General features: G+C 38.4%; 3 protein-coding genes and 1 pseudogene across 10 annotated transcripts; 3 read left to right on the forward strand and 1 right to left on the reverse strand.

The window, feature by feature from the left end:
• The first annotated feature begins 8167 nt into the window (after positions 1 to 8167).
• Positions 8168 to 49820, forward strand: SWAP70 (switching B cell complex subunit SWAP70). The gene is made up of 12 exons (XM_075048062.1): positions 8168 to 8348; positions 16696 to 16836; positions 23142 to 23315; positions 33136 to 33363; positions 36859 to 37005; positions 37275 to 37383; positions 38723 to 38904; positions 42488 to 42595; positions 44176 to 44342; positions 45125 to 45323; positions 46909 to 47005; positions 47729 to 49820. Exons 1-12 carry the CDS (start codon positions 8250 to 8252, stop codon positions 47836 to 47838), a joined length of 1761 nt encoding a protein of 586 aa, XP_074904163.1. The 5' UTR covers positions 8168 to 8249; the 3' UTR covers positions 47839 to 49820.
• A 59242-nt stretch (positions 49821 to 109062) lies between these two features.
• Positions 109063 to 392636, reverse strand: SBF2 (SET binding factor 2). 7 transcript variants are annotated; one of them, XM_075048064.1, is made up of 43 exons: positions 392449 to 392636; positions 340880 to 340968; positions 279130 to 279267; positions 263641 to 263754; positions 261881 to 261991; positions 259382 to 259487; positions 234534 to 234666; positions 232823 to 232931; positions 231971 to 232084; positions 231059 to 231136; positions 228568 to 228681; positions 227916 to 228044; positions 227069 to 227167; positions 222343 to 222547; positions 219877 to 219986; positions 218207 to 218356; positions 188807 to 188875; positions 171673 to 171861; positions 169272 to 169534; positions 167795 to 167967; positions 167460 to 167533; positions 166873 to 167068; positions 165727 to 165854; positions 163257 to 163432; positions 162167 to 162315; positions 158033 to 158231; positions 155776 to 155972; positions 150371 to 150508; positions 149105 to 149200; positions 146372 to 146443; positions 143451 to 143635; positions 139367 to 139543; positions 136289 to 136390; positions 134860 to 135045; positions 128074 to 128200; positions 126617 to 126744; positions 124397 to 124630; positions 117786 to 117890; positions 114948 to 115141; positions 114439 to 114526; positions 111947 to 112078; positions 111496 to 111642; positions 109063 to 110853 (listed from the first exon to the last, which is right to left on the reverse strand). In XM_075048064.1, the coding sequence occupies exons 1-42, from the start codon at positions 392501 to 392503 to the stop codon at positions 111544 to 111546; spliced, it is 5730 nt and encodes a 1909-aa protein (XP_074904165.1). In that variant the 5' UTR covers positions 392504 to 392636; the 3' UTR covers positions 109063 to 110853; positions 111496 to 111543. The 7 variants fall into 7 exon arrangements, with proteins under 7 accessions (XP_074904165.1, XP_074904167.1, XP_074904168.1 ...); XM_075048066.1 differs by having other exon boundaries at positions 109063 to 111642; positions 340880 to 340965; XM_075048067.1 differs by having other exon boundaries at positions 109063 to 111642; positions 171691 to 171861.
• LOC142040326 (peptidyl-prolyl cis-trans isomerase NIMA-interacting 1 pseudogene) lies at positions 197615 to 198262 on the forward strand (annotated as a pseudogene).
• Positions 392637 to 398756: 6120 nt separating the features above from the next.
• ADM (adrenomedullin) lies at positions 398757 to 402108 on the forward strand. Of its 2 annotated transcripts, none has more exons than XM_075048079.1 (4): positions 398757 to 399121; positions 399709 to 399819; positions 400104 to 400244; positions 400728 to 402108. In XM_075048079.1, the coding sequence occupies exons 2-4, from the start codon at positions 399722 to 399724 to the stop codon at positions 401032 to 401034; spliced, it is 546 nt and encodes a 181-aa protein (XP_074904180.1). In that variant the 5' UTR covers positions 398757 to 399121; positions 399709 to 399721; the 3' UTR covers positions 401035 to 402108. The 2 variants fall into 2 exon arrangements, with proteins under 2 accessions (XP_074904180.1, XP_074904179.1); XM_075048078.1 differs by having other exon boundaries at positions 398994 to 399121; positions 400725 to 402108.
• The last annotated feature ends 12842 nt before the right edge of the window (positions 402109 to 414950 follow it).

A 414950-nucleotide genomic window follows, 5' to 3' on the forward strand; every position in this document is an offset into this window, starting at 1 on the left:
ATAAGCTTTCCTGAGGGCAGTGATGAGTCTGAGAATTCTGGCCCCAACAGTGGCCAGTAGGAAGAGGCAGAGAATTTGGAAAGTGCATTAATGCTTCCCATGAATACTCCCAGCATCCAGTGATTCATGAATCAGATGCTTGCTGAGTGAGAATTGGTATCTATTTCTACTGACATTAAAGGGGTTTTCTTTTTTAAGAGAAAAAATCTTACAGTAATTCTGGCAGCTTATGAATTTATTGCAAAAACAACATTTGGGCAAAACTTGTATGTAGTTAAGCAAGCCACCTTTTCAGGTGGAAGAAGCTGCTAGCCTCCCACAAAATGTAGAAAGTCAATGTCGGTTAAAGAAATTATACCAACCATGGTGTAACAAGATGAGCTTCAGCTCTTCAAGAAGAAAGCTTTATCTCAATTGAAGAAGCAAGCATTAGAGTTGGGTGGCAAATGTGTTATTCAAAATAGCTACATCTAATGTTTAACTTTAACCATTTTTCCCGTGAATTCATCTAATTTAATTTTCCAATACAGAGGTAGCATAATACCTCAACTTTTTTCATCGGAGTACGTGACTTCTTGAAGAACTACGCAGAAAGAGAACCTAAAAATAACTGAAAGCAGGTATTTCAAATCCCCACCTCCTCTAGATACTTGTCTGCTTCTTTGTCTTCTGTCTTTGAATACGAATCCAGTGTCCGTAACCCATCTTCTAATGATATGTTACTGGACAATACTACCTGTCTAGTCTTGCTGCATCTTGTGCCCAAAGATGTGGTGGACTAAAGCTCTTACAGAATTAGTTTCCTGTAATGACATGACACCACTTAACACTGACAAATGCTGCTTTCCAAAAGAATATTCTGAAATTGTTCCATCTAAATGATTTATTTGTGGATGAATTGTCTTCCATTTGACTGTACAAAACTAGTTCTTGTTGGAAACAGCAAAGTATTAACCGCCCCCCCCAACTTCTTAATGTGAATTTCAAGTGTCAAGGCTTGATTGGCTTTTTGGATAATCATCTTGTGAATCAAACCTTTCCATGGACTACCTGTAGAAATATTGATGATCCTTAGTTTTTCATTGTTTTTCAGGCTAAACCATTATAATCAAATCATAAATGCTGTATTTTAAAAAATATTTTGAGTTGCATATGGTTTTCCAATACTACATGAAATTCTACTTATGCCATTACTGTTGAAACGCAATTGGATTTACTTGGAGAATGTTTTTTCCAGAAAACAATACTGTGATAGTCATGCATGCAACCGGTCCATTATAGCCATGAAAGCCAACAGATGGAGGAGGAGTATGTCTGTAAAGGGAAGTTAGCACCTTCCAGTTGGGAACTGTAGCATAACTAGAAATTGTTGTTCTACTTTCATAGATTGTGTATCAAACTCCCAGCAATTTTGCCATGAATTCACACATGGTTAACCAGCTAGAATTACTAAGGTCATCTTAGTCTCTTGTTTTGTTTTTAAGGTATTGATACACAGCATTTGTCTAGTTCGGGGTTTTTTTGCAGTTTCCAAGTGTCCTATCAGCTTGCTGATTTCCTGCTTTCCCCCAGTGCCCCCCCTCTGGATACAAGCTGTTGATTACCACAGACCTAATAACATATTTTATTTTAGTTGAGATGGATCTGAATTTGTAAGATGTAGAACCTGAAAAACTTACTGACTACTTGGCTTTTTTATGAAGTTACAGACAAGCTTTACCTCCCATCTAGAAATGGAAGTAGGCACTGCTTGTATATTTGAAAATAGAATTTCAGTTTCATAGATTGCATTACTTTACACTATAACATTGAAAACTTTAATGAATAAAAGTATACTCAGTCATCCTATCCTTGTTGAACTGGGGGGAGGAAGTGCTATGCACTGTTGGACCCCCTACCAAAAGCTGACCAGCTTGACCTTGTCTTTAATGTGTTTTGTAGTCTCCAGCAACACCTGCTGGACAAAACAGTCAACTGTACACTGAATTTTTGTCTTTAAAGTATTTTGTGTGCAAATATGATGCTCGACCTTCACTGTTAGAAGCCACCATCTTGTTCTTCAGTAGTGATTGTGCATTCTTGCCAGCAGTAGTTCAGGTAAGTGTTGACTTTTAGTTTTTCATCTGCACCACCCCCTCCCTACCACTTCCACCCCCCCACCCTTGGTTCTGTAGGCTTGGAAGCAGCATCCTCGTGATTTCACCATATATGTGATTTGGTATATAACATGTATGCACACTTAATAAATCTGTGCATGTGTGCTACCTATGAATATCACTGCTATAGATGTGCTTGAGGACTGGTGTCTAAAGCAATGGCCAGCAAGAGTCAAAAGCAGGGCTGTTCCCTGCCTGAACCTCACCTTCTTTCAGTGAACCATGGAGACCGTCTGAGAGAGCACAGCTGCTGAGCTGACACATACCTTCTGCTGTCAAGAAACACTGCAGAAAGAAAGCAGGAAGAAGCACGACTGGGCAGGACAGCACACAGGAAATTAAGGTCCCGCTTCTGTTTAAACAGTTGAAATTGGATGAAGATGCTGTCTTCCCAAAGTATAATGGGGTTTGTGGCAGGGGAAAGGGAGGTTCCCTGAGGAGAGAATATTGCTATGCCTAATTAAAAAGGAAGCAATTTATTACTGTTTAACATGTTGCTCAGAGGTCTGAGGTTGTACACACTTAAAAATTATCTGAGATTCTGGATAGTCTTGCAAAATCTGAAGAATTGGTTTCAAAGATCTTCCTTTTGCCAGTCATTTGACTCCATTCTAATACACAGCATCAATATTTAGCATGACATCTGAATAATCATGATGGTCTGAACTGATTTCTCTGTTTGACTCAGCATGAAAGCAGAATAACTGGCCTAATTCTCATTAATGATCTATGTATCCCTAGGGTTACTGCCAGATCGGTGGGCTAATGGACATAACTGCTGCTGTTAACGAATTACCAGTTATGCACAGGAAAAGACTCTGTGTGTTCAGCATGCATCCTGATAAAGATCATCTTCATCTATTGATTTACAGACGACAGATACACCACTAATGAAAGTATTTTAGGCAGGGTGTTCTGCAGGATAGGGATGGGGAGGACGGGAGAAATACCTCCTGTTCCCAACCTTTAGTAGTCTCAACAACCACTGCTCTTGGGTGATCTTCCTATTTCTGCAGCTGTTTCCTCTTGCCTCTTTTCACTCTCAGCTACTTAGGTGTTAAGATGTTTAGGGTAAAATCTCTCCATATATTTGTTCCATGCCTTAGCAAATGGGATTTTAATTTCCTTTTGGTCTTGTAGACACCGAGTCAATATTGATTGACAGTCTTCTATACGAACCCTGCTTAAATAGCTTTTTCCATTGACCATTTCTCTCTCTAGTTTCCATTCCAAAACATGGTATTGAGTGGTTACTGCAGTACACACCTTGGATTTAATTTCCTCTTCCTTTCTGCAAGTAAGGTATCTGTGGTATTCTGTTCTACAGTGAGTTCTGTAACTTAGTGAGAAATACCTTATCAGCTACAAGTGTAGAGTAAGATGGGTGTTAGCAGGGAGGAACTGAAAGGTAACTTAATGCTCTGTGTTCTACCTCTTCATTATGTTTCTGTTGTCAAGTTTGAATAGAAATGCATGTGTTCTGCATATGAGTATGAATAGAAGAAAACTGTAGTGAAGTAGGTTTGCTTTGCTGGAATAAATTCAAAGATTGCTCTAGAAGTCTTAGAAGTGAATGGAAAATTAACTTTTTGTTTTTGTAGGAGAGACTGAGCTGCCATTCTGATTCAGCATCTAATGCTGCTTCTTATTTCACCTAAAATAATTTTCATGCTTAATTTCTACACAGTTGCAGTGAGAATGTTTGAGGCATGTGTATAAGGACAGAGATAGAACTTACTTTTAAAAGAAGTATTATAAAATAGAAAAAACAAATTCCTCAAATGGCTTGAGGACTGGGTTGTGGTGTAATGTCAGATATACTTAGTGTTTTTTACACTGTCCCCCAGTGCTTCCTGGAGATGTTTTATGGTGGTACTAGTCTGTTCAGAAACTGTAGCAGGTTGATCATGAACACTAGCATTTCCTTTAGTTTTACTTTCTACTGAAACATCACTGTGAAATGGCAGATACTGGAAATAGTTTGCCACAAAGTTGGCGTAATGTTCTTCAATTTCTGTTTGCTTCAATTTAGTTTCTCTGTGGAGAATGAAAATGACTGGTCTAGCCACAGTTCAGGAAGATTTTCTCTGGGCTAACAATGAGCAGAAAACTGTGAGTTGTTGATGTGTCTGAATTCTTTCCTTGATGGTATTTTAACTGACTCGGTGGCATAAAACAAAATTAGTAACAGTTCAAATGTGTAATGTTTCCTCTGGTTAGAACCTCCCTGACAAATACTTATTATTTGGCTAACAAGGAATAATTAAGCTTCTGCAGGGAGAAGGAAGAGAAAAGTGACTGACCTCTTAAGGCTGAGCCTCAGCTGGGTCTAACTAAAGATTCTTCCTGAAAGTGTGAGTCACCCGATGAAACTGTGAGCCAGTTTTCCCTCCCTGAACTTCTCTCCACCCTTCAGCTTTTAACTGTGGTGAGCCAACAAGATTAGTAAGCACAGATTTAAAATAAAGTTGCTGAGATCTCAAACAACTTTCAAGAAAAGCAGAAGTATGTTAAGTTGCATCAGAACTTAACTTTTGTACCACACAAGTAATTTAGAGTTTATGTAGTGCTGTCGAGGACTTCATGGTTAAGTGTGATCACTATTAATTAATGTTTTGTGGATTATATGTTAATCTTATCTTCAAAGGTTTAGAATGTAAAGTCTTTGGTAAGCAAAGATCCAGACTAGCACATCAAAACTGAAGAGTTGCTTAAAATAACTCCCACTTTGGGTGTGGGTGCAGTTAGTCCTGTAACTTTGTTAAAGCTGTTTTGGGTAAGTATAAAAAACAAAGGTTTTGTTCAACAGCAGGTTTATGTCTGCATATGAACTTCAGTTTAACTGGTTTTGCTCGATTAGTTCAATCCTATAAAAACTATTTTAAATGTGAGTATGTCTATAAAAAATCATGTACTAGTTTTATGCATAACTTGTAAGTATCCTTTTCATTAACCTACCAAAAGCTGGAGCAGCTGAGGCTTATGTAAACTACTAATTTTAATGAAACATGGACTATTAACCTATTGACCTGAATGCAACTATTTATATTGTTAGTGAAAAACAAGTCTCGTTCTGGAAAAGAATTTTAGCATGTCATTTAAATTGGGAATAACATAAACCAGTGACAAGAACGCAGAGAAGCGCACACAGTTTTTTTCCCCTACAATTACTTTGTAGGGCATTTTGGTTTAATTTCATTTTTCCACTCGTTTTTGTAAAAACGAGCTGCTAAAAATCACTGAACTTGGTTCAAACCAGAAATTAAGTGCCTGCCATGAGGAGACTCATGTGTGAACTATATTAATTGCTTTTCCTCAGTGACATTTCACAGAACCTAACTGTATTTTAATGCACTTTAATAGGTATGTTCTGTATTTACTGGTGACCTTGTGGTTGCTCAGCTAACAAATAAAATGAAATAGTTTGTTAGGTTATCTGCAGATACAAAAGTTGTCTCCTTCCTTAAGTGGAATGGGTGTGGTCAAATTGGAGAAATGCTGATGTATTTCAAGATGATAGATGTTTCTGGTAATATTAACAGCTATAATGTTAGCAAATCAGGTTAATTAGGAAATTTAATCCAATTAATCTTTGATGTTAATTGTATAGTTCACACCATTCATCTTGAGGAAAGAGCATAAATAATTGCTTGTGGGTTCCAAAGTCCTGAATAAACTATGGAGAAAAATGTTAAGAAAAATGAGGGGCAAAAGGCTGCTAGGATACTCTAGGATACCCTGCTGAATAAGGTAGGTTGTGTTTGACTGTTCACTGTGCTACTGAGAGACTACGACATCTCTGCATTGCTAGAGTATTTTTGTTGCTTGCTATAAGCTAGAGAAGACACCAAAGAATAAAAATTACCAGAAATCTGTGGATGATTCCAGTCTCCAATTTCCCACATACAGAAAACTCATTTTATGAATTATTATGTATGAGAATTAAAAGTAGTTCCTACAGTGGATTTCACTATCTGCTCATCTGTAGTGATCCTGACCAGAAGACCGTTGTACCTCGAGGATCAGTGATCCACGTAAGTTAGGCCTGTGCCTACTCAGCTTGTGCTGTACTGTGCTGCCTGTCCAGCCTGGCCTCCAGGACCATGTGGGGCTGCGTGTCCCCTGTGGCCGGGGGATACGTTTACCTGGCTGTGATAGTACCAGAGGAGCCTGCGGGCAGCTCCCGCTTGGTATCTGCAATTATACCCCCTGTGTGGCCTGCCCTTTATCTGAAAATGCAGCAAGAGGTTCTGGTGTTAACATCCTTTCTGTTTGGCAGTAGAAATGATGTATAGGGTTGTTTCCTTGTGTGCTGGTTTTGGCTGGGATAGAGTTAATTTTCTTCACAGTAGCTGGTGTGGGGCTATGTTTTGGATTTGTGCTGAAAACGGTGTTGATAACACAGAGATGTTTTCCTTACTGCTGAGCAGTGCTTACACAGAGCCGAGGCCTTTTCTGGTTCTCACCCCACCCCACCAGTGAGGAGGCTGGGGGGGCACAAGGAGTTGGGAGGGGACACAGCCGGGACATCTGACCCAAACTGACCCAAGGGATATCCCACACCATATGACATCATGCTCAGCATGTAAAGCTAGGGGAAGAAGAAGGAAGGGGGGATGTTTGGAGTGATGGCGTTTTTGGCTTCCCAAGTTAACTGTTACGTGTGATGGAGCCCTGCTTGCCTGGAGATGGCTGAACACCGGCCTGCCAATGGGAAGTGGTGAATGAATTCCTTGTTTTGCTTTGCTTGCATGCATGGCTTTTTTACTTTACCTATTAAACTGCCTTTATCTCAACCCATGAGTTTTCTCACTTTTACCCTTCTGGTTCTCTTCCCCCATCCTGCTGCAGGGGAGTGATTTGAGAGGCTGTGTGGGGCTTAGCTGCTGGCTAGGGTTAAACCATAATACATTGTAAGAAAATACTGTAATAGCTTGAATGACCAAAATGGTGTAACTTTTCCACGAGCAGGATCTGCATGATGTGCTGCACCTCGATCAGGGACCTGGTTGATGCTGCACAGCTTGGGGTTCCCAGCACCTGAAGGAATGTAAGATTTATACTGTCCTCTCCTTTATAGTGGTAGCTCCAATAAATGGCATTTAAATGGTACTTAAGAGTCCGAGTGCCTTTCCTAGTGGGATCACAATGAACCGGCACCACCTGGTGCAAAACAGTCATCTTGCTATACCTGCCAGAACTATTGCACTTGCAGAGTGCTATTTTTGTTCTGATGATGCAGCTGATAAAGACTAAAACTGGACAAAAGTTAAAAACTCTTTTTTTCCTTGGTTGCTAGATCTCTTGAATTTGACAACGGTTCTGCTTAAAGTCCATGAAAATGACACCCTAACTTGATCATGAGCTGCGTCCTGTGAATTATCTCGGATGCAGGATTCAAAGCAACGTAGGTTGCGGCATTACCTTCTTGCCGCTTCTGGCCTCGGTGCAGCTACCGTGTTGTTAGCAGAGACTCACCGCGGCCGAGCCGCTGGAGAGCACAAGGGCTGCGGAGGCAGCCGACGACCTGACGCAGCAGCTGCTCTCACAGTCTGAACCCACAGCGCTTAAGGGGCTTAACGCGCAAAAAAACCCGAGCCCCAACCCGAAAAAACACCCCCTAACAACAGAAGGGCTTCCTTGTGATAACGTTTTGCAACGCTCCTCCGAGCGGTGAAGTTCTTTCTAGCCCTTCCCCCCCGTTACTTCGGCTTGAGCTTCCGTCGCTCCAGCCGTATGCTGCGAGCTGCTGTCTGAAATTCTTGGGGCTGGAAGGGTCTACGGGGAAAGTTCCTTTCCGCCGTGTGAGCGTGTCCTCCTGTGGAAACCAGACGGCGTCTCCCGCCCCGATGGCGGGGGGCCGGCGCTGCCGAGGCAGGGACCCCGCGGCGAGCCCCGCCGCACCCGGCGCGGCCCCCGCTGCCCTCGGCCCTCGCCGCGGAGGCGGCTCCCGGGGCGGCGCCTGCGGAGCCGGGCGAGGCCGGGCTCCCGCCCCCGGGGCGGGCGCGGCGGCGGTGGCGGCGGCGGCGGGGCCGGGCGAGGCGAAGGCAGAGCGGCCGCGGGAGCGCGGCAGCGGCAGCCGGCGGGCCGGCCATGGTGGGCCTCAAGGAGGAGCTGCTGAAGTCCATCTGGCACGCCTTCACCGCCCTCGACCTCGACCGCAGCGGGAAGGTCTCCAAGTCCCAGCTGAAGGCAAGTGGGGCGGCCCGGCCCGGCCCGGCCCGGCCGCGGGGGCGGCGAGCCCAGGGGACGCGCCGTGGGGCCGGGGCCCGGCGTGGGCGTGGGGGGCCGCGGCGCGGGCCTGGGCCGGCCCCGCCGACCGCCTCCGCAGCGGGCCTGGGGGTGCCGGGCCCCGGGGCTCTGCCCGAGGCGGTCACCCTCGGGGCTGGACGAGGGGACGCGGCCGCCCGGTTTCGAAGCTCGCGTGGGGGCCGCGAATTACGTTTTCCCCGCCGAGGCTGGCGTCTGTCACAGGGCAGTTCAGTCGCCGTGGCTCCTGGATGCCTCCGTCCCGCCGGAGGCCGCCTGGGCCCTTCCTCATCCTCGAGGAGGTTCACTTTCATTCCGCCCGGGCAAGCGCTTTGTCCTCCCCGAGGTGTCAGCGCACAAACCCTTGTTGTGCTTCTGGTCCGCTTTCAGCTGCCTGTCCCCGGTACCCTTTCTGGCCAGAATCTTTTGTGGGGTAGCCACGAGGTTCCGTCTATAGGGGTTGGCTGCTTCCAAGTGAAATTCATAGCTTGCCAAGGGGAGAGCGGGGTTCCACAGTGCTCTCTTATTTGGGTATAAACAGGAGAATTAGTCAAGGGGCTCCGACTGTGCCATTCTTTCCTTAGCTTATATGCTGAAGTAACGTTTGTGCTCTTAAAAGAGCTCTCAGGCAGCTTGCTGAATCCGATCCCATCTTGGCCCCGCTTTATGGGACCGTCTTGGCCTGGGAATAATAGTGGGAATCTGGCTAGATAAATATTTTGAATAAGAACGCAACACCTGTTGACATTTGAGACTGTGGGTCCTTGTACTGAGTGCTGGAGTTGTGTCAGCTGCAACAATTAGCTGAAGTTTGTGCCCTTTGTGGGATTAACTTCGCAAGTGAGAGTGGCCATGCTGTGGGCAGTATTTCCAGGTGTGGTCAGTAGCTAATGGACTTTGTTTTCAGCATTATGTAATAAGTGTCCACAACATGCAATGTACTGCAAGCAGCCTGTTCTTCTTCTCCTTTTCTTTCCTCGGAGTGATCAGGCTGTGAGATACAGCCTAACTTCAGCCAGAAGTGACTGCGGGGCAGGAGTTGGGCAAGAGGCTAGACCTGACTGTGACCTCAAGCTGAAAATGTGTGCAGGTCCCAGGTCTTCTACAGGTGGTGTCATGAAAGTGAGTATTTGTGTGGCAGGACTAACTGAAGTAGGTTGCAGAAAGGCTTTTTTCTGTTGTCCTGCTTTTTAAAGGAATCTGTTTTCCTGACACGCTACCACACCTTGTGTGCACTGCCACAATTTGTGTGCTCAGTGCAGTCACCCGGGAGGTGTGTCTGCAGCATGTGTCGGTGTGCCGGTCAGCGAAGAAACTGTCGTGGTCACACAGGTGCTGGGTTGAATAAATGGCTAAAGAAGCAGACGGGGTGCTTGTAGACTTGTACAGCTTGCTCTGATGGAGCAAGGTAAAAAAATAAAAAGGAGAGGGGAAATTAAACTTGTCCCCTTGTTACCTATCAAACATCTTCCTAAACAATTTTGATGTTTCATGCTGTCTATCTGTGAGAGAGAAGGGATGAAAAAAGAAGTGGGTCTTTGTGGATCTGTGCAGTTTTGTCTGTGATACAAAGTCTCCTGAGGGAAGTGTCAACTGTGGGATTTGTGAATGCAGAACCAAGTCTGAAATGAGGTTGCTGCCTTCTCCTGTGGCCACTGAGAATTAGTTTTCAGGAAACAAAAGAAAGGGTAGAGAGTGTTCTTCTGTAGGCTTTTTGTGGCAAATGATGACTGTGCTGTCAAACTGATAGTCCTACTAGGGAGGAAAGGTGTATGTTATGGCAGTAGCCCCACATTGGTGCAACAGAAAGGGTAGGCAGGACAGCAAACAAGTTCCTGTCTGATTGATTTAGGGCTACGTTGTACTAAGAAGTTATTTCACAATAAAGTATTTCTCATCCACATTACCATGAGGAAGATACAGCACCTCTATTAAACGGACAGATGAAGCTTGCTGATAAATGGGTTAGTAGAGAGCTGTGGCATTAGAAAAATATGTTTAATAATTTAGTGAAAGTCCTGTTATAAAAAAAATAATTAGTAAAGATCTATTTGTTTTCTGAGAACAGCATGCAGTGCTGTAACTTGCTGAACTCTTCCCTTCTCAATAAGAAAACTCAACGACAATGGATCTTTGAATTGTATAATCCAGTATAAGGTATTGCCATCATGCTGGCAGAGAAGGTCTTAAGTGTAACATGTTGTTTGTTAGAGAGCGATTTCTAGTTTCTCTACCTAGAAATGATCTTTGAGCCTTCCATAAAAATAAATAATTTTCATTAAATACTATGAGAAAAATTAATGTGTGTTAGGGTGCTAAAGCCCTACTGTGGAGGGTTTGCATCGCACATTGTTTTTAATACATCTAGAGCAAAGGGATGGAGGTGAGTGAGTTGCATCTGTTTTGTAGTCTGGAGAAACCGCAAACACTTGGAGGAAAAACTAGGACTTACTTGAAAAAGTAAGGATTTCATGAGATGTCTTTTATTGATTTGTATCTTTTGTATGTGGTCTGAGCTGCTGAGACAAGTGACAGTCAAATCAGCCCTCTCTGTAATTTTGAATGTTACCTTCTTCCAGTATGCACTGATTTTTATTTTTTTTGTCTAGTCAGTAATCTTCAGAAGTTCTACTGTTATGCTGCCTGCAGATCTTACCCTTTTTTCTACAACAGCAGAATCATTTGTGTATTCTGTTCTTAAATTAGGCCTTTAAGTATAGACACTACTGTTATTTTGTTAGTGTGTTTCAGCACTTTCAAACACTGATACAGCAAGGCTACAGTGTAAGTTTTGTGTATGCAGTTATAGCTGCTGTTGTGGTTGGAGCACAAGCTATGTGCAAATACTTGTTTTTCTATATTTAAATCCAATTTAATTTTTCTTGTAATCTGCAATTTTAAAATTGACTTATTTTTAAAGTTTCTGTAATGTGGCAACATTCAATCTGCTTTTCATCCAGATCTTGAAACACTCTGGTTTTAAACAGAGTTACACTTAGCAGCCAACAATACTCCTTGTAGTGTGTGTATATGATTGGATCTTGGAAAGAATATATACCAAGTAGTTTTTACACTCTCTGGAAGTGCTTCCTTACATTGCTTTGTGATTTGTCTCTGCTTAGGCAATGGGGTTATTTGGCTGTTCTTGTTTTGTTTTGGGTGCTACCTCTGGGGTGGATTTTCAAAGTCTTGGGTTCCTGGTGTGATATCTGCAGGACATGGATGTTGAGTACCTTTTGAAAATACAGTCTCGTTCAGGCCCATAATACGTGGGTGACCAAAGTTACTAGTCAGGCTTCAAAAATTTAAACTGGTCTTAAATTGTATTTAGGATGTTACAGGATTATTATACCTTTTATCTTTATTTTGCCTTTTTATTAAATGGGAAGTCAGTAGCTGGTGGGAAGGGAAAGAATGGTGTAATCAGGGGCAAGAGGGATGGTCAGAATGGAGAGGAAGACCTCAAACAATGTAGCAAGGCACTGGAAAGGTTGAGAGCCTGTGACCAGTGGGCAGGACCCCAGACGGACAATTGACTTTGTACAACATTGAAGGATGGTAGGAAATTAGTCATTATGACTCACTATGAGAGAGTTGTACTCTGATGTTATTAATGGAGCTCAGAAGCATTTGTATTAGGGTAGCCGTGAAGAATCGTGTCTGTAAGGTGCGAGGGGAGGGATGCCCCTCTTCCAGAAGAGCTGGCAAACCGAGGCAGCTTGTAGACTGAAAGGGGGGGCATTAGGAAACGACGGGGCCATGATGCTGTGCTTGAGAGGAGCAGCTGCCAGTGGATCAGCAGCCTGTTTAACCTTCGTCTTTGAGGTTTTGTCACCTGGTTTCGAGGAAGATGTAGAAGAAAGGTGCAGTAGATGGAGGATACTTACTGGGAGCTCTTCCTAAGGGCTGGGAGCCGCAGGGCAGAAAGGCAATTCCCTTGGCAACTGGACAGATGCAGGCTGGCACCAATATGTGACTGGAGGCCGGAGGGATGTGCTGATAATGAAGGCAGGTGGAAGGGTGAGGTTGTTGAAAATGGTGACAAGGGGTCTGTGAGTGCCCAAGGGAGAAGGGAGCAAATGAGGGAATGGAGAGGTGTTGTGGGTGAAGGGCGCTTGCGTCGGGAACCTCAGCCGGGCTTGAATACGCTCGTCTGACTGGGAAAGAGGTTTCTGCACTAATCCCGATGTTAAATAATGAGACTCCGAATGGAGCGTTCGCTACTGGAGTGGATAAGGAAGCTGTACTTTAGAGATGCTGTGATGCAAGAAACTGTATGCTTAGACGTACCCTTGTTGAAAAGACTTTGTGCCTGTGACAAGGGGCATATACGGTGCTGGTTTCCACACTGGTCAAAAAAGGAAAAGGGAATGTACTTGTGAGTAGCCTTATTTTGGCTGGCTAGCTGCTGACATGGATGTCAGGGAGAGATGAGCCAAGAATGTCTTGGAATGAATTCACATGAAGCCACTGAATGGAGCTGTCAGGATCTGCGATGCCAACATTTTAAAATCTTAAGAAGAGAGGGGGGGAGGGAGAAGACCCTCCTGAAAGATGGAAAAGAAAAAGAAAAAAGTACTGAAGAAATTGACAATAGCCGCTGTAGGATTAGTGCCCTGTTAATGCTCCTACTATCATCTGGGCCAAATTTTTGTTGCTGAGCAATAAGTAGTCTAGCAGATCTTCCTTTCCCCTTTAGAAACGCAGATCACTTTTATGGACTAGGTTAAATGGAGCTACTCAGATGGTAACAATTCAACATGTGCTTAAAGTTTTGGAAGATCAGTGTTTTGGAAAATGGGAGCTCGGAGGGGAGCAGCTGTGGTGGAGTAGAGCTCGGCTGGAGATCTGCACTCCAGGTAAAGCAGCATGAGACTGGCCATAAATAAAGTAAATCCAAAGTCTGTAATGACCTTTGGTGTTCAGCTTGCTTCTTTCATATGGTTATTTATATTTAGAGCAGACCTTCAGTATTCCCTGGGCAACACTAGGCGTCTTTCTTAAAAAACTTTTCATTGAAAATGGAAGAATTGTGCCAAGAGTGCACTGGTTTTGTGGACCCCTTGCAGACCGCTTGTACTGTCTCACGGACTACAGTTTGGGGACCACTGCTGTACCCCTTTGCTGCAGCGCAGAGATCACTCTCTGGGCTGAGGTAGGAGTTGGCTCTGGCATGACGGTAGATTGTTAAACATGGCATCCAGAGCATATTAAGTGGTGAAAGAAAAAGCTGCTTAGCAACCCTGTGGGCACAGGGGGACTAATCCTTACTGGTGCAAAACTTCCTCGTGGTTGACAGAGCTTCTGCAAGGCAAAGCGATTTTTCATACCCCAATTAACCTAGTACTCTGCTAGATTTTTTTTTTTAATTGATCATTAAAATAGAGTATATCATGGTCCAGATAATGTGTTTTGAGAGAACAAAACAAAACGAGACCTCGGTGCAGAATTTTTCAGGCTTACCCTGCAACTGAAGAATTCAGCTGGCACTTGGCCGTGTTAGAGAATGGCAGGCTTTGGCAGGTGCTGAGAAATTTCCTGAGTTATGAAAAGAGAGCACTGGGCACAGGAGAGATCGCAGATAAGGCAGATCTTACAAAATGATTGAAAGTGGAATTCTTTCCTGGTAAATTAGTTGCTTGATGTGGAAAACCACCTAGGTTTCTGACAACCCAAGCACAGCAAGAAGGCCAAAAAAGGGAGAAGAGAAACATGTAGAAAGGGCACGATGAGAAAGTCTTTTGTTGAGATTTTTAAGTTCTTTTGGTAATAAGCTTAAATCAGTTATGCTTTTAGAATATTTTTATTAGCTGAGTATTTTTTTTAGTTATAGTATTAGCAACTACAGTCTGGTTGGAGGAAAACTGAGCTCATCTTCAAGAATCCCGCAGTCTTCTATAAATAACAACATAAGCCTTAAATAGAAGGGGAAACACGCATGATAGTATGTTTCCCCTCCCCGTATGTAAATCACATGGACTCAAATACTTGATTCGATGTGATGGTTAAAAATAAGGATAGATTGAAGGGAGATACACTGTTGATGGAGGGTAGTGTGAAATGTGGTAACTTCTAAATACTATTTTGCTACTTTGGGAAATACAGCTTTTGTTGTGATATGGTTAATGCTACTGTTTTTAAGCTTCTGCACCTGGTTAGTTCCAGTGGCTTAATCATAGATTCATTTAGGTTGGAAAAGACCTTCAAGATCATCAAGTCCAACCATCAACCATGCCCACTAAACCATGTTCTGGAGTACCCCATCTACTCACTTTTTGAATCCCTCCAGGGATGGTGACTCAACCACTTCCCTGGGCAGCCTATTCCAGTGTGTGACAACCCTCTCAGTAAAGAAATTTTTCCTTGCCACAAGTTGAGGCCATTTCCTCTCGTCCTATCTCCGGCCACCTGACAGAAGAGACCAGCACCCACCTCGCTACAACCCCCCTTCAGGCAGTTACAGAGAGCGATAAGGTCTCCCCTCAGCCTCCTCTTTTCTAGACTAAACAGCCCCAGCTCCCTCAGCCGCTCCTCGTAAGACTTGTGCTCCAGGCCCCTCACCAACTTGGTTGCCCTTCTCTGAACACACTCCAGCACCTCAGTGTCTTTCTTGTAGCGAGGGGCCCAAATGTTAGCATATGGCAATGAAAATATGTATTTCTCATGGAAATGTGTGCTTTTCTAAAAGAAAGTGTAACTTTGGAGGTACATAGAGAGGAATTCTCCTCTGAACTGAACTTGCATCTTGGGCTTTGTAGGATTTTATGTGAACTATCTCTTAGACTCTGTATGTCTCCTTGTCGTACATAAGAACAGCAAATGTACATTGTTTTTTTGAGTGGGGGAAGCCCAGACATTTTAAGTGTGTGGCATGGGTTTGATTTCCTAGGCTTTGACGACTTCAGACTTTCACTTCTTGTTTTCCAGCTACCCCATCTTGACCGCTTCATGTCTACTCACCTAAATAGACCCGCTTATAAATTTTCTGCACATTTTTTTACTGCTTTCTCTTTGCATCATATGGGTCTGATTTTTTTTTTTAATTTTATGCTGCACAGTGAAAAAGTAAAACATACACCAAAATTCAGCTGCAGTCTGTGCCATCTAGTTGTTGATTTAAAAAAAAAATACCACAAGCAGCATGCCTTTTCAAAAGATGCAATCTGTTTTACTTCTGCCTAATTTTGTTTTACCTGTATTTTTTGCCTTTGGTTCTTAGTTACATTTTTTCAATGCAGACCATTCCTGACATGTGAAGTTAAGTCCTTAGCCCAGTTCCTGTAGCCAGTATATGGTCTTCAGAGGCTTAACTCTGCATCATGCCAAGGGGAGAGGGCTCCCAAGTGACAGCGTGTTTAAGACCCAGTGGGCAGCGTGTTACGGGACTGACCTGACTCGAGACAGTGTGAACAACGAAAGGGAGGGTGCTTCACCTTTCTTAGGAAAGTACTGGTGGCACAGGAGCCGCTGCTAGGCTCTGAGGCGTTGGTTTGTGCTTGCAAAGCTCAGCCTAAGTTGAAGAAGTTGAGATGCATTGGCTACCAGTTAGTTTTTGATAATTCAGTACTTCCTTAAAACTGATGAAGCATGTAGCCTCTTCTTGAAGGTCATTTCTCAAGAACAGACATGAGTGCTGGTGGGTGTTAAGCTCTTGACATAATGCATGCAAATACCTTTTTAAAATAAAAATTTGAGAAGCACACCTAAACCCTTCCCCTTTCTGTAACATTGCTTTTCCTTTGCCAAATGAAATATGGGGTGAATGTTGAGAAGCAACCCAAAAGCAAGCAGATGGGAGAAATCCATAGTTAATGCTTTGAGTGGTCATTTCTTTGTAAACTAAGGGTACATATTGAGTTGTTTTCTTTGTTACTCGTTTTCACTAGATAGTAAATATTTCTAATTTCGAAGGCTGGGTGTTTGTGGTTGTTTTCCATAGCTATCTAATTTCAATCTGTGTTTCTGCATGCCCCTCCTGGTTTTCAAATGCATAAGTATATGTGTACAAAGGGTAGCTTCTGTAGCTGTGTTTGCCCTTCTGTAGGAACGGACCTATCCATGATCACATTGCTTCTGTAAACGTGCAGCTGTCTGAAGTCATTGAATCCTCGGAGTCAATTTTTTTAGTTACTTTTTGGTTTTTGACAAAAATCCGCGGGGCAGAACTTGTGCTGACATGAAAGTGTCACTTTGCACGTAGTTTTGCAAATCACAAATTTGGTCTGCTGCGGAGGGAATACAGCGTGGTTAAGGCCGACAGCAATGTCACTGATTTCTCTTATGTCCTTAGGTCCTTTCTCACAACTTGTGCACAGTGTTAAATGTTCCCCACGATCCAGTGGCCTTGGAAGAGCACTTTAGGGACGATGATGAAGGACCAGTTTCCAATCAGGGTTACATGCCTTATCTAAACAAATTCATCTTGGAAAAGGTAAGTTTTGAATTCTTGTGTTCTGTTTTTCCCTTTATTGGGTTTTGTATTAGAGTGTCTTTACAGTAGACTTCTGCTTGCAGGAAGCATGCTGGTGTGAAGACGCTCTGGTTGTGAGTGTGCCTGTGTGGGGTCGCGATGGGGCGGGTGCTCTGGAGAGCCCGCATCTTAAAATGGAAGGGTGTACTGTTCTCTACTTCTTTTTTCTCTCCTTGGTTTCTATTTCCTGTTACATCTGGTCATTGTCTAAGCTGTGTTAATGTAGAACTATGTTCGTATTAATAAAGCACCTCAGCTTGAATTTATTTGAAAGTGTCTTGGAGCTACAGGTTGTCCCACTTTATACTATGGCTATAACAGAATATTGTCATAGACTCCTTTGCAAACAAGAAGGGCAAAAATATCTTTACTGTCTATTCACAAGGTATTTTAATAAATAGATCCCTTCAAATAGTTACTGTGAGTGACATTAGGGAATGTTGTTAAGTTTCATCTTGCAAGTTCTTTCCTTTTGTGTCTGAGCACTCTTCAGTCTTCTGTTGTGCCTTGTTTTGGGGGGAAGCTCTGGAAAGCCAGCAGGGTTTCCCCTACTCTCCTCTCCATCTTGTTCTAAGATAGGTAGTCACTGGGCTTCAAAGTAAAAAAAAAACTATCTTCCTGCTTTTTTTCTGACAACTTCGGTTGAGATACTGCTCTAGACAGTAATAACTAGCCCATGTGATTGTGCAAACATATGAGCTTCAATACCACTGATTTCTCATATGCTTGGGGGCTGGCCCCAGAAACTCTCAAACTTTGATGTTGTGGCTGCAGAGATACATAGATGCTTGCTTCCTTTTATAAAGTTAAGAAGTCCTGAACTGACATGCTGCTAAAAAGTCCGATGCAGCAATTGCAGATTATGCAAACTCCTTAGCCTGATTTGGTGATTTTTTGCTGCTGCTTTAATCTACATTTAATACTGGTGGAAAATGTTTTTTTTTTATATATATATACACATATATATATAATGCAGCCTGGCAGCTTGGAAGCAGTAGAAGCTGCTTATATCTAGCTAAGACTTAGCAGCTCCTCTGCTTCTCTAGTCTGTGTTGCTCTCATACTCAGTAATAGTGTCCTATTTTATGTGTGGGATTTGTTGGCTGTTAATATGCATAAAGGTACCTGCTTAATGTCTTGGTTGTTTGATGCTGAAGAATCTTGCTTTGTCCCTAAGAAGTTTGTGATCTCATTTCTGCTTCATGTTGGCTGTCTGAGCTCCTTTAAGATTCAGCTGAGACCAAGCAGTTTGTATACAAATTCTGGGGAAAAAGAAAAGGCCTTAGTTTATTTTGACCAGAGGATTACTGTAGTAGAGTCTGAACCACAGCAGGTTTTGTTAATACTATTTGTAGGCAGTAGCAGGCCATAAAGGGGGGGGGGGGGGGAGAGTTCGAAGGCTTTTTCAAATATAAACGTGCTTTATTGTTAAAGGGTGTTTATAGGAAGAATAGTTACAGAAATGAGGAGCAATTGCATTTAAATTACACTTTGAAAATGAAAGACCTGGCTATGTAAGCAAGTTGGTGTGAATTTACAGTGTTTAGGTACCTTGGGGCACCTTGTTGTCCCATGGTAAAAACAAAGAAGCTGCCTTGCTTTCTCCTGAAAGGAAAGAGCATGACTGCCTGTAGTTTCTTGTTTTGTTTTATGCATACACTGATCTGGCTTCCAATAGTTGCCTGATACACCCATACCATTAGTTCATCTTAAAAGATTAAATTGTTAAGGAACAGGATTAAATTATTGGTAACTTCATGTTATTTAATCCTGACTAAATGCTTGTAAATGGTTTGGATATGTACTATTAAAAATTAGTGAAATTTTTTAGACAGAAGGTTATCTTTGTGGACTGGAAAAATCTTGGTTGTGACATCTCATCTTTTAGAGTTGACTTTACATCAGTGCCAAAAGACAACATGCAGTGGGATGAAGTCACTGGTTCATAGCACGTCTCCTTTGTTTAAAACAAACAAGCAAAAAAAGCAAACAAGAAGCCCCTTCTTTTTTTCATTCTTCCAAGGCGTAATCTGTTCTTTTAGATGGGGTGATTGTAGAACAAATGCTATTAATTTATGCTAGTAAGTAAAGTTCCTAAAGAAGGACTGGTGCTTTATACCCCGAAATACAGAGGAAGATCTCTCAGTTTCCAGTCATACATCTTCTGGTGAATTAATTGATTTGAGCAAGAGCAACCTGCTCAAGATAGGTTTTTTTGATCTCAAGATACTTTGCTTTAAAACATCAGTAAAATATTTAAAGAATGAATCCTTAGATTTCTTTTAAAACAGTTATGTTACTGTGACTTATAATTTTGTTGAGAGGACTTTGTAACCTTTTGAAATAACTTCTGTTGTACTCTTAAATGCAGTTGCAGCTGTTTATACTTTTTAGTGCTGGCTTTCCCTGTGGTACCCTGCAATAAAGCCTCTTTATATAGAACCAAGGAATCATCAAGAAAGGCACAAGCTGGTAGTTTAATGAGGCAAATTGGTTGCAACTAATTTCCTTTATCCAAATAGGGAATTTGGATAATCAGTTTGAATAATTAGTATTGCCTAGTTGATGATTTCTGGTATTGTGCTGCATGTTACTTAGCAGATAGATGTATCTAGGATTTTCTTGCATCTGAAACAAAATTTATTCTTGTTCTGCAAGTGTCCCTTTTGGGAGTGAGCTGTCACTTGCCAATATAATGTCTTCATGATTTGTTTTACTTGGTTTCATAACCATATTTTAGCATGTTCCATTATTTACAATGTATGTCTTTTAATACCAATTGAAAATATTTGCTTTTCAATGATGGTGATGGCGGTATTTTACAACATGCCTTATTTATAGCAGGAAAGAGTCATAATGGGGGGAGACAAAGAAGGACATTGTTCTAAACCATAGGTTATCTCATCTTCCAGACAACTTAGTGAATGTTGGTTACACTACCAATGCTTGTTATATTTTTGAAACTGATCTGTTCACTGGTACTTCAACCAAATAATTTCTGTATTTCCTTTTTTTTTAGAGTTATTGGTAAGATAGTGGTGATGTTAAATTATATTTTGCATATTAGTGGAAATAAAAGATCTAGAAAATTCTATGGGTTTTGCTGCATTTTTCTTTTGATTATTTTGTGAAACTTCTTAGAAAGGGAAGGTAGGTGTCTTTCATAGAACATGTTTTTACCTCTGTGAGTTTTAAGTGGTTTTAAGGTTGGAGGGGTCAGTTCATTTGCATGTTTCATCATTTGGACAGATTCACAAATAAAAGTAATAGTTGCTGTAGAGTTAATAGTGTGGAGTAGTGTAGAAGTTTCCAAATGAAATGGTGACTTCAAATAATTTGTATAAATTATGAAATACAGTTAAAAGCATGTAGTAGTGCACAGGAAAAATCTCTTGTACAAGGATTTATTAATTAATTAAGCAATGGAATTGTGTGATATTCACACAGGTTGCAAGCAGGATGAGTATTCTGGCCAAGTAGAATTGAAATACTGGTTTCTCAGCAGAGTGTCATAATTTTCTTGGTTTAGTTTCACTTCAAGATGATTTCAGTGTAGGATTCATAGTAGAGTCTCACTGTAATTAAAGAAGTTTTGGGGAATTCTCTTTAGATTTAAATACCAGGGTAGCCTGACCCAATCTATTTTATAAATATGTGTTTTGTTCATGTCATGAAAAAGCAATGTGTATATGGGTTTATGACTGGTTTTTTTACCATCAGTTCCTCCTGTTTGAAAAGTTTCTACTTTTATGGTTAAACTAAGTTAGAAGTACTTTTGCAAGTAAGTTCAACTATAACTTTAGAAACTATTAAAATATTTTTAATTTTTGAAACTATGCTTAGAAATGATCTGTCATAAATCCAGAGAGATTATTCATTCAGAGTAATTATTAGGTAGCAACCTACAGTGGAGTGTTGCCAGGCAAGGAAGCCGAAGTAGCACAACCAAGACTTTTGTAGCATGGAGTTAGCTCTAAAGCAATTTGGATTTAGCAGGATTTTCACCTTCCTTCCCCTCCCACACCATGCAAATGTACTTGTAGAACATAGGTACCAGGAATAGTTGGCATTGCTACATGAAATTGCTGAGGGAAATTTTTATTCTTCATTAAAGAGAACTATTTAGTTCCATCCCCAACTCCCAATATCCCCAGAAAAGCAATTTTGTGATTATATCCTTTATTTAACAGCCAGACTGATAATTTAGAAAAAAAACCCCAAAGATGTGAATCAGAGTTATTTTGGAAAGCTGGAGCCTATGTGCTCATCTGATTATTGTTCCTGAATAATTCCTAAACAGTGTCTCTGCTCTGGATGACATGTGGGCCCCATGAAGTCCATTTCAGAATCAAGTCTGGATTCTGCAAAAAGGACTTTTATGTCTAAAGTGGGACTGCTGGCACAGCACAACCTAGTCCCCTGCGGCAAAATGGCCCTGAAACCTCCTGCTTGGCTGCTGCCTAACCCTGGTGGCAGTAACATGCTGTAGGTGACTTGGGTTTTGACACAAGTTTCTGAGGCGCACGCAGTCCAACTTTGCTACGTGAGCAGAAGCCATGAAAATTTTCCTTTACCCCGGGCAGGGCCCGTGCCTTCTTCCACCCCTCTCCCTGTGGTCGTTGATTGCTGCTGTGCTTTAAAACACGAGCTGCTTGTAGAGCAACCCACCTTGTTTGTCGTGCTTAGAGCACTTGCCAGGCAGTGGCTATAGGAAAGGAGATTTCCTACCCTGGCGGCATCTTCCTGGGGAGTAGCATAACCGTTAGGACATTTCCAAGGTGGAATTGCTCATCATCTGGGTGGGTGAAGCTGGCTTAGACAAGAAGTCAAGCTTCACTGGGCAGGGAGCACAGACAGGAAAAAACACAGGCAAAAGTAGCCAAGGGATGAGGCGCTGGCGAATTGAAGGAAGAAGGAAACCTGGCTTCTAGCCCTTCTTCCAAAGGGTGTTTGTTCGCTTAGCTGGTGTTTCATTTAAGACCCATGTTTCTTGTGCGAACGACCAGGATGCTGAGCTTGTGGCTATAGCAGCGATAGCTCCTACAGCTTCCATCTGCTTCAAAGGACAGCTGTAGCCTTGCATCGTCACTTACATTGGTGGCCTGCTCTGCAAGCATGCAAACTCTATGGCTTTCTTTCATAGTCTCACTTTTAGTCCTGGAAACTGTACTGTAAAGTGCTGCTTTTTTTTTTTTAATTTTTTTCCTCCACCCACACCAGTTCACTTCCTTAGTCTATCTTTGACTTAGCCACTGTGGCTCACCCTCCACTGTATTTGACCACTTACCAGACTGGATAGGAAATCATACAGTTTGCAGTGGTGTCCTTGAAGATGCATGGTTTGGGCTATCATTAAGAAAACGTCGCTGAACATTACTGGTGGTGTTACCACCAGAGGTACAAGAACCTGTTTCTTAGACTTGCCTTCTGAAATCTCTACGGACTTCCATTGCGGTGCAGAACATGCCTTTATCAGTTACATGTTGGCAAAGAAATAGCATTGCTAAGCTGTAGGGAGATAGATAGATTTAATCTCTAACATAAGTGAGGGTTTAAAAAGAAAATAGAGGAAATGAAAGCTTTTGCATATGTAAATAATTCACAGATGGGTATGTACAGTTGCTAGGTATGATAAAGGATAATGAAAACAAGAGGAATTTTTTTATCAGTAAAGTGAAGATTTGCAAATCTGAGAAAAAGAAAGGTTTTAAGCGGATTAGCATTCGAGAAAAAAATGATTACGTGTTTATGAATATCCTACAAGAGTTACATTTGAGTAACATGAAGGAGAAAAAACATATTAAAGGTCTTTCCCAGCTGTTGTTCCAATATCGCTTTTATCATATCCACATGTAGTTTTGGCTATATTGGCTTCCAAATTTGCTATATAAAATCTCAGTAACGCAGTGCAATAGAAGGGCAGGCAGTTGGAACTAAGACAGTTATGAAGATGGTTTGGAAGCTGAAGCTGATGTGCTAGAGGAAACACAGAATGCAGTGTAGCCTCCTCACATGAAGTCAGGGTGTTATTTACTTCACCAGAAATTGGAGGTTGGATGTAGATTTTGCTGGAAGAAATTCCTTAGTTGACCCCATGCAGGAAATCAGTCTAGGTTGCTATGGTGTTCTTTTGGGGCCTTGGCATTTCTTGCAAACTAGAATTTTCTCTGTGCTTTTTGTGTGACTTAGCCTGTTAAACTTTGTCTGTCTGTTATTCTGTGTCATTTGTGCATATTAATTTTTTTTGTTCAATTTCTTCACTTTAGGTTCAAGGAAACTTTGACAAAGTTGAATTCAACAGGATGTGCTGGACTCTCTGTGCTAAAAAGAACCTCTCTAGAAGTCCTTTGCTGATCAGTGATGAAGATGCATTTAAAGTGTGGGTTATTTTTAACTTCTTATCAGAGGACAAATACCCTTTAATCATTGTACCTGAGGAGGTAAGAAACAAAAACTTAAGCTGTTTAACACCAGTTTGCTTAATGTCCCAGTTGAACTATGTTAATGTTTGCTACTCTCTAGAGATTTAAGATAAAATAATTATTTAATATTAAAATTTTATTCCCCTCCTTTAATAATGTAAGGCCTTGGGCGCTTTTCTTTGTCTTCCAGGGTACATATGCGGAGATTCCCACAGGATACTTTAGATATTGATGGCTGTGTGTGTCTGTCATTTAAACAGCCTGGATTAAATGGGACCTGCTGCTTGCACCCCAGTAAACAGCCTATTTTGCTTTTTGTGAGGACTGACTGGTGCTGGGGAGACTAGCTCCAGTACCAGCATTTGGAGCTGTTGAGGTTCTCACTTCACTCATGAGTAGTGCATGTATGTGATCTTTAATCACTGCACTTGCTTATGGAATTAAAATTTTGCACAGTAGTACATCAGTGTGATTCTGAAAAAAAATTCTTCCCTCTGCTCTGTGTTACCGTGACTTGCAAGATGAGTCTTCAGTCTCATGTCACCCTCCTGATGAAAAGGAGAAGTATGAACTTTTCTGATGATGTCTGTGTCTGATCAAAAGCAGCCACCACCTGAACACTCTTGCTTGAGATGGTTGAAGGAATAATACCAGAGAGATCTCTATACTTGAAGTTCATGAACAAGTATGGGCAACGCTCAAATAGGTATTTTAACCCTAAAGCAAGATTTTGGTATCTCTGCTATTCTCCCCTTGGGGAGGGGCGAGGGAAGAAGCAGAAAGATCAGAACTGTAGGCATAAATAATCTCTTGCAAAACTATATACAGAAATCCCAGTGGTTTGCAGTTCAGTGCTGGAACACTGATTAATAAATACTTGCAAATTGTTAACAGTGAGGGATCAAAACAGTCTGATTTACATGCCACTGTGACATAATTGTTGGACTTCAAGCTGTTGTGCCAAACCATAAAGTACAGATAACTCCCCTATCAAAATAAACTGCTTGGTTTTGCCTTATCTCTCACCGTTGAGCAGGAGACTTTCAATCTGTACAGTGTTTCTGATTTTGCCAGACTGGTGATGACAGGGCCCTACCTGGCATGCTCTATTCCCATGAGAAATGGGACAGTATTCTTGCTTGCTTTCCTGTTTTTTCTGTCAGTTCTGGGAGACAGGGATCCTGGTTATAAGGAGGAGGACCTAAGATAGCTCCTTTCTTAACGGTGCCAGATTTGGCTTTGGTAGAATGTCAGAGCCACTAATAAATGTCAAAACTGGGACACAAATCCACATCCCTGGTTTGTCATTGTGTTCCCCACTGCGCAGCCTGGCTTACCTGAAGGTAGATATTTCACATCTCCTTATTTGTTGGCATGGTTAAAAGCTTCAGACCTGCCAGCTCTGGGACATCAGCATTGCTCACTTGCTCCCCCTCCACCAACCAAGCCCCCAGATTCATGCTGCCTTCTGTAGCTGATGCTGGGTAACGGCAACGTGTCCATTTGTTGGCAGATGAGCTGCAGAGTTGGCTCTGAGCCCAAAAGAAGTTTTCCATATTTCATAGCTGCTGCTGTTTGCTTTCCTTCCCATCCTTAATGTCCAGGGTTAACCTGTGTTGCTCTTCTACTTGGATTATTTTTAAAATTCTTAGGGTGGGTCTGTGTCTGCATCCCCTTGATTATGGCAACATTTAAATTGTGCAATACTGTTTAAAGAAAGCTTATAGAGCCTGACAAAGAAAGGCTGCTCTGTTCTTATCATATACAATGCCTGTATTCACTCTTGACCTTTTGCCTTAGACCACACAGGTAATGTAATCAGCCGGTGGAGGAATGCTGTCTGTGGAACGCCCTCCTTTCTGGTTTGCATTCATCCTCCTCAGGTTCTCTGTGCTTCTGGAGAATTCCACATTTGTTCATTTACCCTTTTACACAAAATTCCAAAAGTAAAGGCGCAAAGTTACAATTTCAGTCAGTTTTACTTCTTCTCTGTGTGACCTTCCATACCTGCCTTTTAAGTTTTTATGTCTGGGTTTTTTAAAGTTAAATCTAAACTCCAGATTTGCAAAGCATTTTTTTGTACAAACTTATAGTTGCTGTCTTAGTGCTGAGAATTTCTACCTGAAAATAACGCTTTTCAGTATTTCGAAAAATGATACTGGTACCTAGCAAAGATATTTTTCTTTCCATTTACTTTTCAGGCCTCTTGAGTTCATAATAAAGCATGATTATATATTTAGTCTTCACCACTTTATATTGCATCCTTTCATTGAATTACAAAATGGCTTGCACATCATGTGTAAAGTGAGGGGATTTTTGCAAAGTGAAGAACAGAGGAGAGGGTGATGGAAGCATCACTGTTCTGTGGTGTTTATGTTTTGGTGAGAGCAATGTCAACCTCTCACGTGACTATAGCTTCCCAGCCAGGGAGCAAGCTTTCCTTCCCTTTCTGTCTGTTGCTCTTATCGCTGGCTGAGAATATTGCGACACAGAATTTACTGCAGTTTCTGGCTTGGAGTCCTTTGTGTGGGATCCAGCTGTTTCCCCTCCTCCCTCCCTTCCACCTCATAGGCTTTTGGGTTTCAGAGGTTTTGTTTCCCCTTTATAAGTAACTAGGAAACTTGCCTCATACTTTCAGGTTGGAAGGGTGATCCCTTGAAGATTTTTGCATCCCATCTTGTGGATGGGAAGATTAAATAGAGAGAATGTCTTAGGTTTCCAGTGTATGTGTTGATACAACTTCATGTGGCCATGAGCATGCCTTTTCCTCCTCCTTGGAGAAGCTGCTCTTTGAGACCTGCTTGGGGGTCTGATTTTCCTTTTTTTTTTTTTTTTAAATGAGGTAAGTAGTTTCTGCACTCATTTGAACAATTTCATATCTGGAAAACTCTCCTGCTTGCGTGCAGTTTCACCTTTGTGCTGCACTGACTAAAGATTGAGGCTGCTGTCCTTCCTTTTTGCCCATATTGTGTACTTTTGGACTAGTGCTGCTGTGCTAGGTCTTTCATATTAGACAGCTAATAGTGGTGGGGCTGTTACCCCCATCTGCAAAATGTTAAGTCTTGATTCCCTGCCCAGGTGTTGAACAGGCAGCAAATTGGCAACAGCTGCAGCTCAACCAGAGAAGGGAAAACAGGCTGCTCTGGAAAGGTTTCAGAGATGCAGGCTGAGGAAAGCTTTAGAAGGAGCAAAGTGAGGAAAGCAGTTACAAAGAGGGAATTTAAAAGCAGTAGAGAGGTGACAAAAGGGCCAGAAGTTGCTTGTTTAGCAGAGGCTGGACAGAAAGCCAGAGGCAGAGTCTGGCCCATGTTCCTCACCTGCTGTGGAAAGAGAGATGGCAGCCCTGCACTTGAGGGAAATAAGGTTAGTAAAATCCAGCATGGGGAAGGGCTTTGGTTGGGGTGTGCACTTTGGGGATGCGACCTCAAGCTTGAGAGGATCCTTCTGTTATGGGGAGAAGTCACAGAGAGACGGGAGCTGGTGGCTGTGCAGGGCACTGGGACTCAGCTGGTAATGGCCTTGGGCTCCAGTGTTGCTTCTGCTGGCTACTGGTGGGCAGCTGACAGCAGGTAGGAGAGTTGGAAAGGAGCAGAGATCCGTGAATGTCTGTTTTGCAAAGGTGCTCATATCCCAGGAAAATGCAAAATGGTATCAAATCTGAAGGCTCCCTCCCCTTTCAAGTGAGAAGCCTTGGTATGCACAAAGTAGAACACTTCTGTGAACTGGGTAAATGTGGTTTTTCAAAAAGATACACATGGACTGGAGGAAAATGCTGTATTTTGTCTGCTCTAGTTAAAATTAATCCTGATGGCCAGCTTTCAGAATTAATACAATTCTTGGCTAACAGCGGAATTGCCCCTGGTGTAGGGGCAGAGCTTTACCAAGGAGCTATACTGCTAATGTGCCCGGAAAGCGGGGGGCCGGGTGGGAGCTCCTTCCCTTCCCCGCAGCTGGCCTGTTCCACTAGATCATATGAGATGCAGACATCCAACTGTGTCTTTCCTTCAGCTCTTACAGGCATTACCCCTTCCATGAGAAGGATAAAATAAAGGGAAGAAAGATGGAGAGAACTGTAGCCGTAAGAGGAGAACTATTTCTAGTCTGTCATGAGCTTTCCTTACAACTGACTTCTTAGTTGTTACAGACTCACTTGTGTGCCTTGGTATTGTTTAACCAGATGTTTTCTGTTTTATAAAAAAGTTTCCAAACACTTCCCCTTTCTTATTTCTGGACATGTGACTGCAGCCTTGGGAATGCTTTATTGCCTGAAAGCTGTGGTATGTGGTTAGCTATGTTTCTGGGCCATCCTTAATGGTGAAACTCACAGGTACGTACACTGCAAGCTGTGTACTCTGTGTGTTGTAATCTAGTGTTCACGTTGACTTGTTTTAAATAAGCCAAATATATTTGCTGTCTTTGCTTTTTAAGCCTGGCTTCTTGAAGAAAGATGATTTGTACAGTTATTTTTTGCTTGTCCTCTAGACTTCAACTGTATCAACATGTGGCATTTCTAATCCTCCTAGTTAGGACAAAGAGGGTTCAAACCTTGTGTGGCTTTCTGTGCATTTGAAAATGAGGTGATTTTTTTTTAGACTGAGGAGGTGAGAGTCTGAAGCTGTCCAGTGGTGATTCTTGTGGTGGCATTTCTTGCAGAAAAAGATTTTTTTGTGACTATGTTTGCTTACTTGTTCTGCATTCTAGTATCAGAAACTACTACAGCGAATGAAATACTGGGAATTGAACCTTGGCCATTCAGAAATAAAATCAAAACTGATACAACTAGGATGAAAGCTCCTTGTGCGGGGTTTTAATTGATCCATGATCTCTACAAGTTGATGATGATGGTTAGAAAGATTTTTAGTCATGACTTGCATCAGTTCTTCCCATTTCGCTACTCCTCTCCTTGATTGCTGCAAAAAATAAGACAGTTTTCAGCTTATGCAGCAGGTTGTCCTTGGGATTTACATGTTTATACATTACACTGTGTTTTGAGTTGACCTTTATTATACTACTAAATGCTAATGCAATTTAAAAATGAACACAGTTCTATTGTGGAAGGGAGGAAACAAATATTTGACTTCAAAGTAAGTGGTGTTCTGCTGGGATGCAAAAAAGGAATTGATGATGACCGTGGAAGGGGATATGATTGCTTTCATGTCTCTTGCCTAGTAACCTGTGCTTCCACAGAATTTTGTACAAAGTGAATAGACTTTTTTACATCTGCTCTGTTAATATCACAGACCTTATTTGAATAGTATGAACCAGAATAGCCTTGTCTGCTGTGCTCTGCTGGGCATGAAGGCCTCCTTGACATTATTTTTCATTTTTCATCTTCTGAGAGACCCACTTCTATATCAGAAAAATGTGAAACATCTATGATACTTCATTCCCCATGGAGGATAGTGCCAGGAATACCTGGAAAAGAAAAGCAAATAGGTATTGAAACATGGGAAAAGAAAGTGCCCTCTGAAAGGAGATACCAAACAGGCTGCATAGCTCATGTTAAAGGGCCTCTGTTCTTTGTATTATTTTTGCTTTCTCTTGGTAAAATTCTGACTGAAAAGTTTCTGTTGATTTGAGATGGAAGCTGTTTTTCATACTGTGGAGCCAGTTGATCCGTACTGGTGTATGTGTAGCGTTAGCAACCCCACCGTGTTTTTACATCCGTATCTGAAAGTAAGGTCCAGTCAGAATAGCAGCAAACATTGCTCACATTTGCTTTTCAACACTCTACTTTTTAGCCACAAGAGGAGGTTATGTTTAAGCCAGTAGACCTAATTTGTCAGTTATTTGCTGAGTTGACATGTCTCTTTGTGGAGGAGGGGAAATGTCGTTTGGTCTCAGAGGTTCCTCATTTGAGCACATAATGAATGGTCTCTTATTTGCTTCCACACTGATCCAACTTATTTCTTTGTATTTACCTCTCACTGTTCCATATTTATACCCCACCACAACTTTCAGTGTTGTAATTGAGCAGAAATGTTAGATAAAATTTTTCTGGGGAGTTTGGTTAGCAATGTACTTCTCTGAATGCAAGATAAAGCTTGACATTTTTTTATTTTAGAAATTAAATTGTAATATGCACAGATCCTTCTTCGGTTAAGAAGAGTTAATGTATTTTAAAATAATGAGATATTTTATGTACTTTAATGGGATTATAGGATATTTTTGGTCATGTTAGTGACTTGTAGATGGGGGTTAGCAGACTTAAATGTTTAAATCTGTTCTAATAAAATAAGATAAAATGTGTACAAATGACACTAAAGGAAAGGATATGTTGACTTATTTTTAGTGCATTAACGTGTACTAGCCAAGAGTTTTGCATTGCTTCTTTTCCAGACCATTAGCTTGATATATGTTATGTTCATATGGCTTGAGCAAAGAAAGTGAAAAAATCTATTCAGGTATGATTTTTTTTGTGTGTGTGTCCCTTTGTCTGCAAGTGAGTCCTAGTACTCTCAGATAATTAACCAAAGGAATTTGAGAGCTGCATGCCTCAAGCAGTGTAATAGGTTGTGAAATCTTGGAACAATACCTTTTAAAGTTAGAGTTCGTTAAGTTTTAATGATTTTTTTTTTTTTAATTACTGTCTATCATTTTGACAGATATATTATCTACCTAATTAAGCCTCAGTTATTTTAGCTTTCCTTTCAGCCAAAGTACAGGATTGTAGTTCAGAACTGATGCTGCTCGGAGGGACGGAGCTGAGTGGCAGAATGTGTTTTGAACACGGGGGAAAAAAGTTACTCCTGCATTGATGCCAGAGTTCATTTCAGCTCATCAAATCCAGGTTTTAGGGGGTTTGTTCTGAAACAAGCTTACAGTGCTACTGTTCTTGCATGCTGTGAAGGGCTTTCTTGGGTTGTTTTTTTCTGTAAAACTTGTCTGGAGTAGGAAGTAAGCTGCTTCCTGCCTTTAACTGAATGCTGAGGATTTATGGTAGTTGATGCTCAAAAGCCTTGGATTAGTTTTTTAACTTAAGGATTTTGGAGAGTGAAAATCAGCAAAGCATATTTTAAAGATTTTTAAAGGAATTGGTTACTGAATTTTACAGAAATATAGTAAAAGTTCTATGTTGGCTGCTTGGGAGGGCATGCTAAAATTTCCTTGCTATCATGTGAGTGTATTAACTTCAGTGATTCAGCGCTGTGTGTGGAACCACCGCGAAGCACAGTTTTATGACTTGTTCTGGTGAATAGTCTGAATATGAGCAGCGGTGAACATGGCACAGCGGAGCCCGGGCGCCGCAGCGGCAGGAGGCCCCTGCTGCCCTCCGCGTCCTGCGGCGCAGCGCCTGCGTGGAGGGGGCGAGGCGGGTGTGCAGGTGTGCCCTCCCCGGGGCTGCGTTCCTCAAATGGGGGACGGGCACAGCACAGAGCTGAAAGTCGTCTTTGCTGACTGCCACAAACCTGGTACCCTGTGTTACTTGCACCTGTCTACAGGTCGAATGCCACTTTTGCAGAGGCCTCCGTTCAGACCATATCTTTGCTAGTAAGAATGGCATGAGGAGCTAAAAGTACTTAAATGCCTTGCTTGGTGAAGCTGAAAGGAAAAGCAATGCTCTTTACAACTTCTGTACCCACCCTGGAGGTGTATGCTGTGCCTGGCTAGCCTGTCTTCTCATAAGACGATCTTGACAAGGAGGATACAAGAGCCACATCTTATGTGCTTCCTGCTCATTCGACAGAGCGGGAACTTTCCTCTAGACAGTGCAGCAGCTTTAAGTAGTTTTTCCATTTTGCTGTAGCATTAGTCCATGTGCTACTGGAGTAGGGGCTGTAGGACTAAGAACAGTTACTGAGCTAAAATAAGAAGAAAAGCCCACCCATCCGTAGGATGAATTTGGTAATTTACTGCATTGCCAGATGAGTGTGTTCAGTTACACACTTGTGTGTTTCTTGATCATAGATGTGAGGGAAAGGAAGGGATTTGCCTGTACCTGTTGCAAGAGAGAGAAGCAGCAGCCACAAAATCGATATGTGCTGCATCAAAACCTTGGGGCCTGGGAGTCCTTGTGGTGAAATGTTTTGGGGAAAAAAACACCTCTTTACTTCTTTGTACTTGCAAATCTCTTGGGTAGACACTGCTGGGAGCTCAAAAGCCTATTAGGCCAGCTGAAAGGTGACTCTGAGGTGTAGCTGGAAGGTTAATTTATTCTGCGGTGAAACATCCTCTGGCACTCTCAGCCAGGGTTTTTCTTACCTGTAGGAGAAATTACATTGCGTTTTCAAGCAGTGCAGAGACAACAAACCTCTGTTTTGCCAGAGAGGCAAACCAGCATAGATGTTTAGAAAAACGAAGTCCTAGAAATCATTTGATTTCCACCACTTTTCAATGAGGCGCGTTCACACTGTACACCTTGGTCAGTTTTGATAATGGGATTCAGACTCCTGAGTAGCTTAGCGTTTCCAAAACCGCACCTAAAATAGGTAAACTGAAAGTGGAGCAGACTGTCCTGAAGGACTAGGCTTCAGAGAAGCAGCACTTAAGGAAATCCATGTCACTTCTACGTGCACAGGGAGAACCCGAAAGGATGGTGTTGCCTTCCCCCTCCACCTCCACGGGGCAGCGTGCAGCTCCCACCCTGTTGCATCCCGCATGCCTGTCGAGAAGCAGGGCAGCCAGGATGAGTCCTCGCCTGCAGCTTTGTGGACCGACCTACTGGGAGAGCTGGTGCTGCCCCGTCCCTGCGGTGGGCTGGTGCAGGAGGGTGCTCTGGTGCGGGGGTACTGAGCACCCTCTCCCCAGGCTTCCCCCTTAGGGAGGGTGCTGGCGGCTTTACTGTCTGCCTTGGCTGGTTGTCGAAGGCAGTTGCATTCCCTGCAAAGCTGGCGAGGACATGCAGTGAGCCTTACTCAAAATAGGAGAAGGCCACGTTCGCTTGGTCTGTCTTCAAAACTGGGTTAAATGCTGTAATTGGTATCCTGTGACTTCAGTCACAGAAACTTAGGAGCATGGCTTTTACTTTATTGTGTAGAGGTCTTTGTAGGACAGCTCTCTCCAATTATTTTAAGAGCCATTAAAAGCGTTTTACATGTGCTCAAAGCTGTAGATGGGCTTAGTTTAGAATACTGCACTGTTTAAAGAGCTAACAGTGATGAGGTTAAAAACAACATAAAAAAACAGACAAAAGAAGAAACTCAGGCTTCTTTCCCTCTTTCATTCTTGTGTTTATTTTTACTAGTGTTATTAGTGTTATTGCCCTGTGTCTGGTAATGCTTACATAATGATGAAAGATTAAAGGAAAAGGAGCATTTATTTTGGAAACAATAAATGTGGATGTGAAAAATTTGTTCTTTTACTTCTCTTGATACATCTGCCAAGATTGTGTCCAGTGGTGGAGTGCTTGAGAGCTGGAGAAGAGGGGTCAGGTGAAGACTAAGATACCTGATCATACCTTGGTACTTTTTCATTTCACTTCTTGTCCAAACTGTCATCTTTTCTTATTTTTTCTAATTTGTTTGCTTTTTATCTTACAAGAAGACTTTTCGAAACTTCATGGTTTCTCACACTTCAGTCATCATGGTTTGGAAGCTGTTGCAGGGAAGGTCCCATGTGTTCCGTAGGAATCTGAAATACTGAAAGAGGCTGTCCGGTTCAATTCTTTGTTTCTTTACTATGAAGAGAGTAGCTGCGGGATGGGCTCGGCAGTCAAGAGGTCAATGGAGACGGGAGCCTAAAATCTTTCTAATTAAACCGCCTACGTTTAGGGGCCTACATGTGAACGTAGGAATCTAGCTGTAATGACAGTCTCTAGAGAAGCGTAGTTAACAGCTCGGAAACACTTGATTTCCATGCCTGCTGAAAATGATTAATTTCTGTTTCTATTTCTGTACAGATTGAATATTTACTTAAAAAACTCACCGAAGCAATGGGAGCAGGCTGGCAGCAAGAGCAGTTTGACCATTACAAGATCGCTCTGAACACCAGTCGAGAAGGTCTTTCTGCATGGGAGCTCATTGATCTCATTGGAAGTGGGCAATTTAGTAAAGGGATGGACCGACAGACAGTGTCCATGGCAATCAATGAAGTCTTTAATGAGCTCATATTAGATGTACTCAAACAGGTAAGAACAGCAGAGAACTAATGTTTTAAAGTAGAACATTCATTGGATAATTAGAAAATGTTCAACTTTTACTGAAGTTTCTTTACCTGATGGATAATGAGCAGGGCAAGATTAGGTAAATTACTTACAAGGGTTCTTTAATATGAGCTTATTTTTAGAAAAGAGAAATTGTGCTGCTGTTCAGATTGTTGTAATTGTTGCAGTATTATGAATGAGTTGCTTGTTGGGAGAGTGTGTTTTTTAGAAAGTAGAAGTGTGCTCTGACTTGGAATACAGCCTTTGTTATAGTAGTATCAACTCATTGTTAGCTGACAGACTAGCTGCAACACACTGTCAGTTCTTAAAGTGGTGACAACTCTTTAATCTTTGAAAATGCTTTTTTCTAGTTTCAGTTACATTGTAGCAAATGTAAGTTGTGCTGATGATAACCTCTGTATTCAGACAAGGGGGTCTGGACAAAGGTACTGCTCCAGCTGAAAGGTCTGCTTCTAAGTTGCCCCACTTCAACAGGGCAAAAAGGTGTAGAAGAGCTCCAGAGCGCTCTCCCTTCTTCTGCTGCTTAGCAGGCTACGTGACCGACAACTTATTTATCTGTGCTCAAACGCAAGAAGGCCTTTATACTCTTAGCAGACTTCTGTCAATCTTAAGTTTCTTCAGATTGCTGGATTATTGGTTTAGAAATGGCTTTAAAACTGCATTTCTTTCATGGGAAGTATAAATATCACGGGGATCTGAGGGGTCACAGCAGAGCTTACCTAGAGAGCTATTTAAAAATTACTTTTACCTGACAGAGAATTTTTTTCATCTTTGATTTCTTGGTGAGGAGAGAAACAAAGACTTTCTTGGCAGGCTTTCCTAAGCTGTTCTGAAGAAATCATCAGAAGGTCTTGGCACAGGAAATTCTTTCAGAATATCCACAGAACAATGCAAAAGTCTATTTTTGTTAACTGCTGGTTGCCTGTTGGAGGTGAGGGCTGGGGACACACACAGTCAGTTGAGGGCAAAATGAAGTCATTCTGCTATTTAATGCCATGAAAATAAAATAACCAGTGTCAGGTCAGTCCTTCCACTTGAAACTTGTGAGGAAATCAGATTTCTTTTCAGTTTTGATACTGCATTGTGTCTCTCTCCTCCCCGCCCCCCCCCCCTTTTTTTTTTTTTTTTACTGTCTCCTTTCTTTCCTCTCTTGGTGGCTGGGCCTCTTTCTCAAGGATGTCTAAGTGCTTCTGAATGGTTCCTTGACACTTAAAAATAGCTTGTGTCAAGATTTGGCCCAGCGCCTCCTGGACAGTCACCGTCCTCATGGAGAACGGAGTTCCCCTTGTGACTTACAGAGGTCTGGTTTGGTCACAGCTTGTACCGTGATACCTTGTTGATTCACAGAATTGTCCTGTTTATTGCAGTATGTGATTACTTCCCGGTATTAATTAATGACATACTGTATCGTAGCCAAGTCTCATACTACCCTTTTTACTGTACAGTTATCCTGGATCTCCAAGACTTATGGCTGGTAGCAGTGATGATTAAATTTGTGATATTTAGTTTTCTGAAAGATGTGTCCTTCATGTGATAGTGTGTGAAAAGATCCACAGGAGCTGTCAGTGGGCTGTTCAAAGATGAGAAGCAGCTGATGCACAGAAATAATAGATAAAGATTTTGCAGAAATTTGAGGGGAAATATCAGTCTGACTTGGCTTTGGAAACAAATTTAGTATGTCAGGAAGGGGAAAAACACCTGGTTATGACTTAAACCTTGCAAGGCATGAAAGAGTGAAGCTGTGGGAGTCCTTCACACACCTTTGCGACCACCCAGACCTCAGACATGAGTATGGAGGTGGCAAACAAAGCTGTTTCTCTGCACATTCCTGTTTTGGAGCAAGGGGGTGGGATAGCACAAGGGAATAGGCATGGCCTTGGCTCTGGCCACGTTTAACTGGCTAGAAAAGCTGAGCACAGATAATGTGTGTGGGTTGTTTCTTTGTTGTTTGTTTTTTATAAACAAAAGAGCTTCTCCAACTGTCCTGAAATTTTCCCTGTCAGACCTGTACAGAAAGATGCCGTTGACTTAAATATGCTGCAGCACATTTGTTTGTTTGCTTGTATCCAAAATTGCTATAGCTAAAAGGCATTAGAGAAAAATGTTCCTTGGTCTCCTTTCCAACTTTTCAATCCTCTTGATCTGGCGAGTACAGTGCTTTCTGTATGGCTTGTTCATAGCCATATTGATGTAGGTGTTTTAGTTTCATCTGTGATTTGACTTTTTTCCAAAGTTAGGAGTCAGATAAAATTACGTAAGTAATTGGGGAATATGGTTTCAGAAATGGCAGGTATAGCTGAAATAGTAGCAAATTTTGAAACTCTAGATTAAAAACTGACTAGGTCACAGCAGCACCCCGATAAGACCACTAAAAATCAAACGCCTGAAAGAATGGCCAATTATTATATCATTCCCTGTGCACCCTCTTTTCCATGAGATGGTTTTTAAATTGCTGTAGCCACCCTGGATAATGTATAACAGGGTTACAAATATAACTGCGCTTAGTATTGCTGCTTATATTTTAGATATGTTAATATTCCATAGAGACAAACTTGGATGATTTGGTCATGATACCAGCCCTATTTATTGTCATTACAGAAGATTATAATTTTTATTCTTTTATTTGTATAAAGCTCAGTGACAAAGTAGGGGCTTTTCCTCCTTCTTTTGAAATAGTTTTGTTAAGGCTTGTAAGTGTTTTTTCTCATATAGAAAGTTGAGTGGATCATCTTTCAAGAAAAATAAAATACTATGAGTGAAATCTTGGCATTATTTAAATCAAAGTACAACTCTGTTCCTTTAAGGGAAAATCTGGGTTCCCGTATCTAGTCCAGTAAAGGTGCCAGGAGTATGGTTCTGTTATCAGTTTCTCTAACACACTCCCTGGAGTTTCCTATATGGGATTGCTTCTTCGATGGGGTGCAGCTAAAGGAGTGTATTGCCAGGGTGCAGCCATTCCCAGGACAGAGGTGCTTCTGCTTTGTCCCTGGAACTATCCTGTAACAGGCTGGATTTACAGTGCATAGGTGCAGGCCCACATCTGTCACTGGGGTGTGCATCCACACAGGACTGATTTTTAATAACAGCTGTCATTAAAGTATTACAGGTGAGTCTTAGCGATGGCAAATGTCCCTGCTTGACTGAAGAAAATTAAATAGTGAAGGTCATTAAAGAGGATCGATGAGTCATAATAATGACTTGATAATGACATAATAATTATTGTTCAGTTCTTCATATAACCCAGTTACTTAAAAACTGGACGGAAGAACAGCAAATAGTTTCTCATGGGCTAAACAATTAGCAGTGTGCTGGTAGTAGGAATGGAAGTGTGTAGGTGAAGTATTTAGGGCGTTGAGCTAACTTTTCTGTGTGCTCTATTGGGCCTTTGGGCCACATAACCAAAAGACCAGGCAGTTCAACAGAGGCCAGGCATTTCAGCTGATCTGTTGCTTTTTACAGGGCTATATGTTGAAAAAAGGTCATAAAAGGAAAAATTGGACGGAACGATGGTTTGTGCTAAAACCCAATATTATTTCCTACTATGTAAGTGAAGATTTAAAGGACAAGAAGGGAGACATCATACTAGATGGCAACTGTTGTGTAGAGGTAAAAAAAAAAAAAAAAACCAGCATCAAAAACTGTGAATATCTCTAAAGATAAGAATTAATCCTTTTTCATGTGCGGGATGGACTCCTGATATCTTTCGTTAACAGAATTTTTTTACTTTTTATATAAACAGTTCATAAACACTCTTTTTATAGAGGTTCTTAGTACTGTTATTTGTAGCTCTGTAACAGATGACTGCATATGTGGGGCTTGACATCGTAACTTAGATTTCAGTGTTTGCAAGGCTAATCCTTTGTTACCCATTCTAGGCCTTGCCTGACAAAGATGGAAAGAAATGCCTTTTTCTCATAAAATGTCTTGATAAAAGCTTTGAGATCAGTGCCTCTGATAAAAAGAAGAAGCAGGAGTGGATTCAAGGTAAGGTTTCAAAAATCTTAGCTACATGAAAGTTAAGGTAAGCTGAAGTCTTACAGCCATGCTTTACTCAAATTTGAAATTCTTGGTCTTGTGATTTTTGGTGTCTGTTTTGGGCACATGAAAAGGATCTTTAAGGAGCCCGAGACTCAGGAAGAACTAAGGATCCATGTAAGGGGAATTGGTTTCTGTCATTTATGTGCCTCAATTTAGGCAGCCATAACCAAAATGAAATGGATATTATCGTTGTTTGCGTTTTCTATGTTGGCTGTACTTCTAGGGATGGGGAAGGGAAGGGGAAATCATTGTAAATTGTTGCTTTTGAGGAGAAAGTGAAAGCTTGTTCATTTCAGCATCATAAAATACTGGCTTTGCTTTTACAGTTTTGCTTGAGGTAGTATGGTTTGCTGAGCTGAGGATAAGGCTGGGAATTGAGGCTTCCTTTTCTTTTCCCATGGTGAAGGTACTCCTTCTGTGAGACCTTCCCAGATATGTGCTGAGTGATAGTTACATGCATCTTTTGCAGAGTTAGGTAGAAGCCCTTGCAAACCCACTGTTGCCAATGCCATTGAAGTAGGTACGGCATTTAAATATTTGGAGCCGTCTGCTTTCATTTGCACTTCCCTCTTTACCTAAAGCATGTGTTTAATTGCACCAAAGTCTGATGTATGACGAATGATTACTTACTTCCAAAAGGAGATCTTTTTTCAGTTCTAGTAGGTGAATAAAATATCAAAATCATCCGCCACTCCTCAGTTTTGCCCTCTGAATATTTCCTCACTGAATATAAGTGAATGAGAGCTACTTTCTTACTGGGAGAAAGTTTTCCCTTGGAGTATCAGTAAGAATAAAGGGTTTAAGGTTGGTTCTAGGGAAGTAAGTGATGTATATTTTAGATAACATCTTACTGCTTGCTTAGAGTCACCGAATCTACGTAGTAAGAAATCTTGAAGCATTGGGGTTTGGTTTTTGGGTTGGTGTTTTTTGGTTGTTTTTTTTTTGCGCCTAGGCATACAAGTGACTTTTATGTCCACTACCTGTTAGAAATCAATATTGGAGTTGACATAACGCATTGGAATTGCCGTACCGTATCTTTGTGGCACACAACCAATATTGAAAGCCAAGTGTCTTTCACTTTTGGTTTGTGTTGACACATAGCCTGGTGAGAATTAGAACTGACAACAGTTATTTCTGATTTAAAAATATATTAACCTCCTGCCCCCCCCCCCCCAAAACAACACAACACCACTAGTATTCATTCACTAAGGCTATCCAGAAATTTTAGCATTGCCCTTCACTGGTGGTCTCTTCCTCTCCCTTTGTCTTGCATGCTGCTTTCCAGCCATACAGACCACTGTAAGCCTGTTGAGAGCAGGGAGCCCTCCACCCCACAAAGAAGCACGCCAAAAACGAAAAGAATTGCGCCAGAAGCTGTTGGCTGAGCAAGAAGAGCTGGAGCGGCAGATGAAAGAACTGCAAACAGCTAATGAGAACAAGCAGAAGGAACTGGAGACTGTGCGAAAGGTGGGAGTGGGAGCTGCTGACCTTCGAGCTTTAAGCTCCATCTCTGTGGTTGTGCTGTGCTTCTTGAAGTATAATTAGGCATCTATTTCCTGTTCAGGTGTTCAGATACATTGAGTGAACTCCTCCAGAGGAGGTGAGCTTGTGACGGTGTCTGCCCCCTAAGCAAGTAGATCTGCTGGCTGAGCCTGCCATAAAGCCTTCGCAGTGACAGCAGCAGGTTTCTAAGGACTGTTCAGCACGCTCGGCGTAACTCACGTGGCCCAGCCCTGTCCCCTGTACTTATGAGGGTATTATAAAGCTAGTGTAAAAGAAAACCCCAGCTGTGTGGATGCTGTCTGGGGACTGGAAAGTCTAGTATTTTCAGTGACTTGTGGGTTTTTTGTTTTTCTTTTCTGTCAGACATGTCTGTCAAACTTGGGGCTTTCCATTAAGATTTTCTTATGTAGTTTTCCAAAGTTCTGTTATGTGAATTGTATGTGTGGGGGAACTCTTCTCTTCACGCAGACTATTTCAGAGATAGAAATTTAATTTACAAAGATGCCAAAGATGCAAAGTGATTTCGTGAGTAGGTATAGGCATAATTTTATTATAGTAGTTTGGGAGAGATTTATAGAGCTGAGACACATAGCAACCATTTATAAACTGTTTAAATGTATGTTCCTTGTAAATGCTGGATTGACTTCTAAAAGCCTGAGAATTGGACTTAGAAATTTCTGAGTATTAGCAGAAGACTTGTTGAATACATTATTTTCCTTGTAGACAGCTTTTTAGTCTAAATCTAATGACTGGCAGGAGACACCAAGGTGCCTTTGCTGTGGCTGCACACTCTTAACAGTAGATTGAACATGCTGATGGATCTTTGTGCTTTGGAACAACTAGTACCTCTGCAATAGTTCTCCACAGAGACTTGATTAGTATCCAGATATACTTCCTGTCTGCATCATTGCTTGAGGTTTTCATAAATGAAAAACACACTAATTTTAGCCCTCAGAAAATCTTTCATGATCTTTGCGGCAGGGGATGGCGGCAAAGTTATAAATATTGTGAGAACATGTTAAAGGTGCTGAGTCTAGAAAGCAAATAAAATAATCCAGAATGTATCTTTTTAAAAGTCTTGTCATTAAGTCACAATTTGTGGTGAGGAGAAATTTGTCTTTTTTTAATAACCTTGCACTGACAGTACTGATGTGGGTATTATTCTGTTTGTCTTAAATGGAGTCTGACAGTGGAAAACCATTTTTTAAATTTAATTTTAGCATCTATATTCTACCATGTGCTTAAGATTCAGAATGCAAAATATGCTTTAAAGGATAGCCTGTGTTACCTGCAAGTTACTGGTAAGTAGTATACCCGTTAACAGAAATCATAGGGCTGGATGTTGGTGTTGAGCTTACTTTATTGAGAAAAAGTTTGGGGGAAGATAACATGAAAGCACCCCCAAAGGAGCAGTACGATGTTGACAGGCTCCAGGGAGTTTTGTAGAAATGACAATGGGTAAACTAAAGAGAGTTGCGACAAGAAGCATCTTTTGAAGTGGACTGGATTAAAATGACTTCTGAAGGAGAGTATTTAGTCTCTGACATGAACTACTGCACTTTGACTAAGTGGAATTAGTGGGGAGGTACTGTGTTGGAGGAACTTAAAGTGTTTGATTAGTTAGAAGAATGTTCTTCAAGGAAAAGGCTTTGTAAATGGTTCAGGAAACGGAATTGTTCTGGAAAGCTTAGTTAGATTTGCTCCTAATGGCAGTGAGCCACCACTTATGCAGCATCTGCCAAAGTGCACTCTGAGACTGGTTTGTATTTTGATAGCTACTGCAGTAGAAAACTTCAGAAGGATAAAAGCCTTTGTCTAAAATAGATTTTTTCATATTTTTTAATGGAATTTTGAGATACACACATTGAACACACTGAAAGGTAAGTTTTTCTTGCCAAGAGAGCATGCACAAGACTTGTGCACCCTTTCTGTTTCAATTTGGGATCCTGCATGGGCTTCAGAGACTGTGCTAACTAACCCCTGCTGGAATGGTGTGTTCCTGTTGATGCTCTCCCTGCATCCAACATTTGGGACTTTCCCCTAAACTGCAGAATTGTTGCCAGTAACCTTACCTGCCAGATATTGATGTCCCCTGACATGAATTAAGCAGGAAGTTGCTGATAAAGAATGGACAAACTGTATTTTCTTGTTAAGCTCTCTGGCAAAAGCCTAGCACCCACCCTTGCCTGTGACTCTGCATGTTCACCTCTCAGCTCAGTATTGGCAATGTTTGTTTAATTTCAAAGTGGGGAAGAAAATCAAAAGAAAATTTCACTTGAAATAGGCATCTTGGATTTGACTACAATTACATGCTTTTAAATGTTCTGGCAGAGGAGGAATACTGCTTCCAAAAGACTGGCATCATTTAAGCCTTTCAAAGGAGAGCAATTCTGTATTATCTTCTACAGGTTAAAAACAAACTAGGAGCCTTCTTCCCTTCCTCCCATCTATTTCAGACTAGAGTGATATCACAAGCACTTAAAGGAATGAAAAATTTAGCCTGGCGGTTTTAATCATTTAGGCATCCCATTAGTTCATCTAGGTTGTGTGAGGGAAGGTGGTTTACATGTGGTACATTCCAAAAATACTAAAGATGATGGGTGCCCCGCTCTTTCTGAAGGTCTGTGGAAACAATTTCACCAGCCTAGCATATTACAAAAGAAGGGTGCTTGGTTTCTGTTTCCTCTGAAGCATCAAATAAGTTTCTTAGGAAAAATCTGTGGAAGAATTATTTTTGTTTTCAGTATTGATAAAGTTTTGGCTGGTACTTGTACATTTCTAACCTTCCATGCATTCTAAAAATGCATGCTGTTGAAATCCTGATGAAAGGAAAAACTGTGACAACTATCTTTTATTTGTGAAATCAAGATGCAAAAAAATTAAATAAGTTGCAAGAAGGCATGAAGGTACCAGCAGCTGTTTCCTAGGCCTTAGCTCTGACTAGGCTAATTTTTCCCCTAATTTCGAGTGATGATTATCAACTGGAATTATATTTACCTTACATGGCAATTTAGGGGATGTTAAAGGGATGTGATTCACAATAGCACAATCACTTATTATAGTCAAAGTTTGCAGCACTTCTGCTTTCTCATGGCAATTTAGTGCTTCTCACTTCTGTTTCTGTATGAACTCTATGCATGCTGGCATGTTTTCACTGTTGGGACTCTTTTGCAGTCCTGCCTGCAATGTGGTTTTCCATAATAGTTTTCTATCCCATGTGAGATGGAGAAGGAAATATAGTGATTTCTATCGGCTGTGCAGAGCGAGACTCAAAGGAAACTTGGAGGAAGTCTGATAATTGACTTTTCATTGGTAAATTTAGAATTGTCTTGCAAATAACAAGATTAAAAATTAGATTTAGAGATTGGGAATAGCCTCAGACATTTAAAAAAAAAAAGTTGGTACCTTAATGCTTTTGAAGGTTTCTTCTATTTTTGTTAAAACCAAAAATTGTTAAATAAAATTCCATTCCCTCCAAATGTTTTAGTTTTGACAAATTGTTTTTTTCCTTGTTTTCTTCCTCCCACTCCCTGCCCTTCTTTTCCAGCAACTGGAAGCAGCAGCTGCTCGTGCTGCTGAGGAAGAGAAGAAAAGACTTCAGACTCAAGTCGAATTACAAGATCGCTTCAGTTTGGAGCTGGAGAGAGAAAAAATGGTGAGTAGCGCACGTGTTTTTTTGCTATGATTACACATAGTGAGCAATGCGTTCAGCAATTACTTCTCTCACAGGCAGTCACTGAAAGGATTCCACAGACTTTGCAGGAAGCTGGAGAATGCAACCTGCATTGCATTTATTAGAGACGTAGGAATAAAATATTTTTACTAGTGAATTCAAATAACTGGAACAGCTTGCCTACAATTTGTATAGCATTCAAAGCTTAAATATTATTGGGAAATTGGGGAAAAATTGACTCTTTGAAGGAAAAATGCAGACTGAAGTTATCCTTGCAATTTTCAAAGATGGAGAACTGGAGGACCAGTACATACTCTATGAATATGCAGAATGAACACAGGCATAATCAAAATGCATTTTAGGAATTTTCAGACTTTAATATATTCCTAAAACTATTGCTTTTTTATACTGTGTGTTCTTTTACATTTATACACACACACACAAACATAAAAAATTAAAGAAATACTGTAGCTTTACCACGCCGTTAGTATAATCCACACGGAGAATTTCCAAAGAACTAATTTTCAGTCTTCAAGGGCTTTGTCAGGCATAACAGGCTTTTCTGTTAGCTGGAAAAAGAAGTAGAAATAGTCAAGTTGATGTGATGGAACATCTTGGAACGTAAATGGACACAGTGCTTCCTTATGGGCTGAGTGTGAATTCCTGAATACGATCACTTTTGTGGGTCAGTGGGATTTTGGTTAGTTGCGGAAAAGCAGACTGCAGACCAGTGGAGCATACATGCTGTCCTACCACACTTGACAGCAAGCCTTTCTTGCTGACTTCAGGAGCTGTGCTTACGTTCTGTGAAGCGCATGTTATGTATTGCTGAATGCCAAGGTTTTGGTGCTTTATCCTGACACCGTTCGAAGCCAGCTGACTGCTGTTGTCCCTAGCACACCGAGGGGCTGAGTGGGAGGACGTCTCTGGTGGCACAGCACCCCTGATTTCCTGCTCTCGTCAGTGACAGTGGATCAGAGACTGGGTGACTGTGGATATGCAGCATCCCCTCACCTTCTTCTGTCCCTTACTGTTGTTTTTTGTTGTAGTTGCTCATCTCTTAGCAAAGCCAACCTCCTTAGCTGATTTCCACCCCTTTATCCATCCCGTGCTGTTGCAGTGCCATCATCCAGATTTGTGTGGAATACAATGCTGCCAAGGAGGACTTGCCCGACGAAAGGAGTAGAAACAGTGTGATTTAAACCAGCCTGACCTTGGTGTCTGGGCACTCTACAAGCTTTCTCTTCCTTCAGTTTAGTGTGTATCTATCTGTAAACTAAGTGACAAAATGAAACTGATTGAAGTTAGGTTTAAACCCCTGTAAAAATCCTGTGCTGCATGAAGTAAGGCAATGTAAGTAACCTGTATTATTATTTATTTTTTAAAATGCTCTTAGTTACACATCTACAAATTTAGAATTGTTTTTATCAGTTTTGCTCTGCAGGCAGCAGGAAAAGCTTTGTCTTTGAAAACATAATCTGAGGGAAACCTGGCAATTCCTTAAAAAATTGAAAACCTCAGTTGAATGGTAGCTCATATGTGTCCTCAATTTATGATGCTAGGTAAGACAAAAAATGGAAGAGCAGGTTGCTCAGAAATCATCTGAACTGGAACAGTATTTACAGAGAGTACGTGAACTGGAAGAAATGTATAAGCAGCTACAGGAAGCTTTGGAGGATGAGAAACAGGCACGTCAAGATGAAGAGACTGTAAGAAAACTTCAAGCCAGGTACGGCTTTGACCTAGTAGAGATTTATTTCAATTCCTCGCTCCCTGCCCCTGCAATAATAAATAACTGTGCCATAGTATTAAAGATAGTTTGCATCTTGGACACGCTGCTGGAAGGGGGGAAATAGCTTGAAGTTCAAACACAGGATAGATTTATTTTTTTTCCCTTAAGCTATGAAAGCTAAAGCTGGTATTTATGATTTTTTTAATATGTTTGATTAGCCTTTAGCAGTGGGAGTGCTCAGCAATTTCAGAAAAGCGGGCACACTCGTTTTTCATCAGCTGTTGTGCATGTCAGCACTTGAAAAACTGAGATCACTCTGTACAGAATTTTCAATTGTGTATTTTATAAAGCAGCAACTGTACATATGACTTTCTGCTGTATTTTATCACAGGTTTAAATTGTAATTGATAAAGGGTTAAGTCTCATCTTACTCATATGGGCTTTGTTTAATGTGGTTTGTTTATTCAGCTATTCAGTCTTCCTAAGACAATTAAGATAACTTATGTATGCTTGTTTCTTCTGTGGTTTTCAGTGTTGTATATTTGCATTATTGACTAAATTTTCTGAATAGCCCTTTGTAGCAGACTGCTTGCACTGCTGGCATGATTTTCAGCTTTACACTGAAGACAAGCCAACAAGCAATAACTTTTTCCCAGCTTCCCAAATATTTAAAAAAAAAAAAAGGAAAGAAAATAATTAGCTTGGCTTCCCTACACATGTGCTACATAATAGATACATCTTACTTTAAAGTGCAGTTAACATTGCAATCCCCATTGCAGATTACTGGAAGAGGAGTCCGCAAAGAGAGCTGAACTGGAAAAATGGCACCTGCAGCAGCAACAGACCATTCAGATGACAGAAGCAGAGAAGCAAGAGCTAGAAAACCAGAGAATGATAAAGGAACAGGCTCTTCAAGTTGCTATGCAGCAACTGGAACAACTTGAACTGGAAAGGAAGGAGGCCCTTGAGCAATATGAGGTGAGCTGTTCTGTTCATCAGCCTCTCATACTTAGCCAGGTATTCAGTAATTTAACTGAATTTGAAGTTCATCAATATCATGTTTCTTTTCTTTAAGGATTAGTATGGCACAAAAATTATAGTAACAGGTAGGATGGTTATGCGTTGGGTTTTTTTGGCCTAGACCAGTAGATATAATTGAAGAAAAGGACATGTTTCAGACACAATCACCTCCTTTATTCTTTTGTCCCAATTTGCATGCAAGTCAGCTCAGTCATATCCTGAAACACTCTGTGTATGTTTGTCTTCTACTGTAGACTAACTTCTTATGTAGTCCCATTGCTGTCATAACTAAATGCCTTATGCTTTTGAATTAGTTATTCTTGCAATGTTTTGATGATGTCATGGGCAATATTGTCTTCTACAGCTGAAAAAACAATGTGCTACTGTAGGCCCTTGCTCCTCAAAAAGGTATTTAAGCACTAAACTGATGTCAAGGATAGCTAGGAATTAGCTCAGATTCTCAGTGTGTAGCAATGCCTCACGTCCCAAATGCCAGGCCTGTTCTCTGTTCCACTGAGTGGTTTTGGTGAAGGTCAGTAGCTGTATTCATGGAAGAAATAAGAGTCAGAATCCAGTGAATAGAGAGTCCGAAGTGCTGCTATTTTCTAGGGCCAGGGAGGTGTTGATCCTGTGTGTATTTATGTCAGGAAACAAAACATGACTGGATTTCTGTTTAACTAACTAGGGAGTGTATTTATGCTGTCTCTGTGCCCTTGAAGTTAGCTCCGTGAAGGACAAGCTAGTGAGCTGTCTCGACTGGCACAGAATACAAATGCTGCAGTGACTGCAAGCAAGGGCCCAGGTGGTGTAGTTCTGGCCACTTTACAACTTACCATGTTGGTGTTACATCTAACACCATTGTTAGATTGCTTTCAGCTAATACCTAATACTTGACTTTTTTTTAGATGACATCTCAGGGTTTTTGTATATGAAACATTTATTACTCCACAGGAATTGCTGAATACAATAGACATAAAAAAACCCAAACAAACAAAAAAATCCACAAAACAAATGATGGAGTAGGTCACTGCAATAGTTGATTCATTATTTTAGAAATAATTAAACATTCATTCCATTTGGCATTCCATTTGGAATTGACCAAAAGACTGGTTTAGACTGAAGAATACCTCTTTCTTGCGTGGGCGTAACAGCAGTGGTCCTTTTCCTAGCTTACATTTTATGATTTCTGATAGTGAGGGAATACCCACTAGCTGGTCTTAGTTTGGATCAGAAAATGCATCTTTCTGTTTTGAAACTATGGTTTATGCTTTCAATCTTCATGAAGACTAGCCCTACTTATGCAGCTACAGAATCTTGTAAAACCTGGTTATTTTTGGATTCTGCTTTGACAGCTTACTTTTGTACAGCTAGCAACTGACTAAATTACTTAGGATGGTTAGAAATTAAGTTCTTCTGTCTACATTAAATTGAGCGCTTGCTGAATTAGTGTGGTTCTGTCTTTAGATTTAAAAGGATGGTATTTCTTTTTATATAAACAGAGTAAAGTTGTTCTTGTTTTCAAGTGGGCTATATCTTATTTCAGGAGGTTAAGAAGAAGTTGGAAACAGCAGCTAATAACACCAAGAGCTGGAAAGATAAAGTCGCTCATCATGAGGGATTAATTCGACTAATAGAGCCAGGTAAGTTATCTACAGAAACGTTTCAAAAAATACATATTCATTTTGTCTCATACACTTAGATCATCTAGTGATTTACTGAAGTCTGCCTTTTCCTGTAGCTTACTGGTTTCATGGCAGCCTGTAAATATCCCATTTGTGAGAACTGCTGATGGTAACTTCCAAGTCTTTATCTCTACTGGCCCTACTACCACAATTAATTCTTTTTATTATTATTGTTTGATTGTTTGTTTATTTAAAACAAAGCAGGATCAACCTGCACGTTGCATGGTTTGGGTGTTTAATGCAGTTAGCATAAATGCTAATGGCCAAAACCATGGAGGTAGCTCAAATACTTGATTTTGGGGAAAAGTTTAATATCTTAGCTTAATTAATAGCGTGCCAGCCCAGAGGAAACTGGCTTTGTAATGCAGTGGTGGAGAGATTGCTTTCCTTCAAGGACATCTCTAAAGGCAAGAAGAAGAGGCATTTACTATTTGGGGTGAGGGGGAAGTTGGGAGATAAGGATGCAAAACATTGCAGCAGTTGACAACTTGTCACACTAAGCACCTTCACTGACAGTGTCCCAGACATTCTTCCCTCCTTGGTTAGGCAGGGTTTCCAGTCACAGAAGAGACAGCACTTACCAAATCATCCCGTGGCGACACTCAGCCAGTCCCACCGACAGCGGGTGAGCGATGTCCCTGTCAGAAACGCCTGTTTCAAGTATTGCACTCTATTTTCCAGGCTCCAAGAATCCTCACTTAATCACCAACTGGGGCCCGGCTGCGTTCACTGAAGCTGAACTCGAGCAAAGACAAAAGAGCTGGAAAGGGAAAAAAACCACTTCTGAGTAACGATGGTAGCTGACGTATCGTTCATGAACAGAAGCCCACCTTTGTTCGTTCTGCTTTGCATAGAGCAGCTTCTTGCTTATAAAGATCTTAGTTTGCTCAGCAGGTTGGGCCTTTCTACAAAGGAAATACTGTTTACCACATAGGAGTGTCTCCTCAGAGCTCAGTAATGATAATATGTGGTGTCTGACAGTACTTGCTGTTTTCCCTCACATTTCTAGAAACTGTTCTTTTATACAAAACTTCTCAACTGAAGATTTCTATTTAAATGTAGCTTGTGACAGAGTTGTATCTATACTAGCCTGTAACAATCTGACAGCATCTAACCAATCAAGCAGTGTGACCTTCATTCCAAAAAGTTAGGGAAGCAATTGTTTCATTGGTTCAGTTAGTTTAATTTAAACCCAGGCTAAATCAGTCCTGGAGGTTCTGTCGAACTCTGAGACTGAGCATTACCTTTCCTTCCATTGTGTCTCCTTTTATTTTTCTCTGTCCATCTGTTGCTCTTTGCATGGTGCTTAGTGCTTTACCCTTAGTGAGGGTAGACTGGCATCACTGGGTACCTGCTGGCTGGTTCGATTTTGTGTCCTGTTTTCCTCTATTTGCAGGAATCCAAACAAAAGAACTGGAAATAGATATGTACAAAATGCTGCTGTAAAACTTTTGGAAAAAATAGTCATGCAAGATTGTTCTTGTACTGTCTCGTACTTGAGAAGCGCTAAAAAAAACTCTTGAGAGTTCTCTTCATAGTTTAAAAGATGCACAGTTTTGACTTACAGATTTCTGGAGCAGATGAATGGAAGATGGATGATAGCGCATACAGGCCAAATGCCATCTGCATCAAGGCTATGTTTGTGCAGGAAATCTGATTATAACATACCACCATTTTAGATGCAGCACTTTTGTCTTATTCTTAATTGGAGGCCAGATTTAAAAAAATGCGAGAGGAAAACCAAATGTTATGCTTTTATTTTAGATAAAAATGATAAATGTGTAGCAATAGTGCTGTAGAAGAAAATAATTCTCATCGGTAAAATAATTTCAGCATTTCTAAGTAACAAGTCTTCCCAAAGAGCCTACTGCTCTGCCTCATAATTCTCTCCTGGGACAAAGCCAGTTATTTCTGTTTCTGTAGGGAAAAGGAACAAGTCTGTGATTTTGCTTTGTAGATCTTCCACGCCAGACAAGAAGCCAGTCTATTGCCAAGTGAAATAGTATTCTTGCTGGAGTGTACAGATGTTTTGAGAACTGTCTCCCCTCCTGAAGAGCAGGTGCCCATTGTTGTGGCTTGTTAGTCAGCTTTGACCTTTGTATGTACACTGAACTTGTACAACCATCTCTTAGCACCTGCTTTTTAGGTCAGCTAAATGTTAAATTATTTTTAGTAAGAAGTGAATTTTCCAGATGGATAACCAGTGCATTTGTGTACAGCATTGTGACACTTGGATCTCAGAAGACCAGAAGCTTTACAGATGTGATCTTCAGCTTTGGAAGTCAATAGCATTTTATTTGCCTGTTAACTAAGACTCACTCAGATACTGAATCTTCTCAGACATTTATTCTCTGGTTATATTTTTATACTAATCGAAATCTTTAATGTTTCAGTAAATGGAGTGCTGATTAGAATGGCAGGAAAATCCAGGATCTTCCTATTTGTATTTACTGTACAGGAAAGCAATAGTTCCTTAAGCTTGCTAACAAGGCATTTTTAAAATTGATTATGTTTACAGAAGAAATGTGAAAAACTGCAATAGAAATACTAATGTATACATTGTTAAACTTTGCTAAAGGAGATGGAACAGTATTTATAACTACCAAGCATCTTTTATGTGGAGAGCAGAAGGTGTATTGGGGCTAAACTTGTTTAATTTTTCTAACAGTCTTTATTTTGGACAAATGTTTTTTTAAGAACACCAAATGATGCATGTTTTCATATTTTTTACTGTTCTTTAGAATTGGCTATTTAATAAAGTAATACAAAGTCATTTACATTTCTGAATAATTGATTTCTTTTTGCATGGGTTTCTTTTGGGTTACTGGAGTTCAGAATCCAGTAACTATTGGGTGGAAGTATTACTCTGAGGGAAGAAATATACTCTTAATGGTCTGATCAATGGGATTTAGATTAAAGCTATAATAAAGGCAATGGTCACACAGTTAATACAATATAATTTGTCTTAACAGAACAACTTCTCTTACAGTTTGTATTTGGTACACCTTGATACAGTATAATAATGCTCAGGTATTACAGACAGCATTGCTCAATAACTGTATTTTGAGGGTGCAGTTTAGCTGTTTTCTGAAACACAAAGCATGCCACGTGGGAAATTAATTGATAGAACAGTTGCATCTACAGTAACATATCGATGCTTAAAGTGCTAGCCTGGGACAAGGGTGGACCGGCTCTTGCCAGCGAGCTAAGGGGGGAAAACATCTGTGGAGTCAGGGTACCTTGGCACATACAGACAATGTGCCTCTGCAGGCAAAACAGCCCTTCGTTAAAATGTCATCTGCATATGTCTGCCTCAGGTTATCTCTTAGTCACTATTAGAGGAGGAAATGACACAAATCTCCCTTTAGGTTTGTTGTCCCTGCTTGCTCTGACAAATTAAGAAAGCTTTGTGTGAAGTGTTGCATAGTAGAAGTGGGGGAAGAGGTTGGTTTAAAAACTAACTAATTGCATTTTGAGCAAAAATACCACTTCAGACTAAGTCCATTAAAGCTACAGTAAACACAGCATGCAAAGAGAGAGTAGAGCTGTGAGTCAGTCACCACATCTCATGAAACTGCAGCGTGGAAAACTGCATCCCTGGTGCGGTATCATTTCCAGTGAGCCCAAAGGTTGCAGCACTCCTGTTCCAAGAAACCCAACGAGACTGCTAATGGTGAGGATATCTTCAATGAAATGTGATGATGCTATGGTAGTCTCTGTTCTGCCCTGAGAAGCCTTGCAACATTGTAGTGCCTTAAATAGACGCCAGGCTTACCTATGCAGAAGCTGGTAGAAAGCTGCATCTGCTGTTCTTGAACCCTCAGTAAGATGCACTGGAGGGCTTAGTCCGCTTGTTTTGTCTGCCAGATTCAGGTTTGCCTGCTGCTGATGGTGGAACAATCCTGCAAACCCATAGTGCTGTACAATGCTGGTTTGTTTTTTTTTTCTCCTAAGACGACAGAGGATTTTTTTGCCCTGTGACTGTTTTATGGAGCTGATTTATGAGACTGAACAAGGATGTAACATGTATTCCCAAACTGTAACAGGCTGGTTTCCAACAACTCATATTACTTGTCTTTAACTTTTCTGCATGCACAGCCACAAAAGCAAAGCCTATATGGGAAAGCAACAGCATGTTAGGACAGTATCTGTATCTTGGGGCTGGGGGGGGAAACCCAACCCCAAAAGAAACTGTTCAGTCACGCAGGCCTTCTGGAACAGTAGCCGCACCATCCATTTCAGTAAAAGTGAAGTGAAAATAACTGCTCTGATTTTTATCTCAGATATGTGAAGCAGTTAAGTAAACAATTTTTGAGCAAACCAGTGCACGGCTAGGAGAGGGGATATCCGTAAGGTCTTTCAGCTGCTTCGGGGAGAGAGGTAATTATTTGTTCATAAAGTAAAGCGCACAGAAGAGAGGAATTATAACATGCCATAAAGTTGTTATCTCTAATCGAATGTCAATCTCCCGCCACGCTAGCAAGATTTTAATTCCCCCACTCACCAGTTAGTTGGGACTTTCCAACTCCGCTACACTGGTTATTTGACAACTGTGGCTCTCCCTTGTTTGCTTTGTTTTATCTTTTCGCGTCAGGGTGTGAGCCCCGGCGGCTCCCCCCGCGCCCGGCTGTACCCGCTGGGACCGTGGAGCGGGGGGCGGCGGGGCCAGAGGCAGAACAAGGGCCGGGCAGGGCCGGGGCCGGATCTCTGGACTCCAGCCGCCACCTGGTGGTGGCTGAGCCCTTCAGCGCCCCGGCTTCCCCGGCCTGCGTTAGTGGCAGGGGCTTCATCACCCTGGGAAGGTGTCCGGAGACGCCGAAAACCACCCTTCAGCTTCATTCCCCTTCAACAGCTGCAGCAGCCGTTTGCAAGAGAGCAGCACAACGACGTACGAAGGCTGGAAAAATGTTAAGAAGTCAGCGAACCAGGTCTCCTGCTGTATTACACCTACCTCGCTGCCATCGTGGTAGCATGTTGTTGTCCTTGAGTTCGTGAGCCAGTTCGGTTCTTCTGTTACCTCAGCTCAGTGTATCTGATCCCAGAGACATCCCGTGAGCCTAGGAAGAAGGATTTTACAACACGAATGTTACCACTGGCCTGAGATGATAGATTTATGCTCAGACCCTTGAAGCTAATTAACAACTCAGGTGTATTTTCAAAAAAAAAAACCCCAACCCCACCCCACCACACCATGGAAGGACAAATGCATACAGTGGGATGCATCACCCAGCAAGCTCTCAGCTGCAGCGCAAAGCTTGGGCTGCCACACAGCCTTCCTAATGGGAGTAAAGGAGGGCAAGGCAAAAATGTATAAGGAAGGCTTCCTACCTGCAGATAGATAGTGTTTTCCCAGGTGCCTCGTGTACATGCCTCATTTATCCTTCACCCCCATCCTCTTCTCTATCCTAGGTGCTCATTGACCTGCAGGATAAAAAAGCCCCAAGGCTGTAAGAGTGGTGCTGAGAGCAGGATGGGCAATGTGCTAAAAGTCAGTCACAAATGGGGGGGGGGACGGGGACGACAACACGGGACAAAAAAGAGACTAGCTTGTGGTTTGAAACACTTTTTGGAGGTGCCCACCTGGCAGGGCATCATGTCTTGAGGACTCCTGTTACTGCTAATGTGGCCGTGAATTCCAAAATACAATGCAAACAGAAAGTCTGTAACACTACATGAATTTAGAGACTATCGTGACTTTCATACATTGAGTCTCACTGTGAGCTTCAACTACTTGGAAATGCCAAGGAAGTGAAAGTGCAGAAAACCACTGTTTTATGAACTGGCTTTCTGGGTATGTCAAAAGTACAAAAATTGAAAGGCCACTGTTTGTTTTTTTTTTAACACTTAAGATGAAAAAAAGATTTGGAAAAAAGTAGCTGCTGCTCATCTCCAAAAGAAATTAAAATTGGAACAGTATGGTGCAAAACAAAAGATAAAAACATCCTGAAAAGCCTTAAGGGGGAGATTTAATGAGGCAGTTTTTTAACACCTACAAGCACAATCCCAGAAAGACCGCTTGACAAGAGCCCCTCTCCCCGCTTTTTTCTGATATTTTAGCCTAATTGACAGAGGTAATGTAAAAGGATATGAGTAGCTGGCCAGAGGAAAACCCATGACAGACTGGGCAGAATGTTGATTTAAAAAAAAAAATAAAAAAATCACAACTCCAGAACAATTTCACTCACTTGTCCCCATTGGTCATTATTTTAAATTCCTTAATAAATAAGCACATAAAAAAAATAACCCTTTCTACCTTAGTCAGTGTGCTCATATTGCTCACATCATTCTCCTGCCTATCAAAGGTGCTTGCTCTAGCACTAGCTTTATACACTGTTATTAATATTAATTGCTAATTAATAGAGCTACTTGCCACGGCTACAGCACACAAGCAGCTTTTACAGGACCTGGGCCTAATGTCTTTGTGCAAACACTCACCTGCCATTATTCCTGTTGTCACCTATTTTCTGAGCACACAACAGCGATTGGCGCAGGCAATGCAGGCTTCACCACAAGGAACCTACCAGAGTGTTTGTGACGACGTTTGAGCATGATTCACATGGGTCTGTGTCGGCTGTTCTCACCCACAGTCTTGCCACAAGCCGCCTGCGTCCTTTCACCTAACTTGGCCAGCAAGTCTGATTTGAACATGTTAGTATCTCGGATGGGATTAAGAACTCAAGCATTGACATGAGAGAGTTTCAAAAGCAGCCTTGGCTTTCTCGGTGTTGACATTTATTAGCTGTTTCAATGCGTACCAGAGCATGGGGATTTCTCTTTCTACTCCAAAAAGGCTTCTCCAAGCTTCAGCCCCAACACATCATGCAAGTGCTGGGGAAGTCCAGGTCCTCTGGGGCATTGGTTCCTTGGTCTTGACTAAAAAAGGAAAAAAAAAAACACTTAAAAACCTATTTAAGTTCAGACTCTGCTTAGACACCTTTAGAAAGTCCCTCTCACAGCGTAGCTGGGACTGAAATTTTGCATTTGGAGCAGCCTAAGGTTGTGTTTTCCTAACAGTTTCCTTTGTCAGTGATGCATTGGGCCATTTTGCTCTTTCCAAGCCGTGAAGTCAACTGCCGTGTCTGCCTGCAGGGGAGGAGCATGCCTCATTTTGCAGCTGGGCTTTTCCCCCTGCCAGAAAGATTGTGTTGGCCCTGGGCTGCTTTTTCCCAGAGAGAAGGTGGTAAATGATGGGGGGGGTACAGCCTGCTCACACACAGCTCCCCCACAAAAAGCTGAGCCACCACTCAGGCACTCAATGGCGAGCTGCTCCCTGTAAGGATGGAGGGGGCATCTTCTGTGTTTGCTGTTTCGCTTTAGCGTGGCCATTGCCTGCCTGTGAGGGTTGCATGACGCCCAAGGAGGTCGCTGCTGGCCCATGGAGCATCCCGGGGAGAGGGTTGGCCAGAAACAACCACCACCCCAAGCCCGGTCTCGCAGCATAGCTGTACGTGGCCCCGCTTGCAAAAGGAACTTGCCTGCCCGTGCTCCCACATACTCCCTCCACTTGTCACCATTAGAGCTGGCAAGAGCCAAACCCACAGCTGCTCTCAGGCCACCTCCAGCCAGCAAATCCTCCTCACCGGCAGGAGAAAATCCAGAGCATCTATTCCTTGAAATCCCATTTCCAAGGGCTGGGTGGCCAAGGGCCGGGCGCAGGCACGGGGTGCGGTATAAGAACCAGTTTGGCAGAAGAGCTCACCAAAAGAAAAGGGGAGAAAGAAAACCACCCTGGGGGCCAAACGCCCTCGCCGGGCTGGGCCGCTCCCCGGCCTTCCTGCTGCCTCTGCAGGGCACGGACGGGGTCCTGCGGGGCTTCGAGGGCAGCTCTGCCTCTGCCTCCCCTCCTCACCCTCCGGCCGGTGCCCCTGCCACCCCGCCGACAGCACACCAGTCGGCGGGCTCGTACCACCCCGCAGGCGGGACGCGCTCCGGCGCGGCCATTTCAGCAGAGCGCGGCCGGGCGAGCGCTGGGCCCCGGGCAGCGTGGGCCCAGCCTGCGCCACCTCCGGGCCAGCGGGGCTCCGCCGCCGCTCGCCGCTCCGCCGGTTTTCCGTTCTTTTCCTCTCGCCCCTCCTGACTCCCTACGTGCCGAAGCGGGGCGAGAAGACTGACGCGGTTTTTTCCAAAGCCCCCGGCTAGTTCTGGGACCCGCCGCACGGGACTCCGCCAGCTCCTGCCCCGGCAGGCCGGCCAGGCAGCCGCTCCCCCGGAGACGGGGAGAACAATAAGAAATACCAGATCTGCCGCAGGAATGCGGGAGATACCGTGGCGGGGGGGCCCTGGTGAGTCCGGGCAGGGTTCGCTCACGGCTTGGACGTCGACCAGAGGGTGCCACTCGGACGGCCCTGTCGTCGGGCCGGGGTGCTCGGGGGGTGCCGAACGGAGGGGGCCCTGCCCCCGCCGGGCGGCGGACGCCAGATGGCAGCCGGACACCGCCGCACGGCCCTGCGAACCGCTCACGGGAGCAGAGCGTCTCGGCGGCGGGCCTGTAATTAATCGCATCTGCGGATCCTGTTGGGAAAGGCAGACTCGCACAGATGCGGTACTACCCGGGTTTTTTACGGCTGAGTCGGTGGCGTGCTCGGAGCTGCGTCACTGGTGTACGTGCGGCAGCACACTGCTGCCGCGGGAGGAAAAACCCGCTCTTCCTTTGCAAGGAGAGCGCACGTAACACCAAACCAAAACTTTTTCGGCGGGTTCGGATGACTGGTCTCACCAAAGAAAAGCCAAAAGAGCGAGGAGCAGGCAAGGCTGTCCACGTACCCGGTCGTCCCAGCTCGGTGGGCTTCTACCTAACTGCGAAGGCTGAGCAGCAGCGATGCATCTCACCCTCTCCCCAGCTCGGGGCACGTTGGTTACCCTGATTTATTCAGGTGACTGAAACCAGGGTCTGCACCCACAGCTGCGGAGGCCTGATGCTAATTTGAGAGTCATACGGTTACACTGTTGGGTAACATTTTCCCTCAACGACTTACGAACTTTAATCCGGTTTTGAAATGTAGGGGAGGCTAAGTTGGATTACATCAGCTCAACTGCTCGTGTCATAAACTCTAGAGAAGTGGGACTGGAGGTTTTCTCTTCCAGAAACCTTTTGTTGGCCCACAAAACCCTTGGTTTTTACTTAGCTCAAACACCAAAAGGGGGAGTTTTCAACTTCCCAAAATAAACCAGAGACACCATGATGCCTGCAGGGTATTTGTTTCTCCATAGGAACATGAACCTGGTGGTTTAGTTTAAGAGAGACTAAGCTAACTCTCACATTTTCTACATTCCTCTTTTTCCTGATATATAAAGATCGACAGGTTTGAACTGTTGTTTTAATGAAAACCTACTACTCCTAGGAGGGTTTCCTGTTTTAGAAAGATGATATTTCAGAGCTACAAAATTCCAAACAATTTGACTTGCTATCACCTTTGTCAGGTCCCTTAACCTTCCTATGCCTCAGCTGTTCACTGAGGAAACGTGAGTGATATTTACCCATTGAAAAAGCACACAGACATCTGCAAAATACTCAGCTGTCCCTAAAAAGAGAGGTCTTTAAGCAATACCATGATAAACTGAAATTGCGTCCACAAGGTGCAAATCAGAGATTGCTGTGTGAGACCTTGGAAAGGGCCATGTGTGCCAGGGCAACTGCTGCATGACCAGAGCCCACTGGCGCCATCCCCTGCCAGCCCCTCACAGGGTCACCTCCAGCTCCTCTGCCTTTATGCCTGATCCCTGGTGGGCAGAAAACCTCCTCTGAGCTCTTGGGTAACAACCGCAAATTGAAGCAGCCTTTAGCTCTCTAATTAACTGGAGCTAAGTCACCACGTAGCTACCCCCAAAGTGTCAGGAAAATTAAGCTAGTAGTCATAAAGTCATGCTGCACTCCAGCCAAGTCCTCTTTTGTCATCTCTAATCCACACTACTGAATCAATCCCAGGTAGGTTCCCCCCCTCCCTTGCACATGTGGAGCCCAGAGACATCCTGGGGTAAATCTAAACATGACTGATCTGGATATGGTGTCTCTGGACAGTTTTCAGAGCTTAAGCTCTGCAACTCAAAGCAACAAGCTTTGCAGGTAGGTGCAAATCACTTGTTGAAGGCTCAAGTATTTGTGTTAAACTTGCAAGTACAACAGGACTCTCTAAATATGTTTTTGGTCTTGGAAACTGATCTTCACATCCCAGTTTCGTTAATTTTGCAATCCAAAACGTTTTCTTTTCTTTTTTTTTCTTGTCTACTAAAGGCAATTAGGATTGTCCAACTGTTCCAACAATTTAGAAGCTCTAATATGTAAAAACACTTTCTTGTGTTACAAAAGTTTCTCTGAATTGTAAAATGCATTACAAAGGGGAGGGAGTCTGTCCCTTGTACACTTCTGGGGCTGCTCTCCTGGCAGAAAATGACCACTGGCAGCTCGCAAGGCATGGAAAAAGACTTATCGCCCAGACCCTGGAAACACAGTCAAAGCTGCCTTAGCTGGCACTAATCGGCACTGATTTCTCAGCACTAGTCCCTGGAGGTACAGGTCTGCTGACGTCAAGGCTGTCGTTGTTATTGCAGGGCTCACAGCCTTTAAAACATTTTATCTGCAAGCCCTAGTCCAGTGCACTGCACAGAAAAGCTCTTCAAACGTTTCTGATAGGGACGGCTGGGACACAAGAATGTCGAGTGCTCTTGACGCCTCCCCACTCACCTGCTCCAACTGTGTAGCCAAATGTTTTAGGGATCTCTGAAATACGCACTTTGAGCAGCCAGTTGCTGTCCTGTTTGACTCGGAAATCATCCTGGAACGTTGCTGCCTCCTGTCTGAAGTCCTCTTTTAAAGTCAGGTTTTCTTCCTGCTATGCCGAAGAAGCCTATAAAAAAGGAAAAGACAGCAAAGTTCAGGAAAGCACTTATCTGATATGCAGAAGCTCACAGCTGCAACACAAAGGAATGCACAATGTTCAGGATTACATGCCCATTAGGAAAATAGGAAAGCCACTAATGATTTTCAAAGCTAGGGTCTCACTTGTTATTTCTATCTGGCTATTATTTTGAGGAGACTTGAAGATATTCCTTTTATCAGGGAATGTTTCCTGATAATTTCTTAAGAAAGCATTGCTTTTATCCCTTTACATTTCAGGTAGATGAAGCACTTCATAAGCCGCTTGCTGACTACTGCTCAAGGGCAGGAGTAATTGGGTTTTTTTGGGGTGGGGGGAGGCTGAGACGTATCAACTTGCTTGAAGAGCTGGAGCAGTGCCAGCAGCCATGATGAACCAGCCCTGCAGTGATGCGTGCTGGTGGTGGAATGGCACATCGCTGCCCCAGAGAGCCGCCGGTAAGCTGCTTCTCCTTCTGGTGCAGCAGCACAAAGCTGCATGTGGGCTCATTTTCTGTTTCCGTGTGTTCTGCAATGCAGACATCCCCCGGGGTCCCAAAGTCGCAGGATGAAAAACTCATCCTTCCTTTTGGCCCACATCCTGAACAGACATGTGCACATGCTTAGCGCTGAGCATGTGAGTAGCAACACTAATCTCCACAGAGCAATCCACATGCTCGAGCCTCTGCACATTTGGGAGCAGGGGAGAGAAGGACACTTGGTTCTTTGGTCGCCTGTTTTACATACCACTGGTGGAAATCCCATCCAAGAGAGAGCTGTGCAGCAGGATGGCGCTGAACTATGTAGCTATTTTTATTTCCATCACTTGTGGCCTTGCTGAGACCTGCTACGAATTATCTGGGATATTACACCCCAGACGAGTCGAAACAACAGGTCTTGCTGCAGACTGTCTGTGTTTAGTGGGATGATTTAGTTACCGCTTTCCCCCCCACCCCGTTCTCTTCCTTATTCCCATTAGTGACACGTTGGCTGCAGAGAAAAGTTATTCATGCTCTAGAAATGTAATATTTACTCAAAACAATTTTTATTTGGCTTGGCTTCTTCCCAGTGCCATAAAGTGATAGCCAACCCCAAGTGCTTACATAGACAACATGTGCATCTGAGTCATATTTATGATCCCAGTTATAAAAAGCACACAATCTTGTTGTTTGGTGCAATAGGATGGGACTGAAGGCATCAGCACGTCTTGAGCATAGCCTGTCTCTGGAATCTGCAGAAATTTGCCATGCTCCAAATTTAGAACTTGTGGGTGGAAGCTCAGGCAGGAGCCAACTTTTTATACCATTACATCACAGGAATTGAAGGCTTCATGCCAAAGGATCCAAGGAAATTAATAAAGAGCAGAGGCTGTCCAGCTGTTTGAATTTAAAGTCATGGCAGAGAGGTAATTATTAATAAAAGTGGCTTTATTCAGAACATGGTAATCTCATCGCTTAAATTGAACATATCCCCTTTCTTCACTGCAGCTTACTATTCTGTTGGAACTTGTAAAGATAATAGTAAGGAATTAGCATCTGTAAGAGATAGGCCCAGTGAAGCTGAGGTTGTTCTCAACAGAGAACATGCTTCAGCGATAACTTTCCAGCTAAGTAACGCTCAGCGAGCGTACGCGTTTGCCAGTGGCATCACTGCTCCCCTGGCTGGAGGAGGTGGCTGGAACATGGCGTGCATTTTTCCAGCTAAAACACACAAGGTCTCAAATGGACGGCGATCAAAGCCATATCCAGCTAATTTGAAGAGCAATTCAATTTGTTTGACCTCCCTGCGCTGGGGCAGCCAGCGTAAGCTGAAATGTCACAGCCTCCCAGGAGCCAATGGTGAAGCATCGGGGCCTGTTACCAACAGGCGCAGGGTGACCCGACTGACCTTCCAGACTGTTGGGAAGGCACCGTGCATGCCCACAGCCCCAGCAGTGAATGGCCCTGCGTGCAGAGCGTGGCTGTGGCTTGGGTAAGAGGCAGTGCCGACATTGGGAGGGGACCATTGCCTGTGCATCTTAGGGCTATGCCCCGACAGAGCGTGGAGTCCACGTCTGCTAGATGCTGCTTTCTGCACCTCAAAAGCACAGCGCGCACGATAGGCACCTTCCTAGCTCCAATGGTGAACCTGCAGCCCCCAGCAGGACAGGCTCCACAGAGGAAAAAAAAAAGGGTCTGCACACAGAAAGGGGCTCTGGGATCTAGGTGCTGAGACTTTTCATGCCAAGGGCTGAACACAGGCTTGCCACAAAACATATAGCCAGGAGAATATAGCAGTGTCTTTGGAAAAGGGCAGCCCTGATACTTAAACCATCTTGGTGTGCAGCTTCAGAGATTTACAGTTTATACTGTCCTCAAGAGTATACAAAAACTATGAACAATTAAAAATTTAGCTCTAGGTTCTCTAGGAAGTTCCCTATTCCCATTTTACAGATAAACAAACCAAGGTGGGAAGCAACTAAAAGCTTCTTCACTAGAGCGATATTATCAGCAAACCAAACATTAGACTTCCCAAAGACATGCTCCTGCACCCACAAGTATCACGTCATGTTTGCACATGTATTTCTTGCAGCAGCACATACCAAACAGCTTTATGCATCCATGCCTCACCGGGAGCCAGCACAGCAAAGACTGGGACCTGCAGCTCCCAGCATCCCCCACTTTGGTCTAAGCACCCCCCTACCTGCCCCCAGCATCCCTTTCTCCAGGGAGAGCAGATTTAAAACAAAACAAAACAAAACAAAACAAGAAACAAACCACTTCAACCACATGTCCACAGGGTGACAATTTCCACAACGGGAAGACGACAGTTACTGGTAGGGAAAAGTAAGGGATAAAATAGCAGAAATCAAGTAATTTTCCATTTCTTAAATGTTGTGTTTCCACCTGCAATACAGGCAGGTATGTGTAGGGGGTGTTACAAGACTTCAGGCTGCTCTACATTCAACAGGCTCCATTACTAGATAAACTCCTTGTATTTTACCTAGAAAAATAAGATGCAAACAATTCATTCCTGCCAGAGAACCCACTGAGAAATCCTGGCCGTGCTCAAGTACAACGCTTCAATGCTATGTACTTTTTTCCCAGCTTGTAGCTGATGGTGCTGGACTGTGTGTTTTATTTTTTGTGAATAGCTACAATCATCTAGAGATTAAAAAACTCAGGTTTATTAAACATTCCATTTATAGTTAAGAGACACCATCCTGTGACACATGACTCACAGAGGTAAGCTGAGGCGCTGCAGTGGGTGAGGAGAGCCTTTGGCTGCTGCTTCGCTGTGTGATGGGAGACATCTTTCTGGGAACCTGGAACTGGAGCTCCTGCGGCCGGCTTGTCCATGCAGCCACATGCTGAAAGCATCTGACATGGCTCTGAAGCATTTCTCCACTTCAGCAAAGAATGGCATGAGGAGACCTTGAGGAGGGACAATACAGTGTTTTCCTTGACTGCCCAAAATACCTGCAATATGGGACTTAAAAGGAGGAATGGACTTGAGTAATTGGATACCTTGAAGAGAAATTTATTTTTAAAAATGGTTATGAGAGACAGAAAGCACCCCCAAAACTATCACCAGATATTTGTCATAGTAAAAAGACAAGATTCCTTATTTCCCACTTGAGTGCCCCAAGGTAGACTCAGTTTGAGGAGTGAAGTAGCCATTTTACTTGCAGTCTCATGCTGTTACTCCACAGCTTTTCAGTGCATGCTCCATCTTGCACTAGAGTCTGCAACCACATGCCACTGCCCCTTTGACATGTAGATAGAAGGTGGAAGAAAAAAGTCAGCAAAATGAGCAGTCTTAAGGATACTGTCATGCACCCCAGAAGCTGGGAATGCCTACCTGTCAGAGCCAGACAGTGGATATTCATTGTCCTCAGCCCTTCCTTTCAGATCTTGCAGGATAGTAACCTCACTTCCTGAAGCACTGTGCTAGACAAATAATTGTAATAAGCAAGTGATTCTATGGAAATAGATGAAACACTTCAAGCTATAAGCCAACAAGTTTCTAACCATGGCTAATCTCTAACTCTCTTCCCACTGAAGTCAGCGGTGATCCCTCCCACCCATCTACAGTCATTAGAAATGCAGCAAGCATTTAAAAATTTGGAAACCTTGCCCATTCTTACCACTGGGCAAGAGTCAGATTTCCAAAATGCTATTTATGCTGCATAGAAACTTCCTTCCCAGAAGTCCCTCTGTCTCCAGCAGACAATCCCTTATTTCACTGTTAGTTCTAGATGCAGCCAACCGTCATCCTATTTAAAAGTCATTCCCTTGGCCATCATTTTCCAACAATGGTAGCAATAAATACATTTAATCAGCTAATTTACCTTCTGCAATCACAAAGCTAGACTAACAACCTGTTTTATCTTCTGGCATATAGCTTGTAAAACCAATTCAAACTAGTAGCACAGAAATTAATACTAATACATAAAATATGGAGAAGGGTTTTATGAGAAGGTGGGTTTGTGGCTTCTTGTTTTGCCTTTTTTCATGAGATTCTTAAAAGTCTCAAACCCTGAAATTAAGGAACCTTGGTGGTGCCTTATTTCCCAGCAGTTTCTTTAAAAGATGAGCTGTTCGGAAAGCATGGAAAGTATTAAGAGTCATTGCTTTGATGTCTTTAATAGAAATTTGGGATGGATTTGAAAGAAATGAGGAAAGTGCTGTTATTTCCTTTTGGAATGGCAGTCTGACATGACTGATGCTGTTATACAACAGAGTGACCAAATGGCAGTGCACACGCTAACCCAGCAGCGGGCCGAGGAACTCGTCCTCCTAATCAAGTTTATAGCTGGATGCTAATGGCCTCAGCAAACAAACACTTATGTTTATTATAACAGAATGAACAGAATGTACCACAGAGAATATGACTCACTTTTCCATAGGACGCCTGTCTATTCTCTGGGTTTGAATAATGAAATATTGCACCTCTCACTTGCAGTTTGTTTTACAAAGTTTTAATGAGTTCATCCCAATGAGCTGTAGCCCTGCCACATAAAAACTGATTCATTTGCCTTGTGAAAACAAGCGTGCCTTTTGACAGGACACTCTGCACTAGGCCCTACTAAATCAGCCAGAGAGACTAGACTCACTCACAGGTGGTTTTAGTCTTGAGTGCTTTTTGAAAATGAAAATATGCAGTCAGCTTCAGCGTGTTGACTGCTTTCCCTTGGGTGACAGGCTGTCCTGTTGCATCCAAAGTACCCCTCCTCTCCTCTTCCTTTGTACAGAGTTTGCCTTTTGGACTGGGGCTTTAAAACCATTACTTTCTGTAAGAAAAGGGTTTGGTTTAAAGCAGAGTTTGGGAAAGGGGCATTTAAGAAATGATTACATTTTTATTTCAAAACATGCAAAAACCCCAAAAAGCTGCCTATTAACTCACAGGAAATTCTGATTAAAGTAGGTGTCCTTATAAGACCCTCCTGCAAGAAATTCAAATGAAGGGAAGGGGAGGGAAAGAGATTTTTAAGTAAACAAGTGAGAAGAGCCAGGGAAAACAAGAGCAATGAGCAGAGTCTCAGGTGGCCGACTTGGCGGAGCAGGGCATGAAGGAAGGAAGAGGCTGTGGGACAACGAACTGCTGGCGTTTACAGTAGTCGAGGAGTCTCCAGAGTTTGTGACTTTAACCACAAGTTGCTTAACAATACTGTATGCTCCTTTTCTTTCACATCCAGCCCCAGTCATGTGCATAAATCCCCCTTCAAGCCAAGAGGGTGGACGCAGGTGCATGGGTGGTGGTGTGGATGGTGCTGTCTGAGAGAGGAGGAGTACAGGCAGAGGGGGTGTCTCACTGCCCCTTGAAATTACCAGAATCATGATGAGAAAAGACAGCTCCTGACTCAGGTCTTGGTCCCTGGATGGGAGACGTCTCGTGAGTAACAAGTTAGGGACTGAGGGACTGCCCTGTGGTGTAGACAGGGCCAGTTGCAGCTAGAAAGATTTTTTTTTTTTTTAATTTTCCCCTGAAGTCTGTGGAGGCCTTCAAGTGAAGAGAATGACAAGATGGGAGAAATGGTGTGTTTGTCACTTCCCAGCGACAGATGCAGGAGAGCAGAGGATCCACTAGCAAAAAGGTGGATGTAAACTGGCACTTCAGAGATCAACTTGTTGCTGTGGCTTTCTACCAAGCCTTGACAATTACTGCAAAAGACACACTTGATTTATGTTTCTTGTGGAGTTTAACCTTGGCTAAGACTCTGCAAGTTAGAAAACCATTTCAAGTTAAGAAATGAAATATTCTCCAGGTTAAAGTTTGCTCAGGTTATATCTCATCCCTATGGGAATTTTTAGCATGGATCTGCAAATGCATTATTTAAGTACCCTTTTGCAGCCTGAAACACTAGCTGCAATAATGGAGAAACTAACTGAATGACAGAAGAGCAAACCCTAAAATAGTTACCATTAACACCAGGAAAGCCGGGGGTGTGTTACCGTGTGGTTTTCTGTGCTCGGTAGCGATGTGTCATCATAAAGAGCGTACATTTAACGGCTGAACAATGCTGTGCATGGTGTCACCTTCCCGAGGGCTAACAGTGCAACAGCTTCTCCAAACTGCTGAATTTCCACTGCTGAAGCAGTTCATTAAAAAAAAAAATATCCTTATACAGCTGGGAATTATAAAACTCTGCAAGAGCCTGTGGTGCCAAGGACCTTCATTTGGAGGCACACCTACGTTTCTAGTGCTTTGGAAGCTGGTCTTTTCCAAAAATCTTTCTATAGACGCTAAAGCAAGGATGAATCTGGCCACAGTCCATTCACCATGAGTGATTATATCTTAAAGGGACATTCCCTCTCTTTAAAAATTCTAATTCTTCACATGTTTCTGGTTAAAAAAAACCACAAAAGAACCAACCCTTGTGCCTATGTCAGTGTCTTAGCTGTATAAATTTAAACATTCCATTGTAAGCTAAGATTATCTTGCCTCTTGCCCACTGAGACATGTGGGTTTGGCTTTATAAGACTCCATAACTGGCCTGCTTGAACCCTGTCCAGCAAGTTTTCATCTAAATTGATTAGGACTTGGAACGTATTTTCTTGGACAAATTGTGTTCTAATGAATAGAACACTCCCTCACAGCTGTCCTGCCAGAAAGCCAAGATTTTTTCTGTCTAGAAATCATCCCAAAGTGACCCTTAGATAAAGTTCAGAATCCATTTTCATTTTTTAATTAAGAAAAGGTTTGCTTAATTCCATTCCATACATTTCAGTGCTAGGCAGCTGACACATGATTCCCCCTAAACAATTTATTTTAAAGAATTTGGTTGTGATGTCAGATCTGCCACAGACAATACATTTCTAAACACACTGTTTACATTAAATGCAAAGCATAAAGACAGCTTCAGCAGGAGAAGTCTCTCCCATCCTGATACCTGTAGATGGCATATAGAGCAAACTCAAGGTCAGCTCTATTCTCCACACAAGAAATTTAAACATTAATGGAGACAAATGGGACCACTCTACAGCCTCACCCAGGCACCAGGGATTTCCACAATGCCCTTCCCCAGGGACATGGCTCCCCAACAGAACCCTCCTCCCACCCAGTAGGTAGCTTCATGAGCTCACCTTCAAGTCCAAAAGTGGCTGGCAAATGCTGCCGTTAATTAATGCTGGCCAAATGAAGAGGGCATTTCCCCTGAGTAAGGGGCCCTGGCCGCTCTGAGGTAAGAGCCTCCCCTAGTCAGGATGAACACACCTTTTCTTTTTAGCATTTTGCTCCATAGTTGTTCTCCCAGGCATCCCAGCTTGAAACCTCAGTAAGTGTTTGTGTTACGATCAGCCCATCTGGAATTTTTATTCTATGACCATTCCCATGGTATACAAGGAGGATTTCATTCAATCCAGAATACCCAGTGGACATTCATGATTACATCATTTTGCTTATCTTTTAGCAAGAGTGTTTCTAGGAACCATGAGTACAATTTGAGACAAGATCAGATCCTTTCTAGTCTTGCAAAAGATGGTTCTGACCCATGCACCTATGTGTCAATAACACGCCTTTAGCATGGTTTCAGGATTTTGCTGACACATGGCACTCAGAAATTAAAGATGTTTACAGGAATTCAGAAAGGAACAGGTCTTTCAAGGAATGTGATTTCCAAACTCTTTAAACATCAGCTATTTAACAAGACAGGAAACTGAGGCAAAGTCACTTATGCTCAATCTTGAATGGAATTTGACTCCTTCAACTACTGACTATGCTTATAGGAGAAAAGTAAATCACGACAAATTGCTCTGCTACAAAAGTAATTAGCATTGTGGTATTGCTTGTGGAAAACAGGTCATAAGAAGACAGTAAGAATGGGAAGCTTCCTCTGCTCTCAACAGAGTCTGCTTGCTCATACTTGCAAGACACAGTGAGGTGCAGAAATTTACCTGAAATCCCACAGAGAAAGGTGATAGCTGCTGCAGTTATTCTCCAATGCCTTTATTGAAAGCTGGTCCAGTCAAATCAACATGATTAGTCATTCTGCATGATTAGATAAAAAAGGTCTTACTTAAGCTTTTGCTGCTTTGGCAGACAGATTCAGATGGAAAAATATCACGTACCTCGGCTAGAGGCCATGTCATCTTTGCTTGCGGACTAAGAAAACTGGTTACGTTTGCAGCCATTGCTTTGAGCCCATGTTTGTTGGTTTTTTTTTTCCTGTGTGCTCTTAAACCAGCTCGTTGGAACCTAAATATAGTGACAGGGAATGAACAGGATCAAGATTTGCTAACACTTCATTGCACTGTATTCTGCAGCCTGCTATTGTCTGGAAATGTGGTTATAATGGGCAGATTGTACAACATTAAGCCTTTCTGAAAGCATACACAGAAACTGTGATACAATCATGCTCGGAGCAGTTTATCTTTAAACACAAGCACGAGTTCAGCGCCCAGTGGAGAGTGGCAAGCGAAGCTATGGGCCCAAGGCAAAACAATGACCAACTGCCAAGAAACATCCTCGTTAGTCTTTGTTAGAGTTTGTATTTTTTAAAGTCATTGTGTAGTTTAATTAAGTTGGTAACATGCAGATGAGAAAGTGGAAAAAAATGTGAAGACATAGGGGGATGAAATGCTAAAGCACTGAAAGATGTCACCTCCTCTGTGAAATGCTTACATTGTGAAATAAAAAGAGAAGAAAGAACGAGTCATTTCAGGATATGTCTGGAATGAGAGATAAGACCAGAAGATTACAATCTTCTAGTAGTCTTCCACAAAACCTCTTTATTTGCATTCTGCATCATGCGGGCTGATTCTGAACACAAACCAACAGGGCACTAAATGGAGAACAGACAAGAAGATGAACTGCAGTCTAAGAAATGAGATTTCAGGACATGGTGGCACTTTCAAGATCCTGAGAACTTGATCCACATATTCCCTGAAGATGCCAACAACATTTACTCACAAGAGCTGAAGGTTTGATCAAGCCTAAGTCATCACAGAATGATCAACACGGATATCAAGGATGTAAATGGGATAAGAAAGCAGAAGAGAGAGCGAGCAGTACTCAAGTCAACCCTTGTGACCACGCTGGTGGTCCCTGTGTGCTACCAAGTTGATCACAGGCTTTAAATATTTTTTGGTTGTATTCCAGCTTGTTATACACACTCAGCTCCTCTCCCTGTTTATCTGTTTTGCAGTGCTGGATGTGTGAGTAGTTTTGTGAAATTATATAAAGCTTTTAAGCAGAGAGAGCCAAAAATGTTTAGATACAGACAGGCAAACTATTTCTTGAGTTGAAGAGGACACTTCAGGCCAGATCCCAACTACCACGTCCAGGTTAAGTTCCTCTTGCACCATTTCCCAAAAAAAAGAGAGGACTTCAAGCTGTCCTTGGGAGCAGCTGGGAATTTCCTTTTCCTGGGGGAATCCACAGGTGGCATCAGGCCAGATGAAGCCAGATTCGTCCTGTCCGCTCCCCGCTGAGAAAGCAGGTGCTCCCCAGCTATCTGGTGACAGGAGGGGGACAACAAGCATTCAGCGGGAGGAGCCCAGCAGGCTGAAGTTGCCAAAATCACATGAGCACTTCCTGCCTTCACCTCAGGTAACAGCTGCACTGGTGGGTCTCGAACTGCAGGTATCGAAACCAGAGAAAGAAGTGAGCTACTACCTGGGGCCTGCAAGGATTTTTGCCCCTCATCTGTGCAGAAAGCAGAGGACTTTGCCCTAGCTTGTGCTCTTTCGCACATGTGGCTACCCTTGTCCTGCTACATGACTCAAAGGCTGGCATGCAAGCGGTCCCCCTTGTGCATGGGCAGACAGGTAGGAGACTCTGACAGCAAGACCAGACATTACATTACCTTTAACTCTTACATATCCAGTAATTAATCAGCACCCATTTCACAGAAGTCACACGGATTGCCAACATCCCGGAGCAGCCCTGGCTCAGCAATCTACTTGCATGCTGAATTTCCACTGTGCTTAAAGTACAGTTTTGCCTAGGGACTAGGTCTCAAAAAAAAATTTAAAAAAATGCTGAACACCAAATACAAGCTCTTGGTAGTTAGTGTTTTGCAAGATACACCCTTGTTGAAGGACTGCAGCTTTGTACCCTCTGCCATTAAATGGAGGGACAGAAGGGTTACAGGAAAGGCACACTTGAACTCTCTGTAGCCAGTATATAGCATTGTAGGGAATGAGCCAAAATGTCAATGCTAAGGAAGCAAAACAGAACCAGAGAGATGGGAGTGGAGTAGAAATCTCAGAATTATGGACAAATTAATGAACCAGCAGTACTGGAAACGGGAACAAGCTGTCAGAACTTCATCTCTTACAAAGGACAAAGAAAAAAAATCATAATTTCTGATGCTTTTGATGGAAAAAGAGTTATGCAAGACTGATATTGTTCACACTGATTTAATTAAGACTCTGTCAGCACTGTCAGGCTTAATTGGTCTGGTATTTAACATTTATAGAAGTCAGTTATAAAAACGTGCTCTGCACTAAAAATCAGCATTCTATAAATGGTCCCAGTCCTAGAAGGGTCACCTTTTTGGCACAGCAGGCTCTTGAGAACATCCCACTTATGTGCTAAGATATCTCTAGCTGAAAAGATTACAAGCTCATGCCGCATTCCTTGCCCACACAGTCCTCTCCTTGCAGTTTGTGGGAACCTGGGGTGTCCAAGGAATGCAGAGTCAAGCTTCCTGGCAGCATCCCATCACAGAAATAATTTCATAGAGAATTAATCCCTGATTCTGACACTTCTTGTCATGTTAGATTCAAATCTCTGCATTTGCTGAGCTGTAATGAGCGTGGAAAAGCAAGGACTAGACAATGGACTTGCACCACTTGTGAACATTTTGGTTTCTGGGCTGGTTAGTGACAGAAGCAGTTCTCTATGTAGAGAAACGAGCTCGTCTGGATGTCAGCAACAGCCCATGGGTAGAGTACGCCACAAACCTCGGCTACTGTCATGTACAGCCCTATTCACTGGGGCCATAGCACCTCTAGTGCTAACTCTTGGAGCTGTGGGACGTGCCTTTCTTCTTGCCTTAGTGGTCAGCAAGTACACACCAGCCTGGAGTCACTAGTGAAATCAGCTAGGTCTCCAGTGGGCTGCCTCAGGGAGTATTATAGATAAGATTCAAACAGAGGCAGCAAAATTAATATCAATGAGAACAACCAACCAACACTCCCAGAAAATCCCATGTTCTGTAATTGTTATTGCTTCATCAGTGACAGGAAAGAGCCGTGTTTTAAAATAGAAGTTCACTTAATTGCATTTCCCTTTAGGCACAGAAAATAAGCTTCCATGAAGAGGTATCAATTGTTCAACAATAACATGCTCTCCTGACTGAAAACTGGATTAGGAATTTGTATTGTATTTTCACAAAACATAATTCCTAGCCCAGTTTCCTCCTCCTCCTTGAGATAACCAGGCAGATTCCACCTCAATGATCACTGAGTTAGACTATGGGGGTCGGTCAATGTGTAACCAATGTCCAGCTTCTCCACATACCTACTTAATGGAGGCTCGTGGATCCACTACAGGGTTTTAGACGCACAAAGGCATTAAAGGAGTTGGTTGCTTAAATACCTTTGTAGATATGTATCCTTACCCTCTGTGCTGGGGCTCAAGGTTCAAAAGTCAGTGTCAGCCCAGGCGAGGTCCCCTGCACACAGAACTCACATCCTTGTCCTTCCTTGGTTGCAGGCCACACACAAATATCTCAGGGTGCTAAAAAAAGGGAAAGAAAGGAACACTCAAAAACTACAGGACAACGAGGACCCATACCTCTTTTTGATAATACAGAAAGTGTTAAGAACCAACAGTCATGTATTTACATGTGAAATATTATCTTTCCAAAAGCTTGTCATAAATGTGGCTCACACCACAGGGATGGCCACGCTTTCCAAGTTTGTGCAGCAGGAAGAATATTTCCTAGGGAATAAGGTCAAAATATTAGTATTCAACTGAATCAGTATGGGCCAAATTAATGAAGTTACTACTCCATCATAGACTTCCATACGTGAAATCTGAGAAAGTGATTGTATCAACAGCACATCAATCCATGGCACTGGTCAGAGGAACAAAAAAACTAACCTTTGGTTTCAAAGTTTCATTCAGCTTTGGCACAGAAAGGTTAACTTTTGTTTAAACAATGCTTCTGAACAGATAACATTAATTAAATGTTTGCATTCAAATCTTATTACACAGTGCAATAAGTTTGCTTTCTATACAAACACTGTGCGTCCGGTATGGAACAGAAAGCTGGGGGGGCTGGGGCGGCAGACACTAATGAGTAATAGTTCAACCCCATGGACCTTTTTAAAACTACAGGCGAGGAAGGGAGAATGTTTGCCATCTCCAGACTCTGTGTGCGTCCGCCTCTAAGTTTCTCCTCATTCTCCAGGGATTTGCAAAATTACATGTTTAAATATTCATTTTCCTTCTACTCTAATGCTGCTCAAACCTTTTTCAAGCCCAAGAATGACACAGACAGTGGATGCAAATTATATTCAGTAAAAACAGAATCTTGTAGCAGTACTGGGTAAGTCAAATGCCAAGTTAGCCCTGATGTGAAGCAAAGCAGCTAAATCATCCATCCAGATGGGAAATGTTGTCAGTCCCTTAACTGTAGCAGTTCTACTTGCAATATAGAGAGGTGCGCAATTTGGCTTTGTTAAGCAGACATCATGGAACTATTTATTCTGTCCGCAAGTCGAACAGGAAGTTTATTAAACTTGCACATTGCTGGACATATCACCTGGCTGCTGTGTTTCATATCGGAATGCAAAATTGGATGGTCCATTTCTGTACTGACGTAACATACTGCCATGCAGAGGATTTCTCTTTGAGCCTAAGACCTATTTCTCTGACCCGAGGAGTGCCTTGGATGTTGTGCCTCCAATTCCTGACAGGAATGCTTCATTTTGCTCTTGAGCAACCACTTCTGAGCAAGCCAGGAGCAGAATCCAGCTCTTCTTGGCCGGAAAAATTGGGATGTCCCAAAATGGGGCTTTTTAACAGATGAGTGAAAAAGCAGAGAGCCCAAAGGACCATCGCTCTCCAAAGAAAATCATACAAATCAACAAGGAAAAATTCCTCTTCGTAAGTTAGACTTTCTACGATGGTAAAACAGCTGTGTGCTGTTGGGCTTAGCTCTGCTCCAGCATATCCCTGAATATCTGTTTGACTGTCTCAACAAGGCCCCAGGGGACAGAGCGAGGCTCCTGGGTCTGCCTTTGGCAGATGCTGAACGAAGTTGACTTTAAACGTGCACTAGATTTCTTGTGGGAGACTGTCTTGGTCAAACAACTCCTCCTTGCAGCGGACCTTCCTGCCACCCCAGCACACCATCACTCTCCCTCCCCGTGGGCTGGATGCTTCCCTTCCGTCAGGCTTGGCTGGGCTGTGGCCTCCTCCCCTGCCAAAGTGGTGGGTTGCAGCCAACACGGCTGCTGGGGACACACTTGCTGCTGCCACCAATGCGCTCTCTCTGGCAGGCTGGGAAGCTGCAAGTATGGTGCTGCTTCCCGTGCAGGAGAGCTCTTACCTACCCCCCAGGATGGGGAGCCTTGGCCCAGGAGGTTAGTGGGGTGCAGGACAATGGTTGGGAGAACAGCATTATATCCACCTGAAGGGTCCATAGGGAAGAAAATGGCGGTGATAACCAAGCTTTTCAGACTTCACTTGCTGAACCACCAAGTCCTCCTGCAACTGCATCAGAGAGAACAAGGAAGTCCTGAGTAATTTTTGTAGTTTCTCTTCTCTGTGCAGTGAGCTGCTGAGCACGACCATCCCCTACTTACTAATATAAGCTATGGGGCAGAATTGGTTTTTCCCCACTTTATTTGCCCTCCAGAAATAATTAACAGTTCAATATCAATCCCAAATAATTTCTCTTCACCCTGATGAAAGTTCTCTCTTAACAGCAAATAGTGTTGTTTTCAGACTTCTCTTAACACCCCTCAATGCGCATGTAAAATTTTGTTGAATTTAGCCAGTGAACATCCTTTCAAAGTGGATAGTTCAAAAGATCACTTGTTTTCAGCTAAAAGAGTACAAAATACACTAGGTGTTTTGTCCAAAGAATCCCTCCCAGATTTACAGCAGGCCAACTGGATTCATAAGCTGTTCACAGATAGAGTAATTGGACAGATTTAAAATAGGAAACATTTTCTCCTCTGTTCGTGCTAATTTTTTCAAAATCAGATGACAAATACATCGTCAGCGCGATATATCATTTTACAAATGTTTAAAGGCCCTTCCCTGACTCTTCCCTCTTCATAGCAGCCTGCAGAAAGTAATTTAAGATGCAGACATTTTTTGAAATATGAATAGAGACACATTCATCCAAAGCACACCAATCTTTTTGGCCTGTTCTGAACAGAGAAACTTTAACTGCTATAAACATTTCAAGCAGGCTGGCTATCTCTTGAGATGGAGAATTACATCTTTTCACTTCTAGCTTAATACAGTAGGAGTAGGCAAACCCCAGCATATGTACAGGCATGTGAACCCAACAGCCATCCCTCAACACCCTTTTGTGGCCTAATGCTATTGTATTTATTCATTCTGTTTCCGCACCTTACCTGCTTGCTTGGCTTTGCATGTTACTAAACCTCAGTGTCACCTCCATGAACTACCACAAAGCACCACAAAACATGGGTCAGTAGGGACCCCTGGATGTTGCTCAGCCCAACCTCCTGCTCGAAGCAGGTCTATCACCAATGCCAGAGCAGACCTGCAGGTTCACCTGCTGTCGCACTTATCAGGAAGTTTCGGCACAAAAACCATAGCAATATTCAGATGACAATCCTGCCTGAACTGGTGACCACTCCAGGGATCACCTGAGTCTTTACAGTGGTCAGGAATTGCCTCCTGTGAAGCATACAGTGGGGAATTCGGCTACACCAAAGTTAGTATTGCTTCACCAATCCTGACAACATTATGAATTTTTACAAACTGTAAAAACGACCAGATTCCAAGCTTTGAGGCGGGGAGAAAAGCTAACTATATGCTATAATTACATTTTCTTTGGACTTAACCTATCTGTACGTGAGAATTGGGGTTGAAAATAGTACAAAGCAGAGAGGAACTTAAAGCACGCTCAGTTATTTAAACCAGCTTCCAGCATTCTTGTTCAAAGTAAATGCACAACAGATATAAAGTTTTAGTGTAACAGGAATTTTCTTTTTTTCTACAATTCTTTTAAAATTACTATCCTGTCTGTTCCCTTTCCAGAGAATTAACATTCATCTGTATGTAACCTATGCTTAAAGGACAGGGACTAATAGGGTAAGACTGCACAGGACGCTGCTCCTGATGTGTTCACCCAGACATTGAGATTCCCCATTGAAGAGCAAGCAGAACTGGTATCTATTATATTAACACTTCTCAACATGTTCCTCATGCAGCTGCAAGAGGCCAACCAAAGAGGATGCCCCCTGAGCAGCCTTCTGGGCAGGCCAGGTGCTAAGGAACAGACTCTGACTTTATGTCACCCTCATTTTGCTCGGAAGTTTTTGCCATTAGTTGTAAAGCCCTATGCACTCTGTTCACTTGCATAGTGAAAAGGTTTTTACAGTAAAAATTCAAATATTTTCTGCAAGTTCATCGAAGTTCAGTAAGCTGTTTTTTCTCATTGCTAGGAACATGTCTGCTTGATTTGGAAAACTTCCTGGCAAAGTGCAAGTCTTTAACAGAGGAGTCAGTACTTGTCAGACCATGCAGAAAGCTCGAGAGCTCCCTTCTCAGCAAGACCTACACCTTCCTCACAACTCCTGTGGCTTTGCACATGCCTGCAACTACATGCCCCAGAACCATACGCTAGTTTAAAAAGGCAAAAGAATTTTTTTATCCATGTTTGAACTTTGGCTTTGTTTTGAAACCTTCCCCTTTTTTCCTGACTAATGCAGCTCATGAAGGAACACCTCCCTCAGGCCAAAAGCATGGATGATGCTTGTGATGATCTGCCAAGATTTTAACAAGGGCGTCCTCAGCACCTCGAAGCTGCACATCAGTGGAATGTGGCCCATATTAATAATACTTTAACTTCTCTCAACATGCTCAGAGACAGCCTTGATGCCAACCCACAGGGTCCTGAGGGCAGAATGACAGCATCCACACAGGCTATTAACCTGAAAGACAAACGTTCGCATTTTTTGCTAATCCCCTCAAGTACTTATTATTTCGGAATCTCTTTCCTCATAGTCGCACTCACAAGACCATGGAATTACTTATTCTGGTCTGAAAGAGGCTAGTCATGTGCCAGCATTAATTGTGAGAACTGTCACTTGTTTATTACCATAGCATTATTGGTATATAGCAAATGTATCAGATTTACAAATGAAGGGCTTTGTTCAGGAAATTACTCAGACACATGCAAAACCTCTCTAAGAACAAACATTTTGGGGATGTAGGTGTGAATCATTCACAATATGCCCAGTTAGCATTTCTCTGCACATCCAGGAGTTAGCCCGCTAGGTATGGACCCTGTCCCTCCATGCTATCCCTGTCCTGGGTCAAGCCAAGGAGCAGAGTACAGCTGCAGCACTTCACCCAGTGTTACAAAGGTATCAGCTGCTTTCAAAATACTGTACTAACATTCAAGCTGCCGGAGTGCAGACTGACCATTGCAGAAAGTGAGCCAAGTCTTACAGTCTTTTCTACAGTAGAAGCCACCATGACAACAAGAGAGATCAAGAACGTCTTCATTTGGATGTGTACCTTTGAATTACTTAATCAGAAAGAATATTATGGGCAACAGGGACTTAAAGCAATCATGTAACCAAGCCAATTTTATACTGGTCTTATCGGAAGATGTTGCAACAAGACAATTTGTGCGTTGTTTACATTTCCAAAATGACAAAACCGGAGGACAAAATAAATGAAACTAAAACCACAGACTGCTTCATGTAGTTTCTACTTCTTGGCAAATCAAAGTCAAAGCAAAATCCTAAAACTTACCCACATCATCTTCTTGCCTCTCATGAGGTGGGGGGGAAAGAAGGATTCTTAAGTGCTGTTAGAAGACTAACTCTTAGCATTACTTCCTCAACTCGAGTTTGTTAAGAGAACACAGTGGTGACCCTCCTTGAGCTTGGAGAAGAAAGCTGACATAGTAAGGTGAAGAAAATATCAGCAATACTGAGAGAAAGAACAGCAAGAAAGCAAGTTTAGTATTACAGACTTGTTGCCAAGTGGCAGCAGATCTTTCCTTGTTGACATGACACAGACTTTACTCTTGGGCTAGGTGTGCTCTACAGGAAAGAGCTGGGATCCCCCCCAGCTGCTCCACTGGTCTTGGTCTGGTTAATCTCTACCAGAAACACACTTGCCAACCCTCTCCCTTTTCCGACCATCGTAAATATCAAGGTTAAATATCAAAATCTGAAAACAAACATGCTGAAAGACTTGTCTTCTCTGAAACTAAGAAGAAAGCATGTCTAACTATTCAGACTGCATGCTTTTCTATATGGGCATGCTGGATTATCAGAGTTTACATGATAGCTTTCATCAGGGGATCACACAACACGGTGCAAACAAGCCACATGTTAACCCTGTAAGGCAGGGATAAATCAAGGTTTTCTGTATTTCACTGAGCAGAAGACTGAAGAACTGAGAAGTTTGGGGATTTGTGCAGGGTCACATAGAAGCAGCAGAGGTGTGAAGGGAGCCTCTGACCAAAATAACATGGATGCATAGGAAAAAGCCCAAACTCCACAGTTTGTCTAATTCTCATGGGATCACAGGCCCTAAGATTTCACCAGGTCAAGTAAGCCACAGCCTGCTCGAGGATATACATTCCTTTTTTATCATGTAACCACTATGTGACCCTGACAAAAAGTTCAGGGGTTTCTTTTCTCTAATATAGGCTCTTAGTGCCTTTTTAAGGGGAAGAAAAAAAGGAAACGAGACCCAGGTGAGCATACAACAACAAAACAATCACTCCAGCCTTGCTTCATTTCACTTGCAAACAATATCAGTACTTTTCCGTTCAGGTATATACTTTTTATATAGACTGTATAGGCATATACTTTATACATACCTTTCTGTTCTGGAATAACAATTACCTATGTCCTGAGCACAGCACAAACAAGAATCTCACATTAGAAGATAATTATCTTGCTACCGTCACGCATTAAGAAGTAGCTACTCTAGTGTACACTGGGAGTATCCCATCTAGGAAAAGGAAAGGAGAGCTTGGAGTTGAAGATGCCATGGGGCAGATACCCAGTCACAGAAGGAGCTTTTGTCACCATCACCATGCACCCATGTTACTACAGGGCTGTGTACCCCCATGAAGAGCAGCAGCATTACACTTTCCTTTCTAGGCCATAGAGGAGGAGTGGGTGAGATGCAAGAGCAGGTCTTGTTGGTTCTAGGAAAATAACAAGATAAAAACCATGGCTGTGTAGCAGCACAGAACAAAAATAAGCTCGGCATCCCACAAAGTCATCCAACATGTCTGTTAACACTCCTAGTGAGTGACAACTTCTACCTTTTGCAGCTACTGGCATCAGTAAATGTTACGAATTTAGTGATTCAACATTTCAGTGAAGTGTAAACAAATTATAGTCTCTGCAAGGAACCAACGGTCATGAAATCTGAACTCAACAGAGATACTTTCCATAACTCAGAACTTGACAGGGCGTGCTTACAGATCTAGCAGGGAACTTCTATCAAGCTTTGGAGAAACTTATGGGAACCGCAGTCTTCTCACTTGCAGCAGACATACTTCTTGGGAGATTAATTCTTAAACAGAAAGCATTTTAACCATTTTAAAAAATGTAAATTAAAAACTAGCAGGCATTCTGACACTGTGTGCAGAAGACTAGATTCTCACTCATTTCCCAGTAAGCTCAAAGATTGCAGCCAAGAGCATACGGATGCCAGAGAGATGCCTCCCACAGACTTGTAAGAACCCTTCTTGCTTTTTTAAACCTAAGACCACCTTTGGTGCAAAAGTTTTGCAGTGTGGAGTTCCCAGAAATGTGAACATGCAAAGAAAAAAAAATAATCCCTGGAGAGCTAACCGTATTAATAACCTGCTTCTCCCTACTTAAAGTTGGTTCAGATAGAAACACTGAATCTCAAACCCAGGAAACTATGAGTATGAAATTGTAACGCCCAAATAGGCATGGCAGAGCTCCCAGTGATTTCACACAGTTAGCTCTCAAGTTACAGAAGTTGGAGCTGGACTTACAAGTGGCATCAACCAAAACTCCAATCCAAATACTGAGGCATCTTCAAAGTCTAGACCCAAATCTTAGGACTTCTCCCATTAGCATGGACACGTGAACATTTAAAGGATGAAATGTTGCTCTCAGTCCACTTGGGTGACAAAACGCGCACACACATGCCGGAAAGGTCAGAGACTGAAAGTTCATTCTGCGCTTTTATCATACTTTAGGAGACATGGGTGGATAGAGAACTAACTGCTGCCAATAGAAACATTGTTTCTTATTCACAGGGACATGCAGCAGCAAAACCAAAATTACTCAAAACAACTAGTACTGAAATTATTCAGGTCACAGACAGTGGAGCCAAGAACACCCAAGAAGGGTGGGACACAGGTACCTTACATCATCTTGACATTTTAAGGGGATTTTTTAGGGTTTAACTCTCCTGGTCTCATGAAGAGTCAGTGGTGTGAGAAAAATCTCTCCTTCCTCTCCTGTTCTTCAATTCTTTGAAAGGGACAGTCAATATCTCTAATTACAGAGAGGCTTTTCTTGCCCAGAGGAGGGCCCCAGAAAACAGTCTGCTGGCGAAGTGCTGACGGCAGTTGCAAGTGCAACCACTGCAGCAAAACAGTGAGTCTCATCCACCCACCAAAGCACAAAAATAATTGGACATTTTGGTTTTGTAGCAGCCATAACTGTGTAAGCTCTAGATGATGAACCAAACCACTGCAGACTTCTGAATTTGCCCAAGCACATCTTTGCTTGTTTTATCAACAGTGTGGCTAAAACAATGTAAATGCAGCGCGTGTAGAGACACGCAAACAAGTTTCAAACTACCATCCCGAGCAGTGACAGAGAAACGATCCCAGTCAAGGTCCCAAAAATTCGCCGGGATTTCTAGCCAGGTTTTACAGGCTGCAGTGAACCTCTGGCTGCTGCTAGCACAGGTAGAGGAAGCAGCGTTACAAAATCCCCCTGGGGATTACAGGTTAGGTCTCCTGCTCTGGCAGCAAATAATTTGTCAGATTACATAACCGCATCTGAATCCACCTCTGCCGAAGCCCATTTATGGAGTAAGCGAGCGGTGTTACGTGCCTGGCCGAACACTCCTCTCCTGCTGCCGCCCCATAGCATGGGGCTCTCCTCCCCGCTGCCGCCAGGCAGGGATCACGCAGGGCCCCGAGGAGGAGGAGGAGGAGGAGGAGGAGGAGGAGGAAGAACCGGGCACCTCCTTGTGCCATCCACCCGCCGCATTGCCCCTGCCCCTCGCTGGGGCACTGGCAAAACTGTTCCCAGTTTTGGTACTGGCACAAATAATTTTGTGTGACAACGTGTTGGGGGCTGCTAACCTGTCTCCAGCACTGGTGTTTTGTATCCCGGTGGGCTGCCAGCCTGGTGGGTCCAGCTACCCCTCTGCTCCTGACAGCTAGCTGCAAAGGAAAGCATACACAAAGCCAGCTAGTTCACAACCCCAGATTAGAAAGTGTCACCAGTTATTATCACCTGATGGCATTGTTCAGCTAAGGATTTTGTTTTTTTTTTAAAGACATGTTTATAGCAGTCATTTTGATAGAATAATCACAGCACTTAGTGTTGGCTTTCATCTCCCTCACGTGACTCCTTCCATTTTCTAGTGCTCAGCTGTGATTGCTGTAGTGGTTCAGCTATCTGTACTAGTGCTAGAAACAGGCTTGTGCCACCAAGCTGAGATCTGGATCAGGAATGCTGGGAGTCCGCAGGAGTTCAGATTGGAGGTTTTGATCATGCTGCTGCAGGGAGGCTGACTCTTATCTCTGCAGCTGGCTCTAATGCATGTCTGCTGGCTGAAAAGGGACAGGGGCAATCTGGGGCTTAAAAGGTGGATTTGGCTTTAGTCTCATCTCTAAATATGTATGTTTAGAGATACCTTTATTTTACAGATGCATATAGCTCTAAACATAATATATTGAGATATCTTTATTTTATATATCCACATAAATACACACAACGTTTTGAAAGCTTCTCGTTTTGAAAGCTTCCCCTCTCAATCAACGGGGGAAAAACCACCTTGTTTTGGAAACGGTGAAAACTCCCACAGGAGTCTGAAAGAAACACCTCTGCCTCCCTGACCCGTAAGCACTGACAGAGCCATTGAGGAGGTACTTCCCAGGCACCAGGGGCTGGTGGTGCAGACCAGAGGCAACCACAGCCCTGCCAAGCGCAGCATCCCTGGCACAGCCCTGGCATGGAGGAACCCAGGGGGGCTGACAAAGCAGCCATGCCTCCTGGCCCCAATATGAGGTGGCTGGCACGGCAGCTGCATTGAGCAATGTAAAGGTAGTGGGGAAATAATTTCAGTTTCCTGTAGCGTTTCATCATTTTACATATTTTTGCATAAGCCAGTACAAAACCTCCTGGCTCTCTCCAGCAGCATTAGAAGTATAGGTAAACATACAGATTTCCAGCAACACTCCTTGAGTTCACTTTCTTGCCAGTTTTCAGGAAAAACTGCCCGTATGCGATTTGCCAATTTTTATGGAATTTTGGCTCAAATAATTTTTAACTACTTAATACAGATCACATTTATTATCACCATCAGTGGAAAATGTTATCTTCTCAGATTTCCCTGTGTTGCAAGCAGTGGGAATATAATTAATTCATTCTGCAGTTATACAAATATGTAAATCCATTACAAATACAGCACTGGATGCATTTTCTCAAATTCCTGTGCTGTTTGCAGCTTTGTTTCTGGCAGCAGCAATATCCTTCTGCTGATGATCAGGTTGCCCTTCAGCCCTAAAATAATTCCTGGAATAAACTTATTGATTAATGCTCTTGTGACATACTAACTCATATGGCAATAGGGAACTATTTTTATTGCTGGAGGCTATTTGTCCCTCATACGTGCACACATTTTGACTTCACATTTGATGCATCTCACAAGCTGTCCTACAGTTTGATGCTATCCATCACCCCATTGCAGATCCAACACTCCTGTTACAAGAAATTCCGTTAAGCACTAGGGGTCAGTCAGCTGTATTAGAAACATAAAGCAATTTACTAAAATATACATTTAATGAGGCTTCAGGGAAGAAAAGGATCACATGCACGAATTACAGTTTTAGGAATCAGACCTAAACCTGTAGTGGATAAAGTCTAAACTATGATCAGTCTGTGACAAATCCTCAATATAACCCCATGCCTGGATTCTATCAGCAGATTGTATGATCTACACTGTATCTATCATCTTTTAGGACTTATCTGTAGCTGTAATTTACCATGCATTGATCAGAAAAATTTTCCACTGAAACACAACAACAAAACAAACATAATAAATTCTCCAGACCCACAAAAGTTGCTTGTGAATTCAAATTTTGTTGGTGCTACTTAGGAGTTTTCTAGCAGTTGTGCACGAGGGAGATGGGAGTTCAGTTTTCTTCCAGTGAAGATGGAGGCTGGTCCCATCTCACATCCCCCTGGTTTCCCAGCAACCTGTGTAATTTTTGCCAGGCACATCACAGCGCTGCTGTCATCCCAACTAGAGCTCACCTCACAGACAATGTCGATGGGCAGCTGGCACCTTCTTTTGCAGATCCAGTCATGAGGATCTCCCGATTGCTATGTTGCATTCCCAATCCTGCCAGGGCAAGCAGTCATAGCTCATGCCCCTGCCCAGCACAGCACCCAGGCCTTTGGTTTCCCTGCTCTGGAGAGAGGTGGGCAGCAGCACACATCTGAGCTGCAGCCACTGGGAGGAACAAATGCATAAAAGCCGTTATCCAGATGATGGTGCTAGCAGTGGCCAACAGGATGGAACAGAGCCCCAGGTGACCCGAGCCCTCACTGAAACCCAAACCTTACTGCTCCCTGAACTGGGATATATTTCCAATAAAACCCATCACAGCACTTTGTGGGTGTCACAGAAGAAATCTGTCTCTGCTGCAGGTGATTAGGGAGCCAAACATGACCAATGTAACACTGAAACCCTCAACCTCACCATGTTCAGCCAGAGAACATATGGTCTGAAGATCAGTGAAACAAGATGCACCAGAGAGCTGAAGGTGGGAATGTTTCTATCATGTCAGAGCTCCTCTTGCCCTTCCAGTTGTTTCATTAAGGCAGCCTGGTTCCAGGTAGCCTACAAGCACTGCTGTATTCATCTACACTATCCCCACTTTTTTTTTTTTTTTTTTTTTAAACAAAAGGCAGTTTCTCTCTCTCACTCCAAGTAGAGGCCATGCTGGAAAAGTACAGGCTCTCTGGATTCCCCTTAATGATGAGTGAGAATGACCACTTTACTTGCTCAGTCCTGCCATGTACCGGCTGGCTGCTGACACCATTTGCCTTTTAACACTCGCTCTTCCCCTCCACCCTACATGGTCACCTAACTGAAGATTGCAGCACTACACCAATTAACAGAGCAGACATAAAAGCTCTAACTGTAGTGGCAAAGAAGCAGCTGAGGATTAAAAAAATCAGCTAGAGATTGCAAAAAGACAAATGATTCAAGGCATGACTACGGTTTCGCATACCTCTTTCTGGACTGTTGGGTCACTTAACTGTTGTGCAATTCATGCTGACTGCAGTTGTTGGGAAAGGTAAGAAAACCAGAAAATAAGAGCAACCTTAAGGAAATCTAATTTAGGGAAGAGAAATGCACAGCAGTGCAGTTCTCGCAAAGTGACTCATAACAGATGGTACCATTCAGAGCCAGTGGTGTCCTTCCACTCCAGTGCAACAGCTCTGTTTGTCCCACACCTTTTGGAAAAGGGATACCTGCTGAAGTAAGGACAGCCAGTACTGATGTGCAAACAAACACCACCTTGCCTCTGCATGCACCATTGTTTTCCCCTTGCCACAACACGTTCTGTAAGAGCAGATGCGGACATGAGCCTGATTTGCACTGAATTTTTCTAAACTCCTCTCCTCAAGGTAGACTGATGCCCCTTGTTCTTCAGAGGCAAAGGATTTTGAAAATGTCTTGCTGTCTCCAAGACTGGGAAGAACCAGAAAGCTAAAACAAAGGGGGAAGGGGGAGCAACCCATGCTCTTTGTTCCAGTTGGCATGAAAGTATCATTCTTACAATAGCTCATTTTCTCCTTCCCCCCAACAGCTGACAACTCATGGCAACTAAGGACAGGGCTGCTATTGTCGTTAAGCAAATACTTGTCCAATCTACGTAGGAAAAAGAAGAGCTCCAGAAATGACGACATGTTCAAAATGCTCGCAAGGGCATCCCAGGAGGCGAATAAAGAGACAGAGCAGTGGAGGAAAGGGTTCCTGAAGTGAAAACAGGGGACAGAGAAGTGGCCTTGCTGCTGCAGCTGCTGCAGAGGTTGAAGAGTCAGCCTGCTTCACCAGCTACGGACTCGGACTCTAGGAGTCTGCCACAGATTGCAGACTGCAGCCTGGGCATCTTCTGCAAGGCCCTGCTTCTGCAACCATCCTCTTCTGGGGCACGCTGCCGCCTGGCCCACACTGTCATGCATTTCTGCACAAAGTGATGGCAAAGAGAATTCTGGGCACTGGGAGAGCCCTTAATGCTGACTCCTACCAGTAGGACAGTTTATCTCTAGCATTCAATGACCAGCATGCACTGAGGACACATACTTACAATCTTTCACAAATAATTCCTTTAGAAAAAACATGAGCAACCAAGGAAACAAACAACTTACCACACACCCACACAAAATGTGTTTATTATTAGAAATCTTCTCTTTCTGTACAAAGCATGAACCCTCCCCCATATAAAGCATTTCTGCATGTTCACCACTCCAGCCACACACTTAAGGGGAGGATGGAGGCTATACATCACAATACTAACATACGGGATGAGTTCCAAACAAAGCACAACACACATTTTTCCATGAGCAGTCCTAATCCTCAAAGCAGGAGCACAGATGACTATAGTCCAGTCGTGGCAGCATTTGTTTAGTGTTTTGAATTGCTATAGGATAAGTCTGCCTTCAGGGTCTATCAGCCTCCTCCCCCATCTGTTGCATAAGGCTGCAGCCCTTTCTTTCATGAAAAGTTGCGCAGACGAGCTCATGCAATCGCTGTAAAGTTTGGTGGTGACATGTGTGGCATGGAGACAACAGGCAAACAAACTAGTCTCTCCTCTGTAGTAGTGGTGAGGGACACAGCCAGAGGCCACAAGGCCAAGAATCACAAGCATGGCTGTGGGAAGCCTGGCACAAGGGGCTTTTCAAGACCATTATGCCTTAATACAGGTGAGCCTGCACTTGCAGGCTTTGTGGGCCCTTCTTCATGGAATTATTCCAGGGGCTCCAAGTGTCACCCAAACAGAGTCACCCAAATCAAACAACTTCGAGACTCACAAACGCACAGACTTGCAAGTACCTATTATGGATTGTTTAGCCTAACACATCTTCATGACAGCAGCACATGGCTCCTGTACAACAGTTAGCCAGCTGCTCTACCTGGCACAGCTAGTTAGTGGCTAACTCATGGCATGCTTCAGGATGGAGAAGCATGAGTCAAAGGGAGAACTGCCTTTACATAATGAATGCCCTGCTACCTCTCCAAAGGGCTTTGGTCACAGGGGATTTTACCCATTCGTAATCTTGGATCTACAAAACTAACCTGCTACCAGTCATCACTGACTGCCCAAGATGGACCACGCTCCATCAAGCAAGGCTGCCCTGGTAGGGGTAGGAGCATCTGCCCTGGTGTCAGACTCCTTGGCTGCCCTTGTTGCCCTGGTCCTGAAAACTTTGTATGTCTTCAGACATGTTTGCAACAGCCTGTTTATATTCATCACCGTGAACATGTCAGTGCTTGCCAATGTTTTTAAACTGGTGCTGGCTGGGTTGCAAAAAACAAGATGGATGTGAGATAAGAAGAATCATGGGAATTTAAATTTCACTCCAAGCCTCAAAATTCCATCATCTTGCAGTTGGATGCCAAAACGCATAGTATGTAAAGTCCTAGGACCTTACACAGCAGTGGCAACACATCTTGGGAAGCTTGGCTAAAGAGCCCAACACTTGTTCGGAAACACTGCAACATTGAATAGTTGTAGTGATACATAGCTAAAACTACTTTGGCTGTAGAATGACAGTATGCACTGTACAAGATTTATGAATATACAATTCAACTATATGAAACCACTGCATATATCTTGGTAGTAGCCTCGTGCAAACCCTTAAGCAAACTGCTGCACACATTTGTGCTCTGCCAGCAATGAAGTGGGGCATGCAGCATCGCAAGACAGCACAGCCACAGAAAATTGCTATTATTATGCTGGTCTTCAGCAATGCTTTCACAAAAGGAGAAAAAACCCCTAGCTTTCTTAGTCTGATAGATTCCTTCCCAGAACATTGTGGTTCAGTTTTCTTATCAATTTGAAAACTCTACTAAAGTGTTTTGAGCTTCTCAGATTGTGAAATACCTAAGAAGCCACAGCAGACAGGCACTATGCAGATAAACAATCTCAGTACAACAGCAGCTGCAGAAAGGCAGTAAACATGCATTTTGGCCTTCTGCAGCTAAACATTGTAAGACAAAAACAAGAAAGCATCCATGATCAGGGCGATTTATAGCCTAAAATAAACCCGAAGACTGATGAAGAACACGAGACCAAGAGAAACTATTCCTTCCATTTCACCAGTTTTGTAATCGCTTTGGAACGAGAGAGGAGAATTTAAGAGATTAGGGGAAAGTCATTCTTCATTCCCCATGGGTCTGATCCAGAGCTTATTGAAGTCAATGAAATGAATCCCACTGCAGCTCCACTGGATTTTTTCGATCGGGCCACAAGAGATGATTACTAAAGCGGCTGTGCAAGAAGAATCAAGTTTGTTTCAGAAAAATATATTTAATCAGCATTTTCCTTTAAGGTAATCACAGACCCGATGAGGCAGTAAAAACTCAATGCATCTAGCCTCAGCACTCAAGGGTGAATTGCTGTGAATAGCATCAATTTAAGAAAACAACATTTGTTTTCAACATTTTTTTCCACCCATTTACTGTTAGCATACCCAGGATGACTAGAGGTGATAATAGAAAAGTGTTCTGCTCCTTCTCTCCACCCCAGCTAACTTGCACATTTGATAACACTTTGTGCATAGTCAAGCTCATTGTTTCCTCTGATTTTTGTGTAGCTTTTTTACAGCAGTGAGGAGAACCTTTAAATGTGAAAAGCTGATAGCATATGACAAAAACAGGAGAATCCACATGCAGATTTGACTTAAACTGCTCTTAATTCATCATTTACAGTTGTTTGGCTTGCAAGTCAAGGATGACTCTTTAAGTTGGAGTTTCCCCTGAAATTCTGCCTTTACAAGCAAGTTTTTTCAGGCCTCTGTCCAGAAGGAGAAAATTAACGATTCTTGGAATCATTATTATCTTTTGGGTCACTCTTTTTTTTTTTTTTAATTATATGAACTTTCTGAAACAAAGGCTCAGTCAAGAACAGTACTGGTTTCTCAGCTTCCGTTGCGGTAAAATGGAATGTTCTTCTTTAAGAAAACAAAACCACGAAAACATAAGCAAAAGAATCCCCCAAAGCCATACTGTATGCAGTGAAGCAATGTTCACCAGTTCCATCCAGGTGACTTCACTGGGTCAGTTGTCTTCACTTTGAAGCTCCTTTACAAACATTCCTGTCTTTAACCTTTCCAAGACTGACCTTCCTTTTTGATGTTTGTTTCATCAGTGTACTTTGCTAATCTGCCTAAAAATTTAAAGAAAAAGTCAGGCAGCAGAGAGGAAGTTAAAAGCTGCGGTTCTTAGCTCTTTAAGATACAGAGGAGCAACTGAATGATCAAAAGAATTAGCTAATTAAGTTCACATGGGCAAAGAGGGAAAGCTGTGGGGCTGACACACTTCCAGGGCAGTGCCCACAGGAGAACACCACCACACCAGTGCTGTGGTGAGGCAGGGATTAGGGTAAAGCTGTAAGCAGAATCACATCCTCTGCTACAGGGAGATAAGGGCTCTGGAGAGCTACTGCTCTCTCCTTTCTGTGAGCTACTTTTGAAAGTTATCCATTCTCTGGTTTTGGATATACAGATGTAGAAGTGAAACATGTCCAGTGGCCCCTGCCACATAGATATTTTGGTAAAGTGGTCAGGAAGGGTGACCACCCCTTCACTAAGGGGTTAGAGTCTTTGGATTCTCACACCTTAACCCCAAGTTTATGAAAGCCCTCAGCAAAGCCATGGCCAATTTACAATGGTCTAAAGGAACAGTGTATTGCATCCTTGTCTCAGCAGGTCACCATTAACCAAAAACCAGGCTATTGTGGCTTTTGCCACTATATGCCTGCTGTAAATCAAATTACCGAGATGAGGTTTTGTCTCTCTTCCTCTAGCATTGAATTAGTTGTCTTCCAATTGCTTCATTCTCACTTCAGTGTGCTTAAGCCAAGCTTCAGTCTCATTGTTGTCTCCATCATACTTCACATATGAGTATACCTACAGATGAATACGTCAACTTTTCCATTTCCTTAATGAGAAGGATATGATATTCTCAAAGAATTAGGCAAACCCACTTTATTAATTTAGATCATTTTGATGATTTTGTTATTTTGGAGAATAATTATTTATCCTCTTTGGATGGCTGGAACAGACAGTCTTCCAGATATGTCCAACCTTACTACAGAGGTATGTTTCAACTCCATTATTGATGTACTAACAGACACGTTAATTTCTTTATAACCTAAACTGTTCATAACAAATATGGAACACAAATTGCCTCCCATGTCCGTGTTCAAAATAGATCTTAGAAACAGTGATGTTTATGGAAGGAAATCTTTTAATTAGGCCTATCTCAACAAGGCATCCTTCAGCAATTATAAAAAAAAAAAACCAAACAACAAACCACATTCTCTTCTGATTCTAAAGCTAGTACTAACTCCTGCTGCTAAGGTTGGTCCCATGTTTTCAGTGTGCCTAATCCCTACCCTCACTGCCCTAAAGTTTCTCATCTTGCACACACTAAACACATCTCTCCTGATGCACTGAGAGCATCCAAAACTACTGTTACACCACAGAAAAGGGTAGAAGCTCATAAATACCTAAGTCAGTGATTCATAGTACCCACATGTCCTCTACTCTGAAGTTGCGGCATGAAAGCAAGTGCCTGGATCCTATTTGAATTTGAGCTGCCACTTTATACTGCTGGAATTCTGGAGGTTTTACCTGAGAGGTCATGTAGACAGGACTGCTGCCTCATCCGGTAACAAGGAGGTGCACAGCGTGTTCCTTCTAAGGAGCTTGTTCACTGTTTTAAGGTTCCCAAGTACTCTTATGGGAAACTATGCAGTCTGTTATAGCTCCTCCATCGACAGCCAGGGAACTGGTTCTGTTCTGGGGGGAGGATGCACTTGCAAAAGGACCAGACTGTTGGAGCACTGATGGTTTTTGTTGTTGCTTTTACATGGTGGGCTTCTCCCCCCACCCCTTTCCAGCTCTTATGTAGAAAACTCTGATTGTGTCCTGTGAGAAGGAGGTCCTGAGCAGGCAGTAAGCTTCAACTTCTTCTACTGGCTTTGGCATTATCTGTGCCATTCATGACCTATTCTACTTAGCCATACTCACAGCAGTCATTGCACTAAAAAGTAATATAATAGTTTTGCTACATTTCCACTGTTTTGTTTAAATGTGAGCTCCTGTTAAGATAGAAGTAGTTCCTCTCAAATAGTGCAGCTAATGACAGGCAGCAGGACTTTTAAGAACCCCTAAGGAAGAAAAGGAGACCAGAAACATTTCAAGTCAGAATACTACTTGTTATTAATTCCTGGCTTGTCCATTCTATAGAGTGCTGTACATATGTAGTGCTGACATAAAAGGTACATCTTATTTTTGCTCAGTGCTATCAAGTCTGCTAATCTTACTGTTGAATCAGAGCGTTACTATTCAGTTCTGCATTAATAGTAGACTGGCCTCCGCAGTAATTTTTAAACTGGGACAGGAACCACAAATGATTAAGGCTGTTATCCATGAGTGACAGGTCTTTTGAGCCTGCAAGCCCATTTCAGTTGTGTTCAAGATTTCTGGAAGACTTTTCACCAGCTAAACTAAGAAGTCAAAATAATGGTACATTTATGTATTCCATGTGTCTGTTTTTTGTCAGTGTATTTTCACACATTTATTTTTCTAGGACACACTGATTCTGGAGAGACAGCAGACACTTGAGAACCTGAAGTGAAGGTGCAAACTGACCAACCTATTAAAGCAGCAGAAGCTGCAGATGAGCCAAATTCCTACAGAAGTGAAGACATGGGAAAGAAATAAAAAGACAAAGATGCTAAAAAAAAGCAGTGATATAGCTACTCTTACATATTTTGTGTTATTTCAATTTAATCTCCTTAATTGTTTTTGCAAGAACACCTAAACTTGGGCAGGAGGCAGAAGGGGGGAAAAGCAAGCCTCCTGGGTTTGAAGTAGAGACTCTGTGCAAAGATGATTCTCTAGACATGTCCCTGTACAAGATAACATACGAAGCTGCTGAACTGTCCTCTTGGGAAGATGTAGCACTCTCAAAGCAGGTGATCAAGGGTACTTCTGCTATAGTTTTTCAGTTGCAATATTCCTGCCAGTGTAGCTCTGTTATTGGGGTTCCACACTTTCCCGATCTGGTCTGCCCTGCTCTGATATTTTTAATCTGGAAAGCACTTTCTCCATCAGAAACACGGTGAAGAAAGGGGACATGCCATCAGTCTCCATGGCCTATTTGAACTTCGTACTAGTCTGAACACCACTGACTTGCCAATAGGATTCCAGGAAAGTATGGAGGCTGCTTTATTTTTAAATTTGCTTGGGAATATACTTCTCAGCTGCTACACAGGAAACAGTCAGCCCATCCATTAAAATTGCTTTCTTGAAACCAGATTTGAGGTATTTTATGAAGTCTAACATTAATTATGCAAGATCAGGAAAGTATCTGGGTTTCTTTGAGATCCCACAGATGGGCATATAAAGGACAAACAAAATAAGTGCTGCAAAAGACAAACATAAACATGCCTGCAAACACAATTGTTCACTCTGCCTTGAATTACAAAACAGCATTTTTCACATGGCTAGAGTCTTAGGTCATAACAAGTGTCAGTGGAGAGGAATTCGGAGAGGCGAGGATGCAATATGCTAGCAATACGTCTGGTAGGACCTGGCTTTGGAAGTAACTTTTCTCAGAGAAAAGGCTTTAATAATAAGCAAGTGTATCAGATTTCTGCAAACACACTGTTAAGGTCGGCAGAGCAGCTGGCAGCAAGGCGAGTTCTGTGACCTGCTCCTGAACCCTTCAAACTCATTTCCTGTCAAACATCAGACCCAGGAGGACAGGCAAAAAGCTGTTAAGCTTTTTTCTAGAAGAGTCGGAGATTAGAATTCCAGTAATGGCTCAAATTCCTTTCCAGTTGTCCTGAACTGGCCACTTCCAGTGCTGAGGGTTGCTATGGTCTATGGCAACGCTGTCCTCCTCTGGGAGGAGGAGGAGAGAGTGGGGGTGGAAGGAGGAGTGAGGCCATGGAAAATAGGATCCAGCTTTTCAGACAGCAAACAGGAGAGTCAGATGTGCTATTCATTTAAATAAATTAGAGCTGCTTCCGGTAGGTCAAAACAGTTGGTGAGAATGGCTTAGCTTGTCCTGGAGGGCAAAGGTAAGCCTGGATGCAATTTGCCTCTGCAGCCCTCTTCTGGAGCTGCACATCAGGAGGCCGAGTGGAGGCTGGCCCCTCCGAAGGCCGGCAGGGAGCTGGCGCGCAGTCAGAGCCAGCCACCCTTCCCCAGCATGCAGCGAGGGAGAAGAAAAAAGGAAGCGTCGCTCTGCTGGTTTCAGAGCATCAGAAGAGAGCTGCTCACTTCCACATAAGCAACCGCGGAAGCACTAACAGCAGGCAGACCAGAAAAGATGTTAGGAGCTGAGCATTTTTCCAAAGGGAAGCACCCAACAGTCGACGTGTTTATTCCAGTATATGAAAAACACAACTGCACAAATTTTGTGGAAACGACTTGTAAGATCTCAAGTAATACCACTTTAGATTTTCCTCAGTTTCTGCCCCAGATTGGATCCAACAGTTCAGAACTCTTAAATAAAAAAGCCTAGCAAGGACTACCTACCTGTTTGCTTCTGCACGGAGGCTTCCCAGTTTTCCTGACCAGCTCTGCAAGAGAGTCCAAGTTCACAAGGAGTTACAGCATCAGACCAAACTTCTCAAATCCCCCTTTGATGTATTTGGCAAGAGCATTCTGGAGCCAAGTGCTTCCATTGTCTACCACATCTATGGGCAGAAAGGTATAGTGCAACACCAGGAGAGATCCCCTTTCCTTCCATTTTTAGACATCAGAAGTGTTTTTCTCTCTCTCTTTTTAAGCTTACTCTGCCATCACCAACTTTCCTGTCAGCACCACCATCTCTATGACAAGGAAAACAAAATTATGATGAAATTTTGGTTTTCTACCTTTCAAAGTTAAGAGGCAGTAGGGATCTGAAAACAAATTTGATAAACTTTAATTTATTGTATCTCAGTAGCTATCTTCAACTTCATCTTTCTTTCCAATTATACTGTTATAAGCAAAACAATGTATCTAAATACATAGCAGACTATTTGTATTAAGATGTAAATCCAATAATAAAGAAAAATGTTAAGGAAAACAAGAGAAGTAAACTTGCAGCAAATTAATCAAAACATTTGCTTTCGATGTGGATGAAAACATGATAAATCATTATGGACAGATGCTTGTGATTTTGTTTTTGTTTCTCTATTATTCTGTCTATTATTGGCCAGAGGCTTATATTCATCTCTGGAAATGAGCCAACTTCCGATAAAAAGCACTTCTACAGCAGGTGTATAAACTGAACAAATTCTACCGTCAACAAAAAGTTAATATTTGGCAGGATTTTTGGATTTTGGGTCCGTTTCCTCTAGTCAGTTCATTAATATAAAGTTTAACTGCCTTCCTTCCCTAACCCAGAAATAGCAAACAAACTCTCCCTTTCCCCTCAAATCACACAGCTCCTAATCACTGGTTTGTGTCCCAGAGACTCCATTTCTGCACACAAATCAGAATGGCCACCACACTATCCTTCATGTCAAAAAAGCTGGAGGATGCTTCAGTGGGATTAGATATATTTTCCAGATTTACTGCTGGAAATCCTGGGAAGCCTAGGGACGAACAGACAATCTAACGTTTTAGTTCGGCTTAGTGACTCCTTGAATTGGCCAGTACAGCTGCTGGCTGAGCAATGACCGACCTGCAGCCAGCACGTAAAAATGCAGGGCTAAACAAAGAACAAATAAATAAGAAAAATGCCACCCCCAGAGTACAAGGCTTGAGCTCCTCTAGAAAAACCACAGTGTAACAAGATCAGCTCCCTCATCAAGGGCACAGCCAGACTGTACTTTCTGCTCACTGTGACTTGGGCCTGTTACTGCAGAAAGGCTGCAAGGCATGTGCCAGAATACCCTTGAGTATTAAAGGATAACTAGAAAACCAAGACTGCTTCCCCCCACCCCCCACCCCAGCTTCCTTTCCTGAAAGCAAATGGTCTGTTTCACAAATCAAGGTGGGATTTATACATATTAATGCAGTCTGATGAACAACTACAGCCATTAACAGTGAACATCAAGAGGCTCCAACTGGATACCTCTCTTTCTCCATGGTATTTATTATAGGGCTTACAACTTGTGTCTGCTCTTTTCCAAATACTCAGGTCTGAATTCAGACTTCACAGTTCTCTCCCCTTGAAGCCCCAGATGTGTTCAGGAGTATTCCTGAACTTTGAAAAATCTTGGATCCAACTGAGGCACATTTCTAACATTCATTTGAATGAAATTAAGCAAATAAACGCAGCTGTAATCTCTTTTAAACAAAGAAAATACTTATAAGCAGAAGCTTTTACCTATCAGGCTAGTTTGAAGAAGTGTACAAGGACAGAGATTTATAACTATATCCTTTAGAATATACTGAGAACTATGCTTTCAAGATACTAATCACAAAGCATCAAGAGGCCTAGGACTCAAAACAAAAAACAAGTTTTTCTTTCACCTATATATATCATTTTGTAGCAACCAAATAAAAAACTAATCTTGACAGTGCCAGGTCTTACTGACCTCAGTCCTGGACAGCAGTAAATATGTGTCTATGATAATTAAGCTCCATTTGAGTTAATGAGTTAAGAACATGCTTACTGCTGTTTTGAACAAGAACATTTCCATCTCCATCTATTCTTACAATTAGGGCCCTGTGGAGAGCTAAAAACAACTCCAAATTCATTATCAAAGTATAAATAAATGCAGAAGAGCAGAAGAACACACACTTCCCTGTGCTGATATGGTCAAGGCATTTGTGTTCAGTAAACTGCAGGACACTATCTGAGGTTTACTCTTGGAATAAAACTAAAAGTAAACTCTGTACTAGAGCTGCATTTCAGATTGTAGTAATGAATGTTTTTGAAAATCACCATGCTATACTAGGTAAGCTTTTTTAGAAGGTATCACATACACTGTGTAAAGCTGGTACCTAGTTACAAGATCAGTCCTTTTCAGACTTAACAGTATCTATACAAGTGAGCCCCAGATGAGTGGCGCCGCCGAGGACAGGAGCACAAATGGCTTGGGAGATCAGGATGGAACTGTGTACTGATCAAAAGCAACCAAGATAGATAGTACCTGAAGACTTCACACAGTTCTCCCTCTAATGCCTAGGTAGTCCTGTACCAATGTGAGTAATCTGACATCCTTTTTTTCCACTTAGTATCCTTCAAAGAAAACTAACACTTGAGGAGGCACAGTCAGGCATATTAAGAGTTGGGTTTAATAGCAAGCACTGGAGTACAGTGTGGGAACAGCTTCGTAGCTTCCTAGATGACTCTGGAAACCTCTTCTGGAATACAGATAGATTTATTTAGAGAAAGATGGTACATCTTAAAGTTTTGCTTGTTCTCCCTGACCACCATAGGAAAGAACCACAGAAAGCTAAATAAAACCAGGAACATATACAGGGTGACTGGACTCTAAAGGTTGCCTCACTGTCAAAAGTAGTAGAAAGGAAGCAAAGCACGGCTGTGCTACTGTCCTTTCTGCTTTTGGGGAGAGTAGGTGCCAGCTGCCCATAGAACTGAGAGAAGAAGCTGGGCTGCAGGTAGAGGCTGTGAACTAAGACCGATTCTGCCACGAACACTAAGGGAATCAGTGTGGATAACCACTGAAAAAAAAGAGGATGCTACAGCTAATCGCATATGCTAGCAAGCAACATTGTTCATTAAATGACATTACTAAAAGAGGCAAAAAGAGGACAAGGTTAGAACACTGTAAAAGCCAATGACTACTTCCACAATGAAGAGTTTATAATAGTAGTTCCTGAACAAATTGAAAACAAGAAACTGAATGAGGTTCAGATGGTCTGCTCCTAAATAAACCACACTGTGGAAGATTTCACAAGGCATTGCTGAAGCATAAATATCCATACCCAGTATAATAATACATTTAATCTTTGGGGGTGGGGGATGGAGTAAGTTTCTAGGGGGGGGAAAGAACCAACACATGTCTAGACAAGGTTAGATCAGCATTATTTAGTACCAGTGAGAGCTAAACTCAATTTATTACCAAAGGCTAATGAAACACGACCTCAAGTATGTTCCAGGCCATGTGAGTGTGTGAAGTCCTTTGAAAACAAACTGGGTTCTTGCAGTTGCTCCTTCCCTCCCTCCTCCCAGCCCCAAATTTGATGTATACTCTATAAAGGCATTGACATTTTGGAATCCAATCTTACAGATACCTCAAGGTTTGGCATAAAACCAAATAGCTGCCATCTGAAATAATGCATTTGGGAGACTTGAGCAAGTTAAATAGGAATTGTTTTGAGTCCTCATAAAATATTTTTTTAGGAATTATAAAGTTAGAAATTAAGTTTATTTGTTTCTGTCAAACAGCATGCAGTGAATTTCATTTGCTAGTATGAAGGGTATATTGTGTTTGAATATTATGCAAAAATTTCTGAAGGACATTGTCTAACAGTCTGATGTCATATCTAGGAATACTCTCAAAAGCATTAAGAAACATACTGTATAGTCCTAGGATTCATTTAGGAAGACATTCATAAAACTAACCTCTCAAATCTTTTTGTTTTCAACTGTCCATCTAAACAGTGTTTGTTACACTCAAGAACAGGGTAGCAGAACAAAAACTTCAGTATTTAAATAAAATGGTTCATCTTCCAAACAGTAACAGTCTGGTTGCAAACCAAATATTGCAGCACTTTCATAAATGCTCTACAGCAGAGATATTATTAACAGCAAAAGGAATTTTTAGGCCAAGAGAGTCTCTCAAATAAGATTTCTAGACCCCCCCCCAAAAAAAAAAAAAAAAGCATCAATGAAAACAAGCAAAAATGACACCCCAAACCTCCTCATCCAAACACTCACCTCCTACAATGCACAAGGTCATTTTGCAGTCTAGAAACTGTTTCATATTAAGAAAGGAAAAAAGCCTCAAAAAGAAAAAAATAAATCACAAACCCAAAGTGACAGCCACCTTCGTTGTAAGTTAGGAGATCTTTTCTATATTTTCAACTACAGCATACAAAAAGATAACAGTGCATACAGCAATACCTGAAAAAAATATACTACGTTGTCTGATATCTTGGTTTTACTGTGCAAAGGACTAGAAGATCTAGAACAAAGGTACATAAATAATTTTGAAATACACCAAAGTTTTTGGAAATGCCCACCCAGAAAAACTACACAGAGTCTAAGTTTTTGCTTTAGTCATATTTTACAAGCCAAGAACTTCCCTAGATAATGATGACAAGATGAGAAACTCAGGACAATCAGAATAAGTAGAAACACAGAAAAAAAATTAGGAGTAAACTAGCACATTGCAAGACTGAAAGCCTTGCAACAGTATTTTGTTATGGAATAGGTAGTCCAGAAAGATAGCATATTTGCCCATATTGCCAAGCACCAGGCTTAGAGTGCTTTCTATTGAGATTTCTCTGCATCATTACAGGCCTTCATGTAACGTTCCTCATTTACAAGCATCCATTGCGCCGTTTCAGCTTCTTCAAATCTGATGTTGGGATACAGATGTAGTTGGTTTCAGTTTCTGAGAAAACTGACTGCTAAGATAAAAAGCAAAGGATACTCAAGTATGATTCTCTGCTGCTTCTGCCTCTTGATTCACAAGATCTTTTCTTTGTTCCACTACAGAACACTGTTTTTAGTTAGGACTTCCAGATTTACTTCTATTTTTCATGGGTTAAATACACAAATACTTCATATTCAGCTTGAGGTTGTGTGGGCTTGAGCAAATTTCTCATAGAAGTCTAACGCTGTATTATTTTGCTATGTGCCTATGCTTTGTTGTTGGGTTATTTTTGTTTGTTTGTTTCAAATCATTAAGCTGACTTCATGACGCCTCTGAAATTGTGTCTTCGGGAAAATGAAGGAAATATCAAAAACACCTGGTCTATTTCTTCTAATATAAATATCGCAACTTCTCACCAATTATCTTTTTAAAAAAATTCAGCACCCAAGAAAGTATATGAATTTTTTTAAGGGCAGAGAGGAAAGGAGAGAGAAGGTCTTACAGATGTTAATGACAGAAGATAATGGACCTTTATCATGCTATCCATAAAATGCACTTGAGAGCCTGGTGCTTTAACACACACTATAGTACCGATTCAGGTGTTAACTTTTTGCTTTTTATGTCAGCAGAGGAGGCATAGCTGGGGGAGGAAAAAAAACCCCCACGACAAAAACCAAACCAACAAAGAATGCCATGCTACACCCCCCCTCCCCCAACTCATTTATATAGCTCGTGGATCCTTGCTACTGCATCACCCTTCACAGAGATGACAGCAGCTGACATAACTCTAGCTCTTACAGTATTTGTGACAAGGCTTTTTTCCTGTATAAGAATTAGCTGCTTTGTGCACCAAAAAATGCAGAATTCTTTCCAATGAACAGAGCCTCAGAGCCTTCAGAAGCAATGTTTTTAACTTTATCAAAGCCAGAGTCAAAAGGAAGATGTGCTACTGTTTCTACATTCTAAATAATGGATATTCAAAAGGAAAAAATGTAAATTAAATAAATGGTTCCGGCATGCAGAGCACAGATGCCAAAGACACAGAAGCATTTTTGTGGTGTCTTGACATAGCAATTTTATCTGTGACACATTGTAAGGATAGACAAGAAAACTTAAGTGGGATCCTAGGACTGACCAATACAAAGCCATGTCCAAATACAGAGCAATGCAGGATATGCATTGCAAAACCATATGAAGTGCAATGCAAATAATTTTTCAGTGCAAACCATATGAAAAATCTCCGTCCAAAGCGTCTGAGGTAGAGAAATACTGGCAAAACTGAGTTTGAAAGTATTGCGTGTCTTGCTCCAACAGTAAAAGTGTCATTGGCAAACCACATTGGCAACCAAGTTAGAACAGGACATACGTCACATTGCATAGCCTGTCAAACTTCTGTAAACACTAACTAGCTTTATTTGGAATGCTGAATTTCTTTGCTACAAAATGGTGTAAGTTAAATCACATGGCTTCACTAGAGTTTGGCTTGAACTAGAACAACAGATCTGAATTTCTTTGTGCTTTTAAAGAATTTCTTGGATTCAAACTGCTCAGCTGGTCTGTAACTTGACTGGAGGGATCCATAAAGTCCAGCTTTGCATTGAATCATGACACAAGGGAATGTTTCTGAGCTGTGTTACTTATCCAGGTGGATATCCCACAGCACAGGACTTCCAGAGAGCAAACATAGCCCTGCTTACGTTTCTCTTTAATTATATTAATAATATAATAATATAATAATAAATAATTATGCTCACTCTAAGAGGCTGTACTAGAACCAAAGAGCTGCCCTGTACATCACTTCAGGATCAGGTTCCTACCCTATGTGCTGGGCCAGCCTCTGTTTTCTAATACTAGAGCTGTCCATCTTAAAATATTCAGTGACACAGAGAGCAATACTAACATACTATGGTCCTACTTCTGGGAAATCAACACACCTGGATGCCTCCTTGAAGTGCCTGTGCACTCACATACAGCTTGAGAAAAAAAAGGAAGAATTAGAGGTCTGCCGGCAGCTGCAGGGCTACAATCTCATTGGCATCAGGCAGACATGGTGGGATAGCTCACAGAACTGGAGTGCCATGATGGACGGATACAGGCTCTTTAGGGGTGACAGGCTAGGAAGATGAAGAGAGGGAGTTGCCCTGCAATGTGAAAGAGCATCAGGAGTGCACAGAGCTCTGCCTTGAGACCTACAACGAGCCAGCTGACTGCCTATGGGTCAGAATTAGCAGGCAGACCAACACGGGCAATGTTGTGGTGGGTGTCTGCTACAGACCATATGATCAGGCATGAGTAGATGAGGCCTTTTTCAGACAACTGGAAGAAGCTTCACATTCACAGGCCCTGGTACTCATGGGAGACTTCAACTACCCCTATATCCACTGCTCCTTTACTGGGTGACACAGACTCTCCACCAGTGCCTACCTCCGGCACACAAGGACACTGCCCAGCCTCAGAGGGGGGCCCCATGCATCCCCACAGCCCCAGGTCTACAGAACTGCATCCTCCCTTGGCAGCTTGGCCTGAGTCAAAGCCTCTGCTGATCCAGGGGCAATTGCTTATTATACAGAATAATGAATTTTATATACCTCATACCATGAAATATTGACCCAACATCTAGGAATATATGTTTTACTTATAAATAGTTCCAGAGATAACTGGGAAAACTTCCGTAGCCTGTATTATAAATTATGACTCTACACTAGTTTATTTTGAGCTATGTCTCTCTAAGTAAGGGTTGAAGGATTGAGCCCCATTTAACACAATAAACATAATCCACCTGAGCAAGATGTCAGGGTCACTCCTTTGGCTGTGCACTCAGACTGCTGAATGCTTTGACATAAGAGCTTTGTATGTATTGTACAGATAACCAGAACAAACTGCATATGAAGTACAAAAACTAGTATCTATAGTTGCTGCATTAGTGAAGAGCTACAATCAAACTAGCCGACTCTGCAAGAAAATAATTCCTGCATCATATATTCATCTTGATTACTACTTGTAACGAACACTATCTCATCATTTCTTTTGTGAAATTATAAATCCACAGAATTAAAAGCAATTTATGGTGTCACTTGCAAACCCAGCTGAAGTTTCCCTTCATCCCATGGTTATTAACAAGTATTATTTTTGTTCTTTTTCCAAAACACAGTATTTTGGAAATTATGATGGTAAATCCAGAGAGGACAGAAACATGGTTCCAAAGTACACTGCTAAAAGCAAAGCAACTTTAATAATAACAGCAAGTATTGGTTTCCATGTGACCAAAGCTCAAATTCAATTTAACAGATATGATAACCTTCACAAGGGATGAAATCTCTGCTTTGCTGAACTCAGGGTGAGCTTTGCCAAAGAGTTAAGCAGGCCATAATTTCACACACCCCTCCGCCCCCCGCCAAAGAATTCAGGAACAAGAATAAAAAACCAAAGGAATTAAAAATAGCCCTTTGCCTGATCCCACGTATATGACAGCTGTTCAGCTGCATGTTTTCCTGGATTTTGCTACCTATGACAGCAAAGAAACAGACCTGACAAACAATGTGACAAGAAAATGGAGAACTCCAATACTTTTATTGTTGACAATACTGTTCAGGAAGTTAGTTATAAGTCAAACTAAGTACTGTAATATCCAATATATGCTGTTTTTATTCATGTAATCACAGAGAAATGCTCTGGTTGGCTACAATATCACTTAAGAGCAGAGCAATTGATCCTTTCCGAGAGTCAGCTACATCCAAAAGTACTGCAGTAAAGCAAAGAAAGATCTACCTCGTTTAAGATGGTAGGCTTATCTGAAGTTACTGCTACAACCATTAAACTACAGTAGCTGAGGGATCTTTAAAAAGTAGTTTAAAATGATGTACTCATCCTATTGCATGAAAGAGGGCTAACTGCAGGTTTCATCCTAGTCCATGCCACCCAAACCAGCCACCTATACGAAATCCACCTATAGCATTCACCTGCAACTTATAGGGAATTTCTTCAGTTAGCCACATTCTAAGTCATATCATGCTTTCTAGTATAAGCTGTTTGGATGGGCAACATCATGTAAAAAGATTCTGCCTCAATTGGCACATCATACACATGTCAATGACATATGTAATGCATGAAATGCAAAGCATGCAAGTATAGTACTCCCTTGATCAGAATAGAGAGCAACATCTTATCCCTTCTTCTGAGCACAGGAGATTTCTTGTTCATAATGGTAAGAGAATTAAAAAAAAATAATCTTTTCTAGGACAACAGAAGCATGAAAGTTTTTCAGATAAAACATAAGACATAGTTAAGAACAGGAAAAAGCTGAGTACCTATCAGTGCTTTATAACACACTGTAATGCAAAATGAATCAGGAATCCTTGATTGGGAGATGGAAATGTTTGCATCTGTGAACAGTCTGACTTCAGTGTCTCATGCAGCAATTACTTACACATGCTTTTTAAGCAAATTACAACATCAAAATATTCTCCATCACATTAACACAATGTCCAAACTTTATTTTATTCTACACAACTTCAACATGTTCAGCACATGTGCGGATTTGGTATTTTATTTTTCTGTGGAAGAACTCCACTGACCTGATTAGGCTCAGAGGTATTTCTATCTACACTAAAACCTTTGGGGAGTTGGGATTGGATACAGAAAAGCTCTGTTGTAATGTAGAAATTAGATGCTGAAGGTGGGTTAGCTGTACTTATTTTCTCCAATTAGTGTAATTTTTATTCACTTATTCTGAAGCACTTTTCCACAGAGGCACATACGGAACCAAAATGTGTAATAACGTAGTAAACTACAGCTGCAGCCACCTTTTGGCTTGCTTTTATTTCTATAGCATGTTAGCAGTTTTTGCTAGGACTTTGCAAAGCTCTAGGTGTTATCACATAAAGGAAGGAAAAACACCTTGGAATTTACCTCAAAGTTGGTAAGAGATCAGCCCAAGCATGCTTCTTTAACAACTCTGCATTGTACATGTACTGTGAGAGACCCAGTGCAAAACATCTCAAACACTAACCACGGAGTCATGCAGCTGGTCTTAGAACAACTATTTGAATAGTAAGCAGAAACTTCGCTTTTCAGGGCTGAGTTCATCATGTGGATCATAGCATTTGAGTCTTATACCACATACTTCAGAGCTCCCTATGAAGCAAGCTGAAGGTGACATGCTAAATGGCACACAAAAAAGTCACCAGGGAATTCCTTCATTTCAGGCAGTAGGTCCTTTGACACAGAAGAAATCTGTGAATATCTTCCCAATACAGGCTGCAGACAGACCATCCAGAACAGAACACACCCTCAAGCACAGCAACACCATATTCCCAAAATACCACGCTAGAAGACTGCTGCATACTGAACTGTTCAACAGCCCTTTATATTTTTTGTGGTTTCTAGAGGACAATAATTCTTGGATTTACACCATCATATCTAAACTTCCAACACTGCCCTCCAAACACTATGTGCCCCCTGCTTACCTTTTGGAACCTCCTCAGGCAAAATCACATTAGAGCACTGCCACACGCTCTGGCAACATGGCAGCTTCTGCTCCTTTCTCAGTCAAGTGGGATCCCCTGCTGCGATGCAGGACACCCTCCCCTGCCCAGCCGCAGCTCCTAACCGATACAAGACCCTTGCTGCTTCCCATGCAGTGGCTGCTAACACCATCCGGTGCCATACGGCTCTTCTGTTACTAGGCCATGCCTCAAGGGTCACAGTCCCCAAACCTCCCAAACAGGTTTTCAGCCTCACACCTAGCTGAGGAGACCCTAGGGACTAGTTTCTTTTCCCGCCCTCCCCAATACAAAGGAGTTCTCCTGGCAACTGAGCTCTGCCCCACAGCCTCACCTTTCCTGCGAGTACTAAAGACTGCTCTTGCCGGAGTCGGGAGTCTGTCACCTTTCGTCTGCCCAGGCAGGAACGAAGGTAGAACCACGGTCATGGCCATCGCTGCCGTTCCTTCCCTGCTGACCAGCCCTGCCCAGAGACAGGCACAGGTGCCACTCCTCGGGCCTGCTGACCCAGCTGGGCCCAGGACCCCTCTCCTTTCTGAGAGGGGGCCCAGGACAAGCAGGAACAAACCCCACTTGGCATGAGGAGTGTGTTTCAGGATGCATTAGGTGTGTTTCTTTTCTGCCATGTTAGTTCAGTTTAAGGCCTATCCTTTTTTAAGGATTTAAGACCTATCTTTGTGGAGACTAGCAGCCCCCCTACCCCCCACTGCTGCCAGGCACAGGTAGTGGCCAGTCCCTGCCCTCGGCTGACCAGAGCCATTTGCAGCTGCGGACACTTTCGTACTGATTAACCATTTCCAAGCATTTGTATTGTGTTGCACATTTGCCGTTGTTCCAGGCCACCATCTCTTCCGGTGCACAAGCTGTCATTTCATCCATCCAGAATGTGTTTCTGGCAAGGGCTTTAATAATCTGTTGTCCTCATGACAATCCTCTTTTTGCTGTCAGAGTAACAAAGTATTAATTTAAATAACATCTACTAAAACGGTAAAATTAATGCAAATCACATTTTTCTATTCTACCCGAGTTTGTCCTCAGTCTTTTCCTTCAGAAGAAAAGGTTACCACGCTCCTGCAACATAATTCAAACACATCAACCCTTGATAAAAATGCAGTCTGCAATTTCTGTCCATCCTGGGTTTGAGATTTTTATTTTTTAATGCTTCTAAGCTTTCTGCTAGCCTGTGCCATACCAAGCAACATGGCAGCCTTTTTCAAGTCTTGTATGTAAAAAGTTATTTCCCATTTTCTCCATTTGCCTGGCTGCTGTCCTGCCAACTCTACATCAGCTCACTCCTCTGTCCCTCTCCTCCTCATTTAATGCTACCTTGTCTAACAAGGCAAGGGCTAACAGTTTTAGGATCTACTTTATACTTTTCTTATTATGCATGTGTTGTATTTGTACGTGCCCTCTCAGAAAGGCCTGGATTTTGTATTTTATATAGAAATTTGGGATAACACTCCCATTTAAGAAAAAAGTCTTTTGTATCATATTAGCACTTATTTTTTTAATCCAGCAGTGAATAATTCAGACGCTGGCCAATATGAGGGTTGGTTTCCTAACTACTATCCATTTTTGTTCTCAAAAAAGGACTACAGGTTTCTCTCTCCTCTCCTCTCCCATTCTCTTCAAGCCTTGCAAACCAGAGTTTGATAATGATGACTTCTGATTTTGCAAGACATCCTGTATATTGTTTTGTCATCTTCTTCAAGGGCTGTATGACTATTTCTTCTTACAACATCTAGTGCACAGTGTCACTGTGCTTGTGTCTTTAAAGGGAACAGCTTTACTTAACATAGCAAAAGCTCAGGTTTGTTTTAACTACCTATTAGCAGTCTACCAAAAATTAAGTGGTTATGTTACCTAACAAGTTCCTTCAAGAGGAGCAAAGGTAACAGTTCTAAGTAGTGTTACTTTCCTCAAGTATTTAATAGCACTGATGAGCGATATTTGGGCCCACTTTTACTGTCATATCACTTCTATGTTTTGCTTCTTCCCTATGCACATAAAATGGAACAGGCGTGTTTGCTGTGTGGTTTCTAGTTGAAAAACATTCAGTATATGCATCAAAGGAGATTGGTTTAGGAATGCTGTTTGTGTTTCAAACTGCTAGGAATTCTCTCATTCTTACAGTAAATAACAATATTAATTATGTAATAGCTCAAAATAATATTAGCAATAATTACCCTAGTAATAGGATGCAGCATTGTATTAGCAATTTTTGGTCAGCCCACTGGTCCATTTTGCCTTCTGTGCTGTCTCTGACATTAGCTCATGCTCAGCTACACCGAAGAAAGTGCAAGAAAATTTATAACTAAATTGTTTTGGTTAAAGCAACAAACATTAAGCAAAGGCATCCATATTCTACTATATGGATAAAATTCTATACTATTAATTATTCCACATTTGAGAATATCCAGATAAGTATGTTACATCATGGAAAGAATGGCCCAAATTTGGAAATTGAAGTAGAGACTTGACAGTGAATCCTTTGTACCCATCTCCAGCAGCTGATAATAATTTGGCTAAGTCTGCATTTGATAAACAAAGCTGTGATGTTCTACTGGAAATACACTTATAGTAATATTAGCAATGGTATTTTCAATGACCAGAGTTCAGCATACTTGATGTTGGCTTCACGTTAACCTCTATCCTCAGTGCTGCTAAATCTAATTCCAAAGAGCGATAATCACATGTCAAATGCTGAGAGTGTTTGAAATCCAGGCTCAGATCCAGTTTTACGAACTGGCCCCTTATCCCTTATGGCAGACCAAACTCAATCACCAACCCTGTTCCCCTACACCCCGAAATTCCAAAATACAGATGTACAACTTGATTTAGCCACTAGTTTCAGAGCACTTTGAAAAACAAAGTCTCTTTCCCTTTTGGCTTTAATTATATCACAGCACCTGCAAGTATTCTAGGCAACTCTAGGGAACAAGTTAACCCTGATCATCTCTGCTTCTCAAAAAGTTCTAATCTAAATTTAGACAAGATCAGACAAGTACAGGTCAAAAACACAAAACAGGGAGTGAGACAAGTATAGAGGGAGATTTTGGTGAACAGATAAGGCAACTGCTCAGAGGAAAGCAAAGGAGATCAGAAGTCTTCCTTTGCTACTGGAGATGTGGGTGTATGGGATCCAGTTTCATGGCCTGCTTACCTGCAATTCTTCCCATTCGCAGTATGAGCTTTCCTACACTCCGCTCTGTCACAGATACCTGCCTTGTTCCTTTCTGATTCTTTGATCATCTGTCCAATAGATGAATATGCACTAAGCTGCTTACATGTGCTATTTTGATCTCTGCTTTGCACTGGCATCAACTCATTGCTATGTCAGGCACTACCAGCCAGGGCTTGCTCTTCCCCTGCATCTCTCTACTTTTTAACGTCCATAGTCCTCATAATCTCTGTTCATCCTGGCTTGGTGAGAAGAAAATCTATACAAAGGTTAAGCTAAACCCCTAACTTCTAATATACACCAATGAGAGTAGTAATACAGTCACTTATCATTTCAAGTGTCACTGAAGGCCTCACTACACTTTCATGTAACTCAGACTACTAATGAAAATTAAAAGAAATCAATGGGTTGGAATCCCAAGATAAACTGAAGGATCTCTGTCTGTTTTGGCTGCACATACTCATTTTTCAAATAAAGTTATCAAGTTGTCTTGAGATACCATCATCAAATAAGGAAAGCTGTCCTTATCTCAAGTATTATATGAATTTAATTTAAAGCAACTTAAATATGCATAATGTTTCGCTGTGAAATGGCGAACAGGTCTGAGAAAAGAAAAAGTGGTGAAGTTGCATAGAACTGTGTTTTCAGGAAATATGTGAATATCATAAGGCAACATGCATGCGGTGACCTGGGACAGGGGAGAAATATTTTTAAACTGAGGCCTCTCTGACAACAGCTAAAAAATTTTGTGGTAGTCCATAGCAAGCTGCTACAGTATACATGACCTTATTGACAGCAATATTTAGTTTTGATAGCAAAAATGGAAAATCTGCTTGCCTGACAAAAATCTGTGTGCAGTGTTCTTTGAACTAAAACCACATTCAGTATAATAGGAAATAGCTACATGTTTGTTTTTTATTCCTAGGCTGAGAAACTTGTCACATATGCCACTGTGTGGTCAGCTGTGTAGTTTTAAGAACTGAAATAATAATAGATAAAAATGAGTTTATCTTAAAAAGTATTTTCTCTACAGAAATTTGTGTCACTAAAGAGACAAAGTCTCAGAAGGCTATTTTCTGCAGGAAGAAGAGGATACAAAGCTTAACTATTTTAGGGTTACAAACGTGTCTGATTGCTGTAGCAACAGTATGATACTTTCTGAAATTGTAGTAAGACCTATAGCCTGTCCTGGCACTGCTAATGTACATAATACATACAGTGGTCAATGACACGATTCTACACACCATAACTAACTCTTCAATTTATTCCTGGCTCTGGTTCATTATCACTTAATGGGATATTTTCCAGGTTTTCAGGCATTGCTACATGCTCATACCAGAAAAGGAGACTTACTGCAAGCTTTCCTTTGAGTGAGGTGCTTGAAGTGGAAGAAGACAGGTTAATTTTGACTTATATTTTGACTTTTTTCTTTTGTCAGAAAACAGTTCTAAAGATGAAGAAAACTAGTTGTTTTGAGTAAAGTAAGGAAAGCATAACAGTACATAAATTACTGGCAATCTTAATTCAGGAGGCACTAGGAGCAAGCTGTTTATTTTAAATAAAAGCTCTTTGAAAATTTAAAAATAATATCATAAAGAAAAATATCTTACAGGCATGTCAGAGAAACAGGCTGTCCAACTTCATAAAAATTCAATGGTAATTGCATCATGAACTCTCCAATGTTTTTTTCAACATTCCAATCCTAAATCATTTGCCTGCACGAAACACTGCAAAGATTTGAATGCTTTATACAAAACAATGTAAGTATTTTTGATTTAAAAATGTTAGTGTAAGCATTTGCTTCAACTATTGCATTAAAATATTTGCCAGTGATAATGTGAGCACAGCAGAAATAAAATCAAAGTTTTAACTATTGTGATGGCACAAAACCAATGCAACATATGCAAAACCTGAACATTTAGGTATTTAAATATGAGAGTGATTGTACCTGTACTGTAGCTTACTATATTAATTCATAATTATACACAATTTTATGAAGTTATCATTTTGAACTTACTGGATGTCTTGACATGAATAGAACTTTTAACTCACTGGCATTACTAATGAAGATGGTCCACAGCCAGTGTAAACTGGCAAAGCCCTCAGTGCTGTCAGTGTGATGCTCGTTTCTTGAGCTACGTGATAATTTGTCCTTATTAAGAAACCATTTGCACAGAATATTCTTCCTGGGTGTCAAATTCAAAGCAGTCTCATCTGTCCATCATTAAACAGGGATGTTGTACCTAGTGTGAAATTTGGACAGTTAATGGAGACTTTTAAGACAAAGGGACACTACAAGTTTTGGAGATCCTATTTGGTGACAGGCTGAGTGGTTCTGAAATACAAGAATCCTTCCTGAGTTGAACAGTGAGAGAAATGAATTAAACAATGCATACATTGATATTTTGTCAATATACATTGACAAATAAGTCATCGATAAATAAATCTTAAAATAAACCAAGACTATGCCTCAGATTCTCCTCCTCCTCCTTCCGAGGGCAGGAAGGAGGACTATTCAATACCTGAAACAACTCCTACCTTTGTGTCTCCTTCCAGGATATTACTGTGGTCCTTTTAGCCTAACTATTTCGATTTTCTATTATTGCCTATCTTATAGATAAAAGTATAGGCTCTTTATGAATCTCTTAGAAGACACAAACAAAACATCTTTACCGAAGAGGAGACAACGGAAAACAGCAACAGTAAACTTACCACAATCAAGCAACTTTCCTATTCATAAATATGCAAATTCTGACACGTAAACAAAATTTGAAGAGAAAGGAAGATTCTTGAACTATATGGTGCAACGTGAAACTGGACAAAATGTAATCTCCCATTGGATGTTGACAACAAGCAATATTTTAGAGAAGCAGAGATTAGGTTAGAACAGATTAGACCACCATGAACAAGATAAGAAAGACAGTATTTTGGCTAGATATGACTAGCAATCTGGAATTATAATTCAGCTGCCCCTAGCACATCTCCTGGTTTGTAGGGTCTGCATAGAGATCAAGGTATAAACAAATAAATTACGTTGGAGAGTCTGCCTTTAAAATACAGCTTTTACTTTTTGTTCCAAGACTGGGTTTTGAGAACTTTCTAGGAGTAACATACAGAGTCCACATATGAAATCAGATATCTCAGTTTAAGAAAGACTCTTTGTCTTCTCAGGAATGACTCAGGTGAGCATTATGACAAACTCAACTCATTAAAAGCTGTGTTTATTTCATACTTGCTTGCTAAACCAGAAATGACATCAGTGTTCAGTCCCTTCAGCTCTTGACGGGCAGTCCTGTGATGAAGGAGAAACTTCCATCACTGTCAGTGGTAAGAAGGGATGTTAGTATCTGGGTTTTAATTACTGGAGTGTGATTGTGGATAAAGATGGTAGCTGTAGTTGATTACATTTAATTGATTTGCTCTTACAATCTTAGAGAGTAGTGAATTAAAGAACTTAAGAGTCCCTTTGGGTGAAAAGTCATATCAGCTTAGACTGGAAAGGTCTACAGCAGAAAAATAAAAAAAGGTAAAATTAGTCTTTGGAGATTTTGTATTATGCAAAAAGAAACACAAAAACAATTCTTATCAGAAATATTTGTATTAGTAATCCACTCCTTTGAGAGGCTAGCTGGACTAGGAAGTAAAGAGGAAACAATAGTGAACTTGCAGCATCCTTATTTGACAGTCAATTAAGAAAAAGTTGTATGTGAAAAAACTCAAAGATGAAAAATTCCTAAATGAGAATGTGGATACTAATACTGCTCTGGGCTTGCACAGTAGCCAAAATTTGGGAAGAAACTGATCGAATACAGACAAAACCCCAGAAAGTAGGTGCAACAGTGATACTCAGCATGAACTTTAGCATAACTGGGGAACTGGTAGATTCATTTCAGTTTTCTGACTCCCCAAAGCAACCACAGGATAATCATGAACAGACAAAATATTTGGATGATCATGGATACGAAAAATGAGAAATGTGGTGCAGCCACTTAGACATACTCCAAGAATATTACAGAATGAAAAGGCAAAATGACAGTATTTGGACAAGATCACCACATTTTTGTCATGTCTGCAATTCACAAAATATCAGATACAAATAATGTGTGTGGGATGTGATACAAAATTTTGAACATTTGTTCCTGGGTCTGTTAGCTGTTTGTGTATTATTACATAACCAGTGACCCACACATGTGGCATGCTAAGTATTTTATTATCTGGTATATTAATTATAAAGTTCCATCAAAAGTAAGGATTTTTATAGAAAATACTTCTATGTTAGATAGGAAAGAGAAATTACTAATATAATATACCAGTAACAATTCTTCACAACTTAAACTCAGTTCATCCCATCACCTATGATGTGGGCATTTTGTTACTCAACACAGAGAAGGGCAAGCAATCTTCTTCCCTTACGTAAAACCCCTGATAATTCTCTTTTCCACAGCAGGAATGTTATGATACACAGTATGGGAATATCAATACGACACACCAGAGGGAGCACATGTTTACCTCATCCCCAGCTCCTGGATGGGTTCCTTCTTCTGGAAAATTTTCATAGAATATGAAGATGGGTCCTTTTGTACACAGAATATTTCCCAAGCAAATTCTCTGTTCCTAATACTCTACTTCTGCTGCCACAACTTAAACACAATGACAAACCCTGTAGCTTATGCTATACTAATTTCTCCACATTTCCTCTAAGTCTCTGTTTGAATCTTCATTTTGTATAGACGAGACCCTCAGGGGCACTGCAAACTTTGTGTCTTCACACCAAGAGCCTATGCCTACTGTTCCTTTGTATGTTCCTTATATAAACACCACAAATATAATACATCTCATTTCAGCTTTTATTTGGATATTTTTAAGTTAAGTTGCTCAAGTCCATTTTCCATCGATACAGACACTAAAAAATTGAGATCAACATTTAAGGCAACATTAGCATCCATGCCAAGCTCAATATGCAAACCTTATCATCTAAGCACCACAGCATCCAAGAATTGTCACAGGTCCCCTACCTCCGTCACACATTCCCTTTCCATTTTAACTCTGCTATCGCACACTACACTCAGTAATTCAATTTAGATGCACATTCTCAAGTAAGACCTTGTCATTTTTTATATTTTACTTCTTATGAACTAGATAATTTTTGCATAAGGTGATATAAATGAGTGAGATACATTTCAGGGTGAAAGTATGCAGTTGATTTATGTTGTGATACCTTATAGGATTTTTTTATAAAAAAATATATTTAACATCATTATTCAATGACTTAGTATGAACATTATATGTATTCAGCCTTTTAGTAAAGGCTATACATTGAGCCTTGTTAGAATGATAATTTTGCTTTAAATTCTGATTTCTTTAGTCTTTAGTGTTACTGTTGACAAGTGTTTGAGTTAAGGATGCTCAAGTGCAACTTTTATGTATGAATATTTACAAGTATACAAAAGACCACATAGTTTTTAATACACCCACTATTCTTAATACAGAGTAAATTAAGGATTTGTCTTGTGCCTGTGGAAATATTTCAACATGTGGGTCTTGCTTTTTTCTCTTTTACAGTACAAGGAAAGGTTTTACTTTTCCTTAAGAAGTGTATTTATTACAAGATGGCTAGCATACATATATCACATAACATACAAGAGTTAAAATTAACTAGTTACAAAATAAGCAGTGGTATGTATATTTTCATGTAGCCTAAGAACAGGATCAGTATTTTACAAAGTACATATAAAAGTACTTCATATACAAAGAAAAATACAAATGTGCAAACACCATTGTCACAGGTGGAAATTTGTCAATTGAAAATGCTAGAAAAATCCTTCATATTTTTGTTTTGAAATTGCAAATGCATTAAAAACAGCTGCATTTCCTATTGTGTGTAGTGAGAAATTTATGTTCCTTTCTGACAAAATACATTAGTTATAAAAAAACCACAAACAATTTAATAACTGAAAAACCTTATAAGTATAGTCAGTTTGGTTAGGCTGACATTAAATTACAAGCAGAACATCTGGAAAAATGAGAAAATAGTGAATCATATATACAAACCTTTTGTAGTATTAGTGTGCTATTTAACATATTAACATTTCAAAATAAAAACAATGGCTTAATTACCTACATACTCTACTCAATGTCATCGCTATTTGTAGACTGTAAAATTTCTACTAATTTGGGGCTATTAAAAATGTTTCGCCAGGATTTTAAGCTGAACAAACACAATTTTATCAAATGTAAAAATCTATAAACAGTCTTCCAATTCATGTGCAAAAAACGTTTAAAAAGTATCAAATCACAACACATCAAACCTGATTATGTACATATTTAATATCTGTAAATGTTGTTAACTAGCTAGTATTGTTCTGCTATAAATAACTTACCTCTGTCCTGCAAAATGTCTGCATTTTAAAGATTTCAGTGCAAGTGCTTGCTTCATTGTTTAGTGCATTATCATGTTTGTTATTTTTTATTTTACAGTGAGCAGAACAGCATATAAATTAACATATACAACTCACACATAAGAGATCTTCCTTCTACTGAATTCCTAGTTTGTTGTTTTCCGTTTCTCCTGGATAGCATCAGCCAGTTTTCTTTCATTTATCCCATTGTAATTGCAAACAGAATCTAAAATAAAAGTGTTATGATCTTCAGATAATCCCTAGAATTTGAAATTCCATAACAACATTGCAGAAGCACTCAGTAGAGCACAAGATTAGAGAATGACCTACACACTGAGAAGACACTTGAAAGTCTGGTATGGGGCAATTTCACTTTTTGGTCTTTAAAAATATCAACTGTCTATAAACATTGGCAACCTGATATACATGTCACTGGACTCACAAGCTTCATTTCTTTATTTATTTTTAGGAATTGTAGACATGTTCCCTCTTATTCATGACTAACTTGGAAATAAGAACATTCTGCTTAAAAATATAAATAAAGTGAAAATACATTTCCTGTTGGAGGGAAAATTTCTACAATTTCCTTTGGACAGGTTTCCTAACAGAATAGCTCTGAAATGAGAAAACCAGGATTAGATGATAGTGCAAATACAGTCCACTTTTATACCTAGGAATTGTACTGAAGAAAGTGGAAATTCAGGATAAATGGATTATTATTTTTCAAAGTCCTTCCTGCAGAAAAAAAAAAGCAGTTACAGTGGTATAATTATTAAACAGAAAAGGAACTTTAGCATATTATGAACTTTTACGCTTGAAATGTAAAGAAGGCTGGTTGTCAGTAACATTTCAGAACGTAGCTTCTTACAGGAAGAGGTGCTTTAAACGTGTCTTTATTATGGAACGTTTTTCCTTTCTAAGCATCTGAAATGCAACTCTGGATCCTATCCATCCATTGTTGAGCACTCTGTGCATCTTGGGCACAAAAATTGTATACACGTTTATTTGTCTTCAACTGCAAAGGAAAAATAAGAACATGAAGACAGACAAGTCAACACACAAAATAGAAGAAGAAACTTGCAAACCTTACTTTAAACTGGAATACTGAATGCACTAATTGGGTCCGAGTGTAACATTTTTTGAATCTCTGCTGTTGAAAGTGAGGGCCAGATGCTTGCTGTGTAAAAACTTTTTGTCTTGAGTTGGCATGATGACTCCTTCCTAGCTCACACCTTCCAGCAGGACTGAAAGTAGTAGGTAAAACACACCAAGGAAAGAAAGTTTCACATAAAGATCAAGTAAAAACAAGATATACTTACATCAAAAAATGCTTTTTCACTTGCATGTTTTGGGGCACCAATTGTTGGAGAAGCAGGAATCACAGTTTCTACTTCTGCAAGGTCTATGTGTCCCTTACAGCTTGTATCCTCACCAGAATCATAGTATCTCAGCTAGACCACAAGAGAAAAAAAATGTAAAATCCAAGTATGCTATTTAGATGGACCTTTCACTTCTTCCTCCCTTTTTCTGGTTACAACTTGGGGGTATGGAGTGGTAAGGAAGGGAGGCACAAATATTTTTAGGACCTGAGGACATCAGACATGGGGAAAGTTCTACGACACAACTGACAGAAACCATAGATTTGGTATATACAAAATGGTGGGACTGGTGATAGCCCTTAACTGCCCAGTCCTCTATTTGGTATCTCTGGGTAATAGCAAAGTCTCCATCTGCTGCTGTGCAGACATGGAGTTGGGGGAGGAGCATTTTTCAGAGTTTCAGAGCAGAGAAGCTTCAAATAGTCATGCATTGCTTCTGGGCAGAGGACTTGTGAAGGATGAAAGCAGAACCTGGTCTTTAGGATTCAGTTTTCCTAACAGAAACCACCTCTTCACTCTTCATTACGTTGAAACTAACACAAAAGCTTTACTTCACCAAGGAGTTAACAGAACACTTATTCTCTGTATTTCAAGAATTTAAAACGATCAGCAAATTTTTAAGTATAATTTTAGATAATTATAAACTACATAGAAATCTCACATTTTCCTATACTGCACTTAGTGGTTGAATGAAACTTGCTTTTTTTTTTCTCCTTGCAAAGATACTTCGATATGAATATTAACCACTCTGTAAACTGAGTTTCAATATGCAAACAAGTTCCAGAAAAGAACATCTGATATTTGCTTTAAAAACCAAACCAAACCAAACCAAACCAAAAGCAAAAACCCTGCCCCATAAACCAATGCAAAATAGTAAAGCAAACCTTCACAGCCAAGGTCAAACAACAGAATTCCAACTAAGACTGACCTGTATCACTCCTACATCTATGATACTCAGGAGGATATTTGGTTATATAAGAAATGTAGAACTATTTTCTTCTTCTGCAAAATGAACCTTTTCTCCTGTATAATCAGCACATTTGTTGGTATTTTACCACACTAATCTAGAAATCCTCACTTAGCATTTAAAAAGATGACTGTCTTTATCTATATTACATATTTTTGAAGTGTATCGATTACAATAAATTAATATTTTTGAACAAAAGCATACATGAGTCTCAGAGGTTACAACCCCACACTGTGTGGAATATTTGGCTCAATGAAGATTACTGCCTGATGACTGAACATTATTTAAAGTACACGAGACCACAAATTTCCACTGCAGAATTCCAGCATACATTGTAAATTGGGTAAAATGTTTAAACCAATAGAGCTCCTCTGTTTTTAGTGCTCCTTGCTGTACAATGATTTGTCAGAATATTTTTGAATAATTTTGCTACTAAATTTACATCACTATGACTGATCTAAAATACAGCTATATATGGCACCTGAAATTATTGTTCAATCAGGAACTTGGCATTTCAGGACTTTTAGAAATACAGATTTGAGATTAAATTTTAACTCCTCTTAAGTCATTTACAAAATTCAAACTAATTTCAGAGCGATCTGTGATCCTGTTCTCCATATTTGAAAAGACTTTAATACAGATTCCAGGTCAGCTTTCTCAAATATACATTAACAGAAGGAACACTAAAAAGTCAAGTGACGTAAATGGACTCTTCTGCTGAAGCAATTCAGATTATGATTTTCCAGAGTATATAATGCCCTTTCATTCGCAAAGAAAAATGTTTACGGCAAAATGCTTGAGGAACAAAGAGACTGTAAAATACACACTGAGCATACAATAACTACTACAGTTTCAACATGAATGCCTGAATTAAACTTGCTGTCAGTTACCATATTAGCTCTCAGCATCCCAACTGCACTCTAGGAAATACCTTCTAAGTTTTTCACTCTCTAGTTCAGAAAGAGTTTTTAGTTCTTTTAGAAACTGAAGAGGTCATATTAAAGGGCAAATTATGCTCACCACTTAGTTGCTTAATGACATTCTAGAGTTAGCAGTCCTTTGAAAAATTGCTTGTATTGCTTGTATACCACAATGCCCAGAAAATGTCTTCAGGCACTACCTGGCTTTTTTTCCCATGAGGTATGAAGCAGGCAAAAAATGTTTGGGCCCAGACAATAATGCATGACTTCCAGTCCAAGAAGTCTTTTATGATTATATTATTATGATTATATAACAGTTATCACTGTTTTAAAAAAAACAAAACACTAAAAAGCCTCTGTCCATTCAGAATGCTGTATCAGCTACAAGATAAACATAGATATGTGGTCTATAGTGACATAACACACACATTGCATCTGAATATAATCATTATCAGTATTATTTGTAAAATCGATCTATACAAACCCAGTACATAAAAAAGCAGCAAACTAGTAATAAAAAAATCCATTATCTGAAAAGGTTTTACCTGATGTTTTGTCACATCCAGCACAAACCAGCGAGGTTTCCAACCTTTTAGTAAAGCTCCTCTTTTGTATAGCGTACCTTCAAAAGATCTGAAAGGTACAGAAAATACAAGTGGCATGCAATTCCATAATAGGAATACTGGTGATGCATAAAAGCCCCCAAATGACTACACATATTCAAACACTTCTTTAACTGCAGTATAACAAATTGGTTTTAAACCAATAGTTTAGTTATTGGTAACTGTGATACACAGATAAACACTGTTTCAGTACTTCTGATGCATTAAATGTGCAGCTACAATCTGCTAGTGCATGTAAATGGGAAGATTGAAAGATACTGCTAGGAGATGAGGCCCACACATCAAGACAACTAAACGTAATTAAAACCACAAAGAAGGAATAAAGTAGAGCAAAGCATTGTGTGCATATGAAAATTTCATTTTTTTTCCTAAGGCAGAAACTTGTACCAATCTAATACAGGGTTCATAAATACTCTGGTTATTCAGTTTACCTATTTTCATCATTCTTTGATGTGAAATGATTGTATAGCGTCGTTGTTCTTCTATCTACTCCATTAGAGGGAGAGATACTTGCACTCTGTTCCTCACCCAGCCCACTGTCAGGTATTTCCAACAAAGACCTCTTTTGATAGGAATGTAGATTGGTTGACATCATCCCTGAGGAGCCAGAAGGATGTCTCCGGAGCTAAAAAAGATGAAAATAAAAGAAAAAAGGTAACGCAACATGCCTTGCATTGCGAGACTGTCTCAACATTATACAGGTAATACACGGTACAACATGTAAGTTGTGAATTGTTATGAGGCCAAAAAATATCTTCATAATACAAGTCAGTGCTCAGAAAAGAAGTCAGAGGGATGGCAATTCAATGCATTTCTTAGGCAAAAGGGTTCACATGGTATGAGAAATCAGTATTTCAGAAAAGCCTTGTATATTCCAGTCACATAATCTTGAACAATGTTTCCCTTGCTTTCTCAGAAGCCTCTAGAACTAGTCAGACATTTGGATACAAAAAATTTCCCTAATTTGGAAGAAGGGAAGGGAAGGGAAGGGAAGGGAAGGGAGGGGAAGGGAGGGGAAGGGAGGGGAAGGGAGGGGAAGGGAGGGGAAGGGAGGGGAAGGGAGGGGAAGGGAGGGGAAGGGAAGGGAAGGGAAGGGAAGGGAAGGGAAGGGAAGGGAAGGGAAGGGAAGGGAAGGGAAGGGAAGGGAAGGGAAGGGAAGGGAAGGGAAGGGAAGGGAAGGGAAGGGAAGGGAAGGGAAGGGAAGGGAAGGGAAGGGAAGGGAAGGGAAGGGAAGGGAAGGGAAGGGAAGGGAAGGGAAGGGAAGGGAAGGGAAGGGAAGGGAAGGGAAGGGAAGGGAAGGGAAGGGAAGGGAAGGGAAGGGAAGGGAAGGGAAGGGAAGGGAAGGGAAGGGAAGGGAAGGGAAGGGAAGGGAAGGGAAGGGAAGGGAAGGGAAGGGAAGGGAAGGGAAGGGAAGGGAAGGGAAGGGAAGGGAAGGGAAGGGAAGGGAAGGGAAGGGAAGGGAAGGGAAGGGAAGGGAAGGGAAGGGAAGGGAAGGGAAGGGAAGGGAAGGGAAGGGAAGGGAAGGGAAGGGAAGGGAAGGGAAGGGAAGGGAAGGGAAGGGAAGGGAAGGGAAGGGAAGGGAAGAAGGGAAGGGAAGGGAAGGGAAGGGACAAGGGAGGAAGGAAAGAAGAAGAGTGCAGTTTCCAAGAGCTACATTATAGATCCAAATTATTTTAGTAGAATCTCAACAACCTGGAACAAAAGGGATCCTAAATTTGGTCTTAATCTAAATGACAGCATCCTAGAGAGAGAGTTCTTTGTGGTTGACCCTTAGCTATTGCATTTATCTGAGAACCCTTAAATAACATCTAGGACAGGAGACTGATGTCAGGTATATTTATACTTGCATTTTCTTTTCTGCTTCCAATTCAATAAAAAAATCCTCTGCTTTGCTAGGATAAAATTTTTTTTCATCTTGAATTTGTCTAGGGTATAAAGTGAACTTGAATGACTCTGACAGACATAAAGCATATTGCTTTCCTGAGACCAAAGGACAAATAAAAAAGTAGTGCTGCAGACTAACCATTGCAGAGGCTGGCAAATTTGAACAAGCACATGAAGCTGAAGAGTTAGGGTACAGTCTTGAGCTGGTAACTCACTGTGCCAAGCTTATAGGGAAAGCTCACAAAAAGCAGTATCTAACATTCTTACCAGTGCATGTAGATAGCAAAGAGGCAGCCTTTGACTTAGAAAATACCTATATTGTCAGCTGTTCTTTTTACTGTGGTGTTCTGGTTTTGGCTGGGATAGAGTTAATTTTCTTTCTAGTAGCTGGTATAGTGTTATGGTTTGGGTTTGGTATGAGAATAATGTTCATAACACACTGATGTTTTCAGTTGTTGCTAAGCAGTGTTTATGCTAAGTCAAGGATTTTTCAGCTTCTCATGCCCAGCCAGCAAGAAGGCTGGAGGGGCACAAGAAGTTGGGAGGGGACACAGCCAGGACAGCTGACCCAAACTGGCCAAAGGGGTATTCCAGACCATGGGACGTCATGCCCAGTATATAAACTGGAGGGAGTTGGCCTGGGGGGTGCAGATCGCTGCTCGGGAACTAACTGGGTATTGGTCAGCGAGTGGTGAGCAATTGCATTGTGCATCACTTGTTCTGTACCTCCCAATTCTTTTATTATTACTATTATCATTTTAATATTGTTATTATTATCATTAGTATTTTCTTCCTTTCTGTTCTATTAAACCATTCTTATCTCAACCCACGAGTTTTACTTTTTTCCCAATTCTCTGCCCCATCCCACTGGATGGGGGGAAGTGAGTGAGTGGCTGCGTGGTGCTTAGTTGCTGGCTGGAGTTAAACCACGACATGCAGTCAAGAATTGGAAACACAAGCATGAACACTTCCTACCTTTACTAGAGTCTACAATTTCAAAATTCCATTTAGACATAGAAATGTCTTTACTCATCTCTGAAACGCTGTGATTTCCTTTTGGCTACTTTCAGGAACTGAGGTTTTTTGTACTTCAAGAATCTTTTAAATATATAAAATCATATAATTGTGTATTAGTAAAACGCTCATGCTCATTTTGTCTGTATGCCTTAATCTACTCTGGAAAAGCAATTAGACAAATAGCACAAGTATAAATATATTTTTCTACATGCAGAAACACAGAGCCAGTATCATGGGTTAGAACAACATATTTAATTTTTCGAAAGCAGTATTTTACTCCAAGAAATACAGTGATTTTGTCAGTGCCTGAGGTAGCCTGTATAGCAAGAATGGAATTACTCTATTGGATGAGCTCTTTTACTACTTACATTGTCTTGTCTGGTGTCATCCTTTAGATTCATTTTGACCCTTTCCCACAAAAGCTGCCACCTTTCTGGGCTCTGATTTAATTTACTTTCCAACCTTTCGATCTCCTGAAATAAATAACAAGGGTTTTCTTAGGGATAAACATTTCTAACCCATCACTTCCTGGCAATCATTTTTATACAACCATTTTCTTGTCGATGTTTTTACACAGGGAACTTTTAGGCCATGTTGCCCAGTGAAGTACAAAAACTTCTGTCAAACCAGCTATAAACTGAAATCAACCAGACTCAGGAGTCAAAGGCAACCCAGTACAGCACCAGCCACCTCGTTCTTCTTGCATGTTGCAGGTTGGAGAAGCCATTATGCTTTCAATTCTCTGCCAGTTCTCCTCAACACACAAAACTCAACACCAATTGCCATAATAGAAACACAACAATGATAAAGATAGACCATATTTTATAAAAATATTTACAAAGAACAAATTCTGTGCTGTGACACCAACATTATACATTGCCAATATTAACATTTACCCTCATTTATAAAATGTGATACAAAGCTGTAATAAAAGAAGGAAATGAAACAGAAAGATTTATTCAATTTGGATGCCAAACTGTAACAACATGTTCTTGTTGTGGAACTTGGGAATATGACCTACGCTGATAACCTCCAGTTAGGGTTATTTCCTGTTAATAAGACAGTGCATGCAAAGTTAAGTAAAAAGAGGCAATTTCATTAGTTTATGTTTGCTTGTGAACACTTGTCGATACATTTGTCATTACTTTGATGTGTGGTCCATATTCCTTGCCATGCTTCCTTTCTGTATTTTTACTTTCAACAACTGTGTTGTTATGAAAATCTGATTCTTAATGAAATCAAATTAAAAACTCAGTTTTGCAAATCCAATTGAGAATTGATGATGGAACAAAAAATTGCTGTAGGACAGAGAATTCCCATGTTATATAAAAGCCAACTAAAACCCAAGACATTTATTTTCAAAGTAGAGACAGTAAGTCTCTGCCTTTATTTACTTCTACTATACCAAATGATTAAAGTAGATTTCATAACATTCTCCAACTCCTACTGGTCTTTTAGAATGACAGTTTCTTCAGAAAATTGTTATTGATTGAAAGACTTACAGAAAATGACTATATTTTTAAGGTAAGAAAACATTTTGACCAGGAAATTAACTCCTGAACTAAATTTTGAACTCTGAAGTGAAAATAAAAAAGCCAGTATTTGACAGTTTAACAAGGACAAAATATTTCTACAAACTCTTCCTTGCTGAAGGTAAATTAGAAAACTCAAAAGTCAAACTAAATATAAGAAATCTGGCTTAACAGCAAGAATGAAACCAGAAGTTTTAAATACTGAAGGCTGCTGAAAGCCACATATATTTTACATATTATGGGACTCTCTCTCTGCCTAGAAAAAAACCAGAATAGTTTTCTTTGGAGTATCTTCACAGGTAGACACAAAAATAAGGAATGGTGAACACAAGCAAGACTAAAGGCTTCTCTAGATTACTTGTTCCTCTCTCAAAATGCTGAGTGTAAAACACTTCCTGATGGGATACATGCGAATGAATCAATTTATCACAGACTTTTTATGTAAAAGGCTTTCCAAAGTACTGCAAAAGGATACCAGCTCTTCAGTGCTAAAAGTCAGTCAGGTTTTAATCTGATCATTCTCCTTCTGCCCTAGTCTTGACTTCTGAGTACGAGTCTCTCTTTGCAGAATGTAGAAGTAACTGAAACTTGTTACTTAGCAACTGGGTCACATTCCTTCTTTTCTGGCTCCACAATGAGTAGTGCTTCCAGGACTTAAAATGAAAAACTTTCAACAATCTCCTATATATAACTTGAAAAGTTCAGAATAAATTCTCCTTTAATAAACCCCATGTAAAAAACTTACATGGCAATAAATCACTAAGATTTACTCTTGCCTCTTCAGTTTTAAATTTTACTGAAAACATCAGACTTTTTTCCTTCTGTATGTGGAATTGACTATGAATTGCATTTCCTTTAAAGAAAATTCCTTAAATTTATCTTTCTGGTTCAACTCCTGTTGCCTAGACTTACGGGAGCAGGAGTCAATATGTATAAAAAGAAAGGTTACAACAAATACAATTGTATGAATATCCATTTTCTGAAATTAGTAATTACAAGCAATTAGCATTACTGTGCCTTTCAAAAGTTGTATTTGGTAAGTAATCTGCTTTGCAGTATTTGAATGGTACAGACAAGAGTTAACTCTGCAGACACTCCAGAACTGTGCAGACTGATGACTTCCTTTGTATCCACAATGTGTTTGTGCACACACAAAACAATATGGACAAAGTTCTACACTAGTGAACTGTCTTGACTGTGACAGAGCACCCTGTTTTGGAAGTCCTTCCTTGTCAGTATTTTCTCTTTAACTCCTGGGCTAGAAGGCTCCTGAGACTTTGACTACAGACAGAAAGATGCTGAATGCGTATCCAGTGATGGAACTGCTGCCTCTGTCAAGTGTTCAGACTTGTGTGTGCAACAAGTTGTACGTGACTAGTTGTTCAATATTTGGAATAAACTTTTTGGTTCACTTTGACGGATCAGCCTTTTTGGTACATAACCGAAAGTTATAAAACAGCTCACAATCAGAAGTGCTATTTTTATTGTTTTGCTGTTTATTCATTGACCCCTTACATAACTTTTGTTCTTTACGGCATATATTTACGGCAGAGTTGATTTGGGTGACTGGCATCCTGAAGTGGCATCTTTGAATTTGCCAACCTCTCTCTGAGCAATCACCATCTAGTGTTAAGTGATATAACTGCTTATTTGTAAGAATAAGACATACAGGTTCATCTCTCACAATTCTTAAAAGTACCAGAATCTGAGCCACTCCCAATGAATTATGGGGACTGAATACCTGTGTAGGAACATTAGCAAATTAGTGGGAAACAGTGGAGATGTGTCTGCCGTCAAGGATTTGACTTGCATTTTCACTGAAATATAGGTAGATTACTACCTCTAATACAACCAGCAACCACGCATATATCACAGAATGGTTGAAATTGGAAGTGACCTCTGGAGGTTGCCAGGTCCAACCCCCCTGCTGAAGCAGGGCTACCCAGAGCCAGTTGCCCAGGACCGTGTCCAGATGGCTCTTGAGTATCTCCAAGGATGGAGACTCCACAACCTCTCTGGGCAACCTGTGCCGGTGCTTGGTCACCCTCACAGTGAAAAAGTGTTTCCTGACGTTCAGATGGAACCTCCCATGTTTCAATTTGTGCCCATTGCCTCTGGTCCTGTCATGGGGCACCACTGAAAAGAATTTGGCTCCATCTTCTTTACACCTTCTCTTCAGTTATCTATATACATTGATAGATTCCCTCCTGAGCCTTCTCTTCCACAGGCTGAACAGTTGCAGCTCTCTCAGCCTTTCCTCACATGAGAGATGCTCCAGTCCCTTAATCAGCTTTGTGGCCATTTGCTGGACTCTCTCCAGTAGCCCCATCTCTCTCTTGTACCAGGGAGCCTAGGACTGGGCATAGTACTCCAGGTTTGGCCATAGCAGGGCTGAATAGACGGAAAGGATCACCTGCCTCAACCTGCAGGCAACACTCTTAATCCAACTAGCCATTGCTGCTGCAAGGGCATGTTGTTGGCTCATGGTCAGCTTGCTGTTCCCTAGGACCCCCAGGGCTCTTTCTGCAAAGCCGTTTTCCAGCTGGACACCCCCAGCATACATTGGTGCCAGGGTTGTTTCTCCCCAGGTGCAGGACTTTGCACTTCCCTTTGCTGAACGTCACTCAGATAAGTTAGTTCATTTATAATGTATCACAACATACTCAAGTCAAAGGATCATCTGAAGAGCTAGTCTTTATGGGAAACATTTAACCCAGAACTTTAGCCTGTACTAAAGACATGGCTCTTGGATGTGTTACACTGTGGTATTATCTTATTGAATTTTACAAGCAAGGCAAGCAAGTACTTACAGAAAAAAAAAAGCAGCAAGAACCTCAAAGTTCCTGTCAAATGAGTTGCTTTTGAGTTTTGTGGAGAGATCTACCTTTTTTAAATGGAGAAAATATTTTATAACTATTTGCAACTAATCTCTGAAAGAAAAAGAGGCATAGGTGTGCTGTTTCACAATTACCTTTCATTGTCTTTAAAAAAATGGATGGATAGCTACTCTTACTATTGGTACCTTGTTTCTGATTTCTGTCATACAGAAAGGCCATCAGAAAATAGCCTTAAAGGGAAGTACCTCTGTTTTGATCTGCTTTTGAACATTTATGTCTCCAAAGTACGTTTTTGAGAATTAAAGATTTGAACAACCTAGCTCATATTTGTTGGCTGCCTCTGATGTGGTAGAAGTGAATTGAGAAGCTGTATACAGAAATCTGTATTTTAAAATGCATTTTATCATCTACAATCTGTAAAAGGCTTCGTTTAGGACTAAACGAATGAAATGTGCAGATTGGTTAACTTCCTAAAACTCAAAACCACAAGGATTTATGGAAAACATAGAGCCATCACACACATCTGGTTAGAGGTGGATTCTTATGTACCCAAAACACAATAGAACATGTACTGCAAAAAAAATTACACCTTTTGCTCTTAATAGAAGAGCACCACATTCTGCCAACGAAAATTCTGAATTAAGACACTCAATAACTTCTCTGTTTCAGCTTTACATCCTGAAAAGCACTATCTAGTTTTCAACTGAAAAATATCTTTAGAACAAACAAATTTGGGCTTATCATTATAAACTAAGGGAGACTCAATCTTCCCTAGTAATTTACCATTGCTAAATATGGTCTCAGTTCAAACATTTTTTGGATACCAACACATTCTTAATGGATTTATGATTAGAGAGAGGTCTTTCTCCTACATCAGCAATAGCCCTAAATTAACAACTTGTTTTAGAAGAAAGTTCACTTTGCTTTTTAAAATTAGAAGAGTATTTTTTTAACCTTTATACAACCTCTTCAAAGTTTTCCAAACGTTCCTCTCCATTGCTATCTTTTATTACTATAATCTAATTCACAAATAACATTTAAACTCTATAAAACCTGACCCACATATCTTTAGAATATAATATGGCTAATTTCCCTGTTATATGGCAGTTTCTCACAGTTGTGGATATGGATAGTTTGGCACCCACCCCAGGAAGAAATGCAGAACATTGTTGCTATATTCCTGATGTACTTCTGGCCTCTAGTTACCTGATATGAAAGCTCTCTGATTTTTTGCTAAAGAATCCCTGATATGACCCCTCCTGAGAGCCAGATCTTTCTTTGCATTTGTGAAGTTAGAAGCTTTGAGAAGTTCTGGCTACCTTATTATGAGTCAAGAAGACTTTTACAAATGATTTTTTTTTTTTTAATTAGGCATTGTTCCTGTGTTTGATCAATTATGATTGGAAGGAATGGACCAAATGAAATTTGAGGAATGTGCCAGAATAAAGCTAACTCTCTAGCAAAAGCAAGTCTATCATCAAGGACTCAAATCCATTCAGAAACTTGGTGCCTTAAGGCTTTGCTAAAAGTCAACTTTCATTCAGGGGAGTTCAGGGACCCACAGCATATCCCAATTTTCCAAGCACTGCAATATTAGGCTCCACAATCCCAGCTTTAGTATAAGGTAAAGTCTGCAAATAGTTTTCAAAATAAAAAACCTGTACATAGCAATGTGTATCTGAATATGCATGTGGCTTGAAACAATAGCTCCAGGAAGTGAAGAATGCCCTTGTCATTTTCCTGCACTATGAATTAAGATGATAATCTAAATATTAGGACTGTTAACTAACTATAATCAACCAACAAACATTTAAGAAAATACAGATGTTAAATCATTCTAAATAACTACAACAATTATCCTGATAATGGGATCCTTTTTCATCTTCTAATGAAAAAAGGACAAAACCTAAGCAGGTTACATGAGCCCAAACAAAAAAAAGCCAAAATCAAGCACCTATTTCAAGTTCCAACATATTCTGAAGAATCTAAATTTACCAGTTTGGCCCCAGCAAACATGAATAAATAAGAGCAATCATCGAAAGCTTTTTTAAGAAATTTGGGCCAAGATGTTCAGTTTATGTTTGTGTATCTGCCTCCCACTTGTTAAAATCAACAAGTGTCAGATTCTGTTTTCTGATCTGTTTGGAAATCTGGGTCTTTGTCATTTTACCACACACCTACTTTAAACTGAGTAGAAAGAGGACAAGAAAGCTAGATTCAACATTTGCCCAAATTAAAACAACAGCTCCTGCATTTCTTGTAAAAGGCAACCTAAAAAATTATTATGCTACCTACCTTATTCATTAAAAAACAGACAGTGAAAAAATGAATCCATGACTGGCTTTGTCATAGCTATTAACTGCTATTAAAGTGTTCTCCCACATAAGCGTTCATTCAGAATAACATAAGCTTTGTGGGAAGTCTGATTGATTCCCAGACCAACCATCACTTCTCAAGATCAACCAGTCAGTTTTACTATACACCTGTTTTGACATCTGTCATGATCCTTTTAACAACAGTATATCTACAAGGCAATAACTTAAACAAAAAGTAAGTATGAATTTCATGAGCATAAGAGAACTTACTGTTCTGTGTAATACATGTACTTACATTTAAAAGGCTGCTGATGGCATCAGGTTGTATTTTTTTAACATCATCGTAACATGGCCATACTATTTTCCTCTTAGTCTGAGACTGTGAACCATCTGTTTGGTCAGTTTCCTCTGAAACACTGCATTTTGCAGTTATCATGGTCCAATCATAGGAGGGACCTGTAGCCAAAATCTCTTCTACATAATAATCCCACTTTTTGAGGCTGGACATATTTACATTTGGTTTCAGTGCCTATTTGAAACAAAGTTTTATTATAATGACAGAAAGGAAGTCTTTGAGTTTCAGACTTATGATACGATACAATACTTATATTTTCTAGATTATTCTAAATTGAACAGTATATTGCATTGGGTGAGTAGTGCTGCAGTTCGATAATGTCCACAGCAAGATCTTGGCTCAGTCTGATCAAAACCTAAAACTAATACTAGCTTTGGGAATATACTGCTCATTTTTATCCTTCTACTAAACCAGGTGCCTACCAAGAACTCTAATTCAGCACATGTAGTTGGCACCCTCACAGTCTTTGTGCCTCCTGTTAAAGATATGAAAGGCACTTGATAGCAATCACCCTTCAGTTTTTCTCAGCAGAAAATCCAAGACTCTTTACCATCAAAGAAAGGAGACAGGCTCTATAACATAGGTGGACGTGCCAATTGGAAAAACCACAGTAACTTAAAGTAGGCAGCCAGAGACTGTAGATCTTTCAGAGTAGTTTAAAACAGATCACTTTGTATTTAAAATGTGGTTGGTTTTTGTTGGTTTTTTTTTTTTTCCTTTTAATAAATAAGGTAAGACTTTCAGTTTGCATGCACCTTACTTGAAGGTAATTACTGCACCAGGTGAACGGGCAATTTTAAAGTCTGAAGAGTGATGCTCAGTCATAATGACTAATTCTGCTATTATGACTAATTCTGCTACTATGACACCATTTCATATGAGGAAAAATAGTTTCTTCTAAAAAAGAGAAAGAAGACACTATCAAAATATCGAAAGCTACTCCTGATTGCTTACTAATCAGGCTACTGCTTACAGCAAAATGGACAGAACATACAGTGAACAAGCAGCTCATCAAGCTCCAAATTCATCACAGTGATGGTTCTACAGAGAAAATGGATGTTTCTCTAAAACAAAGACAGGTGAAGCACTTTCTATCCACTGAATGCTACCCTCTTGTTTTCTCCCTCCTCCCTCTTGTACCACCACTTTATTAGGCGAGTGTAAGTGTGCGTGTGTGTGGGTTGAAGGGGGCTGCACTGTTCACTGCAATAATGATCTGATGCTCATTATAGACTCAAAATACCTTAAAGAAAATTTTTTTTTTCCTTTTTTTAAAATGAGGTCAGTTTATATGGCAGATTTGAGTGCAAGGTGCTATGTATGCTAAGATACAATGTGGTGAAACAACTTGAGGAAAAAGGAAAACCAAGAAACACCAACAAAAATATCAGTGGTGCCATGGCCTTTGAGATGGTGGAGACTGTTCCATCATTATGTTTTCTGGTTACCAGCAGTGGACAGACATGCAAACAAATGATTTATCAGGGTGAAGCTCACTGCTGAAGCAGGAGAGAGCAGCACAGGAGTTAACATCTGTGGGGCAGTGGATGGCAGGAACATCTTAAAACAGCCTTGTTTCCAGAACTATAGTAAGAACAACACCCTATTCTTGCAGTTCCTGAGATATCTTGACTGTTTCTTCCCCGGCTATTGCAGAATTCTATAATGGCAAGTGTATTGTGAATTTTATATAATTGTTCAAAACACAGTCCAATATAGTGGACATATATTATCATTTGAGACAGTGATACAGATCATGTGATACAATCAGATCACTATGAAATGTATTCCATTACAACTCTAAACTAATTTCCCCGAAACTGTGGTTTGCAGTATGTAATTTTTTTTTTAAACAATCTGTGCAAACTTTAAGATCATTTTTATAATCATTCATATAGCTAAATGAAATCAAACAAAGATCTTCATTTACTTCAGCAGGATGCAAAAATACATGTTCCAGAATTTGGCCCCTTAAATGACATTTCCATAACTAAGATGACTGAGAATATAAGCCTATAAGACACTGCTCCGTCAATCAAGGTGGGTCAACTTTGTCTGCCAAATGCTTAATTCAGTTGAGAACAATTAAGATATCAAAATGTACTTGAGGAATTGCTCAGAATAACAAACCACCTTTTTTTTTTGTTTTTTAAATCATACCTCTATTTCAGCAGGGGCATAGAGGTAATTGAAGAAAATAGGGCTCCTTTTGTGCATCTTTTCAATACATTCCCAAATACAAATTCCTTTTTTGGCATGTTTATCTCCTTTATCTTCAAACAATGTCCCTAGGGAAAATAATAGCAGCGAAAAGATAGCTTTATGATAATACTTAACAAACACTAAAGTAGAGCGAAAAGGAATGTCACAGACTAAATGTACAGTAAAACCTACTAACAAATGCCTCTGTAACAAGAGATTGTACTTGATGAAACAACTGCTGTGCTTTGCAACTGCAACTATTCATTGATATTTATAAGTCTGTTCTGAAATTTACTGAAATACTTGAGTGTATTTATGAATGTCCCTTTCTGTGTGGGGCTATGCTGACTCAGCAGACCACCAAGCCCTGCTAACTGATTCTGCCCCCCACTACCTGAGGTTACCAGCCCTTCCAATCTGCTGGACCAGCTGCACCTGAAATTACTTGCTAACTCATTTCAGGGAAAACATATCAGACTAGACAAATCAGTGTTATCTGAAGTGACTTTGGAAGGACATATAGTTTATCCAAACACTACTGGAAACAGGATTTATATTGCATTAAATGGTATTTGAAAGCAAATTACTCCTAAATAAACAAACAACACCTCCATCAAACTGTAGAACCATGTTACAATCCAGGTTGGAGGGAACCACAGGAGGTCACTGACTCCAACTCCTTGCTTTTGTTCAAACGAAGGTAAATAACAGAAATTAACTTTTTTTTGGAAATAAAATGTTTGCTCAAGTTTATTCTGTTCCACAGTTACTATAGTTTTTAAGAAAAACATTCAAATTGACCATATGCCATGAGAACCATCCCATGGAGCAGTCAAATTCAGAGCACATAAGTGTTTTGCTTAGTGAACAAGTTCCAAGAACAGCCTCAATTGTGGTTGTGTAGTCTTATTAAGAGGACTCTGAGGGTAAATAAGGCCTTGGAACCAGTAAGGCTGCACACGACAGATGGAGTAAGAAGCAAATATAAAAAAAGAGAAACACTGAAGAGAATGCAAGAGAAAGAAATGAGAGGTAACAGATGGAAAGGCTTTCCTTTCCTGAAACCTCATGCACTCTCTGGATTCCCAAGGACTTTGTTTCTGTTAAAATAAGGTATTTAGTAGGGGAAACCAAACCATGTAGATCAATTGCTAAAAAACCCTGAGGCATAGCACTAATTTCTTCCACTTTCTCTTAGTCCCACCAGTGGCATGGCTCAGGAATCATTCATTCAGAAAATTCTACATGTTCTTCACCTCCATTTTGCTTTATATTCCTCAAATGGTATTCATTACATCATCACCATACAATTACTGGACCATCTCAAGCTCAGGCAATTTTTGTAGACCAAATATTGACAAGAAAAATACCGACAACTACAAAACCAATATGCAATAAACAAACATCACACATACCATGTTCTAGTCTTTCGTAGTCTGAATCCAGAAGAAATGTTTTAAATCGATTTGATATGTGATGAAAAGCCAGAAACTTCAGATAATATTGATTGAACTCAAACTCTGTTGGGTATTGGTTATGGATCTAAAAAAAAAAAGGAAAAAAAAGGAAAAAAAGGAATAAAAGAGGATATTAAGGTATAATAAAAATAGATATGTAAGAAATAATAATGTGAAATATGACAGCAAAATAATTCCCCTGTGAATGCTGACAGCTGTCTTGTTGGTACACACAAATCCTTCTACATTTTGCCTAGAAATATTTTAAAGCTAATTAAATTCATGTATTGTCTATGCTCCAAAAATGTTTCAGAGCAGATAAAAACCCCAGGATTCTTCAAAGTAATCAAACTGGTCAGAAATCTTTTACGATAACTCTTGAGACACCATGTAACTTCATAGGCAAAGATGCTACTTCTGGATGTAGCTGGAAATCAAACTTTAATTGGAAGGTTTTGCAGTGGAGTTCTTGCCATCGCTCAGAACCCAATGTAGCAGACAAGTACAGAGGTAATGCTGCAAATGATATTCCATCTACCATTACTGAAACAGCTAATTTCTAAAGTACCTGCTAGTCTACACATACTTCTTCCTTTTCAAAATATGCACCAAAATATTACAGTACAAAAAAACCCCCAAAACATACTGAGGAGGTGTCTTGCCATTATTCTTTTAAAACAGTAAAAACTATGTAACATCTTAAATTGTTATCCTCGGTTAGGCTTGGGATCTAATTCAGTGAATGTCTCCAACGCGATTCAGGAGCAGATATTTAAGAAGACAATACAAGATTATCAGAGTACAGCACTCTGGGGTAGTTGGCTCTTCACAACTGCTTCCTTTTGAACATTATCAGAAAGAGCCTGGTGTAAGATTTTAAACATGAAGTTTAGCATTCATAGCAAAATTGTTTAGCATTAATTGTTCATGATATTTATACTTGATATCCATACAAAATTCAAGATTCTAAAAATCTTGATGAGATATTGCTCACAGAAATTTCATGTGTTAATTTCAAATTTAAAATTTACTCTTCAAGTAAGTTTATGAACTGTGATCTTTATTTTCAGAATTAAGCACGGTAATTAACTGAAAATTCTTAATTACAATGGAAATAAGTACAGTTTGCAATCAAAAAAGAAATTGCTGATGGAATTTCACATTTGAAATATGTGCCACTGTGCTTTATCTAGCTTCATATCAAACTTACAAAATATCTTTAGTTCTGCAATCTTCCTGTGTCTCACCTTTTGCATTCCCACCACTCTAATTTTCCCATTCCATCTTTTCTCTCTAATCTCTACTTATCAGTTCCTCAAGAGAGAAACAGGTTTTTTTTAGTAGTTATGGAAACTAGTATTGGACTCCTTGAAACTCCTTCTGTTTAGATTTTCACATGTGCCAGCTGAAAAAAAACCCAACCAGCTAAATAAAGAAAAAAAATGCATTCAGCAAGGAAAGGTTATCTACCAAATGTACAACAGTGACAGGAAAATCCCTTGAACAGAGCTATAAACACATAGACAGCATTTCAGTCACAGAATTTGTTGTTATCATATCTCAATATTAGCTTGTGGCTAGGCATTTAAAAAGCTAAGATACTTTAAGATTTCTCAGTTCAATATACCCACACTTACTTTATCCCCACTTCTCCCCTGATACAAATGACTACATTCCTGCATTGTTTTGTAAGAATAAAGCTAAGCAAAATTTTTTCTATAATAAATTCAAGACTTCAACTTCATAGACAAAGTAACTTTTTAGTTCTCTTTAGATGAAAATATAATCCAAGTACACTAATTCTGTTCAAATATGACTTTTGAGCTGAAATCCAACAAGCTCTGCATATGTGTGTGCATTTAGACACATATACACACATGTACAATTACTTTAGTATACATTTTCTCCTTGTGTTAGAAGTTTTCTTCAAGATATTGTAAGAAGAAAAGGTTACATTCTGCTATTTGACAGGACTTATACAGGGTCCTAATTTCTACTTATGGTCCAATAATTATTTTAATACATTTGAAGAATTACAAGAATAAGCTGCTACTAAAATCCCATCATGGATCTAGGTGTTGTGAGTGATCCCTTTTCTGAGATTTCTGGAACTACAACTAACTAGAAGTTATAATAATATAATTTACTTTTTAAGTGAAAACAACTATCATCTAAAACATTTCTTTGATAGAGATGAATAATGTAGTTATTGTTACTGTTGGTGTTTTAATGGCTGTGGCTGATTTTAGCACACTTGGAGATGGGAAACATGCCACAGCTAGGTGAAGCGACTACTGTTATTGATGGTTTGTTCAGCTGCAGTGCAGTCTGCAAAATTTAAAACATGGCTAAGCTACCAGGGAAAAAAGCCCCTGATAAAATACAGCTCCAATATCAGAAATGACAAATTAGAAATTTAACATAGGAGAAAACAATTGTATTAATTTAAGCAATTAAAAATAAACATAAAAGAGAGATTTTTATTACTGTAGGCAACATAACCGCTTAGGTTGAGGTTAAATATAGTTGGTTTCTCTCTGATAACTCTTTGGTGCTGTTTCAGTTAATTCACTGATTTTAAGGGATATACTAAAAATTTACATGTAAGTAAGAAGCAATTTTTTATACTATACAACTTCAACACACACCACCTAGAAAGGTAAGTCTACAGGGACAGGGTATCTTCGAAAATTACAACTGCATCATCTTTTAAAATGCTCAGTCTCCATAATACATGAACATTTAAAACCTGAGTAAACCGATAGGTGTTTCTAATATTATGATTACAGAAACTCAGTATTTTAGAATTCTTATTCAAATCACCACGTTCCCAATTAACTTAAATATCTCCTAAATGTATTTAATAATCTTACACTTCTACTAGCCTTCCTTAGTTTTCCAATACACATTGGTTTTGTAATCCCATTATATATAAATATTTACTTAGTTTAATTAAGAAATATAGTACTCCAAAATGTCCTGTGCTAGTAATCACTAAGAGGCTACTCCTGCAAACACTAGAATAAATGAATACATCTACCCTGGGAGTAGCACACTCACCTCCTCTTACACAGGGTGCTGTAACAGAGCTCCTTACTGAGCTTAAAAGAAGTCAGTTCTAGAAAATCATTCAGTTTTAATTATATTTAATAAATTATCAAATAGATACAGAGGAAAAATAAGAAAAACTTCCTGCACTGACATCACTTTCATAAATTCAGTCTTCTTAGAAGCAGAGAGAGTATCTGCCAGATGCTGCTATTGTGAAAGAATGATTTTGCGTTAATAATTCAGCTGACACCTGGAGATATTGGCATAAACAATGACTTTTTACAAGATGATACAATTTAGGAATCACTGCTTCATTTGTTTTCTCTGTATCTTTAGTTTAACCCATGACATTTAATGCACATACTGGCTCTATGGTGACTTTCTTACTGCACCTAGTATGTTGAGACTATAATGGTGAGAAATATTTTGAAAGAACCAAATGTTTATTTCCAGGGAATGGGCAGTTTTTTAAAACTGATCATAATATATTCCACTTCAGGGTCAAGTTGCAATCTAATTGGATTCTGTGGTTGTCTAACAAGTTGCACAGAAACCAATGAAACTTAACAGAAATGTTCAAGTATGAATGTTAATCAAATTTATTTTTCATAGTAAATTCCTATGAAACTTCAACCATTAATTTGACTTCAAAAGTAATTTCCCTAGAGTTTACAACCATACTGTTAGAATTTGGTAAGTCAACACTAAGCCATCATGAGTTAGAAGACTAATCTTTGTAAGTCTATTTCTAGAAAATACACTCAGAGTTGCATTCCAAATAAGACTGTAAGTCATTTAGCTTAAAGATTTTTTCTAATAACAGACAACTCTATATTATCTATATTACACTGATTATGCAGTAAAGCTGTGTTCCCATGCCCTTTCTTGGCTGAAGATAACACTGGCTGAAAAGATTATAACCCCTAGACAGCCCTATCTTTCCTCATGAGAAGTTACTGCCTCCTTCAGATTGACCTGCTGAACTGCTTCTAAATGCCCACCCGTCAAAATAAGACGGTCTTTTCTACCAAATTTTTTCTACCATTTTGATTGGAAAAGGCAGGCAGGTTGACATGAACCCCTTAGCTAACAGACTGGAAGGGTAGTATCTTCTCCAGAGGAGAAGTGATGAATAGGTCCAGATGGCCTGCAGGAGGTAATCTTTAGCTGATATAGTTGCAGCCAGGGCATGTGGACACAGCTTAGGACCAAACCCCAGAAAGTAGAGATATTTCTGTAAAATGTATCTGTTAATAACTTGTATACTTTATACTGCCTCTTAAAGATAGAGAAGAGTCAGATACCTAGCAACATGCATCAAAGCTGCTATCTGAGGTGAATTACAAATGCAACATTCTTCTATTTCCTTGACACATTCACATGTATAAGTAGCGATATTTTAGGCACCTTGCAGCTTGAGGTAAAATCATACCTGACAGTTGTTAACAGCAGGGATACATCCCACTTTACATTTCACCCTAACTTCTAAAGCCAGGATGATTATAATCTATTATACCATGTTCTTAGAATTGCAGATTGTGTTAAACATAACTTAAAGAAAAAACAAGAATTTTGCCATGAAGAAAACATGGTACATTCTATCTTATGACAATAAAACAAAATCCTTGAATTTAATTTTAATTTTTGTTCTGGATAACCCATTTGTTTCCAAAGTTTGTGTGACCTCTGGACTCGAGAAAAAAATACTGTACAGGTATGCAAGGATAATTTCCTTGTTTTTCTTTATGCCAACTTTTTAAGATTTATTACAGTAAAACTGGAGCAAAGTGTTTCCAGAGTCAGAAAGAGGATGTAGGCTATGTCTACATTAGAAAGTAATTCAGAGCAAAACGAGTACACAAATGGACTGAAGCAGCTGGTGCTGAGGTCCCTGCAGCTATACTACACATTTATTGTTTTATTTTGGACTATATTTAGTCCAGTTGAGTTGATGATCCCATTGTACATTGGTGACACCCATGGTTTTAAGCTAAGTGAGGTATCACTGGTTTAGATCCTTTTAAGAACTGGTGAGTGTTTAGTACAAGCAGAAATTTTGGGTTAAATTCTTCCAAGAAAAACCTAGTACACATGCACCAAACCAGCATCAACAAATGGTAAGGGGAGATGCTGGAGGGTTTAACTTCAAAATTACACTAATGCTTGAAATCAAATGTAGGTTTACTCCATTCTACTAATAGACAGTGTTATCCAGTCAGCTCATTAAAGCTTGGAGAAGACGTCTGACAGCAGAGAGAATACAGAATACACAGACAAATGATTTACACGCAGAATTGAATGAACGACCAAGTAGATGGGTTTCAGTATTGGAAGACATGGCTATTCTGTTCTGTTGTAGCCACTGCAACCAAGAATTTGTTTTTTCTACTTCAGAAAAGGAGCAATAACCTTAAGCTATTGTAAGGAATAGTTAGTGTGACAACTGGGCAGATTAACTTGTTTGAATGAAAAATGTGGTACTGATTCTCTTTAGAGAAATCTCCCCATTCCAAATAAAAATTAACCTCAGGACCACATCAATTGTGAAATTGATGAAACAGGAGATGTGACAAATACTTCTAAGGTTTTCTAATGGGGAATGCTGTAGGAATAAAACCAAATTCCAAGTATATGATTTATTAACTTGCAAGACAGCAGTAGTGATGGCTGTCAGTGTTTAATGCTGGGATACAAACAAATTTTTTCTTTTCTGCAACATGTTCTTCAGTAAGTCTTTATTCATCTTCTTATAAGCTCATTCATTATCAGTCTCCCATAGATATCTAAAGATTGTTTTTCATTGGTTTAGCAAGTTATTTAATCTGTTGACTTTGCTTGCAGCAAAGTAAGTCTACTCGCTGACGTCTCTTTCATGGTCTACTTCATGCAAGTATTCATTATGAATGTCTGTTCCCAGTAAGAAGACTGATGCTTTGATCTTCTGTGAGAGACAGTTTAATAATGTCCAGGAGTCTTTTCAGCTTTTTCAGTGAGAAAAATGAGAGAAGTGGAAGAAGACAGACATATGGACGAGAGGAACTATGCAAGCTCCTATCTTGTGTTTGCATACACAGAGACTCTGAAAAGCATTTATATTTACTGGTTTGAGATGAAGAAAAGGACAGACTTTAGAATTAACGTGAAATGAGTGCAATATTCTTAACCTAACCTCTTCCTACAGGACATAACCATTGGTGTTCATCTGCTTCTGAACATGCAGTATATATAAAAATAATAACATCTCAGGACCCCCTGGTTTATAGCTTGTTGCTTCCAGAACTGATGGAGTACAAGGCCTCTTCAAAGTCCACCATCAAGAACAAGGGATTAAAAACTGTCTAGTCACCGTACTAACAATCAGTCAATTTCTTCTTCTGAATAAAGGTACTCCAGACTGCCAAAAGCCAGTCTTAAGCTTAAAAAAAATTCTATTTGAAATCTCTGCATAAATGACCTTAAAAGATCCATAATGCCAACCATCCCTCTTAGTCTGTTTTGTGTGGATGGGTCAGTCTCCTCTAGGCAACCATGCTAGCTCTTCCTGAGGTGAAATCCATTCACTTCAATAAAACCTAGAGGAGGACGTTACTAGTCTTCTCTCAAGCCATTATCTATAACATCTGAAATAGTGGCATCTACACACTTACTTATGAACTCTTCTGGTAAATTAAAATTAGATGGAGATTGACTTACCTGATGCACACAGTCTAAAAACTGTAAGAAAACAGGAGCAAATCCACTACCCTGACAATTGAGAGTCAGATTACTACGTTGACTGAATTTATGACCAAAAGAGAGCCATTCTTTTTCCACCAGCATTCGGAAGCCTTCAAGTGTCCTATAGAAGGGATCACTGAGTAACTGCACGAGAGATACTACCTAGATCACAAGACAGGATATACTGTGTTAAGAGTGACAGAAGTTAGGAGAACATTTTAGTCAATGAATATAAATATTCCATAATCTGTTTATAGTTCAAGGAAACAAAAGCCTTCATATGAACTCAATTACAAGTATTTTACCATATACATTAAGTATTTTTATAAAACAAACCAAATACTATCTCACATGAAAAAGCTTCGATTAAATTGAGACTTTACGATATCTGTAAAAGTCAAACTTGAGCAACTATAGAATTTGGAAGTCATTATAATGCTTACCATGTTTAAATTACATTTGAAATAAAAACACTTTCTTCAATTAAATAAGTATAATAAATTTTTATAAAATAGTATCTGCTACCTCAGCAAATAAAGTGTTAAATAATTGGTCCTCAGGGTGACTTTAGGGTTTCTGCAGTGTTGCCATGCTATGGTGCTCATCAGCCAACTTCAGCTTTTTTTAATAGACAGCATCTCAGGAGACTTTAAAATGGAGCACAGACTTCTTTCACTTCCAGCTACATATGTCCCCTTCTCTATGCTTCATTGTTTGACAATAATTCCAATAATTACGTTAACATGCTTTTGTAGGTTTGTTTACCTGGTATCAGGATGCTGGCTGCACATGAAGTTTTTATTTACTAGAATTATGGATATCTGTTTATCTTCTGAATTATGAAGCAACTACATGGACACAATGCATCCATTAAATGAGGCAGAGGGTCTTCATTCACCTAATTTATAGTTTGTTTCAGAAAGTTATCTGTTGTGGTGATCTGTCCTTGCAGCAGGTGTTAGAGTCACTTTGACACAAATTTAGTTTTCTCCTTGTGTGTGGTCTCTTAACTTCATTTATGGAAAGTGAATGGCAAGAGAAAGAATTCCTCTCCTTCCCTCCTGTGTTTAAAGTGTACTATGTTTACATAGATAAATGAACAGTTGTGGCAACTTTCAGCTTTCATTCTTACATATGGTCAGGTGCAGGAATGCAGATTTTATACCTAACCCATAGAACTGTAAGTCCATCAGGACCTTTGGAACAAATTCATTTTAAGGAACTCTTTCATGGTATAAATTGCAAATGAATGCAAGGATTCGTGCATTCTAGTTTCTTCTCTGCTGCCACAACACAAATTTATTAATGTTATACCAAATTATCGGTCCAGTCACTTGTGTGAAAAAGTATTGCCTGGTGTTTTTTCTTAATATTTAGCTATTTCAAGGTTTTAATAGCAGCTTACTTGCGCAGTAATATCCCAGCCATCTTCCAAACAAATCATAACAGAAGAACCATTTTCCAGGAGCTCAGAGATGATCACACCCAATTGCATTATCCTGTGAAGCTATAAAGTATTACAAATAAGTAAAGTATAAATTTCTAGATATTATCAATAAATAGAATCTTTTCATATTTTATATTAAAATATGTATTCTGAAATCTTCAGATAGCACAGAGAAATGCTGTGGGATGCAACAGGTTAGAAAGCTACAAAATGTAGCAGTCTCAGGATTTTCATCCGAACTACGACAAAACTAAGCAAAAATTTGAAGATAGGAACTTAAAACTATTAAAACCAATGAGTACTGTAATAAAATAGCTGTCAAAAAGGAGAATGGGAACAACACAGTTGACAGATTTATTGTAGAGAAATTCCATCCTGGGCTTAACACTAAAATCGTTTCCTGTGAAATGTTAAGGTTCCATAAAGTCACTGAATACTTTGATGGGAGAAACCATGTAAGATATTTACAAGGTATTTCTAAGGCTCAATCCCATGGAAGTTGGAAATTAATGAACTGAATAATAATAACAACAACTACAAAAACCCACAAACCTAAAACCAAACACATAAAAATCCTATTTCTATAATCTGGAAATAGGTTAGATAGATTAAACAGTGTTTCTTATACTTGGGCAGACTGGCTAAAACATATGGAAAGAGGACACATTAATTATTTGCATTCTAATATTCATTATGCAGTGATTCTAAAATTCCTTGAGCAGGTGGTTTAGTTAATTTTTCTGTGAAGGGTTACTGACTTGAACAAGATTGATTCAAACATGATAGGTATAAGCAGGACAAAAAATTTAGGTGAATTTGAGCAATTTTATCTTACTATGGGACTTCACATTACTATTACTAAAAGGAAAAGCTATATGATGTTTCTACCATTTTTGTCATACTACGACAGCATTCTTGGTAAACAACATAACAGACAATATGTAAGCAATTCAGTTTTTTACAGTAGAATGAAACTGCTGTTTGCAGAGCACTGAATACAATCCAACCAATAGCAGCAGCAGGATAGACGAAAGCCTGAAAGAAGGGAGAAAGCAGTATAGGAAAACAAATAAAAGATGGCAAGAGACATCTAAGATCATTTATGCAGGGGAAAAAAGTAAGTTCAGAAAGTACAGAAGGCACAGTAAAGTGACTCAGGGAGAACAAAATTAAATTGGAGAAAGTAAGAGGAAAAAAGATCAATCAGACAACTGTTAAAACCTAGAAAATTCATCCTGCTTTAGGGCAGTCTGATTTTTTCCTCTTAAAAAAAGCCCAATCCTATGAATATTACCATGGAAATTGTGATGGAAAACACTTAACTCCTCTGAACATTCACATAGCCATTACTTAGAAAATAAACTCATTTTCCTGTAATTTTAAATAGGAAAAGATTGAAAAGAGCACCACTTTTAAAATCAAGAAGTTTGTTTATTGTTCTATACTTTCTTAGGCAGTAGAATGGAAGAAAGGCTATTTTTTGATGTCCTTAATGAAGAAACCGATATGCAATCTGATTACAGATTCAATATAAACAATACCCAAAATCCTATTTTTATCATTTGTATTCAGAAGATAGGGCAGCACTTCAAATTTCTTATGTATTCACATCCCTATGAAGAAATATTTAGCCTATACAGGGTTAAAATCAATACTGTGTAACTTCTATTGCCCAGGAGAGGAAAGCTTAATACAATAAAAACAAAGTTCCGAAATGACAGATCTATGTTCTTTCACAGGAATAGCAGAAAATGTGTCAAATCAGTCATAAATTAACTTTATCACGTAAGTCACAAGTGACTTGATGTAAACCACAGAAATGTGGTTCAAATGTCACACAGCTAGTGTGTGACATTACGATCTAGTCTTGAGCAGAGAGTGATACGCTATTACTTTTCCTCTCAAATATGCCAAAAGAACGTAACTCCAATGTTATAATCTCCCCTAGATCTCTGTGCTGCTACAGGGACATGTTTATTTCATTGAAGTGACATTCATTTCATTTATTTATGCTTATCAACTTGCTCAACTACTCTGTGATTGAAAATGTTCACATGGTGAGGGAGTCAAGGTTTCATGCTCTTTCCACTTCTCCCCTTCTTGAAGAACGTGGTGGCCAGACAGAGCAATGACCAGCTCCTATGCTCTCTAAGGAGTGAGCACACCTCAAGTGAAGAAGTTAAGCCACTCCTTGCACTGTAGCACATTTCAAACAAGAGTACATTCTCTGATGCGTAATTTCCTCCTTAAGAAATCAGTATAAGAGTCTATTCTGTTTTCTTTGATTAATTGCATTTGAGAAGAATATATTCAGCAGAGGGTTCCAAACATAACATGCAACTGTTAAGAAACATTCACTATAATTAAAAGGGGTTTAGATTTACAAAGAGCTGACTTTGGCACATCCTTCTTAATTTGAATCTTGCAAAGTTACTTCTAGTCTTGCCTTCGTTTGGTTAATCTTTATGTAAGTGAATATGGGATAGGGAAGTAAAGGAACAGATTCAGAGAGAACAGATTAACACACACACAACCCCCTCTCCCCTGCAAACACTTCCCCATATCCCACAACAAGTAACAGATGCTAGCTCATTTGTTAAATACTTGTGCATATGGAAATTCAGGGTGGGAACATGTATGAAGAGTAGAATATTGGTTTTAAAACCAAAAGGCTCATTTATTGTTCTATATTTTTTCTGATTTTAAAAATATATAAAATAAGAAAAAGCAGTTAAAATCAAGACCATAAATCTATGTAGGCAGAAAAAACGGTCATCTTTACTTGTGTACGTGTTCCATGTTACAAACCATAAATTATGTTACACAAAAATGCCTCTCACATTTGTAAATGTTATGATTGTATTAAAATAATAATGCTTATGTAACGACAGAATTGATAGAATGCAAAACAATTAAAATGAATGAAGAAGAACAGCTGGTTAGAACACAATAGTTCTCTGTCAGAAGAGCCTGAAATTTATTTTGTGTTAGCAGTACTGCATATAGATTATTAGAAGTACCTGTCATATAAATTACCTGTGGGAACCACTCGGACTCCCCAAGTGCTTTAAGAAATGTTGCCTCAGAATCTGTAGGAATAGTGCTGGGAACACAAGCTCTCATCAGCTTTTTAAAGCTTGCCTTTGTCTGTCGGATGTCACTGAATTCAACAGGAACAAATTCACAATTCAAAGCAAAATCAAGTTTGAATCCCTGTTTGAAAAGGACAACAGCAGATGTAATTTAAAAGGGAAGCATATTTTTCACTTACAGTTTCGTTAAATCTCAGTCTTGCCTGCTTTATTGCTAAGTATTTCAATTCCTAATAAAAATCCTTAAAACACTTGCAAAATGTACCATAATAAAGTATTCATCTACTACTCATAACAGCACAATGTACTGCACAGCAGTCATATGTTTAATAATAATAATTATAGTAATGAGTAGTAAAAAAACAAAGTCGAGTGATAAATCTATTGAGTTCTTTACACACAACATTATGTGCTTCCTTTAAGATTTTTAAAGCAAAGTAACAATAAATAAATAAAAATTAAAATAACTGCATGGATGACATACCAACAGTGCAGGACAGATTCTAGTAGTTCAGTAATGCAGGAAAAAAGTAACCCCCAAATCCAAAAAGGACCCCCAAAACTGCAAACTAGCTGACCCGTATAAGTGGTCACTGCACATTGAGACAGTTTTTTGTCTAAAGTACCTAGTTCAACACAGAATAGCAGTCAGGGAATAGCTGATATAATTTCCAAGAGGTATGTGAGATTTTCGTAGCAGAATTCTTCATGTTTTGTTTTACTTACTGCACTTAGAAAATGAGCAATAAGAGAGGACTTAATTAAGAGATTAAGTTAGCTAATGGAAAAAAAAGAACTATGATGAAAAGGATAATATGGAGAACATTATTAGGAAAAACAATTTTCATGTGTGAAGCATCACTGAAGATCTTGAAAGCAAACTTTTTCAGTTTTCTTCAGAAATTCTCTTTCTGGAATTAAACTTGGCCTGCAAATAATCTTCATTAAGTTGCTTCATAGGATGCCAACCAAAAATGTAGAAAAGTGAAAGCTCAGATTTAGTTCTGTTTATATTTTGGCATGGTTCAAGAATAAATTCCATAGCTCAGCTAGCAAACTTGCTTTTTTAGAATGCTAAGTTGTAGTAATGTATGATAAAAGCAATTGAGAAAAGTAGCACAATTTCCTTAAAATGTTATCTATTTCTGTTTGTACCATCAATTTATGTGACAAGATATTTAGCAGAATAAAGCAGGTCCTTATAGGAATCAACATCAGTAATGCATGCTCTGCCAAGCCCTTTACAAAATCAGCAAATTCCAAGTTAGTAGGATGCTAACAAAAGCTAGGAAAATACTTCACAATCAAAAATCAACATGATTTCTTTATACAAAAAGAAAAGTTGAATTGATCTTATCGAACAGATACAAATCAGTGAGAGAAGGTTCAAAACAACCACTTAATTGCTATGTAATTTTATTCTTATATTTGCTAACACAATACACTTTTCCTTAGAAATGCCCAGAGATGACTCATCTTCTGTAAAATTATATTATTAAACAAAACAACAAAAAAAAGTGAAAAACCCATAAACTCTAAACCAGCAAGGAAATCATCCAGCATAAAGTAAGGATCCTTGAAGTATTGATTTTTAAACTATTTCCAAATTATATATATCCTACTGGACTTCAGACTATTTCATGTTGATCTTGTCCAATGCTTGTTGTTTGTACATCCAATAGTCAGCTCTTTTCATATTCTGCTTAATAATACACACCTGTATGGTAATATATTAAAAATGTTTTAATCTATACCAAGCACTAACATATCATCCCCACCCAGTTTGTGATTGCTGATACATTAAACAACTTCCATTTTTTGCACAAGTGGTCTAAAGGGTCACTTCAAAGCAGCAGACTAAAGATATTTCTACTACCTATCTTTAGATACATGATTGAACTCTTCACTTATCATTTGTTAAGAAATCAAACAAATAGAAACGTGAATAATTGTTACTACTGGATTATGGCAATTTAATTCTATGTAATCATATCTTCTGCATTACTCTTCCTGTATTCCTTTTCATCAAAGTGTCTCCTTTGCCAGAGTCTTCTGGGGGTTACGGTTATAAAAGAAGGCTTAACAAGATGAAAAATTGATATGAATAGACCTGTTTGAGAACTTTGGGAAGAACATTCTCCAGAAAAGCAAATTAAAATGCCAACTCAATAAAACTGAAAAATTTTGCAGGAAAATAAACAGTTTTCTTATTGTTCAAAAGAACAGTTTGTTCTAATAATGATAAATGATGTTTACTTTCAAAACTTCTGTTTAGTCTTATGTTATATTCTGATGCTTTGTTATATTAAATCAGAACACTTTGATTATAGACTTAACAGGATATTTCTGTAAATCATCATTATGCTAATTATATTAGAAAGCAATAGAATGTCAAAAACTAGTTAAAAACGACTACTTTGTGTACCACTGTGTAATGAAGAAACCAAAAGGAAAATGAATTTGCAAATCCATGATAAAAGGCACAGTAAAAATGGAATAAGAACTAATACCTGTTATATAACCATCATTTAAAAATACAACTGAAAATACAAATAACATACAAAAGAACATTTGAAATTACAAAAAGTCAAAATAGAAAAACATTTGCAAAGAATTTTGATTCACCATTCTGATACAGCATGATTCTTCCATTTCCTGATATAATATAATTTCAGAAAGAATTGAATACTGATGTATTTTCCTACTACCAATAACGGCTTTTTGAAGTTATATACTTCAAAAAATACATAATATTTTATGTATGCTCACATTTTCAATAAGAAAGTAGTAAACAATTGATTTTTCAATCTTTGAATGCAGAGATGTAAAAAAATAATCTGCAAACATTTTCTGAAAAAAAGTAAAACTACCAAGAATTAATGTTTCTTAAACAACTGCATCTAAAACAATAAAATCTACCCAAAAAGGTGTATGAAACTGTAGACATCATGGTCCTCTTCATGTAATCGAATCAGGATGGACAGACTTCTGAGCTGGCCTTATTCACATCAATTTGGCTTCATGCAAGTTCAAGCACTGCCCACAGTAACGAAGGTTTTCTCTGGTAATCACTTTCCTGACTAACAACATTCCATTTGCTTCATAACATATTTCAACACATCAGGAAAAACAAAATTACACTTTAAATTACCAAATAAGTCTGTTTCATGTTTCCCAAAATAGAAATCACTGAGATGACAAGTCACCTGAACAACAGATGAGTAGTCAGCAGAATCAGAGTACAGTAGTACGTATTTAGATGTAATTAAGTGTGTCTCCGAAAGCAAGAACTTACAGATACAGAACTCCAGCGCTTCCCTTGGAATAGCTCTGAACAGTCTCTGAAAGGAGCAGCAAGCTCCACTGCCGCTAAACCAGCCCCACTCCATTTGCCTACAGTCCCATCATTCATCTTTATCCCAGCAGCTACACCGAGCAGAGCCAAACTCTGCTGCCCTTGTTCCCTGCAAAGCCAATGCAGGCAGACAGTTGAGACAGCAAAGACATGGTGACTTCTGAATATGAAGGCTTTGCTGGATGCTCTGTTGCCTAGCAATAATGTATTGCCTTCCTAGCCATGTCTTTCCCAATTTGAGTGCTCTTACCTTGTACAAAAGCTATTCCATTCCTCTAGTCATCTGTTACCCATCTTTGTATCTCTTAGCTCTACTACACGTCAGCACTTGACCAAAAGTGACAAATAGGGCTCTACTCGCAGAACTTCTGTGAGTTTGAGCCTGATCTTTAACTGCTCTTTAAGATAATTTAGTATATTTTAATTTATGTTAACTTGGTTGTATTACATAACCACAGAGCTTGATTTCCTCCTTCCCCAGCCGCCACCAAGTTATACAGCATTAATTGTTATTCTGCTTATAGGAATAATCCTCATAAGGGTTTACACCTTTAGGACAGTTATCCATCCGCTTTATCTATAATATTATTTACTATTTTTTAAAAACATCAGGGTTATTAAACTCAAGCCAAAGAAGAACTATGTTAACTTTAATAGAAAAAAGTGCCATTACCCGTAACTGAGATTTTTCTCCAAATATGTAGAGAGCTGCTTGCCGTCTCAAAAGCTGACTTTGCAGAAAAGTGCTGCTACTGTAGGAAGTGGTGTTATCTTTCCCTGCAAGTCTTGCACCAACATCAATGAATGGAGTCTGAGTGTTGATAAACCGGTTGCTTGAACGAAGACTTGCCCATACACCTTCACAAAGATGAAAAATATTTTAAAACCTCTTTGTGTGAGACACTGGAGATCATAATTATTAAGGCTAAAACACAATTAGGAAAGTAGAGTGCTTAAACATGTCATTTGCATCCCTCATAGGACACAATAAACAGCAGGTAGTGGAAAGAAATATTTTCATCACAAAAATTGTCAAAAGCATCCTACTGCATTGTCATTTAACCTAAGATACTAATCAAACTGTACAGCACTTTCTAATGGAGAGAAAATGGTTGCTAAGATATCACTAATATGATAAAATGAATCACAACTTGCAAGTAATTAACATCCATTGAAGTGTTTGGAAATGAAATTGCTAGTGTTCTTTTCAGAGATAAGGACAAAAAGTTGATGTACTTCCTTGTCAAAGGCATATTGTTTTGGAAGTCTAACTAGTAAATATATTATATAATAATTTTCTTCAAAACCAGAAATAGTATCACTTAAAATTCCATTATCTAGAATTCTTTTGTTCCTTTTGCCTTACACAATGTAGTGTAATAATAGTATCAACTGTATCATATTATAATGAAAACGTATACAAGGATGATCAATCCAAATATTACATTTCAGGATAAAGTATTCCATATTTACTCTTGAAATGCCATGATTAAAATGCAGAATGCCATGAATTTTAGTTTTTTATTGTCCCTGTCTAATGGACAATTAGAAATGAAACTGAATTTAAGGAGGTTATTTTTTTAATCGTGTGTTTCATGACTTTATTCTAGCAGATGTGAATACAGTACAGTTGTGTGAGTAGAGAGAAGGATGCCCAGAAGATCCTAGAAGTTTTAGTCTGGCAGTTAAGATAGCCATTACTCTGGCAGAAGGGAATGGTACAGAAGTCTCAAAGCTAGCAACAACATGAGGTGGAAACAGTGCAGTGTAACATGGAACCACAGACTTGCATTTGAAAGCAGCACAGCAATATCTGAATGACATTGTACCAACCTAATAACCTGTGCCTCTCAACAGCAATTTTAGTTTGCATATTGTGCCTTGCTGATGCAGCTATATTGTCATTTCCAGAGAAGGCAATTCTGACAGCACACAAACATGCTCTGATCTGATCATGCTTAACCAAGTTTTGTGATTTCAACGTAAGTTAAAGTACTGATAAACCAGATTGCCAAGGCCTGTTTAGCACTAGCAGAAGACAAGACAAGTAGTAAATATTTTTCTGTTCCTTATGTCTTAGTAACGATGATTTTGTGAGACTGTTTTTGTGTGTCCAATGTGAGGTATGTGAAAGGTACTTGATTTTCAGAATATAAACAGCACTACTTGAAAATCAAATCCCTTAAAGTATACTACATTTGGCATTCAAATGGCAGTGTGAAATTCTTTAACCTAATATGCAGTAAATCAGATTTTCAGAAGACAATCTTGTCCATAGATCTGTAAAGCAAGATATCAAAAAATGGCACCAGAAATACCTCGTAGTAGAGGAAATTCAGATACTACAGTACCACCCAACCCTCCCCTCCCCCCAACCCCTTCAGGAAAATCCAATAATATGCATAGTTAACATTTCTTGCATAGAAGTAGAAGAGCTGCAGAAAACAGTAAAATTCCACTGCGGTAGCTCAACCAGCAAAATAATTTTATTCTATTTTTTAGAAACAGGATTATGTTTCTATTAAAGAAAAATTCTATACAGTAATCCTCAACAGGGACTTGTCTGTACAGTTTAGCTTGTCTGTCTGCCTGTCTGCTAGTCTTAGATGTGAGCAAACAAATAGGAGTAATTGAGAACGGTTGGCTAGGAACATATGAATTGGTAACAGTTCTAAACAATTTCCACTTCAAAGACAGCCAGTTTTATAAATAACTCACATAGTAAAGTAATATGTGTAGTATAAACTTTTGTTCCACATCTCAACTACTACAGCTGAAATAATAAAGACTTCAGCAAGCAGAAATCACAGCAAGCAGAAATCACAGCAAGCATTTAATATGAGAAAAAAATTCTTGTTCATTTGGTATGAAAAAACGCTAGCTCCAACACAGACAACTGTCCCCAAAGATGATACATACAAAAATAGACAGTGTCACCTTCTAACATTTTACAAATGCAGGCCATCATTAGTGCCTGTAGCACATCAAAAGTAACAAAACTGGTTACAAATACATGCAGATGAACATGTTTACCAGTGACGGATAACAGTGATTAAAAGACACAATTATATTCCTATTCTAATTCTGCCTAATATCTTATTTTTTGTTAGCAGTACCTAGCTTTTATTATTTGGCATATACCATATTATTATGACTTTCTAATTTGGCAGAAATCAAATTTTTCCTGTTCACTTCAATTAAGAATAATTTCGGAAAGAACGTTCATTGACTAGGTAACAGTATTAGCTATTTTCTAAAGCAGTAGGAGTACTAAATGCTCTTTTGAAGAATTAATTTTTTGCTGTTTAAAATTTTCACACAGAAAATTTTCTACATATCACTCCACTTTAGATCATAACATTATTAAAGAATAACATGGTGAAGTGTGCGACTAATCACTGTCACTGCATCATACATTCAATAGCCAACCCCCCCCGACAGGAAACAAAACCACAACACTGAACTAAAACACCAAAATTTTGTTAATGCAGAATCAGGGCTTTCTGTCAGTATCACTTTAGCATGTATTAACATATTGTAGTAGTTATGGAGATGGTAGAAAAGAATGTGCTTTCAGGACACAGAATACAGTACCTTGATGGACTCTTCCCTTAGTTGCTGATTTGGAATTTGAATGAGTGAAACATTTATCTCTGTACCCAAGCACTGGTAGATAACAGTTAAGACAGAAGGAGGAGGAATGGAATGCACATTGCAGCGAGACACATTGCAGGAGAAAAGAAAAGGGTTACTTATTAATTTCCAAAGATCTAGTATAAATTTAATTTCTTTATAGCACATAATTTATCAGACAGCACAAATCTTAGTCATCACAAGACAAAACATCAATCAAGCCAGAAAACCAATATAAAATGGGAAGGAAGTACCCATTTATCAAAAAGGAGTAATTTTCATTGTCATTGCAATATTTTCAAATACGTAGCACAGCCATCATGTGTTTTTCCATAATTACAATACCAAAGGAAATGTAACAATTAAATCATTCTGCTGAATACTTTATTGAAAGCTTCTATCCAGCTGAAAGTTAGCTTAATTAAAAATCCCAACCTTAGTGCTTTTTTAAAAAACTGTTTTAGTCTATTTTAGGTACATAATTTGATGGACCTCAAAATCAAATCAGAGTGCAAGATTCTAGGAGTATGAAGGAGAAAGAAATCACCATTTTTAGACTGCCTACATAAGTCTGTTTTTTCAGCTGACCAAAAACCTGTATTTTTGGTCCCGCATACAGTCTCGTGACACTACTTCACATGTGAAATAAAACTAACTGTGAAAAAGCAGTAAAAAAACTTTGCAATAATAAATCATGTGAATCAATTTGAGAACAACAATTTTAGCAACTCTATATCCTTTGTGTATTTTAGAGTTCTTCTAAACAAATTGGGTTAGCTAATCTAAAACCCCTAGTGTTTACTTCTCTACAGGGAGATTCTCCCTTTCCCTGTTCTCTGTTACCCTGTCAACTTCTCACCTTCACTAGGGCTCCCACTATACTTGTCAAACATTCTTATGTTTCAGCAAAGTCCTCATGTATCCTGCTGAACTGTGAATGGACTGCAGATACTGGGCTGTAATTACACCTTTCAGATATATAGAGCAGGTGTGGCGTGAATCCAGCGAGACACAAGATAACTTCTCTGCCCTTTTCCTGATTACAGCTGAAATTTATCCAAGAGACTTCAATGTCCAACAAAATAACAGGTCTGTGACTTAATACTGCCTTAAGACTCCTGTTTTCTTCACTGAGTAGCAACAAACTCATCCTATTGCACTTACTACAAACTCTAATCCCAGAAACCAGCAACAGTTATTTCAGTAATCCTTCTATCTTCAAAAGACAAATTCCATGCAGTCAACCAGCAAGCTTTCTCTTACTTATCTGGAGCACCTTCACTGCCCCTCAGCACCACTTTGCTGTTGGCATTTTTGTCCCAACACGAGGGGATGGAACAACCTGTCTGCTGTCAACTACCCAGCATTTTCACTATTTCACAGTACAAAGTCAGGCTGGGCACAGCCACCAATTCATCTAACAATTTCAGACACTATTAACTCCTGTTCTCTAAGGTCCCTAGCCATTTTACCTATCAAATTAAAATCACTATGTTTTTTCATCTCTATGTACTACAATAACAAGACAGTCAACAGAGAACATAAACAGAACTTTTAGATACAAAATATGCACATACTATGATTAATGAAAATGCACAGAATTTTCCATTTTTTGGTGATCACCATTTACTTGCCCTTCCTCTCTTCCCTTCTGCTACAATTCTCACGCAACTTCTCTATACAGCTCTGAGTATTTTCCTTTCTTCTTTCCTTTCTCCCTCCCTCCTACCTTCTTCCTTCCTTCATTTCTCTAATCCCGTCCATCTCTTCTGGAAGTTTTTCTCTACAAAATTGTTTTATTCTTCCCCATATGAAGCTACAGTTGTTCTACCACACAATAATTTAGGTTGGAATGGACCTCAGCAGGTCAAAGTAAGTCTAACTAATTTTAGATGAGGTATTGAAAAGGAAGAAAAGCAACTTTTAGATGCTTAGCAATAATTCTAAGAGGAGCCTTCAGAGATAAAAGGTAATAAATGAAATACAAAATGCTCCCTTTTGGGAAATAGATTCATCCCTATCCTAACATATATTTAAGGAATTTGATGCACTAATTTATGCATGTATTGCACATAAAAAATCATAACAATTTCATCAGACTAGAAGAGTAAAAGTAGTTGGAATCCACTTAACAGAATGAAAGCTTCTTGTAGAAATGACACTGAGAAGCCCCTGTGCCTAAGAATAACTATTTCCAAAGAACGCACTTTATCTCCCTACTTATTATGCCTGGCCACATAACTCCCTCCTTTACCCAGGGTAAAATTATTCAGACAGATTATTTGTATCCTTATGAAGCATCAGCTAATCTTCAGCCAAATGCCAGAATGATCTGTAATTGGAGATTCTAAAGTGCATTCAATCCTAATATAAAATATGCATTTTCAGGCCATACATTTTAGACAAATTAAAAATATGGATGAATCACAGAGTATTTAGAAACATAATTCCTAATTGAGTGCTTAATTTTCCACTAATTTCCAACATGAAACAAGCTTTAGTTCAATGGTAAGTACAGGATTTAAACAGAAATTAGATACTTAAATAATGTTATGGACTAAGGCTAAACTGTAATCTGTATTTTGTTGTTTCAGAGAGTAATGAATCGGTAAGCAGTGTCATTATTTTTATTTCACTAACACTTTGTTATCATTTATTATTTCAAATAATAGACTTTGAGCTAGTCTTACTAACCTCCTCGAGCAAAGCTATTGGATAGATTTACATCCAAATGTCCTGGCACTACCTGCTTAAATACAGTAGACATTCTTGAAGCCCTCCTTTCAGTGCCTAAAGTCAGCCAGAAAAAGAATAGAAGATTAAAAAACTACAGTGTTACTCAGACTAACACTTAACATAGCTGATAAAATGTCCTTTTTCACGCAATACAGCTAATTCTTGCCAATTTTGTACTTCAGATTTATTTTTTAAGTCAGATGTATACATTGGCAACAGTATGGAGATGTTAGATACAGCTAAGCAATCGACATATTTTACAATAAATGAAGCAAAGCATGCACACTTTGGGAATGGTGTTATTTTACAAGAAAAGCCACTGTTTGGCTATATTAGGCCAATTACCACTAACTGAATAAGACAAGACAGACACAGTTTCAAGTCACATACTCCTCTTTCTAAGACATTGGGGTTATCTTCACATAAACCTTACCAGGTTTCATCACATAACAACTGAAATAAAACATGGATTCATTGCTTCATGCCTCCACAGCGGCTTAGCTCAAATAGTGTATTTTGAAAGAGTTTTCACTGCAAGTAACGCTCTACTTGGAAATGACATTAAAATCCTATTATGAGTATGTAAAACACATGAAAATGCCTATATACCTTTCTTTGCTGCTGCAGCTAAATAGTGTATCTGCTCATGTAGAATCTGAGCTTGCAATCTCATATTTTCTCATTATATGCAATAGAGTAGTATTTTGCATTCTCTTCAATTTGGCAGTCTCTTATTCAATATACAGTTTTCAATACGCTTAATGTTATAAAAGACTTTAAAGTGCATCTTTGCTTTTGATTCTGTTATATAATGTAATTGTTGCATTTGATAGAAAAAGAGCCTGGAAAGTTTTGGCATTTTGATATTCTGGAGAGCTTTTATTTTATTTGTTCCAGAATTGTAATAAATTACTAATGCCTCAAGACTGGCCATCATACTCAATTGAATTTCATCAAAAACTATGACCCACAGGTGGATAATCATTTACTGTCAGATTAAGAATACTGAAAAATATTTTGGGAAAGATTATAGACATCCTCACATACGGAAAACACATTCACAGAAACTAAGAGTGAACAAGCTATCTAGAAAGTGTAACAATAAAGAAACAATAGAATTCATAAGGGACATTGAACTAACACCAAATCAGAGAAAACTCACTTTTCAACTTAACCATAGAAAAGAAACCAAAGAAACTAAAGAAATATAAAAACCAATTTTACCTGGAGACAGAGCAATTGTTGGTCTAACAGTGAGAGTATTACTGCCATTCATTTTGCTGTGGACGGATATCACATTCAGTAAGGCTTGTAGATATTTTTCCTGTTCTATACTGCTTGAAGATTCTAAAGAAGCAGGAGCTAGAGCCACAAGAATGGAATACATTAAAATATAAGTACATTTATAAACACATAGAATAGCAAAACAAAAAAGCTTATTATGTAAAGCAGAGATTGAAAATGTCATGGTTTGTCTATCAAAGGTTCAAAAAGCCATTCGTTTGATGACAAAGAATGCTCAGATATTCATCACCTGGATGCAGAGCAGCACCCAGCAATGTTCTCTTGCACTCCACTCCACAAAGCTAAACTTCCGAAAGAGTCTTTTACCTCATGGTCACTACTTAAAACATTCATCATTAGCCAGTGATCAATCAATAAAACCAGAATGGAGATGATGTAGTTTTCCTTTCAGTCTCAGAACAAAAAGCAACATTTCTAAGTTTGTGCTACTTGTCAGCAAATTTCAGCCTTTTAAAAAAATGTGTAGAGAACAGGTAGAACTGTTTATTTAACAAAAGTAAGTTAAAACCATGGTCAACCAGCTCTTCCTCATTCCAGGAAAGGAAGTTTACTTACCTATAACTGGAAGTTCCTTGAGATATATTGCACATTCACTGAAACTATACATATATCAAAAGACATCAGTGTTCATGCACTCTGCTGCATTTAGAGGCATCAATGGACACCATCTGCATGTCCTTCAGGTACCCTACCCCCAGAACCTGACCTTTTTAATGGAATAAAGGAGAGAGGAAAGAGGACGCACAGTGCATGCACACCTGCATAACACATGTTAAGGGATCTCCAATCATAAAAAGTCATGTAACACATGTTAAGGGATCTCCAATCATAAAAAGTCATGTTCCTGTTCCCTAGTGACAGTCTACCTGCTCCTTCACTAGCAGGTAACATCAAGAAGTGTCTTCCCACATGCTTAGGTAATTTGTAGGAGGGGGGCTGCACTGTTGTGAGAACCACAATTCCTTCTTTGAAAACCTCTGAATAATCCTTTACATGCATGTAGTTTCAGATGACTACTCTACATATCTCAGAAACAGAATAATTTTCCAGTTGTTATTGATGTTGCATAAGTTGCTGGAGGCATGGAGGAGGACCATTTCAGAGAGAGAAGTGGCTGCAAAAGAATGGATGAAAGCAAAGCTAAAGAGGAAACAGACACAGTTTAAAAACAGAGGTGGAGGGAAAAAAAGCAAGATGAGAAGGTTGGATGCTCTGAGAAAATACTGAAGTTAAACAGACAGTCCACTTAAGACAACCTTAAGACTTAAAAAAGTTAAGAAACCAATAACAAAAGACAGAACCAAGGAAAAATCCCTCAAAAATAAGAAAAAATTGATCTTAACCAGAAAAACGCCACCAATTTGTGTGCAGGTGCAAGGACTTACAGGAAGGGGAGATGAAGGTCAGGTCCTAGGCAATACTATGGCCACAAAAATGTGTCCAGTCTCAATGAGTCAGATTTTTTTCAAATGCCAAACAAATTTTTTTTTAATTTTAGTTTATTGCAGCCACCTCTGGACTCACTGTAGGACAAAAATGTCATAGCTGCTTAAACCAGGATTTGGTATGTTGACCACAAGAGCCAAGATTTGGAATAAGAGAGAGAGAGAGTCAAAGAATTTGATTAAGCACATTTTGATCAACCACAATTGTTTTCTCCAGTGATGATCCAATCATAGTCTATGCTGGAGACTAATAGACAGTAACCTAATTACTTGGAGGTGGCAAATGAAATTTCAAGATAGCTAGCCCTGTTAAAATTAGTATCTAAATAGCCTGTTAAAATTAGTGTCTGAATTGGAAATACAATTAGAAAGTGATTAGAAAATGTACAAGCAGGAAACATCATGCTGTTTCTGTCTGACAGTGGAATAAGCCTGAAGAAAAACACTACTTTCTCTTCAATTCTTAAGTGGGGTTTATACATCCTGAAATCTACTTGAATGACCTCTGGGTCTCCTAATCCTTCAAGCAATGCCACAAAAAGTCCATTTAGGTCTTAACAATTTAGTTAAATGAAAGGAAATGAAATATCTAAATGAAAGGATAACATCCTTACCACTTGCACTTAAAAAGTTTTATTTTGTGAAGAGTATTGTATGTGTTTTAGGAACATCTTGCTTTTTTCCCCTCCACCTCTGTTTTTAGGAAAGAGACTCAGGAGACGAATAGTTTGACTTATATGAAAGTCTGTTATTGAACTGGGCAGATATCTGAATTAAAGATTGAGGGCCATAATGTCCTTGTGAAAGATTATAGGTGGAAAATCTTCCCTTCAAACTTACCACCAATCATCCCATCACACAGTGGTTAACAGCAGTATAAAGGAATGAAAGACTACTTGTGACTCAAAGTGTGAACCCCTTACCTGCAAAGGTGAACAGGGATTTCTATAAAATGACTGATCTTTTAAGGGCTGTATCATACATGAAGGCCATCACAACAGCATGGATTTAAACAAAAGATGGGGATGGAGATCCCGATAGCAATTTTATAAATCCCAGGAAAGAAATGCATTGCTTAGTAATGCAGTTAAGATTGCCTCAGCTGCCAATATGTGTTCTATATACCTGGTTGCAGGTTGCTCCATCTTTATATTGCAACGGGTCCTAATATAGTCAATAATCCAGCCTGTATCAAGGTAACTGTTACTACATACAAGAAACATAAATGGTCTTCCTACATGGCAGTTGACCAATACTTGGCAATTCAGGTGTAGAATGTCATGTTTAGAACTACAATGCTCTGCAAAAAAATTCCGAGAAAGGCAGAAGTGAAATTCAGAAACCAACTTTCATGTTTCAAAGGAACTTTTGAAAAGACCTGTATACTCTCCATCTCATATTCAAACATCTGTTAATAATCCTTTGTTAGAAAAATACAATTCTGTTGCACATGTAGTTTGGTTCCATACAACAATTCTGTACTGGGCATAATTTATGTGAAAAAGATGTTCTGTGCTTCTTGTATAACACATTGATCTCAACTATGCTTTGAAAACTTGCTTAATGCATGATGTTACAGGAAATCACAAAAATGTTCATTACATTCCAGCAGGTCCTCTTTCTTTCTGTGTAGCAATCCAGAACTGCCTAATAAAAATCTACTCCTATGAAATCTCTGCTTAGGAAGGTATGCATCTGTCAACTTGAATTTAACTTATCTTTGCCCTCTTAGTTTGCATCACAATGCATTCTTCAGTATAGACTTTCATTGTACAAAACTCCTACTGAGGCAAATACATGCACCTGTGTATAACTATCTTTATTGATCAGTTTCTTCAAAAGTTTTGTTTCACCATGCTTATGAATAAAATAAATATTCTATAAATATTTTTCATTTTCCTTGCAATACCTTCCTGAGGAGAGTCTCCATTTTCTTCACATTTTAAAAGAAACAGTAATTCCAGAAGCTAATGTCTGACAAATACAGTTATTGTCAATCAGATTATCTCTTGCCTAATATCCTGCTGCAAGTATGACAACAGCAATATAAAAGACTATATAAAATTAAAAAAAGAAACCACCTACAAAAGCAACGAGGAAACGTGCCCTACACACAGGAAACGTGCTTTAATGGGTCAGGCTTTGAAGATCTTGGTTTGGAAGGCCCTCATACTTCTATGCCCATAGAAATGGTAGCTACTCCAGAAAACACGGAAGTGTTTGTCTTTATATAATTTGCAGACTATTCCTGCAGAATTTTTTCAATTTATTCTATTTATACTAGGTTAAAGCTACTTGGCCAGTATTTCAGCTAAGACAATCAGTATTAAATCAGTTTATAAGACTAACATTTGAATTACCATGCTAGGATTCACACCATAAACCTGTGGAACAACTGGTGTTGCTTATAGCTTTGCAGCTGCTGTGTTAACTATTGGTAGTACTTCGGTGACTCATTTTATGAAGGTTTTCAACAAAAACGCATTATATAAAACTCATTTCATTAACTTGCTCCTCATTTCAACTAAAAGACACCCCCACAAAACACTGAAGAGACACACTGAATCAATGCTATAGCAATGAATATTCAGCAGATAGTTAGTGATTTACAGATTACTGTTAATAGCTGGTCCAGACACTGTCTGATGTAAAAAAATGTTTCTATAATGTCTCTGAAATTTTGAGATTTTAAAGGTGAATTTGATATACACAAGCCCTTATATAGCTAAACATTATGTCTGATATAAACTGTTCTTTACAGGAAAGGAAATTGTGGTTTTCATAAAGATACTCTGTGAAGGAAAAATTCAGGAGGACTATGCAGAAAATATTTAAATCATGTAATCTTCAAACTACTTTTATGCGACTTCCACATATTTGTACAGTGTGCTTGCTACAGGTTTTGAAAAATTCAATAGAACAAACTATTCAGTAGAGTCAAACCTTTTAATTGCATTTTAGTCATTATTGGGGTGAAATGCAAACATAAACAGGACTGAGGAATTTCTTTGCTACCTTAATGAGTTCTTGGTATTCCAATTCTACCTCACATTTTCTTTTTCTCAGAAAAGAAAAAATATGGCCTAATTCTAGGATAATTTCTAAACAACTATCAGTTTGATTAAAAAGAATACTGACTTTTTCTTTCAGCAATATGCCAAATTCACTCTTGGCATGAAATTAACTCTGAAGAAACTGTCAGCACTAAGTGATGGAAATCCAAGCAGTCACAATAAGTATCCTAAACACTGCCTGTGAATGATGAAAGTGAACTAATGTTCTTTCCAAAATTAATGTAGCCCTAATGTTATATCCTTCTGAAAAATTAATTCCTATATAAATTTATTCTGATAAATCTTGTGCTGGTCCAATCTTGATTACACAAAGGAATAGATTTACTTAATGCAAAGACTGCAACTAGAATTGCTCAGGTCTATGCTTTATAAAAGAAAGATAAAAGTTAAACTAGTATTACAATGAAAAACATGAGAAAATGCAATGGATAATGGTCTCTCTAATATTTTATACAATCCTCTATTAAAAGGGACAACATACACTTATTACATAAACCAGTGCACAGGAAAAAGATAATTTAACGGAAACAGGGGAAGTTTGCATTGCCTTTGGCAGATACCAGCATTTACCAAAGACTTTTGGGACATATATAATCTGTGTTCAAATTATTCTTTGACAGTTTTTGAACCACTTTCAAACCATTTAGGATCTGCTTCTTGACACACAGTAATTGAACTAATGTAATATCAGATAACCATTCACATCCTGAGACTTTTGATTCAATTGTATCACTGATTTCCTCTAGAAAAATAAGTATTTCTACATAAAATTACTTATACAGAAAGCCCAGCTGCATCAACTCACCTGTAGTATGTGTGTTTTGGGATTTGAAGAGGCCAACAACACCTTTTCCATGAAAGCCCCCAGATCTAAGTAGAAGAGTACTGGTTTTAGCGTTCTTCCAACAGACAACTGGTAGGCGATTGTGACGGTAACAGCGAGCAACTCTCTGCAGACTGCTGTCTTGAATAGACTGAGGTACTACCAGAAGCCCAGGATAACTGTAGTAACAAAAGGGTGAACAAAATTGAAAAATTAAAATTGCTTTCAAATTTTTAAACAATGAAAAAAAATTCCTAAAATTACAAGCAAAATATACATCTTAATGGAAATACCTCAACTGCTAGAATTATTTTTTATTTAGTTTTAGTCCAATCCTAGTAAATACATTGACTGGTAAAGAAAACTGCATTTTAAAAACAACTTTAATTACAAAAAAATTGTAAGGCTATCAGTACTAGTCTCTTTCCATTTAAGGCTATATTTTATTTGATAGTAGTTTTCTTCTTAGTATAACTCTTATCTGTCACTATAATGAAGCCATATTTTTGAGCACAACAGAAAAGAGAATTTTGAGGCATGCAAATGATGCGGTAATTTTGTTTTGATGCTTGTATATGAAATATGAGAACTGAAAGGAAAGAATGTTAGATTGCCCAAAGTATCACAACTAAAACAATAGGTTTTGGTTTATGTCAAAATACAGTTAAACTTTACAGTCAAATTCCTTGGAACAGTGTATTTGAAACTGCATTTTTGTGTACTTTTAAAAACACTACAATACATTGAGAGATTAGGAAATTTACTGACACAATACCTTTAAAAATAGAAAACCCAGCAAGACGGTAGTTGTGTTCATGTTAGTGAAAGAAGGATTCAAGCAATATGAAAGATTATTTTCTATCTCCTCCAAAAAATACTCAATTTAAATGCCAATTTAATATGTTGAGAAGAAACTAAGACAAGGAGCAGGGAAAAGTTAGGCTTACTAAACAATTTTGTTCCTCTGCAATATACACTGTTCCTGTAAATTCAGTTCTTTGACATTTATTAACTGCTCTCATACAAAATCAATGTACATGATATTTACGGTCTACTTCTTAAAACACAGTAACCAAACTAATATGGCACTAGATAAGTATTTATATTCTGAGATTTGTAATCAACTTGGATATTAATTATCTTTTCAAAAAAATCCTATAAAATATTAAAACCTGGTGGTTTTAGGGGAGGAAAGACTTGTCCGCATAACGTTCAAAGCATAATGAAAATGTACAGATTTAATGCCTTCATCTACATTGTACTCAATGGTGATTGAACAAACCCAGTTATTAGTCTGTTACTCTAGATAAGTCAGAAAACAAGAAAGGATCTAATATTTTTCTTGTGTGCCCTTCTTCCATGAGGAACTGGTGATTTCATTATCCATAATGAAAGCAACGACTAGCCAAAACTGGCTTTAGAGAATGCAAATGTTCTTCTAATATGACTCATGCAGATATGCTTTATTATTAAAAAGAATTTTTGTGGGTAGTGGTAGTAAACTACATCAGCTTTCACAACAAAAAAAGAGTTAGTAACATTCATGTGTTAAAACACAGCACGTGACTTTCAGCACACAACAAACTTTTAAAGTAGTGGAGATACCTTCATGAATTCAATTTTAAAAAGTATTTTTTATTTGAAGATGATAGTTATGTATAATTGCTTCTGAGGCTTGCTTTTTTATTTAGCAACAGAACAGATTTTATATGCAAATATATTACATAAATAATTTCCAGTACCAACACAGCAAGTTACAGAAATCATACCGAGAGTGCGTTCTACCAGCTAACTTTATTGGCTAAGTCAGAAAGCTGAAAAATAGCCTAATGATTTAGGCATGAGTGTAGAAAGCCAAGACAGAGAAACTCCTTCAAAAGGCAATTCAGAGTATCTAGGTTAGTGTCCTCCAAAAGCCCCAAGGGCACCCTCTTTCCATGAGCTATAGAAACAACCTGGGAAGGAAGACTTGCATTAATCTGACAGAGCTTCTGGGGCAGTTCTGAAAGCTCACTTCTGGCTACCATTGCTGGCAGTCTTTCTGAATCTGATGAATACATATGCAGCCACCAGGAGACGAATCTCTGAGTGGAATACAAATAGCTTCAAGGTCACTGGTTGAACATTGCTACTATAGACAAAAATTTTCTCAGAGTAAGTTGCTTAACTGGATACATCATGTGGTATGTGTGCTATGTCATCTTTATTTTCAACTACTTAACTGAATTGGTAAACTCACCTCCTGCAAAGTGAATACATCCTGTTCAGTGCAGTTATTCTTAAGTATTCTGTTTTTGAGCGAGAAGAGTTACTACTGATGGTTCCTAGTCCCAAACGTTGATAGTCTCTGAAACAGGCTCTTTCTACTAATTGCTCCATTGTTGATTTTTCTGATGCTTTTAGGGTACCACTTGTGTGCAGCTCGCTGTCATCTGAAACTAAAGTTAAAAATCTTTAAGAGTTTGCTATTGGGGAGGCCAGCAGTTACACAGAAACCCATGCTATTTTCTTCTGAACAAAATATTAGTTTGTCTTACTGTCAGTGACAAATGACAAGACCTAATACATACAAACCACAGTTTCTGGAAATCATAAGCAATAAAATAATATTTTGGTCAGAAAACCTGAATATATAGCACATTTACCTACTGCACTTGTGACTGGCATGGCCAACAACTTTCTTGATAAAATCCTGGAAAAAGTGATCTCATGTTCATTTGAACTGAATTGAAGGCAGATAATCTTTCTTTCAACAATTTATGAAAACCTGTTAAACTCACAACTGCTATACAAAGATGTACACAAGACAGAATAATGAAAAATGTGTGCATAAATTCATTAAACATCCAAGATAAAGTGGACTTCACAATTCTTTTAAACTACCTTTAAAAGATGTAACAATTATCTTTTTAAGGCTTGGTTCAAATAAAAAAAAATGTTTCTGTGTCATAATTTCACAACAGATGACTGTTGGTTTCTTAATGCCTCAGTTTGAATATCAAACATCTTTCTTCAGCCGTGCACATCAGCTGCACTTTCCAAAGCAGAAAAAACCTTTAACCATGAGAGATAAAAACCATGTCACAAGTTCAAACTACACTGAAATTCAAGTCAAGCAAGGTCTTTGTACAAAACCTGCCACCTGCCTGTTATTGACACTTCCAAGTATTTCCAAATACTTCTGAAAGCAGGTTTACTGTTCACAGCATGTATCAGTTACTTGCTACCACCTCAAGCATTGAAATATGTGCATATGAGGGGAAGTATATCTTCATGAAAGAGGCACTGAAAAGTATATAAGGATTTAAATGTAAAATAGGACTTTATAAAACTGGAAATTAAAATTATTATTTTTAAAAATAAAAATTATGATACAATTAAAATTTTACTGGCAGTAGACAACATTCAGAATATAGAGGAGTACAACCCATACACTTTTTTTTTCCTGCATCTTAGCATAAAAGCTAAATGAATAATTTTATTCCCCCTGTGGCTCAGCAAACATAACCAACAATTCTCTATTTCACCTAACTAATACAGAGTTTAACGCTGTGGATATCTCCTCTTCTTTCTGTGTTTTCATATTTGTCATGGCAAGAAGGAAGTTACAAAACATTTACAAGTATAAAGAGCACTATCGAGAAACAAAATAAATTATTTTTAGAAATAATTTTGTTTGAGGGCATGCAGAAACTTGGTATTTAACAATTTTGAATGGAAAGCTGTAACTGACTCAGATAAGACGAGGGTGCATTTTTTGAAACATATTTTTATAAATGCATTTTTCTCTCATGAAAGCAGGTATGTTGGTGATCAGAATTTGCAAAACATTTTCCTGTGCATAAAAAGCTAGACATTATAAGAGCTTATATCAGTGTCTTTAACCTGAAGAGTGAGATGAAGATGTTTTCCTGTCTCAAGTTTAAAATGGAGTCTTTTTAATGTGATTTTGAAAACAAAAGGAATAATCCCTCTATTTTACTGTTCCTGAGATATGACTGTTTGTAAAAGTGGATTTTACAGTCTCCTGCTTTATGGAATACACCAGTATGATCACCTATAGGAAACAGAGTTTAGTAGTGATGAGATTCTAAACGCTGAAAATAAGAAGATGAGGAGGAATTGGAGGGAAATTAGGTGTTCATTAGCAACAGCGAATAACTAGAGTACTGTGCCCAGTTTTGGAAACCACACTGCAAGTTATATGTGGACCAGATAAAGAGGACTGAGAAAAGAGCAATGAAGATGATCAGAAGTCTATCAAGACTAATAAGCAAAGAACTGAAAGAACTGCAGATATTTAATATCCAGAAAAGAACAGAGAAGGGAAATATTACAATAGTCCATAAATACATAAAGCACTGCAATCAGAATGAAGGGAATCATCTCTTATATATGTATATGGTGGCAGAATAAGAAGTGAAGGCTTTAAATTGTGGCAAGGAAATGTTTAGGCCTGAATATCAGGAAGTTGCTTATTTTTCTCCAGCATTAAGGATGGTTAAAGCATTAGTACCAATTGCCTAGAGTTGTGGAACCTTCATCATTGAAAGCTTCTAAAGAAAAGTTAGGTAAACATCTGTGAGGAACAGATTAAAGATGTTGATCTTGCCTTGGGGCAGAGAGATGAAGTAGATGATCTCTTGAAGTTCCTTCCAACCCTATCTTTAAAATTTCTTTTTTAAGGCAATGCATCACCTGCTGCGGTGGTTCCCGTTTGCTTCATTGTTGGTATAGCTGCATAGTTTCCGATATTTCAGTTTTTGAGACTTGCAAACAAGAAGTCATTCGCAGCAGTCAATACAAAAGAAATTGCAGTGATTAAATAGCAAATTTCCTATGGCTATTTGTACTCTGTCTGAAGCAAAGAGTAACTACTGTTGCCAGCTAACTATACCCAAGGTGCCAATGCAGAATGGAGAGAAAAGCAAACTGTCAGACTTTGATCACCTTACATGTTCCCAGTCAAAACATCTGGAAAGCAGCAGGTAGGAAGCCTCACAATTTATATTTTCATATTTTTGTTAGGGGAGGAAAAAAGTGACTATCACTGATGTTTTTGTAACATCAGTGTTCATGGAAGAATGTAGTTGTTCTGTACATCAGCAGTGCAAAAACTCTTAAAATTTCTTCATCATCAAGAGAAGTACGAATACACAGGAATGATTGTGCTTGGTGTCTCTGGGTGAAGGACACAAAATCACCCCAAAATCACACAGGTACAGCTTGCAGAATTGCTTCTGACCCAAAGAATTTGCAACATCAGAACGCATACTAACTCAGCGCTTAAGGAAGATGCTGGAAATTCAATTAAGAATGTAATTTTTCAGCACTTAAAGACACTCTGCATTTTGTAATCCTTTTTTTTTTTTTTCCTTTTTTCCCACCACTTTTATCTGGAATGAAAGAAGAGAATCAATATTTTTCAGCTTTCCTGGAATGTCTTTCTTCCATTTCAGAGAGAACAGAGACAGTGTAATAACACAGTCTTGCTTCAGACAACTTCTATATATCTGCTCATAAGTCACGTAAGTTGCCTTGCTCACTGAGAAAATATTCAAAAGGAAAATTTGGCTTGTTTGATGTTTTGAATAAATTATTAGTGTTTGATAAACACTTCGTTATCTGAAATGCTTATTTTTTTTTTTTTAAAAAAAGAAAGAATGGTATGACAAAACAATACCTGTTTATGTACAGGAGAATCTGGTTCCCTCTAGTGGTTTATTATAAATTAGCACTGGTCCAGATAAGGATATACTGACAGCAGCACATGGTAGGAAAAGAAGTATTTGGAAGAAAGTCAAACTCCACACCATGACACAAACTATACAAAGTGCCCAAATCCCTTTCTACCTTCTGTCCCCAAATCCCTTCAATCAAAATTTGGAAAAATGGTATTTTCAGTAGTAATGACTTTTGTTGCTTTCAGAAATCATTTGTCACTTCCACATCTGAAAAAGTCTCCCATAGTATTTGCTCTTTCTTGAATCTCACCAGTTACTACTTTCTCATCATAGACTAATTGCAGATGTCATGACGTCTAAAGAGAAATGGAAGGTACAGCATGCTTCTGTGCTGTTCCATCTATGCTATTATGATGTAAAAAATGATAACATACTATATGTAAACAGTTTGATAATTAAAAAATAATAATCTAATATTTTGCTTCACCACCAAATGAAGTCAACTTCCTCTTTTGCGTCGTCATCACAAAAGAAAACACTTACTAAATGTACATATTTGAAACCTTTCTCTTTCCTGTCTAGGAAGACTTTGATTTCTTCTTGAAGACATTTCTTATTCAATATACTGGAATGGAAGCATAATAGGATAGACTTGTCAACCAACATGGAAAAAAATGTTTTACTATTACCAGAGATATCATCATCTTCATTCCAGCCTGGGCGATTCCCTCTTTCTTCCACTATTGTGCTTGTCGTCTTCTTCTTTAATAAATATTGGCGTCCAATTGTCATCTTCCCAGCACGTTTTGCTCCTTTTACAATGCTTTTTGAGAAAGTACTATAAATTCATAGCAATAAAAATATTTAGAAAGATGCATATGATTCTCCCCAATAGCATGTACAGATTTTTATGGTGAACCTGCTTACCCAAATAAAATGTATTTCATAATTTTTTATTTAATATGATGACAAAAAATTATAACCTCCAGAAAAATGAGTTCCTATATTAATTTTTAAACACCAATTTTATTATACTGAGATAAATGTGTGTCTATTCTGTCTAATGGTAATGAATAAGCAGCCATCATCTTTCTGTAGGTATTTGTATTTTGCTAGCAATGTGATAAATCTATGAAGTTGACAAAGTAAAGGCAGGAAAGATAGAAATTACTGTAAAGTTTTAGGATTCCATGACTAGCTTGGGATTCTACTTTCCTGTGTCAACAATGAATAGCCAACAGAGAATCACAGGAACTACCACTCTGGAACAGACTAATGATCCAGCTAGTCTAGTAAAAATTAACGTATAACGGGAAATTCAAAAGAGGACCCAAAGCTCAAACTCTAGATTAAAAAACACTAGGACAACTGTACAGACTGTACTAAGGGTAAAATTAATTCTAACCCACATTAGGTTATTAATCTATAAAGTAATACACAAGAAATCTGGTTTGTATGTTGGCATAGTTTGCATTGCTGAAGATACTACTTAGATTGTGTGTGTTTCAAAATGTAAAGGAGAAGCTTGTTCAAATTTACTGCAGCCAGAAATTTGGATAAATAATATATTGCTATTCCAAATCGACATGTTTATAATACTAATCTACTTTTATTCAGTAAATATAAAAAGATGCAGAATAGTAATCAGTTATTTTGACTTTCCTGAAAACTGCTTGAATGACATTGAATGACTGCATTTCTACAAAGCTGTCAGATTATTCAATGTATTTGACTCATACTAAACAAACATCAGTAACAAAAGAAGAAGAATGACTATACCGGAATGAAGTGTTCTTTTCTTTTTGTTTTGGTAAAATTATCTGTGGTGCTGTTTGTCCAGCTGCAAATGCAAAAGTGCTGAAGATAGATTGAGGATAACGGAACTTCATTAACTGCTTCTTAAATATTTCCACCACTTCAGGACTTACTTCTTCATCAAATGCTACTTTAATTAACTGCATATTAAAGACATGACATATTAGAAACTGAAAAAAACATTATAGAATTAAAGAAATTAGAAGATCCTAAAATATACTAGCAAAATTCCCATACTTGTGCAGTACTATGCCCATCAGAAAATACAAATATAAGTACATATATATTATTGATTTTGAGGGGTATTATACAGCTTATTGATTTTTTTATTTGATTTTTACATTTATGTCCTAATACTAAGGTATTTTCACTAAGAGGCATCTGGAATTCTCATAATATCAAACACAAAATATTTTGGTAAATCCAAGTAGTAGTGCTGGCACTAAGATGTCTACAACAGTTCAAATACTAGTCACATGGGACAGCTTAGCTTGGAAATATTCTGCCAGCTCTGCCCATATACTAGGAACTGAGGTTGGTAATGCACTTCAAAGACTCTCATCAAACCAACAATTTCAGCATTCATACGTCACAACCATTATACTTCCATTACTTAGTCATTCCAGTTTTTGCCTCACCTTGCAAAGTATAGAAAACTGCTAATAATAAAATTGTAATAGTGAAATCTGATCCTTAAAAAGGAACTAACCTTGTGCTATTCCACACTGTTCCATCCACCCCACTAAAAACGCTTTTTGAAAGGTTTTTGGGGAAAAAAAAAATAAAAAATCCCATCCCATCATCCTCAGCCAAAAGGATGACAGACAGCAATTCAGGGGGGGGAAAAAAAAAAAAAAAAGAAAGAAAGAAAAAAAAATAGAGAGAGAAAATAGGGAATCCATAAAAGGGCCTAAAAAACATTTAAGAATGTGAAAAAAAGCAAAGAAAGAAATATCCTAGAACTTTATTTCTGAGTGCATACCTATACACCTTTTGAATGTCTTTTGTTTGCCATCTAGAAGGTGGATTTCATCACTGCTTTTTTAATTTCACTTGTTTTGTAAATACTTTCCAAATGACTAATAACTCTGTTGTTCTAGGCCCTCCTTGAAAGGAGCTCTCGAATCTTTAGGGGTTACACTGATCTGAAGTTTTAAAGACATTAAATTGCATAACTGCAGCCAAAATCTTCTGAAAGTCATAATTAATAAACAAAGAGGAGGGGCTATTCCATACTGTATTGAACTCTAGCTGCTATAAAGGGAACAGAAAGTAAACTGTTTGCTGATTGTTTTTCTTCTCATAACCTAATACAAAACTATGCTAAACAAAAGCAAGGATGATGTTTGACCAGAATCCAGCACTAAAAACACTGAGCTGTGTCTGTATTTAGCACATCATTGAAGCATGCTAACTATTCTGGTAAAAAGATTTCTGGAAAATAAAAGTCCTCATGAAGTTCTCTCAAAAGTCCACAAGAACAACTTTCTTACGGTTATTTTACTCACTTTTACTCCTAATCTTATGCTTTTGAATAGGATTTTGAAGGATGATTAGCTAAATAATGTACACTATTGTAAGGAACTAGTAAAATGCTGATGATCTGTTTTATTATGTTTTCAAATGTATTGTTCTCAGTGAAAATACACTTATGCAGTCAGCCAACCCAACAAAATATTTCATATCTTAAGTACTGTAGTCTACTTTCAGTCCATGGTATAAAATTCTTTGTCTTCAACTTTCCATCTCTTAGGGTTTGACCACAGTTAAGATCACCGCCAAGAAGAAACATTTAGGGAAGACTTCAGAGACTTCATGATTCCTAATTCTTAGAAGTCCATCACTGTCAATTGCCCTGCAGTACTTGCTTCTGCTGAACACAGAGAGGGGATCCTACAGACAGGAAACTACCAGGATCTGTGCAAGTCATACGGAGGCTCACTGGTTCTGGCCAGTGGTGACTACCCTAAAGATTCCTGGAAGTGCAGCTTCCATGTGGGACATACCATGACTTTCTGCCATGGATGTTTACAGAAAGCTAGTAAAGTGACAAGTGTGGAGAAAAAAAACCATTATTTATAGCTTTTCCATATTCATTCCATGTAGCTGGAGGAGAGAGAAAGCATGTTTCCACTGGCCTGCCTAGGCCTTTGCTTACTCACATTAAGAAATTTTGGACCCAAAATAGCCCTTTACTGGATGCAAAATAGAAACGTGAGGAAAGGAGTGAAAGAAATCAAATATGAAAATGGTAATCCTCTGTAAATATCAACTGGGCCAAGAAATGCCAGGGTTTCTATGAGAGGACCGCATTCTCTATTGACTCTACAGGGCAGAAAACTGAACTCTTCACAAATACCAGGACAAAGTGCTGCTCATAAGTATTTTGAGCTAACGATGTTGTCACATAAATTTTTACAAAACTGCCTTTTACCTGAAAGGTAGCTGAAGTGATCTGCAGTCCTTCCTGCATACTCTGCTGCAGCTGGTTCTGTATAGTGATCTTCTTCTCCTTCGTAACAGATGCAATAGGAAAGCTCCGGATCACCGTCTGCTCTCCAACTGAGGACCATAAAATTGTATTTACAGATACTTGTTAGATCACAGAACCAGATCTGGTTTGGTCACATTGCACTTTGAATAGATAGGAATGAGTAAGTACAAAGCAACACAAAAATAACAGTACAGAATTAATTTCAGGCAAAAATACCTGAAAAGTTGGTAAATTCCTAAAGTAGTATTTGTAATCTGAATTTCTGCTTAATTTAAGCTGGGATGATTAGAAAAATATTCTCTCTCCTTCTGAGACTCTGCATGATGGAAATGCACCCCCAAAATCTACGTTGGTAGGGGGTGAAGAAAGAGTTTCAAGCTTATTCAAATTTCATTTTGCATTATACAACTTACAAACAATGAACAATATACACTGCTATCTTTACATATGACCATGAACTTTCCGCAATAAATTTATACTTCTGAATGACAATCTGCTTAGAAATGGCAGATATCAAAATATGAAAGTTATCATTCAGAAGAGCTATTTCCATTACATATTAAAAAGAATACTGAATTTATTATTAATCATTTTAGGGAGAATACTAACTCATAAATATTTTTCATTTAACACACTTCCAGTGGCTGAAAAAAACTGCTGAATGAAAAGCTAGGGGTAGTGGAAGCTGCAGATCTCACACAGCATTAGTCTGTAAAAGCCCATAATACCACGTGAGAGTCTACTGAAGTTTCCTCTAAGACAAGTACACAATGATTTTATTTTACACAAATTACTGAAGAAGGCACTCTAAATATCTACCAATATGCAGGAATAAACAAACATCTGGCATCTAATGCCTCATCTGAAGAAATAAGTTCTAGTTAAGTTAAATGCAAAATCAAAATCAATCATTGTCATATCTAGTAATAAAAACCTGTATTAAGATATTATTTTTATCTGATAAACATGAAAAATTATACTGTGAGGTATATACATTTTGATGTTGATGCTTGAATAGGTGAATAGGCCAGCTCAAAGTCCTATCTGTCTTAAGGACCACAAGTACCACTGTTTAATTTGTCTTACCCAGTTGATCATGAGGAGTGCCTTTAAATATAATTCTGTAAGTGGTAAGGAACAAAGCTCCTTCAGCAGGGAGGATGTGAGGACCTCCAAGCAGTCCTCCTGTAGCTTCCTCTCTGCCATCAGGATCCAGTAGCACACGGAGACCTTCACAAACAAATTCTTCTCCTGGCAGTAAAGTTGGTCGTAGAATTTTGGGCTGATGCAAATAAATGAAAGTGTAAGTGTAATGGTGATACCACTGTTATACCTCAGTCTAGTTATAATATTTGGCTTAAAAAGCTTCAAAACAAAACTGTTATAAGACTAAGTCCAAAGAAGGGAGATGGAGTTTGGACTCAACTAAGAGAAATGGGTCTCAAAAAACAGTGGGCATGCAACAGCTTGTTTATGATCAGAAGTTTGGCTCTACTAGTTTCAGAAGTTCATATTTCATGAGACCAAAGCCAAGCACTTTATTTATCACTGGTGGAAATTTTCTTTCAATGTTTTGATGTTTCCTCCTAACACTATACGGGGGGAAGAAAAGATGACTACATTGCATGATTTTAATACTTGTAAAGAATACAAATATGTTTCATAATACTTGCCTTCTGTATTGGTGGAAGCCGCCTACTCTCACGATGGACAGCCTCCAGGGTCTCTATGTGCATTGCTACAATGCCTGGAAAGCAGTAACACCATAAAGTCTCACACAATATGAAAGAGAAAGTTGCAATTTAATTGAAACTCTGATATTTTGAAATTCTCAAATTTAAGCATCAAAGGAATAATTATTTGAAATTCCACAGCAATTATAGTCTAGAAAAGAAATCTAACCTTCTAACTTCACTGAAAGTAACTGCAACTAAAAAGCGCACTTCTCTCACTAGAAAAAAAAGAAAAAAGAAAGAGTACAAACCGCTTTTTTTGCCACAATTCTCACCTGGTATCATGCAATGAAGGCCCTTGATGTGATCCTGTGTAACTCCACTCTCTGTGCAAACCTTGTCAATAAATCTGGTGATGAAGCGTATGACTGCGTTTGCAACATCATTGTTCTCAGAATCCTCAAATCCACTTTCAGTGTCATAACTCTCTGCAACACTGCCTGCAATACTATAGACATAAATAAAAGAAATTTCAAGTGTGAAAAATTGAGCTGGTGATGCACATATGATACCTGGCTAGACACAGACAAGCTGTGGGGTTTTTTTCTAGTTATGATACATAAACCTTGCTAAAAGCATATGGTGGTACCACAATTACATTGTATTTTCACTGTCACTAACACTGTCAGAACTGCATGGATGACGATGTAGGAGAACTTTCCCTCCATGAGTCCAGTGCAGACAGGCCCACAAGAGAAAAAAAGCTTCTTGGAAGTAAGCTCGCTCTATGTCTTCTCTTCATAAAGTCAAGTACATTATTTGCAACCCATGGTAAACAAATATCCAGTTACATAGAGAAAGACACATTAAATGAATATTTTGGTTGCTGAGCAAAGCATTCAAAAGCTAAAAAGACCATAAGAAAAGTTTTTTGTACATCAGATAGAAAATGCAAGCCAGCTAGTAGGAGATGTACTTTGAACATCTAAAAATGCCTCCCATAATAATATTAAGGGCCAGATTCATATATTGCAACATATACCGCAACCTGTCTACTGAGCATGTCCTAATGTCTGAGTTTAGAGATGTTTAGTCAGCAGAAATGAGTGGCCATGGGGAGTCTGATACTGATAGCCACCTATCTTTTGCTTGATGTCAGTGTTCTCACGTAGTGTTCTACAATTTGGGTGGGAATTCTGACAGACCATAGGTGATAATTAAGACAATAAATAGAGAGGGAGGAAGGCTTGTTATGAAAATTTGCATTTCTTATGCTAGATTTGCATGCTAGGGAATGTAACTGGCATTATACTCCTCCTGCCTCCTTAGTAATTTAACCTGTGCCACAGTGGTTTAGCTCTCTTGCTTTTTGTGACCTCCGTCAGTGCCTTTCTTCCTTGTAGCTGTTGCACAGAAATTGTGATTTTATGGATGCTATACAAATGCTTTCTTGATTTTAGGTTCATAGACTGTTTTTTTCAAGTTATATAAAAAATAACAGAGTAGTTTTTGGGCTGCTGTTTTCTTTCTCATCACACCCTGTGCTTGTGTTAAACATTTGCATTACTAGCTTAAAAATTCTTACTCTGACAACAAAATTTTTATGTTCCTTTAAATGGTGGTAAATTACTCCAGATTAAGTTCTGTTATTTAAGAGGAATTACGTTAGACTTCTGCTCTCCTTAATTAATGGACTTGAAAAGAAGAGAAGATACTGAAATAATCTGGTATTTAGAATAAGTCCTGAAAACTAAGAAGCTTTCGAAAACTGTGGCCCATCCTGACTGATTACCACTGAACTTGTGTACCCACCTGTTTGTGACAATACTGTTACTTCCACTCTCCCAGTCACCAGTAGCTGATGTTCTCAGTAACTTGTTCTTACTAGTATCCAGTGGTACTAGCAGGTAGACCATGAGGTTAGCAAAATGAATTGCCTGACTGAAAACTGTACTTTCCTCATTCTGGACTAGCTCCTGCTGCATTTGTTTATTAAGAGTTGGCCATAATCGCAACTGCTCAGCAGCCAGGTCCATTGCTGTCTTATCCTGGTCTGGACCTACAGAATTCTTCTCCTAGAACAGGCACAGAAAGAAATATAAAGACAGAGAAGAAAAATAACTTAAAAAACAATGTTTAGTCAAAACTTTACTTATTAAATTTTTTATTAAACTTCTTCAGTTATTTAAATTATATCCTAATTTAAAAAGAAAAAGCAAATAACTACACTCAACAGGGTTTAAGGAGAGTTATGATTATAGCAACTGAGCTTCGAAGGCTGTTTACTGAAATATACAAGTAGCACAATGTGGACAGATCTAAATAACGTAATTTCTTTCTAGATCTTTTTTACGCTATACGATCTTCCATGTTTCTTCAGAATGGTTTACTGATTTTAATGTAGTTGCTCTCCTTAGCTTAACCACTTACCTTACATAAGAACATGCATAAATCAGATTGAGAAATAACATGCAGCTCATTGCTTGATGCAGGTGATATTCTCCAAATTCCTAGAATGTTCAGGTGAGGCAAGCTTTTATATAAACAGTTTCCAGACCAGCTGAAACATTCATGTTTTTACATGTTGGGGTCTAATTCTAGCATTTGCTTGAAGCAAACTAGGTAGATGGCACATAGTCAGATTATATTATAGCCTGAGGAAATTAGACTAAAGGAATTTGGCAGCCGATACTAGTGACCTAACACCTGATGTTAAAGGACTAGGTATCTTGTAAATGTTTTTTCCATACTAAGTTAAAGTTGAGCTAATTTTCCATATAAACACATGTGAGGGTTAAAGTAGATGCTTCCTTGTAAGTTCTACTATTCTTCACATTTTTCTTTACATAGTGTCAGATTGGAAGGGGCTCCCCATACACAGTCCCACAGTCCTTTTCTCTTTATCCTTGATATGTCTGACGTGCCTTTTCAGTTGTTCATTCTGACTACATTTCTGGGAATACCTCTGTCTACTTTACTTCCTCTCTTTACAATGATGTATGACTTTGGGTAGCATACACTTTTCAGTCACATAGTTGATAACGGTATTTTCATACAAGGAGAGAGATTAAAATTGGCTCTTTACTATGCGTATGTGCTCCTTCTTAAAAAAAAATATCTTATTTTAGCATGCCTCAAGGCTTCACATTATATTTTCATTTTTGCATTGGAGATGTATTTTCCTCCTACTGAGACAGACAATTTGTGTTCTGGAAGATCTGTCTCATTTTAATAAAGCAGACTGAGTGCCATTCAACAGAAACCACCATGGGGTTTGGTAATAATCTAACACTGGACACTAGAACTGCTGCTAGCTTAGATTGTTCATATAATAGAACTGCCACTAGTTTATAACATTGTTATATGGTAAGTTATTACTCTCCGGAAGAAAATATACCTTAAAGTGTGGAAAATGATACAAAAAATGTGTCCTGGTTTTGGCTGGGATAAAGTTGATTGTCTTCCTAGTAGCTGGTGCAGTGCTATGTTTTGAGTTCAGTATGCGAAGAATGTTGATAACACACTGATGTTTTCAGTTGTTGCTCAGTAGTGTTCAGTCTAAAGTCAAGGATTTTTCAGCTTCTCAAGTCCAGCCAGCGAGAAAGCCGGAGGGGCACAAGAAGTTGGCACAGGACACAGCCAGGGCACCTGACCCAAACTGGCCAATGGTGTATTCCATACCATGGGACGTCCCATCTAGTTTAGGAACTGGGAAGTGGTGGTGGGGAATCACCGCTCGGGGACTGGCTGGGTGTTGGTCAGCGGGTGGTGAGCAATTGCCCTGCGCATCATTTGTACATTCCAATCCTTTTATTATTACTGCTGTCACTTTATTAGTGTTATCATTATCAATATTAGTTTCTTCTTTTCTGTTCTATTAAACTGTTCTTTTCTCAACCCATGAGTTTTACTTCTTTTCCCGATTTTCTCCCCCATCCCACTGGGTGTGGGGGGGAGCGAGTGAGTGGCTGCGTGGTGCTTAGTTGCTGGCTGGGGTTAAACCACGACAAAGTGGTTGTTTGAAAAATTGTAAGAGCAACATCAAATTATAATGCTTTGCAGATAAATGTAAATTTTTGTTATTTTTTGTGTTATTCTCTTTAATATAGGAAAAATGAAAGGAAGATACGTAAAATTGGAGAAAACATAACTTAGCTCTCTGTAAGTTTGGAGACAATTAAAATGTGAATAAAAATACTGCCTTGATACTTACTTTAATATATTGTCCTACCTTCAGTCTCAACTGTACTGCATGGTTGTCATCTTTGACTGTAAGGTAGAGGGAGCGAACTTGATTTTGCACGTTGCTATAAAAGGTTGTTTCCCAAAACTGTTGGTTAGTCCAGATAGGATGGTCTTGTACACAGGTGTAAGCAAACTGACTAACTCCAGGTGCTAATTTCTGAAAGCAAAAAATGTGCAAAATTGACAAATTAGTCTTACTATTTTGTATCTTTTAAAGGCTATGGCTTGAGTATTGGAAAAAAAAATATATATACAGTTGTACAGACTGAAATATGCAATATATACCATCTTTTGTACTGCAATATAGGAAAGAGAAACTCTCCAGTTTTGTGCCATTAAAGAAATTAACATACAGGAAGCTTGTGTACAAGTCTAATACCAGTGCAAGGCATGGCTTTCTTGATTCATAGTAGAAAAATGAGACGCGAGAGGAAGAATTCTGTGATGATAGTACAGAACACATTTCTAATATAAAGTATTTTCTGTGCCAACAAAACACAATATTTTAAATAATCTAGTCTTACAACATAGAAATCAGTATTCAAACATGAAAATTATTTCTCATTTTATTTGAAAGCCAGAACTACAGTAATGAAATTTAAAATAATTGTAAGTGGCAATTGAGTCCTTCCAATAAGCTGCATTTGTTGCAACAGCAGAAGATTAGAGAAATTGTTCTCTTCATTGTTATCTACTACACTGTATGACACAAATCCAGCTCTTGAAAGAGTACAAAATTGGGTATGTTCTTTGAAGTCACAAGGGTCTGGACCCCTATAAGATCTCAAACCAACCCAGAATTATTACAGCATTACTCATGATGAATGCACCATTTTTTTCAAGTAAGTCTATTTAGCTAGAACTAGTCTCCCCAGTGAGTTGTTTAATATTCTTGATAACCACATACAATGAAAGGAATTTATTTCAATGACCTGAATCATGAAGAATGAAATCTTACATCATACGTTCTTACTTTTTGAAAAAAAGGCCACAAAAAAAATTGTGTTGTATACTACATACAGCAAAGAAGCAGGTAATCTAAACATCTGCTTATGATTATTTCTGCAGTAGAACTGAAGAATAAAGTACATTACTGGGTGCCCCAATTAATGACTTTCACTGAGAATACTACCCATACCTGAAATATACACTGTATCTAGAAATTATATTTTACTTTAATGATTATGTTGTAAACCACTTTCCTGTAGTGTATGAACACTACTTGATTTAATATTTATAATTGTACAATTGTACACAACAGCCAGTAAATATAATATTTCCTTAGCAGGCACCCAGGCATTCAAGTGGAAGGCTAGGAAATTACAACTGAAATTTTTAAAGTACAGTTTACAGATTTCTGGTTTTGCAATTCTTCGAACTGTGTTTTCCACACTATGCTCTTCCAAGTACATCATGAACTAAAAGTCCTGATCATGTGCCATGTATTCATTCCCTATCAAAGACAAGTTCCTTTGAAATGGCATGTTTGAGGAACAATATGTGACATGCTACTAAAATTTACCCAACTGAAATACCTTCTCACAATTAACCATAAAAAAATGAGAAATATAGTTTTTATTTAATTATGCAGAATTTAATCAAAATTTCTTGGTAACCTGTTAAGATATCTCAATGTGTGGAAGATTCAAATTACATTAAATGTGACTTTGTTTATTCAATATAGATTGAAACAGAAGATAACTGGTTTGTTTAACAGATTCCCAAGTTTCAGCTGTGATGCAGTTTATGGTAGCTCACAGGAAATGATAACTGATCACACAGTAATGGCTCCCATGCTTGATCTAGCTGTTAAATCACAGAACAGGACAGCTCAAATAGTGTCTGCTGATCTTTGTATTGACTGCTGGGCATCCCTTGAAAAAAATCTCAGGCGTACAAAATACACACTAAACTCATGACTATGTCAAGTCTGTTAATTAGCAGGACAACTAAATGTACATGAAATTGAGTCTTTTAATTGTAAAAACTGAGAAAATTTTAAAACAAAAAATATACAGGAAGACTACCTCTATCCTTCTGTAAAGCTACCTCCTTTACAGTAATCTTTATTCTTTAAGAGCTGTACACATTTCATATCTTTCACCATTGGTAGGTGTATATACAGCTAGCTTAAAATGGCTTAATTTGTTTAGCTGTGGTAATTAACACAGGGCCGCAGAATGGATCTGGCCCAATCACTCACCTAACTCAAAATCCAGATGCACAAAACTTATGTTACAGAGGAATGGGGATGACAGGTAAATCACAGAATGTAAAAACGGACAACACATCTTTAAAGCAGAAGTTACTGCTAAAGCCATATCATCACTTTTACTTTGATTTATTCTTTATTTTTTTCACTGGCAGTAATTCCCAGTCACAATACAGCTTCAAAAAGGGAGTATGATGTGAGAAAAAGGAAAAAGGGAAAAGGGAAAAAGGAAAAAGGGAAAAGGAAAAGGTAAATGTCTGTTCCAAGCCTAGCTAGTTGGTATAGTTAACTCATGTCAATATGTGTAGTGAATGCCACACAAAGGAGTGATTTGACTATCAACCTGTCCAGCTCTCTTTGATGCCTCAGCCCAAATCAGGTAATTGTGTAAACTAGGTAAAGAGGGGGTGATCTTTGGCACAAACCCAAAAGAAAGTTTAACCTCATAAGCCTGGGTGCATAGTAATAGTGTTACAGAAATAAAAATGAAACAAATTCTTTTCACATGGGGACAAACATGACAGGAAAGCTGAGGGGTTTTTAGATGCTCTTCCTGTGCTCATAATTTAAAACCGTGAACAGCCATGTACAAAACACAGTTTTTAAATGATGGAGATATAATGACATAAATCAACACTGACAGTAACTCCTAGGCAAAGTAAAAATAGTTTGTTTACAAAAGGATGAAAGAAAATCCATCAAAAAACTGAGCAATGATAAACGTTATCTTTCTCATCACCTGCAAGTGTTGAAACAAATGCCAAAAACCTGACAGTGGCCAGAGCACAGAATCAAAGTCAGGACTTGGAGTTCCAGGCTCAGCTCTGCCAGTTATTTTGGGCAAAATCACTTTGGATTCTCAGCTTGTTTTGGTTAGTTTGTTTGTAAAAATGCAGTATGAATACCAACCTGAAGCAGCACACTGCTGCTCCTATGCAGTCAAAATCCATGGACTAAAAATACTCTTGGTACAAATACAAGCATTCCATGAAGCTTGCAGTGTCTATATTCTCTACCCTGGGAGTGCTTAGTCAGCCCGTTTGACTAGAATGGAAACTAATCTAACACACCAAAAGGGCCCCAATATTTACTGCTGTATTCAAAAGAAGTTGCTCACAATGTCTCCAATTTAAATAAAACAGTAGTTCAGTGTTTTTCATCACACGATACTACATATGTAAACCAAAACTTCACCTATCTTTCCATAGGACAGCTTAGCTGTACTGGTATTTATGCTCTTTCTCCCTGTCCCGATAATTAATTTATGCCAGACAGAATGAATGTAGGAGGCAGCAAAAGAATTTCCTACTTATAAGGGAGGATTTAAGGGCTGACAGCTTAAAAAAGACCCCAGAAGAAAATAAAAATAGTTCTGAACTGATAAAGTCCTTATTCTAAAGCTGTCTGTATGATAGCTAAAACGAGCATTGAAGTGTAAATTGTAATAACCAACAGGAAATGAGTTAACTTCTGCAAAGGACATTAAGTTCTTTCAATAGACTAATGGCACTTAAAAAAACCCAAACACTCCCCTCCCAAATTACCTATGAAACAGACATTACCCATATCAAAATAATGAATTACATTCTACAGTTTTTGAAAACAGAAGGTAGATTTGGGGCTAGCTATGTGTGACTATATGCAATTTCCTGAATTCAAGAATTATCTTCCCATTATTTCCACCTTACTGAGTGGCACTGGGTAATACCTGCCTAGAATTTTTTCTCTGTTACCTGACACTGGATACTTCAGATTCTGAAAATGATACTTGCAGCTCAGTAAAAAATGTGCACCACCTCCAAGACTCCCAAACTTACTGTGAGGTGCAGGTCCCCAAAGAGCTTCTCTATGACATTTTATTATTTAGATTGCTTGTTTCCAGAAAAGCAAAGCATGCTTTGTGCTGATCACTCAACAGTCACTATCCTTTACACTGCAAAAGCTTAAAGAAGAAAGCAAGTTTATGCTAGCAAAGCAAAGGATCCAGTTATTGATTGTGAAGTTGGAAAAAGAATTACAAAACAAAAAGAGTAAAAACCAGAATGTAAATACACCTGAGACTGTGCTTTTCTCACAGGATTTTGCTGCATGTCTCTTGGCTATGGAGGAAATGAAGGGGCAAACTCAACAGTACTCCATTTTTTAGAGAAATCCAGTTTACTTCAGAAGTAAACTGGATTTCTGTCTCCAACTTATATCCTGGGTTATTGGGTTGGGTATTTTTGGTGAGAAGAGGAAGGAAAAGAGGTGAGAAGGAGGTTGCTGCTGAATGAAAAGAATAGCTTCCTCAGCTCCTTGAGGAATCACTGTGCTATGGGTTATCTACTATTGCAACACCTGTGAAATTACCTACTGATCTTCTTTGCATACCAAAGGAGATCACAGGACTTCGTTTCCTGTATTGGTTAAGGTTCTCCCTGGAAGTCTGCAAGTTTAAGCTTGTAGATCATCCAGGACATCGTAACACTGGTACTTTAAAGGGTTACTCCCCATCTAGGAGCTGTTTATATAGCCACTCAGTCAATTACCATCTATTGCATATCATGAATAGGTACCACTTACTGTAGGCAACATGCTACCCCTCCCCAAGGCGATGTAAACTGAGTTCTGCATAGGAACACATTCTATGAGCCAGTCCTGCATTCGGATCTATGCTGTGCCCACACAGATACCTGGTAAGTTCAAAAAGACTTCGACGATGTCCCACAGGATCAGCCTACGTAGACTGACCTCCAGGAGTGAAGCCTATCTATATATTACTTGCAGACAACACTGCATCACACCAGGCATATATATCAATATTTATCACAGTATGCACATACTCAAACAAGTGTTAAGTGTATATGAATATGTTTTCAAGTCTAACTGAGTGCTGCATGGATAACATCAGTCAAAAAATTCAATTCAATAAATGGTTTTCCCATTTGGTCTAAAATATAAAATTATACCCACATGTATTGTACACACAAATGTGGGGAAAGGTTATAAAAGCATAAAGTAAGAACTGTGAAGCTTCCGTTATTATTTTTATTTTTAGTTTTGATTTTTACTGCCTTAGAAAAAAAAAGATGAAATACTAAATGAAGCTTCTTTTCCACCTTCAGAAAACCTCAGCAACAAAAGAGAAAACAATTTGCCACCTCTGCACAGGTGGCACCTTCAGAAAACCACCAAACAAGACTGGACTCAAGACTGATTTATATTTTAAAATACTTTAAAGTGTGAGTAGCAAAGTGGTTCATTACACTGTTTATCTACTATTATTTCACCAAGAAAAATAAAAGAAAGACCAATTCCCATACAATTCAGCGCTACCAAATCACAGACAGGTACACCAAACCAGCAGAGGGCAATAGAATTCTAGAATTTTTCAAAATTGGGATGTAATTCTGGATGGAGCTTTATTTATTGTATACATTTTCTGGCAAAAGTGACTTAAACATCTAACTACTCATGATTTTTAATCCCAGATTCCTGAAGATCATGTATAATTTACTATACACTACTTAAAGCCATACAGAATATCTCAGATTTCTATATAGATGTATCAAGATAGATATATGTTAATACAAAGTTACATGTAACATTAAATAATGCACAATAACATACTTCTCCTTTCTCCAAAGAGATAACAAAAAGATTTACTAACTTCTGTTATACACAGAACACAGTAAGGAAATTAAAATAATCTAGAATGAAAGATGTTCAGAACCTGCAAAAAAGAAAGAGAGAAGACATTTTCACACCAGAACTTCACAGTTCTAGATAAGGTTAAGTTCCAAGAAGTGGATAAGAAATATGCTGATTTTTCCCCTGTCTACAGTACTTTTTTTTTTTTTAAACCAATTTCATTATAGAGATTACCATGACACGATTCACCAAGGTTTAAATCCATTAGTTAAGTTACAGCTTTCACAAATTTTCAGTTGCAGTGTTGAATCCATCTGAAGAGTTTTTGAAATTGTAACACAGCTATTTTGAAAATCTTCTAAAACATCACCATATTCCTTTGGCAGTACGTGGCTCAGCAGTGAGCATGCACCTGTGTGCCTGCATTGGAATGGTAGTATTGGCTCTACCCACAAAAATAACCCCCCAAGCAACAAAGTTGTTATCCAGGCCTACACTCAGAAACAAGTGAACCCTGTAAATTTCACAAGTTTGTTTTTATTTATAGTCAAATAGTGATTCTTAGACTTATTGATGATCTATATGCAACTTAAAGCCCAGTTGATAGAGCATCTAAGTAATCCCCAAAAGGGTAATAAAGTAATTCTTTGTAAGTTCTTCTGTCGCTTCATTCTAGTATTTCTTTAGTTACTATTTTCCTTCTCCTATGGCAACTTTCTCTGTCTTCAGTGGTAGAATTCTCTCTGAAGTTCTCTCAATATACAGTGTTCACTTATCCGAAGAAATTATTGAAACAATAGTCCTTAAGTACTCCTCCAGAACAAGATGAGCAAAATAGTCAGAAAGATGTAAGGGTACAATACAGAATATAAATTGCAAATTAATGAAAAAAATTGTAACAGTAGTAGATCTCATCTTGGCAATACAAATTAGATATACTACATGGTTCAGAACGTGAAAGAGAGAGGATGGGTAGAAACATTAAGAGCAATATCATGAAGAATTCTGAAAGTAAGGATAAGAAACCTGAACTTATTGCACTCTGAGGTAAGTAATTTGAGAGATTAAATGAAGATCCAGTCTGACCAACAGGCAAGGAAAATGACTGTGGTGGTGCTGGATGCAAGTGCATTACAGAGCAGGATACTATCAGGAACTCTTCTGCCCAATAATAAGATCCTCATACAGCATAAGCAGTGCATACAGAAGAGGAGAGCTACAACGTCTGCCTAGTAAATTCTTATTAGCAGGAGTGTTATGAACTGATGACAAAGAGGTCATGTGGTATTCACAAGTTCAGAAAGTCAGGGATAAATTGGAGGAAGTGAAGAAGAGAATCCTAACAAGAATTTCAACTGTAGGAATTATTATGAAGGATAAAGAAGCAGCAAGTGGATAAAATGCAGGGATGTGGATAAAAGTAAGAGTAGCAGATACAAACTTCAATTATGGGCTCAAATCACTGGGAGAATAATAACGCATATGAGTGAAGGGGAAAACCATAAGACAGGAAAGCATTTGTGACACCCCAATTCTTTGGCCACATCCAGTTTAAATTGTTGATGAGATATCTAGGATGGCAACATAGAAATTCACACAAATATATCAGCAACTTACCTCCCTTACCATCTGTAAGCATTTGCTCTCTTCTGGAAACACAAAATAATGCTGCTCAAATCATGACAAATAATAATGCTCCAATGAAACTGAATTCAGTAAAAGGAATTGTATTTTCATAATATTAAGAAAATTAAGTTCCATTCTACTGGAATAAGGACATAGTCATCAGGAGGTGAAGTTGAACTTACAGATATGGAAAACGCATGGGACTCTGTTACTTCAGATTTACATTACTTCACTTTAAGGTCAGAAGCCTTACCAGAAATTTTAATTAAACCACCAGAAATTCCTTTATGGTGAAAATCCTAAATGAAGCAGTATTTCTCTAACACTGTAATCCCTCCTAGAAATAAAAACAATGTAGAGAGATGAGCTATTACTAAATTAAAATTGTTATAGTCATACCAGAGTTCCATATCATTGCTAGAAAATGAGTTCAAGTGGAATCAGGAATAGTTACAAGTGATGTAATCCAATGCTTGTGGGAATACAATGGAAAGGTTTCTGTTTATTCTAGGAGATAGTGGATCAGTTCCTCAGTTACAGAACTAAACATTTACTACAACATTTATCTTTATTTCTTATTTCAATTTGGGGGGCTGGGGGGGGGGGGGGGGGAGTTGAAGGGGTTGTCTTTTTCTTTTCCTGACAAAGTACTTCCTCCCACAAACCACTAAGGAAAGGAATTGCAGATTGCAAAGTTCTCTTCAATGTTGCTCATGATGTTATCATTCTGGGAAAGCAAGCTTATTCAACAGAGCAAAGTTACTACAGTAATTAATTTCCAAAATTCCTTGTAAAGACACATGTTAAAAAATCCTCCAGTTAGTCTCTCCCACTGATGTGCTAAACTGTCATGTTATACTTTCCTGTTTTGTTTCTTCTAGATTTTTTTTTCACCTAAAACCAGTTTTGGAAGTGAGATATGCTCTACCTGCAAAGATGTAAGATCTGTTCTACAGACATGTATTACGTATCCATTCAAAACCAAAGTACAATAATTAAAATCTTTAGTACCAAAGACGACATTTTGGCATCTGTGTTTGCAAGTGACACTGCAAAACCACTCAGTCGCAGCTAACAAGAATCCCAGACTCCTGTTTTAACTTTAAAAGTATGTTTGCTTTTACAAAAATAATTTACTGAACTATAATATCTGTATGAAAGAAACTTTTAATGGATGTAGTATAATCCCTTGATTGGGAGAGTGTTTGGAAATACTGACAGAACCTTGACCATCACCTTACTATCATCTTGTATGACCCCACTGATATTCAGAAGCACCTGCCAAGTAACATTATCCTCTCTCAAAATTCAGTAAAATTCTGCTTTTGTGTCATGTCTATAAAAACTTCAGCCATAGTTAACCTACTGGGGGACAGAATCACCAACAATAATGATGACTGATACTGCTCCACAGCTTCCTTGCAGTGCCTCAAACTGCCTGGCTTCAAGTATTATTACTTATTTTAAATTCATGTGGTAAGCTCTTGAGGATAAGGATCTTCATCTTTGTGTTCTTTTGTACGAAAGCAAGACCAGCAGTTCCAGTCTATACTTAGGGCTCCTGGATTTTCCAGTAATACAGATAATGCTAAAGTACATACTTGATAATACCGTAAAATACCCTTAATCAATCTTTTGCCTGTCTACTTCAGTATGTGCAAAATGAATAAGATCTCTGAATGATAAATTGTTAAACAAGATGATATATGGAAAAGCAATTTACATGTTAAATTAACTTAAGATTTTAAAATCTAGCTTATATTGTAAACATACTGCATGGTATTTTAAGTTACACTAGTGTCAGAAGACTAGGAACTGACCTCAACCTAAAGGATAAACATGTATTTTTTCTTTATAAAATATGAATTACCTAAAGGATTAACATCCAACCCTACCCCTGCAAAACAGGGCATATGTATCATCATGCCCTTTTATACTTTTCACCAATATTACCACTCACTTTCTCCTAACAAGCAAGACTGGTATCTGGGGTTGAAACATTACAATCTCTGCTGATACAAAGAAGCATTAGGGCTCTGAGAGTGAAAGAACAGCAAAATGCAATAATGAAAGCTAGTATGTGTTCTTTTGATACTCATTACTTCATTTGAAGTACTGCAGAAAAAGCTTTCTTCTCTCCTGTGTGATGTCCTTAAATTAACTGCTGTTTGTTTTAGAAGAGTTATGCAAAAACCAGGAACCACTTAAAGTCTGCCTACATATATTTTCTTTTGTGGTTCACCTTCTTCCATAGTATCCACTATGTGATAGACACATGTTCTTGCTGTTTTCTAAGCAGGCAACTTAACGTGTTTCTACGTTTAAGGGATTACCATTCTGAGAATGGATAAATAAGTATAGTAGTAAAAATAATGTTATTTAATAAAATTTCAGTCACAAAAACATTTCCATAGCCTAAGATAGTATCAGAACTGGCAGAATAGAGATACAAGAAGAAAATTAATGGAAGCAGACAAAACTTATTGCCAAGACAATAAAGGAAGTCTTTCAGGATGGGCGTTTCCTAAATTAAAGCCAGCAATTCAAGAGAATTTTAAAGTAGAAGTGATTTCATCCCAAGCACATCAGAGTAAGACTGAAACATTTAGAAGGAAATGTAGTAACTAGATGTGAGAATGAAAATATTTCACTATAGAAAGCTAATGCATTACAGAAAGTCTTTCTAGCTTTACAGAAGGCTAAGAGCATGCTGGTGTTTATGAGAATTACTTGGGCCAATCACAGTTGTGCAGAAATACAAGTTAAGAATGAAAACTCATGTTAAATGTAAAAAACCCCACAAAATTTGCTTTTCAAAATTAATTGTATCATCCAATAATTTTATGCAATCCCTTGGTATTTACACAAATTCTAAAATAAAGATTAATATATTATCATTTGTTATAAAGTAACAGAGTAAATGTTAGTACAAAATTTTCCACTGTTTTTGACAGTACAGTTGGACCAATATTCCACTTATTCCATCTGATACTAACTGTAAAATTTTCCTGATAACTGCATAAAAATGGAATAAAGTCTTCACCCATCATCATAGATTTCCACATCAGCCTTTCATTGGGTAGCTTCTCTGTGATTTCATAGCTGATGCTATACAACTGAGAGCACATTTCAAATTGTGATGCTTCTGTTACATAATTAACCTTGAATTGGCTCTCTCTTGGAAAAGCATTTGATGGTAATAGTTAAAATATGATAAACTACTCTGAATTTCTCTAGTACTGCCTCTTTAATCTTCAGAGAAAGCCCTTACCCTTATAACTGGGAATCCCTCCCACACCTAACAGGCTCTGGAATAAAGTGATCATTTATTTAGGCATTTCAAGCAGCAAAGGCTTTTTTCCATTGAACATTTGTCATAACTGTTACTGAAACTTGGTAATTCATTTCAACTAGGAAAGTATGCACTCAAAATGAATTTCATTTTATTATTATGCTATGCAAAAGAGGATATACATTTCACTGTGGAAAACATTAGAATTATTCATATTGGTGTCTTAACACAGAATACTTCCAGTTTCACATTTTATTATTAACTTCAAATTTTTTCTTAAATCACAATTTTATCTCACCTTGAAGATTCTTAAAAAAAACTTAAACAAACTTAGACAAAACCCACTTCCAATAAACACGGACTAACATCTTTTTCACCTTGAAAATGTTACTAGGATAATTCCTAGGATGACCTGAATAAATGTTCTGTACTATATTCAAAAGTTTTAAGTAAAATGATTTACCAAATTTTGGTAATCTTTTAAAAACACTGAATAAAGCAATTCTCTTATTTTATATAATTCTATTTCCTTCTCAATAGAAAAAGATATAGGTGTATGGAATACAAATGATAAATGGGCAGACATGCAGATGAATACCCAAGCAACAGCATATCCTAAGGATTTTAGTTAGCCTTAGTCTGCAAAATATTTCTCTGATGTTTCATTGCAAGTTCTAGAATAAATTAGCATCAGTATCCAACTGAAATTTTATTCAGAGTTTGGTGGCTTACAAGCATTAAAAAACCCCAAAACATCCCCCCCCAAAACACCCAATCTTTCCCTCCATCCCTCCCAAGGATTACATAATTTAGTCGCATGAAAATTATGAAGCAGCCTCCAATGCACCTCATTGCGTTATGCTAAATGGCAAATGTAAATTTTAATGTAATACATCCAATCTCTGAGAGAGTTTACTGCATTTGGGTTATTTTTGCTGAAACTAGATCAGTGCTATCCAAGTGTACATCAAGCCATTACAAACAACTGACTCAGAAATCTAAATGAAATATTTGTGATTCTGAAAAATAATACTGCTCTGGCCTTTGCAATTTAAAGAAATGCTTGTCTATAAAATATGGAAGTCCATTCATCATTTCTACACAGAACAAACTTTACTTTCAGAATACTATATTTTTATTATGCCACTCCCTTTATTCAAAGACAGGTGATCAGAACTGTCACTTCTGAATGCCAAATAACAAAAATTTAGAACCGTGTTACTATGTACTATGTCATGTGGTAGAATATCCTTAGAAAAGTATGGGAACACAGATGATTATACACAGTTTAAGCATAAAATTGTAATTATAAAATTTTGAAAAAGATCCCCTGAAAGTGAGAAAATTGTATTATAATCTGCACATTCAGGTTCTGCAATGGTTGAGGGATGCAAGAAAGAATGCTTGATCAGACTGCCAAACATCACCTTTGTTGAAAAGGGAGGGAAGATGGAAAAGTGGACTCTGACTGTGACTTGACATGGAGTAGCAGGGAGGAAGACAGCTTTTGCTCTCTCTGCCTGTTGTCCAAGCAGACAGGCTGAAACTGGTGTCTGCCATTGAACACCACTCTTGCTGCATACTAAACCTTCAAGAAATGCAGTGTAGTCTACACGACATCTTGCCACCTTGGCAAAGAGACATAATTGGAACACAGTATCCAAATCCTGTGGATTTGACAATGCCAATTCTACAACCATCAAACTGTCTTCCTTGATGAGTTAATAAAATAAAAATATCATTAAAATATGTCCTTCTCATCTTGTCCTTTCTTCCCATGTGTAGAAAAAGACCTCTTTTCCACAGCACCAGGGAATACTACATTTCTATTTTATACACAGAAAAAAAGACTGCATACCAAATAAGCATGGGTCATCCGTACCAAAAAAACATGGAAAAATTCTTTTATCTTCATGTATAAATACATTTTATTTATATTGTTTCAATTTTAAACAAAATTCCAACAGTATTACTAACGGTAAACTAAAACCTTTTCCAACCCAGAAGTGAAAGATATGTTTGTTTTTGTGACTTTAACAATACACACCAAAGTCCACTGTCACTGATGAGTCACGTTTTGCTAACAGCTTATGTCCAATATTTAAAATTTTTAAAAAGCATTGTGACTATTTTTTCTAGGAAAATTTAATTATTTCTCCAGGCCACAAATATGCAACCAATACTGACTTCCTGTCTATGAATTTAATCCCACCAGCTATGAGTTAGAGTGCGATCAAATCCTGCCTGATCAAGTTTCACAACAGATCACTCACCAGACTTCAGGAGTTGGAATTCGGAAATTTCACCAGACATCCCAGTAGCTGATAGCATGCTGTATACAGGGTGATGTTTCTTGTTATTTTAATTAGATATATGTAGAAATACCCTAGACTAATCTTTATGTAAGCAAAGACATTAAGACAAGACCTGTTAGATCATGCAAGCTTGTTCCTTTCCATACATTTTTTACTGTTTTCCCAAGAATATTTTAAAATACCTCAAGGCTAGAGCATTGACTACTTCATGAGAAGACCATTCCAGAATCTTACCAACATCACCTTTAGAAGCATGTTTCTCTTACCACTCAGTTTCTTGGTTTCATCTGCTAGACTCACAAGAAAACACACCCTTCTCATTATTCATACACCTCAAACACTTGGTGTCTGCACTATGTGTGGCCACATACAGTAAAGCTATTTAGAAGAACAGGTAATCGTTTCATTAATGCTCTGCTTTGTGTAAGGTAAATAAAATGAAACTTAACATTTCATACACAATAGTCCTTTCACAAAGGAACTGTGATGTTGTGTAACTTCTTTTTATTATTTCATTTGAAGCAACAGGAATTACATTAACAATAAAATGTTATGACGTGAAATCCCATCATAATTACCCATCAAAATGCTATAGCAAATGTAGATGGTAAAACATATATTTGACTGCTATAACTCTACAACATTTTTAGATTTACTACAGACTATGTCACTGATAACTCGATTTGGAATATCACTTGCGCAGTAATACCAATGCACACATAAATGAAAACCTGTGTCACTATTCGATTCACAATTCCTGTCTATTCCTGGCTACCAAGAACGCTGTGCAGTTTCCACAGGGCTAGGAGAAATAATATTTAATATGCTGCTGGCATTAAACATGGTATTCTGGATAATGGAAACATCAATAAAAACAAGTACATAATGCCAAGCACTACTTCACCATTTTTTGGAAAGCATAAACACAATCACACTTACAGCAGACATAAGACAGTTCTGCATATTGAAGCAACAGTATTGGAATACCTGTGCTCTGCCTACAGAAAAATGAAATGCAGCTTGAAGTGTGTGTGTGCGTGCGCGTGCACGTGTGTGTAAACTACACTGCATATGGTAATTAAATAAAATTGACAAGCAACTCAGCAGAAAAGGCCATGACATAGTTTGACAGTGCAAACATACCAGTTTTCCTGAAGGCATTTTAATAGAAAACAAATAATCCCCCAAATGACCTTAATTTTAGTTTGTACATTCCTCTGGACTTATCAGAGACAGAACAGCAATATGCTGTGTTAAGCAACAAAACTTTAATCATCCTATCTAAGATTTTGGTAAAGGGAAACCCAGTGAAAAAAGAACTTACAAACTGTTAATACATTAGAAAGCAGGAAGGTCAAGGGATAAAAGTAAAGCAGCAGGGTTTGATATGATTTCTCCCCAAAACAGGGGAAGAGGAACATTAGTTTAGTGTAACTCCAGAGCAGGAATCCTTCCAAAGGGTTATAGAGATGTTAATGGGGTGGAAAAATGACACCCATTTTTCTCAATTTAAGAATACTGATGCAGAACATTGTTCCTATACAGGTTCATGCCAGGTAGAACATACTCACTATAGCCTAGGAAACAATTTTGAAAACCTCTAGAGAAGCTGAAAAATGCTCTAAAAAGTTTCTTTTTTACTCAAATTCCAAACAGAACCTTAAACTGTTAATCTTAATTTTGACTAATCACTGCAAAGTTTGTCTACTGATCTTATGTTCTGAACAACACATCAGTTTGTGTTTAGTATGAATAGTTTTATACTAAAATAAGTACTTTTGCCAAAGAATTGTATCTAGTGGGACATACCAAAGGGGGCCATCACTGAACCTGAGGATTAGATCTGGGAAAAACAAAATTCTTTTTCTATTATGCATTAACAGCTGGCTTTTGCAAGTTAACAGTCAGGTTACTTTAATTTTTAATTCAGGTCTGGAACATTAAAAAAATCATCATGCTTCTTGCATCCGGGGACTCACAGTTTCCTGAGTGTATAGCTTTAGAGTTAAATAGTAAGTATAGGACTAGGTTATTACACAAAAGATTTCAGAGAACTTTTTGTGAGAGAAATGGTATGAGATCTTGGTACTCCTACCAAAAATACAAGTGTATAGAAGAAATTACTTAAAGATACTCTATATTCAATCCAGCTCTTTGCTACCCTTGATTGTGAAATTGGAACTTATTTAAGCTATTTCAACACTCATGATATGCCACACAAGAAAAAGTTTGTTTTTTTTTTTACTTCCCCCACCCCCCACCTCTACTTGAACAAACTTTACTAAATGAGGAATCTAACTAAACTGCCATAACTCCCCAAAATACTTTATGTACCTCTCTACATAAAGAGCTATGTGGACTCTCTTGGCCATTTTTATGAGAGGAACTAAAAATCAGAAAATAAAACGAAACTAAAGTCAATCTTTCTTCATAATATAGCATTAATGCAGTTGCAAGAATAAAACAGGGAAATGGAAAATCTCTATAGCTCATTAGCTCTTTCTCCAAATTAAGTATTAGTGGCAGCAACAAATGACAAACAACTCATGATTCTGCTATTCAAGGACTCAAAAGAGAGGGAATAGAAAAAGATGAACTTGTAATTAAAGATGGGAGAAAGTTTGCTGGGATTTAAAAATTTAATGTCTCATCACTAGCTTATATAAGAGAATGAAAATACTCTGTAGACTCTTTCCAGAAAAGCAGTCTTGGAGTATTATGTACAGCTCTAAAATAAAGCCCATTTAAATAAAACTTTTTCACAGTGCAAATGATTAGAAGAGAGAAAGTCTACTACTTTATGCTCTATATAAGTAGTAAATACGGGCTTAAATAGTGGATTTTAAGAAACTTCCTACGCATATGACTTTGTCAAAAATGCCCTCATTTTCAGCAGATGTTTCTGTGTTCTATCACTGCTAAAGTTCCAGTTTTTATTCTAAAAACTACATCACAGAATCTATTTTGAGTTTAAAACAACCAGAAATTGTTCAATTAGAATGTATAGTTTCAATTTAAAAGCACTGATTGATTTCTCAGCTTATTGTTGCAGAAACCTTAGGGGTTTTTCAGCTAAAATAGGAATGTCTTCACATTATATTTATGGCTACTCATCAAATGCCTCATGTACCATGTGAAGGACGGAAGGCTATAGTTTTTCTTAATTTCTATCACATGTTATTAACGTCTAGCTAGACTGTCACAGTAAGTACTATTTTGCAGTATCATGATGTACTAATTACCAATGATTAAACACTTATTTCCCAAACTGGGTTGTGTAACAATATTCACATTAAACAAAGATTATTTAATATTGCAGCAAGTCAATGTTCTGAACTTCTTATCTCCTCAGACATGTACGTACCAAAAGGTGGCACCTGAGCTTACCAGAACTGGTGAAAATGCTACTGTATTGGGACACTGAAATAACTACAGCCATACTACAAAAGCTGTGCTTGCAGAAATTGCTTGCAGAATTTGAACTATTCACATTTTCCTACTTACTATCATATTTTATCACTATCAAACACTATGCAAAAACAGTTAAGAAAAAAAAAGCAACACAAGAAACTGAAAACAAATATACAGTTAAAACAAGACATTCATAATAGTCTCCAAAGTTAACAACTACACAGACTGAAAAGTTAACATGTACTTTTTGGCCAATACTTAACATGCCAAATTAAACAAAAAATTACTCCAATAAACAGTTTTTACACAATAACATCAGAAATTATTCTATTCAATTATTTTAGTGACTAGTTATAATTCAATGATAATTCTCTAACCCATCATATAAGCCTGCATTTATTTCTGGGTAAATTTATCATTATCATCACCCAACATCAGTAAGTGTAATTCTGGAACAATGTCCATAATAGCCTATTAAAAGACTTCTATTGACATCAATCAATTTTAGAATGAACCTTCCTACCCGCCATGTATCTTCTTCATCACTTTCTTCATTTTAACAATGTACGTAATGTAAAAAAATACAAAATTGGCGTGCTTTTCAAGAAAAACTTACCCTATAAAAAGCAGTCGTCAGGGGTAGCAATGCTGCAGCAATGCTATATTCTTCTGAAGATGAACAATCCTTCAAGAAAAACACATGAAGAAAATAAGCAAAACCATTTTCAATGTTATGCATTATAATTTCATTTCTGCCTTATGAAGTCCCTCTGATATCCTTCCTATACACAATGTAACTTTTAATCACTTGATATCATGTAAAGATAACATATATTTATGTGTGTGCGTGTGTGTACATATACATATCTTCTCTTGATTTCTGCTAGACAGGTATTGCTATGATTCTTCCCATTTAAGGAATTTATCAGCAGCTTTCACACTCCCATGTCTAAAATATAATTTCACCAGCATAGTTTACATATAAAAAGGAAAGTATTCCTCGTTTAGGAAACAATAAAAAGGTAGCCTGCTTCCATTTGGGTCAACAGCAAATCTGACTAAAATGGAAGTGATGTGGTGATCAAAGAATGTACTTTGAAAAAGTTTACAAAGAAATTGACATTTATTTAATATGAAATAATCACCTCCACAGCCTCTACAAAAGTTTGGCACAGGTTAACTTTAAAACAAGATGAAAACCCATTCTCTTCACAGTCTCAGAATGCCTCATTCAACAGTCAAGTGTGTCATTCGTGTCTCTCTAGGCCGAAAAGGGTATGCCAGAGTAAATCAACTAGTAATTGCACTGATGAAAATAGTGATTTTATTACAGAAGTCTTTTAAAAGAAACCAGAATTGGAATGTAATTTAATATTTAAAAAACAAACTACTTGAATTTTTAAGACTTTTTTTAAAAACAGAGAACAAAAAATACTCAACAAGAATTAAAGAAGATTTTTTAATTGAAGATTTTTTTCATTAACTCCTTTTGCCAACACTGAAGAACACAATAACACACATAGTTCTACTAGACAAACGTATCACCATTGTGCCCCTGGATGATGAATGGCAAAACATTTCCATTTGAACAATTTATTTCAAGATTTTTAACATTCATTCTTACAACAGGCACCCTCCAACTCAAATCACACTCCTATTACCTATCTATAACATCTGACCAAATTCTGAAATTTAAATATCTCAGGTGTTCCTCTGCCAGACTTTTCATTTATGCCTTCTTCTCATATCGGAGTTCTCTAAAACATAGCAACTAGCAAAAACTTGGCACCAGCCAACTGTGATAGCAGAAATATAAAATCTGCATTACAGGAACCATCATGTTAAGGATCATTAGGATGTTATTTGTATTCATGTCACTCTTCTTAAATGGCTGCCGAGTGATTATGGACTGCAGGTTTAAAACAATAGACCAAAAAATTCATCACAAGACTATTTTGCTTCTCATTACTTCAAAAGTCCATTTCATCCTTTGTGATTTTCCAATAACAAATACTTCACCTTCTGTTACTTTAATCAAGCTCACCTGAACAGAATATCAATGTCTATACACAGGTAAATAAAGTAGCATTCAGAAAACTACTTACATATGTATTCTGAAAAGGTGTACAACAAGTTCATAGATGTGAAGCTTTACTTCTGCAGTTAGTGAATGTTTTAACATGTCTAACTCTGCATGAATGCATGTATGCTAACTGTGCATGGAAAACAAAAGGTGTGCAAATGCTCACACTTCGTAACACATTCCAATCTGGTAGATGAAAACAGTAAGAAAAGTGGACACTGAGAAACTCAATATATGTTTTAATGATGCATTTCAGTATTGTGACATATATAAAAAAACCCCAATTAGTTTGTAAGATGTCAGAACAATAAGACTGAACGACATAGCCTCAGCTGCTTTTCATTTTCAATTTCTGTATTATTTCCTATTGTTATCCATATCCTTAACCCCCATTTGGAATTTAGCACATGTATTTGTAGTTTAATATAAGGTTATGGTAAATATTGTTAATATTTTTTCACTTTATCAAAAAACTTCCTATTTAAAATGAGACTTTACAATGTTTAGGAATGCTCAACAGTTTTCAAAGAAATACATATCTTTTTTCTGTACATGCTTATTTATAACCAGGTATAAAATGATCCATCCTCATTGTTTCAAGTTATCTACTTAATCCCTTAGCTGAAATTATTTGTAAGAGTTTTGGCTTTTACCCAAAATATACATAAAAATATCTTTATAAAAACTGAGCAATGTATCTTCACCTAGAGAGCATTCAATATTCCAAGAGCTAACATATGTCTCAAAGATATATATCATCACCACATAAACAACACAGCAGATTATTTTTCCATTCGTTCTTGCAAGTATGAAATTCTTCACGTATTCTATGTCAGCAGTACCCCCTGGACTCATAGTATGGAAGTATTATCTCTATATATTTTTTCTTCTCCAGCACATGACAAGAAATGTAAAATGATCTCAGTTAGGAATAAAGTATAATACTGCTGTTTTAAGAAAAGTGACATTAATTAACTGTTTATCTGCTTTGTTGCTGTAAGACAGAATGCCAAGATAGTTAACCGAGATGTTGCACTGAAATCTTAGCTTCTCAATTTTACAGGCAAATCAAAGCACTGGAAAATGTCATATATGTATTGTATGCAATTAATTTAGACTCCTGAAACAAAGCAATCCATCTGCCTTTTATATAATAATGTCTTTATCAATTATGAAAAATATTTCTTACTACTGCTACAGAAGTAGACAAATCAAATACCATAAAATAATTAAAGCTGGTCCCCCCTAATTTGCACAAAATGAGGCTGAAACACATCTGGGGAACAGAAATTATTCTCAGCAAATTAATTTCCTGAGAACAATGACTTCTAACAGTGAAACATGGACTTCAACGATGCCACGTGCAGAGTACTGCTTTGAATCCATGCCTAACTGAGTGAAGACCTGGCACATTATTTTGGCCACACTGATCATATATTCAGATAGTTGCTGAACTCTGTAGCAAATTGGAAGTGTTACAGGAATTCATGTACATTTAAAATAGTTTTGCTATACTGAATTGACAAGTGAATAATAAAATCAGAATGGTTTTCCTTATATTACTTACTTCGATAATACATGTGACTTACTTTTATGTTCCGCTCAGTTTAAAAATGCAGCAAAACATTGGTGGTTAGATATTGCCAATACACTGCAGAACTGACAGCTAGGAAGTTACAGATTTTGACCGCTTGGATGGATGCATGGGACTGCTAGTATCTGGTAAGGCACTGATTGCTTCTGGAATCTGGTAGCTGGCTTAGGCTTCTGGTACTGGAGAGAAGAGGCAACTCTTCTCCTCATTCTTGACTTCAGAACAAGTACCAACCTGAACTTTTGTTTGGAAAACAAGGTATTGTATGTTGTCATTAAGTTGAGAAGCCCTCCACAGTCTGACCAAGCGATGAACAGCTAAGAAAATCCACCCCAGGTAAAGGTTCCTCCTTGATCTGCTACTGAAGGTGCAGGCCCAGATTCAACAAAGTCCTTAAGAACCCTTTTACGTCCCACTGACTGCAAGAGTAAGCCGAAGTCAGTGAAGCACAGTGACAGTTAAGCACAAGCTTACATACCGTCCTGAACAGGTGTATTGGGTTTGTGTGGCAAGGTTTTGGTAGCAGGGGGGGTTACAGGGGTGGCTTCAGTGAGAAGCTGCTAGAAGCTTCCCCTGTGTCCGACAGAGCCAATACCAGCCAGTTCTAAGATGGACCCGCCGCTGGTCAAGGCCGAGCCCATCAGCGATAGTGGTAGTGCCTCTGTGATAACATTTTTGAGAAGGAAAAAAAGTTGCGGGACAGACAGAAACAGCAGTCGGAGAGAGGAGTGAGAACATGTAAGAGAAACAACCCTGCGGACACCAAGGTCAGTGCAGAAGGAGGGGGAGGAGATGCTCCAGGCACCGGAGCGAAGATTCCCCTGCAGCCCGTGGGGAAGACCACGGAGAGGCAGGCTGTCCCCCTGCAGTCCAGGGAGGTCCACGGTGGAGCAGATCTCCACCTGCAGTCCGGGGAGGACCCCACGCCGGAGCAGGTGGGTGCCCGAAGGAGGCTGTGACCCTGTGGGAAGCCCGCCCTGGAGCAGTCTCCTGGCAGGACCTGCAGACCCATGCAGAGAGGAGCACAAGCTGGAGCAGGTTTTCAGGCAGGACTTGTGACCCTGCGGGGGACCCACGCTGGAGCAGTGTGCTCCTGAAGGACTGCACGCCGTGGAAAGGACTGATGCTGGAGCAGTTCGTGAAGAACTGCAGCCCGTGGGACGGACCCACGTTGGAGAAGTTCATGGAGGACTGTCTCCCGTGGGAGGGACCCCATGCTGGAGCAGGGGAAGAGTGTGAGGAGTCCTGCCCCTGAGGATGATGAAGCGGCAGAAAATAACGTGTGATGAAATGACTGTAAACCCCATCCCCCTGCACCACTGGGGGGGTTGGTAGAGAATCCGGGAGTGAAGTTGTGCCCGGGAAGAAGGGAGGGGTGGAGGGAAGGTGTTCTGAGATTTGGTTTTATTTCTCATTACCCTACTCTGGTTGATTGGTAATAAATTGAGTTAATTTTCCCCAAGCTGAGTCTGTTTTCCCCACAAGCCCTTTGTTATATTTTCTCTCCCCTGTCCAGCTGAGGAGGGGGAGTGATAGAACGGCTTTGGTGGGCACCTGGCATCCAGCCAGGGTCAACCCACCACAACAGACTGCAGTAAATAACAACTGATACTTATGGATTTCTGCTTTCTCTTAATCACATGATAAAAGTCTAGGAGAGATATATTAAATATCTGATAACATGTGGAGTGCCATTTTCTTTTTAAATCCATCTTGATAGTCTCGTTAATTGCTAGCTGATACAGCATGTTTCCTGTGTTAAACTGCATTCTGCTTTGGGCAGTAAGCTTTTCAAACAGACACCACATTTTTAATAATCTACAGAAATCTGAGTATGCTGAAAACTTGGGACCCAATTTTGCTTTACATTAAGCGGCACTATAAATGGAATTACCCGCAGGCCTGACTATTGCATGACATTAACATAGCATGCAGTGAATGCATTCAAACCGAAAAGCTAAACATGGCAGTGCTTGATCCATACTTTTTTGGCAGTACAGTATGATGCATGTATGCTCTATTAAAAATACTGCCAAAATATTTTTAATAAACCCTCAACGCTGCATTGTCCCTCTTGAGAAGTATTGAATGCTGTCAATTTTCATGAAGACCAAGAGCATTCATCACCATGCAGGACTAAGCCCATAATGAATCAAGAAAAAAATGCCAGTAACTTTAGAGCCATATATTTTTAAAGCACTAAGACAAGACTTGTTAAGTCAGCATGCGTAAGGTTACCATAAACAACGTGCAGTACATTGGCTGCAAATTACAGGTGGAATATTGGTTCTAAATTCAACAGATGATTTCAGTGGTGCCAGGATTTAATCCTTATTGTTACAGATATATTACATGGGCAGAGTTATAATGAAACATGGAATTTTTATTGTTGATGCAGTTTATATTTTGGAAATATAAACTGTCAAACTTAACGCACAAGACTATTCTTTTTATCTAAAGTAGTAAGAAAATTCAGCAGTCCAGTTTAGAAAAAATGCTTTGCTTGTTAAAAGGAATAGGGATTCACCATGTAGAACTGCAATGTAATTCAAAACTAGAATTGAATTGTAATGAGCTGATTTTAGAAAAATCATTCCTTTTCATGAGATAAACTGAATAAAGTTTATGCATCCATATATAAATACAATATTAATGCAATTGAACTATTAAAAATGGTAGTTTTTATCAAAGAAAACCTATTCCATGTTAATCAATGTTATGACCAATGTCCTTTATATTCAATCTCAGCAGAGTTAAAAATCCAAGTAAATAAACCAACAATTTCACAATGTACTGACTATAGCTAATACAATCATATGCTGCCTTGAAAGAACGGTGAAAAAAAACCATAGTCCTATTTGGAATTTCCAATGTAACTTTTAAAAGTATTTAAACTACAAGTTTTAACTCCACAGATAAAGCCATCATCTGGAGCAGTAGTCAGAATGACATACTTGTTGGAATAAATGCCAACATAACTCTAATTACTTACATTACTTATTACTAACAGCATATAATTAACTTCAAAAGAAAGTTTAGATCTTCTTATTGAAATCATAAAATTGTTCTTTTTTTCAGTGAAAACTAATGTGCAGTTACTTTCTTTCTAACATTCATATACAGTTTTGCCTAGTGAAGTTAACATCACTGCTGTCTGCTGCTCTGCTTTATAACGGGATCACAGTTTTGGTGGTTGGTTTTTTTTGACACCAAAGGTGAAATCGAACCTTATTGAGACAGCCACAATTTTGTTAAGTGCAACTCTTCTGGGACTGGAAAAACGGGATGGGAGAAAGACATATAGCTGACAACCTGTGGACTTACCTATCAGCAGAACTACAAGAACACACTCAAAACTTGGAAAATACTGCCTTATGTAATTCTCATTGCTTTTAATACTTCTCATTTTCATAAGGATATATACAGTCTTCCAAAATTATTAACTCACAAAACCACCTCTTCCTTCATAAATGACCCTAGCACATTTTACATGCTACTCATTAACACAAGCTTTTAATTTAACTTTTGTTCTACTTAAACACCGTTGCAGTGATTCTCAGTTAATAAAAACAAAAATGTACACTCTTATTGTCTATTGTTTCCAGGTTCAACATTGACCAGAATCACACTTTGGGCTTTTGAGGAGCAACTTCTCAGATTGCTACCTGCTTACCATCTGACAGCAGTAATTCAACACAAAGTCCATATTAGACAGACTTCACCTGTGCTCTGAATCACGCCAGATGTAATACTTTGTCCTCTACGGCCATTACATTCATATGAGTGCCAACACAGAAGACAAAGGAACTGCACCCAATCCAGAAGAATCCTCACTGATTTGCTTTGACTTTGTGGTCTTTCTGCCCAACTAGAAGCCTATTTCATAATGACTGTTTCATTAAGAAACCTATCATGTCAAGGACAGGATGCAAGATATTGTAGGCCTGCCATTCCAGGTAGCAGGAGATCCAATTCCATTTTAGAAGGATTTTACTTCCTGAAGAGCTTCATATTTGTCTTCACCTGGCTCTGAATTCTCATAGGTTTGTCTGTCCTTGAAACATAGTGGTATAAGGGACAGAATTCAATTGATGGAATTTAGATGGAATTACACAAGAGCATAATGTTCATTGATTTTTAAGTGTCCTTTTGCTTTACTCCGCACATTCGCAAGTTAACAAATGCGGCATATTTTCTCTATGCAGCTTCATTGTACTTCTGATCTCACAGCAAGTCAAAACAAGGAACAACATTTTACTCAAAGAAGAGCTGTCAAGTCCGCCCCCCCCCCCCCTTCTTTCTCAATAAATACATTTCTGTCTAGGGTTGAGATTAGTCATTTCCTCCTTCTCATAACAAATTATGTTTAGGAAATCAGGAACCTCAATTTTTATGTGCATAAATTACACATTCTTCAATGTATTTTTACTGTACCCCAAAAGCATAAAAGCATTTAACTTTTTTTGCAAGATACTGATAAACACAAGAATGCCATCCCTTGCGCCTAAGCACATCTGAGTTTCTTTAACAGAAATGCCATGCGTGTTTCTGAATACTGTCATGAGGCCCATGGCAATAAAGTTCAACATACTTAGGCTGTAATCTTCTCCCAAGGAAATGGTTGGGATGCCAAGATGCCTTTTGACTTTTATTTCACAGCAGGGCTTCATTCACAGTGACTCTGTCCAAACCTTAAACTACACCAGCTGTGATACAAGGTCCTGCACAGTAATTTGTAAAAAATACTTGACAAACAACATTCAAATGATAGAATACATTGCAATTCATGACAAAACAGTGATCAATATCCATTAACTACTCAGTTGGAAAGGGGTGATTAATTCATAATATAACTACAAACTGCAGTGTACTCCTAAAGCCCCGGTAGACCAAAGCACTTAGGCAGTGACTGCAAAACATAAATACAGGATACTTTGTAAACCCCTTAACAGACAGTCCGGTTAATTGAGTTAAGGAACAACAGAAAAATGCTTAAAATATGAGAAGAACTATTAAAATAGATGCAATATTCCAGTATAGTCCAGTTATCTATTAGTGAATCAGTTCACAAGTACACAGCACACATTCTTATGCATTCTATCATTCATTCAGTGCGCAGCAGTGTCTCTTCTAAATTATAAGCAGTCACAAACTTTCAAACATATAAGAATACATTAATCTTGCTTAACTTAATTGTATTGGTCTTCTCTAAGTTTCATGCGATTTTCTTATTTCATATACTTTTAATAAAAATGCATCACATCAGTGCACATGCTATACAATTTTTACAACTTAACAGGAATTAACACCTTTTTAAAAAAGTATCAGATTTCTATGGGTATGTAAAGTGATTCACTGAAAAATCATATTGTTTGGATAGAGGTGGAATTTTACATCTATCTTCTGAAATGCAAAGAGTTGACGCTCAGCTCAAATCAATTACCAAAAGATTCTGGGTCTAGTTCACTATAGACAAATTGAACAAACAATGGCTGATGAAATGTAACTTGGAAGTAGGGCTCACTGAAAATTTTCTATTGAATAGCACGTGATAGCAAAATAATTTTTATTTATGCTAAAAACCCTCACTGACATCATCTTAGAAAAGAGAACTAAACCCCAGAGTTTTCCCCTTGAGAGACAGTTTCTTATAGGTACCTTGCCAATTGTAACTGATCTTCCGGGGAAACGGATTTTTCTGGGGCCAGGCCAGGCACGTGCGGTGCAGGAGGCGCAGCCAAGGGAAGATGGTGGAGGAGGAGAAGCTGCCCACGGGCTGGGAGAAGCACATGAGCCACAGCTCCAGCCATGTGTATTACTTCAACCACATCAGAAATGCCAGCTGGTAGAAATGGCCCAATGGCAGTAAGAAGAATGGCCAAGGGGAGCCTAGCAAAGTACAATGTTCACATCTGTCGGTGAAACATCACCAGTCCAGAAGACCCTCGTCGTGGAGGCAGGAAAAGATCACACAGACCAAAGATGAGGCACTGAAGATTATAAATGGCTACATCCAGAAGATAAAAATCAGGAGACTAAGATTTTGCATCTCTTGCTTCCCAGTTTAGCAACTGCAGCTCAGCAAGTGTGGGAGGCAATCTGGCTGCGTTTGGAGGACGTCAGATGCAGAAACCTTTTGAAGATCGCTCATTTGCACTGAGGGCTGGCGAGATGAGTGGACCAGTTTTCAAAGAATCAGGGATCCACATCATCCTACACACAAAGTGAAGTACCTTGGTGACACATAGAAAGGAAAGGACGAGCGGAATTTTTTTTTTTTTTTTTAAATTAAGAACACAAACCCCCTGCTGCCCCCCCCCAAAAAAAACCACAAAACCCCAAACCCAAACAAACCAAAAACGGACATGGACCTGTTGGAGCGAGTCCAGAGGAGGTCCACAAAGATGCTCAGAGGGCTGGAGCACCTCTCCTATGAAGACAGGCTGAGAGAGTTGGGGTTGTTCAGCCTGGAGAAGAGAAGCCTCCAGGGAGACCTTACTGCAGGCTTCCAGTACTTAAGGGGGCCTACAAGAAAGCTGGAGAGGGACTTTTTACAAGGGCATGTAGTGATAGGACAAGGGGTAATGGCTTTAAACTGAAAGAGGGCAGATTTAGATTAGATGTAAGGAAGAAATTCTTCACTGTGAGGGTGGTGAAGCACTGGAACAGGTTGCCCAGAGAGGTTGTAGATGCCCCATCCCTGGCAGTGTTCAAGGCCAGGTTGGATGGGGCTTTGAGCAACCTGGTCTAGTGGAAGGTGTCCCTGCCCATGGAAGGGGGGTTGGAACTAGATGATCTTTAAGGTCCCTTCCAACCCAAACCATTCTATGATTCTATGATTCTAAAACCTTGGGCAACACCTCAAAGGAGACAAGGAACAGGTTTGGGGGATCTACAGACTGGACAGTAGGAAGCAAGTCCTCATAGAAGGCATTTCCAGACAAACGAAGAACAAAAAAGTGATTAAGAACAGAATGCACAGGCTGACCAAGGGAAAATGGATCAACCTCTATGATGAAATAACAAGCTCCATAGTTGAGGAAAGAGCAGCACATCTCATTTACTTTGGCTTTAACAGGATTTTTGACACATGCTCCTTTGGTATCCTTCTAGGCAAGCTGGGGAGATATGGTCTAGATGAAAGAGTGGAAAACTGATGGCACTATCAGACTCAAAAGACAGTGGTCAATGGTTCCAAGTTTAACGGGCAGGTGGTTACAAGTCATGTTTTCAGGGGTTGATACTGTGGCAAATACCACCTAATGTTTTCATTAACAACCTGGAAAGTGGCATGAAATGCATCTTCATCAAATTTCTGGATGACACCAAGTTTGGGAGAGTGGTAAATATGCTGGAGGGCAGGACTGCTACTAACTGGCATCACAGCCTGTCAGAAACAGACTGACAAGAACCTCCTGAACTTCAACAAAGACAAATGCAAAGTTCTGCATGAGGGACAGGGTAACATTAGCATGAACATGAACAGCACCTGGAACCATGTGCTGTGTTTATACATGTCAAACCAAGACCGTGCCCTAAAATTCAGAAAAAGGTGCAAAATTAATTACCTTGTTTTGTTGGTGTTTGCAGATATCAGCAAACTCTGTACAGTATAGACAGCTCCAAGGAATTGGTAAAATAGATAACATTGCAGTTGAATTGAACAGACACTCAACATGAGACAAAATGGAAATACTATGAAGTACCTTGATGCAAAAAAAAAAAAAAAAAAATTATAAGAAAAGCAACAGGCAGAAGAAGTAAACAGATTTACAGTAGTGACATTAAGTTCCTCAAGGAACTATATGAGGTAAAGAGTAAATAATTGGAAACAATGCGTAAGACCGATGGGAGACAGGAGGGGAAAGAATATCTTGTACCAAGTAAAAAATGTTAAAAACATTACTTTCACCAAGAGATACACTCATAGCAGGGGCAAAAGAACAAAACAATTTAGAGAGTTTAAGGCTCTCATCCAAGAGACGGAAACTGTCAGGAGAATGCAGAACTGAAAGAAGCCCAGAAGAATAAGTATATAAAGGGAAAACACAGTGCTCAACCACCACAGACCAAAATTACTGGAGAAAGCTGATGCCAGGTTGTTTGGTTTTTTGGGGGTTTTTTTTGGTGTTTTTTTTTTAAAATTTATATATATACACTGAATGCATCCACAGGGTTCTGGCAGGTGCCCCTGGGAACCGAAGTACATGTTTGTGTGCATGTAACACTGCCTCTGGGAGACGCATTTTTCACAAACTGCCAAAAGTGGAGTCTCTTTTCAATATGTATTTGACATCTCATTGCCGGACAGCTTCAGTTTTTCTACGCCAACCTTGATAGTACTGAGAAGCTTTGCTACAGTTTTGGCAGAGGCACCAGTTAGTCTGTATACAGCTGCACCAAAGGACAACAAGAACGACAATGACCAGCTGCTTCTGGAAGAAGTTTTCTTGGATCAGCTTTGTTGGTGCAGCTCCATTTCTAGGTTCATGAAACAAGTGTCAGCTGCTGGAAGAGGATATTTCTGGAATGACCTGCAATGGCTGCAGAATTTCAAGGATGACAAAGGGGGGTTTTGTGGTTTTTTTGAGGTAATTCTGCTTATTATAAGGTTGTGAATCTTGAATTCAGCCAGCAAGGGCTTTTCCATGCTTAGGCACAAATGACGCATTGTATTAGTTCCACTGGTGAGTCCGACAGAACCTAAAATCCCTTGTTGTCAACCCTGCTGCCAGACCTCTCAGTTCCTTAATGGACTGGAATGTAAATTTTCCTGTTATGTTTCAAAGAGTAGTTGCAGTTTTAACAACTTTAATACAAGCTGTTGTACAAGTTGCTTAATCCAAAAATCAACCTTGTAGCAGCATCAGAATAGGCTCATTCCACATCATGAAAATATCATGCTACTAAAGCAATTATCAGAAATATCCCATTTTTCTGGAGAAAAAACTCCCAGCAAATTTAAGGCTTTATAACTCTGGCTGATAAAGTCTTTTAAAGGATAAATGGTTCATAGAAAAGAATACCTAAAGCAAATTTGGGAAACCAAAGGACACATGTTATGCATGATTAGATAGCACGTTGTAGAGCAGTGTCCACCTTGATTAACACATTGAATCTGTATGATCAAGGGAGAATGTTGTTGCAAAGCCTGGAAAGCCCAAGAGATTCAGAGACTTTAAGAGCTGCCTGATTTAGTATAGTGCCCCCTCCAAGATAACATTCATCAATGAAATATATACATTCTAATACAAATATTTAAGCTATGGAAAAGAAAACATAGAAAAATATAGTATTTTTATTTAACTTGATGTGAAGTATTTTAAGTATTCAGATTGTACTTTCTAGTGCATGGGCAGCAGCTTCTTTTATATGGATACAGATTTTTGAAATCTTACACTTCTTTGCCGTTCAATAATACAAGCATGGTAAGTGCATGTGAGATGTGGGAACTGTTTCTTATGAAACTTCTATTAAAATTTGTTCCTTTAATGTTAATAAAGCGTTTGCTTTTCTAAGAATACAAGCAAAACCAAGTGTGAAGCATGTTTTCTGAGAGATAAATAAAAACAACAGAAGAAACAGTAAACCAATTTTAAACTGGCAGTTGTAAAACTATCCTCTGACTCTTTCAGTCTTAAAACTTGTTGAACTGATACTTTTCTCTGGGATTTTCAAATGGCTCCAGGATATATGAAGGTTAGAATTCCATGAAGTAACTCCTCCAACTTTGGTTACAGAATTGAAAAAGTAAGCTCCCAAAACATACTGGTTTGTCATCTAGTTGAAGAGGCATGTTTGGATGTCCTTGAAACAAATTGCTGTTCTCTGTAAAAACAGTTCTGCAGGGCAAACACTACTAGATGAAAGAAGAAATCCTTGAGCTTGCTGCATAGACCAAAGAAGCAGAAGTGTAGTAGGGAACTTTGCTGTAGCATTGCCTTCCAGCAAAACCGTTTCTTTAATACGAATTGTACAAAATCTTGGTATGATCCTTTTCTGTTCCATAGCCTTCTAAATCACGGCTAGTAGCAATATCCAGCTAACTAGCCACAGAGAAAGCCTTCTTTGCCAGCTTTTGGGTTGCCAGTTAATCCATTTTAAAACCCTGAGAGATCTTCTCCTAGGCTATCTGATCTTCCTTCCTGAGGGTTTTATTCCAAACACCTTTCTGTTCTGTTCTTATCTTCTCAAAATTATAGGGGAAAATGCAAAAAGCACAGTTAATGGTAATGAAAAGATTCATAAAAGGCAGCTTGGGGGTACAGTGAAATATTAGTGAAGTATTAAGTCCCAGCTACACTCATGGTATTTGAAATTCCTTCCACACAATTCATATTTGGAGCTTTCAGAAGGATAAGCCAGATTGCAATGGCTGAAAAAAACCCAAAAAACGAGTGGGTAGCGAAAATAAAAAGTGAGAAGTTTAAGCATTAGCAATGGCTTTGGCATCCTAAAAACATCAAGACTCCAATTCTGGAGAATGTGGTAGCAAATTACCAAATGAGTGCAGGATAGAATTCTGAAGATCAATATCTAATTTCTGGACAATATGGCATTATTTAGTGTGTATAATGAATGAAACACACTCTATCGGCATGAACTGTCAGCCATGTACAATAGACAAAAATGTGATGTCTCAAAAGACAAATATTTCTAATCTGTCTCTTCCTAACAAGAAATACAAACAGATATTCTGATACATTTCACCATCCTCTCAGTCCTTTTATCTTACCTAAAATTCTAAGTAGCAAAGAAATCCTTAGGCTTTCAGGAAGACCTTTACTATCAGAGTTGACAGGAATCCCACAGTCCCTGTTGCCTTCTCTTTCAGTACCATGCTAGTGTCTGATGGCCACATTTTACCCAAGCTCCTTATGCTACTGAAATTTTTGGATCTTGTTCTTTGCTGTTTTGTAAGGACATTTAACAGTGTAGCTTTTGATTCAGTACTGTGAGACATCGCGTTAGGTGATCTTAGTAAAAAATTCAATGAAAATTTCAAATACTCTTATGTACCATCCTTCTCCTTCTTTGAACCTTCTCCTCTCCACAGAAAATAAAATAATAAATAATAAAGATCTGGGCTTTCTATATGAACACAGTGAGAGAGATAGATGCACAAGCACAGTACAAATGCTACTGTGTAGTATACTGATGCCCATTTGTGGAGTGAGACACATGAATGAGATGATGCAGTGGTGTATAGGAAGGGTAGTGACATGCAGTCCAAGCTGTTCCAGAGAGCACACAGTACGTAAACAGATTAAGTCAGCCTGGAAGAAAGGATGCCAAACACATAGCATGGCACTTGCAGCAGTACCACTGGATCCACCTGAATAAGGGCACATGAACTGAACAGCAAACTTGCTGTATTTTCAGTGAGGTGCAGAAAATAAGCTATTTTGCCAGGTAATGCATCCCAAGGATTTGATTGTGTGAATGGAAATCATTTTGATGCACCACAACTGAGTAGAGGACTAATAATAGCCTCCTCCCTGTGAGAAGACAAAGCTCCTCTGTCACTATAAACAAACATTACATGTTGTCAAAAAATTATCTCACCATTTTGCATTCACAGTTCAATCTGCAATTGATCTTATGTTATATTTTATTTACACAAATGAAGTAATAAATTAAATTCATAAATACTTACATTAGTCTCACTCTTCTCCAAAACAACCTCTCTCGTCTCCCCACCCCCTTGGCTATCACTGAAGTTTAGACCACATTATAGTATTTCCATTTAACTCTATAGCTGGGAATATCTGCATGAAAGTAATCTGCTAATATCATATTTTTATAACAATAAAGGGAAAATTAAGTATTTTTATCTTACAATAGCTGATTTTAAATATTTATGTTTATTTTTAAAATAAAATAAGGAAAAAGCTGACTGATAAGCACCAGAGTTTTATATTATAAGCTAAAAGGTATTATTAAAAATTAAATTTAATATTATATATTGAATATATAATGTCTTATAAAATACTAAATAAAGGTATATGTCCAATAGTTAGATACAGCTGCTGTCTCAAGAAGTATGTTAAACTTGATAAATTTTTACAAAGTACAAGAACGCAAAGATAAAAAGGTCTTACTTTTTTGTGATAATTTACCAAGTATCTGGTACGCAACTACAAAAATAGTTTCCCAAGTTTTCAAAACAATTCATGATTGCCTTCGAAGTACATGATTTTTTTCTGACCTTAAACATGACAGCTAAGTGTCAGCCAAAATTCACCATTGCTGTAACAATAACACGAGGTGCTGCACATCTGATTTTGATGAAAATCTCTAGAAAATACCTTGTCATTAAATGTTTGACCCAAATCCTTTATCTTCATGCTGAATGAGTTAAGTACAGAAATATACTATGTGTTGCATTTTTATTTCATTAGTTTTTAATAATGGCATCACTGCAGCCAGTACACAAGAAAATAAGGATTACCCTATCTCATAATAATAATTAACTTAGTGAGATCAACACATGAATGGAAGTTTTTGTATATCTAAAATAATATGATTACTTCATCCGGGCACACACCAAGTTAACAAAAAAATAAATTTAAAGGTATAGTATTCAGAAAAGCATACTACCTGCCAACTATTACTAGCATACCAGTAATCAGGGAAGTGAGATAAAGGAAATCTATATGGTAGTAGTGGCAATCATTAGATGATCATAGCAGAGTCTACAGTACTGCAACAATTTCTGGAATACATAAAAGTTCTACAACCTAACAGTGTCTCAAATCAAGACATGAAGAAATCTTAAATTAAGGAAACACCTCTCAGTTGAATTGCAGAGTTTCAAAACATCAGGTTTAGAAACACAGAATCATGGAATGGTTTGGGTTGGAAGGGACCTTAAAGATCATCTAGTTCCAACCCCCCTGCCATGGGCAGGGACACCTTCCACTAGACCAGGTTGCTCAAAGCCCCATCCAGCCTGGCCTTGAACACTGCCAGGGATGGGGCATCCACAACCTCTCCGGGCAACCTGTTCCAGTGCCTCACCACCCTCACAGTGAAGAATTTCTTCCTTACATCTAATCTAAATCTGCCCTCTTTCAGTTTAAAGCCATTACCCCTTGTCCTATCACTACATGCCCTTGTACATGCTTTGTTTCCAGATATGTCTTTTACTGATGTGATTTCCTAAACAGACGCAACTATTTTGTAATAATGATTAGTAAAGTTGTTTGTCTGTCATGAGGAGAAAAAAAAAAAAAAGTTGGAGAAATCACTGTGGAGCGATGATAAAATAAATGCAAGAGATTTCATACTAGCCAAAAAATGACTGCCAAAAATGACTACCAAACACAGTGAAAAGAATACAGAAATGAATAACAAGGAGACCAAGAAAGCACAAAGAACATTGCTTTAGCTGCTTCCAGGGGCATCTATTCTGAACTGAAAAGCTGCATGCTGACTAGGAAAAAGAAATATATCAACATTTTTTGTTAATAACATGGATTTTAAATACTTCTAACCACTATAGTTCTTGCATACATTGCTAATCAAAATTCATTTTTGAATAAGTACTTCAGGTTTTATTTCTAAGAAGTGACATATTCATACAAAATTGTGACAGAACCAAGCTTTACAGTGGTATGGTACAAGATAAAGGTTTCTGCACTAGATACTAAAGTTCATGATCAAATGTTGGTTACAGTCTTTTCAGTAAGTTTTTTAAAGCCTTTATTCAGGAAAACTTTTATTGGAGAATTTTGAAAGTCTTTAGGTTTTGACTGCAAATGACTTCATTGAAAATTAATTTGTTCATGATTTCTTTTTTATTAGACTGTTGCCTGAGTAGCCAAAGATGTTTCATCACTAACATGGAGATTACAGGCTCCACCAGAATTTCAACTACCCCCAAGGACCTCTAAGGTCAGCTTCTTTTTACTGACCAGAAAACTGAGCTACACACTTGTTCATTTTATTTTAAGTACATAATTATGTTTCAAATGTTGAAAATGAGATAGGAATAGATGTAGGATATTTTAATTTTTTGTTAAGATGGAAAATGTGGAACATAGTCCCTTTACTAAGAGGTAACAGGGAACATCTGACATTCCCTGTAATACTCCCTCTCTCTCTTAGCAAGCATCTTCATTTGTTTCTCTTCATGCTCCCAAGAGCATGTACTATCAGTAACTGAAACAAAAAATTTTCAAACTCCTCATGGAAATAATGCGCACCAAGAAAATATGCTGACTTAGGTAAATTTGCTAAACATTATTTGGTTCAAGCTGACTTGGAAAAGAAGTCATTCCACCCCCAACAAATCCTAATCCCCTTCTCCAAACACAGTATTTATGGAGATCGATAAAACCTGAATGGACAACACGTAACCTCAAAAATGTTTGTTGAATACTCAGAAAATTTCTGGCTGCATAATCTTTAACGTGCTCTGGAAAGACGTATCCAAGAATCAGCAATACTCCCCACAGTTTTGATTACTCCTAGGTGATCTCAGATGACATGAATTTCAAGTAGGCTATTGAAGAAAGTGAATGTCTGTATAAAAGTGGTAATTGGAATGCTCATATATTTTAGTACACCTGTTCTCACTTTTAAGCACAGAATGCCCCCAGATTTGAAGCCAGGAACGAACACCACCAAATGGCACTCTCGAGTAGACTTCAGGTAGGATCTTACACCTTTCCATGAGTCCATTTTCCATGAATAGATGATTATGGTTTGGAATAGTTAATTATGGTTTGCTGGATTGATTTTAAGTTAATCAGTTCGGATGCCTACTGTTTTCATATGCAGGTTGTACGTTCAATTTGAAATTAGACAAGACTGACGGAAATCTTTGTTATATGGCACTTTTATACCAAATTATCCTGAAGTAGTTCTTTGCAGTGAGCACATGAAAAATGCATTTGGTAGCCCTTCGTTAAAGTTTAGCTGAAATATGGATAATCAAAGAAGTGATTCTCATAACACCTCTCAGCACCCTGGTTTGGTTTTTCTCCGCAGTTGCGGTTTTCATGTTTTGATCCATGCAACACTGCTGGTGTACTGACTATGCCTGAGAGGTTGTGAAAAGTAACTGAAAAACCCCAAGCCTAGCATCAGGTTTCTTCACAGAAAATGTTTTACATGGTAACTAGCTCTGCAGGGCTGGAGGCTAAATGGATAGGGGATTGGGAAGATAACAGCCATCTATCATAATCAAGTCAGGATCAAAGTCTATGACTTTCTTACACATGCAATTCAGAGGCTGAGTAACAAATTGCGTTAACGTAACTGTAGTTGTGGCCTGTGGCTTTTAAACAGAACCACATATGGTTAGTATTTCATCTATTCCCAAATGACAACGGCAAGGCTCCAAAATAGTCCATTAAAATAAATATTTTCCTTTAAATTTTTTTTCACAAAAGCAATTACACCTTTCAACTTCATAAATATAACAGGCTAAATTCCAATGAAATCGATAGTCTAGAATCTTGAATTTGGCCTGAAAACAATAAATTAAAGGCTGTTTTAGTCTACCGGCTTTGCCTGCATTAACATTTTTTTCTCTTACAAAGAAAAAATGTCCAAAACAACAACTTGTTTTGCCTCTGCTCTAATACAAAAAAAATTATTCAGTAGATTTTATTTGGTTTAAGAGTGTGAACCCCAGCTTCTGCTGGCACATAAGACAGACGCTGATCAAGAAAATGTTGTGGGTAGCATCATATTTTGTGCTATCTGTGAATCTAGATTGTACTAACGCTAATGTACTTGTCTAAGTGGAAATTTTGTGAGACTTGGAAGTATAGGAAAATATATAAAATATGAGCAATTACATTAAGGTATTGCAAGTGAAGAAAAATGAAAATTTGTTGAGAATTAAAATCATCAGTACTGTTGAAGGTATATATAATACATAAAACTCAGATGCCTATGGTTTTGAGGTAGACAGAATATTGTAATGCAGATAAGGAAAAAGATGAAGTTTCTAAAGAAGAAGCGCTGAAAATCATGGCATCCTCATAATCCATGTTGATTTTAAGTGTATTATTATTACCACAGTTACAGTAAGAGATGATCTAGTAAGATACTTCATTCCATACACCTGGAAGGGATAGAGAATATTACATGCCAATTGTAAGCAACTTATTTAGGTATAACAAAGGATATTTATTCTCTAAAGTGATGTTTAATTGATTAACATTGAAAGCAAAGGTTTTACAAGTTGTTCAACTGACCAGAAGAATTAATTTAATCAAAATAAGTTGCTTTTGTTCTAAAAAGTTGAATAATCGAGATAGAAAGTTAATTCTATTTGTACTCACAAACATTGTAGATTTTAGACTATTAAACATGCAATTCAAATTTTAATTCCTAGCTCCCAAGTGGAGTTTTGGAGTTTAGAGTTGAAGAATTGGGGGGAGAGGCGGGGATGGGGGTTGGTGGTTTTTGTTTGTTTGTTTCCTTAATCTATAGACATTAGGTGAAGTTATTTTTAAATACTTTTTTGGATCACTAGATACCACAGCCTGCCCCCTGACTGTGTATAGGGGGGAATTACTAAAAGTAATCTTCACCGTAGCATGTTTACATGGCATTTTCCCATGCATCCTAAAAAAAACCTCATGTAAGCCATAAACCTGGGCTATAATATTGAAAATTAATGTCAACAGCTCCAAGAATTTTTTATAACATATGTAAATTGTCAAACATTCCTTTGTTTATACCTTAATTTTCTGTTTTTGTTCTATAACTTCACACACTTTTTGTTTATGTAACTGTAGAGGTAGGTCTATTACTGTAAAGAAATCACTTCTTAAGCTTTTTTTCCTTAATAATAATACTAAAATGCGAACTATGGTCACTATTTTTTGTTTGTCGTATTAATGCGTTTGTTGCAGTTTACACAAGATATTGACAAAACCCAGAACTGGCCTGTGTTTTATGGTATTTATCTCAACATCACACTTCAATTTTTGAATATAAGTTGCCAAGATTTCAATTGTTTAAACCAATGGTTATACAAACATTATAGCAACGAAATGATTAGAAGACTTTGAATATATTTCAATGTTCTTTCTGTTTTAGAAATGACTGTATGTGAAAAATAAATAAAAGATGATGTTCTTACAGCCACCCATCGGTACTTTTATGCAAATTCCTGCAAAATAACGCATTTAAAAACAGACAACTTCATAAAATTCCTTATAGAAACAACAAACCAGTCTTCTGTATGGCATGTTTCTTCCAGTAAGTTAAGTATCATCAATGATCAAGGGAGCACACACCTTGCTCACAGTGCAGAGAAGCATTCTACTTCAGCTGCTCTACTTCAGCTACCTCAGTTTAACACTTATTTGAAGGGTGAAGTGCAGTGGGGGGAAGATGAGAGTGAAACTATGTTCAACAGGCAAACTCTTCCCCTTCATTTTAGTAATGAAAGACTGCACTAAAGCTAAATACACATGTGCATATGGGTGGCCACAGAGCTACTTTCACTGAATGGGTACAGTACATCAATACTGTATAATATTTTGTTACTTATTGTATACGTAAAGTGACACTCAATACAGATTAAGCACATGTAAACATACCTAACAGTGTTATACACAAATCTATATGGAATTATGTACCTGTACTGAAATACACATTATATACAGATATAACATTTAAAATAAAAACAAAATTCCATGTGTTCCTTCCATATTTTTATTAGATATAAAACTTGTAAAAACAGAAGTCATTCTATTAGTAAAACATCTATTCTTTCCAACATCAAAGACTTTTTTTTTTTCTTTTTTACTACCCTTCATCAGTCCACCTCTTTCACAGACAGGCTGGAGAGCAACTACACAGCAGTATAACACAATTCCTAAACCAGACTTGTCTTATTTACAGCAGTGAGTAGCGCATAAGTACATGTCTGCTTTTCATCAAGACGACCAAAAATATTTAGAACACAGAGTTATTAGGAACACTTGGCAACCACAAGGCCACAATTAACAGTAATGAACACTTAAGAGCAGTCAGAGCCTACCACGTCAACACTCCAAGAAGCTACACGGTTTCAATAAGATACCTATGTGTGAGCAAACACACGCAAGCATGCCCTGCATTAACAGCAAATACAGGAGGATTGAACAAAGGCCAATGACAGGAGGTATCCATTAAGAGTGAAGACTGCTCTAGCTGACGAACATCCCAGAGACACAACCGGGACAGGTAGGTTTGTACCACTCTCCTTATCCCCGCGAGGGGGCTACTTGGTGTGACACTCTCATTTGGTGTCTGATGCTCTAGTGCTTATGGTTGTGTCCAAAAGGCTATCACATTTTTATTAACCTATCTGTAAGCCAGATACGACCTGACTGAAATCAATGTAACCCAGACACAGACCAGCTGTCTGCAGTTTGGATAACATACCCTATATTTTTTTTCTAAAATGCCTACATTGCTACATAAATGCCACGTAAAATCTGCTCAAATATGCCAAAAACTCTTCCAGATCATCACAGCTCCTCCCATACCTATTTTTGTTGCTGCTGTTTTGCTTCAAGGGCCTTGGTTTCGGCTGTACAATACCCCTGTGAGACTGTGACTGTGGCTGTGGGCAGCAGGGGGCTGCGGGGCACCCTGGGCTGTTCACAGCCCCAGCTGGAAACCCCACTGTGAGCCCCAAAGCTGCAACCAGCCAGAGGAGCCAGCAGTGCTGCTGCTCACGTGTATTTCTGCTTGTTCTTGTATTAAAAGCAATACCCCACTATCATTTGATATTTGTAATAAAATATTAAGCAGAGGTCCTTAAAACCAGGCTGAATCCTGCTCTGATAAGGGCGTAGAAATATAACGAATGCATAACCAATATCCCCACATCCTGCAGTCCAGAAAACAAGTTGTATCTATGGCAAGTTATATCAACAGAAAGGAGAACACTATCACATTTTTATTCTGGCATTTCTGGTCCTTTTTCACATTAGCAGCAAGAGGCCTGGGGCAAACCAGGGGATTCCCTACAACCAGAGCCCTCAAGACGTATGTTCGAGATGCACACTCATTCACACTCTGATCATAGCGGGACTTGGGGATTATTTTAACTTCTGTGTTACTACTGAGTTTATATTTATGTGTATACTAGTATATATATTTCTCTATGTAGCTGACAGTTATCTGTATCACCCTTGTGCCTTGTGTATGCACATGCATACGTGTATACATAGAGGGGAGGAAGAAGTGTGTGAACACAAGATGTTTTGGTGAGAAGCTGAGAGGGAGGGAGGCTGAAGGCAGATGTAGGTATGGACAGCACGGCATGGGACTCTCATGACTGCTAATCCTTCTCTTTTCCTGTCTTGAAGTAACAGTCTTGCACAATAGTTACGGAGGGCAGGTCCAAGCAGAAGTCACAAATGCTGCCAGATTACCAGAAGCAGGGTCTCAGAAGTCTGCAGGGAAATAGCAATTCAGGAAGTGCCCAGCCACACACGAGCTCACTCCTGAACACCTCTGCTGGCACAGTGCCAGTGTGAAAAGCAGCCATGGTCTTCTGCTGCCTGGTCATCAAAGAAATTCCTCACTAAAACCACAGAAGCAGTTCAATGCAACTTGAGACAACCACCTTGGTGGCCGGACACGCATGCAGAACCAGCCAGACACCTCCCTGTAGAGATCACCGCACAACCAAGTCTCCCTAAGTAATGCAGAAAGGAATTACTTGGACATTGCAACCTCCACAGGGAGAGTCCTGGCCCAGTGAGGAATGGCTACTGCTATGTCAAGGTGGTCATTTCCCTTGATACCTGCAGAGTAGGCAACTGTAGGCTGGTCTTCTAGCAGCAGTAATAAAGTTAAAAAGTCTGCAATGTTGAGTGACAGCAGCACGCATGTACCTACTTGGTGAATACTTACATACATAGACAATCCCACAGAGAAAGAAACTCTATTTTCTGGATTTTGTAAAAAGATGCCTGTGACTGGATTTTTCCTGGACTGTGTGGCCATCCAATGAGATTGGATGAATATAACAGTATGCTCCTCAGAGCAAAGAAAGGAAAAATAAAAACAGATGAGCAATACAATCTTTTACAATGTACTTCCATCTTTTTTCGTAGAGAAATTATGTGAGCACCATCAGTTCAGCCATGTGCAATGACATTCTAGTATCTTGCAATTTCTTGGGAAAAAGACATCATCAGAAAGATTCAGAAATAGCAGCTTCTTTTAAGAACTTTAAGTTCTTTAAGTCCAGAACATTATAGGTGGACCCCTGAAAAGTCAGCAGGACAGAAAAAATGTTATTTCTACTTTGGGGGTAATAAACCATGGACCAGAGAAATTATATGATGTGGCCATTATGACCAAAAAAACCCCCCAAAACCCAAACCTGCAGTGCAATATGGAATTAAACCTGAAAGTTTCAAGTCCAAGCCTTAAACACTAGAATGTCCTTTCTCTCACTTAAATAATACCATGACTATGTCCAACACAATGAAAAAGATCAAATTGTTAATAACTGATGAATTAATAGAATTAAGTGTGGCCCTGTTAAACTCCCATGATTTCTCTTCATGATATATTTTCTATGCTTTAAAATACCTTAAAATATTTTCAAATACTGCTGGTCTTCAAACATTAATTCTGAGAGTCTCTACTTCCAGGAACGCAAGTCAAACTGAGTAACAAAAAGCAGGCCATGATATAAAAGTCTGAAAGGAGAGAAACCTACTATAATCCTCCAAAACAAAGATGTTTAGCAACATAAGTTTTCAACATAAAATACGAGAAATATTAGTTCATTTAACCTTTATATTGCCAAGAATTTGAATCATATGACACACACACACGGCTGATTTTCTCTCAGGAGTAATAAAATCTTTCTTGTTATTGGACAGTATTCACAAACCTCTGAAATCTGAGAACTGACTGACAATTTTTAAACTTTATCTGGTGGCAGAACATACTACAGAAGTTACTTCCATAAGAAAAATAAATTTAATATTATTTATAGAATGCCATTGTTTTTAATTCTGTATATTAAAGTTTCTTTCACAACAGACTGAAGGGGCCCTTATTAAACCAAAGCAATACAGAAGAGTCACAAGCAAAATTCTAGAGGCAAAATTAATCAACACTATCTTTCATCCGCTTTTGGTCACTGTTGGAAAACAGATGCATTAAATTTTTAAATTTGCCCTGGTTGCTACTAAGATTTCCTACAGTTGTTTTTCATACTGTATACTATAAGTATACTTTTAGAACACTCAGTATACTCTATTTGAAAGATACACATCTGCTTATTGCCACTATGGAAAGCCCTAGTGATCTATTAGAAATTATCTAAAACACTAAAACAATGAATAATTTGTCTATTATTAAAGATATTCTCTGTTACACTGGTACAATACATGTGTATTCATACAGACGTGACATTGGAGCAAATCAGGGCCTAAAACAGCATTGGTGACTTTGTAGGCTGTCAGATTAAATCACATCATTAGAAGACCCCACCCCTTTCCTACATCAGTTTTATGCACCTTATTCCCACTCTAACCACATTTAGATTAAGTACTCCAGACGTCTGGGGCACATATGTTTTCCAATTTGACTCGCATTTGCCAAAGAAAAGCATTAATATGCAGTTAAGCAATATTACTGACCAACATCTTGGAGTGGCAATGTTATATTGCTACATTGTAGTTTTGGAGTTTTATCTGTTCCAACTAGCAACGGAAGCTAGTGCATAGTCCTCCAATATCTGAAGAGAAACTTTCCCCAGAAAAAAGTTTTTTTAGGAAGCCTTATTGTTACTGTTAAGTATTTTATGCAAATTATTTAGAATGTCTTTTTAATAAAAAAATTCTGATTATCAAATACTCTCCACCTACACGTGGGAGAAGTTACCATCTTCAGGCCTCTTCTTGCTTTTTCTGCCATTTTATCAAATTAGGTGCTACTATGTTTCAAAATACAGAATTCACTTGCTGCTGCCAGAGCAAAGTCAGAGAGACAACTGAAAATCTGGACAAGTCATGTTGTTTGTAATAGATTAATGGCAAAGCATGCAAATTGAGCCTTGAGATGGCTTTTGCCATTATTTCTTAATGAGTATTAATAGTACAATGTGTTGCTGGAAACATAATTACATAGAAGTGTTTCTCTGCTAAAAAATAGGCTTTTTAGTTGCAAAAAAGTGAAGTAGTCTTTTTAGAAATGTCAGAGAAAAGCATTTCATTACAGAAAATTAAAGAGGAAAAAACCTTTTAAAATAAGAATTTATTATTCTGAAGTAACCACAGCAGCAGATAGCAAACACCACAGAAATAGTTTCTAGAGAAATAATTTCACATTTTTCTCATTACAGTGCTATCTGTATGAATAAATAGCCAATCAATATATTAAGTTTTCACAACACTGTAGATGGTTTTTAACATTTAGTTACATAACATATGGAACAGAACATAATGCTTCTGCTTTGCTATCACAGATACTAATCACTACTGTACTACAGGCTGATTAAATGCTTGTCAGAGTATATTATTTGTCAGGGGAAAAATTCTGACTTAGGGCTTGACAATAATGGTTTTAGCAAGTGGCCAGTGACAACTCCCAGCAGAGAGAAAAGCAAATAACTGGGGACTTAATTGCTCTCATCAGAAGACATCTGCTCTAATCAATGAGCAATACAATCTCCATGTAGTTTTGATCTTCCTGCTATTAAGAACAGAAATACCTCTTTCATCTTCATTTCAGCAGCAGTAGATTGTCAATACTTCCCAGACACAAACAGACACGGTAAAGCATGTTTTTAAGTATTGTCTTACCGCATCATGCCTTACCTCAACTGTATTTGTAAAGCCACCTATAGTCACCACAAGGCTTGACATGCAGCTCACTACCTGCTAAGTAAGGCAGATTAATATGAAGCTCTATTGTACTGTTTCATAGATCACAGGCCTATTAAAAATTTGCAGTGAGGTCCTGCCCATTACCTTCAGACTGTAAATAGTCTAAAGAAGAATAGTTCAGAAGAATGCCACTCTTGGACTGAGAGACTCAAGCTGACAAACACCAGAGATCTCACTAGCCCAAGTTTTGCTATCTCTAGAGAAATCAGTAAAATACCACCCTCCCTTTGTCCCAGTTGCAAAATAGCTAGCGATCAGATACTTGGGGAAATATAGCCTAAATAATTTTTTCACTAAAATAAAACAGCTATTAACTGGAAACAATGGTATGAATATTATATTCCTCTTTTTTAATCTATTCTCAAGGACTGTGGTGTCAGACACATCACACCAGGTATAATGAGACCAGCAACAATATACATGGTGGGATTATTACTAGCATTTTGTTAACATACTGCTCTTCATCTACAAAATGAGTATACAGAAGCTCTGAAAAAGCATCTGACCTTTATTTTTATGGACTCCAGTAAAACAAGAGAACACATCCTATTAAAAGACAAAAACTGACACTAAACAACCATGAAAACCTTGAATAGTAACAGAGGGATGTGCAATAAACTTGCAGAATGCAATCCTCCTGGTTTTGTAAGATGTGGCACTGTTCCCAATAAGACAAAGAATTCTGTACACGCCAATAACAGTTTCTTGTTCAAAAGACACTTTTCAGAAATGGCCAACCTGTATCTCTTGAAATACACATGGTTTGCAACAATTCACATTATCAGCAGCAGAGGTTTGGTGGCTGGGGAGCATTAGATTTCCTATCTGCATGAGCAAGTGAGCCAGCAGAGACTGGTATTTCCCAGGGAAAACCATCAAGCTAGGGCTTGCTGCACACACATGCCAGCTCAACCCCGCGTGTACAGCAGAGAGCCAGGGCTCTGTCCAACCTATTGACTATGCCTGGGCCCTTCCCCTCCTCTCAGCTTTTGTATCAGCTGCCTTATGCCTCCTGGCCACAGCAATATTTTAGTTTGTATCTTACAGTAGCCAATGGGAACATGCAATAACGTTAACAAAAAAATCTGTGACGTCTGGTGGTACGACTGAGATGGTTTCTACAATTCCAATAGTTCGGTGACATCTCAACGCAATACTACAGTCTAACTCTCCCCAAAACCTCCATCATAATTAATGTGGTATTTCCCTAAAATTTGAATACATCTCCAGTTAAGACCACATTTCTTAAATCAGATTTTTGTGTCTTTTTAACAGACACTGTTGACATTACTTGGTCTTATGACCTGCAGCTAAAAGAATTCATCTCTACAGCAAAATGTTGACTTGCTGAGTCCCACTGCAGCAAGGCCAAATTTAAGTAAGTTCTTGATAATCTATTTTTTCCTCAAACCGACACAGGAAAGCTCCAAAATGTCCCAATTTACATATTGCTCCAAATAATACAGTTGAACAAAGTGCACAGACAAATTATAAATCATGCTTTTATCTTAATAAATAATTTCGTATGTCATAAAAATAGATGTACTAAATACTTGCTTCTAACTAGCTGCCCAGCATCAGGAGTTCGGATGTTTTCATACTGGCCAAGCTTACTCCTGAGAAATGGAAATTTCCATTTTATATTTTCAAAGATATGAAAATACTGTTGGGGGGGGAAGCATAAAAACTATGCCTCCTTACTTGATCTGTTTCCTCTGCATGATTTGAGTTATATTTGCTAGTTTTATTGAGAAAAAAACCATTCTATTTTAACTTCAGTAAGACTTCAGATGCATTCATTTCTATGAACATTAAGGTCCTTCTTGGGTCTTCAAATCACTGGGAAGAAAAATAACATTTTTTTCCTAGAGAAAAATTGGATTTTATTGCTTTATTAAAAGGTGATGTCAGTATTTCTTTCCTCAGCAAAGGAAATTTCCTCAACTTCCCATTTTCTTCTGCCATGTATTTTGTACTAAGATATAGCAAATACAGGGGATTTGTATTTCATTCCTATTGTCTAAAAACATCTCGTTTTTTTTATCCCAGGAATAATCAAAAAAGTAGAAGCAAAATCTGCTGCACATCTCGACAATCCTGTTTTCTGGTTTGAAAGAAAATTTCTAACTCTGGAATACACAGCAGGTGCAGTATTCCATTGGTCATGATTTTGGGCAGAGAAATACAGTTTCACAGAAAATTTCAATTTTTCTTCCAATTCTGAAACTAAACTTAGAGCTTGGAAAAGGCCAATGCCTGTGCCAAAAAAAGCACACTCTGGTACATGCTGTGCAATTTTAGCTGGTCAACTTCAGTTTTCATCTGCTAACTGTAGGTAATTTTACTCCAAAGACCACTGCTCTGGCAAAGTTGAATTTTGTTCCAAACAACAGAAAAATATCTACTGTGAACAAACAAGAAATATAACAGACAACAAAACTTACATTTGATGGTGACCTGAGGTAGCATTTGCTCAGTCAATGCTAATTTATTTCAACACTTAAGTGAAAGCTGTATTTAGCACGCACCTTTTTAGAAATATGGGTCAACAAACTGCTGCAAAATAATTTCAGCTGGTTTGGGGTTAGAGGAGAGTGGGCTTAAAATACCAAAGTCTCAATCAAATCCCTAATTTGATACAATAACTTAGACAGGGGCAACAAGGCAAATTATAACCACATGTGATCACATTACAAATTTTAAAACAAATACTACTACATTCTCAGGTATCAGACTGAAAACACTGACGTCTATAAAATATTTCTGACAATGAATTGCATCAAGTAAAGCTAAACCAGAACACTATTCAAATGAAAGTCAAAAGAAGTCATCCACATATATTACTCTCATAGGTAGCTGCCACTATTATGTTGATGTTTATTCAGCACAAAATTATTTAATTTCTCAGTAAAAAAACTTAGTAGATGAACCGCAAGCACCTTCAGTGTGTCTCTGACAAACTAAGATGTCACTGTGATAAGTAGAACTACCACCATGAACCATGGAAGTAGAAATTATGCTTTCTTCTTGAAGTATGTTTGCGCTTGTGATGACAAAGAGGACAAACTTATCGGTTTTTTTAACTGCGTGATACAAATTTTAGGAGCTCAGAATTGAAAATGACCTGGACAAGCTAACACCCATTCATTAAAAAAAGTACTTCAAGCCATTAAGATAAATCACTTCAATACTTACCAAAACTAAATTATATCTAAATTATTAATAATGTGGACAGTTTTCTTCCTGTTTTTCATATCAGGCAGATCTGCATAGACCTGAGCATTTTGTCCTTTGTCCTTCCAACAATAAATATCTTAAATCCACTGCCAAGTAGTATCTGCTACATCATTGTAGCACATGGTCCTATATTTTAATTATTTTGCTTCTCCACATCACTCTAAACAATATTTTGCTTATCCTAACAAAACAAAGACAACCAAAGAACAAAACCTTCATATACTGTACCTGCAATGCACAGTTCATCATTCGCACAATGTAGTCAAACTGCTGATGGTCCAGTATTGCTCGATTTTGTTTAACATGCAGGCCTAATTCCTGTGTTAGGCAGTGCCGAGCTGCCTTTCCTTTTAGGGCTCTCAGAGCTGCAGGCAGGGTCTGGAGAGAAGAAAATCTAACTTTATGAAAATGAAATTAAATAGCACTATTCATACTGATAATCATTCATTCCTTATTAAGAAACTTCAAGTGACAGTATAGTAAAGAAAAACTTTGGAAATGGCTCATTAGCTTGAATATCAAACTTTCACATAATGGTTGATTCAGCTTAAGTCATTAAGTATTAAATTTTTCCCATGTTTTTTTTTCCAATGCATTACACAGCATTTCTCACCTACATCTGTAAATAGAAATAAATGACTGAATATAGTCAGGCACTGAATGGATCAGAAATGGATTATTGTTCATGAAAGCAAGTGTTCTATTCTGTACCAGCCAGGCCAGGTCTCGAGTCAGCGTATCAAGGCCAACCAGCATGTTTTTTGATAAGCAGTGAATGACAAATGGCTTTAGAAGTGGCATACCTCTCATAGCAGTGAGGCCACAAGACTGTTATGCAGTTTACTCTAAAACAGTGCCAATAGAGTATTTATGCCAATGTTTTAAAGACGCAGCAAGTGCTACATCAGTGATTATCAACTGCAGCTTTTTAGACTAGATTTAATGGGTGGCAACAGATAAATAAGAAAAGGCAGCCTATTGTCTGAGGACAAATTTACCATGCAGGGGCACAAAAAGCTACTGAAATTTTCCAAGTGCCTGTAAGTTGAAAGAGGTTAAAAACTACTGTGCTACACATGCATCCAAACTCTTTAGAAAGATCCACCCATTTTATTAGCACTTTCCCCATATGCATTTCCATAATATAACTTGTAAATCAAGAAATGCTTATTTTGTATCTTGAGCTGCACAGCCTCACAGATATACAAGTTATACTCTTCTGAGAAATAAAAAATATTCTTAAAATAATTTTACAGTCATTTGCATATGTAGAATTAGATTTGAATGTAAGTTTGAGTGATTGTTCTAGAATCAGTAACTGAAAACTATGGATAGAATCTACAAAACCCAGCAAATTCTTAATGTGAAAAAACAAGAATGTCAAGGATGACAACTCACTAGTACATTTTAGTGAAGACAGACATGCCCAATATTTACATTCACCTCTGAATTCTATCAAATTATTGATTTTTTTAACCCTGCAAAATTTACTGCACTGAAAATTTCAAAAGAGCATTGGTTGACAAACACTGAAACATCTATGTATACCTGTTGTTTACATTCCTCCTAATCAATACTGCTAGACCAATATACACCCCTTTTTAAAAAAAAATCATGTGGACAATACTATTTATAATGGGAACACAGATTAGCAAAAAGGGCATCAATGCACTCAGGTAGTATTACAAACAGGCTTTCAAATCCATTAGATTCATATTGCATACAGTATTGCATTTAGATGATGAGTTTTATGGCTTACTTCACTCATTTTAATGGTTAAAATAACCTTGAGTATTTGAAACAAGACTTCAAAATGCACTTTGTGACAAGCTCAGTCTCTATTCACTCATTAACAGAACAGAGGCTTATTTGGGAAAGTTAAAATTTTATTTTGTTACCTTTTCAGTCTCCAAAAATTTGTTTTCAAAAATGAATGAGATGCAGTTTCTAACAACTTCCAGCCTTTGTGCACTGTTGAAAACTGTACTTCCTTTTTCCATTATGGAAACTAAGAAAGAAAAAGAAGAATATACATCTGTGAAATGTCATCTGCAAGAGCCACAAAGAATACCAGAAAGTTCTTTAGGGAAAAAAAAAATTTTTTTAATTTGCCCTCCATTTTGTTATGTTAAACAAATACCATTAGTAGGCATACACGGATGGGAACATAAGATCCTAAACCTTTGGTTTTCCTATACTATCTGAAGACGACAGTGCTCTGAATTTTAACTAGAGCAGTTGATTCTTTTTACTACTGGTTCTGTTTGTCTCATACAGGCACAAAGAGATTCCAACCTCTAACATACTAATGAAATATATAAATAAATAGAAAATAATAATAAAAAAAAAAGGCATGCACACATGTGTGTTCTGCAATGAACTATATAGCCTTGCATATTTTGTACCAGTAGATAACTATTTTTTCCTAAAGAATTCACTAGTCATGCCAAGAATTCTGTGACATGGAAGAAAACCTGACAAACCTGTTCTCTCACCTAGATTCCAATTTGCTGAAATCTAAAGATTATTTTCTTAATGTGGTGTTTTGCCCTGAATTTTCAACAAAATTCAGAATGGAAGAACTAACATTCTTTTTTTCTCTTTAGTATCAAATAAATAGAATATAAATCCAGAATATGCCCTTCTTGTAGATAATAATGAGCTTCTAATATCCAAGGATTTTGACACACAGGACAGCAGGAAGTATTAGTGTGAAAGCTGTTGCTTGGAAAGAAAAAAAAACAACAAAAAAAACCCCAAACCCCAAAACTTTGACATAAAAATTAACTTCTTAAAAAAAGAAAACCTTCTGTTACATGTAGCCTTTTAAATAAAGGCAACAGAACACGGGCATATACCCTTTAAATTTTCTATAAGTAACAGATTCAATGATATAGTCAACAGCAAAAGCAGGTGAATAGAGTTTATCCTCTTCTCACATAAATCCAAAGAGAAACAGGGCTGGAAGGGGCCTCAAGAGGCCATCTAGTTCATCCTGCTGTCCCTAGAGAGGATCAACTGTATTTATGTTATTTCTCATGTTTGTCTAATATGTTCCCAAAGTTCTGTGATAACAGAGACTTCATGGCTTCACAAGAAATCAAGTGCCTCACAATCCTCATTTTACCAAGTTTTTCCTGACAAATAACTCTAGTTTTGTGCTACAGTTAAACTCATTATTTCTTATCACTACAGACCATTCCCTTTCTTTTTTTAACAGCCTCTTATGTAACTGAAGACCACTATCATGCATTCCTTCAGTCTTCTACTTTTCAGTCTAAACAACTCTCCATCTTTCGTTGTAGGTCACATTCTCCAGACCGCTGGTCATTCTTGTTTCTTCCTTCTGGACTCCCTCCAACAGAACCAAAAATGGAGGCAGTATTCCAGTGCCCAAAAATGGATACAAACAGTCCAGCTGACGTCTTACTAAGTACAACAAAAGGATTTCTCCATGGGGCTCACTGACTGTGCTCCTGTTTATACACCCTACTAAGATGTTTGTCTTTTTTGCAATAGCTTGGGTCATGTTTGCCCTATGGTCATTATAATCCCCAAATCAATTTCTGAAGAACTGTCGCCTAGTCAGCTGATCATGCCTATGCAAGTGCAATACCTTATTTGAACAAAAATAGTAAAGGACAAAATTCAGCAGAGACTAGAGACTAGATCTCTAATTTTTCAAGATTGATTTGAATTCTAATGCCATCCTTCAGAAGTTTTGCAGGCTCTGCCAGCTTCATGTGTCCTGCAAGTTTACTAAACATACTTGTTTATGCCAAATTCACATTGATGAATGTGACTACGACTAATAGAATTTTTCTGGCATTAAAATTAAATTGACAGGCCTACAATGTCTACTACATCTGTTCTTTGTATTTAAATATAGGTATATTTATTTTGAGACAGAAGCTATGTTTGTTCCTTGCCTTTTTCCAGTAATTTACATGTCTTCCACTAGTGTAAAAGGAGAAACCTTTTATGTTTATGTAGAACTGAATGTAACAGTTCAAAGCTTGGTTCAGCCAGTCCTACAAGTAACCTACGATGATATTCATCAGACCCAGATGAGTAGATGCTATCTAATTGAATAGTTCAGTCTAACTTGGATCGAATCCTTTTTTGTTGTTAGTAATTATGCCACTCGCACTCCAGATTTTTGACTTCGTAGTAAAGGCTGATGCAAAAGGTCTTTTAAAATTGCAAAGGCAAACAGGCAAGTCTATGTGCTAACAGTTGCTATGATCACTAAAAATACAGTATTAACGTGACATTGGGAGCAATGCATTGCAGCCATGCTAATTATATATTCAACTCATGAGACAGGATGACAAATAGGCAAGTCGGGGAACAAGTAAACATACCAACAGGGGGACCTGCTGGAACGACGCACTTCTTGTCCCCCCGGGTGGCAGCAGGGGCACCCTGACTCCTTGCGAGGCCTTCCTGGAGGAGCTCCTGCACCCGGCACTCATTGATTCGGGGGAAAGGGAGGATGTGAACCCGCAAGTGGGAGCCCTCCGTGGGCCGCGGCACTTTCTGGAATGCTATGTGGGGGTTGGGATTCTCCTGCCGGTCAAAAGCAAAAGGTTATAAGCAAATGTGTTACATAGTGTTACCACCTGTCTCATCCAATTTTATTGTTTTGTATCTGTCATACCTGAAAGATTAAGAAGCCAAGTATCTAATGCAGCTGACTAATATAATGTTTCATATTCTTATCAGCCTTGATTCATTATCTGTAATACTTCAAACTTTGTTAAAGGCTTTTATAAAATTATTTCTGTCAATATGCAAAATTCAAAAAGAAAGACAGCAAAAGAAAATCACTGCTTAACTTAGGTTGATTTTATGTAGCTTAATGAATATTTAGTACTTGAATAGAAATTAGTTTGAAAAACAACCTCTTCATTAGAGAGAGGGTTAAAGAACATTAAAACATACAATCTCTTCGCCAAGTACTGAGAAACATTCTCATCTTGATCAAGACTACAAAGTGAAAATTTGTTTTTGTACCATGTTGTATCAAACTATGGCCATCCCTCACTAGGGACCAATTTTCTATTTTCTGTATGTCCCACAAAAATATGTCACACAGCTCACTCTTTGCCCTAAAAAAATGAAAAAGTTTAATACAGGTGATCAAAGAGAGTAAATGATGGGCCTAAATTACAAGAAAAGTAAAAAGCTATCCCATGAGATTTTGGGGTGTTCTCAAAGGATAGAAAAGACTTCTATTGTTGCAAAATTATCAGAATTTCCACTGTGAAAACAAGTGTTTGCCTACTATGATTTTTCACTCACTCTTTTATGGTCTTTTTTTTTCTTTTTGTTTAAAATAAGATGTAATAAGCAGCCCCAAAGAAAGCTTTTATCCTTGCTTTTGGGTTTTCTTGCAGAGGTCTTCAGAATTAACAAAATTTAAAAATCTGTTCACATAGCAGAATACTGACTTACTTGTTTTGCCAAAATAACTGCTGCATCTGCTACTATGTAATTGTATTTGTCTTGATCTTGACATTATCATACAATACTGCAAGATCAAAGACATTAGCAAAGTATGCCCTGTACCATAAAACAGAGATGTGACTGTACGTGGGATATCTGAAGACTTGCTCTATGTAGGTAAGCTCTGTTGGTGTTTGTCAATACCAGATGCAGTATCAGTGCAATATGTGTTCTTGTATGTGAACATGCATCTTCTGCCTCTGGTGTTCAACAACTGGAAAGACCAACTGCCTCCGCGTTGATTTCAGCTTGTTTAAAACACACTTTCCAGAAAGGCATCCTGAAGAGAGCAAGATATGAAAATTCAACATTTCTTTTAATTTTTTTTCCTCAAGTGGTTGATATCTTTCCTGTTTGTTGTTTTTTGGTTTTTTTTTTCTGGCTTCAGGTTACAGGTTTCTGGCTTCAGGTTTCTTGGCTTCAAAATACAGCCAAGATCTACATGTTCCATGAGGATTCTACCACCATTCACAGGATCACATCTCACATCTTGAGGAGTGCAATGATCAATCAAACAAAAGAAGATATTTTCATCTCTTCATTCATACACCAGGGTTATCATTAATCATGTTTGAATTGTTATCCAATTTGACTCTATGCTGTTACTTATTACTGGCTATGTACCACTGCCAAAGAGTGCTACTCAATCAACTAGGTTTCTGTTGTACAAGCACAACTAGCTTACAATAAAACTTGTAAACAGGAGCTAGCTTGATACTTTGATTTACAGGAGCAAAAGGCAACAAGGAGATCAAATGCATCAACTTGAGAAATAGCAGTCAAAACAAACCAGCGACTTAGCCATACAAATTATCTGCAGAGGAAAGTTTAATGAAACAAGCCAAAAAGCTAGCTAGGGGGATGAAAGCAGCAGACACCAGGAGAAGCAAGGCAAAGAAAGGGAACACAATCTCAGGAGAGGGTAACAGATGACATATAGCAGAAAAAGCCAGAAAGGGAGAATAAATAACTATTCTGTGTTCTATTTCATGGAGAAGACAGATCCAGAGGAAAGGTACAGAAAGAGTTACTTTAATCTTGGCCATCACAAACCTAATCCCAGCTGTACATGCTATTAGGAATGTAGAACTAATGTCTTCAACTACTAAAGCAGTATATGCCAAAAACTTGTCTACATTTTCCACTTGTACCAGCTAGACTAATACAAACATTATCTCTCCCTAACAAACCTTGTTTCTTATATGTATCTAGACTGTCACAGCTACAATATGATGACTATTTAAACTGTGGAACAAGATGTCAAAATATGTCATGCACTGAGTTTAAAATCAGGCAGCTCTAGGCGTAACTTAAAGAAGCAATGTTACTCATCACAGCGGTTTATTCAAAGATAGCTGTATGCATAACTACTAAAAACCTGACTTTTAAATATACTAAGTCATTGACTTAGTGCTAGTGAAGTAGCAGGTCAATCACAATGTTATAAATAAATCTCATCACAAGAAAAAACTAAAATGAATTAGTTTTGACACTGATTTTAAGAAATAATGTAAGCGAAAAGTTGCACATATGCACACTCACTTATGCTTTATAGGCTCTCTCATTCTAAAAGGGATCTATATCCACTAGAAAACAAATACAAATGTTCACCATTTCCTTTGGAGTAATTTAGTATCATAGTAACAAATATACTCTTGGAAGCAATTTCCCATAATTATATGCTTATAACATTAAAGCCCTTAACTCTTGGGGAGATCAAAACTTTTAAGACAGATGGATTTTCAAGAACCTTTAGTGCAATACTCCTCATTTTTTCTGCTATATCTTCCCCAAATTTGAATTCACTCATCTCTGCCATCTGATAAAAAAAGAACCAGACTAATCTACTTTAATATTGATCATTGACTTTCTAATAAAACTAACAGTCCAGAATGTTGCAGAACTGTCAACTAATATACCTTCTGACAGTGCTAACCTGAAGGAAAGACCTGAATTTGGAAAATGCATGTTGCTATATAGAACACAACTATTAAATTAGTAGCAGAGAATTTAATATTTATTCAGAAGTTTTTCTTTCTGATTTAGCTCATAATAGAAGATGATTCCATCAGCACTTATCATTAAGAGAATGCTACAGGATGAGGAGGTATACTATGGAATAAATATTTTATTACAGATGAAATCTCATGGATGAAATGAATCTATGCAACAAAAATTCTGATGCCCGATGTTTCTCTTCATTTTCCACAAGATAATTCTCTTATTTTAAGTCTGAAGCGTCAGTGTAAGGATATCGGCGTTAAGATACTCCAATAAGTATGCTATACCACACATGGACAAGAGACATTTCACACACATTTTTAAATGTGACATGATTTTAGTCCACAATGATGTATTTGCTCTCTCTTCTAATGACGTGTCAATCAACAAGGTAGATTGAAATGTGTATCAATTCCTTCCTTCAAAGAAAGTATAACAGTCATTTGGCAATTTCAGAGGAAGAGATAGAGTGCATGAGTGAGCGAGCGCATCTCACAGACACACAAATTGTGCAACTATTAAAGTCAGACTAACCTCATTTAACACACCTTACTATTCACACATTCCATTTACTTGAAATACATAGATGTATTTTTTCATCCCAAATCTACTGACACAAAAGACTGCTCAATGCACTGGTTGTGAAATTTTGGATTTCCTATGGAAAAAATATTAATTTTACCCCAAATAAAGATTGCATTGACAGTGACAAAGTCCTTAAAGGCAATTCATTTGGGGGTGAGGACACATACAACCCCCCAAAACGCCCCAAACACCCCGGAGCTTAGCCATACTTAGTAATTCTTGTGGGTTTTTTATAGAAGTGTAGATGTAAATCATAGTTTTGGGGAAGTGGGATATAAAAAAGAATGGGTGATAAAGGTCTTAACTGACTGCATAACAGATACTGCTCTGTGGAGTCTGAACAACCACAGGAAGTGTGAGGGGGAGGAAGATTAGCCGATGCCAAAAAAAAAAAGAAAAAAAAAAGAGAGAGAGAAATAAACAACAAAAAACCTAAAAACCTGCTAAGAGCTTTTACAAAAGCACCATGTAACATAAAGGCATGATAGGAAGGCAAGAATGAAACCGGAAATGGTATTCTAGGAAACCTAAAGAATCCAAGAAACAAGTTGTTAAGAAATGAAATAGTGCTTGCTGAGCACACAAACCGTGGACACTGGGTCGGCACAGCAGGAATGATCTGCCAAAAGTATAAATTATGCCAAATTGGATGTATAGTTTTCATATGGAAAATTGTTGAGAGGCAAGAAAAGAGATGTATTTGGCATGGATAGGTTGCATCAGAGAAAATAACACTTTATATACATTATGTGAATAGACGCTAAGAAATAAGAATGCTAAGTAGCAGTTAATAGGCAAATTGATATTAGTATATTGAACTTCCTTCACATGTACAAAATTTTTCACATTTAAAGTTCCAAAGTCTTTTGTCATAATGCAGATGATGACTACCACAAGCAGTCATTTCCATTTTCAGATACTGGATCAATCTCAGAAACGTGAATTTTCAATGTTACTATCTCAACTCCAAAAGTGCAGCAGGTATAGTAAACTTACATTTTTGAAGAGCTGTTCTGCAAGTTCTCTAACATGCTTTATCATTTTTGGTGGGTTACCTTCCTCAGCTTTAATTCTTTCGACTTCAAAGGCTACCAACTTAAAAAAAAAAAAAAAAAAAAAAAAGTAATTCAACTAAAAAAAATTTCTTTCTTAAATTATGAAATGTTAATCTTAAACTGGAACTGAGCAAAGAAAACCAAACACTGAAAAATGTGCAATGTCACGTCACTCTGGAACATGAGACGTTTTCACTTTCTTATAGAGCTTCTGTTACCAGATTCTATGGTCCTATGCAACACAAAGTCCTACATACCTAAAACATTCCTTTAACATTGCTAATAGCATAATCCATATTTCTCATATATTCTACTACTATACAGAATTTATACCAAACTCTATTTGTACTCTACATTCAAATAAAAGCCAGCACAGTACAAAAATGGCAGTACTTTTTAAAAGAAAAAACGTTTGTCCCAGTTTATATTGTTGGGTATGTATTTAATTTAATATTTCTCAATTACTTTTTCAATGTTTCTAAGAATATAATTAAATTACTCAAAATAATTCTGTTCTAGCACGTGATGCATTATGAAGTTCCAAACCTGACAATAGGAACAACATTACCATGATTTATACAACTGTTTCACTTCATACATATGAGCAGGGCATGATTTTATGGAAGTAAGCTCGAAATGTATGCTTAATAGAAAAACAGAATTGAGAAGATTAGTATAAGCTTTATATAAAAACCAGTGAGGATTCGGAAGCATTTCAATAGTTTTTAACATGCTGAAATGTCATAGGTACATTTTAATTTACTTGGGAATATAGAAACAGTTTTCACCTCATCAAAAAGATCACAGGCTCTGAAAGGAGGACCCCTCTCTGACACAAAACCAGCAAATGCCATTCCATTGAGAACTTTGGTTAGAAAGTCATTCTCAATTAAGCCTCGCTGCCCCAAGAAGGCTGCCTGCAATAAAGATTAAAAAAATGCATGTATTTTATCAGTATCAAAACTACCACCAACTACTTATGTGCTAGCAGTTAAACATTTTCACCAGCTTATAGCAGTATGTGGTACTTTCTAGTTAAATCTTTTATATTACATATTATCTTTTTATACCTAAATTCAGGAGTGATGTAATGGGAAGTTTGGTGCACACATTTTATAAATATCAAAAGTAATAAAACAGAAAACTAGTACTTTTAAGTGTTGTCTTCTAACTAAATACATATGTTTCCAAAATTCCTTAATGACTCCTCAAAGAATTTCTTTGTATTAAATTTTAATGTTAACTTTGTTTCATGTTTCATCACTGTCCCTACAATCAGTTCCACTAAAATACATTTATATAGTGCTATGTCAAAATGATACACTAATCATGTGTAGGTTTTTGTTTTTTTTTTTAACTTTAACACTTGTTCAAAAGGCAAGCTTATAGGAATTACATGACACGAATACTAACTAAATATACAAACTGCTTCTCTTTTACCTTATGGAAATGAATTACTGGTTCAGCATGAATTCTGATCAGCTGAAGACATGACCGGTATCCTTGGAAAAGCTGTGCAAATAGCCTAAGGAAGATTGCTCGCACTTCTTTATCCTGTAAGCAGCAATTAAATATGCTGTCAAAACATTTTTGTATTCTAAACTTTCCCACACTTTGTATAAAGCTATCTGAGAAATACCTGCAAATTCAAACAATGCAGCAGCGTAGCATAGAAGTGGAGATACTTGTACACATATGAAATTATCTTATATGAGGCTACAGTTTCACTGACCTGTCCGCAGATGGTAATGACAGATTTAGTATATATTCAACTGTTTTCTCCTACTGCTCTCTTCTGTGCCTGCACAACAGGCTGTGGGCAATGCAAGTCTAACTGTTGGGTTGGTCATGTGGTGAACCACATGAAAGAGCTGCCATGAAAGATGTTAAATAAAGGAAAGAGCGTATTTTAGCTTAGATTTATTCCCTAAAATAAGTGTGGCTCTGCAGCACTACACAAGCAGTGCCATCAAAGTGGGCAGGGATGGCAGGGAATCACAGGAGCCTAACCTGGCATTACTGCTGCTGGAGGAGCCAGGCTCAGAGCATCACAAGCATCACCATAGTCATCTGCTGTGGTTCTGCCAGCTGGATGAGACCAGGAGACTGCCCTAAGTTTGCTCAGCTACTTGTCTAGGACTCTTCCAACTCATGTCTTCACTTGCCAATCTACTGCAGCCAAAATAAGCCAGGTTAGTTTACAAAGTTTAAAATAGTAGATCTTTAAAGTCCTGGTTTATTTTGATTTAAATAAGGGAGTGCTTACATAAACCTTGATGGATTAATGGAAACGATGTGAACAGTTGGGGGCAGACTTGGGGCAGTGACAGCTTCAGCTGGCCCAGATGTGTTCACAAGTATCCCAGACTGATCAAATCCTGTGTCACCCACGTTATTTTATCTTAGCTCAGGGACCTACTCAGATTGCAGCCATGTCTAAAACCTAAGATCCTGAAATTGTTTCATGACCTCAGGTTTTATGGTGTCTCAAAGGACTTTTTAAACAAACTCTAACTTTAAAAGTTACAAGCAGCAAAGAATATTGGATTAATTAAACAGGTGAACAGCTGATCAGCTAATCAACAAGTAAATACAACCTAAGTTAAAGGTGATTTTTTAAAGAAATAAGTTTAGGTATGTATAAGATTCTATAAAGCTGTCCTATAGGAATAGTTTTCTAGATGTATTTTTATTCTTCAATGGAACATGACTGATGTTATCAAATTTTTAACTTAATTTTGTAAGGGCTCACTTTACTGAGATATATTCTCATTTTCTTTGCACCTAGGCTGCTCTCTAGAATTTTAACAGATACATTTGTACCCTGACTTTTTTGACTACTTGAAAACATGGTACTTTCTTTCAGATTAAACAAAATTCTTATTTTGATACAAAATTATATTAATTTAAAACTTCACTATTCAAAGTGAGATCTTAGCTGAATTCTGTCTGCCATTAGATTAAATGAATTCTGGATGACATTTCCTGTCTTCAGCAATAAAACCCCCCAATCTTAAAGCAAGAAATAAGAACAACAAATATATTGTACCACTTAAGAGTTTTACGTTTTTGAATACACCTACACAAAAACCCCAATGTGTGTTCTTGAATTGGCTTTTGGATTTTAGTTTGGACTACCAACTCAAGTTCAATTCTAGACATGCCTACAAGCTAAAACCAGCACCTTTACCAAGTTGTTAAGTTATCATGGCTTCACAACTACTTTTAATCTAAATTAACTAGATTATAGTACAAAACTTTCTACAGACTTTTTTTAGTATAGCCAATTACATATAGTTTCATTCAGGTTGAGGTTCATTAAAGCCATTTAACCATGTACAGTTAAAAATCATACAACTCATTTCCCTAATATGTCCAAGCACACAATGTATAATAATTACCATTATTATTGCAAAACCAGTGACTTATGTTTTGCTGACACAGCTACCACTCCTATCTTTACTCATATTTACTCTAAAAATCTAGATCTTGAATAACATTTTTAATGTTTCTGAACTTTTTTTTTTGGGGGGGTGGGGGAGGTGGGGCGCAGAGCTGTCTATAAGAGAACTTAATTTTAACATTTACACAAACACACAAAAAGACCAGATTGTCCACTCATCTAAAATTCTGCAGCTTTACTGGTCTACAAAATAGAGGAGGCAGAGTTAACTCAACAGACAGCAATATTAATAGAAATTAAGGTGCTTTCATATTTATACAAATATGTTTATAAGAACTTCTAACCCATTAGAATGCTATTAGAGCGCAGAATGTAAAGTCCAATGGCATTTCTTTGCTCCACCGATAATACTATAAAGAATATTGATATGGAAAAGAAAACACAAAGTAGAAGTTCTTAAAAGAAAGTTAGTCTAAAATTTCAACAGTTTTCTACTTAAGAAAGTCAGACGTAAGACAGAAATCTTACCAGCATTTTTGAGTGTGATAAAGCTGTTCGTGGGGGAGGGAATGCATAATCTGCTGTTTCCAAATCAGGATGCAAAACCTAGAGAATTTTTAAACAAAATTTTTTTCCCCTCATTTTGCTGAGGAAAGGATAAATTACTTTTTTCCCTTCTTTCTCAAAGTAATATTCATTGATAGTAAGTACCTCAAGTAATAGATTGAGTTAAATTATGAAGACTGTATGGAAATAAAGGTGGGATTAATTTTTCAGCTTCAGGTTTCTATAAGTGAGCTACTTATCAAAAATTCCTATTACAGTCAATGAAGCTAGTCAATACAGTTAGGGATTTTAGAGTTGATTGATCTGAAACAGATTAACAGACAGAAAATTCTTCTCTTTAAGATACAAAGATTTGTTCAGGAGCCTCCAAATAAGGGGGTTTCTGACTTATGACAATGATAGTAAAAAGACAAACTGAACTACTTTTTTGGTGAGTCCGTAATGTAAAATCAGTCATTCTTGAATATTGATACAGAGGCATCATACAAATAAACTTTAAGACTATTTGGTTATTCGTTTGTTAAACTTCAGACAATGTACAGTGGAAATGAATTTATAAAAACAGAAAAGAAGCCAAACTGAATAGTAACAATGCTGCTCAAATACTGAGGTTAAACTCTTATTAAAAAACAATTATTAGGAAGGAAAAATCACTACCTACCTCTTGAATAATGAAAAAACATTTTACCAGTAAATTACTGATGATATTAACTCCAGATAATAAATTCTTCTAAAAACAGGAATGTTGGCACGAATCATAGTTTTAAATCTCACATTTCTAGTGTGTTTGAAAGCAATTTAATACTGTAATTCATTTTGCATTCTTTAAAAATAGGTGAGAGGGTGGAAAATGGGGTTTGTATCAAAACATACCAGAGAAAGTGCCATTTGAGTCTGATGTAGCAGTGGCTCTGGCAGCTGAGAAAGATGAATACATTCAGGAATTTTAATTGTGCCTCCATCCAGGTCTGCTATGATTACATCTAACTGTAAGGGACAAACACACACATTATTAGTACTGAATACAGTAAGCATAGTTTAGAAACACAAGTTTCATGTGTTCAAATTTCATGATCTGCACATAAGTTAAATTAAAACAGGGCTAACTTTAATGTATAGAATGCTTTTGATAAAGGAAATACTCCAAATACTTCATATTACTGAAAGTACCGATGAAAAATGAATGTAAACCAAAGAAAGTGAAATTAAGCCAAAATTTCAAAAGTGACTTCAGTTTCTGGATGTTCCACATCTGTGTTCAGTGATTTGAGATATCTAATAGGCTGTCTGCAAAACGACACAGTGAGGACAACTATAAGTAAAATTACATGTTTCTAGGCACCTCTGTAACCCTGGTTCAGTTTCTCCAAGCACAAGCGTAAAAGGTAAGGATAAAATAAAATAATTGAGGTCTTATTTGAAAACCCTAAGTGAATTGTTCAAACTCATGACAAATACATGACAAAGCTGGAAATGGATCCATTCCTTCCCATCCTGCACTAGAATCAAATAATCTCTCTCCTCTACTTTATAGTCTCCAAGTATTACAAGAGAATTGATACTTTTCCTTTTTTCTCCTCCTGATTGTCCTGCCTTGCTTTCTGTAATAGTATATTAAACATACATGAATTATTAATATAAACATCTCTGAAGCACAGAAAATCTCTACAACTAAACATCATAAATGACATTGTGACTACGAATATGCTGGGTAGATATACTTACAAGCTCATGAATGTCATTGCGAAAGACAGAATGTACACCAATTATGAAAGGTGTTGGTGAGCTGAGAACTTCCAATAGCTGTGCAGGAAGAATTGGAATATAGGGATAACTGTGAAAAGAATAAATAAAATAAAATAAAATAAAAACTTCTGAATATCCTTTCACATAGGGCAGCTTTTTTCTTAAAAAAAAAAAATAAATAAATCCACAAACCAAAACTCCCTGTTATATATTAGATTTACTGTAAATACCTGTATTTTAAAAATACAAAAGATGAAAGTATTAAATACTTCTTTATAAACTGTCATGCTGTTAAAAGAACATCTGCCATGTAAACTCCAGGAATTATATATTATATGGTCTACAATTTATTGTAAACAAGTGTATTTTGCAAAATAAGAGAAGCCTATTTATATTTGTAACATTTATGTTGCATGGACATTATATTTGTCCACAACTTTTAGGTAACTAGGGACACAAAGTTATGCATAATACCTTAATTTTAAAAACATGGCTAGTTTTTGGCCAGACACCTACAATTCAGCCTTTTGTAAAATATCATTAATAAGAAATCTTTAAATGAAATATTCTGCTTTGATATTGAAATGACAACTAAACATTATGTAAAGAACACAGTATTTCAGATGCTGTTTACTTGATTTGACAATTTAAAAAAAAATAAATTAGTGTTTTCATCAGAGCAACATGAAAATCTGGATCTAAATTTATCAATGCATTTCAACACCTAATTTATAGTTATTAAAAATTTACATTCATGACTACTTTAGCATTAAGAAACATATTCCAAAACTTGCTTTCAATTTTTTTCCTTCTTATTCTATATTAAAATGAAACCTATCTCTGAAATATTTTAAATAAAAACATGCTATTAAAATACAGGCATGTTTTGAAACAGATGAGTCAGAATTAGATGTCTTCTTCCTAAAAAAACCAAATAGTTTGACACTAAGTTTTTCACTTCAAAATGCTGGATTCAGATGTGGCTTTTTAGAGAGGATCAATTTGTTGTTTTAAATTCATTCTCTGGTGGACATTTGTCAGTGACTTAAAACTGTAATACAAGCTAAAGTAGCTGTTATCTAAGAATGACAGAATCTTTCCAGTTGTAAAGGGCCTCAGGACATCAGTTAGTCCAACCTACTCCTCAAAGCATGGTCAAGGCTGAATCCAGACGAATTTGTCCTGGGCTCTGTCCAGCTGGGTCCTGAAAACCTACAGGGATGGAAGTTCCATAGGGTCTTTGTTCCACTGCTTAGTTATCCTCACAATAAAACAAGTTTTCCCTGTATACGGCCAGAAACCTCCCTCTTCCCTGTTTCGGTTTATGACCCCAATCTCTTGTTCTCCTGCCATGCACCTCCTCTTACTTATTGGCAGGCTGTTATTAGATCTCTCCCATATCTTCATGCATTTACTCATGGATCATCACAGTCAAGTTTTACCATCCAACTGATGTTGTGAGCAGGGTTTCTATTGTATTTGCGGGCAGGATGTTTCTCCTTTGCTTCCACTGTCATGATGCAATTGGATTTTTATTAATGATGTGTAAAGGCTAGGACAGGTATATATGATCATGAAAACCTTCGATTATTTGAACAAACATAGCACAACTCCTTTTGTAAAGGACAATGTAATATAAGATGAGTTATAAAATTAGTCGAAGAGTTCAAAGAATCAAAACTCAACTCACCTGTATTTGAGGGGAAACATCAAAGACTCCAGAGCCCTACAGGCATCACTGAGCCTCTGAAAACTTGCTGAGTGAAAAAGAACCTTATTTTCTGTAAGCACTGCACAGAATAAGCTGAGTACATTTTGGATTCCTTAAAAAAAAAAAAAATAAAAAAAATTAAAGAACTGTAACAACGTGGCAAACAGAATCAAAATTACATTCAAATGTACTATTTTCTGGAGGAATTTTCAAAAAGCATATGATAAATGCATGAATTGCCAAACCCCAAGTTTTTTCTACCGTTTATTTAACTAGTGCAGCTTCCTTTCTGTTTTTCAGGTTGCTAAAATACTATCTGAATGTATTTCTACATTTCACACATATTGTACTGTATCTCCTTTTCAATACCACTTTCAAGGATTTCCTCTTCTCAGCAGAAATCCCAGCAATGCTTAATAATGACTTCAAACAGTACTATGTGTATTTTCTGCATAGCCTTCTGTGTATCTAGAATTCAATTCTGGTCACTGACCGAGGCTTAACTTCTAAATCTTTATGTATCTCCGTTGGGGGAGTCATACTGCCGAGTTCAAAAGAAAATGACAAAGACTTCACAGTAAATACATTCATACTTTATCCATGGAGAGCATTCTAGGAGTCACAAGGTTAAAAAGGGGCAGTAAGAGTGTACATGTCATTAGAAGGATATGTTAAAGAAGAGCTGACTGTTTAAACAAGCCCCACTACATTTAGGGTAAGACTCACGAATCAGATAATGTTTTTTTGTTTTTTGTTTTTGTTTTTTTAAGACAACATAATTTACCTAGGACACAAAGCCATGTGCTTTCAGGGAAAACCAAAAATACATTTCCTTTAAAACAAAGTCCCATCCTGAGAAGCAGACATGTCCGAGACATGTGAGATATGCTGAAATTTATGAAATTTCCTGAAATATGCTGGAATGTATGATGTTTCCCTGAGGACATAGCTTGTGTTATCAGTAAGCCAGCCTGCATTACCTTTACAAAGCTACTGCTTATCTTACAATAATCTTCCCAATAAGAAGTGTGACTACGGAGAGCCGCTATATTCATATGATAATTAACACTTTGTTTTGCTTAAGTAATTTTTGTTACATGTTTTGACAAATGTTTTTTTCCTATGATGTATGAAAATTTGCTTTCCTGGAGTGAGACTTTGTTCATAAATATAAATGCACAAGGATTCGGAGAGGGTTGTTGAGAAAAAGACTTAATTCTTAGGATGAACAAGTCAAACAATAACATAACAACTTGTGCTTTCAAACTCCATTCTCCACGAATCCTAAAGACAGACTCATGAAGTCAAAGGCAGAGACTTGGGAGGACTCAAGGACAGAAGGCTTTGTTGTAAGGCTGAGTGAGTTACTGTTGCAAATATTTACTATTGTTTTCAGTGGCATAATTAATATTGTGCTCGCATAAAACAAACTGCTTTGTAATAGACAATGTAAGGATAGTGTTAAAGAAAAAAATCGAACTGGTTTCCTCATGAAATAGCACTCACCAGTGAATGGTTAGAAGCTAACTTGAAATAGTGTCATTTCTTGTGCATGTAGGTACAAGAGCTTGTATATATTTGAACACAAACTTAGAAACTGCTGCCTGTATAGAAAAATCTCTGTAAGAAATTAAAAACTTCAACTGCCCTTTTTTTATGCAGAACTGACCTTGATCCTTTCCCAGAAGATTTTAAAGATTGTTTTGGAGTATACTTTATGTTTCAAACTAAGTTTTTGTTTTCAAGCTAAGTTGGCTTTTTACACCATTTCATTCCGCACCAAATATCTTAAGACACTTAGGAATATATTTTTTTTAAACATCTGACACTTTTTTCCTATAATCAGATACAAAAATTCTCAAACAATCCTCTATAAACTGATAATGTTCTGGCAGGTATTACTGAGGAAAACAATACCTAAAAAAACTCACAAATATTGACAACATTTGGTACAACTAAATTCTCTAAAAAAACCCCTCTTTTGATCAAAATATCTATAACTAAAAATTCTTGAAAGAGATAGGTTTCCATTCTGCACATCTTAAAACTGCAACCTAGGCTGAGAGGTTACAGTTCTAAAATATTTTATGGATGTTATTGACTTCAAACTGTGTTTTACAAAGAATTAAAATATTCCTTTACTGATAGTATTCAACTGAAATCAAGCTGTGTAAGAAAATAGCCCTTTTTTTCTAGCTATATGATATTATCTTGCTGTGGACTCTGATGATTCAAGAGCCTAGAAGGAATATCTTAATTCTAATACGTTTAAAAGTCCTAAAACTTATCCAGTATCAGCATTTTCACTTGAAATCTCTTCTGAATATAGGCTTCCTCAGCAGATATCAAACCAACACACAATTCTCAATAGTACATAGTAACTGAGCATTTAAAAATGCATAAATTTTACTTGCAAAATACATGAATGAGGTGGAAATCAAGATTTTGCTTATGTATAAGGACAACACCTGCAAGTACTTCATAGTATTTTAACACTGGCCTTCTAAAAAGATGATGTGCATAAACCACTCTGACTTTCTAGTGTTGATACCTGTCTATGAAGCCAAAACAAAAGGCACAGGTACATTGATTTTTTTGTTCTATTAAAAAATTCGAGAACACACTGGCTGTAAAGCACAAGATCACACAGTCTCCTAGGGACTACTAAAAGGATTGTAAAACTATTGTATAGTTAATATAGGAAATCTTCATGTCATATATATGGTTAACCTGTATGTCTGATTTTTATCTTTACCACTGTAAGAAATGGATTTTCGTAAGTGTCTTCAATTTACAGAAAATTTTGGATGTCCAGTCATTGTAATTATTTTTTTCTTGCTGATTTTTCTTGATAGTTTCTTTTAAGAACTCAATTCATGTAGACTATGTTAGAAGACAGGTCAAAACTCAGCCTGAAGTTCCACCGAAGTTCCAACTTTTCTATCTAATAGAGTATATTCCTGGTAACCAGAAAAATAAGGTCTTCATTTCTGTAAAACTCATGGAGGTGTGGGGAAAGTACAACAACAACCGGTTTGTCATCTGAACTCAACTGCAGTAAGACTGGTGTTCACAAGTTCTATCTTCCTCCCAAGGTTTTACTGGAGGACAAAGGGACTATACTCAAAAGGCAACACTTACTGGAATATAAAGGAGGGAAAAAAAGAAATAAACCAATGCTTTTTAAAATTTATACTATTAAGCAGCAATGATACTATTTGTGAGGCTTTCATAGTTTCACTAGTCTGGTTTTGCTGCATATTAGCGGCTGCAGATAAAGCGTCAGTTTCTGCTCCACAAAGGCATTTCTCACTGCAGCTTAATCATAGAATCATGGAATCATTTAGGTTGGAAAAGACCTTCAAGATCATCAAGTCCAACCATCAACCATGCCCACTAAACCATGTTATGGAGTACCCCATCTACGCGCTTTTTGAATACCTCCAGGGATGGTGACTCCACCACTTCCCTGGGCAGCCTGTTCCAATGCCTGACAACCCTCTCAGGAAACAAATTCTTCCTAATATCTAACCTAAATCTCCCTTGCCACAACTTGAGGCCATTTCCTCTCATCCTATCTCCAGCCACCTGACAGAAGAGACCAGCACCCACCTCGCTACAACCCCCCTTCAGGCAGTTACAGAGAGCGATAAGGTCTCCCCTCAGCCTCCTCTTCTCCAGGCTAAACAGCCCCAGCTCCCTCAGCCGCTCCTCATAAGACTTGTGCTCCAGGCCCCTCACCAACTTGGCTGCCCTTCTCTGAACACACTCCAGCAACTCAATGTCTTTCCTGTAGTGAGGGGCCCAAAACTGAACACAGGACTTGAGGTGCGGCCTCACCAGTGCCCAGTACAGGGGAACAACCACCTCCCTGCTCCTGCTGGCCACACTATTTCTGATACAGGCCAGGATGCCGTTGGCCTTCTTGGCCACCCGGGCACACTGCTGGCTCATATTCAGCCGGCTGTCAACCAGCACCCCCACGTCTTTCTCTGCCGGGCAGCTTTCCAGCCACTCTTCCCCAAGCCTGTAGCACTGCATGGGGTCACTGTGACCGAAGTGCAGGACCCGGCACTTGGCCTTGTTGAACTTCATACAATTGGCCTCAGCCCATCGATCCAGCCTGTCCAGATCTCTCTGTAGAGCCTCCCTGCCCTCAAGCAGATCGACCCTGCCTCCCAACTTGGTGTCATCTGCAAATGTGCTGAGGGTGCACTCAATCCCCTCATCCAAATCATCAATAAAGATATTAAACAGAACGGGGCCTAACACCAAGCCCTGGGGAACACCACTTGTGACCTGCTGCCAACTGGACTTCACCCCATTCACCACAACCCTCTGGGCTCGTCCATCCAGCCAGTTTTTCACCCAGCGAAGAGTACACTTGTCCAAGCCATGAAACACCAGCTTCTCAAGGAGTATGCCATGAGAGACAGTGTCAAAGGCCTTGCTGAAGTCAAGGTAGATAACATCCACAGCTAATATCAGCGCCAATATAATTTGATATTTGAGATGGCTATTTTTAGCAACTATTGCCCATGTATAAACTTGGTGTCTCTCAGATGTTCACTACATTTTAACTGGTCACAAAAGATGAATTTGAAATGTTTGTTGTGATATCAAAGCACCAGATGTAGCCCCAGGTTTGCTGAGTCAGACAAAAGCATTGCTTTATATGCAGAAGTTATAGAAGTGACAAAAATTGAGAGCATCTAAACACATGTGTCTCAAATCAGCAGGCCTTGTAAGGAATAGCAGAAAAAAAACCAGTAAGGACACTGGGAACAGGGACAAATGAAAGCCATTGTCAAAGCAAGGAGACAGGCTGGCAGGGGCAAGGAAAGCTCAATGGCCAACTGCTCACATATCAGAAGGGATAAGCAGCATTGTCTCTCCAGTCTGGCAATCCCTATCACATGTCCAAGTTAGCAGATTCTTGGAAAAAGCAGTTAAAAGCAACGGTGAACTGTGTACATTACTGCTGTGCAATCTATCATTGGCTAAATTCCCTGCACAAGGAAACGCCACAGCAGAGCAGCAGAGAGCCAAGGGCAGGATACAGATCTCCTGCACACCCTGACCGTGCATCTGGGCTAATTTCAAACACCTACAAGAAACCTGCATGGGAAACATGAGATAGTTACCTTAGGTAACCAACATAACTTTATAGATGTTCTTAACTTCAAGCTGAACCTAGAATTCTCAATGGATTGAATCTCCATCTAACAGTTATTTCTAAACTCTCTCAACCATTTTCTGTGTTATGAATGCATAAAAAGCAGAAAGTCACCTCACCAAAACTGGCCACATTCTAGCAGAAACAGGAAAAAAAAGAGAGTAGGAATCCTGTGTGCTTGCATTTGAAACCAAAATTATTTTCATTTCTACAAGGTAAGTACAATACAAATGAATATAATACAATGAGAGCGTTTGACTTGTCCTGTGTAATGAGAGTTCATATAAATATGCATAAATTAGAAGAAGTAACAATACAATTAAAAAAATTAAAATAACCAAGGTAATTTCTTTAGGTATCTTTCACAGAAGCCAGTTTAAAGTGAGAACTTCACTGGCTCTTACCCTTTTCTTTCCTGAATGAAAGCTTCACAGCCTAGGAAATATTAAATTTATACCTAAGGAGAGGTTCTGAAATTTTGGGGGGTTTTGTTTTGGGGCTTTTTTTGCATAATAGAAGTGCTCTTCCATTGAGAAGCTAATCACCAATATTGACGAACTTCTTGAAAACAGGCTACTTAGTTTGGAAACATAATTAGGCAGTGAAACCCAGGCTAACCACTTCCACTGACTGAAAAACTTGTACAGCCCAGACAGCTTCTTTGGTACCAGTTGTTTTCCTTCTCTCTCTTTTTTTTTTTTGTCCCTTTTTTTTTTTTTTTAAATACTCTGTATACAATACAGAAGAATATAAAATAAATAAAATCAAGCGTACAATATAGACATCTCATCTGGAATTTTCTTATTTTCAAGATGATAGCCACTAACTCAATACAAAATTATTGCTCCACACATACTTTGAAATATATGTTTTCAGGAATATTAGCAATATAATGACTGTGAAGGAAATTTTCATCTGATAGAATCAAACAAATTATAAATAGTAAGACTTTTGATTATTTTCCTTTTTTAAACCATTTAAACCATTGATTAAATTATTTGACCAAGCCACCAAGGTGTTGTTTCAAGCCTTGCATGTTGTTTACTGAAAACAAACAGTTGTGAATAATAGCCTGAGCCCAGTTTCCTCATGCTACAAGACACAATCGTGTCTGACTGTAACCTTGAACCGTATACTGGTCTTCAGACTCCACACTACATCCGATCCTAATTTGTCAGGGCATAAATAGACAACATGAAAAACAACAAACAAGTTGATTTTTACAGATTACTCTTTTGCAGTCTACAGACAGACATCCTGTAAAATATTATACATATGCTGGAAAATTTTGAATGGAGGCTTCCTGACCTTCACTGTTTTCAAGTATTTAAAGAATCTGTAATTTGTACTAAATTATCTGACATCCTACATCAACAAATGTATCATTCTGCCTGCTTCCTGTTGTTCTAGAATTTAAGTATTTATTTAAGCATGATTAAAAAAAAACCCCGAACACAAAGTGTACTTGACAAATTATTAACTGTCCTCTGTATGGCATGAAATCAAAATATTATCACTAACTTCGGACTTTTGTAAAGAGTTATAAACATGGATTTGGAAACTCAACTAGTTGAATACATTATTATGCCAATATGCCATTCTTGAATTACTGGACACAAGAAAAAGCTTAATAGACAAAATAATCCATAACTTAGCCAGACTAATCCAGGAAATGGGTCAACAAAGACTGAAAAGCCTTTCTGAAAGGCCACTGGAGAGTGCATAGTACGAGTTCTGTGCCAGGCAGTGTCAAGCTCTAAAGATAACTGGGAAAAAAATAGAGAAAAACAAAACTCTTTTCATTTTTATTTTTAGATGTAGCTGCATAGCACTGCTAATGAACAAAATACAAGCTTAACTAATAAATAAGAGGCAACAATTGTACTCAATACTCATATAGGTAATCCTTGCCAAATTGCATTCATTTATCAATTGAAAAATTACATGATACCTCCAATCCACTACACACAGTTAAAACAACTCCCCAAAATCGCTATGTCACTCAGTTCAGGATCAATTCACATTTAGAAAAGTATGCAGTTCTGTTATTAGAGTAGGACTGCACTGCACACTACATAATTAAATCATAGCCAAACTTGTTCACAAATGGGGAGCAATCTAGCTGTGCCAGCAGAGTTTTGTGAGGGTTAATTTATCCTGCTTTCTGGCTGGGTAACAGAGAACATGAGTCAGACAAGTACCCCAAGAGATTAACTTACTTGGTCTTTGCCAGACCAAGGAGGAAGAGAAGCAGTCTCTAAAGCACAAAGCCTTCAGCTAAGACTCCCTCAAAGGATCAAACATTTCACGAATAAATTGTTCGTACTAATTTCTGAACACACAGAAGCAAACATGGGTGTGACATGTACTGAAATCAAAACACATTTTTAGAGATAAACTTTTGATTTTGGAACTGAAGGCAATTCAGTATCTGAACCATGAATGTTGCATGTTCTTCATAAGATGCAGGGCAGAATGAAGACTTCTCTACAAACCAGCCTTTGGGGAAGGTGGGAAGAAGTAAGGAACAGGAGGACCATACAGAAAGATGCTGGTATAAATGCCATAAAAGCCAACTGATCATTAAACAGCATATCAATGAGACTGTGAAAATGAGTATACATATACAAAAAGATCTCTTCACCTGATGGATAAATATTTCTACCACTATTGCTCCCCCAAAGTTTAACAGTATCAACTGTGTTCTGTCAATACTGAGTCAAGCAGATAGCTGTCATCCAAACCCAAAATTACACAAGCACAAGGAAACAGGGATTAAGCACAATATATGATTTACTTAGGAAGATACACAGTGATGTCTGTCATTTGCATGTTGGTATCACCTCACTATCACCAATTTCATTAAATCCCTCTGCAGACCTTCTTAAAGGAGCAGCAAAAGTCTCTGGATTTCTTGACCCTTCAAACACAACTCTGCCAATACACTAAGTGAACATAATCAGCAAGTTTTTGGTTTTTTTTTTTTTAGAGACATTGATACAGCTAAAGACAATTAGCAATAAAATATTTAGATAATAAGGTCTTTATCCCTGAAAGACAGAACTGCAATACCATTTCGTATGCACAGTTTTAAAGCTATACATATCCAAAGTAAGACTAATAAGCTCAAGATTTATATGAGTGTGTTGAGTGAGTTTTCTCAATAAAGCAGAAAAGACAATGGAAGGTAAACCAGACAAATAGTGGTTTCATATATAGAAAGTACTCACATGCCAGGGAGGTAAATGACAAATTTACAGGAAAGCAATAACTTTTAAGTTTTATAAACATAACCTGCATTACCAATTGAAGGTTTGCAACTGATTGTACGTTTGGCTCATGCAGACAAGGCTTGATACGTGCTACTAAAAATAGACTTAGTTACTTTATTTTAAATGCTGGTTTCATTTTTTTTTCTTTTTTTTTTTACTGAACGCACATCAAATCCAAATTCCAGCAAAAAATAAATGCGAAGAGAATGTCAGTCAAAGTAGTTTTGCATATAAAATTAAATTCAGAGCTGTTGAGGGGAAGATAATCTTCACACAAATCAAATAGGAGATTAATTTTTTTCTCCTACAGGGAGGGTGGCAAGCAATATTTCTCAATATTGAACTGTTAACTATCAGATTAAAACACCAGGTTTTGTTCTCTTACTGTCTGTCTCTATAAGCATGCAGGTATTAACATCTAAGTAATAATCTATTCTGCTGAAATATGATTTATTTTCACACCTCATCTTCTGCTTAGTTATTTAGTTATCTAGAACAGGAAGCTATTTGGTTTGAATGTTTATCCCATAAATATCTAGTATTCCAGCCCTGAGAAAGTCATACGTAGAGATAAACAGTAATCCTGTACAAAACTAAGATCAGGATACAGAACTTCTGTATAACCCTCACAGGCCCACACTAACCAAAACTCAGTGAAAGAATTTTGTAAAAGAATTTTGAGTGGACTGGGATAGTGGATACATACTAATGAATTGAAATGCTGCCCAATTTCCCTAAGTAGAGGTGGGAGAGTACTACTGAAATGTTCCCACATTTCTAGAAATTTTTATAGGTGACTTTCCTTCTTTAGAACTGCCCTTTTAAGAAATACGAATTTATTGTTTGTACCAAATATTTTGCGAAACCTTTTCTCCTACATACATCAAAAGATACGTTGGAAAAATAAGCACATGCTATAAAAATTATTTATAGCAGTTAAATTAGCCAAAATTATAACTATATTAATTTATATTAAAATTATGTATTTATTTTATTAAAACTGCTGATTCATTTAAGTAATCAAAAATAGATACTGCAATTTACCAGCTCTTCAAATTAATTCATGTATGGTAAACTGTCTGAAAGTAAAGGAGGATTCCTGTTCAGCCACCAACAGATGTTTTAAACATCAGAAAGAGCATTAAAAATTTTTTCAAGCAATCAATTTGTTTTTAAAATTTCACATTAGAAATCAGGAAAACTATTACAACAAAGAAATATTAACTTTTCTGACCACAGATTCAAAGCCATGGCAGGATGAATGGAAAGCAATTTTATAACCATGACTTTTTAGAGACTCTTGGAAATTATTTCGCATATGAGCTAATTAGCAAAGTATGTAATCTAATAGGAAACTGTCACATCAAAACAAAATTATTGTATTTAACCCCTCATTGTCAATCTTGGCAATTCAATAACTGTCTGGGAATAAAGCCTGAACAACTTTTACATGTTAATGACAGCCTTTTTATGGGACTTAGCCATGTTAGCTAGGTAGCATCAGAAACCTGGTATGGTGATGTCCACTTACAGATACCAGCATATCATAGAACCTGATCTTGACACCTTAATTTTTATTTACTCATAGGCACAACGTGCAAACCAGAATTTCTGAAAATACAAAGGTATCTGCTAAAGGTATGAAACAGGTACATTTCACTTTCACCAACAGAAGAAGCATATGAAAACACTTTATGACTTTTTACCTTGGTGATGGCTATTTTTGTCATCTTTGCAGTTACATATAAAACAGCAAGCCTCAAGTGATCTGAATCAAATTACAATGACTAATTTCAGGTAAATACATGGCTTATTTATTTACATAAAATTTGAAAAGCAAGTATTTCACTCATAGCTGAGAATAAAGCCGACAGATAGGCAAAATAGAGAATTAAACCCACAAAATTATAAGTAGCTGCAATATGAAAAAGAACAGTATAACATATGGGAAAGACTACCATGTGTAATGGATTGTAAAATATTCTTAGTAGAAATACTGCAAATTAAATCCTGATGGAGCAAATGGATACTCATAATTTGACTGGATTCATTTAGAGCAGAAAAATGTCCTTTAACAAAACAATGCGGAGCAAGAGTAATACCATTACGATCCTTAGAAAGAAAATATCTGAGAAGAGTATTGTCATTCTTGAACTGTACACAGGAAAAATGGTCAAGGATACACAAGAAACTGCAAACGTATCTGTTTCCTGTCTAAGGACTACAAAGTCTTTCTCAAGGGATATAACTACTGAAGCATTATATTAATGGAATCAAATAAATGCAAAGACAATAAGAACAGAAGTGGCTCATCAGGATATTCTGTTAGAGCTATCTTCAGCCACTGTTGGTTGATATTCATGGAGTATAAAACCACAAACATTCAATTAAGGAAACTGCAAAACACCATAACTATGAAAAATTTTAAAAGTCGCTTTATTCTCTGCAAAGATCATATTTGGATTCTCCGCAAAACGTTTAGCAATCTTTAAAAATTCTTTCTTTGTGAAATAGCCAGAGATTTTCCTGATGTCCTGAGATCATGATACCTCAGGCCATACTGCAACTGAATAGCAATACTTTAAACATGATTTTACAAGAACAAATATATTGAATGAAATTTCTATAGAAATGTTTTTCCCTTCCTCTCAGCACAAGTATTAACACTGAAGTTTTGAAATTTAAAGTTTTGCAAGGTCTTATGATTTAACTGCTACCAAGTTTGCTTTGGAATAATGAGAAAAGTTATTTCTGCATTCATACCAGCAAAAGCAGAAAGAAAAGTAATCTGTTCCAAGTAGGATCTGTTTCAGTATTTTCTATAAGCAGAGGTAAGCTTCTTCTGCCTTTTTGACATTTGTCTATTTATTAGACATTTGCTTTTTGAAGTTTACATTTTGTTCATCTCTGGAAAACAGTAATTTGTCTTCACTCTTCTGAGAAGTGTCTTCTGAAATCCTACTATAAATAGAAAATCACTTTCTTCTCAAGTATCTCAAAAGAAATTTTCACTTAACAGTTTAAAAAAATTCACCTCATTGTCATGGACCAAACAGTAACATATAATTTTATTATTTTTCATCTTATTTGAAAAGCTTCCTTTTAAAAAAACAGCTCTAACTACAGCACTTTATCAAATACACAGCTTCAAGTCTCTTTAACAGTAGTATTTACTTATGTCAGGTAACTTTTCTTTCTGAGATTTATAATTTGCTTAAAATGAACTACTGCCTATTTTGTGTCATTAAAAGAGGCATTAGTAATACAAGGTCAGACTGGATAAAAAGCAAGCAAGCATCTTATTTCATATACTTCATTGTTCTGCAAAACAGTGAACACTACAAGAAATATTGATCACTGCCCCGCAACACATTTCAGAATCCTATCTACTGATGGCAGGCATCACAGCACCAGCATTACGCTGGTAGATGACAGAGCTCTCGGTGTACCCACACACACCAAACAAATGTAAAAAAACTCAGCAGCATGTACTGAAGGAATAGGCTGTCATTACCTGACTGTATGCTGCTCTAATGGCTGTCATTGAAAGCGATGGTCTTATCCCACCCACATGCTGCTGCTTTCTTTATACCAACATTAAAGCTCACAAGAGTCTAAGGTGAGCTAGTTCAAGCTGGAAGAGGGATGGATCTGTTCTCATGGCAGCACTTGGCTATTAGACTGGTTTAACCACAGCATCAAACCACAACCTGAGACTACTGACAGAAAACAGCTGTGACTTTCCCTCCTTCCACCCTCCAAATCTTTTCTGTTAACCTGGTGAGATAAAATAGCTCAGCATGGGTAAGCCAAGCACCACTTTAGCAGAGGACTGCACAACTGGAAATGGACAGTCACAAATGGGATTGGCTGCCTGGCAGTTTATGCTGCTGGGGAAATGAAGCCTCAGTGACTGTCCACAAAGTGCAGTTACTTAGGAGTGCAGAAGAGTCCCTGTACAAAATTCAGTGTCACAATACCCCTTTATTTCCCACAGCATCTAAAAGAATTCTTTCTTTTTGTTCTGCTGTTGCAGCAGTAAGGGCCCATTAGCAGTAAATACCACATCAAATCCCTTAGTAATCTATTTGTTCTTTGACAGACTACATAAATCTACTTGGAAAGCTTGAACGGCAAATTCTCTTTTGCTGGGTTATAGAACTAATCACAGCTCACTGGCCATTGGGATTTAAACTGAAACTACAACATAAGCCAGCAGCATCCACTCATGCAACATGTGGTGCCAGGTTCCATAGGCTGGAGAATACACAATTTATTAAGATCAAAGACTGATTAGAAATTTCTTGATTATATACTTCAACAAAACTGTCTTAATTCAATTTAATCATACATGCTGTTAAATTCCAACAAAGGGTATATATGTTCCCACCGCATGATAAATGACATCTCATGGAAAGAAAAGAAATTGATCAATTTGGGTAAGAAGTTTGTAAACAACCTGACAGAGGTAAAAAAAGTTCTGGTTCATATTGCTGAAGTCTCATAACAAACATGAGATGTGGAAAGGGCACCACGTCGACGCTTAGCACATCTCCCAGTTATAGGTATTACCGTACTGAAAATACTGCACTTGGTCACTTCATATGCTGTGCAGATTAAATCTCTCATTGCTTAGCTGCCCTTACATTATTTCTGAACATAATGAAGTATTAAAATATAAACAATTCCTGCTCTATTTTGAAGACACTAGATTTTCTTAGTCAACACGTTGAAACTAGCTCACATGCTGACAGTGCAGTGACCCTTTCATAATGTTTCACGGCCATACAAATACACATACATATTTATCAGGAATGTCTTTTCCCATTTATACAGTAATTCAATATAGTCATCTGTTGGCATAAAGTACACTACATGAGAGGCTGAACATTAATTCTGGTTTAGGGGAGATATAAAGTAATGAGAAACTATTACATTACAGAAAACATTCCTCAAAGTGTCAACAAATATAGTCAAAAGCAAAAATTTTGGGTATTTTAATATATCCTGGATTTAGAAATATGGGACTGAAGAGTCTATGAATAGTGAAAGACTCCAGCCTTTTGCCATCATGACTTATCAGACAATCCCAAATTAATCAAGCTTGATCTTAAATATAGTGATACTGCTTGTCATTACTACTCACAACAGAAGGTGTTTCAGAATTTTTCTCCTCCCACTGTTAGAAATCATCTTTTAACTTCCAGCCTTAATTGATTCACGACCTTTTTATAGGAGTTTGTTCTTGATGCTGACCATTTTCTGTAGCCTAAGCAGGTGTACCCACAAACTCCTCTCTCTGAACAATACTGATATAAAAAGCAGCAAATGGTAATACATTCGGTCTATGACATGGAGCAAAATATAAGGACAAAATACAACAGAAAAACCTAACATTGTTCAAAAAGCACCCTTTAAAAGCCAATATTAGCAATAATATGACCAACAATTTAAATATTCCTTTCAGATTTTATGTTATTTTGGGATTTATGTTTTCTATGGAGGCTACACTTTTTAAACAGTAGAACTACCTTTACTTTCATTCAGAATGAAAATGTAAAGCATAGCATGTCTTACAAGTTGTGAGTTTAAAAATCAGCTATCACAAAAGTTAGCTAATTTGAGGAACATCATAATTCACTTTTTCACTTTTTGATAGATAGGTATTTTCTAATAATCATGGTAAAATTAATTATATTTTAATTTTGTTATATAATCTTATAAAATTTATTTAAAAGTCATATGAATATGACAACAAGGAGTCATTTGTTGTGTTTTTTGAAGTATAAAATGCCAAATATTACATTAAAATAAAACTTAATCACAGAAGTAGTACGTTCTGGCTCTACTTCCTATTGTTTTCCTGACATTGTTCCATATAAGATCCATCTGCCTTAGGAACTATTTGAGATAAGACTGCAAATCTATAAAATAATAACTGTCACTATAAAAAGTAAAGTCAAAGAGACTTTAATAGGTAGCCATGGATACACCTGTTCAGCAAAACACTAGGCTAAAAAAGAAAAACTGCTGTAAACTCGGGCGTCTTTTGAGAGCTGAACAAGAATGGGCTGAGCTACATATCAAAGTGGACTGTTAAAGATTACGCCATGTGCCAAATACTACGTTTACAGACATTAAACTAATAGTTTCTCACATATTTTTGCCCACAGTCTGAAGAAATACTCAAACTCCCAAACATTAATATGCATTAGTTGTTCCACAATCTGTGTCTACATGACCAACCTGATCTATCTCTAAAGTGGACCTACTTAGAGTATGGGATTGGACCTTTTGACTTTCAGAGGCCCGTTCTAACATGAATTATTTACAGTTCTATACAAGCTGCTCCATCATAGTAAGAACCAAGGAATTCAGGCAGCTAACCCCTCTGTGAAGGAGCAATTGCCAGATCATTCAAGACAACCAGCTTTACTTTCCCTAAGTGCAAACTACTGGAGATAACCTCACACCAACCATGACTGCCAAGTGTTACTGCTGTAAGTCCACATATCATAAATACACAACATAGCTGTGTACTGGAAATTTCTGGGTTTGATCATTCTTAAAAAGAAAAAAGGTAAAATTTATTTTAAGTTATTAACAATAATATAAATAGAAGTAATTAACAGCTAAACACACATTATGATCTGTCACTTACCTAATGCTTTTTTAGGAATGATTATCCCACTGCTTAACTATGGACCAAATACACCTATTTTATTGGAAAAACAAACTAGAAGCAAATGTCATTCCTATACCATCCCACTAGCCAACACGTATCCTTTGTCTTACAGTCAAGCCAGCATTGAGCTATTGTATGTTGAACGCTACTGTCTTCTGAAACTGAAGAATTATTTAAGTAGTTCCATTCACAGTACTGGAAGTGAAATACTTTTAATACAATTGGGTTCTTTCTCAAACAACACTGTGTAGTCCAGAATGCAGTTCTTCTACTTGACTTACACATTCTAAAAAGCTAAAAGAACCAGCAACAGCAAAAATTAAGGACTATCTGTTAAGAAGCAACAAGGTAGTTTATGCTAGCTCAGCAAGAAGAAAGTCAAATTCCAGGGTCACTGAGAACAGAGATTGAAAACAATATCCACAAGCATAAAAGACTGCACAACTGGGCTGTGCTTCTGGAAAAGGCAAAATACCTGCATCCTGCTTGCTATTGACTATCAGAAATGCAAAATGGTGTTTGGATCCAATTATTCTAGAAAATCTCCACCTTGCAATTTAAGCCCTCCTTTATCATAAAAGGAAGAAAGTAAGTTAAGGAGTTATGATGGAGGGCACTTGGGGCAGTGTCTTATGATCTCACATGAGAGTGCACTCTTCTCTCAAGCATTCAGGTTCTCTTGTTCTTAAGCTACATGTGACACTTGTAGGGTTCAATTATATGGAACTTAGTTATCGGGCCTGAAAGTAGCTCATGGTCACAAGAGTGTTCCAGACGCCTTTAGAAGGCTTTGAACAGACTAAACAAGAAGATAGAAGAAGAAAGATCCCAATTAGAAGAACACAGGTGCGCATTCCACGATAAAGGGAACTTGGCACAAACAACCTCAATTCAAGGACTTATCTCGACCAATTGGACTAAGACAAGCCTTGCATGCTCTAATTAATACGGCCAATTATGTCTTATGTTTATGCGCGTGTATAACTAACCTTTTCTTACGTCTGTGCGCGTGGACAGTACCGATGTAACCAATCACCGTTTATGCTTGTGCGCGTGAACACCAAATGCTTGCATGCAGCAACCAATTAGAATTTCTAAACAACTTATAGAATTGTATAAAAATGATTAGCTAAGCTCAATAAACTACTACTACTTTTGATCATCATATTGGTGTTCCATCATCCGGACCCCAGATGGATTAACCCTAAACCCTACAGACACTCAACTAAACTTTTCAGCCTCTCCCCTATATAGGATGCAGTTTAACCATAACAGCCTTGTAAATCACTCAGCTTCGACAGCACTGCTAATACTGCACTCTTTTGGTATATATGTGTCTACTAATTCACACTCTAAATTACAACAGTCAGTAGACTACAAGACCTTCCTTTTCTTCAGCAAAGCAAAATACCTCGGCACTTGAATTTTTCTGCTGTCTAGTGTAGAGGTCTGACTCAGCACTGTGATTTCTTGTACTTAGAACTGAAACAAAAAATTACAGATTATCTCCACCAGATCATTTCTCTGCATTTTCCATAGGTCAACAGTTGCTAAACTGTGGGATGTTTATCTTTGTGATACATAACCAGTTGTACTCCAGTAGCTCACATCATGATTTCTGAGGTAGTGCATTGGGAAGCAATAAAATGTTGGGAACGTTGTTAACAGCTTTATTGTGAAATGCTGAAAGTCTGACCAGTGTGCATATTTTAAGATCAAGAAAGATCTCTTCCTCAGGATCAACCTACACCAGACAGGTAGCGGTGCATGACTACATCTCTTGTAGGACTTGCAAAGCTTTATTTTCAGTATCAAAGGGACCCAAACTTACTGTGAAGAACTAATTTCAATATATCAATTTTCTCAAGACTTTTAGAAGGTAAGTGGTGAAAATAGAAGAACCACTAGCTGCCAGGGACCAGCAATGGCACACTGTTCTGTAACAGAAAGCAAGGCAGGTGCCAAGTATGGAAACAAGGCGGGAATGGGCAGTGCCCTCACCAACAAGTGGTGGAGTCCCACAGTACCCAGAGAGAGACGAGTTGAATAGGTCTGCTGACAGCAGCTAGATTCAGCCAAAAGTCGAGATAACCAGACAAGCCCATAGTGATGAGGAAGGTCTGAGGTCAAGCCAGGAAGTCAAGTCAGCAGGGCAGGGTCAGTATCAGGTCCAGCGATGGCAGCCAGGTCAGTCACAGTGATCACCAGGGAAGTCCACCGTCATGAAGACCTGAGATCAAGCCAGGACGTCCACTCCATGGGTGAGGATCTGGGTCAGACAGAAATGTTGCCAGGCACAAGCATCGCTGCAACACAGCTCAGGCAAAGACCAAGGGCATGGCCTGAGCTTAAGTACAGCATCCAAGCAAAGAGATCAACAGGCCCCTCCTTCTGGCATCTTTCACACAGCTCTTTCCTCAACAGTCTGAACCAAAATTGCATGGCTGTGCTACATCAGCACTGACCTGGAGCACAGGCAGCTCAACCCTGCAAGGAGGAGTTTGGGGGGCTGTTGATGCGCTCAGGGCCCTGACAGCAGCTTTCAAAGAAAATACTTATAAGAACCAAGGACACAGCCTGCTGAACTAACCAGACTAAGCAGAGATTTCAAGTCTTCAGAGAGCAAAATGTATAATACAGAAGCATTAAAAAAAATGTGGGTTTTAATAAGTTAACCAATATTGTAAAGTGCAAGTCTGTCAGTTTAAAATCCCTCTGCATGTACAATATCTACTTCCAAATAGAGACGGAGCAGCATACCTTCATGAAAAAATAATTAAAATATTGCTGTTTTAATAACGTAAGATCTTCCCTCCAAACAAATTTTTCAACACACAAAACAATTTTGGTATATTCATTATCAAAACAAAAATATTTTAAAACCCCCCATCATTCTTCATTAATTTCTAACAAATCAAGTGACTGAAAAATAAGAAAACAGAGCATTTCTTTTACTTCTGTACACTTCTGATAGTCCACCCCAAAAAATTATAAACAGGTCTGATAGTTAATATATGATCCCATAATTTTGTTATGAATGGTTTTATCACTGTAATGGGTTTTGGCTCCATGACTGTTTAAACCAATAAAAGTCACTGCTGCCAGTGTCCCACCATTGAAACATGTGGAAAATCATTCACTTCTATTTGCTTGTATAGTGTTAATTAATTAATTAATTAATTAATTTTAAGCGGCTTTCTGCAGTATCAGAGAAGTATGTACTCTAGTGCTGAAGAAAGGTAGGAACATACAAGTAGGGAGAAAGGACAAATAATACGCTGAACTTCTCAGTCTCCAGTCACAGAGCTGAATTTTGGAATTGAATAGCCATATTAAAAAAACATGTTACCAGTACTATTAATACTGGAGTGGAACATTTTAAATTGCTTGTGCCGAAGTACGTCCCTGCTTATCAACTCCGCCATCCTCACACACATCTGCCTTAGTATTTCTATTTTGTGCCACTGTAACAACCTTTAGAAGTTAATCAACCAATCACTTCTGACATCTGGAATTACTGATATTTAATGACACTGCAGTCTTCAAATATATTATTTTTAAAGTACTTGTTTTAAAGGCTTCATATACTGCCTAATGGTATACGCACAATTTCTAGATCGAAAATATCTAAAGATATGTAAAAAGACTGAAGGATAATGATGTTTAACACTTTGTCCTGGGTTCAGCTGGGATAGAGTTAATTTTTACATGAACCTGGGAGGTGGGGCGGCATAGTTGGGGCAGCTGACCTGAACTACCCAAGGAGCTATTCCATACCACGTGACATCATGCTCAGTATATAAATGGGGAGCAGCCTGGGGGAGTCCTCTCCACTTTCGGTGGGGGAAGTGGCAGAGCGTCGGGTTCCGGGTGGTGAGCAGTTGCACTGTGCATCACTCCTTTTGTATACTCTTTTATTAGTACCGTTGTTGTAACTTTTTTTTGTGTGTGTTCTCCCAGTAAACTGCCCTTATCTCAACCCTCGAGGTTCCGGGTTTTTTTGGTTTTTGTTTTTTTTTTCCTTTTCTCTCCTCCGATTCCCCTCCCTATCCCACCAGAGGGGGCAGGAGGAGTGACCGAGCAGCTGCGTGGTCCTTTGTTACCAGCTGGGCTGAAATCACGACACACTTTCATATAAGTTACATCATAGGTTGGACAAATAGAAGACAAGCTTGCCAAGCAACCTGCCTCAACCTAGTATCACCATTCATCTTCATCCTGTTCCATCTATTTAATCTCTATTCTACATAGCACTGAATTCAAAAGCACCCTTACCTTGTGCCTTCATCCAGAAGATTCAAAGTAGAATTTACTTCAAAGTTGCATTTTTGCCACTTAAATAATTACTTTCTTTGTAACACTGAAAGTCAGTCTGAGGTCTACTGAAAATACTTGTGTAGTGAATTAAAGATATGAGGAGGATAACTAGCACAAATGAAATGGAACAGAGGAAATAAGGGGATAGGAAAACAGCCCAGATAAGAGACTAAACAAGAAGGAAAGAAAGGAACAGTCTTTTGTGTCCTATTATGTGTTTGGAAAGTAGGGGGAAACATTAATTCTTTAGGGAAAAAAAAAATTCATAATTGTTCTGCTCAGCTTAACAGCATGATTCACACTACCAGTCCTTGAAACATGCAAAAATTAAAAGTGCTGGTTAAACCTTACGTTCTTGTTTTGCTGCTCAGGTCCACAACATAATTTTGTGTCTTAGGTTCTTTGGAAAAAAACTGCCCCCTGGGGAGACGGAGGTGTATGTCTCAGATCCAAAATGACTGAATATGGCAGTGCTGAATAACCATACTGCCAGCAGAATGGAGAAGGCAAGTTGGGTTGGAGTTTGGAGAAATTAGAAGAGCTTAAGGCAGAAACACAGGAATGCATTGTTAATAAAGTGCAAGAGAAGAGAAATAAAACCAAAACCTCCTCTGAGCCTTAAGAAGGCTACTGTGTTTTGAAGCTTTTGTAGACACAGACCATCTTACTAACAGACAATGAGAAATAGAAGAGTATTGAAAGGCTTCTAGCTACCACAGATAATTTTTGAAAGTAACTTCATGATTACTGTTTTTCCAGCTAAGCCTTGTGATGAAATCATTTTTAGGTGTAGTGATCCAGCTACAGGCCTGGCTTTTAACAGATTATTCCCATATATTAATTTTTTTTAAATAAAAAAAGAAAGTATGATTTAAAATGTCAAACACTGCTGTTCCTTATTATTAAGCTTAAAACCTTTGGGGATGTTTTTCCCAACTGTAGTTTAACGCCTAAGGAAAAATAAGATCTATTTCCAGATATGCTGCAAACTTGGTAATACAGGGAGGGTCATCCACTGACACAGTATTATCCTGCCAAGCAGAAAAAGCATGATGAGACTATTGCACAATATTTCTCAAAATAAATGTTGAAATTACTTTTGTATCTATTCATAGTGGTAAATTTTGTCTTGCTGCCCGTCTTCTTCAAAGAAAGAGTTATTTTTAAAAAGGTGATTTATACAGTCCACAAATATTTTTCTAGCTACTCTTGAATTTTCTATTAATAATTTAAATAGGATTAAGTGACTTGTACCAGAAGAAAAATAACTGGACATGTCATTACTTGACAAACAGCCTAGTCAATATTCGTGTCCTAAACACAAGCATTTGATGGGATAACAGATGTCATTAAAGTAACTATCAAACACCACACTGGACAACAGAAGTATGAATGCTTTTGCCCAGGTTAGTGGAGACAAATATGCGTTAAGCTCCTGTTCAAATGGAACGAGAGAAATAGAGAAAGTGTGAATATTGTTACAAAAAGCATAAAAAACTTCTAAGCTTGACTATGATCTCCAGAGGAAAGGATTAAGCCTTATCTTAGAAAAATAAAGTTTTTCAAAGGGATGAGCTAATAGGTTCTACCACATCCTTCTGGACTCACTGTCTTTAACTCTTCATAACACTACATGAAAAGTGAGAATAAATGAGAATTTATTTAAAACAGTCTGTTCATATTTCCAGGTCCTCTTTTTATATTCAATAATCACTGCAAACAGACATATGTAGCTGTATTAACAACTCTTTCTTAGTAAATCCAAACAGAAATTGAGCATTAACAAACTTTGGCCTTAAGACGACAACAACAGTCCACCACCTACATGTGAAAGAAACTATGTGCTATTCTGTAAAGTGATGTACACTATGAAAACACAAACACTTTTTAATTTGTGTCCTTAAAGATACAAGGCAATTCTACCATTGTGCTCTATCCCCAGATACTTAGACACAAAAACTTTGAAAGGGACATCAGCTGGGAACTGAGGCATATTGTGAAGGGCGAGGGGAGTGTGAGAAAAAAGAAAAAAACCACAGTGGTCAGAAACAGAGAAATAGAGGATGGGAAAAGTAAGTCTCTTTTGCAAAGGGTTCAATTAGCTGCTCTAAAAAAAAAAAAAAAAAAAAAAAAAAAGAGAGAGAGAGAGAAATCTACCTGTCAACTTATTTGCCTATTGCTTAACTAATTTCAGGCCCGTTCCCAAGCAGCTACTACTGTCCTCATCATACCAAGGAACAGGAGAAAGACAGGAACAGGACCTACACAAGACCATTAGACAAGCTCTTCCTAATAGTTTTGATGGTCTTGTAAAAGAGAAAATTATGCCACAACAGAAAAGAAGAGGTATTGAGGCAATTCTTTTTTTTCTACAAACTCGTATGATCTCTTCAGGGAAACAGGATGTAAGCCTATAGCTTCTCTTTGTGAAGATTTGCCAAGTTTTATAATCACATACTTTCTTCAGTCTCTCCTTCAGGCCCGCTGAAGTGTCACTAACCAGCACTGTGAGCAATGAGCAAGTTTTCCTTCCGTATCTCCCTTTCTCTCCCCCTCCTTCTGCTGATCTTCATATCCTTCTATGCATCACAACTGGAAAGGGCACCTGTAAGCATGGGCTTACTGACTCTTACTTGTACTTCTTACAAGCCACCAAAAAGCAAGAAAGGCTAAACCTCCAAAGAGTTACTGGAACTCAGGGGAAGAAAAGAAGACAAAAGAGCAGCAAAACCATAGAAACCAGATGCAAGAAGGCTAATAGAGAACAGGAAAAGAAAGATGAGACGGTAGACAATATTAACTTAATAATATTAATGTAAATCCTATGTGTGTGAAAGCAATTTTAAATTCTCATACGCAAGTTTTATAATTCAGTTTTATACACAATGAGTGGAATTAAAAAAAGCTCGCTCTGCAAACATGCTCTTACTAAGAATTGAAGAGGAAAAGATGGTCCTCGGTTTCCTCTTCCATATTTATGTTCCCACTCTGTCTTTACAGAATTTCCCTCTGTAAGTCTAATGCATACAATGACTTTTCAGATTATTTGCCTTTGTTGTCTTTCTCAGGCTGATCCTGTGACAAAACTCTTCAATCCCTGTTTGCCATACAAAAGCCAAGACATGGCAGTTAATATATCTAAGCAGTAGCTAAAAGCCTTGCTTTCTTTGACATTTTCAGAACTGTGAATTTATAGCAACCTTCACTAAAATTGCCCAAAATAAATTGCCTCAACTTAGGTATCACACACTGTACTTACAGAACAAATATACCATACCACATGGTATATCATACAGTATTTATGGTACCTCACACCATATTTTGTGTTTTCAGAAAAGGGGAAAAGTTGTTTGGCCTATCCATATTTAAAACATTGCCTGCAATCCGATCAGAGTAATCTTAACGAATCTTGACATAATAAGCCAAGCAAAACCTCAGGGACTTTGGTGAGGATAAGTACCATCTACACCATGTTAGCCACGTTTTTTAATTTAAACTGCTATCAGCAAAATAATAATAATCTTTTTAGAATAATATTCTTTTTGTAAGGATACGTTAAATCTTATCAGTAGCAGATGGCATTGTGCTCATCAGATCTGATACTGCTTCCTGTGACATAAGCTCCTACTCCTCTTCGCTATTCTTTTTCCAGTTCGCATCCATTCCTATTGTCCATTTATGAGAACAACGGATGACAACACATATTCTGAGGTCATTTGATTACTTGAGATTAAACATGAGGCTCACAGGTTCAGAAAAGATTATTAATTGCACCCTTATCCATGGCTGCTACGAGTCTGTGCTTCAAAGTCACTTCACAAATCAACAGAAAGCAGACTAACAGAGTGTTAAAATTTAATGAGACATGAGATTAGTATTAAGGTACCCAGGTGTTATGGGTTTGTGTGGAGCAGGTTCTTTTTGGTAGCAGGGGAGGGGTCGCAGGGGTGGCTCCTGTGAGAAGCTGCCAGAAGCTTCCCTGGCTCCAAGTCGGACCCGCTCTGGCCCAGGCCGAGCCCATCAGTGACAGTGGTAGCGCCTCTGGGAGAACAGATTTAAGAAGGGGGACCAGCAGTGAGTAGTGGGATTGGAATGTGAGAAGAACCCCTCTGCAGACACCGGGGTCAGTGAGGAAGGAGGCGGGGGAGGTGCACCAGAGGAGGTGGATGCCCCCGCAGCCCGTGGTGAGACGGCAGGCTGTCCCCCCCCAGCCCATGGAGGGGAACGGGGGAGCGGAGGCCCCCCAAGATGGCCGTGACTCCATGGGGAAGCCCGTGCTGGAGCAGTCTGTGACTGAATATCAGCCCGTGGAAAGGACCCACGCCAGGGAAGTTCGGGAAGAACTGCAGCCCGCGGAAAGGACTCACGCTGGAGGAGTTCGTGAAGGACTGTCTCCTGTGGGAGGGACCCCACGGTGGAGCAGGGGACGAGCGAGGAGTCCTCCTCCCCCTGAGGAGGAAGGAGCGGCAGAGACAAGGTGGGATGAGCGGACCCCAACCCCCATCCCCTGTTCCCCTGCGCCACTGTGGGGAGGAGGGAGAGAGAACCGGGAGCGGGGTTGAGACGGGAAGGAGGGAGGGGTGGGGGGAAGGTGGTCTAAGGTTTGGGTTTACTTCCTAATACCCTTGTTTTGATTTGATTTGTAGTAAACTAAATTGGTTTTGTTTCTTCCCCAAGTTGAGCCTGTCTGTTGCCCGTGACCATAAGTGGTGAGTGATCCCTCCCAGTCCTTATCTCGACCCACGAGCCTGCCTTTATCTTTCTCCTCATCCCACCGTGGCTGGGGTGGGGTGGGGAGTGAGCGGGTGGCTGCGTGGTGCTTTATTACTGGCTGGGCTGAAACCATGACACCAGGTAACAGTGACACGATGTTGTAATTGTAATGAACAAGTAAGCATTTGATAAGGATTTTGCTAGATCATCTTCTTGAAAGACAGGGAGTAATAGATAACAACAGAATAATATGAATTCCACATAGTTACCAATATCAGTACATGGTATCTTTTCTACTAACCTTTTCAGTTACACTAGTTTTATTATTAACCTCCTAGGTTTTGCTTGGAGTTTGTACACCATCCAAGGGGTGGGCAATCTTTTTACATGAATGTTTTTGTAAGAGGCCAGGCTCACTTCTGCACACAGTACACTTAGAGATACGAGGTAATATAGGACATAACTTACCACAGGCAGGATGTACAAAAAGGTTGTATGAATGGCTGATTAGGGGATAAAAGCACTATTAGTCATGCTTTCATTCAAAAGAATTAATATTTACTGTGTAGTTTTCTTGGCACATGATTTGAACTGAATGAGAACAGAAAATACCTCATTCTGTAATTTAAAAAAGAATTGTCTTTCAAAGCAGACCTAGACATACCCAGTTGCTGAAAGAGAAGAGCCACACTGGTGCCTGTAACAGGAAGGCTATCATGCAGAGGAGTCTGTATCAGTTGTCGGTCTCCAGCTCCCAAAGAAAACAGTTTCTGTAGAAAGAATTTTTTTTCAATTCAGTATACATTTAATTTATATAGAATAAACAAGCTGTTGTCATACAGAGAAGTGATTCATCCTGCAAAAATTATTTATTTTGTATACAGAAGTTTAAAGTCAGTAAGAATAATTGAATTGACCAATAGAGATCTGAAATATAATTTGAGGACAATGGTATGTCTCCTTGAATGGATAGCATGATAGTGCCTTCCTTGCATTTCCACTGAATTAGTTAAATAATTATTGCTTTGAAGGCATTCAATATTACATTTTTAATAATACTTTTAAAAACCTTTCAGAAAAAAAGTTTAAAACCAATTCAAATCAGAAAAATAGATATTATTTTCCCACTGAAGTTCTTTGATATCTACTGTCTGCATGCATGTTTTAAGTATGAACATACTTGCGATACATGGGTATTGAAGAGGACCCTTCTGCTACTCCTATGTTCCTGCTCTGCATATTAAAGTAGAATTAAAACTTCAGTTACCTTTCCAGCACAAGAACATACCTTCCCTGAGAGGCAGGAAATAAGAGTGAAAGAAATGCACTTGTGTATCACATCCCAAAACCCACTGTAACTGCAAAATATTCTTGCTTTCCTCTGAGTAAATCCACATGACATTCAAGCAGCAGGTGATTTCAACCAGTTACCTCTAACCACTAACTACCATGGGGTGGGGGGACATTTCTGTATAAGCAGTAAGTGTGGTACAACTCCACTCTGTATGGCAGCAAAGATGTTAAATGTATGAAGGTAGCAAGCTCTAGTTGCTGCATAGCAGACATTTGAAACCAAAATGCTCCACAGTAAAATCAAGCAAGTCCCTGAGCTGTAGCAAAGATGCTCTTGCCCAGCACTTTAGCAGCAGACCTGGATGCAGGTCAATAACTAATTTCACAGTTGATTACTTCAACAGTGGACACATGAATAACCTGGGAGGCTCCTCAAGGAATTCTGGAGATAAACATCAGATGAGCATTCCCATTCTAAGATATATAATTCAGATTTAGCCCTGGAAGCATGAAGCTTAAGAAAGAAAAAAGAAAAACTTAATTTCTGATTAAAAACGATAGTCTGACCCTAGCAAATTTAAGTTCGAACAGAAAGAACATTTTATTTGAAGAGAGAAAGCAGAAGGGAGAATAGCCAGAGGAGCACGACTTGGCCTCTCTCTTCTAGCAGAGGAAATTGCCACTGGGGAAAGCCATATTTATGGATGGAGTGGGGGTGGGGGAAGAAAAGGAAAAAAAAAAGAAGAAAGAAGAGAAGCCAGAAGTTCAAGTGGATCACCAAAACCTGTAATATGTGGTTCAAATACCACAGGAAAAGAGGCTTTGTGATGAGGAGATACCATATAATTACTCCCCTTCAAAACCAAAAGGCTTGGGATGCAAAAACACAGAGACATGGTTGCCTGGAGAGCAATAAGGTAGATCTAGACGAAGCTGAGAGGACATTTTGCCATTTACGGCACTAAGAGAAATTCCAGGGCAGCCAGGGCTATGGGAAAAACAGAGAAGAATTAGGAATTTGTAGGATTTCAAGAAGGTTGATGATCCATAGGTTGGGTGGGAAGTGTGAAAAAATGTGTATGAAATTGACTTTAAAATAGTGCCATTTGCGTACTTAGTTTCCGGGTATGTTTCATGATAAAGACTACGGTTTCCCAGTAGTGTCACCGCATAAAGTGAAGGCCAAGCAAATAAGACCCAACTGGCTTGTCAAAAACCCACAAATGTATAGGAATAATTTATTGAAAGTAAATCAACAAACAAACCTGACTTTCTGCTCACAGAAAGCATAGGGAAAAAGCAGAAGTGTATTGGCTGGAAAACTTTTTCCTTATTTTTGAATGTATGGGTTACCTGGAATATTTAATTACCTCTGAAAAAAACATGTTTAAGTTACATTTTTAGCATTTGGTTTTTTAATTTTATGAAAATACAAATTTAAAAGAGTTACCAAAGAAAAAACCAGTGGAATCCTGAACTCCATCCAGGAAAAGGCATGGGTAAATGAACTAAAGTGAAGGACATGTTAAATAATGGTAAAGAAAAAAAGCCTTTTAAAAAAAAAATGTAGCAAGCAGAAATATTCCTGAACACACATTATTATTAAAAACTAAACTTATACAAACTGCTTGATTTGTTACTGTGCCTTGTAAAGAGCCAACTCAGTGACAAAATTAACCCTTTGACCTTATCCTGGAATGGAATTTTTGCTGTCTTTAGAAGACAGGCCACAGGGAAAGCACTTACAGGCCACAGGGAAAGCACTCAGCTGAACTATGATCTTTTTTTCTTCAAAAATATTTCAAGAATTTATTTTCTGTTTTCTTCATAAATTAAATTAACTGGAAAAATACCCTTTTTTTCCATTTACCTGAGACCCTCCAGAAGCAGGGACAAGGCATGAACACAGATTTGCAATGAGAGTCTCCAGTGACACATTCAGGCTGTCCACATACACAGTATAGATCAGGCCAAGGCAAGCCTAGAAAGGTAGACAAAATATATTAGACTGCTATACAGGGAAGGCAGATGTCAAATTACTTAGAGACCTACATATATGATTTTTTAAAAATAAGTGTGTCTTAATAGTTATTAATGTAGTGAAGTACTTTTCATCTGAAGACAAAGTAAATTGCTACAGAAGCAATCATTCATTTAAAAAAATTAGCTTGGCTATTTAGAAGGGATGTATGTGCTGGCAGGTGCAGATATATTCTTTTTAAAAGAAATGCAATGTTTGTGCTTTGTTCATTATACAAAAAGTGCTTTACTACAAGTTACTTTTAAAATTATAAAATCAACATAGCTTCATCTGTGCTTTGAATTCTATGGACCTAAACCTGACTGGTTTCCAGAGTAGAACATTGATGAATCAATGAGCTTTTGAGGCTCATTTTAAGACTAGCATCAAGGATCAACAATTTCATATGTTATTTAACTTATATTCTTTAATTGATTATTTCAATATAAATATATTTTAAAATTAACAGTATATTAACACCTCAGCATTTCAATTTTTTTTAATGGATCCAGTTTTGATTGAGAAATCACAGATATAACTTTATCATTTTTACTAATAATGTAAGATGATTTAACATTACGTTCTAAGAAGCCTTTGGAAAAAAGAAAATAAATAACTTTATTCTATAGCATCCTTTTGGTGCCTTTTAACTGCTGTAATTTTGATAAATCAGCAAATATTTTAGGAATTCTCTTCTTAGAAATAATTCCAACAGTAACTTTTCATATAACACATAGTTAAGCTGTGAAACTCCTTGCCACGGGTTGTTGTAAAATCTGTGTTAAGAAACTGGACAGATTATATGAAAAAACCCACACAACTGACACCTCTGGTTCAGGATGTCATTTAACTATAATTCACACTGAATTAGGAAAGTATGTAGTGGAATCATTTCTACAGCCTGCCCCGTTCTTACACACTTTGCTTTGCATTTGCTACAGGCCACTATCAGAGACAAAATAGTGGGCTACATGGACTTTTAATCTCACTCGATACAGTCATTCTTAATGTCTAATGACAACTTAACTGTTGAATGATTTCCTCCTTTGATCTGTAAACTGAACTATATTTGTTTCTGTTAATATTCATTAGCTTAATAAAAATTTAAGCTTTTCATTTACCTCAGATCAGTCATATTTCATCAGCTGAAAGTAATCCATGATCCTAAATCTCTGTCATGCATCTTAATTTGATCTGGAAGAGGCTCTGAGATTTTGCCTTACATATGGAGGAAAACTATGATTTCACTATTAATTTACCATTATATATTCAATCAAATATTGTTAATGTCTTCTTTTTATCTAAGCAAGTCTGGTTTTGTCCTAATAATTCCCTTCATTATACAGTAAACTGAGCCTAGGAAAATCTCCATTTCATCTTCTATGTAGCTTTAAAACTGCTTGGAGGGTAAAAAAGGCTGCTTTAACCTATAGGGGCTATTTACTGTCATAGACATTGAACTTTATCTAGTTCAATCTAAGCCTACTTTTGCTTTTAAATTCCCAAATCAATCCTGAGATGTTTAAAAACAAAAGTACTGTCACTGCTACTCATTAAAAACAGGTTTGTCTGCTGACATATATTATAATTGGCAACTGCAAGTTCTTTACCCTGAAAATTTCTGGATAATCTAGTCTGGACACCAACACCAGACTTTTAGGAGCAAATACTTCTGCAGGTGGAATTAAACCAGACTCCTCTTCACCTTCAATTTCTTTTGTTCCCTTGAAAACAGAAACATTTCAATTAATAAGCAGAAAGAAACCTCAAACTAAAATGTTTGCATTTTTACAAAAAGTTAACATTACTCAGAGCTTTAGAAAAGAAAATTAATGCATTATTTGGAACTGGTAATGAAGTCAACTAACAGGAGCACATTCCAATGGTTGCCTGAACTCCCTAAAAGCTTCTAGATGTAGTTCAACTTGTTAAAACTCACCTGGGAAGTAATGCACCAAAGTACCTAAAATAAAGTTCCCCGAGACAGCAGTTTAACAGGACAATGTTTCACATTAAATGCTCTCTGCTTCACATTTTAGATAGTGAAGTGGATTACAGAACAGGATTCTTTCACATCAACGTGTTGGATTTTTTACAATCAACCATACTCCAAATACAGAAATAATATATTTCGCAAAAGAATGTTTGGTTGTCCTATTCATATTTGTATAATTCAATTTCTTACAGAATTTCTACTAACGTTACAGCTAAAGTTATCTTTAAAGGCCTCTCCAGCCTGACCCAGTGAATTTGGAATCTAAAGGAATTTCTTCACAAGAAAACTAGTCCAGATTTCTCAAAAAAATCCCTCCAACTTATGAACCACTAAATTTCTAATTAAAAAAAAAGCACAATGTAGATAAACTTGCAGTTGTTCACGAAGTTGTGCAAGTTGCTACAACCTCCTTGCCAGTACTTACTATTCAATCACAAATATTTTATTATTATTCATAGCCAAAACTAAAGATGTCATTAAATACTTTCATTTTTAAAATTCCACACGTTCTTTGACAAATTCCTTAACTGACTAAGGTTTCAAATCACAGAATGTCCGTGCTTTCCAATTTTTCCATGTAATTCTCTCCACCCTCACACCACCCATGAAATTTCTAAGTATTTTATTTGTTCCTCTGACTGAGCATTCTTCTAAGCAAAAATCACTATATTATCTTAATTAGGAATATGAGAAAAATTACTTCCATTTCCACATGACAGCATGAAATATTTGCCTTCTATTTCTGTCATATTACTAGTCATCTTTTCAGTTTAAAAAAAAAAAAAAATCCAACATCACTTTTCTATTAAATGGAAGAAACCTGATAGAAATGCTCTTACATGCCAGGAATGCTGCTAGTTCATGCGCTTTATTTCACAACCTCAATTCAGAATGTAGGGTTCCTTTAAGCAAACACATGTATCCAAACAAAAGCAGTTAAAGCAATGATAGTAGAAGTACTTAAAAAGCTGACTTAATAAATGCTTTTAATTATGAAAAATGTTTAGTTACAACAAGCTGCATGTGAGACTATTATTGATAGAGGTACACAATCAAAAAAGTTTGGAGACCACCACCACCCTACAGCATAATTGTTCTTCTAGTTGGAAACTAAACAGGTTCCTTCAAAAGCACTTGTTTTAACTAACCTAAATGATTAACCTAAATTCTACCGATACAAAATACATAACAACAGTCCTATCCTGTCCAGTTCTGTCTCCACAGTCACGTGTGCCTTGGTCAGAGCCAAATGGTGGCAGCTGAAGACATCAGCTATCAGGCAGCAATCATCACCATCTGTGAGCCACTTAATCATTTTTGCCTCCACACCAAGACCTGTGTTTTATTATATAAATGCTCTCCTCAGTTCTATCACCAAACTGAAAAGGTCACTCTGAAAAGGTCCAGTAGCTGGGTATCAGCTAGAGCTGCACTGACAGCTGTACGGTGATAAAGAGCTACTTTCTAACCTGACCCAGGTGAAGTTATCTAAGTTAGAGCCCTTGCCCATTGCCCTTCCACCCATAAAGTCAGAGCTGGCCTTTCAGGCTGGTGTCCTGAACACAGGCGTGTGTCTCTTGGAAGCTGCTCAACCACACTCAAGTTCTGTGTCAACCTACACTAAAGAGCTTCTCACCACCACCCCCCCCCAGTTTACATACTGAGGGTGACGTTCTATGGTATGGGATACCGCTTTGGCTAGTTCGGGTCAGCTGTCCCGGCTATGCTCCCTCCCAGCTTCTTGTACACCTGCTTGCTGGCAGAGCATGGGAAACTGAAAAATCCTTAACTTAGGAGAAGTGCTACTTAGCAACAACTAAAAACATCAGTGTGCTATCAACATTATTCTCACACTATAAATCTAAAACACACTGCACTCTAAGAAGAAAATTAACTCTAGCCCAGCCAAAACTAGGAGAGCATTCAAGTAAAAATGGTTTAAAAGAGAGTACTTAGGTTTGTATTACCTAAGTTATTTTCATTAAAAGATAAGTATAATATTTTCATACAAAAGTAAAAACAATTGGCACAGCGATATACATACATATGGGCATAAACTTGGCTTTGTACATTTATTCTCACCTAAACAGCAACCAGTACATATGCAGTGTATATGCTTAGTCTAGTTTGCATCTCATTTCTAGATTAAAATTGATTCACAAATTAATAAGAGAAACACAATAACTCAACAGTCACATGTCCCACACCTGTTCATTTATTTCCATCCATTATAATGTTGACAGGGAAAGCTTTTACATTAATTACAGTTCTCTCCCCCTGCCACCAAAAATGCAAGAAAAATTTTTAAATTATAGTTTAGTGGTTATACACCACTAAACATATAATCAACAAAAGTTTATTGTATCAACTGTTCTAAAGAGCAATTATGAATTCTAGGCATAAAGGCAACAGATTCTGGCTATCTGACAAATTGTGGACCCTGACAACATTAGGAAAAATAAAATTAAAACATATTTCACATTTCTAAAATCAAGGGAATATGGAAGCTTCTCTCTATTCACATGGTACTAAGATAATGAAAACAGGGTGCACAGACAGGTAGGAGGTTTCTATAAAAGGCCATTTTCACAAAATCTACTCAACCTCAGATCAAGTCTGAAATTAATTCATAATTAGATTTAGTTTAAAACTTTAAGGGCACAATAGCAGCACAATATTGAATTGATAAATCATTTACAGTATAAAAACACTGTCTCTTATGTCATAAAAGATTTATGGAAAGATGTAATGTGACTAGTCGTATTTCTTCCATGGCTAAATGTTCTGACAGGCACGCAGGCACATTATTAGGAGTCAGTAGACTAAGTAGATAATCATTTCAAACACATGACTTTTAACCTACTTTTCAAGCAAAGTATTAACAGCATAAGCATTCTGTAAATTCCTTCTATTTACACTTTTGCTCAGACACATGCACATTTCGTCTTTCTTTATCCCCCTTCTCATCTAAGGAAAAGATATTCTCTAATCAAAACTAATGAAATAAAAGAGTTGGTTGTGGGTTTTTGTCTCAATACCTTTTTATTTTATAAATATAGCATTCAGTTTACAACTAAATTAAGAATAATTGGGTGTTAAAGAAAACCTTGCTAAGGATACATAAACTGAAAGATGAATTTAAAATTGTTTAAATTCTTTAAATAAGAAGAAAGATAATACTGCTATTTCATTTTAATTTTTTTTTAATCTAGTTGATTATTATAGTTTTCCTTTTGCACTTATATTGGTTGGAAGATGATGATAATGGTATCTGGTATACTGCTATGGCGCTTCCCCGATATCTCTTATCTAGATTGTTGGCTAGCCCTTCATACTACAGTAGAACAGATTAAGAATTTCCTTAATTTCAATTAAATATTGAAACAGATTCCTGCCTTTTGATTGGAAATGAATGAAACTTTTTTTAACATCAGATTAATAAAGTTCTGAAAAAGACTCTTCAGTAGGCTAAGGAATAGGTAACAGAGACTGATTTAATTGCATTAATGAAAGGAACTGTGTGATGACCTGTGATCATACATGATTTCACCATGCTTAAGATACTTGGTCCCCTGTAATTACATTTGCGTTTGACTGAAGCCCATCAGGGTCCTGTTCCCCACCTGTCAAACCCAGAATCCTCTTTTCTTCCGCATCTTGACTTGGTTTCTAAAGTTATAAGGAGAACACAGTGCAGAGATCTGTCAACTACGGCTGACTTAAGTCCATAGAGCAGTATTTCCACAAAATCTACCAGATAATGAACATATTAGTAATTGTTGTATTATAGAACAACTTATCCACAAAATCACCCAGCTAACAAAAACTGTCTCTGCAGAAATCTTTATTGTGAGGGTTCCTTGTTCACGTATATATGATTGTTGACAGTCTGGGCATCTGAAACACGGAAGGTATATAGGAATCTGTTGTTTTAAAGATTGCCTTTTTTCTTCTAGCCCCCACAGCATCTCTTGGAGAAAGAGCATTGCCAAACTGTTAAATTTAGATATTTCTTAAACTAATTTTAAATCATCATATTCCAAACTGTCACAAAAACATACATAAAACATCACAGTAATGAATGTTAACACTTATGTCCCATGAGATCAAAAATTCTAAGAAAAAAATCAAGATAACCAATTTTAAAACTAGATATAGAATTATATTCTTAAAATTTTAAAATACAATTAAACAAGCATTTATTTATTGTGTAAGTAGAACATAGTTGAGGATATATCGTAAGTTTAAACAGAAAAATCTTATCTGATTTACAGCAGGGTCATTTGTTTACTTTTTTTTTCCCCTTTTCCTGCATAAATAATATATAATAAACTCAGAACATGGTGACACTTCTTTTGACAGACATATGATGCAATTTCATTTTGCTCAACTTTTTTGCTATAGCTGTAAAGTGGCCTCTTAAGAGACTGGCCAAAAAAATTGTGTGTACTGTACATTTAAAGCAGACCAATGTATTCTTAAACTTCATTTCTTTCATGTATTTTAATGAAAGTACACACCCACATCTACACTAAAAATATATATATACAACTCCTGACATAATATAGTAATGAATTTCATAGGTTCTTACAATAAATGAGAATACAGAACTAGAGAGAGCACAAGCGCATATATTTCAACTGTTTGCCTTTCTTCTTGTATCATGAGAAGCATCCATTTAACATATTTGTGACCTAAAGTGATGGGGTAAACTGGAACGTACAATAACCAACTAACTGAACTAACAGCCTCACTTTGTAGTTTATGAGCTTGGTCAATAAAAGTACCTTGATTAATAAATGGATTTGTGCAAGCATTTGAAAAAAAATATCTCACAAAATAATAAAATGACCAAACAAACAAACAAAAATCAGCATTAATCTCCTGACTGATAACCAATAGTTTAGAAAAATTAACTGTGATCAGCACTGTTCATCATCTCTCTGCTATTTGTTTGTTTGCTTGTTTTCTGAGAACAATTTGTTCCTCGGTTTAGCCAAGGGATGTTTATGGCATTAAGCCCAAACTAGAAAAATTCAGACTAATTATTCAAGCACTTTTTAATGAGGAAGGTAACTGACAACTGGAGTTACCTACCAACAGATTAGGCATGATGTCCCTGATCAACAGTCTAGAAAGAGATTTAATAAAATTGAACACTTGTGGGTTTTATACCTCTATTATTAAATAAGGCATTGCTTTGCTTTAAATTGGTGTCCTTTTGCTTTAAAACCCCCTCTACTTTTATAAAAAAGTGTAAGAACAACTGGGCAGTTTGCAGCATTTTATCAAGTACATGATAATGAGATAAGAGTTTGAAAGCTGATATTAGAAAATTTCAAGTATTAAACAAAGAATAATTTTAGTAATAAAATTTGGCATTGTTTCCTCTAAATTGGTGTTGATCAAGAGCAAAAACTTTCTTAAACTATTCTTAAAAATATTTTCTTCATATCCTATACACAGGGTACTGTGGAAAAAAGATTTACACATTCTAATGGAGCAAGCGATGAGCAGTCATGTAGCTCTCCCAGTTCAGTACCCATGCCAGTCTATTTAAGGAGATGTTAAAGGGACTGTAATGAACACTGTGAATCTATGAAAGCATACAATACAGAGCGCACAGGCTTAGCTTAACAACATATGACTGATACCATTTAAAAACTTCATCACAGTCTCCTGCTTCTTCAGTATGCACTACTTAGCAAAACTTAAGCAGGTACAAAGGTGAATATGAAGTAGTCCTATGACATTTTCTGCCCAATGCGTGTTTGCTTTAGAACATAAATACATATTCAGAGTTAAAAATTATGAGTTTCAGATGACATCTTGTAAGGCCAAGAACAGTCTAAGTGTTTAGTTTCCATGCTTAGCATCAAAGAAGTGTAAGAAAGGAATTTCACTGGAGCTATTTTGTGTCCTGGTTTGCCAAAACAGAAGTAGTAACACTGCATGAAACATGACAAAAGCTCAGCCAATCAGAGTGATAGCAAAACCATTAGAAAGTCCTTTGCAACAGGTCCTATTCTTATTGCTTAGTTTTAGTCTTTATATACTTCTTACTGGTGACACCAATAATCTCACATTAAAAACTTGGCACCTGAAAATCAGAACAAATCCCAAAACGCCAAACCAAAAGTAAACTGGTCATTCACGGTTAGCCTTAAGGAAGAACAACAAAAACAGCCACCACCATAATCAGCATGTTAACTGAAATATGTTCAAAACAAACAAATGGTGGTAGATCTTCATGGAACAGTTATTTAACTTAGGAAACTTGTCTGCTACAGAATGGTAGCAATAAAAATGCGTACAGGGTCATAAGACCGGACAAGTTAATGAAATTCACAGAGGTTACTAAACATGCCCCAGGCATATTTGGCTCAGTTGGTTCTTGGACTGTAGAGATAGAGGAGGGACCGCTCATGGACATACTACGTACCTCTGCTGTTTCCTAGACATTCACTCCTAACCATCCAGAGAGACAAAATACTATGCAAGATGTCTTTTCCTTCTGACCCCAAATGATCACTCTTACATTCTTCTAAGCATTTAATGTAATGTATTTGAAGGTATCTTATTTAATGGTATAGCTTCACAATATTATTTAGATTGTACAACAGTATAACTTTTCCAGTATATTACTATATGCAGTGTTCACTGGTAGATAACAGTTTCAAGAACACATTAATTCTCTTTCGATACTTCAATCATACACGCAAAAAGTACTAATGCAGGGTTAATCCTAAATCAGACAGTTTATTAAATACAGGAAAAAAAATTCAATTAAGTGACTACAGATTTATTGTTGATTCCCTTCTTTCTTCTCTCTCTGACTGAACAAACTTTAAGGACACAAAACCCCAAACTTATAAAAATCCAGAACATAAACTGATGTAATTTCATTCATGGTTTCAGGCTTGGCCTCAGGTGCGTGGAATAGAGAAGAAAAATAATTACAGCATCCACATAACAAGCAAATAGCTCTTTGTAGCTATGAATTAATTTCATTTCGTGTAGATTTATGTCTAAGTTAAAAACATTTGTGGATTACCTGGTATCTGATAAGGGTACACACTCCAGGTTTTCCCTGATGTGGCAGTGGACTACAAAAAGTATCTTTCTGCTTCTCCCCCACCCACTTTCATAAAAGCCACTGCAAGTACAAGATCTCTACTGTCAGTCACATTTGGATGACACTGGATGTGTTTAAATGTTGCATGTGGAAAATCAGCACATAAACAGAGATTTTCAGGTAAGCCTCAATTTCAGCTTAAGAAGTTATGTTAAAACTTTTAATAGAAAAATGTGACTGTTTTTGTGCTACTTCAGTGAAAAACTGCAACTCACTTAAAGGCAACAGATGTGGCAGCCAAGAAAACAAACGACAGCAGCCAACTTCACCCATATTAACCTTATCGTTTTTTATTCAACAGATATATTAATTGCTCTGATCTAGCCCTCAAATTTTAAGGCTTTCTCTTGAACTTTTACGAACCTAATTTTACCACAATAATCATATTATTTTAAGATGTCAGCTCTGCTTCTAAATATTGACATTTAACTTAAAAATAACAATCTAGCCAAAATCTTCATTAGGAACTGAAGTAAATTTTTAAAGATGAAAATGACCTACCAATATTGTCATAAAAAATTCTCGCTACTACTGAATGTAGCTGATGTTAAGGGACTTACGCAGCTTGAGAACACATTAGCATTTGCTCCATTGACATGCAGCTAAATTATAGTGCACATCAACCGTAACTATCCTTCCTCTCCTGTCTTTTCACCCCCATCTTCAGAACTTGGACGTGTCCATCTTAATACTTGAATAAGTATGCCCAAATCTGCCATTTATCAAATCTCTCAACACTGAAGGCTCCTAGATAAAGCAACACTGAACTTTCATCCAACTCTCCAAGACTATCAGCTGTCCATGCAGTCTTCACTTACATTGGCTCTGATTCCCTCCAGTTGGACCACTATGTCCTCCTGGGTCTTTGAACCACCTCCGTGGCAGGCAGCTCTGTGAACTGCCTTTGTTAGAGATGCCACTCATTTTCAGCCATAAGGGCAATCCAGGCATGCTGAAGCCAGTGCATTTAGTTTTTAATTAATGCTGAGCAGAGAAAAACTAAGTTTATCTTCATGTCAGACTGAGGAAAATCAATTTAAACTGAGGTACGAGTAGAAAAGTTAGAAAACACAAAGCATTAGATGTAGCTTTATCATTCTGAAAGTAGAAGCTGGCAGGCATTATTTGAAACTCAAAGGAAATAAAATGTGAACAGAAAGTGAAATCAGGATTGTACTTTTATCAATTCATCCAGTCCTAGAGAGAGAACAAACATCCCTCACTACAAAACTTTCACTCTAGTACTTCATTATGATTGTCAAAACCAGATTGCCCTACGCAAAATCTTGCACTGAAATTGTGCCAAGTTCAGCAAGCCCGTTGTTTTTCTACTAACTGCCCAGCAAAGATGATTTAGAGACCATGCATGATTTCTTATTTTAAGAAAAAATATTTGAATTTGCTTTAGTAATCTTGTGCAAATTGCTCATTTGGGACAGATCCCTTTCTCTCCATGTGACTTAGTCTCTGCTGGTCTGATTTGCAGCTGTTTTATTAACAATCAAAGGCCAAAAATCATTCAGCATCAATTAATTTTATTTACTTTTCAGATTACACGAACGCATGTATCCAATAAATTCTAACACATGAACAAAAGTTAAAATAAACTTAGCTGACCGCCTCCAGAAGACAAATCTGCATCCTCCCTACAATCTGCTGTACCAAACTAAAACCACAGGTGAATAGATCTACTTCACGGCTTGTCTATGCACACAGAATTATACCACTGCAGCTAAACTTACACTAGAATAATTATACCAGCATAAAAATCATTATCTCGATTTAATAATTACAAAACAGGATAATAAACTGTAGTAACGCACAGTAGGGATTCTATCAACTGAAAAAGAAAAGGACCAAAGATAGAAAGTTATGCAAAGATCATAAACTTACCAAATAGAGTAACCTCAAGCCTCTATAACAGGTCAGCTCATTCACTCCCTAAATATTACTGACACTTCAGAGTACTTATATGCAATAATAAGTAGTTTGCACTGCACCTTACAGCATTACACAAAATTTACACCACCAGACTCTATTAGATGTTTACCGTTTAATGTACCTCACTTTGAAAATGCCAGAAGGTGCTTATATGCATTATCATCTAAACACACCAAAAGAACTTTGGAACAAAAGTAACCTCATACCCATGCTTTCTACCTTTCAGTCCAGCTTACACAGCCATAGGCCAAAGCGTATTTCTGGAGTAGGCCATTAGGCTACGCAGGCCCAGAAAGATCTGGGAAGTTCAAGGTGATACCATTGCAGTTGCCCTATAAATGCTGAAATTCCATGGGGCAATATTCAATAGCATTAAGTAACTGCTTTCAATGTGTTAATCTTAGCACTGAGGAATGTTAAAGAACTACTGTAATAAGTCTTTAGCAAGAACTGTGCATATGCAAATAGGAATTTCAGAGCTTAGAGTTTACTAAATCTTTCTGAATTTCCCAAAGGCAGCAAACTTGATCCATGGATTCCACCCTTTCAAGCTTACACACCTGATCTAAGGTGAGGAGACTGCAGAGACCTAAGAAACGTAAGAGGAATAAATGGCAAAAATCAAATTACCTTAAGAAAGCTGGTAATTCATACCGTATTTTAACTCAGTCATAATGGTTTTTATATAATATAGAACAGCATATATGGAAGTACACCAAGGCAAAATTTTACACACACAGATTTTTGTTTAATTAAAACACAGTCAAGTAATTCCTTTAAATTGCATATGGGGAAATGCATTGAAAAGATTTTCAATTAATTGCTGAATTGGCATTACTACTGTCTGAAAGTCAGATAAATTATCTGATCTCTACTGACAAGGAAAAGTCTCTGCCTAAAAGATAGTATCCCCTATGCTGTGAGCTGAGACTTGGGGCCAGTGTGTAGACATAGCATAAGAGTAAAGAGGAAAAGGAGACCTTTACCCAAAACAAGCTTCTGCACCCTGCAACAGCATGAGTTCATATTGGGGATGTGTGTGCGAATTCAGGAGCCAGAAGATAAACAGGACAGGAAAAATTACTGCCAGAGTTATTAGGAAGATGGAAATATGCTTTCCTCTGTACAACTGTTCTCACCTTAACTTTAAATTCTGGTCGAGAGAGGATGTTAAAGGTATAAAAGGACATTAAAAATACAAGTCTATTTCTTAGCATACAGAATGGAGGCAATTAGCGGCAACTTTCTCTTTACACAAGAACAGAAAGGAAATAAGGCATTACTTAAATCTCCGTGTGCTATCATAGCATCCATTTTCCAGCAGATTTAGAAAGCTATGATGTAATATACAAGACATTATTTTTAAAACTGGGGGGGGGGGGGGGTAGCCACAAAGATGTGTTTCAGGGCACTTTCAGAAAAAAATGTAACATTTTGGATATTCACAAAAAGTTATTAAACTTAACCTTAAGAACAACATCCTAATATAATATCCAAAGGGGGATCAGATTTCGCACATGCAAAAGGGTACAACTGAACGGAGTGTTCTCATCCTCTGCTAAAACCCAAATGTCAGTGACTCATCAAGCAGCATATGCTTTAATACAGTAGGGTCACCAACTCTTCAGTCCAAGCATAGAAATTAAAACTTTATGGAGCACAAAGTCATTTTGTTGGCAGTTCTCCCCTTGACTCAGGAAATATTTGTGAATGTTGTGAATCTGCCATTTTATGGTTTGGGATTTTTACAATTTCTTTTTCCTCTTTTTGCAGGGAGGCAAAGAGAGGAAGAGAATGTGAATGGCAGGAAATGGGAGACTTGTGAATTATTACTTATGTGCATTTTCCAGAGTGATACATTTAATCTTACCAACTTTGTGATTGCAATGTTTTAACGTACACATGCTTAAGAAAACACAGAAGAATGATACAATCTTGTAATAAGATTGTTATAAACAAATGTTTGGGGTTTTGTGCTGATCTCATTGAGCAGATTTTCTGTAATGCAAGAAATGCAGTTGTACAGGCTCAGTTACTGGCATAAATCATTCTCTAATTTGTTGATGGTGGGGTTGGGGAGAGAGGATGAACTTCTTTCAAAGTGCAAAGCAACATACAATTTGGCCATTAAGTTCCCAAACGACGTGAGTCAACATTTTTTTAAAAGGATTCTATCTATGGTGCTCTTCCAAGCATTGTTAGTATAAATTCTAACTGCATAATTGGTAAGAAGCACAGCTGAAGTCAGTAGAAGCATCTGCTGAGTCAAAAGTATTAAATCAAGTCTTTATATGCTAAGTGGTAACATCCAGAAATTGCTGTTAGAAATAAGAAACTCATTTTAGCAAACAGTGTATACACCACACAGAACTATACATATATGTGTGTGTATGCATTTTTTTGATGGCTAATAAAGTTACACACAGAGTAACTGAGTTTTATGGGTGAATTCCGTAGATGTAAGTTATGATTCTTCTGAATACCCTTTTGGCTGCTCAACAGCTTCTGGCTTCAGTTACCAGAAAAATAAGCTAAGTAGACTATGTTTTGGTTTATAGGGAAAGTTTTTCTTCAAATCAATGAGATTTCAAGCGGATTTCAAATCAATGAGATTTGAAGTCTGCAGCAACAATCAAAATACAGTAATGGGAAAAAACACCCACAAAAAAAAACCCCAAACCCTTCAAGGCACTGTGAGGGAAGAGGAAATAGGGATGTTTTGACTTATTCTCCTCCTAATTCCTGTAGAAGTCAATATGGCATCCAGCTCCATTCACTAGAGCATCTAAACAGCACCTTAAGCCAGACAGAAACATGGATAAGACCAAGCATGTGCTGGAGACATAAAAAGCTGGAAGAAGAAACCACTGCAGTATCTCAGATTTCTTTACACTTTCTATTAGTAGGAATTTGACGTGACGGAGAAATCTTGCACATTGGACTGCTATGAAACATACTAAGGAAGTCTTTAAATGACACCAGATTTACCACTGTTAATTCATTATTAGACTGCCTCTACTAGTTTAGTCACGTTTCAAACTTTAGACTCCTGTTAAGGTCAAACTTTCAAATGCTTCATTTCAATCTCAGATGAGGAACATATCTCCTTATACAGCTTTAACAAATGTTACCGGGACAATTAAGTGACACTAGCATCGTAAAACAGAACAATTCATGAAGGATTACATGGTAAAGCTGTATCACCTGCATTCATTGCACCAAGTGAGTTCTATTCACATATTTAATGGAATATCATGCATTCACTTTCCTTGTGAGTACAGTTATGGAGTCTTAATCAAACTAAATGTAACATCAATCTTTTTGCTATATTATCACAACTTTATGAGAGCTGATCACCAATCAAACTGACCAGAATCCATGAGGATAATAAATTCTGGGTCAGTTCAGAATACAGTACTGCAACAATGCAAAGTATGATTCATAGATGCCAACAAATAAAACAGTATTTTACTTTCTATCCAGGGGTAGGAAGTTGAAAATAGGCCATCAGCTGATTACTAGAGCCTGTGCTTTTCTCTGGAAAATTTGTTATGACATGCAAGTGCCAAGAGATTAAACTGAATCCAGGGCTTTCAGAGATACCAGGGAGAATACTTTTTCCCTGCAGACTATATAGCTTTTACAGTTGCTGTTATTAGTCTTGCACCCTAGGTTATCATGGGTACTGCCTAGATATACTACCCAAGTACAATCTCCTTACTTTGCAGGTGGCGTTTATTTACAAATTATCCTGTAACAAACAGCTGAAGCAGGAATGAAGGAACTGGAATGACAGAAGTAGCTTTCTCAGACCCAGCTTGATCAATTCTGTCAAAAAGGTTCTTGTAGTACTCTGCACGAGGCTCAAAAAAGGTTCAATAGTTATCTTCTAGCATTCACAAGCTGAGAAATTTGTTTGTTTTCACTTTGCACTTTAATTAACCACAGAAACTTCCAAGTGGTTGATTCCAGATTTTTGTGAAGACTATTCTGCCAAACCAAACATCTAATCTGCTCTAACTGAATTCCGGCCAATCTCATATATCATCAAGGTTTACCTGGTGAAGGCTACTGGGAAAAAAGTAACTCTTTTTGGGGGGGGGGGAAATTTAATCTTACTTTTGTCTTCGTGAGTTATATCATTCAGTTAAAAAAAACTGAACTGTATTTAACTGTGAGAAGTACTGTCCAGATTTCATTTCAAGTCCTGGACACTATGTTTCATGGACTGTTTGTTTAATGAGGCATGCATCTGAATGGTTAAATCAATATTACTTTCATAGCCCAATGCTTCATAAGCTTATGTTTCATTACAGATTGTACATGTGCTGAATTCTTGTCTAATGACCATGTAACAGGGCACGTTCAATTATTCTCTTTGGGTTTTAGAAAGAAACAGGAAGTTTGGCTATAAACAATGCAGTCATAGAATAAATTTCACCACAGTAAATTCATCTGAAAAATATGCATTCTTTACAACACAGCCAGGAATGGCATTATGAGAACCAACATCCTGCTGTACTCAATTTTATTTTTTTTTTTAATTTTGTTTTTTTTTATTAATACTTAGGCAATGTAAGAAAAAAACCTTTTAGTTAATACTGCATGTTTTGTGATGAGCATTACTTGAAAGATGTGGATAGTGAATCAAAAGCAGCTGCTAGAAACCACAGGATAAATAACAAGTTTGCTAAATTTAGTATATGTTATGAAATACATAGAGTGGAGGAAGAGTCAGCCATTGCAAACTTTTATCAGCTGGGAAAGAATTACTATAGAATATTTCACTTTTTACTTATAAAATATAGGAAAGATGACAGACATTAAATAATGACAAAACTTTTAATAGGACAATGTCAGTTGATCTACACTAAAATTTAAGACTAAAATACATCTGATTTTTTGTTACATTTCTGCTTTTAACTCCTTTTCATAATCTACAAAAATACCCAGCTAAACTGTAGCATTAATGAAATAAGAACAACTATTGTTCTCTGGCTTCCAATTGTCCCTAGAAAAAGCACAAAATTATTACTACTATGCTGCATCTTTTAATTATTCTACAAATAGGGTAACATTTCAACTCCAGTATTAAATAAACAGAGCACTTGCATTATTAAACCATTTCTTAAAATAATCAATAATGTTACAGTTCTTTACTAAAAAAGCAAAAAAATTACTTTACTTAGCCATCCATTTAATCTTAATAATTTTAATATACTTAATGCCAAGGTTTTACTTACTTTTTAATTTTCATGTGGGAAAGAAAATATTTCAAAACCTAACAATGATGGTTGGCAATTAGAGATTGGATTAGGTTTTCCCTAGGTTCTAGCTTCTTAAGATTCCAAGTATTATGTCATAGCAGAGATTCTGTGAAGTACTTTACATCAAATGGGAAACAAAATGTCTATTTTTGAAAGACTGAGGTTGCCCAAAAATAATTAAATACACGTTTAAAAACAAACACTGCCAAGTAGCTGACACCCAAAATCTGACCTACCTAAAAAACAGAAGAACTATTCTATCAGTTCTAAAATCTTGCCATTTACACCCACACAGATCTTGCCAATAAATGCACTTACAGAAATATGTATATACATTATAGCACACTTGTACACATTTGTCCTGTGCTGGCCTGATAAAGTTGGCCAGCAGAGGGAGCAGAAGTTAATAAACCTTTTTCCTAGAACAAAGCTGAGAATCATTCATGCTATGTCAAATACGGAAGTAAATGAAAGGAACACCATATTGGCTGTCCCATTAAAAAAAACGTGGTGGAGAAAAAGAAATTCTATGAAAGGTTTTTGGCTAGGGTTTTTTTGTTGGTTTTTATCTGTTTTGAAAAACAGAAACAAGTACATCGAGCTTACTTACCTTTGTGCAAAACATGCATTTCTGTGTGACAGAACAATACAACCTTACCAGGAACAGCAAAATATTTTCTAAAGTTGTCCTCTATAACATTAATCTATTGTTCCTAGGCACCTTTTTCTGCATTTTTGTTACTTATTGTAAAGTTTGTACCTGCAGGTTAATCTCTGCTTCATAGAAAGTTAAGCAGGAACAGTAGTGCCTCTCTGAGTCTATATCAGTCAAAACCACCACAAAGAACGTTGGCTGTTTTCTCTCTTTCGAAAGCTGCCATCCTCCAGGCTGGCAAAACTAATGAAACAAACAAACAAAAAAAGAGACATGTAGTTAAGCAGTAATATCAATTGTTTTAAAAAATATAACAGAATGTTATCTGAAACAAGAAGCTCATTTCATTTAAACTGAACATATGCAGGGTTGCAAAATTTGGAGAAAATGGGGAAAACCCAATAGGCTTTGGAGTTGGTCAGACTGATGTAAATCTAGCTCTACAGACATCAAGGGAGCTACAACTCTACGAACTGAAGATGTGTTCCTTCGAATTCAATATTCAAGATCATCTTTGCAGGGTTTAACAGGCAACAACAGGAATAAATTTACATATTATGCAGGTTTCATTTGGATAACAGGTTGGAATTTGAAGCTAAAATTCTTATGTATCTACATTTTTAATTTCTCCACTTATTTCTACACTAAATCTATCTAATCAAACATAGACATTCTACTTATATCTACTTGCAAAATTATTCAATACTTACTCCTACAAAAGACTATTTATAGAGCAATATTTTTCATCCATTTATTGATTACCACTATAAACTTCATTGTGGGCATCTGAAATTTTTAAGAGGTCATACCATAGCAGGGGTATAAGTTTTGCCACCCCTGTGAAAAATATGTTCAGGTTTCATGACTTCCTAAGTCTCAAGGACAAAGAAAATCACTTGCTTCTCGGACTCAAAGAGGCTGCAGTTCTCCAAATACTTCATGTGTACTTGGAATACTACATGTTTCCAAGCTCTTGCACAAATGAGCAGACTAAATATGTGCAATACTTAAAATACACCTCAACCCTACGTCCCTTCAGTATTTGTTCCTTCAAGCTGACCAGGGCCATGACAGTGCAAGTCACCAGAACCGAAGACAGAAATTCTGACCTCAGAAGAGAGATGCACAAGCAGCATGAACAAAGAGAGAACTACAGAAAAGTGTACAGTTTTTCTTCTTTTTTTAAATGACTGGAGTACAATGTTGGTTAATAACTTGTTCCCAGTAATGGAAGAGTGTGCTGCAATTCAGAAATCAGTTTGCTGAAGATTCTTGAGATGGCCTTTATGGAATTTTGTATTCACTGTTTCTCTTACTTAAGGCTGAAGTTACATACACAAAAAATTCACAAGTACATGTTATTAGCAAAATTATAAACTTAGAATTTACATGGGGCAAAGGTAATAGCCCCTGTATGTATTAGAAATTTAAATAATAATAATTCTAGAATTGTTAAACAATGCAGATACCAAAGGAACCAGAGAGATAAGTCAAAAATCTCATTTTTCCAGCAACTGCTTCTTTCCCCTGGACAGCTGCTAAAAACTGAAAGAGCATGAAGAATAAGTTATAAACAAATATTTACTACGATTCATCTTCAGAACCACTACAATAAAACCTGGGTAGCCTTAGGTGAACAGCAGTTAAAACTCTGCCTCTGATACACAGTTTATTTTATGATCCTGGGAAAATCTTCAAAACCAAAGTTTTCTCATGTTACATTCTTCAAATTCTAGATAGTCAGCTTAACACTTCTGAGTCTGTATCCTTAGAAGTGCTAAGCACCCCCTCTTGCATCTGAGAATAACTGTTCTGAACATCAAAAAGTACTCTGAGAAAAGAAATCCTAGTCATTCCAAGCTAAGCATCCAGTATTAGTCCATGATTTTGATAATACTGGCCTAATCTCCTTTTGGTTTTCATCCCATGTCAGTTAAAAATAAGAAGATGCCATTATTAATCTCGCAGAACTGCTATAAAGATAATGTAATATCATCAATATATACAGACATTATAACCAAAGCATCATTAAAAAGTTTGATAATAAGATCATTAGAGTTCTATATGTATTTCAGAGTTTAGATGGTGTGTGGTAAACGAAGCCTGGAATCCATAGCACAAATAAGATAACCCCCCAAAAAATCTGAATAGTTATTTGTTCAATGAGTATGAGCCAAAACACAAAGAATGCAGTAAGATTCTGTTAAAAAATAAGACCTCTCCATGGTATACCATTAAAACTGCATCATCCATACAAGGTAGATCAGCTTAAGGTTGCTCATGCAGTCCTAGCTCTGGCAGTTCTTAAGCTCTGAACACTTGAGTTTTCAACCTTAACACTCTTTCAGGTCTGCCAAGTCTACCAGTTCTGATAGGAGATCCGTGCTGGTGACATTACCCTTTAGCTTTACGGGTAATCTCCCATCTCACACTTGTAAGTAGCAATCTATCAGATTTCTGAGTATCTGGCATTCCTGGACAAAGGACCATTCCGCATGCACCAAACACCACCCAACTAAAAGTACAGAACAGCTTGTATATCCAAGTAATCCACAATGTATTCTGCACCCAACTGATAAATACGTGAGCTTGGGATGTGTGGCTTGTGCATAGCCAGTTTTCACACGATACACACCAAATCTACCAATTTTGAACTTTGAGGTATTGGTACGTTCATTTTGAATATACTTTTTGTATTTATTTTAAAATAAAATAAATTTTAAAATAATTCTTTTTATTGTAATAAGCCATTATTAGCAGGTCTACTGCATAAAATTTATACCAACATCTGCCCTATAAACTGGCAAATGCACAGGAAAACCAAAAGCTAAATTTTTACCTATCAGAAGTGACTGTTGATCTGGGCAGGCTGCTCCCAATAGCAATCTCTCAATCTTTATGCATGTCTAAACCCTACTCAGGTCAGTGAGAAATCTTCCTGATTTCAAAATGATCTTGTGCATAACATATGCTTTCTAGATTTAAGTATTTTACTAGAAAACAACAATTAGTGATTGTTAAAGAAAACAGCTGAAGTAGAGTACACCTACTGGCTACACAGAGAATTTGTTATTTCAAATAAACTGGAAGAGATTTATAAATATAGAGATTGAGGATAAAGACAACATGCTCCTCCAAGAAATTAAACAATGAATGATTCTCAGCTTCCTTAAAATAAGGTAATAAGTGTAATATTTGAAATCCAAACAACATTGAGAAGAACTTTCCACATTAGTATAAATACAAGCTACTATCCAGTATGATTACCAGCACAGTCTGGCCACTAAGAACAGGAAAATGTTTCCTTACCAAACCAGATGCTACACCAAAACAGAAAAAAGCACCACTGTGAATATAATTCAAAGGTCATGTGCTTCTTCAGTAAACAAGAAAAAAAAAACAGAAGTTTAAAAATGAACACACTCCCATATCGTTTCACTTATTTGCCAGAATTCTTGGAACCAGAACATAGCTTCTATCAAAGACAAGGAAAATTAGAAAGAATCAGATGGTCCAACTCACTATATATAGAAAAAAGCCTCTAATGGTGGCAAGTGCTTCAAATCGACTCCACATTACAACTGATTGCCTTCTAAAATCTGGTGCAAATATCCAGAAGTTGCGCTGAAGAATATGTAACAGATCTTTTATTCAAGGTGCTAAAATGACATTTCAAGCATTGTTTGAAACTGCAGGTGCCCACTGAAGCAAAGAACTTTCTCTTAATTATTCCCACAAATGCTTTCAGACTAAACAAGAAAACAGACATTTAAAAGTAACACAGAGCATTTTCAAATAGTGTGGCTGGGTTTGCCACCTTTAAAAATTTTGTATGTCATCACCACAAGACTTCTCTCTGGAGTCTAGATGTGACTAATAAATGTTTAAAAGTGACATTTGTTTCTTCTAGGTTTTATAAGCCAAAACCATAATCTTTGCTCGATTCGTAAATTTGTTCCTTCTTTCCTATCTAAAGCCATAGCTGTACTCCTACTCCTTGCCTTGTCCTTCTCTAGTAAAATAAATAATTTGCATAAATCAGCATATATCTTAGATATACTGTATACAGCTTTGGTGTCTGGAATCACAGAATCATAGAATGTCTTGAACTGGGAAAGACCAATGAGGATCGAGTCCAATTCCTGACTCCACACAGGGCAACCTCAAAGTTAAATCATGTATCTAACAGCGTTGTCCAAATGCTTCTTGAATATGGACAGGCTTGAGGCCTTGACCACTTCCCTGGGGAGCACTCTAAGGTCTGTTGAAAAATTGAAGAATATATAAAAATAGTCACAATTTCTATTAAAGCACTGGAGGAATTAGGATGGAGGAAGAAGGCCCAATGGATACTGTGGAAGCGAAGACTACATACTATTATTATACTGAACAGTAATTATATAGTGTTCAAGTTTCATTAGAGAAAAATTATCCTTACCATGGCAGAGCTATATTATCTGTCGTCCATATCTATAAATCAGAAATTACTCATTTGCTGAATTGCATGTTAGAACTTTGTCATTTACCTCTGGGCTTGCACCCCTAGCACAACCAAGTCCATAAAAAAAACATCGAACCAATATTCTAGTTGGGTCTGTGCAGCTACAGACTGCTCTCTCTGCACTTTACATTGTTTTCTGTATCAACTATCTGGTCAGCTTTCCATCAGAAATCCACTACCCCTGATGGCACTACCGAAGTAGAAAGAGGAAAAAACTTGTTCAGAAAATTTATGACATGATACATTCTTTGCAAGCCATCTGTTGAAAGCATTTTTCGAAGAGTTTACACGGAAGACAAGGTCTGTGATATACCATTACAGAACCCTGCACTTAAATAATTAAATAATTATATTTAAAATATATTCTCACCCTATATATTTTCTTCAAAATATATTTGTGCACTTGTTTCTTGTTAAATAAAATCCAAAGCTATCTGGATGCACATAAAATAGAAAACATTTGAACTGTATTGACAAGACTTGAATTAAATGATCCCAAAATGACTTTAGAATTTAAAACATCTGACACAGATATCCACCCTCCTTTCTAGTTTAACTCTTTCACCAAACATTTGATTGTCCCTTGGATGACTCTGGGCATAAAGTTTCATTTTATTAAGTCTGCTTCTGTAGACTTTCTCTTACTTTTCAAATAACTGTGCTTTGTGTTCAACATGTATCATCATCATCTTTTCTACAATCCTCCCTGAAAATAAAGAACCATGTTCTGGACATTATGTGAAGGAAGTTTGTTTCATCTGGACTTGCATGACCTAGCACCAGCTGCTCAGTATTTCACCATTTCACCATTCGCTTAAGTATGGAATTTTGGCAAAGGGAACTTTCTTTTTCAGATGCATACCTCTACTTAAAACTAAAGAAAACAACTGCAATGCTTACTGGCGTAATAAAAAAGCAATGTTATTAAGCTGTAAATCTGAGGAAATGCTTGAAACTTTAGGGATATCTCTAAATGTAAACAGAATACAAAATATACGCTGAATTTTATAACATCTTCCTGCTTTTCAACATCTTGTATCTAAGAAACTGCATATTTATCCTTAGCCTATTCTAAAATAAAACTAGTGCACTTAAAGTATACTCCAAATTATTTCCAGGTAAAAGCCTGTTTCAAGTGTTGTAGAAGATTCTGATGACCAACTGCAAACAATTAAACTCAGCCATAAAGAAAAAAATGGCTTTTAACCATAAAAGAAATATAAAGGCCTTTTCTACCCTGGAATGCACTGAAATACAGAGTTCCCCAAGATGAACCTTTACACGGTCACCTTGTGGCACCTGTGAACTGCCGGAACCTGCTGCCAGGATCTCCCACAAAGGTGCATGCAAACCAGCTGCCCACCTCTCCCACCCAGTCCAGTCAGAGGCTGGTGGGGTGCTGAAGCCAGAAAAGAGGTGAAGAAGCCAACATTAATGTATTTCAGTAATTCCAGGCTTTCTAACCTATGACACCAAAGAGACAGAGGAAAGGCAAAAGGAGTGTGAATACGCAGTGTTCATTTGAAATCAAGGAACTGCTTTCTCCCCTTACCAATCCCAAAAAGCACACTTAGGTGCCTGCACATGCTGGTGTTATTGGATACTACCTGTCCCTTAGCCTCTCACACCTGACATTGGTTGAAATATTTTAGGGAATCACGTTAGCAGTGGCAGGAGGGTTGTTTGTGACTACAGGTGACATTACTGTCCAAGAAGAGTTACAGGTGAGTCATCTTTCTCCTCCTTGCCTGGGACAGACTCTCCCCATGTACTGGGAACATTTCTACCTCAGTTGCCAGTCAAAGTAAAAACCATGTCAAAAAAGACACTAAGAAACACTTGCCCTCAGACAAAAGATCTTCAACCACATTCTTGGGCTTCCTAAGGCTGAAAGATCTCTCACTGGCACTAACCCTGCACAAGTGACAGATGAGGTACGCTCTAATTTGAACTACAGATTAAAGTGAGCCTCAATAATTAGATACTCAAGCTTGTCACAGAGACCCTGCAGCAAAAGTCCAACAAAAGAAGAAAAATTAAAATATTTGGGAACATCTCAACTAAAATCAGCTAATTCATCCTCCAAAGCCAGAGAGATGGAGAAGTCTTTTACTGAAGGTCATCAAGAACTAGGTTAACCTCCCCCCCACACTAGTAAATATATAAGGCTGGCTATACATCTACACATGCACATGAAAAAAATCAGTTTCAAGTTCATTGCTTTGCTTTTTTAAAACCTCGTAACACTGTGTAATTTTAAATGCCTTTCCACAATGAACTGCTACGCTACAAACCCAAACTTATAACAAGCATTTCTACAAGGACTGTATTCCTGGTTTGTCTTCTGAAAATATATTTGAACTGGCTTTTAGAAAGAAAACTATACCCATCAAGAAACCAGTTTCTTTTTCTGCTTTCAGAACACTTAATATCTCCATCCCAGTGGTTTATTTAAAAAAAAATAAAAATCTGGCAAACAATTTTCTGACTATTTCTGAACAAAACCAACCTAGACTACAGATGTGGTGACTTACAACTAACTATTGTACACTAACGCCTTTATTTCAGAAACAGCACGGGATTAATTATGACATTCTGAATGGGGTTTTCTTCTCAGAACGAACTTCTGACATCTATTGTAATTGTGTTTAGTAAGAAAGTGAAATTAGTGTCCTTGTGCTTGGACTTTTTATTCATTTATTTAAACCATGCTCTCTCCTCTTGTTTTCAGCCAAGTACCCATCAAGATAATCTTATGGCAATTTAAAAATTCTGAGACCCTTGGACCCAGAACTGTTTTGTACCAGCACCCCCAACAAAACCCAACCCACCCACCACGCTCTGGTCTATCTCAGGCAAAGAGAGTGAGACAGCTGTGGACAGTAACCAGAAATTCTCAGATGCACGTCAATATGTTAAACCAAATACAAATACATTAGGGGTCTGAAGCAGATATTTTATGTCAGAGAATTTTATATTTTTTTTAGCATACATTGTAAACTTCATCAAAAAGTTAGTAAGTCATAAATTTAAACTCTCAGGACTTAAAACTGAAATTCAGGAACACATAGCCTGCCTCCAAAATTTCTCTTACCAATAAATGCTTGTTAGTCAGGAATAATTGCTGCCAATGACACCATCGGTCAAAAGAATAATGAGAAGTCCGGATTCTAAATATTCAACATGAAAGCCAAAAAGACAGTTCCGATGCAGCAATAATTTCAAGTAAGGCATGACTTTAGTAAATTATACTTCAGTCTGGAGAATACAGGTCTATAGCGAATGAATTGTGATTGATTATGACAGAAAAAAGACAGTATGGGTGGAAAATATCTGATATTTAGAATATTCCTGAAGCAACACTGAAAGAAGGACACTGAAAAAGAGTATCATTATCAAAGAAATTCATTCTTTGTATTAAATGTTTGTGGTTTAATTTTCAGCACAAAATGGATAAAGAAGCATCTTTGTCCCTCTTAACCTATTCAACCAACCACTGCTCAGGAGTGGTTTCCTAAATGCATTGTGACACTTTCTAAGACAATGATTAATTTGGTTTAGTTTTTTTTCTATTTTTACTGACCACTGTCTATACACTTCAGGAGACCGGCAGTCATTTGAGGTATATAAGGCTAGAAAAAGTTTCCATTTAGAAACATAAATGAGCATTTTATACATATTTATCAGTCAAGCATGAAATATTAACCTTGCCTAATGCACTCTTTTCTCTTCCTCCCTCTCCCCTGCCTTCTTTCTCTCTCATTCTCTTTGACAGTAGTAGCACTGTGTTACAACAGCAGCCATAAACTTTTTCAAGTCTTTAATGACTTCCCAACTCATTTTCTAGATAATGCTATAAACTATCTTTCAAAAGATATACAGCATGTACAAGTGTAATTATTGCATCGGTTGAATGTCCAAAATAAAAATACGGCAGGATAATTAACGTACATGGCTCAACAATTAGAATTGGCACACAGTAAGCTATTTATACAACCATAAATTTTGATTTGCCATTTTAATGCTTAAATATTCCTCCAGAGAAACTGGTCAATGTTATATAAAATACTACTGTAATACATAAAGTCCTCATTATCTTATTTTTTATAGCTTACACCTGTACAATCAGATACTAAATGACACTGTTAATACCATATCCAGCCTTGCTACCATGTTTGAAGATATATTCTGTTGCTCTCTAGCAATGGTAAAAAGAAGTGCAAGCAGACTTGTGCTATGATTTTGGCATTCATTATCTTTTAACTCCTTGGAATATATCTGCCAGAGAAGGGTTCAAAGACTCAACACTTAGAGAAAAAGTGCATGGGTGTGGGTATCTGTGGTAATGCAGTGTATACTAAAAAGAACGTTGATCTGAATTGACAGAGGCCTAGCAACTAAAAGGCCTGTGACTGCTGCAGCAAAACAGACTCAGAGATTTCAGAGAGATGCCAACAGCCTCAAGATGACAAAATACAGAACAGGAAGCCTTAAAATATGCAAATTAATTAAAAAGTCAGAATTTGCTCTTAAAATAGACAGCAGAATTTAGACTAGAACAAACCACAAAAAGGGTAATATATACCTTAAAACCCCTGAATAAAATGTACTTGGTGCCAACAAATTGATAATCGATTTCTTTTTGAAATATATCCCTTCATAATGCAACCCTCAAACTCACTTGGAGTTCCAAAAAGTGCCTGGGAGGAGCAGCAGAACAAATGACAAGAAACCAGATCAATACAAGCAGCAGGCTGCAAGTTAGCAAATGTAATACTGAGAAGGGATATATGCTTCTAGATCTGGCTCTCAGGGAGTTTGTGCCAAAGCTCCCATGTCTTATATAAAACCTCCATGTTTTGGGGTAGGTCATACTCAACCTGCACAGGATTCAGGTAACTTCTGAATCTTGCCTTGCCCGATACCTTCGCTCCATGGACTGAAACAAACAGGTTTCCTGAGACCAGATCTAAGTCTCCTGGTCTAACCATTCTCTAGAAATAATGCCAGCAAAATGGTGGTGCCACCTATCACAGTGAATTATCATTATCTCTTTTAATCATTTTGCACATCATACACCAAGTTAAAATACATTAATCTACCTTAATGTGTCCTACTCTTTTATTTTCAAATCCAAATCCTATTATAACTCAGTGTGCCTCCAAGATCCAGAACACAGACAACACACCCCAAGCAATTTTCTGCCAGTTTAGCCCTGAGGGAACCTGTCCCTCCCAGTGTCAACACTTACATCTAATAAGGGGAAATTAAGGGGACAGAGGAGGGGATGGTTGGCATTGGGAAGGGGTTTTCGGAAAGGCTGGGGAAGTTTAAATGGGTTGGCAGTCACCTAGCCCAGCATGAGCCCCTCTAGCAATGGGAACAGTAGAAGGCCTGAAAAGAGAGCGTGTCCACGACATCCTACAACCTGTCACCTTGCCAAATGCACACTTGCAGCAACCACTCCCACCAGCCACTGCATTATACCTCACACTGCCTGCTCACCATCGCCCTCAAGTTGACCGGAGATGCAAGGGACAGAGATAACTACAACAGTTTACTGCACCAAAAGCTTTATTCAGCTAAGAGAACTTAAATTAAAAATAAGCAAAGGAAATTACAGGAAGGGTAGTATGTTTCTGGTCTGTTCATTTTGGAAATTTAACAATACTTCTTACATGCCCTGTGTTATTATTTCCCACTTATGGTCACAATCAATTTCCCCTATTGCAGGTGTGAGTTTCCATAAAGAAACAGAAGAGAAAGTACATAAACATAGGAAAATAAAATGTGGCTAAAAATCTCACAAAGAAACATCTTCTCATGTGAGTGAAAGCCTAGACTAGGACCTGAAATAAAAAAGTTTACTGGATTGCAATATGAATGTATCCCATTAATGAAGTTCTGTACACTGGCTGCTACTACTGAATTTTACATTTCCACAGCATTAATGAAGAAAAATATGAAATGCATTTCCTGTCAGCACTCTCACCAAAAACACAGTAAAATAAGTAGCATGAAAAGACAGCTGAAAAGTTCGGTGCTTTCCATTGAGTTTCAGTTTCCTGTGCAGAAAAATGGGATCAAAACCATGACCCATACTTGTCCTCTCTTCCCACAAAATGGAGGCCTATATTATAATCCGTGGGCATTACTACTGGTCTATATTACAGGATGTCTTTAACAGGTGTTGTAAGAGAAACACTCGTATGAGAGTTTGCCAGGCAAAAGCTCCAGTATGAACAAAAAGGCTTTGTGCCACTGCAGATGCTTTCACATGCACTGCTGGCATGCCAGCAAACAGCTGTTTTGATGAATAGACTGTATTTCCTCCAGGTAGGTTTGCAGAATTTAGCAGTTTCTGAACAAAGAAGATAATAAGAGATTCTAAAATCTGTCAAAATGAAACTTAGAGAGGTTTCGCATTGAGAAAGTTTGTACTTGTTAAGTTCCTATCTAATCATGGTAACTGCTTTTCCCTTTTGGCATTTCTGCAGACTCCATGTTTAGAAGACATCTTAAACTTAAGTTTTGCATAATCACCAGAAGACTGCAACTTGTATGTTCTCCGTTCTCGACCATGTGATAATTAAAACAGAGCAAAGTAAAGCATTAGAAGTTTTTATGGGGAGCATATTTCTGTCATGTTACTGGAATAAAAAAAAAAATAAAAAAAAGAATTTAGAAGAGAGAATGTGAGAACCTCTGATAAAATCCAACATTTTCAAACAGATTGGTTCAGGTAACTTTCATGTAAGAGAAAAGAACTGACGACTTCTCCACTAAAGTTAATATTCCACAAGTTTTCCAAAAGGGGGAAATCCCAGGGAACTGGAGACTGCAGACATTACTCGTATGATTTAAAAGGGTAAAAAGAACATCCATAGGAAATTAGAGACTGATTAGTACAGCATAGTTTCCATGGATTAAAAGACTAGCTTGCTGACAGACTGGAAAAGATAACCGTTAGCAGAGATGCACATCAGTGAAGCCACCTCTGCTGAAGAAGCATTATACAATTCCCCACCCTCCTCCCAGCTAAAAAGCCTCATCCTTTCCCATGTGTCATTACTGGGCACTCACAGAACTACTAAGAAAATCACTTTAGAACATGGTGTAGAGAATGCAGAAGATAGTTTTCCACATAAGGAAAAAATAAAAAACCAAAACCAACAAAAAACCCCCCGCAAAACTGGGGCTGGAAAACAACTGTCATATCATCAGTTTAAAAGAGCTCAGCTTTTTTAGTTTATTGCAGAGAAAGTTGAGAAGCATGTTATAGAGTAGCCATATGTAGATAAGGTGTTTGCTAGTGAAGGGATTTCAGGTAAGAGTGTTCCAGATTCGGTGTACTAAGACATCAAGTCATCATCATAAAAATTCAAACCTCAAAGTAAGATGTCACTGTCTAGTCAGTTAAGAGGATAGAAAACTGGAACACGTTATCAGGGTAAGCATTAGGCCCCCGTCAGTTGAGGCTGGAGTCTTTCAAGTAAAATTGAACAGCTTTTGGAAGAAATTATTCACTCCATGTGTGTCAGTGCAAGTCAGACCAGACTGTTGTGGGACCTGGAAATCTGTACATGAAACCTCGTTCTTTCCTTTTCAGGGCCTGAACATGCTCACAACACTTGAAGCTCTACATTATGATGTGTTTATAATCACATCTCATACTTCAGAGCTTCAGCGATTCAAGCGTGGAGATTTTGACAGGATTTCCATCTGAATACCTAAACGGACATCTGAGTTTTTGCGAGAACCAGTGGCAGCAATCCAGCACTTCATGGGGCTGGCAGGTACTGCAGAGAAGTCTGGCTGGCCTGTCTTGCTTATGTGACTAAATGTCGTATGCCAAACCAAGGCCGGAGAAGGAGTCTTCTACCAAATCAAGCTGAGAGGGATTCAGGGATTTCTTTTGCTTGTTCACTTTCCTCAGTAGCACATGGCATGTTGGTATCATCAGTGCAAACAATTCTCTTAAGCTCAGGAGATGCTTCGCTTACCCTAATCGCAAGAACACTATAAATTTGGACAGGACTGAAACTAGCTGGTGTAACTAGAATTGCTGGATACTGTATCACAAATCAATAGTGCTAATTAATAGACTAGTCAGATTAAATAAACTGAGGTATTACATATGGTCTTCTCTGTGAAGCCAGAATGAGGTAAAAAAAGTTTTAAAAAATAAACTGATGTTTTAAAAAGAAAGTAAAAAATTATTGTTTATAAGCAACATACCCGAAATATTATATCATTTTCTATCGTAAAATTTGGTTCTTGGAAAGTACTGAGCATGACTGGATATGAAGGAATAAATATTTTTCAAGTGGGTTGGTAGGGATTAGATAATTCTGTCTTGGCTTGATAATTTAATACAAAATAATTGGTCAGACTCAATACTTGTGAAATATTTTACTGCTTAAAAATGCCAGTTATTGGTAATTAACTAGAACAATGTAGCATTAATAGAACTCAAAATGTAAGCTGTTAACGTTATTGTTTGGAAAAAACCACATTTTGCCTTCTGTCACAAGACCACTAAGAAGTGCAGAAAAAATATCCCCTATAAGCACACTTGCACATTTCAACTGCGTACAAGTGTCCTCTGCAGTGACAGCGTGCCCAGAAAAGGCCTTCTCTTAGTTCTTTACTGGTGGGATAACTCCAGCCTCTTGCATCCAAAGGCACCTGGGCTGCCCTTACAGTTCTTTCAAACTGAGTATCATCAATTACAGATCATCTCATAAAATACAGGGGGGAGTAGAAGCAGGAACTACAGCTTTTTTCATGTAAACTGCACAAAAGATGGGGAAAAGATATTGTTGTTGTATATATTTGTTAAATTATCATCAAATAATTATTACATAATAGAAGAACCTATTGAAGAGTAGGAATTAATACATGGGAAATTACATTGTAAAGATCACATTCTCATTGAAAACATTAAATAACTAACATGTTCCTTTCCCCAAACTAATCAAATGTTAGTGGTACTCCTATGTATAAAAATAGAAACACTAGTCAACCGTGGGGGGTTCCCTTCTACCGTCCCATAAGCATACAGAGGAAATAGAAATATTTCAAGGCATCTGTAATGTCTTACATACTTTGAATAAAATAAAGAGCCAAAACACTTAACAGTACTGAATTTTATTCCAAATTATACCCAAGAGGAAGCCATCTGCAGGAAAAATAAAAAGTAAAACAAAAAAAACAACACACTTTTGATTTGGACATCACTTGTGCAATACAGCTATCCAAAAGGACAGCATGTTCTTTTAAAAGAATGACTATTTATTCTTTCATGATACAGGCAACACAAAAATCACCTGAAAACTTCCTGGTTTTTTTAACTACCAAGAATAAATTACACAGTGTTCCAGTGAAACACTGAACTACTTTTGGTTCTTTTATTTTTCCCCTCATCTAACATAAAATATTAGTGTATTGGTAAAAGCTATCTCTAGAAATCTGTGAAACTGTTTGATGTTACCCACTGTCAAGCTAATCACTGCTGCTATGGTCAAGTTTGAAAGGAGACTGAAACCTAAGGTCTAAAATGCATTAGCCATTCAGCATTGATACCTACAAGGCCATGAAAGTCTAAAGCCACTGCTTGAGAAAACAGAAAATGTCAGGTAACATTTCAACAAAGAAATAACAACATACAGCTTGGTTATACACTCACAGTAAAACTAAAATTCAATATATCAGGAAGACATTTATAAAATGCTATTACAAGACACAATCTATGTCAGTAAGATGACTATGTCATAAGTGCCAAAGATGTCAACATCTCAGATGCGATGATCTCGTCTGAGCAGCAAGGACTGCAAAGCTGCCTACAAATATATTAGCGTATTCATCATTTTGTCTCAGGAGTAATGATACAAGATGAGCAGAAATACCCGACTGCATGCAGCATTTCCTGATGCATCAATGTTTCCTACATTCCTAAGCCTCCAAAATATGAAACAGATCATACTAAAGAAAAATAATATGAAAAATATTTGCTGTAAACTCCAAACAAATTAAGTGAAAATTTGAAAATAACTATGCAGTACTGGACAAACATTAGAAGGATAATATGTGAGCTTTGACAATGTGTGTATGGGTTACATTAAAAAAAAGAACCAAAAAACAAGCAAAAAAAAGCCCTTTCAACAGTTGCATACCAGGAAACATGTGTTGACCCAGAACATTTGAACAGCTAACAATAATGTCCTACACTCAATCTACAATGGCACAAAAGAAAAGCAATTTTTCAGAGTATTTGGGGATTGGAGGACCCTTTAAAACATCACAGAAATTTTCTGCTATTTCCATATTTGCTACTCAAGACCATGCAATTTAAGAAACAATTTCTTTTTCCTACAAAAAAGCATAACAGGCCATAGATGCTACCTAATGGTTTTGGCCCACACAGATAAAATCATAGTAGATTACCAGAAGGATTTTTCAATTATGCACAGATTTGTACCAAAATAGAAACCAATGGACTATTTTTCAACAAATAGTATACCCCACCCCCTCAGGTTTTCATAATAATAACTATGTCATTAAAAACTTACGCCTCAGCAACTTGAAAACACTAGTTGTAGAGAGACCAAGTCATGGTTTAGTGGGCATGGTGGTGTTGGGTTGACAGTTGGACTCTATGATCTTAAAGGTTTTTTCCAACCAAACTTTTTTATGATTCTATGATAAACACAGGCCTACGCATTTCTGCAAGTAATCAGAAAGTTACTACTGTACTGTATTTCATAAACTACACTATACCCACAACAAAAAGAACTCTCCATTTAAATTCAGAACTATGTTCTAATTTCTTTTTAATTGAGCTGAAATCTTGAATACCTGAAAATAAGCCTGAAAGTCAGATGTCCCAATGAATTTCATCTTTTGCAAAGTTTTGCCTAGAGCTAGGAAATAAATATATTAAAAAAGAACCAGCTCTTCTTAGTATTATTGTGAAAAAACTCATGCTGGCACTTCTACTTTGAAAGACTGAAGCTTATATTTTCAAAGATAGTCCATACTGAAATAACAAAAAGCTACAATATATGTACACTGAAAATGCCAGCTAGATAACACTAGTTATAGTTCTATACTGACTTATTCCTTTTTAATATTTAACCTGGATCCAAACAACTTATATGCAAGAATTCTCCTAGATTGATGTATAAATAAGTTCTCATCAAGTTCAGCAAAGGGAAATGCACAGTCCTGCACCTCAGCAGGAATTTCTCAACAGAAAACCATAGAAGTAAATTGACTTAATTGTTACTGTGCAGTGATTTTTAAAGACCCTCTTTAACTTTCTGTTCCTCTGCAAATATGGAAAACAATCCATTACAGCAAACACAGATAGGCTGACATGAAAGCCTACTTACTGAAAATGTTTGTAGCCTTCCCCAAGCAATTATCTCAATCTACCAAAACATCAAAATTTTAAGCTCTCTTCTCATAACTAAACCTTTCACATCTAAAAACTAAAATTTTCCATTTGTATTACCGTGGAACAACTGACACATCTTAAAAACATTCCTCCACATGTCTGTTTTAAGAAAAAAATTGAAATAAAATAAACAAGCGAATGCAAGAGAAAAGTGAATTAAGCAGATGAGCAGAAGATATGGGAAAGAAAAATATACCACAATACCAGGTCAAAATTAAGCAGAGGGAATGGAAAGAACAGTTCTGCCAGGATCTAGACAATGTTATCTGAAACTATAGGTTGTGAGAGAGCTCACGGACTGGTGTCCTTCATTTGTAAACCACAGCTAAACAGTATCTCCAAGTCACAGAAATTGCCATCAAATATCCACATGTAATAGCAAAGCTGTCAAACAGCCCCCTCCACACTGCCAGTAACAGAACTGATGTCCCCATGCCCTCCACTCACCAACTGATTCAGATGTTTTCTGGTTCAAAACCAGTGAGATAACAACCACACTATGGAGAGAGCAAGAGGTCAACAAAAAGACGTCATTTATTTTATTATCCTTAAGCCAAGAGAAATTAACAATATACAAAGATATATCAGCACTTCAGAGTAAGAACGGGATATATAAACATGTTTACAGACTGAGTGGCAGACCAAAACTTGAATCATTATCCACAAAGTCTATTTCAGTTGGTCTTCCCACCAGCATCCAGGAAAATGTAATTTTCTGCCATAGCTGACCACGTACTCTTCCTGTCACCCAGTGACTCGCATCTTTTTGACCCATTCTTCACTCACCTCTGACTCTAATCTTGCTTTAGCTTGTATCATTTCCTTTATAACCTCTAATAAGTATCTTTCTTTTACATTCTGTTGATAAGTACATGGTTTGAGATACCACATCCCTTGGTCGCTATACTGAAGAACTAAATCACTACAATTTTAACTGATTTTTAAAAATACTGCTGAGCAACTGCTTTTTCCTTGCTCCAACTACATCAGCTCTTTTGCAGAATCATTTCTTGGGTTCTCTCTTACACAGCAATATCACGATTTTAAAAACTAGATCAAGAATTTACCTTTCCCTTACACAAACTCTTACACATTCTTCCCCCCCCCCCTTACTTTTCGTTACTATTTTTCTTATTTAACTTAAGAATAACATACTTTTTTTGATGCTGGTATTCATTTTCTTCAACACTTCCAAAAATCAATATATACTGGAAAGCCTTCAAGTGTGCCTTAAACCTTCTCATCTCTGAGCTGTCCTCCTGTGAAATGGTTTTGTTAAATTAAGACTTCTGGACATGATTTTCCTTAATTTTTGCAGTAGTACTTACTTCTAAATCCTCAGTTGATTCAATCAGCATATAATTAACTAATTAACACCAACAGCAGTGCAGGAAGTCTTAAAATCAAATCTCTGTTAGTAGTGAGGTACGAGATGCAATGCTACTTTCCAATTCTTTTCTCATTAGTCATCTTGCCTTTGAACCCACATTTACCACTGCAGTTATGGATAGTTGCAGCAGACAATTTCATTTGGGACTGTACAAAGATCTTTCACCTTAATCCACACTTCACAGTGTTAACAGAGTCCTGCTATTTCTTTTTGTAGCCATTTGTACAGCTAGAGAACTCTCTCTTCACTACCTTTTGCAATCTAATTCAGCTTGACATAACTGCTCACTTTGAGCATACATACTTTGGTGGTATCCCATTCATGAAGAGTAACACACCTTTTTTGAAACTTTTTTCCTCCATTCAGGACATTTCAAAACCATTTTAAAGCTGGACACAATGCACTTCATCTCAGGAAAGCTGCTGGAGAAATGTAAGCAGAATATCATTACTGAAGATAGACGTTTAAAGAAAAGAAAGTGGGTAACACCCCAACATTTGCATGGACAGACCTTTAGTGCTCACAGTGGGCAGACCTCGGTTTTGTGTCTCACTGAAAGCTGCCCATTCCAAAAAATATTCCCCCAAAGCCACAAAGAGACAGCAACGCTGTAGCCATGACTCAATCCTGAGAGAATCATCTGCTTTTCCCTGTACCACTGTGAATTTTATCTGATGTTTCTTTGCATATATTGAGTATCCTACTCTAAAGAGTCTCAGAGATTAACAATTGCTAGATTCAATTCATGTCTTGTAAAAATGAAACTGATAGGCTGCAGAAAGGAAATCTCAGACCTTGCCTCGCAAAGTAATCCATGATCTTTTTCCTAAACATGAAATCACAACAACATTAACAACAAAATTGTGTTAAATTTAAACTGATGGAACCAAACTGCCTAACACTGTTCACTTCTGCAAACCCATCTTCATAAAAATAGCACAGCAATATGTTATTTGTTGGCCTCTTGCCTGAAGCACTGACCCCACCCTCTAACCGTAATAATAGTGGTTACAATTTCAGGAATGATATGACAGGATTTGAATAATCTGGGCGTTCTTCCACTTCTGTGGTGACTGTGCATTTATTAAGGTGCAGTTGTGCTTAGGTAAACGCATTAAGACTTCTACATTTTTAAAGAACACTTGTTTAATATTCTCAGATGAAATAACTCAGATCTTCACTAACGTCTGTTCAAGACTTTTTCCTTCCACTGTTGAAGACTTTTCCTTACTTCCTGATTTACTTGGTGGTAAAAACATAACAAAATAACAAAGGAAACCCCCAACACTGAAAATGTTCCATATTCTATCATGTGCGTTCATAGCTATCAGTGCAATGTCAGCAGATTGTGTCTTACAACATAAGTGAGAAAAACTACAGCTCTTCTTTCTCCAAACCAAAACAAATGTATTTCTGATTTAATGTCAATCCCCAGATACAATGATGTTTAGTAGTGAGTTAGCCAATAAATGTTGTTATAATTAAAACTAGGGTTATTCTTCCTATCTTAGTAATCTTTAGTTCCACCTGCTCCTCAAAACTACCATTCTACTCTCTGTTTTCTCTTTTTGTCTCCAACTGGTCAACAACAGCCACAAAGATAGCTTAACACAGCAAATTAAGCTATGCTTGCAAGGTAAAGTAAAAAGTACAGCATGGAACAAAGGTCAAGAACAGTGTCTTGCTTATAACATAGTAAAAGAAGAACAAATCACACAAGTAACTACTTTGGTTTTCGGAAGATTTAAATTAGCAATGAAACAAAAAAGTTGGGAATCTTTACACTGACTGATACTCTTAGGAGTTTCTAATGGTTTACATTCTGTCCTCCATGAAGTAGGAACTCTATAGCTGAGAAAGAAAATTATTTATAAAACGGTACATATTTTGATACTTTAAGTTATAGATCCCTTAAAAAAGTAAGTGTCCATCTATGAATGGTAGCTTGCAACACAACATTTTGCAACACAAGTTAATAGAAGGGAAAGAAATGCTACAAACACAAAGCCTGGATCATATCCTTCTGTTTCTATAAAACCTATGACTTGCTAACAGCGGTATAATTACCAGATATATTTCATGAGTGAAATGCAGATTTAATGATGCACTTTCTGTGATTTGATGCCAATATTCTTAGGATTAAAAAGTTATAAATCTTCAAGTAACTTTAAATGCATCTTCAAGATTCAAGATGCATTTAAAAGTTGAACCACAATATTTTCACCTTACTTAGCATTTTCACTAATCAATTTCACATGCAAAGTGCCATCGACCTACTGCACTACTTAAATGCAATGAGAATTGTTTTCAATTACTCTAATGCCATGCACTTTTCTAAAACCAGTACAGAATCAAAAGTTTGGGGTTTTGGTTTTTTTTTTTAACACTTCAAAACATATCTAAGGAGACAAGATGATGGTCAACTCCATACTTTGCATCTTTCAGCACATCAGAGAGCTGTCCAAAACTAGAGAATTATTTCGAATCCAGTATTTCCACACTGATTTGGAAACTGTTCCAAACTCCAGAAAGTAGGGTATAAACTGATGCTACTACTTTGCAGTAGCAGAAAGCTGGGAGTGGGAAATTACTCATCTCCCTTGAACAACTGACTACAGCCACTTGCTAATGAGTTTACTAGAAACATTTATGGAAATGAGCAAATTCAGATGGAATATAAAGATGACTTCGCAATTCCTTATTGCACAGCAAACCGATTTTACTAGCAAATTCATCACCTGTAAATGTGTCACCTTTAAGGGAGCAAAAGGAACTACGGAAAAGTGAAGGAGCAGGGAAAAAGCTGTGCATATCATCTGTGAAAAGAAGTGAGATGAGCTAGATAGAAAACACTGCCAGTATAACAATGCACACTTAGCTTCCTATACGTCGGTAAAGTTCCTACTGATGTGCATTTTAGACAACTCCGCCGTGGCAGAACCATGCTGACGTGCACTCCAGACCACTGAAGGATACATTCCATGTACAACCTACATAATGAAACTAAGACTGCCTACAGCTAAGACCATTAAACAAAGACTGCCATGAAAGCAAACAGGTAAATGGCCACTCTCTCTTAAGCCACAATAAAAAATCAGTGTTAAAAATAAAAAAACCAAAACCAAACCAAAGGCAAAAAGAATCCAGACGCATTTCATAACAATCCTTGCTCTAAAAGCATTTGTGAGCTAATTGTAAAATAAGGAAGATAACTGCATAATTCTGTACTTGACATTGCTGAAATTTAAAGGTGGTTTCTTAACTCCAGTACTAATCATGTAATTGTTCCAAAGAAGATTCATTGCTTCTAAGAGGGGGAGAGAATAGCTGCAATAGTGGGCAATTATAAGCAGAAAAGAAATCAAGGGAAGTGTTTGTATGGTAAAACAATGCATGTGTTTGATCAGTCACACAGCTGACCAATTGCTATCTTAGGAACTAGCATATATCCCCATGCCTCTGCCACTGATCTTCTGTGTCATATTGAACAGCCACTTTTTACAGGTATTGCCTAATTGCTACCACTGGACACCGCTGTCACAGGGCCTGACTTTCAGAAATGCTGAACAGTCATACTTTTGAAAATGTTTCCATTTAGCAGGAAACTCAGCAATATTACCACTCTGAAAAAAACTGGGTCATAGATATTTGAGATTTTTGAGATTTGGCAATCAAAAAATTGCTGCAGACTTAAAATTGTCAAATCTTAATAAAACATGATGTTGTGATATGAGCCTTGAATACAGTAGTTCTAAGGAACTGCCCGTGTCAGGGAACAACCATTTACAGCAAAGAAAGGGACTTTAGACCTTTCCACAATGGCCTTCAACACATCAGAGGCTACAGAAGGAGATGACGATTTAGAGTTATCTAGGATCCTGAGTGATCTTACTCGTTCCTGATCATCTCTAAGGTATTCACTACTTCATTCTATGTACTGAATTAAAACTTACTTTAATCAATGAAAAGTTAAGGCTTTCAAATACGTATCTTAGGGGAAAAAAAAAATTCACAAACCAAAAACACCACACAAAAAAACCCTTCTTAAGAGAGAACTGCAGGACAAAGTGATGACAACCATTTCTAGAACAAGGTTACAGCATCAGTCATGCCTCAACCCCCTCTTTATATGGTTATATAATGCAAATAGATTCTCTACCTCTATTGGAACAAAAAATTTACATACCCACAGAATTGTGAGGAAAAAATATGGAAACATGGCCACAATAGATTGATGGTGTTGATGCCTGCTTGAGTTTCTAGGCAGAATGAAAATAAAAATTCTACAAGATACTTTTTTAAGCTCTTGCCATCAACTGTTACAGCTCAATGGTGATAATACTTTAAGGAGACCAGACCATCACCAGAGCGAGAATTTGTACCACATGGACTCGGTCATTAATCCAGAACAGCATCATTCTATTGGTATACTCCTTTTTGAACCAATTAAAGGCCTAAACAAGTTTGGAGATCTTTTCCAACACAGTGTGGAAATTAAAATGAAATTAGAAAGACAATCCACTGAGTGACTGTTTGGGACAGTTCTGTCTCTAGAATAACATATTGTAACAAAAAATCTCAGGAGGGTTTTTCTGTTTTGACAAGGCTAACCAAAGACAACAGCTTTTTAGAGAAATGCCTCCTACAATGACTTTGTATAACGTGCATGGAGGACTCGGGGAAAAAAACTCCAGAAATCCTACAGAAATTAAACCTCCTCAAGTCTTCCTTCTAAAAACATTTGGAACTGGCAGCAAAACTTTTTCTTGAACTTGGTCTTCAGATTCCTGGTCCACAGATGTTTTGCAACAAGCTGTTGACAACATTCAAGTTCCTGCTGAAACCAAAGTTGTTTAAAAACCAAAATGTTGTCAGGGCTCTTCAGAACATTAACTTCCAATCTGAAGTTTTATCCTCCTATTTAGCTAGAATAAACAACATGTCTTCAACCAACCAATTCGAACCTCAAATATGACCACGTGATCATTTTATGTGACTGCCATTTGCATCACAATTATCAAAATGAGTAATTAAGTACTTTGGTAATATCTGCATTCCACTCTTACGTATCCTTAACATGCAACTGTTTCTTTTTATTTATAGTCAAGTAAAGACACTTATGGTATTTTTATCAACCTGAAGGCTCAAATGGTTGGTTATTAATATGAAATACTGTAGACAAACTGGTCTGCCTGTGTAACATAGCACAAAGGTTAAAACACAATTTTAGGCTACTGTATAAGCAGACAGATGCATAGACAGGACAACAACTTCTATAAAATCTTACATTTTAGAAACAACAGTTTCCTGAAGTACAGGAAAATATAAACTAGGCATCAGTTTGAATTAATTTTAATTGAGGAAAAAAATTTCATTTTTCAAACAGAGAAGATCACGAAAAGTTTAGTGGGAGATTCCACCTTCTGAGCTTCTTGGAATACAGTACGCTTATAAAAAATGAATAAAGATGGAAAGACATGCCAGAAATGAGTCAACAATGTAATGCCAAAATTGTGGAATACTCTGAAGTTTTGCAATGCTGGACATTTAAAAAAAAAAAAAACAGAGCAATTTACATTAAAACCTACATAATTTTCAATTTATGAGTTTAAATACAAAAGAGGGGATTCAAAAAGTTTGAGAGGAAAGACATTTTTAGCTGGCAAGTGCTTTTTACAGGCTAACCATTTTTTCTTTATCTTGCTCATGAGACGCCTTTCTGATACAAATACATTTGTTAACCATTATTATGAAGAAAATAAGGCAACAGTAAGATAGCATTTGTACTCTTTTAAAACAAATCGTGCATATTAATACACTCATCAAATTTTTATGATTTGCAAATTCCACTTTCATTAATAAGCAGCTTATTTTGATAAATAAGTTGATTCCAACTAACTTGGCAACATCTTTTAGATGAGAACTTTTTGTCACGAGAAACTTCAATGAATTCGTGTGCATTTCTGTAAAAAGAGTGAGCACATTACAAAATCCCAAGACACAACATGAATTATAAAACAATTTTTAAAATTAGAATGTAGACAAAGAAATGCCAAAATTAGAACATGAACAAATACCTATGAGAAAACTGATTTGTCCACTGCTTGAAAACACAATACTTCAAATTCCATTCAAAATCCTGAAAACCCATAAACGCTTACTCTAATCTTCACAATGAATTTGGAGTTTCTCCATGAAGAAAATCAGCCAACCAGATGTGAATTCAATTGAGTACGTTCCTTTCTAAGCCCAGAAACAAAGCAAAAAAAAGCCCAAACCCTCCTTCAACTCTACTCAGAGACTCAAGTTTTCTATTTTTTACTCTGTTAGGTTACAAACTGATAACAAAAATTGTTATAGATCAATAACCCTAAACAACACACATTGCCATTTAGGAAGAACTTTTAGACTGTCTTCAGGGTGCAACTTACTAATTTCAGCTCAAGAATGACCATGACGACCCCAATTCTAGAAAGCTTGCCTGAGTCTGAGCATTGGAAAGCGAATATTGTGGGAATGGCCTCACAGGGATGGAGCTCATATTTGAAGCTAACAAACCCAGTGAGACTCCAGCTGACAATGCAGAAACCATAGAGATAATTTCTGCATTGCATTCTCCACTGCTCCAGATCTTGAAACACAATGCAGAGACTTCCCAGCAGATTCCAGGCAAAATTAGCCCCAGGCCAGTATCATTTCCCCTTCACACAGGCAGAAGAGGGTGGTACTGTTTCCAGAAGCAGGCTACCACAGAAACTGGAAAGTAACATCCTTGCAAACTGCATCAAGGCCATCATTAATCTACAACTCGAACACTCAAAGCATGGACAGCTCTGTGTAGGGAGCTAGCTGTTTCATGCAAAGGTGGCTGTGCAGCCCAGAAAAGGATTTTTACTCTGCTTTCCCCCCCTGCCTCGTTTCCTTCTTCCCACCCCACCCCTGACCCCAACCATGGCCCAAATGACAAGACATAAGCAAGATAAGAGAGCAAGAATTGCCAGTTTTCTTTCCTAGGAAGCACAGCACATGTTGGTCTTGCCATAGTAAGAAATTTGTATGCAGATAGAGAGATATGTATCTTTTTGATAAATTGTAGGTAGCACTATTAAGTTTTATTGAATATAAATTTGGTTTTAACAGTTGTATTCTTAATTACAATATGAAACCGTCCAAACATCCCTTCTTCCTCACCTACTGGGGTTTTTTTTCCCTCTTGCAAAAAGTGTACCATATGGAGCCTTCCATGTTATTTGCATTACATCCCTTTGCACTTGTCCTAAATTGCTTTACTTCTGGCAGATGCAACAACTCTGTTCCTAAAGAAAACACCCTACTTCTTACCAACAATCACCAAAAGCTCCACAGAGCAGTAGCTGTGGGTTAAACTTCTAAGAAATGAAACGCAGATAGAAGAACACAAAGAGGAAGAATCTCAACTTCTCAGAGTCTAGTTAGTCTAACTCCATTTACAGTCACCAGAATTACAATCTCTTCTATTGAGGATAAAAAGAAAGTGTAAGTAGGACAAAACTTCTGAAGATGCAAATCTGGCCCCTTTACCACATTTGTTTTATGGAATACAGAATAAAACTGGCATGCCTTCTTTTTCTGGTCCCCAGCACAGGCCAAATCTACAGTTTCACTACAGAACACATTTCCATTATTCAAATTACAATTCTGGAAAGCCATCTGTCTTTGGCGATGTAAAATGCTTAGTGTAGCACTAAAGCTGACAACAGGATTCATGGTGGCCCAGCAAGCACACGGGTAAGTCTCCAAGCTCACGCACCAGGAGAAAGAGCAAGAATACCCTAGTAGCTGGAATCATGAACAGCAAGTGACCCCAGGAACGAACGCTCTCCCTGTCACAACCCCAATCTCTGTTAGACAACAGAGGAAAGTAGACCAGCCTGAGAAAAGAATAATTCCAGCAGGGTCCAATTCCCCCAAATTGTCCAGGTCTCCCACCTCCCATCTTCTCAAGCCACCCTAGACATACCACTGCAAAGTCCTCTAGGCACAAGGCCTGAAAACAACAGCCTCTCCCAAGAACATTCTTCTCTTAAGATTGAGAAAATGCCTATAGAAAAATAATCTCATGAACCATGCATAGTTTAAAGTCTGCCAGAGAGGCTAGAGCCATGTTATGCCTTCCGCAATAAAGTGTCTTGAGTGCTCTACAGGGGGCAGCCCACAGATGAATCCTGGAAACCTGGCCGTGATGGGAAAGTTTCCTGTTAAGATTTAGAAAACACCAAACAGCCAGAAGAGTTGAGCAGACAACAGAGAGATTATCCAGTTTGCTCTGGAGTTTCTCCTGAGCTGGAGGAACATGCATTCTTACAACTGGACTTGCACTCAGCAGGAGCTGGGCTTGCAAGTATCTCTGAAACATACACCTACCCTGTGTGTATTGATGAAGAAAGTTATTTTTATTGAGCCCAGTACCAGTAAATATATAGATAAGCACTGAAAAGGACAGCAATCTTTCCACATAAAGAGCTATTTTTTCCCCAAGCAGTTATCTTGAGCAGCTAAATTTGAAACATTATTCATCTAAATAAACCTCAAGATGGAGTATGTTTGCTAAGATTATAAAAATTGTTTGGATAAATGTAATGAAAATTCACTTTGGATGATTCTCAATGGGTGGCTGAAGGTTTAGCAGACTTCACTAAAGCATGAAACCATCTTGATGCGTATTTATACTGACTAAGCACATCATAGTCTTGCTGTAATCTTTACATTCTGCAATTTTCAAGTTCAGCAAATATAAATGAAAAATTAACTTCCTTTTTTTAGTGCCAAGAAAAAGGCATTACAAATACAAAAATTATACTACCACTATAAATTCTCCGTATCAGACAGTTATTTTTAGTCAGTCAAACCCAACCAAAACTAAAGTCCTTCAGTTTAATGGGAACCACTGATAGCTACAGTGAAATCTCTACTCATTAGCATTAACAGAGTCTTTGGCACATAAAAATCTTGTGTGCTGCTATCAATGATGAAGCACACAACACCAGGCATGCTGGTCAGTGGTCCTCAGGCTCCTGGAGTGAAAGAGTAAACTCAAACCCAACAGAGGGAAAGGAGAAGCTGGGTCTCCATGAAGAAGTACACAGGAAAGCAGCACACCTATCAGATGATAGTTCATAAAAGTTGAGTAGAAAGCTCAAAGAAGCCACAGAGTTTGCACCTTTAGCTCTTTGTCCTTTCTCTGGGAGTTGCTGATCAGTGAAGCGTGGCTGTTTCGAAAAAGGACAGCAACTCAGCAGGACACTTTTATGGGTTTCCAAACCCCCTAAGAGAGTAGCCAAGATGAGCTGCTCTAAAAACTTTAAATACGTCATGGAATCGGTGACCAAACTAGGCGTAAGAGTATAACATAGTGGAGTTTTGGACATGAGCGGTAGTTTCATTTAGCTCTGTAAACTTATACAGATGGAGATGACCAGGACAAAAGTTTTTCCGTATGTTCTTGCTGAATTTCCTGAGGTTCCTGTCAGTGCATTCCTCCAGCCTGTCCAGGTTCATCTGAATGACACCTGCTCTTGAGTGCATCAAAGTGCACCCCTCAGTTTGACACCATCTGCAAATCTGATTGTGCTGCAGTCTGCCTCCTCCAGACATTGTTTTTTACAGTTTTTGATGATGGATATAACATATATCTTTCTCCAGCCAACAGGGATCTCCCCTGACAAGTTTCAGCATCAACAATAGAGACACATGTTTTAATTCACTAAGCTATGATTTTTACTAGGTTTTACCATGTACAGTAATGTCAGATTTTTAAAAGCATAGTTCTAAGGTTTGTCTATGTATCTTTAGTTTCTTCTCTTTCAGAAGGACAAATAATTGGATTATACTTATAAAACAAATAAATTGAAAACAAAAGTTGAAATTAACCACCATACATTCCTCTTCGATTAAAAGAAGCAAAATGCATAAGCAGTTGCATAAGCAGTTCAGAGACAAATAAGCAATGTGACACTAGACACTACATTCCAAACCTTGAAGTCTGTTTGTTTGTTTTATGAAGAGCTCCCTGATACAAGGAACACTTAATTCTCCAAGCAATATATATTCTTGAAATTATGCTACTGGCATGAATATGTTAATATGACCACCTCAGTGCAAATCATTAGTCTGTACAAGATAAAGTACTGCAAGAATTTAAACAAAGATGTTATTTTTAATTAGCAGAGAACTTTTAATAGTGGTCACTCTTGGCTGAAATTGATACACTACAGAAAGGATGATTTTTTTTTAAATGTAAATATAATGCTTACAAAACCCCTCAAGTATTAGCATTAATAAGGGTTAATAAGATTCTGGATTAAAGAGGCAGACATAAGTGAAATTACACACACAGAGATGTATTCTTATATCCTAAATTTGTCAACTGAATCGAAGCTAGTATGTTATAGTTTCATTTGAACATGATTCAAAAAGCAATGTTCTTGATGACAGAACTGAAATTCATACATTCACAACAACATAAAGACATTAACTGGCTATGCAGAGAAAAATATTTGGTCTTCTAATGAGGACTGAAAAGATTTACTATGTAGTTAAATACAATGTATACAAGAATTTAAGAAGGTGACTAAATGTAACCAATCAGTATTCTTACCACAGAAGAATATGCATCTCCTGCCTGCATTTTTGCCAAAGAAAATGAGGCCTGAAAATATGTAACTTCAGACAACCTTAGACTTCTTCTAACTAAAAACAGGTGGCAATTCACAAAGGCTGATCATTTCTGCATGACTTCAACACTCATAAGCATATATAGATTGAATTCAGCTTCATAAGCAGAAGAGTTTCTTCATCACACAAACAAACATAGGTCCTTGTACACTTTTAGCCAAATACATATTACTGATACCAAAATTTAGGAGACCATCCAACTGAACTAACCTGCTACCTATACCTTACCAATGCTTTTGTAATGCCCAATAGAGATGCTAACTGTTAAATACTTCACATTTATCTGCACATACAAGTTACTGTTTTGGCACATGGATTATATACACAACCTTAAATTCACTTACTTTTGCCAAGCCTAATGGGGCTTGGAAAAGTCTTGTGGATTTTTAAGGGTTTTCTGGCTGGTGATGGTAGGCTTTTCTGTTTTGTTCGATTTTTAACTTGTAGCCTCTGGGACAGTATCATGCTGCCATAACTTCCTCTCTCCCTACAGAAAAACTTTCCTTATTACAGTTATTACGAACATTAGAAAGGATTGATACTTTAGAGACATCTAGCTTTAGGCATAACAAGGCAGAGCCAATATCTTCTTCAGGAAGTTAATAACAACCTAAGTAGGGGACGCTATCTAACGAGGAGCATAGGAAGCTGCTCAGGGCAGTTGCTTCCTTGAGACACGAAGTGTCAAACAGCTCAATTACAGAATAAAAAGCTGAGATAAGTGATGGGGCATTCAGGGACCTCAGAGAAAGTCCAGCTATACCAGCTGAGCACTCTGTGTAAACAACTGGGAACATTAAACCCTAACTGCAAATCTCTGCACTTGCTACTGGGTTTGTGCCTTTTATCCAGGATAAGCAGGTTTTGCTTTTCAGAAAAACATGTTCTAGATACATCAGTAAGCTATATGTTAATCCATGCTGCAGAATGCAGGAAAGAGATTTTGAGAAGTAAACTGACTTTGGGGATATCAAATATAGCTGTACAAACACTGAATAGAGGAATTTGTCAAGCCTGAGAACTAGTATAATCTTATTCATTAAATATTACCACCCCTGGGGTAAACTGCAACCTGGGTTTCTTAGGATAACATGATGTTAATGGAACTGTAACCCAATGACGAGGACAGCAGAACTACAACAGGTATCACCTGCTACCCACCTCTTTTCTTTCATGGCCAATGACAATATCCTCCAACTGGCACTTACCTTTACTTGCCAAATACAGAGGTCTAGTATTTGTGTAACTATCAGAATCATCTGATGATTGACAGAAGTTTCCTTGATGCATTCCTTCTTTCTCCTTTTCTTGACTTCAGAACAGAATGGACTACACCACCTTGGTCTGTATTTTAGGAGGATCTTTTCATTCCATCCAGTTTTATGTGAAATGGTTTCTTAGTCTGCTATCCCACACTGCTACATTAACTACTGGAAAAATTAAGTGGTCACTCTGCTCCTTACATACCTACTCATTATATTACAAAAGGATTTGAACAGTGAAGGCCATTCTTCATGGTAAGTGTGCAAGAGCTACACTCCCAGCAATTCCCAGAACCAAAGACTTTGAGTTCTAACAACGCCTTTAGAAGAGATACATATAGAAGAAATATTAGCATAATGAAAATTTAAATTAATTAGCAAAGTGAAACACACTAGATGAAGAAAAAGAAAAAAACACATTCAGAAATGAAAGTTGGCAAACATTATGTCAGCCTTGGATCAAAAAAAATCAAGCAGCAGCGTCTTTTCCAAGCTTTTATTGCAGTAGTTACACCTTAAAGCATAAGAACATCACTAACACACACACTAAATATGAAGAGTTTCCTTTGACGATACAAATTTTTAGAAATCCAAATAGTAAAATCCTGTATCAGCTAGAAACATATGAAAAACATTAATTTTTACTAATGAGAAATTATTCTCAAAAAGTCGGTCATTAGTATTTATCTAATGTATCAGTCACACCGATTCCGAAGTAATTTCCTCCAGACACAGTTTCTCCTCCAAAACATCAATTTCTAGAACACAAACCAATGCTTGTTCCACTTATGCCATAAAAATAAGTACAACAGCATCATCAGTAACAGATACCTTTATCTCAGAACTACCTGCTTTATCTACAATCCTTTGCATCATTTAGCAAAGCAGACAGTATCATGTGCATCTTTGTGATGGTTTATTTTTTTGGCAATGCTGCCAAGTGAGGACCTTGAATTAGAAAGGTATGCAACAGCCATGGCAGAGAGCATATTTTTTTGTAACAACCACTCTTATGTTGAGAAGGTGGCTGAAAAATACATGTCAGCAGAAATTCTGTTGAGCCAGAAAGTCTTTTTAAAATAGTTCTTCTGCTTCTCAGAAATGAGCCTAGCGTATTTGCTGCATTTTGCTGTTTCCTAAAATTCACTGTGAAGCCCAAATTTATTTTTATGCACCTACCAAGCTTGTTTAGTATTACAGAGGATTTACTTGCAGACATGCTTTAAATCAGAAGCACCGCATCCATTAATTAGCACTGTAATTTTTAATATGACATCTGCTTCACTTGTTCCAAGCAGGAAGAGGAACATTTATTAATAATATGGGATGGTCAGATATAATTCCTCTAATAAACTCTGATTTATAAGCTAAAAGGTCACCACCAGTCTCTAAGGCACAAAGATGAGTACTGAAAAAGAAAGTGAGGAGGTAGGTTAACAGCACAAGTACACAGTGTCCAACTCCAGCCTGAGTGCCATACAGGTACTACATTGCCAATATATAATGGTACAGGCTGTTACAAAAGTACAGCAAATACAGTTAAGGGACACACAATGACAATTAATTGTCTGTACTATAGACAATCATCATCAAATAATTAGGATAACGAATTGTTTCCCAAGCAATTATATTAGTTATTTTTGAAGTGGCAATACTTGATATTTTGTACAGTTATGTATGAAATAAATATTTCATTATGGTACTGGTTATTATGTGTTGAAACAAAGTACTCATTTCAGAGCTCTGACAGAATTAGTGGGGTTTTTTTTGTTTGGTTCTGTTTTTTTGTTTGCTTGTTTTTAAATTAAAAAAAAAAAAGGCACCATTTCCCTACATATGGAATTTCTATTCAGAATTAATTTATCTGAGTTAAAGGATTTGAAAAAAATTACTTCTGCAGAACTAAAAGGTTGTGTTCACTAACCTGCAAATCCTTCAACTACAGTGAATGCTTTCTACATAAAAATGGAAATATAAGAAACTATTGGTGAAAAGAAGGAACTTGTTATTCTCCTACACTCATCACAGGATGTTACAATTACCTCCTCTTGTTCAAAAAATGTTTTTCTAAGCATTTAACATCGCTTCCAATTTTTGTTTTCAGACTTGCCAATATATCTCTTCGTTATACAAAAGATAACAATATACCAGGTTCCAGAAGATGAGGAAAGATATATACAACATATTTTCAAACTTTTCAAGTAATATTTTTCTGTAAAACATTCAAGAAATGAAAGGTGATTTGATGGAAAAAGGTACACAATCTGTAATTTGAAACAACTTGGCTACTTCTCATTCTTATTTCAAAACTGAGTAGTGGTTCAGTGCCACCTTACAAAGAAAAAGCCCAGCTAGTTAGTGTGTTGCAAGGGAATAGCATGTCCTAATAAATGCCTCCTTCCACCTATTAGTGATTAGGTGTTGGACTTCTTGCATAGAGTACCTCTGTGGCACTCAAGCATAGAAGTTATAATCTTTTCAATTTTGTTCTCTTGAGCCATTACTATTGTCTACATTTATGCATCTACCAAGAAATTCTTTTAAAATCTAATTAAATTCTTCACCTCCATAATAAACCCCTGGGAACAGCTGTCAGCACATAGCTGTGCACTATGCAGAGCAGTAGCTAAGCTAATGAGTCTGCATTCACAAGTTTCTGTTCTACTGACTGCCCCTACTCAACATGAGCAGAAAGGTGTCTTCATACCGTATCAGAGCTTTCCAATCAAAACTTTGCACACTTTTCCTGAACTTCAAATGGCTACTCCTCAAGGCAAAATGGTCCAAATGTTCAGATTCCACCTCCCCACACCCCTCCACAAGCTTTCCATCTACTTTGTCATTCTAGTAACCACATGCAAATTTCTTGTTTCTGTGGTTCCAGGCAACAGTGGAACTACTGGTTTATGTGTTTTATTTCCATAATGCTATTAACACATCTTAGCTTTCACTTTTTTTAACTACTGCTGCTTACCAAGCCAGACATCTTCAACTCTGCTGTCCAAAACGTTGCTTAGATTTCTTCTAAATTTGTAAAATTAATTCATAACACAGTAAAGCTTATGCACAGTTCAAATTACTTCCTTCAATATGCATGCTTTTGCATTCATCAGCACTGACTTTCATCTGCCAACTTGCTATTCATCCAACTAATTGGCTCCCCCAAAATTCCCCCAAGGGTTTTCTCTGATCCTAACTAAATAAATCATTCTAATATCTGCAATTTTTCTAATCCTATTCCTGATATTTATTTCATATAAACATTCCCATCTCTAACATGGAACACTTCTGCTGCAGTGAACGCTTATGGTAACCTTTTGTTTTCTTCCAGCTCTCTCGGTCACTACCTGATTCCTGACTGCCCCTTGCCTTGTAATTTCCTCAACCTATTTTGAAAGGGTTTGGCAAAGGACTTGGAATCTTCAAATAAATGATGTCAGTGACTTCAGCTGTATCCACTGTTTGGTTTATGCACTCAGAGAATATTAATAGATTAGCGAGGCATAGCTTTCCTTTGTGGAACCAAGAGAATTTTGTTCTGTATTTGGTTCAGCTACAGTTTTGTAAAACTGAATATTTTAATTAGTAGTCTAATTACAAAATGAAACAACTTCTGAGTCTGTAACTGAAGTTACTCTTCAAATTCTCCAATACTGCGGTCCCTCTCCCCCTCTTTATTTTATTTCACACAACTATTAAAAACTTAATAACCCTTGTGTTTGTCAGTCAAGATGAAGAGAACGTCAGTTCCTGGAAAAGGAAGAGCATGTCAGCAGGATGCATCCTTCTTTCTGCGTACGTTGTTTCTAGGGTTTCCCTAAATAACTTCAGAACCGACAAAAAAACCCAAAACAAAACAAAAAAACAAACAAAAAAATATCCAACAAAAAAAAAATCCCCGTGCTCAGGATGAGGTGACAGGCATGGAAGGATTTACTGAAATGGAATGCAGGAGAGACAAATGAATCCCTTATCCGATGTGTCACACACTCCAGGTCACAAGATAAAAGGATCAGCTACATGGACTGAGCAGCCTCTCCATCTGCAGTACAGCTGGATCCAGTTCCGAATGTGCACTCAAACATTAACAGATTCATGAGGCAGTTTTCTTTTGTGGAGCCATTAACTTTTTCTTTGTTATCTTGTTCATCTCACTTAAAAAAAAAAAAAATCTGCTGTTTAATTAGTTGTTCTGATACATTCTACCATCCTTTCAGTGCACACACTTGAAAGATTTGATGCTACTTCCAGTTTTATGAATACAAAAGGAAAGCACTAAATGGTCTCTAAAAAAAAAAAGTGCCCATTTCACACTCCATATAGAGTTCTAATCACCTGTGCAATTAAGGCCCGACATACACAGTACTTATTAAATCACTCAGTGTATTTTTTATGTAATGATGTCTCTTTCCTGCAGAATTTTGTGTTCTTAATTACTAGAAATATGTAAGCAGTAAGTGTATTCCTAGAAGTATGTAAGCAGCTAGTATGCATAGCCATAAATTTTTCTGTGTCATGAAAACATTGCTACTCACTTAAATAAGACAGGAGTACTTAATTTACTATCAGCAAAGTACGGCTATGAACTGCAATGAATTCTAACTCTAATGCATCACCAGTAAAACAGTGGGGAAAAAAACCAACCCAATCTCTCAAGGTGCAAAGAAAAATAGGTACCTCCTTTCACATGGAAGGTCTTAAGAGTAGTTGAGAAATTGAAATTAATTTTAAAAACTTAACTATAGTGTGAGCAAATATTGCAACTATAAGTAGTATATAGTGCAGTAATTAAAAACATGTAAAATACTGAATTTTACAACAGTACATAAACTAAGCAACTCTTCTGACTGTAATCACACTGATCTCTTACACTAAGATGTTAAACTGTAGTTTCAGAAATGCTGGATTCTCTTGTTCTAAGATGAGGTTACTAAGTAGTAACATGATGCTTCTGGTCAAAAGTTTTTTCTGGAATGTGTTGTAAATGAAAGGAATCTTGGCAGGTCAGTATCTCACTAGAACGTGCAATTCTGCATGTCATTGCCTCTTGCCTATTCACTGAAACAACAGATTTCATTACAAAACAAGTAAGAGAAACAAACATAGCGTCCTGCAGTTCCTGCTTTATGAGCAGCATTCACCTTTCCTTTCCTTTATCACAACACCCATTGCCAAGACCACGTCTCACCGCAGGACAGGAAAGCAAAAGAATTAAAGAATTGCTAAGCTGAGTTCAGTTACCCTTAGTCACCAACTGATGACACTCCTATTTAGGCATTTTTTAAAGCAGTGTTCGAGTACTTCCCGGAAGCTCATGCTGCATTCCACATTACAGCTGGGACTGCATTATAACAATGAGAAGAGTTTAAAAAGTCAAGCAGTCTCTGTCAGATAAATACCTCCATGCATAACTATCTGGTGAAGCCCCAGTCAGGTTTGTCCTGCAAACCTCACATGAAATGAAATACAGAAACACAACAGATTTCAAAAAAATATTTACATGAACTGTAGATTACCCATAAAGTTGCTTTTATCTATATCACATTCTTCTTCGGGCATTTGGGCAGGGAGGGCACTTGTAAGTTTCATTCTCATTTCCCTCATGGAACCTATTCATCAAAATTATCAAAACACAAATTGCACTGGAAAACAGTCTCAGCCTAAAGCTCTACGAGCACTCCCTTTCTGTATTAAAGAAAGTCTTCCAGTATGAATAAATGGAGCATAAACGTTTAGGTATTTTCACTTTCCTTTTCAAAAACACTTTTCGAGGATGGCACATTAGAAAGCCACTTATTTTCAACTAGAAAAAAAAATCAGTTTAATTACATTTCAGCTATAAGATGCAAAAACATGTTTTCACAATTTGCATCTTTAAGGTATCTAGATATCTTCCAAAGCAATTCCCACAAAGCTTTTAATAGGCATTTTGTAAACATAAAACACACCAATATTAAAGATGAAAACAGTGAGCATTTAATAGTTTTATAGAGAAAAATACCCATTTCCCCAATATGGTTATTTTAATTTAAAAAGCTCTTGCAATATATGGATGCACTTAAATTTTGAACATTCATTTGATAATATGAAAAATAAGTTACTAAAAATAAATCCATATTATACCGATAATAGATAACTGCAAAACATTACAGCTTCATCTTTCACATCATTTCCTGAAGTTAAAAAACCCATATATATAAATAATATTGCATAATCAAAACCGTGTTCAAAGTTTAACCTGTGATTAAGAATCAGTCTCTTAAAAAATTAAAAGACAAAGCAGACATCACATTGTTATGCCCACTAGGCTTGTTAAAGAGTTTTTAAAGTTTTAAAAAACTAAAAAGAAAATAAACATTTGCCTATTGGCCACAATTAAACATCTGTGATAGAAGAGGTAAGAAAATGAGTAAGCTGACACACTGACAATGAAACAAATTTCTGCTTAGGGGTTTCTTTTCCTGAAAATAAAATGATTACGTGGTAAAGCAATAAATTTATTTCTCCAGCCTTTGCAGCTGCTGTTTCTTACATTCCGAGTGCCATAACTACAAGCAATATATGTGTGGTGAAGAGAAAGACCACTCTGTATACAACCACCTTCCCTCACCTCCCATGGAAGACATACACTCCTGGAACAACATGTGAAAAATATTCAGACTAACTGTTTTTTAAGTTTGCCATTTTTATCTTCATTGCATTTTCAGTAGACATCCAGGCTCACCTACAAAATTCCTAACAAACACACTATCTACCAACTAATCAAAATTATTTATCATAAGAATAGCTACCTCGAGTTAATGAAGCATATATTCTGTTTCTAGATAGGGCTGATAGCAGGCATATAGGGAAGAACTTCCAGGCCTCTAACAACTTTTGACTGAGAGATTTGGTGAGCTAAAAGTGGTATCTTCTTCTGCCTTCTACTTGTTTCTAGGAATGCTGCACATTGCTATAAAACAGATGCTGTTGACTAATACCATAAACCAAGACAAAGCAATTACTAAAGCCAATATATTGCATATCTGGTTCTACATGAGAAAAAGAAACAGAAACCAAGTGACTGATGGAGCAGTGAAAACAATGCTACAAATAAAATGCAAAGAGCACATCAATAACTTAAATATTTAAGAAGGAAAAATGTATTTTAAACTAGTTGCTTTCTTCTCCTTCATCTTTTTCAAGTGCAGATTTGTGAAGTAGGCCACCAGTTACATCAAAATGTTGGAGATCTTGCAGCAATTAATAAATAGGCCTATCTCCTACATTACACCTCAGCACATTGACAATGTTTTCTTTTTTAAAATGTACTTTTTTCCAACAAAGTCCTTTAGAAGGTCTTTCTGGAATATGCACATCAGTTTTGTTAATAGGTCACAGCAGCAACTGCAGGAGTTGTTTGTTTTGTGCAACTGAAGAAGTCTGCTGTTACCGACAGCCAGACTGAAGAATAACAGCCAGAACTAGCTCCCAGACTAAGTACCCTTAGGATGTTGGGCAAGGAGAACAAGGAGAACTGGAAAACAATTCTGCACTGTTACTTATGATAAACCAACTGTAAAGTTAATCATATGATGTGTGTGACCTATCTAGTCATTCAGTGAGCTACGTGCTGAGATTCATCTCTGCCCTTCTTGCTTAGTAGTAAGGCCATTTTGCAAAGCAGTGGTTGCGCTTTTTTCCTTTTTTTTTTTTTACATTAAAAATCAAACTGCAATGACAAGCATACAGTGTACTTTAAATTATTGTTTGCAGAATCTTAGGTACTTTCACATCATGGAGAAAAAAAAATAAATCCATAAAAGCAAATACAAAACTAGATGAAGAAAAGTGATACTGCCCTGGGGAGAAACAGTTGCCTGAATGACAAACTTTTCCTGTAAGATAACTGATGGAATGAAATCAAAGAGAAAGACTACATATTCATTCCTGTAACGCTAAGATATATAGGAAAAAAAGCACTGAAAGAAAAAAATCAACAGTTCACAACTGCAAATTGAATGCTTTACCCATAATCATTTGCACTTCTCTAAGCTTAATAAGACAGAACAGTATTTATATGTGCAGTGACTAGAATATTAAAATATAGAAGTTACTTAAAATATTCACATTTATGAATAAATCTGTCAGCACTGCCTTCTCTGTAATTCCACTTTATGTTCCTGTTTCAGCTAAGCCATCTGATACTTGGACACAGTTGCATCAAAAATGCAGATGATACCAACTGGGGTGGGGAGGGAGTGGCTGATAGACTAGCGGGTAGGACTGTTATTGTGGGAGACCTGTTCAGCTTGCAGAAACAGACTGGGTCAGGAACCTCAACATGTTCAACAAAGGCAAATGCAAAGTCCTGGCCCTGTGGGACTCCATGGCTCAATGAGAAAATACTTTCCAGGGTCTATGGAATAATTCCATCTTGTTCTCTACAAGTTATTTCTAGACTACAGAAACTGCCGTGTCACTTTTTATGCAAAACAAACATCACTCATTTGCTATGCTATGTGAAACTGCAAGTTGCAGGTAACTTTGCAGATGTTTTTACTGAGCTAAGCTACTTCAAAACACTTCAGACTTAAAAACATACTAAAACAAATATGTAGACAGACCATTTTCTCCAAAGAGAGCTTTGCTATAGTCCACACACACACACAAGAAACCACCAACAAACTCACTAAAACCAGCTGAATTACAAGATACATTTCCAATATACAGTTTTTCCCCAACAAACCACTAAAATTCCAACGTTAAATATACTACCGCGAAATATGTCACCAAGTATTATACAGAAGGAACATGATGTCCAAGGGAAGAATGTTTTGTAAAATTAAATACATTAACATCTGTACCAGGAACTATATCACGATTTTCTTTTATTCAGAATAACATCCACTGTTTCTCTAAGCATCCACAATTGAAAAATATAAGGAAATATCAACTGAAATGTTTTCAAAAACTTCAATATGGAGAACCACTATATCTAACTATAAAGTCTCTCAAGTTCTCAGATAAATCCATGTCAGCCTTTGCTCCCTCCAGAATTAACAGCTGATATTTTCCTATTTCTACTCCTCTATACTTTACACTAAAGGTAAAAATTGGAAATATGCATCAGTAACAGATGATGGGAAAATGTTCAGCCAAAAATTACAAATGAACTGCCAATATATTAAGAATGAAGATTAATATCAAAAGAAACCCAAGATATTTGAATGCAAATAAATTCACCATATTACAAACTCAAACTACTTTAAACTCAAATCAGACAGTGATTTTTTTTACAACATTTTTCCCCTCTGCTTACCCATTATTTACATAAACTTTCCTTCGACTTCACAGGTTTTTCCCCAAGACACATGGAAATGTAAAACTACATTGTAACTTGCAAGAATGGGAAGAACTTAGAGTCGGAGATGTGCTTTTTTATTTTTTACTCCATATTGACTCCTCAACAGGGATTCTCTTCTCTTCTCTTTATACCAAGACTGTAACTCAGTAAAGCCACCTGTCACAAGGTGGGATGCATTTTTAACTTAGATGTAATCCCACTGCACAGTTCTTCCTTCTCATCACCAATCTCTGCACAAGTATGACATGTAAGATTGTGCTGACCACAGGAGGTCCTGGGTAAGGCACTTCAGGAGGTCTCTAGTCCAACCTCCTGCTCAGAGTATGATAAACACTGAATTCAGACCAGATTGCTCAGGGGTTTACAAAGTCAGTCTTGAAAACCTCCAAGGATAGAAGCCACACAGTCTCTTGGACAACTTGTTCCAATGCTCGACTTCTCTTATAGTGAAAGTTTTTTCCTTATTTGGCTAGAACCTCTCTTATTTCAACTTATACCCGTTTGCCTCTTGTTCTCCCATCATGTGCCACTGAGAAGAGCCTGGTTCCATCTTCTTGATAGCCTCCACGTAGGTATTGGAAGGCTGATGTTTGGTTTCCCCAAAGCTGTCCCTTCTCCAGGCTGAACAGGCCCAGCTCCTGCAGGCTCTCCTTGTAGGGCAAGTGCTCTGGGCCCTGACCAGACCATCTTGGTTGCCCTCCTCTAGAACAGCTCCAGTTGATTGACATCCTTCTTGCACTGGGCGGGGGGCAAAACTGGATGCAGTATTTCAGATAGGATCTATCAAGCGCTGAGTAAAGGACACTGATAATCACTTCCCTCAGCCTCCTGGCTGTGCTCCTGTTAATGCAGCCTGGGATGCTGTTGGTCATCTTTGGTGCCAGGGCACAGTGCCAGCTCCTGTTCAGCTTGCTGCCTAAGCAAGATCTCCAGATCCTTTTCAGCAGACATGCCCCCCAGCCAGTCAGTCTCCAACCTGAAACACTACAGGTGGTTCTTCCCTCCCAAGCACAAGGCTTTCCATTTTTCCTTGATTAATTGTGTAATACTTCCATCGGCTCATTCCTCCAGCCTATATAGGTTCCTCTGGACAGCAGCTCTGCCCTTGAGTGTATTGACTCACCTATCTTCTTGTACCAGACTCCAATACCTGGAAGCCAGATACTTGTGGTTTCTTCATGTAACTGATGCTAACCAACTTCTACTGGTTACTCTAACAGAGGGGTTCTTAAATGTCAATTCGCTTCAACAAAGACAGAGTTTGGAGTACCAGTGGTCAGATATTTGAAATGAGACAGTGAAAATACCCTTAGATAGTAAATACCTGACTAAATATATTCTTCTAACGCCAGCACCAAAAAAAGAGAAGGCACAAGATAAAATATTATACTTATGTATGTTTGCACTACATGCTATACAAAAACTTGCAAAAAGAACTCATGACTGACTCCCATAAGGCCTGCTAGTCTATTTTGCAAAACTAATGTTAATAATGATATAAAGAGTAAATTATCATATAAAGAGTCATGAGTAAATTTACTCTTCAAAATACATGATTATGTAAATTATCAAGTGTTAATAGTTAAGAAAAAATTGAAGTGTTCATATTTATGCATAATTCTAATGTCTCATCTAAAATAACTGTTTCCAGAAACAGTAGGGTTTTGGTTTTGTAATATAAAAATAGTACTTGTAGTAAAGAAAAATCTTTAAAAACCCTTAGAAGAAAATACTGCCAACTAAAAGGAAAAAAAAAAATTCTAAGAAAAATATTCTGTCTGGTCATTTCCAATGAATCCACATGCAATTATTGACAAAGACTTGTGGAAATGTACATCAATATTTAACAAACCTTAACAAGCTTCTCCCTGCCCCAAACAAAGTATTACACAAATTTTTATCTTAAACAGAATTTAAGAACAAGATAATCTGATTCAAAATAAGACAAAAAATATAAAAGATTATCTACTGTATTACTAAAAAGTGAATACATTATTGTATTCATTGAATACAACATAGAGATAGCCAGTATATGTAAGACAAAAATAGAAAACAGCACTTGCATGCATTTATGCTGTTTCCATTTAAAGCATGCAAGTACTTATTTACATGCTTTTTAAAAAGCCACAGTAAAAACACAATACAACTCTCAAAGTCACCCTCTCTTTCACTACCCAGAAATTGTAAAAAATAATGGATATGTGAAAAGAACTATTAGATTTTTGTTTTGCATGTATTCATACACATATTCATTCAGTCACACTGACTAAACTCAACACTAATTATGACCCATGGTGTTCCAAGGATTAAGTTCACCACCTCAAGCATTTTAATTCTTTTCTAGATTAGGTTATTAACAATGTTTACTGTAACAGAAAACATTGCGTGTAAATTGCAGTCTCGTGCAAAATTTATAGGATGTGGCAGTGAAATTAGAGCTTGAAATCTTAAAAAAAAAAAAAAAAAAAAGAAAAAAACCCATAACCTCCACCCAAAAAACAACCACCCATATCAGTAGTTTTGTGCCACAATACTGCTACAGTTTTTAAGTAAAATCTCTTCATTTTCCCATCATGGTAAAGTCCACAAGTATAAAATCAAATGAAAATGAGCACTAGTATATTTCCTAGCTCTCAGTACTACCCACTTTGGTCAGAACCAAAAGAAGGGTGGCTTTAGCCCACTCCCTCTCCTAGGGAGGCAAAAATCTGGAAATCTTCTTCAGGTTTCTCAGTGAAGGAGACTGACCTGAACTGTTTGCTCTCTTCAATATTGACTCTCTCAGAGGGATGAAAGGGACTTGATCAGGAAAATTCAACAGGTACAGGCCCTGACACTGCAGTCAACTGCAGGGAGATATAACACACACATACATTCTTCTCCTTGAATGTGTTGGTTGCTTTTGGATACTCCTCTTATAGGGGTTTTTCCTCCTCCCCTGCCTAGGAAGTCATACCGAATGTTAGGAGCCCCCTCCAATATTGTGACTCTACTAAACAATTTGTGCATACAAAGTCAAAAATTTACTGTTTGGATTTTTTTTTTATTCATTTATTTTTAAAGCTAAAACAGAAGGAAAATCCTGCTGGTTGAAAGACATACCTCAGAACCTGCCAACCAAGAACTATGAGTTCTTCTAACATACTCCACATATCAATATTTTATGCTGAGCAAAGTAATACAGATTCAAATATTTCATAATTTAAATTAGATCCACACTTTCGGATTTGGACTGCTCTTCTTACCAGGAATTACTTAGTGCTAAGATTATACTAAGCAGAAACCATACAGCTGCAGTATTGGTTCCTACTAATATCTGACAGTATAATAATAAACTTGTCACTAAAAATAAAACTAAAGCCAATCAACATGCAAGCTTTCTGACATCTTCTGCCAGTTTACTTAAGAGTATGACAGTATGGCTGGTCTGCAGTTCAAAGAGCTCATGAAAGAGTTACAGGTAGACTAGGCTGTAAGCACTTCTAATGGCACAGGTGCATCCCAAAGAGGATGTACAAACTAGTTCCAAGACAAGCACTCAAGTTTAACAGTAACATGTAAGTCTTACCACTTTGGTATGAAAATATCTTCGATATTTCTTTGTTGAAGAGATCTTTACTGAAATACCTGAAATACACATCTGAGCAAGAAAAATTTAACATCCAATTTTCATCACTCCAGGTATTTTCAGGAGAGGTACATTATTTTCAAGTAAACCTGAAGAAAAGGTAAACATAGTGCAACTATACAATATGAAGTGAAAACAAATAAATTTCAAAGGCGAAATAATCACAAACAGGAGGTTTTGTATGGGAATTTCAAAACTGTTCCTACTGAGGAAAACTCAAGCAGTGGCAAGCACCACAAGCTCCAGAGCTCTGTTCCAAACGAACACGAGTGCGCTGGCCGCAGGCTTTCATGAAAGCACACTCTTGGCAACTTGGTTGGAAATTTCAGAGTCAAAACCCCTGCTTGGTAAAACTCATTAAAACTAATTCTTTTCAACTTCAAACATTTTTTTTATTAAATGTTCCTGCATCAAATATCAACTGAAAAGTTAAGAAAAAACTGACGGTAAGTATGTAAGAGCTGAAAGATCAACATCCAGAATAATCATTTTGTCTTCCCTCCTCCTCCTCCTGTCACATCCCAGGCTACAACAAGGTGGCCCACACCGTTCCCTTGGCGAGCCATGCCCCGGCACTGCTCCTGTGAATGCCAGGCAGCTGCTTCTCTGCTAGGAAAGCAGCAGGCCAGTCAGACCATGCTGGGCCAAGAAGGCCACACAAAACAGTCCCACTTCAAGCCTCTGTTTCTTTCTCAGTACAGAGAAGTCTCACATTAGGAGAGCATTATTCTAAGATAGGACCTACACACTAGTGGCCTTGAACCTCTTTCAATAGAAGACATCCTCACAGTAGCAATGAGCCCAGCTTATAAGGAAAAGCAGGGTCTAAAGGCAGGGGAGTAGGAATATAACTGATACCCAGCAAGAACCTGTAGCAATTTGTTTGTTGGATGTCAATGTGACAAACCTCACATTGACTTGACTGTTCCTAAAGAAGTGGTGATGAGTCTGACGTCTGTTGAGGTCAGAGTGCATTTCAAGAGATGCACAGGGAATCCTATTCTTGGGAATCTGACACTCTTAAGTATTTTCAGGAAAACTTTTTCTCCTAATATCAGACAGTAGCCATAATTATTTTTTGAAAACAATACAATTAACCATCAAGGAAAAAAAATAACGTGCAAATTAAGGAAAGTAAAAGTGAGCATAAACTCCAGCAAGTTAAATGTAAAACTACCAATAAAACTAACCGCAAAGTTTGGTGGAGGAGCCTGCTAAGTGATAAAAATTACTACTAAAATATGTTTCAAAATGCATCAGAAGTAGAAAATTTGTAAAAACTGGTGATGATAACGGATAAAATGAGGACAAAGGTAAAATGATCACTGAAAGACGACTAATCAAGAGCTCAAAAAAAACCCCAGTAAGAGTTGTCTACATTATTGTTCCCTAGAGAGGTACCTGGGGAAGTTCCCAGAACAAAACTGTATTTTGGAGGGGAAGATATAGAAGATTTCCAAAAATGAAAATGAAAGTATCAAACCACCAGGAACAGACGATTATTCCAAGAGTTCTGTGTAAACAAACTGTAAAGTTAGAGAGCTATAAAAAGTGGGTTTCATTTTCTACCCCTGGAGACAATAGCAGGTTATTGGAAGATGGGCAAGTGATTCACCTGTTTTTTAAAGAGCACTGAAGTTATTCAGACTTTTTGATCTACCTGTAACGGACTTGTAGAAAATGTCAAATTACAGAACTAGTAACCCTACAGATAAATAAATTATACTGGAAAAGAATCAGAAAGGCTTCTCTACAGCAAGATCATAAGTCATCCATCCATTAACAGTTCTTCAACAAAAGTAAATGGATGTACTCAATATGACAATATAGTTCACTTGGAAAAAAAAATCTTTTAGCAAGAACATTCACAAAAAAATCTCACTTAAACTAAATTTTCATGGTATAGAATAACAGTTCTCTTCTGGACTAATAACTGACTTAAAAGTAGGAATAAATGGTTAGTTTTCCCCAATGGAGGCAGATTAGAAACAATATTCACAAAGATCTCTGCTGGGATCTGTACATGTGTGGCGCTGATTGACTTAGGGTTTTTTCTTTTGTTTTCTACAGACAATTTCTGAACATATTAAAAAAGTTCAACAGTGGATTGGTCAAGTCTTTGGAAGAGAAAGTATCTGGAACAGTCAGTGCTAACGTCTTTTGTGATAGTACTTGAAAGGGTCTCACAACACCAAGTAATTGAGTAACAAAGCATCACATGATTCCTAACTGAGAAGTGGAAACTAAAGCACATGAGGGAAAAAAAAAAATCTTGAGAAAAAAAATAAATCTTGATGATGCACATGCACATGGTTACCACTCAGGAAAGAGAACCTGAAACGTGTTTCACATTAATGTGCAGTAACCATGGAAAAAAAAATTCAAATGCTCAAAATTATTAGGAAAGGAACTGGGAGGTACATACATACTGTAAGACTTGCCATTTTAGACCCTGCAGTTCAAAAATGATACATTTGAATTAAAAGTCAGAGAAAAACAACAGTATCCAGAGGGTTGGAAGAGCTTCTATACAAGGAAACATTGTATCAGAGGGGGGTTTCTCCATCTTGGAAAAAACATGCTCTAGGCCAGGAATAGAACAGACATCTATACACTTATGAACAGAATCAATAATATAAATAAAGAATAATTGATTATTTCTCATGAAAATTAAATAGAGAGCATTAAATAAAATTATCATGTGTTGGTATAAAACATATGGAAGTCTTTCACAAAACATAGTGAAACTGTAGAACACATTGCCATGAACTACTATGAAGGACAAAAGAATAATGGTCTTTAAAACTTTCCGACAAAGAAATGGGGGAGAAGCTCCTGAGAAACTAGCATACAGGTTGGCCCTAATGTATCCTGTCACTGCAGAAGCCTCTTAAACCTGGAGCTGCACATGCCAGTGTATTTATCAAAACAAGCAACAGTGTCATCTCACCATATCTTACACTACTTCCCAAACGACCCAGCGCTCATTCCCATTGGATTCTGGACAATAAGCTTGCTCAGCTTTTATTCTGACCTTGGCTATCAATATTTCCATTGCTAATCAACATAATTATCACAAGAGCCTCAGGAAGCCAAGACTTGATTTTCAGCATCTTCCCATAAAAATTGCATGACTGTGGGAAGTAGTTCAACTATCAATAACATTACTAGTTGTAGCAGAAATAATAGTTCTAAACCTATGTTTAAAACCTAGCCTTCCAAAATTGGTATGGTTCCCATATCAGTAAAGCATATAGTTTAGGGAAGTGGAAGGTAACACACAGAGACTAGTAAGAATACAACCTTGCAGAAATTGCACAGTCAGCTTTTTGCCACTAGGTTGAAATTTAAACAGCAAGTCATCCTAAAGCTGTCTCAGTAGAAAGCATGCATCTTATCTGCACTTTCTCTCTTATTGGGGTCTGAAATATATAAGTTCACTTTGCAACTCTTCTTTACGCATTTCTAGATTGAAGCTTCAGTAGGGTAGTTTGCTTTCTTCTCTAACTCTGGATCAGTGCTGGCACAGAGAACAACCTCACCCTCCCAAACAAGAAAACCTGAAGAAGGGGGTAACTTGTATTAAAACAAAATACTAGATGACTCAGGACCACTCCATTCTTACTTCATTTAGTACAAGACATAAAATACCATGAAACTAAAATTGAAAAGGTATGTTCTTTTCTGCCACGCTTAAAATTGATAATCTGAAGAGACAAGAGTCATTAAGTTTCCTTCTTTGAACACACTTCAGAAAACACTACTAAATTCAATCCCTAATTTAATTAAGGTTTCCACTGTAGTATTGCTTTTGCAACCCACAAGTAAGGTTATCATCCATAATAGGTAAAATAATGTACATAAATACGCTGTTACCTAACTCATCACAGTAAATTAATACTTTAAAAGGAAAGCGTATAAGCACTATCATATTTAAGCAGTAAGACATGAGGGTGTGCATATGCCGTAATAATGACACACCTTAATAATAGAAGAAGTATGTCATTATTATCCCATACTACACACCCTAAAATGCTTCAGTATAGATCACATCTATGTATTTAACAAATGAAATTAGGATACTTAGAAAAGATGTCTATTTAGTGGTTGATAATCTCAAAATGTTTCATCAAAAACCCATAAAACATGCCACCAAATATACCTGCTCAGGTAACCATTTCTAACAATTTTTTTTTCATCATCATCAAATTACAAATACAGACTGTTAAAAAATACTTGAGTCAATGAATGCACTCACTGTTCCTACAAAAACAGATTAAAAACAGGAGAGCCAGTGAAAAGGATCTCTTGTTTTCTGGAATTTTGAAGTGTTCTTGCAAGCTTAATGGTGAGTTTTGAAAGACAAGGTGCAGCTGAAACCTTTAAATAGGCTCTTAGGTTTTTTGGTTAAACTTCTTCTGCCTTTTCATTTTAACAACCCAAAAAAATGAATGGTTTAATAAAACCAACCTGCTTCGGTTATCTCTATTAATTCACAGTGTGAACTCAGGGACTGAGGAGTAAAGTGGTTTTAGCTGAACTCTTCCACAACACTATACTACTTGCACTCTAAAGCCAAAGTCAACGCAAAAATCTGACATTCGATTATATTTTCCTTAATTATATCACTGCTCACCTTGGAAGTAAGCTGAAACATTTTGGAAAAGGTATTATTGAACACTTAACTGAATACTACCTACTTAGCCTTTGCCATGCAAAATAACAAAATTATGTTTGTGGCAGCCAGAATAAACAAAATTTAACGCTCATATGCCTTCGTCTTAAACCCAACCAAAATGTACTTAAATATTTATTAATTGCATATGATACCACAGAATTCATTACTGCAATACGCTTTCTCAGGCATACTCAAAATAACTCAACTGGTTACTTTCTTCAGCTGAGGCATACTATTACAAAAAGCTAACATCAACAATCTTTCAAGCCTGATCAAACTTGACAAAATGATTGTTATTTAATGGATTTCCATTCACTTAATATCTCTTTGGTTATATAAATTGGAAACAGTTTCTCAATTTGTGAAGTTTTCACAATTGTATTACCCAAGAAGAAAGGAAATTGCAGATATTAATTTATTATAATATTCCCAAACAGTTCTCCAACTACACAGTTGGAAATGCTGCTAATCTTTTAGATGAAAGACATTCAGACATGAAATGATCAAAACACATTCTTAAGTAATAGTATTGATCAAAGTGGAACAAGAAACTAATCTTGAATTTCAAAATAGTGAACTTTGAAGACATGTTTATATAAATGATTCAGCCATAACCAAAAACAGCAAGTGATTTTTCCAAACAGTTTTTGTTACTCGGTGCAAATATGGTAACTTGCTGTGGATACTGAAAAGCTGCTCATATAGAAGTTGCTGCTGCTAACACACATTGGTCATACGAGCAAAATATCTAAATTTGGGGGGTGGGGATGGGGTGGGGGGGTCTTGGGGGCAGAATGTACTCTTCACCCACTTTTTGAGGGGTCTTTCCAATTCCTCTGTTATTTGGGAGAAGGAGATCAAATTCAATATACAAGACACGAAACAGATAGGAAAATAATCCAACAACAAATCTTAAAAATTGCAAATGCCAACAAGTCTCTACAAGTATATTACTGGGCCAGAATGAAGGAAAATCATTGTGAAATAAGCTTTTCTGGTATGCAGTTATAGCAAATAATCATGAGGTGATGCCGAGAACTAGACAAATCTGGTATTCAAAGAATGTTAAAAACACTGAGGTCACAAATGCACACTGTAACTTTAGTACCCACTTCTTATCCCACTATTTTGATATTAAATCTAATTCTTTCTTCATTCTAAGCTTATAAGCCATGATTTTAATGAACATCTCTCTCGTCCACATGCTATAACGTATGTGGAAAAGGAAACAATACAGTTAAAAATGCAGTGAGGTTGATTTTGTGTATGCCATTTACAGAAGGGGAATACCACTTGTTTTTAAAATACTACATTATAATGCAGATTTTTCAGTAAATTACAAAAGCAGGTATTCTCTCTTGGACCAAAATTTTGAATTTATTTATATTTTTTAGAATAAAAGAATGTTTTCTGCACTCTTACCTCACAGGTAAGCCTAAGATAAAGCACTAAAATCATAATTGCATTGGGCATTTTTAATACTAAAAGCATATTTACTTGATTATAATCCAGTGTAATATACTGTGTCAATCTACAGTAAGTAATTACATAATCTGACCTTGTCCCACCAGTTTGTTTTAGAGACACACCAGAATGGATTTGGGTTTAACTGCCTTTATTTGGGTAAAGAGCTAAAACTTTAAGTTCTGAATACATGGAGACAGAGGGGAAAAACACCCACAAAGTTAAAGCCAGTTCTTACATTAAATTCCTCACAACTCATTGCAGAATGACAACAGGAATATTATCAGCTCAGTAAAACAGTAGATCATTTTATTTGGGGGTGGGGGGTGTTATTACACATTATTTATTACATTAAAATTGCTTTATTCCTAATTTTATGTATATACCGGTTGCTTTAGTTCAAGTAACTTGGCAGAGATTCAAGTCAGAATAAATATACTTTCAAAAAAAAAGAACAAAGACATTTTTCACTTGAGGATAACTGAAAACCTGTTCAGTATCTGAGTGTGATCTGTTTTTCGTATCTCCTTTTGTTGACATAAGTAAAAGATGGTTTCTCTTGAAGATAAAGGAACCAGCCAGTGCAAGGAAAAGACAAGCAAGTAGTTTGGGGACACCTGTATGACACAATCTGGACAGAAAAGTTTCTTCAAAAACTTCAGTAGTACCTTAGTTAGATACATAAATCCAAAAAGACAGGGAGGGGAAAAAAAGTCTCCTCAGGATCACGACATAATGATCAAGTTTATGCTTTTAATATACAAAGGCGTTTTTGGTTTTGTTTTTTTTTTCTTGAAGTCATACAAAATGAAGACAGGTACTGCAGTATTTTTATGTTAGGGAAACATGCAGAGCACAGGTGACATTTCAGTCTTTTTCTTTACCCCCAAAGGAAAATACAGTAGCTACAAGACACAAACAAAGACAAATGCAGAATTTAAGAAATCTGGTAACAGGAAGAGTCATATCAAAACAAAGGCAGTTGGGATATGGGCCCTTGTACAGAAGGTGATGGGAGGTGTCATGTCCTATCTTCTCAACTTCCATTAAAATCTGCAAGATTTGTGATATCTGGTCAGGGAAGCTCTTGAGGATATGTTCCAAAAGCCATTCAAAAGAAGATTTGGGTATCAGTGTTCTTCCTCTTTGCCTAGGTTCACTCTGTAGCTCAGATTTAATGGGTTGCAAACTGAGAAAGAACTACAAACTGTAAAAGGATCATCATACAAGCAGCATTAACCACAACTAAATCTTGAACTGCCTTTTCTCCAAATCTGTGAAAGTTGGAGCTTTAGAGATCCATACTAGAGGCCAGTTCAAATGCTTAATTTATTACTCTATTGCTGATATAGAAATAAAATTCCTTTTTAGTTTACCCTGGTATCCATTAGAGCTAAATAAAAGCACCTGTTCAAGTGATCCTTTAACAGCCTGTCCTTGAAAAACATACAGACACTGCAACTAAACATACCTGAGAGAGGTCTCTCTTAGCAACATTAAATAAGGTTATAACACTTCATGGATCAGACTGCAGCATTAACACTCTCATCTTAGAAATTTGTGACTTCTAAAGGTTTTGGCCTGCACCATCAGAAATTATTAAAATCAGAAATTATTAAAGATCGTATTATTAAAGAATTATACAGGAGGAAGAGGGCCATCTAAATAGCCTAGCTACCCTTTATATCTTCTAACCAGCAAGTTCATTCATAACCTTTTCTTTTTTCCATCTACAAATACCAGGTTTTGTATAAAAGAAAACAATATGCTATATGTTATTAGGAAATAGATAAAAGAGTCTAACAAAGCTGTACAATAAAAACTGGAAGATCTGAAAGTGGTTTTGCCAGTTCCATGCAATTAGTCAAAAGACAGCATCAACACGCCGTACTGAAACAATATTAAGTAGTCTTTGCTTTATAAACAAACAAACCAACATCCCAACCTCAGGATTTATAAATTCAACTCCTTTTGACACTTCAGTTAGCGACTGTGCTTGAGGCCAACGTGCCGCTTTTGAAAAAAATTGGAAATAAGCCTCCAAGTCCTTTCCCTAGGACCCTGCATGGCACAGTCTCAGTCAGACACTGAACCACTGAAATCAGCCACTTTCTCCCCAAGCCTGCATAGGTGTTTGTGCCAGGTGTATTGTTTAGAACACACAGCTGCTCTGCCCTGTACGGAGTCCAGAAAGGAAAACCAGGAGTTACACGAATTGGAAACAGCAAAAAGTCTCCGCACCAATGTTTCTGTTTTGCTTCTAGTTGCATAATACAAGGGCTGACCAATACAGTGAGCTGCAGCACACAGAATATGCAAAATTGTGAAGGGTCATCTTAATATTAATTATTGTTCTTTTTTTTTTTTAATGAACACAACTAGGATACACCTTTTATAACATATTATGAATAAGCACTTATACTGTATATAAAAGCATCTCAAAAGTTTTCAAATTTAAGAAGTCAGGCTTTAAAACTGCTGACACAATTTAACCCAGCAGAAGAAACTGGCATCAAACATAACAAAATTTATAAAAAGAGTACAAATTAAAAGGTTGGTCAAATTGGGGGACTGGGGGAATATCATGATTTACAAGTACTACTGATCAGATGATCAGAAATTCTTAGCACAAAAAGTATCAGCTTTAACAAAACACAAACCATTAACAAATTTGTTCAGAAAAACGTAAAATAGCCTTGATTTTCCATTAGTCTGTTTTCTTGAACTATTAGAAAACATTCCAAACTGATTTATAGTCATAGGAATCAACTTCACCAATAAATTATTTCTGGATTCCCAGAACACATTCAATGACCCAGTTCAAATTTCACAATCTTGTATTCAGCCCAATAGACTGTGTTTGATTAGATGCACATTATCTGCCTTTCTGCTCCTTCACACAACCCTAGAAAGGATAGCTTTGTGACAACTGAATATACAGTTATAATTCAATAGACAACAGTCTTGCTTTCTGGCTTTCTCCACAACCACACAAATTCTCAGCTCCCTGCACAAATGCCCAGAAAAATCAAAACAACCAACCTCCTCCTTGCCCCCTGAAATTTCAGTCAAAAAATTGTCTACATTACTGCACTTCAGGCATAAAGAAAGTTCCAATTACTTACAGAAGGCTGACAATTATCTGTAATAATGAGCTGAAACAAAGCATGGGTATTTTAAACAACAAATTGGGAAGTGGTTCTGAGGTACTTCACTTCAATGCCTTACTGGGCTATTACATTTGCCTAAGTTTAATTTTCTCTCTTCCTCTCTGGTAGTTACAGGAACCTGATGAAACAGTGACATGAAGAACTCTTCAGAAAAAGCTTGCTGTAGTTAGCAGCAAGGACAAACACCTGACAATCATACCTAGAGACCAGATCTCATCTCTCATGGTAATCCACACAGATTTCTTCATTCACCACCATTCTGATGTCTCAGTTTCATTTCTTCCCAATGAGTTACTACTGTCTCTCTCTGCAGAGAAGCAAACAAGCAGGCAGATAGAGAGCCAGAGCCTTAGCTTTTCAGATTAACATATCCAAAAAGAACCTCAGGAGACTATCCAAGCTATTCCCCTTTTCATGCCCTACTATTAGCTTCACACAAGTCATTCCTCATAGGTATCTAATGTCAAAAACAAATAATACTGCCCCAAAAATTTCATTCCAAGCAGTGTGAGCTCCATCTATTTAAACATTTCTAACTGTTCACACCAAATCTTCTTTGCTATAGAATCCACTCACCATTACTCACCTTATTCTTAAAGGACAAGGAGAACAGTTCATTGTCTTCCTTTTATTTATCCAATCTTCTCATGTCTAATCTCCAGCCATCTCAGAATAGTTTCTACCTTTTGAAAAAAGCTAAACTTCTTTGGTTCACACTTAGCTCAAGATGCACAACACTCTTGTTTGCCGAGACAAAGGATGGATAAATGCTAACACCTGTATACTACTAACTTAGACAGGGACAGTCAACTACATATGGCAAAAGAAACAACTAGAAAAAAGTAGTTTTATATAATAACAGATCTAGATGTTACAGTGCACATAAATACACCCCTATTCATTTCTGTATATTTAGGAGAACATCAGAATAGTGCTGTAGACTCAGAAGGTACCGCACTTACAGTACTTTCACTGACTACACTGGTTTGTGTCTTTCTGGACAAATTTCTCTTTTGTTGCTTGCATTCCAAACTTACATCATTTGTCTTCAAACAGAATTATTCTGAAATAATTTTCAGTGATGATTGGTTTAAAGTGGAATAGGTCACTTAAAGAACCTCTTCTGATGTTAAGAACATGTTCAGCTATTTAAAAACATAAAGCATTTTAAGGTTATGTGTTGCATTCATCCAAGTTAACTTTCAAGCATAAACAAACATTTTTGGAAAAAGACAAAGCATGTCCATAGCCAGGCTATTCTATAAAGTGTTCAAGGAAAATAAAGCTGAAAAGAATAAAAAAATAAAAATTTTTCCATAATTTTTCCTCTTAAAAAAAATGAAATATAATAGGATTTCTGCTCTTCAGTTTTGGTTTTGGGAGACAGAACCCATTTTCATACCATGTGTTCCAGAGTTATATGTTGCTCTCCCTTTTTAGTCTAGACCATTTCTTAGTTCCTCTAAATAAGCATGAAAAATATTCACAAACATTTATGCGTTCACACTGAGTACATACAGATAATAGGATAAAATGACAGGGAGAAAAATTCTTACTGAAGCATACTAGCCACAAAGCCATTTATTCCAAGGGTATTTTATACTCTAGTCTTGTACCCTGTGAAACTGAAGAGCACAAAGAATGCTCCATAATCCTGCAGACTCTCAAATCTCAGAGAATCACAGGGGAAGAGAAAAATGCGCATCTGTCTGTTGACACAGACAGGACTGTTGAAGGGAAGAACTACAGATCGTTCTCAAATACCTGCAGGAGAGGAGTAAGAATGATGATACTGATACAGTTCCATCATCATAACACTATTTAAATGAAGCATAATCACATTTGTATTACTACAGTCAGTGAGTACCTCCATTATCTCCATCATTACATACAAAGCTTTTTTTTTTAAAAAAAAACAAAACCAAGGAACATCAAAAAACATTTAATAATCAAAACTGCAGAACCTTCAGGAAAAGCATGGTCTCCAGGAGATTTCTCACAGACAACTCTACTAGTTATAAGCTGAAAATACCAAGATATCACAGAGACTTGTAAATGTTACACCACAACATGACTTCACTGTGGGTCTCAAAATCTCCTCTGCTTAACTGTTATGAAAAAAACCCACAAGCAGAGACTTACAGAAATGTCCATGTTGCAGTCTTTCCTCTAATTTTTAAAGAGGGTGAAAAAAAACTCATGGAGAGGTAATACAGAAACTGAATCACACACAAAGCTTAAATGGAAAAGACTGTCTTATGCAGCCAAGTATTATTTGTGGAAATGACAGATACCAAGAATGAAGAAAACCAACCCAAATCATTCTATGATTCTAAAAACACCTGCAACTCTTAAGAAAGCTTATAAAAACGGCACTCTCCTCCAGAAGATTTGAAAAGAAGTTAACTTACAATATATTGGGGGGGGGGGGGTTGTATCTTAAAACACCTTGATAGTTATAAAAAAGGTTACACTTCAATACAGTCTATTTTTAATAATCTCCATGGAAAGACTACAGAGTTAAAATTCCAGACAGGTGTCACTTCAATATTTTATCATTTTTACTAAAAATGTTGACTGTACAATAGTGTTCCATTTTTCTATTTCTTTTTTCCACCCAACTGAAAACAAAGCAAAAGTACGATAAAACATATTAATTGCATCCTTTCACAGTATTAGTCAAGTAAGACCAAGACTACTTGCAAGTCCTTATATTTCAGTATCAAATTATTTTACCCCACTAGTCTACAAAATCCAGGAGCTAAAATCCACTCAGTAAAAGCAGTGGGATTCTAAAACCAGAATATAACTATTTTACAGCACAGCAGAGACATTGCCGTAAAATACACTGCATTTATGGCACTCTAAGATTTCCACTTGGGGCTAATATAGACAAGTTAAAGGAATATAAACTTAGTTCATAATATAACTCCAATAAAGTTAGCCATACTTTTGCTATCATCTGTTTTCTACTAACTGCTGAAAGCACCTGTACTGCAACATGAGAATGAAAGAACACAATGCATTTTTAAGTGCCACACTGAGCTCTGTCATGCAGTTGTTCATTAAATAATTACATATGTAATGATTCTTGAGAGGTAAAAAAAGTTTGAGGGGAAAGAGGAAAAAACCTCACCTTTTATTCAGGTCCTTAAAAGCATTAATGTTGCAGAAAAATTGGCTTACAGATCAGCTAGCTAAGACTAAAGCATTTAAGGATTAAACCCCTTAAAACTTTAATCACTTCAGGCCTTAACTGGCTAATCTGCAACACAGTTTGTCTCTTATGTCTTATTTAAAATAAGTAGTAAAATGTTCAAGTATCAGATTTTTTTCCTAGAAAAGTTGCCTTACACCAAAGTGGTAAAACAAAAATAACACTAAGTGATTAGCACTTGAATTTTAAAAGTATTACTTTTGACAGCATGTGTAATGATTTTCAGACTCTGCATCAGTAATCTCCAAAACTCTAGGAGTTCACTACAGACATTCTGTTTTTCAATACAAGACAAATTAGCTGGGTTTTGGTGGGGGTTTTTTGATAGCTTTCTTCTCCCCGACCCAATTGTGAAGCTCCAACAGCAGTGTATATTCACTTAAGAACTCAGCTGTCACTCGTAAGTGATGTACGTCATCATGAAGTGGAAATCTGTACAAGACTAACAAATTGGTTTTTGTCAAAAGACTGAGATACACTAAGTTGGTCAAAATACAGATATACTTTGAAAATACATACATACCAATCCTTACTCTTGTTTGATTTTTTTTTTCATATCTCTGGTCTCAGGTTGGTTGGAATTTGAAAGATGAATCCAAGGTTTCATAAAAGACGTACTTTACATCTATTTGAGAGTTCATATCTGAAGCTGCTCAAAAGCGCAGAAATGCTAAGATCTGCAGCAAATACAAGGCTCTACATAAAGAATAATATGCTTATTCCAAGAACACCAACTCCTCCTCCTCTAGGAGGAAGCAGGCATCCTATCAGATCTCAAAGGGACACATACAGCCTTTCTTCAGAAGCATTCCTCCTAGCATAATACATGTCCACTGCCTTCAAAGGACTGTATTAAATAACAGTTTTTACAATTACATTTTATAATTTAAGTAATTATTTGGATAGGTGATTAGCTTGTCTAGAAATGTATGTTCATTTCTATACTTGCACATACTTGAAATGAAAATTACTAATTCATGACACTACTACTAACTACCACCACCACCACCGTTTACAGTGGGAAATTTTCTTCCCTGCTACTCACAAACTGCACAAATACATTATATCTAGTTTAAACTTAAGATAATGTATCTATTTCTAGGTATGACTTTCGTTGGCCTAATTAACATTAGCCTCCCAACACCGCGTAATGCAGATGACAGTTTAGCTAATTTAGCCCTGGGACAAAAATGAGTTTACAGTGTAACATTGCATACCAAAGCTTCCTTCTTTGATGTATGACTAATTATGAAGTCTAGAAAGGTATACAGCAAAATTAAAACTTGATTATAAATAAGAAAAATATGCAGAAACGTAAAGCTAACTCATTCAACCAACATAGTCTCTCAAGGATTCGTTCTACAAGTGAGAACAAGAAGTCCGATTATCCTAATTTTAAACTGTTCTATATGTCTCAAGTGATTTTAGAGGGTTATTTTTAAACTTAAGCTGTATCTGTGTAAAGCTGAAATAACTTCTGAAACAGACAGACTATAGAGGATACCGAAACATGTTCATTTAATATATCATGGCGGGGCAACTATCAGATTGGTATGTTCTAACTGCATTCTTTTGAAAACCAATGACTTAAATGCTTTTCTGAGCCAAATACTTAATTAACTTTAAGAATTAGTATAAATCTCTCTTTACTCCTCAAAGTCAGCTTACTTCCATGAAACTGGAGGAAAGTCACTTTGACTTATATTTGTCGGTAAACTGCATACGGACTGCTATTTGTCAATAAACTAAAGGTGCTCAGCTTCTGAGCTGAAATTATAAAAAATGTTTCCTATCTTCCCCTTGAATAGCCCACAAAAGGTTCTAGCAAATCAAAGAACAACATCTGACTGCTTTTGAAGTAACAGTCAATATGTATGATATATATTAACAAAAATCATAACTTATTCTCAGTTATATCACACAATTCAACAAATGGTAAAAAAGTATTAGGGCCCTTACTAGCTAGTGTAATTATCAATAATCCATTACAAAAAATTTGACGTATGTTTCACAGCAATTTGCAGGTGGCTCACTTATCAAAGTTTCTGTATTCACTTATCAACAGAACAAAGTCAAAACATGCGAAGCCATTAGAGAAATGGTAAATGCAAAGAGTGTAAGATTAAGAAAAATCTCTTTAGGTAATTTGATGAGATGCAGACAAGTAGAAGCTCTAAGAAGATACACTGACCAAGACCTACTGACAGTATCTTTCCCTCAACAGAGACTCATGGCTTTGCTTACTTAACACTGACAACCAGAAGACACATAATTTATTTAACAAGACAAATTAAAACACTTGACTTCAATAAAATTTCATAAAGTATATTTCTGTTGAATTTTGGACAATGTGTTTATTCCATAACTTATGTGTTCATTAAACAAGACCAGAACATAGCTAACATGCTACACATATAAAAACAGAAACAGTTTAAGTAACTCTTAATCCTTTAATTCAGAATATATACACACCAAATATAACACTCTTCAGTGAAGTTCAAACTGCAACTACATTTTATAATGACCCAATTCTCTATATACTTATGTCAACTTAACAAAACTACAAATACACTCAAGGCTAAAAGTAAAAGTTGAAATAGGGTCATCATGTTTCCTAGATCAGATGTTCTCAAAATGATCCCTTTTCACTCAGCCAAGTGTCCAAGGTCCATTAGGCACAGTTTTTCCCATGTTAGCTCATTTTTCAAAACTGGGCTCAAAATAATGAAAAATATTATTTGCAGTGGTTTTATTATTTAATTTAAAAATTACCTGCACAACTCCACTCTCTACATTATCTTAATTTATCTCAGAAACTAACCACACAAATTCAAACCCAGAAGTGTGGGGGGCATGCAGGGATGGGGAAAGAGAAGAGCCCTCCACAAAAGTCTCAGATGATTTTGTCTATTAGTTTTTGGCTGGAGCTTGGACTAACGGCATCTCTACAAGCTATGGAGATCACAAGGGGTCCAAACAGGCATTTTCAATCTTAAAGTATTAAAGCTTGGGGTGTGGGGGTGGGCATAGGTCTTTTACACTATTTCCCCCCGCCTTGTTTCACAAAATGCCATTAACAGCGTGAACGGGAAACAACCATTAGATCACGTCAGCCATTAGATGCCAAGACAAGTTATTTGATTCAACCTGCATTATTTGGCAAAAAAACTTCAGAAAAAAATTCCAATGTCCAAATTCAAGGCAAATAATTTGCTTTACAAAAGAGCCGGGGCGGGGCAGGGGGAGGAGCTGGGCAGTAGTGAGATCTTCACCAATGATCAGCTGAAGATCTCCGTGATTCATGGCAGAAGAACTAACTTTGACAGAAGACAAGACTCAAAAAATCAAATCTCCCTTCAATCCTATCACTATGCATGAAAAGCTTTGGCCCTTTTTTCCTTCATGAAAACACAGTGAAGAGAGCTTAACATGTTTTTCAGATACAAACCACTGGTTTTTTTTCCATTTCAGAGAAACCATGTAATTCCATAAAGATCCTTCACTCAAAGGAGAAGTAGTACACTTAAGAGGATTTTAACTCAAACTACTATGGTGGGTTGACCCTGGCTGGACACCAGGTGCTCACCAAAGCCATTATATCACTCCTCCCTTCTCAGCTAGAGATGGAAGAGAAAATATAACAAAGGGCTTGTGGGTCGAGATAAGGACAGGGAGAGATCACTCACCAATCACTGTCACGGGCAAAACACACTCAACTTGGCGAAAATTAACTCAATTTATTACCAATTCACCAGAGCAGGGTAATGAGACATACAACCAAATCTCAGAACACCTTCCCTCCACCCCTCCCTTCTTCCTGGGCACAACTTCACTCCTGGATTCTCTACCTCCTCCCCCTCAGCAGTGCAGGCGGACAGGGAATGGTGGTTGGGGTCAGTTCCTCACACGTTGTCTCTGCTGTTCCTTCCTCCTCAGGGGCAGGACTCCTCACACTCTTTCCCTGCTCTGGCGTGGGGTCTGTCCATGGCAGACAGTCCTCCATGAACTTCTCCAACGTGGGTCCTTCCCACGGGCTGCAGTTCTTCATGAACTGCTCCAGCATGGGTCCCTTCCATGGGGTGCAGTCCTTCAGGCACAGACTGCTCCAGTGTGGGTCCCCCATGGGGTCACAAGTGCTGCCAGAAAACCTGCTCCAGCCTGGGCTCCCCTCTCCACAGATCCGCAGGTTCTGCCAGGAGCCTGCTCCAGCGTGGGCTTCCCACAGGGTCACAGCCTCCTTCGGGCACCCACCTGCTCCGGCATGGGGTCCTCCCCGGGTTGCAGGTGGAGATCTGCTGCACCATGGACCTCCGTGGGCTGCACGGGGACAGGCTGCCCCCCCATGGTCTTCCCCATAGGCTGCAGGGGAATCTCTGCTCCGGTGCCTGGAGCACCTCCTCCCCCTCCTTCTTCACTGACCTTGGTGTCTGCAGGGTTGTTTCTCTTACATGTTCTCAATCCTCTCTACAGCTGCCGTTTCTGTGTGCCCCGCAACTTTTTTTCCTTCTTAAATATGTTATCACAGAGGCACTACCACCATCGCTGATGGGCTCAGCCTTGGCCAGCAGCGGGTCTGTCTTGGAGCCGGCTGGCATTGACTCTGTCAGACATGGGGGAAGCTTCTAGCAGCTTCTCACAGAAGCCACCTCTGTAGCCTCCCTGCTACCAAAACCTTGCCATGCAAACCCAGTACAACTACTAATAGAACTAAGTGCTATTCACAAATATGTCTACCTTCATTCTCATATACATTTATGTCAACTATTCTATTCTTACCTTCTTTCTCACTTTTTTCTCCCCAAGGTTTGCCTATTACCCTCTTAATGATATTAAAGCTGCCCTTAAGGTGACAAACAGAAAATGGTAACACAGCTTTTCTCCTTTCCTTTCCATGAATTAATGTTGATTCATGTTGATTCAAAATCTTGAAAAAAACATCCTGCCAAAATCTTTCACAAGTGATTTACTTTAGTGCTTGATCTTCGCAATATCTCTAACTCCTCAGTCTTAATTAATTAAAATTTTATTACCACACTTGGAAAGCAAATTAAAATTTGACTAATTTTGCCGACTGGCTGAATAGATAGATGTCCTTAACTTTTAAGTCATCAGATTTCATTTTACTTGGAAAGTTTAAAGTCTTAATGGCTCTGCCTAATGAGTCATTTGAGAACTGATACAGAAATAATGTTTGATTCAGTCAAGTAAAAAAAAAAAAAAAAAAACCAAAAAAAAACCATTTTCCTTTAGAAAGGTATTTCTTGTAGTGCTAACATCCTACAATTAAACTTAAATGGGAAATAACATTTGGGTACAGTTACATCACTTAAGAAGCTTCACTGCCCTAAGAGAAGTTGTGCTCATTTATTTCAAAACATCACTGGAAGTCAGACACATTACTTCCTTTGAAATAGGTAAGGAAGATTTGTATGACAAAATAAATCTTAATATGACTCAAACTCTTGCAGTTGTTTAAGGCAAGATCAAACCACCTAGTTCAACCCCAAGAGAGTGGTTAAAAAAAGAAAACACCCCTAAGCCTTGGCATCAAAGTTGGTTTCTCTTCTAATGAACTACAACTATAGTGTGTACTATATAAAAAAGCCACTTATCTGAACTCGATCAGCAGTCATCAAGCACAAGCATATGCTGGCTAGGCATATATTAAGTAGAGAATTACCAGCTATAGCAAACATCAATTGCTATACAAACTGGTATAATGTTGTAACAGTAGAAACACTTCAGAGAAAGCAGGAGCTTCTATTGTTTCAGCACAGCCCTACATTGCCAAATGCAGTATTATGCAAGCATACCACAAACACTGTAACTGTCCATCACGTGTATCAGAAATAATGCTTACACCACTAATTAATGTATGACATCCCCCCAAAACAAGGCTTATACTTCACTATGAAGAAATTAAAACCACACTATTGAAGAAAACGAGCAACCAGTCGCATACACTAGCACACAGTGAATAACATAAACCTCTGCTACACCAGAGAGCAAGCAGTAAATACCCAGATCCTCTCCTCTGTCTTTCACTGGAAAAGACGACACATGGCCAATGGCATGTTATGACTCAACAAGTGAGCTGAGCACTGGTTGAAAGGTATCATACTGGTAAAAGCTTGCTATGTTTGCTGTATGTGTAATAAATTCAGTGAAGAGTCAGTGTCTTTGTCCTCCGCAGCTGATTTTGTCCCACAGTACAAAGACTTCTATTGCAACATTTCCTACAGGCCACCTCCTTCTCTAGCTCATCCTGTCCCAGAAGTTCCTAAGTTCACGGCAGTAAGAGTTTCACTATGATTTCTCAGAAACCTAATTTGCAGAGTATGACCACAGTATTTCATTTCTCTGCAAGATTTTGAGAGCCATATGTTTAATGAACCCCTGATCTGGATGACTAAGATAACCTCTTCACTGCATCTCACAATATGAAACCAAGGAAGGGTAAGAAGTGGCACTCGGTGAATTCTCAGAGAGGGCATTTAAAATAGATCACTGTATACTAGCCTTGTTCAGCATACTGTTTTTGTAAGCACTCATTATGCTATCTGTCAAGGACAGAATACTGAGTAAAAACTGACCATTTTAATCAAGCCAGTTTATTGGGATATTAATTTTATTTTTTTTTTAAATCTACAATACACAAATACACATTTGTATTTATTCGAACATGACAATGAAAAGTCATCTGCCATCTGAAGAATGCTTCTAAAAACGTAGTCAGTGATAAACTTACTGACACAAATAAACATTTATTTTAAACACACCACTTCTAAATTTGCAGCAGACATTTTCTGTATTCTAGGAATATCTACTTAGCGGTACAGACCAGAATAAATTATCTTCTGTTAGCCAAAATCGTTATTCTTAAAGCTATTATCTATCCGCTCTACTCATGTAATTTCTATCCATTCCCTGTCAGGTTAGATAATACAGATTATGACATGAAGGCAGATGTACCTTCCAATTGTATGTGAAAGAAACTCCAAAAATTACAAAATATAATGCAAACTTACCAACTCTATTCCCTGTGGAAAAGGAGTGTCTTCCCAGTCCTTCTGAGGAAATCTTTGTATTATTTTTCCCAAACCTTCTGTTGGGCCTGCTGAAAGATAAAATTCAATTACTTAAAGGCAAACTGGTGAAATTTAAATCACCATAAATATGAGAATATTTTCAGAATATACTCAATATTAGGAAATGTTTCACCACAAGAGGCAGAACAGGGTCCTCAAGTGTGTCTTGCAACTCATATAATAAATACAATCTTAATATTCTCCAGTAATAACATAAGGAGTCACTACATGAAATGAAGATGCAAGCTGCATCTGGTCTATGCCCATCATGCATGTTTTCAAAGTGACAGATGATTACCGGTAATTCTAGTCTCTCTCTACAAACAGTAACAAATTAAAAACTAATATAATGGGTAATGTGATATTTTAAAAAGATATCAAACATTTGTCAACAAACAGTCTTAAAAAAGAAGTCTATAGATTAAAAATCTACATGATTTATCCAGGACACTCTAGTTCCTTGCCAGTATTTCTAGTTGGTTTCCTTGGACAAGTCAGTAGTGACTTTCTACACAGAAAGGTGTAGAGAAAAACTGCTGATTTCTGATAACTTCTCTGATGCAGAAACACCACAAATATTCAACTGTAGCATCCCGCCATCCTGAATGGCAGAGGAATGCATGTACAAACATGAATTTTGTTCTTTACCAGCTGAAGTCCTGGAGTAAATATGGAAAAAATAATAACTTTTATTTTTACTGTATTTTAGCTCTGGGATACACCACAACATAATGTGGCAAAGCGAAAGCAATTTTTACACTAACCAATACTATCCTGAAGGAATGTTGAAAGCTAGGACCATTTTGTACTGAACCACTACACAACATAAAGCATGCAATCAATAGCCTTCAACTTATGTTTTCCACATTTAAAGCATGGTACAATAGTAGGAAGAATGATCTTTTCTCTTGCACAAATCTTGCCTTTTCCTACAGAAGAAAAGCAAATTCTCTGTTTTGTTTATCTTACAAATATACCAAGCAAATAGAAAATTTAATATTATTCTGATTTCTGAAGGAAACCGCTTTAACATGGCCAAGTATTTCACATGCACAAAGACCTGTCTAATAGTCCATACACATTTTAAATCCAAGAAAACAAGATATCTCTAATAATACTACCTATCCATCAGTCTTCACTCTAGCAATTTCTGCTTCTCTTGGATGATTTCAACATAATTTCAGAGGTAAGCAGACACAAAACACAAACATGCTTGCAAGTCAATTGCTGGGCGGACACGAGAGGCCCAAACTCCTATTTCCTCCTCTACTCCAAAAAGAAGGAAAAAGCAGCAGAACTGAACAGTTACCTCTTCTGTAAGGCAGCACCCACTCAGGCAATCAGCAGTTACATTCAAACCAGCCAAGCAGACACACACAGCTCTAAACTACCACTGTATTTGCAGTCCCTTACCCCGTACGTGGATCATAGGAGAAACAGGGTAAATAAGGAAGCAAGCTGATACCACTGCAAGCGTGAATAAAAGTTTGATTTAAAATCAAACCAGATACTTAGGAAAACAGTTTTCATTAAACTACATATAAAGCTTCCTAAATAGCAAAGTTGAAATTTGCAACCATTCAAAATATCTTTTCATAGCTTTAATAATCCATGCTGACCCATCACATTCAATTGGATCACCCTTTCTCTAAAATTGTATTACAAAACTTTGAGATTAAGCATTAAAATTTTTAAACATTTTCTTGTGAAATTCTCAGAGCTATACTTCAATATTATGAAACGGTACAAATTCTGCATTAGTAGTAGCAGTCCATATGTGTTGCTTCCTCTGCAGACACCCAAGCAGCAGCAATGAATACGTTATTTTCCTGGCTTTACCATAAAAAACAATTTTCAGTCTGACACAATTCAAGTCTGCTAGCATAAAGCAATTCATAAATCAATGCTATGGTGGAAAAAAAATACGCTTCCTTTAGGCTTCCTGTTAATTTACAGTTTGAGTTTGCTTCTATCTTAAAACCCACAAAAAATTTTACAAGGTGTTTAGGTAGAATCAATCTGACAATTTAATAATAAGTATTTTCTCCAGTTTATGTACTTTTACACTTAACATACTATGACTTTCTCTTGAAAAAAGATTTAGCAACAGATGTTCTTGGTACAATGGGTATATGAATTACACAGAGTAAACTCCAAACAGCAATCTTACCCGCAAGATAGCACATACTGATTACGATTCCCAAGGGCAGCACGCTGCAGAACTGCAATCATTCTACAAGCGGCTGGCAGTAGTCTCAGAGGCATGTCTTTAACTTTCCAGACGTCTGCTGGAAATACAACACAGCAGTGAGTAAATAACCTAGGAGGTTCCTGGAGTGTGTGGAAGATAACTTCTTGACACAGCTGGTGGGTGAGCCAACCAGGGGAGGAGCCTTGCTAGATCTGTTGTTTACAAACAGGGAAGGACTGGAGGAAGGTGTGATGGTCGGAGGCCGTCTTGGGCTTAGTGACCGTGAAATGATAGAATTTTCAATTCTTGGTGAGGCAAAGAAGGTGGTCAGCAAAACCACCACTATGGACTTCCGGAGGGCAAACTTTGGCCTCTTTGAGGCACTGGTTGAGAGAGAGTGTCTTGGGAGATGGTCCTGAAGGGCAAAGGGGTCCAGGAGGGATGGACATTCTTTAAGAAGAAAATCTTAATGGCTCAGGACCAGGCTATTCCCATGTGCCACAAGTCAAACCGCCAAGGAAAACGACCGGCCTGGCTGAATGGGGAGCTTTTGCTAGGAGTCAAGAAAATAAGGAGAGTTTATCATCCCTGGAAGAAAGGGTGGGCAACTTGGGAGGAGTACAGGGATCTTGTTAGATCATACAGAGAGAAAATTAGAGAGGCAAAAGCTCAGCTAGAACTAAATCTGGCCACTATCGTAAGGGACAACAAAAAATGTTTTTACAAATATGTTAACAGTAAAAAGAATCCCAAGGAGAATATCTATCCTTTAATGGATACAGAAGAGAACATAGCCACAGCGATGAGGAAAAGGCCGAGGTACTTAATGCCTTCTTTGCCTCAGTCTTTAATAGGGAGACCAGTTATCCTCAGGGTACTCTGCCCCCTGAGCTGGAAGGTGAGGATGAAGAGCAGAATATACCCCCCTTAATCCAGCAGGAAATAGTTAGTGACCTTCTATGCCATCTGGACACTCAGAAATCTATGGGACCTGATGGGATTCACCCAAGAGTACTGAGGGAACTGGCAGAGGTCCTTGTCAAGCCACTCTCCATCATCTATCAGTGATCCTGGTCAACAGGGGAGGTCCCAGAGGACTGGAGGCTTGCCAACGTGACACCCATTTACAAGAAGGGTTGGAGGGAGGATCCAGGGAACTATGGGCCTGTCAGCCTGACCTCAGTACCGGGGAAGATTATGGAACAGTTTGTCTTGAGAGCGCTCATGTGGCAAGCCCAGGACAAGCAGGGGATCAGGCCCATTCAGCATGGGTTTACGAAGGGCAGGTCCTGCTTGACCAACCTGATCTCCTTCTATGACCAGTGGATGAGGGAAAGGCTGTGGATGTTATCTACCTTGACCTCACACCAAGGCCTTTGACACTGTGTCTCATGGCATACTCCTTGAGAACCTGGCGTCTCATGGCTTGGACAAGTGTACTCTTCGCTGGGTGAAAAACTGGCTGGATGGACGAGCCCAGAGGGTTGTGGCGAATGGGGTGAAGTCCAGTTGGCGGCGGGTCACAAGTGGTGTTCCCCAGGGCTCGGTGTTGGGCCCCGTTCTGTTTAATATCTTTATTGATGATTTGGATGAGGGGATCAAGGGCACCCTCAGCACATTTGCAGACAACACCAAGTTGGGAGGCAGGGTCGATCTGCTTGAGGGCAGGGAGGCTCTACAGAGAGATCTGGACAGGCTGGATCGATGGGCTGAGGCCAATCGTGTGAAGTTCAACAAGGCCAAGTGCCGGGTCCTGCACTTCAGTCACGGCAACCCCATGCAGCGCTACAGGCTTGGGGAAGAGTGGCTGGAAAGCTGCCCAGCAGAGAAAGACCTGGGGGTGCTGGTTGACAGCCGGCTGAATATGAGCCAGCAGTGTGCCTGGGTGGCCAAGAAGGCCAACGGCATCCTGGCCTGTATCAGAAATAGTGTGGCCAGCAGGAGCAGGGAGGTGGTTGTTCCCCTGTACTCGGCACTGGTGAGGCCGCACCTCAAATCCTGTGTTCAGTTTTGGGCCCCTCAGGATAGACATTGAGGTGCTGGAGCGTGTTCAGAGAAGGGCAACCAAGTTGGTGAGGGGCCTGGAGCACAAGTCGTATGAGGAGCGGCTGAGGAAGCTGGGGCTGTTTAGTCTGGAGAAGAGGAGGCTGAGGGGAGACCTTATCGCTCTCTACAACTACCTGAAAGGGGGGTTGTAGCGAGGTGGGTGCTGGTCTCTTCTGTCAGATGGCTGGAGATAGGATGAAAGGAAATGGCCTCAAGTTGCTGCAGGGGAGGTTTAGATTGGATATTAGGAAAAATTTGTTTCCTGAGAGGGTTGTCAGGCATTGGAACATGCTGCCCAGGGAAGTGGTGGTGTCATCATCCCTGGACGTGTTCAAAAAGCGCATAGACAAGGCCCTTCAGGACATGGTTTAGTGTGCATGGTGATGTTGGGTTGATGGTTGGACTTGATGATCTTAAAGGTCTTTTCCAACCTAAATGATTCTATGATTCTGACCAGCAGTTCTTCCCACTTCATAATCTCAGATTCCCTTGTTGATCTATCCATCCCAATTCATTTGGTGAGGTGACGGGCGGTGCAGGAGGTTGGGGTCATGCACATAGCGGTTTTATTCTGCTGTTCCTTGCCTCTTGGTCATTTTCTTCTGCCAGCACAGATCTACAGGCTAGAGTCGCGCCAGGAGTGTCCCCAAGCCGGCACGCATCACGAGTGGCCAGCGTCCCACAGGGGGTGTGCTTCCTCTGGCATGGAGCACCTCCTTCCAAGACCATGTCTCTAACCGTGTCCCCAGCAAAGTCCCCTTTCACATCTCCTGCCTCTCATGGCTATTGCTCTATCTTAAATACACGTAAGTACATGTGCCACCAGCTCCTCTAGCTGGCTGAGGTTTTGGCACACACTGGGGTCTTTACACCGATTTCAAAGCGGGCTGGAAGCAGCTGCGACTGGCACAGGGTAGTTTCTCACCTCCTCTTGTACAACTTGCCCCCTGTTCCCAAAACTTGGCAGTTTATGACCAGTACAGCTATTCCTGATTTTTCAGTCTTGGAGGACACCATTGGGAAAACACCCTTAAAAAAAGAAACACCTTCTACCTACCTCTAGTTCAAGTGCAACTGATTTGGTATCCAAGTTTTCACAAAAATTAGAAAACGATCCTTTTCAGAAAGGCTCACAGAAGTCTCAAAAACATTCCAGATATTAAACAAAGATAACAGCCACAGCAGTTATGATGAATCTTCAGAAAATCATCAACTTAAATATAAGGAAAGATCAAAGTTAGAAAAAAGAATTTACGGAGGGATGCATGAAGGATACATCATAGAAATGCAACATTATAAAAGGAAAAAAATTAAAGTGAATAGTTCCATACCCAAGATATGAACATCAGAAAAATAAGTATTCACATCCATCAGATGTGAAAAGAAAAAAAAAAAAAGAAAAAAGAAAAAAAAGGCGCTGTTAATCCTTCCACAGAAAAGTCCTGTAATAGAGATTTACAAATCTACTTATAATGCATAAAATCTAACTTATTTCACATGGTTTCTTAAATTGTATACAATACAGATAGATGGGAGACACTCTTTCCAGTGTCAAAGAACTTTGTTTGTTTTCAGGTGGGGGCAGGGAGGGGGGAGGATTTGGGGATTTTTTTTTTAATGAATCTGCACTCCTAAATCAGGGCAATTCTTCAAAATCTCGGAGTTTTATATGTTTGCAATCACAAAGTAAAATTCATTGTAATTTGATACATTTGGAAAAGAAATAAAATTATTATTTTCAAATACACAAGTTACTGAACTGCAACTTGCATTCTTTGCGAAATTTAGACCCAGGAACACTTGAAAGAACCTCCATTCTACAGGCAGTGAAGACCTAGCCTGCTCTGGCCACAAGAAGCTTCTTACTTTGATTGGAAGTGTACTTCACCCAAATACAGTAATTTACATTTAATCCTTATACAGAAGCAAAAAGATAGAGAGAAAAGGTCTGTCTTACGGACTCTTCTCCTTTACATGAACACAAATACAAAGTAATTCACTTAACACTGCTGCTTTCACCAGACAAGTAACAGCCTTTGGCCATTTTTTTCTGATAAAAATAAAATAAGGTGATTAAGATTTTACCATGAATAAGTTTTAGATCCCAACCATGTTCCCTCCACTCTGTACCTATCCTTTCCAAAGTCTTCTTTCAAGGCCCTTTCATTAATTCTTAACACTAAAAGGACATTCCTTCAATATCCAAGTGAAATTCCTATTAACTAAAGCTAATTAACCAAATGTGACACCACATGAAAAACACACACACACTGAACAGCCAGTGAACACCAGTAGTAATCTCCTCAGTTAGTGCCTGCCAGTATCTGTTTTACAGATCCCAGATCTACAAAGATTCCATATGTCATATGTTTTGCTCTTCATTCCACTCCCTTTATTGAGAGTGACAGGAAGAACTGGCATTCATTAATATTGACACCTTGTCTTTAAATTGGAAAAATAGGTTATTTTGGGTTTAATGGATTCAGATAGCCACAGCCACCAAGAAGTATCTTTGTATCATCAATACAAAAATTTCTATCTTTTATCTTCTATCTTTTGGTATCCTTTCAAATAATGTGCAAGCTGCCCAAAAACCTAGTGGAAACCCCAGAGCTAGCACTGGTCACTGAATTCAAACCAATTACACAGAATTTTCTGGAAGTTTTTGAAACCACTTAAACTCAGATATACACATCACTCAGACAACAAACTACTTAATATAGTATACATGTGTGGGAGCACAGCATGGCAGATCACTGGATATTAACAATGTGTTCCACATAAAAGAGTAATTGCTTTCATTATTAATTATATATGCAAAACATGCATGGCAGTAACAAGAACTCAAAAGACGTATTTCCAAAAAAACTACTGCCATTACTGTTGTTAAACACCCATACTGTTATCTTCATAAAGTTATTCCTACAAAAGCAAAACTATTCTTATACTTCAACTGAAGTATTTTGCAATTTTTTTCTTTAATTTTGTAGTAAAATATTTATATGTCATATAAAGTAGGGTAAAAAAATTGTGAAGATATTGCAGCAATTTTGAAAGTTGTAATTTTAGACCTATAGCAATGAATTGCAATTTCATTTTCATGAAGGGTGCCAGGTAATAATAATCATCATCATGAGCACCCAACAGTATCTTTACCTTTAAGATGGCTTAACTCTTTAATACATTAAGAATCAAAGCTGACCACACAGTAAATGAGGCTTCAAATTTTTAGACATTACATTCTTGTCCCCGTACAATACATACACATAGTGAATTTGCCCAAGACCAAAACTGAAATTTCAGCCTATAAGAATGCTGAATGATCAGTCTATACCTTCAGCTATTAAGGAAAAGGCAACTTTACTCCGCAGCTAACCTCTTCTGATCTACCCTCTTCCTCCTTCCCCTTTCCCCAGCTTTTTCTTTAAACGATACAAACTTGCAACACATTAAAATTCTGGCATAATTTGCTGGTTCCTGAACCCTAGTCCCCTAGACTCCCTTCTTATATAAATCTTTCCCCATGAAAGGTCACATGCCATCTCTTGCTTGCCCTTGAAATTCCAGAAGCGAGCTGTTAATGCAACTTACATTCCAAATTAATGAGAACTGTGATAAACTCTGTCTTTTCTCTTACAAACCCCTGATAAAAATACATTTGAGCTCTAAGTATTGTTAATCGTACATGCAAGGCTTTGAATGTAAGCACATTGGTGATCTCTTACAAAAGATACCATTTTCACGTCTGCGCAGAAGCAGCACCCTACAGATCACGGAGAAAGAACATCAGCAATTATGCCACACTAAATACTTTAAAACGACCATTATAGATCCTACACATAAAGTTAATAAATCATTTCGAGTATTCAGAAATACAACTTCACACGTTCAAAGTTAGAAACATACTGTCAGTGTGAAAGACACAGATGGAGGTGGTGGAGTACAGTACCACTTATCCTTCTTTACAAAACAGTACCTAGTGCTAAAGAGATAACCAAAATCTGCTGCAAAGTAAAATCCTTTTCATATCAAAGTTCTTAAACAATTTGAAACAGTAAAAGTTTTAAACTATCAAGGATTCTTGTCACTTTTTGGAAAAGCTCTTCATGGAAGCATGAAGACAATTCATGTTCCATCTTATACCTCCATTTGTAAAAGGGAATAGAAACGTACCTGAGGTCTCCCCATACCTTTAAAAACATCTCTACAGAAATCTTGATGCCAGAAGACAGAAATACCACAAATGATATCCCCATTTTAACTCACACCCAATACAGAAGTCAGAGTTGGAACCGAAGTGAACAAGAGGCCAAAGGAGAACTAACACTAAATACTTAAAAAGAAAAATATTTCTTTGATGGGCCTAAAACACATGGCACAAAGTTCTGAAAAAATCTGCTCAAGCCCATTACAGCACATCACTATGTGCATCTTAAAGTCTGAAGCAGCCTGGACACTGAAATTTACATAAAGAGCATTTAACTCTGATGTATTCTAGAGAAGAAAGATTTTATTGCGGCCTAACAGCCACAAAAGGTTAAACAAAATGTTGGTACTTTTAGGAAGACAGAGTGAAGACAGGCTTCCCACAATGACCACAGACACTGTTTGTACAACTGGCAAAATTCATAGTCAGTTGTTCATCTTAATCAGGTCAAAGAAATACATGCAACAATCTTGGGAACTTGAATAACAGATGTTCCAGAGGCTTGCCATATTATCAAGGATACAACAAGTAACAGGATAAGATGATCCTCAGGCCCTTTTCATTGTACACTGGAAAAATTTGTTGAACTCACCAGAAAAAAAAGTCGTCTTTCAATCTTCCCCCAAACGTACTGGCGCTGCTAGTCAGGACTACCTGAAATACTTGGACAGTCCAAATTCCTGAATGCCTTGATATATATTTGATTTTGGTACTTCTCTATTTTGCAGAGCTGGTAACCCATCTCATACACAGGGGAAGGAAGCATAGAGAAAGTGATCTGTGCCCCCAAAGGATGTACAAGAAACAAGTTCAATCGATACCACCTAAACCTTAGATTAGCACTTTATTCACAGCATCACCCTTCCCACTACTGCAATAGATATTCTCCTATGCAGGTCAGCTATGATCTTCGTTATTCCTGGGTATCAGAAAATATTTGTATGCTTTGTAAATAAAGGAAGAAAAATATTCTAGCTTGTATTTTAATTAAGCTGAAGCTGGGGCGGGGGGGACGGGGAGGTGTGGAATATGGCAATACATGGTATATCTTATTCCACTAAACCAACAGGTGTTTCTGCTGAAACCATAAAAATAGGTTTGAAAAGTCTGGGGAAAATTCACATTTAAGGATGAACTTAATCCACTGAAGTTGTATCAATGCAAAGTGAAATGAAAACTGATAAGTACCATAAAAAGCAGAAGAGGAAGGAAATCAGAGAAAAGGGAAGCATGGGCAGAATGAAGAAGGAATAAATAGGGATATTATAATCATCACCATAGGTTAGATGGGCATTTACCTACTGCAGTGGTGTCTCTCTAATACTCCTTGGTATTACGCACAACAGCACTGACTGACAGTACACACAATGATTCGTTCAGGCAGGACTCCATCAGCTTCTAACGCCTCTGAAGGGCCACAAACCAAATGTCACTAAGTCAGTATTATACCTGAAAAACTGTTAGTCATGCAAAGTGCCGTCTCATTTTGAAAGCCGTGCTTAAGACCAAAACCTTAGCGACCAGTTGCAATGACTTCATTGACATTTTTTAACTGCAAGTTCTGTAAAAAATTCTTTTTGCTGCTGTTGCATCTACGTGTTTTTAAGAGCCCATGTAGGAACTTCTGCAATAACATGAAGTGTCCTTTAAAAAGCTTTTCTGTCCTAGGACCTATGAAGGTATCAGTTACTATTGAGAACCTTTAAGTACCATCATCCTCCACCTTTCACTAGGATTCCAACTCCCCCAAAATTTTATCTGGATAAGTTACTGATACAATTACCACAGCTTGGCTGTAACAGCTGGATCTCAGGACTCTTCCTTCCAAATAGATGTTTGGGACATGATAAACTTCTGGACATACACTGTATTTTTGCTGGGTGGACAGTAACATGGCTTTACAAAAGTCTTAAAAGGAAATAACAGACAAGAGAAAACAAGCATGAATATTAAAACATTTTCAAGTTACTCTCTACCCAACGGTTGGCATAATATTCAAGAAATTGGAAAAAAGCTTGGGGGGGCTGGCAGGGAGAAAGTTTCATCCTCACCGACAATTCCCCTTCTTGTTTGCAAACAAATCACTTCTGCCGGATTCTGTATAGGAAGGAAAGATCAAACTTCAAAATAAATGTTCTATGTTAAACAAACATTCTTTTGAACACAGTGAACTGAGCAAGACTTCCCAGCTGTCTTGGAAAAAACTTTTAAATTTATTTTCAAGGAAGGTATAAAAATTAAGATGACGAAACTGTACTCAGCTTTGTACTCTGAATCAATGTCTTAGAGCTTCTCAGACTGCTCACAGAAAAAAAGAAAATCGAGGCAGTTTCCCAGTTCTAACGAAGAATATATATTGCTTTGCTTTAGAAGTAACACTGCCCTATTTATTAAATCTGATTTCTGTTTTCAGTGAGTTATCTTCCTCCCACAACCACCCTTTGATTTATCTTTAAATGATACACCCAATAATTAAAAATTAAGCTCCACTTTGACATTTCCTAAACATAACTGCAAGATTAGAATTTTACCCTAAAACAATTTCACATTTTCAATATCATTATTTCAACATATTAATCAACACCATTTCAGCATACAAAATTTGAATACGTTATACAGAACTAGCTTGAGTAAATACTTCTACCTTTTTTATTTTTGGTTAGTTAGTTTTTTAATCAAACACAGACTGCAAGGTTAGAATAAGTATACAGATATTTACACAGTCCAGAGCTGTAAGTAGCTGTAACTGTAATCTGATTTTGCTGAGTATAAAGAAAAGCTATTCACACTCTAAAATCCAGCAAAGAAACAACTTCACAAAAAGGCTTTCTATATTTACTCTTAAATAAGTCTGTTCACCTGCTAAAACTTATTTTTCTAAATCACTTTACAGGAGTATAATATGTAAGGAAGAATGTATCTACAACAGTTCTTCTGTATCAGTACACATTTACAGGATTCCTGAATATGAAGATTCAGGTCTAAATGCAATAACCCTAAACATGTTGAAACACTTGTTTTACTTTTTAAGTACAAGCATGTTTTAACTTCTATTATTATTTTTTTTTTCCTAGGAGTGGAGTAGAAAACAAAACTAAACTGGGGCCAGGGGGGAGGGAATCCCACATTTATTTTACTGCCTATATGCTATTTGTTCAGATATACAAAGTAACATCTTATAGCTTCTGGAAGTGTCTAATCATGCTTGGTAATAGTCAGAAAAAGTCATAATTGTATCTATGAACGACATCATACAGATAACAATCCTAAACAAAGTTCAGGCCCAGCAAACTGAATATGCAAATATATACTATGCTCTATTGAAAATGTTAAGAATATAATTTAGGGTTTTTTTGAAATCAACATCATTCATACCTGTGTAAACATTTACAAACAAGGTTACAAAGCCAACACAAAAAGAGATTCCTTCTGTGACTTTCTATGGAAATGTGAGAGAGTCATGTGACAAAAAAAGACAATGCTGCTTGAAGGAATTTCATTTTAAGTGCCATCTAAGGTATAACAAATTATTCATTTTGAAAACCCATATATATATATGATCATGAAATTAAATTTTGAATAGGTCCTTCCAGACCCTGCAGAATTTAGGCAAGTTGCAGACTGAATTCTATATTAAAAGTCTGAAGAAGTTTCCTAATATAGCAATTCTATTTTCATTTTAAAAAGTGCTAAATAACAAATTAGAGTAAGGGAAAAATCAAGTCCACCAAAAAAAAAAAAAAATCCACAAAACTTCAGCACAAATAACCATGGAAAATCTGTATGAGGAGAGGAATAAGTAGCACTGAGAGCAACAAGCTACTGAAGCCTGAATTCCTAAAGGGCTTGACCCCACTCGTTAGAATCTCAGTCTAATAAGGTCTGAGCACTGATAAATTTTTCTTGCACCTGTAACACCTGCTCCACAGCAGTCTGATGTGCAACAGCATTTTTGTTGTACTGTAAGCTTTTTCTAACTTTGAATACTTGTACAGTTCTTCTATTGGACTACCTATTTCCACAAAACTTATCAGAACTCAGTATTTTCAGCATCTTCTGAACTGCTAGCTCTTTGGCTTTAACAGGGTATCTTCACGCTTCCTCAGTTGCTTTCCTAAGGAAATGAGGCTTACATAGTGCATATTGCGTTAGTCTATCAGCTTCTCTCCACTCCTTTCAGCTGTTAGCTATAAACATACTTACAATAAAAGTAGGAATACAAAACCTGAAATATATCGATAGGATAAAGTTACTATTAAACTCAATGCATCATAACACTTCCTATTTGTATTGCTTACTTAGCATTTGTCTTGCTTATTCTAAGATTCAAGCAGGGAAAAATTTATATTACAGAAACAGTGTCTTGAGTTCATTAAATTCTTCCAGAACTGATGCATATGCTACCAGAATAATATTAGATCTAGTCTATTTGACAGAGTAAGATTAGTAGTAGCTGGATATACAGCATGGAATAGGCAAACACGAAGTTTTGGTTTGGGTCTTCTTTTGTAAAAGATGTGTAAACTCTTGGACAAAGACATATTTTCTAAGGCAAAAAATGAGATTTCCCTTCAAGCACGCATTTGTATCCAATGGTCTGAACAACTGGTTTTGTTTGAGGAAGGGAGTCACAGAGCTCAAGTTCAGTCAAAAAGGAGAGCTCCAAAACAAGTTCTCACAAAAACAGGTGATTCAAAACAGCATTCCAAAATGAAAGACAAATATTTCATGCCTATTCAATCTCTAAATAAAAAGTTGAAACAATGGAAAGCAAATGGGTTTCTCAAAATCTATATAAAATTCCATACTTTCCCTGTTAAAGATTCATAAACAACCACTAAGAGGAACACAAAAATTTTTTTTGCTCCAAAAATTACAATGGTTTGTGTAACATCATTTACGACCTACTGTCAGGAGGACTTCAAGCAAATATTCAGATTGTATGAAGAATCTTATCCCTACCGCAGTCTATCTTTGAAAAAGATAGAATTAGATTACCAGTGTGAATTATCACCTGAAAATTTTGCTGATGAGCAAAACTGTCACTGTACAAGACCAAATGTGTCTTCTCAAGCATTGACTTGTTTTAAAGGCACCAGGGAGTCGGATGTATCTAATTAGGAGGGAATGCAATGTTGCAAAAGAGTAAGCAAAACACTTCCCAGAGCTGGCTGATAACTTTAGTTCAGTGTAGGGCTCACCAACATACAGACCCATGATAAGTGAGCAGAAAGTACATTTTTTTGAGAGACAGAAAGAAGATTCTGCACAGATTTTCCATCCCATGAGGAAGAGCAAATATAGCATTAGAACATAGTTCTAGCTATACCAAGTTCACATATTTGAAGTAGAAGGTTTGGACTCTATATTTAGTGAAAGATTAATCCTCACTACAAATCAGACACTTTTTTTCTCTTTTTAAACTGAATACATTCTACCTTTCCCTAAATCTTCATATACCTTTTTAAGTAAACTGACCTGTGTGAAGAACATAGGTGTAGTAAGAAAAGAACACACAGTTACAGGTTCACACAGCTTTGTATATCTGACCTCCAAGCAAAAATACTGACATAAATGGCCACAGCATTTCAAGTTATTTTTGTGAACTTTTTAAAAATATTTTGACAGCCAAACATTTTGCAGCTGCCTGTAACATACAAAAAGCTATATAATTAAAGGGGTTTTCCTTTTAAAAATCAACAAAAAATCAATGTTTTAAAGCCAAGCCATTTGTCATTACTTAGATCTCTGGTTTTTATGTAAATTACCTGAAAGATTACTCATACATCCAAAAATGCTGGCTCTTTCTACAGAGTTAAGTTATATGACCTAATCTCCTTGAAGATTAGCTTGCTAATGAGGTAGACCTGCATAATCTGTTTTTTAACATCTTTATTGGTTTGATGCTAATGTCACATCTAGCTGAGCAAATAAAGTAAATTCACTATAGTAACAGGTAACCAAAGAGCTTCCTCTAACTCTTCTACCAGGTAGAAAGGTGTTGAGTTACCCATCACAATCATTCTCTCTGTGGTCAACACACTGCACAGAATTCACTACACTATTCCATTTTGACATAAAGATCTCAGCTGAAAACTGTATTATCCTGCTTTCCATAGGAATAATCTTATGCATCACATACAAGTTCCTTAAGGGGAGTCAGGGGCATAAATGCAAGAGCACACTGTTTTAAAAATAGAAAGAAAAAATGTAAGGTTCAGATTTAATATACAGTGCTTAAGATACTCATAAATAAGGAGGAACTACAAGTTAACAACCTTCAAGCTTTTATTTTCCTCAAATTAGCCTGACCTTACAGACTTTAATAGGTGGGATCCTGTTAGTTAAAATGCAACAGTGCACACACACAGATCCAATAGTGGTTACCACATTTTTTATTAGAGGAACAGAATCACATCAGCTTCAGATTTGAAGTTTTTTCGTTTTGGTAGCTGTCTCAGGGACTACTACTTTATAAAGGAGTAGCATCTGTATCATCTACTACTACAGTTTCTAAAAAACAATGTTTTATTCCAGAATCTTATAACGACTGCTGCTGTGTTGATTGAGCTGCTTCATTAGTCTGATACAAAATACTTATTCTACACCAACTGCAGACGCAGCCCTGAACCTCAGTGCAGAAAACTGGGTAAAACCCAGCAGTGGCCACATCATGTGATGTGAGAACATGCGTAGCATGAGGCTATGTTATCATGGGCAACTTGCAGAGAGGGAAGCTAATAGCCCATCCCCCCCCTTTCTTCTTTTTTTGCCTACTAAATACATCATTATTCTGGACCATTACATTTAAAGCAAGACTGTTTAGTTTTCAAATATTTTGCCTACTAATTTCTCTTCAGCCTAACAGCTGTACTCAAGAAATTTTTCTTGTGCCAGGTGTCAGAACACAAACTTAATGCTTCAACTTATAAAATACTTTCCATCATAATACCGCAACATTTTAATAAAGGAGGTCACTATCTTTGGTTACCATGGTGACAGATGACCTGTCGAAACAGGGACATCTCCATTTTATACTCAGTGAAAGATTAATTGCTCAAAACCACGAGTAAGTGACAAAGCTATAGAAAAAACACCCATACAGCTACTTTATGTCTGAGTAAAATGTCTCCACCAAGGGGTTTGAGTTCCTGTGTCCCCACACAAATAAACTCTTACAAAAGCCATTTTTATTAAGTACTACTATTGCCACAAAAAACAATTCTTAACATAACCTTTTCTCAGCTGTAGCCTAATAACAGGCATTCTTTAAAATTTAGTAAATAATTCTCTTTAGTTTTCTGGTATTCTTATGTGGTCCACATATAGAACATTTTCTTAATATAACAGTGAGAAGAATTCAGTGGTACGAAAGGCACTAGATGGTGATTCTCCAAGAGCATTTTTGGTTTTACAGTAGTTTTGAAGAAAACATCAGCCAAGAATACTCCTACATGCTTCTGAAGCCCTGCCAGGATGTAAATTAAATGACCTAATATGAATTCTAACTCACCGAAAGCCTCACAATCCAGTTACTTGAGACAGAAGGCGGCAAATTACTGGGACTGAAACAGACTACTACACTCCACTCATATTAACAGGAAACAACAGAGATAGAATAATGCTACAGGCAGTTCACTTACCAAAAACCAGAGCCTGAGCAATGCAGTGCTTATGCAGTGCTGAATACCTTGTCACCTGAGACTAGAAAACATTCTAATGCAGAATAAGAAATGTGTTCAACCAGTCTTGAAAAATAAGGTGCGTACTCGCATGTGAAAGACCACAAGGCTAAGCAAGGCCTTGAATTTTCTCTACCCTTTCACACAAAACAAAAATTGCAGAAGGTCCAAATATCAAAATTTTCTCACTCATATTAAAAAAAAAGGATTATCACTGAAATACCTTGTCTTTCCTTGGGCTAGAAAGATTTTCAACAATGGAACCAGAAAAACGTAAGTATGGCCAGACACCCTGATGTAATCGGGAGTATATCCAAGAAAGTTTGGCTACAAACTCATTTAGGAGCAGAAGAGCTTCCAGTTGCTGTAGGAAGGAAAACAGATCAATACCCCATTTCCAACACTGTAATTTGAATATCATGTCTGCTGCTCATACTTTAGAAGCAAGACACCCCAAATCTGCACATCAGAGCTAGAAGCCCTGCATGGGTGAACTGCTGACAGGTGAATTTCCCTGTACCTATCCCAAAAACCAATTCACTTGTTAAAAGACAAATGACTCTGCATCATGTTACCTGTCTATCTAATAATAGGCAGTGAGGTTGCCCATCATATCTAAGCTTTCACTCATTTCAGAGAGTCCATAGCCCTACAGCATTGATGTAAGATTTCTTTTCTAAGCAAGACAGCAGTCCTTGCACAATACGACAGTGAAAATGAACTTCCCAACTCTCATGAAACACATCTGATGTCACTTTTCTGTAGGATTCGGGGAAGTACAAGTGCTGAACAGTACTATCACAGCAAATCTGAGCAATGTTGACCCACTCACCGATGGAATGCTTGCCAGGAGAACTCAGAATGGTTCCAGATACTTGAAGTCATCTGAGGTAACATTGGTGCAATGAGTCACATAAGATAAATAGGTCATCTGTCTTAGAAGGAAGTCATACTGATTTACCATAGTGGTTAGCCAAGTATGTAATCGCAGAACCAAACTTAAAGACTGGAATCAGTTTTATAGGAAATAGACCTCTCCTCACTAAGGATTCAATAACAACTCCAATTACTCTACAACTTGCATTAGTACAGTGTTCAGCTTTTGCACAACAGCTAACTCCACAGACCGGTATCATACAGGTCTCTTTTACCAGCTCCTAAGAACAGTCCTGAAGACAACCTGGAGTAAGAAGCAATTCTGTCTGGTTTCAATGGGCAGGAAATCGAAGAAGAACAGCTTGTTCACTTCAGGAAAGCAGTGTGATATAATCTGACAGCCCAAATGCACTGAGACAAAGGAACAAATGCCTTTGCTGAAATCAGCCTTGTGCTTCGAATGCTTGCTTTTGAACCTGGAAAGCTTAGCTAAGAAAAAGGATTAAAGCAAGTGTTCACTTCCTAAAAACTCCCCATTCATACTGTAAGCAGTGAAATGACAGAATTTGGAGACTTTCAGGGAGAGAGTGTACTGGGTCTAGTTGCAATAAAGTTAATTTCCTTCATAGCAGCCTGTATGGTGCTGTGTTTTCGATATGTAACTACAACAGTGTTGATAATAAACCAATGCTTTAGCTGTTGCTCAGCAGTGCTTGAACAGCATCAAGGCCACCTCTGTTTCTCACTCTGCCCCCCCACAGCAAGTAGGGCTAGGGGTGGGCAAGAGGTTGGGAGGGGACACAGCTGGCCCAAATTGACCAAAGAGATATTCCAATACCATATAATGTCATGCTCAGTAATAAAACCGGGGGAGTTTTTCTAACCAAAGTAGATGTTGCTTGGTGACAGGCTGGGCTTTGGTCTGCTGGTGGGACATGGAGACTGACTACTTTTGCATCACTTCCCACCAGTCCTCCACCCCCCCTTCCTTCCTCCCACCTTCAGTTACTAAACCATCTTTATCTCAACCCACAAGTTTTTCCTCACTTTTGCCCTTCTGATTCTCTCCCCCATCCCACCATAGGGGAGTGAGAAAACAACTGGGTGAGGGCTTAGCCACTGGCCGGGGTCAACCCACCACACAGAGGATTCAGGAAGTTAACTAGATTTCCTTAACAGGCAATGACATCCAGGCTGCAGACAGACGATAAAACACGACCACAAAACATGGCTCCATTTCCACACTGAAGGACATCCTCTACTTATTTCAGCAAGTTTAATAACTGCAGTACATTTTTCCCTAGAAGAAAATAATGGTTCCGACAGAGACCACTTTCTGGAAAAGTTCTGAGGTACTACTTCCATAAAGGTGAGGAATTTTCATTGGAAAAGTAAAGATGAACCTGCTCAGAATAAAATAAATTTACACTATTTTTCCCTGTGATAGCATATTGTAACTGACATACACTGGCTGAATGCCTGAACTGTAGCCACAGAAAAGGAACGCAGGTCTTACAGAGGCAAATCTAAAACTCACAGATAAGGAGGACAACTGCTACTGTCATAATTCTGGCTTCTTAATTTCATTTCCCTGGCACAAGTAGTGATACTCTCCAAGCCATGAGATTTTGAAAATGTATTAACTTTGTATATACATACTTTAATGTATATTAACTTTGCCTTCCTGGATTTTACTGAATGACCTGATGCTGAACAGGTTGTCACATTTGTCATGTAGACAGAGAAGTAATATCCTCAAAATGGACTTGTTAGGACAGCAGCACCTGATGAAAAACTGAATATGAGCCAGCAGCATGTACTCACAGCCCAGAAAGCCAATCATGTTCTGGGCTGCATCAAAAGAAGCATGGCTAGCAGGTTGAGGGAGGTGATTCTGCCCCTCTGCTCCACTCTTGTGAGACCCACCTGCAGTACTGTGTTAAGCTCTGGGGCCCCCAACACAAGACAGACATGGACCTGCATGGTGGGTCCAGAGGAGGGTCATGGAGATGATCAGAGGGCTGGAGCACCTCCCCTATGAGGACAGGCTGAGAGAGTTGAGATTGTTTAGCCTGGAGAAGAGAAGGCTCCAGGGAGACCTCATAGCGGCCTTCCAGTACCTAAAGGGGGCCTTACAGGAAAGATGGGGAGGAATTCTTCAACTGGGACTGTAGCAATAGGATGAGGGGTGACAGTTTTAAACTGAAAGAGGGCAGATTTAGATTAGATATTAGGAAAAAATTCTTTACGGTGAGGGTGGTGAGGCACTGGAACAGGCTGCCCAGAGAGGTCGTGGATGCCCCATCCCTGGAAGCGTTCAAGGCCAGGTTGGATGGGGCTTTGAGCAACATAGTCTAGTGGAAGGTGTCCTTGGCCATGGCAGGGGGATTGGAACTAGATAGTCTTTAAAATGTCCCTTCCAACCCAAACCATTCTATGATTCTATGATTGGTGGAGCATCTTAACATTTCCATCTCTGTGGTAACAGGGATACAACATATGCGGAGCACAAGATGGAGTCAGTTCTTAGGCTGCAAAAGAACTTGGGAAGCCAGAATATCTTGGATAAAGAACAAATATAGAACAACTTTTTCTGCCACTTTGAAAAGAAAACAACTCACAGCTATGGAACACTCCATCTCCCCAAGGAAGAGACGTGCCAGATGCATTCCAGCTAATGCGTCCATGTGTTTTCTCATTCTCCACGCATGGAGCATGAATGTTCCATCTACAGAGTCTGTACAAGGAAAATATTCCCAGTTCTCAAGTTTTCAAGTGCAACTGGTGTGTTCATATTCATGGGGGCTACACTCAAATACAGATCTACAAGTTCTCTAGTACTTTAAATGAAAAATGCATTATAGAAGAAATATCGTTAAAGGGCTCAGGAAGCCTTCCTTCTATTTATACTGTAATTCTGTAGAAAAATTGTATCAACCGTACCCAAAAAGGATTTTTACCCCTCTGGAATAAAGGACAAAAAGAGTATAATGAGGGACAACTATTCCATACTAACTTTCTCTGTTACCTTTTATTCTTATTTTTGAATGCTACAAGAATTTCAGTAGTGGAACATAACCAGATGTATCAGCCTAAGTCATTTCACTCTGGCACATTCAGGCAAAATCTGCTTTACATGACTAAATATGACTAAACCTTAAACATTTAATTTGGGAGAGCTGCATACCTATCAGTGACAAGCTGCAATCACTCAGAGAGAAGACTTCAAAAAAATAAAAAATAAAAAACAAAACAAATGAGGAAAAAAACTAGTCTAGGAAAGAAACGAAAGCCAACACTCCACTCTTAACTCCCAAAAGAAACTAAATGAAAAATGTGTCCGAAGTTCCAAAGGAAAATCATTGAACAGTTCAACTGTGGAAAGTCTATCCTAAAATTCTTCCAGAAATAAGTATCACCTGTATATAAAGAACATTAGCTTAGGCTAGAATCGTGTTTGCATTAACCTCTAAGCTGTTAGTTCAAACATGCTGAAAAAACACAATAGTGATATAAATTATTAATGACTAGGAAAGTCAAGGACTTGCTTCACTTTTGCATATAACCCATATGTACATATTGCAAAACAGTGAAGAACAGTTACACACCAGATTTGTTATTATTAAAACTATGCTATTTACAAACAAAAAAAAGTATTCACATATACATACAAAGCTACCATATTCCAATCCCAGCTACTGGCTATGACTAGCATGCTTTCTATCAGATCTATATGCCATTTATGAGTGTCTGAATGTATAAGTCAACAATAATTGTAATGAATTGGATTCAGCATATACCACAATCATAACACTTGATAGAAATGTTAAGAAAGTATTCAGAATCATTACCCAGCACTACAGACGTTAGAGTTTATCCATATGCTTTTATTCAGATATCTATCACAAAACTGAAACTCCACTGTAAATCCTTAATTAGAAGTGGCACTTTTAGTTTTAAAACGCAAAAATCAATGTAAGACCAAACCATTACAGCATTGTTTTCCAGATTCCAGACCTAGAAGGTTATCACCGAAGACCCCCTGGAGGTTACAGGCACCACCATCTTTAACATGCAACCTCCAAATGAAAGTACTACGCTATTAGTCAGCCCTGCCACTACATGCAAAAGGATATTAAAGTGCAAAAGCCCTACAAACTTTGAAATCCTGTGGGACTTGCATGTGTAATACAGTCTGAGTGTCAAATTGCCAAATTACTTCCAACTGTTCTTAAATGTATCCTTCCAGATCATCACAACTACAGAGAGGAAAGAATTTCTCTGCATGCTGAAAGTGACACGTAAAAAAGATACCCCATCAAACTATTCCAAGATACCCTTCCTTACGCATGTTTGTCACCTTAACTAAGGACAGATATTTTTCAACCTCAGAGTTATCCAAAACCTACCAAATGCTCTGTCAAACAGTACAGCCTAGCATGCTGAGTTTAAACACGATGTTACCTAGCTTTACTTTTAAAACACCAAAACTCTTACTTTCTAGGATGAGTTTTGACCCAAATTATACCCAGAAAATAAGATTCAATCAGCTGCACTGGGCACCCAAATAATTACTTAATGCCTGTTGTAGAATACACAGCCTTTCGAAATCCTTTTGTGAAGTTCCTCATCACCTGCGGCAGGGAGGAAAAGGAACTTGTCTCAGCTGTGGGAAGAATATGATCTTGTGATCCAGCTAAAGCCTGCTTAGTCAAACGCTTGCCAGCAGCCACTGATAACATCATAAATGCACCTACAATGTTCCCCAGAGGAGAGATAACAACAACTTACATGGTATTTTTATTTTCAGGATTGTCAGACCAATTTCCACCCAAGACACACGCCTACTGAATTAGCAAAATGCTGCAGCCTTTTGTACCAGAACTTGAAAGCCAAAAGTATGCTGGACAAATAAAACGTATTTTGTAATATAGATAGCTAGAATAAATGTGTAAAAATGACAGAATACACACTCACCATTTCAGATTAATATATTCAGAAAGGTTTCACTATGCAACTAGATTCTAGTAATGTCTTTACATAAATTTCTATTATAAAAATCTGCTTATGCCAGTTAAGCTTTATTTGTCAAACTGATAGATGATACTTTCTGAAAGAAACATTACTTTTCCCACAGAGGTCTGCACTTTAAGTACTCTTTGTCCTGTACAATGTCATCCAAGTCCTAGTTGTTTTCATTGCATATTTATACAACACTCAATTAAATGTATTTTGAAACACTCTCTCTAAACTATGTTTCACCTTGTTATCCAAAACAGGAGCCCTTAAAAGATACTGCTATACTATTCAATGGCACACATGCAAAACCCCACAGGACTGTTTTTCCAGGACATACTTCTAATTCCTTCCTTAGTGCTCCCACCAACTATCCTCAGAACAATTAATTCCTAGAGAAAGAATTATCAAAGTAGTTTTCATACCTTATTACTATCTTTACACGGAATTTTCCCTTTCAAACCTTTCAACACTATTTTTCCTCATTTTAACTATATATGCAAACATTTTATGAAAAGAGAGATTACGCCTTTTTTAAAAGGAAAGCAAACTGTTATTCTAGCCTGCATCTGGTCAAACATTACCTAGATCACACAAATTACATATGAAATGTTAACTTCCATACTCAGTATCTGTTTTTCCTTGTACCACTAATAATACAATTGAAGGTGTTTTTCCTACTACCTGTGACCCAGGAATATGAAAAAGTATATTAGAAGTTCCTGAACATGCAAGATTAGCCTACCACTTCAAATTTAAGAAATTATGCTACCATCACAACTAGCATGACAATTTCACATGATTTTTATTCACCTTCATGTTAATCTAAGTAGTGTGTTTGAGGCCTTTCTCCACAGCCCATTACTAACACTGATATGCTTTAGGAGGTAGGGGAACCTGTATTAAGATATAAACATCTCAGTTTTCTAGAAGAGCATCAGGGTGCATGGAACGCTCCACCCTATCAGTTTCCAAAGCCAGAAGGGCCCATTTTGTCCTGGCTCTGTCCTGGAACTCAGTCACTTTTCCAAGAACAGAAGCCAGAAAGCACAGCAGGAGAGGGCAGCAGAGGCTGCTGAAAAGCCTTGATATTGCCTAGCAAGAGCAAACCCAAATATCACACTATTAAGAGACAGGTCTACATCTCAATGGGTAGATCTTGTACATCCTGACAAGTGGATGAAGAAACAAAAGGAAGGGTATTAACATGGTAAAAAAGATGCACATCCTGGTTGTACATTGTTTAGCTCATCAGTCTTCAGAGGAAAAAATGCCTATATGGAAACAAACTCATAAACAGTGTCAAAACATACAGTAAAATAAAACTTATGCCTGTTAATATAATGCACATACTCTTGGCTTTTTTGTTGACCCATAAATTCTTTATTGTATTGAGAGTTTTCTGTTACTCTGTTTGACTTTTTCATGTTTTTCCTCTTCTAAAAAGGAAGAAAAACCCAAACAGCAATCACAAAAAAATCTAGAACAAATTCAAGTAAATACCAAAGCCAATAAAGATTTTGCAGTTCTCTTAAGACTGAATGTGTTATTAGCACTAAATCCCCACTACTCCACAAAGAACATCCTTTAGCCAACTAGTCAGAGCATTAAGAATCATACAAAATGAAGTAGGATAAATTAAAATCTCAAGATATTATGAACTTCCCAATTGTTACTTCACAGCAGTTTAAGTTTACCTGATTTTCTTCTACGAAGAATCAAGTGTGTTCAGAAACAGCCAGAGATGCCAAGTTAACTAGGCATACCCATAACAGAAAACATATTTTGGGAGCTGACTGGATCAACATGTTCAGAACCCTGTTTTCTCAGAGATGTCAAGTGTTGTTAATGCCACCTAAGATGTCATCGATAATATTGTTACAATAGGGACATACTATTGCAACAGTCTGAAGAACAGAAGAAAGCTCTTGAAGATAACATAGAATTTACTGAAAAACAAAACACCCCTGTGTTATGGGTTTGTGTGGAGCAGGTTCTTTTTGGTAGCAGGGGAGGGGTCGCAGGGGTGGCTCCTGTGAGAAGCTGCCAGAAGCTTCCCTGGCTCCAAGTCGGACCCGCTCTGGCCCAGGCCGAGCCCATCAGTGACAGTGGTAGCGCCTCTGGGAGAACAGATTTAAGAAGGGGGACCAGCAGTGAGTAGTGGGATTGGAATGTGAGAAGAACCCCTCTGCAGACACCGGGGTCAGTGAGGAAGGAGGCGGGGGAGGTGCACCAGAGGAGGTGGATGCCCCCGCAGCCCGTGGTGAGACGGCAGGCTGTCCCCCCCCAGCCCATGGAGGGGAACGGGGGAGCGGAGGCCCCCCAAGATGGCCGTGACTCCATGGGGAAGCCCGTGCTGGAGCAGTCTGTGACTGAAGATCAGCCCGTGGAAAGGACCCACGCCAGGGAAGTTCGGGAAGAACTGCAGCCCGCGGAAAGGACTCACGCTGGAGGAGTTCGTGAAGGACTGTCTCCTGTGGGAGGGACCCCACGGTGGAGCAGGGGACGAGCGAGGAGTCCTCCTCCCCCTGAGGAGGAAGGAGCGGCAGAGACAAGGTGGGATGAGCGGACCCCAACCCCCATCCCCTGTTCCCCTGCGCCACTGTGGGGAGGAGGGAGAGAGAACCGGGAGCGGGGTTGAGCCGGGAAGGAGGGAGGGGTGGGGGGAAGGTGGTCTAAGGTTTGGGTTTACTTCCTAATACCCTTGTTTTGATTTGATTTGTAGTAAACTAAATTGGTTTTGTTTCTTCCCCAAGTTGAGCCTGTCTGTTGCCCGTGACCATAAGTGGTGAGTGATCCCTCCCAGTCCTTATCTCGACCCAGGAGCCTGCCTTTATTTTTCTCCTCATCCCACCGTGGCTGGGGTGGGGTGGGGAGCGAGCGGGTGGCTGTGTGGTGCTTTGTTACCAGCTGGGCTGAAACCACGACAGTCCTGTAAATAAAATCTGACTCACATGAAAATTAATTGTATGACATGAAGAAGTGTAAGATTAGAAACTACCAATAAATTAACCCCTAAACTTGAATGATACACCTCCACAGTATAGACTACTTCCAGGCACTAGCAGTCCATCTTTTCTTTAACATGACCTAGAAACTAATATCTACACTCTTGGATAATTTTACACTGTAAAATGTTGCTTTTAATACAATTCTGAACACCTACCCAGGTAATTTCAGTGTAATCAAAACAGTTTTACATCTAATCTTACTTGTAAGAAATAGCGTGAGTTAGTAAATGGTGCACTTTATAGCTAGAGCAGATTCTTACCTACAAAAACGATGGGCTTGGCAAATTATCACACTAAAGCAATAGAAAAGAAAATGCAATGGCTATCAAAGGTAGTAAGCTTGAATTCAATCTTAGAGAATTAGATAAAATGAAGCAGGGAGGGGAGAAAGAAGCAGCAAAGAACAGGATCAGTAACTCAATGAAACCCAATGAAATATATGTATGAATGTAGCATTTGTGATGCAAATTTGATAATAATACACTCCTCAATAAGCTTCATTCAAACCTGCTTTGTGATTCATTGTCAAACAAATAATTCTAGTGATTCACTAACAAAAGAATGAATGATCTAATGCTTTGAGATAGACAATGTACAATCTAGAGGAAGGTTGCCATAGGTTTAAAAGTAAACATTACCTTAAGAAGTGAAACTTTTTTTCTTTTCAGGTCACAAAAAAAAGGAATGGAACTAACTCGAAATAATTTTAAGTTCTAAATAAAATTTTTTAAAACTCCTCATCTATATCACACTACTGTTAGTTTCAGCAGTGACGTGATTATTCCATGTTAACTTAAATACAGCATATTTATTTAGCATATTTATTTCAGCAACTTTGTGGATTCTGATGGACTACCTCAAAGACTTATTTATTGGATCAATTCCAATTTGGGAGAGATACACACACGGTACTGCACAGTAACTGCAACAAACAGATTCAACTTCAGCAACTCCTCTGGAGTTCTGCATGGGTAAAAGCATCAAAATACTTTACATTACATAGCATTTTACAAAACAAGCAATAAAAAAAAAAAAATTCAAGTTGGGCCTATAAATAAATATGCTATATATTTTAAACCAATGCATACCAGCACTGAGTTTTATTGGTTTCAGTACGAGTAAAAAAAGCCTTTAAATGTAAGTCAGGTCTGAAGAGAGAAACACAGAAATACCTATAAATATCTCCATACATACCAACATGTTTCATGATAAAAGCTTACGCACTTGACCTAAACATTTAATAAAGAATATTGTGGGGTTATTTATCCTATTTGCCTTGAATTGTAATACTGTTTTATTTCTGAATGAATGGTAGATGCTTTCTCTCCCTTAGTAGCAGTAACTTCGAATCATTTAATTATGTTCTGGAGAACAGCTAATGCTGTAGCTCAATACGCCAAAGACAGAATGAACTCAAAAACTGGCTTCAAATGACACAAATTAATAATAATGAACAAAGGCAAAATTAGGTCCTGATACACTGAAAACAATATTCAATTGGTGATCGCCTTAGTCCTGCACAGGAAGAGGAGAGAGAACACTGACCTGTGAACATTCACAGTAGAATGACTTCAGCCTCATCTGTACTACTAACAAAGGTGTACTATGAGAGAATAATAACATTAAAGGTTGGGGAGGAGGGGGGTGCTTCTTAGGGGCGAGTGGGTTTGGGATTTTTTTTTTGGAAGAGCACATTTTAGATCTAGGAATAGTAGAGATGTACAAGCTAAAAACTGAAACTGGTAGGAAGAAGTTCTACATAAGATGTATAGAACAGAATGACAATCTGAGTTAACTACAAATGATACTAAAATATTATTTTGTTCTTCAGTCAAGTTTAAATATTTAAACAGTAGAAGTAAATACTGTCTCTGAGTACAAAAGAATTTACTTTAAGAAATACCTTTCACATTCTTTAGAGCATACAATGCCTTTGGGATGAGGAGAGTACAGGGGAGCTACCACTTTCTAGTAGTAGCTTTCTAGATCAGCAAGAATTCGACGCCTGAGGAATGAAGAAACTGTCATGTAAGACCAACATGTCTGAAAGTACTTTGACTTTTTTTTTTAAAGACTGCTGAGATGCAAACTGCACATTATTATAAAATACTCATATTGTTAAGCAAGTCTGCAACATCTTTGTTTCTTTGCTACTTGCTAAATGCAACCTTTTCCATAATATGTACAAATTTTCCAAACTGCATATATTTTCTATCTTCAAATAATGTGGTTTACTAGCAAGCCTTTCACATTATGTATGCTTGGCCAGGTGCCCCAGAACAGCAGCACAGGACCAGAGGGCAAGTGGAAGTTGGTTATAAGCCACCTTTCCACTTCCTTTACCCTTTGCCTGGCAGAAATAAGACCAATCCTCAGTGTTATGTACAAAAAGCCTAAGGGCTGTTCTTAAACAAGCCCTTCAAGTGGCTGTTACACAAGCTGAAAATTGCCAAGACAGCATGGCAGCACAAAAGTTTCTTTCGGTGACGATTCATCACCTATAAAATTACTGTGCATCAACACAGCTCTACCTCTCTGCATTCCTTAACCTGACAAATTAAGTACTAAACTCTGCTACCATTATATTACAGCCAAACACATCAGTATTAACGGTCAGTCTGAAATATCTCCTTTTTAAGTTAATGAATCCATTGAAAACCAGAGTATTCTATGTCACATTTATTTCTGATGTAATGTAAAAGCTTCCAGCTTTATCATTCCATAACAATAATTTACCCTGAAGTTCTCTTCACTGGACCTGCAAGATTGTATTTAACTGTTTTATCCATTAAGGAAATTATTCTTACAGTCTAAGGAAAAATCCCTACACTTCTAGTTTTATCCTTTCCTCATTTTTCCAGCCTCCCCTACATAACCAGTGGCTACTGAGGGGTAAAGAAAAAAAAAATCCCTCCACAACACAGATAAATAACACAAACTACATCTCTTCCATTGGAACATCTGATACAGAGACCATGAAGGAAAAAAGAAAAAATTACTATGGCCTATTAGTTTGTTCAGGATGACAATATTTTCAGATATTACCCCCAGAATACGTACATAGGCAACAAGAGCATATTTAGCATATATTCTAGAAATATCTTAGTGTATATCTTATCTTAGAAATAAGAAGCCATTGTAAACTTAAGACTCAAAATTCAGGAAATATGCCATATAATACCTTAAAAATTGTTTCTGCTAGCCCTCATGTGAAGGAAATTTGAACATGTAAGCCTGGTCCACAAGGGATGAACAGGTATTCTATTTGATAAATATTGTGAGCAAACCCAAAACTTCTACCTTGCAAACAATCCATTTACCAAAGTAAAAAGTTTTATCACTCTATTATTAGCAAAAGTACCAGTACTTTGAAATCTACTTTATCTGATTTTCTGGCTTAGCATGCCAAATAATTGAAATACATATACAGACAAGAGCTGCACTCTAAATTATAAGCTGCAACCTTCTTTACTAATCTAACCAGCATTTGGTTTGGTCAGAATCCTGATACCAAAAGAAAAGCATGGCAGAAAAACATTGCCCAAGCCAAACAGCCTTCTTTCTAACATTTCTTTTCTTACGTATAGTATTACAATCTAGCCATCACACACTTAACAAATGCTTGGGATTAGTTTAGAGAACTGAGAAGTTATGGATGACAAGACAATGTTATGTGTACATAATCCCTGCTAACTTTAACTCCAAAAAATCTCCATGGAGATCTAAGAGGAAAAACAGAACCTCTCTGTCAGAATGAAAAAAAGTCTGAGGAACATCAATACTAATAAAACAGCTACCAGTCAGATCCATAAGAATCTTCCTACAGACCATGCCAGCCAGCTTCTTGCAGGTACAACATCTACTTTATATCAACTATTATTAAGATAACAGCACAGCTTTTACCCACCTCGCTCAGCTGGGCACACACTCTACCTACACACCTCTATTTTTCACTTCTCTCTGTTTCTCAGTTACCCCAGTTTCAACTTTATACAAGGAATCCTCCCCAATCCATCTCGTTACTCATCTTTTACTTTCTTGCAGTCATGATGACAAGAGTAGCTATTATTGCACTGCAACAGAAAAGTCCGAGTTACAATTTCAGTCCTGTTTTTCAGTTCTGTATCCCTAATAGGTATGGCATTGAACAAAAGTAACATTAATCAGGAAAAAAAACCTTGCTATATTAGTTTCCTCATTTATTTCTACTTTCTCACGTGCTGTGAAAGAACGTAAGGGGAGGAAAAAAATCCACCAGTGACTTCTGAAGGTTTTGCTTTAAATCGTGAAGGTACTACAGATAGCTAGTAAGATGGCCCTCTACAGACTTACTACATCACGCTGAATCAATTACAATGACAAAATCACACATAATATTGCAATATAAATATTCTAAGATACAACTTACAAAGAAGTTATTTGTCTTTAAACTGAAGTAGTTTTCCATATACTCCAGCCAAGTTTCAGGTTATGTCCTACTTATGCACAATACAATCATAATATATATTAACCTGAAACTAACAGAAGCAGGAAAGATTTATTTCATTGTACCTCTGCATTTAAAACAGGAACATATCCAAAACAATCCTTAAAAGGCACACGTGCACACCCCCCCCAAAAAAAAAAAAAATCAAGATATTGTCTTTACTGCTTTCTTCCTTCCCCCATACTGAAAACTGGAAATGCAGAAGTATTTTAATTTACATGCACAGTATACAGAACCAAGCAACGCATGTACTTTCATTATGCTTCAGCTAAAGCATTGCAAATTTGCAGAAGAGAAGTTGAACAACAGTCAATGCTCTGCACCTCACTGCCCTATCACTGAACAATATGTCAACTATACAGAGGCTGACATAATTTAGCAAAAAGGTCTTCCTTACACAGAGTGGCAGAAGCAGGTCTTATCTTTTCATCCTCATGCTTTCTATGTATTACTTCCCTCAAGGGGCTGACCACATATCCTATAAAACCTATCACTATCCATTATTTAAATAAATTAAATGACAGAATCCACTTGTGGATCTGAAGGCCCCAAACTTCTACAGAAAACATATGAGGAAAATGAAAGAAGTGATTTCTGGGTTTTTTTTAGTTTAGTTTTTTTGTTGGTGGTGTTTTGGGGTTTTTTTGTTTAGTTGGTTTTTTGTGGTGGTGTTTATTTGTCTGCTCTCCAGGTCTCCCTTATTTTTGTATAACTTACAAGGGTTGGCTTTTGGGGTTGATTTTTGTTCAAGTGGCAGCTGAGACAAGTTACTTAATGCTTTCTAACAAGAATAAAATTATTTTGACAATTACTGAGAAGAGCTGCAGAAAAGATGCAGACTTTCTACTGCCTAACATATGTAACTTGTTGCCATTCTCTTTGTTTTAGCAAAACAGTCACATAGAAATAATTTATTATCAGCTGGTAGAAACTTCAAAGTCTTTCAACAGGAGTTCCTTTTCAGACATCTCAACAGATAATACACTGAAAACTCAGCAGTCATGAAAGAGTATCCCTGACTTTATAGTACATTCTGTGTCCAGTTATACAGTGAATGCACTTTTAAATTTTAATAGGAATTTCCAATATTGTTTGGCATCACCATGACTTTTGAGTGTTCTATGCACATCTCACACAGTAGGCCTCAGAGGACTTGTATTACTTAATAACTACATGTTTTAACAGAAATTTACAAAAATGAGTTACAGGGTTTGCACACATGATCCTATTACCCTTATCCTGTATCTGTACCTGTCATCATTTGTTTAGCCTCATGGACTTTTTTCTTAAGTTTATTATCAAGGGAAAAGCAGAGGAGAAAAGAATTTCCTGGAGATTAAGTACTCAAACTTCAGAACTTTCGAAGTTAAAAATCTACTTTCAAAATTTTAAAAAATCCAGGGCTTTGCATTAACAGAAATATTCGAATGTTTAGCCATTGATTTGGAAACAGCAAATCAGGTAAATAAAGTGGCAAATATCAAATTTTTCTGATGCAGGTACAAGAATTGCTATATAAAACTGAAAAAGGAAGTTATGAACTTAATAAGATACCTACTCTCAATTTAAAGGAAAAAAAAAAAACCCAAAACCAAACATTGTGCCAAATGTCTGGATCGTGGCTTACTTTTATAAGCACCTTCACCCCCCAGAGGGAGGGGGATTAAAAAAAAATTAAAAAATCCCATTCCTGAATGTCTCTCTGATGAGAAATCTTGCCTTACTAATCCTACCAGACCCCAACTCTATTGTGTTAATCAGAATAAATAAAAAAAAAAAAAAAGACAACATAACCAAACAGAACAATTACTGAAAAAACTTTAATTATGGCCTTCAATTTAAACTGAAGAGGCCAAAGCCACTCCTCTTATGAACATCAGTTCAGTGCTGCGAGATCTAATGTGGCAGCCCTACAGACAGAAATAAAACAATGGACCTAGAATATGCCCATAATCATATGATCTGTATTTTGGCAGCATAAATGCTCAGCTTCACACCATCTTACTTGGACGATCAGATGATATGTAGAGCAGAACCTACCAGAGCAACTCTGAATAGTCACAGCAACCTCCCCCTGCACCTCAATATCCTCATCTACAGCAACACAATTCCAGTATAGACCTGGAATTTCTACAGAATCTCTTTGGCACTGCATATACGTCATGTACATCTGCTACCTCAGAGTTGCATGTTTATAGGTAGAGTATGAACTGATCATAATTTTCCTCAGGATTTTCCATGTCTTTCTGGAATGCTTCTCTCTTGGGAGAGATACAGGGATTATTTATTCTTAATACCACGCAAAGAGGCTGGGAGAGGGAGTCAACATCACAACACTGAACTCATAAATGCACAGCTATGGGCACAGTACCTCAGTTTCCCCTCAGAGCTTTCTTCTTCTATATGAGGTAATTTACTTGGACTACGTGATAAGCTATCTGATAAAACAGCTTAGGAAAACATTTTTCGTTACATTGGTACAAGTCTCCTACATCTACTGAAAAACATGAGAAGCACACCGCCTTAGTCTGAAGTGAACAGGCGAGGAAGCTACAGTTCTGTTTGCTATCAATGTATGACAAACTTGGGATTGTACAGGGAACAGACATGTCTACACTTACGCATCTGCACTAGGCTAAGAATCATCCAAAAGCATAAAGATACGAATGCAACTGCTGCAGTGGTATTCAAACACATCGGTGCCTGTAGTGTACTCCTCTCTCAGTGGAGACCACAGAGCCCCCATCTAGAAGATATAGCTACTGTCCCACTCAGACAAAAAGTTATCAGGCAATAGATAGCAGAGCTCAAGCCAACCATTGCGTTACGTATCCAAAAGGACCCCAAAAAATAGAAAAGACATCACTTTATGTTTTCTCATGCACATTGTCTAACTGTAGGGGAGACACCTGTAGAACTGCAAGCTAGTAGCAAATAAGTAACTACCTAACCTGTTACTTTATCTCTCCTTAACTAATGGATTTGGAAAGAGTAACTACTGTATCCTCAGGCTGCCCACTAAGAATGTCGAAAAACAACTGGATATTGAAAATCAAGTTTAGCCTGAGTTCACAACCCTAAAGGTTTTTAAAGAGAACTGCCACAAACACTATAAAGCATGAAGTCTGAGGAAAGTCTCAGACAAAGAAATAGTCACTAAGTTCACTAGCATGTAAATTTTAAACGGGGGGGAACCTTCAATCTAAGATTATTTCAGATGCTATGAAACAGAGCTGTGCAATCTAGAGATCATATCTAGACTATAAGAGGAGCAGTGACTATCCATATACAAAATAATTCGTAAATCAATCAGATTTCACACAGTCAAGCAAAAGAAGCTAAGTGAGGTACACCCATGAAAAGTTTGAGGTCTGTTGGTGAGGGGACAAGGCCAAGGGAAAGAAGAAGCTAAAAACAATAGCTGGTTTTGGTGGAAAGCATTTTGGTTTTGTTTTTCCACTGACCTTTTATACTGCAAATCTTTAGCCAAAACTAATTTTGTTGACTCTACTGTAGTAATGTACTAAGATGAAGGCACTTAATATGGATATTATTTCAGAACTACCCAACAGGGGAAACAGGTATTTCTTAAAGAATGATTACCTCAGAAAACTACCTCAGGGTACTATTACACAAATATTTTCTTACACTTTTTCAAAAAGGGAAGTTTTAATTAAGGATAAGATGCCCTTACCTATGCAGACTGTATCCCCCACATGGCAACTTCCACAGTGGAGACCCTATGCAGACAAGACAGGTTCCTTCAGTTGTTTCACTGTACTATCCCACTGACAAAGCTGGATTTGCCTCGGGTTGTGCTGACAAGCTCTACAGACCTCTCCATATCAAAATGACAAGTTCTGTTGTGACAGAGCAGTATTTTTCCCCGAACTTGAGGATTTGGGCTTCATGTCTTGTTAATGACTGAAAAGGCAAAGGCTTGTATTCCGTTTTTTAAAAAAAAAAATATATATATACATCTTTTCCCACAGAAATAAGGAAAGATTGCCATGAAGAATAAAATCAATTTTATCCTTGAGATAATCTGGAATATTTTGTGATGTTTCTTTAGAAGTTCTTTATGCATTCTTACTAAATAATACAAAGTGTAAGTAAGTAATCAATCACCAACACTGGAGTAAAATAGAACACAGAGCATTATGACAGTGTTTACATCAAATAAAAAGTCCTTTGCATCTTCTCACACACAGTAATTACATATTTCATGTTCCAAAAGACTATCTTGCACAGAGCAGCTGAAAATGCAGAATGCTTATTCTCAAGCTCAATTCTGACATATTTGGATCTTAGCTGTTTCATCATACTCATTTTTTCCCCAGAAGTCAAAGTGATGATTTCGTACACAGTAAAGTATCCAAATGCTTTGTAAAGGATGTTCTGCTACTTCTTTGTCATCAAATGTGCACATGAAGGATTACGGTAAACTGAAACAAGAAATAAAATGCACATCTGTGTAAAAGATATAGCAGCAAAAAAACAGTCCCTTTTTCAAGCCAAGAAACCAGAAGCCAAAATAAGCATGCTTTACAATATGCATTTTGCTTTACAATAAATAGAAGAATCCTTCTTAAATAACATTCTTTATACATAAGGTAATGTACTTGCTGAAATTTTCAAGGTGAAGGTTAACAAAGCTTTAAGTCTACTTTAAGTTTAGATGTAGTGTGGTTTGTCATTTTCAATACCAGAAAGATACTCCACAGAAACAGCAAAGTGTAACTTGTTAAAGCTGGTAGGACACACATTTAAGCAAAACAATCACCACTTCTAAAAGCATTTCCAGGTTGGGTAGTTGACCAATGAGAGAAATATTTCCATGACATCAAAAAACACATTGATCTTTAGCAAAAAGCACTTGCTTGGAATGAAAGGAAATACATACTTGACCCAAAACTTATTTGAAAGATCTGCATTTCCTGCTATATTGCAACATCAGTGTAGCTTAATACTGCTTTACGCTGGACACACTGTCACTCTAGAGCTAGGGAATTATTGTGACCTCCAAAAATTTAAAATTACTTTTGAATAGTATTTGCCAACTACGTTAAAAATTAACTTCTCTGTAAGTTCAAGATATTCTTGCAATACGTGATCAAGCCAGCTCATTTCAAATTTTCAACACAGTGCCTGTGAACTACAACATAGTTCAGGCAGTAGAGATGAATAAATCCCTCCTGTCTTCAATTCCTTGTTTCAAAAGCAGTATCTTTGGACACATCTCTTTTTCATCTGTCCCAAATCAAAACAATCCCCCCCCCCTCCCCAGTCTGAAATCTGTAAAGATGGAATTATCCTCATAAGGGCCTTTTTGATAGCCCACACTGTGACAGTGCTGCAGAGACATCATACAACTCATTTCTCCAACTGCCCCACATTAGCCTTAAAGCAAGTGTTTATTTGTAGTTCATATCACACATCACTGCAAATTCCCGTTTCGTAGCTTACTCAAGCTACCCACATCTAAACTCCAATCTGTAAATATAATTTAGCACATCTCAACATGCAAGATGTTTGCTCTGAAAATCACTTCCTCCTGATCTACTTTTCAATCCTCTGTATTAAGAAGCTGCCTCAAATTCCAAGTCCTTTAGTTATCTCTCCACTACCTTCACAGGATTCTTCCCCTGTGCACTGCACACTTGCTCTCTAAAAGACAATGTTTACAATTTCTCAGCTCCTCTTTCACTGCCCTTTTTCATTCCTTATTGTTACTTAAAATACCATTTTTCTATAATGCTTCTTGCCTCTAAGCATTTACAGAGCCACACTGCTTCAGCAAGAGGAACTGGAACATGGAGCTGTACATACTCACACCCCAGCAGACATCATTGCTACATATCACATGTCATCAAACTTCCTGATGTCATACTTAAAATTTGTTCAAAACTTACAGAATTTTGTGACTGGAAGGTCAACTGTCTACTAGAACATTATTTTCCCCTCAACTTCATAGCAACTGCTGCATTCCTTCAGGTAATGAGATGCACATTGAAAGTCCATATAGCATTTTAGACAGTGCCCTCCTCACCTGCATTCACATGCATATGCCCTTAGTATTGTTTAAAACCAGACTACAAAGAAAAAAAAACCAGCACAAGTCATCTGTTCACTCAATCCTCACCATCAGTTTTGTAGTGTGCATATATTTTTGCACTGATAAAGGAAATTTTAAAGCATTTTTTTCTACTCAAAGTGTAAGTATCAGCAATGCATAAAGGATGAAGGAGCAACTTTTCTTCTCTCTTTTTCCCAGAACTAGCCAGCTGCTAAGATTTGTTTCTTTGTGTTTTTTTTTAAGTCTGCATGCCATTGCTCACCTACAGGTGATGAGGAGTGACAAGTCATTTGGGAGTTTCCCACCCTGTGTATTTCCTGTGGTTCCAATAGGCTAAAACAATTAAATAATATTTTGATCTTACCAAAGCACGATTTTTACATAACAGCTGTAAAAACGCACGTTAACAATAAAATTTCTGAGTGCATTCAATGTTTCCCTCATACAAAACATTTTCAGAACACAGATGATAAATGAAGCCTTACAAAGAAGAATGATTCACATATCCTGGTAGGCCAAATATTTTGTCTGGACTGACTATAGACTAAAAACACAGCAAAAACAAAGGGTTTCCAGTAAGTGTGAGCATATCTTATGGCCCATGTGTATTTAGCAAAAATTGGCTCCTTACCCACCTGCCAAAATGGCATTAATGTTCAGGCTGGTCACATCTACCAGCTAAACCCCACACAAGTACATGCAAGCCAGTACTGTAAAGCAATATAAGATGATCTCAAGAGTTTGGCCCCGAGTGCTTAGACAGGTTTTGCTCTGCATTCTCCAGTACTCCATAAGCAGGGGAGGGGGGGGGGGCATGAGCAAGGCGCTGCAGTTATTGGCCTTCTGGCATGACAGAATTTCAAAGAACTGGTGTGTCACCATTCAAACATCCCTGAGTTACCCACCAACAGCCCGACACAGCCTTACAAGAATGCTCTGCTGTCTAAAGACAAGAAGACTTACCTGGAGCACGTTTTAAGAGAACAAACCAGAACAGAAATTGAGAATAATTTTCAGGTCAAAATAACAATAGGCCAGAACAACAGGATAAAGTAAATAGCCACAGAACGCAACTCCATCAACGCTTACTTGATTTAAACCAAAAGGAAACAAATACACGCTAGTGATCACGCTTACACAAGGGCAAATGCAAGCAGATTGCCACAGCAGTCAAAATCATCTCATGATGTCATCTCACTGAACTATTGCATGACAAACTTTGTTCTTCGCAGCTGCAGAAAAGTTCCAAACAATATGTTTAGCTTCCAAACCAAGAACAAAAAGAATGGGTCTACTTCAAAAGGCAATCAAAATTAACATTGTTTGAAATATCCACAAATGTCCACAAGTTAAACACTACTTGTTTGTGTTCTGGCTTTCAAAGGTTAACAGTTTATTTCATTCCCTCCTCCCCTAAGAATGCAGCTGCCAGAGTGACTTAAATTAAGTGGAGATCAACACAAAGAATGCAGTCCTTTATAAGAGATGCTGAAAAATAATGTTGTATCCAAATTTATTTTAAATCTACACACATGAACTCTGAAATATCAGAAGTGTTACTGTGTATTTGTATTTCTTCTAATGCTAGTAGTCTTCACTAAAGCTGAACTTTGTATAATGTGAATTATATTTTGTCCATGTAGCATAACATTATTTCAGTTGATCTCTAAGCATAGTTAAACAAGTACCGCAAATGCTGTTAAATACTTACGTGACTAAAACAAAAAAACATTAACAAATAGAAAGGCCTAAAGTAAACACCAATTTGTGCTTTTAAACAATGAGTATGTTCTTTCAATTTTTTAGATAATACTTTTAAAACTATCATACAAGAATAAAGTATAATTCTCTGGTTACATGCTAAATCACCTATTTCCTTACTGCCATCTCCTGCCCCATAAATAAGCTACACTGCCAAGATTTTACACGTCAAAATGCATTTCCAGTGCATATAGCATTAGCAATAAAAATAATAATTAAAAAGAAAATAACTCTCAATCCATACTTTGCAATTGTAAGAAACTGAAGGAACTGGTTGTTTGAAATTAGAGCATAATTGAAAAAAACAGAGCTGCATCCATGTCCTAGCAAACAATAAAATGCCACTTGACTATGAGTCCATAATAAATTAATAGAACACAACCTCTCCCTTCTGACGTTGTGGCAGGCCCAGAATATTAATTGGACCATACAATAATGTATCTATTACAAAGGAAAGCAGATATTCTTCTAAGTGACAGTAAATCATGTTCTTGCAAGTAAGAAAGCTACTTTCAGATAGGTTTCCTACAGAAGCAAGGTTTATTTGATGAACTGCCTTTAACCCAAATAAATATTGTCCAGTGACCCTGATTTGAAAAAAGTTAGTATTCAAGACACCCTGTCGCTTGTCCAGTAGCAGCATTACTAGGCACATTCAAGACAAAAGACAAAAATGTGCAGAAAGGTGTCACTAGTTCTGTCATTTATTAAATAATTCACTAACTTGTTTCTGTAAGTACCCTGACTCTCAAAATAGAGCCCTATTTAAATATACCACAAAGCACCTCAAATTTAATATGCCTAGGAACATCAATGGAAAATATTTTCTGCAAATTTACTTGCTACACACATTCAATCATATTTACAGCAACATTAATTCTATCTCCCAGCTATGATACGCGAGTCATTAGGGGGTCCAATGCTCAGTTTTTGTTTTGGGGTGGTTTTTATTTTGTTTTTGATTAAAGTCACTGCAGGCTAAAACACAAAACATAACCAAAGTTGTTCTTTTTATATATATAAAAGCATATATAGACACACAAATATTTTTTATATATATATATACACATAAATTAATTAGTTTCAGAAAATTGAGATAATAAGCATGCTAGACAACAAGATAAGAATTCAAAGTGATCTTCAAAGACTGGAAAAAGTTATGAAAAAATGTTAGAGTATGACTAAGAAGAACTGCAAAGCTGCAGAGTTAGGTCAGAACAGCTGATTGCACATATAAGGGATGGTCAAATAGTTACCAGTCTAGTTAAGAGGGATGTAGAGGTTAAAGCAGACCACAAAGTTACCCTCAGTGTTGTGGTGTTGAAAAAATTTTTAAAAAAAAATTAAAAAAAAAAATAGTGTTGTCTACACATGGAACTGCCTGCAAAACCAGCAAGTCTCACTCTTAGTTTTGTTAAGATTTCATGTAAGTTACCACATCCAGTTTCACTTTACAGTTCAAGGAGGATAGTAATAAAAGGCTTAAAACTGTACCACAAACCACTTGACTCAAACACTATGAAAACCCTTCTAAAAGTCAAAGTAACACTGGAATAGACTGACAAAGCAGGTTGTGAAAGTGCTGTTATTAATGGTTTTTAAGAATGAGTTAAACAAAGATTCACCCTGACCAGCAAAGGCTACAGCTAGTTGTGCCCTGGGGAAGAAGAATGGATCAGGTGATTCCCGGAGGTCCTGACCAGTCTTTCTTAAGATTCAGGACTACAGAAACCAGGGCTGAACAGGACCTCTGGGATTCACCTAATCCATTCCTGTCCCCTAGGCTGCAAGTCCCAACATCACAATGTTTTCTGGTGGTTGATTTGTTGGTTTTTTCCCCACAATTCCACACTGTTTATTTCTGAGTTTACTGTTGCCATTATCACCAGACATTAAGCTGATGTTTAGAGAGAACTGTCCCAACAAATTCCAAGAACTTTTTTACTGAGTGACAATAGCTAAATTGGAGATCATTGTTGTGAATGTATGTTAGGATCATCTTTTCTCACCAGTGCTTGTACTTTAGCTTGTATTTATCAAAACTGCATTTCATCCAAAATTTTCATTTAGCCACTCAGTATCATGAGTTTTTTCTGGAGCCCTTCACCATAAGCTTTAGATTCAGCTATCCTGAATTATTTTAATTTTTTTTTTAAATAATCTGCAAGTCTCATCCCCTAACTATTCCACCTCTCTTTTATCATATATTTACAAGTTGAACAAAAAAGTCTGCAAAATTAACTTTGAAAATCCATGCTACCAACTTTGCCTATGAATAGTGACCACTTGTTTATATCCTTTAACCTACTCATAACTCTTGAGACTCTTACCATTTAACCAGCAACAGCTTGGATTCTTTAAAAGCCCCAGATACGAAATTTGCTGAAAATTAATGTTGACAAAAATCTTTGTCCACCTGCTGTAAAAACTGCAAGAAAGTATATGATGTTTTGTACAACTATATTAAGATTACTATAGTCCAAATCTGTTCTTGGTAACCACCAAATACATAAGACTAAAAAAGATTCAGTCTCTTCATAAAACCATAAATCAAATAAATCTAATAAAACATAGAATTTATGTTTTACTCTTTGCAAATCTGTTTTCAAACCTTTAAGAAAGCACAGTTAATATTAGGTAGGGAGTACATACCAGATTTAGACAGTAAGTAATTAGGGATTCCTACTGCTCAATAACTACTGTTCACTTCTAGACTTCATATGGGGATTTTTTTTTTTTTAAGTTAGACGCCTCTACAACAGTTCCTTCACAGAAGCCATATGCTCATCCTTTTGGGGTTGGGGGGGGAGGGGGTCGGGGGTTGAAGAATTTTGCAGAATAATAATTCTTGCTACAAGACCTGTGTAGTTTGACAGACAACAGGAAAAAAAAAATCAGATAGCTGGATGATAAAGTTGATTATCAAACAGGAAGATGCATAACAGAAACTGATCAGAATATCTGATCAATTTTTGTATTCTGTTGAAATGTTTACCCCTGGGGGTATTTTCCAACCCAAAGAATGAATAAAATTGGTCTTTATAAAGCAGGAACTGATTTTTAATTCAGAACTATATGCTGCAGTTCAAGAGCCTCCTGCTTCAGGATTTCAAAGTATTTTATTAGCAGCCACGACCTAAGTTTTACAAAAAACCTGAAACAAGAAAAATTACTCATTTTGGGGGGGACAGAGAGGGGAAGGAGGAAAGAGGTTAGCAATGGAGACAATGCAACCCACAACCTTTATTATAACTTTAAGCACACTGGCCACAAATAAATAGAACACACACAACCCTGTAACAAAGGAAGATAGGAGTTGCACGGTTTTTATTTTTCAGCATCCTATCTTTAGCCATCACAACTTTGGGAAAGAGAACATCTCGAAGGTCACTTCCCTATGACATAAAACACTATGGGTCCAGCCCAAGTAAAGACCTTTTTTTATATTACTATTATTATTATTACTACTACTTTTATATAAATCCTACCTCTGGATTTTCTAACTTCAAATAATGGTAAGCATATTATAAAAAACCCAAACAAATTATGAAAACAATAGTCTCCTGAGTTAGGCCTCTCAAGTCGTATCTCATTGTAATGAGGAATGATCCTCATTTTTGTTAGAATTAAGTATGGACATAAATTGTTACCTTCTGTCTTCTACTAGGCTACTAACAAGAAAAGCAGCTATGACTATCAATGACACTGTGTCTAGAAACTAGACCAGTGAAGCCACATGTTCTTGAACTGCAATTTTCTAAAAATGGGCCATTTACTAAAAAACTGGATCATATTTTCTTAAAAGAAAAAAAAAGAAAGAAAAAGAAACCCATAAGCAAACACGTAAACAAACAAATTTTTTAAAGATGCAAAAACATCTCACAACATCAGAAAGGTAGAAAGTGTGTTTTCCGGATACTTTTCAAGACCACACTCTCACAAAAAATAAAATGCTTCAGTGACAGACAGTCTTGCCTCTTCCAAAAAGATGCCATGTGGCAAAAGAGAACAAAATAATAAAAACAGCCTCCACAAGGATATTTTGTTGATTATGTATGATCTCATCTCTCTCCATAATAAACACTATAAACAAAATATTTGGAACACAGTACTGAAACAACAACCTTACAAAAGTATCACTACTTGAATCAGCACTGTTTACTCAGTGGCAAACCTGGTATCATTATTTATGCAGATTAATCAAACAGGAAAAAGAATCTTTTGAAAGAAGAGTTTTGAATTCCAAATCACAAACATGTGGCTCTCTATGGTTTTGTTTTCTTTTCAGTTGCCTGTAACTGAAAAAACATGACACTTGCTTTGACTGTCCTGCTGAATTATAATGCCATCACAGCTGAAACACCACAGCTTTGATGCTCTAGTCCTAGTACAACCTATGGAGATGGTTTGGGATGTTCTAGTTCTTTTTGCCACTTCTCTGCCAGAAATGATCAACCCCTTAGAGCTGGAAAAAGGGAACATGTGCCCCATGCCTAAATCACGTCAATACAAATCCAGGTGTCTCAGCTTAAAGCATATTTACTGGCAGCTTCAGTCAAAACCTCAGCTCATTAGTGGAACCAGCACAGAACTGGCACAAGTATCTAAAATTGCTGAAGGGCAAATCTGAGACTTCCACAGGCATTATCTTAACTCACTTCAGCAACGTGGACCAGAATTTGTTACTTAAAATACACACATTAAGTTTCATCCACTGTAAAGTATCTACAGAGGAAACATTTCTCTGCAGGACTTTGAACAGTTAGAACTTGCATGAATTTCTGAACACAAACTCTAAACTCTGACTATTTATTACCACAGAAAACATCCTTTTATTCTGTTTATATGCCTTGTTTTCTTATCTGTTTTGGAAATACTATTAAAAGCATCCATTCCAAACCTTGGGCTTTCTACCATTGCTGAAACTTGCTGATCATGAAACACACACTGATTAGTTTCCTATTTTGCAAAAGCACGTAGCTCCTCAAATGCATAAAATAAGAATAATTCATTAATTACACTTTTAAGAAATGTGGGGTGAATCCCAAAGTCAAAGGCAATGCTCAGGCAGCAGCTCTTCCCTCCCTAACAGGGAATTCCGACTAGTTCCTCAGTTGCAGTCAGGCACAATCTATTCCTCAGGCTGAGGCCCCAGGCTAAGCTAGTTTACAAAAAGCAAATTCTGCCTAAAAGCCCACCAGCAACCGCGTCAGTCAGTGCACTGGGAACCTCTAGAAGGACGCACCACTTTACCAAATGAGCGGTGACTTTCTGAACTGCATAAAAAGCCATCTCCAGGGTTCATGAGTACTATTTCAAAGCTGGGAAAGAGGAGGATATCAAGGGCAAATCCAAACCCTTCTACTAGACACAGTGAATTCAATAACAATTTTCAATCAACCACATTAGCATCCCCTTCCAGCTATTACAGGATCAGTATTGAGAACTGTGTCCATCACTAAACAAAAAACAGTGAAGAAGAAGAATTCTCACAAACTGAAGGTTCTAAGAACTCACAGCCTCAGACAGACTAGAAATCAATTAAATTACCAATATAATATGTGGGAAAATATGGTTTCAAATCTGTGTTTTAGGAAGGAAAAGTATAATCAATTTTCCTTTGAAATCTTAAGAAATTCTAAGTTCTTCAAAAATATGAAACCTACTTCTCTCTTTACAATTACCAATCAAGAAGAAAACTGAAATCCTCCTGTGACTTCTACTAGAATGATTTGTGTTAAACTTAGTTTAAAAATAGCATATACTAACAATATAGAACAGTAACAGCTTAGTCATTGCACAAGCTTTGTGAAACTACTATATATTTTTCTGCAAAAAGAGACTAATGATGAAGAAACAGCTCTGCAGAAACAAAGCATGTGGCTTTTTTTTAATGCAATTGCAATTTGCATTTTTATGAGAAGCAGCCTGTGTAATAGCATTAAAAACCACAGATTTCCTAATTTACTGTTATTTAAGAAGTACAGTATGCCCACTCAACACTATTTCAAGAATTAGAAGTCCATTACAGTTGTATTTATGACAAGATCACAACTTTGTCCTTTTCAAAAAGTCTTGAGTATGTTAGTCATACAGTCAGCTTATGCTTACTGCCACTTAGGAATTATATTTATAGTTCACAGAACAATAGTCACAAAAAAGGACGAGTGTCTGTATTTCTTTGTCCAAAGCACAAATACACATTAAATGTGCAAATTTAAAATGTCAAAGAGTTTAACAATGCAGCAATCAAGCTAAAAGGTTTATTGTACCACAGTTAGAAGAAACTAAGAAGAAACAGGAGTGTAATGCTTTTTGGAAGTGCGAATAGCTAACAGCTATAAGCATTACTAAGGGCTCTCTAACCCCTTATGCTATAACTACTTTCAATTATTTCTTACTCAGCCAAACTACATGTACCACCTAAAGTCTCAATGCTTAATATCTGTCTCTAGCTCAATTATTTCAGGAAACTTCCCGCCAAATACTTTTTCTAAGAAATAAGACTGGGGGAAAGCACTTTTTTGCCTAAACTAAAATTCTAGCAAACACTCTTTTAGGCCCCGAATTTATAGTAGGGACGAAACCTGGCCTTTGTGTTTATGTAATGAATTGGTATTTATTTAAAAATGAAAACCACAAGAAATCAGACTGACTGGACAAGAGGACTTCATCTCAGAAAAACACAGAGTAGATAAAAATGGCTAAACAGAGATTAAGACAGAGAGAAGGGAGGGAAGAAGGGAGAAAGACAGAGAGACACTAAGGTCAGAGATTCTTCTGGGGTAAAGCTAGAAAACCAAACTAGAAGACAGAAAGAATTTTAAAATACCAGAGTGTGTGAAACAGTAAGCAGGAAGAGTGGCCACTATCTTACAGAGCAAGCGTTCCCAAACCACATCGAAGTGATACACAGCCCACTACAGAGCCTGAAGGGAACGCTGCCAACTGACAACACTCAATACTCCTGGCATTAATATTCATGGCATCTGGCAAAAGTAGCTCAATTAAACCAATTTTCCAAAGCACTATTTTCCACAACTGAAGTCAAGATTCTAGAAAGAAGTTGTCATTCCTTTGCATTCACTGTGATACTGAGATACTGTGAAATCCTCTGCCAGAACATCTCATCTTCCTTCCAGTTACTATTCCATTAGACCCAACATACAAATCTACCGTTTAAAAAGATGTTTCCAATCTTGCTGAAGACCTATCCAAGCATCAGATAGTGAATTTTCTAGGTTTTGCACTTTTAAATCCTATGAAACAACATACGAACTACATTAAAAGGACATTATTCCTACCTTTCTCCCCCCCCACCTTGAATTTCTGAGTGATTGATTTTGTAACCCCAGTAACATTCCTTTGTCTGTTTATCCATTGAGGTCTGCCAGGGTCCAGTGTGGTTTTGTATGCAGCTGTCCCGAATTTGTATCCAGAATTATGATGATTTTTTATTTTCTGTGTATTAGCATTCCTCTACTACAGCTACAAAAACCTGAGACTACTAACTGTCACCAACTACTAGTTTTAGCTGCAGTACTATGAGTCTGCTATCTATGCCCAGTTTAGTGGAAATTTTGTGATCAGTTACTTTGTTGTTACCCTGAGCAGAGGACTACTAGAAAGCAAACAAAGAATTCAAACTGTGTTCAATGATTGCATTTTTTTCATATTATACAATTTGTAGAAGACTGAAAATTGAGAACTGTAAACATTAGACATGAAATCATGATATATCTAGTCACTAACAGATAAGCAATAACAAGCATGTTCTTGGCTCAATGAGCAGGGATTTAGCTGCCAAATCCCAATCAACACTAATTGGATTGTCCTTGACTTCAGAATATACTGCTGACACCAAAGGAATAATTTATTTCAAGAAATACATATAACTGGAATACAATTCCCAAAACACCAAGCAGAAGAAAATTAATCTCATCAATAATGATAGTGTTATTGTTAGAAATATTTTTTTTCATTATATAAGCAAGGAGCCTGAAAATCTCATGTTACTGCAAAGGAAGAGAAAAAGAAGAGATGAATCAAAGAAGACTTCCTAATTACCAGTATATATTTGTAAGATACAACTTTCACTGACATTTATCAAGGTTGAACAGTGAATCTACTGTTCCACATTTTAAAATGATTCCACAGTGACTGTGGTTTTCCTTTGTTTTTTTACTTTGTCAGTACCAGTAGCTGAGGAGGTAGTTGGCATTTTAAATTCATGTCAGTGAACTACCATAGCAGTATAATTATCTTCCTCAGTGTTATAAGACTATTAGGTTTGTGACATTGGAGGAGTTAAATGTCATTCTCATAGCCCCCCACTGAAAAATACCCTTGCGGTTATAGAAGGTCAGCGCTTAAATAGTATTCAGGCTTGCGTAACAAACTGTTTTCCATGAACACGCTGCAGGAAAAGTGTCTTTTTGTTAGATAATCCACAAAATTAATCCAGGACAGAAAAGGGGAGAGAGAGTTTCTTTACTGCAATTTAGTCTTAAAATATACCCAAATATATGAAATGCTACTTCCCTCAACAGAATCTGTGTCCTCACATTTTAGGACAGATGAACATAGCTTACAGAAGAAACATTCAGCCTCCATGAATGTCTTGATTTAAACTGAAAGGCTGAAAAAAATGTGGTTTTATTACTGCTGTTATTATGACAGGAGACCAAGAGACCAGAAAGTTTCAAATCCAAGTTCTTTAGAGATATTCATTAGCAGACATTTGAGGGAAAGAAGAGTTATGCTGATCTGTATTGATTTTAAGATTTCTCTAAAATTATAGTGAATCCATAAATCAAAATAACAATAATAATTTTTTTTAGTCAATGTTATATATTAGAAGAAACCACTTGAATACATTTTAGGAAGATACGCTACCAAAAAAATACTGGTGTTGCTGGGGTTTTTTTTCCTCCAGGCAGACTTTCAAGACAGCCTTATCTCACCAACAAGAACAACCAAAAACAAAACCACAAAAACACATTAAATGGAAATATTCTCTTCTCATTCTGTTTCAGCATGGTATTGTGGAGACTGTTGGATTTGAAAACTAAACTGAGCAAGGACAAGGTTTCTAGAAAGAGGTAATTTCTTATACTAGAGCAACTAATTCGTTTGGAAAAGTTTTCAGGCACCCATGACCTTCTCTAGTCATAGCCAACTAGAGTATCTCTTACCAATACACAGTAACTTACATATCTGCATTCTGCTTCAGTTCTGATATTACACTTCACATTTCATTGAATTACAGCTGCAAGAATTCTTTGGCCACAAAGAGAAGGATTTAGGTTTTGTTGGGGGTTTTTTCCCCCTTTGAGATTTCCCTAGATTGCATTTGAATCAAATTAAGCCGCAGCACAGATAAGAAAGCCATTAAAGTAACAGCTCGATTCCCTTATTTTAATATTTTTTCTGTTTTACAGATTGCATACCAAGGCACCAAGAAATCATCCACTCCTTATACACACTAGCCCATAGGAGTGCCCAACTATGAATATACAACAAATACACCAAAAAATCCTCATTATATAATAGGCTATTTGCCCCCCAAAATGAAAAGAATATTCTTCACAGGCAAAATCTGCCCACAGAAAAAATAAAAGAATCAGACAACTGCATTTAGGAACTTTTCCCACTCTGTCATCAATCACTTGTCTAGTTAAATCCACCAAGATGTGAAGCTATGCTAGACAAGAAAGGCTTCCCTGAAAAGAAACTGATAAAAATCAGAACAGAAACAACCACAACAGAGCCTACACATGTTATATCAGCATTTATCAGTTATGACAACAGCCAAATAAAACCGCTATACTGTTGCAAGCCTTCTGTCATACACATTTCAACTGCACACAGAAGCAAGAACAAAAAAACATCAGTCTGTCTTATTACAGGGAACAAGTCTCATCACAGAAAACATTTTGCTCCATCTCACCAAGTTTTCAGATTTAACTGCTGGTACACAACAGCATCCTATAGGAAAGCCATTATGGGTGTATGGGAAAATTAATCAAATTCAGTATTTAGTTCTCTCTTCATTAACCTTACCTTTCAGTTGCTGAGACACAAAACATTCTCTTTTACAAGTACCACCATATGTAAATTCCAGGGATAAATTTATGATTATGGCTTATACCAGCAAAACCAAAACAAAACCAAACAAAAAGGTATTTTCTCATGCCCTTCTGTGATCTTTGCAAACATCTGTGTTCTTCCTAAATACCATCCACATTCCATTATGCAAACATATTAAATGGGAATTTTCAGTGAAGCACATCAAACACACTTCAAAATGCATGGAAAAAGAAAAGGGATATACAGTAAGGTCTCCTGGGATTTTCTCTAGCTTTTAACCAGAGTGCCTACATTTTCTAGCACCTTTGCTCCCTTCAGAGACTTCTGTAAATGCCTTTTTGAGCAAGTTACATAATAGCTTTATATTGTGCTGATACGTTGGAGGAAAATGTGGTTATCTACCTTAGTAAAGGTTCAGCTGAATGCAAAATAAACATGGTAAAGCAATCAACCTTGGTGTATCACTGAGATCCTTCACATTTCCACTGTTAGAACAAAACCAAGGGGTTTTATTAAATCTGGAGGTTTTATTAAATCTGGTTTCTCCAACTCTGTCAAGACACTGAATATGAATTTCTGATAGAAGCTACTGCTATTGCAGTTCTTTGTAGTGGTTCAGAATGAGTTTTTAAAATACACAACAGCAGTTAAAACTATGATATATTTAAGCTTACTTTTATGGTGAAAGATATAGACTAAGTAATTTTTAAGCAGGAATACAGTCAACTGTACCTGAAGTATGTAAAAAGCTAGGTGAATCTGATCATCCCTTACAACACAAAGACTTCTCCTTAACTTCCTATGTGCCTGAAAGTCTACTGACACTTCAGTTGTCAACAGCAAAGCTCATTCTCCACTCAGGGTGAATCTCAGTGCATCTTGCCAAGTACCAATAAACTGCCTATTCAAGGGCACCCATTACTTTCCTTGGAGCATGTAGGAGATTAAGGTACCTAACTAACATCTTTGTGCCCAAGGTTCTAGGACCATTTAAGGCAATATAAATTCAGTCTGCAGTGATCTGTCTTCCTGCATGCTCCTGCTCCTCCTTTATGCTGATACTGGCATTCGTCTGGCACCCTGGTCAGCCAACTCTGAAAAATTAGCAGAAAAGTAACCCAGAAAAAATAAAGTGACACAGGCAAAATACTGAGCAAGAAAGGTCTTTTTGACAGGTCAGCATCCTAAAGCAAGATGAAAATGAAAGGAAGATTTAACACAACTAGGATGACAGCCTAAACTGAAACAGGAAGGAACTTTAAAATGTTTGACGCCCAAAGAATACTCTCTCTGATTTGAGGACAATAAAAACGTACACCTCCCCTTAAGACTATGTTGGATAAAAACTTGTAGCACCAACAGCAAAGTTTTTCTGCAACAAGAAAAATCTAGAAATCTGCTCCTAAATTGCACAAGTGCACAAACACAGCATTTCAGATATTTATAGTGAATGTTTCTGAATAAAGCTGAATAATCCGCACAGGAAAGCAAAACCTTTACCACATTTTCAGTTTATTGCAGGTATTAGCACATGTAAATAAATCCATGTAACCCATGTGAAGTCAGAGCAGATGATGGCTGCTACAGAGAGATAGCAGAGGCAGTAGCGCTTTTCTGGGAGAACAGTCATTACTATGAACATCCTTCCTTATTAACCACAAGTGCACATTATCCAAAATGCTGCTGATGTATAGGTTGGAGAAGAGGGGGAAGGTTACAGGATTTTTGTTTGCTTGTTTACACAAAGATATTCCACAGATTATTCCTTCAAAAAACACTATAAAAATATAATTACACTCAACAGTAAAACCAAAGACAGTAAAACCAAGCCAGAACATTGTTGAAGGTGAAAAGAAAGAAAAAAAAATCAAAACAAAAAAACCCCATACTTCAAAATTTAAAGGCTTCACAGGTAATAAGTCTACAATCCTAGAAATGTTTGCCCCTGCTTTTTCATATAGAAGGAAGTATAATAAATGCATCAAGAAACTGCGACTTTTACAAGAAAAAGAAAGGTCAGTACTCCATGTATTATGGGATTGCATGTGGGGGTAAAGGAATTTGGAAAACAATGCATGCCTAGTCTTCAATAGAATGTTGTTCCTCCAAGCATTTTTAGTATGAAGCATTAAAGTAGCAATGAGTAATTTAAATAATGAAGTCTAAATAGTTACTTTCTGGGCATGACCTTTTCAAATTAAGGTTCTGGTTCTGGAGTTATTTCTCAATCTGCTCAATTTCATCCATGCAAGCAATTCTACTAAACTTAATGAGACAATTTATGTACAGGAAGTTAAACACATACTTAAATGCTACAGATGAAGACATTTTACAAACATAAAGCTTTCCAATGTATTCTGTAATTTTACTTCGCATAGTGGCTATGTCAGATTGATCATACCCTTTAAGAAGACAGCCTACTTGCTTTCTCTTCTCCTTAAAAGCACCCCTAGATTTTCCGGTTGCTTCTTTGTTTTGATTTGGGCTCTCTACTACTGTTGGGGAAAATGTTCCAAACAGGAGAGAGACAAAAGGGGAGGTCTTTATTTTTAACATAAAGGACTCTCCATTTTACATGTCTCATAATTTTGCCACTACAATTAGGACAAGACTATTTCCAAATGGGGTGGGAGGAGGAACTACTCTGTAATTAATGGAACAATAATACCAGTATAATAACATCCAGGAGACCCTTAGCAGAATTTTGTAAGCCACTGCATCTTTAAACGCATAATGATTTCTCTGACAATTGTATTTCTTTAAAAAATAAGGATCTACTCTAAGAGTTTATTAGCTACACTTTTAGAATGAAGAAATACAGATTACATGCAATTGCTACTTCAAAGAATTACTTAGAGCAACAAACTTGAGTGGTGTTTGGTTTATGCATAGTCAAATAAATTAGGGGACATTCAACTGTTTAAAATAATATTTATTAACAACATACATTCAAAGGATTGTTCTGAAATACCCAGCGCAAACACATACAAAATGAGAATCACTTCATTTCCGAATCTGTTTATATACTGATTTAAGGTCTCTCCAGCAACAAATGTGGTATTGTAACAGAAAGCTACATAATAGAAACCGCGCTGTCTTTAGCCGCAAAACGATAGCGGGTAACACCACTTTCCTTTCACCCGAGCCGACAGATCGTCTAAGAAAAGCAGCCACTCCTGAAGAGCCTACCGAGCGCCACAGCGCTTCCCCCGGTGTTAGGCGCGGCACCTTTTCAACAGGCGACAAGCTGTAAGCCCCCAGTCAAAACAGGCAAAAAGCCCCACCGCCTTCCGAGCCCCCTCAGCCTTTGTTTTCCCTTCAGGCCGCGGGTGTACGTGCCTCAGCTAACAGCACAAAGGTGGGAGACCGGCGGCCAGTACCGCCGTCCTCCGCAGAGGCGGCTCGGGACACGGGCACGCAGGACCCCCCCGCAGCACCCGGCCGGCCTCCGCTGCCTGCCCGGCGGGAGCGGCCGCTCGGGCACCGGCTGTCGGTCGGGGCGGGGGGCCGGTGCTGCGCCCGCCCGTGGGCGACGTTTGTAGCTGCCCCCGCTTTCTCCAAGGAACCGCTAACCGTTTCCGACGGCCGGGGCGAGGCCGGGGGGTACGCCCCGGCCGGCTGCCGCCCACCCGGCCCCGCGCCGTGCCCCCGCTCCCCCCGGGGCCGGGCTAGCGAAGCCGCCAGGTGGGCTGAGGCGGCGAAGCGGAGGCGAGGCCGCCCCCTCCCCGCTCCCCCCCCCCCCGGCCGGAGGTGCCGGGGCCCGGCCGCCCGGCGGTAGAGGAGCCCCCTCCGCTTTCCCGCCGGCCCGCTCCGCCTCAGGAAAGGGAGATTAACCCTTCCCTCGCCCCCCCCCCACCCGCTGCGCCCCTCCGCGGGGGTGAGGCCGGCCCGGCTGCCCTCAGCCGCCCTCCTCCCCACGGCCGGACACGCGCCCCGTGTGCGCGGCAGTCTCCTCCCCTCCTCCTGCGGCCCGACCGGAGGCGGGAGGGGGCCGGGGCCGGGCAGGAACGAGGGGAGGGGGGAAGAGGCCAGGCACGGCGGGGCAGCCCTGCGCGCAGCCACACCTACCTGTCTTCTCGTGGTCATAGCCCACCACGATGAAATAGTCGGCCAGCCTGGCCATGGCTGAGAGGAGCCCGCCTCAGGCCTCACCACCCCTGCTGCGGCGGCGGCGGCAGCTCCCGGGAGGCTCAGCATCCTCCCCTCCGCGCCCGCTGCAAGAGAAGCAGCACCACCTCAGCCATGTTGGAGGCGCGGGCGCCTTGTGCGCCTGCGCGCCGCCGAGACCGCCGCGCCGTGACCCCGTCGGGCTGGGCGTGGGCTGAGGGCTCGCCGGCGGCAGGCGGCTGAGGCGGCACGGCCCCGCTCCGCTGCGCTGCCCCGGGCCAGCGGCTGTCCTCGGGGGTTGCCAGGGCAAACGCTATCGCCTCGCTTCGCGGCCCACAGCGGGCGGGGAGGTCCGTCCCCCGCCCCGGCCCTCCCCGCCCGCGGTGGGCTTTGTCTCCTCGCAGCCTCCCTGTGAGGTACCCACCCGCGGGGCAGGGGGCCCGGAACACTTCCTCTCTTTAAAAAAAAACAAAAACCAAACCGCGGCAGGTCCGACCGATCTGCGAAACGCTGGTGCCTGAGCGGGACTAGACCTCACCGCCCTCCGCAGGGACCTCTCCTGAGAGGAGCTGCCGGGGAAAGGCATCGCCCCCGCGCTTAGGCTGTGCGAAAATAAAACCCGGCGGCGAACTAACGCCATCCCTCCCGATGGCTCAGCCTCGGCGATCGAGATTCGCACGTTTCCAGGATGTTTCCTGTTTACGTTTTGTCCGGGATGTGCGGAACATGCCGCCGGGGGGGGGACGGGGGGGACGGGACGACATGTCGGCCCGCGCGGCTGCCGCGGCGCTAACGGCCCCAACGGCTGCCCGCTAACGGCCCCAACGGCTGCCCGCTAACGGCCCCAACGGCGCGGCTCGGCTGGGCTCTGCGGCGGTGCCCGCCGCCCGCCTGACAGGCAGCCCCGGCCCTCCCTCACACCAGCAGCCGCGACCCCTGACGCTGTCCCCGGCGGGCGCGGCAGCGGCGCCCTGAGGAGGGTGGCCTGCCCTGCCCTGCCCTGCCCTGCCCGCTCCTGCCGGCTGCCGCCTCCTCCTGCCCGCTCTGGCCGAGGTAGGTGCCCCTTTCCACGCGGGTCGCAGCGCTCGGGGCTGGGAGCCTGGTGGTGCCGTTGGCTGCTAACGGGGGCGACGGCCGGCAGCGCCTCGACGTAACCCTCCTGGCCTCCGACGGACTGGTCTGGGCACACGCGGGGGCTGCCAGGGCACTCGCTTCTCAGGTAGCGGGCAGATTTCGTGTTGCTTTTTATGACGTACGGATGAGGCCGACACCTTTCAGACTCTCACCCTCGAAACCCCGGTGCCCTTGCCAGCGATCGCAGAGATGCCGGTGATAAACAGGGTGTCTGACACTACAGCGCTTGGTTAACTGGCCAAAACATTCTGATAAACTTCTATGTACGTCCTGTTTGACAGCACAGAGAGAACAAACAATGCAGAGGACATCAGTTGCACTACAGTGAGGAGCTGCAGCAGCCATGGGTACTGGGCTGCATATGGAAATGCAGCAAATTCACTGGATTTGCTCCTGAAGATCCACCATCACGAGGGATGCAGCAGTCAGTCATTAGCAGTTTCACAGAGACATTCTTGTTTCAAACACCCAATTCTTACACCTCCGTCTTAGCTGGGACACCAGTGCAGTGTCTTGCTGATAACCCAGAGGGAAATTGGTCCGGAAGCTTCGACAATCAATTACAGTGTTCTCACTTGTGCCTTCTCAGCAGAGGGCAGCAGTGGAAATCTCCCTGGAGTAATCAACTTTGTGGGTTAACTGCTTCAAAGTAGATGCCATGTAGAAAGACCTAAACTTAAAATAATTGCTTGTTAACTTCAGGAGTAAAGAAAAATGTGTAATATATACATTGAAAAGATTTAATATACTCTTTGAGAAAGAGATGCACTCTGTGGTGTCAGTCATCTCCTATACTAGGTAGGAGCTAGAAGAAGGAACACCTTTCTTAAGTTATACATAGGCAATTTTTTTGGTTCGTGATCCTGTAGACCTTAATGACTGAAACCCACAAAGCTGTTTTCAAAACACTGAGCTTTTTGATTAAAAGCATTTCTGAAGTAGAAACAAAGGAACACAAATCTTAATGAAGCCACACATTACCCCTGTGAGGTGGACAAGGATAAAGCCCATCGCCGTAACTCCTGGAGGGAGACGCTGCAGCTGTTCAACAGCACAAAGCCAGGACATGCGACAGTTTACAAAAGATAATGCAAGGGATAATGTTCTATACAGCTAAACCTGGAGGGACAGTTTAGAGACACGATGAAATAACCTAATTTGGAGTTGAAATGGGACCTTAGAGTTATCTTATCTGCACTCATAAAAAGGTTCAATACGCAGTAACAAATCTCAGTAGTTAAGTCTCATTGCTCTTTTAAGCCAGCACGTCTAGCAGGAGAGTATCACCTAACACTTTTCCCAGGGCATTAACAAATGCTAGATCAAAAGGAAGATGTTACTTATTGATTCCCCAAAACTACTGGCACCCACTTTACAGCCTTGCTCCTTGTTCCGTCTCGGCCAAAGCTTGGTTTGTTTCTAAAGCATGTCGTAAGAAGTGGCACATCTTAAGTACTCATGTAACAGTTCACTGGGTTTGAAGAGACCTGTGTACCGGCATGGACAGTAAAAGGAGTCAGTCATCCACAACTTACTTCCTTAACTTCCCTTACGTATAGAAAAATCTTATGTTCTTATAGGACAAACGAGGAAGTGGAGTGGATTGTTTGCTCACCTGAAGTCTAATGCAAAGTAAACTGAACTTTCATCCAGACCATCAAAACCGTAATTCCCTCTGTTGCAGCAGAGTAGCCTGGCTCCTCATGGGAGATGAAGGGGCTCACAGAGCAGCAGCTCTGGGAGGACACCAAGTCCTAGGTCTCCAGAAGGACCCAGTAAGCAGCCATATATTTATCCCAGGGGAAGAACTGTGGGGCTGCAGCCCCTCCAGGAGACTGAAAGCACACAAGGGACAATGTTGCCACACTCAGACTGTGCACTTACTACCAAAAAGGTGTGAAGGTTCTCAATACCTTCTACAGTCAACTCCTCCTTGAGGAAATATAAAGGTCACACTCTGCCTGCACTCCCTTAATCCAGTGTCACCCCACCCCACGCCAGAACAGGGAAGCAGCTATGACCCCAACCAGGTTTTCCCCTACCAATATGCATCCCGCCCTCATTTAGGAAGCTTAGTTTGGTGTACTCAAACCTATCAGATGTAAGGCTCACTGAAAGCACCTCCAGTGGGACTACCAGAAATGGGATCACTCCTTGTCACTGTGCCCTTGGCACAGACAAAGCTGGCTGAGTGCATGCACTAACAGCAAAGCTTTTCTGTGTGGAGCTTGACTGAGGTTTTACATCCTTCATGGGCTGTCGTTCTTCTGTTAGTATCATCACCTTTCTGCTGATTTCATATAGCCTGAAATACAATCAAGTATATTCATATTCGTGGCATACGAATTCAGTAAAATTTGTTTAATCCCCAAATGAAACATGCAAAGGCACTTCCACTGGCTTCAAACAACTTGCATAATCAGCACAGCATAGTTGCTTCAAACTGATTCCTCATTCATGCCTACAGATTTTAGACCTTTGCTTTTGGAGTAAAACTCAGCCTGAATAAACCCCTGTACAAGTAGCAACTAATCTTCACAACCTCCCTGACAGAGCAGATACATATTGTAAAGTCTTTTGTACATATGGCAACATGGAGAGGTTGAATGACACACCCAAGAAAATCAGTAAACAAGTACAAGAGCTGGATGTTCTTCCAGGCCAACTTCCTGACAATGGATGAGGCAGCATCCAGAGGAGACCCTACACTTCAGAGGAGAGCTCAGTCTTGCCGAGCTGCATGGCATTGCCTCAGAATAATAGTTTGTGAATAATATTTCGATGGAACATTCTGTGTAGCTTTTTTTCAAAATGGAAATAACTCACTATTTATGAAATAATTTTTTTAAAGTGGCCACTGTTACCTCATAGTACAAATTCAGTGACTATTGCTCATTTCCAAACCGCACAGGAATGCAAGTGCTTGGGAAGAACAAAATGAGCATCTGAACAAAGAACATGATGTTTTGTGTTAGATTTGAATCAGCCTTACCTGCTGAAGCCCTTTCACAAATCACATCAGCAAGAAGCTGATCATTTATGTGCCAAAGTTTGCCACCTCATGAATTTGAAGAAGCTAATTTTGTATCACTAAAATGATGGTTGTAGTCAGTATGGAACTCACATGTGAGTTGTGTTACTACTATTGCTATTATTCCCAAACCAACATAGGATTCTTTCTGCATTGTTTGCCTAAGAGTATACAAAATAACACTTCCCGTTTAGCCAAGGATTTTAATGAGGGATTTTCCAGGATTTGGGGAAGAGTGTGATATTTTTACTGGAACAGGAGGCTTAATTTGAATCAAAACAACGCTCATCACACAAAATCCTGCCTTTCGTTCGGAACAGATTCAGTTTCAACTTCTGCTGATTAAGGAAACGCTTGAACTCGCTCGATCCTGAGCTGCCTCGTGAGGTCTCTCAAACGCAGTCGTCGTGGTCGCATGCAGTTGTGCAGCTCCGGTCACGATACAGCCCCGTTCCAGACCACCTATCTTCCCACCTCCTCCTCTCCGAGTTTGCACCCCGGGCCTCCCGCTCGGCGCGCTCCTGCTCCGCAGCACGGTCCGCGGGGCGGGCAGCGGCACCGCGGCTCCGCGGAGCTGCCCGAGCGGGCGGGCGGAAGGGACGAGGGGCAGCCCGGGGCTGGCCGGCTCCGGCCGCGCCCCGCGCCTTGGGGCGGCCGCCGCGCTGCCCCGATGGCTCCGGGCGCCCGCGGAGCCGCCGCCGCGTCCCGCCCCGCGCTCCGGCCGGGCAGGTGCGGCGGAGGAGGGGACCCGGGCTCGCCCCGGCGGCCAGCTCACGGCCGGGGAAACCGCCTCGCCCCGCGGGCGCCGCGCCGGGGACCCGGGGAAGGCAGGCGGGCCGGCTGGAGGATGCGACGGGCAGGAGGTAGAGCGGGTGCCGACCCTCCCTGCCGGCGGGTGCCGGCGGAGAGCGTGTGAGGGACGGCGGGGCGGCAGCCGGATGGCGTGGCGGCTCCCGGGCCAGCCTGCCCCCGTACAGGTAAGGTGCCGGAGACAGAAGCCTCCGGATGCCTGGACGCTGCTGGCGAGGCAGGGAGGGAGGGAGCACCTTAGACCGAGTCAGCGCCGCACGGGAAAGTTTCCGTCATCCCCTTGCACATACCTCTCCGGGGTGTTGTTATATACCGCGGTTATCTAGAAAGGCAGAGTCACGAGTACATACATACTCACCAGATTTTTTAAACACTTTGCTTGGGGCAAGATGTTAGAGAAACATCTCGCACACGCCAGTTCATTCCCTCCTCCAGAGTAGCCCTCGCTAGGAAGGGGACCCTGACGCCCCAGAGCTCAGGTCTCCTGGGGCATTTCCCCTGGTTCCGCTGAATTTGCATTGGGACACGTAGGTAGAGAAACAGTCCAGCTGGTGCTGGCTTCCAGCACCCCCTGCGAAGCTGGACCTCTGTATTTCTGAAGCGCCACGGAGCAAAGATGTTAAAGACTGTAAAAAAAACAAAAACAAAACCAAAGGTGGGCAGACTAAGGTTTTGCTGCTGGCCAGCCGGAAGAACGCTGCTAGAGACCTTGATCCTGCCTTGATCCTAGTTTAGCTTTATAACCAGGGAAGTAAGCGTGCTCACGTGAATAAAGGTTTGCGGACTGGGGATAAAATGACGCACGGCAAGTCTTCACCAACATCCATAACCCCAAGCATTTCCGTGACCCTGCGTTTGGCCCAAAGCAATCCCGCTTCCTTTGTTCAAAGGTACAGAAGTGCGCTCTAACCCTCACCTTCCAAAACCATTTTAATTGTGATTTATTTGAATCCGTCAATTAAATCAAATACATTTTATTAGATAAAAAATGCACCCAAGTTGAGTCATAAATATTAATGATGCCTGATTTGTCACCTCCTTACTTGTGTAAAGACGGCTGGCATTCATTACAGTTTACTCATCATAATTCACGTTGTCCAAATATGGGTTTATGTTAGGAACTTTGGTATCTGATGGATTTGCATGGATTTTGAAGTTGGTTGAGTCTAGTTCCCACTCCCCTGCTTCCACCCATCTGAAGTGAAGATGCCTAAAATGAGAAATTATGCTACAGACCGTGTAAACATAATTATATATCGGCAGTTAAAAAGTCTGTCCCCAGTAAAACAGACTGAGGGGCTTATCAGATTTTGCAAGTTATGCCATGACCCGGAATCCAGACCTAAAAGCTGTTGTTATAATTAACAAAATACCAAGGGGGTTATTTAAAATAATTTTCAACAATCCTCTTAGTTTTACCCTACTATGGGTCACCCCTAACCCACGCTAGAATGATGAAGTGCTTGGGCCCCCCCCCCAATGGCTCAGCCAAGGGTCCACCCACGGGAGCTCGCGCTCTATAAAAGGGAGGGGTAGAGCGCAGCTCGGCAGTGGTTACTTCAGACACACAAAGGAGGAGTTCTCCCTCCTCAGGAAACCCTGCAAGTTCGGATTGCTACTACAAGAACATTTGTCTCAGTGGATTATCCTCACTGTCAGGTAAGAACTATTTTTTTTTTCCTCCCTCAACAACAACAACAACAAAAGATGCAGGGGAGGTGGAGAGGAAGTAAAAATCTACTAAATCTGGACTGTTTTGAAGAGCTTGGAGTTACGCTGCAGAGTCTTCCACTGGCTCTTGGCATCAGCTGCAGTTTACAACATAAGATCCAGAACTAGCTGGTTCTGCGTGTGAAGTGGGAAGACAAGCTATCAGGGGATAAACTTCCAGGCAGCAAAACACTTGCTGGAGTTTGGAAACGATGCGTCTGATAGCCAGCTCGCTCTAATATCATGGGTTTGCTAAATCCTAGTGCAAGCCGCTGGGGGTATTTTGGAAATCCTGCTGGTTTTCAGCCGCCTCTGCAAGTAAAACTCGACAAACGTAAACTTTGGAGGCTCTGTTATTTACTCTGTGATAAGTTGCTGAGCAAATATTAGCTTCTGGTTCATATCGCACTCAAAGTCCCCGGTAGCCTGGGGGCTCTCCGAGGGAAGCTCTCTGGAATCGCCAGAAATGAAGGACAGACCTTACCTGACTTTTATTAGCAACCATGCTTACAGTTCTTCTCTTTTCCCTCCACCAGGAGCCCAGCCAGAATGAAACTAGTTCACGTAGCCCTGCTCTGTCTCGGCTCCGTGACTTTCTTCGGGGTGGATGCTGCAAGGGTGGACGTAGCGACAGAGTTCAAAAGAAAGTGAGTATCGGAGCGCACCCTCCTGCCAGCGCCCAGCCCCGCTTGTGGAGCTGCGGAGCCTCCGCGCCCCCGCGCCCGGCTCCGGCCGTGATCAGAGGGACCGGATTCCCTGCGGGAATTGCACAGCTCCTTAAAGGCCTCGTGCCCTTTCAGGAAACATTTTAAAAAAAAAAAATAAAATCTCGGCGCTGGCAAAGATTATCGCCCCTCGAATGTATTTGGTTTGGCTCCCGCCCCGCAGGCTTGCGCTAACAGGCTGTCCTCTTCCCTTGCGCTTCTTTCAGATGGACGAAATGGGCACTGAGCCGAGCCAAGCGGGACGTGAAGCCTTCGGGCGCGCTCCGAGGGCTGGGGGCAGCCGCCGACGTGCAGCCTCTCGTACGGACCCAGGACGTGAAGGAGGATCCCCGAGTCTCGCATCCCAGGTAAATCCCAGCCGCTTCTGGGCTCGGGCACTTGTGGGAGGCAGTGGGAAGTTGCAGGGTCCCCTCGTTTCCGGGTGTTTAGGCTTCTCGCCGTAGATCCCCCCAAGCGCCGGAGGCAGGTCCTGCCCGGGCTGCACATCGCGCTGAAAGCAGCCTCCCACCTCCCTTTCCCCGCGCTCTTCAGCTGGCGGGAGATAGCAGTGCCTTTACTGCGAAAGTCAAATATAAATAGTAACTCGAGCTCTGGATCCATAGATAAAGTAACAGCCGTAAACCGGCGGGGCCCCTCCTCGCATCGGCAGCAGGCTCTGCTCTGCGACCAGATCGCCCCTCTCCCGCCGCTCGGCGGAGGGCAGAGCCGGGGGGTGGCGGTGGCGGCGGGGGGAAGTTCTGCACCGGGCGGGGGGGAGCTCCCTGCGCCCTCCTCCGGGGCCCCACGGCGCTTTTCTCATGCCCGCTCTCTCTCTTCCTGCCTCGCAGCAGCCGGGAGGATGCTCACATCCGCGTCAAGCGCTACCGCCAGAGCATTAACAGCTTCCCCCACTTCCAAGCCATCCGCACGGGGTGCCGCTTCGGGACGTGCACGGTGCAGAAGCTGGCGCACCAGATCTACCAGCTGACCGACAAGGATAAGGACGACGCCGCCCCCGCCAGCAAGATCAGCCCCCAGGGCTACGGCCGCAGGCGGCGCTCCCTGCCCGAGGGCCGCAGCCCGGCGCGCTCCCCCCGGGCCGAGCGGCGCCCCCGGACGCGGCGGGCGCAGCCCCTCGCCCCCGTCCTCGGTGTCTGAGCGCCGCGCTACCCGGCCGAGGCCGTCTCGGATGGATGGACTGAGGCGCGGACGCTCCGGAGCTCCGCCGCCGCTCGGCAGCCGCCGCCAGGATTCGTGGGAGAGCGCCTGTCCGGGCGGGACCCCGGCGCGCCCTCCCCGGCCGGGCCGGGAGCGGCCGGTCCCGCGGCCCGCGCCCGCGGCCCGGCGCAGGGAAGCTGTGAAGGCCGGCGTCCCGCTGGGGACGCGCAGGGGCTGCTCCCCCCCACACCCCCCGCCCGCCCGCCCGCCGCAGCGGCGCGGCGGTCACTGACTCTTTACCCTCCCCGGGTGAGGCACCGCCGGCTCCCGCGCCCGCCGCCGGCTGGGACTGGAAGGCGCCCGGCCCGCGGCCGCCAGAGGCGCCGCTGCCCCGCCGGCCGCCATGTCGCCCCCTGCCCCGCCGCTGCACCCGGGGGGGGGGGCGCGGAGGCGGGCCTTCCTTGCCGGCGGGCTGCGCCCAGAGCTGCCCCGGCGCCGTCTGCCCCGAGGAGGGGTTGCTGAGGGGAGCTCCGCGGCCCGGGGGGACCCGCCGGCCCCGGGGGCCGCGGCCCCGGCCTCGCCCTCCGCCCCCCAGTGTCGGAGGGCGCACGTTCGGCCCCCGGCGAGGACGGGTCGCCCACATCTGCTCTACCCTCTGCGTTATCTACACCCGGCAGGGAATCGGACACTCACTAGTCCCTGCGGGGACTGCGATATACTTGAACGTCACAGAGAGGAAAAGTGCAATTGTACGTGGTTTTTGTTAATTGTCAGTGCGGTGTGTGTGGATCATGAGATACGTATCGATATTTAAGATTATCCTGTGTCATGTCCTGTTCGTATCTTTTTTTTGGAAAATATATTTTATTTTTATACGTTTTATATATATATATTGCATAAGGGCATTTTAAAACATTGTATCCCCTCTATTTTTCATATCGTGAATGTCAAACGTTAAACTCTTTTTCCATACCTTTTTTTATCTTGCATTCCAGACTGGTGAAAGATGTAGAGAATGTATCAGCTGTTCTCCATGGGTAATATGTGAAATAAAATAAACACTATTACATAAAACAGTTCTGTTATGTTGTCTTTAGTAGGGGCAGGTGGTCAAGATGAATGATTTCTTACTGTGTTCAGTCCTACCATGGCAGGTCTGCAACTAAAACTCTTCAGTTACAGACTTTTGTTAGCAGCCACCTTATCTAGTCAAATCAAATGAACTCAAAAACAAGCATGCATCTTAAAATCCCAGGGCAGATCTGCTGAGAAGGCTCTAAGGCCTTTTCTACCCACATGTTCCAGCCAGGGCTGAAACGTGTCACAGCTTGGATTGATCGTGCAAGTTTATTTTTTGCCCTAATTAATCAGAGAAACAACTGCACACTTCAACATTGCACAACAAAGTAACAGATTTATTGAGGGAGCACGTTCCAAAAACGGTCATGGCAGCTTCCAAGGTTATTTATGTTGACGGATTTCCTGGGCCACAGTTCAGGTTAAAGTTAAATGGTGACCAGTTCAGTGCAGGCAGAACATCTTGGATAAAAGCTTAGCATTAGGGATTTTGTTGTTTTGTTCTTTTTTTTTTTTCCTTTTTTTTTTTAAAAAAAACAAATTCCAACCACAGACCAGAAAACAAATGTGAAACTCAACTTTATTAATGCACCAACAGCACCATCTCTTGGTGTCTACTCTTTGCACTCCAAGAAAACCTACAAACGAAGCAAGTGTATTTGAATAACATCTCGGGTAAAACATACAATCTCCCCTATTTTAGAGTATCTCTGAACATAGTTAACATATACAGGAGAGGACTGGGGAACAGCAGCACTAAATGCTGCTAGAATAAATGAAGTGGGCATATATTTTTACCTAATACTAAATGCCTAAGGAACATATATTTACAAGAAAAATTCAAAAGAACCGGCAATCACACCTTTCCAAGAATACTGCTGCAAAAAAGCTTGGGTAGGAATCCAATTGACCAGATACCTGGCATATATTCATAATAATCTCTCTCCCCAAAGTTTTGAAGTTCTGCTCGGAGTTGCCTATTTTGAGTGACTGTCCTAAACATTTTCAACTAAGAATTCTGGAATCTTGAAAAGTGGGTTTTCCACTTGAAATGTTCTTTTTTTAAAAAAATGCATATATATTGACACTTGCCAGTTTTAATTACCATCTGTTTATTAACAGCTGGAAGAGAATTTACCTCTCTACCTCTGATGGCCTTTCTGATCCAGGTTTCATAAGATCTAAGGGGTGACAGCAAATGCATGATCTTCAGCACAGTTTATAGCTGCCAGCTGAGAAACAAGCAAGTGGCTATTCTCAAATCATGAAAGATCTTGAAATCAGAATAGTTGCTGCTTACAAGTTTTGGGGTGCTTGTGGTGGGAAATTACAATGTGTAGGTGAAAGCGTGATCCTAGTTAAAGTACATAGCACAACCAAAATGACTTCAATAGGACCATACAATTTAATAGCTACAATGTTTTACTTACAGGTTGCAGAGCTAGCACCTTTGTGATCTAAATTTTGGACCCAAGGCTGGATTGGGCTATAGCATGGCTAAGTATGTACTTGCCAACTAGCTACCTCTGTTTGTATTGATCTTTTCTTCATTTACTGCCAAAACCCAGTCCCCACTTAAAATACATTTTTGTCCCTCCCTTCCCTTTCACTGATAAAACCCACTTCACTCAAAGCTGAAAGATCCTTGGACTAACCAGTCAGGGCTAAAACCAGCAAGCTGGTGTGTTGGATGGCATAATTCTGACCTTACTGGAGCTTACAAAGTACAATTTCTGTCTGGAAGGATCAAGAGCACCACCTGCCGTGCTTGTAGGGAGAAGCAAAACTCCGTGGTTGCAATAAACAGCAACTAAAGAAAAGATTTTTATTTTGTTTTAATTTCCTCCACCCCCCTCCCCCAAATCTTTGAAACCATGTCTTGTAAAGCGTAAAGATCAACACTGCTAAACTAGATGTGCCAGAAAGTAGTGAGTAGCCCTGTGCCTGGAAGACAGCACGTTCTTTCAATGTATGGAGCTGAAAAGTAAACCCTGGAAATACTATGACCATGTATTTCAACTAACCTATTTAGGCTACGCTAGACAGGCTGGAGGAGAACGACAGAGCAGGCAGGGACTCTTTCCCATTGCACAGCTAACCACATATCCCAAACTGAGTTCCAGGTTTTGGGGAACTGCTCTGTAAGGGCTAAAATATATAGAGACAGCATTCTCCCTTCTCATCCATTTCTGCACCTGCCCCAGGTGGGAGCTGTCCAGGTGAAAGCTCTTCCTCCTGCCCAAGCAGGGGACATTACTGAAGAACTTTGGCTAAGCATCTTTTCACTACAAACATCCCACAAAGCAAAATGTTGGGCACTAATCTTTAAGCAGTAGTTGAAATGCATATATGAACTAGATTAAAATCTCTGAGGAGTGTGAGGGTTTTGAAACCCCTGAGGTTTCAGGGACAACAAGACTGTGAAATAGTATCAGCCCATGAAAGCAAGCGTCCTCTGAAAAGTCTTAGAAGTTCAAGAAGAACTGTGTGCTTAGGTCAAGGCCAGCTTATGCTTTAATGTGACAGATGAGAAGTGGAAGTGGTCATCAAATGCCTCCAAAATCAGGAGCATCTGTTTACACAACACCTTAGTTAAAGTATTCGTTTCTAAGAACAGTCTGGTGTCCCACAGGCCAGCGTTTCAAAGAGCACTTAAAACATGACTATAAGTTCAGTTCAAACAAGGTTCTAAATTAAAATTAAATTTTGCGATGGTAAATACGTATTGAAGCAGGAATTCATCCTTATCCACCAGTCTGTTCAAGAGCAGATGCCAAAGGAGTGGTCACCATTCTCAGTAGAGCCTCCATGGTGAAGTGTCAGAAGAGTTCATGGAATATTCTTTATGAGTTATAATTTTGTTTTGAACCTACCCTAGAGACATCCTATGGCAAAGAAAATGTACTTCACTATAGACAATTTTTTAGTACCAAAATAGAATCCAAAGGCTATTTTTATCTCAGACAGATTTTTGTGGTTCCATTATTCATGCTATACAGACTGGTGGCAAGGGGCCTAAAATGCTGATATACAAGTGCTTTCCCATAAAGTCCTAGTGCAGGTCCCCTCACCTGGCAGAGGGAAACAAGTAATTATTTTTCTTTCTCCAGTTGGTACCACAAAACTTACTTCAAGCAGCCGCGTCACATGGAGGACTGCAAAAAATGTTTGTTCTCCAGTTACATCACAAAGTAGTCAAAGAGTTCTGCCACTGTTACCTAGGAGCAACTTCTACTGTATCCAAAAAGTAGAGACACTGGTGTACTTTCAGATGATTATCAAAATTTGCAAAGCATCTTGGTCCGTGCTAATAAGAACTGCAGTCAGGTGCCAGATTTAAACTTTTTCTGCAAGTACAATGACAGAAAGGGGAATACTAATGAATACTTTGGCACATATGAAGCCTTTTCTGGCTCATTTAGTACCCAAAGGAGAGCAAGTCATAATTAAAGCCAATAATGGCAACTCCAGACAGCCATTCAAATATTTTCCTTGTGCTGTCAATACACCATTTTATATTATCTCACATCATACTTAAGTAGTGTTGAGCACACAGGCATCAGGAGAAAAAAATTCCAACATGACTGAGTACAACCAATAACTAAATCCAATTATGCCTAACTAAAATTTGTTTATTGTGTTCACAAGGGTTTGCTTTTATTATCCAAATATTTCTTAAAGAACAGTTTTTTTCACCAAATAATTTGTGTCAGCTTTGAAATTGTTTTAATTTTTAAATATTTAATTCTTTGGAGCAGGGCCATGTACCCTTCATGAGGAGAAGGAGCATAATTTGTTCATGAGGTAAAGAGCTTTGCTATGTAAAAGCCTTTTTACTGCACGCTATATAAACTAGTCAAAATGCTTGATAACTATAATGTCTCCAAATGAAAAACAAATGGTTTCATTAAGACTAGAATCAACTTTAATGATTTGATAAGACTGGAGTGTTTTGCTTGCAAAATTCCCAGCAACAGCAATGAGGAGGCCAAATGAAATCTTTTGACTTCGTTTGATTCTGTGATAACTTCTACCAAACATTTAACTAGACCTCCTTGAGTCTCCCATCCGCTTACAAAAGCCTGGGTTTTTCCAAAGTCAGGAAAGATCAGTCCAACCCAGCTGAAGGTAAATATTTTGTAATAAATTCTGACTCTCAGAATAGGTTTGCAAAATAAATATTCTTCCAATACTTTGTCAACTATCACTTCCCAGATCTGTCAGTTTGCAAATTACACGCAACTTTTCCAGCAATTATAAAATGGTTTATATTTTCTTCATACTTTGCTAACGTGGTGTAAAAATAAACAAACAAATGTCCAGGTCTTAATCTCTGATGTCCAGTAGTATTAGCAGAAACAGGAGAACAAATATAATGGATCTTATCTGTTAGTTCAGGAGCAAACTAAGCAGTTCATCAAACAAACATGATTGTTGTCCTTTTAATAGGTGGTTACTGTCACAGGAGTTATCATGAAACTGAAACACTCAAAGACTAAAAGGCCACCACGTAATTCATCCTGCTGCTGTTACAGGGGACGACAAAAGGGTGTGGGGGTTCCTCATTTTCCCTTACATGACCTGACTCTATTGTGGCTCTCTGCTAGAAAGCTGTAAAGGCAGAGGCCACTACACTTCTCTCCCTGTATATAAGGACTCAGGAGCAGATCTGAGTCTTCACACTGGAAGAAGACAGCTGCACCTTGTAAAGTAAATTTGTTCTCTTTAGAGACGAGGAAAAAGTGATGGATTTCTAAGTCACTTTTTCTAAGTCATTTTTTTTCCTGGGGCTGTGCAGCTCTGCATCTCATTCTGCATAAGGAACAAATTCATAGTCTGGCCCTTTATTGATAAACAACATGAAAAATATGCAACTGGCATATATCATTAGTCTTCTTACTGCCTGCAGACATCAGACATTCTGGTGGTGATGAACTGGTGAGCCAGATAGGAATCTCAACACCAAATCCCAGGCCTGAGACTGATCCCATCTAATTGAAACAAAACTTCTACTGACTTCAGCAGGAAAAAAATCTAAGCCCCAGCTTTTTTTCAAACACATGTCTGTTTTTATACTGGAAGATTGTATTGCAAGTTTTGCTTTATACTTCACTTATTCACAAGTTCTGGTTTTGAAGTCTGAATAAACTACTAAAAGTTAGAAGTAAGGAACAAGAACTCTATCAAAAAGAGGTAACTCAAATCCAGACCCTCAGTTCAATCGGAAATGTATGATCATTGCTGCTCCTCTTAAATGGATGTGGTGCTGCTGGCAATGACAGCTTCAACACACATACATATGTCAAGTACAGCGCTAAATGTGTTCATGAGTAGGGATCAAATCCCAGAAACTTCCAGTGTCCTTGTCCAAAACCCAGACTTCCATTTTTTTATTTAATGCAGTAGGATTTTGGAATGATTGAAACACTACAACTTTATATAGTAGCATTTCCTCCCCCCTCTCTCTCCTCTCTCTACTTAAAAAAAAAATCTCATCACCTATTTTGAAGCCTTGGAAAAGGATGTATCCAGACGACTAACTCAAATGAGAGAGCGAGTGACATACACAGCTCACAGCAGAGATTGGCAGTCAAAGCTCCTGTATCAGTCAGAGTGCACATACAGACAGTGTAGCACTTTGTGATAATATTTGCACAAGGCAATCAGTATCTGTTTAATGACGGATATAAAAAGATTTGCACAAAGAAGTGATTCCTGCAAAGATGATTTACTGAGTGATAATTCACACCATCTCGTCCCAATATGATTTCCTTAACTCCTGGTAACAGGGGGAAAAAACCCCTCACGTTACAAACGCACGAGGGCCATTAAACCTGATTTATTGCCTTAACCACACTGCAAGACAGACAGAAACAAATGATACGTTTTTTCCATGGAATGTTGTTAGAGAGTGTGTGTACTAAGATATTCTTCTTCTACTAGTCTGGCGCATCTGTACAACTTTGCTGCCATCTGCTGCCTGCTGCAGAAAAATAAATCACTCTCATTTAAAATTATTGCTGGATGTCAAAGTGGCACAGTGCTGCTGCCAGCAGGGAGGCCTGCATCTAAAAGAATTTTATATCTGGCCTGGGCTGGTTACTCAATATGCTGAGTAAGGCAGAGACTCAAATTTTTCATTCCTCCTGGGCTTTACTCAGAAAAAGCAGGAACAGCACAATACTGTTACATATTCTGAGGAGATGGAGAAAGGAAACTATTCTGTTCTTTCTGTTGTTCTGAGCAAGCTTAGGGGTTACACTCTGCCCAACAGATGCCTGGATACTTCTATCCTAATACCACTTTTGCCACTGTGGGCTACCAAGAGAACAGTGAACCTAGCAGCATTTTTTGAGAAAATTATGTTTTCAAAGTGTGACATGAAGGGATCAAAGGAGAACACTGGCTCCTGTGTGTTACAGGAATTACCTATTTACTGATGAGTAAAGAAGGCTGAAGTTAGAAGGACCAGTATGGCCTTTTCAGGAGAACTCATGACTGGAGAGATGTACACATGGTCTTCATTTCTAGACAGAGAGCTTTTTAAAAGGCAGGAATCAGAACAGTATGATGAATCAGACTGACCTGTTTCTCCCATCTATCTAAGTAAGGCATAAACAATGCACCACCTCACTAGTAGTTAGGTGCGAGCTGTCAGCTTTTATGATCACAGAACTGAAGTTGCTCCTCTAGCTGTTACGAACAGAAGGGAATATTTTCTGCAATGACATTTTTATACTGGATTGAAATCACAGTCATATTTACTCTGATATAATTATGTAAGTTATATATACTTACTATAATACAAGTATTCTTATTTTATTAAATAACCTGCTGCAAAATGTTTTTATTATAACACAATCCAACAACACTTACACAAGAAGGAAGTAGTATATCTGGTATGAAAGGCTTCTTCAAATTCTACCTGAGGAAGCTAAAGACAGCAGCTATGACTTATAAAAGATTGTAAGGATCTCTTGCCCTATGTGAAGGATTTTTTAAATGTTATTTTTAATCCTGCTGAGTAACTCAAACAGGCATTGAAAAATGAGCTTTCCATCAAAATATTTCTTTTCATCTCTATGACTGTAGAGTTTCTTCAAAAAGTTACATGCTATATGATGCCTACAAACAACATTCAGCCTTTTATTCATAATGGGTTTAAAAGAAGTAGTTGAAATGGTACATCTTCTATTTACCTCTGATTTGGAATCAATGCTGGTTAAATTTGCTCTATACTGGATATAGTGATTCACTAGTTGGTTCATTTAGCCCACCCAGCTTACATATTACATACTCTATTATGAATGATAACAAATATGAGAATGGAAATGTTGTATGAATGGGGCACAGCTGGAGCATGGACCTTCAGCCAGGATGTTACTTCAGCCTACATCTTTGCTTCCTTGCCTCAGGACAGGCATCAGTTGTTCCCAAGCCAGAAAAGCAGCTTCCCTCTGCCTAAATCTGTAAGGCCCCAAGTAAGGCTGCAAATAAGGTGACGCACTGCAGTTAAATACTGGCAGTTCAGGCACAGGAGTGGGAGACAGGACTAATGAATAGGCTGAACCACCACTACCCAATGGATGAATGCACACACAAAATATAGATCATGGAAGCACAGAAACACATACATGTAAATGCACCTACCCTGTGAGGCATACCGTAGGACTGATGGGAAAAGGCTTGAGAAACTTAGGCCTACTGTCACCTACAGGGCACCTCATTAGTGATAAACACACAATTGACAGATATAGAAGAACAGGAATCAAAGTTATTGCTAGTCCTCTTTCATTAAAGGCTGTTTACTGGAGATCACTGGAGACAGGCCCCTGTGTGAACAAGCCCAGTGAGAACCTAAAGAGCAGCACAGAGCACCCAGGGTACCCTTGCTACAGTCTTGAATCAAAGGCTTGTGCAAAAACTAGTCTAAACTATCCTTGTACTGCACAAATATCTGCTAGGGGATGCCAGATCTCAGGCAAATTGCTATTTTGAAGTAGTAACTTTTATATTTATGTATGTTTGAATAGGCCTTCAAAATGAGATTTCAAACTCTGTTCCAGATCCAGTATTGGTTTCCAGTTAGGATTCCATTCTGCTCTCTGTTTAAAAACACAGCAGTCTGAAGCCACCAGTCACTGAATTAGTCCAGATTTTAACTCTGGCAGCTCCCATGTATTCAAAGTAGATGTGATTGGAGGAAAAAAAAAAAAGATTTATGATGGAGAAAGGGACTGGAAAAGCCCAGTCCTTTTAGAAAGAGAATAGGTGCTGTAGGCCAAATCTGAGATGCTGAGGCAGAAAAAGTGATCTTCTGGCTCAGTGTCCAGCAGCAGCCAGAAGTCAGTATGTCGGACATCATCAGGAAGGTTACTGATAACATGACAGAGGGGTCAGTCTGGCACTATATAAAACCTCAGTGCACCTCCACCTTGAGTTCAGCACACAGTTCTGATCTCTATGGCACAAAGACAGTGGATCTACAGAGGGCAGAGAAGAGCAATGAAGAGGGTCAAGGGGATGGAGTGGCTGCTTTCTGAGGAGAGACTAAAAAGGCTGGAACTCTTCCATTTAGAGAAGTGAAGGCTGAGGAGTGGTTTAGGTTTACAAAATCATTAAGGTGGTGGATAAGGGGAACGCAGAAGTGTCATTCATCAAATCCTGCAATATTACAACTGGGGCGGCGGGAGGAGGCACTCACTGAAACTAGCAGGGAAGTGGTTTAAAACTGATAAAAGAAAATACTTTTTTACAGAACAGTTAGTGAATTCATGGAATTTCTTGTCCTGAGAGGCTGTGGAGGTAGATGGCATCAGCAAGTCAAAAAAAAAAAAGAGAGAAGATACCTCAGATAACAGTATCAAAACAGATATTAGAGGGAATAGGCAAAGGTGTGCTCTTTAAAATCTTTAATCCAATGATGCTGGGTATGAGTATGAGAAGAATAGACTACAGGAAGTGGCCAGGTTCACATGATGTCCCCAAACAATATCTCCTTTCACTGCAGGAGACAGTGGGGGCAGCACATTGGCCTAGACAGACTACTGCTCTAACCCAGTCATACATTTTTTATGTTATTATGAATAAAGCTTCTGTGTTGACAGTAGCCTCCATGCAAGAAAAGCCACTCTATTGTGCTATATTGGGAATGTGAACGGTACCAGTGCTGTAGCAGATGACTGGAAAACTGGCTAGTGAGAGCATAGAGGTATAGAAACACACATCTACACACTAAGAGATACCAACAGGATTGTTCAACCTATGTGTCCACACACCCTCCAGCAGCAGCTTGAAACTCTAGGACCGTAAGGTTAGAAGAGAGTTAACTCTTCTCTGTGAGGCCTTGCAGTGTAGATAACAAAAGACTCACAAGATCTCTAGACATGAGACAGAACAACTTACATTGAAGGGCCAGTAATTGAAACTACTATCACAAATAGTTGGGAGGGTTATAGAAGCAACTGACCAGTTTAACTACTTCAAGGGTGCTGCAGATAGAATAATACATATTAACGGGAACTATTTTAACCATGTTCTGCTTTCTCTTAATTGCTGCTTGTTTAGAAACAGCGTTTTAATGCTTTTCTTCTTGTCAACCACTGTAGCAAGAGAAAAACCACTTCTTTTGACTTCAGCTGAGAACAGCAGAGGTCCGCGATGTGCTCTATGAGTATAATTGAACTGAATGATATTCAATAAAAGAAAAAAATGCACAGATAAGAAGCTCATTCTTTGCTTTCATGTGTCTTGCATATTTTTGAAGTCACAAGTCTTTGTTGATTGAGGAGTTTTACTTTTACCCTGCTTTCTTACCAGCCTTTCTGCTGATGAAGGATGAATAGGGAAAGTGTTGACCTTTCTCTGTATGTTCCAGTTAATAAATACAAATAACACTTTCTTGTATCTGTGCCCAGTTTGGATAGAACACAGTCTGATAGATACTGTATCCCAGATGTTACATCTGATAATTAGGCAGCTTTAAAATGTAACATAGCTGAATGTTATTAAAACCACTAAAATAAAATTAAATCTTCATCCTTGTCATACTTTTTCTGCAGGAAAACACAGGTTTTGCCTTGAAAATGTCAGTTTAAAGAAGAAGCATAATGATTTAGAGGAAGGTAACTTTCAATTCTAGCTTGTCTGTATTAAATACTTTGCAATAAACTGCTCAACAGTTGCTTATCATAGGCAAAACAGTCAGCTGGTAAGCCCTGTTGCTTTTGTGTATTCTAACACACTTCTAGTATGATCCAGAAAATCCAGGCAAGAGGTAATATATGTGATCACATGACTTGTTATCTTAAATGGTTTCATATGTGGTATTTGCTCTAGTTATTTGACATGACTCAAGTTGACCTCATTGTTTGTATGCTTGAAACGGAACAATTATGCAACTACTAAATGGTATGGAAGAGAGCAATGCCATACAAGACAGAAAAGAAAGTAGGAATGCAATGTCTACCAAACTGTCAAAACGTCTTACACCTACATAATAAGTATATTTTCTCTTTACAGGCCTATATTACAGAACAATGAAAAAGCTAACATTCATGCTGGGTTAATCAAGACATCTTGTAGTTCTTGCAGTCATTTGGACCCTACAATTTTTGTGGTTCTCAAAACAGAACCTGAATATTTTCAGACAAGTTCCATGTTTGCCAGAATAACAAAAAATAAAATAATTAAAGCAGACAATAGTAGCACAATTGATGCATAAGTATCTTCAGTTATAAAATCTTTGTACATACTTAACATGAGTTTGTCAACATCTTAAGGAGGATGTTGAAGCAAGAACATCTTTAGTTTTATCAGTGATTTATAAAAAACACATTAATTAAAGATGAACAAGACACAAATACTATAATTTTCTTCTTGGTACTGACCTCCTTCTTGCAGAAGCATTTGTATTATTAACAAGTTAGAAAATGAAGCATGGAAAAGTCCTGGAAAAATCACTGGTATCTATTTAATCCGGTTTTGAAGTTCCTTATTTTAGTTTTCCTGGCACCTATTTCAAGTTTTTATAAGTGAAAACATGTAATATCTTATGACACTGCAAGGCATCCTCTGAAAATTATTTTTCTAGATTTCAAATCACCTTGAAGTCTTTGCAGAGGTTTTTTTTGAGCAGACAGAGGTTACAAGACAAAGACATTCTACTGTTCTGAAGCCTCTGACTCCAATTTCGTGTTATCAAATGTCAGTAGCTAGTGAGTGACTGAATGGACAACACCCAGCTGAACCAGCACAGCAGGCAGTGTGCTAATGCTTCAGAAGGGTGAGTACTTTCTGCTGATTCCATAATTAACCAACTTAACATGGGCGGCAACAGGCTGCTGGAGGTACTTTAAGACAATGTTAAACTCTGCCATAATTAGTTTATTAGGCATTCTGTACTGATTCCAGTGTCCTGACTAAAGCCCACACCTGAGGAATTGCATGCTGTAGTCCCTAGTTCTACCTCCTGTTTTGGTATTTTCTATTCCCCATTCTACAGGTCTCTGGGATGCTATGCATGTTCAAGAAAGTGCATCAGTGAAGTACTGGAGAAAGAAAACTTCAGAAAAAATAGTAAATATCTTTGGCTATCACATGAATGCCCAATTGACAATATATGCTGGTTTGCTACCTACCATAGTAAGCTTTCCTTGTTCTACTAGTAGAATTTTTGATGCACATTGAGAGGACAAGAGCCTAGAGAATATGACACAGTGTTCTTTTGGAGCATGGAGGCTACTGTTGACAGCTCTGAGGGGGGCAGACATTGGTGCCTGAGGATTTGTTAAAGTTTTCCCCGGATGCTTGACAACATGATCTTGCCTCCAGATGCTGTGTTTCTTTCAATATGTAAGTGGGAAGCTCAATTTTAATTAGCATGACTTTAAAGCTGACCAAAGCAAATACCAATTACTGTCAGTCAGTGTGGTGATTACAGCTACCTCAGACACATTGCAACAGAAGAGTGGTTGCTTTGTTTATGTGTTAAAGTGGATGGCAAGGGAAAGCAAACATGATTTAGCTCACAGCTTCAGAATCAAGAGGAGGAGAAAAATATTTTTGCTTATCATGACACATTCAGTGTTTCATTCTGGACTTCTTGGGATGCGTCTCAAACATGTAGTGTCACAGACATGAGAGAGAAAAGTAAATGGATCAGCTGGATGATCAGAGTGCTTTTGTCCCCCAAATAGCTGGGATGGAACTCTACCAAATTGCAGTTTTCAGGCCATAGCATAGCCTTAGAGCCTTCTGTTCTGTTCAGCGCAGTCTGGTAGTAACTGTGCTCAGTTATATCCATCACAGCTGCTCTTTCCCAGTCTGAAAATGATACTGCCCTTTGGAACCACAGCATTTCCCACTGAGCCCAAAAGCCCACACTGGTACCCTGAGGTGGTACTGCCTGACAGTGTTATCCGGAGCCAGAAGGCAACTATGTTCTCAGACACACACTGTCAAGCTCTTCCACTTAAACAGCATTCAGCCTCTTAGGGCTCTTTCTCTGTAGCAGCAATGAGGGGAGTATCAATACTTCTTCACATCTGTAGCACTCATTAGCCCAGGTGTTCCGTCCTAAGTTCACTGTTATAACACGATCCATTCCTAGTTGCAGGTTTCAAAATCATTATCCCAAGCAGAATGCCTTGAGAAGGTAACGGTTTTCCTGCATGTGTCTAGGTCATTCTGACCTAACCCCTTTCCTGTAATATTGTCAGACAACTGGCTAACTGCCAATGTGCTCAACGAATTTAAAATGCCATTAGAAAGATTATGGTCTGTGTTCAGTTCAGATTTCCTCCAACGCAAACTGTTGTGAAAATGCCTGGGATATTTAA

Source organism: Buteo buteo, chromosome 16 (genome assembly GCF_964188355.1).
Source record: "Buteo buteo chromosome 16, bButBut1.hap1.1, whole genome shotgun sequence".
NCBI lineage: Eukaryota > Metazoa > Chordata > Aves > Accipitriformes > Accipitridae > Buteo > Buteo buteo.

Bases quoted from the DNA above. Each gene is read 5' to 3' on its own strand.
- SWAP70 (XM_075048062.1), top strand. From the start codon at position 8,250: ATGGTGGGCCTCAAGGAGGAGCTGCTGAAGTCCATCTGGCACGCCTTC. The intron at 44,343-45,124 runs GTACGGCTTTGA...TCCCCATTGCAG, and splicing joins GTAAGAAAACTTCAAGCCAG to ATTACTGGAAGAGGAGTCCG. The intron at 47,006-47,728 runs GTAAGTTATCTA...TCTATTTTCCAG, and splicing joins AATTCGACTAATAGAGCCAG to GCTCCAAGAATCCTCACTTA.
- SBF2 (XM_075048064.1), bottom strand. From the start codon at position 392,503: ATGGCCAGGCTGGCCGACTATTTCATCGTGGTGGGCTATGACCACGAG. The intron at 158,232-162,166 runs GTAATAGTAAAA...TTTTAACTTTAG, and splicing joins TGAAGATGATGATATCTCTG to TTTCAGATGACAGCGAGCTG. The intron at 136,391-139,366 runs GTAATTTATATG...AATACTTTATAG, and splicing joins AGTCCGAGTGGTTCCCACAG to CTTCACAGGATAATGCAATT.
- ADM (XM_075048078.1), top strand. From the start codon at position 399,722: ATGAAACTAGTTCACGTAGCCCTGCTCTGTCTCGGCTCCGTGACTTTC. The intron at 399,820-400,103 runs GTGAGTATCGGA...CGCTTCTTTCAG, and splicing joins GCGACAGAGTTCAAAAGAAA to ATGGACGAAATGGGCACTGA. The intron at 400,245-400,724 runs GTAAATCCCAGC...CCTGCCTCGCAG, and splicing joins CCCCGAGTCTCGCATCCCAG to CAGCCGGGAGGATGCTCACA.